General features: G+C 44.0%; 5 protein-coding genes and 2 pseudogenes across 14 annotated transcripts; 3 read left to right on the top strand and 4 right to left on the bottom strand.

Annotated features, from left to right (window-relative positions):
* The first annotated feature begins 8,297 nt into the window (after positions 1 to 8,297).
* On the top strand, positions 8,298 to 47,077 carry LOC122563932 (multidrug and toxin extrusion protein 1-like). Its single transcript, XM_087977252.1, has 18 exons — positions 8,298 to 8,542; positions 14,874 to 15,030; positions 15,904 to 16,005; positions 19,003 to 19,071; positions 21,725 to 21,873; positions 23,643 to 23,685; positions 27,603 to 27,647; positions 29,828 to 29,925; positions 30,045 to 30,142; positions 30,764 to 30,877; positions 31,164 to 31,231; positions 32,544 to 32,652; positions 39,107 to 39,182; positions 39,278 to 39,347; positions 39,765 to 39,897; positions 40,439 to 40,533; positions 44,184 to 44,265; positions 46,366 to 47,077. Exons 2-18 carry the CDS (start codon positions 14,884 to 14,886, stop codon positions 46,602 to 46,604), a joined length of 1,737 nt encoding a protein of 578 aa, XP_087833378.1. The 5' UTR covers positions 8,298 to 8,542; positions 14,874 to 14,883; the 3' UTR covers positions 46,605 to 47,077.
* Positions 47,078 to 61,704: 14,627 nt separating this feature from the next.
* LOC122563928 (multidrug and toxin extrusion protein 1-like) lies at positions 61,705 to 108,969 on the bottom strand. 3 transcript variants are annotated; one of them, XM_043718193.2, is made up of 17 exons: positions 108,775 to 108,969; positions 101,003 to 101,104; positions 98,193 to 98,261; positions 97,238 to 97,386; positions 95,464 to 95,506; positions 94,476 to 94,520; positions 90,589 to 90,686; positions 89,749 to 89,846; positions 89,442 to 89,555; positions 84,509 to 84,576; positions 77,398 to 77,506; positions 75,288 to 75,363; positions 75,122 to 75,191; positions 71,943 to 72,075; positions 68,628 to 68,722; positions 66,946 to 67,039; positions 61,705 to 62,089 (listed from the first exon to the last, which is right to left on the bottom strand). In XM_043718193.2, the coding sequence occupies exons 1-17, from the start codon at positions 108,919 to 108,921 to the stop codon at positions 61,866 to 61,868; spliced, it is 1,734 nt and encodes a 577-aa protein (XP_043574128.2). In that variant the 5' UTR covers positions 108,922 to 108,969; the 3' UTR covers positions 61,705 to 61,865. The 3 variants fall into 3 exon arrangements, with proteins under 3 accessions (XP_043574128.2, XP_087833376.1, XP_087833377.1); XM_087977250.1 differs by lacking the exon at positions 98,193 to 98,261; XM_087977251.1 differs by lacking the exon at positions 101,003 to 101,104.
* Positions 108,970 to 127,374: 18,405 nt separating this feature from the next.
* LOC122563930 (multidrug and toxin extrusion protein 2-like) lies at positions 127,375 to 173,141 on the top strand. The gene is made up of 17 exons (XM_043718199.2): positions 127,375 to 127,774; positions 135,148 to 135,249; positions 140,931 to 140,999; positions 143,930 to 144,078; positions 147,065 to 147,107; positions 148,257 to 148,301; positions 150,570 to 150,667; positions 152,718 to 152,815; positions 154,634 to 154,747; positions 155,977 to 156,044; positions 157,102 to 157,210; positions 165,804 to 165,879; positions 165,982 to 166,051; positions 168,016 to 168,148; positions 169,543 to 169,637; positions 170,690 to 170,771; positions 172,606 to 173,141. Exons 1-17 carry the CDS (start codon positions 127,628 to 127,630, stop codon positions 172,800 to 172,802), a joined length of 1,695 nt encoding a protein of 564 aa, XP_043574134.1. The 5' UTR covers positions 127,375 to 127,627; the 3' UTR covers positions 172,803 to 173,141.
* Positions 173,142 to 182,305: 9,164 nt separating this feature from the next.
* Positions 182,306 to 258,026, top strand: LOC122564210 (multidrug and toxin extrusion protein 1-like). Of its 2 annotated transcripts, XM_087977249.1 has the most exons (18): positions 182,306 to 182,485; positions 182,598 to 182,742; positions 196,495 to 196,596; positions 198,530 to 198,598; positions 203,426 to 203,574; positions 208,963 to 209,005; positions 210,976 to 211,020; positions 217,729 to 217,826; positions 220,683 to 220,780; positions 225,635 to 225,748; positions 241,409 to 241,476; positions 242,499 to 242,607; positions 245,918 to 245,993; positions 246,109 to 246,178; positions 249,312 to 249,444; positions 251,236 to 251,330; positions 252,575 to 252,656; positions 256,004 to 258,026. In XM_087977249.1, exons 2-18 carry the CDS (start codon positions 182,614 to 182,616, stop codon positions 256,240 to 256,242), a joined length of 1,719 nt encoding a protein of 572 aa, XP_087833375.1. In that variant the 5' UTR covers positions 182,306 to 182,485; positions 182,598 to 182,613; the 3' UTR covers positions 256,243 to 258,026. The 2 variants fall into 2 exon arrangements, with proteins under 2 accessions (XP_087833375.1, XP_087833374.1); XM_087977248.1 differs by having other exon boundaries at positions 182,306 to 182,742.
* Positions 258,027 to 266,958: 8,932 nt separating this feature from the next.
* Positions 266,959 to 354,910, bottom strand: LOC122564211 (multidrug and toxin extrusion protein 1-like; annotated as a pseudogene). Its single transcript, XR_015752322.1, has 17 exons — positions 354,721 to 354,910; positions 313,722 to 313,823; positions 302,467 to 302,535; positions 299,930 to 300,078; positions 298,712 to 298,754; positions 294,946 to 294,990; positions 293,719 to 293,816; positions 293,504 to 293,601; positions 292,777 to 292,890; positions 292,250 to 292,315; positions 287,558 to 287,666; positions 280,523 to 280,598; positions 280,349 to 280,418; positions 278,210 to 278,342; positions 276,956 to 277,050; positions 274,874 to 274,955; positions 266,959 to 271,912 (listed from the first exon to the last, which is right to left on the bottom strand). The product of XR_015752322.1 is annotated as a multidrug and toxin extrusion protein 1-like (transcript).
* Positions 354,911 to 360,677: 5,767 nt separating this feature from the next.
* LOC122563933 (multidrug and toxin extrusion protein 1-like) lies at positions 360,678 to 445,717 on the bottom strand. 6 transcript variants are annotated; one of them, XM_087977246.1, is made up of 17 exons: positions 444,503 to 444,523; positions 437,741 to 437,809; positions 430,268 to 430,416; positions 428,898 to 428,944; positions 426,190 to 426,230; positions 424,398 to 424,495; positions 424,182 to 424,279; positions 423,880 to 423,993; positions 420,826 to 420,893; positions 418,813 to 418,921; positions 417,174 to 417,279; positions 416,996 to 417,065; positions 415,302 to 415,434; positions 414,535 to 414,629; positions 404,700 to 404,801; positions 403,234 to 403,251; positions 401,574 to 402,242 (listed from the first exon to the last, which is right to left on the bottom strand). In XM_087977246.1, the coding sequence occupies exons 1-17, from the start codon at positions 444,506 to 444,508 to the stop codon at positions 402,066 to 402,068; spliced, it is 1,500 nt and encodes a 499-aa protein (XP_087833372.1). In that variant the 5' UTR covers positions 444,509 to 444,523; the 3' UTR covers positions 401,574 to 402,065. The 6 variants fall into 6 exon arrangements, with proteins under 6 accessions (XP_087833371.1, XP_087833370.1, XP_087833372.1 ...); XM_087977242.1 differs by lacking the exon at positions 403,234 to 403,251 and adding an exon at positions 445,568 to 445,717 and having other exon boundaries at positions 401,578 to 402,304; positions 404,720 to 404,801; positions 417,174 to 417,249; ... (1 more) ...; positions 428,902 to 428,944; positions 444,503 to 444,604; XM_087977245.1 differs by lacking the exons at positions 401,574 to 402,242; positions 403,234 to 403,251 and adding an exon at positions 360,678 to 360,904 and having other exon boundaries at positions 404,708 to 404,801; positions 417,174 to 417,249.
* Positions 365,959 to 373,101, bottom strand: LOC148141857 (uncharacterized; annotated as a pseudogene).
* Positions 445,718 to 469,335: the final 23,618 nt, after the last annotated feature.

The following is a 469,335-nucleotide window of genomic DNA, read 5'->3' as shown; positions in this document are numbered from 1 at the left end:
CGCATTCTCCCCGTAGCCCTTAATTCCTTGTGACATCAAGAATTTATCAATCTCTGCCTTGAAGACATTTAGCGTCCCAGCCTCCACTGCACTCCACGGCAATGAATTCCACAGGCCCACCACTCTCTGACTGAAGAAATGTCTCCGCGTTTCTGTTCTGAATTTACCCCCTCTAATTCTAAGGCTGTGTCCACGGGTCCTAGTCTCCTCGCCTAACGGAAACAATTTCCTAGCATCCACCCTTTCCAAGCCATGAATTATCTTGTAAATTTCTATTAGATCTCCCCTTAATCTTCTAAACTCCAATGAATACAATCCCAGGATCCTCAGCCGTTCCTCGTATGTTAGATCTACCATTCTAGGGATCATCCGTGTGAATCTCCGCTGGACACGCTCCAGTGCCAGTATGTCCTTCCTGAGGTGTGGGACCAAAACTGGACACAGTACTCCAAATGGGGCCTAACCAGAGCTTTATAAAGTCTCAGTAGCACAACAGTGCTTTTATATTCCAACCCCCTTGAGATAATTGACAACATTGCATTCGCTTTCTTAATCACGGACTGTATTATTGCGGCTGTACAGGACATTGGTTAGGCCACTGTTGGAATATTGCGTGCAATTCTGGTTTCCTTCCTATTGGAAAGATGTTGTGAAACTTGAAAGGGTTCAGAAAAGATTTACAAGGATGTTGCCAGGGTAGGAGGATTTGAGGTACAGGGAGAGGCTGAACAGGCTGGGGCTGTTTTCCCTGGAGCGTCGGAGGCCGATGGGTGACCTTAGAGAGGTTTATAAATCATGAGGGGCATGGATAGGATAAATAGGCAGAGTCTTTCTCCTGGGGTGGGGGAGTCCAGAACTAGAGGGCGTAGGTTTAGGGTGAGAGGGAAAAGATATAAAAGAGACCTAAGGAGCAACTTTTTCATGCAGAGGGTGGTGCGTGTGTGGAATGTGCTACCAGAGGATGTGGTGGAGGCTGGTAAAATTACAGCATTTAAGAGGCATTTGGATGGTTATCTGAATAGGAAGGGTTTGGGGGGATATGGGCCGGGTGCTGGCAGGTGGGACTAGATTGGGTTGGGATATCTGGTCGGCATGGACGGGTTAGACCGAAGAGTCTGTTTTTTCATGCTCTACATCTCTATGACTCTATAACTTGAGGCTGTTTTCACTGGAGAGAAGGTTTAGAGGTGACTTATTTGAGACACATGAGTTACTCAGAGGGTTCAATAGGGTGAACAGTGAGAGCCTTTTTTCCTTGGATGGTGATGGCTAACACAAGAGGACACTGCTTTTAACTGAGGGGTGATAGATATAGGACAGATGTCAGAGGCAGTTTCTTTACTCAGTGAGTAGTAGGAGTGTGGAACATACTGCCTGCAAAGTAGTAGACTCGCCAACTTTAAGGGCATTTAAGTGGTAACTGGATAAACGTCCGGATGAAAATGGAAAAGTGTAGGATAGATGGGCTTCACATTGGTTCCACAGGTCAGCGCAAGATCAAAGACCAAAGGGCCTGCACTGCGCTGTAATGTTTAATGTTCAACTGGGTTAGATAGAAGCAGCCTGATTTATTCATACTAATGAGTTAATATCCCTGACTTATTGATCACTCTCATTGGAAATGTTTTGTTCTACCAGAGGAGAGATCCTACAGAGGCGAGGATATGATCAGTGGGTGTGCTGTCCCTGGGAGTATTTAGCAATATCTCTAACCCCATGATATGTCCTAGCTTCTGGTGAAGTCTAATCAAGGAAATACCCCACTGATTCCCATTGACCACAAAGTGTGGCTTAGTGGTTAGCACTGCTGCCTCACAGGGCCAGGGACCCAGCTTCGATTCCCACCTCAGGTGATTGTCTGTGTGGAGTTTGCACATTCTCCCTGTGTCTGTGTGGGCTTCCTCCAGGTGCCCTGGTTTCCTCCACAGTCCAAAGATGTGCAGTCAGGTGGATTGGCCACGCTAAATTACCCATAGTGTCCAGGGATGTGTAGGTTAGGTGCATTAGTTAGGGGAATGGGTCTGGGTGGGTTACTATTCGGAGGGTCAGTATGGACTTGTTGGGTCAAAGGGCCTGTTTCCACAATGTAGAGATTCTGTATGATTTTGTGGAAGGTTTCAATGCCAAGAGCTTATTGGTACTGCCATTGATTAAACCAAATGTGTCCTGAAGGATGTAGCTGGAATGCAGTCTGGAATGGAATGATTTGGAGATGCCAGTGTTGGATTGGGGTGTACAAAGTTAAAAATCACACAACACCAGGTTATAGTCCAACAGGTTTAATTGGAAGCACTAGCTTTTGGAGCGACGCTCCTTCATCAGGTGATAGTGGAGGGCTCAATCCTAACACAGAATTTATAGCAAAAATTTACAGTGATGTAACTGAAATTATACATTGAAAAATTGATTGTCTGTTAAGCCTTTCATCTGTTAGAATACAGTGATAGTTTCACTTCTTTCATGTGTAAATCACAAAACCTTTTTTTAAAAAAAGTTGCATTCTCGGGTTAGCTGTTAACAATGGTGATAGCTAGACAATATGTTGAAGGTGTTAGGCCCCTGTGTTCGCTGTCTATGCCATGATGTTTAGATTGATTCTAATCTAAAAAGTGAGACTCTGCCAATCTCCAAACACCATTCTCCAACTCATCCGCTTTATCCTTGATCATAATGTCTTCACCTTTGACAACCAGTTCTTCATCCAGACACACGGAACAGCCATGGGGACCAACTTTGCACCTCAATATGCCAACATTTTTATGCACAGGTTCGAACAAGACTTCTTCTCTATGCAGGATCTCCAACCAACATTATACACCAGGTACATTGACGACATTTTCTTCCTCTGGACCCATAACGAGGAGTCACTGATAAAACTACACTGTGACATCAACAAGTTTCATCCCACCATCAAACTCACCATGATCTACTCTCGACTGTCTGTCTCATTCTTGGACACGTGCGTCTCCATCAAGGATGGACACCTCAGCATCACACTCTACCACAAACCCGCAGACAACCTCACAATACTACACTTCTCCAGCTTCCACCCAAAACATATTAAAACAGCCATTCCCTATGGACAAGCCCTACACGTACACCAGATCTGCTCAGATGAGGAGGAACGTGACGGACACCTGGAAGTACTCAAGGATGCCCTCACAAGAACAGGGTACGATACTCAATTCATCGACCGCCAGTTCCGACGTGTCACAGCAAGGAACCGTAATGACCCCCTCAGGAGACAGACACGTGCGGCAACCGACACGGTACCCTTTGTCGTTCAGTACTTCCCAGGAGTTGAAAAATTACGCCATGTTCTTCATGACCTGCAACACATTATCAATGGAGATGAGCACCTCACCAAGACCTTCCCCACACCGCCACTACTTGCCTTTAAACAACCGCCAAACTTCAAACAGAACGTTGTTCGTAGCAAACTGCCCGGCTCTCAGGACAACTCCATACAACCCTGTCACGGTGGACACTGCAAGGCGTGTCAGAGTGTGGACATAGATACCACCATTACATGTGGGGACACCTCCCACCTTGTACGTGGCAGGTACTCATGTGACTCAGCCAACGTTGTCTATCTTATACGTTGCAGGCAAGGATGCCCCGAGGTATGGTACATTGGGGAAACCGAGCAAAGGCTACGACAACGGATGAATGGGCACCGCACAGCAATCAACAGACAGGAGGGTTCCCTCTCAGTTGGGGAACACTTCAGTGGTCCAGGACATTCAGCCTCGGACCTTCGGGTGACCATCCTCCAAGGTGGGCTGCGGGACAGGCAGCTGAGAAAAGTGGCCGAGCAGAGGCTGATAGCTAAGTTCGGTACCCATAGGGAGGGCCTCATCCGGGACTTTGGGTTCATGTCACATTACCGGTGACCACCATTGCACTATACACACACAGACACACACCCAGGCACTCCTATACACACATACACATGGACACTCACACACAGACGTGCACACAGACACCCACACACACCCTTACAGACACACACACTCCCACACTCACACATGCACCCCCTCACAGACTTAAGACACTCTGCACTCACTACACACACACATACACTTTCTCATACTCACAACCCCCAACCCAGACAGACACACACACACACACAGACAAAGACCCACATGCACACTATATTTTGTGGGGTGAATTTGTACTTACAGGGTTACATTGTACTTTGCTCAAAAACCGCATGCATTCATGTAGAACTCTGAGCTCAAAAACTGTATGAATCAATCTAAACATCATGGCATAGACAGAGAACACAGGGGGCCAACACCTTCAACATATTGTCTAGCTATCACCATTGTTAACAGTTAACCCGAGAATGCAACTTTTTAAAAAAGGGTTTTGTGATTTACAGATGAAAGAAGTAAAACTATCACTGTAATCTAACAAATGAAAGGCTTAACAGACAATCAATTTTTCAATGTATAATTTCAGTTACATCACACTGCAAATTTGTGCCCTCCACTATCACCTGATGAAGGAGCATTGCTCCGAAAGCTAGTGTGCTTCCAATTAAACCTGTTGGACTATAACCTGGTGTTGTGTGATTTTTAACTTTGGAATGGAATGAGTTGAGAACAGTTCCATCCAGTAGGTAACAGTGAAGAGAATTATCTGACCAAACTTGTCAAATGAAAGATGAGGAGCTACTGTTTCCTTCTATCATAATAATCTAGGACATTACTTGTGTCTCTGCTAAGGGCTATTTCAGTACTGTGGCTGGACAGAAACCTGATTGGAGGGGTACAAATTCAAGGTTCAGAGGGAAGTCACGGAGGCTATCTTACAAGGAAACAGAGTTTACTGATTATTGTTTGGGGGGGGGGGGGTTCAAGAATGACAGATTTGAAGAAAGGCAAGTTGGTATCTGACGAGGGAGAACAATTAACAATATACAGAGGAACCTTGTTTATCTGGCATTCGGTTATCTGGACAAGATCACAAGGTCCCAATGTTTGCCTATCTACGTTATCTGACACTTGATTATCCAGCATTTGATAAACTGAATGAAATACTCCCCGCCCATGTCCTTTGGATAATTGAGGTTCCTCTGCAGACTAAACTGGAAGTCAAGGCAGTTGGTTATTGACAGATTTAGTGAAAGTTGATTACTAAATTAAATCTAGTGATGTACCACTACACACATGGATACACTATCTGCAAACATAAATATAGCATAGAAACAGGCCCTTTGGCCCATCACCTCTATGTCACCAGCAAAAACTAACCGACACTACATTTACCTGCACTTAGTCCTGAGCTTAGTATGCCCTGACATTTCAAATGCTTATCCAGATGCTACTTAAATGTTGTGAGAGTATCTGCCTCCATCACTCTTTTAGGCAGCTGGTTCCATATTTCTACCACCCTCTTGAGGAAAACATTTTTGCACCTTGCAGCTTTTTTGAATTGCACAGCGTCTTGGGGACCCTTTAGTTTCCTATTGTTTTCTGAATAGCAATGCTTCAACCAACCAAAGTCAACTTTTGAATCAATTGGCCCTTTTCTATAAATTGTTGGGATTGTTTGGAATTAGGCATTCTTCTATGTGTCCTGATGAGTGCAAGATGAAAAGCATCCCTCTTTTCATCAATGTTCAAACCTATAAATCCAGTATTTGTTTTTGCTAATCTGTGGTGAAGATGGTGAACCAGCCCACAGCCCTTACAGCTGCCAACATCATAGAAATGACTAAAGCTCAGGACTTCATCTGAGTGGACAGATAAAAAATTATTTTTGGAAGTTCGATATACAACTAATTCTGCCCAATTTCTCTATTATAAATTAAGTGAGCCATCATGACTCAACAACCACCTGATGTAGGAACAGCACTCCGAAAGCTAGTGCTTCCAAATAAACCTGTTGGACTACAACCTGGTGTTGTGTGATTTTTAACATTGTCCACCCCAGTCCAACACAACAGGCACCTCCAAATCATGACTACCATCATTACCTTGTGCCATTCTCCTGTCTTTCTTTCCTCATTTCCTTATGTGTTATTTTTATCCAAACAATCATTCAGTGCCTCTTGAATTCCTCAGTTGAACCTGCCTCCACCACATTTCCATACAAAGAACAAAGAAAATTTACAGCCCAGGAACAGGCCCTTCGGCCCTCCAAGCCTGAGCCAATCCAAATGTACTCTCTACTGTCGGTCAATTCCTAAGCATTTGTATCCCTCTGCTCCCCACCTACTCCTTCATCTGTCCAGATGCACCTTAAATGAATCTACCATGCCTGCCTCTACTACCTCTGCTGGCAACGCGTTCCAAACACCCACCACTCTCTGTGTGAAGTACTTGCCGCGTGTATCCCCTTTAAACTTTCCACCTCTCACCTTGAAAGCATGACCTCTGGTTATTGAATCCTTCACGCTGGGAAAAAGCTTGTCTCTATCCACCCTGTCTATACTCTTCATGATTTTGTAAACCTCAATCAGGTCCCCCCTCAATCTCCTTTTTTCTAGTGAAAATAAACCTAACCTACTCAGCCCCTCTTCATAGCTAGCACCTTCCATACCAGGCAACATCCTCATAAACCTTCTCTGCACCCTCTCCAAACCATCCACATCCTTTTGATAATGTGGCGACCAGAATTGTACACAGTATTCTAAATGCGGCCGAACCAATGTCTTGTACAATTTTAACATGACTTGCCAGCTCTTATACTCAATACTCCGTCCAATGAAGGCAAGCATACTATATGCCTTCTTTACCACTCTATCCACCTGAGCAGCAACCTTCAGGGTACAATGGGCCTGCACTCCCAGATCTCTCTGCCCATCAACTTTTCCCAAGGCTCTTCCATTCATTGTATAATTCGCTCTAGAATTAGACTTGCCTAAATGCATCACCTCACATTTGTCTGGATAGAAATCCATCTGCCACTTTTCCGCCCAACTCTCCAGTCTATCTATATTCTCCTGTATTCTCTGACAGTCCCTTATGCTTTCTGCTACTCCACCAATCTTTGTGTCATCTGCAAACTTGCTGATCATACCAACAGTGCCCTCTTCCAAGTCATTTATGTATATTACAAACAACAGTGGATTCCACACCCTAATTACCTGCTGAGAGAAAATGTTTCTTTTTCTCCCATCACCCTTGCTTATTTTGCAAATCTATGCAAAACCTATGGCTTCACTTTCTCATTCATTTACAAGTTTGAACAGTTTCTCTCGACCTACTCCATTTGTGCTTTTGCATTTGTGGAATGAACTGCCAGAGGAAGGGGTAGATACAGGTGAATGGCAACATTTAGAAGACTTATGGATAGGTACATGAATAGGAAAGATTTAGAGGGATATGGGCCAAATTCAGACAAATGGGACTAGTTTATTTTAGGAATCTTGGTTGTCATGGATGGGTTGGACCAAAGGATCTGTTTCCGTTCTGTATGACTCGATGATTCTATGGCACTGAAAAATAATTAGCATTTCATTGTCTTATTTTCTTTCCCCATTTTTCCATCATCCAAAAAGGCTTGAACTTATCATTCAGGCTCACAATCCTGTGTGACACAGATGGTAAGTTGCATTGTCAGAGACGCTGTCTGTCAGGTTAGACAATGGACTGACATCCCATTTGCTCTCTGAAGTGGAATTCAAGATCCATCACTTGTTTCCTGATCAATATTTATCCCTTGATCCAAGTGACCAAAAGCAGTTCCCGTCATCTTCACGTTGTTGAATGTGAGATCTTGCTGTGCTGAAATCACATGTGATACTTCTGCCATTAAATCAAAGGCAAATTCACCATAGCAGACCACATTGGAGAGAGTGGATAGAGTGGTCAAGAAGGCATATAGTATGCTTGTCTTCATTGGACAGAGTATTGAGTATAAGCGCTGGCAAGTCATGTTAAAATTGTACAAGACATTGGTTCGGCTGCATTTAGAATACTGGTGGGGGTTTAACCTGAGGGTCACCATGTCTCAGGCAAGGGGAGAGGTTCAGGAGGAAGGGTCCCTTCATAGTAACCTCAACTGGTGCAGGAACTAAACCCATACGGTCAGCACAAACCAGCTATCCAGCCAACTGAGCTACACTAGCCCTCTTACAGCTAGTCTTACCACTGTGACTGCACTTTGAAAACAGTTTGTTGGGCATCTTTTGCTGACTGAATCAACTTCTGAATATAAATTTAAACATCACCTATTAGATTGTGTACTAGCGAAGTCCAACGTTTAATTAATAACAGGCAAACCTCAGAGTGTAAAGCGATATTCGTTTATGCAATTAAACAGTTTAAGTTTCACAAATATTAAAATCATAAGCAGACATTAGGTTATCCTTTTACCTGGAATTCTTACGCTGAGGGCAACCAGGGTTTGTGGATGGAAAAGCTAAGGGCCCTTACTTTTCCGAACAGCTATTCCAGCTTTAATCTCCACAAAGATTGTTAAATATTCTCTTGTGGCTGTGAGTTTGGAAGGCCCTAACCACCTACAGTTACTGATCGAGACGGAGGGACACAGGAAGCTGCTGACCTTCATTTCCAGGATCAAAGAAAAGGTAAATTGAAACTTTTGGTGGGGGTGGGGAGGGGGGGGGGGGGGGGGGGGGGGTGGGGGCGCAGGAAAAGAGGGTGGGAAAACCCATGACTGTAAATCCTCTGTTTCAAAGCTTTTGGAACAACTGGGGAGATTAGAGTTTTGGGGGAATGGGGAATTAAATCGGGAGCATGGATATAAAATAAAATAAAACTCATATTAACAAAACATAACTTTCCATATCATTCAACAATGTAATTATTGGACTTTGCTGATTGCTGACTTCTGCCAGTATTCCTTGCTGTTTCTCATTCACCCAGAGTCTTCACCGTGCCTGAATAATGGACAATGTGCATTAAATGATTAATGGCCGCTGTTTGTTGTGTGGAATGCATTATTGCTTTTATGCGATGCTAAAAGAAAGGACTCCTATACGGAGGAGCCTCAATTATCTGAACAAGATGGGCAAGCACTGTTTCATTTGGATAATTGATTATTTGGATAATCGACTTGACCTGAAACAAGGGAAGCCACACTGATATAACGCTGTGCTCTACTGCAGAATTTGTTTAAATCTATAGTTTTAATGATTGTGCTACTTAAACAAACTAATCTTTGCATTCTGTAAATTACAGGTTAAACTGAGAAGGACTAAACCCTTAACAAAACATAAATACTGTGTATGAAATCCCAGCGTTAAACAGGGCAGGCAGGGACAAAGCAGAGAACAAGGTCGGACTGATAAATTAAACTGCATTTATTTCAACGCAAGAGGCCGAACAGGGAAGGCAGATGAACTCAGGGCATGTTTGGGAACATGGGACTGGGATATCATTAGTAATTACAGAAACGTAGCTCAGGGATGGGCAGAACTGGCAGCTTAATGCTCCAGGATACAAATGCTACACGAAGGATAGAAAGGGAGGCAAGATGGAGGGGGAGTGGCTTTTTTGATAAGGGATAGCATTACAGCTGTGCTGAGGGAGGATATTCCTGGAAATACATCCAGGGACGTTATTTGGGTAGAACTGAGAATTACGAAATGGATGATCACCTTATTGGGATTGTATTATTGTTGGAGAAATTAGCTCAATAAAGGAGAGACCACACAAACGAGATCGGGTGAAATTGACAAGCTGTTTATTACAAGCGATATGGCTGGAAGAGAAATTGACTGGGCTGACACAGAATTGACAGTCTGTGCAGCTAGATCAAAGGTTCTCTTCCTCGAGCTGAGGAAGAAGCCATCTTTTATAATAATCCTGTACAAGCGGCTAATTAGAAATGGGGAAAATGCAATGTATCTGGAAAAGGAGTAATCCAGTTACAATGATGCTAATCAGAAAACAGTTACCGGATGAATGTCCTGATTCTCGATACAATGCAACATCCCGACAGTATCAATGGTTTCGGAGCCTCCATTCCTCTCCGCAGGTAGGTGCTAATATCTCCTCTGAAACAGTGAGGTGCTTCCATCGTCTTGTCCTGGGAGCAATGCTATTGGTGGTGCTTCTCTGTCTGACCTGCTCTTTGTGTGGCTTTGGTGTTGCTGGGTTGTGAAACTGCCCTCGGGGCTTTGGGACAGCTGTGTTGCTCTGCCATTGTTAGTGGGTGCTGGGAAGTGTATTCCCTTGTCTGCGAGTGCTGTCTAGTTTCACTTGTCAGCCTGCTAGGTCCCTGCTGAGGCATTTTGGGTGTTTTTGGTACAGTTTGGTCAAGTTTGCTTCCTATGTTCTGTGTGAGCCTATTATGGGTTGGCAGGGTGGCAGATCTTATCCCACAATTCCCCCTGAGGGTGCTGATGGTGATGGCTGTGGCGAGCAGCTGGATCCATCCTTGGTGGTCGGAGTGGTGACTTCCTCTGTCCGGTCCTTGTTCATTGGTTGTGAAGCCCTCTTGCAGTGGGTGGCATGTGTCTATTTGGGCCGTCCTTCCAGTTTCACAGCTGTCGGTGTCCTCATCAGGATCAGCCTTTCTCTAGTGATTTTAACATGACATAGTCCCCGAGTCGGAATGGACTGGGGACTGATTCCGACTCGGGGACTGATTGGGGTGTGGGCAATGCAGCCCTGACCTGGTCATGTGTAACATTCATGCTGCTGCTAAGGGCCTGGACATAAGGGCCTCTTGTGTCAAAAGAAGGGCTGTATCTGTGGAGAGTTTTGGAGGTCTGCTCACAGTGGGCATGGGCCATAAGTACTTCAAAAGATGTGCAGTGTGTCCCCCCAGGACATAGTTTGCCATGTATAATCGTGTAGTTTGTATACGTGGGCATATGTAGGGAGCATGCAGTTTATGAGAGTCTGTGCAGCCAGCTTCTCATTCACTGTTAAGGGGATGCCTTCTGAGGAGTCCCAAATCTCCCTAAAGTGGGCAATGAAGTCTGGCAGGGGCTCGTCTGCTTTCTGCAGACACCGGGTGTCAATGTCGAAGTCAGCATGCTGTCTTGTACTAGCTTTTCCCATCTCCTTCACAGTGCTGTCCAGCCAGCTGTCCCGGTCTGCAGCAGTGTCCCAGGCTTGGGTGGGGAAATTAATGGTAGGGCGAATGGTCACCCAGTGGGTGCCATACGCAAGTTGTAACAGGGTCTGCACATCTTGCGGGAGACAGTTGTAAATGGTGGAAGTTTGTAGCAGCCAATTACAAAATGCGAGTGGTCGTTTCAATGGGTCTGGGGCAGGAAAATCGACGTTTCGGGCAAAAGCCCTACATCAGGAATACAGGCAGAGAGCCTGAAGGGTGGAGTGATAAATGAGAGGGAGGTTGGGGGTGGGGAGAAAGTAGCATAGAGCACAATAGGTGAATGGGGGTGGGGATGGAGGTGATAGCTCAGAGAGGAGGGTGATTTTCAAGAGCTCTACTGTTCTTGTTTCAAATGACTCCATGTTATCTTAATGTACAAGATGCCTCTGTGAATGCAGTGATACTAGTTTGGATGTCAGTCTCTTGAGTGTGTGCATAGACCAACTTACCCACCCAATGGGTCTATGGTGGATCTGCTGGTGAGGATCACAGCTTGCATGCCATCATGTACCAAGCAGAGGATGGTGATGAACAGGCAGCTACATTTCAGAAGGACAGTCCTATGTCCCTCCTAGTTAATCGAGTCGAAGACCTGTACGAGATCAAAAAATCTCATGCGTGGAAATTTCTGTTCTCTATTCTTGTTGAGGACTGAGGCACAGTTGAGGAGATCCTCAAAGTGCTCCTTCCAATGAGCACTAAATGACTTTCCGTCCTTGACGAGTGCCCCTTCATTTTTAGCTCAGTCAGGTAGGTCCTTGGGGGAATTGGGTGACACTTGTATTAAAGAATTTGCGTATATTGTTGTCAAGTTCCTGGTTTTCCTGTACTCTTTCTACCCAGGACCTGCTCTTTAGGTCATGTGTTCTTTTACTAGATCTCGGCCTGTCGACCTCTTTTCTTTCCCTTGAGATCTGGTGGTGTTTCCAGATCAGGAAGGCCTCACCCTTGTGGCTTAGAGTCATAGAGATGTACAGCACGGAAACAGACCATTCGGTCCAACTTGTCTATGCTGACCAAATATCCCAACCCAATCTAGTCCACCTGCCAGCACCCGGCCCATATCCCTCCAAACCCTTCCTATTCATAGATCCATCTAGATGCCTTTTAAATGTTGCAATTGTACCAGCCTCCACCGCTTCCTCTGGCAGCTCATTCCATACACACACCACCCTCTACGTGAAAAAGTTGCCCCTTAGGTCTCTTTTATATCTTTCCCCTCTCACCCTAAACCTATGCCCTCTAGTTCTGGATTCCCCTACCCCAAGGAAAAGACTTTGTCTGTCTACCCTATCCATGCTCCTCATGATTTTATAAACCTCTATAAGGTCATCCCTCAGCCTCTGATGCTCCAGGGAAAACAGCCCCAGCCTATAGAACCTCTCCCTATACCTCAAATCCTCCAACCCTGGCAACATCTTTGTAAATCTTTTCTGAACCCTTTGGGGGTGGGGGGGGGGGCGGTGTTAGTTGGGTTTGGGGGTGGGGGGGCGGTGTTAGTTGGGTTTGGGGGTGGGTGGGCGGTGTTAAATGGTTTGGGGGTGGGGGGGTGGTGTTAGACGGTTTGGGGGTGGGGGGTGGTGTTAGTTGGGTTTGGGGGTGGGGGGGCGGTGTTAGTTGGGTTTGGGGGTGGGTGGGCAGTGTTAGACGGTTTGGGGGTGGGGGGCGGTGTTAGTTGGGTTTGGGGGTGGGGGGTGGTGTTAGTTGGGTTTGGGGGTGGGTGGACGGTGTTAGACGGGGTTGGGGGTGGGTGGGCGGTGTTAGACGGGGTTGGGGGACGGGGGCGGTGTTAGAGGGGTTTGGGGATGGGGGGCAGTGTTAGTTGGGTTTGGGGGACGGCGGCGGTGTTAGACTTGGTTGGGGGTGGGTGTGCGGTGTTAGATGGCGGGCGTGCAGAGAGGTGTGTTGCACAGCGTTGGGGGCAGGGGCACATTTGGGGGCGGGGCCTCACTCTCTGTGTGCTGCTGATGTCTCCTGAACGGGGAGCAGACTTTAAAAACTCAGAGCCCCAGCGGAAAGGCATTTAATCGATTAACCGAATACTTGATTATCCAAACGAAATAGGACCCGCCCATCATGTTCGGATAATCGAGGTTCCCCTATATATGCTTCCTTCTTTTTCTTAACCAAACCCTCAATTTCTTTAGTCATCCAGCATTCTCTGCACCTACCAGCCTTCCCTTTCATCCTGACAGGAATATACTTTCTCTGGATTCTCGTTATCTCATTTCTGAAGGCTTCTCATTTTCCATTCGTCCCTTTACCTGCAAATACCTGCCCCCAATCAGCTTTCAAATGTTCTTGCCTAATACTGTCAAAATTGGCTTTTCTCCAAATTAGAACTTTAACTTTTAGATCTGGTCTATCCTTTTCCAGCACTATTTTAGATCTAATCGAATTATGGTCGCTGGCCCCAAAGTGCTCCCCCACTGACACCTCAGTCACCTGCCCTGCCTTATTTCCCAAGAGTAGGTGAAGTTTTGCACCTTCTCTAGTAGGTACATCCACATACTGGATCAGAAAATTGTCTTGTACACACTTAAATTCCTCTCCATCTAAACCCTTAACACTATGGCAGTCCCAGTCTATGTTTGGAAAGTTAAAATCATCTACCACAACCACCCTTTTATTCTTACAGATAACAGATAACTGAAATCTCCTTACAAATTTGTTTTTCAATTTTCCTCTGACTATTAGTGGGTGTATAATCCAACGCAATAAGGTGGACATCCCTTTCTTATTTGTGAGTTCCACCTAAATAACTTCCCTGAATGTATTTCCAGGAATATTCTCCTTCAGTACAGCTATGATTGCTATCCCTTATCAAAAACACCCTCCACACCACCAAACCTCCCTCTCTATCCTTCTTGTAGCATTTGTATCCTGGAACATTAAGCTGCCAGTCCTGCCCATCCCTGAGCCATGTTTCTGTAATTGCTATGTTATCCCAGTCCCACGTTCCTAACCATGAGGTCATCTGCCTTCCCTGTTAGGCTCTTGCATTAGAATAAATGCAGTTTAATTTATTAGTCCTGCGTGCCTTGACTGTTTGACTCGCTTCTGTTTTTGACTGTACCAGTCTCAGATTGATCTCTTTCCTCACTATCTCCAACTTTTCTCCCTTCCTATAACTACAATCCATCACATCGCCTTGTTCTTGTAAATTTCTCATTGCCTCTAACTGTCTGTCCAACCGATCCACTTGATCTGATAGTAGCTCCTGGACCTCCTAGTCATTAGCACCAAACTCCAACCTTTGGGTTTCTCTACCTTGAATATCAGGACTGATGAGTCAGCAATTTTCCCACAGAATTGGCTGTGCCAAGATTTACAAAAAAAATGATGACTGAACCTCAAACCACTGCATTATGGGAGTGCAAGTGCCCAGCAGGTCACTTGTTAAAGAGAACACAGAGTCCATCCTTCACCCGGTGTCCAGGTCTAGGTGAACACCAGTCAGCAGCAATATTAAAGAGTCACTCATTCAAAAAGCTTTGATAGAAGTTCTGAGAAACAAAATAATTAACTGCCGATGATTTATATGCAGAAATCTTGCCAAAGCTTTCAATCCTAACTATGGATGATCCAACTCTTACAGCTCTGAAAAAGCGATAGTTAAAAATTAATCATGATCAGAAGATTTAGTTGAAAAATAGCTTCAAAGTAATGACCATATTCTACATCAGAAGGGGAGGTAGAGATGGATGGTGAGGGGAATGGGAATGGGTCTGTGTGGCACCCAATGGATGTTAATGTGGTCGGAGCATGGAGACAGAACAATATAGACAAGAGAAATAAAACAGCTGTTTTTTTTTCCCTTTGTAATGGAGGATTGGACAAATGGACCTCTCAATGCAAATAAGCTCTGGAAATGTTGCCCAGTCAAGTGAGAGAAATGATGATGCGTTCCTGAGGAAAATAAGGGGATTGATACCCATCAACTTCTGGCAAGAAGTGAAACCTCTATCAAGACTGGCTGGGCCAGTGGTGAGTTTACACCCAATAACATTCTATTATATCATTCATCATTATTTTCAATTAACCCACTCAGGCAGGTTATAGCACCCCTCTGGGACAGGTGGGGCTTGAACTCAGACCTTCTGGCTCAGAGGTAGGGACATTAACACTGTGTTACAAAGACCCCATTTCATATTATTCATACTCTGGTCTCTCCTGAAATATTTCAAATGGTGGATAAAACCAATTTCTTTTCTAATCAATTTATTCAGGATTGCTGTCCCACGCCTCTGGGACAGGTGGGCCCTGAACCCAGGCCTCCTGGACCAGAGGTATGGACACAATGATTGTATTACAAGACCCCAGTTTGACATTGTTCATAGACTGCTCTTAGCTGAAATGTATTGATTTGTAGATAAATCTAATTTTTATCACCTCCTTCAATGAATTGATGAATACAGCTCAAATCACTGCACCCACATGTATAAGCTGTTTCCATTAGCTCTGATTGATTCAATCACCCTCATTAATTATAAAGTTTCTGTCACTGATTTCATTTCTAGAGAATCATTTTTTAAATAAAATCCACAGCAATACCCATGGTTGCTCCAGAAGCCCCTACCTTACAGGCGAAAAACGTCAACTTGATTGAAAGACTATTATTTATTATTTGGGTATCCTGATGTTGAAATCTGTCATCACTGAATGATTTGCCTGAGTTGACTTTTCCATTTCCCTTCATGACCTTGAAGACCTCACTGATATCAATTTAAATCCTATCAGCTCTTTGAAGAGGAAAGGACAATTGTTTCAAATTCAGTTTAATTATAGCAAAAGTATGAAATAAATTGTTCAAAGTGAATGGCCAGTATATGCTATTTATAATTTATTTTTCTTTGACAGTGTCTGACAGAGCTAATGACACTCCTAATAAGTATTGTCAGCTCTGCGTTCTGTGGGCATTTAGGAAAAATTGAATTGGATGCAGTCAGTCTTGCTACAGCGGTGAGTTTATGTTAAAAATGTGCTCATTTATTGATCCTAATGTTTAGATTAGATTCCCTACAGTGTGGAAACAGGCCGTTCGGTCCAACAAGTCCACACCGACCCTCCAAAGAGTAGCCCATTTCCCTCTGACGAATGTACCTAACACTTATGGGTGATTTAGCAAGGCCAATCCACCTGACCTGCACATCTTTGGACTGTAGGAGGAAACTGGAGCACTCGGAGGAAACTCACGCAGACACGGGGCGAATGTTCAAACTCCACACAGTCACCCGAGGCGGGAATCGAACTCAGGTCCCTGGCGCTGTGAGGCTGCAGTGCTAACCACTGACCCACCATACCACCCCCTCCTGTATGTCTCCTGTATAAAATAGTGATGAAGTTGCACTGCTTCCTATCAGTGCCAAGCTCAGTGCCGTTACCAGCTGATGAACTGCTTCTTGTGAAAAAGCCTGGTCTCTACCTGCTGCTCTCAATGGAAGGGCAACTGGAGCCCAGCAGCTGCTTCAGTGGCCCCCCAGGCTAAAGACCAGGAACATCAGCTCGGCATTCCAGCTCATCACCATTCTCGATGAGCCATCCTGGAAGTCCCATGGGTGTGGGGGACATTAGGTGAGGGCGAGATTGGGCTCTGTCTTAATGCCCTACATGGGGAGATCACCCTCTGGCAGTCACTTGGCTGACACGGGAGTCACTGGTCACTTGTATCAGGCTCTCAGCGGCTGGGGAGGCTCTTGAAATGTTACCAACAATAACACCAGCTTTCATTATAGAGCAGCTTTAACACACCAACACCTCCCAAGGAACCTTACCGGATCATTAACAGACACAAACAAGATGGCACCAAGTTATGGGTGGGATGTTCTGAGGAGGGTTGGTGCACAATTTGATGGGCCGAATAGCCTCTGTCTGCAATGTAGGGACTCCATCATCCCCTGTCTGACATGTGAGGACTGGTCATTTTTGAAGGCATCCACAGGCTGTCGATGGAAGCATCACATGGAGCTGTAATAAAATCAACAACAGCCTGCATTGATGTAGTACCTCTTAGATAGAAACAATCCCAAGGCATGTGACTCGATCAGACAAAGAAAAAATTGACACTGAGACAAAGTGACACTAGGATAGAGGACTAAAATTCAGATCAAAAAGATGAGCTTTACCTTGTGTCTGTAAAGGAGAGGGGGGGCGTGGGCAGAGAGGACAATCACAAAGACAGGGTGTTTTAAGATGGAAATTTCACAACCTGTGTCCTGTCAGCTAAAAAGACAAGCACCAAGGGAAGGAAGTGGGTGATTCATTAAAAATCAGAATAGGAGAAAAGCAGGGCACCTGGAGAGCTGTGGGGGATCAAACAGGTTACAGAAAGAGGTAAGAGTGAGATTAAAAAACCATTATACACTACGGTAAAAATTCTAACTATGAGGCATTGCCATTAAATTGGTAGCCAATGCATTTTAATAAATGATTGCAACATTTAAAAGGCATTTGGATGGGTATATGAATAGGAAGGATTTGGAGGGATATGGGCCGGATGCTGGCAGGTGGGACTAGATTGGATTGGGATATCTGGTCAACATGGACGGGTTGGACCGAAGGGTCTGTTTCCATGCTGTACATCTCTATGACTCTATATAAATAGTTGTATATAAACTCTGTTTTCTGCTGTAGCATATCAGCTTCCAGTTGTAAGTTTGCTCGCTGAGCTGGAAGGTTTGTTTTCAGACATTTTGTCACTATGCTAGGTAACATCATCAGTGAGCCTCTGGCGAAGCACTGGTGTTATGTCCCACTTTCTATTAGTGTGTCTTGGTCTCTTAAAATGGGTGATCTCATTTCCAGTTCGCTTTCTCAGAGGTTGGTAAATGGAGTCCAAATCAATGTGTTTATTGATGGAGTTCTGGTTTGAATGCCAGGCCTCCAGGAATTGCCGTGTGTGTCTCTGTTTAGCCTGTCTCAGGATGGATGCGTCAAAGTGGTATTCTTCTTAGTCTGTCTGCTGATTCTTAAACAACAAACCCAAACAAGCAGACTCAACACACCCAGAGGCTCGAGCCACACTAACGTACATCAAAGATATCTCAGAGATGACTACCACACTACTCCAATCCCTTGGCATCATGGTAGCCCTCAAACCTACCAACAGACAGCTACTGATGAAGTCTAGATTAGAGTGGTGCTGGAAAAGCACAGCAGGTCAGGCAGCATCCGAGGAGCAGTAAAATTGACGTTTCGGGCAAAAGCTCTTCATCAGGAATACAGCTGTATTCCTGATGAAGGACTTTTGCCCGAAACGTCGATTTTACTGCTCCTCGGATGCTGCCTGACCTGCTGTGCTTTTCCAGCACCACTCTAATCTAGACTCTGGTTCCCAGCATCTGCAGTCATTGTTTTTACCTAGCTACTGATGAACCTAAGGGACCCTATACTAACAACTAGCAAAACAAATGTCATTTACAAAATACCCTGCAAGGACTATAACAAACACTACATTGGACAGACGGATAGGAAACTAGCCACCAGGATACACGAATACCAATTAGCCACCAAAAGACATGACCAACTCTCACTAATATCCTTATACACAGACAAAGAAGGACACTAATTTGACTGGGATGACACATCCATCCTAGGACAGGCTAAACAGAAACACACACAGGAATTCCTAGAGGCCTAGCATTCAAACCAGAACTCCATCAATAAACACATTGATTTGGACCCTGTTTACCAACCGCTGAGAAAAAGAACCAGAAATGATATCACCCACGACAACAGACCAAGACACACAAATAGAAAGTGGGTCACTAACACCAGTGCTTCAGTGGAGGCTCACTGATGATGTTATCTAGTATGGTGACGAAACCTTCCAGCTCAGCGCACAAACTTACAACTTGAACCTCAACCTGAGATACATATCTTCTCAAAAATCACAAACATGTTGGTTTCCTCCAGGGTGATCCTCCTAAATACTTTCTTTCTATTTTTGTTTTTGAACAGTCAGTAACTGTATTAGGTATCTCCATAGGTGTTGGATTGTCTACAGCGTGTGATACATTCATATCTCAGGTAGGTGCAGCTAACTGCACATTGTACAAGGGAAAGTGATGCCCTCTCAACAGTTATCATCGAAGAATAACCTTTAAATTCTGTGCTTTAGGAAAATCCACACCCGTGCAAATGTGAGCTGCTTGCTCCAAGGAAGTAAGAAAAAAAGCAAATTACTGCAGATGCTGGAATCTGGAACCAAAAGAGAAAATGCTGGAAAATCTCAGCAGGTCTGGTAGCATCTGTAAGGAGAGAAAAGAGCTGACGTTTCAAGTCTAACTGACCCTTTGTCAAAGTTAGACTTGAAACATCAACTCTTTTCTCTCCTTACAGATGCTGCCAGACCTGCTGAGACAATCCCTGGTCTGCCCTGAGTGTGTTGACCTTAGTCATTGCAAGTCTGCCCCAATTGGCTTCAACAATTCTGAGCTATAGATAGTAAAGAACAAAGAACAATACAGCATAGGAACAGGCCCTTCAGCCCATCAAAACTGAGCCAACACACAATGCCTTTTGAAACTACGACCTTTTGGCTCTACACTACCTTTGTCTGTCTATACCCTGTGTATTCATATGTTTGTCAAACTAATCCAGGAGTCCTGAACTAACAGGCTAGGATGATGAGTATAAATTTCAGCTTTGGAGGTGATGTAAAACAGAAACATCCAAAACAGGAGCAGGAGTTGGTCAGTCAGCCCATCGCTCCATCATACAATATGATTACAACTGATAGTCTAACTCAGCCCCCCGTTCCTGCTTTCTCCCCATACCCTTTGATCCTTTTAGCCATAAGATCTACATCTAACTCCTTGAAAATATTCAATGTTTTGCCCTCAAATGCTTCCTGTGGCAGTGAATTCCACAGACTCACTGCTCTCCCCATCTCAATCCTAAATGGCCCACCCCATATCCTTAGACTGTGACCCCTGGTTCTGGACTCCCTGGTCATTGGGAAAGTCCTTCCTGTGTTTATCCTGTCTAGTCCTGTTAGAATTGTATAGGATTCCATGAGATTCACCTTCATTCTTCTAAACTCCAGTGAATACATACCTAGCTGATCCAGTATTTCCTCATACAACAGTCCTGCCAACCCGGGAATCAGTCTGGGAAAGCTTTACTGCATTCCTCTGTAGCCAGAACATTCTTCCTCAGATAAGGAGGCCAAAACTACACACAATGACCAGACAAAAAAGCCGATACAGTTAGTTTCTGGGTTGTGAAAGGGTTCCACTCTGGAGTCCATCTTTGAGTTGATTTATATGCAAATTGGAACACAATACAGAGCAATATAAAGCCAAAGTTTGTAAGTATAGAAATGTTCATACATCTAGTCTTTAAAATTATGTGTATGGGATCACATTTATAAGTTCAGGAGCCAATGGCCTGGTGGTTTAATCAGTAGACTATTAATCCAGAAAGACCGCTAAAGTTCTGAGGACTGTCATGGCTGATAGCATAATTTTAATTGAATAAAAAAGGTCTGGAATTAAGAATCTACTGATGACCGTGGAGCCATTACCGATTATCAGGAGAACCTATTCGGCTCACTAATGTCCTTTAGGAAAGGTAGTCTACCACCCTCACCTAGGAGAAAGTGAGGACTGCAAATGATGGAGATCAGAGTCAAAAAGTGTGGTGCTGGAAAAGCACAGCCGGTCAGGCAGCATCCGAGGATCAGGAGAGTCGATGTTTCAAGTTTAAGCGCTTCATCAAGAATGTTCATCCTCACCCAGCTTGGCCTACATGTGACTCCAGACCCACACCAATGAGTGGCTTTGAGGAGAACTTGCAGGTAGTGATGTTCCCATGTATCTGCTGCCCTTGTCCTTCTAGTGGTCATCAATTTGGAAGGTGGTGTCTGAGGATCTTTCATGAATTTGTACAGTGCATCCTGTAGATAATACACACTGCTGCGACTGAGCGTCAGTGGTGGAGGGAGTGGATGCTTGTGCAAGTGAGAAAAAAGTATGAGCGCTCGTAAGTCGGATGTTTGCAAATCAGGAACACCCGTAATAAATTCTTTGGAAGAAATTTAAAAGAACATAATAACCAGTGTTCTGAAAACCTGAAAGGAATAGATATGGCTAGCACACAATCTAACTGGCTGTGGACACAGAATTAAGAGATGCTGAAATGACAAGTTAAAATGATCAAGACTTGGCTTTCAAATACTTATCCCCAACCAAGAGAGACTATCTGGACTGGTCTCACCTCAGCTGTTAATATTTTGTTGATTAACAGTTAAGAAAGAATCTGATAGCTGTTTAGACTGACGGTTATACGCTGAAGTCTAGATAGAGGTATTTGAAATGTATTGACAAAGAAGCAGTTGCTTGAAGTGTACATAATATGTTTCAGATTCATTGTGGTTTCAACAAACAACATTCCTGATGAAGAGCTCAAAACGTCGACTCACCTGCTCCTCGGATGCTACCTGACTGGCTGTGCTTTTCTAGCACCACACTTTCTGACTCTGAGCGCATGTTAAGTGATGAACAGGAATGGTTTACATTAGTTCTAATCTGGCTTTGGTTGAGGGATAGAAGTATTTTAATTATCTTTTGATTTGCAATGTTGCTGCAGTCGTTATAGAGAAGTACTGTCTATTTGATAGTGATGTAACAGTTAATATTGATCCAATTTACTTTTACAAATCCTTTATGTTTACTTCCAGACGTATGGCAGTAAGAACCTGAAGCGAATTGGAGTGATTCTTCAAAGAGGGATTCTCATTCTCTTGATCGTCTGCTTCCCCTGCTGGGCTCTCTTCATCAACATTGAGCACATTTTATTGGCTTTCAAACAGTCTCCTGCAGTAGCCAAGTGAGAACCTTGTCCATTTCTCATTTGCAATTTTATTCCATCTTGCAGGTATCCTGACCAGCCACATAATGAAGGAACTTGCTCCCTTACATATATCAACAATGTGGTGGTGCTGGTGTTGGACTGGGGTGGACAAAGTCAAAGTCACAGGACACCAGGTTATAGTCCAACAGATTTATTTCAAATCAAAATCTTTCGGAGTGCTGTCCTTTGTCAGATAAAGGGACACTTCATCTGATGAAAGAGCAGCGCTCAGAAAGCTTGTGATTTCAAATAAACCTGCTGGACTATATTAATGGGATGTTGTAAATCATTTACAGTTCACATTAATAGCTTCAATCAGGAGAGCGAAACCATGGTAACTAAATTAGCAGGCAACACCAAGCTAGATAAGAAAGTGCGTGGTGAAGAAGACATGAGGAGATTGTGCTTGGATATGGATAGGTTGAGCAAGGGGGCAAACATCTGGCAGATTGTGATAAAATGTGAAGTTGTACACTTTGGCAGGAAGAATTAAAATAAAGTGTATCATTTAAAGGGAGAATTACTGCAGAATTCCGAGTTGTAGAGGGATTAAGATGTCCTGATACATGAAACAGAAAAAGTTAGTATGCCGATACAGCACATTATCAGGAAGTCTAAGAGAATGCTTTCCTGCACTACAAGAGGAATTGAACCTAAAAGTGCCGTTGTTATGTTTCAGTTATACTTGGCATTGGTGAGACCACATCTCGTGCACCATGTATGTTTTAAGTCTCCTTATTTAAGGAGGGATGCAAATGTATTGGAGGTGGTTCAGAGGAGGTTTATTAAATTGTTACATGGAAATTGGTTTGTCTTATGAGGAAATGTTGGACAGGTAGGGATTATTCCCACTAGAGTTTAGAAGAGTGAGGGGTTACTTGATGGAACCTGAAAGAACTTGACAAAGGGGCTATGGAATGTATGTTTCCTCTTGTGGGTAAGTCCAGAACTAGAGGGCTCTGATTTAAAATTTGGAACACTCTGCCAGGACAGAGATGAGGAGAATTTGCTTCTCCCAAAGCATTGTGTGCCTTTGGACCTCAGCCTCTGAGGCTGGGCCATTGAATATGTTTGAGATAAAAGTTGAAAGATTTTTGTTAAGTAGGGAGTCAATGGTTACTGGAAGTAGATGGGATTATGGCATTCAAAACGCAGAGAGATCAGCCATGATCTTAATGAATGGCAGAGCAGGCTCTAGGGGCTTAATGGTCTGCTGCTCCTATTTTGTATGTTCCCATTAGACTACAAAACAAATGTTAATTGCTTGCCTGGACCAATGTTATGCCAGACCAAATAACAGCAGAAACATCAGTGTTGCCTCAGGTCAATCTCCAAAGCACCATTCTGTGTTTTGCCTAGCAGTCTGACTGTGACTCGACAATGTAGTAGATCTTACCTACAGCCTCATTGACTCATATGTGCTTCATGTGTTGCTGGAAAAGCGCAGCAGGTCAGGCAGCATCCAGGGAACAGGAGAATCGACGTTTCGGGCATAAGCCCTTCTTCAGGAATGGCTTTCCTGAAGAAGGGCTTATGCCCGAAACGTCGATTCTCCTGTTCCCTGGATGCTGCCTGACCTGCTGCGCTTTTCCAGCAACACATTTTCAGCTCTGATCTCCAGCATCTGCAGACCTCACTTTCTCCTCATATGTGCTTCATGACAGAGTTTGAATTTACCATTGGTGAGAGGTGGCGAAGCTCTATGTTTTGATTATGATGAACAGTATCACTTATTTTTCTTGCAGGTTAACACAAAGCTATGTGATGATATTCATCCCTGGTCTTCCTGTAAGTAAATCATTATCGATAGCGAACACGCATGCTGACAGATCAATAGACAGCAAAAGTCATTCATTACCCAAAATGTAGACAGTGGGTCCACCTGTGACTAACTGGATAGATCCATTAAACCAACCTGATCAGGTCAGTTTGACCAACCGGGGAGGCCACAAATGGGAGGCATAATGACCGCTGCCCTATTTGGGAGATGATGGCTGTGTGATATTGCGACTGGATTAGTCATCTACAGAGTCAGGTAATGTTCCAAAGATCTGTATTCCAAATCCACCAGGGCAGATGCTGAAATTGGAGTTCAGTAAAAGAAAACTGCTGGATCCATAAGATCTCTTGTGGCACAGTGGTAGTATCCCTATCTCTGGAGTAGGAGGCCTAGGTTCATGTCTCATCTGCTCCACATGTGTTGTAATATTGATTAAACTATCTTTGACTGATAACCCATGGCTTGGTGCTAGAAGAAGTCTTAAGCCAACCAAAGACTTGCTATAGAGCTCCAGCACTTCACCGAGATGCTGTACAGTGCCTTAAACCAATGCCGTTACATTCACATTGAGAGGGTGATCTGGAGTGTCTCAAGGTGGTGTGAGTTAGTGCATATGCTGAGGCTGCTTGCTTATAACTCTAAGTAAGGCTGTTCGATTTCTTAGATACCATAACACTCCTTTGTATAGAAGGTTCTCGAATACAGCTCACTAATGTCGTGCCTAACCCCTCTTGCTTCACATTCTCATCCTCAGCTGGTAACTTCTCTCTTACTTATTGCATCATTGTGATTTGCATAAATCCCATTCCACCACTGCCTTCTCCACCATGAACTGCTACACCCCCTGTAGGGAGAGCTCTTGGGGTGCAGAACAAAGAACAAAGAAAATTACAACACAGGGACAGGTCCTTTGGCCCTCCAAGCCTGCACCAATCCAAATCCTCTATCTAAGCCTGTCGCCTATTTTCTAAAGAGCTGTATTCCTCTGCTCTCTGCCCATCCATATCTGTCTAGATACATCTTAAATGATGCAATCATGCCAGCCTCTATCACCTATGCTGGCAACGCGTTCCAGGCACCCACCACCCTCTGCATAAAGAACTTTCCACACATATCTCCCCTAAATTTTCCCCCCTCACCTTGAACTCGTGACCCCTAGTAATTGAGTCCCCCACTCTGGGGAGAAAGCTTCTTGCTCTACACCTTGTCTATATCTCTCATTTGTAAACCTCAATCAAGTCACCCCTCAAACTCCTTCTTTCTAATGAAAATAATCCTAATCTACTCAATTTTTCTTCATAGCTAGCATCCTCCATACCAGGCAATATCCTGGTGAACCGCTGCACCCTCTCCAAAGCATCCACATCCTTTTGATAACGTGGCAACCAGAACTATATGCAGTATTCCAAATGTGGCCAAACCAAAGTCTTACACAACTGTAACATGACCTCCAACTCTTGTACTGAATACCACATCCGATGAAGGAAAGCATGCCGTATGCCTTCTTGACCACTCTACTGACCTGCATTGCCACCTTCAGGGAACACTCAGATCTCACTGTACATCAATTTTCTCCAGGGCATTTCCATTTACCATATGGTGCAGTCTAGCATTTGATCTTCCAAAGTGTATCACCTTGCACTTGCCCAGATTGAACTCCATCTGCCAATTCTCTGCCCAACTCTCCAATCTATCTGTATTCTGCTGTATTCTCTGACAGTCCCCTTCACATTACTTTGGTTTTCAGTTTTGGTGAATGAGCAAGGGCCATCAGATAGCAGATGACACTAAGTAATCTTAGTGTCATCTGCAAACTTGTTAATCAGACGACCTATACCTTCCTCCAGATTATTTATGTAGATCACAAACAACAGTAGTCCCAGCACGGATCTCTGCGGGACACCACTGATCACAGGTCTCCATTTTGAGAAACTCCCTTCCACTACTACTTTCAGTCTCCTGTTGCCCAACCAGTTCTCTATCCCTCTAGCTGGTACACACTGGACACCATGCAACTTCACTTTCTCAATCAGCCTACTATGGGGAATCTTATCAAATGCCTTACTAAAGTCCATGTATATGACATCTACAGCCCTTCCCTTATCAATCAATTTGTCACTTCCTCAAAGAATTCTATTAAGTTGGTAAGACTTTACCTTCCCTGCACAAAGCCATGTTGCCTATCACTGGGAATAGATCCTATCCCTCCATATATTCTTCAGCAGCTTCCCTACCATTGACATCAAGCTCACCAGTCTATCCTTGCTACCTTTCTTAAACAAGGAGACAACATTAGCAAATTTCCAGTCCTCCTGGACCTCACCCATGCTCAAGCATGCTGCAAAGACATCTGTTAAGGCGCCAGCTATTTCCTTTCTTGCCTCCCTCAGTTATCTGGGATAGATCCCATCCGGACCTGGGGACTTGTCCACTTTAATGCCTTTTAGAATACCCAACACTCCTCCCTCCTTATGCCAAATTGACCGAGAGTAATCAAACATCTACCCCGAACCTCAACATCAGTCAGGTCTTCTCCTCGGTGAATACTGACGCAAAGTATTCATTAAGAATCTCACCCATTTTCTCTGACTCCACATATAACTTTACTCTTTTGTCCTTGAGTGGGCCAACCCTTTCTCTGGTTACCCTTTTACTCCTCATATATGAATAAAAGGCTTTGGGACTTTCCTTAACCCTGTTTGCTAAAGATATTTCATGGCCCCTTTTAGTTCTTTTAATTCCTCATTTCAGATTGGTCCTATTTTCCCGATATTCTTCCAAAGCTTCATCTGTTTTCAGTCACGTAGACCTTATGTATGCTTCCTTTTTCCTCTTAGCTAGTCTCACAATTTCACCTGTCATCCATGGTACCCTAATTTTGCCATTTCTATCCCTCATACTCCCAGGAACATGCAGTGGTAGTGTCCCTACCTGTCAGCCAGGAGGCTCAGGTTCATGTCCCACATCTCCAAAGGTGTGTCCGAACATCTCTGAACAGATTGATTAGGAAAATATCAGAAAGAAATGAGTCACCACCTGATGGACATAGTCTGACAACGTGAAGCCATAACAATCCAATCCCAATTCAACAGTAATGAATTATGCAAATGATATTGCAGCCAAAACAATGAATTTCATTTGAAATAGTCAATACAGCAAAGATAACTTACACAAATGTCTCTACACTACTCCCAGTAAATATGCGGTCCCACTGCAGTTTGAAATTCTCTAACCACTGCCTTTTGTGTGTATATTTTTATTTTCCCACTCACTTGAAGCCCCTTCCTTTAAAAAAAATCTACTTTTAACTTGTTTTCTATGTTTGCAACACTTTGCCTATGAGGGTTTCATGTTTTGGTGTGATCTTTCTGAATTCTGAGCTAATTCTTTAAATGTTTGTCATTGGTGACCCTACCCATGAGGTATTTCAAATTAATTCCTAAATCTAACTTAGCTGACTTTCACCTCATATGGTTTACTTTGTCTCAGTTTAAGCTTCATTTGAAGTTCAAGTTTCACAACATTGCATTCAAACTTGACATAAAGTTTCATCATAATCATGATCACTCTTCCCTGAGGCTAATTATAGTAGAGTTGTTAATTTATCCTTGGTCTGCTGATTTATCTGAAAGTCTGATAGTGTAGCACTCTCCCAGCTGCATGTCAGCCTAGATTCTTGTGTTTGAGTTTCTAAAATGGGACTTGAAGCCACAACCTGCTGACCAACAAGTAAAAGTGCTAACTAGCTCAGTAATGTGTATTTGGATTTTTCAAGTTCTGGGCTGCTATAGCTTGGACCATTGGGCATAATTCCAATGCAGTTCTGATTCAAAACTTCAAAGGAATATGAGTGTAGATTTCTTTACCATTTCAACAGTGATGGACACATTGTCCACTCCTAACTATTTTCAATATTCTTTCTTAGGCAGCGTTTCTTTATACCTTAGAGGTCAAATACCTTCAGAACCAGGTAAAGTCAATAAATGTGGAAGTGTGGATGAAATTACTTTAATAAATAAGGGGTTGGCTAACGTGGATGGCTGGTTTGTAATATAGAGAGACACCAACTGTATGGGTTCAATTCTCACACTGGCTGAGGTTACCATGAAGGACTCTCCTTCTCAACCTCTCCCCCCGCCCGAGGTGTGATGGCCTTTAGGTTAAACCAGCGCCAGGCACCTCTGTCCAATGAGACAGCAGCCCCACGGTCCAGGAGGTCTATGGTGACTTCTCTAATAGATCACAATACAATATCATTAGGGAACCATTGGTTTTGATTTCCTGTTGACCAATTGCAATTCAGTAGTTGATTCAAATCATTTCATGAGCAAATTGGATAAAAGGTGACTAAACCTAAAAAGATTTCTGGGCCAGTATGTAGTCTTTGTTTCAAACAGGAAGCTTCATTTAACGTGATCAACGTATCCTTCAGTACTTTTCAATTGAATTGGCTTATCTGCTTTTACTTAAACGTGTCAGTACTAATCCCCTCAAAATTGTGGCTAAGTGAATATTAGTGGTTTCCCAGCCCAAAGGGATTGAATGGGAATGTTACCACTTCCTTTGCCTGCACAGTAATCATGGTGGAGTTCAATGTGAATCTAGAAACTGCTTAATTTTCATTCCACGGAAATAAAGGGTTAAAAATCAGTTGGTTTCCATCTTGCTCTGCTTTGACAGATTGTCACTGAGACTATGAATGTAAAATTACTACAGTGTATCTTTGTATTTTTTAAGTTAGCATATCAGTTTCCAGCTGATTCTCGGAAGAAACACCTCAGCATTAACATTTTGATGCTCAATTCTCCCATTGGCTGATGTCTGACCTTCTTTCAGTTTGTTCTCAGGACATGAGCAATAGTTAAAAAAAAAAACACGTTCAATGCCCACACCGAGATGACGGTAAGCCTTTTCTTGCAGTCTGTGTAGTCCTTGTGCTTCCTTGAGGACGGAAATTCGAAGCTATTGACCACCAGGACAATGAAGGACCAAGTCTCCAGGATGGTGTGGGGCGAGAGGAAGGGTGCACAGGATGGTCTTCTCATTATGTTGTTATCCTAGTGTTTGTTTTTATGGCAGAGGCATTGCTATGGCTGTTCTATCAAACAGAAGCTGGATGTGTATCTGCAATGCATCCTACAGATGCTACGGATCCTATAGATGCATACATACAGCTGCTACCTTTACATGTTGACAGTGCTAACGCAGGTAGAAGCTGAGTCAAGAGAAACATATAAAGCACTTATTCAATATTCCACTAGATTCAAGACATTCAGACTCTGGAGAGGATTTGAGAGAATTGCTGACCTATTGTCCAATTTGCCTTGTCCTCATGGTGCTGACATGACCGGTGTGGTTAATTGGTGGTGAGCTCTAAGACTTATAGAGCATGCACACATGCACCCATTAAGGTACAAACCCTCAAAGGAAGAATTCAGACATTCCCATGTTGTTGGTTTGTTGGCGGATGTTGAAGGTCTTGCATATCAGCGACATAGCAGCCTATTGTCTGAAAGCAGTGAATTAAAATCTCCTGCATTCTGGAAACCACAATGATAGGTAGAGTAGCTCCCTGAAGCACTTACATTTGGTGATTCAACTGCAAATGTGGGCAATTTCACAGATTCCCTACATTGTAGAAGGAGACCATTCAGCCCATCGAGTCCACACTCCGAAGAGCATCCCACCCAGACCTACACCCCTACTCTATCCCTTCAACCCTGCATTTCTCATGGCTAATCCACCTAGCCTGCACACTATGTGCAATTTAGCGTAGCCAGTCCACCTGACCTGCACAAGTTTGGACCATGGGCAAGACCAGAGCTTGCAGAGGAAACCCACACAGACACAGGGAGATTGTACAAACTCCACAGTTGCCCGAAGGTGGAATTGAACTCGGGTTCCGGTGCTGTAAGGCAGCAATGCTAACACTGTGCTGCCAATTTGTCCACACCTACAATCACAGATGTTCCAGCAATGGGTCTGATCTAAATGAGGCTGAAGTTATTCACTTGATTTTGGAGGAAGGAAAGATATCACAAACATTGGCATTGGGAGAACAATTGCAGTCTGTCTTCCCTCCATCTTGGCACCATGTTATTGGTGTACTGGTGAGCAATTCCATGAATAACTGTATCGTTTTGTTCCCAGGGGATCATCCTGCCTCAGATTATCATTGGTTTCTTAACTAACATCTTCAATGCTGTCATCAATTACCTCTTGCTATTTGTGCTGATGCTAGGAGTGCCGTAAGTAGCATAAAAATTTCATTTCAAAGAGAATCTGTTCAATGAAAGTGTTGTGGAGTGATGTTGTAGACATTATTTGAAACTGCCTTTATTTTTGCAAACGTCTTGCTGTTTTCCAGGGGCTCAGCAGCTGCAAATGTGGCTTCTCAGTACTGTCAAGTGATTTTCCTATTTGTATACATTCGATGGAAAAAGTTGCATGAGAAGACTTGGGAAGGTAGGACTTGGGGGAATATCACACTTTGCGCAATGGTATGAAATGGCCAATATCCAATTGTCCACCAGATATACACTTTGTCCGATTCCCCTTCCCAATGAAACCTATGAAGAGAAACATTGGACAGGGTATCTGATTCTCCCTCCTTGTAAAACTCTCACTTGCTTGAAGCTCCTTATTTATTGATCAGTTTCCTGTTTTCTGTCTCTGGTTCTACCCTCCCTTTCTGCTTCATGCTGTGTTACATTCCTATGGATGCTGCCAACGTCTTGCCAACCATGGACCATGTTTCCTGTTCGAGTCTCGACAGGGAAGGTCAACAGGCTACAGACCACGGAGGAGATCACAGGCAAATGTATCCCTACAGAACTGCGCTGCTATAATTTCCATAAAGCACTCCCTGTGAGTGCTGTTCCTCACACATTATATAATCACCCCTAACAGTGACACATTTCATGGCTAAAGGACCCAGAGGAAAATCCTCGGGGTCAGTTTGAAAACTGAGTTGAGTTGGATGATAATAATGTGCTTTATTTTTGGTCTGCCCTATCTTCCTTTCTGTTTATGTGCTTCTCAGGTGCTTTCTGCGCTGGGTTAGTAACTCCATTGTTGTCTCTGTAGGATGGTCCACTGACTGCCTGCAGGAATGGGGTCCCTTTCTACGGCTGGCGGTTCCCAGCATGGTCATGATGTGTATCGAATGGTGGTCTTTTCATATTGGAACGTTCCTTGTAGGTAAATAAACGACCTCATTGCTAAAGAAAAAAATCATACCTTCCACTATATTAGAGGCCCAGTAATAAACTGGTAATATTTCAGGATTAATAGCTCGGAGGATGGAGGTAGAGACAACGATTGGAGGGTAACTCGATGTGGGCGTCCACTCCCAAGACAAAACAAAAACACAAGAAATTGGTTTGCCTTCTGTTGAAATGTTTATTCCACATTTTTTCTTTGTCTCTGCAAATGTTAGTTTGCTTTAATAAAGTTGAAATTTCTATTTGTTCTTTCTTGCTTGCAGGGTTAATTAATGAAGTTCAACTTGGAGCCCAGTCTATTATTTTTCAGATTACCACAATAGCGTACAGGGTGAGGATGAAATTCTGTCAAAGTATATTACTTACATGCTTAACAGCGTTTTTAACTAAAGCAATAATTCAAAAAGGGAAGAAAAGTACTCTTTACAACATGGCTAAGGCACCAAATTAAGGGTGAACTTTTTCCTTTTTTACCTGCACCTGAATTAATTTGTTATTGATAACTGTATACTTGAAAAGTCACCAAAAGGTATGCAAAGGAAGCCATTCAGCACATTTTGTCTGCAGTGGGCCTAGCTCTTCAGCTCCTGCAGTCTTCACTAATCAGATTGCTTTCCCCTCCATCATATTGTTTTATGTTCTTCTTTTTCTAATACTTATACAATTCCATTTTAAATCAGGTTAGGGCTTCTTCCTCTCTGTCAATAGCTCTTTACGTTATAGAACTCCATGTTCCAATAGCCCTCTGCGTGTTTCTTGTAACCTAACTGCTTTGTCCTTCATGTCTGGATAAAGAGGTAGTACCGAAATAACCCTAGGGCTTTAACAGCATCAAACTGGCACCCATCTGGATCATTCACATCATTTTCAACCAGTCATCGAGATGCTAAAGTGAAAGAGCTTCCTAGTACCTCACTTCACTCTTCAACAATAATAATATTTTTATAAAGTGCATTTCCCAATAGACCCCAAAGGAGCAATATCCATCATTATTTGTTAAAGAGATATCAGGACAAATGACCAGGAGCTTTGTCAAAATGTGGGAGTTTTAAACAGTGTCTTGGAACATAGTTAAAAATCATACAACACCAGGTTATAGTCCAACAGGTTTAATTGGAAGCACTAGCTTTCGGAGCGACACTCCATCAGGTAATAGTGGAGGGCTCAATCCTAACACAGAATTTATAGCAAAAATTTACTAATTTTTATTTTTGCTATAAATTCTGTGTTAGGATTGAGCCCTTCACTATCACCTGATGAAGGAGCATCGCTCCGAAAGCTAGTGCTTCCAATTAAACCTGTTGGACTATAACCTGGTGTTGTGTGATCTTTAACTTTGTACACCCCAGTCCAACACCGGCATCTCCAAATCTTGGAACATAGAACAGCACAGGACAGTACGGGCCCCTTGGCCCAAGATGTTGCACCAAGCATTTATCTGAATCTAAGATCAACTTAAAATGGTGATTCCCAAATTTTAGTCCATGGACAATTGGTAATGTATGACTGTCCTCCATGTGATCCCTGCGCTAGTCCACAATATACGTCACTGAAGCCAGTACATTGACAGAGCAGTTCCTTTCCGATTATGTTAGAGGGAAGAGAATAGTACACAATTAACTATTGCTGTTCTTGCTTTACAGATCTCTGTAGGGTACGGTGTATCTGCGACTATTCATGTGGGGAATGCACTGGGCGCCGGTAATCCACAACAGGCTGTAAACTATGCAAAAATCGCTTTATTATGCATTGGTGAGTCTCTGCAGTTTAAACTGATAAGGGATTCCATATGTTGGCTCACGTAACATATACACAGGTGTTTAGGCTTTTATTAATTAACTGACTAACTGATTTTTTTGATTGTGACTGGACTGACAGTGACTGGACTGACAGTGACTGGACTGACAGTGACTGGACTGACAGTGACTGACGGTGACTGTGACGGACAGTGACTGACGGGGACTGACGGGGACTGACGGGGACTGACAGTGACTGACGGTGACTGGACTGACAGTGACTGGACTGACAGTGACTGATGGTGACTGTGACGGACAGTGACTGATGGTGACTGTGACGGACAGTGACTGACGGGGACTGACGGGGACTGACGGGGACTGGACTGACGGGGACTGACGGGGACTGGACTGACGGGGACTGACGGGGACAGACGGTGACTGGACTGACGGTGACAGTGACTGACGGTGACTGGACTGACGGTGACAGTGACTGACAGTGACTGACAGTGACTGGACTGACAGTGACTGACAGTGACTGACAGTGACTGGACTGACAGTGACTGACAGTGACTGACAGTGACTGGACTGACGGGGACTGACGGGGACTGACGGGGACTGACGGGGACTGACGGGGACTGGACTGACAGTGACTGACAGTGACTGACAGTGACTGACAGTGACTGGACTGACAGTGACTGACGGGGACTGACGGGGACTGGACTGACAGTGACTGACGGTGACTGACGGTGACTGGACTGACGGTGACTGGACTGACAGTGACTGACGGTGACTGGACTTACTGTGACTGGACTTACTGTGACTGGACTTACTGTGACTGGACTTACTGTGACTGACAGTGACTGACTGACAGTGACTGACTGACAGTGACTGACTGACAGTGACTGTGACTGACAGTGACTGTGACTGACAGCGACTGGACTGACAGCGACTGGACTGACAGCGACTGGACTGACAGCGACTGACAGTGACAGCGACTGACGGTGACAGCGACTGACGGTGACTGACAGTGACTGTGACTGACAGTGACTGGACTGACAGTGACTGGACTGACAGTGACAGTGACTGGACTGACGGTGACTGTGACTGGACTGACGGTGACTGTGACCGATGGTGACTGACAGTGACTGGACTGACGGTGACAGTGACTGGACTGACGGTGACTGTGACTGGACTGACGGTGACAGTGACCGATGGTGACTGACAGTGACTGGACTGACAGTGACAGTGACTGGACTGACGGTGACTGTGACTGGACTGACGGTGACTGTGACTGGACTGACGGTGACAGTGACCGATGGTGACTGACAGTGACAGCGACTGACGGTGACAGCGACTGACGGTGACAGCGACTGACGGTGACAGCGACTGGACTGACAGGGACTGGACTGACAGGGACTGGACTGACAGGGACTGACTGTGACTGGACTGACAGTGACTGATGGTGACTGTGACTGATGGTGACTGGACTGACAGTGACTGATGGTGACTGTGACTGACGGTGACTGGACTGACTGTGACTGACAGTGACTGGACTGACTGTGACTGACGGTGACTGGACTGACTGTGACTGATGGTGACTGGACTGACAGTGACTGATGGTGACTGACCTGACTGTGACTGACGGTGACTGGACTGACTGTGATTGATGGTGACATAGCTGTGGAATGTTTCAGGGAACAGCTCTAGTACACATGCACCAAACAACCTCACCACCCTGTGGCCAACCACTTCAACTCTCCCTCCCACTCCCCCCAAGGGCATGCCAGTCCTGGGCCTCCTCCACCGCCAAATCAAAGCCACCCGATGTCCGGAGGAATAACGGCTCATCTTCTGCCTTGGGACCCTCCAACCACATGGGATCAACATTGATTTCACCAGTTACCTGATTTCCCCTTCCCCTACCTCATCCCAGATCCAACCTTCCTCTTGACCTGTCCATCATCCTTCCCACCCATCCGCTTCACCCTCCATGCTGACCTATCACCAATACCCCACACCTTCATTTACCTATCGCCTTCCCAGAACCCTTCCCCCAGCCCCACAGCTCCCTTCCTATTTATCTCTCAGTGCCCCCGTCTCCCCACCATTCCTGATGAAGGGCTTAAGCCCGAAACGTCGACTCTCCTGCTCCTCAGATGCTGCCTGATCGGCTGTGCTTTTCCAGCACCACACTCTCGACTCTGATCTCCAGCATCTGCAATCCTCACATTCTCTTGACCATGACTGACTGACTAAGTTGGAGACCTTCATTTACGAGAACATGACAGGTCATCTTGCTGTCTTAAATAGAAAGTACCAAGCTGACATCTGTGCAGTGTAACTACAGAACTCACTAAATTGTGAATAATCAAATAACGTAATCCTCACAATCGATTAAATGCTCTCACCTTTTACGTCCATCCAGAGGGTCTAGCTTCTGTCTGAGATACAGGTTTCTGGGCGTCAGCATCTTCCATTACCTTCCGAATTGGTCCTTCTTTGTTTATGAGCCAAGACAGTAATTGGTGTGAGCTATTTGATTGCAGGATTTATCATAGCTGAGCCCCAATTCTGTCCTAACCTCATGTCTACACACAAGACATTTCCACGAAGCATTTAAAAACAGTCTACTAGTTCTAGGATTGCAATATCACAATCGACATTGCATTTCGTCCTCTTGGTTTCCCTGGGAAAGTGTTGGGGCTGCCACAATGATGTTCAACAGGAAACCTTGGATTCTCACCCAGTGACTATGACAAAGTTTAAGCCAGGATGGTGTGAGAGTTGGATGGCCATTTGCTGGTGATGGTGTCTCTGGCTGTGGCAGCAGCAGCAGGAGGTGGAGACACTGCTGAGTAACACTAGCAGCTTGCTATATTGCCCAGATTCTACACATTGCAGTCACAATGTAGAAACAGCGAAAATGGTGAGAGTTCAGTCTGACACCAGGGGAACAATCAAGTATTAGAAGGTGCTGAGTGTTGTTGTGGCTATACCTGGGGACTGGTAAGTGTTCGATCACACCCTTGATTTGAGCAGATAATGGAGAGGCTTTAATAACCAGGTAGCCCACTCACTGCTGTGTTCTCCGAACCAAGGTTTTAACATAATTACAGAAACTATGTGTGTGGGTAATGGCAAACTTCCAGGAACCATTCAACAATGGTCTTGCCACCAAAGGTCACAGGGACCTGGCTGGAAGTCCTATCCTTGAGATAGTGATTAACCTGGCACTTCTGTGGTGTAAACATTACCTGTCATTTACCAGGTCAAGGCTGGCTGTTATCCAGATCCTTGTGTAGGCTGCTTCATTATTGGAGAATTGTTAATGGAATTGCAAACTGAATAAAACCATCATCAGAGACCTCTCCTACTGACTGTGTAATGGAGCAGTAGGAAATGACTGGACTAAGATCTCGATGGAAAGCTGAGGATAAATGAAATCCTGGATATATTCCACTCCCTCTCACTCTGCCTCACATCGGGACACTGAGACCAATTGGATAATTTCTACTACCCCACACAATCCCCACTCCCAGCCAATTCCTAGCCCAGATCAGCTAATTCATACCAAACTATGACTGAAGCTGTGTCATGCCCTGTAGATGCTGTGATGGATCCTTAAAATTATATTATAATCTCAACTCTCTCTATGTTTGAATTTTGAGTTTGTGATTAGATTAGATTACATTACAGTGTGGAAACAGGCCCTTCGGCCCAACAAGTCCACACCGACCCGCCGAAGCGCAACCCACCCATGCCCCTACATTTACCCCTTACCTAACACTACGGGCAATTTAGCGTGGCCAATTCACCTTACCTGCACATCTTTGGACTGTGGGAGGAAACCGGAGCACCCGGAGGAAACCCACGCAGACACGGGGAGAACGTGCAAACTCCACACAGTCAGTTGCCTGAGGCGGAAATTGAACCCGGGTCTCTGGCGCTGTGAGGCAGCAGTGCTAACCACTGTGCCACCATGCCGCCCATTAGTTTCCCTGTGCAAATGAAGGGTGTAATGATTAACTTATCAGTATTTCTGTGATCATGGTGATTTCTTTTAAAGCAACTGGATAGAGATATATTTTTCAGAGCTAATGAACTTTACTGTACATTAAGATGTGAAAGTGTTGCTGGAAAAGCGCAGCAGGTCAGGCAGCATCCAAGGAGCAGGAGAATCGACGTTTCGGGCATGAGCCCTTCTTCAGGAATGAGGAAAGTGTGTCAAGTAGGCTAAGATAAAAGGTAGGGAGGAGGGAGTTGGGAGAGGGGCGTTGGAAATGCGATAGGTGGAAGTAGGTTAAGGTGAGGGTGATAAGGTGAGGGAGATAGGCCAGAGTGGGGGTGGGGGCGGAGAGGTCAAGAAGAAGATTGCAGGTTAGGAAGGTGGTGCTGAGTTTGAGGGTTGGGACTAAGACAAGGTGGGGGGAGGGGAAATGAAGAAACTGGAGAAATCTGAGTTCATCCCTTGTGGTTGGAGGGTTTGTAGGCGGAAGATGAGGCACTCTTCCTCCAGCCGTTGTGTTATATGCGAGTTGCAGGGAAGGATTATCTGGTTTTCTAGACTGGGAATTGAAGTCACAGCTCAGGGACATTTTCTTTCTCCAGAGCAGCTGCTCTTAAAGCTGTGCTGGACATTCCTTTGAAAACACTGTTATGATTCCAACTCATGTTGCTGGAAAAGTCAGATCCCAGATTGAGATCCAGCTTGATAAATCATATTTTATTTTGCTTTGATTTTAACCAGGGGTATGTCACTGAAATACAATAACTCAAAGTGGCAGATTTTGTTTCAAAAGTAAAGCTAACGTTTATTAAACAAAAGAAATGAAAATGAAACACAATAAACTCATTTATATGCATATAACACTAATTCAAAGAGTTTTAAACAAAGTTAAAGTATAATTCATTCCTTTACAAGTTCTAAAACAACCCGAAAATTAAAGTTAATCCCTTATACAGGACACAACAACAATCCTTGTACAGTATTCATGTCAAAACCTCTTTCTCTAACACCTCAATTAGTTTCAGGTAGCTATTCCTTTAGCTCCTAGACTGGAACATATATTGTGTGCGTATGTGTGTGTATCTGTGTATCTGCATATCTGTGTGCGTATGTGTGTGCGTATGTGTCTGTCCATGGAAGGACTTTGCAGAACTGCCTTAAACAAATTGAAAAAAAGAATTCTCTCTAAGCTATGGCTATATTCCTTAAGCTTAAAATAAACCTCCAGAAATTTCTAACACAAACCTTGAGTACAATTGTGCACTTTACTGGGTCACAAAAGCCTAAAATAAACATAAACCCATTTAGCTGCCAAGATAGACCTCACAAAAAAACTACAAATTTTAAGACAAGTTGGAGGAACAGTTTCAGTTAGAACCCTCACTGATTTTTGAAATATTTATTTTTATTCTTTTATCAATTTGGGTTTGAAACTGTCAATTGGGAAGGATGACCTTTGAACGTTGTGTAACAACTTGTGGGAAAAGGACAGACCAAACAAGTCTGTTTGTTTGTGAGGCCAGGCCTGGAGGTTAATTGCAGACTGATGGCTGATCTAAAGGATTCTCCTGTCTCCAACTCTGACACAGAAATTCCCTTTCCTTCCATCCTCACAGTTCCCTTTTCCTGCCTGTATTCCTTCAGCTTTCAAACCTATCCACCCTTATTCTTTGTCAGTCCCAATGAATTGTCACCAATCTGAAACATTGATTTCCTTTCTCGCTCCACAGTTGCTGCCTGGTTTGCTTAGCTTTCCTGACGTTTTGGTTTTTAATTAATATTTTATGTAGTGATTGGAGCCAGGTGGAACTCATTGACTAGGAGATCCTTGATTGGGGTTATTAACCTGAGCCAATCAGGGAGCCCCGTATAAACAGGAGATTCCTGATCTCCTCAGTTCGGGGACTGTCTCAGAGCTGGCTGGCCACAGCCAGTGTACTGTGCATGTGTAAATAAAGGGTGACTTGGTGACAGGATACCTGTACACAGAATGCTCAATGCCTGATCCTTGCCAAGTTAGTTGGTCTCAGATTAGATTTTGTTGAAACCCAACAACCTGGATTACCGAGGGCTGGGGAGGGGAGATCAGTCACTGTTACTGTTCCAGGGTGTGAGGTTGACAAGGGGAATGAGAGCAAATCAAACGACATTACCTCCTACCGCAGTCAAATGGTTGAAGGAAGAAGTTTGAACATAAAGCTGGAGGTACAATAGCCCGCCTTACTAGGTCGCAAAACTTTAGAACAAATAAAAACCCATTAGAGCAAGTTCAGGACAGGAATGGGCAGTGTCAGGTATCCACCAAACCGAATGCAGATAGAGAGGTTCCACCAGGAAAAGTAGAGGGGAGATGGAGAGGTTCGAAATGAGAAAAAGGAAGAAATGGTGACTGGCAAATTTCTTCTAAAACATTATCTGGAGTTTTGAATAGATTTTGCTAACGAGACTTCTTTTTCCCCCACAGTGTGTATCTCCTTGATAAATTCGATGATACTTGGAGCAATAAGGACTGTGGTGGGTCATGTCTTCACCAGTGACAAGTCAGTAAAAACAAACCTTCAAACCTAAACATTCATCAACACATATTCACCAACTCGTGTGAATGCTCTTTGCCAACCCTCTTTTCATTTTCCAGAGAAATTGTTCAGCTGGTTGCAGAAGTGATTCCACTATCTGCTACTTTTCATCTGTTTGATTCTATATCGGTGAGTATTTCAGGGTCTCAATGGTATAACCAAAGAGGGGAGTGGTGTGAATTGATTGGGGTTTTTCAGATTACCAACATATTGAATCGGGTATGTTTATGGAAGACTTTCCTCTGGGCGGGGCCAAAACTCAGAGCCATAAATAGAAGATGGTCACCAATAACTCCAATAGGGGATTCAGGAGAAATCACTTCAGCTGGAGGGCTGGTAACAATGTGGAACCTACCACCACATGGTGCTGTTGAGTTGAACAATTTCTCCTTAATTTAGATGGAAAATAAGGAGAACTAGGGAGAAAACTCTCCGCTGGCTGGAGTCATACCTAGCACAAAGGAAACACAGATGCTTCCCTCCTATAGAAACCACAGCACAGTCTACGTAATCACTGTGATTATGTTCTGTGTGTCTATTTTGCAGGGTGTATGTGGTGGAGTGTTAAGAGGAGCTGGAAGACAAAAACTAGGAGCTATCGGCAATCTGATTGGCTACTATCTAATTGGGTTTCCCATTGGAGTCTCTCTGATGTTTGCTGGAAAACTTGGTGTGTTTGGTACGAATTTTATTTGATTTTCCCCTTTGTTCTTTACCAGAAATGATTATATTCTGCCCACTCTCAGTAAAGTACTGAGGATATCATTCCATTTTGGGATCAGTGGAAGGACAATGACATTGTGATTGTTCCCCCATTGGGGTGCCATGTGAGTCTAACCAGCCCCTGTGTAGTTTCTGAGATCAATGTCACTCTGTGCCACTAGCTAGGGTACCATCCCCCCATGGCTAGTTCCATCTGTGACCATTGACATTGGAATATTGGCCAGAGGTGAGCATCAAGCTGGGCTGAGACAAGAGCCTGGCCCAAACTCCACACATGGAAAATTCCAACATGGTGGATTGCGATTAGGAGTGGAATCCATAGGCTGGACCCCTCATGGCACAGATCCCACAGTGCTGAGGCTAAAGGTGGTCAAGTATAGCCATGAAGGCTGACACCAGTCATCCGATAAAGGTGAAGGGTTTCATAAATATGAGTGGAAGGAATACTTACCAGTCAGTGCTGTCCCCATACTCACTGCACCTTTGATATCTTGCAGGTCTCTGGTGTGGAATGCTCATTTGTGTGCTTTTACAGTTAGTTTTCTTTCTGACACTGATTTACAGAATCAACTGGAATAAAGCATCTGATGAGGTAAGAAAATAGAGTTGATTAACTGCAGCAATTGTTTTGCTTCTCTCTCTACCCCTTTGTCTCTTCGTGTTGTGTTCTGTAGCCAGTTGGCAAAACAGTCAGTGCATCTTCCACATATCTCCAATTGTCATTCTTCATCTGACCAGCAGGGGTTACTATCCCTCCAAATGGAAAAGTGTAAACTTTTTTTTTACTGATTACTCCTTTTAAACCTCAAGAATCCATACCACGTGCAGAATAGCATAACAGTCCAAACTGGAGTAACTGCACAGAGACTGGTATTCCGTCACCAAGTCCCCCTTTACTTACATGTGGAGGGTCCTTGACACTGATCCAGCTCTCAGGGTGAACCCCCTGACACTCCTGTTTATCTTTTTTTTCTTGACATTCCTGTTTATATCTGTCAGCCAGGAATCCCTGATTAACTGACCCAATTGGGGAAATCGTATTCTATGAGGTCCACCTGGTTGACCTTGTTACAATCACTACATAACTGTTCTTGCCAGTCAGAGATACCTACATACTATAAATTGCATTCATGAATTTGATTTAATTTGTTCACTAATTGGATATGGATGGTGCTGGCTGGCCAACATTTATTGCTTGTCATGAGCTGCCTTTGAACTGAGTGGCTTGCAAGGCTATCTCTGAGGGAAGCTTGCTGTGTTCTTCCAGCCTCCTGATTGGCCATCTCTGGGGGCCTTTGCTGTGTGTCTGGAGTCACATGTTGGTAAGACCAGGTTCAAAGAACAAAGAAAGTTTGCAGCTTAGGAACAGGCCCTTCGGCTCTCCAAGCCTGAGCCGATCCAAATATACTGTCTAAACCTGTTGGTCAATTCCTAAGCATCTGTATCCCTCTGCCCCCCACCTACTCATGCATCTGTCCAGACGCATCTTAAATGAATCTGTCGTGCCTGCCTCTACCACCTCTGCTGGCAACGCGTTCCAAACGCCCACCACCCTCTGTGTGAAGTACTTGCCACATGTATCCCCCTTAAACTTTCCACCTCTCACCTTGAAAGCATGACCTCTGGTTATTGAATCCTTCACCCTGGGGAAAAAGCTTGTCTCTATCCACCCTGTCTATACCCTTCATGATTTTGTAAACCTCAATCAGGTCCCCCCTCAATCTCCTTTTTTCTAGTGAAAATAAACCTAACCTACTCAACCTCTCTTCATAGCTAGCACCTTCCATACCAGGCAACATCCTCATAAACCTTCTCTGCACCCTCTCCAAAGCGTCTACATCCTTTTGGTAATGTGGCGACCAGAACTATACACAGTATTCTAAATGCGGCCGAACCAATGTCTTGTACAATATTAACATGACTTGCCAGCTCTTATACTCAATACCCCGTCCAATGAAGGTGAGCATACTATATGCCTTCTTGACCAATCTTAGCAGGACTTATACATTTAATGGAAAGGTCCTAGGGAGTGTTGCTGAACAAAGAGACCTTGGAGTGCAGGTTCAGAGCTCCTTGAAAGTGGAGTCGCAGATAGATAGGATAGTGAAGAAGGCTATCATTGTATAATTCGTTCCAGAATTAGACTTGCCTAAATACATCACCTCACATTTGTCTGGATTTAAATCCATCTGCCACTTTTCCGCCCAACTCTCCAGTCTATCTATATCCTCCTGTATTCTCTGACAGTCCCTTATGCTTTCTGCACCTCCACCAATCTTTGTGTCATCTGCAAACTTGCTGATCATACCAACAGGGCACTCTTCCAGATCATTTATGTATATTACAAACAACAGTGGCCCCAACACTGACCCCTGTGGAACACCCTGGTCACCTTTCTCCATTTCGAGAAACTCCCTTCAACTACTACTCTCTGTCTCCTGTTGCTCAACCAGTTCTTTATCCACCTTGCTAGAACACCCTGCAACCATGTGACTTCACTTTCTCCATTAGTCTACAGTGGGGAACCTTATGAAATGCCTTACTAAAGTCCATGTATATGACATCAACAACCCTTCCTTCATCTAACAACTTGGTCACTTCCTCAAAGAACTCTATTACGTTGGTAAGGCATGATCTCCCCTTCACAAAACCATGTTGCCTATCACTGATAAGCCCATTCTTTTCTAAATATAAATAGATCCTATCCCTCAGTACCCTCTCCAGCAACTTTCCCACCACCAACGTCAGGCTCACTGGTCTATAGTTACCCGGAATATCCCTATTACCCTTCCTGTACAGGGGGACAACATGAGCAACCTTCCAGTCCTCTGGCACCTCACCTGTATTTAAGGATGTCACAAAAATATCTGTCAGGGTCCTAACTATTTCCTCTCTCGCCTCCCTCAGCAACCTGGGATAGATCCCATCTGGTCCTGGGGATTTGTCCACCTTAATAACCTCTAGCCTACCCAACACATCTTCCCTAGTTATGCCAACGTGATCCAGACTAATCAAACTTCTATCTCTAATCTCAACATTCATCATGTCCCTCTCCTCAGTGAACACTGATGCTAATCATTCAGAATCTCACCCATTCTCTCAGGTTCAACACACAGCCTTCTTTCATTATCTTCAAGTGGACCAATCCTTTCTCTAGTTACCCGCTTGCTTCTTATATAAGAATAAAATGCTTTGGGATTTTCCTTAATTCTGCTCGCTAAAGCTACATGACCCCTTTTAGCTCGCTTGATTCCTTGGTTTAAGACTTGTCCTACTCTTCCGATATTCTTCCAGGGCCCATTCTGTCCTTAGCTGCCTGAACCTTACGTACGCTTCCGTTTTCCTCTTGGCTAGTCATACAATTTCTCCTGTCATCCACGGTTCACGAATCTTGCCCTTCCCAGGTAAGGATGGCAAATTTCCTTCCCTGAAGGGCATTAATGAACCACATCAGTCTTTCCTAAATTGTCAATAATTTTACAGTCATCAGCAAATTCTTAATTCTAATTTCTTTTTTAACATTGAGTTTAAATTCCACCATTTGCCATGTGGGATTTGAACCCAGGTTCCCAGAATATTAGCAGGGCTTCCTGGATGAACAGACGTGCAATAATATCATTGGACCTTTATCTCCTCTTGAGCTCTTTTACAAGCATCATTAGTCACTAGTTTTAAAATCCTGAAAACTATAATAAGGTGTAACTGGGTTTACATCAATGTACAAGAATCAGAATTAATGAAAAGCTAACTTTATCTTTGTGGAATGTCAAAAGTTTCCAAAATGATAAAGCAACTTTCACACAGTTTTATAATTATTTTCTTTCTCTAAACGTCAGTTTATCTTTAGTTTATCATAATACATTTATACATGTATTTCCCAGTGACCAGTTTGATGTGTTTTCCTGATTCACTGAGCGTCAATTCATCAGTTTAATGTGTTCCCTACTGGCTCGATGACATCAATTCTGTTGCACTCCAAGCCATTTTCTTGACTCCAGTCCAGAGTTAGAGAATTTCCTGCCACAGTTATGGCCAGATTCCTAGTTTGATAGATCTCCTTCGGCAGAGCTCTTTGAGGTTAGTGATAAGTATCTTTGCTTTGCTGCTGAGCACGAAACTCCAGGTCACTGGGCTCTCTCCTTGAAACGCTAGGTCTCTGGAGTGGATTAAGTGTACTATTAGTGATCAGTTAATTTCCAACCTATCCATCTGTTGTCATGTTGTTGTGTGCTTTGTTGAAAGGCTCTGGTTAATGCAGGTGTGGTACAAGATGTGGATGCCTCAAACAGTGCCTCTGGTGGTCAAATGCGGGATATCTCAACAGGTAAACAGGAACGTTGTGCTGTCTTTAAATCACTGCTTAATAGCAAATATGACTACACGCTAAGCATTCGTAGTGTATGTTCATCAAATTATGCAAAGTGACAATTTATTACAGATCTTTACCTGCAGGAAGCCATTCAGCCCATTGTGTCTATGCTAGCTCTTCAACCAGCATTATTACTGAGAGCCATTATCCTGCCTTTATCCTGTTCCCTTATGCATTGATTTAATTCAAATACTCAGCCCATGTTGTCTTCTATGCTCCATTTGAAATTGTTGCTACCACACTTCCAGGCAGTGCATTGCAAACCTGAACAACTTCTGTACAACAGCTTTTTTCCATTTACTGCATTTACAAATCACTTTAAACCGGTGCTCTCTCATTCTCAATCCTTTCACAAGCAGGAACAATTACTCCCTACCTGCTCGACCCAAATCTCTCGTTTCTTTCCGATCTCCTTTCAGTCTTCTTCTTTCTGAGAATAGTACCAAACTCTCTAATCTATCTTTGTAACTGGAGGGGAGTATCCCTGGAACAATTCTAGCCCATCTATTAAACTGAATGGTGTTGACGAAATTCCCACTGCCACAGATGCTGTAATTCAGCACCCGAATCTGATTCACTCCCTGAAGCCCTCATGGAGGTCAAACAGGAGACAGTAACTTTAAAACCACATGGCTAAAGTTATATAGTCCCCAGGAAGCTGAAAGTAGACACAGTGTACAAGGGAGTGAAAGGCTATTGAAAGGACTGCTGTGTGCTAATTTATTTAATTAGATTTTAACTTGATTCAATTCATTCATTTGATTCAAAGGAGTGAATACATTTCCACCTTTTTAAAAACTGTTTGATTTCCTTCTTACTCTTGACAGGAGGAGATGTCCTCAAGCTAGCATCATCCAACTATTAATCCCGAGAGCCAGCTAATGTTCTGGGACCTGGGTTTGAATCCAACCGTGGTGGATGGTGGAACTTGAATTCAGTAAATGTCTGGAATTAAGAATCTAATGATGACCATTAAGCCATTGTTGAAAATCCCATCCTTCAGGGAAGGGGCCTGCAGTCCTTACCTGGTCTGGCTTACACGTGACTCCAGACCCACCACAATGTGGTTCACTCTTACACACATCTGTAAGGAATTAGGGGCAGACAATAAATACTGGTCTGGTCAGTGATGTCTGTATCCTGTGAATGAATAAAAATCATTCAGTCAATGTATTGATTACAGTGCTCAACGATCTAACTTATGATCAATCAGTTGCTCAAACTGATCTGTGATGTTTGATGGTTAATGATTTGGTTGCTGAACTTTTGCCAGTTTTGGTCAGCTTGCTGACTGAGTGACCGCATGGTTTCATGTTAACAGTTCTGACAATACCCAGTACTTGTCTAACTCAATGGTGACACAGTGGCTCAGTGGTTAGCACAGAGCTAGAGACCTGGGTTCGATTCCAGCCTTGGGTGACTGTCTATGTGGAGCTCCCACATTCTGTGTGTGAGTTTCCTCTCATAGTCCAAAGACACGTAGTTTAGTTGGACTGACTATAATAAATTGCCTTTGCAGTATGCATGGATAGGATGGAATGCTATTTGGAGGGTTGGTGCAGACTCAATGGGCTGAATGGCCTTTCCCTGTACTGTTGGGATTCTGTGAACTCTTATGGAGAGTTATCAACTGCAAGTAGAAATTGAAACAGATCATAAAGATGTGGAAACATATTTGCTCCTTAGAAACAAAATGAAGCTAACTACCATGTAACAATCCCTTAAACGGATAGGGGCAATGCATAAATACATCAGGGCATATTAGTCTACTCTTTGGTGGTGAGGTGTGACACCTCCTTAAGCCCAGGAGGATGGTACAACAAACCTTTAATAGACAATGAATACAGAGCATCTGTGTTGAATTAATCCAAACCTGAGTCCAGGGTTACATTGGCCACTGTATTTCTGACAGCATTGGTCTTCCGTACAAAGACCCAGTGGGTGACTGGGAGTCATGGAGGAGATCATTGGCTGATCACCATCCCACCTAAAAACAATCAGATCCACTGGTGTCACCATGTACTCACAACGTTTCAATGTCACTTTCCTTTACAGATGTGGACACAGGAAACAGAGCAGTGAATCTGATTCCTGATGTTTGTCAATCGGAACCACAGATAAAGGAGCACCGAGTGACGGATGAGGCTTCCATTGTGGACACTGGAGTTACTGTAGCCGGAGAAATCCTGTCCACAAAACAACTGATCATTCGCCGTGGGCTAGTCTTCCTCTCAGGACCCCTGGTCCTGGCCATTGGACTGGTCATACACTTCACTCTCTCAAAGGACATGTAGGCCCCAGGGAACAACCCCAGGCAGATCACGGTTACTCATGCAGCAGGAATAGTGAAGGTGTGACCAGAGGACAACGTGAGGCCAAAGTTCACTCAGAAATGTGTTCTTACTGATGAACTCCAATCAACTACTAGATAAATAATAAAAATGAATTATTACCAACAAACAGCTATGTACCAATTTCCAAGTATTTCATCAATAGTTGAAATCTCAGATGGACAGTATTCGGGTTTAAGGTCGAAACAACAGCTTTTCCAATCCTGTCAAGAATAGCTGCCACCATTGGTCAGCGTGGATGTCTGAGACTAGACAGGAACAGTCTCAGTTACACACACCACTTAATCCGGACTCCTTCATCACTAACCTTTGATATATTTACTGTTCAGACAGGGCTCCACTTTGGGGATAGTTATATAGAATCATTTGGAAGATAGGTATAGTGATTATAACAAGGTCAGCCAGTTGGACCTCAGAGAATAGGAGTTCCCTGATTGGGGCTGTTAACCTGGTGCAATCAGGGAGCCCTGGCTGACAGATAGAAACAGGATTGTACCCTGGAGTTGTTCAGGGAGAGGTGGGCGTCACAGGGAGTGGAGTGCATTATTTTCCCCTCCAACTCTATTTTGATTTAATCCCTCCCCTGCCCTTCACTGTTTGATCACGCGGCATTGCCCTTTGATGTGAAGGGCACTGCTTGTCACTGGCCACTCGGATGTTTCCTTTCTTCCTGGTGGTGGAAAGTGAATAAAGATTCGTGCACCTTTCACTGTGTCCCATACCTGCACACACACACCATGGGTGTGGGGGAGAAAAAAAGAACAAAAATGAAACCAAAAAAAACAGGAGTTTCGGAGGTTCTGTTCACTCTGAGAGCTGGCTCTGAGGGAGCAGGATCAGTGTCAAGGACTCTCCGTGTGTAAATAAAGGTGACAGGATACCAGCCTCTGTGGAATTATTTCAGAGGTAGCCATAGATGTCCTCAGCCTTGAACCCAGACTCCATCAAGCTTATTGCTTCTGGTAAAGGCAAGCAAGGAAATGATCTGCTGATGATCACCTATCATCTAACCTCAGACAATGAACAAAACTACTATATAGTGAACACCAACAGCATCAAACAAGGAAGGTAGAAAGGGTGCATAATCTATTTTGGTTAGAAGCCTCTATGTCCATTGGTAAGAGGGGCTTGGTAGTACTGCTACTGATCAGATTAGCTGTGTCCTGAATGACACAGTTGACAGAACAGGCCTATGTCTGTGATGACAGAAATAACACAAGGGAATAACACAGTTGACTTCATCCTCATCAGTTTATCTTTTGCAGATATATCAATCATGTTGTTGGTTGGAGTAACCTTGTAAGATTGTGTCACCTGCCAAATCAACTAGCCCTGAAAATGGATGGCACTGGAACGTTGGGCCCACACCCGACCGTCGCTGGCAATGCAGAGCCCGCGGGGGCTATGTCGCGATGACTTGCAGGGCCACTGTGTTGAGCATGAAAGCCTAGGGCGTGGGCGCAGGTGGAGACGCGGCCAGTGCAGATCGTGGGGGTAATATTCAAACAAGAACTTTGAAGGCTGAAATGGAGACCTTTCAGCCCATCGATTATGCTCTGCCTTTCAGTGAGATCATGGCTGATCTGATCATCCCCAACCCCACTTTCCCAGCTTTCGCCCAAAACCCTTGATTCCCCTCACTGATTTTAAACTCAGTCTGGAGTATCCTTAATAACCCAGCCTCAACAGCCCTCAGCAGTAAAGAATTATAAATATTCATACCCTCTAAGAATAGAAAAACCTCTTCATCTTTGTCTTAAATATGTGCCCCCCCCCTTACTCTGAGGTTACAGTCTCTGGTCTCTACTGTCCCACAGTGGGAGAGAACCTTCACACATCTACCCTGTCAAACCCCCTTAGAACATCTATGTTTCAGTACAGTCTCCTTTCTTAAACTCCAATGAGTTCAGACCTAACCTACTCAACCTCTCATAAGAAAATCCCTTCATACCTGATATTAGCTGAGTGAACCTTTTCTGCACTATCTTCTATGATTTATGGATGAGGACTCTCAAATCCCCCTGTTCTGTGGCTTCTGCCATTTAAATAGTATTGAGCTTCTCTATTCTTCCGGCCAAAGTGCATAACCTTGGGAGATCAAGTTGTGTCTCCATACTCTCCACCATGACTGTGTGGCGTTGCACTGCTATGTAAATGCAAGTCTTCCTTCTCATTGCTAAAATGTAAAGGTTGGAGAGCAGAAATACTGCTTCTGAATATATTCAGTGGCTGAAGAGCAGCAGTCAATAAAGTGGGTAAAATGTTGAACTGGAGAGTGAAACGTATGTGAGACGTTGTCCTTCTAAAGCCACCCAGGGTTCTGACCTGGCACCATCAGACAGGCATCGGGTTCATCAAATAACAAAGAAAGCTTTAAGGGTTGGAGGTGGGGCAGAGGTAAAAGTGAGATTTTTCTATTCAACACGGTGCCTCAGGAAACCCTGAAAATCTCTAAAGACTACCTTGGAGGGTAGTCATCATTATACCGTAGGAAACAGTTTTCACATTGCTCCCACAGACAATGTCTGAGGGATAAATATCAGCCTGGATGCCAAGGAGATCTCACCAGATCCTCATTGAAATAGTATCAAGGAAACTTTACATTCAGTTGAGAGCATTTGTTTAATGTCTCAGTCTAAGCAATTCTCACACTGGAGCATTCCTTCAGTGCTGTGCAGGTTAAGTGGATTGCCTGTGGTATAGTGCCCAAGGATACATAGGTTACCTGGATTAGTCATGGGAGATACAGGATTACAGAGAATAGGGTTGGGGGAAATGGGTCTGGGGTGGGTTGCTCTTCCGAGGGTCAGTGTGATCTCGATGGGCTGAATGGCTGCTTCTGCACTGTAGGGATTCTATGATCTCTGTGTTTTAGAGAAGGCAGCTAAATGGTGCCAACCTCTGGGGAGAAAAGTAGAACAAATGATACTGAGATAAACAAAATTAACAGTAAAATTTGTGAATGATGCACACTGTCTTATACACCTCAAAATGGAGCTCCTGCACTCCTGTCCATTTCTTCCCAAGTATGACTTTTGTTTACTGGATTAATCAGGAACAGAATTGGACTTTAAATATCACAATTAAGGCAAGGCACATACCATTTAACCAGACAGTCATATTAAAACAGTTGGGTGGTTATTTATGGCACAGATTCAATGGGCCAAAGGGCCTTTTTCTATGCTGTAAGCCTCCATGACTCTACTTCAGACTGAAGTCAGAGAGATATTTTACACTCTGAATAGATAAATATAAGATAAGGTAAGGTGTATTCACTGATTTACTGCATGTTTTATTTCCCAGATTTAACTCAGAGGACACTCCAATTGTAAATCCACAGCATTTTCATTTAATTAACTTTAATCTTACACGCATCATCCCTGACCGAGCCCAGGTCAGCTCCCTGTGATGTGAATTCCGTGTGCCTGTCTACAGACTATAGCCATCTTAATCAGTTAACAGCCATCATAATCAAACACAGATTAAATAAAACCATTGAAACCATCAGGAAAAAACATAGGTATGTACTCGATCAATAGCTCGGGTGACTGTCGGCTTTTTCTGATGGACAAATTAAGATCATTCAAATGCCCATCCTGATGTACTACTCATATTACGCTACTTAACTAAATAAGAGCTCATGGTGTTGACGATGGTAAGTTAGCATCGACAGAGGATTGGCTAACTAATAGAAGACAGAGTGTTTGGATAAGGAGCATTTTCAGGATGGCAATCTGTAACTAGTGAGTGCCACTAGGTTTGCAAGTATTTACAATATATATTAACGACGTGGAGAAGGAAAGTGAATGTTCTATCGCTGAGTTTGTGGATGACACAAAAATAAATGGGAGGGCAGGTGGTGAGGGTGACACAAAGAGACTTCGGATGGACATAGACAAGTTAAATGAATGGGCAAAGACTTGGCAGATGGAACGTAATGTGGAAAAATGTGAGGCAATGTACTTTGACAAAAAGAATACAGGAGTTGCATTTTTTTAAAATGGAAGAAGACGACAGAACAGAGTGATTTGGGAGTGCCCATGCATAAACCACAAAAACCCAGCATACATTCAGTAGGTCACAGGAAAGTAAATTGAATGTTGGCTTTTATTTCAAAAGGAATAGAGTATAAAAGTGGGGAGGTTTTGAAAAAAACCATACAAGGAAATGGTCAGACCACAATTAGAATAACTATGAATAGTTTTGGTGCCCTTGTCCGTGGATACTCCCCACCTCTTCCTCCACTACACTGATGACTGCATTGGCGCCACCTCATGCTCTCGCGAGGAGGTTGAGCAATTCATCAACTTCACCAACACATTCCACCCTGACCTTAAATTCGGTCGCCTGAGATAGAAATGGAGAGGTCTAGGAAGGGGAGGGAGGAGTCTGAGACGGTCCAGGTAAATTTGAGGTCGGGGTGGAAGGTGTTGGTAAAGTGGATGAACTGTTCAACCTCCTCATGGGAGCACGAGGTAGCGCCGATACAGTCATCGATGTAGCAGAGGAAAAGGTGGGGGGTGGTGCCAGTGTAGCTGCAGAAGATGGACTGTTCCACATATCCTACGAAGAGGCAGGCTTGGCTGGGGCCCATGCGGGTGCCCATGGATACTCCTTTGGTTTGTTAATTCCTCTTGTGGGAGAGTCTATCACCAAATAACATAATCTCAGTGTTAAGGGGTCACCCATTTAGGACAGAGATAAGGAACAATTTCTTCTGTCAGAGAGGAGTGAATCGATGGAATTCTTTATTGCAGAGGGCTATTGAGCCTGGGTCATTAAGTCTATTCAGGGCTGAGTTAGACAGATTTTTAATTGGCAAAGGAAGCAAAGGTTCTGGGGAAAAGGCAGGAAAGTGGGGGTAAGGATAATCAGACCAGCCATGATCTCAGTGAATGGTGACTCAATGACTCAATGTGCTGAGTGGCCTATTTCTGTTCCCACGTCTTGTGGTCTGTGATCCCCTGACATAGCAACAATGTGCAGAAATCCAAACATTATTACATAAGATGTGGCTATGAGGTATTTCCTGTCACACAGTTTCACAATGAATGATAAAATTAATGATTAGCTTGACTGTAATGTAAATCCTGGGAAAGTCTTGGCTTGCAGCCTGGTACCTCAAGTTCTCAATCTAAGCAGAATGTCTCTTGGCAAAGTAGTGATAAATTTATCAAATACTTTGGAATTACTACTGCAAGATCAACTCTGAAAAACTCTGGTGGCCAACAAAAAGTGATCACAAAGATCAAAGAGGCAAGACTAGTTTAGCTGATATTCCAAAACGCTTACTTATTCAACATGAGCTAAAGAATTTCAAAATCATTTAACTAAGCATTCTGAAACACAAGAGCACAAAAGCAAATGAAATCATTCAGCTCATTACACCTGCGTTGGTTCTTCGAAAGTGACCCTTCGTTTGAACCTTATGCCTGCTCTTTTCCCATAGCCCTTCAAAATGTCCTTTACAAGTATTTATCTTATTATATTCTAAAAGTTGCTGGTGAATCTGTTTCCACCATGCTTTTAGACCATATACACTTGCTGAGTAAAAGACTTCTTGTCTCTACTCGCGTGTTTTTGCGAATGATTTTGAATGCGACTCCTCTGCAAACTGACCTTGCCCCCATTGCCTGCCCCAACATCGGGGAAACAGTTTCTCCTGCTCTACGCAATCATCATCTTGTTTTAATTTGGAGCATCTCTTATAACTCCTCTCTGAGAGCTCTGGAATAAGTCCAACAAAGTTACCCCACGGTCATTCAGGAGAATTCGTCAGAGGAATGGAAATCGCAAGTAATGGGGTCCTCTATTGTACAACAGCATGGGGACCACTCTCCTGAACACAATGAACAACACATGTGAGTGATTACAGATTAAATACCGGAGTTCCACATAACGCAGCAGGCTGTCACTAAAAAAGGAAACACATGCCTATGACTGACTTTTCACCAGGTAGTCCATCACCTCCATTGAAAACTACTCTCTGTGTGTAGTATTTCAGGCTCTCTCTCCTGAAGTGGAGAAACTGGTGTTGGACTGGGGTAGACAAAGTCAGAAGTCACATGACTCCAGGTTATAGACCAACAGGCTCTTCAGGGCTTCACCTGATGAAGAGGCAGCGTTCCAAAAGCTTGTGATTTCAAGTAAATCTGTTCGACTATAACCCAGGGTCATGTGACTTCTAATATTGTTCACTCCTGAAGAATCTGGCGCTAATTTTCCAGTTAAATCTCAGTCATGGACGTCCCAATCAGTGAGAAACAGTCTTGGTCTATCAACGTCCCTGTTCTCTTCAATACCTTCAACATTTTAATCAAGTCATGCCTCACCATTTTAAATTCCCGGGAACATAAAAGTTTGTGTGATTTCTCCTCATAGTGTCATCCTTGGAATTCAGATTTTTTTCAGGTAAACCGAGACGACATCGCCATTTTGGTTAGATTGTCCTTGCCAGGATGTGATGCCCAGAAATGCACACAGTACTCCAGGTCTGGTCTCACAAGGGCTTTGGAAAAGTGTAATGTTTCTTCAACCTGACCTTGTATTCTAGTCTTCTAGGTGGCCATGGAGTATATCAATGAAGAACCCAATGCTGCTGCACATATGTAGCTCAAAGGGAGGTCTTTGGATAGACAGTAAGATCATAAGAAATAACAACAACAGTAGGCTATTCAGCCCCTTGAGCCTGTTCCGCCATTCAATAGGACCATGCCTGATATGATTTTCTTCACATACACTTTCCAACATTTTCTCTGTAATCATAATTCCCAACTGGTTAAGAATCTATCTCAGTCTTTAATACACACGAGGACTCTGCCCCCACAGCTCTCTGAGGAAAGGGGTTCTAAAGACTCACAACCTTCTGAGAAAAGGAAATCTTCGCCGTTCAGTCTTATATTGGTGCCCCTTAACTGTAGGATTACTCCCTTTGGTCCGAGATTATCCCATGAGGGAAAACATCCTTTCAGCACTGACCCCCCGCCCCCCCACCCCCAAGCCCTTTAAGAATCCTGGGTGTTTCAATGAGATCACCTCTCACTCTTCTAAACTCCAAAGATAGTGATGAAGGAAACAAATCCACTCTGATTTTACGTTATTTAGTTACGAGCTAGTGAGACTAATTGCACTATCACTATCACTGTCTGAGAATCATCAATTAACTCACTGCTGGCTCTGGATTGAGACCGTGATCTGTGTAGTCTCCACTGTAATGACTATGTTTTTCTTTCATTTAGAGCTTTTTAAAATTGTGGACTGGAATTGTACGTGTTCTGCGAGGATTGTGGCATGTTTTCAAAAGAAGGTAACCTGGCCCTCATTGGGTATAATGCTGCTCAAACAAGCAATGGGTGAAATTAAGGTTGGAGATGAACTAGAGCTGAGGCACACTGTATTCACACTGAAGCTGAGGGTCACTGTATTCGCACTGGAGCTGAGGGTCACTGTATTCACACTGGAGCTGGGGCACACTGTATTCAGATGGACTGGAGCTGAGGGTCACTGTATTCACACTGGAGCTGGGGCACACTGTATTCACACTGGAGCTGAGGGTCACTGTATTCACACTGGAGCTGGGGCACACTGTATTCACACTGGAGCTGAGGGTCACTGTATTCGCACTGGAGCTGGGGCACACCGTATTCACACTGGAGCTGGGGCACACTGTATTCAGATGGACTGGAGCTGAGTGTCACTGTATTCACACTGGAGCTGGGGCACACTGTATTCACACTGGAGCTGAGGGTCACTGTATTCACACTGGAGCTGAGGGTCACTGTATTCACACTGGAGCTGAGGCACACTGTATTCAGATGGACTGGAGCTGAGGGTCACTGTATTCACACTGGGGCTGAGGGTCACTGTATTCACACTGGAGCTGAGGGTCACTGTATTCAGATGGACTGGAGCTGAGGGTCACTGTATTCACACTGCAGCTGAGGCACACTGTATTCAGATGGACTGGAGCTGAGGGTCACTGTATTCACACTGGAACTGAGGGTCACTTATTCACACTGGAGTTGAGGCACACTGTATTCAGATGGACTGGAGCTGGGGGTCACTGTATTCACACTGAGGCTGAGGGTCACTGTATTCACACTGGGGCTGAGGGTCACTGTATTCAGATGGACTGGAGCTGAGGGTCACTGTATTCACACTGGGGCTGAGGGTCACTGTATTCACACTGGAGCTGATGCACACTGTATTCAGATGGACTGGAGCTGAGGGTCACGGTGTTCACACTGGGGCTGAGGGTCACTGTATTCACACTGGAGCTGAGGCACACTGTATTCAGATGGACTGGAGCTGAGGCACACTGTATTCACACTGGAGCTGAGGCACACTGTAGTCACACTGGAGCTGAGGCACACTGTATTCTCACTGGGGCTGAGACACACTGTATTCAGATGGACCGGAGCTGAGGCACACTGTATTCACACTGGAGCTGAGGCTCATTGTTTTCATACTGGAGCTGAGGCACACTGTATTCACACTGGGTCTGAGGGTCACTGTATTCACACTGGGGCTGAGGGTCACTGTGTTCACACTGGGTCTGAGGGTCACTGTATTCACACTGGGGCTGAGGGTCACTGTATTCACACTGGAGCTGAGGCACACTGTATTCACACTGGAGCTAAGGGTTACTGTATTCACACTGGAGCTGAGGTACACTGTATTCAGATGGACTGAAGCTGAGGGCCACTGAATTCACACTGGAGCTGAGGCACACTGTATTCACACTGGAGCTGAGGGTTACTGTATTCACACTGGAGCTGAGGGTTACTGTATTCACACTGGAGCTGAGACACACTGTATTCAGATGGACTGGAGCTGAGGCACACTGTATTCACACTGGAGCTGTGGCTCACTGTATTCACACTGGAGCTGAGGCACAATGTATTCACACCGGAACTGACACACACCGTATTCACACTGGAGCTGAGGGTCACTGTATTCACACTGGATCGGAGGCACATTGTACTCAGTTGGACTGAGGCTGAGGGACACTGTATTCACACTGGAGCTGAGGCACACTGTATTCACACTGGAGCTGAGGGTCACTGTATTCACACTGGAGCTGAGGCACACTATATTCACACTGGAGTTGGGGCACACTGTATTCAGATGGACTGGTGCAGAGACACACTGTATTCACACTGGAGCTGTGGCTCACTGTATTCACACTGGAGCGGAGCACACTGTATTCACACTGGAGCTGAGGTACACAGTATTCAGATGGACTGGAGCTAAGGCACACTGTATTCACACTGGAGCTGAGGCACACTGTATTCAGATGGACTGAAGCTGAGGCACACTGTATTCACACTGGAGCTGAGGCACACTGTATTCAGTTGGACTGGAGCTGAGGCACACTGTATTCACACTGGAGCTGAGGCACACTGTATTCACACTGGAGCTGACGGTCACTGTATTCAGATGGACTGGAGCTGAGGCACACTGTATTCACACTGGAGCTGAGGCACACTGTATTCAGATGGACTGGAGCTGAGGCACACTGTATTCACACTGGAGCTGGGGCACACTGGAGCTGAGGGTCACTGTATCCAGATGGAGTGGAGCTAAGTAACATTGTATTCAGATGGACTGAAGCTGAGGTACACTGTATTCACACTGGGGCTGAGGCACACTGTATTCACATTGTGGCTGAGGCACACTGTATTCAGATGGACTGGAGCTGGGGCACACTGTATTCACACTGGAGCTGAGGCACACTGTATTCACACTGGAGCTGAGGTACACAGTATTCAGATGGACTGGAGCTAAGGCACTCTGTATTCACACTGGAGCTGAGGCACACTGTATTCAGATGGACTGAAGCTGAGGCACACTGTATTCACACTGGAGCTGAGGCACACTGTATTCACACTGGAGCTGAGGCACACTATATTCACACTGGAGTTGGGCGCACTGTATTCAGATGGACTGAAGCTGAGTCACACTGTATTCACACTGGAGCTGAGGCACACTGTATTCACACTGGAGCGGAGAACACTGTATTCACACTGGAGCTGAGGCACACTGTATTCAGATGGACTGAAGCTGAGTCACACTGTATTCACACTGGAGCTGAGGCACACTGTATTCACACTGGAGCTGACGGTCACTGTATTCAGATGGACTGGAGCTGAGGCACACTGTATTCACACTGGAGCTGAGGCACACTGTATTCAGATGGACTGGAGCTGAGGCACACTGCATTCACACTGGAGCTGGGGCACACTGTATTCACACTGGAGCTGAGGCACACTGTATTCAGATGGACTGGAGCTGAGGCACACTGTATTCACACTGGAGCTGAGGCACACTGTATTCAGATGGACTGGTGCGGAGACACACTGTATTCACACTGGAGCTGTGGCTCACTGTATTCACACTGGAGCGGAGAACACTGTATTCACACTGGAGCTGAGGCACACTGTATTCAGATGGACTGAAGCTGAGTCACACTGTATTCACACTGGAGCTGAGGCACACTGTATTCACACTGGAGCTGACGGTCACTGTATTCAGATGGACTGGAGCTGAGGCACACTGTATTTACACTGGAGCTGAGGCACACTGTATTCAGATGGACTGGAGCTGAGGCACACTGTATTCACACTGGAGCTGGGGCACACTGGAGCTGAGGGTCACTGTATCCAGATGGAGTGGAGCTAAGTAACATTGTATTCAGATGGACTTAAGCTCAGGTACATTGCATTCACACTGGGGCTGAGGCACACTGTATTCACACTGTGGCTGAGGCACACTGTATTCACACTGTGGCTGAGGCACACTGTATTCAGATGGACTGGAGCTGGGGCACACTGTATTCACACTGGAGCTGAGGCACACTGTATTCAGATGGACTGGAACTGAGGGTCACTGTATTCACACTGGAGCTGGGGCATACTGTATTCACACTGGAGCTGAGGCACACTGTATTCACACTGGAGCTGAGGCACACTGTATTCAAATGGACTGGAACTGAGGGTCACTGTATTCACACTGGAGCAGAGGGTCACTGTATTCACACTGGAGCTGAGGATCACTGTATTCATACTGGAGCTGAGGGTCACTGTATTCACACTGGAGCTGACGCACACTATTCAGATGGACTGGAGCTGAGGCACACTGTATTCAGATGGACTGGAGCAGAGGGTCACTGTATTCACACTGGAGCTGAGGTACACTGTATTCAGATGGACTGGAGCTGAGGGTCACTGTATTCGCACTGGAGCTGAGGGTCACTGTATTCACGCTGGAGCTGAGGCACACTGTATTCACACTGCAGTTGAGGGTCACTCTATTCACACTGGAGCTGAGGGTCACTGTATTCACACTGGAGCTGTGGTACACTGTATTCAGATGGACTGGAGCTGAAGGTCACTGTATTCGCACTGGAGCTGTGGCACACTGTATTCACACTGGAGCTGAGGGTCACTGTATTCACACTGGAACTGAGGCACACTGTATTCACGCTGGGGCTGAGGGTCACTGTATTCACACTGGAGCTGAGGCACACTGTATTCACACTGGAGCTGAGGCACACTGTATTCACACTGGAGCTGAGGGTCACTGTATTCACACTGGAACTGAGGCACACTGTATTCACACTGGAGCTGAGGGTCACTGTATTCACACTGGAGCTGAGGCACACTGTATTCACGCTGGGGCTGAGGGTCACTGTATTCACACTGGAGCTGAGGCACACTGTATTCACACTGGGGCTGAGGGTCACTGTATTCACACTGGAGCTGAGGTACACTGTATTCAGATGGACTGGAGCTGAGGGTCACTGTATTCGCACTGGAGCTGAGGCACACTGTATTCACACTGGGGCTGAGGGTCACTGTATTCGCACTGGAGCTGAGGTACACTCTATTCACACTGGGGCTGAGGGTCACTGTGTGCACACTGGAGCTGAGGGTCACTGTATTCACACTGGAGCTGAGGCACACTGTATTCACACTGGAGCTGAGGGTCACTGTATTCAGATGGACTGGAGCTGAGGCACACTGTATTCGCATTTGGGCTGAGGGTCACTGTATTCAGATGGACTGGAGCTGAGGCACACTGTATTCGCATTTGGGCTGAGGGTCACTGTATTCAGATGGACTGGGGCTGAGGGTCACTGTATTCAGATGCGCTGGAGCTGAGGCACACTGTATTCAGATGGACTGGAGCTGGGGGTCTTTGTATTCACACTGGGGCTGAGACACACTGTATTCAGGTGGACTGGAGCTGAGGCACACTGTATTCACACTGGAGCTGAGGGTCACTGTATTCACACTGGAGCTGAGGGTCACTGTATTCACACTGGAGCTGAGGGTCACTGTATTCAGTTGGAGCTTTGGTCAGTAACAAGATGAGTGATCTATGACTAGTGACCAGTTTAGATAACAAAGGCTTTTTGCCTGTTAATAACCAGGTGATTAATTCCCTGATAACTGAATCAGCTGGGTCTGGGACCATGATACAGAGAGAAACTGTCTGATGTTCACCAGCAAGGAGCTCTTTCCTCATTCTCTTCAGTAAAGGCACTCTAAACCTGAAGGTAGCTGAAAATGTGTTGCTGGAAAAGCGCAGCATGTCAGACAGCATTCAAGGAACAGGAGAATCGACGTTTCGGACATAAGCCCTTCTTCAGGAATGATTCCGAAGAAGGGTTTATGCCCGAAACGTCGATTCTCCTGTTCCTTGAATGCTGCCTGACCTGCTGCGCTTTTCCAGCAATACATTTTCAGCTCTGATCTCCAGCATCTGCAGTCCTCACTTTCTCCTCGAAGATTTTAACCTACTGCAAATCCTCTTGCAAGGATGCCTTCCTTGAAGAAGCTCTCTTCCTCCCTCTACAAGGATTTCAGTGAGTCCCTCTCTCACTGCACACCCCAGGTCATCTTCTCTGCACAGAAGCTCTTCAGCCACGTTCTCAAACAGTCTCGCTACCACAGCCACATCTCCTTCCTCAGCACCTGCCTACGGAACTGACTGATCCCGCACGGACTCCGGACCACGTTCTGACCAACAAAATTTGGACCCAACCAGGACAATCAGTACCTACAACAAATCCGAAGCCTCCTGCAACAGACCTCCCTCCGGATCCATTCCTGAAGAAGGGCTTATGCCCGAAACATCGATTCTCCTGTTCCTTGGATGCTGCCTGACCTGCTGCGCTTTTCCAGCAACAGATTTTCAGCTCTGATCTCCAGCATCTGCAGTCCTCACTTTCTCCTCAAAGATTTAAACCTGAAGGTAACTAGACTACGCTTCCTTCACCAGTTGCTGTAAATTATGACTCATATTTAAGAGGTTGAGTGAACTAGCCCCACCCTGTGCCTTTGCAAACCAGTGGAAATATTTGAAACAGGAAGGCTACGAGAGAGGAAGTTTAAAAGAGATGTGCGAGGCAAGGTTTTCTCACAGAAGGTGGTGAGTACCTGGAACACGCTTCTAGAGGAGGTGGTGGAAGCAGACCCAATAGCAGCATTCAAGATTCATCTGGATGACCACATGAATAGGAAGGGAATAGAGGGACACGGATGCTGTAAGTGAAGACAGTTTTAGTATGGAAGGGAAAAATGTGGCGGCACAGGCTTGCAGGGCTGAAGGGTCTGTTTCTGTGCTGTATTGTTCTTGGAAGGCTGAGAATGAAGGACTAACTCAGCAGATCCTGTGAACAAAGAGAGCGGAATGCTTTCCTGGTTTTCCCTCAATCCATGTGTTTCTTTTCCTCTTGTCCATCCCTGAGTGTCTGTGTGGGAAGGGGTGAGGTTACAAGGGAATTAAAGCTTTAGTTTGTAGTGTTTATACTGATGGCTGCCTTAAGTGTCCAGTAACTTATAATAATAATAATTCTTGTTAAATGTAGAAACTTGGTCTGTGCTTTTTATCAACATCGGCCTCAAAATCAGATAATTGAGGAACCTTTGTGTATTTTTAAAAATACACTTGAACTTTAGTGGGAGGTCTGGGAATAACAAGACTTGATTTCAGCGTGGTAACCCCAGGGAGATGTGACACTATGGCTTCGCTACCAGCTATTAGCCAAATATATCTATAGGTTAATCTGCTAGGGTCAATTGTTTGATGTTTTTTGCTTTATTATCAGATGGGTGAGTTTTTTGCAGAATTGTATAGTCCAGGAATTTGTGTACCTTGGCAACATATGGTGGGTGGCACAGTGGCTCAGTGGTTAGATGCTGCCTCACAGTGCCAGGGTCCCGAGTTCGATTCCAGCCTTGGGGGACTGTTTGTGTGGAGTTTGCACATTCTCCCAGTGTCTGCGTGGGTTTCCTCCATGCGCTCTGGTTTCCTCCCACAGTCCAAAGATGTGCAGATCAAGTGAATTGGCTGTGGTAAATTGCCTATCATGTTATGTGCATTAGTCAGAGGAAAATGGGCCTGGGTGGGTTACTCTTCAGAGGGTCGGTGTGGGCTTGTTGGGCCACACGACCTGTTTCCACACTGTAGGGAATCTAATCTAAAATCCCAGGCTATCATCATAGCTTACGGGATGGGAAGTCTTCTGCAGACACATCGTCATCAAACCCAACTTCTAAGCGACAGGAGTGAATTTCTCTGCCACCTACTCCTGAACAACCATCACTTTGTTCGTCTCTGGTTCTAATATCTCATCAAATACCTCTGTGTCGAGTATTGTGTGGTAACACGCGATTGAAGAGCCTGGGGAGATTTAATTGCATTAATGTTTTAATATGGATGCAATTTTTTGTTGTGCACTGACAGGGCTAGAAATAATTGTGACTCGGATTGTTCCGCCAAACCCCACGAAGAAGATTAGGATCACCGCAACACTGATTTATTTTCCCATTTCCATGTTCATAAAAATCGTCTCCAGCTTCAGTCAATGATTTAAAGAGTGCCAAATGGGAGGTCTTTGAGCTGATTGAAACCAGATTAAAAAAAGCCACTGAGTTGTCTCTGGTCCTGTTTTGAGTGAGCAGGTGCCTACACCAGTGAAGGCCCAGTTACTAAAATGGACACATGCTCTTTAAAAGATGACAAGAGTCTGTTTGAACCGTCTTCCTTCTGAACTGTACTATAATTGACATTCCTTACACATTCATTGTTGCGAAGAACATGAGAAATGAGATAACATACAGAGCAGTGGTTACATCTTTTACTGCTGTTCTACTGACCATAGAAGGTGACCTGGATTTTCACTTGTCTCTGTAAAGTTCACTGGAGCCTATAATACTTCAGCAATAGTCCAATCCCCAGTATAAGTAACCCTGAAAGGATGGCTAATCCCCGACGGACAATCAGTTGTTTCACAGATAACTGTTCTTGCACGTTCATTTTAGGGGCTGAGGTCTCTTCTCTCATTTGTCCAGTGTTAACATTATTCTCCACTGGAGTGGCATCTCCTACTGTAATGGCCGCAATGTTTCCTGAATGGACTTCTGTAAAATAAACAGTGTTCTTTTTTATTTATTTGTGGGACATCGATATCACTGGCTGGCCAGCATTTATTGCCTGTACCTAGTAGCAATTGAAACAATTGAGTGGCTTACTAGGCCATTTCCGAGTCCACACATTTCTGTGGGTCTGGAGTCGAATGTCAGCCAGACCAGGTAAGGATGGATGGCAGTTTCCTTCCCTATAGGGCAGGAGTGAACGTGATTGCATTTTCCTGACAATGGTTTCATGGAAATCAGTAGATTCTTAATTCCAGATACTTTTTATTGAATTCAAATTCCACCATCTACCATGGCAGGATTTGAACCTGGGTCCCCAGAACATTAGCTGAGCTTCCGGATTAATAGTCTAGCAATAATATCACGAGGCCATCACCTCCCCTATGCTGAAATATTGTGAATCCAGTCTGAGACCAGGAAATCAAGAGGTAAGTTTAACAAAAACATATTCCTAATGGAGGAACAGTGCTGAAGAGTGGGTGTCGATCAGAGATAATTACTGAATTATAGCTCCCCATGAGGGAGCTAAATATAAACTGAAAAATGAGAGAGTAATCTTCTTCAAGATTACGTAAGGGTTGAGAGTTGCTATCACAATAATTAAAAATTCTAAGCTGTTCACGACTCCTCCAATGTATTCCTACATACACAACTCCAATCGACCTACTGTAATTACACTCCTCTGTCAGGGCATGGGCTGTAGTGCTCCCGCAGGCTGGAGGGTGCATTACAGGGTGACAATTTTCCAAAGGCTGTTTCTTTTTTTTCTTTTTTTTCCTTTTTTTTAACCCCCACACTACCGCCTAACTGTGGTAGTGCTTATTTTTTCCCCAGCACTCATGGTGTGTGTGTGCAGGTGTGAGACACAGTGAGAGACACAAAGTGCATGAATCTTTATTCAATTTCCACCACCAGGAAGATAGGAAAACACCCGAGTGACCAGTGACAAGCACTGCCCTTCACATCAAAGGGCAGTGCTGTGTGATCAAACAGTGAAGGGGAGGGTGGGGACTAAATCAAAATAGAATTGGAGGGGGAAATAATGCACTCCACTCCCTGCGGCGCCCACCTCTCCCTGAACAACTCCAGGACACCCGGGCCCTAACGTAACCGCGGAAGAGGGACAGGCAGTCGGCCTTAACGACCCCCTCCACGGCCCGCTGCCTCGACCTGTTCATGGCCAGTTTGGCCAGGTCCAGGAGCAGATCCATGAGGAGGTCTTCAGACCTGCCCTCCCTCCTCCGTACCAGGTGCCCAAAGATCAGGAGCGTGGGACTGAAGTGCAACCAAAAGCAGAGGAGGAGGTTTTTGAGAAAATCAAAAAGGGAGTGCAAACGCCCACACCCAATATACACGTTGTCTACGGACTCCACAGCGCCACAGAACAGGCAGTTGGGCTGGGAGTCCGTGAACCACCACAATCTGCGGTTGCAGGGGACTGCTGCGTGCAGCACCCTCCATCCCAGATCCCCGAGAGACAGGGGGAGGACTCCCGCGTAGAGAGCCCTCCACTGGGGATCCCCACCACCCGGTTGCAAATGGGCACGCCAAGGCGTGTCCGGACGGTGGATGAGGGAGAAGAGGTGGACGGTGTGCAGCAGCAGTCTATACAGGGCCCTCCTTTTTACCCCCTGGAAGGGAACAAAACTAAAATTCCGGAGGCGGCTCAGGTTGTGGGGCACAGGCTCCCGCGGGAAGTACGGGACCTTGGGGCCAATGTGAAATTCCGGCCGGGCTGGGGTGAGTGCGGACGGGATCCCACCGCACACCTGAGCGTCCTCCAACTGGTGCACTACGTCGGGTCCGAGCACCGCCGTTTTGAGGCGTCGGATGGCTATGTCCAGCGGCAGCGTCCAGCCCAGGCCCCCGGCACCCAGCACGTCCCCGACCCTGGTCACCCTCGCCGCCGCGGCCCTCCCCTCCGACAGCCACTCGAACCCGCGAGTACGGAGGTGCGGATTCCTGAGCAACGGCTCCCTGACGACAGCCGCTACTCCAGCCGGAGGGTAGGCGTGGCGCGATTCGACCATGTTCCAGACAGTGATCAGGTCCTGGTAAAAGACAGGCAGCGTCTTGAGGGCGACCTCCAAACCGTCACGGTCGATGAACAGGAGCTGCGTGTCGTAGTTGAGGTTACGCACCTGGCGGAAAAAAAACGTCGCCAGGGCACACCACCTAGGAGGAGGCTCGACGTAAAGATATCGTCGCAAGGTCTGAAGGCGGAACGTTGCGACCTGGATGCAGACGCACACCAGCGACTGACCGCCCTCCTCAATAGGGAGACTCAACCTGCACAGCGACTCAGTGCATCTTTTTGTCCCAGAAGAAGTCGACCAACGTTCTCTGGATGTCAGCGACAAAGCCAGGAGGAGGGACCAAAGTGACCAGCCGGTACCACAGCATGGCGGCCACCAGCTGGTTTATGACCAGCACTCAACTCCTGTAAGATAGCACTCGGAGCAGTCCTGTCCAGCGGCCTGGGCAAGCCGAGACTTTGGCCTCCAGCTCCTGCCAGTTGGCCGGCCAGGATTCCTCAGCCGGGCTGAGGTAGACCCCCAGGTAGAGGAAATGGGTGGTACTCCAGCTGAACCCCCGTAACTCCTCCGGCAGAGAGTCCACCCGCCATGGACCGACCAGTCGTCTGGAACATTTGGCCCAGTTGATCCTGGCGGAAGACGCTGCCGAGTACACGGCCTGACACTAGCGCATCCTCCCCAGGTCAGCCGGGTCGAAAGGGTGTTTCTATCGTGTGTTCTGAAGAAGGGTTACTGGACTCAAAACGTTAACTCTGCTTTCTTCCCACAGATGCTGCCTGACCTGCTGAGTTTCTTCAGCAATTTCTGTTATTGTTTCCTTCATAAATATTGACATAGATATTTAGAATGACAAATACAAGGACAAAACATGGCCAAATGGAAATAGATAAATCGTGGAAAGGGACAATTTGGCAGAACTATGGGGGAGGAGCAACTGAGTCGAAGTCTGATTGGATATCCTTTTTCAAAGTGATAGCAGGGTCTGAGGGGCTGATTGGCCATGTTAGGAGGTGATTTAATGATACTACAAGTGTCTTTAATATCAGAAAGCAATTGCACTACATCCTTGGGATCAGAGAATGACAGATTGGGTGAACTAATGAGGGGATATAAATGGAGTGATTATCCAGAATGTCATCATAGCTCCTGTACATGATGTCACCTGATCACAATATCCAGCAGGAAATGCCTGTGTGAACTTGCACCACTGTGTCACCAGCGGGGCAGGAGGAGGCTGGGGAGGAGATTGGGGGGAGGGGGGATGGTGCTACAGTGGGCAAAGCTAGGGGTGGTCGTGGGGGATGTGGGGGAGACAAATGGAGGCTGATATTATCAGCCGCTGGAGGGTGAGTCTGAAGAGGAGACTGAGGTCACCAGACTGGGGAGTGGGAGGGAGGATGAGGCAGGGGAGGGCGAGGAGAAAATTAGGGGTGAAGCAGACCTTGCCATGCTCGATATTGTCTGTGGGAAAGGTCTCCTTGAACCTCCCACTGTTGCCTTTCAAGTCCTCCGCCCAGTCCCTCCAGCTGCCATATAGCCCATGGAGCCAGGAGGCCATGGTCAGTGGGGGAGTGGGGGAGGGCCGCTTCCTCTGCCCTGCTGTTCCACCTCCCCCCTTCACTGTCACTGTGCATTGTCTGCAAATTCAAACCTAATTCTTGGTTCATATCTTCATTAAATTAGCAAACGCAGGAATTTGATACAATATTAGCCATCTCACTAACAGGGACACCCATTAGAAGGGGTGGTACGGTGGCTCAGTGGTTAGCACTGTTGCCTCATAGCAGCAGCGACCTGGGTTCAATTCCCACATTGGGTGACTGTCTGTGTGGAGTTTGTACATTCTCCCTGTGTCTGCATGGGTTTGCTCCGGTTTCCTCCCACAATCCATTGATGTGCAGGTTAGGGTGAATTGATCAGGCTAAATTGCCCATTGTGTTAGTCAGGGGTAAATGTAGGGGAATGGGTCTGGGTGGGTTACTCTTCGGAGGGTCGGTGTGGACTTGTTGGGCCGAAGGGCCTGTTTCCGTACTGTCAGGAATCTAATCTAATTTAAATCACATAGTTCCTAACTGATTTTTAAAAGAAAAGTCATGGAATATGAGCATCGCCAATAAAGCCAACATCACACCCCATACCTAATTGCCCTTGTACTGAGGCTGTTTGGGGCAATTAAACGTCAATCACATCACCGTGGAGCTGGAGTCATATGTAGGTTTGCCCAGTTAATGTGGACAGATTGCCTTCCCTCTAATTTCTTCAATTAGTAAACCAAATGTTATATATTTATATTGAACAGAATCAATGAGAGTTTCATACTCACCATTACAGAGACCAGATTTTAATTTAACTTCCTTTTCAATTAGCATAATTTACATTCCACCAGCTGCCACAGAGGGATTTGAGCCCAGGTGCCAGGACCTCAGACTGGACCCATGGGGTTATTAATTTGCTGATATTACCACGGCACCACTCGTTTAAGAATATCGTTTGGTACTTCTATGTTCCAATGGCTAAAATCATTGAAAGATCAGTTTTATTTCAATTTCTGCTGAACTGGAATGAATATTTGTGAAGAGAATGAACCAGAGAAATGTGGATGCTGGGAATCTGAATCAAAACCAGAATGTGCTGGAGAAACTCAGCAGGTCTGTGGAGATAAATCAGAGATAACATTTCGGGGCTAGTTTTCCTCAGTTTTCTGTATTTGACAAGAATGACTATTTACTGAAAGTAATTAGCTACATTATGCTGTAAAAAAAACTCTTTTGTTTAAATCAGTAGTGTGATTCTCGGGTGGCATACCATTGTTCATAGCTGGTGAAATGTCCTCAGTTTGGCCACTGGAGAGATTGGGATAGGCGTCCACATTTTTCTTCACACCTGCAACAACTCTCGCCTTGAAACAAAACACACAAACCTTTCATTGAAAGGGAGACAGTAGGCTTTCTATTTAGAGGTAATCATAGGGAGGGGAGTCCCAGACTGGAAGCCATCAGGGGGAGTCACGACAATTTCCCCATAATCCTTGATTCCCATACTGATCAAGAATCTATCTCAATCTTTAATATATGCAAGGGTGCTGACCCCCAGCTCTCTGTTAGAGACAAAAAAAACCTGCAGATGCTAGAATCCAAGGTAGACAGGCAGGAGGCTGGAAGAACACAGCAAGCCAGGCAGCATCAGAAGGTGGAGAAGTCAACTTTCAGGTCTCAGTCCAGAAGAAGGGTTACACCCGAAATGTTACCATCACCAGATAATGCCTGGCCAGCTGTGTTCTTCCAGCCTCCAGCTTGTCTACCCCCAGCCCTCTTTGGCAAACACTCACAAAGACTCACAACCCTCTGAGAGAGGAAATTCCTCCTTATCTCAGCCTTAAATTGGTGCCCCTTTATTCTGAGACTATGCCCTCTGGTTCTAGGCTCTCTCATGAGGGGGAGACATCCCTCTCAGCATTTACCCTGCCAAGCCCACCCCCACCATATCCTGTTTCCTCAACTCTCCATCGGTCAGTGTTTTATGGGAGAACAACAGAAACAAGGCAAAGATGCTCTGAAGCTCCACTTGAAGTGTGGTGAGAGATGTTAATGATTGCGAGAAGTTTGCAATGTATCCATTGAGCTACATCACACTTTCAGCCCACGGTGGCTCAGTGGTTACTATTGCTGCCTCACTACGCTAGGGACCCAGGTTTAATTCCATCCTTGGGCAACCATCTGTGCGGAGTTTGCATGTTCTCCCTGTGTCTGTGTGGGTTTCCTCCCACAGTCCAAAAAATGTACAGGTTAGATGGATTGGCCATGGGCAATGCAAGGTTACAGGGATTGAGTGGGATGCTGTTTGGCGGGTTAGTGTGGACTCGATGGGCTGAATAGCCTGCTTCCACACTGTACGGATTCTATGAATGCTGCAGAAACTCAGTGGGTCTGCTAGTATCTGTGGAGAGAAAGCAGAGTTAATGATTCAAGTCTATTATGAACTGCAGTTCTGATGTTACAGTTCTGAAGAAGTCTCAAAAGCATACTGGATTTTAAAAGGTTAACTGTTTCTATTCCCACAGATGCTACCAGACCTGCTGAGTTTCTCCAGCATTCTCTACGTGTGAAAGCTACCATTAAAAGGAGCAAAGGCATGACATGTCTTGGGATTTGATTGCAGTATATCACAGAGTGAGTTGCATTTGTAATTCACCAGGGGGTAAATTCAGAGTCTACTTCACTGCTGATGGAGGTGGACCCTAAGAGAAGGTCAGACCCATTCCTGTTGGGAGGTTGGCATCATGGATGGATGGTGACCCAGAGACTCTCTGAGGAAGCCCCCCGGTGGCCTTGTGAAGAATGACCAAGAGAGGACAATGAGAGCCATGACGGCTGCTCGCTATCCCAGGCACTTCCCAAGGTGCTGTGTAAGGAGTCAAGGCATGGGAGGGAAGTGAAAAATGTAGGAAATCACTGATACAACAGTCAACTTCTATTATCTGTTCTCACCAGATTGGATGCTTCATTCCAGTTGATTTTGCAAATTACTATCTGATAGAAAACATACTGGAAAAAGACACAAATGATCATTCCGTACCAATAACCTGCAAAAGACAAATGGTGTGTGAATATCCAGGCAATTGTGTCAGATTTCCCCTCTTGTTTTCTGTTTTACTATATCTCTATGAGAGTGTGTTATTGTCCCGAACTGCTTCTGGAAACCTGTGTCTTTAATTTCTGAGAAGGCTCAGAAACCCTGTACTGTGAAATCCTGGCTGGGGAAAGGTTGTTCTGTCTGACAGAACCTTCACTGTGAGGGCAGGATTGTAGCCCTGTAACAGGAGGTATATTCTGGGTATTGTCAAACAGTGGAATCATGAATTTGAAACCAGGTAACAGATAGGTTATGACTTGAAACTGGCCCTTTACCATGTGGAGAACTTGTCAATCTTTAGCGATGGAGGAGCAGGGAAAGCAGAGCAAAGAGTTGGGGGGGTGGAGCAGCAGGAAGTTAGTCCCATTGTGGCATCAACAGAGCAGAAACCTGGGATCCCTGTCCTCTGTCACATCCTCTCACCAGAGTAAATGGACACCTGATGAAGTATACTACCTCGATTCATTTCCTCAAGTTATTGGCTCATGTTGCTAGCTGAATTCCACCTGTTTTGAATCCCTACTTGCCCTGGAGAAGGTGGTGAGCTCCCTTTCTGAATCACTGCAATCCTTAAGGAGGGAGTGCCAGAATTTGAAACCAGTAATGGTAAAGGAACTGCGATATGTTTCCAAATTAGGATGGTGAGAGGCCTTGAGGGTAACTTGCAAGTGTTGATGTACCGATGCATCTGTTGCCCTTCTCATTCCAGGTGGTTGACGTTGTGGGTTAAGGAGATACTGTCAGAGGGATCTTGGTGAATTACTGCAGTGTATCATGGAGAAGGTAACACTGCTGCCAATCTGCCTTGGGGACAGGAGGAACATGGAAAGGGGCCAATAGGATGCCAGTCAAGCAGCTTGTCTTGCCCTGGACGGTGCCCTTGATGATACTGAGCATCTTAAGTGTTACTAGTGCGGCAATTATCCAGGAAAACGGGGAGTATTCCACCACACTCCTGACGTGTACCTTGTAGTTGGTGAACAAGCTTTGGAGAGTCAGGAGACCAAGTTACCTACAACAGAATTCTCAGCCCCTGACCTGGCTGTTGCAGTCTGGAATGGAATAAAGGCAAAAGGAATCGTGATTAGGTGGTGCCAGGCTTTGACATGAAAAACCTAAAGATTGTGAGATGCTTTTGTGACATCTGCTGACCACAAACCTGTAGGAACCTGGTTTCTCTAGGTCCTTGTGATTCTGCTGTCTCACTGGCAAGTGATTATAGGTACCAAATGTCACCCCATTACTTAAAAAAGGAGTGAGAGAGAAAACAGGGGACTCCAGACTTATTAGCTTTCCATCAGTATAGGGAAAATACTGTCGTAAAGGACGAGATAAATAGACACTTTGGTGACAATGATCTAATTGGGCAGAGTCAGCCTGGAGTTCCAGATGGAAAGAGATCGTTGACAATAGTTTTTGAGGATGTTACTGACAAAACTGTTAAAGGGGAGCTGATGGACAGAGATACCATAAAGGTCAGTGTTGCATTAGCCTTCCTAATATCTTGCTGCACCTATATGTCAGCCTAAAGTGACTTATTGACAAGGATATCAAGGTCAGATTGTACATCTACACTGTCCAAACTCGGAGCAGTTGAGAAATACTCAGCACATCTGAGAATACTTCAATTTTCAGGAGGCCTTTGATCCAGTCCTCAACAGGAGGCTGGTTAGAATAATTAAAATTAGGAAGTAATGTACCAGCAAAAAGTGAGGACTGCAGATGCTGGAGATCAAAGTCGAAAGTGTGGTGCTTGAAAAGCACAGCAGGTCAGGCAGCATCTGAGGAGCAGTAGAACCGACGTTTCGGCCAAAAGCCCTTCATCAGTAATGTACTAGCGTCAATTAATCATGGGCTAAATAACAGAAGACAGAGCATAAGAATAAATGGATCACTCCTGAGTTGGCAGGATGTGATAAGTGGGGTATTGCAAGGATCAAGATTCGGAATCCAACTGTTCACAATATATATCAATGATTTGGGGATGGGGATTAAATGTAATATTTCCAAATGTGTGGATGAGACAAAGCCAAGTGAGAATGTACGTCATGAGGAAGATGTAAAGTAGCTTCAGGAGGATTTGTCTCAGTGAGTGAGTAAGACCATGACAGAACGAACATAATTGTGAAAATGTGAGGTTATCCACTTTGGTAGGAAAAACAGATGTGCTGAGTATTTCTGAACTGGTCTGAGTTTGGACAGTGTAGATGTACGATCTGACCTTGATATCCTTGTCAATAAGTCACCTTCAGCTGACAGGTAGGTGCAGCAAGATATTAGGAAGGCTAATGCAACACTGACCTTTATTGTGTGAACATTTGAACACAGTAGTAGTGAAGTCTTGTGTATGAGCATGGTTCGAACACACTTGGAGTACTGTGGATTGTTTTGGTCTCCTGATCTCTGGAATGATATCATTCCCATAGAGAGAGTGCAATGAAGGTTCACCAGACTTAGTTCCTGGGAAGGTGAGACTGTCCTATGGAGAGAGACTGGGGAAACTGGGCCAGCAGTCTCTCAACCATCGAAGAATAGTGATCTAATTGAAACTTACAAAATACTTGAAGGGATAGACAGGGTAGGAGCAGGTCAAATGTTTCTTCTGGTTGGGAGGTCCAGAACCAGGGGGCACAATTTCAAGATAAAGGGGTGCCACTTTGGACCAAGATGTGAGTTTTTCTAACTCAGAGGTTGGTGATTCTTTTGAATTCTCTACCCCAGAGGATTGCAGGGAGCTCAGTCTTTAAGACAGCGATTGATAGATTTCTGATCACTGAAAGCTACTCAGGGTTAGGGAGATGGGTGGGCAAAGGTAATTGAGGTATTCAATCAGCTATCATCATGGTGAATGAGCTGCAGGCTCACTGGGCTGAATGGTGTACTGCTGTCCAACTAAATTCCTATGACAGCCTCCTTCCCCTTATGGGTCTTTCATCCTGAACATTCCTTTTGAATGTTCCTTTTGTTCCTTTACTACAGAGCAGTAAAACAAATCCATATCTCCCTCTGATTCTTTTGAAAATAATCTGATTGTCTACATTCGCGCACAGAGAGAATCGACATTGGGGGGAGAAATCAGAGACCAGCCAGCGCTAATGAGAGAGAATCCCAGAAAGTAGCCAAGCCTTTGGGAGAGGAGAAACAAAATACATTAATAAACAACTTCCTACCAATAATGCCAAACTTTGCAGCAAACATCAGTGAGATTCCAATGGGAAAACCAATGAGATAAAATCCCACTAGATTACCGATAGCTCCCAGTTTTTGCTTCCCAGTTCCTCTCAATACTCCACCATTCACACACTGCATAGGGGACAAATAGCACATATTAATGTTAGCACTTCTTCAAGTTTAATTCCTTTGCAGTAAAGGTTTCAAGAAATAAGAAGATTAAAGTTGGAGCACCACACAAACTAAGAGTTGTGTTGGAGGACTTACATGGACAGAGGATTGGTTAAATAACAATAAGCAGAGAATGGGCATGACTGGGTCATTGTTGGGTTGACAGGATGCCATGGGTGGTGTCCAACAGTGATCAGTGCTGGGACTGAACTACTAACAATTTACTTCAGATAAAATTTGCTGATGACACAAAGCTAGGAAGGAAAGTGAGTTGTGAAGAGGACATTGTTCCATGTGCAGCCACATTGAGTCAGTCCCTTGCCATGTAGGACAATCATTTTCATGTGTAGATCTGCACGGTCTGACATTGGAGAAGGAAACCACTTCCTAAGCTAACTAGAATAAGTTCTTGTATTGAACAAAGAATAGTTTGTTTCATGTCAGCAATGAGTTACTGGCTACATTGATATGATAGATATTGCAACAGAGGTTATGAAGTCAGTCTTGGTGTTACTCCTCTGAGATTCTAAGCCCTTCTGCCAATAAGTAGGTGTTGCTTAATGCACTTCACAATATTAACCCTTTCAGACCTTTATCACCTTTTACAACAGCCATACAGTGTATGTAGGTCGGTTAAGTGAATTGGCAAAATTTTGGCAGATGGAGGATAATGAGGGAAAATGAGGACAGGTCCGTGTTGTTATAGAGATGTACAGCATGAAAACAGACACCTCAGTCCAACTTGCACATGCCGACAAGATATCCTAAACCGATGCATTCCCATTTGGCCCATATCCCTTGAAATCCTTCCTATTCTTACACCCATCCAGGTGCCTTTTAAATGTTGTAATTTTACCAGCCTCCACCACTTCCTCTGGCAGCTCATTCCATACACACACCACCCCCTGCATGAAGCAGTTGTCCATAAGGTCCCTTTTAAATCTTTCCCCTCTAACCTTAAACTTATGCCACCTAGTTTTGGACACCCTACCCTGGGGAAAAAAATCTTCACTATTCACCCTATCCATGCCTCCATTGATTTTATAAATGTCTACAAGGTCACTCCTCAGTCTCCGACATTCCAGGGAAAACAGCCTCAGCCAATCCAGCCTCTCCCTTTAGCTCAAATCCTTCCACCCTGGCAACATCTTTATGAATCTTTTCTGAACCCTTTCAAGTTTCATAATATTTTTCCTATAGCAGGGAGACTGGAATTGAATGCAATATTGCAGAGGTGTCCTGTATGGCCACAATTGACCTCCCAAGTCCTTTATTCAATGCACTGACCATCAAAGGCAAGCATATCAACTGCTTTCTTCACTACCCTGTCTACCCTGACTCCACTTTTATGGAATCTGCACCTTAAAGTCTCTTTGTTCGGCAACATTCCCCAGGGCGCTACCATTAAGTGTATAAGTCCTGTCCTGGTTTGTTCTACTAAAATTCATCTAAATTAAACTCCGTTGGCCACTCCTCGGCCCATGGGCCCATCTGATCAAGGTCCCATTGTTCTCTGAGGTAACCTTTTTGGCTGTCCACTGCACCATCAATTCTGCACACTTACTAACTATACCTCATTTATTCACATCCAAATCATTCATTGAAATGTCCAGAAGCAGTGGACCCATTACTGATCCTTGCGGCACATCACTGGTCACAGGCCTCCAGTCTGACACTTAGATAGCAAGCACTGGTTAAATGGAGAGAGATTGTAGAACTGTGAGGTACAGAGAGACCTGGGTTTCTTGCTACATGAATCACAAACAGTTAGTTTGCAGCTACAGCAAGGGATTAGGAAGAGAAATGGAAAGTCAGTGTTCATTGCGAGGGGAATGGAATGTAAAATTAGGAATATCGTGCGATATTGTACAGGGAGTTGGTGAGACCACATATAAAGTATTGTGTATAGTTGTGGTTGCCTTATTAAAAAGAGGACCTAATTGTATCACATACAGTTCAGAGGAGGTTTATTTGACAGATTTTTGTGATGAAGAGGAATAAGGAAAGTTGGATAGACCAGGCCTGTATTCATGGGAGTTTAAAAGAATGAGAGGTGATCTCAATGAAACATACACGATTACAAAGGGATTTGACAGAATGGACCATGTGGGACAGATTAGAACTAGAAGACACATCAGTTCAAAATAGATTTCACATTGGAGACAGAGATGAGAAGATTCGTTTTTATCAGAGGATCACAAATCTATCTTTTCCAGAGAGCAGTGGAGGCCAGGTCACTGAATATTTTTAATACAGAGGCAAATAAATTCTTGACTAACAAGAAAGTGGAAGGGTATTGGAGATAGGCTTGAAGGTGGGGTTGAGACCATATTCAGATCAGCCATGGCACATTGAGTGGTGAAGTAAACTCAAGAGATCAAATGCTGGATCAGTGGTGCTGGAAGAGCACAGCAATTCAGGCAGCATCCAACGAGCAGCGAAATCGACGTTTTGGGCAAAAGCCCTTCATCAGGAATAAAGGCAGTGAGTTCAAGAGATCAAATGGTCTAGTCCTTTCCTATTTGAATTGTTTGTATGTATGTGCATCGACCGGCCATGATCTGTTTTCTCAATCTTTCACAAGATATAGCCATCGCTGGCTGTCCAACCCTAATTGCCCTTGAGAAGGTGATGCTGAAACTCCCTTTTGGACCATCCATGTGATGCAGATACATCCACAGTGCTATTGGGAAGGGAATTCAACATTTCTAATGCAGCAACAGCTACAGAATAAGGTAGCTGGCTTGAAGCAGCCTCCCCTCCATTTCTGTGTTTACTGCAACATGAACCTTTCCTGTTGCCAGCTCACGACCTCAATCATTTTATTAACTTTGAGTGAAGTTATTTTGAGAATAACAAATAGGAATGCTTTTATCTAAATCTGCAAAGACATTGTTCAGACAAGTTCAGACACAGACTGCACTGGAAGGAATTGTCTGCTTACAATCTTAATTTTAAGCAAATTTATTCACATAAAGTTTTGTAAGGCTTCGCTTGAAATACTCACAGCCAAGGAATCAAACAATTGATTAGCAGCGATTATTGGCAACAATTTCCCAACTAAATGAATTATTTCTCTGTAAGAGGGAGAGAGCAGTGTCAACAGAGAGCTTTCAGACATTGCTGAGTTCAACTTGTGATCTAAATATAGTCAAGGTTTCTTTTCAACTCACTCGTCATTGGTGAATACATAACCGATCACATCATGTATTGCCTCCAGTATCACAGAAATCACCAAAGCCAAAGCTCCTGGTCAAAATGAAGCACAAATAATTACTAATTTGGTATACAAACAATTCTGATGATTTATCAATTACAAGCAAGAGCAGAAATTGCTGGGGAAACTCAGCAAGTCAAGCAGCATCTGTGCAGAGGATGCAGAGTTGATGTTTCAAGTCTGAATGACTCTTTTTCTCTCCACAGATGTCGCCAGACCTGCTGAGTTTCTCTAGTAATTTCAGTTTTTACATCATATCTTCAGTATCTGCAGTTCTTTGTTTTAATCAATTATAAATTTCAGACAACTCACTTCAAAGGAACCAGCAACTCAGAGAATCAGCCAGCTTGCTACACCTGTATGGGGTGCTGCACTGTTGGAGATGTCAGCATTTGGATCAGTCATGAAACAAAGACCTTGTCAGCTCTGTCAGGTAGAAGGGAAATCTACCATGGCATAATTACAGCAGTGAGTGAAATACTGACCAGCCTATCCCTTGGAAAACTGATTGTCTAGTTTCTCCAAACAGCTTCCCACCCAGACCTAATCTATTCTTGTAACCCTGCATTTCCAATGGCTAATCCACCTAACCTGGACATCCCTGGACACTGTGAGACAGTTCACAATGGCCAACCCACCTAACCCGCAAACCTTTGGATTGTGGGAGAAAAGTGGAGCACATGGAGAGAACATACATATTCCACACAGACAGTCACCCAAGGGTGGAATCAAACCCAGGTCCCTGGCACTGTGAGACAGCAGTGCTAACCACTGAGCCACCATTCCAGCCTTAACAGCATATAGAGTAGGACTATACTCACTGGAGCTTAGAAGAAGGAGGGGGGGAGTCTTATAAAAATCTATAAAATTCTAACAGGCCTAGATAGGGTAAACACAGGAAGGATATTTCTAGTGACTGGGGAGTCCAGTCTAAGGATATGGGATGCGCCATTTAAGACTGAGATGAAGAGAAATTTCTCACCAAGAGTGGCAAGCCTGTGGAATTCTCTGCCACAGAAAATGGTTAAGGCCAAAATGTTTATTTTATCCCATGAAGGAGTTTGATGTAGTTCTTAAGGCTAAAGGGATCAAAGGGTTTGGGGAGAAAGTGGGAACAAGCTCCTGAGTCAGTTGATCCGCCATGATCACTTTGAATGATGGAGCAGGCTCAATGGGCTGAATGGCCTACACTTGTCCCCATTTTCTATGTTTCAGCATCTGTATCCATGGAGATATTTTCTTTCCATGGTATTAATAGGTCAATTTTACACTTTGAACACTGTCGGGTAAGGGCAGCATGGTGGCACAGTGGTTAGCACTGCTGCCTCACAGCGCCAGAGACTTGGGTTCAATTCCAACCTCAGGCAACTGTCTGTGTGGAGTTTGCACATTCTCCCCGTGTCTGCGTGGGTTTCGTCCGGGTGCTCCGGTTTCCTCCCACAGTCCAAAAATGTGCAGGTTAGGTGAATTGTCCATGCTTAATTGCCTGTAGTGTTAGGTGAAGGGGTAAATGTAGAAGAATGGGTCTGGGTAGGTTGCTCTTCGGAGGGTCGGTGTGGACTTGTTGGGCCGAAGGGCCAGTTTCCACACTGTAGGTAATCTAACCTAAAAGAGGTGGCAGGCTTGCAGGTCAGAAGGTCACATAATGAGGCAGAGTGTCCAAATCCCACTGCCCTCTAGATTCTGCCAGGAATGAGGTTCTGAATGGGAAGGGACAGAAATGGAGACGATCATCCACAATCAAATTGAATTTCGGAGAAGGCTCAAAGAACTGGGAAATGCACCGAGTGCAGGGAGATGGGGTTAGTGCAGATGGACATTTTGGTTGACATAGATCACATTGGGCCAAAAAGCCTGCCTCTGTGCTGTAGGGCTCTATGACACACTGACTGACTGGAGCACCCCTGCTCCTACTTTTCAATAGACAATTACTAAAACGTAAGGCCCTGAAGTGGCTAACTAAAGATACTGAGCAATCCGAAAATAAAGACTGAGGTGAGCACTCTGCTACTGAAATGAGTGCCCTGTCACTAAACTGTGCAAAGCTCTGCAAATAGAGTACTCACCAGTGCACCACAAAGTGGCTTTTGCGATGTTCTTAGCTTTCTCTGGGTTTCCGGCACCCAGTGCATTCCCCACACAAACAGCCGCAGCCACTCCGTATCCCAGAGGTATCTGTGGGAGAAAGAAGGGGGGGGCCAGGAAATTACACCCAGAGATTCTGCATGGAATAAATGGTACTGGAACAGACCATCCCAATAATGGACCACTCAAATCTGGAATTTTCTGGGGGTGGCTAGTTTGTGATGCCAACACTGTGGGTTCCATTCTTGCATTGCCTGAGGTTACCGGAAGGGAACAAGGACAGAAATTGCTGGAAAAAGCTCAGCAGGTCTGGAAACATCTGTGGAGAGAAATCAGAGGGAACGTTTCGGGTTTAGAGACCCTTCCTCAGGACGTTATGGACAGAGGGAAAGAACAAGAAGACAGCTCATTGGCCCCTGCCCATTGGGTTTGCTGAGGTGCTTCTTCTTTGCTTGTTAGGGTTTACTCCTCGATTTTCCTTCCCCATTGTCTTCACACAGCAATTGGTTCATATTGATCACTCTCCCTTAAAAGCCACAGGCTGCACTGACGTCAGTGGTTGGCTGGTTGCTGGAGAAGATACTGAGGGACAGGATTAACCAATATTTGGATTGTCAAGCCTGATTAGGGAAGACAGCAGGGATTTGTGCATGGTAAGTCATGTCTGATAAATCTTTTAGAGTTTTTTGAAGAGGTAACCAAGAAGATAAAAGAGGGTAGGGCAGTGGATGTTGTCTATATGTAATTTAGGAAGGCCTTTGACAAGGTCCAGCATGGCAGACTAGTCATGAAGGTTAGGTCCCGCAGGATCCAGGGAGAGCTAGCTAATTGGATTCAAACCTGGCTCAATAATAGGAAGCAGAGGGTAATGGTTGAAGGCCGTTCCTCAGACTAGAGGCCTGTGACTAGTGGTGTGCCACAGGGGCTGAGACCTTTGTTATTTGCTATTTACGTAAATTATCTGAATGTGAATGCACAAGGCATGACTAGTAAGCTTGCGGATGATACAAAATTTGGAGGTATAGATAGCAAGAAAGGTTTTCAAAACTTACAGAGAGATCTTGATCAGATGGGAAAGTGGGCTGAAAATTGGCAAATATAATTCAATAAGTGTGAGGTATTGCACTTTGGAAAGTCAAACCAAGGTAGGACTTGTACAGTAAATAGTCAGGTCCTGGGAGTGTTGTGGAACAGAGGGACCTAGGAGTACAAGTACATAGTTCATTGAAAGTGGGGTCACAGGTAGAGAAGATGGTGAAGAAGGTATTTAGCATGCTGGCCTTCATCTGTTGAGGCACTGAGTATAGGAGTTGGGACATTATGTTACAACTGTATAAGTTGTTCATGAGGCCACACTTGGAATATTGTGTACAATTTCATGCACCCTGTTATAGGGAAGACATAATTAATACTGGAACTAAGTGCAAAGAAGATTTATGAAGATATTGTCAGGATTAATAGGCCTGAGCCATAGGAAGATTTTGGTCAGGATAGGACTGTATTCCTTGGAACGTAGGAGAATATGGGGTGACCTCATTGAGATGTGTAAAATCATGAAGGGTATAGATTGGATGAATGCATATAGTCTTTTTCCTGGGGTGGGGATTTGAAAGCTAGAGGGCATAGGTCTAAGGTGAGAGGGAAACTACTTAAGAAGGACCTGAGGGGCAACGTTTTCAGGCAGAGTGTGGTACGTATATGGAATAGGCTGCTGGAGAAAGTGGTTGAGGCAGATACAATAGCAACATTTAAAATACATTTGGGTAGGTGCATGGATGGAAAGAATTTAGACCGATATGGACCAAATGTGGGCAATTGGAACTAGCTGAGTAAGCACATGGTCAGCATGGACCAGTTTGGGCCGAAAGGCCTGTTTCCATGTTGTATTACTCAATGAATGATGAGGGGAAATAAGCTGGCTTTCTTCAGGCTTGAGATGCCTTTTAGAGTCATAGAGTCATCAAGATGTACAGCACGAAAACAGACCCTTCGGTCCAACTTGTCCATGCTGACCAGATATTCTAAATTAATCTAGTCCCATTTGCCAGCACTTGCTCATATCCATCTAAACCCTTCCTATTCATATAACCATCCAGATGTCTTTTGAATGTTGTAATCGTACCAGCCTCCACCACTTCCTCTGGCAGCTCATCCCATAGATACTCCGCCCTCTGCGTGAAAAAGTTGCTCCTTAGGTTCCTTTTAGATCTTTCCCCTCTCAGCTTAAACCTATGCCCTCAAGTTCTGGACTCCTCCAACTGAGGGAAAAGACCTTGTCTATTCATCCTATCTTTGCCGCCCATGATTTTATAAACCTCTTATTATCACAGGGAAAAGGACAGCTCTTACCTTTCTGAGTGTCTAATGGCTTCTGAACAAACATTCACAACCACAAGGTATTCAGTTACCTGGGAGCCAATCACATTGCTGTTTTCAGGCAGAAGGCCTTTGACACTGATAACCATTCCACAAACTAATTAGCTACGTGTTGCCAACCGAATCTCCTTTTGTACATATCCCTGATCAATCAAGCAGAAGTGTAAATAGCACTTACAGTGAATGTCAGGTAATTTGCTTTTAAGAAGGGCTGTAATCCTTTTCAAAATCCTTCGTTTTTAAAACAGTCCTGTTCCTACTTCAACCAATACATCCAAAATTTTAGCCTCTTAGAGTCATAGTCATAGAGATGTACAGCATGGAAACAGACCCTTCAGTCCAACCCGTCCATGCCGAACAGATATCCCAACCCAATCTAGTCCCACCTGCCAGCACCCGGCCCATATCCCTCCAAACCCTTTCTATTCATATACCCATCCAAATGCCTCTTAAATGTTGCAATTGTACCAGCCTCCACCACATCCTCTGGCAGCTCATTCCATACACGTATCACCATCTCCGTGAAAAAGTTGCCTTTTAGGTCTCTTTTATATTTTTCCCCTCTCACCCTAAACCTATGCCCTCTAGTTCTGGACTCCCTGACCCCAGGGGAAAGACTTTGCCTATTTACTCTATCCATGCCTCTCATAATTTTGTAAACCTCTATAAGGTCACCCCTCAGCCTCCGACGCTCCAGGGAAAACAGCCCCAGCCTGTTCAGCCTCTCCCTATAGCACAAATCCTCCAACCCTGGAAACATCCTTGTAAATCTTTTCTGAACCCTTTCAAGTTTCACAACATTTTTCCGCATCACCTCAGTTTTTTAAAAAAAAATCAACAGAAAAGTAACAAGGTAAGTTTTTTTTAACAATGTCTGTTCTATGGAAACCTCTTAGAGTTTCAAAATCTTTGATTAGATCAGCCCCCAGCTTTCTTATCCTGAAAATAAAGAGAACTGGCCTGTCATTCTTTTCCTAACCCACATGTGTCTGGCAACATCCTGTTTATTATCTCTGCATCATCTGCAGTGTCTCTGTATCCTTTTCATGAAACTCTGACCAGAACTGTACACAGTATTTTGAAGTTAAAACTGACCAAGGCTAGAGATGAGTTCAACATGATTTCCCAAGGTTTAAATTGTAAGCCCCTGCCTTGGAGCATATACTGGGATTTTTTTTTAAAAATGGCCTTGCCAACCTGGTGGTGGAACTTTCCATATTTGGTGTATTTGCAACCAGAGACCCTGTTCCTGGTGGGGAAAATCCTCCAAAAATCTCAGCACAACTTGGTCTTAGCCAGAAAAAACCCTACAATTTTATCCTCATCAATCATTTACTTTATTCAATGCATTTCTTTTTATACTTTAAATACACTTCTATCATTCCTCAGAGCGCCAGGGACCCATTCCACCCTCGGGCGACTGTCTTTGTGGGTTTCCTTTGGGTTCTCTGGTTTCCTCCCATGGTCCAGCGATGTGTGGGTTAGTTGAATTGGCCATGTTAAATTATCCGATAATGTCCAGGGATGTGCAGGCTCGGTGGGATAGCCATGGGAAATGTAGGGTGATAGGGTAAAGGGATGGGTCTGGGTGAGATGCTTGTCAGAGGGTCAGTGTGGACTCATTAGGCCAAATGGCCTGCTTCCAAGTTGAAGGGCTTTTATGATCCATGTCTACCTCCTTGGTAACAATGAAATGAAATAACTATTTAATTTTTTTGCCATGTCTTTATTGCTATCTGTGATATTATTCTGTATAACCCCAATGATTCTATTTCCAACCTTCGAATTTTTATTGACAAACTTATAAACTATATTACTATTTTGTTTTCTGATTCTTTATAATTTAATTTCAAGTTTCCTTTGCCTTTCTGCAGTTTTTGACTTTGATCCCCTCAGCTCTAAGTATTGTCTGATTCTCACTTATCTCTGGTGTCAATGTATTTCCCATAGCCTCTTTTCGGACACTCAATTGTCACTAAGGTATTTATTCACTCATGCAGTCTCACTTCTGTTTTGCTTATTCCTTCATTTATGCTTTACAAATGTTTCCTCCAATACATCCAATATTTTAGCCTCTTGAGGCCAGGAGATCAGCATCATCTTTGTATTTTTAAAATCAAACTGTTGGAGAGAGTGGGACTTCATCCCAGGATACCTGGCTCAGAGGGAGGGACACTGCCACTGTGCCACAACAACACTCTGCCCCGAGCAGTTTCACCGGTGAAAAAATAAAACCTGGTAACTTAACACAGAATGGTTCCTGTTAAGAGTCATAGAGTCATAGAGATGTACAGCACGGAAACAGACCCTTTGGTCCAACTTGTCCATGCCGACCAGATATCCCAACCCAATCTAGTCCCACCTGCCAGCACCCGGCCCATATCCCTCCAAATCCTTCTCATATACCTATCCAGATGCCTTTTAAATGTTCTAATTGTACCAGCCTCCACCACTTCCTCTGGCAGCTCATTCCATACACACATCACCCTCTGCGTGAAAAGGTTGCCCCTTAGGTCTCTTTTATATCTTTCCCCTCTCACCCTAAACCTATGCCCTCTAGTTCTGGACTCCCCCACCCCAGGGAAAAGACCTTGTCTATTTATTCTATCTAAGCCCCTCATGGGGTTGCCCCTCTATAAGGTCACCCCTCAGCCTCTGACACTCCAGGGAAAACAGCTCCAGCCTATTCAGCCTCTGCCCACAGCTCAAACTCTCCAACCCTGGCAACACCCTTGTAAATCTTTTTCTGAACTCTTTCAAGTTTCACAACATGCTCCCTGTAGGAGGGAGACCAGAATTGCACACAATATCCCAAAAGTGGCCTAACCAATGTCCTGTACAGCCGCAACATGACCTCCCAATGCCTGTACTCAATACTCTGACCAATAAAAGAAAGCATACCAAACGCTTTCTTCACTATCCTATCTACCTGGGACTTCACTTTCAAGGTGATATGAACCTGCATGACAAGGTCTCTTTATTCAGCAGCACTCCCCAGGACCATACACTTAAACGTATAAGTCCTGCCCTGATTTGCCTTTCCAACATGCAGCACCTCACATTTATCTAAATTAAACTCCATCTGCCACTCCTTGGTCCATTGGCCCAGCTGTTCAAGATCCTGTTGTACTCTGAAATAACCTTCTTCACTGTCCACCACACCTCCAATTTTTGTGTCATCTGCAAACTTACTAACTATACCCCTATGTTCACATCCAAATCATTTATATAAATGATGAAAAACAACCCTCTATCACTACCCTCTGCCTTCTACCTTTGAGCCAGTTCTGTATCCAGATGGCTAGTTCTCCCTGTATTCCATGATATCTAACCTTGCTAACCAGTCTGCCATGGGGAACCTTGTCGAATGTCTTACTGAAGTCCATATAGATCACGTCTATTGCTCTGTCCTCATCAATCCTCTTGGCTACTTCTTCAAAAAACTCAGTCAAGTTTGTGAGACATGATTTCCCACGCACAAAGCCATGTTGACTATCCATAATCAGTCCTTGCCTTTCCAAATACATGTAAATCCTGTCCCTTAGGATTGTCCCCAACTAGGAAGGTTGGGTTTGGGATTCAGATTCTTCACATTTTAATTTGCATCCGATCCAAATCTGTCAGATTTTCGTGTTGAAAACTGTACCCATTATGTACGATTCACCAACAATCTACTGCACATATGGAACATAATAAAACCCACCTACACTGATAACCTGGCAGACGTCACAATAAATCACTGCTTTGCCGTGACATTACCTCAACAGAATTTGATCACATAACAATAAAAAATCCCATTACAAACTTGTTGATCTGGCTGTTGATAACAATTGACCGAGGGGTTCTGCTCCCTTACTGACTACGTTAAATGTTACAAACTACAAAGTTAAATCAAAATTGACATCGCAAGTTTAAAACAAAATCCCCAGAAAAAAATAAAACTTAGACTGGGGAATAAAAATTTTAAATAATTTTAAAGGGAGTGGCCAGTATAGTTTAATAAACAGAGAACTGCTATGACAATGCAAAAAGGTTTTAAAAGATGCAAGTTTGTTAAAGTTTGAATCGATCTTCAATGATGATTTTTCTTACAACTTTCAGGAAGAGGACCTTCAAACATTTGACAAGTCCATCTCCTACTCTTTCTCCCCCACTTAAACTATTATTAAAACTTCATTTTATATTGATTGATAAAATGTATTAATTGCATTGTCTCCACCTACTTATGAATAGTAATTATTTCTCACATGTGAACTATTCCGTTTCTCAACTGAGTAAATCTCACCACAGTAAGCTAAATATTCTATTGCACCTTTTCTATCATAGGAAAGTATTACTCTCTACAAGTAGATCAAACCAAGCAATTTGTTCCAAACATTTCTGGCGAATTCACTTTAGATACTTCCAAATCCATATTTTCTACTCTATCTCTCTAGAGATGTTATGACACACCTTTGGAGCAGGTGGGATTTGAACCTTGGCCTCTTCTCTCAAATTGCAGGGACATTGCCAGTGCACCACAATAGCCTCGAAATGGTGTGTTACCTGCTGCCATCACTGTGCCTCAAAAGGCCTTCTGTGAGTCTGCTTTAAGATGAGTGACTGAGTCAATGAAATGTTAGTTGTCCAATGTTCACATTTCAAAGTTGAGTGAAAGTTTATAGTCTTGTTGGGAAAGCTTTACATATTTATATTCGGTGAAACTTTTAGTCTTACCATGTATACCGCCAGTAATATCTGATAAACAACGCATTGTGCTCCAAGTTCAACTTCATTAATTATTCCTGTGAATGAGAAATAATACCTGAGAGACTGCTGTACTTATTAACCTTAAAAGAGACAAAAACTACATTGAGAGGAAGCTGAACAAACTTCATGTCCTTTGCCTTCAGTGCGTCACTCTCTATCAGCCCTTTTCTCACTCCCTCCCTTCTCTCAGATCCTCTCCCTGGTCTCAACATTCTTGTCTCTGCTCTGGATATTAATGGCACCCAGCAACTTGAATTAATGTATGTCACACATTTATTAAGCCATTAAGCAGTAGTACATACAATCAAGATGAGAGGAATGCACTGTCTCATCTAATCACTCCAAGATCACAACAATCTATTTATCTGACTGTAATGTTTATCCTTTTAACTTTATTTCTCGTTTTCTAACTTATATGATGAATCACTATAATGTAGTGTATTTTTTTCTCTTTGTTTCTCTACTGTATCTAAGATAGGGCCATGAGGCTCAACACTGTACTCCTGTACCTGAGTACATGTGACAATATACTTAATTATACATTGTTTTTCCTCATTCCTGAAATAGTCAATTGTCTGCTTTCTCTACATTCGACTTAGAGGAAAAAAGAAATCATCAATGAAGACTCTTTAATGTACACAAAGGCCAGAATCTTTCCAGCCCATGATGAATAATAGCAAGTCAGATGGGAAAACATGACGAAACTCGAAAAATGAGATTCTTGATGTCAAGAAAATAAAGTTCCATGCTACAACCAAGTTATGAAATGACAATTTGAGAATCTCAATAGGGACTGGTGAGGGATCTATTGAAACTAATTTGGATGATATTAGTACCAAATCTCGCCTCATTGAGATGCAGTTCCCATTCTCCCACTCACTGGATGGCAACAATTCCCAACACGGAAGTCAGAGTGAGCACCAACATTTCTAGTGCACAAATGATATCTCCAAGCTTCCATTGTGGACAGCAGTCACCAATATCTCAGGGTGAACACCATGTGGGACCCATCACAGAGCAATAATCCCAAAGAAAGACGCACACAGCATAAATGAAAGACTCCTGTAATTACAAATCCTTGCGTATTGACCTGATGTGTTGACAAGTGGTAAGCTCAGTTGGCTGGATGGCTAGTTTCCAATACGGGGTAAAATCAGTACTGCGGGTTCACTCCCACACTGGCTGAGGTCACCATGAAGGTCTTTCCTTCTTAACCTCACCCCTTACCTGAGGCATGGATGACTCTCAGGTTAAACTATTACTCTCTAATGAGACAGCAGCCCCCTGGTCTGGTATCATTTTGGTGACTTTGCCATGATGTAAAATCCTGGCCCAAACACTCTTGGGGACATCATTAGAAATCTGAAGAAGGGTCACTGCAGCTGAAATGTTAACTTTGATTTCTCTCCTCAGGTGCTGCTAGACCTGCTGAGTTTTTTCATCAAATTCTGTATTTTGGTTCTGATTTCCAGCATCTACCATTTGTTTCAGTTTTTCTTTTTAGTCTTTACAGACTACTAACAGCCATGTGACTCAAGCAATGTCTTGAGACCAGGGAAGATTCACTCTAGTTGACAAAGTGATAATTGCCTTCTAAGGTCCCATAGCCTGCATGAGGTTCAGGAGTTGCTCACTTTACACTTTGTATCATAGAACACCTACACCACCATCCCATAATGCAATGCTGCCTTTCTTGGATAACATGGAGGTGGGGAGAGGTTCTCTCAATCTGTTACTGCATGAGCAACGAAAGGCCAGAGCAATAGATGTCAAAACCAGGGCATAGTCAGTGTAGAAGCATCACACTGGGCACCTTGTCTGGGCCCTCTCTGCCCCAGCATTGGACAACACAATTCAAATACCATTTGTGTGTGGCTACATTTGCTGAACATCCATTCTGCCAGACCTGCTGACGGTTTCCAGCAATTTCAGTTTTCGTTTCTGATCATGTGAGGTGCTTGGGGAGGGTGAGGGCTAAGTGAGGGAATGTATTGGAGGCAATGGTGAACATCAGGCTTGGTGGGAGGTGGGTGCAGTAGCAGGTACAGAGTGAGCATGAGGTAGCAGAGAGAAGGTGATGACACTTACTTCACAAACATTCATGCAGACTATGTACTGCATCTTCCTCTGGGCTGTGCACATTGCTCTGACCAAGTTGGCAACTTTGGACCAGACTGGCAGTCCTAAGGGAAGAGGAGGACTACTTTGCACGACTGCATTACTTTATCCACCAGGCGCAGTGAAAGTTAACATGCCTCTGATGACCATCTGTGGGCAATTCCTCCAACGTTGAAACCTAGAGGAGCAGCTCTTGGCTGGGAGTCCCCAGATGGGAGCTGCTGACCCAGTAAGTGTCTAAATATTGATGTCCAAAACAATGTCCAAACTGGACCCAGTAAAATCACAGGTAGGACATTTCTGAGAAGCGAGTCCAAGCAAGCAGGTGGCACCCTCCATGGTGTCATTTTAAGAAAATGCTCTCACACCAGTAGATTGGTGCTGGGTCCACTGCTTTTCATCATTTATATAAATGATTTGGATGTGAACATAGCAGGTATGACATAGTGGGCGGCACGGTGGCACAGTGGTTAGCACTGCTGCCTCACAGCGCCAGAGACCCGGGTTCAATTCCCGACTCAGGCGACTGACTGTGTGGAGTTTGCACGTTCTCCCCGTGTCTGCGTGGGTTTCCTCCGGGTGCTCCGGTTTCCTCCCACAGTCCAAAGATGTGCAGGGTCAGGTGAATTGGCCACGCTAAATTGCCCATAGTGTTAGGTTAAAGGGGTAAATGTAGGGGTATGGGTGGGTTGCGCTTCGGCGGGTCAGTGTGGACTTGTTGGGCCGAAGGGCCTGTTTCCACACTGTAAGTAATCTAATCTAATCTAAGTATAGTTAATAAGTTTGCAGATGACACCAAAATTGGAGGTGTAGTGGACAGTGAAGAAGATTACCTCAGAGTACAACAGGATCTTGATCAGATGGGTCATGGGCTGAAGAGTGGCAGATAGAGTTTAATTTAGATAAATGTGAGGTGCTGCATGTTGGAAAGGCAAATCAGGGCGGGACTTATACGTTTAAGTGTATGGTCCTGGGGAGTGTTACTGAATAAAGAGACCTTAGAGTGCAGGTTCATAGCTCCTTGAAAGTGGAGTCATAGGTAGATAGGATAGTGAAGAAAGCTTTTAGTATGCTTTTCTTTATTGGTCAGAGTATTGAGTACAGGAGTTGGGAGGTTATATTGCAGCTGTACAGGACATTGGTTAGGTCCCATTTGGAATTCACTTCTGGTCTCCCTCCTACAGGAATGATGTTGTGAAACTTGAAAGAGTTCAGAAAAGATTTACAAGGATGTTGCCAGGGTTGGAGAGTTTGAGCTATAGGGAGAGGCTGAATAAGCTGGGGCTGTTTTCCCTGGAGCATCAGAGGGTGAGAGGTGACCTTATAGAGGTTTATAAAATCATGAGGGTCATGGACAGGATAACTAGACAAGGTCTTTTCCCTGGGGCGGGGGAGTCCAGAACTAGAGGTCATAGGTTTAAGGTGAGAGGGGAAAAATTTAAAAGGGAACTAAGGGGCAACCTTTTCACACAGAGGGTGGCGCGTGTATGAAATGAACTGCCGGAGAAAGTGGTAGAGGCTGGTACAATTACAGCATTTAAAAGGCATTTGGATAGGTATATGAATAGGAAGGGTTTAGAGGGATATGGGCCGGGTGCTGGCAAATGGGATTGGATTAGGTTGACATCTCTGATCGGCATGGACAAGTTGGAATGAATGGTCTGTTTCTGTGCTGTACATCTCTATGACTCTATATCCAAACTGACCTTTCAATGATCCTTATTATAGAAAAACAATCCAGATATTCACAATCATTTTTCACATGATTCTTTCAAAACATGAGCACCAAAAAAAAAAGAAAGTCTTCATTGCAATGCTCACAATGACATTGGTCACTCAGGAACCCTTCACTTCCGGGTCCAGCTCAGCCAGTCAGTCTGTCAACAGAGCTCTGAGCACATCTTTGAGATGGCTGACCACACCACACACCAGCCCAGCAGTGAATTCCATTTTGGAGTCTTTCTGTGTACTTTATCTTGTAGAGTCTGTGTGCTGTGGTGCCCCGGTTTTGGCATATTTAGCTAGTGTTTAATTCCTTACATTCTTGTCCTAGGCTATACTTGAATGAATGCAATAGTAAATAAAACCTGAAAGAACTAGGGATTCTGGAAATCAGAAACAAAAATCAAAAATTGCTGGAAAAGCTCAGCAGGTCTGGCAGCATCTGTGGAGAGAAATCAGAGCTAATGTTTCGGGTCCAGTGACCCTTCGTCGGAACTCATGTCTGGAGGAAGAGTCATGATGTGGAGTTACTAGTGTTGGACTGGGGTAGACAAAGTTAAAAATAACACAACACCAGGCTATAGTCCAACAAATCTCGCATCAGTGCATGACCCTCTGATCTTTTGCTATAAATTCTGTGTCCTATGATCCTACCCCACTAGTTACCTAACGAAGGAACAGCTGTCCGAAAACTTGTATTTCCAAATGAACTTGTTGGACTATAACCTGGTGTCATATGACTTTTCACTCTGTGGACAAAGGAAGCTGCCTCACTGACTGGCCTGAATCCAGATCCACACCAAGCTGTTGTACCTATACAGATGGGCACAACTGAGTCAACACTAGAAATAAGGAGCCTTTTAGCCTGAAGTACAGTTGGCTGGTGCAAGATACACACGAATATAACAGATTGACAGGAGGAGTTTTTTTGAATTCACTCATGGGATGTGGGTCTCATTGGCTGGTCCAGCATTTATTACAATCCCTAGTTCCCCTTGAAGGTGGTGCTGAGTTGCCTTTGTGAATGTCCACATGGTGTAAAATGTTTCACTATATTCACCTGCTAGGAAAGCTCCAACTTCATAACTCCACCATTCAATGCATAACATCAGCATGCTTGGAATTGCCAACCACACAAAGAGGCCCCATTCCTGCATGCAGTCAGTGGACCATGCTGTATAGAACAATAAATCAATGGAGTTAATGGTGTGAGTATAGGAAACATGAGAATAACAACAACATTTCGGAGCAAAAGGACACCGTGTGGAGAGGTGTGTGGGAGAGGGTAGAAACTAGAAAAGTGCAAAGCAAATGATTAGGAGTCATTTACAGAAACAAGCATTAATCACAGATAAACTGTAAATTACCTGCCCAAGTGTTGACGTGCAACTTTCTCCATCGAATGTATATGAACAGAAAAATAACTTGGCAGTACTGAGAGACAACGTTGGCAGCTGCAGAACCCCTAGAAAATAGCAATTCAAAACTTAAAGTTAACTTCAAACGACCTCCATTTTTCCTACAATCCCTCTCCTAGCCTTACCTACTTTCTATCTTGTTGAGTTTGGTGTCAGCAGAATAGATCCACTTTCTCCTTTTCACACCTAATATTTATACCCATTTGATATATTAATCTTCCCTTTACTGCCATTAGCACTCCCTCGGTCTTTCATTCTGAGCATCTTCACCATCTGCTCCACTGGCTCCTCAACCCAACCCCCCCCCCCCCCCCCCCCAATGTCAACAACATTAAAAAAATCATTTTCCAGTCCCTTTTCGGTCCAGGAAAAGAGTCAGATTGAACTCCAAACATTAACAATGTTTCTCTTTACACAGAAGCTGCTAGACCTGCTAATTTTTCTCCAGCACGTTCTGATTTTATTTCGGATTTCTAGCATACGCAATACTTTGCTTTTGTGTAACTGGGTCCATGTGCTGCATTGGATCAAACCTTCAACCAGCTTTCACAAAATGGATCTATAATCCAAAACAGACACACGTTCTGTCGCTCGGTATTGAGGCTGCATTTACTTGGAAACTCAGTGACAAGACTGTAGAAACCTCAGCCACTCATCAGCTCACCACCACTCCCAACCTTACCTTTATGCAAGCAAGCAAGGATAAGCTGCATTGCAGAGAGATCACAGATCAGATGGTCATGGTCATACACTTTAATTCAAATAAAAAGAAAAATATTTGCTACTTACCCTACTCCCAAAGAAAATATATTCAACAACAGATAATTTATTACAACATTGAGAACATTGACAAATGCACCAGCGAAAACCTGTGGCATTGTGATCCCCTAGAACAAGAACAAAACAAATCAGATTTTTCAGGAGCTGAAGGATTCATTCAGATGATTGACAAAATCGGAGACACCACATAGAGGGAAATCATTCTTACACAACAAGAGATTAACATCTGGAAAGCACTGCCTGGTAGAGTGGTAGTGATCTTCAAACAAAAGCTGAATGAATACTTGAAGGAGATTAGTAACTGCATGGATACCTGGAAAGAGCCAGTGAGTGGATTACTCTTCGAAAGGCTCGACATGGACTACTCTATTCAATGCTTCTTTGATTCTAAAGGCGGGAAACAATAGCTCTTTAACGTACGAATGAGGTGAAGGAAGTTCAATGTTTATGGAGATGGAAAGCTGGGTGGGTCAGTTTCGAGAGCAGCTCAATCCAACATATTGACACCAGTCCAGCACAGTTCCAATTCGATTTCTTAATACAGTATTCATGCCATCAATAGGAAGTTAAATTTCCAATTGGTCATTCCAACTTATGATTTGATTTAATGTTGTCACATGTATATGAGTACAGTGAAAAATTTTGTTTTACAGGCAATGCAGGCAGATCATAACATACGAGGATATATGGATTATAAGGTGTTTGGATAGAGCGAGACATACAAGGCTATGGCTGCACAAAAGATGCTCAAACGCAAGGTCAACATTAGATTTGAAATTAGAAAGGTAAAAACAATGACTGCAGATACTGGAAATCAAATTCTGGATTAGTGGTGCTGGAAGAGCACAGCAGTTCAGGCAGCATCCGAGGAGCAGTAAAATCGCCGTTTGGGGCCCCCGACCTATCACCTTCATCCCCTCCCCCACTCACCTATTGTACTCTACGCTACTTTCTTCCCACCCCCACCCTCCTCTAGCTTATCTCTCCACGCTTCAGGCTCTCTGCCTTTATTCCTGATGAAGGGCTTTTGCCCGAAATGTCGATTTTACTGCTCCTCAGACGCTGCCTGAACTGCTGTGCCCTTCCAGCACCACTAATCCAGAATTGAAATTAGAAAGGTCCATTCAGCAGTCTAATAATAGTTGGGAAGAAGCTGTTCTTGAACCTGTTGGGACATGTATGTTATGATTGTGACGTCTAAATAATTTACCAAAAAAGAAATCTTCTAAACAATGTTAATGATTGCTTTGAATCTGATAGCTTATACATTTCAACACCCCTCTACTCTTAGAGGTACTATGTATTTAATTGAGTATCAGGATTCTCCGAATTGCATGGAGCGATTAAACAACTAATCCCTTCTTTGGGGACATTAGTTGAAGGATAAGTATGGACCAATGCCCCAGGAGATCTCTTGCTCTTTCTGGTGAACGTTTTATGAGATCCTTTGCAGCCATCTGTTGTGGTAGATGCATCCAAAAGATAAGATCATAAGAACATAAGAAACAGGAGAAGAAATAGATATGGTACCAGTCAAGCGGGCTGCTTTGTCCTCGATGATGTCCTTGAGTGTTATTGAAGCTGCACTCATCCAGGCAATTGGGGAGTATTCCATCACATTCCTGACTTGTGCCTTGTAGATAGTGGACAGATTTTATGGGAATCCGGAATTGAGTTACGTTTTGCAGGATTCGTAGTCGCTGACCTGCTTTTGTAGCCACAGTTTATATATAGCTAGCCCTTATGGCAAACCCCAGGATGTTGATAATGAGAGATTCAATAACAATGATACCATTGAATGATAAGAGGTGAAGGTTAGATTCTTCCTTGATGGAAATGCCTGTCACTTGTCCAGTGTGAATACTGTATGCCAATTGTCATCTCAAGCCTGGATGTTGTTGCGTTTGAACATGGACTGCTTAAGTATCTGAGGAGCTGTAAACAGTACTGAACATTGTACAATCATCAGCGAACATCCCCATTTCTGACCTTATAAAGGAGGGAAGGTCATTGATAAGAAGCTGAAGATGATTGGGCCTAGAATACTGCCCTGAGGAATCCCTACAGAGATGTCCTGGAGCTGAGATGACTGACCTCCAATAACAACAACCATCTTCCTGTGTGCTATGAATGATTCCAACTAGCAGAGAGTTTGCACCCAATTTCTATTGACTCCAATTTTGCTCGGGCTCCTTGATGCCACCCATGGTTGAATGCAGCTTTGATGTTAAGGGCAGTCACTCTCACCCTCCCCTCTGGAATTCAGCTCTTTTGTCCATGTTTGAACCCAGGCTGTACTGAGGCCAGGAGCTGAGTGGCCCTGGCAGAACCCAAACTGGGGGGTGTCACTGAGCAGGTTATTGCTGAGCGGGTAGCACTGATCGCACTGTTGATGACACCTTCCATCACTTTACTCATGATGTAGAGTAGACTGATTGGGCGGTATTTGGCCGGGTTTGATTTGTCCTGCTTTTTGTGTACAGGACTTAGATGGGAAATCTTCCACATTGTCAAGGACATGCCAGTGTTGTAACTGCACTGGAACAGCTTGGCTAGGGGAGCCGCAAGTTCTGGAGCACAGCTCTTCAGTAGTATTGACAGAATGGTGTCAGGGCCTGTAGCCTTTGCAGTATCCAATACCACTTGCCATTTCTTGATTTCATAAAGAAAGAATCAAACTGGCTCCAGACGAGGTAATGCTGGCTACCTTCTACTTGGCACTTCTGGCTGAAGATTGCTGTGAAAGCCTCAGCCTTATCATTAGATGATTACCTACAGTGCGAAAACAAGCCCTTCAGTCCAACAAGTCCACACTGACCCTCCGAAAAGTAACCCACCCAAATCCATTCACCTACTCCCTACTAATGCACCTGTTGCTGTGGGCAATTTAGCCTGGCCAATTCACTTAACCTGCACATTTTTGGAGGAAACCGGAGCACCCGGAGGAAACCCACGCAGACGCAGGGAGAATGTGCAAACTCCACACAGACAGTCACCCAAGGCTGGAATCGAACCCGGGTCCCTGCCATTGCAAGGCAGCAGTACTGACCACTGAGCCACTGTGCCACCCAGATGTGCTGGGCTCTTCCAATATTAAGATTGGGGATATTTGTGAATCCTCCCTCCCCAGTGAGTTGTTTAGTCATTCATACCATAATTCACGAGTGGCAGGACTGCAGAGCTTACATCTGAAGAATGGTCACTGGACCTGAAATGTTATCTCTGCTTTTCCTTTGCAGATGCTACCAGACCTGCTGAGATTGTCCAGCAGTTTCTGTTTTTGTTTCAGGTTTCCAGCATTTCCAGTTTGTTTGGTTTAGATCTGATCAGTAGGTTGTGGCATTGTCTGTCTATCACTTGCTGTTTATGCTGTTTGACACGTAAATAGTCCCGTGTTGTAGCTTCATCAGGTTGACACCTCATTTTTAGGTGTGTCTGGTGCTGCTTCGGGCATGCCCTGCTGCACTCTACATTGAACCAGGGTTGATCCCTTGGTCTGATGGTAAATCTAGAGTGGGGGATATTCCAGGCTATGCAGTTGCAGATTGTCTTTGAATACATGTCTGCTGTTGCTGATGGCCCACAGTGTCTCATGGATGCCCAGTCTTGAGTTGGTAGATCTTTACAAAATCTATCCCATTTATCAGAGTCGTAGTGTCAAACAACTCAATGAAAGGTATACTGAATGTGAAAACAGGACTTTGTCTCCATAAGGATTGCGCAGTGGTCACTCATGGACAGATGGGTGAGGGTGAGGTCAAGTATGATTTTCCTTGTTGTGAATCCCTGCTGCAGACCCTGTCTAATAGCTATGTCCTTAAAAATCGAGCATGCATGTTAAACATTGATTTGAAAACAAAATATTTAACATGTAAAATGTAGCACTCATTGTTTACCTGATTTTGAAGGTATCGGATCTGTAATTGATAAAGGAACACTGCCTGAGAAAACAAAATGGGGGAAAAAAGGTGGACTTAGATTCCACATAGAAACTGTCACAATTTCAGAATGTCTCAAAGGGCCTTACAGATAATTAAGATCTTTGGAATTGTACAGGAAATACTGCAATCAATTTTCACACAGCAAGATCCCACAGACATCAAAGCAAGATAATCTGTTATAGTGACTAGAATTGGCTGACCCAAAACATTTTGGTCCAGATTTTCACTCTTCAGATTGTTGGCTGGAATCAGGTACTTCCTCAGCTCAGTGCACCTCATTTTCAATTTGTTTTGGGCGAGATGAGAGTATGGGAAGTTAGAGGTTCAGGTTGGACTAGGGTCCACATACCCCAGATTCATCTTGGAGATTGCCACAGGGGCTGATGATCTGTTTAAAAGGCCCAGCTGGGTTGTTTTCTTTAAACAGTGTAGCCCAAACCTCAATATCCCGCAACATTCTACCTACTTTCCTCCTGACCACGTTCCAACTCATGCCATCACCCAGCACAATAGAATATTTGCAATTATCCACAATCGAAAAAAATACAATTTAATTTCCCATTTGCTTAATCAAGTCAAGATTATGAAGTATTGAAAAATAACTCAGTCCTACATCTAAACTGCGCTAAGTCTCTTGCTCCTGTGAGAATGGGGTTTATTTGAACTCAGCACTGAGTTTGGATTCAGCAGGTTGGAGTCATGTCTTACACACTTTCCTCCCCCACCCACCCCTCCCCTCCCACCCCCAACGGGGCAAAACATGTGATTGGTCAGAAATGGGGGTTGAGATTCCTATCCAGGTCCCATTAACTCTTTTTAAAGGTCACCCTGTGGAATTCTGCTCCATTGATTCTGTTTCAGCAAACAGCATCCTGCATTCATGGATTACCAGCATCAATGGGATTTTGTTGTAATAATGAGTGTGTGATAATACTTTACTCACAGGGAGGGCAGGAATAAATATCAGCACATACAAATTTGTTAACCTGTTGGAGAAATAGGAAAGGTTGTTAAAAGCAGAAAAACTGTTCAAGACAAGAATTAATGAACAAATACAAACACAAAAGGGGACATGCAATATGTTGAAACCACAATGATTGCCGATCTGGGAGTGGAAGGTTGTGGGTCAGTCCTGCTTTGAAACTGTACATGTTTTTGGTTATAATTGTGTTCGGTGGGACTGGTCAGGTCAAAGCCATGAGAAAAGTAAAAATAATTTGGAGAAAATGGAGCTTCAGTGTTCAGTTTGAGTCAGGAGAGTTCAAGACCCATCTGCTCCAGAGGTGTACCACAATATTCCTGAACAGGTTGGCTGGAAAATAGCACACCTGAGAGAAAGGGTCATCCTAGAGATAAACGAAACATACCTCTAGCCCAACTGTTATGCTTCTCTCACAACAAATGATAATATTCCATTAGCCTTATTTAATTACTTGTTCTAGCTGCACACTAACCTTTTTATGAATCATGCAGTGGTACATCTAAATTCTTCTCATTTTGGAATTCTGCAATCATTCTTGATTTAAGCTCAAATTGATGAATTTTACAGTTTTCGTGTATTATGTTTCCAACCCATCTGGCTCACTAATGTCCTTTAGGGAAGAAAACTGCCATCCTTACCAGGGTCTGGCCTACATGTGACTCCAGACCCACGGCAATGTGATTGACTCCTCTGGATAATCAGGGATGGGCAATAAATGCTGGCCTAACCAGTGATGTCCTCATTTTGTGAATGCATATTTAAAAAGTTCCACATGCCTACTTGCTCACTCACTCACTCAACCTATCTGTATTCATCTGCAATTGGTTTGTCCCTCATGCTTTCCTATTTTTTACACAATTTCAGAATGTCTCCAGTTGTATCTGACACACCCTTGTCTAAGAAAATTAACATATTTTGTAAGAAGTTGAGATCCCATAATATAGCCATGTGAGACTCCATCTGTTACATTCTGCCAATCAGATAAAGAACAATTTAGAAATGAGAAAAGGTGCTGAAATTGCAACCAGTCAGTCATTAGAACATAAGGACTAGGAGCAGGAGTAGGCCATCTGGCCCCTTGAGCCTACTCTGCCATTCAATAACATTATAGCTGATCTTTTTGTGGCCTCAGCTCCACTTACCCGCCCTCTCACCTTAATTCCTTTATTGTTCAAAAAAAATCTACCTTAGCTTCAAAAACATTTACTGAAGTGATGTCAACTGCTTCACTGGGCAGGGAATTCCATAGATTTACAATCCTCTGGGTGAAGAATTTTCTTCTCAATTCAGTCCTAAATTTTGAGGCTATGCCCTTAGTCCTAGTTTCACCGGCCAGTAGAAACATCCTATCCACTTTATTTTATCTATTCCCTTCATTATTGTATATGTTTCAATAAGATCCCCTCTCATTCTTCTGAATTCAATGAATATAATCCCAGTCTACGCAGTCTCTTTTTATAAGCCAACCTCCTCAACTCTGGATCAACCCAGTGAATCTCCTCTGTAACCCTCCAGTTAATGATGTTTCACAAGTCAATGATGCACGGCGAGGAATAGTGGGTTCAGGGGAAGGTCCTTGTTTATAACTTGAGTACATGAAAAATGTGTGAGATTAGACCTTAAACTCAACCTTTCCACATTCTGCAATTGTGCAGCTCCATCAGGAGAGTTCATCACTTCAACATGTTTAGTGCTAAATGCCACCTGTTTCACAAAAAAGTATGAGGACTCTTACTTGGCCACCTCAGGAGACTGCTTGAAGACTAACAGGATGTCCTCAGTGTTGATGAAGAGAGCCCAGCAGGGAAAGCAGGCGATCAGGAGAATGAGAATCCCTCTTTGGAGAATCACTCCAATTCGTTTCAGATTCTTACTGCCATACGTCTGGAAAAAGGAAGATAATTTAACATTTGTGATACATGACAAACAGAAACTTTTTCATAGAATCTTTGCAATGTGGAAGCAGGCCATACTGACCCTCCAAACAGCATCCCACCCAATCCTTATAACTCTGCACTTCCCCTGGCTAATCCAACTAGTCTATACATCCCTGGACACGATGGACGATTTAGCATGGCCAGTCCACCTAACCTACACATCTTTGGACTGTGGGAGGAAACGGGAGCACCCAGAGGAAACCTGCACAGACAGAGGGAGAACGTGCAAACTCCATACAGATAGTCACCCGAGGCTGGAATCGAACCTGGGTCCCTGATGCTGTGAGGCAATAGTGCTAACTACTAAGCCGCTATGCTGCCCATTTCCTACTACAACAAGTAAAATTATTACATTTACCAATTGTAACTCTGCACCCTCTTACTGCGTAGTATTATTCTTGGTCAGTGTATACATTTCTAAGTTTCAAGCCCTGAATGCAGAAACATAAAGGACATCTGCAGATCTTTTAACACCTTAGTGTTAAAACTAAACTTAACCTGCACCTTAGTGTAGACAGCTTACAATATTTTGATCATGTTCAGTAAAGATGAGAGCTGGTAGAGTTATTCAAACAAATGAAATATTCTTAAGGAGTGAAAGAGAGTACCAGAGGGTAACACAAGTTCAAAATGGTTGTGTAAAGAATGAACAGAGAGATTTGATCCCAATCTGTTACAACAAAGTAATCTTGTCTGTTTGTTATTGGAAGCCTTCACCAGAAATTATACTGGCTGAATTATACTTGCACTTACCTGGGACATGAGTGTGTCACAAGCTAACGACAAACCAGTACCTACAGAGATTCCTGATACATTGATGAACTGTATAATGGGAAAGAAGAAAGTAGGAAATTGAGTAATGTAGGAGAAGATGCCACAATAAAATAAGCAAAATATCATTATGGTCAATCATAATCTGTTCCCTCTAAGCTGTGCAGTTGTACATGTGTGCGGCCATTCCGATGTTGTGTGCGTGGTGATTGGCATTCCATTTGTCAATCATACCATTGACCTTAGGAAACCACTTCCACACTTGGGCCTCAGAGCCTGCGCCCTCTAAAAAGTAGAGGTAATCTTAACTATGATATTTTTTCCTTACAACCTAACCTCCAAATCTGTCCATGTTGCTCCCCTACTTTCCTGTAGGTGCTAAACATTATGAGGGTACAATCACACGGGACTCAGCAGCTCTTCGGGACCCATGGGACAATGCTATGGCTTTAAGAGATTGTTTTATTCTGTGTTTTTTTAAACAGAGGCTTACAGACTGAGGTGTGCACTTGCAAAGCCATTGAAGTAAATAGCTTGTGAGGCCTTGGGATTTTTTTAAAAGTTAAAACAATAGAAGCATACTGAATGGATGTGGTCAGCTGTCACTGACCAGGAGTTCTGGGGTTTCTTTTACGCTCAGCAGAAGCAGCTGGAGTTTTGAAGAAATAGGAGCTAACTTTCCCCTCTCTTGACTCTCAGTTAGAAACTGAGGTTTCGCTCTGCTGCTGGGCTACCTGTGAAACAAATCTATTTTCTGAACTTGCCTTTTTACCAAGGGATGTATTTATGAGATGTTACTATATTGGAACAGTTAATTAGTAATAGTTACTGTATCTATTATTCTGATGAGTTTTCCAATACAGTTAAGTTATTCTAAGTTCTTCATTCTTTTATTGTATTTTACTGTAATGTTTGAATAAATTGTGTTTTGCTATAGGTCGAATTGTTTGACCAGTTAAATTGCATCTGAAATAAAGCACTTCACATCTGTCTTTAAATAAGAAAACGTTAGTGCCTAGGTTACCTTCTTAAAGTGTTTTGAGGGGGGTTGGTCTGGTCCAATACACCCTCTGTAAATGACCAGCCTTCATTTGTGCTTCCAGATAATGCTAACAAGAACAAAATCTTGCATTTATATGGCACCTTTCACTTAGAACAGAAAACCCAATGGACTTCTCACAGGTGGGTGCAAAATGAAGGCTGAGCCAAAGGAGAAGTTTTCCAATAGGATTACTTGAGGCTTGTTCAAAGGGATGCATTTTAGGGAGGATTTTAAAGGGGAAGAAAGTGGAGAGGCACAATGGAAAATTCAAAAGGTGGGACAGGGATTGCAAATGTTGGAGGACCATTTGATAATTAAGAAGGAGGAGTTGGCCTCATGGTATTATTACTGGAGTGTTAATTCCCTCAATTTTTTTATTCCCTGCAGTATGGAAACAGGCCCTTTGGCCCAATAAGTCCACACCAACCCTCTGAAGAGTAACCCACCCAGACCCATTCCCCTACCCTGTTACTTCACATTTCGCCTGACTAATGCAAATATCCTACACATCCCTGAACACTACGGGCAATTTAGCATGGCAATTCACCTGACCTACACATCTTTGGATTGTGGGAGGAAACCGGAACACCCAGAGGAAACCTATGCAGACACGGGGAGAATATGCAAACTCTACATAGACAGTCACTCGAGGCTAGAATCAAACCCAGCAGTTAGCACTGCTGCCTCACAGTGCCAGGGGCCAGGGTTCAATTCTAGCCATGTGTCAATTAAAAGCAATCAATAGCTTTAAATTGAGGGGTGACAGATACAGAATAGATGTCAGGGGAGATTCTTTACTCAGAGTGGTGAGGGCGTGGAATGCTCTGCCTGCAACAATAGTAGACTCGTCAACTTTAGGCATCTAAATGGTCATTGGATAAACATATGGGCAATAGTGGAATAGTGTAGGTTAGATGGGCTTCAGATTGGTTCACAGGTTGTGCAACATTGAGGGCCTGTACTGCACTGTAATGTTCTCTGTTTGATGTTCTACGTTCTATGTAATCCAGAGACCTAGATAATAACCTGGGGAGCTGGGTTGGAATTCTGACATGGCAGATGGTGGAATTGGAATGTAATGGGGAAAAGAGAATCTGAAATTAAGAGTTTAATGATGACCATGAATCCATTGTCGATTGTCAGGAAAAGTCCACCTGGTTCAATGATGATTTGAGATGCCGGTGTTGGACTGGGGTGGACAAAGTTAAAAATCACACAATGCCAGGTTATAGTCCAACAGGTTTAATTGGGAGCACTAGCTTTCGGAGCGACGCTCCTTCATCAGGTGGTTGTGAAGGAGCAGCACTTCGAAAGCTAGTGCTCCCAATTAAACCTGTTGGACTATAACCTGGCGTTGTGTGATTTTTAACTTGGTTCAACGATATGCTTCAGGGAAAGAGTCTATCATCCTGACCTGGTCTGGCCTACGTGTGACTCCAGACCACAGCTCTTAATTCTTGCTTGCAGTTAGGGATAGGCAATAAAAACTGCCTGGTCAGCGATGCCTTCATTCCATGAATGAAAAAAGAAAAAGAAAATCAATCTTTGCCTCTCTCATCATCCACACTATAAGCAGCTGACAGGTCAGAGTACCTACTCATTCTCTGCTCGCAAATAAGTAACTCATTCCTTTGAACTGTGGTGATTCATGGCCCTGTGACCAAGGTGGTGTCATTTCAGAAGAATTGATGTGGTCATCAATAATTAATTAATTGCAAAACAACCCAGTTCATTTTATGAATAAACTTACCGCTGTAGCAAGTGAAACTGCATCCAATTCAATTTTTCCTAAGTGCCCGCAGAATATAGCACTGACAATACTTGTGAGAAACATCATCAGCTGACCCAAAAACTGTTAACAAAGGAAATTTGAATTAAGCTAATCAATGCTTTCACTGAAAACAATTATTATCATGGTGAAGTCGAGTAGGTATATTACCTCACTTGAGGTTAATAGAATACTTAACCCCTGTTCAATCAAGAGTGACTAAGCTTTTAGCAGAATTACAAGTCATCATAATAGTTAAACAGCCCCTCTGGCCCTGAAAATAAAATTGTTTTACAAATGTGGGACCTCATTCATTTGGAAGAAAGTTGTGGTTGTAAAAACGAGAAATGTTTAAATAATTTTCTGTACTTGCTAATGTATTTCTCAATCCCATGTATATAACCCAACCTTTATGTGAAATGATTTAAATGTAACTTTTATTTCCCATTTACTACAGTGTGCTATTCTGTCTGTAAGGATTCATCCCTCTGACTGATTGAAGAGCACTCTTGCTCCTTATCCTGCCTCAGATTCTTCACCGAGAGAGCTGAATTTGAGCTCACAGTGGAAGACTAGAAAACTGCACGGACAGGCCTAGGAATTGCCTTTGGAAGTGTAATATAGAGTGATGTGTCACTTATTCTTCCACCACTGACGTCAAATGCTAGGCCAAATAAACCATTTTTGAATGATATTAGAATGAATTCGTAAAACGCATACTGTTAAATTGATAAAGTATGTGAAAGAAGTTTAGAGCACAGAAGGAGGAAGCCATTTGGTTCATTGTGTCCATGTTGGTCAACAATGATCTGACTACATTAGTCCCATTTTCCAGCACTGGGCTACTTCAACACAAGTGAATAGCTAAATACTGCTCAAGTTTCTGGCTTAATTACCCTTTCAAATATTGAATTCCAGACACTCAACATCCTCTGACTGAAAGAAAATTTCCTCAAAACTCCTCTTAGCCTTTTACCTCTTACTTAAAATCCATGCCCCTTGGTTATTGTTACCGCTACAAAGGAAAAAAGTGCCTTCCTGTCCACCTTATCTCTGCCCCTCATAATCTTATACACCTCTAAACCTCGCTGCTCCAAGCAAAACAATCATAGCCCATCCAATCTTGCCTCATAGCTCAGTCCTTCCAACCCAGGCAACATCGTATTAACTTTTCTCTGTGCTTTCTCTAGTGCAACCATATCTTCTCGCAGTGTGGTGATAGAATTGCACATGGTACCCCAGTTGTGGCCTAACCTGCATATTATATTGTTTTAATGTAACCTCCTTGCTGTTGCATTTATGCCTTGACTAATGCAGGTAAGTATTCCATATGCCTTTGAAACCACCTTATCTATTACACAGCACCAAGTTATAGTCCAACAGGTTTATTTGGAAACACTAGCTTATGGATATAACCTGGTGTTGGGTGATTTTTAACTTTGCACACCCCAGTCCAACACTGGTATCGCCAAATCATGACCTTATCTACCCAATCTGCTATCTCCAAGGCTCCGTGGATGTGTATACCAAAGCCCCTCAGATCTTCAGTACTTTCCAAGGTCCTACCATTCCTAGTGAAATCCCTTGCCTTGTTAACCCTCCCCAACTGCATGAACTTAAACCCTTTTTGGATTGAATTCCATTTGCTGACCAGTCCATCAATGTGCAGTTTATGGCTATCCTCTAAACTCTTAGCAACCGTATCAATTTTTGTGTGATCCTCAAACTTTTTCATCATATTCCCTACATTTAATTCCAACTCATTAATGGACACCATAAACTTCAAGGGTTCCAGCCTTGAAACTTGCAGAACCCCAGTAGAAACAAATTTCCAGTCATGGTGACTTCCCTCTCCCATCATCCTCTACTCCCCGCCTCTCAGCCGATTTTGGATCCAATGTGCCACTTCACCTTTGAGCCCATGGCTTTTCCATTCTTGACCGTTTGGACATGAGGGGCCTTATCAAACGTTTTGCTAAAGTAAATGTAGACCACGTAATGCACGATCCTCATCAATACCCTGGTTACCTCCTCAAACCAGGAATATTGAGAATGGAAGTGCATTTGACGATCCTTCGGAAACGTGATCTCATTATCTGACTTTGTCTATCGGTTAAACATATTGTCCCAGATTGTTAAGTGTTCTCAAGCTACTCAGTTCTTGTACACTGAGCTTCAATGTATAGCAGAGTTTTGTTAAAAGTCTTGATATTTGACATGCACTAGTGAGGGATTTAACATTGTTTGAATCTCACACCTGCCAAAATAATCAATGTTTGAACATGTACTGGAAAAATTCCAATTACTTGCTTAAATCAATTAATTACTTGTTTATAATAGACAACTTTATTCTAAGGCTGATTATTACCAGAAATCAGCTAAGTGTCATTTAGGGTGAGTTTCATGGATAATTTCTTTCCACAAGCCCTATCGAGTATTCTCAATCTAGACCTGCCTCAATACTTATTAATTGCATTCCAATGGCATCCCACTTGCTGGATTTTCCCTTTCAGCACCTGTAGAAGTGCTTACCACAGCCAATACCTCCAAGGATTTCCAGCACCACCTTTGAAGCCCAGCCAGGCATTCAGTCAGTAATGGCAGTTTTCAGCAGCCGTGCATGGTTCCTATAAATTGCTCCACTGGGACAGACAAAATTGGTACTGCCCCTTCCCCACAGAGCCACCGAGGTCCTGATGGACAGTGTGTATGTATATAGGCATTACCTGTGGGTGGGTGGTTCCTGAGATGTAGGTAACTGGCATCCAAGAAAAAGGATCAGAGGAGCAAGTCATGAGCGTTTGCTTGATGAAGGGCTTATGCCCGAAACATTGACTCTCCTGCTTCTTGGATGCTGCTTGACCTGCTGTGCATTTCCAGCAGCCCACTCTCGACTCTGATCTACAGCATCTGCTGTCCTCACTTTCTTCTGTGAGCTGGAGTTACCAGGTTACCACTCTGATGTTTCTGTTGGGCATTGTTGCTGTTGGGGTTTTAAAGGGCACATCAATAAAGTGAGATGTTGTAACAATGGTGATCAAAGGCTACAGGGAGAAAGCAGGAGAATGGGGTTGAGAAACTTAATAGCCGTGATTGAATGGCGGAGCAGACATGAAGGGCTGAATAGCCTAATGTCTGCTCTTATGTCTTATGGTCTTATTGGATGCTAATAGGTCTCTCACCATTCACTGAGGATTCCTATCTCACTATTCCACTGTTGGTTGGTGTTAGAAACGAAAATCGCTTCTCAATAATCGCTCTAGACAAATTCAGGAAAACAAAGTTTTATTAGCAAGTCTGCAGAATTGGGCACCCTTCTGAGAAAAAGGCGCCCCGAGGCTAACAATGTTTCTGATTAAATACAGGACAAGTCCCTCCCCTCTATAGCTCTAAAGAGTCACGAGGTTCACATTCTAAACAGTCAGTATTTTTCCATCCCTTATCACAAAGTCTGCAGCAGACGTTTCCCGAGTTGTTTTTCTACCCTGTAGTCTTATCAGTCAAGGACTTGTTTTTCTACTCTGTCTATGTGAGTGGTCTTATCAATCCGTAGCAGCAGATGCCTCGTCCTTTATTATAGAGAAGCATGTTTTACCCTACCCCTATGGCTCTATTCCCCTTAGACTTTGGGATCATGCACATCTCAATTGTTTGTACCGAAATCGTCTCTCACAGTTGGGAAACGGGACAATTTGTTCTCGATGTCAGAGATCCCTTAACTGCCAAACTCATGCGATTCTCTCAATTTTCACACCATCGTCTAGGGGAATCAATGGCCAGGAAGACCCCACCCAATGCTTTACTCTGAAGTGTAAGAAATATGGTTTCTAGCATTACAACTCTTTCTTGATAAAATACACTAATCCCTCATATAAATATATGCAACAAAGAGATACTTGCTAATTTTACACAAGATGATTTTTAAAAATTGCTGTGTAAATATATGTTGCCTTTGAAGATATATAAGTTTGCAAACTGAATTTGACACACAGAGAGGGCACACAGAAGAAACTATTCAAAATGTCATCGCCATCTTTAAATGGGTTGATTAGAAAATGTTGAAATTACAGTTTACATAGAGAATTAGTTGCCGACAGAAAATTTCTTTCAGGTTTGGGTCAGAATTTGAAGGCAGCTTGCTGATGAAATATTGCTTTATTTTAGCTTTGCAAAGTTTGTAGAACTTCACCAATGTCACTTTTACCTTTAACACCAATGAAGAACAGTCCACTTTGCTCAAAAACGTTCCAGAATCTGGAGGCCGGTGCAAGCATGTTGAGTGTGTCTGCCTGACCAGGGATCAATGCAAGGATAATCAAAAAAAAAACAAAGAACTGCAGATGCTGCAGATCTGAAACAAAAACAGCAGAAACTCAACAATCTGTGGAGAGAAATTTCGACTCCAGTGACCCTTCTTCGGAACTGTCCTTTGTTTCACAGGTGCTGCCAGACCTGCTGAGTTCCTTCAGCAATTTCTAGGTTTTCCTTTCCATCAATGCAAGGGTGCTGGCATGACCCAGCAATATCAGTTCAATATGGAGTACAAGGCACACACGTGTGAAGCTATCTAATTGCAAGAAAATGCAGCCATTCAGAGACTTCCGCTCAACGTGAGCTGCCCTCTCCTGGATTCACATGAGGGGGGGGGGAACTGAGTGAGATTGAAAGTGGACAGTATGGCTATTAGCGCTGGTGCAGGTGGGGGAAAGGTGCTGAGGTGTTTCGAGGGAGTGAAAAGGCAACGCAAAGGGCATGCAGGGTTTGTGGTGTGGGAGGTTGTTGGGGGGAATGAGAGCGAGATAGGAAAGATGTTAGTGAATTTTCAGATGAGGAAGGATACCACTTTGACTGAGACAACACATCCATCCTAGGACAAGCCAAACAGAAGCATGCATGCAAATCCCTAGAAGCATGGCATTCCAACTGGAACTCTATCAACAAACACATTAATTTGAACCCCATCTACCACCTTCTGAGAAAAATAACAGCAAATGACTTCACCAACACAGGAAATGACATCACTAACCCAAGTAAACCTAGACACATAAATAGAAAGTGGGACATAATACCAAAGCTTCACCAGAGGCTCACTGATGATGTTACCTAGTATGGTGACAAAACTTCTGAAAATGAACCTTCCAGCTCAGTGAGCAAACCTTTATCCAGAGGGAAGATGTTGCAGGCAGTAGTGAGGGTGGCAATACCTAGGCCTTGGTGGGAGGCGGGTGCAGCAGCAGAGACAGAGTGAGTGTGAGGTGGCAACGAGAAGTATCTGGCACTTAACTTGCTAGAACAGGAAAGGTCATCGACCTTTTCATGCTACTGCTGGCTGTTTCTCCACAGGCAGCACTGGACCATGTGGCAACCAGGTTGCCATGGTCTTTTGGTGTAGCGTCCTCTGCCAGTCCTCTGGGAAGAGGATGTCCCTCTTCACCCCCACTCCCTCCACCAGACTACCTTTCTGTGGTGTAAGAAATCAGCAGAAATTTGATTTTAAGAATCGACCCTTCCACTGAGGATATCATTAGAGAGACCTGTATTCCAGGTTTTAATCCACACGACAATGGACTGGGGAGAATATAGATAAACTGGCTTGTCAAAACAAAGACATTTGCAATACTGCAGTTATTTGGAAAAGAGCACATTAATTCCTAATTTATTTTGTTCACTGTATAATAACTATACGGCATCCAGAAAATCTACTTTTCCATACTTTGACTTCTTTATCCCATAATCGCTACATAAACAATTATTAAACCTTTCCAACATTGACATACTTGTCCACTCCAATTCTTCAGTGGTTTTAATTTGTAATAGACATTATGGTTAGTAAATGCTTGTTTTTTATACTCCACCACACCAGGGTAATAATTTCCACTGCATTGCAATTGAAGCAAATGCTTAGGATTTTAACCTTTAGACAAAACAAGATTTTATTTTATATTAATGGTTTCTGAACCATTAGTGACAAAGACCACTTTCGTAATTACTATAAATTTGAAGAGAAAAGGAGACTTCGATAAAAGCAGAATGTTGACACTGATGGTCAATGAGTTAACCAGGAATGTATGATATTAATTCTTGGGAAATAGCTGTACTATCAAGTTTGTGTTCATTGCCAATTCCTAATTCCCTGAAAAGTTGGTGACAGTTTAACAGAAATTGCTGTGGACATTATGTTGATTGTACTAAATGGAGTGTCAGGCAGGGAATTTCAGAATATTGATCTTATGTTTCAAATGTGGGAAGACTTAAAGGAGCAAAGGTATGTCAGAGGGAACACAGCCACTACACTGCACTTGTAAACCACAGTGTTCCTAATGTTGATGCAATTAAAATACTGGTCAATGGAAACTTCACCTGCTGATGGCACAAGATTTGGAAATGTGCTTTTCCTCAAACTTGATTTGAGTTGTTAGTCAGTCATGCTCAATAAAACAGATGGAAGACAACGCATAAAAGTCACTTTATAAACTTCTTTTATGGGATGTGTGCATTGCTGGCTTGGCATTTATTGTCCACCCTCAACTTCCCACAATGGAGGTAATACCAAGCTGCCTCCTCGAACCAGTGCAGTCTGTGAGGCGTAGGTAGACCCACAGTGTTCTTAGGAAGAGACTTCCAATATTTTTCCAATAGAAAATGTTGGAATACTCAAAAGGTCAAGCAGCAAACATAGAAAGAGAAACAGAGCTAGCATTTCAAGTCTGATGACTCTTCTTTAGAGTTGTTCAGTACATTCTGGACTCGAAACGTTAACTCTATTTCTCTCCCCACAGATGCTGCTAGACCTGCTGAGTTTCTCCAGCATTCTCCGTGTTTGTTTCAGATTTCCAGCAACATTTTGGTTTTATTAAAAGAGTTAAAGAGACCTGTATATCAGAAGAAAAGCTAGAAAAACATATCAAACAGATTTTTAAGCAAGTACAGAGTCTGGGAAAATGGAGCTTATCTGGATTTCGTGGAGGATTGAACAAAACAAGGGTTTCAAGTATGTGGCAGTTACATGACTAAAAGGAGGATGAGGTATGGCAGGAGGTAATGAGATAAGTTAGGAAATACAAGATGGGTCTGCAGATTAGATTACATTACATTACAGTGTGGAAACAGGCCCTTCGGCCCAACAAGTCCACACTGACCCGCCGAAGCGCAACCCACCCATACCCCTACATTTACCCCTTACCTAACACTACGGGCAATTTAGCGTGGCCAATTCACCTGACCTGCACATCTTTGGACTGTGGGAGGAAACCTGAGCACCCGGAGGAAACCCACGCAGACACGGGGAGAATGTGCAAACTCCACACAGACAGTCGCCTGAGGCGGGAATTGAACCCGGGTCTCTGGCGCTGTGAGGCAGCAGTGCTAACCACTGTGCCACCGTGCTGCCCACAATCTGATGACCCCATTTGCAGAGCTGCAAATGACAACGGTACAATCATTCCTCACTGTTACTGTCGACAAAAATAGGAGAAATGGCTTTAGTAGGAAAACAGTGAACTCAATATTAAGCCTGAAAGTTTGAAAAATATGTAATTAACACTAATGCTCATGTTTGCAAGCCATTCAATAATGTACTTATCTCCCAATCCCAAAACCATTAACACAGTTTATCATGAACGTGTGCAGAAAGGAAATCTTGCTCATCATGATTTTATTACAGTTAGCAACAGTGCATTCATAATTGCAGTGAATATATTTTCCTGCAGTTTTTAATCGAGATGCAAACTTATAACTAAATCGGAAAAACTCACCACTGGCACAGCAATTTGTGTAAGAGCTTTTGCCTCCTGCCAGAAGTTCACTGGTATAGTTCCCCTCATCTTCCTCAGGAATAAATTCCTACAGATTCCAGATACTTGGGGAATGGTGTTTGAGGTAGCTGGCATCAATTCTGCCATTTTTTGCCAGTTTTCCGTGAGCCTTAGAGAGCTATCGGCCAACTGTAGCACCTCTCTCCCTCAGATCTCTATGCCAGTTTAATATAAAGTTTCAATTTTAAATCAGTTACCACAACTGGACTTTGCACAGGGCCGTACTCCTCACAAGCAGAACGTTTTTCTTATTCCTTGTGTGATTGCAATTTGTAGGCAGAAGGATGTTAATTTTAAACTGGTGATTTCCTAGCGCAGGTGATTACTTCTTGATATCTAACAGGTGAGGGATATTTCACACTCTGGTCAACACTGCCTGTGAGCCAGTGTGACATGTAATGAAGAGTCCATCAACCATGGGTGATTTTAATCTTCATAAAGATTGGGGTCATCAGATTGGCAGAGTTCATAAAGCATATTCTGAGATGGTTTCCTATAATGATATGTTGCGGAGCCAACCATGGATCAGGCTAATTTGGATCTTATAATGTGCAGTGAGGTAATTTTCATAAATATTGTCAGAGTGAAAGTTCCACCGTGAAACAGTGATCATAACATGGTAGAATTTGGTATTCAGCTTTAGAGGGAGGAACTTGGGTCATAAAGAACAGTGTTCAGCTTAAATAAAGTTAAAAATCACACAACACCAGGTTATAGTCCAACAGGTTCATTTGGAAGCACTAGCTCTGTCCAACCCAGTCCTACACCAGCACTTCCACATCACAGCTTAACTAATTACAAAGGAATGAAGGAAAGAGCTGGCTGGAGTGGATTGGGAAAGTGATTTAACAGCAAAGACAGTTGAGGAAAATGGCAGTTCTTTTTAAGAAAATAGGTGGTAAAGTGGAGCTGAGGATTATCAGTTCAGTCATGATCTCTTTGAATTGCGAAACAGACTTAATGGACCGAATGGTCACTTCTGTTCCTACATCTAATGGCATGGGATACACATCTTCCAGGGGTTCATTCTGATTTTTGATAGGCAGGAGGCAGGTTAGACCGTGGCAACAGGCCAGCAGAAGACTTTTATCTTCTCAAATTTAAACTAAGGGCTATTATCTCACAAGTTTCTATGGATGTGTAATGAATCACAGAATCCCCGCAGTAAAGAAGCAGACCATTCAGCCCTTCAAACCTACAACAATTCCCCCAAAAAGCATCCCACCAAGACTTATTCCTGCATTTTCCAATGGCTAATCCACCTAGCCTACACATCCCTGAACACTATGGATAATTTCCGATGGCCAATCCACCTGACATGCGCACCTTTGGACTGTGGGAGGAAACCGGAGCACTCAGAGGAAACCCACACAGACACGGGGAGAATGTGCAAACTCCACACAGAAAGTGGCCTGCATTGAACCTGGGTCCCCGGCACTGTGAGGCAGCGGTGTCAACCATTGAGCCACCGTGCCATTATTTGAAGCTTGGCTCTGAGTGCATACACATGCAATTATAATTTGGAAACTGCAACTCAATGATGGAGGTTGGAGTGGACTTGGTTCTACAGTTGGTTCTGGATTGAAATGTTTCCCACTTGTCACACTGAGAAATTCCACTCCAGCAGGATGCGTCTTGAATATAGTTTGAAGTATAGCACCAAGTAGACGCAGAAAGGGGTTGTTGTAATAACAGAGCCTTCTTTGACCCAATTAGGGATGGGCAATAAAATGCCGGCCCAGCCAGTGATGCCCACATCCCTTGAGTGAATTAGCTCCATGGTGAAACATTGGTGAGGAACATAGTTTACATGCTGTCATGCAGCAAGCCGAGAATGATGGTGAATGTTAGCGAACAGCTAATGTTAAGAAGGAAGTTCCATCGTTCCACTTAGTAACTAAGTGGAAAGTCTATGTGAGATTGCAGAAGGCTATGTGTCAAGGTTATTGCTGTTCTCCGTATTTTTTCTGAACTTGTCTTGCTGTGAAGACCATGTCCACTGGGTCTCATGATGGACAGTGTCAGCATTATGAGTCTGGGAGGACCTCTTCGGATAATGACAGGAGTTCATTGAGGAGGGGTTTTGCAATGAGTATCCCTGTGGTGGATACTTACTGCAATCTCCTTTTTTGAAGACGGTCATAATTAAGGTGTCTTGGAGATCTGGTGGCATGCTCTCCCTCTTCGGGTTGAGGGAGTTTGTTCAGGCCAAGTGTCTTTCTCTGCCATTTTCCAGCGAGCGATTCATCTGCATTGGCAGTCTTGTTGGTTCTCAGTTGTCAGGGTGCCTTTCCAACCTCCTGCTGAGCTGCAGTTGTGCTGAGGTGTATCATGGTGTGGGAGTAGATCAAGGGCATCCATGTTGAGGACTGAGTAATGGTTGAGTAGTTCTTTGAAGTGTTATTTCTATCAAGTTGCAAGGGTTGGATGATTTGAGCTATAGGGAGAGGCCGAATAGGCTGGGGCTGTTTTCTCTGGAGTATTGGAGGCTGAGGGGTGACCTTACAGAGGTTTATAAAATCATGAGGGGCATGGATAGGGTAAGTAGACAAGGTGTTTTCCCTGGGATGGTGGAGTCCAAAACTACAGAGCATAGTGTAGGGTAAGAGGGGAAAGACAGTTTTTCACACAGAGGGTGGTGTGTGTATGGAATGAGCTGTCAGAGGAAGTGGTGGAGGCTGGTACAATTACAACATTTAAAAGGCATCTGGATGGATATATGAATAGGAAGAGGGGTTAGAGAGATATGGGCCAAGTGCTGGCAAATGGGATGAGATTAGATTAGTATATCTGGTCGGCACGGACAAGTTGGAACGAAGGGTCCGTTTCTGTGCTGTACATCTCTATGACTCTACGTACTAACTGGCTTTCTGTCTTTCTCAAGTATTTGTACAGAAGTGATACATGGTACATGTGTTATGATCTGTAACCCCTTGTTTTGGGCCTGTCTCTGTATTATAAGAATTCTGTGATTTAAAGATCTGATTGTAATCTCAAATCTTCATTTTTACCTACCCCGATAACGTTTCACTGTACTTGTTGCTTTTGCTCCAATAAGTTCAAAGACTCTGCTTCCATTGTTTTTTTGGGAGTTCCAAAGATCTCCAAGAGAATGGTGAAAGATAAGAATGTTGGCACGGTGGTTCAGTGGTTAGCACTGCTGCCTCACAGCACCTGGGACCCGGGTTTGATTCCAGCCTTGGGCGATTGTCTGTGTGGAGTCTGCGCATTCTCCCTGTGTCTGCGTGGGTTTCCTCCGGGTGCTCTAGTTTCCTCCCACAATCCAAAGATGTGCAAGTTAAGTGGATTGGTCATGGGAAATTGTCCCGTAGTGTCTAGGGATGTGCAGATTAATTTAGATTAGCTTTGGGGAAAAGTTAGGGGGCATTGGTTTGGTTGGGACGCTCTTTGAAGGGTTGATGGGCTTAATGGCTTCTTTCCACACTGTAGGGATTCTATAGGAGTCAATGAATTCCTGCAGAGCAGTTAGATCTCTGTTTCACATGGGAGAGAGTGCAGGGGGGAGGGGGAAGCAAGCCCATTGTGGAGGAGAGTTAGCCCAGTGTGGTGGAGAGTGGTCACTGAAGTAACGTCAGCGAGGTAGGCCCAGCAGTGAAAGATAGCGCCTGAGGATCAGCAAGGTTTTCATTGGCTGGGACCAGAGCTGGCGGCAAAGAAGCATTGGTGGGAGGGCACCATGGCAACATCAGCCGTGGTGATAATCTCCAATGTCAGTTTGCCCGTCACGGGCATTGGTGAAGGTAAACTGGTCCAGCGGCAAAAAATGGTGCCTGAGGATTAGTGACTTTGACATTAGTTGGGTCTGGTGAGGCAGTGGTGCTTCTGAGCCAACACGGAGAGTGTACATAAGTGGACTTCTCTTTCAGCTATATCGTTTCATTTTCTCTTCTTCTTAAACTATCAAAATGGTGCCCGTTTATTGTGACAAGTGAAAGTTTTTCACTGTATTTTATTGTATTTCACTGTCGAGTACTTGTGACAATAAATCATTCATTCATGGGCCATCCCCTTATTTTGAAACAGTAATCACATTGTTCTAGATTCCCTTATAAGAAGAAACATCCTTTCCACACCTCCCCCACCAAGACCCCTTAGAAACCCATTTACTTTGAAAACAGAGTTAACATCTCACATCCAATATGATGCTTTGGAACTGAAGAAAGGATGGAAATGTGCTGGATTTTATGCTGTTAAATTGATTAATAATTAAGCCAATCAAAGATAGTCATGGGAAGCTGTCTGTGGAGTCAAAGGAGATGGGGAAATGCTAAATGAATATTTTTCGTCAGTATTCACACTAGAAAAAGACAATGTTGTCAAGGAGAATACTGAGATTCAGGCTACGAGACTAGATGGGGTTAAGGTTCACAAGGAGGAAGTGTTAGCAATTCTGGAAAGTGTAAAAATAGATAAATTCCCTGGGCCGGATGGGATTAATCCTAGGATTCTCTGGGAAGCCAGGGAGGAGATTGCTGAGCCTTTGGCTTTGACCTTTATGTCGGCTTTCTCAACATGAATAGTGCCAGAAGACTAGAGGATAACAAATGTTGTTCCCTTGTTCAAGAAGGGGAGTAGAGATAACCCTGGTAATGATAGAACAGCGAGTCTTACTTTAATTGTGGTAAAGTATTGGATAAGGTTATAAGAGATAGGATTTATAACCATCTGGAAAGGAATAAGTTGATTAGGGATAGTCAACATGGTTTTGTGAAGAGTAGGTCATGCCTCACAAACTTTATTGAGTTCTTTGAGAAGGTGACCAAACAGGTGGATAAGGGTAAAGCAGTTGATGTGGTGTATATGGATTTCAGTAAGGTGTTTGATAAGGTTCCCCATGGTAGGCTATTGCACAAAATACAGAGGCATGGGACTGAGGGTGATTTAGCAGTTGGCTAGCTGAAAGAAGACAAAGAGTGGTGGTTGATGGGAAATATTCATCCTGAAGGTCAGCTACTAGTGGGATTTCACAAGGATCTGTTTTGGGTCCACAACCTTGATGAGGGTGTAGCAGTAAGTTTGCAGATGACACTAAGGTCGGTAGAGTTGTGGGTAACACAGAAGGATGCTGTAGCTTACAGCGGGATATAAATAAGCTGCAGAGCTGGGCTGAGAGGTGGCAAATGGTGATTAATGTGGAAAAGTGTGAGGTGATTCACTTCGGAAGGAGCAAGGAATGCAGAGTACTGGGCTCATGGTAAGATTCTTTGTCATGTAGATGAGCAGAGGGATCTTGGTGTCCAGGTACATAGCTCCCTGAAAGTTGCCACCCAGGTTGATAGGGTTGTTAAGAAGGCATATGGTGTGTTAGCTTTTATTGGTAGAGGGATTGAGCTTCAGAACCATGAGGTCATGCTGCAGCTGTACAAAATATTGGTGTGGCCGCACTTCGAGTATTGCATACAGTTCTGGTCATCGCATTATAGGAAGGATGTGGAAGCTTTGGAAAGAGTTCAGAGGAGAGTTACTAGGATGTTACCTGGTATGGAGGGAAGGTCTTACAAGGAAAGGCTGAGGGACTTGAAGCTATTTTCGTTAGAGAGAAGAAAGTTGAGAGGTGATTGAGTTGAGACACATAAGATAATCAGAGGATTAGATCGGGTGGAGAGTGAGAGCCTTTTTCCTCGGATGGTGATGGCTAGCAGGAGGTGGCATCGCTTTAAATTGAGGGGTGATAGATACAGGACAGATGTCAGAGGTAGGTTCTTTACTCAGAGAGTAGTAGGAGCATGGAACGCATTGCCTGCAACAGTAGTAGACTCGCCAACTTTAAAGGCATTTAAATGGTCATTGGATAAACATATGGATGATAATGGAATAGTGGAGGTTAGATGGACTTCAGATTGGTTTCACGGGTCTGCGTAACATTGAGGGCTGAAGGGCCTGTACTGTGCTGTAATGTTCTATGTTCGATGTTTAATAGTTGTGATGCTCTTAAACTGTTAGGTTCTATTAAGTAATTTGGTCAAATACCAGACACTAGGCAAGTGGAAAAGGCTAAATAAAAGGTAAAATTCAAACAGAACTTAAATTTAATCAAATTTAAGGAATGAATTTCACTTACCAAAACGTTGCTGCTTATTACATAATTCTGCAATATATCTTTCATCAAAGGAAGCTTTGGTCTAATGCCAGGACAAGCTAGCTTTGATAGTTCATTCTTTGGATAACATCAGTAGTGTTAAATAAAATTTATTTGATCTGAAGTGTAATTTGGAGTTTTTGACCGAGAGACAAAATGCCAACCTCAGAATGTATTCCAATTTTTAAAAATATGGAAGAACTGTGGATGCTGTAAATCAGAACCAAAGACAGAAATTGGTGGAAAAGCTCAGCAAGTCTGGCATCTGTGGAGAGAAATCAGAGTTAACGTTTCAGGTTGAGTGACCCTTCCCCAGAACTGATGGTAGCTAGACAAATGTTGGAACTGATGGTAGCAAGGAAAATATTTCCCTAGCTGCCATCAGTTCTGAGGAAGGGTCGCTCAGCCTGAAACGGTAACTCTGATTTCTCTCCCCGGATGTTGCCAGACTTGCTGAGTTTTTCCACCAATTTCTGTTTTAGTTTGAGGTTGTATCTTTCTGCTTGAGGTTATTCCCAACGGCTCAGTGAAATAGCACAGAATGGCATCTTTCTGATGTGGATCAAGTGATGATCCAAAAGACTTGGTGAAGATTTGTTGATTGTTCAGTCACTTGGTTACAAATACAAAAACAAAACAATCAGGGTCTCAAATAATGTTTTCATTTTCATGTGTCAGCACTAATAGCCTATGAAAAAAGGATTGGTTGGAGTTTTTGTTAAAAAACACATTCTTGGCAAAAAGCGTGTAATTAGGCCAGATTATAATTTATAGGAATAAATGAATGAAACGTTGCACTGGTGGGTTCATTCACCCACAATATCTCAAACCAGTTGCAGCTATTAATATAAAATGACACAACTTCTGTTCATTACTATTATGCAATCACGCCCAATAGCATTGTTTTTATCTTGCATGGTCCTTCTTGGCCCTGAATACCAGCCAGCATGGTGACAGCATCACACAATAATTATGACTTAACATTCACAGCACAGAATTAGGATTAGGTTATATTGTACTCAAGTGGAGGGATACAGAAGTACAGTGAAAAGTTTTCAATGTAGCCATTTCTTGCGCCTAGGAAGTGCCTAGGAACAAAATCTTAGGTATAAATGAGAAAAGTAAAGAAATAAAGTTAAATGTTCAGCATCGCTGTTTTTCTAAATCAGAGAAATAGAAACAAAAGATAAAAGCAGACAGAGCAGGCCTCAGTTTCAATTGTTAAAGCTGGTATTTATGCTGCACAATCTATTTTAGTGTTTCCTAACTTTTGCCACTGTGACCCCATTTAGATGATTGAAAATGGCCTCCGTCCCTTGATGAACAGTTGGGAGGGTGGGAGGGAGAGTTTGGTGGGAGGGTGGGGGAGTTTGGTGGGGTGGTGGGGGAGGGAAGATCTTTGAGAGCAGGGAAGGAGTATTGACTGTTGCTGTTTTAGAGCTCGTAAATGTAGAACAATGAATGCAGATCTCATAGAAACCTATAATATTTTAACAGGAATAGACAGGGTAGATGCTGGAAAGATGTTTCCAATGCTGGGGTAGTCCAGAACCAGGTGAATCAGTTGAAGGATAAGGGTTAATCCATTTAGTACTGATATGGGGTACAACAAGAATAGTAAAGGATGCCAATGCTATAGGATTTGGGCAACGTTGGAGGAGTGGGATAGCATTCGGAGGGGGGATATCATTGATAAAGAATGTTCACTAGTCAGAGCAGAAGAGTGTTGGGGTAATTGTTGAAATTGTGTAGGGGCAATTGAAACAGGTCAGGGCAATAAAGATGGTAGGATGATGAAGGGGGAAGGGGTGACATATTTTCTCAACAACCGATTCGGAGACGTTCTTGCAGGGAGTCCTCAATTTGTGAACATCCAACCTACAAACACTTGTACCTTTAAACACAATCCCAGAACTGTGGATGCTGTAAATCAGAAACAAAGACAGAAATTGCAGGAAAAGCTCAGCAGGTCTAGCAGCATCTATGGAGAGAAATCAGAGTTAACATTTCAGAACCAACATACAAACCATTATTTTATATTGGCCTGAATTAACTAACAGGAAGCAAAGAATGGAGATAAATGAATGCTTTTCTGGTTGGTGATCAGTGACTAGTGGTGTGCATCAGGGATCGATATTGGGACCACAAATATTTACAATTTACATAGATGATTTGGAGTTGGGGACCACGTGTAGTGTGTCAAAGTTTGCAGATGACACTAAGATGAGTGGCAGAGCAAAGTGTGCAGAGGACTCTCAAAGTTCACAGAGGGATATAGATAGTTGAAGTGAGTGGGCAAAGGTCTGGCAGATGGAATACAATGGAGTACCATTCCTGATGAAAGGCTTTTGTCCGAAATGTCGATTTTCCTGCTCCTAGGATGCTGCCTGACCTGCTGTGCTTTTCCAGCACCACTCTAATCTTGACTGAGATGGAGTACAATGTTGGTAAATGTGAAGTCATCCATTTTGGTAGGAGTAACAGTAAAAAGGATTATTACTTGAATGGTAAAAGGTTGCAGCATGCTGCCATGCAGAGGTACCTGGGTGTCCTTGTGCATGAATCGCAGACGGTTGGTGTGCAGGTACAACAAGTAATTAATAAGACAAATGGGATATTGTCCTTCATTGCAAAAGAGATTGAGTTTAAAAACAGGGAGGTTATGTTGCAGCTGTACAGGGTGCTGGTGAGGCAACACCAAGGGTGCTCCTTAGGTCTCTTTTATATCTTCCCCTCTCACCCTAAACCTATGCCCTCTAGTTCTGGACTCCCCCACCCCAAGAAAAAGACTTTATCTATTTATCCTATCCATGTCCCTCATGATTTTATAAACCTCTATAAGGTCATCCCTCAGCCCCTGATGCTCCAGGGAAAAAAGCCTCAGCCTGTTCAGCTTCTCCCTGTAGCTCAAATCCTCCAACCCTGGCAACATCCTTGTACATCTTTTCTGAACCCTTTCATGTTTCGCAACATTTTTCCGATAGGAAGGAGACCAGAATTGCACACAATATTCCAAAAGTGGCCTAACCAACGTCCTGTACAGCCACAACATGACCTCCAAACTCCTGTACTCAATGCTCTGACCAATAAAGGAAAGCATACCAAATGCCTTCTTCATGATCCTATCTACCTGTGACTCTACTTTCTAGGAGGTATGAACGTGCAATCCAAGGTCTCTTTGTTCAGCAACACTCCACTTACCATTCAGTGTATAAATCCTGCTCTGATTTGCTTTTCCAAAATGCAGCACCTCGCATTTATCTAAATTAAACTCCATCTGCCACTCCTCAGCCCATTGGCCCATCTGATCAAGATCCCATTGTAATCCAAGGTAACCTTCTTTGCTGTCCACTACGACTCCAATTTTGGTGTCATCTACAAACTTACTAACCATATCTCCTACATTCACATCCAAATCATTTATATAAATGATGAAAAATAGTGGACCCAGCACCGATCTTGTGGCACTCCACTGTTTACAGGCCTCCAGTCTGGAATACAACCCTCCACCACCACCCTCTGTCTTCTACCTACAAGCCAGTTCTGTATCCAAAATGGCTAGTTTTCCCTGTATTCCATGAAATCTAACCTTGATAACCAGTCTACCACGGGGAACCTTGTCGAACGCCTTACTGAAGTCCATATAGATCACGTCCACCGCTCTGCCCTCTTTGTTACTTTTTTCAAAAAACTCAATCAAGTTTGTGGGACATGACTTCCCACACACAAAGCTATGTTGACTATTCCATGCTGACTTGCCTTTCCAAATACATGTACATCCTGTCCCTCAGGATTCCCTCCAGCAACTTGCCCACCTCCATCATCAGGCACACCGGTCTATAGTTCCCTGGCTTGTCCTTACCACCCTTCTTATTAAGTGGCACCACGTTAGCCAACCTCCAGTCTTCCGGCACCTCACCTGTGACTATCGATGATACAAATATCTCAGCAAGGGGCCCAGCAATCACTTCTCTAGCTTCCCACAGAGTTCTAGGGTACACCTGATCAGGTCCTGGGGATTTATCCACTTTTATGTGTTTCAAGGCATCCAGCACCTCCTCTGCTGTAATATGGACATTTTTCAAGATGTCACCAACTATTTCCCCACATTCTACATCTTCCATATCCTTCTCCACAGTAAACACTTACGTAAAATACTCGTCTAGTATCTCCCCCGTCTCCTGCGGCTCCATACAAAGGCCGCCTTGCTGATCTTTGAAGGACCCTATTCTCTCCCTAGTTACCCTTTTGTCCTTAATGTATTTGTAAAAACCATTTGGATTCTCCTTAACTCTATTTGCCAAAGCTATCTCATGTCCCCTTTTTGCCCTCCTGATTTCCCTCTTAAGTATACTTCTACTGGCCTTTATACTCTTTGAAAGATTCACTCAATCTCTCCTGTCTATACCTGACATATGCTTCCTTCTTTTTATTAATCAAAACTTTAATTTCTTTAGTCATCCAGCATTCCCTACACCTACCAGCCTTTCCTTTCACTATAACAGGAATATATTATCTCTGGACTCTCGTTATCTCATTTCTGATAAGGGATAGCATTACTGCTGTACTTAGGGCGGATATTCCTGGGAATACATCCGGAGGGATTATTTGGGTGGAACTGAGAAATAAGAGGGGGATGCTCACCTTATTGGGATTGTATAGTCAGTGGGAAATTGGAAAACAATTTTGTAAGGAGATTTACAATTTTCCAGCCATTTTCCATTTCCCAGCCGTCCCTTTACCTGTGAACCTCTGCCCCAATCAGCTTTTGAAATATCTTGTACAATAGCATCAAAATTAGCCTTTCTCCAATTTAGAACTTCAACTTTTAGATCTGGTCTATTGTTTCCTATCACTATTTTAAAATTAATAGAATTATGGTCGCTGGCCCCAAAGTGCTCCCCCATTGACACCTCAGTCACCTGCCCTGCTTTATTTCCTAAGAGTAAGTCACGTTTTGCACCTTCTCTAGTAGGTACATCCACATAGTGAATCAGAACATATTCTTGTACATACTTACATTCCTCTCCATCTAAACCCTTAACACTATGGCAGTCCCAGTCTATGTTTGGAAAGTGAAAATCCCCTACCATAACCACCCTATCATTCTTATAGATAACTGAAATGTCCTCACAAATTTGTTTCTCAATTTCCCACTGACCATTAGGAGCTCTATAATACAATCCCAATAAGGTAATCATCCCTTTCTTATTTATCAGTTGCACCCAAGTAACTTCCCTGGAAGTATTTCTGAAAATAGCCTTCTTCAGCACAGCTGTAATGCTATCCCTTATCAAAAATGCCACTCCCCCTCCTCTCTTGCCTCCCCTTTCTATCTTTCCTGTAGCATTTTTATCCTGGAACATTAAGCTGCCAGTCCTGTCCATCCCTGAGTAATGTTTCTGTAATTGCTATGATATCCAAGTCCCATGTTCCTAACTATGCCCTGAGTTCATCTGCATTCCCTGTTAGGCCTCTTGCATTGAAATAAATGCAGTTTAATTTATCAGTCCTACCTTGTTCTCTGCTTTGTCCCTGCCTGCCCTGACTGTTTGACTCGCCTTTGTTCTCAACTGTACCAGTCTCAGATTGAAATCTTTCCTCACTATCTCCCTGGGTCCCAAACCCCCCCAAAACTACTAGTTTAAATCCTCCTGAGTAGCTCTAGCAAATCTCCCTGCCAGTATACTAGTCCCCTTCCAATTTATGTGCAATCTGTCCTTCTTGCACAGGTCACTTTTACTCCCAGAAGAGATTCCAATGACCAAAAATGTGAATCCTTCTCCCATACACCAGCTCCTCAGGCACACACCTGTGTACTCTATCCTTCTATTACTACCCTCACTAGCACCGGGAGTAATCCAGATGTTACTACCCTCGAGGACCTCCTTTTTAAATTCCTGCCTAATGTTCTGTATTCTCCCTTCAGAATCTCATCCTTTTCCCTTCCAATGTCGTTGGTTCCAATGCATACAATGACCTCCTGCTGGCCCCTCTCCCCCTTGAGAACATTCTGCACCCTCTCTGAGACATCCTTGATCTTGGCACCAGGGAAGCAACAGACCAATCTGATTATTCACTGCTGGCCACAGAAACGTCTGTCTGTGCCTCTGACTAGAGGGCCCACCATCACAATTGATTGCTTTGAACCTGACATACCCTTCATTACATTAGAGCCTGTCTTGATGCCAGAAATTTGGCTGTGTATGTTACTGTGATGGATGAGGCCAAATCACTCAAAATACTCTTAAGGAGGCAGCCCAGACCCTAACTTTGCAACTTGTTTCGGTAAGTGTACAGTGAAAATTACCCGGAGTAAGATAGCTAGGTTCACTGCCAGGTTTTAAAACAGACAAAAAAATTACAGAATGAAACACAAAGAACTGAATAAAGAATACCTACCGAACTCAGTCTATCCAAACTAGACTTAATTATGTTGTTCTGAATATGCACAACAGTCCCAATAAACAAACCCCTTAAACACTGTAACAGTGAAACAAAGGCTTACAGGTTGAAGTGAGAAGGGCAGAAGGAGAGAGAGTTTAGCAGTCTGTTTCCACATACCCCACAGCTGAACTCCCTAACTCGTTCTGGATTGAACTGCTCAGCTAGAGAGCTAGCCACTCCCCCTGGATGTATACAGGTTATTTCTAAAAACATAAAAGCTTTGGCCTAAAGACTCATCTGTTTACATATAAACAAAAAGGCCTTTCATCTCTGTACTACACCCAGCCATTTCGAAGCCCGGACTGTTGATCACCCTTCTGAGATAAAAAACCAAGGACACAGTACTCTTGAGAAAAGGATCAGCTTTTAGAAACAAGGACCAGCTTTATGAGACTACATTTCCCTGAGAGTCCATCAGCCCCTACATTTTCCAAAGCAGCATATTTGTTTTAAATAGGGATAGCCACAGAAGACTCCTACACTACCTGCCTCCCTCTTTTACCTTTCCTGGAGTTAACCTGTCTATGTGACTGTATCCGCAAATTTACTCCCTTCCTATAACTGCATCCATCACATCCCCTTGCTTTTGTAAATTCTTCATTGCCTCTAACTGTCACTCCAATAGATCCATTCGATCTGATAGGATTTGCAGTCAAAAACACTTCTAGCAGATATAATTTTCAGTAACATGTAAACTCTGCCTAAACTCCCACATCTGACAAGAAGAGCATGTCACTGTATTAAAGGCCAACTTTGCTCCTTCACAATCTACAGACCCAGAAAATAGCACTGTCCTTTTGCTTTGAATTAAAACAGTGCTCTGGGCTAACTTAGTACTTATAGTTTATAAGTTTAAAATGTAATCAAGAGACAGATTTCAATAAAACATATAATCAAGAAAGAACCCACTCTACTGTCGACTTACAACAAGGTTACATGTTAAAAACTATGCACTTATCTGTTCTTGTGCTGTGAGCTCTCCCACACAGGTTCTTCCAAGATCAGTTGTGAATTTCGCTGTTTGTTCAGTTTTCCTAGGCACACACATCCAGAGATACATGAATTCAAACAGCAAAGGCAGTAACTGCGCAGACTCACTGCTGTTAGCAGTATAGGTTTCTTTCTCTCTCTCTCCTTCACTGACCATGTGCGTCCTTTTGTCTGTCCTTCTCCCTTTTAAAAGAGCCGTTGTTTTGACTTTTTTTTCTCCAAAGTCCCAAAACAATGCAACAGCATATAAAACAGTAATTGCTGCTCCTGGGATTCAAGGAAATCACCTCCAACACCTAAAATACCTCAAGAAAGGAGCAGCTCTTACAGCCACAATTTTGTCCCGTCCTCCATCTTGGATAAACCATCTTGTTCTGTGGAAGGCTTACTTGACCCGAAACATTAACACTGATTTCTCTCCACAAATGCTGCTAGACCTGCTCAACCTTTCCAGCAGTTACTGTTTATGTTACTGAGCCACTGGGGAGACAGCCTGTGTTTTATAAATATTTATATATCACTCTCGCTGTCAGAACACACTTGAGACACTTGTTGCATTACTAGATGATAGAGGTTGAAATGAGGCAAGAGAAGTTGAGTTCTTGGAAAGAGTTACAATGCAAAGATCATCGTTAGATGAAGGCACGGCCACCAGTGTTGGCGAGTGATTAAAACTGGGGAGTCCAAAGAGAGGACCAGAGACCAGACAGAGAGTGGGGCTTGGAAGGATTGAATAGGTAAGGCAACGAAAAGAAAAGTTTCAGAATCGAGGTATTGACTGCCTGCATTGGCAGCCTGCAGATTGTGCATTTTTTTGAGCAAAATTGAATGTATCTGCAAATATAATTCTGCAAATACAAATTCACCCCTTAGACTTATATGTGTGTGTGTGTGTGTATCTGTGAGAGAGAGAGAGCGTGTGAGTGTATGCATATGATTTTTGAGTGCACGTGAGAGAGTGTGTGTTTGCGTGTGTGAAAGCTTGGTAAAGTGTGGTTGTGGGTATGAACGAGTATAAGAGAGGGTGTGAGTGTAGGGGTGTGTATATGTGTGTATGAGAGACAGCGTGTGTATGAGAGAGGCTCTGCGTGAGTGTGGGTATGTAAGCATGTGTGAGTATGTGTGTGTGACAGAGAGAGAGAGAGAGTATCGTGCAGTGAGATCACCTTTAGTGTGACATGAATCTGAGATCCCAGTTTAGGCTATCAGCCTCTGCTCGACTACTTTGCATTGTTGTCTGTCCCAAAGTCTGCGTTGGATGATGGTCACCTGAAGATCTGAGGCCGGATGTTTCTGATCGCTGAAGTGTCCCCCAACTGGGATGGAATACTCCTGCCTGGTGATCGTTGTGCAGTGTCTATTCATCTGTTGTCGTAGCGTCTGCTCAGTCTCACCAATATACCATATCTCAGGGCATCCTTGCCTGCAACGTATGAGATAGACAACATTGCCTGAGTCACATGAGTACCTGCTGCATACACCGTGTACATGGCAGGCCTCAGTTGGGACCTTGGGTTCATGTCACACTACAGGTGACCCCACTACACTATAGACACATACACATACACACACACAGACCCCACATACACCCTCTCACAGGCTTATACTTCACCACACCCACACACACACTTTACTAGACCTTCACACACACTCTCACATGTGCACTCACACTCACACGTACTCTCTCATGTACGCACACACACATATAAGTCTATGGGGTGAATTTGTATTTGCAGAATTATATTTGCAGATACATTCTATTTTGCTCAAAAATGCACAATCTATAGGCAGTCAATGCAGGCAGTGTAATATTTTCTAAATTCCACTTTGGAAGTAGAACCAGTCTGACTCAAGATTGGGATACAGACAAACTCTAACCTCATAGCTTTAATGCATTGACTAAGCTGAGATGTCATCTTTTGTGTAAAACCTTAAATTATCTCAAGGAGGTGGCTTAAAAGGAGTTCTGTGACTTACATACTAATGAACCGAAACCTGTAACCCATTTTAAAAGATGAAAGACTTATCAACAATCTAGGTTTGTTCAATGTATAATTTCAGTTGCATGACACTGTAAGCTGAATTGAATTGAACTGAATTTATTGAATTGAATTTATTGTCACGTGTACTGAGGCACAGTGTGAAGCTTTGTCTTGCGAGCAATATTGCAGATCACAAAGTTAAGTAGCATAGATAAGTAAATAATAGGTAAACAGCGGCAAAACAAAAACGCAGGTACAGGCGAATGCTCAGAGTTTGTGAGTCCATTCAATATTCTAACAACAACAGTAGGGTAGAAACTGTTGCGAAACCAACTGGTGCATGTGTTCAGGCTTCTGTACCTTCCCCCCGATGGTAGAGGTTGTAGAAAATCATTGGCGGGGTGGGATGAATTTTTGAGAATGCTGGAGGCCTTTCCTTGACAAGGGGCCTGATAGGTGGATTCTATAAATGGGAGGTTGGCCTTTGTGATTGACCGGGCTGAGTTCACCACTCTCTGTAACCATCTCCAATCTTGAATGGTACAGTTGCCATACCAGGTGGTGATACATCCAGATAGAATGCTCTCGATGCCGCACCTATAAAAGTTGGCAAGGATATTCGCCATCATGCCAAATTTCCTTAGCTGCCTGAGGAAGAAGAGAATTTGTTCGGCCTTTGTAACCAGTATGTCCACATGAAGAGTCCAAGAGAGTTTGTTGTGGATGACCACGCCCAGGAGCTTGACACTCTCCACTTGTTCCACCTCCGTGCTGTTAATGTGTAGGGGGCATGACTAACATCCCGCCAAAAGTCAATAATGAGTTCCTTGGTTTTGCTGGCATTGAGAGCTGGGTTGCTCTCAGTGCACCATCATTTTCCAGGTATTCCACCTCCTGTCTGTAGTCTGTTTTGTTGCCTTGTAAATGGCATTCGTCTGGTAATTGGTGACACATTCATGGGTATACAGTGAGTACAATAGGAGGCTGGGTACGCACCCCTGGGGGGCTCCAATGTTGAGTGTTAGTGACGATGAAATATTGTCCAAATTCTTCACTGATTGTGGCCTGTGGGTCAGGAAACTGAGGATACAGTTGCAGAGAGTGGGGCTAAGTCCGAGATCACTAAGTTTAGTAATCAATCTCGAGGGGATAATAGTGTTGAAGGCTGAGCTGTAGTCAATGAGTAGGATTCTTACGTAGCTGTTCTTGGTGTCAAGGTGTTCTAGGGAGGAGTGAAGGGCAAGTGATATGGCATCTGACATGGATCTGTTGGTCCAATAGGCAAATTGGAGTGGATCAAGAGTAGTGGGGAGGCTGGAGTTGACTAATGCCAAGACCAGCCTTTCAAAGCACTTCATGACCATAGTATTTAGGACCACTAGGCAGTAATCATTGACACATGCTGCATGAGCTTTCTTAGGCACAGGGATGATGTTGGCCCTCTTGAAACAGTCAGTGACAGTGGCCTGCTGCAGGGAGAGGTTGAAGATGTCCAAGGAGACCTCTGTCAGTTGATCTGTGCATGCTCTGAGTGCACGGCCTGGCACCCCGTCTGATCCCATCACTTTCCTTGGATTCACACGAAGGAAAACTGATCTGACCTCGGACGCAGTGACTGTTGAGATAGGCTCGTCAGGATTTGTTGGAATAGGTGTTACCTCTCCGCTGAAATTCTGCTCAAAGTGAGCATAGACAGCGTTGAGACGATCTGGGAGGGATATATCTGCTATCTTGCACTGTCTCTTTTTAGAACCCGTGACGTCATTCAGTCCTTGCCATAGTCACTGGGTGTCTGTCTGGATCTCTAGTTTGAATCGGTATTGGTCCGTGGCTGTCTTAATGGCTCTGCGGAGGTCATACTTGCATTCCATATATTTCTATCAACTTTTATTTCTATAAATTCTGTATCTTATGGTCTTATGCTCAACAACCACCTGATGAAGGAGTGACGCTCCGAAAGCTAGGGCTTCCAAATAAACCTATTGGATTACAACCTGGTGTTACATAGAACATAAAACATATAACAATACAGCGCAGAACAGGCCCTTCGGCCCTCGATGTTGCGCCGACCTGTGAACTATTCTCAGCTCGTCCCCCTACACTAGGTGTTGTGGAATGATTTTAAGGCAAAGCTATTTAATTTTTTTGAACACTAAAGGAATTAAGGGTTATGGTAGGAGGGCAGGTAAGTAGAGCTGAGGCCATGAATAGACCAGTAATGGTCTTATTGAATGGCTAGCAGGCTGGATGGGCCGGACGGCCTTTGCCTGACTCAGAGGTGAGGGGGCGTGGCCATGACTGAGGGAGGCGGGGTGAGCACGGAGGGGCGGGATTATATTGGAAGGGGCTCGGCTGTAATCTTTGATTGGACGCCGCAGCAGAGGCCGGGCGGATCTCACATGTGATTGGCGGAGCTATCACTGGGAGGTGGGGTCTGCTCCGGAAGGGGAATTGTGATTGGGTTGGGCTTTGGCCAATCACCAGTGGTGTTGAGCCGTGTTGGAGCGGCTCGTGCCGAAGTGAGCTGTTACCTGGAGACACCTGGAGCCTCCCCGCCCAGAGACACCTGGAACCCTCGGGACTCCCCGACTAGAGACATTCCCACTGCCACCTGGGCTGCCTGCCAGGACACACCTGGACTCCCTGACTAACACGCCTAGAGCCCTCGGGACTCCCTGCCTGGAGGCATCTACACTACCACCTGGACTCCCCGGGGCTCCCTGCCTGGAGGAAGGTTCACTACCACCTGGGACTCCCTGCTTGGAGGGAGGTTCGCTACCACCTGGGACTCCCTGTCTGGAGGGAGGTTCGCTACCACCTGGGACTCCCTGTCTGGAGGGAGGTTCGCTACCACCTGGGACTCCCTGTCTGGAGGGAGGTTCACTACCACCTGGGACTCCCTGTCTGTAGGAAGGTTCGCTACCACCTGGGACTCCCTGGGTGGAGGAAGGTTCGCTACCACCTGGGACTCCCTGGCTGGAGGGAGGTTCACTACCACCTGGGACTCCCTGAGTGGAGGAGGGTTCACTACCACCTGGGACCCCCTGCCTGGAGGAAGGTTCGCTACCACCTGGGCTCCCTGTGTGGAGGAAGGTTCGCTACCACCTGGGCTCCCTGTGTGGAGGGAGGTTCACTACCACCTGGGCTCCCTGTGTGGAGGGAGGTTCACTACCACCTGGGCTCCCTGGGTGGAGGAAGGTTCACTACCACCTGGGCTTCCCGAGCTGCGCCTCCCAGCCTCCCGCAGTGAAGGCCGTGGCTCCGATCCCAGGACATGGCCCAGTCCCCGGCCGTGAGCTTCAGCGAAGCCATCCCGACAACAGGCAGCCCCGTGGAGCTAACACCGAGGAGCGTGATCGGTATCAGCGCCGGCAGTTTCTGGAAGGAGGTGCGGGAGCTGTCCCGGCTGGCTGGCCCAGTGGTGAGTTTCCATCTGAAAATGACTCTTAATCCTCTTGGCATTCAGAGGATGCTGACAGCTCATTATAAAGTGGATCCTTAGATTGATAGATTTCTATTATTTTACATTACAATAGGGTTGAACGATATGATCAGCCATGGGCTAGCAGGCTTGAAAGGCTGAGTGGCTGCCTTTGGCCCTAAAAGCATTGCATAGAAGGAGCCAAAACCAAAACTAATCCTCAGATAAAACTGGTTTAGATAGTGGCATAATTATGTTTTGACTCTCCCAAGTCCCAGATTCATCTGGATTACTCCCAGTGCTACCAGCTAGTGAGAGTAGGAATAGGAGGATAGATGCATGGCTGTAGAGCTGGTGAATGGGAGAGGGATTCACATTTTTGGCTCATTAGAATCTGTTCTGGGGTAGGAGTCACTTGTACAAAAAGGATAGATTGCACCTGAATTGGAATATACCGGCAGGGAGATTTGTTAGAGCTGCTTGGGAGGATTTTATAAAGTAAGGGGGGTGGTGGGGTGGGACCCTGGGAGATACTGAGGAAAGAGATCAATCGGAGACTGATTTGGAAATGCCGGTGTTGGACTGGGGTGTACAAAGTTTAAAATATTTATATTTATAATATTTCTATAAATTCTGTATTTTTGGTCTTATGCTCCACAACCACCTGGTGAGGGAGCAACGCTCGGAAAGCTAGTACTTCCAAAAAAACTATTGGACTATAACCTGGTGTTGTGTGATTTTAAAATCTGAGACTGGTTCAGTTGAGAAAAGAGCAAGTCAAACAGTCAGGGCAGGCAGGGACAAGGTAGGACTGATAAATTAAGCTGCATTTATTTCAATGCAAGGGGCCTAACAGGAAAGCAGATGGACTCAGGGCATGGTTAGGAACATGGGACTGAGATATCATAGCAATTACAGAAACATAGCTCACGGATAGACAGGACTGGCAGCTGAATGTTCCAGGATAAAAATGCTACAGGAAAGATAGAAAGGGAGGCAAGAGAGGAGGGGGAGTGGCATTTTTCCTAAGGGATAGCATTATAGCTGTATTTAGGGAGGATATTCCTGGAAATACATCCAGGGAAGTTATTTCAGTGGAACTGAGAAATAAGAAAGGGATGATCACCTTATTGGGATTGTATTATAGACCCCTTAATATACAGCGGGAAATTGAAAGCAAATTTGTAATGAGATTTTAGTTATCTTTAAGAATAATAGAGCGATTGTGCTCGGAGATTTTAACTTTCCAAACATAGACTGGGACTGCCATAGTGTTGAGGGTTTAGATGGAGAGGAATTTGTTTAGTGTATACAAGAAAATATTTTGATTCAGTATGTGGATGTACCTACTAGAGAAGGTGCAAAACATGACTTACTCTTGGGAAATAAGACAGGGCAGGTAACTGAAGTGTCAGTGGGGGGCCACTTTAAGGCCAGCGACCATAATTCTATTAATTTTAAAATAGTGATGAAAAGGATAGACCAGCTCTAACAGTTGAAGTTTTAAATTGGAGGAAGGCCAGTTTTGACAGTATTAGGCAAGAACTTTCAAAAGCTGACGGGCAGGTGTTCGCAGCTAAAGGGACAGCTGGAAAATGGGAAGCCTTCAGAAATCAGATACTGAGAGTCCACAGACAATATATTCCTGTTGGGGGGGGGGAAGGAAAGGCTGGTAGTTATAGGGAGATTGAGGGTTTGTTAAGAAAAAGAAGGAAGCATATGTCAGGTATAGACAGGAAAGATCGAGTGAATCCTTAGAGATCTAAAGGCCACTAGGAGTATACTTAAGAAAGAAATCAGGAGGGCAAAAAGGGGACATGAGAGAGCTTTGAAAAATCCAAAAGGTTTTTATAAATACATTAAGGACAAAAGGGTAACCAGGAGGAGAATAGGGCCCCTCAAAGATCAGCAAGGAGGCCTTTGTGTGGAGCCGCAGGAGATGGGGAGATACTAAGCAAGTATTTTGCAGGAGTGGAAAAGGATATGGAAGATGTAGAATGTGGGGAAATAGATGGTGACATCTTGAAAAAATGTCCATATTACAGAGGAGGTGGTGCTGGATGTCTTGAAACATAAAAGTGGATAAATCTCCAAGACCTGATCAGGTGTACCCTAGAACTCTGTGGGAAGCTAAGGAAGTGATTGCTGGGTCCCTTGCTGAGATATTTGTATCATTGATAGTCACAGGTGAGGTGCCGGAAGACTGGAGGTTGGCTAACTTGGTGCCACTATTTAAGAAGGTAGGTAAAGTCAAGTCAGGGAACTATAGACCAGTGAGCCTGACCTCGGTGGTGGGCAAGTTGTTGGAGAGAATCCTGAAGGACAGGATGTACATGTATTTGGAAAGGCAAGGACTGATTAGGGATAGTCAACATGGCTTTGTGCGTGGGAAATCATGTCTCACAAACTTGATTGAGTTTTTTGAAAAAGTAACAGAGGATTGATGAGGGCACAGCAGTAGTTGTGATCTATATGGACTTCAGTAAGGCGTTCGACAAACAAGGTTAGATCTCATGAAATACAGGGAAAACTATTCATTTGGATACAGAACTGGCACGAAGGTAGAAGACAGAGGGTGGTGGTGGAGGGTTGCTTTTCAGACTGGAGGCCTGTGACCAGTCGAGTGCCACAAGGGTCGGTGCTGGGTCCACTAAATTTCGTCATTTACATAAATGATTTGGATGTGAGCATAAGAGGTACAGTTAGTAATTTTGCAGATGACACCAAAAGTGTAGTGAACAGTGAAGTAGGTTACCTCAGATTGCAGTGAGCTCTTGATGAGAAGATGGGCTGAGATGTGGCAGGTGGAGTTTAATTTAGATAAATGCGAGGTGCTGCATTTTGGGAAAGCAAATCTTAGCAGACCTTATGCATTTAATGGTAAGTCCGAGGGAGTGTTCCTTAGCAAAGAGACCTTGGAGTGCAGGTTCATAGCTCCTTGAAAGTAGAGTTGTAGATAGATAGAATAGTGAAGGGAGTGTTTGGTATGCTTTCCTTTATTGATCAGAGTATTGAGTATTGTTGGGAGGTCATGATACGGCTGCACAGTACTTTGGTTAGGCCACTGTTGGAATATTGTGTGGAATTCTGGTCTCCTTCCTATCAGAAGGATGTTGTGAAACTTGAAAGGGTTCAGAAAAGATTTACATGAATGTTGCCAGGGTTGGATGGTTTGAGCTATATGGAGAGGCTGAATAGGCTGGGGCTGTTTTCCCTGGAGCATAGAAGGCTGAGGGGTGACTTCATAGAGGTTTATAAAATTATGAGGGGCACGGATAGGATAAATAGACAAGGTCTTTTCCCTGGGATGGGGGAGTCAGGAACTAGAGGGCCTAGGTTTAGGGTGAGAGGGGAAAGATATAAAAGAGACCTAAGAAGCAAGGTTTTCACACAGAGGGTGGTGTGTGTATGGAATGAGCTGCCAGAGGAAGTGGTGGAGGCTGGTACAATTACAACATTTAAAAGGCATCTGGATGGATATATGAATAGAAAGGATTTGGAGGGATAGGGGCCAAGTATTGTGAAATGGGACGAGATTGGGTTGAGATATCTGATCTGCATGGGTGCGTTGGACCAAAGGGTCTGTTTCTGTGCTGTATATCTCTATGACTCTATCTGTTATTTCTGCGCACTGTAAGGTCACAAGTAGTAGATGAAATGAATAACCAGTTAATCTGAATTTAAAAGCAGAAATTGTCAGTAGGTCTGGCAACATCTTGGAGAAAAATTAGAGTTAACATTTTGAATTTAGTGATCCTTCTTCCGAACCAGTTAATTTGATTTCGGTGCTGTTATAGTCATGCTGTCATACAATATACAACTCCACGCCACCTTGTCATGGAGCCAGTGCTGAAAGCAAATGTGGTTATCGTCATTCCTTTGATCAGGGATAGTTGAAAATCTATCATCATCTAGAAAGAGCACTTCCTATCCACAGTTCCTGCATTTATTTTATGTTTGCATCTCGTGTGGTTAGCACTGCTGCCTCACAGTACTAGGGACCTGGGTTTGTTTCCAGACTCGGGTAGCTGCGTGGAGTTTGCATATTCTCCCTGTATCTGTGTGGGTTTCCTCTGGGTGCTCCAGTTTCCTCCCACAGTCCAAAGATGTGCAGGTTAGGTTGATTGACTACACTAAATTGCTCACCATATCCAGGGATGTGCAGGCTAGGTGGATTAGCATGGGAAGTGCAGGATCATAGGGATAGGGTGGGTCGCTTTTCATAAATTGTACAACAGCATTTCTCATTCAGTCTTGATATGTCTACTGTCATAGTGTAGTTGAATGTTCTTCTCTCTACATGGTTATATGGAATAAATCTCCTCTAATGTTGCCATCCTGTAATTGATACAACATACTAACCATCATCCCTTGTCCCTTCTGTTTGGAGTAGTTATCCACTTTGTCCTTCTTCACTGCCTTTTCCCCATTGCCCTGAAAATGCTCACCTCTTCAATTCCCTTTTAGAATGTTACTATTAACCTGGAGCCACCACCAGACTGCAAACAAAAAGTATAGTTTATTTGTCTTTTGATCTGCATCATCTGGTCTGCAACTGATTGTCATTGGAATCAATTTCCCCTTTTTGACCCGAAAGTAAATCCTTTTATGATTTTGAGCACCCCTTGTGAAATCTCTTGAACAATCCCAGTTTCCTGTCTCTGCAGATCACTGCGTCAACATCCTGGAATTCCCTCCCTAATGGCATATGGGTCTACGTCCAGCATGTGGACTGCAGCATCTCTAGAAGGCAGCTCATCCTCACCTTCTCAAGGGCAGCTATGAATGGGAGATAGAGAGGACTGCAGATGCTGGAGATCAGAGTCAAAAAGTGTGGTGCTGGAAAAGCACAGCAGGTCAGGCAGCATCCGAGGAGCAGGAGAGTCGACATTTCGAGCATAAGCTCTTCAGTCCTGATGAAGAGCGTATACTCAAAATGTTGACTCTCTGCTCCTCGGATGCTGTCTGACCGGCTGGGCTTTTCCAGTCCCACACTTCTTGGCAGCTATGGATGGGCAGTGAATGCAGGTTCAGCCAATGATGCTCACATCCCATGAGAGAGCAATTTAAAAAATAAACTGTTACTATTCCTGGGGAGGTGATGGCCTATTAGTGTTACAGATGGACGTAAATCTGGAGACACCGGTCATGTTCTGGGGACCGGGGTTTGAATCCTGCCATGGCAGATGGAATTTGAACTTCAGAATAAAGAGTCTAATGATAACCATGAGTCATAGAGATGTACAACATAGAAACAGACCTTGGATGTAGGTTTGCTCGCTGAGCTCGAAGGTTCATTTCCAGATATTTTGTCATCCTACTAGGTAACATCTTCAGTGGGCCTCAGGTGAAGCACTGCTGAAAATTCCTGCTTTCTAATTATATGTTTGGGTTTCTTTGGGTTGGTGATGTCATTTCCTGTGGTGATGTTATTTCCTGTGGTGAAGTCACTTCCTATTCTTTTTCTCAGGGGGTGGTACATGAGGTCTAACTCGATGTGTTTGTTGATAGAGTTCCGGTTGCAATGCCATGCTTCTAGGAATTCTCGTGCGTGTCTTTGTTTGGCTTGTCCTAGCATGGATGTGTTGTCCCAGTCAAAGTGATGTCCTTCCTCATCTGTATGTAAGGATTCCAGTGAGACATGATTAATCCAAAATTAATCTAGTCCCATTTGCCAGCACTTCGCCCATATCCCTCTAAACTCTTCCTATTCACATACCCATCCAGTTGCCTTTTAAATGTTGTAATTGTACCAGCCTCCACTACTTCCTCTGACAGCTCATTCTATATACGTACCACCCTCTGCATGAAAAAGCTGCCCTTTAGGTCCCTTATATATATTTCCCTTCACACCCTAAACCTATGCTCTCTATTTCTCGACTCCCCCATTCCAGGGAAAAGACCCGATCTGTTTAGGATAAACATGTCCCTCATGATTTTATAAACCTCTATTAAGTCACTTCTCAGCCTCCGACGCCCCAGGGAAAACAGCCCCAGCCTGTTCAACCTCTCCCTATAGTTCAAATCCTCCAACCCTGGTAACATCCTTGTAAGTCTTTTATAATCCCTTTCCATTGTCAATTGTTGGAAAAACCCATCTAGGTCACTAATGTACTTTAGGGAAGGAAACTGCCACCCTTCCTGCTTTGGCCTACACATGAGTCCGTTCCTACAGAAATGTCGTTGACTCTTAGCTGCCCTCTGGGCAATAAATGCTGGCCTAGCCAGCAGCAAATATATCCTGTGAATAAATAAACATAAACCTCTCCTGGGCCTCGACTATTAAAACTGACTTTGTCTTTATTAACAAAACTGCTTGCAAGAGTTAATCTGTACTATTTCACTTTAGTGATATTGAACAGTAGGGAGAAATTGCAGTTTATTGCTGTTGGGATTAAGTTAGTTAGAACAGCGTGCACATTCATATGTGTTACAAACATGTAATTCTTTACTGATGGCAACATTACGGGCAATTTGTTGAACTGAAACAATGCTATTATTATCTCCAATTTCGTGGAATTTTGTGTATTTAGAATAATAAATCAGTTATGCTATTTTAAAATCCATGGAGTTTTTCTTTGCATTTATTGACTGCATGTGTCACTGGTAAGACCAACATTTATTGCACATCCCTAATTACATGGGAGAAGATGGTGGCAAGTGGTTGCAGCCTGTGTGCTCAAGGTCATATCAAACTGATGTTTTCTTTGCTTACATCCAGAAGTGCTCTTATACACAACTGAACAACTTGATATTGGGTAGAAAATTCCAGGATTTTGCGAAGGAACAGGGCGGCACTGCTGCTTCACAGCACCGGGAACCTGGGTTCAATTCCAGCCTCGAGCGACTGTCTTTGTGGAGTTTGCACATTCTCCCCGTGTCTCACCGAGTTTCCTCTCACAGTCCAAAGATGTGCGGGTTAGATGGACTGGTCATGCTAAATTGTCCTGTAGTATCCTGGAATGTGCAGGCTAGGTGGATTAGCCATGGGAAACACAGGGCTACAGGAATGGGATGAGTCTGGGTGAGATGCTCTTTGGACGGTCAGTGTAGACCTGGGCTGAATGCACTGCTTCCACACTGTGTGGATTCTATGACTTATAATTTTTGAGTCAGGGTGGTGTATCACTTGCGGGTGCTGATCAGTTGTCCTTGACCTTCTAGCTGGTCAAGATCATGAGTTGCAGACGTGCTCTTGAAGAAGCCTTGATGGATTTCACCAGTGCATCGTGTAGATGGTACAGAGTGTAGCACTCTCTGTCCATAATGGAGGGAAGAGTGTTTAATATGGTGGATATAGTGCCAATCAAGTGGACTTAGTTTAAGTAGGTATTTGAATAAAGCCTGATGACCAATTTCATCTTTTTCAACAGTTTTTTTCACATCTGATGATCTTTAATATAAGTGTTGTCAGCTCCATATTCTGTGGACACTTAGGGAAGGTGGAGTTGGATGCTGTTTCACTTGCCACGGCTGTAAGTATGTCTACAATGATGTATTGGATAGAAGTATCTGTTTTATAATGTACATGGCTGTGCAATAGATCGTATACATTTGTACAATGTGTTAATTAATAGGTCAAATGCTTTTTCAAACTTAAAAAATTCAGATGATCGCACTGAGACAAACAGTTTGAGAAATCGTGGGTTCACTCCTGGGTCTCTCCTGATCAAGCTGCTATCAGAAGAGAAAAGTGTCCTCATTCAGTCAGGTGGGAAAATATCTGCCAAAGGTTCTGTAATAAACATGATTCTGAGTAAACTGAGTCAGAGCTCCAAGCCCCACTCCAGAAATGTGAGCACAATATACAGGCTGCCTCTCCCACTGCAGAATTGAGGGAGTACCATGCTGTCACAGCTGTGTGGTCCTTCAGATTTTGTGTAAAACCAAGACGCTATCAGCCGCCTCAGATGGATGTACAAGGTCCGATGGGACTATTTCAAAGAGAAGCAGGGCATTATTCCTCAGTGAATTAGCCAAATTTTATTTTCTCAATTAACATCATTAAAACCAAGAGTAGTAGAATTGTGGTTGTTACTGGAACACTGATCATTAAGCCATATCCAGTGATTGGAAGCCACAAGTTCAAATCACAGTACAGGATGTGAGAAATTTAGGTTCAATTAATTAAGTTTGAAGCTAATGGTCATTGGCAGATTGTCGTAAATATTCATCTGGTCATCTAATTTATTCACTTCGTTACGGAAGCAAATCTGCTCTCCTAGCTGGTTGAGTGCACACATGATTCCAGACTCTCAGCAATGTCGTTGACTCATAACTGCCTTCTGAAATAGTCTAGTAAACCACTCAATTGCCAAAGTGGCTTACCCAGTGTCTAAGCAGTTGTAGATTGACAATATGGTAGGGTTCAGTGTCGGGTCCCTTGCTGTTTGCAATATCCGTTAATAATTTAGACACAAATTTAGGTGGTTTTATCAGTAGATGACACATAAAATTGGTGCTCTGACAGCAAGGAGGCAAGTTTTAGACAACAGGAAGATATAGATGGGCCAGTTAGGTGGGTAGAACAGAGACAGATGCAGTTTAATCCTCAAACGTGTGAAATGATGCATTTTTGGAGGGTTACCATGGCAAGGAGGTACATGGTGAATGGCAAGAAACTCTGGTGAAGAGTCATTTAGTCTTGAAACGTAGGCTTGCTCTCTCTGTGGATGCTGTCTGACCCCCTGTGATTTCCAGCATTTGTTGTTTTCAGTAAAGACTTCATCAGCTGTAGTAATTTGCTCCTATATGATGAATGGCAGGACCCTGGTTATTCGTATCAGCTGGACATTTGTGTGCATGTCTATCGATCCTTGAAGGCAACAGAACAGGTAGATAGGGAGGTTTAGAAGGCAATTGGGATATTTGCCTTTATTAATCAAGGTATTTGATACAAGAGCTGGGAGATTATAATAGAGCTGTAGAACATGTTAGTTAGGCCACAGTCGGAATACAGAGTGCAGCTCTGTTTGCCACCCGATAGGAAGGAATTAACCTCTCTGGAGAGGATGGGAGGAGACTCACTGGAATGTTTGCCTGGCCTGGAGCAATGCTATAAATTCTATGTCTTGTGCTCCTGCTCCCACAGGAGCACAAGACGAAGGGGCAGCGCTCCGAAAGGTAGTACTTCCAAATAAACCTGTTGGATGGAAGCATATGTCAGGTATAGACAGGATAGATTGAGTGAATCCTTAGAAGAGTATAAAGGAAGTAGGTGTATACTTAAGAGGGAAATCAGGAGGGCAAAAAGGGGACGTGAGATAGCTTTGGCAAATAGAATTAAGGAGAATCCAAAGAGATTTTACAAATATATTAAGGACAAATGGGGCCCTTCAAAGATCAGCAAGGCGGCCTTTGTGTGGAGCCGCAGAAAATGGGGGAGATACTAAATGAATATTTTGCTTCGGTATTTACTGTGGAAAAGGAAATGGAAGATATAGACTGTAGGGAAATAGATGGTGAAATCTTGAAAAATGTCCAGATTACAGAGGGGGAAGTGCTGGATGTCTTGAAACGGTTAAAGGTAGATAAATCCCCAGGACCTGATCAGGTGTACCCGAGAACTCTGTGGGAAGCTAGAGAAGTGATTGCTGGGCCTCTTGCTGAGATATTTGTGTCATCGATAGTCACAGGTGAGGTGCCAGAAGACTGGAGGTTAGCTAACGTGGTGCCACTGTTTAAGAAGGGTGGTAAAACAAGCCAGGGAACAATAGACCAGTGAGCCTGATATCGGTGGTGGGCAAGTTGTTGGAGGGAATCCTGAGGGACAGGATGTACATGTATTTGGAAAGGCAAGGACTGATTAGAGATAGTCAACATGGCTTTGTGCGTGGGAAATCATGTCTCTCAAACTTGATTGAGTTTTTTGAAGAAGTAACAAAGAGGATTGATGAGGGCAGAGCAGTATATGTGATCTGTATGAACTTCAGTAAGACGTTCGGCAAGGTTCCCCATGGGAGACTGATTAGGAAGGTTAGATCTCATGGAATACAGGGAGAACTAGCCATTTGGATACAGAACTGGCTCAAAGATAGAAGTCAGAGGGTGGTGGTGGAGAGTTATTTTTCAGACTGGAGGCCTGTGACCAGTGGAGTGCCACAAGGATCGGTGCTGGGTCCATGACTTTTTCATTTACATAAATGATTTGGATGTGAGCATAAGAGGTATAGTTAGTAAGTTTGCAGATGACACCAAAATTGGAGGTGTGGTAGACAGCGAAGAAGGTTACCTCAGATTACAACAGGAACTTGACCAGATGGGCTAATGGGCTGAAAAGTGGCAGATGGAGTTTAATTCAGATGGAGTTTAATGCGAGGTGCTGCATTTTGGGAAAGCAAATCTTAGCAGGACTTATGCACTAGGAGAAAGTGAGGACTGCAGATGCTGGGGATCAGAGCTTAAAAATGTGTTGCTGGAAAAGCGCAGCCTGACCTGCTGCGCTTTTCCAGCAACACATTTTTAAGGACTTATACACTTAATGGTAAGGTCCGAAGGGAGTGTTGCTGAACAAAGAGACCTTGGAGTGCAGGTTCATAGTTCCTTGAAAGTGAAGTCGCAGGTAGATAGGATAGTGAAGAAGGTGTTTAGTATGCTTTCTTTTATTGGTCAGAGTATGAGTACAGGAGTTCGAAGGTCATTTTGCGGCTGTACAGGACATTGGTTAGGCCACTGTTGGAATATTGTGTGCAATTCTGGTCTCCTTCTTCCTATCGGAAAGATGTTGTGAAACTTGAAAGGATTTGCAAGGATGTTGCCAGGGTTGGAGGATTTGTGCTATAGGGAGAGGCTGAACAGGCTGGGCCTGTTTTCCCTGGAGCATCGGAGGCTGAGGGATGACCTTATAGAGGTTTACAAAATTGAGGGGCATGGATAGGATAAATAGACAAGTTCTTTTTCCTGGGTTTGGGGAGTCCAGAGCTAGAGGGCATAGGTTTAGGGTGAGGGGGGAAGATATAAATGATGCCTACGGGGCAACATTTTCACACACAGGGTGGTACGGGTATGGAATGAACTGCCAGAGGGCATGGTGGAGGCTGGTACAATTACAACATTTAAGAGGCATTTGGATGGGTATATGAATGGGAAGGGTTTGGAGGGATATGGGCTGGGTTCTGGCGGTTGGGATATCTGGTTGGCATGGACGGGTTGGACTGAAGGGTCTGTTTCCATGCTGTACATCTCTATGACTATAACCTGGTGTTGTGTGATTTTTAACATGTCCACCTCAGTCCAACACCGGCTCTTCCACATCATGTTTTCTTTAGAACAGAGAAGGCTGAGGTAGGTGGGTGGGGTGGGGGTGTGGTGGTGTGTATCAGACTTGAAGTATACAAAATTCAGGGTATATGTAGGATCAATAGGAATAAACCTTTCCCCTTAGAGGTGTCAATTCCTGGGGAATAGATTTAAGGTATGGACAAGGAGTTTTAAAAGGGGGTTGAGAAATATATTTATCCAGAGGGTGGTGGGTATCTGGTACTTGCTGGCTGAATAGATGGTAGTCGTAGAAAGTATTTTGATAAGTATTGAAATGAACACTTGCAACACCACGGCAAATAAGGATAAGGGCTAAGTACTAGGAAATAGGGTGAGAGAAGATTGATGCTTGTCAAAAAGTGTGGTGCTGGAAAAGCACTGCTAGTCAGGCAGCATCTGAGGAGCAGGAGACTCGAAGTCTCGAGCATAAGTTCTTCATTAGGAATGCATCTGCAGTCCTCACTTTCTCCTAGACTGCTGCTTGTACACCAGCATGGACATGATGGGCCAAAGGGCCTCTTTGCATGTAGGGATATTCAATGATCGGGTATAGAAAACCTGCCCAGAGATGCCATATCCGATGGATGAGTAATAGAACCGAAAAAATTATTTTGTGGGGAGGAGTTTTGCTGTGCAGAATTTGAATGCTGTAGTTTCCTACATTGCAACACTGGTTTCACCTCAAACGTACTGCATTAGTAAAGCACTTTAGGACATCCTGAAGCTACAAAGCATGCTATATAAATGAAAGTATTTCTAGTAATTGCTATCCAATGATGAGTCTTGAAAAGTTTGGTTTTGGGGATTTTGGATGAGACCTTTCACTGTGGAAGAGTCAGCCACTGTGCTTACTAACCTGGTTGGTTAGTTAAAATTCCAGAATTAGGAACATAGGAGTAGAAATAGACCTGTTAGTCCCTTGCACTGGCCCTACTATTCTAGGTCATGATCGATCATCTACCTCAATGCCAAATTCACCTGCTTGCCCCATATCCCTTTATCATTAGATAGTCACTAGACAGCCATCAATCACTGTCTCATACCTTCAAAGGCTGAACTTCCACAGCTCTTTGGGGGGAGAGAATTCCAAGGGTTCATCATTCTTGAAATGAAGATGTTCCTCCTTGTCTAAATCCTAAATGCTTATCAAGGTCAGTAGATGTGAAGCTGGAAGAGCACAGCAGTTCAGGCAGCATCCGAGGAGCAGGGGAGTCAACCTTTCGGACTAAAATACTTCACTCCTCAGATGCTGTCTAATCTGTTGTGTTTTCCCAGCTTCGCATCCATTGACTCTTAAGTTCCAGTATCTGCAGTCGTTACTGTCCTTAAATGCTTATCCTTTTATTTGGAGACAGTGTTCCCTGATCTAGACTCCACTGAAGTATCCCATCTTCATCCACTCTGTATATCCCTTTTAAGAGTTTGATAAGTTTCTGTGAGATTTCCCTTCACTCTTCTAAACTTGATTGAACAGAGATTCAATCTCCTTGATCTCTCCTCCCATAGCACCATCCCACCATTCCATGAATCAGTCTGGAGAACCTCCAATGCTATCCCCTTATGGCCAATATTTCCTTCCGTAGGCAAGGGAACCTGAACTATGTGTACAGCTCCAGGTGTGGTATCACTAGTGTTCTATGCAATTGAAGCAAAACATCTTTGCTCCTGTACTTGTCATCTTGCAACAAAGACTCATGTACCATTTGGCTTCCAAATTGTTTGCTGCAGAGTGACTACAGTATCCTAAATACTGTAATCTATCAGTCCCTGTGGGGTAGGAAATGTAAGCATATGAAAAATATTATGTTCAGTAAACTGGGTTAACATTTAAATTACTGTGGTAGCATAGCAATAGTGCCTACAACAATATGATTTATGGTTTGTTTCATTGCCACAGGTTATAAACATATCAGGCATTTCGATAGGTGTTGGGTTGTCTTCAGCATGTGACACACTGATATCTCAGGTAGGTGCATAATCGGACTTGACTGCTCGTGAACCTTTAAAATACAGAAAGTTATTGACCATCTTAAACTTCACTACTGTGTGTCAGACAGCATCTATGGAGGGAGAGCAAGCCAATGTTTCGACTCTAAATGACTCGATCTAAAAGCTGATGTGAAGTATGAAGGTGAATCCACTGAGGAGCATGATACTGATTTTCATGTTGATTTCTACGCTAATTCTAATCTGTTTCACAATCAATGCAAATTTTAACATGCGCTGATTGGAATGTAGATACAATGCTTCACTGGTACTACTGTTCATTTGCTCCTTTAGTTTTCCTTGCAGCTCATGACACAGCATTCTAGATTCAATGACCTTTGGCTCCAGTTCCAATATAGAATGAGATTCCCAAGGAATTAAGATGAGAAAACCAAGATTTTGATTAAGAAATCCAATGATATAGAGTGTTGTAAAATTGTTTAATCTCTCTTTAATTTGCATATATATTTAGTAGTAAAAGGTTCAGTATAATATTGAAATACAAGTTGATTGCTGTTGTGGCTGTTGTGCAAGTATAGTATGTCATTAAAAGTGTATTTACTGCATTCCACAAGTTTATAAAATCCTGCAATCCTTTTACTCGCAAGATCATTACAGAGAAAGAAAGCTGCCGCTTAAATAATTCCAAGTGTTTTCACACCTTGATGTGAGGCCCTCATGTGGTGCAGTGATGGTGTCCCGACCCCTGGACTGAGAGACTTATGTTTTCACTCTCCTCCTCCCAACTCCCATCTTCTTTCCAGTTTAGCAGTTGCACACACCACTGTTCTGCTATTCTCACATTCTGATCACTTAACCTGAACAATCAACACCCTTTCTCTCCCAGGCGAAAGTGAGGATTGCAGATGCTGGAGATCAGAGTCGAAGAGTGTGGTGCTGGAAAAGCACAGCTGGTCAGGCAGCATCCTCCCAGCACTCCAGCGTCCTCCCCGCCCCCATCACGCAATTGCATAAATGTCCAAACTTCACACCAGCGCTAAGAAAAAGTCATTTAGACTCGATATGTTAGCTTGCTCTCTCTCTCCATGGATGCTGCCTGACCCACTGTGACCTCCAGCATTTTTTTTTCAGTCATGACCTGGGTACAAGTGCCACATGTTCCAGAGTTGTGCAGTAGATTTCTAAACAGGTTGACTAGAATAAAAAGATTATATAATAATAATAATAAAATAATCAATTTGCAAGTGTTTAAATCAATACTTCTCCACTTCTGGAGCAGATGGAGCTTGAACCCAGGCCCCCAGTCTAGGGGTAGGGATACCACCACTGTACCACAAGAGCCCGATCTGAACAGATTGTTTAGAAAAAATGGGAAATACATTTCGACTGTTTGTGATCACTGTATGTAATTAAAAACTCTGACATCTGTTCGAAATTTGCTTTTTCACAAGTTTTGAAAACTACCTCTTTGACCATGTTTTTGGTCACCTTTTATATAATAGTATACAATTAACACCTTGCAGCACTTAATGTTGAATTTTGTTTGGTAATTGCTCCTATGAAGCTCTCTTGAAACATTTTACTATACTAAAGGTGGTGCATAAATGCAGGGAGTGCATATTCCAAGTATCTGCTTTTATATCGATGTTCCATTTTTCTTATTCCATTCCCATTAGTATTTATGCACTTCTTTAAAGATGCTTTTTGGCTCCTCACTTTCCAGACTGAAAAAAACACTTGTTTAAAAGTCATTTCTCATTATCTTAGAGGAGTGTTGCTGAACAAATAGACCTTGGAGTGCAAGTTCATAGTTTCTTGAAAGTGAAGCTGCAGGTAGCTAGGATAGTGAAGAAGGTGTTTGGTATGCTTTCTTTTATTGGTCAGTGCAGCATGTATAGGAGTTGGGAAGTCATATTGCAGTTGTATAGGACATTGATTAGGCCACTTTTGGAATACTGTGTGCAATTCTGGTCTCCCTGCTATAGGAAGAATGTTGGGAAATTTGAAAGGGTTCAGAAAAGATTTACAAGGATGTTGCCAGGGTTGGAGGATTTGAGCTACAGGGAGAGGCTGAATAGGCTGGGGCTGTTTTCCCTGGGGCATCGGAGGCTGAGGGGTGACCTTATTGAGGTTTATAATATCATAAATGGCATGGATAGGGTGAATAGACAAAAGCCTCTTCCCTGGGGTGGGGCAGTCCAGAACTAGAGGGCATGGGTTTGGGTGAGAGGGGAAAGATATAGAAGGGACCTGACAGGCAACATTTTCACACAGAGGGTGGTGTGTGTATGGAATGAGCTGCCACAGGAAGTGGTGGAGGCTGGTACAATTGCAACATTTAAAAGGCATCTGGATGGGTATATGGATAGGAAGGGTTTAGAGGGACATGGGCCAAGTTCTGGAAAATGGAACTAGATTAATTTAGGATATCTTATTGGCATGGATGAGTTGGACTGAAGGGTCTGTTTCTGTGCGGTACATCTCTAAGACTCTAAGATGAGGCTGTTGTTGAAACTGTTCTGTTTATCAAACCCTTTTGGGGGAGAAGCTTTATTCTCATCACCTCAGGCTAAAGAACCTTTTGGAATTTATTCAAGAAATACTACATAGAAGCAACAAGGCATAAATCATATTTGTATAAATTGGGATTAATCCACAGTGAGTTAATGTATCCAGTTTTCAAAAATAAATCTCAATTTTGTGAATTGAAACATTCTCTTTGGATTTATCATTTGAGCCTTTTCTTTTCACTAGGAATGAGCTGTTATTTTTTAAGATAATATTACATAACGATTGCAGGATTTGCACTTTTTGTTGCTGTTGGGAGAGTACTTTGTTGCAGTTAGTCTTTTGAGTAAAATAATTGTATCAAAACCACATTATGTAATAATCCCAAAAGGCAATCTGGAGGTGCAAAAAATAGAGTTTGACTTTTGTCCTGATTTCCAGACGTATGGCAGTAAGAATCTGAAACGAATTGGAGTGATTCTCCAAAGAGGGATTCTCATTCTCCTGCTCACCTGCTTCCCCTGCTGGGCTCTCTTCATTAACATTGAGCACATCCTATTGGCTTTCAAGCAGCCTCCTGAGGTAGCCAAGTGAGTGTCCTTTTATCTATTGGTGGTTTGTGTAGAAACATTTTTTTTTTGAGAGGGGAACCCACCCCATGTCACATACCACTGAGCAAGAAGCTTGGCACACATGAGGAATTGGGTTGTGTCTCACTAGATCACAGAAATCGTGTCAGGTAGAATAAGCATACGCAAGCTAATGTAGAGAGAAGTTCCAATCTCAGGTCAGGTCAGAATTGACCAGTGGTCACATGGGGTAAATGAGAAGTTAAACAATGCACCTTGCGGTGGGGAAAATGCATAATTAGCCACATACTCTCTGGTTGTTTTTGAAATGGTGAAAACTTGGGAGTGTCCAAACTTGTGAAGACATTTCTTCCTTTTATTTTATGACAAAAAAAAAGTTTGTTTTTGTTTCATATTTGTTCCTGAGATGTTGGTATCAGTGGCTTCACTAACGTTCGTTGTTCAGAAGCTACATCTTGAACTACTCCAGTCCTTGTTGCGTAGGAACAGCCACAATGCTGTTCAGGGGAGCGTTCCAGGATTTTGACAGAGCGACAGTGAAGGAATAGCGATGTGATTCCAAGTCGGGGTTGTGTGTGGTTGATGCCCTTGTCCTTTTTAGATGGTATTGGAGTTGGAAGGTGAAAGAATCTGGATGGATTATTTCAGTGCATCGTGAAGATGTTACATCTTTCTGCCACTGTGTCGGTGGTGGAGTGAGCGAAGGTTAAAGGTGATGAATGGGGAGTCAGTCAAAAGGCAGCTCAATACTTTCCAACACTTCAAATAAGTCACATACAGACGTACGGCAGTCGAATTGTATATAGCTGTAAATCATAATCAGTAATGAGATAAATAATAATGGATGCTAGTTAAAGGTTGCATGATGACACTGGGAGAATTGCCCAGCAGTTCTCTGAATGGGGCACATTTTGTCCAATTGTGAAGACAGAATCCACTTGATGCCTTATCTGAATAGCAACACCTGCAACAGTGTAATATTCAGTCAGTAATAAATGGCAATGACATTAAAGTTATTTCTTTCGAGTGGGACTTGTGCCCACAACCTTCAGACTCAGGTGGAAGAGCTACCGGTGACCCTCTGCTCATATACAGATTCAGCTCTGATTGAGATAGCTACTCTGTCTGTTCTGGTCAATTATAGAGTCATCATCATAGAGTTGTATAACATGGAAGTAAACCCTTCAGTCCGATCCAGCTACCTTACCCTGTTTGTGCTTGGTCCATATCCCTCCAAACCATTCTTATTCATGTACTTATTTAAATGTCTTTTAAACGTTGTAACTGTACCCACATCCACCACTTCCTCTGGAAGTTCATTCCACACACGAACCACTGTGTATATAAAAGAAAAGTTGTCCCTCATGTCGATTTTAAATCTTTCTCCTCTCACCTTAAAAATGTGCCCCCTAGTCTTGAAAACCCCCACTTTAGGGAAAAGACACCTACCATTCACCTTATCTATACCCCTCATGATTTCAGAAACCTCTATAAGACCACCCCTCAACCTCCTAAGCTCCAGTGAAAAAAGTCCCAACCTATCCAGCCTCTCCTTAACCTCAAGTCCTCTATTCCAGGCAACATCCTGATAAATCTCTTCTGGATCCTTTCCAAATTAATAATATATTTTCTATAACGGGGAGACCAGAACTGGGCACAACTCTCCAGAAGAGGCCTCACCAATGCCCTGTACTTCCCCAAGCTCTTTACTGAGTGGACAGGCTGAAAATTGCAGTCATTTGTCCTCCCTGGGGCTGTAGCATCTCTGTCATAGACAGTTTAGAACCATCTTCTCAGTTAACGATGTATCTGCTTGCTTTCCTCTGGACAGCACGGTGGCACAGTGGTTAGCACTGCTGCCTCACAGCGCCAGAGACCCGGGTTCAATTCCCGCCTCAGGCGACTGTGTGTGGAGTTTGCACGTTCTCCCCGTGTCTGCGTGGGTTTCCACCCTGTGCTCCGGTTTCCTCCCACAGTCCAAAGATGTGCAGGTTAGGTGAATTGGCCACGCTAAATTGCCTGTAGTGTTAGGTAAGGGGTAAATGTAGGGGTATGGGTGGGTTACGCTTCGGCGGGTCGGTGAGGACTTGTTGGGCCGAAGGGCCTGTTTCCACACTGTAATGTAATATAATCTAATGTAATGTAAAAAAATGAAAGAGTTTGTTGTCCTATGTTACAATATGACAGAGTTTGTAATGTAAGGGAAATACATTTTCTTCAAAGTAGGCGAAAGTGAGGATTCCTGATGAAGGGCTCCTGCCCGAAATGTCTATTTTCCTGCTCCTCGGATGGTGCCTGACTTGCTGTGCTTTTCCAGCACCACTCCGATCTTTTCTTAAAAGTAGTCTACCATTGTTGAGAAAATGACAATTTTGCAAAAGATTTCATTCGATGCTGTTGTCACCATGAAGAACTGAGATTAGAGTTGTTGCACTTGGGTGAAGAGTCCTCTCTATTTGAAAGTAGAGCTTGTATCATTGACTTCAAAACCACTTGGGAAGTTTGCAGTTTAAGAGAGCCTCGCCAACGAATTTCCCTTTCTGTACCAGGATTTCCTAGAATTAAGCAGCTTCAGAACACCTACGTAAAATGGGTTTGCCTGTTTCACTAATGTGTCAAAAATGGACTACAGTATTTCCTATAACTGATGTCGAAGAATGTAGGAGTGAAGGGAAAGGCTATAACACTAAAATGGCACTTGTGTTTTTAAAACCACAGATAAGTGTCTGTCCCAAACCTTTTTTTTTTGGAAGAGGTATGTTTATTCTAAATTGCGCAACCCTCGGTTTCCTATGAAGTGAGTTTGATTTCGGCTGTTCTTGTTGTTTAGATGAATCATCTTGCTTGGGGTATGTACGATGTTTGTTGAGCACCAAACCAAGCTGGCTCTTTTCCCTGACTACTGGATTACCACATTAATGCGCTTGATACATTATGTGATTTTCCTGTTACGTTTTGAATTTATTTTGATGTTCTGTTCTTACAGTTTAACACAGCTGTATGTGAAGATATTTATTCCTGGCCTTCCGGTAAGTAAATGCCAAAAGGTGTTGCAACGCTCGTCATTGAACTGAAGTCTGTTGTTCAGCTGGAATGTGAGCCAAATGAGAGCAATAAAGAGAAGAATACTCTGTGGGTTAATGTATTACCAGGTGTGATTCTGAGGCATATGACTGAGGGACACTTGCCAGTTTGATTGCAAACTAGGAGGAGTAACTCAGAACAACCATTGTGGTATTAATGTTGCTGTGTTTGAAATCACTAATAAAACCATGACAAAGGGCAGACTCTCACTAGAAGTCCGCAGTGGTCTTGAAGGCTTCTTTTGGTTCTTCCATGGGATATGGATCTCCCTGGCATTGAGTGTCCATCCTTAATGGTCCATGACAGTAGTTAGGAGTTGACCATATTGCTGTGGATCTGAAGTACCATACAGAGCTGACCAGCGAAGGTTGGCGATTTCCATCCCCAATGATATTGGTGAATCAGATGGGATTTTATGATAATCATTGGTCATCTTCTGGTCAGCATCACTGAGACTAATTTTAATTCCTGATTTATTCATTCCTTGATTTTAAATTCCACTGGCTTTCCACAGTGGGATTCGGATCAATGTCCCCAGAACATTAGCCTGGGCCTCTGGATTATCAGTCTAGTTACATCACTGCTATGTCACTGTAAACAGTAGGGAAATGAGCTGCGACATGAGAGAAAGTGGGTTTCATTGCTAGAAAGTATTCTGCATGAATGAAACTGAGAAACCAGTTGGAATCTCAGCAGGTCCGGCAGCTTGGTGATTATTGATTAATTATGTTGCTTCGTGTGCAGGAAGATGGCATTAACTAAAGTTTCACATGAGCACAAAATGTATTTGTTGAAACTCTGATAGTTAGCTGTGTGATTTGTAATGTTTAATTCAGTAACCCAAAGCAATGCTGTGGAAAATTGACTCCACTACTACTCTTCCCCATTTTCGGTGCTATTTCCTTGATAGTCAGTTGGTGATGTGTGAGCTTTTAAGGGCAACATCCCATTTATTTTCAAAAAATCATATTGTCTTAAAATTTCCGATCAAATTCAGATTCTTGAAGAAAATGTTTGTAGGTTTCTTATCCGTCTCACCTATGTTGGCTGCAAACTTCTTTTTATAATTTTATTTTTTAATCTTTCTCTCTTAGGCAACATTTTTATATGAGTTAGAGACAAGATACCTTCAGAATCAGGTGTGTTTAATGAATAATTGTTTAGTTTTACTTTGAAAGTGCAAAAAACCTTTAGTTATTACAAAGTCCAGGCTTGATTCACTTTTATTTGTTTGGGAACTGCAACCAATAAATTAGCTGACTCAGAAAATACAAGGTACGTCATTGACACAGTGACAGGAGATTGCATCAGCTAATTTTCTGAGTTCAAGAATAGTTTCCTGGGAGATGTGGAGACCATCCCAACTTAATCTTGGAGTGACTATGCAGTACCACAGCCTAGAGGGAACTGTGCTTTCGAAACTCAAGGGCACAATTTTAAGTTGAGAGGAAAAAGATTTAAAAGGGAAATGGGGGGAAACTTTTTCAATGCAGGGTGAATTTGTACTGTGGAAAGAACTGTCAGAGGAACTGGTAGATGCGAGTACGGTCAGAACATCTAAAAGATATTTAGACAGGTTTGTGAACAGGGAAGGTTTAGAGGGATATGGGCCAAATGCAAGCAAATGAGCCTAGTTTAGGAAACTTGGTTGGCATGGACGAATTGGACCAAAGGGTCTGTTTCCTTGCTGTATGACTGCAATTTCAACAACATGCCAGAAGCTTGACACCATCCAGGTCAAGGCAGTCTGCTTGATTGGCACTACATCCAGGAATGTTCAGTCCTTTCACCATTGCAGAGCAGTATCAGTGAATACCACCTGCAAGGTACTCTGCAGAAATACACCAAGGTTCCTTTGGCAGCACCTTCTAAACTCATGACCCATTACCACCCCGATGGACAAGGGCAGTAGATAAATGGGAATACCACCACCTTCAAGTTCCTCTCCAAGCTACTTACCATCATGACTTGAAAATATATTGCAGTTCCTTCGCTGTTATTTGATCACAATCCTGGAGCTCCCTCCCACACAGCACTGTGGGGGGTACCTACACCAGTTAGACTGCAATGGGTTAAGGAGGCAACTCACCACCATCTTTCTAAGGGTGACTAGAGATGGACAATTAATGCTGGCCCAGCCAGCAATTGCATCAAAACCCAAGTAAGTTGGACTCCGTAAATGACCAAAGAGAACACTAGTTTTTTGTAGCTAAGCCACTGTAAGCTAACATGCAGGGGCAGCAGTTGGTCTGTTTAGAAGACTAATCAAATGTTAGCCAGGTTTGGTCAAGTCTTGCTTCAATTGTAAAGGAGCTTGATTAGACTGCACCTGGAATAGTGTGTGTAGGTTTGGTCTCCTTTCCTCAGAAAGGAGAGAGAGTGCAACAAAGGTTCACCAAACTTGTTCCTGGGATGAAAAGATTGTCCTGTGAAGAGAGACTGGATAAACTGGGTGTTCTCCAGAGTTTCGAATAATGAGAGAAGATCTACAAAATACTCCAGGATAGTCAGGGTGGATGTAGATAAAGTGTTTCTCCTGTTTGGGGAGTCTAGAATCCAGGGGCCTGGGTTCAAAATGAAGGGAATGCTATTGAGGTCGAGAAGAGGAAAAGTCTTTTTGCTCAGGATGTGAATCTTTGAAATTCTCTACCTCGGACAGCTGAGTTTATTTAAAGTAAAGTCATAGCGATGTACAGCATGGAAACCGGCCCTTCGGTCCAACTCATCTATGCCAGCCAGATATCCTAAATTCACCCAGTCCCATTTGACAGCACTTGGCCCATATCCCTCTAAAACTTTCCTATTCATCGACCCATCCAGATGCATTTTAAATGCTGTAATTGTACCAGCCTCCACCACTTCCTCTGGCAGCTCATTCCATACACACACCACCCTCTGTGTGAAAATGTTGTCCCTTAGGTCCCTATTAAATCCTTCCCCCTCACCATAAACCTATGCCCTCTAGTTCTGGACTCCCCCACCCTGGGGAAAAGACCTTGACTATTCACCCTATCCATGCCCCTCATGATTTTATAAACCTCTATGAGGTCACCCCTCAGCCTTTGACGCTTCAGGGAGAACAGCCCCAGCTTAGTCAGCCTCTCCCTGTAGCTCAAACCCTCCAACCCTGGCAACATCCTTGTAAATCTTTTCTGAATCCTTTCAAGTTTCACAACATTCGCCCGATAGCCGGTTTATAGATTTCTGATTACCAGTGGTGTGAAGGGGTATGAGGATGATGTGGGTAAAAGGCGTAGAAGTGTTCAATCAGCTATGATAGTATAAAATGTTGGAACAGGCTCGATGAGCTGAAAGGACTATTCTTGTTCTGTTATTTGCCCATTTTACTATTCGTTTGATAAGCTCGAGAGAAATATGAAGTGCTAACTTGTGTACTCTCTCTCCAGGGAATAATTCTGCCACAGATTGTCACTGGTTTAGTGGCTAATATTTTCAATGCTGGGATAAATTACATCCTCCTGTATGTGCTGACACTGGGCGTGCCGTAAGTAGCGCAAAGTTTTCTTTTGAAAAGGAAATAAAATGAAACCGCAACCATGTGTCTGTGATAGATCTTCCCAGTATTTCTGTTTTCATTTCTCATGTATTTCCTCCCCACTGTTACCCAGGTTGTTCATGTGAAAGGCTGTATAAATTCGTCATGATTTGGAGATGCCGGTGTTGGACTGGGGTATGCAAAGTTAAAAGTCACACAACACCAGGTTATAGTCCAACAGGTTTAATTGGAAGCACTAGCTTTTGGAGCGCCGCTCCTTCATCAGGTGATTGTTGAGAAAGGAGCAGCGCTCCGAAAGCTAGTGCTTCCAAATAAATCTGTTGGACTATAACATGGTGTTATGTGATTTTTAACTGTATAAATTAGTGCCACTATTCTCTAGTGCTGTCCCTCCCCTTCATTTGATGATTTCACCAGCTGAGATTGTTAGATAAATCTCTAGGTTACACGAAGGGCAATGGAATAGACACCATCTGCCATGGTCTGAATGAATGGTGCGGCATACTTGAGAAGCTGAACAGCCTCTTCCCTTTCTATGTGCTGGCGAGAGCTCTCATGTGAGAGAGTGCATTGAGGGACACGGACAAATGCCAGTGACAACTGCCCAAAGTCTACTGGTCGTCTTGTGCAGAGTTGTCCTCGACCGATTGCTACAAACTGGTTCATTCCACCATCCAGGGCTACGTGCTGAGGTTTGTACTAAAGCTAAGGTAGCCATTACAGAGGCACCATGAGGGAAAGATTACTGCTTTTCTGTCATTGTACTCTGAGGGTCTGGAAAACTTTGAATTGCTTGAGTTCTGTCTGAAAAATGTACACTGGTGAATATCAAGAGCATTGCAAGTTGTATTGAGGTGCCGAACAGTGGAATCTCGTGTATGAAGAAAAGTTTATTGCACTTCTCGGTTTGCAGTCATAGCGTGTGGGATAAATTAAGGAGTCATAGAGATGTATGGCATGGAAACAGACCCTTTGGTCCAACTTGTCCATGCTGGCCAGATATCCTAAATTAATCTCGCCCTATTTGCCAGCACTTGGACCATATCCCTCTAAACCCTTCCTATTCATGTACCCTGTAGGGAGATACAGTAGCGCCTCGACTTACGAACTTAATCCATTCCGGGACCCGGTTCGCGAACTGAAAAGTTTGTGAACTGAATCAATTTTTCCCATTTGAATTGATGTAATTCCAATTGATCCGTTTCGCCATGTCATACTGCTTAGCGAGATCAGATACGCGAGCACCATTCTCATGTTTAGCTGTTATTTCCTTCTTCATTTCCACAATAATACGTTTAGGCTTCTTAACACCACTATCACTACCACTTTTCACTTTTTTGGGAGCCATAATGAGGGCTAATTTAATGCAAAAAACAAAAAAAAGTGTAAGAATGCTTGGACGTAGTAACGAACGTTGTTCACAGCGTGTGCGCCAAAGATGAACTGAATGAGATTCAGCGGGGCCCGAGAGCTTTTGCGTTCAAAGTGTGCGTAGTAAAGCAGAACAATGAAACCACGTGGTTGCACACGGGCTTTTTGCGTTCGTACCTTCATTCATACCTTGAATTTCGTACATACGTTGAAGCAAAATTTTACGTACAATCCTGTTTGTAAACCGATTTGTTCGTGAACAGGGTCATTCGTATGTCGAGGCGCTATTGTAGTTGAATTTTTATTGCAAGTTCTGTAATATTCAGTTTGAAATAGTATGTATTTTTTGTTTTGCCAATTTTCTGCATAACTTGATATATATCCCTCAGCCAGCACCTAGAAATCTTTACCCCTTTGCTGTCAATGGAACTCTACTGGGTGCTCAATGGCTGCCCGTGTCCTACATTACAACAGTTCAGCCACACTTCATTGGATGTGAAATGCTTTGGGATGTGCCACGGTTATAGAATGTACCACATTAAATACATCGGTGCCAGTTAATATATAAAAGCAAGTTTCTTTTAAAATCTGCTTTTGATATGGTATGCTATCCTTGATTTGGCAGGTTTGAAGTGGCATTTAATGAGTGAACTTCATTTATTTCCAGGGGCTCAGCTGTTGCCAATGTTGCCTCTCAGTACTGTCAAATGATTCTCCTGTTCATATACATTAGATGGAAAAAGTTGTATGTTGAGACCTGGAAAGGTAATAATTATTTGTTTCTGAGCAACTTGAGTGGAGTATAAATACCAGCACAGATTGGGAGGGTTGAATGGTCTGCTTCTGTTCTGCACATTTCAACTAATTGCGTGTGTGGTTTTCTGCCTTTTTCCTTTTCTTTTTGTGACTTTTGCTGGGGTCACGGGGTCTAGCATTTGTTCTGTACTGAATGAGTGAATACAAACATTGATACAAAACAGAAAATGCTGGAGAAACTCAGCAGGTCTGGCAATGTCTGCAGTAAGAAAGCAGAGTCAATGTTGAGTTGTCAACTCTGCTTTCATCCCATGCGTGATGCCAGACCTGAGTTTCTCCGGCAATTTCTGGTTTTGTTTCAGATCTCCAACGTTCGCAGTTCTTTTGTCTATCTTGTGTTGAGATGTTGAATGGCAGCAAGTGACTATTTGAGTGGATTTTGGACAAGTCTCATTGGTCTGATCTTCTCCAACGATTTTGTATAAACACTATCTATCAAGAAGCCTCTCCTTTCACCTTCATTTTGATTTGCTCCCCTCCCTCCCTATCTCTCCATCACCTTTTCACTGCCCTTAACTGGTTTAGCACGTATTCGATTGGAGATCATGGGTGATTTACTGGTGGTTAATCAATGAAAAAATATCACTGATTTCAAGTTGGAGGAAACAAAAACATTCAGTTGTGTGTAGGAGCATTGCCTGACATATAAAATCGCTGGTAATAGGCGAGATGTGGCAATAGTAGTGAGTGGGTCCCCTCCTACCTTGTTGAGCTGCTGTGGTCAATTGCAATGCCCCTTCCAATACTAGCTGAGACATAAGGTCAGCCCTGAGACCATTCCTCAACCCAGTGGCTCAAGCTCATTTCACAATATTGCATTAACCTTTTGCCACCTAGGGAATTATAACAGAATTTGAAGATTACACATTCTGGAGACTTGCTTCATTGAGCTGGCAAGTGGAAACCCAAAGAGAGAGGGAGGGCACAACAGACAAACAGCAACTTCTCTCGGGCAGCAAGCCTTACGGAAGCTGCCATATTCTGGTGGGGGACAGAGTGAAAGAATAGGCATTTCCCATGGCCATGTGACTAGGAATGTGCAAGCAGATGCCATTACCTGTAGGTACAACGCACCCCTCATCCTCCCGATTTCAAACTGTGTACAAAAATATTAACAACGTTAACATACTGTAACCCAAACCAAGAAATGCAAGGGACCCTTCACTTTCTGATCATAACTAAGCTAGTAACACACCATTCATTTTCTTTTTTTTTGAAGGAGAATAGTCAGGTGTTCTATTTCCAGAATGCCTCATCTCTGGAGCATTGGTGGCATGGTGGCAGTATCACTGGACTAGTAATCCAGAGGAGAAAGTGAGGTCTGCAGACGCTGGAGATCAAAGCTGAAACTTTATTGCTGGAACAGCACAGCAGGTCAGGCAGCATCTAGGGAACAGAAGATTCGACGTTTCGGGCACATGCCCTTCTTCAGGAATGAAGAAGAAGGGCATGTGCACGAAACGTCGAATCTTCTGTTCCCTAGATGCTGCCTGACCTGCTGTGCTGTTCCAGCAATAAAGTTTCAGCTAGTAATCCAGAGGCCCAGGCTAATGCCATGGGTTCAAATCCCCCCACAGCAGCTGGTGGGAATATAAAATTCAAATATAGTTATTTGGTTGAATTCAACTTTTATTCTGGTCTGCAATTCATAATCTGAATTTTTTTTCTTTCTGCTCCTCCCTTCTTACCTCTGTTTTTAGAAAAGGAATTTACTGATTTTTGTATTTCTTTGGATGTTGTCAACTCTATCATTTTGTTCTTGCCTAGGATGGTCCGTTGACTGCTTGCAAGAGTGGGGCCGTTTTATAAAGCTGGCAATTCCCAGCATGCTGATGCTGTGTATTGAATGGTGGACATATGAAATTGCAATTTTCCTTACGGGTAAATAACGTCTCGCTGAAACCCCCGAGCTTTCTATCAATCAGGACACAAAAGTCTTTTATGTTAGGCATACATCTCTTGAAACTTCCAGTGAAATAATTGACTGCCAAAATGTAATTTAATTATGACAACTTGCATTTATGAAGCATCTTCAAAAGAACATATGATGATTCACTTGAACATTATTGAACACGGAGGAGACACTAGGACAGGTAACCAGAACTTCATTTCAAAGAAGTATCTCAGACGAGGAAAGAGTGAGAGAGGTAGAGAAGTGGAGCATTTTAAGGAGGGAAATTTCAGATCTTTACGGCCAAAGCAGCTGAGAAAGAATGACATTGAAAGAGTCTGAAGACTGAGCGTAGGAGTGGACTTTATCACCATCCATCTTTAATCAATGGGGTAGTGAACCAACTTAGAAAACAGACAAAATGCTAGATAATAGCACCAGTTCTGTGTACACTTCTGATCATTGGGCTGCAAAAGAGGTTTGCAACATTTGGAGGTGGTGCAGAATTTGGCCTGACTCTGGTTATAAGCGGGTTGTGTTTTGAAGAAATGTTTTTACAATCTTGACCTTCGCTCCACAGAGCAGAGAAATAAAGCAATAGCTTGTATCTCCATAGCTCCCTTCAAATGTAATAAAACTACCCAAGGTGCTTCACAGGAACGTTATCAAACCTGAATTTGATGCTGAGTCACCCAAAACAATATTGGAGCAGATGCTCAAATGCTTGGTCAAAGAAGTAGGTTTTAAGGAGGCAAAGGGTATAGAGGTTTAAGGAGGAAATTCCAGTGCTCATAGCTTGGCAGCTGAAGGTGCAGCTCACCATTTTTGCTTTTAAACCATTTGCTCTATTTTCCATATTGTAACATCTCCCTATCAGTCGCCAAAGTCTTACCAGACCATAGAGCTACTGTCTCACCTGAGAGTCATCACACCTTCGGCAAGGGGAATAGTTGATAAAGAGAATCCTGCATGGTAACCTCAGCCAGTCTGGGAATTGAACCTACTCTGTTGGTATCACACTGTATTGTCAACCATCCATTCAACTAACTGACCCCCTCACCCTTCACTACACTTCAAACAAAATGTGCTTATAACAGTCAAACACTTTAGGATGCCTTGAAGTCATGCAAGTCGATATATCTATACAAATCTTTATATTTTCCTTCCTTTGGCATTTCTTACAATATTAAAGTCTGCTGTATTATTCCATTTATTACAGGATTAGTTAATGAAGTAGAACTTGGAGCACAGGCCATAATTTACCAAGTTTTATCAGCAGCATACATGGTAAGATTGGTATTTGTTGAGGTTGCAAATTATTAGCTTAATTGTTTCAAACTAGAAATTGTTGCTTCAATGCAACATATAGAACTGTGTAGCTATTAAAATATATTTATGGTGTCATATTTCATAAAAAATGTCATTATTTACTGAATTCATTTTTGTTTTTCCATTTATCGGGACCATCACTTTTATAATTGGCAGTGGTAGTTTGGACATGCACCATGCACAATTGCTTCTCTGATTGTTTATGGTTATTCAGTGTAACTGTTAACATCTTCATAGAATCCATACAGTGTGGAAACAGGCCATTTGGCCCAACATGTCCATACCGACTTTCTGAAGAGTAACCCACCCAGACCCATTCCCCCATGCCTATATTTACCCCTGACTAATGCACCTATCCTACACATTCCTGAACACTATGGGTAATTTCCCATGGAAATGGCACATCTTTAGACTGTGGGAGGAAACTGGAGCACCCGGAAGAAACGCACGCAGAAATGTGGAGAACGTGCAAACTCCACACAGACAGTCACCCGAGGCTGGAATTGAACCTAAAACCCTGGTGCTGTGAGGTAGCAGTGCTAACCACTGAGCCACCATGCCGCCAGGTCTTGAACCTGGTACCACTACTGTTTCTACCCATTTAGATATTAGTAATTAACAGCCTGTTCAGATGTGATATTATACACCTCTGGAGCAGTTGGGACTCCAACCCAAGTCTCCTAGCTCAAGAGATAGAAATGCTACCACTGCAAAGTGAATAAATCTTATTTCTAACTTCTATTCATTGCACTCCAGCAAAAAAAACACATCACTGCCAACTGAAGCTTGTTGAAAACAATCACTTGGTGCCCAGTTTTATTTTGCCTTCTTCCCTCACTACTGAGACCAAATAGTCAGCACTCATAACATTCCACTAGTTTTTATTTACGATTCTGTAACCCGCATTAGGTATTCAGTTTTGATGGAACAAAAGTAAAATATCGCACAGAGGAATAACATGAGGAAAATAGAGTCAGCTGTAGTTGTGGTTATGATGCTGTTGTTTCCCCTACAGATCCCTCTGGGGTACAGTGTGGCTGTCAGTGTTTGCGTGGGGAATGCGTTGGGTGCTGGAGACTCTGCACAGGCTAAGACCTGTGCCAAAGTCGCTCTGCTGTGTGCTGGTGAGTGCTTGGTTTAGAATTTGTTACAACGGTGATGCGTTACCTGCCTACAGTCTCCAAAGAGAATTATTTGTCTACAAAAAGAAATTCCCAGGGCTTATGGAAATGGGGCGAGCCAGAACAGGTGTGGTGGACTGAATGGCCTCTATTCAAATGCAGTGTAATCCATTGCCTCAATTCCTTGTGCAGTTTTCAGTAAGCATTATATTTCCTGCTCCCTCTTGTTTTCAGGAGTCAACATCTTGCTCTACCATGCTTCCCCACCACCACCACCACCACCAAAAACATGAATTTGGAGGAGCCAGTGTTGGACTGGGATGGACAAAGTTAAAATTCACACTACATCAGCTTATAGTCGGACAGGTTTATTTGGAAGTACACAAATGTCTCTGACATGGGAAGGTGCTTTTTGTTTTGCATACTATTTTCCTACAACCCAAGATGGCTTTGTGCGTGGGAAATCATGTCTCACAAATTTGATTGAGATTTTTGAAAAAGTAACAAAGAGCATTGATGAGGGCAGAGCAGTAGATGTGATCTATATGGACTTCAGTAAGGCGTTCGACAAGGTTCCCCATGGGAGACTGATTAGCAAGGTTAGATCTCATGGAATACAGGGAGAACTAGCCATTTGGATACAGAACTGGCTCAAAGATAGAAGACAGAGGGTGGTGGTGGACAGTTATTTTTCAGACTGGAGGCCTGTGACCGGTGGAGTGCCACAAGGATCGGTGCTGGGCCCTCTACTTCTTGTCATTTGCATAAATGATTTGGATGCGAGCATATGAGGTACAGTTAGCAAGTTTGCAGATGACACCAAAATTGGAGGTGTGGTAGACAGCGAAGAGGGTTACTTCAGATTACAACAGGATCTGGACCAGATGGGCTAATGGGCTGAGAAGTGGCAGATGGAGTTTAATTCAGATAAATGCGAGGTGCTGCATTTTAGGAAAGCAAATCTTAGCAGGATTTATACACTTAATGGTAAGGTCCTAGGGAGTGTTGCTGAACAAAGAGACCTTGGAGTGCATGTTCATAGCTCCTTGAAAGTGGAGTCGCAGGTAGATAGGATCGTGAAGAAGGCGTTTGGTATGCTTTCCTTTATTGGTCAGAGTATTGAGTACAGGAGTTGGGAGGCCATGTTGCGGCTGTACAGGACATTGGTTAGGCCACTGTTGGAATATTGCGTAATTCTGGTCTCCTTCCTATTGGAAAGATATTGTGAAACTTGAAAGGGTTCAGAAAAGATTTACAAGGATGTTGCCAGGGTTGGAGGATCTGAGCTACATGGAGAGGCTGAGCAGGCTGGGGCTGTTTTCCCTGGAGTGTCGGAGACTGAGGGGTGACCTTATAGAGGTTTACAAAATTATGAGGGGTAGGGATGGGATAAATAGACAAAGTCTTTTCCCTGGGGTCGGGGAGTCCAGAACTAGAGGGCATAGGTTTAGGGTGAGAGGAGAAAGATATAAAAGAGACCTAAGGGGTAACTTTTTCACGCAGAGGGTGGTACGTGTATGGAATGAGCTGCCAGAGGATGTGGTGGAGGTTGGTACAATTTCAACATTTAAGAGGCATTTGGATGGGTATATGAATAGGAAGGGTTTGGAGGGATATGGGCCGGGTGCTGGCAGGTGGGACTAGATTGGGTTGGGATATCTGGTCAGCATGGACGGGTTGGACCGAAGGGTCTGTTTCCATGCTGTGCATTTCTATGACTCTAAGAAGAGAGCTAGCTGTAGTCACCTTCCTAACCATGGACTGCAGTGATCTGCCCACTCTGTCCTCTCATTCCACCAGATATATGCACATTCAGCACACGTAGCTCCCTCCTGTAATTATGTGTTAAAAGTGTCCGTCACTTTTGAGATTAAAGTTTGCCTCCCCTTTGTCTTTTTTTGAGATAATAGTCTAGTATTAAAGCTAGACTGTTAATCCGGTAACTCAACCCAGGGACCTGCATCTGAATCCCACCATGGCAGCTGGTGGAATTTAAGTTAGATAAAAACCTGGAATTAATAGTCTAATGAAACAGTTGTTGATTGTCAGTAAAATCCGGCTGGTTCATTGCCCTTTGAGAAGGAAATGTGTCTTTTCCCGGTCTGGCCTATGTTTGACTCCAGACCCACAGCAATGTGGATGATTCTTAACTGCTCTCTGGACTTTTAGAGATGGGTAATAAAAGCCACATCCTGTGTATGAATAAATTAAAACTATTGTATTAGGTAATTTGAATCATTATTTGTCAGGACATCATAGAGTCATAGAGGTGTACAGCACAGAAACGGACCCTTCAGTCCAACTCATCCATGCTGAGCAGATATCCTAAATCAATATAGTCCCATTTGCCAACATTTGGCCGATATTTCCTTTCAAACCCTTCCTAGTTATATGCCCTTTCGGGTATCCTTTAAATTGTACCAGCCTCCACCAATTCCTCTGGCAGCTCATTCCATACACACACCACCCTCTGTGTGCCCTTTAGCTCCCTTTTATATCTTATCCCTCTCACCTTAAACCTATGCCCTCTAGTTTTGGACTCCCTCACCCCTGGGCAAAGACCTTGGCTATTCACCCTATCCATGCCCTCATGATTTTATAAACCTGTATAAGGTCATCCCGCAGCCTCCGATGTTCCAGGGAAAACAGCCCCAGCCTGTTCAGCCTCTCCCTATAGCACAAATCCTCCAACCCTGGCAACATCCTTGTAAATCTTTTCTGAATCCTTTCAAGTTTGACAACATCCTTTCTCTAGCAGGGAGACTAGAATTGAATGCAGGATTCCAAAAGTGGCTTAACCACAAGTCCTGTACAGCCACAACAAGTCCTGCCAACCCCTGTACTCAATGCACTGACCAATAAAGGCAAGCATACCAAATGCTGCCTTTGCTGCCTGAGAGGAGATTTGATAGATGTGTTTAAAACCCTGAAGGGTTGAGACAAATTGGCCTCTTTCTGTTCAACTTGACAACCAGGCAACTCAAGTACGGATTATTTGTTTAATGGAGCCAATGGAAGGAAAATTAGCTGTGTCAATCTAAGGCTACACACTGCGAGGTGCCATAAGTTTCCAGCTTTTATAGATAGAGTAATAGTGATGTACAGCACGGAAACAGACCCTTCAGTCCAACCCGTCCATGCCGTCCAGATATCCCAACCCAATCTAGTCCCACCCGCCAGCACCCGGGCCATATTCCTCCAAACCCTTCCTATTCATATATTCATCCAGGTGCCTTTTAAATATTGCAATTGTTCCAACCTCCACCACTTCCTCTGGCAGCTCATTCCATACCTGCTCCACCCTCTGTGTGAAAAAGCTGCCCCTTAGGTCCATTTTATATCTTTCCCCTCTCACCCTAAACCTATACCCTCTAGTTCTGGACTCCCCCACCCCAAGGAAAAGACTTGGTCTATTTATCCTATCCATGCCCCTCATGATTTTATAAACCTCTATAAGGTCACTCCTCAACTTCCGACCTCCAGGAAAGCAGCCCCAGCCTATTCAGCCTCTCCCTGTAGCTCAAACCCTCCAACCCGGCAACATCCTTGTAAATCTTATCTGAACCGTTTCAAGTTTCACAACATTCTTCCAATAGGAAGGAGACCAGAACTGCACACGATATTCCAAATAACAAGTGACGGTGTAAATTGACTAAAGAATTAAAATGTGTGTTGACCTGATGTCGTGGTGATAGTTTACTCATTTCCCACAGTACATACAACAAGCATTGTTTGTGTTTACCCAAGGCTTTCATTATCTTTGCTGATTATATGGCCTAGTTATCGCCCTATTCTGTCTTAGTCGCTCCCTGCATTTTTCACCTTCCCCTTCTTTTAGTATTCACATCCCTTTATCCTGTTTCTGTACCCTGATTCTTCAGCTTTATCCCAGTTTACTTTTTAAACACTTGTGGCTGAAATTTTAACTAAGAGCTAACTTAAACTGATTCAACCACCATTGACTAACCTGCCCTTTGATAAATGTTCTCCCAAAAGAGGGGTGGAGCCATGTTATCATTGCCTGGTAGACAATAGGTGCAGGAGTAGGCCATTCTGTCCTTCGAGCCAGCACCACCATTCATTATGATCATGGCTGATCATCCTCAATCAGTATCCTGTTCCTGCCTTATCCCCATAACCCTTGATTCCACTTTTGTCCCAGTTATCATTTGCACAATGCTCAGGTCTGATCTGAGCACCACACAGATAAGCCAATATTGGAAATGGTGTAAATGATCACATCTCTCTCAAAATCACCAACACCATTCCATCTTCTGCTGCTGGTCTCAGAGGCAGACAAGATTTTTGAAGTCTCAGCTCCTTTTCATGACTCATTGATGCAGTGGTGATGGCGGATGGGGGTATGGTTTGATACTCTCATGAGCAACGATGTCAAAGTCTTGACCTAGTGTTTTGCGCAATGTCCCTGACAGTAGTTGGGGACTGGAATGTCAGGCCATTCTTTCCCAGGAGCCATTTTGCCATTTTTCCTGCCTTCAGTGTGTCGAGTAACGTGCTGTAGGTTGTGAGCAAATCACCACCTAATAAAAGCAAAATACTGCAGATGGTGGAAATCTGAAACAAACACAGAATGCTGAAGAAACTAAATAGGTCTGGCAGCAAAAAGAAAAACCCATACTGTCAGACCTGCTGAGTTTCTCCAGCATTCTATCTTTTTGTCCCAGTTACTACAGGTTGGTTATGGTTAACTCTATAAAACAAAATCTGTTTTCAACTGTGACTAATGCTCCTCATGACTTTTTTCCTTTCACATCAATATAGGTGCATGTGTCACTAATTAAGGTTATTTTATAAGGTCCGATCCATTTTAGCACAAATCCTAATCCAGTGCAACCTTTACAAAGACTTTTACAACCTTTACATAGCTGTCTTTTCGGTTTCTCAGCCTGTTCTCTTGCTGCCTCTACTTCCACATTGTGTATAATCTGCTGATCCCAAACATTTTGTCTCAGTCTGTGCAGTTCCTTGTAGAGGTCTCTCTCAAATTGTTTCACTCTATCATGGGTCCTTGTTATAAGTCACAACATCCTCTGGCAATGCATCACTCTTCTTGTCTTTAGCTCTTATGGAGTGAATCTAGTTGCTCCACATTGCCCAGAGATCCATTCGGATACTGGGCAGTAAATCTAGCCATCCCTGCTCTGCCTTCTGGATGACTTTATTTACCACACTCTCTAATGTTCTATTCATTCGCTCTGCCATCTCCAAACTCTGCAGAAGGAGACATAAAACTTTTGTTTATTCAGAGTAACATAGCTTCCTTCATTGCTCATTGTCAAATATGCTCCTGGATCTGAATCTATCTGTAATAGTGTTGTAGGGATCTACCATGCTTGGTAAAAACAATGACTGCAGATGCTGGAAACTAGATTCTGGAGTAGAGTGGTGCTGGAAAAGCCCAGCAATTCAGGCAGCATCTGAGGAGCTGGAAAATCGATGTTTCGGGCAAAAGCCCTTCATCAGGAATACATGCTTGAGTTACAGTAATGGTTCAGCAGTCTTGGCCAGACAGTAGGCATTCCCTGAGTAGGTGGGAGAGGTCCCATGAAAACGATTTGTAACTTCTTTGATGGCCCTTTGGTCTGGGTTGACAAGACCTAGTGGCCCTGACTGGTCTTCCTGGGTTGTATTAGGCACATACCTAGTATTGCTGACAGTGTTTTGCCATGTCTTTTCCCATTCTTTGCCCCACCTCATGTGCCCATCCTCCCCAGCATGACGTCACTCCCATGGTGTGCATTTCCATGCTACAGAAATGTAGAAATTCAGAGCAGGCGTAGGTCATCTGACCCTGCTCTGCCATTCAGTATGATCATGGCAGATTATCCAACTCGGTCCCCTGTTCCTGCCTTCCCCCCCATTCCCGCTGATCCCTTAACCTGAAGAACTATATTTAGCTGCTTCTTGAAAACATTAAATATTTAGGTCTGGTGAATTCCACAGGCTTACCACTCTCTTGATGAAGACATTTCTCCTGATCTCAGTCCTCAATGGCCTACCCCTCTCCTTAGACAGTGATCTCTAGTTCTAGACTCCCGAGGAACATCCTTTTCGTATTTAGCTGTCTGGTTCTGTTAGAGTTTTATATGTTACTGTCAGAGAGCACCCCCCCACCCCCACACTCCCCACTTTATTCTTCTGCATTCCAGTGTTTTTAGTCCTAACCAATACTGTCTGTTTTCACACATCACTCCTGCCATCCCAGGAATCAGCCTGGCAAACCTTTGTTGCACTTCCCGCATAGACACAAGATCCTCCTTGTAAAGATTAAAGTGTATGCATTACTCCAGGTGTGTTCTCACCAAGGGCCTGTACATTCTCATAAGGTTATGCTGAATGCGGGCTGGTGCTACCACCTTTTACTCTTCACCAGATACTATTGGCAGCGCCTATTCTTGGAATAGGTCCCTATTCTTCCCATCACTATGGTTGCTTTCTGTATCCCTATGTAAATTGACCATGTTCATCTCCTCTGGTCCAATTGTTGCTGCTGCCACCTGGTGCACGGAGTCTGTTCCAGCTGCTGCCTATTGATTACTTACTTGAATAAGGACCATTCCCTCTGGTGTGCCTTAACCTTTATCACTGCTTTCTCTCTATTGGTAGTCTAGTATCTTCACTGATTCCTGAATTACCATTTCATGCTGTATGTGACGTAGTCCTGTTTAACCCCATGCTACTGTATAATCAAGAAGTACCCCAAAAATGTAGCTCTTGTCAGTGTCAATGGTAGCCCATTGAGTCACCAAGCTAAGGACCCTGGGATATGTCATCCTGGCCAATCATAACCTGCTAGCTCTAGGAGTCTGCAGCACCAGTGCCTCTGGTACAGCACCTGCCTTCCCAGTCACCTAACTCCCAGGGGAGGAGCAACAGTGAAAGGGGTTAGGGGTTGGTAGTGGAATGGGGTGGGGGTCAGTTCCCGCAAGACAGTGAGAGTCCAGGATCGTATGTGAGAGCACAGTGGCAGCTGCCCGCAGCCAATCCCCTACCCTGTGTCTGTGCTCTCCATTGTGCATAAGTTATTGAAGACTGCTGTCCCCATCTCGGGTGAACTGACGTGCAGCCCCCACAGGTTTACCATAAGAAACTACAGAAGGTGATGTGCACAGCCCAGACCATCACAGAAGCCAACCTTCTGTCCATGAACTCCACTTACACGGCTCGCTGCCATGGAAAGGTTGTTGACATCATCAAAGTCCCCTCCCACCCCAGTAATACTCTCCTACAACCTCTTCCATCAGGTAGAAGATACAGAAGGTTGAACATACACACCAATAGTTTCAAGAACAGCTGCTTCCCTGCCGTTATTAGACTGATGAATGGGCCTCTCTAACTTCAAATAATGCTGATCTTGCTCATGTTAATCTTGCCTAGTGTACCCTGTGTGATGTAACCTGTTTGCCTCTGTCCAAGGTTTTTTTTCCACCCTGTGATCTGTATGTCCTCTCTCTGATCTGCTTGTACTGCTTGTAAACAAAGCTTTTCATGATACTTAGGTACATGTGACAATAAATCAAATCAACTCAATCAATAGACAGGTCTGCATCCTGGAGTGAGAATTGCAGCTCCAGTTGGAATAGGCCCTTGTGTGGTCTTTGATTGACTACTTGAGGGTCTTGGCTGCATAGGTTCCCCATGGAACTTGCATGAAAGAGCAGTGAACCCTTCTGTTAATTAAACCAAACACCCAGAAAAGCTCACCTTGTCTCATAATCTGTTAAAGTATGAGTGACCGAGAACTCCCAAATTCCACTATTTAAAAGAAATAATATCAATTTATTTTTTAACTCTTAGCATTAACGTTATAAACATGTATTCACAACTCTCAGCTCCCCTTTTTCTTAACTGCTTATTATCTGCCTCCAACTTTCTAACAATATGCTGTTCCAATAAAACACTTTAAAATTACATCAACTGAATTTCAAAACCACACAGCCACTATCATCTTCTGTGACTTTACTCTTCCAGCTGCTGAATTTTCTGGGTCGTCGTCTTTTTTTTTTTACTGCGAGCATGTTTCATATGAAAAGGTACCTTTGATAGAGAGGGTTTCCTAATTTCTTGCATCTACCTCGATGGCAGTTTCTCTCTCTCTCATTTCCAAAATGTCTACATTTTTATATCACATTGGTTCAATGTTGACAAAACGATAAATTGAAACACGATTGGGTTTTAGTATCCTGGGGCATAATTTAAACTGATTGGTTAAATTTGAATTGTTGTCAAAACAGTAATCCAAACTCAGGTATCCATTTCACAGCCAAATGTTACATATTTTCAATTTCCAGTACACTCTGGGACTGCCATCTAGTCATATCACACAGGTGCTTGTGATCTTTCAGTTCTCTCTCTCTCTCAAAAGTACAGTACACATCTTCAACCTCATAACAAAGAGTTGGGAATTTTCCATACCAGCCAACTACTTCCTTCACTGCTTTGATCCTGGAAGATTTCACCCTTGTCAAACTGTAGCTCAAGTGTTATAGATTGTAGGAGATTTAAACAGATTAACTTTTTTGAATATTTTGCGCCATGTTTTAATTAGCTATTTCATGTGGCTCTGTTCCAACAGGGTGCTGTGCTTTGCTGATCTCTCTGATACTGGCAGCAATAAAGGACGTGGTGGGTTATATCTTTACCACTGACAAGTCAGTAAAAGGAAAATTTTACAACCTGTAAAAACATGTTTGTGAGATTTTACAGAATTTACAAATGCCTCAGCCCTGACGTGCACCTCTTTCTTTCTCTAGAGAAATTATTCGATTGGTCGCACAACTAGATCCTTTAATTGCTACTTACCATTTTTTTGATGCCATGACTGTAAGTACATTTTAATGTTTCAAGCTGCAAGTTGGTTATTTATCAAAGATTTAGGACATGGGTTTCTTTGTATCCCATTTCCTGGTCAAAACATTTACAAGATAAAGGCAGGTTGCATTTGTTGAAAATGGCTCTGAAGGAGTTGATATCCATGCCCAATCTGATGATGTTGTCCATTCTTTGGGTAGAGATAGTCAAATCCTGAATGAGTGCCTGAAGGAAGCAGATGCAGATATTTTTTACTCCATTCAAACATGTGATGACACATGGCTAGGGAAGATGGTACTTGAATCTGTGACTTGAGACCCCTGAGGAAGGAATGCCCCTTACTGTGGTACAAGAACCATCTAACGTTAGCCTGGGGTTCTAGGTGACTAGTCCATTGACATCACTACTATACCCACACATCCAAAGAGTCCTATAAATAAATCTGCCAATGAAGTTGATGTAAATTGTGCTTGTTGCTATCCTACAATAAACTAACTTGTTAATGAGGCCAATTTGCCTTTTCCATGTCGACGTGTTGGCAGTTTCTCCTCTGTGGTAATTTGACAGGTCCGAGACTTAGGTTAGAAAACGCAGGACTGATGGCAGCAAACTCCAAAACCAGAATACCACATGCTTGTGTGGTATCAGAAGACACAGTCACATTAACACGGACTGTTGTCCAGCTTATACCATGCCAACTAGACATGATATCTTGGATCTTCCTAACATGTAACCCTTCTATCGTGGGTTAAGCCTTCAGCTTTTTCAAGGTTTCTTATTTTGAAAGTGTTGAAATGTGGCAACTTTCTTTGTTTATTAAGCCATAAATGAAGTTTAAAAAATTGTTCAAAATGCTGGAAGTGTTGTGAACAGAGCACTTGCATTTGACCTGATGAACGAAATGCAGATGAAAGTGTAGTGTTTTGACTTTCTTGTTGTTTCATTCAGTACAAACTGAAGAAATGGTAGAATGAGCCTTGAGGTTTTGCCAGTGTCTGTGAGTATAGCCATCTCCTTGTAGCCATTTTGATTCTGAGTTTGTACTTGTGGCTCCTTAGAACTGAGATCCATGGGGTCGTATTGTGTCCGTGCTTTATTTCTCCTCGCTGTCATGTTGGTGCTAGAGACAGGCACAGTGTATGAGGTGTCTGCATCAGAGGAATTAAAACAATCAACTGACCAGGGTGGGAGTGATTGATAATTGGATAGATGTTTTTTGTTTGCGATTCTAGGCTTTTGTCATGTGCAAAGCAATGTAGAATCTGATCTGTTACTTCACGGCCCTGGAGCTGAGAAAACTCTCCAGGAACACTTGTTTGTTGCTTTAATTTTTTTTCCCAGTTCTGAATCATATTACAGTGTGATCATCACTAATGCATTGGTGAACCGTATGATGAGGTTGAGATTCACGCTAGATCCCTACAGAGGAGGGGAATTACTTGCAGAGTTTACAGTTTGTGTGTCAGCAAAACCATTCCCATTTGAGAAGTCTGTACTCCCCTCATAGATGGATTGTTTCTGATTCCACTCTCTCTTTTAGCTTGATCATCATCTTTGGTGAAAATAACAGGAAATGTATCACATTCCAATGTTTGCATCATTGTCCTGCTCCAGCTGACCTTGTGACTGAAGCAGATTTTGGTGCAGGGTTGAGGGATTCCATGTGTGGCCCCAAAGTCCCAATCTTGTAAACAAAGTCCAGATCTGTCCCCAGTGAGGCACTGCCGAGGCCGGGGTTGTATCAACGTTTTTCTGATGATATAGTCCGCATTTGATGAGATTAAATTTGGGACAAGAATTCAGCAAATTAATATCAAAAGGGTTATCTAACTTTTAGTTAACATGAATTTAACAGCGTGTACGGGTGTAAGCCACACCTAACTAGCTATGTACTTCAGGTAGGGATACCTGAAGTTTGTAACATCAGCACTCTTGAAAGCTATACTGTTAATATATTGCATTTGTCTGCCTTACAGTGTGTGAGTGCTGGAATAGTAATAGGATCTGGGAAACAGAAACTCGGAGCCATTGTCAATCTAATTGTGTTCTACGCAGTCGGTTATCCTATTGGAATATCACTGATGTTTGCAGCTAAACTTGGCATCATTGGTAGGATTTTATTTTGAATATGCTATAATGTTGTTATCTGAAAGTCCTGTTGCCTGACTTTAAATTGGCAGGACTCCATGAGGGGGTAAAGGCATAGGCAGAGTGGATATTGAAAGCATGTTTCCCCTAGCTGTGGGATCAGAATAAACTAAAAGGCCATTTTGGACTGAGGAGAGAGGCAATATTTTACAATTTTGTGATGAGTCATTAGAATTTCCCAAATGCCTATTGAAGTCAATCATTCATTTGAAGACACTGGTTTTCTAGTTAACAACATCAAGGGATAATATGGGAATATGCCATTGTTGTAGAAGCTGTGATCTAGAATGGCAATAGGTAGGAGGGGCTGAATGGCCTCCTCCTCTTCAAATATTCCCATGATTGAAATACAGAGCAATTGGATCCTTTGGTCAGGATTGATTAGTTCATTTCCGCTCGATCAACAGTGTCGGTGCTACAATTGATGAATGCGCCATTGGGTGGAGTGAGTGAAAAGGTTTGCCCACTCCAGGTCATGATCCTGTGTACGCTCTGGACTTGATGTTCAGGTGGATGACCAGAACTCTGAATTCTGAAATTTTTGAGAGATTATCAACCTGAAACCCTAAACTTGTTTCTTTCTCCAATCCACTGAGTGCTTTCAGCGCCTTCGATTTTATTTTCAGATTTCAGTATCTGCAGTATTTTGTTTCTGTATGCTTCACTGATTGAAGACCCTGCCAACACTCTGTTCCTAGACTTACACCAGACCATGATTACTGCAGTGTCTATGAATCCGAAATAGCAACCTGGAGCTTCAGTTCACATCTCAATCTATCAAATTGTGATAACATATCTAGGAAAGACCTAATCTCATTGAATTTAGAATCATAGAATAGAATCCCTACAGTGTGGAAGCAGACCACTCAGCTCATTGAGTGGACTCTGAGCCTCCAAAGAGCATCCCGCCCAGACTGACCCCCATCCCCATAACCCTGCATTTCCCAAATGCCTGGGCAATTTCCCATGGCCAATCCACCTGACTTGCACATCTTTGGAAAGTGGGAGGAAACCAGAGTGCCCAGAAGAAACCCAGGTGGACACTGGGAGAATGGGCAACCCACACAAACAGTCGCCCGAGGCTGGAATCAAACCCGAGTCCCTGGGACTGTGAGACAGCAGTGCTAACCACTGAGCCACACACTCTGGTTAACGCTTGATGGCTCCGGAATGGGTCAGACTATTGCGATGGAAGAATGTGAGTCATTTTGTGGTGGAAATTGAATATGTCAGAGGATGCCAGACCACTGCAGCTTTGTGAGAACAAATGTCTGTGATAATTCAAGAAGGCAAGGGGTGAAAGTCCCAGAAAGGATTATGTTTTTGTTTATTGAAGTCAAACTGTGTGCTTGCAGGTCTGTGGTCTGGGATGTTCATCGCTGTCATTGTGCAAGTGATCTTCTTTCAGATAGTGATCTTTAAAATGAACTGGAAGAAAGCATCTGATCAGGTATGAGCACCTAAAGAGAATTAGATACTCCATAACCTTTGAATAACAAATCTGTTTTTCTTTGTTATCCTGCTTACTCCCTTGTTTCTCCCTTCTCATGTACAACAACCCAGTCAAATGTCCGATGTGCCCCCCACATGGTCAGTGAAGTCCTCCCCATTTGAGCTTAGTCAAGCATTTGGTGATGTGTCTCAGAATTCCAGGGAAAAAACTCCCAATCTGCCTCTGTTTGCTCTACCTGTTCCTCGCGCACTCCAGGAACCTAAGCAGAAAAGCCATGTTGACTGCTATTGCAATACTGAGGGGTGTGCTACATGGTCAGAGGTGCTGACGTTTGGATGAGTAATTAACAAGACCCTGCCTGGTCCCTCGGGTGTTGAAGGTCCAGTAGACACTAATTTGAAGAGGAGCACGGGAGTTCTGATACATCCTTGAATCCTGCCATTCAGAATAAAACTCAGTAATAAATAGATTAAATAATATGTTCATTTCCAAGCCAGTTGTCAAGAAATCCCAACCATGTCACTTCTTTAGTCGCTGTGGCATTTGCAATTAAATTCACCCAGGCTGGCAGACACCTCGTTACCAGTAACTGGAAACTCTAACTGCAGAGTACGTTGAGATGGAAATGTCAGCTGATGTGCAATATCAGCTACTCATCAAGTTAACGGAACTGATGACAGGTCACATAGAGAGCCTTGGGGTGTTTGATGGCATAGCACCACGACATACTGTTTTTGTCACTTGTTTATACCAATTGCAGTCGTAGTTCTACCTTTTGCCTGAAAGGGTAAAGGAACCAGATTCAAAGGCTTTCAAAAGAATATTAGATGAATGTTTCAAAGGGAACAATTTGCAGGGTTTTGTGGGAATGCATAAGGGCAAATTGGCCAACCCTGGCAAACACACTGAATCATTCTGTGATTCTAACAACTTTTGATAGTTTCCAAAATAATGTACACAAGGAAGAGGTTTTCTTTTTGTGCGAGTAGTACTCCCTATTGTAGGTACTGCCCACGTTTTTAATGAAAGTCTTGTGCTTTATTTTAAAGGCTCAGGTTAATGCGGGTGTGAAAAATGACATGGACTCCACAAACAGCCCCTCTGATGGTCAAACTGAAAATATTTTGCCAGGTACCACATTTTACCTTCGCTTTAAATTGTGTTCCACCTAACAAGTGTGTGCGTCTCTGAACCATTTAAACCCGAGGTCCATTTCTCTATAGCAGGCTTTAATTTTGCTATATGGAACACAAAAAGTAATTTAAAGATATATTTTGAAGTTGAAAAACATTTTCTGGAGTAATTGTGTTGCAATAAAATAGCTTATTAACATTATTTAAATTATTATATGAAACTGGGTCTTCAATTAATCCAAGGTTTGATTCAAGAGAATTTCAGAATGATGTCTGCCTGGAGGGGGACGGTGCTAGTAGCTACATCTATGCTTTACAAATAGATGTAGCTACTAGAAACGCACTTCTGGCAGAAAAACCAGGATGACTGACCTTTGGTCTTTCAGCCTTTGAATTGAACCAAAGGCAACGATTGCAAGGAATCATCCCGGTATCCATTGGTAACACATGATGCTGCATGGCTCCCACCAACGGTAGTTTTCATTCTTGGTTTGCCTGGAGTGTCGGAGGCTGAGGGGTGACCTTATAGAGGTTTACAAAATTATGAGGGGCATGGATAGGATAAATAGACAAAGTCTTTTCCCTGGGATAGGGGAGTCCAGAACTAGAGGACATAGGTTTAGGGTGAGAGGGGAAAGATATAAAAGGGACCTACGGGGCAACTTTTTCACGCAGAGGGTGGTACGTGTATGGAATAAGTTGCCAGAGGAAGTGGTGGAGGCTGGTACAATTGCAACATTTAAGAGGTATTTGGATGGGTATATGAATAGGAAGGGTTTGCAGGGATATGGGCCGGGTGCTGGCAGGTGGGACTAGATTGGGTTGGGATATCTGGTCGGCATGGACGGGTTGGACCGAAGGGTCTGTTTCTATGCTGTACATCCCTATGACTCCAAGTGCTTAAGTGATCATGGCCAGTAACGTGGCAAGTTCTGGTGACTAGTCCAGTCATTTTGAAATTGTAATTCCCCTTCAACACAGCAGCGATGCTGATGGGGACTGGTGTACCTCCATTGGCCAGGCTCAGAGAAGGGGAACAGGAAACCCATCTGAATTCCAGCAATACTCTGTTAGTATCAATCAACCCCCCGCCCAACCTGCCATTTCAATATAACTATCCTTGTTTTTTTTTATTTAAACCATAGTGATGTTTATAAATATACAATAATAGTTTCGTGGATAAAGAACCTTCTACTGGTCCAAAAACAAAAGGCCAAGTGATTTTCCATTGGTCTCAAATTTGAGATAAATGATTTTAGATCATAACCTCTGCCACGATTTGATCCATTTCTTCTTTCTCATTTTTATTCTTTGCCATTCACACCTCCTCCTAGAAATAACTTTTATTTATTTCTCCCATTACCTCTCCCTCTGGTTTTCGAACAAGAACCCTTTTGAAATTTAATTTCTTGTCCTCATTACCCCATCACAGACTTTCCATTTTGTTTTCTTTCTCTTTCATGGGATATCAGCTCCGCTGAGGTGGTAAGCATTTGTTCCCCCTTCCCTAATTGCCCTTGACTAAGTAAGCCATTGCAAACAGCAGTAAGAGTCAAGCATATTGCTGTAAGTAGGCCAGACCAGGCAAGGAAAACAGACTTGAAGGACGTTAGTGATGGGTTTTTGCAACAGTTGAAAGTGGGTTCATGGTCCACATTACTGAGGTGAGATTTCTCTTCTAGATTTATTAATGGAACTTAAATTCCACCACCTACCATGTTGGGTTTGAACTCATTGCCCCCAGGACAATGTTTCATAATGCTTTCTTCCAATGAAGTGCTATAGATCACTAAACTTTCTATATAAAGCTCTGTTGCTGTTTTGTTTTGTAGAAACAGATGAAATGGAGACCAGCACTGATGTTGAACAATTGATCCATGAGTGCAGTGCAACACAAGCTGGTGTTATCGTTGGTGATGTTTTGCCCATGAAACAACTGGTTATACGCCGTGGCCTAGCCTTGCTTTCAGGATCAATTGTTCTGGCAATTGGGTTCGTGATACACTTCACTGTCACAACAGATACATGAGCCCCAGTAAACACAGCGGAGGTGAAGTTAGGAGCAGCGGGTATGATAGTTTTGACAAAAAGGAAAGCAGAAGTCAGACGTGCGTGTAGAATGTTACTGTACAGACTGGACGAAGGATTGTCTCCTGCTTTAAATGTTTCTGTCAAATCCAGAAGCGGTTCCTTTAACATTCGTCAAAGTGACTGGGTCCTCCCCATTTCAAGTGCTCCCATTAAACACTGTGCACTTTGTCATTTCAAATAGTTATTGGAGGAGACTGAACAATATCTGCAGAAAGTCAACAATGTATCTTTTATGAAACTCATTGTTGAATGTGAAATAAATATATTTTCACCAATCTTTAAAGGTTGTTTTCCTGTGTCTACTAATCTTCAAAGTCTTTGAGCATTGTGCACAGTTCCTTTTATCTTGTGGTATAAAATAATGATTGAAAAGTTAAGGCTAGCATACACAATATTAACTCGGCAAGAGCCATGTGAAATACAAAGTCTATTGTTCCATTAATTATTGTCTTTATTCTGTATCATTAAGGGCAATGATCTAGCTAGCTTTGGAGTTTGTACTCTTCCTGACAAGGTGGGTTTCATAGCACCCATTCCATTGGTTGAACCATAGCTTTCTGCAAATGTTTTGTCTGTGGTGGCCTCAGAAATCTCAGCAACAAGGAAGAAATTTACTGGGAGCTTCCAGTTATTTTCAAATCTCTATTTTGTTTTTAGAATACAGAAGGATGTTCTTGGGCAGTCATTGGGACCGATTTTGATACACTTTCCCTCTGGTTTGTTGGGTTGTGAGAACACTGATCAATCCAATGCCTGATCTAGAGATTCTGCTGCTTGTGGGCAAGGTGATATATGAAGGACTGGCCATTTGCTGTCTGGAGGGCCTGTGCATTCCTGCCAATGCTTTCATTTCACTCCTGCACGTTGCCAACAAAATCTCTCCGTGCTTTCTCGAATGAACCTTCCCCATTCAGTTTGGTCCATAGGCCAGGATCTCCCATGAGTTGGGGCAATGTTTGAACTCTGGAGAGATGAAGGGCTTATGCCCAAAACGTTGATTCTCCTGTTGCTGACAAAGGGCTTATGCTCAAAACGTTGATTCTCCTGCTTCTTAGATGCTGCCTGACCTGATGCACTTTTCCAGTACCACACATTTGACACTCTTCAGAGGAATCCTCAAAGTATCCTGAAGTACCCATCATTGTTGTCCTTAGGCATCCCCTGCCATTACCTAATTCTGAGTAGAGCTGCTCTTGTGGGAGTCGGTTACTGGGCGTGATCATAACAGCAGAGTTGATTCTGAGTGATTAATGCTGGGTAGATTACCTTGGGAGAGGATGTTGGTGTTGAATTATCATTCCTGCCACTAGATCTGGAGGATCTCCAAAACACTGATGGTTATGTATATGATCAATATGAAGTGTTACTGGGCCACTGCAGCATCAGAGTATGGGGTTCCAGCCCAAATTTAACCTTCCCTTTCAACATTGTCACACTGCTCTTCTGTTCTGAACTACCATCATGATGACTCTACCAAGATATGTTTGCAGGTCTACGTTGAGTGTAGTCTAACCACACTGCGCAGGGAGTGCAAGACGGTTAATTCTCTGTGGAGATGAAGGAAGAAGCAGTGTTAGAGAGTGACTGCATGGGGCTGTTGTACATTCTGCTGTGCCAGGATGGATACACTAAGCGTTAAAAGTGATCAGTAATGCTGTAAGTACTTTTGTGTGAAATATTCCCACTGGCCTGGATGAAGGCAACTCCAACAACACAGAAAGCTGAACATTGCTCAGGGTGAAACACCTGCTTGATTGGCATTTATGTTTTCACAACTGATTTAACAGTGAGAGCTGTGTGCACCCATGCTCCTTTATATAGAACTCTCCAAGCTTAAAACCGCTACCACCAAGGCTCAGGGCAGCAGTTATGTGACAGCATCATCCCCTGCAAATTTCCCTTTGAGCCATGCACTAGCCTGACTTGGCGTTATATCAAAGTTCCTTCAGTGGCACTGGGTGAGGGCCTTGAAGCCCCCTTCCTATCCCCCAAAGACTCAAGCAGTTCAAAAGCACAACTACCTAGCATCTTGCCATGGGTGATAAATGCTGGTCTAGCGAGCAATGCCTAATATCCAATGATTTAATTCATTGTAGAAATCTGACTCTGCGCTGCTAACTGAGCCACAGCTCCGACAATACCAGTGCCAGAACGCCAGAATTTCTCTGGGCAATTCTATTTGAGTTAGTCACTGAAAGAAAAACAAAGTACTGTAGATGTGGGGCTGGAAGGAATGATGAAAGAACAGGTCTGGCATGTGGCACCAGCACAAACTCAGAAGGGATAGTCATAGAGTCATCCAGCACAGAAACAGACCCTTCGGTCCAACCAGTCCATGCTGACCATGTTCCCAAACTAAAGTAGTCCCACCTGCCTGCGTTTGGCCCATATCCCTCCAAACATTTGTTATTCATGAACTTATCCAAATGTCTTTTTAGCTGTATCTGCATCCACCACTCCTCTGGAAATTAATTCCACACGTGAACCACTCTTTGAGTAGAAAAAGGTTATCCTTCATGTTTTATTTTTAAATCTTTCTCCTCTCACCTTAAAATTATGCCCTAGTCTTGAAATCCCCCACCCTAGGAAAAACACACTTGCCACTCACCTTATCTATACCCCTCATGATTTTATAAACCTCTATAAAATCACCCCTCAACCTCCTCCGTTCCAGTAAGAAGAGTTCCAGCCTATCCCAGCCTCTCCTTGCAGCTCAAACCCTCCATTCCTCGCAACATTCTGATAAACCTTTCCCAAACCCTTTCCAGCTTAATAATATCCTTCCCAGAGAGACCAGAACTGGACACAGTCTTCCAGAAGAAGCCTTATCAACATCATGTACAACCTCAGTATAACATCCCAGTTCTTATAGTCAAAGGCCTGAGCAATGAAGGCAAATGTGCGAAATGCCTTCTTAACCACCCTGTCTACATGCAATGCAAACTTCAAAGAATTATGTACGTGATGTTCAAAGAAAAGAAAAATTGAGGGAGAGAAGCAAACAACTCAGATATGTACTTTGGTGTTCTTTTCCTCTACTAAAAGCCATGTTTCTGACCTCAGACTTACAGTAGCAATGGGCTGGATATTTTGGATGGCAGGTCCGTAAAGCTGCCTCACAGCACCAGAGACCCAGGTTCAATTCCCGCCTCAGGCGACTGTGTGGAGTTTGCACATTCTCCCCGTGTCTGCATGGATTTCTTCCAGGTGCTCCAGTTTCCTCCCACAGTCCAAAAATGTGCAGGTTAGGTGAATTGGCCATGCTAAATTGACCATAGTGTTAGGTGAAGGGGTAAATGTAGGGGAATGGGTCTGAGTGGGTTGCCCTTTGGCGGGTCGGTGTGGACTTGTTGGACCAAAGGGCCTGTTTCCACACTGTAAGTAATCTAATCTACTTCATTAAAGCAAATGGACCAATAAAAGCAGCTCACCTCTTGCATTCAGTTGAATAAACATGATGTCAATGGTACAGAGCCAACTCTGTGTAACAGTGAACCTCAGGATGCGATGACTAGAGCTGATATCTTTCAGGTAATAGCCACATAAATCAATTGATCCGTTCATCAGTGGGTGCTGTGATAAAGGGAAGGGCTTTGATTTCAGACACTGAGCTGTTTGAGTGGATCTTGGGGCTGGTTTTTAGCTGCAATACCCATTTTCTTTTCCGAAACGACCACTTGGAGAGAAAATACGGTCATATTACGACACAGGGATAACAAGCCAAACCAAATCAGCCTATCACTGAATTCACAACACAGTTAAAATTAAACATTCAATGACTGCGAATGTTCTGAACAAAACAATATGATTAACAGGTCTTGGACACCAAATTTATAACAAACATCAAGTAACATTTTATTTTTAATGTTTAAACTTTAGCAGAGCACAGATACACAACAAAGTAGTCAAATTATCTATGATCTAAATACCAATGTCCTTTGATCAAAACTCCCACTCTCACACAGACACAGTTAAGAAATAAATTAAGTAATAGATGTCTAATTTCTCAGTTCAATAGCTAATTTCAAATAATGGATGCAAGGCTTCATGAAATCCTTGGACAATAGGTTGTTCACAGGCATATAGAACTGCTTGAATTCTGAAGTCATGGGTTAATGCAAACAGTCTCAGTATATTTCCAGAAATAGTTGCTTGTTTCTTACAGACTGGGATTCTTTTCTCAGAATATTCAACAAAACAATAGCTGGAGACAAATAAGAGAGCAAGTTTCAAGAATAACACCACCTCCTGCCAAAACTCAGTCAGAACTCAGTCTGGATGGCACAACGGCTCAGTGGTTGTGTGGCATGTTGGCTCAATGGTTAACACAGCTGCCTCACAGTGCTAGGTGCCCAGATTTGATTCCAGCCTCAGCCTCAGGCGAGTGTCTGCGTGGAGTTTGCAAATTCTCCCCGTGTCTGTGTGGGTTTTCTCCAGGTGCTCTGGCTTTTTTTCCCCATGGTCCAAAAGATGTGCAGGTTAGGTGAAATTGTCCATAGTGTTCAGAGATGTGTGGGTTAAGTGCATTAGTCAGGGGAAAATGTAGAGTAATAAGGTAGGGGAATGGGTCTGGGTGAGTTACTCTTCGGAAGGTTGGTGTGGACTTGTTGGGCTGAAGGGAATCTATGACTCTTCAATGACTCTGAGAACCAGTTCTCTTTTTCTCTCTGTGGTTGGCTGATTAGCATCCTTTCTCCCTTGATTGACCAATTCAACATCCAACCAGTTGCCAGTCCTAAGAATAGCAGCTACCCAGAATCTACAGTGTCCATGAATCAGTAGTTAGGTTGCATCACTTTCCAAGCCAGTTCCCGACAGAAAACATCTGCCTTTGTTCTCCTTCAAAACAAGCTGCTGTTCAAAGTTCAATTCTTAACTTCAACTCACTGTTCCAAACCAAACAAATGAGAAAAATCAAAAGGAAAACAGTGATGGTCTCTACCTTGACATCAACACACTGCTACAAATTGGAGAAAGTTTGGAGACCAATGCAGCTGACAGCAACAATCAGCAAGTGTTAGATGCAGCAGCCAGCATCAGCGCAATCACCAAGTCACAGAAAAAAAAGTAAGCTGTGTGGGAAGAGTAGTTCTGTTTCAGCAAATCAGGCCGTGTGAAAGGATTCTGGACTTTGCTCGAAATGCAACAGTCACAGAAACACTTCCGAAGTGTGTGTCCTCTTCCTCAGAAAACTCAGGAAATTCAGCACGTCTGTAAAGATACTTAGCAATTTTTATAGATGGACTGCAGAAAGCATTCTATCCAGATGAAACATGACTTGGTATGGCAACTGCTCTGCCCAGGGCAGTAAAAAAACTACAGAGAGTCATGAACACAGTCCACTCCATCACATGGACTTTTTCACAGAGAGGGTGGTACATGTATGGAATGAGCTGCCAGAGGAAGTGGTGGAGGATAGTACAACTACAACATTTAAAAGGCATTTGGATGGGTATATGAATAGGAAGGGTTTACAGGGTTATGGATCAAGTGCTGGCAAATGGGACTAGATTGGGTTAGGATATCTGGCCGGCATGGATGAGTTGGACCAAAGGATCTGTTTCTGTACTGTACATCCCTATGTCTCTATCAGCCAGCCTTCCATCCATTGACTCCATCTATACTTCCTGCTGCCTCAGGAAAGCAACCAACATCAAAGCCCCCTACCACCCCGGTTATAATCTCTTACAACATATTTCATCGGGCAGATTATACAAAATGCACAACCGACAGATTCAAGAACAGCTTCTTCCTCACTGTTATTAGACTTCTGAATAATGCCTTCTTAATGCTGATCTCGCACTTTGTGTTCCGCTTCTGCAGTCATTGCATTGTATTCCTTGCTCTGTTCTATTACCCTGATGGTATGACCTGCTTGTACAGTATGCAAAACAAAAGTTCTCACTGTACCCAGAGTACATGTGACAATAATAGATCAAATCAAATGCAGTTCAAATGATGCAACCAGACACTATAAAAGGACACAGTCAGACAAAAAAACCACGTGTAACATGTGGACAGCAACAACAGTGAGTGTGACAACACACACACACAGGCCAGATGTTCACAGCGTGACTGACCAGGGTGAGGAATCCGAGTGGAAGAACCTTCGATCAGAATGAGAACATGGTACATTGTGTGGACCATTTTAAACTGTTAGGCGCTTTCGTCACAATGAACATCCTATAGCGAAGAAAATTGATAAGCCCATGCCAAAGGTCAAAGTCGACTCAGGAGCAAGGGCAAACATCCTACAAGTCAGACTGCTCAACGCTTTGAATCATTGGAATCAATGATGCAACCAACAACTGCACATGATGGAAACTTTGTTTTGGTACAAAGTTAAAAATCACGCAAAAACAGGTTATAGGCCAACAGGTTTATTTGGAAGCACTAGCTTTCAGAGCGACTCTCCTTCCTCAGGTGGTTGTGGAGTATAATTATGATTGTAGGACACAGAATTTACAGCAAAAGTTTACAGTGTGATGTAACTGAAATTATATATTGAAAAATATCTGGATTGTTTGCTAAGTCTGTCATCTTTTAGAATGACCATGTTGGTTTCAGTTCTTTCATACATAAATTCCAGAACTTTCTTAAAGTTACATTCTCAAGTGTGCTTTAACAATAGGTGCCATATTGGCCCAGGTGATACATTGAAGTTGTGAGGTGCGCTGTGTGAGGCTGATTCTAATCTAAAAAAGGCATTTACAGAATCTTAAATGGATTCATGCAGTTTTTGAGCAAAATAAAATGTAATTCTGCAAGTACAAATTCACCCCACAAACTTATATGTGTATGTGTGCATATGGGTTCATTGACAATGAAATGCAGACATGTTGAATCTGTATGGAGAACCAAGGATTTTTACCTGGTGGTCACAATTGAACCAGCAAAAACAGGATTATCACTGCGTAGAGAACTCAATATTGTAGCTCCACATGAAGTCACCAAGTTAACATTCACAGCAGAACTCGCTGAAAATACTCTCAGAGTCTTGCATCTAATCTGTCAAACCATATTCAACAGCGTTAGAAATTTCAACGGTGATTCTGTCCCGTACTTAGAAAAGATGCAATTCCATCAGTCACCCTTCAGAAAGCGCAGTGTTCACATAAAAAAAACGTAAAAGTAGTTAGGGTGATGTGGAACTGAAAATGTTTTGTACATTAGCGCACAGACAGGTGCAGTATGATTAGATTAGATTAACTACAGTGTGGAAACAGGCCCTTCAGCCCAACAAATCCACACCGACCCTCCGAAGAGAAACCCACCCCCCTATATTTATATCTGACTTATCCACCTAACACTGCGGGCAATTTACCATGGCCAATTCACCTGACCTGCACATCTTTGGACTGTGGGAGGAAACCGGAGCACCCGGAGGAAACCCACGCAGACACGGTGAGAATGTGCAAACTCCACACAGACAGTTGCCTGAGGCGGGAATCGAACCCAGGTCCCTGGCACTGTGAGGCAGCAGTGGTAACCACTGAGCGCAGTTCTTACGTGTATAATGAAGTAAGATGATACAACCTGAGTATGTTTGAACCTAAGACGTCTCAACCTTTGTCAAAAGAGATGTTCAAAATTCAAGGTTTGAAAAATTAAATCCCAAATTCTCAGAAGCTAAATTAAGTTTTCAAGCTGGATGCCAAGTTTGGATATTAGGCGGTTCACTTGGCAATGGAATCTCAAGACGTGGCTACTTTCAAACACCATTTGGAAGATATTGCTCCCTGAGGCGACCGTTCAGTCCCTCTGTCAGTCAGAATCAGTGCAATATTCAGTCTATTCAATTTCTCTTGAAGGTATCTTATTTGACAATGAGCCACAATAAACAGGCAGAGCACTGAAGGACATAGAAACACAAAAACATGAGGAATTTATGCTAGAGCAATATCAACGTTCAGATTTGTAAAGGTGACAGGCTTCCCAGCAGCTGGCTGGGGATTGTGAGATCCTCGTGTCACCGCCTGTTCGGAAGACATGGTGCAGTTTGTGCCACTCAGGCACATGCCAGGTCAATGGTGAACCTCTCCCTGGGATCGGCAGCTCTTCTCCACTCAACTGTGCCACCAGGGAGGCAATGGTTGTTGTTGGCAGAACACTGACCTGAGGCAATAGGATGTGGGAGTGACCCAGGCAGAGGAGACTGACGCTGAGGGCTAGGTCACATGGGAAGGTTAGGAAATCAGCATAAGGGCAGGGGGTTGGCTCTCTGCAAGTCACTCCCCTCCTGCCAACCCCAAACTTCTGAATCTAACATCGAGTTCTAAATGCCCTTAAATGATGATCACCCACTATCCAGGAACCCACAAGCAAACAATGGGATAAGGGGGGTAGTTGACATCATGGTAATGTCACCGGAGTATTAATACAGAGACCTAAGCTCTAATAAAAGCAAAACTGAAATAAAAACAACATGCTTAGCTGTGTAAACAACACTTACAAAGAGTGTCAGGCTACTTGATTTCCAAAATGTGCAGCAATCTCTCATCAATACCTGGATTTTAAAATAACCATTTTCCCATTGCATTCCACAATCAAAAGTACATAAATAAAAAGCTTCCATCTTTAAACAAGCAGAAACTATTAGCCCATTCTCCTGTTATTGCTTTCTTGCTCTTTCAACTGTTTATTTAACTCTCTTTTGAAGCACACTATTGAATCTATCTTGTCTGCTCCTAATGAGTGAAAAGAAAGCATCTGGAGAAGGAAGATTGAGAGCTGCGTTCTCATCAGCACCGGAATCATCTCAGCCAATCAGGGACCACTGTCTTCCCAGTCTTTTCCACCAACCATAACATCCATGTTTTTTTGTTTCCTGTCTGTATTTATATCTGTGAATAGAGAGGGGAATTATAAGAGGGTTAGAGTTATAATTGGTAGCGTTATATGCCAATGATTCATAATTGTTTACCTGTAACTAGAGTCTATTTATTTGTAAGGAATAGACTTCACTGTGCTTGTATCTGACAGTCAGGAATATTAGGAAGTTTGGAATTCTTTTTAAAAATCTTTACTAGTCCAGAATTTGAGGGATTTGATTTTCAGCACACTCTCCCAGTGATGTGCAATACTTAAAACAGTTGGGATGAGAATCGATGGGCCAAATGGCCTCCTGCTGTGACTACTATGCTTCCATAATCATGCAGATTACTGCGGTGTACAACCAATTCAGCAGAGAAGTAATCTACACTGCAAATTCTTTTGAAATTAAAGCTGGGGTTTAATATTACTACAGTAGGGCAGGAATTTAAAAAGACTTGGTATACTTCAGGTGGAGAACTGCATTAGCAAAACACAGCAATGTGTAAGGAACATGAAAATGCTAAAACCGTGTTGTTCATCAGTCTGGAACACACATTTCAGTGACACTGATAAAAGGCCTAAAACCCCTCCACTCCCTCTGGACTGAGTAACTGGCTGCAAGCCAACAAGGCTAGAACAGCAAGCAAACGCTATTAGTTAAATTTTATCAATTGTTGTGGAAGTTATAACTATTGTAATTGCTATTTGATGATTGCAATATGGATTAACCCTCATATCAAGCAGCAAGCCGTGAAAGAAGGAGCTAACAAGTTTTTATGTAGGCCCTGTCAGTATAAGGAGCTGTTGGTGAGTCATCAGAACCGTGTCGGACGTTCAGACATACATAGAACTGTATTTAAAGACCGTAACCAAATCTCGTATCAGAAGCAACTGATGTAAGTGTTATTTCTTCGTCAAGGATAGAGATTGAAAGAATGAACGACTCAATGCAAGGGGCCTTCACTGATGTTGCTCAGACACCCTTACTGAGGAAGATTAGAAGTTTGATCCCTGTCAACTTCCGGAAGGAAGCAAAAGACCTTTTCCAATTAGCTGTGCCAGTGGTAAGTCTGCCTTTTGGAAGCACGTTATTTAAAAAAGAATTAATGCTACCCGCTTCCCATGAGAAAGAAAATATTCCAATTGCGACGGCAATGCTGCCAATGAAAAGACTTGTTGGTAGTATTCATCTTCCCAACACATCCCCCTCTTAAAAGAATGCAATAGTATTTCAATTGTGCAAACTACAAATTCAGACCTTTCCTAAATGTAATTTCCGTTTGATATATGCTTTTTTCATTGATGGTCTACTCAGTGAGAAGACCAATTCTCAGTGGACCCAAAACTCTCCTCACCTTTAGTTATGGCAAGTAGCAGAAAGGTACAAGGAGCAGGCCCTTCAGCCCCTTGACTCTGTTCTATAATTCAATTAAATCAGAATTTAACTCATATGTACCAGGTTTGGATTTTATAAACTTTGATCTGTTAGCACCCAGCCTCCAAATGAATTATTTCATTATCCAATGATTTGATGGGATAGACAACGAAAATAAACCGAAATAATTTTCTAGCTGAGCAGAACTTAAAATCCAGTTTCCTTTTTCCAGTTACTCAGGCGTTCAGAATGATGGAAACTATTTTGAACCATGTATAATTGAATCATAATTAGTTGGACCTATTCTTGGATTTTTAAAAAAAATCAAATATCCTGCCTCCCTATTTCCCCAGCCACCAATATGTTTCCAGCTGATCGATAAAAATGTTCAAAGAAAGGAAGGATTTTATTAAACTGGAGAGGGTTCAGAAAAGGTTTCCCAGGATGTTGCTGGGAATGGAGAGTTTGAGTTACAAGGAGAGATTGGAGAGCCTGGGAGTTTTTTTCCCTGGAGCGTAGGAGGTTGAGAAGTGACCTTCTAGAAGTTTATAAAATCAAAAGAGGCATAGATAAGGTGAATAGACAAGGTCATTTTCCCTAAATTGTGGCAGTTCAAAACTCAGGAGCATATTTTTAAGATAAGAGGAGAAAAATTTAAAAAGAAGAAGCAGAGAATGATTTGTGTGTGGAACGAACTGCCAAAGGAAGTGGCGGTTGCAGGTACAGTTACAACATTTAAAAGATATTTGGATAAGTTCATGAATAAGAAATGTTTGGATGGATATGGGCCAAGTGCAGAACAAGTGGACTAGTTTAGTTTGGGATTGTGGTTAGCATGGACTGTTTGGACAACAGGGTCTGTTTCTGTGCTGTATTCTATAAAAATTAAAATAAATGTTTTTTTTCAACTGTTCCAAAGATTTTCTCCTGAGGTTTTTTTACATCAGCAGCGTGACAGAGATAAATCATTTCCTCCCAGAGATTGCCGGGTTATCCTGGGGAGTTGGCAACTTTGTTAACAATGCTAGTGTATTTTTGAAGGCTGTTCATAGTACAGTCCAGGGAGTCACTTGCGCATGTGCCAGGGACTGAGATTGATTTAAAAATAAATATCTGCACTTGAAATGTTGTCACTGGATTAGCTGCATAAATGAAAGAGGCTGAGAGAAAGGAAGGGTAGAGGTGGGTTGGGGGAGGTGAGGGAATGGACATGATGGGGGGTGGGGAGAGAACGGATGGGGGGTGGGGAGAGAATGGATGGGGGGTGGGGAGGAATGGATGGGGGTGGGGCGAGGAATGGATGGGGTGGGGAGAGAATGGATGAGGTGGGGAGAGGATGGATGGGGTGGGGGAGGAATGGAGAGGTGTGGGGCAAGAATGGATGGGGGTGGGGAGGAATGGATGAGCTGGGGGAGAGAATGGATAGGGGTGGGGGAGGAATGGATGGGGGTGGGGGAGGAATGGATGAGGGTGCGGGAGGAATGGATGGGGGTGGGGAGAGAATGGATGGGGGTGGGGAGAGAATGGATGGGGGTGGGGGAGGAATGGATGAGGGTGCGGGAGGAATGGATGGGGGTGGGGAGAGAATGGATGGGGGTGGGGAGAGAATGGATGGGGCTGGGGGAGAAATGAATGGGGGTGGGGAGAGGAATGAATGGGGGTGGAGAGAGAATGGATGGGGGTGGGGCGAGGAATGGATGGGGGTGGGGAGGAATGGATGAGCTGGGGGAGAGAATGGATAGGGGTGGGGGAGGAATGGATGGGGGTGGGGGAGGAATGGATGAGGGTGCGGGAGGAATGGATGGGGGTGGGGAGAGAATGGATGGGGGTGGGGAGAGAATGGATGGGGCTGGGGCGAGGAATGGATGGGGGTGGGGAGAGAATGGAGGGGGGTGGGGGAGGAATGGATGGAGAGACACATCCTCCCCCCTTTGCAGATCCAATCATTGACCTCCCCCACCACCCCACCCCCAAGCCATTCTTCCACCCTAAACCCCCTCCATTTGAAGTGTGACCATTCTCTCCACTCCAGCCCCATGCCAGTGCCTCTTCGTGCAGACAGTTGAGCATTAGGGGGGAGAAATATGTACAGGATCTGGAACATTGCTCTGTGAGCGAGTCTGCGCAATCCCGCCAGAGTTCTGGTATCCTCTAACGCTGCCATTTTGGAATATTTTGAAGGTGTTGCTTTATCTGCACTTGCCATAACCTGCTATCGAGTAACCTGCTTCTGTATCAGTCACAGACAGTTCATGAAGTGCTAGCGATCAGTTGTGATCTCCACTCACCAATGTGATTTTGTTTTTATTGTTATGCTCGCACTTAGCATGAAAAAATTAGTCTTGTAAATGTTTTTACTAGCTTTGTGAGTGACTGAGGCCGACTGAGGCAGCGCCAGAGACCCGGGTTCAATTCCCGCCTCAGGCGACTGTCTGTGTGGAGTTTGCATGTTCTCCCCGTGTCTGCGTGGGTTTCCTCCGGGGGCTCCGGTTTCCTCCCACAGTCCAAAGATGTGCAGGTCAGGTGAATTGGCCATGCTAAATTGCCCATAGTGTTAGGTAAGGGGTAAATGTAGGGGTATGGGTGGGTTACGCTTCGGCGGGTCGGTGTGGACTTGTTGGGCCGAAGGGCCTGTTTCCACACTGTAAATTATCTAATCTAATCTATAAAGGCATGTACTGTCACACCATGGCCAATATTTGTCCCCTCACTGATTTGACTGCCTAGATTTGCGGCAGATTTGCCGCGATATTAACTGCCACCTGAACTCCCCCACCCCTCTCACCCACTCCAACCTCTCACCCTCGGAACGCGCAGCCCTCCACTCCCTCCGTTGCAACCCCAACCTCACTATCAAACCAGCAGACAAGGGAGGCGCAGTAGTAGTTTGGCGCACCGACCTCTACACCGCTGAGGCCAAACGCCAGCTCGCAGATACCTCCTCCTACCGTCCCCTTGACCATGACCCCACCCCCCACCACCAAACCATCATCTCCCAGACCATTCATAACCTCATCACCTCAGGGGACCTCCCATCCACCGCCTCCAACCTCATAGTCCCACAACCCCGCACCGCCCGTTTCTACCTCCTGCCCAAAATCCACAAACCTGACTGCCTCAGCCGACCCATTGTCTCCGCCTGCTCCTGCCCCACCTTGACACCGTCCTGTCCCCCTTAGTCCAAGAACTCCCCACCTACGTTCGGGACAGCACCCATGCCCTCCACCTGCTCCATGATTTTCGCTTCCCCGGTCCCCAACGCCTTATTTTCACCATGGACATCCAGTCCCTGTACACCTCCATCCCCCATCACGAAGGACTCAAAGCCCTCCGCTTCTTCCTTTCCCGCCGTACCGACCAGAACCCTTCCACTGATACCCTCCTTCGACTGACTGAACTGGTCCTCACCCTGAACAACTTCTCTTTCCAATCCTCCCACTTCCTCCAAACGAAAGGAGTAGCCATGGGCACCCGCATGGGCCCCAGCTATGCCTGCCTCTTCGTAGGATATGTGGAACAGTCCATCTTCTGCAGCTACACTGGCCCCACCCCCACCTTTTCCTCCGCTACATCGATGACTGTATCGGCGCCGCCTCGTGCTCCCACGAGGAGGTTGAACAGTTCATCCACTTCACCAACACCTTCCACCCCGACCTCAAATTCACCTGGACAGTCTCAGATTCCTCCCTCCCCTTCCTCGACCTTTCTATTTCTACCTCAGGCGACCAAATCAACACGGACATCTACTACAAACCGACCGACTCCCACAGCTACCTGGACTACACCTCCTCCCACCCTGCCCCCTGTAAAAACGCCATCCCATTCTCCCAATTCCTTCGACTCCACCGCATCTGCTCCCAGGAACACCAGTTCCAAAAACGTACAACCCAGATGGGCTCCTTCTTCAAGGACTGCAATTTCCCCCCCGACGTGGTCGACGATGCACTCCACCGTATCTCTTCCACTTCCCGCTCCTCCGCCCTTGAGCCCCGCCCCTCCAACCGCCACCAGGACAGAACCCCACTGGGGGTCCTCACCTACCACCCCACCAATCTCCATGTACAGCACATCATCCGCCGTCATTTCCGCCACCTCCAAACAGACCCCACCACCAAGGATATATTTCCCTCCCCTCCCCTATCAGCATTCCGTAAAGACCACTCCCTCCGTGACTCCCTCGTCAGATCCACACCCCCCACCAACCCAACCTCCACTCCTGGCACCTTCCCCTGCAACCGCAGGAGGTGCAAGACTTGCGCCCACACCTCCCCCCTCACCTCCCTCCAAGGCCCCAAAGGAAACTTCCATATCCGCCACAGATTCACCTGCACCTCCACACACATCATCTATTGTATCCTCTGCACCCGATGTGGCCTCCTCTACATTGGGGAGACAGGCCGGCTACTTGCGGAGCATTTCAGAGAACACCTCTGGGACACCCGGACCAACCAACCCAACCACCCTGTGGCTCAACACTTCAACTCCCCCTCCCACTCCACCAAGGACATGCAGGTCCTTGGACTCCTCCATCGCCAGACCACAACAACACGACGGTTGGAGGAAGAGCGCCTCATCTTCCGTCTAGGAACCCTCCAACCACAAGAGATGAATTCGGATTTCACCAGTTTCCTCATTTCCCCTCCCCCCACCTTGTCTCAGTCAAATCCATCGAATTCAGCACTGCCTTCCTAACCTGCAATCTTCTTCCTGACCTCTCCGCCCCCACCCCTGTCTGACCTATCACCCTCACCTTGACTTCTTTCCACCTATCACATTTCCGACGCCCCTCCCCCAAGTCCCTCCTCCCTACCATTTATCTTAGCCTGCTGGACAAACATTCCTCATTCCTGAAGAAGGGCTTATGCCCGAAACGTCGATTCTCCCGTTCCTTGGATGCTGCCTGACCTGCTGCACTTTTCCAGCAACACATTTTCAGCTCTGATCTCCAGCATCTGCAGACCTCACTTTCTCCCGGCAGATTTTTGTTCCCTAGCGCACATTCTGTTTTGCAGAATGATCGTACCGTATGACTGAGTGATTCCTGAAAGTTATGGGGCGTGAGCAGGATTTAGACACAAAAACAGGAATTGTTGGAGCGACTCTGTGGGTCTGACAGCATCTATGGAGAGACAAACGGAATTAATGTTTCAGGTTCAGTGACCCTTCTTCAGAAGCCAGTAGTAGGTCAGTGGGATTAGACTAAACGGGGCTCACAAGGAGAAAGGTACAGAGACGTTTGGATGATTGGCCTTAAAACCTATTCTTTTGACCAGTTTTTTTGTCATGAAATCTGCTTATGTGACTCAGCGTTAAATATTTGTGCAGTGATTGTAACGAGGTCAGCCAGGTGGATCTCATTGAGCGTGAGTTGCATGACTGGGGCTGTTAACCTGGCTGACAGATAGAAACAGGAGTGTCTGAGGTGCTGTTCACTCTGAGAGCTGGCTCTAAGGGAGCTGGATCAGTGTCAAGGACTCTCCGTGTGTAAATCACTGGCGGTCCCATGCAAGAATGATCCTCTCCCACTCTCAGGGTTAGTCTGTAGGTCGCTTCATAGCCCGATGGGGCTCCCACAGGCTTGGTTACACTGGGGTGGTTACAGAAAAGGAGTGGGTGGGGCGTCAATGTGGATTGTCTAAATAAAGGGTGACTTGGTAACGAGACACTGGCCTTTCTGGAGTTACTTCAGTTTGTTTCCTCCTAAAGGTTTACCGTGGGGCTGGCAGCTTTCTACCTTTGAAAGGAGTGATTTCCAGCATGGTGGTTCTCTCTGTGTTAAACACTGGCTGGGTTTGGTCAGGAGCCCCACTCCGACAGTGGGGTGGGAAGGTGCACCAGGCAGCGGTTTCTGCTTTCTCTGATCTCTTTTCGGCCATCTGAGCGTTTTTGTCTCTGATCACCTCTTCCATCACCCTTCCAAGCTGTCAGCCAGCAGAGGCCGTGAGGGTCAGTGACAGTCTCCCAGTTGCTGTCCAACATCTTTACGACTCCCTTGCAGCTGTTGTAGTAGCACAGGTGTGGGGTTCCGGAAAGTTCCAGCAAAGTTGCAGGTTGCCCATCCACCGGGTCTTTGGGTACATGGCTGCCATCCATCCAGTGATTGTGCTGGACCCTGTGCAGATGCTGTCAACTTAGCACTGAGTGAAAGGCTGATGGGAGTCTATGGAACTTCAGAGTAAGTGACCTTGACCTAAGAGTAAGTGATGTGCCTGAGACAGCAGAGGACATCAAGTATTTGTTGTACAAGTGGATGCACAGGGAATGAGTGCATAGGGTGGTTAAGAAGGCATATGGAACATTTGCCTTTATCTGTCATGAGATAGAGTAGAAGAGCAGGATATTATGTTGGAGATAAACAAAACTTTAGATAGGCCACAGCTGGAGTACTCTGTGCAGTTCTGAGCACCACACTATGGGAAAGGTGTCATTGTATCGAAGGGAGAGTACATAGAAGGCTCGCCAGGATGTTGCCTGGGACAGAGCTTTTTAACAATGAATAGACTTTGGATAAGCTCAGATGACTTTCTTTAGAGCTGGGAAGGTTGAGGGGGGACCTGATTGAGGGGTATAACATTATGAGGGGCATGGATGGGGGTATGAATAGAGAGCAGACGTTCCCCTTTGTCAAAGGATCAATAACAAAGGGGTACACTGCTAAGGTGAAAGGTAGGAAGTTTAGAGGGGATTTGAGGGAAGTATGTTTCACCCAGTGGATGGTGAGGGTCTAGAAGCTTCAAAATCTTTTAAAAGTACTTAGATCAGCACACAAAATGTCATAACATTCAAGTCAATGTGCCAAGTGTTGGAAAGTAGGACCAGTGTAGATTTAGTGTAGCTTTGTCAGTACAGACTGTCTGGGCTGAAGGGCTTGTTCTATTTTTTTATTATTCTATGCTCTGAGGATTCAGGTTTGATAGACACAGTTTGGTGTTCCCATTGCTCCATACTCTCTTCCTCAGCTTGGATATTACAACTGCAGATTTTACAATGTGTGCACTGATTTCAGCAGCAAGGGACAGATTGCTGGTGACAATGGGAGTGAAGGTGAATGGAGTACTATCACTGACCCCCAGGATGTCACAGTGCTGTGCTATCATCCTGCACCATGACTTCCTGATCAGCACACGGGTAACACTTCCAGCTGAAAATGGACAGGCTCTCTCATAAATGTTTGATCTGACCATCGTTATCAGGGAGGTTAATGAAATGTTCCAGGATGTTGCCATCTCTCAACTAGATGCCATGTTCAAGACACTACCTTGGTACAAGATGTTATTGTTGACTGTTATACAGGAGGTCAGGTTCAAGAGGGTAGGTCTGCTTGTGTCCAGGAATATTCTCTGTCTCTTGAACAAATCTAAAAATAAACGATTCCAAGAGAAAACATTAAAATCCTTGAAAAGAGTAGCAGACTAGGCTGGCACGGTGGCTCAGTGGTTAGCACCACAGCGTCAGGGAACCCGGGTTCAATTCCACTCTCAAGTGACTGTGTGGACTTTGCACATTTTCCCGCTCTGGAGCCACTACTGCCCCCCCCCCACCCCCAGTCCAAAGATGTGCAGCTGAGGTGGATTGGCCATGGGAAATTACCCATATTGTGCAGGCTAGGTGGATTAGCTGCAGAGAAATGCAGGATTACAGGGTTGGGATGGGTCCGGGTTGGACACTCTTCAGAGGGTCAGCATGGACTCGCTCGGCAAAATAGCCTGTTTCCACATTTTAGGGGAGGGAAACAGTACCAATGGTTGGTTGATGCCGACCCAGGTTTTAAAAGCTGCTCTTGACAAGTGGAAGGTTTACACATGATCCATTTTAGGTTTCCTGGAAAACGGTACAGGAACGTACCTAGCTGAGTGCAATTATGAAATCTCCTCCTGTCTCAGAAAAGAACTCTTCTGCGAAAGCAGTTTCTGTTTCAGTGGCACAACCGCTGACATATTTTAGCTGCAAGATTTGGAACTGAGTATCTTAAAAAAAGATAAGCTTAATGCAGCAGTTTCTAGAAGGTTTTGGACAGGTTCCAATGGAGGGATATAACAGCTGTGCTCCTCCGTATCACTGTCCCCTCGATGCTGCCTGTTTAAGGACGATGCCTAATCAAACCTGGACCACATTTGTAACTTTGCTATCTCGCAATCCTCCTTGCACTGAAATCAAGTTCAAAAGAAAACAAGTGCTGTTTATTCCACGTCAAGTGAATGACAAATAAAAACACATTTAAACTGTGAACAAAAGTGTTTGCTTGGTAACTGTTTCAATTCTGCAAGTCTTCCTTCGTCCTGTTGATCTGGTGGTGTAAGGAACTGCTGCCTCTTTATGTTAGCCACTTCTGGACTGAATACCACCCCAAACTGTGCATTCATCTGTCCAGCCATTGGCGGAGTTGAGGGGTCAAGGCAGCATTGTGTCCAGTTCTGGTTTCCCATTTACAGGAAGCATATATTAAGCTGGAAAGAATTTGTAAAAGATTTGCTAGGATGTTGCCAGGAATGGAGGGATTGAGTTACAAGGATAGGCTGGGACTCCTTTAACTGGAGTGTAGGAGGTTAAGGGTGACCTTATAGAGGTTTATAAAATCATGATGGGTATGGATAAGGTGAATGGTAGGTGTCTTTTCCCTAGGGTGGGGGATTTCAAGAAACGGGGCATATTTCTAAGATGAGAGGAGAAAGATCTAAAAAAGACATGAGGGGCAAATGTTTTACACAGACAGAGGTTCATTTGTAGAATGAACTTCCAGAGGAAGTGGTAGCTGTAGATACAGCTACAATGTTTAAAGAACATTCAGATAAGTCCATGAATAGAGTTGATAGAGTGTGGCGCTGGGAAAAGCACAGCAGGTCAGGCAGCATCGGGGGAGAAAGGGTGTCAATGCTTTGGGCGTAACCCTTCATGAATAAGAAAAGCTTGGAGGGAATATGAGGGAATATGACAGGACTAGTTTAGTTTGGAAACCTGGTTGGACTGAAGAGTCTGTTTCCATGCTGTATGAATCTGACACTATAAGCATCTGGCTAACAATTATTTCTGTTTTTTACTGGTTGAAGCTTTTGATGGACACCTGACTGTAAGGAAGCAAGTGCTCCTGAATGAAAGCAAAGGGCTTTCAGCATTAAGTTACCCACACCTGTCTGTTTTTCTTCGGAAGCTCACATTATTACTGCCACATCAAGTACATCTGCTCTGCTGAGGGTGAAAAGCTGATCACTCCTTGTACAGTAGGTCATGAAGGCAGATCAGACCATATACCCCATGGCTGCCACTACTATTCATGAGAAGCTTATTACAGCTCCTTGTTATCTCCACATAGTGCAATCACAGAAGCTGCCATGTCTGAGCTAATGCGGAGCAATTCAATAACAACAGGACCATGTTTCCCACGGCATGTCATGCTTCAAATAGCCCTCCGTAAGATGGAGGCTGAGGTCTTTAAGCTATCGGGGTTACATGTTGTTATACAATGATGATATCTTAAGAATATCCCTCAAAGATAATTTGCAAACTGGCTGTGAGACATAACATGGTTTTCGTTTTGAAAATAAACAGGTTTAAATACCCATGTCAAAGTACACACTTGTGGAGGCATCAGCTTGTCTGGGTTGGTTGTACTCTTGAGTTTGAAGCATGTGAATTCTAGGACATGGCCACATAACACAGATTACACTAAATGTATAGCATAGAAACAGGCCATTCGGCCCAACTGGTCTGCATCAGCACCTACACTCCAGGTGCATTTTCTCTGGCCCTACTGCATCTTATCGTATCAACATTTCTTTCTGTCCTTTCTCCATCATGTACTCAAACTAATTTCTCAGTAAATACATCAATGAATTAAATTGTATTTAAAGTCATGTTGCAAATTTAACCTGTACAATTTACGTCTTCCTATACACCTATCGAATGCCTTTCCTTCAGGCTCAAAATGCTGAGTCTGTCTAGATTTTTTTCACATCTTACAGAGGCCCAGGAGGGATCTTATGGTTCTTCTCCAAACAACTTCCTGCTCACAATAAAAACCAAACGAGGCTCCAGGCCCTGAGAGACTCTATAATGCTGCATGAAATAACTCTACAGAGACTGGTATCCCATCACCAAGTCCCCCTTTATTTACATGTGGAGAGTCCTTGACACTGATCCAACTCCCTCAGAGCCAGCTCTCAGAGTGAGCAGAACCTCAGACACTCCTGTTTCTGTCAGCCAGGGCTCCCTGATTGGACCCAGTTAACAGTCTATTCTATGAGGTCCATCTGGCTGACCTTGTTACAATCACTACAATGCAGATCTTAGGGACCTGGCTTTCAAGAACATTTCCAAACTTTAGCAACTCTGAATGTATTAGACCTGCCACTATTTGACATGCCAGCACAGTGGGTTGAGTCACTAGATGCAGATTCAGTGATTCATGTGACTGTGGAAGATCCCATTGCTTTGTTGGAAAAAGGAGTAGGAGTTTTCTTCAATTAATAGACCATTGCCCAGCGTTAGGTCAGTTGGAGATCTCGTGCATGTCTGTATGTTCCCAGAATATGTAACAGCTGCGAGTCACATAAACACTGCACCTAAACCTTTTAAAGAAGCTCAGCGTCTTGAGTAAAAATAAAACATGCCAGAAACAGTCCGCAGCTTTGGCAGCATCGGAGGGGAGAGAAAACCAAGAGGTGACATTCAAATAAAAGCAAAATATTGCATATAGAGTTCCGAAGCAGTGTCATAACAAAGAAACTCTGTTTCTCTCTTCTCTATAGATGTTGCCGGGAACTGTTGAGTGTGTGCAGCACTTTCTGTTTATGCCCAGGTTGATAACATGGGCCTGAAGGGCCTGTTTCTGTCCTGTATGACTCTCTGACGTGGCTAGAACTGATAGAATTTGGAGAATTGACAGTTTTTAAAGCAAGCGCAGAGATTGGGAAGTGAGTGGAAATGAAAGAAAAGGAGGAAACAGCTAGGGGAGAGGTGGCTGATGAGATGGAAGGCAGGAACAATTAAATGACAATGGCATAAGGCATGATGTTGCAAGGAAAAAAGACAGTTCAAAGTTTGTGCGAAGATTTGTAGCTCGGGTGCTCGTTGTTGTGGTTGTGTTCGCCGAGCTGGAAGTTTTTGTTGCAAACGTTTTGTCCCCTGGCTGGGCGACATCATCAGTGCTTGGGAGCCTCCTGCGAAGCACTTCTTTGATGTTTCCTCCGGTGTTTATAGTGGTCTGTCCCTGCCGCTTCCGGTTGTCAGTTTCAGCTGTCCGCTGTAGTGGTTGGTATATTGGGTCCAGGTCGATGTGTCGCCTAGCCAGGGGACGAAACGTTTGCAACAAAAACTTCCAGCTCGGCGAACAGAACCACAACAAAAAAGACAATGTTAATTAGACAAAGGAAAAAAAAATGACATCCACTGACCAATACATGTTGAGACATAACAGCAAGGTTTTCTGCTCTCCTAGTGTGTTTTGCTTACATTTCGATGTACAAAGTCATCTATATAGCAGTGTTCATGATGTCAGAACATCCAAAGTTTACAGCAAATGGAGTAGTAATGGTTTGGAGACATGGATTAGTGATGACTGCACTGAAGCATCCCCAAGAACTATGGATGCTCAGTATTTGTGTGTATTCAAGAGTGAGGTCAGTAGACATTAGGATACTGAGTGGTCATTAATTATAGCGATTGAATGGGATATTGAATCTGAGGTCAATGACCAGCCAAATCTTAACGAATTGCAAGTCAGGCTTGAGAGAACACATAGTCTACTCATACTTCGGTTTCTTAGTTCTTATAGAGAATGCAAAACATATAGAGGAAGTAGCCAGTGGGTTACTTTCAAACACTAACTAAATTGACCTACATATAAACATTGAATATTAGCTTATCAATGTTAAATCTGATCTGACTTAGAATTTCAGATGCAGATTGGGCCAGATCAAGCTGATATGACCATGTAGGAAAGTTTAATTTTTACACAATGTCGCGGCATGGTTATAACGGTGCTTTGGTAAACCATTCAACTGTACGTGGTGGTGCGTTAACACAGAACCGCAAGGTATATTCATGTGTCCATCAGGTAAAAAAGCCATTAGCAACAATAACCTACAACTGCCCAGCAACTTTAATATGATAACTATAACATTGCAAAGTGCTTCACTGGAAGTTACCAAACAAAATGTGATATTGAGCTACAGTGTCTATCTGTACGGTCAAAGAGTTAGGTTTTCAGGAGCACCTTCACTGGAAGAAATAGAGATGTGGAGGGGTCTAGGAAGAGAGTTCAAGAGTGGCACTGCTGGGATACTCGGAAATAAAATCAAACAAGAGACCAGATCTGGAAGAGTGCACAGATCTTGTCGCATTATAAGGCTGGAGGAGGTTGCAGAGATTGGGAGGACGTGGAAAGATTTAAAAAAACACTGGCCCAGGAGGCCATGTAGTGCAATAAAGTAAGGGGTGATTCTTGGAACTCATTGCAAGTTAGCGTTAGGGCAGCTGAGTTTTGACACAAAAATAGAAAGTATTGAAGAAACTCAACAGGTCCGGCAGTATCTATGGAGAGGGAGAAACAGAGGTAATGTTCAGAGCCCCATAGATCTTCTTTGGAACTGAACACGGCTGGAAATTATGGTATTTAAGCTTCTGTCAAAGAGTGAGAAGGAGCGTGTGGAAAACATGGTGAGGGTGCCCAGAATAATAGACAAGCTAATGGGAGTAAAATGTCTTTACTGATCCCAAGTTTATGGATGGGAGTGTTGGAGTAGTTGAGTACAGAGATAGCAAAGACATGAAGGACAAGGCAGCAGATATGTGGGAACACCACCATCTGCAAGTTCCCCTCCAAGCCACTCACTATCACCTTTCCTCCACTATCGCTAGGTCGAAATCCTGGAATTTCCCTCCCTAAGGGCATTGTGGGTCAAATGGATTGAATTGGCTTAGGAAGGGAGCTCACCACCACCTTTGCAAGGGCAATTAGGGACGGTTAATAAATGCTGGCCCAGCCAGAAATGGCCACATCCCCTGAGTGAATGCAAGAAATGCAGTCTGTGAGTTGTCAAAGATTGATCGAAATAGGAAAGATCTTGGAGGTCTAACTAACTCATTTTGATTATTTTAACCCCCAATTCCTTCAATCCTTTATTGGTGATGTCTTCTCAAAGTCATTTCTCCTCAAACTTGGTTTCAGCAGCTGCTTGAGTGGCTTTCGGGGTAGTTTATTCCTCAACTTTTGGTGCCTGTTGATATGCACCAAAACTTCTGCATTTTTGTTTGTAGCATTTTTTATTTTACTGTACGTTCGTGAATAATTTAACCGGCTTGGTCCATTTTGTCCGTTGCTTCTTTAAGCTTGAAAGCCTGACGTCATATTTTTTCCAAATTCCATCATAACATGTTGGGTTTTTATCAGGTCACTTAGCATAATTGATTTTAAATTACATCTCATTTTTTCTGGTTTATGCAGATTTTGTCACAGCTGATGGTCTTCCTCATCGGCATTGTTAGCTCCATATTCTGTGGACACTTAGGCAAGGTTGAGTTGGATGCGGTTTGCCTGGCTACAGCAGTAAGTATGTTTGAAATTGGCTTTGAATTATTGCATGGTACCCTTGGTAAAACAGAGACTGGTTTGTACTTCGTCTTACCAACTTATTGTATTAGTAAGTCACATCACCACCTTTCCAAGGTCAACAAAGATTTTACAAAAAATGCCAGCCTTGCCAACTGTGTGTTTATGAATCACTAGAACCAGAAATAGTACACGACGTAGGAAGAGGATAAACTTGAACAGGCAAGTACTCTATTTATCTCAACTCCACAGCCTGTCATAGACTGCCCCTCTGGATTTGCCTCCAGGTCACCTGACCTGCTCTCTTAAAAGCCAACACACACCCAACCACATACATAATACTAACATTCCACATCTTGCAGGAACAGAGAGATAGGAACAGAGTTAGCTATTTATCCAGCTTTTGAACCTGTTATGGATAATTTGCAACCCAACTCCATATACCTGCCTGTTCCCCAAAATCCTTTGGATTGAAATCCTTTAGTAATCTCAGATTAACAACTGATCTAGAGTCAATGGCATCTGCAGAAGAACTTTGCATGCAGCCTGATCCTAGACTCCCCAAACAACAGTTTGGGAGAAATACATGTTCCCTTTAATAGCTTATAACCAAACTACCCATTAACCTTCTAAATCCATCTTTTTTTAAAGAATGTTGGTTATACATATTTCTTGTAAAGACAGAAACAGGAAAATCCCCCATTAATGCCTTTTCGTGTTGAGTTCGATGGGTTTAGTAGTTGCTACGAGGGGACTTATAATCATTGTGTCTGGATCTGAAAGGGTTAATGCTGTGAAATGCTATAAACACCACTGCACTATGACGGTGTTGTGTGGACATGTGGGGTAGAACATGGAGTGGGATTGAACACCCAGTCCTCCTCAAAGTCTCTGTAATCATGTCCATCACGTCATTGTTACTAAACACTGACAGGGTAAAAGCTGTGATTTGATCATCACACCCTATTGGTGACACAACCAGTGCAAAAAACAAGCCAACAATTTTGGTAAGGAATGGAATGGAACAGCCAATGGCACTACAGAAAGTCTGCGTTTTAGAAAAAGCTCTTCAGATTTTTAATTTTTAAAAAATTAAACAATAATGTAATTTAATTCCAAGTCATTGTCGTGAAACAGTTTGGAGGTTGGGGTCATTAACTCATACAGCAGGGAAACAGACCCTTCGGCCCAAGTTGTCCATGCTGGCCCCTGGAGCAGGCCCATCCCTCCCCCACACTCCACCCCCCGAACTCCACCGGCCCTGTTGCAGCCTCCCCATTACTCTGAGTGCAGTCATCTAGGGTGTTGTATAATGTCTGCATTTCTACATCCTCCCTGAACGCTTTTAAAGCAAAGCTAGATAGATTTTTGAAAAGTAAAGGAATTAAAGGCTGTGGTGAGCGGGCGGGTAAATGGAGCCGCGACAACAAAAAGATCAGCCATGATCTTATTGAATGGCAGAGCAGGCTCGAGGGGTCAGATGGCCTACCCCTGCTCCTAGTTCTTATGTTCTTATCCCTATACTCCAGCTCTTTAGATATAAAGGTCAGCTTTCCATTATAGAAACTCATACACAGTCACTAAAGCGGTTCAGTTTGATAAGTAGCATGGGAAGGAAGAAGTTTGACTCTATCCAATAAACCAAAGGCATATCTTCCTTGTACAAGACTATATTTGCTTAGCCAGCCATTCAATTACATTGAACTGCTTCGAGGAACTGGCTGAGTCAGCACAGTCCCAGGATAATTAGGGACGGGCAGTAGGTACATGTTAACCACAAGTCCCCACATCCTGAAAACAAATGAGAAAACGAAAGAAATGCTGTCCACATGTAAGGACCGTCATACCTTACTTTATTTTTGGTAGCACAGTTGGGCCTTCGACAATGACGTCACTAAAAGTTCTTTTTCTCTTCATTCTGCCTACACAGGTGATAAACGTATCAGGTATCTCTGTCGGAGCTGGACTCGCTTCCGCATGTGACACCCTCATATCCCAGGTATGTGCTGTGAGCCCCTGAAACTGACATCCTTGTGCAACTAAGCAGGGAGGCTACATTCTTACAGAAACAGAAGTTGCTGGAAAAGCTCAGCAGGTCTGGCAGCCTCGGGGGAGAGAGATCAGAGTTAACGTTTCAGGTCCAGACACCTTTCCATGATTACCATCCACACATTCTCCCGGCAAGTTCCCATGCACCCGACCACCTTCACATCCCTACCTTCCACCTTAACTGCTCCCTCACCTGCCTGTGACCTCCTTCTCAACTCCCACACTAACCCCTCACTCACCTCATACACCAACCCCTCACTCACCTCCCAATCTACCCCCTTCCCTCACCTCCCACCACATCCCCTCAATCACCTCCCATCCCATTCCCTCACTCACCTCTCACCCCATTCCCTCACTCACCTCCCACTCCAACCCCCTTCAATCACCTTCCACCCCATCCCCTCACACACCTCCCACCCCATTCCCTCACTCACCTCCCACCCTACTCCCTCTCTCACCTCCTTCCCCATCCCCTCACTCACCTCCCACTCCATCCCTAATTCACCATCCACACTACACCCCCAACTCACCTCCCACCCTAACTCTTCACTCACCTCCCATCCTACCTCTCACTCACCTCCCACCCCAACCCCTCACTCACCTCCCTCCACATCCTTTCACTCACCTCCTACCCTAATCCCCTCACACCACAACCCCTCACTCATCCCCATTCTATCCCCTCACTCATCTCCTACCCCATCCCTTCACTCACCTACCACCTTATCCCCTCACTCACCTACCTGCCACTGAATGTGATTGGCACTCTTTGTAAGATTCAATCTCGTCTGGTTTCACTGTTAAATTAGGGATAAATTATTAGCTTGGAGAATGGGGAGGACTCCCCTGACTTTCCTCAGTATAGGGCGGTTTAGATCTAGTTGACAGGACAGAAGTGACCTCAGTTTAGTATCTCACTGGAAAGATAGCACTCCCTCAGTATTGTCCTGGAGAGTCAACAACAGTCAGTCAGCACTGGTTGGAAAAATGGAACAGTTATTTGAAGAGAAACAAGTTTATGATGACATTTGTGCCTTAGATCTGACCAAGGTTCCATGTTGAGCACAGGTACCTCACCTTGGCCTGTAGAAAGGCAGGAGGAAGAGATCAAAGCGGCAGAATGGTGATAGAAGCTAGGGATCTCAAAACAGATACAACAGCAATCAGCGTAATCCAGAGCCTCAGGTTAAATCCCACTGTGGTAGATAGTGAAATTTGAATTAAATAAAATCTGGAGTAACGAGCTGGTCTCATGAGGATCATATAGTTACTGTTGAGTGCTGTAAAAACCAGCTGGTTCACTAACTTCCTTTAAAGACTGATTTCCAAGCACACAGCAATATGAGGTCACAGATTCATTCGCCAAACCTGTGTGGTTTTCTGCAGACGTTTCATCGCCTCGCTAGGTGACATCATCAATGTGTCCTCGATACGGTGTTTGTGGTCTGTCCCACCAGGCAAGTGGGAGTATTCCATCACATTCCTGATTAGTCATTTAGAGTCAGGCAGTGAGTTACTTGCTGCAGAATCCCTGCTCTTGTAGCCTCTGTGACTATGTGGTGAGTCCAGTTGAGTTTCTGGTCAATGGTAACCCCAACGATGTTGATAATGGAGGATTCACTGATGGTAAAGCCATTGAATGTCAAGGGGCAGTGATTAGATTGTCTCTTATTGGTGATGGTCATAGCCTTTATTTGTGTGGCATGAATATTACTTGCCACTTGTCAGCCCAAGCCTGGATATTGTCCAAACCTTGTTATATTTGAACATGGGCTGCTTCAGTATCTGAGAAGTCATGAATGCTGCTGAACATTGTGCAATCATCGCGAACATCCCCACTCCTGACCTTGTGATGGAGGGAAGGTCATAGATAATGCAGCTGAAGATGGTTGAGCTTAGAACACTATCCTGAGGTACTCCTGGAGCTGAGATGACTGACCTCCAACAGCCATAACCATCTTAAAAATCCACCACGTATGACTCCAATCAGTGGAGAGCTTGCCCCCGGATACCCACTGATTCCAGTTTTGCTAGGAGCACCTTGATGCCACACTCAGTCTAATGTGCCCTTCACATCAATGTCATTCTCACCTCAGCTCTGGAATTCAGCTCTGTTGTCCAGTGTAATGAGGTCAGGAGCTGGCGGAACCCAAACTGGACATCACTGAGCAGGTTATTGCTGAGCAGCTGTTGCTTGATAGCACTGTTGATGACACCTTCATTCATTTTATTGATGATCAAAAGTAGGCCGATGGGCAATGATTGGCTGGGTTGGATTTGTTCTGCTTTTGTGCACAGGATATACCTAGGCAACTTTCCACATTGTTGGGTAGATACCAGCGTTGTAATTGTATTGCAAGAGCTTGGCCAGGGGAGCAGCAACTTCTGGAGTGCTAATCTTCAGTACTGTAGCTACAATGTTGTCAGAGACAATAGCCTTTACAGTATCCAGTGCCTGGAGTACAATCCTGTTGCTGTTGATGGCCCATGGGACCTCGTGGATGCCCAGTCGTGAGTTACTGGGTCTGTTCAAAGTCTGTCCCAGTGATAGTGCCACACAACATGATGGAGCGTATTCTCAATGTGAAGGTGGCACTTCGCCTCCACAAGGAGACAAAGGATAGTGCCATGGACAGATGCATCTGCAGCTGACAGATTGGTAAGAATGAGGTTGAGTATATTTTTCCCTCTTGTTAGTTCCCTCACCACGTGCCGCAGACCCAGTCTTGCAGCTAGGTCCTTTAGGACCTGACCAGCTTGATCAGTAGTGTTACTGCCAAGCCACACGTGATGGTGGACACTGAAATCCCCCATCCAGAGTAGATACTGAGCCCTTGTCACCCTCAGTGCTTCCTCCAAATGTTGTTCAACATGGAGGAGAGCAAATTCATCAGCTGAGGGAGGGTGGTATGTGATAATCAGCAGGACATTTTCTTGCTCATGATTAGCCTGAAGTCATGAGACATCATGGAGGTCTGGAGTCAATGAGTCAATGTTAAGGGCTCCCAGAGCAACTCCTTCTAACTGTACACTACTGTGCTGCCACCTCTGTTGAGTCTGTCCTGGTGGTGGGACAGGACATACCCAAAGATGGTGATGGTAGTGTCCCAAACACCTTTATATATCTGTCACGTATGATTCCATGCCTATGTTAGGCTGTTCCTTGATAAGTGCATGGGACAGCTCTCCCAATGTTGGCACTAGCCCCCAGATGTTAGTAAGGAGAACTGGTGCTGGGCTATTTCTGCCATTGTCTCTTCTGGTGCCTCTGTCAATGCCAGGTGGTCTGTCCAGTCTCATTTTTTTGTTGAGATTTCATAGTGATTGCAGTTAAGAAATCAATCCCATTGCTGTCCGTCTGGAGCCACATGTAGGCCGGACCAGGTGAGTATGACAGATTTCCCTCCCTGAAGGACATTACTGAAAAGGATTGGTTTTTCCAACAAACAAACAATCAGGAATGGTTTCACGGACTTCAGAAGATTCTTAATTCCAGATTTTTTTTCATTGAACTCAAATTTCACCATCTGCTATGGTGGGATTTGAACCCAGGTCCCCAGAACATTCATTGACTTTCTGGATTAATAATTTAATGATAATATCGACAGATCACTCTCATTCAATGAGATCATGACTGATCTGTGTCCTAATTCCATTTCCCTGCATTTGGCCAATATTCCTTAACGTCTTTGCCTAACAAAATGTATCTATCTCAAAATTAAACCTAACAACTGATCTAACATCCACTGCTGTTTGTAGAAGAGAATTCCAAACCTCTACCATCCTTTGTGCATAGATTAGCTTCTCTCCTGTATAGATTGTACCTCATTCTCAGACTGTATACTCTAGCTCCGGAATCTCCAACCAGTGGAAATAGCTTATCTTTATCTACCTTGTCTCTTACTGTTAATACCTTGAATACTTTGATCAGATCACCCCCTTAACCTTCTAAATTCTGGAGAAAACAGGCCAAATGTGTATCACTTCTCTTCATAACTTAACCCTGAAGTCCAGATTATCATTCTTGTAAATCAACATTGTGAAAAGCTTTTCCACACAAAGAGTGATTGGGGTCGAGAGTGTGGCGCTGGAAAAGCACAGCCAGTCAGGCAGCATCCAAGGAGCAGGATAATCAATGTTTCGAGCATAAGCCTGATTTCTCCTAATGAAGGGCTTATGCCCGAAACGTTGATTCTCCTGCTCCTTGGATGCTGCCTGACCAGCTGTGCTTTTCCAACACCACACTCTCAGCTCTGATCCCCAGCATCTGCAGTCCTCACTTTCTCCAAAGAGTGACTGGAGTCTGGAATGCATGGCCTGAGAGTGTGATATAGGCAGGATCAATCAAAGCCTTCGAACAGGAAAACCAAAGGAACTGCAGATGCTGTAAATCAGAAACAAAATCAGAAATTGTTGAAAACGTTGAACAGGTCTGACAGCATCTGTGAAAAGAAATCAGAGATAGTGTTTTGGGTCCAGTAACCCTTCCTCAGTTCTGAATCCGGGACTCGAAACTTTAACCCTCGAGCTTTCTGCCGTTGAAATAATTTTCAATTCAATAAAACCGATTGGTCACTAATTCGGTGAAGCTGCTAGATTGTGTTTGTTTCAGATTTCCAGCACTGGCAGTATTTTATGCATAGACAGCAGGAGGTGCTGGATAAAATGTCATTGGCAGGCAGTGAATTGTGAGGGTCAGTAATTTCTCAGGCTTTACAGTTCTTAGAATGTCTGGAGGCATGGGCTGTGCTTGTTAAAAAATACTCCTTTTGATTTCCAGACGTATGGCAGTAAGAACCTGAAACGAATTGGAGTGATTCTCCAAAGAGGGATTCTCATTCTCCTGATCGCCTGCTTCCCCTGCTGGGCTCTCTTCATCAACACCGAGCACATCCTGTTGGCTTTGAAACAGACTCCAGAAGTGGCCAGGTAAGTATTAATTCCAAAAGATCCAAATGTATCGCTTGGACATTAGCATTACAGAAATATGTACAGCGATGGTGTGAAAAGGAGCAGAAAGGTGCTGGGTCCTGGAGTGGTTGGACACAAGTTCTCTGTACACCTTTACTCTCCAGTTAAAGGGCACCAGCACAGGCAGAGTCAAGAGCAAGGTTAGGGGGCCAGCCTGTTTGCGAGTGGGGAGATCAAATAGCAGGCACCATTGAGAACACTCAAGAGACCCCATCAGCAGAGGTCAGATACACAAATCATTAAACGCACTGAGACAAACTAATAGGGCTGCTGAACAGAAAATGATTCCAGTGCTGAATATCTAGAGACCAGGGTAGCATCCTAATCAGATGCATCATAGGTTGGCATGGCAACTGGGCTGACTAAGGCCACAAGAAATTACAGAGAGTTGTGAACACAGTCCAGTCCCTCATGAAAACCAGCCTCCCATCCATTGACTATGTCTACAATTCCCACTGCCTCGGGGAAGCAGCCAACATTATCAAAGAACCCTCCCAGCCTGGTTATAAAATCTTTCACTCTCTTTCAACAGGCAGATGATATAAAAGTTTGAAAACACTTACCAACAGATTCAAGAACAGCTTCTTCCCTGCTGTTATCAGACTTATGAACGCACCTCTCATATGTTAGAGTTGATCTTTCTCTGCACCTTCTCTGTAGCTGTGATACTATAACCTGAATTTTGTTCTATTACCCTGACTTAATAATGTAAGGTATACTTTCTCTGGATAGTATGCAATACAATATTTTTCACTGTATCTTGGTACATGTCACAATAGTAAATCAAATCACTGAAAAGCAGGGATGTTGTATTAAGAAATATGAACCTTAGTTAGACCATACTTACTGCAATGCGAACACTGCTGGTCTCCTCTAATAAACTAGGAGGTGGAGGTGCTGATGTTGGACTGGGGTAGACAAAGTCAAAAATCACACGACACTAGGTTATAGTCCAAATGGTTTATTTGAAATTACAAGCTTTCAGAGCCCCCGCTCCTTCCTACCTGTTGGACTATAACCCAGTGTTGTCTGATTTTTGACTAATAACTTAGGATATTGAAACATTGGGAATGATTTAAAAACTTCTAAAAGATGATAGCAGAACTGAGAGGTGAACTGGGGAGACAATGGAGTAATGTAACTGGACTAATCATGAGCTAATGTTTTAGGAACATGAGGTGGTTTCCCACCTTGGTGGAATTTGAATTCAATAGAAAATGGAGTAGAGAGCTGGTCTATTACATTCACAGTCAATTGTAGACATTCACCAGTTCATACAAGTTCAAATCCCACCATAGCAGATGGTGAATTTTGAATTCAATAAAAATTTGGAATTAAAATCTAATCTAATTAGATTTAATCGAATGATCAAATTAAACTCTAATCCAATAGTGGCCCTTTGTCAATCTTTTTAAAAAACCCATCTGGTTCATTTATACATAGTGTTTTCACACTCTCCCTGTGTCTGTGTGGGTTTCCTCTGAGTGCTCCGGTTTCCACCAACAATCCAAAGATGTGCAGGTTAGGTCAATTGGCCATGCTAAATTGCCCATAGTGTTCAGGGATGTGTAGGTTAGGTGCGTTAGTCAGGGGTAAATATAGGATAATAGGGTAGGGGAATGGGACAGGGTGGGTTACTGTTCGAAGGTTTGATATGGACTTGTTGGGTCGAAGGGCCTGTTTCTACACTGTAGGGATTCCTCTGTTCTTTCGGGGAGTACATCTTCCCTCAAATGATCCTAGCAAGGTATTCAGTTCAAAGCGCAGTTAGGGATGGGGCAGTGAATGCCAGACCAGCCAGCAATGTCCACATCCCAGGACTGACCGAATGAAAGATCATACCCATTGAGAAAAGTGGAACAGGCATGGAATTCTTGAATCCATAAGACTGATTCCTGAACTGAAAACACAACGTTGCTGGAAATATCTGGCAGCACCTGCCGAAAGAGAAGCTGACCTGAGAGATCTTTAAGACATCTAAAGGGTTTTGCTCTGATTCCATGGTGAGAGTGGCTGGAATTTTACATACCCGCCTCAGGCAGCAGACTGGGAGAAAGTGAGGACTGCAAACACTGAAGATCAGAGTCAAAGAGTGTGGCGCTGGAAAAGCATCCGAGGAGCAGGAGCGTCGACGTTTCAGGCATAAGGTTCCTGATGAAAAGCTTATGCCCGGAACGTCGATTCTCCTGCTCTTCGGATGCTGCCTGACCTGCTGTGCTTTTCCAGCACCACACTCTTGGCTCAGGCAGCAGACTGCAAGGTTAAAGGGATATGAAATTGGGCCAAATGGGAGGGGCGGCTATGCGTCCTGCAGTTATTTTACCCCTGGTGGCGTAAATATTAGGCAGCCTGCTTAACCTTAGTGCATTTAAAAGATCATTTAAAGGCTTCACCCCACCATTGTAGTTTTTTTAACTGCAGACACAGAGGGACTCATAGAGCAGTCATACAGCACTGAAGCAGACCCTTTGGTCCAACCAGTCCATACCAAGTGTAATCCCAAAATAAACCAGTCCCACCTGCCGGCTCCTGGCCCATATCCCCCCAAACCTTTCCTATTCATGTACTTATCCAAATGTCTTTTAAACATTGTTATTGTACCCACATCCACCACTTCCTCAGGAAGTTCACTCCATACACAAACTGCCCTCTCTATTAAAAATTTACCTCTTAAGCCTTTTTTAAATCTCTCTTCTCTCACCTTAAAAGTGTGCCTCTTAGTCTTGAAAATCCTAGGGAAAAGACAACTACCATCAACTCCATCCATACTTCTCATTATTTGTATACCATTATCAGGTCACCTCTCAACCTCCAACACTGGGGTGAAAGAAGTCCTAGCCTATCCAGCCTTTCTTTATAACTCAAACCTTCAGTACCCAGTAACATCTTGGTAAGTCACTTTTGAACTCTCTACAGCTTAATAGTGTCCTTCCTATAACTGGTGACCAGAACTGGACACAGTATTCCAGAAGAGGCCTTACCAATGTCATATACAACCTCAACATGACGTTGCATCTCTTAAACTCAAAGGACTGAGCAACGAAGACAAGTGTGCCAAATGCCTTTGTAACCACCCTGTCCATAGGTGAGGCAAACTTCAAAGAATTTTATACTTGCACCCCTAGGTCCCTCTGTTCTACAACACTACCCAAGGGCCTACCATTAATTGTATAAGCCCTACCCTTGTTTGTTGTATCAAATGCAATACCTCACATTTATCCAGATTGAACTCTGTCTGCCATTTATCAGCCCATGGACCCATTAGATCAATATCCCTTTGTAATCTTAGGAAACCTTCTTCACTGTCCACTATGCCACCAACATTCGTGTCATCTGCAAACTTACTAACCATGCCTTCTATATTCACATCTAAATCTTTTCTATAAATGACAAACAAAAGTGGACCCAGCACCGATCCCTGTGGAACAACGCTGGTCACAGGCCTCCAGTCCAAAAAGCAATCCTCCACCATCACCCACTGTTCTCCTGCTGTTAACCCAATTATGTATCCAAATGGCAAGCTCACCCTGAATCCCATGTGACCTAACTTTACTAATCAGTCTACCATACGGAACCTTGTCAAAGGCTTTGCTAAAATCAAAATAAACAATGTCTACTGCTCGGCCATCATCAATCTTTTTGGTAACTTCCTCAAAAACTCAATCAAGTTTGTGAGAGATGATTTTCTTCATAGAAAACCATGCTGACTATCTCGAATCAATTTTTGCCTCTTTATATGTCTATAAATCCTACCTTTCATAATCATCTCCCACAATTTACCCACAATTGAAGTCAGACCCATAGGTCTATAGTTCCCTAGTTTCTCCTTATAATCTTTTGTAAACAAAGGCAGAACATTAGCTACCGTCCAATTATCAGGCACCTCGCCCATCGCTATGGGTGATACAAATATTTCTGTAAGGGATCGTGTAATTTCCTCTCTTAATTCTCACAATGTTCTGGGATACATTAGATCAGGTCCCAGAGATTTGTCCAACTTTATATTCTTTAAGACCTCCTGAACGTCCTCTTCTGCAGTGTGAACTGCTTTTAAAGCATCAACGTTTATTTCTTTGCATTCACTAGACTCCATTTCTTTCTCCACCCGTAAAACCTGAAGCAAAATATTCATTTAGTATCTCCTGGGGTTCAACACAAAGATGACCTCCTTGATCTTTAAGAGGCCTACCCTCTCTCTAGTTATTCTCTTTCGCTCCCTCCTTATTGAGCGCCCTGTGCCACATGACTGTGACCAGGGTTGCCCCCACTGGAAGATCACCACCTACTCTTGATGTCAACCCTACCCCCCTCACCATCCTTGGCAAGCCCAGCCCCTTGGGCCCGCACTCCAGATCTCCTCAGTATTCTCTGCTCCTGGAATTGCTGCAGTTCCAGCACTGGCCACTGCTCCTAGTGGCAGTGTGTAGGTGCTGAAGAGCTGCCTAATTGGCTATCAGCTCTTGGTAGTGGGACATCTTGTCACCGAGCGGGCAGATATTTCAGACCAATCAACTGCCAGAGGAGAATTCAATCATGGCTTCAACAGTAGGCTGCTCTCCTTACTTGGTCTGGTTTACATGTGACTCCAGACCAAAGCAAAGTGGTCAACTCTTAACTGCCCTCAGGGATGGTTGGGTAATAAATGCTGGCCTAGCCAGTGACGCCCACACCCCATGAATGAATTAAGAAAAAAAGAGTTTGTAGTAGGTCCAAATAAATTGGATCTAGGGGGAGGAGAGCCTTCTTCGCTACAGGGGAACTTGGTGGGGGACTGTCATTATTTCCACATACGCTGTCAGTAATAGATACACTTAAACAGGCTTAATGCAAACCTCTTCAGGGTGAAGTGCAGGTCAGTCCTTTCCTTTTGATGGGGAATGTTCTCCTACTAGACAACACCCCCGCCATGCCACCAGGGTTATGAACTGAAAGTACTCCATTACACAACTGAGTCTGACTGACAGGAGCTCCTGTGATTTGAACCCGTTGATCCTGTCGGACGTTGCATACCAATTCCTAAAGTGTGCTGAGCCAGATGCCTGCTTTGGCCTTTCTTTATCCCTGACTTAGAACAAAATGTGAAGAATTAGCCATATCTGTTTACTTGCAAATAAGAATTTTAAACCATACTGTGAAGAAATTGTACCTTGTACCATGTATTTCGAATTGTCTCATAAACATATTAGTAAGGTTATGTATTCCGCAGGAATTTCTATTGGGACTGGTTGTTCATGATTAAGGTTAAATCTCTCAGAATTCAGTTCTATCAGCACATACTCTGTGCCTGTTGTGAATTTAGAGACACCTTCCCAGTCATTTAACAACTTTGATTTCTTTTATTTGCAGGTTAACCCAGCTGTATGTATGGATATTCATCCCTGGCCTCCCTGTAAGTACAATTAACGTAGGAATGTGAGTGTTGCAGATGAAAAGTTTAAAAATTAAATAATAGTTGCTGTGACCAACGGGCAAGTCAATATGCGGTGTGGCCCCGTGTCATACAGTCTGCATTGTTCCCAGCTCTGATGCTCAGTCTGAACTGGTTCACAGTGACAAGATTACGGTTGGACATGTCACTCCAAAGACAGTATTTTGCTCCAATTGCCAATGTCCTGCTGTGACTCAGTGACACCAGTTGTTGGCTCCAGCTCCAAAGCAGAGGCCAAATTCAGCTTGACAACTCCTGGTGCAGTGCAGACAGAGTGTTGCACTGCCTTCTCACAGGTGTGGAATGAAGACTGTGCTCTGACCTCTCATACATGATGTGAAGAACTGAGGAGTTCCCTCAGGTGCTCTCCTAATATTTATAACCTAGAAACACAGATCTCATTTCTGCTTGTGGGAGCTTTCTGTGTGCAAACTGTATGCCACAAACACAATAGTGATTGCAACTACAAACTCCTTAACTGAGCACTTAGGGACTGCCCGAGAGCATGACAGGCACTGTACAAGTCCCTCTTTACTAGATTTGATTTGAGTTATTGTTGTCACATGTAACAAGATACAGTGACAAGTATTGTTTTGTTTGCTAACCAGACAAATCGTCCCTTACATAAGTACATCAGGGTAATAGAACAGAATGCAGACTATAGTGGTACAGCCACAGAGAAGATGCAAAGAAAGATCAGCTCTAATAAACATAAGTTTGTTCATAAGTCTGATAACAGCAGGGAAGAAACTATTCTTGAATCTGTTGGTACGTGTTTTCAAACTTTTGTATCTTCTGCACGATGGAAAAGAGGGAAAGTGAGCATAACTAAAATGGGAGGGGTCTTTGATTAGTTTAGTATGCTATTTAACTGTGGAGGCTATCACACAGTTGACTTCTCTCAATGTCCATGGAGGCTCAGTGGATGATAAATTGTCTGGGACCCTCAGCTCACATTTTCTCAGTTTTTGTAGGTAAACAGCGGTGCATCCAAATGGTAAATTCCACAACTTCTGTGTTATATTGGGGACTGCAGGCAGGATTCTTTCGGCCTATATTTCTGTCCCCGAGGAGAGGGGGGGGATTGGCTGGAGTGAGGAAGGGCGTGCACTCACACACTAATACATTAGAGGGAGCCTATGACCTTAAAAAATAACCTCACTTTGTAGTCTTAAAGTAAAACACCATGATTGAGCAACGGAAAGGACAAATAGCACAGTGGGTCTGATGAATGGGAGTGAAACAGATCTATCTTCGAAGAAGGGAGTGAATAAAATATTAGTTCCATCTAGATAGTGTGACGAAGCTGCCTCTTTAGCAAGGTTATTTTGTTCTTGGGTCTTTCTTAAGAGAGACCATAAAGGCAGAGGTGCCGAAATGTCTGGACAGAGACTAGTTAACAATGGCAAGGGAATGGCCAGTTCTCCCAGTTCAGGATTTTTCTAGTTTCTTTTAGTTGTAACAGTGAGAACCTGCTGCAGTCCAGAGAAAGGTTCCAAGCTTCAGCAGATGATTCTTGATTGGCTTCTCTCTCTGAAATCTCTCCTGCCTGTAAGAGCCTGTATTTGAATTTACCTTTTGCCAAAGGGATGTGTTTATGGGATGTTACGGGATTTGGAACAGCTCTTTGGTTGAGTTGCAGTATCGAGTCGTTGAATTTTTGGAAAGTTCAGTTATTCTAAATTCTGTTTTCTTTTGGTTGTGTTCCAACCATAATGTGTAAATAAATTCTGTTTTGCTTAAAGGCAAGTGGTTTGACCGGCTGCATCACACCTGGAATCACCCACTTCACATCTGCCTTTAAAATAAGGAAAGGTTAGGGTTTGGGCTACCTTCTTAAGATATTTTGAGGAGGGATCTGGCCTGGTCCATAACAATGGCAACGATTGCAGCATGTGTCATCTTAATGGTTTCTCCTTGTGTTTCCATAGGCAACTTTTCTTTATCAATTAGAGATCAGATACCTTCAGAATCAGGTATGGTTGCTACATTTTGATTTGGCATGCATAACAATTTAATAACTGTTCCTGAAAACTGTTATTGGGAATTCTTCAGTTTCATTTCCCTTAATTTAAAGTTCAACCGCGATCAGGGTAGAAGATTCTTTTTTTATTAAAAAGTGAAGGATACCGTATCACATGGATGTTGTAAATGGAAACTAGTCCAGGTGGCACGGTGGCTGGAGTAGGTTTGCCTTCCCTGCGGTACCCTTTCCGGTAAGTCCCTGATCTCAGCGATCCCCTTGTGAGGATGGAGGTGGTGAACGGAGACCATGTGTCTCCCCACGGGAAGAGAGAGAGAGAGAGAGAATGTTCAGAGGCGAGACATCCAGGAGGTAGGGAGGAATGTGGGTGCGGGCTCATTCACACCTCAAGCAGTAACACCAAAAACGTCACAAGGAAACGCCGTGGGGCTCGGTTATTTGCCAGCCAAGGTCAATGGGATGAAGCGTCTTTTATTCTCCCTTGCTGGTGATGGAGTGCAGGAGGAAGGGATGTAGTGTTAAAATCAGGGCCAGGCCATACAGAAGCAACTCTCCACAAACACTGCTTCACCCAACGGCTAGGGAAAGTGAGGAACTGTCCCCATAGTAAAGCAATAGATGGTGGTACGATTAATTGTCCCAACTCTGAGATTAATAGATTATTGCTAGGTAATAATATCATGAAGGGCTATAGAGCCAGGCAGGCAGAGGAGGTTAGGACACTGCGTCTAGTTTAATTGTGAAAACTGCACAGCATGGGCAAGTTGGGCTGAAGGGCCTGTTTCCATGCAGTAGACCTCTATGATTCTAGGATAGAGACCATGCACCATCTTGTTGGGGGGTGGGTCTTGTGGCACAGCGGCTGCGTCCCTACCTCTGGGCTAGGGGGTTTAGGTTCAAGTCCCACCTGCTGCAAAAGTGTGTCGTAACACAGTCCACAATCCCATTGGATGGCCAAGAAGGTTCAAGGGGCTGAATGGCCTCTCGGTCAGTCCAGGTGTGCGTGGTGAAGTCCGATCTCCAGAGGGGGAAAGCAGTGTAGGAAATACAAGCCGCCATTTTCAACTCCAGGAATGTTTGTTAATGATCTGATCACTTAGCCTGGCAGTGGTGATGCCTGTGATTAGCGGTGCTGTGATGCTGCAATACTCCTCAGCTGTCATTCATTGCCAGGTTCTCAGTGTAAGCCATGAATAGTTCAGAGATCTGACCATTCTCAAAGTGGGATATGCCCTACACAATACAATCGCATAAGGTGCATGATGTTTGACAGAAATCAGTTTCTGATCTCCTGTACGTGTTTGTGTCTCATAATTCTCTTCTTTAAAACCAGGGCAGGTAAGGACCTGGGGAGTGTTGCCAAATGAAGAGACCATAGACTGCAGATTCCTAGTTCCTTGAAAGTGGAGTTGCAGGTAGATAGGATAGTGAAGAAAGAGTTTGGTATACTTTCCTTTATTGGCCAGAGCATTGAGTATAGGAGTTGGAAGGACTGTGTGGATATCTGGTTGGCAGGGAAGTGTTGGACTGAAGAATCTGTTTCCATCCATAGATGTGACTCTACAACTACAAGCCTTGAGTTAACACTTCCATCTCTTTATAACCTCCCCTGCCCACATTATCTGCACTCCTCCAGGTCTGACTGCTTCACCATTGGGGATTGTATTTTCAGTTGCTTAGACCCTTACCTCTGGAATTCCTTCCATAAAACTTTCAGCCTCTCTATCTCCCTTGAAGACGCTCCTTAAAACTTATACTTTTACCTACACCTATCCCACTATTGCTTTCTCAACTTTTGTTTGGTAACGCTCCTGTAAAGAGGACCTTTAACTAGCTCCATGCTGTTTTATAGATGCTGTTGATTGAAAGTTATGCATCTGCACTTTAACTATTGAAAGGCAAAGGGTGAAATCTTCACCTGAGAAGTGATGGGGAAGGTGGTGGGACGAGTTGGCATACCAAGATACCCGTACCTTTATCACCAGCACAGTGATTTGGTTCCAACCTAGTTACCCTGCCACTCAGTAAGGCCCTCAGGAGGTTAATTAATGACTTTTAAAGATTAATTGATAGGATCTGGGAGCTGGCAGCTCTGTCTTACTGATGTCATGGCCAGAAACTGCCAGCCTCTGATTGCCTGGGACACAAAAGACCATGGAGAAAGTGAGGACTGCAGATACTGGAAGTCAGAGTCGAGAGTGTGGTGCTGGAAAAGCACAGCCGCTCAGGCAGCATCCGAGGAGCAGGACTTAATTCCTGATGAAGGACCTATGCTGAAACATCAATTCTCCTGCTCCTCGGATGCTGTCTGACCTGCTGTGCTTTTCCAGCACCACACTCTCGACCCAAAAGACCCTGGGCAGGCAATTGGCTGTTCAACGGGACTTCTTACCTCGATAGCCTCAGATTTCCCTGCTGTAAACTCTTCAGCTTTTGAAAAATCCAGACCTCTGGGCACCAACTCCAAAATCCTTGAATATATTGCTGCTGTCCAAATCCATGCCAATCCTTCACCCATCTCCATAACATTGCTGGATTGATCCTGATCGAGGTTTATGATCCTCCTTCGACTTCCTCTGCAAACTTCAACATAGTTTGCTACATTTTCCCTCAGAGGCTGAAGTGTGATCTTCTAGAGGTTTATATCATGAGGGGAAAGGCTAGGATAAATAGTCATGATCTTTTCCCTAGGGTGGATGAGTCCAGAACAAGAGGGCATCGGTTTAGGGTGAAAGGGGAAAAATTGAAAAGAGACCTGAGGTCCTAGGATGGGCTAAACAAAGACATGCATGAGGATTCCTAGAGGCCTGGCATTCAAACCAGAACGCCATCGACAAAAATATCGATTTGGACCCCATTTACCAACTTCTGAGAATAAGAACTAGAAATTATATCACCCACCTTAAGAGACCAAGATACATAAATAGAAAGTGGGGCATAACACCAGCACTTAACCAGAGGCTCACTGATGATGTTACCTTGTATGGTGATGAAACGTCTGAAAACAAACCTTCCAGCTCAGCGAGCAAACTTACAATCTGATCCACAACCTGAGATACAAATCTTCTCAAAAATCACAATCCAGACCTGGGTTCATATCGCAGCATGGAAAATGGAGAAATTTAAATTCAACAAAAATATAGAAGTAGAAGCTAGCCCAGTGTGATCAGTTGATTGTTGTAAATTCGTTCACCCATGCCCCTTAGAGGAGGAAACCTGCCATCCTTAAATGGTCTGGCCTGCACGTGACTCCACACCCACAGCAATGTGGTTGCCTCTTAAAGCACCCTCTGAAATCGCCAAATAAAACTACTCAGTTCCAGAACAATTTTTGTTTGTTTCATTCATGAGATGAGGGTGTCACTGGCTAGGCAACATTTATTGTCATTCTGGATCGGTGGTGCTGGAAGAGCACAGCAGTTCAGGCAGCATCCAAGGAGCTTCGAAATCAACGTTTCGGGCAAAAAGCCCTTCATCAGGAATACAGGCAGTGAGCCTGAAGCGTGGAGAGATAAGCTAGAGGAGGGTGGGAGTGGGGAGAAAGTAGCATAGAGTACAATGGGTGAGTGGGGGAGGGGATGAAGGTGATAGGTCAGGGAGGAGAGGGTGGAGTGGATAGGTGGAAAAGGAGATAGGCAGGTTGGACAAGTCCGGACAAGTCAAGGGGACAGTGCTGAGCTGGTAGTTTGGAACTAGGGTGAGGTGGGGGAAGAGGAAATGAGGAAACTATTTACCTAACGTTTATTGTCATATGTAGGCCAGATCAGGAAAGGATGGCAGATTCCATCCCTAAAGGGCAATAGTGAACCAGATGGGTTTCTCTGACAACGGATTCATGGTCATCATTAGACTCTTCATTTCAGATGTTTTGTTTGAATTCAAATATCAACATCTGCCATGATGGGATCTGAACCCAAGTACCCAACACATTACTTAGGTGTCCAGATTTACAGGCCAGCAATAATATCACTAGGACATTGTCTTCCTCACTAGGGACAGGTAATAAATGCTGACCTAGCCAGCAATGCCCAGATCCTATGAACAAATTTTTTAAAATGCACAGGGAAGCCTTGACTAATTTCCATGGTCATTTACTGTACAGGACATTGGTTAGGCCACTGTTGGAATATTACATGCAATTCTGGTCTCCCTGCTATTGGAAGGATATTCTGAAACTTGAAAGGGTTCAGAAAAGATATACAAGGATGTTGCCAGGTTTGGAGGCTTTGAGCTACAGGGAGAGGCTGAACAGGCTGGGGCTGTTTTCCCTGGAGTGTCGGAGGCTGAGAGGTGACCTTATAGAAGTTTATAAAATCATGAGGGGCATGGATAGGGTAAATAGACAAGTCTTTTCCCTGGAGTGGGGGAGTCCGGAACCAGAGTACATAGATTTAAGGTGAGAGGGGAAAGATTTAAAAGTGACCTAAGGGGCAACGTTTTCGCACGGAGGGTGGTGTTTGTATGGAATGAGCTGCCAGAGGAAGTGGTGGAGGCTGGAACAATTGTAACATTTAAAAGGCATCTGAATGGGTATATGAATAGGAAGGGTTAAGAGGGATATGGGCCAAGTGCTGGCAAATGGGACTAGATTTATTTGGGATATCTGGTCGGCACGGACGAGTTGGACTGAAGGGTCTGTTTCCGTGCTGTACATCTCTAGGACTCTATGAGTAGGATCCAGACCCAATGGTTCAACCTTCACACCCCAACACGGAAGTTTTCAGCCTTGAGTAGAATTAGTCAAATGCTCACAGAGATGTTCATTATTTGAGAAAGGGAAAGGGGGGTTCAAAGTGAAAGGAGTAGGAGTAAGAAAGGCTGGAATAGGTTGTGCAGGGGATAGGAGATGAGAGGACAGACAGCGAATTGGAGTTCAAGGCCCAATTGGCTAGATCTCTGGAAGAAGAACAGATTGAAGATTGTGGTGAGAAATATATTTGGAGGCAATCTTCCAGAAAAAAAAGAGAGAATTTGTTTGTCTCAAAGGACTTTCCACATTCTTAAAACCTCTTAACCTGTGCTTTACATATGACCTGGGACAGGGAGCATCAGTAAAGTGATCAATCACAAGGGTCTTGCAACTGAGAAAGATTACTGCTTCATTGAAATTCTTTCTTCTTTTCATCCACCCTCACGCTGTTCCAGACTAGCTCCCTGCACGCTTCTGATCAATCCACTCTTTCTCTGACTGACGGAAGTTTGCTAATGCTCATCTTGGATATCTTGTCCACGTGAGTTTTCTCTTGCTCTCCAAGGGGAAGTTCCAATCTTTGCTTGTCACCACTTTTATAAATTGTTTTATCATGACTTTTACTTTTGGTGCATTCTGTTTTAAGCTGGATGATTTTAGCAGATCAGAATAGGCGAACATTGAGAGCATTTTCATTTCTCACCTCTCGCTCTCCCCCATCCCACCTCCACCCCACTACTCACAAAATTGGTGGCGAAAACATTCCCAGACCACGGGCAAATATTTTTCCCCTGCCTCTGTCTTTGAGAAATCATTCCCTCCAGTCCAGTGCTGAACAAGGACTGCGAGTTGGGTACGGTTTCTTGGGGTTCTGTAAGGATTACTCAGCCAGGGGACCTGCCTGCATATATCACTCCAGAGGAATGCCAACTGGCTGGACATGAGACTGTAAGCAGGCAGAGTCTCTAGAGTAGACACACACACAGACACAGACACACACAGACAGACAGACAGAAACACACAGACAGACAGACACACACAGACAGACACAGACACACGCACACACAGACACATGCACAGACACACGCACAAACACACGCACAGACACTCACAGACAGGCGCACACACAATCTCTCACACACGTACACACTCTCACAGGCACACACTCTCACAGATACAAACACACTCTTACACACACACAACGCACTCACCGACGCTCGCACACATACAGATGTATGGACACACATAGATACATACAAACACAAAATCATGCACACACATATGTACACGTACATATACATATATGACTACACACATACATACACCCTTGTACATGTGCACACATATACATTACAACACACATGCATACACATGTATGCATAGACACAAATGTGCACACACAGACATACATAAACACACATGCACAAACATGCATGCATCATTACACACACACACACACACATAGACACACTGGTGCACACATGTCCATGCACACATGCGCACACATATGGGTTATGTACTTGTATACACACACAGCTACAAGTTAGCAACCAAACATTGAAAAGCTAGCTAAGATTCTTTTCACTTTCCCCAAACCAGATACACAAGGATTGACTAAACGCTTTTCCATTCCATTCCAGCCCACAGCGTCCCCAGTTTATTGTTATGTACCATGTGCATGCACAGCCAACTCCTTCAGCCTTCACCATTGCGGCTTCTGTGCTAAGAATCATGAAGTAAGGCAGCTCAGTGATAAAGCTAGAGTTTTCAGTCTGACCTGGGGAGGGAGATGACCAGCTTGTGCTTAGCTAGCTGTCTGCTCCTTCCTCCCTCACCCCCTCCATCTCTGGCCTAGTGCTGGTGCAGCTGAGATCAGACATAGTGTGGAGGGAATGCAACCTGCAATAGGAGCTTCAACACACTGTGCCACCACCTCACATCCAGATCGTAATCAACCGAGATCAAAGGGTAATAACGAGAAAAAGTAACTTTGTTGTGTTCCCACTCCAGGGGATCATTCTGCCACAGATTTTTACTGGTCTCGTAGCCAACATCTTCAATGCTGTAGTAAATTACCTCCTGCTGTACGTGCTAACACTGGGAGTGCTGTGAGTACCATTATTTTTATTTCCTTGTATACAGTGATACCTCAATGACCTGCTTTGTGATTCTTCTTTCCTCCAGCTCACTCCTTGCTCCCTCTTACCCTGTGGGCACTGAGCCAATGAGCTGCAGAGTTCCCTACATAGGAATGACGTGAGACCATTCAGCCCCTCAAGCTTGGACCACTCAGATGATGGCTGATCTTTGCTTCTACTCCACTGAGCCATGCTCACTCCCTTGGTTGCCTTACCCAGCAAAGACTGGTCATTCCCGGTCACAAAGGCCGCAGTTATCCACCAACATCTGCAGCCATTTGCGGGAGAGAATTCCAACTTCCTATTTTCCATGACACTCCCTGATTTCACCGGAATGTCGGTGATCCCATGAACTCGTTTCCAGGAAATAGCCTCTGCTGCTTGGCTGACGAGTGAGGGCCTGTAGGGAGAGGCAGAGGACGGGGTCCTGGTTTTCCCCTAGAGTGGGATGTAAGAATGAATAAATCTGATCCCTCACAAACTGTACATTGAGATATCGGCCACTGTGCATGCAGATTTCAAATATTGTACTCTATGCATCTTCCTCACACAACTGCACATTAGTGTTTTGATGCGTTATAGAATAGAATAGAATCTCTACAATGTGGAAACAGGCCCTTTGGCCCAACACATCCACACCGACCCTCCAAAGAGAACCCACCCAGACCCATTCCCCCCTACCCTATATTTACCCCTGACTAATGCACCTAACCTACACATCCCTGAACACTATGGGCAATTTACCGTGCTCAAATCACCTGCACACCTTTGGATCGTGGGAGGAAACCAGTGCACCCGGAGGAGAATGTGCAAACTCCACAGACAGTCGTCTGAGGCTGGAATTGAACCCGGGTCCGCCCCACTGAAGATGGTAGAAAAAGTTGCTGAGGAAAGCAACTTGGGACCTGGCTTTTTCTATAGGTTACAACAGTAAGGAAGGTGTACTAAAACTCTTATAAAATCTGGTTATACTGGAATACTGTACCCAATTCTAGGCATGGCAATGTCAAGAAGACAAGTGGATAATGCTCACCAGAATGGTATCAGGGATAAGGAACCTCAGTTTGGTCCATCAGTGATTGGGAAGTTGGGTTTTTTCTCCTTAGAGATAGAACAGGCAAAGAGAGATGTAGGTGTCCAGATGGATGTTTGATAGAACAGAATGTTACAATGCACTGCCTGAGAGAGAGAGAGATGGAAGCTTTCAGAAAGGCAGTTGGATAGATATTTAAACAGGGTTTGGGATGAGGGTGGAGGAGTTGGAGTGGGGTTAGGGTTGAGGGTGGGGGTTGGTTGGAGTTTGGCTGGGGATGAGGGTGAAACTGGGTTGGGATTGGTATTGAGGTGGGGATCAGGGTGCAGGTGGGGTTGGGGTTGGGATTGGTGTTGGGGTGGGGATGAGGGTTGGGGTTGGGGTGGAGTTGGATTTGGGGCTGGTGTGGGGTTGGGGCTGGTGTTGGGGTGGGAATGAGGGTGGGGATGGGTTGGGATTGGTGTGGGGATGAAGGTGGGGTAGGGGTGGGGTGATGGTTGGTGTTGAGAGGCGGATGGGGGTGGGGTTAGGGTTGGTGTTGGGATGAGGATGTCGGTGGGAGTAGGGGTGTGGGTGGGGTGAGGGCTGGTGTTGGATTGGGGTTGACTTTGGGGTTGGATTGGTGTTGGGATGGGGATGGAATGGGATTGAGTTGGTGTTGGGATGGAGTGGAAATGGGGGTGGATTAGTGTTGGGATGGGGATGGGGTGGGGGTGTTGGTGGGGTTGGGATGGTGTTGGGGATCGGGTGGGCTTGGGGGTCTTGGTGGGGTTGGATTGGTGTTGGGATGGGGATGGGGATGGGGGTCTTGGTGGGGTTGGATTGTTTTTGGATGGGGATGGGGTGGAGGTCTTGATGGGGTTTGATTGTTTTGGGATGGGGTGGGGTTGGGTTGGTGTTGGGATGGGGCAGGAGTGGGGTTGGGTTGATGTTGGGATGGGGATGGGGGTAGGGGTGTGGGTTGGGTTAGGATGGGGTGGAGTTGGGTTGGTGTTGGTGGGGGATGAGGGTGGGGATTGTTGTTGGTGTTGGGATTAGTGTTAGGGTGGGGATGAAAGTTGGTGTGTGGGTGGGATTAGGGCTGGTGTTGGGATGGAGATGGGGTGGAGTTGGGTGGTTGTTAGGATGGGGTAGGGGTGTGGGTGGGGGTGGTGTTGGGATGGGGATGGGAGTGTGGTTGGGTTGGTGTTGGGACAGGGATGGGTTGAGGGTGTGGTTGGGGTTGGGTTGGTGTTGGGACAGGGATGGGGTTGGGGTGTATTGGTGTTCGGACGGGGATGAGAGTGGGATGTTAGTGGTGTTGGTGCTGATATGGGGATTTGGATGGGGGTGTGTGTGGAGTTGGTGTTGGGATGGGGGTAGGGGTGGGGGTATGTGTGGGATTGGGTTGGTGTTGGGACAGGGATGGAGGTGGGGTGTGTGTGGAGTTGGTGTTGGGATGAGGATGGGGTGGGGGTGGGGTTGGGGTGTGGATGGGATTGGGGTTGGTTTTGGGATAGGGATGAGGGTGGGGTGTGGGTGGGATTAAGTTTGGTATTGGGACAGGGATGGCGGTCAGGTTGGGGTTGATGTTGGGATGGGGATGGGGGTGGTGATGGAGTTGGGGTTGTTCACCGTCGCTGGAGGTACTGGGACAGTGTGTCTGGCCTTCCTGAGTTGGAAAGGAAGTGGGACACTTTCTGGGTTATACTGGTCTATTTAAAATACGGTCCTGACAAATTAAACTTTCACTGGGGGTGTGAACTGGGCTTTTGTTGACACTGCTTTTAACACATGGACTTGTTGTTATCCAGGGGCTCAGCTGCTGCCAATGTTGTCTCTCAGTACTGTCAAGTCATCCTCCTATTTGTATACATTCGATGGAAAAAGTTATACATTGGAACATGGGCAGGTAAGTTACAGTCCAAGTATATTCCTAGAAATACTATTTTAAACTTATTTCTCTCTTCGTCTTTTCTTCGGAGTTTCAGAAGGTGTTTGATAAGGTACCACATATTTGGCTACTTAGTAAGATAAAGTGTAAAGTTTTCACAGCTCTGCTCTCTTGTTAGAGAGTGACAGCTTTAACCTGAGGGTCACCATGCCTCAGGCGAGGAGGAAGATTGAGGACAGTCCTTCATGGTCACCTCAGCCTGTGCAGGAATTGAACCCTCGCTGCTGGTGTCACTCTGTACTGCAAACCAGCCACCCAAGCTAAACTGACCCCCACTTAGTCAGATAAGAGGCTGTAGCAAAAGGAAATAAAGCATTGCAGATTAGGGCGAACTAAAACAAGGAAAAACAGAAGAAACTCAGCAGGGAAGTCAAGGCTTAGTCGTAAAGTATATTCAACATTGAGATTTTTAATCAGTAAGGAGAATAAGGGTTACAGGACAAAGGGAAGGTAGTGAAGTTGACGATTACCAGTTCAGTCCCTGAGCATATTGAATGGTGGAACAGAACCAATGGGTAAAATGGTCTAATCTGCAGTCTAATCCCCACCCCTCCAACCACAACAAGGACAGAGCCTCCCTGGTCCTCATCTTCCACCCCACCAACCTCCACATATATCGCATCATCCTCCGTCATTTTCACCACCTACAAACCACCAGAGATATCTTTCCCTCCCCACCCCATCCGCTTTCCGTAATGACCATTCCCTCCGTGACCAACTGGTCAGGTCCACGCTCCCTAACAGCCCACCCTCCCCTCCCGGCACCTTCCCCTGCCACCACAGGAATTGCAAAACCTGCGCCCACACCTCTCCCCTCACCTCTGTCCAAGGTCCCAAAGGAGCCTTCCACATCCATCAAAGTTTCACCTGCACTTTATACTTGTCGTTTACTATATCCATTGCTCCCGATGCGGTCTCCTCTACATTGAGAAGAGAGGATGCTAACTCACAGAGCACTTCAGGGAGCATCTCCAGGACACCTGCACCAATCAACCCCCACCCCCCTGTGGCCGACCATTTCACCTCCCCCTCCCACTCTGCCGAGGACATGCATGTCCTGGGCCTCCTCCACTGCTACTGTTCTTTGACCAGGCAGGTAACTAGAGGCTGCCCCCCTGGTCTAAAGATTGACAGTTAACTGATCCTCCAAGCCAACAATGTCCACCTAATCAGTATCTCTTCTCATGCTGTATAAACTGATCTTCCTTCAGCAAGTCAGTTTCCTTTGTCTACATCCATGAGGGCAAGACAAAAAGGTTCAATTCTGTCTCTACTTTACATGGCCCTTTCTCCAGTTGAGAAACACGCAGCTGATATGTTTATAGGTCTTCAGTTTTGTCAATACTAAGGCACCCATTCCAAAATGCAGAAGGGAAGTGCCAATAATTTGATTGGCATTCACTTAGTGACACTTCATGGTGACATGGCTCTGACCCAAATATTAAGCTGAACTGAGAGGGCTGAATGAGGTTTCCCTACATCAGCTAATTATTCTGAGATATTTCTGGCTTGATTTTCCTATTGGAGGTGGGAATCGGGAATAAAGCTTGATTCTGAATGGTTGACCTGCCTGTGATGCCAGATTTTCTATAAAACCTCAATCTCCCCAGTATGAGGTTTTTAAGACCTTAGAGATAGCTCTGCATCCATCTTATGTGCTCACTGTGGGATTAAAGAGAATGAGCCACTCTTCACGTTCAAAGTTACCAGGGCAAATGGAGAGTTGAGTCCCAAGAGAGGGTATGGAAAGGCTGGTTATTGGATTACTGCTTGATGCTTTCCTTGTGCAAAACTTCCCTAATTTTTGTCTAAAATCACACTGTGCATTGAATCTCTAAATTCAGCCCAACCCAACCTTCCAAAGAACCACCCACCTGAACCCATCACATAGCCCTGCATTTCTCATGGCTAAGGAGGAGAAAGTGAGGTCTGCAGATGCTGGAGATCAGAGCTGAAAATGTGTTGCTGGAACAGCACAGCATGTCAGGCAGCATCCAGGGAACAGGAGAATCGACGTTTCGGGCATAAGCCCTTCCTCAGGAATGAGGAAAGTGTGTCCTCCTCCTACTGCCCCCTTGACCATGACCCCACCCCCCACCACCAAACCATCATCTCCCAGACCATCCATAACCTCATCATCTCAGGGGATCTCCCATCCACCGCCTCCAACCTCATAGTCCCACAACCCCGCACCGCCCGCTTCTACCTCCTGCCCAAAATCCAAAACCTGACTGCCCTGGCCGACCCATTGTCTCAGCCTGCTCCTGCCCCACCGAACCCATCTCTGCATACCTTGACACGGTTCTGTCCCCCTTAGTCCAAGAACTCCCCACCTACGTTCGGGACACCACCCATGCCCTCCACCTTCTCCATGATTTTTGGTTCCCTGGTCCCCAACACCTTATCTTCACCATGGACATCCAGTCCCTGTACACCTCCATCCCCCATCACGAAGGACTCAAAGCCCTCCGCTTCTTCCTTTCCCGCCATACCAACCAGTACCCTTCCACTGACACCCTCCTTCGACTGACTGAACTGGTCCTCACCTTGAACAACTTCTCTTTCCAATCCTCCCACTTCCTCCAAATGAAAGGAGTATCCATGGGCACCCGCATGGGCCCCAGCTATGCCTGCCTCTTCGTAGGATATGTGGAACAGTCCATCTTCCGCAGCTACACTGGCCCCACCCCCACCTTTTCCTCCGCTACATCGATGACTGTATCGGCGCCGCCTCGTGCTCCCATGAGGCGGTTGAACAGTTCATCCACTTCACCAACACCTTCCACCCCGACCTCAAATTCACCTGGACAGTCTCAGATTCCTCCCTCCCCTTCCTCGACCTTTCCATTTCTATCTCAGGCGACCGAATCAACACGGACATCTACTACAAACCGATCGACTCCCACAGCTACCTGGACTACACCTCCTCCCACCCTGCCCCCTGTAAAAGCGCCATCCCATTCTCCCAATTCCTTCGTCTCCGCCGCATCTGCTCCCAGGAGGACCAGTTCCAAAACGTACAACCCAGATGGCCTCCTTCTTCAAGGACCGCAATTTCCCCCCCGACGTGGTCGACGATGCCCTCCACTGCCTCTCTTCCACTTCCCGCTCCTCCGCCCTTGAGCCCCGCTCCTCCAACCGCCACCAGGAAAGAACCCCACTGGTCCTCACCTACCACCCCACCAATCTCCATGTACACTGTATCATCCGCCGTCATTTCCGCCACCTCCAAACGGACCCCACCACCAAGGATATATTTCCCTCCCCTCCCCTATCAGCGTTCCGTAAAGACCACTCCCTCCGTGAATCCCTCGTCAGATCCACACCCCCCACCAACCCAACCTCCACTCCCGGCACCTTCCCCTGCAACCGCAGGAGGTGCAAGACTTGCGCCCACACCTCCCCCCTCACCTCCCTCCAAGGCCCCAAAGGAAACTTCCATATCCACCACAAATGCACCTGCACCTCCACACACATCATCTATTGCATCCGCTGCACCCGATGTGGCCTCCTCTACATTTGGGAGACAGGCCGTCTACTTGCGGAGCGTTTCAGAGAACACCTCTGGGACACCCGGACCAACCAACCCAACCACCCTGTGGCTCAACAGTTCAACTCCCCCTCCCACTCCATCAAGGATATGCAGGTCTTTGGACTCCTCCATCGCCAGACCACAACAATACGACGGTTGGAGGAAGAGCGCCTCATCTTCCGCCTAGGAACCCTCCAACCACAAGGGATGAACTCGGATTTCACCAGTTTCCTCATTTCCCCTCCCCCCACCTTGTCTCAGTCAAATCCATCAAACTCAGCACTGCCTTCCTAACCTGCAATCTTCTTCCTGACCTCTCCGTCCCCACCCCAGTCTGACCTATCACCCTCACCTTGACCTCTTTCCACCTATCGCATTTCCAACGCCCCTCCCCCAAGTCCCTCCTCCCTACCTCTTATCTTAGCCTGCTGGACACACTTTCCTCATTCCTGAAGAAGGGCTCATGCCCGAAACATCGATTCTCCTGTTCCCTGGATGCTGCCTGACCTGCTGCGCTGTTCCAGCAACACATTTTCTTTCTCATGGCTAACCCACACATCCCTGAATACATTTAGCACAGCCAGTCCACCTAACCTGCACATCATTGGCCTGTGGGAAGAAACCAGAGCACCTGGAGGAAACCCACACAGAGACGGGGAGAACGTGGAAACCCCGGTCAGACAGCTGCCTGAGGCTGGAATTGAACCCAGGTCCCTGGTGCTGTGAGGCAGCAGTGCTAACCACTGAGCCACCATGCCGCCCTGTTCTGGGACTGCCACTCTTGTTCCCATCATGTTGCAGTAAGTGAGCTTTAGAAACCAGTTAATGGCTTCCTGCTTCATGTAAATCTCAGGAAGTCAGAAAGCAAGGGTTTAGCAAGCTCATTAATGACATAAAGATGGTCAATTAACAAGGCTGATGGCTTCTTTCCCACCGGCCTTCTTTTGGGAAATCATCAGATTTGGAACAAAGTCTTCAGAACATAGAACATAGAACATTACAGCGCAGTACAGGCCCTTCGGCCCTCGGTGTTGCACTGACCTGTCACACCAATCTGAAGCCCATCTAACCTACACTATTCCATGTATGTCCACATGCTTGTCCAATGACGACTTAAATGTACTTAAAGTTGGCGAATCTACTACTGTAGATTCTACTACTATCTTCAGACTGGCTGTTGGTGTTGATTTGTTTCCATTTAGCTCTCTTCAATCCCAATTTGGAAGGCGAAAATTCCATCTTTCCCATATCATTTCAGTAACTCTGTTCTGTTAATCTAGGATGGTCTGCTGACTCTCTGCAGGAGTGGGGCAACTTTGTACGGCTGGCAGTTCCCAGTATGCTCATGCTGTGCATCGAATGGTGGACATACGAGATTGGAACGTTCCTGGCAGGTAAATCAATGAGGGTCACTTTGTCGATCAGGTCTCCTGAATCCTTGCACGTCAGCATTTTATGGGTCAGCTCTCAGTGGTGAAATCTGTGTTGTAAATGTAAGCTCTTTCTTTGAATGGGAAGGGGAAATCTGCGGTCACAATCCAATGTGAATTCATGGGTTTATTATTGATGATGTAAGTGGGCTTTCTGTCTTAGGACCAGTTCTAAACCTTCTAGCAGATAGTCCACAAATAATAAGCAGTGAGGAGAAGGAATTATCCATTCCAGGCCATGTGATACCTGTGAACAACATCCTCCACTATTCCTGAGAAGCTGAGAGTTCTTGGACAATATGGCGGGGTAAACTATGAAGAAGTCCAAAAGTAGACAACACAAATCTAAGATGGATACTAGTAAATCCAATGAGGAGTTCAGAAGGATCACTCTTACCCAGAGAGTGTTGAGAATGTGGAACATTCTATTAAGACCATCAGAAAAAGGAAAGGGGTATGCCATTTGGCACCTCAAGCCTACTCCAGCATCAGTAAAATTATTGCTTATCCAACATTTCTCACATCCACTTCCCTGCAATTTCTCCATAACCCTTGATTCCCTGACGGATCAAGAATCTCTCTATCTCAACCTTAAGTAGACACACACTCTGCCCCCACAGCTCTCTGCGATTTGGAGTTCCAAAGACTCACAGCCCTCTGAGAGAAGAAGTTCCTCCACATCTCCGTCTTAAAATGGCTCCCCTTTATTAAGAGACTATTCTCTCTGGTCTCAGTATGGAGTGGTTGAGATGAATGCCACAGAGGTATTTAAGTGATCAGTTGGATAAGCACAAGGGATGAAGGATTGGAAGGATTAGCTGATAGGATGAGATAAACAAGGGCAGAAGGAGGCTGGTATGGATAATTAACACCTATATAAAGCAATAGATTCAAATAGCTTATTTTGTAAATCCATGTAAGATGTACAAAGAAGACAAACATCTGGCCTATTCTCTCCCAACGCATAATGGTGACGAATCGGACTTAATACAAATGTCTTTCACTCAGTGACATTATAAGCTACTGCAGAGCTCCCTCTGTTACAAAGCAACTGCAGAATGATATATCAAAGTACAATAACATCAAGATTAAAATCTCCATACAATAACATTAATGAAAGGTAACTGAAAGAACTCTAATAAAAATCACATGATATGTTATTCAACTAACATGTTTGCTGTTTCGGAATGTTGCACGTGGTCCCATTAAATTTTTATTGCATTTCTATCTCACAAAACATATTAGATCAACATAAAAACTGCAGATTATATCTGCCATCAATGCTGTTGGATGCGAATCTTATCAGATCGGTTGGAGAGACAGATAGAAGCGATGTGGAATTTGCAACAGCAACAGTATGTGATGGATGGCAGTTATAGGAAGGGGGGAAAGTCTCAGATACAGTCACATAGATGGGCTAACTCCAGGAAGGGTAAGAGAGGTAGGCAGCTAGTGGAGGAGTCTTTTGTGGATATACCCATTTCAAACAGGTATGCTGTTTTGGAAAATGTAGGGGGTGATGTATTCTCAGGGGAACATAGCATGAACAGCCAAGTTTCTGGTATTGAGATTGGCTCTAATGCAACGAGGGGTACGTTGGCTTCCAAGAGATTAATAGTGTTAGGAGATTCTCCAGTCCGAGGTACAGACAGACGTTTCTGTGGCCAGCAGAGAAAAAGTAGAATGGTGTGTTGTTTCCGTGGTGCCAGGATCAAGGATGTCTCAGAGAGGGTGCAGAATGTTCTCAAGGGGGAGAGGGGCCAGCAGGAGGTCATTGTCCACATGGAACCAATGACAGAGGAAGGGAAAAGGTTGAGATTCTGAAGGGAGATTACAGAGAGTTAGGCAGAAGTTTGAAAAGGAGGTCCTCAAGGGTAGTAATATCTGGATTACTCCCAGTGCTACGAGCTAGTGAGGGCAGGAATAGGAGGATAGAGCAGATGAATGCGTGGCTGAGGAGCTGGTGTATGGGAGAAGGATTCACATTTTCGGATCATTGGAATCTCTTTTGGGGTAGAAGTGACCTGTACAAGAAGGACGGATTGCACCTAAATTGAAAGGGGACTAATATACTGGCAGGGAGATTTGCTAGAACTGCTTGGGAGGATTTAAACTAGTAAGATGGGGGGGGGGACCCAGGGAGATAGCGAGGAAAGAGATCGGTCTGAGACGGGTACAGCTGAGAACAGAAGTGAGTCAAACAGTCAGGGCAGGCAGGGACAAGGTAGGACTAATAAATTAAACTGCATTTATTTCAATGCAAGGAACCTAACAGGGAAGGCAGATAAACTCAGGGAATGGTTAGGAACATGGGACTGGGATATCATAGCAATTACAGAAACATGGCTCAGGGATAGGCAGGACTGGCAGCTTAATGTTCCAGGATACAAATGCTACAGGAAGGATAGAAAGGGAGGCAAGAGAGGAGGGGGAGTGGCATTTTTGACAAGGAATAGCATTACAGCTGCACTGAGGGAGGATATTCCCGGAAATACATCCAGGGAAGTTATTTGGGTGAAACTGAAAAATAAGAAAGGGATGATCACCTTATTGGGATTGTATTATAGGCCCCCCAATAGTCAGAGGAAAATTGAGAAACAAACTTGTAAGGAGATCTCAGCTATCTGTAAGAATAATAGGGTGGTTATGGTAGGAGATTTTAACTTTCCAAACATCGACTGGGACTGCCATAGTGTTAAGGATTTAAATGGAGAGGAATTTGTTAAGTGTGTACAAGACAATTTTCTGATTCAGTATGTGGATGTACCAACTAGAGAAGGTACAAAACGTGACATACGCTTGGGAAATAAGGCAGGGCAGGTGACTGAGGTGTCAGTGGGGGAGCACTTTGGGGCCAGCGACAATAATTCTATTTGTTTTAAAATAGTGATGGAAAAGGATAGACCAGATCTAAAAATTGAAGTTCTAAATTGGAGAAAGGTCAATTTTGATGGTATTAGGCAGGAACTTTCAAAAACTGATTGGAGGCAGATGTTCGCAGGTAAAGGGACGGCTGGAAAATGGAAAGCCTTCAGAAATGAGATAACAAGAATCCAGAGAAAGTATATTCCTGTCAGGGTGAAAGGGAAGGCTGGTAGGTATAGGGAATGCTGGATGACTAAAGAAATTGAGGGTTTGGTTAAGAAAAAGAAGGAAGCATATGTCAGGTATAGACAGGATAGATCGAGTGAATCCTTAGAAGAGTATAAAGGAAGTAGGAGTATACTTAGGACAGAAATCAGGAGGGCAAAAAGGGGACATGAGATAGTTTTGGCAAATAGGATTAAGGAGAATCCAAAGGGTTTTTACAAATATATTAAGGACAAAAGGGTAACTAGGGAGAGAATAGGGCCCCTCAAAGATCAACAAGGCGGTCATTGTGCGGAACCACAAAAAATGGGGGAGATACTAAATGAATATTTTGCATCAGTATTTACTGTGGAAAAGGTTATGGAAAATATAGACTGTAGGGAAATAGTTGGTGACATCTTGCAAAATGTCCAGATTACAGAGGAGGCAGTGCTGGATGTTTTGAAACAGTTAAAGGTGGATAAATCCCCAGGACCTGATCAGGTGTACCCGAGAGCTCTGTGGGAAGCTAGAGAAGTGATTGCTGGGCCTCTTGCTGAGATATTTGTATCATCGATAGTCACAGGTGAGGTGCCGGATGACTGGAGATTAGCTAACGTGGTGCCACTGTTTAAGAAGGGTAGTAAAGACAAGCCAGGGAACTATAGACCGATGAGCCTGACCTCAGTGGTGGGCAAGTTGTTGGAGGGAATCCTGAGGGATAGGACGTACATGCATTTGGAAAGGCAAGGACTGATTAGGGATAGTCAACATGGCTTTGTGTGTGGGAAATCATGTCTCACAAACTTGATTCAGTTTTTTGAAGAAGTAACAAAAAGGATTGATGAGGACAGAGTGGTAGACATGATCCATATGGACTTCAGTAAGGCATTCGACAAGGTTCCCCATGGGAGACTGATTAGCAAGGTTAGATCTCATGGAATACAGGGAGAACTAGCCATTTGGATACAGAACTGGCTCAAAGGTAGAAGACAGAGGGTGGTGGTGGAGGGTTGTTTTTCAGACTGGAGGCCTGTGACCAGTGGAGTGCCACAAGGATCGGTGCTGGCCCTCTACGTTTTGTCATTTACATAAATGATTTGGATGCGAGCATATGAGGTACAGTTAGTAAGCTTGCAGATGACACCAAAATTGGAGGTGTAGTGGACAGCGAAGAGGGTTACCTCAGATTACAACAGGATCTGGACCAGATGGGCTAATGGGCTGAGAAGTGGCGGATGGAGTTTAATTCAGATAAATGCAAGGTGCTGCATTTTGGGAAAGCAAATCTTAGCAGGACATATGCACTTAATGGTAAGGTCCTAGGGAGTATTGCTGAACAAAGAGTCCTTGGAGTGCAGGTTCATAGCTCCTTGAAAGTGGAGTTGCAGGTAGATAGGATAGTGAAGAAGGCATTTGGTATGCTTTCCTTTATTGGTCAGAGTATTGAGTACAGGATTTGGGAGGTCATGTTGCGGCTTTACAGGACACTGTTGGAATATTGCGTGCAATTCTGGTCTCCTTCCTATCGGAAAGATGTTGTGAGACTTGAAAGGGTTCAGAAAATATTTACAAGGATGTTGCCAGGGTTGGAGGATTTGAACTATAGGGAGAGGCTGGACAGGCTGGGGCTGTTTTCCCTGGAACGTCGGAGGCTGAGGGGTGACCTTATAGAGGTTTACAAAATTATAAGCATGGATAGGGTAAATAGGCAAAGTCTTTTCCCTGGGTTGGGGGAGTCCAGAACTAGAGGGCATACGTTTAAGGTGAGAGGGGAAAGATATAAAAGAGACCTAAGGGGCAACTTTTTCACACAGAGGGTGGTACGTGTATGGAATGAGCTGCCAGAGGAAGTGGTGGAGGCTGGTACAATTGCAACATGTAAGAGGCATTTGGATGGGTATATGAATAGGAAGGGTTTGGAGGGATATGGGCCGGGTGCTGGCAAGTGGGACTAGATTGTGTTGGGATATCTGGTTGGCATGGACATGTTGAACCAAAGGGTCTGTTTCCATGCTGTACATCTCAATAACTCTAAAACCATAAGGATCCCATGCAGTTATTGTAGGTTCATAGTGTGATACAGCACAGGAGGCCACTGTGACTCTGCCAGGTATTTGAAAGAATGGTCTAATTAGATCCACTTGATTTACTTTATCTTCAGAACCACTGCATTTTCTTTTGTTTTTTTAAAGAATATCTTTGATTTTCATGCAGAGATTAATATCAAATTTGCCTCCATCACCTTTGGAAGTTGTGCGTTCCATATCGTAACAACTCACTACATAAAATTATTTCTTCCCTTCTGATTCTTGAACCAGTTATCTGTGTTTTCCTAATCCCTGATGACCTTCTCTCCCATCAATAGGAACAGTTTTACCCTCTACTCTTAGATAGCCCCTGTTGCATGTCTTGTGTCCACACCAGAAATTAACAGTTATATGTTTATGTTTAGAAATCTATCCCATGGAAGACACAGCAGGGATACAATCCAATGGTCTATATATCTCTGGTATGGTGGCCATCTTGTTTATATTGTCAGCATTGAGTACTTTTCCTTTACTATTTCTTCACTACTCTTTCCCCTGCTTCCCCCATTTCTTCCCTGCTTTCATCTCATCCCAACCCCAACAAGTTTTGAAACAATATATTGCCAACCTTTAAAGGAGAAATTAGAGTAGAAATTTAGCAAAGATTGTTAGCCCCACCTTCCAAACCCACAACCACTTCCAACAAGAAGGCCAAGAGCAGCAGGCACATCGGAACATCTCTGCCCTGCAACTTCACCCCCAAAACACTCATCATCCTGACTTGGAAATATATTGCCATTCCTTCACTGTCACTGGGTCAATATCCTAGAATTCCTTTACCAGGACATAATGGGTCAACCCACAGTACATGGACTGTAGCGATTCAAAGGTGCAGCTCACCAAAATTATTGGGACCACTTGCAATTTCCTGAATCAGTAAACATTCAATTAAATACTGTCTGTTGTTATAATTGTTCTTTCAATTATCTTCCATTAATTTTATTCTTTGGAGAGACCTAAAGGGGCAACTTTTTCACGCAGAGAGTGGTGCGCATATGGAATGAGCTGCCAGAGGAAGTGGTGGAGGCTGGTACAATTACAACATTTAAAAGACATCTGGATGGGTATATGAACAGAAAGGGTTTAGAGGGATATGGGCCAAGTACTGGCAAATGGGACTAGATTAGGTAAGGATATCTCGTCACGGACGAGTTGGACTGAAGGGTGTGTTTCTGTGCTGTACGTGTCTATGACTCTATGACTCTGACCTAATCTGGATGTTGGTATACTGTGATATATCGCTCTGCGATTGTTTTATAACGGACGGAGCCGTACAGTAATCTGTAATGTCACTGAATGGAAGATGGTGCCTTTCAGAGGAGTCTGATTCTTCACCAAATGCTTGTTTGAGTGTGTCTTCTCTAGGAGCCATAATAAATTATGGCCTAGCCAGCAACATTCACATCCCACAAGTGAATAAAAAAAATTACAATTATCTTATGAGGCACACTGGGTAGCATCACTGCCTATGAGCCTGAAGCTCCAAGTTCAAGTCCCACTCCAAACCTGATGACCATAGAAGATGAGTCCATAATGCAGCTAAACAAATTGAGTTTCCACGTTCTGACACATGCCAGGAGCTGGTGGTAAAGACAGGAGAGATTCTTGCTCAACTGCATGATGGTAAGACAGTGGGTCCCTCCACCATCTTTAGCTCCAGGCTATATTACACAGGTAGACGTGGAATCCTGAAGGATCCGCCTGATTGGTCCCAACAGCATGGAATTGAATCTTTGTCCTTGTATACTAGAATAAAAATTGTACTCAAACAGAAGTCAAGTCCACACTTTCATGTGAAAGTTTTGTTTTAATTAGCCATACTCTACAGAACCTATAGCTTACGAATAACTAACTCCTCAAAGTTATAGAACCAATTCAAACCCATTCAACTCTTCATTAATATATCCATAACCAATCTCCTTAGATCACCAGCAATCCTTCAGACCATATCAGATTATAATAGGTTCCCCTTTGCTTTTTAGATAAACCAATCAGAAACAAAAAAAAACAAACAAAATTAGAACAGATTTTGTTCCAACAATTTTCTTTAGGCATTAAAGTTCCAAGCATCCTTTCCCTTGTATGTCCAAGAGTTTCTGAGAACTTGCTGCTTTCCTTGTAAAACAATCAGATAGCTGACTGCTGCGATCCACCCATTTTCATTTGCAGATCTCTCTATTTCTCTGCCATCTCTTTTAAAACTGCAGTATCAATCCTCAATCTTTTCTCGTTCACACATTTCATTCGTGAACACTATTCCATGGTGACTTATTATCAATGTACCAAATCATTTAGGCCGTAGCAACATTTATTTAACTTTCAGAGTGTCCCCAGTGCATACGGATGCTCCTTTGGAAGGTGACAAGCATTACTATCTTGAGCTTATCTCCCTGAAGAGAAGCAGCTTTAATATCAATTGATCTACAAACCTCCAAGAATATTTGCAATCAGAGGCAAGGACGTTTTCAAAATTATTTCTCCTGCCATTGGTGAATCTACCCTATCTTGATCCACCAGTTTTTCTTCAAAGCTTTGTGCCATTAGTCTTTATTTAGTCCCACAAACCCCAATAGAGGACGCTATTTCTGTACATCTCCACCTCTGTGACAGGGCTGGTTCTCCCATCTGATACCTCTGTGTACACCCCAACTATTTTTTTTCCAGTTTTGTGATTTTGTTGTTTAGCATCTTTTATTATCTTGTCTTCTAGTTTGTTCATGGCCAGTAAGAATTCCCGATTACATGGGCTTCTGTTCCTGGTGGTATTCCTGGTTTGTATTATATTTCTTGTCCTTGTTAAACTACACTCTCTATTTTGTGTTCTATCACTTTCTAGACTGCTCCTGTTTAACCTATTCTTCTTAATTGTAGGATTTCTTTAATTGCTTCACGATCTATTTCTTGGGGCATGTTCTCTCCTGGACACACTGTTTGAGCTTACCCTGCGGTTTCTTGCTTTCCATTGTTGTACTTGCTGTTCCCAATCCATGGGCTGAATCCCCTGTCCCCATCCTGTCCATCCATCCAGTTTTTATACTTCCCAATGGCCTTCCCTGCTCTACCTGTAATAGTCCCATTTTTCCAATGATCAGCCCCTTCAGGTAAATATTTGACATTCATCCCCAGTTCTGACAGTTGTCATTTGTGATCAATGACCTCATATTGACCACCAGAACAGATCTGTCCATCATCAGATAAACTGTCAATTGCAGCAGTTTGATCCTCAAAGCTGTGCAGTGTTTGAGTATGAGAAGGAGCTGGGCTACTTTCTATAATCCCTTTATAATCTGCAAATTTGTAATCCATGTCCAGCAACCATAGGGTGGCACGGTTGCTCAGTGGTTAGCACTGCTGCCTCATGGCACCAGGGACCTGGGTTTGATTCCATCCTTGGGTGACTGTCTGTGTGGAGTTTGCACGTTCTCCCTGTAGCTGTGTGGGTTTCCTCTGGATGCTCCGGTTTTCTCCCACAGTCCAAAGATGTGCAAGTTAAATAGATTGGCCATGCTGAGTTGCTCATTGTGTTAAGGGATATGTAGGTTGTCTGCATTTGCCATGGGGAATGCAGGGTTACAGTATTGGGTCAGGGGATCAATCTGGGTGGGATGCTCTTCAGAGGGTTGGTGTGGACCTGTTGGGCTGAATGGCCTGTTTCCATGCTTTGGGGATTCTCTGAAGTGTGTTTCTGTACAATTACTATTTTTCTGTCTTTACCAATAACCATCCCTGAGCTTCTCCATCCTCTAAGCCTTCTTTCATAAACAGTATCTCCCAGATTGAAACTAGATTCTATTGGTCTTACCAATAGAAGGCATTTGCTAGGGTTCCCCATGGTAGGCTCATTCATAAAGTCAGGAAATATGGGATACAGGGAGATTTGGCTGTCTGGATCATATAGTTAGTATAACGTTAGGACTCCCACTGAAAGCTAACTGATATGAACCATACCTTGCCACCATCTGCAATGAATTCTAATATAGATTAGATTACATTACAGTGTGGAAACAGGCCCTTTGGCCCAACAAGTCCACACCGACTCGCCGAAGCGCAAACCACACATACCCCTACATTTACCCCTTACCTAACACTACGGACAATTTAGCATGGCCAATCCACCTGACCTGCACATCTTTGGACTGTGGGAGGAAACCGGAGCACCCGGAGGAAACCCACGCAGACACGGGGAGAATGTGCAAACTCCACACAGTCAGTCACCTGAGGCGGGAATTGAACCCGGGTCTCTGGCGCTGTGAGGCAGCAGTGCTAACCACTGTGCCACTGTGTACAATATGTACAGTTCACACTTGTTTCAGTTTGCCAAAACTTTATGAACCATTTTATCCACTACTGCATGATCCTTTTCATAAAGCCCATTGTGAATAGGGGTTTCTGCAACCATACTCATAACCAATACTCTGTCTGGTATGTTTGTTTGGTGCATGGAACTTTCAGGTTTGAAATTATACCGCAGTTGTGCAAAACATGGATAGCAGTGAGTTGAGGGGTGCATAGGTTAAGTTATTATATTTTACATTAGGATTAAACCTCGGCACAACATCGTGGGCCAAAGGGCTTGTTCTGTGCTGTACTTTTCTATGTTCTAAAACCTCCCTTAGGCCCCACTTGAAGTACTGTGAGCAGATCTGGGCACCATAACTTGGCCTTGGAGGGACTACAACATAGGTTCACAAAATGATCCCTGGACTTCAGGGGTTAAGTTATAAGGTGAGATTATACAAAGTAGGCCTGTTTTCTCTACAATTTAGAAGGTTGAGGGCTTATCTGATCAAAGTCTTCAAGGTATTAACAGGAAAAGGCAAAGTAGATAAAGATAAACTACTTCCTTTGTTTGGGGATTCTACAGCCAGGGACATCGTCTGAGAGTTAGGCCCAGACCATTCAGGAGAGATGTTAGAAAACAATTCTACACACAAAGGGTGGTGGAAGTTTGGAACTCTCTTCCACAAATTGCAGGTGATGCTGGATCAGTTGTTTGTTTTAAATCTGAGATAGATAATACTTTGTTAAGCAAAGGTATCAAAAGATATGGGCTAAAGGCTGGTATATGGAGTTAGACCACAGATTAGCCATGATCTCATTGTAGGTGGAACAGGCTCGAGGGGCTGAATGGCCTACACCTGTTCCTATGTCCCTATGTCTGTGCATGACATTGACTTCAAAACTGAAAGTTAGAGTTAGTTCCTTACTATTTTGTTCATATTCACATACATATCTCTGAATTAATCATTAGCAAACTTCTCCCATTATCAGTGTGAAAGTTTGCCAGTGGCCCAAGTCTAGTCCCTGTCCACTTTTCCATTACCATTTCCACAATTATTTCTTCACCATGGCTATTTATTACTGTTGACTGACAACATTTGGTTAACATATTTATAATTTGTAAATTTTTTTTTTCTTTATCCCATATGTTTAAATCCACGGCAACTACCTTTCTGAAATCTCTTGCTCGCAGCAAACTTACTACAAGACCGTGATGATGTCCTGCGATATTTTGTACAAATCTCACATATCTTATGTTTCAGGGGTTGGTTAGCTCAGTTAGCTGGATGGTTGGTTACGATGCAGAGTGACACTGACAGTAATTCCTGCACCAGCTGGGGTGACCATGAAGGATTCTCCTTCTCAACCTCTCCCCTTGTTGAGTCATGATGACTCTCAGGTTAAACCAACTACCAGTCAGCTCTGTCTAATGAGAGGACACTAGTCCTCTGGGACTTATATCACTTTTGCCTTATATCACTTTTCTCTTCAACAGGTTTATCATAATCTCAAACATCATACCTCATCCTTTACCTAAACGTTTTACTCATTTGGAAGGTCGTTGAGTGATTTTAATTCAACTGATTTTTTGTCTTCTAAATTTCAACACTCGGATGTCAATAACACTTTTTTTCAGTGGAGAGATTATGTCAATTAAAGGAAAGCAACAGCATTCCAGTTGTGCAAACTACAAATTTAGGCATTTTCCAAATGCAATGTCAGTTTGTTATATGCTTTCTTCATTGATGGTCTACTCAATTCTACAACCACTCCCTTTCCGACATGACCATCCTTGGCCTCCTCCATTACCAAAACAAACCGCAGTTCCTGTTGGAGGAACAACACCTTATCTTCCACCTGGTCACCTTACAGACCGGAGGACTCAACATTGAGATCTCCAATTTCAGATAAACCCCCTCCCCTTCCCTCGACTCCCTTCTCAGCTCGTCCCTTCACTGCCACTGCTCCCTACCACCAACCAGATTCGCTCCTCCCATTAACCAACCAGGTAATTCCCTCTACCTGGTTTCACCTATCCCCACTTCATCACCCTGCCTCTGCCACCCCTTTTACCTACAGCTCCCCCCACACCCACCCCCAGTCCTAAAAGAAGAGTTACATCCAAAAAGTCGACATCTCCACCTCCTGAAGCTGCCTTACATGCTGTGTTCTTCCAGCTTCCTGCCTGACTACTCAGTAATAAGGCTATTTCACTGGACCCAACATCTGTGCTATTTTACAAGAATTAACCACTCTTCTCAGAACTTCTAGTGTGTTATCATCTCCAAATCTGAAACTGATAGAACTTACAAATTCCTTAACTTTATTCTGATCCTTATTCCTCAGTCCATACTATGCACATCACATGTGCAACCATTGTTTAATATGGTACAAGTGAAAGACTCTATCACCTTCACATTCATCGCTGGCAGAAATTTCTTGTAACCAATACCCTGCCCTCTCTTTGAACCATATCTCCACTTCCTTCCTCCAAATCCTCCATTTCATATTTGGTTTTGAATACTTTATGAGCATGTTTGGGACAGTTCATGGCATCTTGGTATTTTGAATCACAACTGAAACATTGATTGAAAACACCCTGAGCATTTCTGGCGTTCATTCTCTTATTGTGGATCCCAAATTCTCTTCACTTCTTAAACTTATCAATAGCTTCTCTATCTTGTTACAGTTCTCCTTTGTCTGTAACCTGTATCTAGATGGTCTCACTAACTCGTCAATGTTGTATGCTCCATTTCTTCTCATATCGCCAATTGCCCTCTTTATGCTACAAATGTTGCTGGGAAGGAAAGCTTTCCTAAGATTTCTTTTTGTCCTCTGACATTTGTTCTTGCAGTAGGTACTTACCTACAAATTTGAACTCTTCTCAAAGCTGGAGATCTCTCCATATCTGATACATTGACAACCTTAAATGCCAGCACAGATCAGGGAATTTCCACATGAAATTTCTGCTGGCTTGCATATGATCTCCCGAGTTCAATTCTGCTATTGTTCTGACACAGTACTGTTTTCTATATTTGTCAAAATCTGACCATGCCTCATAAGCAGTCAATAGATCATTTTCTGATTAACTTTGTCCGCAAAAGTTAACAATCTATCCAAACCTTCATCCATGTCCAAATAATCAGTCTCCAATTTCAAAAGTGCTTTGCTTTTTATCTTGTCTTGGTATGGTAATGAAATTGCTAAGGCCATACCTTGAAAAAGTAGCTCAGTCCATATTGTAACATCATTTCTCTGCTGGACAAAAAGACTCAATTTCAGAAAACAGGGGTTTGGAATCATACCCCAAAACTTTACTTTTTGATTCAACCATCGTTTACAACTAATGTTATATTCCAAAAAAAAACTATTTAAACAGAATTCAAGGCACAACTTTTATGTTTTTTACTTTCAGTTAACCACAATTCATAAATCTCACACCCAACTGATTACTAGATCCTCACATGTATATCACAAATTCAAATACAATTTTTAAAAAAGACTAACCAACCTGTTCAGAGGTGTTATTCTACACCTTTGGAGCAGTTAGGACTCGAACATAGGCCTCTGGCTCAGAGAGAGGGACATTATCACTACATAGCAAGAACTCCCTTCAAACACAATTAACTGTTAGCTAATATATCCATCATCTGTTCCCTCATTTCATTAGGGCCTCTTTCAAATCATACCAGATCATTTCAGAGATTACACAACAGATTTAAACCTGTCCAACAGGTTTATTTGAAATCACAATCTTTTGGAGCGCTGCTCCTTCATCATGTGAAGGACAGTACCTCCAGCACCTTATCATATCAGATGATAATAACATTCTGGCTGGGGTGGAATTGACTTGTGTCTCATCTCCCAGGTGGAGATTATGGTGGCATAGGTCTGACCTGGCTTCTGTTCAGGGAACTGAAAGAAAGTGCCAACCTGAGGCTATCCAATTTCAATTTCATGTATTGTGCCCAAGCAAATTCTCCAGGATTGTTCTGATGAATTGGCTGTCCATAGCCTCTGAAGTTGTCCAGATGTTAGAATTTTGGAGACATGTAAACGTGAGAGCATGTGAAGAGTTACCCAAGGGTGGTGCCAAAGCACTGTAAACAATGTGCTCTTTAAGAAGCATGTGTGCAGCAATTTGGAAAACAGTGCAGGGTTGTAACATGGCCGTAGACAAACAATGTACCCTTTAAGGTGTGCGTACTAAGGTGGAGTATTCTTAAAGGCACCACGCAATCAAACAAACAAACTGGGCACAGCAAGGAAAAATTAAAGGGAACATTGATAGTGAGACCTATGCATTTGGAAACTTTAAAACTGAATGTGGCAAGTGATGTAACAATTATGGAGACATTCTGATAACTCGTTAATAGGATAATACTTTGCTTCAATGTATCTTTCCATTAGATTCACAAAGAGGAGGGTTTGAACTGAGGCTGTTGTGTTTTTCTGCTGTATCGTCATTAATGTTTCCAAGAGTCCAAATTTGCCAGATAAAATAGGTACAATTTGATTTCCTGCAGTTTACAGCAGCTTTCTGTTTGACAGCTCACAGTTAATTTACAAATTAGAGCTGCTGCACCTCTAACCCTCCTGCCTTTGTTATGATTGCTAATTCATTTACTGAGCCCAAAACCCTAACTGTGGATTGGCTAAATTGGATGGCCTAAGAGATCCTGGGCACAAAATAACATCATAGAAACTTACAGCACAAAAGGAGGCCCTTCGGCCCCTCAACACCCAACAAGTGGCCATCCAGCCCAATCACATTTTCCATTCTGGGTCCAGAGCCCTGTTGCACATTAAGAGCATATCCAACTATTTAGGACAGTATATGTCTCGACCAGTGATATCAAGTTCATGACCATCCAAAGCATCCCTTTGGATTCACTCAAAACCTTTTAGCCGATGTCAATGCTCCTCAGTTATGGATCCCTTCATTCACGGAATAGCATCTTCCCATCCACTACATCTAGACTGCTCGTAAATTATACACTTGAATTAAAACCCGGTTTGAGATGGAGAACCAATTTTCTGTGCCTGAGCAATGATAGAAGGTACCCAGTGTCATAGCAGGTTCAAAGGGCTGAATGGCCAACTCCTCCTCCTAGTTTCTCATTTCTATGACATATTGCTTCATGTTCTTTAGAATTGTCCCTGGTTTCTGCTAAAAGAGACTTGAGGCCTGACACTACTGAGATTAGTAATCCCACACATGCGGCTGTGGGGAGCTGCTGTTAGCAAGGAGGGTGTCTCTGATTTAAGGAGAGGGCATTCAGCCTATTGCACAACCTTATTAAATCATGGGTGATTTGGAGGTGCCAATGTTGGGCTGGGGTGGACAAAGTTAAAAATCACACAACGCCAGGTTCGAATCGAACAGGTTTATTTGGAAGCACTAGCTTTTAAGGTGTTGCCTCTTCATCAGGTGGTTGTGATGAAGGAGTGGCGCTCCGAAAGCTAGTCCTTCCAAATAAACCTAAAAATCACACAACACCAGGTTATAGTCCAACAGGTTTAATTGGAAGCACACTAGCTTTCGCAGCGACGCTCCTTCATCAGCGTCGCTCCGAAAGCTAGTGTGCTTCCAATTAAACCTGTTGGACTATAACCTGGTGTTGTGTGATTTTTAACTTTGTACACCCCAGTCCAACACCGGCATCTCCAAATCATGTCAAATAAACCTGTTGCACTCTAACCTGGTGTTGTGTGATTTTTAACTAAATCACAGATGATTGACATTCCATCTATCCATCCCTCTCGATCCAGACACTTGCTACTCTTACCCCACCAAAAATCTACAGATCTCAGTTTTAAGTTGGATGTTGGAGGCAGGAGGGCTGTGGGAGATGGACTGAGGAGAGGAAACAAAAAGACAGGATGATAAATTACCAACACTCCATCCCTGAAGAGATTCAAAGGAGTGGAGACTGGCTCCCTCCTGTGTTTGCAAGAGCCACTTGGCCCTGAGGAGAAATGAGCAGTTCTTAACATACAGGAGCAGGACAGTAGGTCATTTAGCCCCTCAAGCCTGTTTAGTCAATCACTAGATCATTGTCAATCTTCAAGTATAGCTTGTCCCTCACTCAGATCAAGTGAACCATTGATTATCTACTTGTTTTTCCTCTAAATTTTCATCTCTGTGGCAGAGTTTGACTGCAGTCTTTCCTGTTCTTCATAGGGCTAATTAATCAAGTTGAACTCGGAGCACAGTCTGTTATTTATCAAGTGCTGACAGCAGCTTACATGGTAAGGCTGAAGATTCTGTTCAGCATGATCTTTACTCAGATAAAACAAGCTGCAGTTTAAACAGCAATACATATCTGTAACTTGACAAAAATGTGAGGCTTTAAAACACAAATAATCATTGATTTCTCTTCTTTTCATTGTTAATTTATTATTTAATGTCAAAGTGCTCAATCTGATTAATCGAAGTATGGCATCTGTGTTTTATTTGGCTTGATCTACTGTCTGTCGAACTTCACATCTTTCCACAGTCTTAACCTGTGATCGCCACATCTGAGCCCAGCATTCGGTAGTTCTCTTCTTGTGGACTACTCGTCTGGTATTGGTTCCAAACTATTTTCAATTCCTACTTAGAAAACTAGAATTTGATTCAAAGGAACAACTGAGAAATAAACTGCAGAATGGGAGTAAAATGTCCTCGAAAGTGGAAAATTTTAATTGGGATAAATCCTATCCTTTCGGGCATCAATTTGCTTGTAAAACGAGAAAACAACAAGAGGGCAGGGATTTAAAGTGATATGCAAGTGGCACAGGGCTGCAGTGGTATAAACCTCTTCCCCCAATGAGCAGTTAGGCTGAGAAATGCAAGGGAGGCAGGCTCAATGGAGGCATTCAACAGAGGCAGTGGATGATTATTTGGATGGAAGTGGTGTGCAGGGATATGGGGAAAAAGGTTGGAGATTGTCACCAGGGGATAGAATCAGCAATGACACAATGGGCCAAATGGCCTCTTTTTCTGCCATAACAAATCTGTGCAGACCACTGATGACTATGTGCAAGCAAGGACAATGCTGGATTGCCTTCTCTTTAATGGATCCAGTCATAGCACCTTCTCACTGAGGTCGGCTTAGGTAACACTGGATTATTCTAGGGAGACTGTTCGTGATGTGTCCACACAACTCAGAATAACTCATTCTCCAATTGAGCACACTAGCAACCAGAAAGCATGCTCACAGCATTGACACTCAGATAGCACGCACGAACAATCGTACTTGGAAGAGTTGATGTTGCATCTTGCTTTATAGATCCCTCTGGGAGGCGGTGTGGCTGCAAGTGTCCGTGTGGGTAATGCACTGGGTGCAAGGAATCCAGAGAAAGCGAAAACGTCTGCTACAGTTGCCCTGTCTTTGGTTGGTGAGTTCATCAATTCTAATATTAGCAATGGGCTTGTTAACAGAAACAGTAAGCATTCAGATGATGACTCACAGTTTAAGCCTTTGTTCCAATCAATTCTCTGCCTGACGAATCCATCCTCAGTTCAGTTATGATGGTGCCCTTAATTTCCCTGACATTTATCTTATAACAGTTGTGTGTACTGTGTGTACTTGAGGTAAATCCATACTTATGCTGTCATGTCAATCCAAGGACTGGACTGACTCCAGTATATGGTTTGGTAACAGCAGCACCTCAGTGTTCATGTTGGAGCATTGCATCAGCTCCCACACTAGCCTCAGGTTTTCCAACCACATTTACCTTTTGGATATGTCTCCCAATATCATTGGAACCACAGACATCAGGGAGATTGTGACACAGTCAATATCAATGGATTAGTAATCCAGGCTAACACACTGGAAGCATGGCTTCAAATCCCATCACAGCCAACAGTGGAATGTAAATTCAAAGAACGATTCTGGAATTGAGAAGGTAGTCTCAGTAATAGTGAAACAGTCATCCAATAAAAACTGAAAGAACTGCGGGTGCTGTAAACCAGAAACAAAAACAGGAATCGCTGGAAAAAACTCAGCAAGTCTGGCAGCATCTGTGAAGAGAAATCAGAGAACAGTTCTGAGCAAGTGTCACTTGACCCAAAACTTTAACTCTGATTCCACTCCACAGATGCTGCCAGACCTGCTGAGCTTTTCCAGCCATTTCTGTTTTCGCTTGTGAAATAGACATCGATTGTTATAAAAACCTATCGGTTCACTAAGGTGCTCTAGGGGAAGGAAATGCTTCACTCATGGCTTTCAACTGTCCTTAAAAATGTGCTGAGTTTCTAGCCAGCAGGTGGTGATGTTGAGGGAGGGTGCTGAGAAGGGGCGCTCAAGCAGTTGTGCTGGGATCTCCAGCAGCAGGTGATGGTGAGGGAGGGCACCGAACAGGGGGGGAGCTCAATTGGTTGTGCTGGGACCTCCAGCAGCAGATGGTGATGGTGTAGGGAGAACAGATGGAGCAGACCTCCTCTGGGAAAAAATGGTCATGCTGATAAGGCCTCATGGGAAGAGGAGCAGACAATTAATTCCTTAACGTAATATAAATCACAGTCTTCATTCCAAGTAAATATTTCCTTTTTAAATTTCCCTTCATGATTGCAACGTTCTGATTCCAAGGAAAGATCCATTCTTGCATCATGATCTTTGCACCTTCCAAGTGTTCAAATCTCGTGTTACAAAATGGCTCCCCAAGCCCTCAGTACAAAGCTGGGAATTTGTGTTGCAGACGTTTCGTCCCCTCTCGGTGACATCCTCAGTGCTTGGGAGCCTCCTGTGAAGCGCTTCTGTGATCTTTCCTCCGGCATTTGTAGTGGTTTGAATCTGCCGCTTCCGGTTGTCAGTTCCAGCTGTCCGCTGCGGTGGTCGGTATATTGGGTCCAGGTTGATGTGCTAATTGATTGAATCTGTGGATGAGTGTCATGCCTCTAGGAATTCCCTGGCTGTTCTCTGTTTGGCTTGTCCTATAATAGTAGTGTTGTCGCAGTCGAATTCATGTTGCTTGTCATCTGCATGTGTGGCTGTCAGTTCGGAAATGCTCTTGATGTATGGTAGTGTGGCTAGTCCTTTGGGTTGTGGCATGTCCTCGTTCCGTTGTCTTTCCCTTAGGCATCTGTTGATGAAATTGCGCAGGTATCCGTTTTTGGCGAATACATTGTATAGTCTGACAGCCAGACTACTGCGACCACTAGGACTCATAACAGCACACAAACCAACAGCCAATCTCAGACAACAACCCACCAGAACGAAGGACCCAATACCCAGCATGAGCAAAACCAATGTTGTGTACAAAATCCCATGCAAAGACTACACAACACACTACATAGGACAAACAGGAAGACAGCTAACCATCCGCATTCATGAACACCGACTAGCCACGAAACGACACGACCAGCTATCCTTAGTAGCCACACATGCAGATGACAAGCAACATGAATGTGACTGGGACAACACCACTATTATAGGACAAGCCAAACAGAGAACAGCCAGGGAATTCCTAGCCGCATGGCACTCATCCACAGATTCAATCAATAAGCACATCGACCTGGACCCAATATACCGGCCACTGCAACGGACAGCTGGAACTGACAACCGGAAGCGGCAGATACAAACCACTATAAATGCCGGAGGAAAGATCACAGAAGCGCTTCACAGGAGGCTCCCAAGCACTGAGGATGTCACCTAGACAGGGGACGAAACGTCTGCAACACAAATTCCCAGCTCGGCGAACAGAACCACAACAACGAGCACCCGAGCTACAAATCTTCACACAAACTTTGAACCTCAGTACAAAGTTGATGAGGAATGAGAAATATATTCCAGCCTTGTGAGAGATGTTTGTGTTCTAGGAAAGAATAATTTAAAAAAACAATCGAGTTTTCAATTTAAGAACTGGACGTATTTTCAAACAGTTTCATAATGAGGGAAATGCCACAAGTACACAAAATCTGAAACAATTGGTTAAACAACATGCCAGTTAGCATCTGAATAGACAGGTAACATCATAACCTGATTGGCCCTGACAGATGCCATGCTTCCAGCTTTTTCCATTTCAGCTTCTTTTCAGAGAACTCCATGTGATGTGTCAAATAGATCCTTCTGTCCAGCTTCCATCCCAGAAAGAACATCACTAAGTCGGATTATCTTGCTACATTGCACTATGTGGCATCTAGTTGTTTACAAAGCGATTGCAATGTTTTAGAATTGGATTTTACTGTCCCGTGTACTCAAGTACAGGAGTACAGTGAAAAGTTTACAATGTTGCCTTTCATGGTGTCATCTTAGGTACAAATATTCAGTACAAAAAGAGGAATAAAGAAGTTGCATTACCTTACAGTGATTTAGCATTGCACTTAACTGACTGGATGTCTTGTGGCTCAGTAGGTGGCTCTAGATTTGTGTGGTACACACCAGGACTTGTTGCCCATGGGAGGGATACCCACAACATGGCCAACAAGGTTAATGGTCAGCCTGTAGATCCCTCTGATACCTTACGGCAAGCAGTAAGAGTGGGGGAGTCTCCTGGTCAGTTGTCCTATAGAGGTTGTCCATGATCATGGTCCAACCCAATGGGAGTCCATGACCCAACTCTTGCAAAATGAGCACAGGAGCAAAGATAGACAGATTTAATTGGGAGTAAGTTGCTTTGTGAAGTTGTTAGCTTGTGAAAGGTGCTATACAAGTGCAAGCTCATCCTTTCTTTATCAACTAACAATTTATTGACCACATTCCAACAGGGTGTTGTTCCTTGCTGATTGCAATGATCCTGGGAGCTTCAAGAAGCGTGCTAGGTTACATCTTCACCACTGACAAGTCAGTAAACCAACTTAAATGTTTGAGCATAAAAACCCTTCAGCCTTCAATTTGCAAATAGTTAATTTAGCCGTGTATCAAATACTGTCTGATCCCTCTCTTCCCTCCTTTGCAGAGATATTATCCAGTTAGTTTCACGTGTTGACCCAGTCATTGCTACATTCCACTGGTTCGAAGCCATGGCTGTGAGTATTTTCAACAAAGTCTTGACCGATTGATTTTTATACATGGCCTCCATCTTTTAAAAGGTCCTTTTAAGACAAGGCTGTTAACCATTTGCCATTTTCATTAACCTCAATCTAATAGAATGGACATGAAAATGTCAATGAAAATAAACAGTCATAAATTAAGAAGTCTCTGAGAAAAGGAATGAAAGAACAGTATGGGAGAGCTGTAATATCCTTACTGGAAGACAAAATAAAAATGTGTTATTGGAATCACTCAGAGTGAGATGATAGCCGCTCTTGGTGGAGATTTGGACAAGGGGTAGTCTAAGTAGAGCTGCTGCAGGGTGTTATTCAGATACCCAACACCCAGACACAATGGTAGGCCTGAACAACCGACCGACTCCCACAGCTACCTAGACTACACCTCCTCCCACCCTGCCCCCTGTAAAAACGCCATCCCATATTCCCAATTCCTTCGTCTCCGCCGCATCTGCTCCCAGGAGGACCAGTTCCAATACCGTACAACCCAGGTGGCCTCCTTCTTCAAAGACTGCAATTTCCCCACAGACGTGATTGATGATGCTCTCCACCGCATCTCCTCCACTTCCAGCTCCTCCGCCCTTGAGCCCCGACCCTCCAATCGCCACCAGGACAGAACCCCACTAGTCCTCACCTACCACCCCCGCCAACCTCCATATACATCGTATCATCCGTCGTCATTTCCGCCACCTCCAAACGGACCCCACCACCAGGGATATATTTCCCTCCCCTCCCCTATCAGCGTTCCGAAAAGACCACTCCCTCCGTGACTCCCTCGTCAGGTCCACATCCCCCACCAACCCAACCTCCACTCCTGGCACCTTCCCCTACAACCGCAAGAATTGCAAAACTTGGGCCCACACCTCCCACCCTTACGTCCCTCCAAGGCCGCAAGGGATCCTTCCATATCCACCACAAATTCACCTGCACCTCCACACACATCATTTACTGCATCCGCTGCACCCAATGTGGCCTCCTCTATATTGGGGAGACAGGCCACCTACTTGCGGAACGTTTCAGAGAACACCTCTGGGACACCCGGACCAACCAACCAACCACCCCGTGGCTCAACACTTCAACTCCCCCTCCCACTCCACCAAGGACATGCAGGTCCTTGGACTCCTCCATCGCCAGACCATAGCAACACGACGGTTGGAGGAAGAGCACCTCATCTTCTGCCTGGGAACCCTCCAACCACAAGGGATGAACTCAGATTTCTCCAGTTTCCTCATTTCCCCTCCCCCCACCTTGTCTCAGTCAAATCCCTCGAACCCAGCACCGCCTTCCTAACCTGCAATCTTCTTCCTGACCTCTCCGCCCCCACCCCAGTCTGACCTATCACCCTCACCTTGACCTCCTTCCACCTATCGCATTTCCAACGCCCCACCCCAAGTCCCTCCTCCCTACCTTTTATCTTAGCCTGCTGGACACACTTTCCTCATTCCTGAAGAAGGGCTCATGTCCGAAACGTCAATTCTCCTGCTCCTTGGATACTGCCTGACCTACTGCGCTTTTCCAGCAATACATTTTCAGCTCTGAACAACACAGGCCTGATCTGAGGGAAGAGCATTGTCGTCAGAGATAGGTGTCAGAACACACAGCATTCTATTGCAAAGTTGTTGACAACGCAGTGAGCTATTTTCAGACAGGGTGACCAAAGCAAAGCGGAAATGCTTTTACAATTCCTATAAATCGATGCCAACTGTCCAAACACTGACTCTGATATCAAGTTTTGGAAGCCATAAAATCGGATCTCTGCTGACACAAGGCTTTTTTATTGTCAATTTCTGGTTGCATTGGCATTTACATCAGCGAATGTTCAAAATAGATTGCAATTGAAACTAAGCTGTTTCTAAATCCTGAAGCAGCCTGCACGCAGGAAGCCAGCACAACCCCATGGAATGAATAGATCTTTCCCCCTTTAATCCCCTAAATGAAACAAATTTTCTCTCCGCTTACTGTTGCCCCAGCTCAACTGTTGTTGAATCCGTCATCCAGGTAGCCTTGGCTTTCCAGGTCAGTGTCCAACCTTTCACCCTCTAGTTTCTATAAAACTCCCCCATCCATTATTCTAACTCATAGCGAGTCCCATTTACTCATCGCCCTGATCTACTCTAGCACCCTCAAATGTAAGTCCGATCTCTTCATGGTCTTGCTCCCAACCAATACCTCTTCCCAGCTACATTGCCCCCCCAGCCCCACCCCCACCCCCACTCCATCAGCCCCCATCCCTCCACATTCCTGATGAAGGACTTATGCCCGAAATGTCAACTCTCCTGTTCCTCGGATGCTGCCTGACCTGTTGTGCTTTTCCAGTGCCACACTTTTCGGCAATACCTCTGTTAGCCTTGGAGCTCCACTCCTTCCAGACATCACTGATTTCCTTTACCATGCCACGGCTGGCTGTGCCTTCAGCTCTCTAGGTGTTAATGGTACATTGATTATATTGAAGTAATTACTTTGAACACTGAAATGGCCACCAATGCAAACAATACCAGGCTCTAGTGGCATCACTTACTGGTGACAGACATCCCAAAGCTAGAATAAGCCCGGACATGTCTTATTGATGACCTATGCTTTTGCACAAAGTTAAATGGGAACTTTTCTGGTGCAAAATGGAATGTGCATAATTCTGATTAATCAGAGCTAATTAGGCTCTAGCTTTGAGGTGAATTAAAGTTTTTTTGGGGGGGGAAGGAGAGCTTTGCTGCCTATGAACAAATCCACTTAGCTACAACACAGTGTTGACCACCTGATGATAAGAAATGAGCAAAGCGAGGGTAGGTGATGGCTTGGTGGTATTTATACTGGACTGTTAATCCTGAGACCCAGCTAATGTTCTGCGAACCCAGGTTCAAACATTGTTGTGGTAGGTGATGGAATTTGAATTCAATAAATATCTGGAATTAAGAGTCTAACGATGACCATGGAAAACACCTCTGCTTCACTCATGCCCTGTAGTGAAAGAAATCTGCCATTCTTACTGGTCTGGCCTACATGTGTCTTCAGACTCACAGCAAAGTGATTGACTCTTGTGTTTCCCTCAATGTGCCTTCATCAAAGTCAGATTGCAGAATAATGAATTGTTAACATGAATGTTGTCTTTCCACAGACCGTAAGCGGTGGAGTGTTAAGAGGAGCTGGGAAACAAAAACTGGGAGCGATCGGAAACCTAGTGGGTTTCTACTCAATTGGGTTCCCCCTTGGTGTCACACTGATGTTTGCTGCACATCTTGGTGTCCTAGGTAGGAACTTATCCCAAGAATGTTGAGATATTTTCCCACTCTCATTTTTTATTCTGTTGAATCTTTCTGTAATATACTGTAGCCCTGGTGTAAAAGTGAGCAAGCAATCTTACTCTCTTTGAGCTTATCTTTGGGTTAGACAGTGATATGAGTTTGGTTTGTGATTTATATTTCCTTCACTTAGCCCTGTCAGCTTTGCTAACACCAAGTGCCTTTCTCAATGGAAAGACCATGGATATCTTACAAGTACTCCAATGGCTTCAGTCTTCACTGCTGAAACCATCAGAGAGCCAAAGACTGTTTGTGATGTATTTGCCAGTTTTAAACAATACAAATTCTCTTGAGATGATCAAGTATGACATTACCTGTAAGAAGATGTTGGTGGATCTCCTTCTTTAGTGGCAGCACAGTGGCTCACTGGTTAGCACTGCTGCCTCACAGTATCAGGGGCCTGGGTTCAATGCCGACCTCTGGGAAACTGTATGTGTGGAATTTGCACATTCGCAGTGAATCTCCATGGGTTTCCTGCGGGTGCTCCGGTTTCCTCCCACAGTCCAAAGATGTGCAGCTTAGCTGGATTGGCCATGCTAAATTGTCCATAGTGTCCAGGGATATAGGTTAGGTGGATTAGCCAAGGAGAATGCAGGATTACAGAGATAGTATATCGGGGTGAGTCTGTGTGGGATGCTCCGCATCGAGTCAGTGGGGGCTCGATAGGCCGAATGGCCAGCGTCCACACTGTGGGGATTCTATGATTGAACCATTGTCATCCGGAGGTGCTCTAACAATGTTAATAGGAAGGAAGTTGTGAGATATTGATACAACAATGATGATAGAACCGCTGTCAGGATGATGTTGTGTGGCTTAGAGGCATTGTGCCCCCATGTACCTACAATCCTTGTCCTTTTAGGTGCCAGAGCTGTTTGGAAGATGCTGTTGAAGAAGCCTTGTTCAGTTGCTGTATCATGAAGATGATATACACCTGCTGTCACCGTGTCTTGGTTGGGGAGAGGGTGAATGCTGAAAGTAATGCCAAACAAGTGGACGGTGTTGAGCTTCTTCAGTGTTGCAATCCCCATCACATGTTTAACATGTGCCTTGTATGTGATAGTGAGGTATTAATATCATTGACCTCAACTAATCTTCACCATTGTTAATGGAGACATGTGGCATTAATGTCTTGTGGACTCCCGGCAGCACTGCCAACCGGTAATGGAGCTGTCATTTACAAAAGGAACATAGGAACAGGAATAGGCCACTCAACCCCTCGAGCCAGTTCTACCACTTAATTTGATCATGGCTGATCTATGGCCTACCTCCATGTACCTGCCTTTGGCCCATACCCCTCAACACTTCTGCTTCACAAAAACCTTTCTATTTCATATTTAAATCAGCAAATGATCCAGTATCCACTGCCATTTGTGGAAGTGAGTTTGAAACACCCACCATCCTTTGTGTGCTCCCAACATCCATCCTGAATGCTCTGGTCACAATTCTCAGATTATATCCCTAGTTCTAGAATCCCCAACCAGTGGAAATCGTTTACCGTTACCTCCTCTGTCTTTTCCTGAAAACATTGATCAGATCACCCCTTAACCATCTGAGAGAAAACAGGCCTCATTTGTATAATCTCTTCTCATAAATTAACCCCTGAAGTCAAGGTGTCATTGTTGAACTATGTTGTATCCCTCCAAGGTCAAAATATCCCTCCTAAGGTGTGGTGCCCAGTAATAGATAGAAAATAAAGAACAGAATGGGCTAGCTTTTCATTGCTGCATTATGGTTTTGCAGGTCTTTGGTCTGGACTGTTCATCTGTGTGGTTGTACAAACAGTCTTCTTTTTAATTGTGATTTCAAGAATGAACTGGAACAAAGCATCTGATGAGGTGAGTGAAGCTCACAGACATCAATCACCACACCAAATTTTATGCTGCTTGTAACCTCTTCCTTCACCACTTTCTGTTGTCTCCATATATGGTTAACTGTTTTCCCTAACACCCATCAAACTGGGAGATTGAACAGCCAGGAAATCCCCCAGGCATCTGCCAAATTTCACTTGTTTCTTTTAATATTCATTCATGAGATGAGGGTGTTGCTGGCTGGGCCAGCATTTATTGCCCGTCCCTAATTGCCCAGAGGTCAGTTAAGAGTCAACCACATTGCTGTGGGTCTGGAGTCACATGTAGGCCAGACCAGGTAAGGATGGCAGTTTCCTTCCATTAAGGCAGATCAGTGACACATTGCTGTGGGTCTGGAGTCACATGTAGGCCAGACCAGGTAAGGATGGCAGTTTCCTCCCATTAAGGCAGATCAGTGACTCAGGTGGGATTTTCCCTGAGAGTCAGCAATGGCTTCTTGGTCATCATTAGACTCGTAATTCCGCATTTTTCTGTTATTGCATTCGAATTCCACCATCTGCTGCGATGGGATTCGAATCCGGGTTCCTAGGTTATTCCTGGGTCTCTAGGCTAAAGTCCAGTGATAAAGCCACTAGGCCATCACCTCTCCAGTTAAACCACTACAATGTGTCGAGCCCTTTCGGAAAAGAAATGGTGTTGGATGAAACCGTTAAACAGTGATGGTGTTGGTCAGAACGGTCAGCACCCATTGAAACCTCGCAATAACTTCAAGCGCTGGAGTACAATCTACAGAAGCTATAAACCTCTAAGCTGTACCCAATGTATGAGGAGAACTGATCTGGCTCATAACAGCCAGCAATATGTTGTCAGTTTTACTCACAGATATTGACATTAACAAATTACTCTGTGGTCAATTGCCACAATGACATTGCGGGCTCTGGCCTCAAGGGGGCTCTCTGCAGCCAATTAATGAGCATAGGAACAAGAAGAGGCACTTCAGCCCTTCAAACCTGTTCTGTCATTCAAAGGGGGTGTGACTCTCTTGTATGCACACACTTTGGCTCCACAGACCCTTTTACCTTGCCTAGAAAACAACCTCAATTGTCTAGTTTTGAAACTTCTGTCACCATCTCTCGTACAGGCAAAACGAAATACCTGTCAGCGGACTGAGTAGGTAATGCTTGGGACAATTTTAAAGTTGTGCAGATGTAGCTGTACATTGTACAGAAACCGTTTCTCCTGCTAACAGAGGTTTTGTGTTCTCTTTGAAGGCGATAGTTAATGCAGGTGTGAAGATAAACGTGGACACCTCTTGCACTCCATCTAATCCCCAGACTGAGGATCTTTCAACAGGTGTCAAGAATTTAATTGATTTCCCATTAATTCACAAAAAAAAGCTTCCACACTGTACAACCTTTTGCTGTTTTCACAACTTGCTTTCAAATTGTGTTGACCGGTTTATAAACGTTGATTTTGCTAGAAGCGGGTTTTGAGGGATTGGGGGTGGGATGTGTGGAATAGAGGAAAGAGGAGCATCCTCCCTGAATCCTAGAAATGTTTGGATTGAGTTTCCACTTTGGGCACAATTGTTGCTTCCAGAATGTTTTGAGACGTGCTTTGTTTCCTCAATCTCTATTCATAGTCATTTTCTTACTAGCAAATGCGAAATTTCTAGTAAATCTGCGCAGCCAGGCACACTTTAAAACACAACATTAAAAAAAAAGCTTTAAAAGTATTCTGTGATATATTTGAGACTGATTGTGGACTCTTTAATTCAGCCAAAAATGGGATTATCACAAAATCTCCACCCATGAGTATCCTGAAATTGAAGTTTAATTCAGTTTGAAGTTGGAGTTTGGAGTTTAATTCAGATAAATGCAAGGGAAAGCAAATCTTAGCAGGACTTATACACTTAATGGTAAGGTCCTAGGAAGTGTTGCTGAACAAAGAGACCTTGGAGTGCAGGTTCATAGCTCCTTTAAAGTGGAGTTGCAGGTAGTGAAGAAGGTGTTTGGTATGCCTTCCTTGATTGGTCAGAGTATTGAGTACAGGAGTTGGGAGGTCATGTTGCGGCTGTACAGGACATTGGTTAGGCCACTGTTGAAATATTGCATGCAATTCTGATCTCCTTCCTATCGGAAAGATTTTGTGAAATTTGAAAGCGTTCAGAAAAGATTTACAAGGATGTTGCCAGGGTTGGAGGATTTGAGCTATAGGGAGAAGCTGAACAGGCTGGAGCTGTTTTCCCTGGAGCGTCGGCAGCTGAGGGGTAACCTTATAGAGGTTTACAAAATTATGAGGGGCATGGATAGGATAAATAGACAGTTTTTTCCCTGGGGTGGGGGAGTCCAGAACTAGAGGGCATAGGTTTAGGGTGAGAGGGGAAAGATATAAAAGAGACCTAAGAGGCAACTTTTTCACACAGAGGGTGGTACGTGTATGGAATGAGCTGCCAAAGGAAATGGTGGAGGCTGGTACAATTGCAACATTTAAGAGGCATTTGGATGGGTATATGAATAAGAAGGGTTTGGAGGGATATGGGCCGGGTGCTGGCAGGTGGGACTAGATTGGGTTGGGATATCTGGTCGGCATGGACGGGTTGGACCGAAGGGTCTGTTTCCGTGCTGTACGTATCTATGACTGAAAATGGTTTAAAAATGGTATGATGAGCAGATCTATTCACTGTTTACAATGTGAGACAGTAATCAGCCAGTCCCTTAGTAAATTAGAAAAGAGATACGGGTCATTCTGTTGTAATGTTTGCTTCTTCAACGCGAACTTGCTGTAATGTGATTGTTGCTGTTTGTAAAGTAAGAACTTTTAGAATGTGTGTTGGCTGGACCACGATTACAGGGCTGTTTCTATAATGCAAGGTTACACAAAAATGCAACCATCATGTTCTAGAATGATTGACTGGGCTTTCAAATATCTGATTGAAATGTACAAAATTATGAAGGGCGCAGATAGGAAGAAACTTTTTATTTTGGTGGAGAAATTAATGACCAGCAGATACAGATTTAAGGAAAGAGGAAGGAGGTTTAAAGAAGATGTGAGGAAAAATCTTTTCACCCAGAGCATGGTGGGAATCTAACATTCACTATGTGTAAAGGTGGGAGAGGCAGAAACCCTCAGGGCATTGGCTCAGAATGGTGGCTCAGTGGTTAACACTGCAGCCTCACAGCACCAGGGACCTGAGTTCAACTCCAGTCTTGGGCGACTATCCGTGTGGAGCTTGCACATTCTCCCTGTGTCTGTGTTGGTTTCCTCCGGGTGCTCCGGTTTCCTCCCACAATCCAATGATGTGCAGCTTAGGTGAATTTGTCATGCTAAATTAATTATACTGTCCAGGGATGCGCAGGCTAGGTGGGCTAGTCATAGGAAATGTAGGGAGATGGGTCTAGGTAGGATGCTGTTTGGAGGATCACTGTGGACATGATGGGCTGAATGGCCTGCTTCTGTGTTGTAGGGATTCTGGGAAGTCTGTTAGACAAGTATTGGAAAATGGAATTAGGAAAAGATAGATGGTTGTTTTTGACCAGCACAGACTTGGTGGGCTAAAGGGCCTTTTCCTGTGCTGCAGACCTCGCTGAGTGAAGCGCTTTCTCCAGGATCTGCAAACAGGTGAAAACTGCCATAACTATGTCCTGGGGATGCGGCCACGTTTACAGATGCCTCTACCTTCCAGATTTTTAATCTTTTCAACATGGAAACTTGATTTGCACTGAATATAATTACAGATCCATGATCCTTTAGCAGGGTATGTAGGTCTTGGGAAAATTGTACCATCAGAACCAGTCCAACCAAACAGAGTCCTCATCTAAATACTGCAGATCAGTGGAATCATCATTCACAGAAATCAGGGAATGTCTGACTTGCATGAATGTATATTGACAGATGGTTAAATCCGTCAGTCATGTGACTGCTGGTCCATTGTGGTGTCATTGATGGCTCAGCAGGGTGGGATAACAAGTAGTTTGGTTGTGATGATGGTCTGTCTGTATTCCACAATTCGCTTAGGGATGGTGCAATTCAGAGTTAGAGCACAGACATAGAGAGCCAATGCATCAGAATGTATGGGTGTATTTAAGAAGTAATTCTAGCCAAAACTGCTCAATGGGATCTGATCTGGTCCGATCTGATGGGCTGCTTGTTCTACCCCGGCCTGAATCTAACATTGCCACTAAGTGGCCTGCTAGGTTAGATCCAAATGATGTTTACTGTCTTTGAGAGCAAGTTCATCTTTTGCTGCACACATCTATCACTTTGTCCCTTACTTTTAAAAATGTTTACCTTTCAGGACCCCATGTGCTGTGTGCATACAATGCTGTGACTCTGCCTGACGGTTAATCTGCTGTGGGTCTGCAAACTGCACGCATAATGTCTTATACTTCATAACTTATACTGTTTTTCATTGTTTTAAATAAACTAACCAATGGTGTTAATCAATCTCCAATCCGTGATTGATCATTAGATCGTTATCATTAACATGACAATAACTGCATCAGAATGAATAACAATATTGAGTTAATGCATCTTTGGAGAGAGGTAGTTCTGACTGAAGAAGCCAGTCTCCATTTGCGATGGTCATGATATAATATGAATGAAATTTGCTTATAATTTATAATGCATTTATAAGTTATCCCAATAACTTAGACAATAACTTTTTCAATAGTGTCTCTCAATGTGATTTTCCTTTGCAGGTCAATGTACAGAGGATCCCACAGTCCTTGTGTTAACCAATCTTAGCCAAGTGGAGATTAGCACAGACACAGAACAACTGAGAGAAGATGCCTCTCCACTAGAAATTGGAGTTACCATAGTTGGAAAAGTCTTGTCCACAAAACAACTGATCGTTCGTCGTGGGCTGGCCTTCCTTTCTGGACCAGTTATGCTGGCCATTGGACTTGTGATACAATTAACTGTTTCAAAACAAACGTAGAGCCTTGATGAATTTGGTAGAGAAAAGCAGGGCTGAAGGTGCCATTCTGCAGCTTGAGGAAGAGCCAGTGGACGACAAGATATGACTGTTGACATGGGACACCAGTTGCTGCAGGAAAATTTCAGTCGCCTGCCAACTATTTAGGAAAACATCCTTGGCTGTGTGCAAGCATCCGATAGATCGTTGACAATTCAGTTACAACCTAAGAACCCCAGACCCTGAATAAAGAGGGAGTCAGTGGTTGATCATGTCTACACCTCCTAAACCATGATGGTTTCCAAGCATCCATTAAATTGAACATCATTGGCAGTAACTATTGACAGATAACAGTCTAAAGAAAGCAGAGAAATAAAAAATTTGGTTGTTAGTGATTTATCTTAAATATAATTCAAAGATTTGAATCCAGCAATTGTTTCAGGGTGTCATGTCCAATTTGTGGATATCTGATCCAAAGAGTGCAATCTGACACCATTGATGCACCCAATTGAACTTTTATAGGGGCGCCAAAGATCCATCCACTCTCAAAGATCCAACCCACCCTGGCAATGTTTTTCTACAACGTCTACCATTGGGGAGAAGCTACAGAAGCCTGAACACACACATTAGCTGGTTTTGAAACAGTTTCTACCCTACTGTTGTTAGAATACTGAATGAACTCATTCACCTGTACCTGTGTTTTGTTTTTGCCGCTGTTTACCTATTATTTACTTATCTACGCTACTTAACTCTGCGATCTGCCTGTATTGCTCGCAAGACAAACCTTTTCACTCTGCTTCGGTACACGTGACAATAAATTCAATTCAATTCAATGCTCGCTGATAGGTCAACTGATGCACAACATCACGTAACACGCTTTGTATTATTTTGCTGTTAACATGGTGTAGGCCTCTTTAGGCCACACAACCCAAGTCCTGTAGATGCTGAGATCAACTAATTTGCAGTTGATTAGCGATTTTGGCAAATTGCCAGATAATGTGACTTTTCCGGTCAGAAGAGAATGGCACATAGTAACTCTCAAGGATGATCTGGAACCTCAAACTCTCTGAGTTAGAAGCAATGCCATTCCCAAATACAGATGATCATGCACCAAGAGATTACTTGGCAGTGCTTAGGAAGCATTTGCAGTATGAATGTAGCAGTCTGAAGAAAAAAATAGATTGTTCTTCTAAATGTTGGACCATTGGGTCAGAATATTACTGAGGAAATGTACTTACATTTGCATTAGTTTAGCCTTTTTGCTGAGAATGATGTGTTTGTGTATTTCAGAGCATTCCCAGGCCAGTAATCATTCAGTAAAGCCTGGAGTAAATTAATTAGAGAATTACTTTAAGGAACTCCCTATGCAAATGTGATTCGCATTCATGCTTCTCAGGGATTTAAATCATAGGCTATGATTGCTGAGTCAAGATTAGAGTGGTGCTGGAAAAGCACAGCAAGCCAGGCAGCATCCGTGGAGCAGAAAAATTGATGTTTCGGGCAAAAGCCCTTCATCAGGACTGAGGATGCTGCCTGACCAGCTTTGCTTTTCCAGCACCACTCTAATCTTGACTCAGCAGTCCCCATTTTCACCTCCGATTGCCGAGTGCAGATTGGAAATTTCTGTTGTAATAATTCTAGTTTCAAACTATTGGATTATAGGTGCTGCCAAAAATACCAATGTATTGCAGTGTTTTATGGTTCATTTCTACAAAGATTATGTTTTATTAATAAAATAGTTTCTGAGTGAACGTTAATCACCCTATTGCAAAAAGAGAACAAATAAAGCCAAATCCTTGCTGACCAAATGCTGGGACTTGATTCTTCTCTGCAATTCTAGTAATGATTTTAATGAAATTTGTGCTTGACTGCAGTACCCAGTGTGATAGGACAGGTGTGACTTCCCGATCAGGGTAAAATCAGAAGTTAATATGTCACTGGTTGGTGAGAAGGTTTAAGTAATGCATTCTGATAATTCCACCATTGTAATCTTGCCTTTGGTTCCATCAACTCTAAGCTCTGAAATTCCTTCCCAGAACATCTCCTCCCATCTACCTGTACCAGGAGGGGAGAAAGACATTCAGCCCCTCACAGTTGCTTTGCCATTCATCATAGAAGCCCTCCAGTGTGGAAGCAGGCTAGTTGGCCCAACACGTCCACACTAATTCTCCAAAGAGTAACCCACTCAGAGACATTCCATTACCCTATTACCCCTGACTAATGCATCTAACCTACACATTCCTGAACACTATAGGCAATTTAGCAAGGCTAATTCACCTAACCTGCACACCTTTGGATTGTGGGAGAAAACACACACAGACACGGGGAGAATGTGCAAACTCTACACAGACAGTTGCCTGGTGCTGGAATTAAACCCAGGACCCAGGCGCTGTGAGGCAGCAGTGCTAAACCCTGAGCCACCAATCACAGCTTAGCCTCAACTCTCTTTCCTGCCTGCTCTCAACCTTTCAACCTATAACTAATTAAAAATGTGTCCATCTCCTCCTCGAACTTACTCAGTATCCCAGCATCTGCTGCAATGTGGGGTACTGCGTGCTGCAAATTCATTATTATTTACGCAAGGTAATTTCTCCTTATCTCTGTTTTACATCTGCCACCCCTTACCAAAAACTATCACCTCTCATTTTGTCTTACCCCACATGAGGAAACATCCTCTCATCTACTTTGCCAATCCCCTTAATATCTTATATCCCTCAATTAGATCTCATCATTCTTCGAACCTCCAGAGAAACTGCTCAAATGCTCTTCATGAGATAAACCCCTCATCTCTGGGATCAATCCAGTGAACCTTCTCTGAACTGTCTTCAATGCAACCACATTCCCCCCCTTCCTTTAAGGCTCCATTTCAAATCAATTCCTTTAGTCAAGCTTTCGGTCACCTGTCCTAACATCTCCATAAGTGACTCAGTATTAAATATTATTTGCCAAGGGGTTGTTATCCCTGGTTGGAGAATCGAGAACCATGGCACAAAATCTCAGGATAAAGGGTTGGCCATTTAGAACTGAGTTGGCATGCAATTTGTTTACTCTTGGAGGATCCTGAATCCATGGAATTCTTTATCCCAAAAGATTGCTTATAGAGTACATCCAAGACTGAGATCAATGCATTCTTGAAATCTGAGAGACTAAATGGAATTGGGGATCAGGCAGGAAGTTGAAGCCCAGGTTTAAGGACAGACTGATCTTACTGAATGGCAGAGCAGGCCCAAGTCTTTATATGGCCTACTCATTTCTTCTAAACCATAATTTTGTTATGATCCTTGATGAGATTCCCAAATGCCTATAACAGTCTGGCTAAGGACTAGCAACATTTTGATTTAAAGTAGACAAAGGAACTGACGAAGAGTACAAAATACCAATACTCTACAATTTCAAACAAACAAAATAAACTTTACCAAATAAAATTGGAACAGTATACAGTAAAACCTTGATTAACTGAATGAGACGAGTGGGAAGTATTTTGTTCAGATAATTGATTGTTCGGATAACCGATTTGATCGTAAACAAGCGGTAAGTTATCTGAACATCTCTGGTTATCTGGCAACTCACACCATAATGTCGTTTAATTGATAACTGAATGCTGAGTTGCCTAATGCTGTTTTTACGGGACTTTGAGATCTTCTCTGGATAATCTGAAATTCGGATAATTGATGTTCGGATAATTGAGGTTGCACTGTAATGGTCTACAATATGCATGTAGCCTATAGCCTCACATCTAGCATTAATTATAGTTAATTAACTATTAATTAATTAAACCCCATAGAACACATCAAAAAGGAGATGTTGTAGAGCCAGCTTCTACTGACTTCTTAGCAGCCCGACCAAATAGAAGTGACAGTCTTGGTAAGCAAATCTATCCAAATTTGGTCTCCCATTCAAGGAATTCCAATTTTTCACTTTCAAAGATCTAGCTTTGCAACTTCCTGTTTAAGTATGCCTCAATGATTACTCACTTCCTGCCAGCTCCCAGGACAGTGCTCCCTGGATTCCTACTCAGGGCACAATTCCAGCACTTACACATTCAGTGTGTTTTACTAGACTGATACCGTCCCTGAATTTCTCTGAGTTCCAATATTTCTTAACAAATACTGCTTATGGGCTTCCTCCCCCAGACTCAATTGCACTGAACCACCAATGGTTTCCCCAACTTCTTCCAACTGTATGAAGGGTCTGAAAGGTTAATGGTGAGGGGTACTTAGAAAGATGTCTTACAGAATTAGGCAAGGGGAACAGATTTGCACATTGTAGGAATAGGGCATAAATATCAAGGTTTCCTTCATTATTTTCATAGCAATGTCTGTCATACTAATATCACTTGTACCTACTTGTTGTCATGCAACAAACTACATCTTGTATAAGACAAGGCCTTGTCTCATTAGATTGTTTTGTCCTCTACCACACCAGCTCAGACAGGGCCTGCAGATCCCCAGCAGAAAAGGCGGGTAGGCTGTACACAATGATGAGCTGCAGTGAGGATCCGTCATGTAATATGTTTGAAACTTCCCACTGCTTGAGACAATTTCCAGGGATTTTTCTGAACCCTAATTCTTAGTAATAGAGTCATAGAGATGTACAGAATGGAAACAGACCCTTTGGTCCAACTCGTCCATGCTGACCTAATCTAGTCCCATTTGTCAGCACTTGGCACTTAGCACTAAACCCTTCCTATTCAAATACCCTAGCTACATCTCAAATAAAAGCAAAATACTGCAGGTGCGAAGAATCTGCTTTAAATGCAGAAAGTACTGGAGAAACTCAATAAATCTGACATCATCCATGGAGAGAGAAACAGAGTTAGTTTTTCGAGTCCAGTCAGAACAGAAAGGAGCTGGGAAGTTTTCTTATGCTTTTGACAAAAGGGAGAAAGGAGAAAGTGACACAGATACTGAGGGTCTACAGTTTGTTGAAGTTTGGTTTGTTCCAAAGCTGTGTTATGAAGGTGTAGAGGTGTACAGTACCTATAAAAGACTTGAAAAGCTAACAAGGACTGACAAAACACAAGGACTGACAAAGCCCTGAACAAGGTGACAATGTACCACTTGGTCAAAACAAATAGCAGCAGCTGGATTGCTATGAAACAAAAACAAATTCAAATTCGGCCAATCAGTTTAAATTATGCCCCAAGATACCAAAATCCAATCAAATTTGAATTTTGTATTTTGGTAATATTAAAACCAATGAAACAATCCAACGTTTTGGGGTATAAAACCGGACATTTGAACAGTTATGGGAAGACCTGCCAAAGACCAACAAATGTAGGCTGCTAGCTGAAGAGCTCTCTGAAAGGTACCTGTCTGAGAGGGTGTGCGCAGCAGAACATTGAGGCTAACCTGGAGAGAATCTACTGAGGAACATCGACAAAGGAGATTCAGTAAAGCTGACTGGTTTTGAAACATGAGTGGGGAGGTAAAAGATAGGTTTAAGAGAAAGGAGTTGTAAATAGTTGTTGGTTTTAATATTCTCTATTGGATTTAAAGAACAAAGTTGTTAATTTTTACATTAAACAGTGACCTTTGGGATGGTTCTTTGCCTCTTGGATTTTAACAGATTACAGCACGAGGTGAATCTTCTCAGTGTGTCGGGTTTAAATTGGCAGAGGGATTTACCTCGTGTCGTAACAGCTTGGGGGCTCGTCCACAATTTTAACAGGTTTAGACAGACCCAGGCTGAGATTTGGACAGATTTGAATAGATTTATGGGTACAAAAAAATCTCAGGAGATTTAATCACTTGCAGGTTAGTACCCTAGATCTTCAAATAAAACGTAGGTGAAACAATTTGTTTAATTTTGGTGACTTGTGGTTGTGGAGAATCGGCTCTTAAAATTGCTGAAGAGGTCTGGGACTTGAAGATGATTCTCAAATTTGCCAGAAAGGTTTAGAAGTAAAGAAAAAGTCCAGACTTTTAAAATTAGCAAAGAAGTTAGATTTGGGTTTAACCAAGGGCAAAAGTCACGCTGAAATTGTAAGGGAGTTACTCAAACACTTAGGTACATCAGAGAAACAAACAAGTGCAGTAGAGGTAGAAAAACTTAAATTACAATTGAAGAAAATGGAGTTTGAAGATAAACAAAGGGAGAGAGAAAGAGAAAGAGAGAGAAGATAGAGAGGAAAATGAGAGAGAAAAGGTTCTTAGCTGAACAAAGATAGAGAAAAGAAAGGGAGGGAGTAAGAGACAGAGGAAAAAGAAAGAAAGTCAGTTCTTAGCTGAGCGAAAAGAGAGAGAATTTGAACTTGAGAAGTTGCAACTTAGCCAGAGAAGTCAAGTTAACAGGATGGAGATTAAAAGGGAAGGTAGTAATATATATAAATATGTTAAAACTCTGCCACATTTTGATGAGAAAGACGTTGAAGCCTTCTTTATCTCATTTGAAAAAATAGCAAAGCAGATGGAGTGGTCCGAGGATTTATTGGTAATACTAGTTTAGACTGAACTGGTAGGCTGAGCTAGTGAGGTATTTGCCGTGCTGTGAGATGAGGGGTCAAGCGATTGTGAAGAGGTCAAACAGGCTATTTTAAGTGCTTTTGAATTGACACCAGAAGCGTTTAGACAGTGGTTCAGAAGCATGAAGAAGGATCTAGGTCAGACTTATGTTGAATTCGAAAGAATCAAACAAAGTCATTTTGATAGATGGGTGCAGGCTTTAAAGATGGATAGGACCCGTGAGGCTCTAAGCGAGATTATTTTGCTGGAAGAGTTTAAAAATTCACTTCCAGAGATGGTTAGAATACACGTGGAGGAACAGAAAGTTCAGAAAGTGTGAAGGGCAGCAAACTTAGAAAATGAGTACATGTTGATACATAAGACAAGCTTCCGCCAGAATTCCGTCCTGTGAGGGATAGATGTTGGGAGAAGGAGAGATCCTACACTACGAAAGAAAGAGTAGAGAACACTGATGAGGATTTCCCACAGGATAAAAAAGAAGCCCATTAGGGTGGACAGGTGGTGAAAGCCCTCAGGTGTTTTCACTGTAATGGAGTTGGACCCAGAAAGTTACAGTGTTGGTGGTTTCAGAGGGGCACTGGGAAAAGGTGTTTTCCCTGCCAGAGAGTGGGACACATAAAGTCACAGTGCTGGTCGTTACAGAAAGGCATTGTGGGAAAGGATGAGGTAAAAGAAGCTAAGCCAGTGTCATTAGTGAAGGTAGGAAAGGAAATCCCAAGAAGAGTCGAGGAGCTGCAGGAGAGCGCACAGCCTGGGCAGGGGCTGGGTATGGAGTTACTACCTGATCTCCAGAAAGAATTGGCCTCTGTGGGTAACGTTCACTCAGAGAGAACAGGGAGAACAGGACAAGAAATTCTAATTCTGAGAGCTGCATGATCTAACCAGTCACTGATAGTAAAAGATGAGCAAATTTGCACTCTTTGTGACCTGTTACCTGAGGGTGTGATTATTTGTGGTGCAGATGGACAGAAATTTAGCATTCCCCTATGTAACATCAGGTTGGAGTGCCAACTCAAGACCGGGGAAGTTACAGCAGGAGTGATTGACAGAGTGTTGGTTCCAGGAATTTAGTTTGTTCTTGGGAATGATTTGGCAGGATCCAAGGTGAGAGTTGACACCCTTTTGTTGTGGAGAAGCCCAAGAAAGACAAGAAACTGAGGAGTTAAAACAGAAATATCTTAGTATTTTCCCAGACTGTATAGCAACCAGATCCCACTATCATAAGTTACACTACAAAGCAAAAGCTAAAGAGGAAGATAAAGTGGTTGAGGTTCTGTTAGCAGATACCTTGTTTGATGTAAAGATGCAGGAAAAACCTGAACAGGCAGAAGATCAGCCAGAAGTATTTAGTCCTGAAAGGCTACGGGACTTGCAACAGAAAGACAAGATGATAAAAAAAAATGTGGATGCATACTCTGAAAAGGAGGTGGAGAATATTCTTGAGGGTTATTATCTGAAAGATGGTATCCTCAGACGGAAATGGAGACCACAGCAGGTTAGTGCAGAGGAGAAATGGGTCAAAGTGCACCAGATTGTGTTGCTGGTAGCATTCAGACAGGAAGTGTTACAGGTAGCACATGAGCTATCTGTAGGAAGTCACCTAGGGATACAAAAGACTCAGGCTAAGGTCCAAAAACATTTTTATTCGCCTGGATTGCACAAAGGTGAGGTTAACTTTTGCTGTATGTGTCATACATGCCAAATGGTAGATAAGCCACAGGTGGTAATAAAATCAGTACCTTTGCTGCAATTCCTGCATTTGAAGAACCTTTCACGCGGGTTATAATTGACTGTGTAGGTTCCCCCCACCCACCCCACACAGAACTACAAGTGGGAACTGGTACTTGTTAACCAGAATGGATGTGCCTAACAGATTTCCGGAGGCAATTCCATTACAGAGTATCAAGGCAATAAAAGGTGGTAGACGATGTTAGTAGCTTTCTTCACTTGGTATTGGCTATCCAGAGAGAGTCAGTCAGACCAAGGGTCAAATTTTACTGCTAGGCTGTTTAAGGAGGTTAGGGATAGCTTAGGTATATAGCACTTTAAATCCAGTGTGTATAATCCTGAATTCGTGGGCGGCACGGTGGCACAGTGGTTAGCACTGCTGCCTCACAGCACCAGAGACCAGGGTTCAACTCCCACCTCAGGTGACTGACTGTGTGGAGTTTGCACATTCTCCCTGTGTCTGCGTAGGTTTCCTCTGGGTGCTCCAGTTTCCTCCCACAGTCCAAAGATGTGCAGGTCAGGTGAATTGGTCATGCTAAATTGCCCGTAGTGTTAGGTAAGTGGTAAATGTAGAGGTATGGGTGGGTTGCGCTTCGGCGGGTCAGTGTGGACTTGTTGGGCCGAAGGGCCTGTTTCCACACTGTAATGTAATATAATCTAATCCCAGAGAGTTTAAGAAAGGGGCATTAGACCTTGAAGACCATGTTGAAAGCATACTGTCAGGTCTACCCAAATGATTGGGATAAAGGTATCCCATTCCTATTGTTTGCCATTACACTTGCCCCAAACGAATCTACTCAGTTCACTCCTTTCGAGTTAATATTCAGCATGAAGTGAAAGGCCCTTTGAAATTAATTAAAGAAAAATTGACAGGACCAAAGTTGGAGATCTCACACTTAGATTATGCATCAGAGGTAAGGGAGAGATTAAATAGAATAGGCGAGTTAGCTAAACAGCATCTAAAGAGGGCACAGTATAGAATGAAACAGGTAGCAGATAAAAGCTCTGAGACTCGGGCATTTTCCCGATGGGATGATGTGCTAGTACTTTTACCAGTGATAGGAAATCCTTCAAAGCCAGGTTTAGTGGCCCCTATCAAAGTAAGAAAAAATTGAGTCAGGTGAACTCTCCAGTAAAGATGCCAGATAGAAAAAATGGTATTGGGTATGTCATGTGAACATGTTGAAACTGTATTATACTAGAGAGAAAGAACGGAAGACACAGGTGTTATGTACTGCCCGCAGAGTGAGGAATCAAATCCAGATGATGTGGAATTTGATGTGCCTCAAAACAGATTTAAAAATGAAATCCTTGAGGAGTGGGATAGGTTAGTAAGCGATCTGTCTCAGGAGCATAGAATGCAATTGAAAGATTTGTTACTGCAGTATACGGACATGTGTAAGAATCAGATGGGAGGTGTAATGCTATTGTACATGAAGTAGACATGGGGAATACTGTTCCAATAAAACAACACCCCTAGCAGCTTAATCCTTTCAAAGCTAGACAGGTCCAGAAGGAGGTGGAGACCATACTCAACAAGGACATCATCGAACTGAGCCACAGTGAGTGGAGTTCACCGATCGTCTTAGTTCCCAAACCGGACAGGACTCAACAATTCTGTACGGATTATCAGAAGGTCAACGCCCATTACAGAGTTGGACTTATATCCAATTCCTAGATTGGAGGGCTGTATCGAGAAAGTCGGACAAGCCAGTTACATCACTATGTTGGAATTACTGTGTGGTTAGTGACAGGTACCTTTATCAGAGACGGCAAAATAAATTTCTGCATTTGTAACTCCAAATGGGCTATATCAATTCAAAATGATGCCCTTTGGAATGAAGAACGCACCCGCCACATTCCAAAGACTCATGAACAGAGCTGTGACTGGGTTAACAAACCTTGCAGTCTATCTGGGTGATGTAGTAATCTTTAGTAAATCCTGGAAAGATCAAATGTTTCAGTTGGCAGAGCTCTTTGAATGACTAGGAGAAGCAAAACTGATAATAAACTTAAACAAAACTGAATTCACAAAAGCAGAGGTGACGTCCTTGGCACATAACATCGGTCACGGAAGGTAGACTCCATGGAATGCAAAGACAAAGGTCATCAAGGAATTTCCATGACCAACCTCAAAGAAAGAGGTGCTTCGATTCTTGGGGATTCTATCGGAAGTTTGTTTCAAACTTCAGCAGTGTGGTGGCACCGTTAACCAATTTTCTGAAGAAGAACACAAAGTTTTGGTGGACAGAACAATGCCAGGAGACTTTTGACCATTTGAAATCAATATTAACCACTGCAGCAGTTTTCGCTACACCAAACCTTTCAAAACCTTTTAAAGTCACCATCGATGCTAGTGACGTAGGAGTTGGAGCTGTACTTATGCAGGAAGATGAGGATGGGATTGAAATGTCAGTTGGTTACTTTTCAAAGAAACTCAACATCCACGATCAAAAAAAGAACTATTGAGTTTGCTACTGGTCTTAAGACATTTTAATATGTAAGTCACGACCAATGTCTCAGAGACAGTGTATACACAGATCACAATTCTCTTGCATTCTTGTAACGCTTTAAAGACAAGAATATGCGACTATTTCGTTGGAGTCTTATGTTACAGACTTTTACTTTACATATCGTATATATTGCAGGTCGTAAGAATGTAATCGCAGATGCATTATCATGCATTTAACCGATAAACTATAGATACGATTGGTATCTATTCAATGTTATATTAATGTGGGAAGATCATGATATGATCAAGATATGATTAAAGTCATATGTCTGACATAATATTGTGGTTAAGGAATAAAGAAAAAATTAAGCCATCTTTTCATTATGATGGTTCATTTTTTCTTAAGGGGGAGGTGTTATGAAAGTGTAGAGGTGTATTGTACCTTTAAGAGAGTTGAAAAGCTAGCAAAAACTGACAAAGCACAGAGAGTCCTGAACAAGATAACAATGTAACACTTGGTCGAAACAAATAGCAGCAGATGGGCTGCCATGAAACAAAAACAAATTCAAATTCAGCCAATCAGTTTAAATTATGCCCCAAGATACCAAAATCTAATCAAATTTGAATTTAGTATTTCAATAATATTAAGACCAATGAAACGATCCAATGTTTTGGGATATTTTGAACAGTTAGGAGGAGACCTGCCAAAGACCAACAAATGTAGGCTGCTAGCTGAAGAGCTCTCTGAAAGGTACCTGTCTGAGGGGGTGTGCGCAGCAGAACATCGAGGCTAACCTGGAGAGAATCTGCAGAGGAACATCGACAAAGGAGATTCAGCAAAGCTGACTGGTTTTGAAACGTGATTTTGTTTTTGGAAATCTTAATCAAGATTTTTCATTGAACTAGTATTGCAAAGCGGGAGGTAAAAGATAGGTTTGAGAGAACGGAATTGTAACCAGTTGTTGGTTTTAATATTCTCTGCTGGACTTCAAGAGCAAAGTTGTTAATTTTTACATAAAACAGTGACCCCTGGGATAGTTCTTTGCCCCCATGAATTTTAACAGATTACAGCACAAGGTGAATATTTTCTGTGTTAAATTAGCAGAGGGGTTTACCCCGTGTCATAACAGCTGTAAGAGAAAAAAACTGCAAAAAGCGATCTGTGCCCTGCAAATTGAAAGCATCCATCTGTCCCACTGTGTGGGGGAAAAGGACAGGCACAACAAGAAAACCAAAAGAGTTGTAACAAGAAACAGCGGATCAACTATCAAAGAGAAGAATGATCAGCAATTTGCAGCCTGCAGCATGTCAGCATGGCTAATAATCAGGAGGATCTGTGTCAGCCCATTGAATCTAGCCTTGAAAAGTGGACTTTCAGTCTTCAGAATTTTGCCTACACTATCTGTATTCTTTTTCCTCCCTTATTATCTGCATTAACCCATCTGTCTTAAATATGAATGAGTGTGTGGAGTTACTTTAATCAAAACTGTTTGGACACTTGTGGGGCAACTGGGACTTGAATCAGGAGAGTTTTGGCCCAGAGCTAGGGATCTATTACTGTGCTCCAAGTGTATGCTTGGAGTGTATGCTTTAAAGGGTATAATTTAAGATACACAGCAGTAGACCTTACATTCTTTATTCTGCCATTTGTTAAATTTGTCTGTTCCAGTAACTAGATATTTTCTTGTTAGTCACAAAACCTGCCATGAATAGCAGTCAGGCAATTTGAGCAAATATTAAACAAAGAACTGCAGACGCTGGAAATCTGAAGTGGAAATAGATGTTGCTGGAGAAGCTCAGCAGGTCTGGCAGCATCTCTGGATAGAAAGTAGAGTTTAGCTTTGAGTCCAGTGACTCATTGATCATCTCGGTGGTTTAACTGGGATTTTACACATCTTGAGATGGCTTGTCCAACTGTGGAGAAATGATTGTCAGTACATTCCTCCTAGTTTCATCTTACCAGGGTTAATTAGACAACTGAGAACAGAAGAAAATAGAATAGAAGTCATTTATTGTCACTTGTATATTTGATGGAAAATATACAGTGAAAAGCGTTTAAGTTACCATATCATTGCACCTATATTAATAATAGAAGGCAGAGATCAGAAAAAAAAAACTTTAAAAACTAAGTCCATCTTAATTCAAGTCCCAGTTCCTGGGTTTGGGAATAGACAGAGCCATTGCAAGACCATCATGGTGCTCCGGAAGCTGCTCCACGGACCAATCTCATCGCCAATCCCACAAAGGGATGTCACAAAAACCACCAAAAGGAATCCTGGGCCACAGGATGCCAGGCCAAGGCCCTACCTCAATGTCAAGATTGCTGGCCGGCTCTGCCGACGTCGCAGCCAGTACCATCCCTATGTTCACCCCTCCATCAGCCGTCCCCTCGACACTAGTTCCAGGGTCACCAGTGGCCTTACTATCATCCTCCAGGTACTGCTCTAGTCTTCCAGCTGCTTCAGGAGTATAGAGGGAGGTAAAGACTATAATATGTAATGGCAAGACGGATGGAGGAGGCTGGAAGAGGGACTGAAAATGGGAAAAGAAAGCTGCAAGAGGGATTGAGGGAGACAGTTAAGGGGGGAAAGTGTCAGGAATGGAATACTCAGTTAAATGGGATCCATGGAATCTTTAAATCACCGAGGCAAAGAATTCCTTGCAAATCACTGTGCAGTCTCTCGCTTAAGGTGCATAGATTCAGGAGCTACTAGCATTTATGGACAGTTAGAGAGGCAACATTCACTAAGGATAGTCAGCATGGTTTTGTGTGAGGAAGTTACAAAAAGGATTGATGATGGCAGAGCAGTAGACATTGTTTATTTGGACTTTAATAAAGCCTTTGACAAGATTCTGCATGATAGACTAATTAGTAAAGTTAGGTCACATGGGATTCAGGGTGAGCTTGCCATTTGGATACATAATTGGGTTAATGGCAGGAGACAGAGAGTGGTGGTGGAGAGTTGCTTTTCGGACTGGAGGCCTGTGACCAGCGTTGTTCCACAGGGATCGGTGCTGGGTCCATTTTTGTTTGTCATTTATATAAATGATTTGGATGAGAATATAGAAGGCATGGTTAGTAAATTTGCAGATGGCACCATAGTCAATGAAGACGGTTTTCTAAGATTACAAAGGGATTGTGATCAAATGAGTCAATGGGCTGAAAAATGGCAGATGGAGTTCAATCTGGATAAATGCAAGGTATTGCATTTTAGTAAAACACACAAGGATAGGGCTTATACAATGAATGGTAGTCCTTTGGGTAGTGTTGTAGAACAGAGGGACCTAGGGGTGCAAGTATATAATTCTTTGAAGTTTGCCTCACCTATGGACAGGGTGGTTAAAAAGGCATTTGGCACACTTGTCTTCGTTGCTCAGTCCTTTGAGTTTAAGAGATGCAACGTCATGTTGAGGTTGTATATGACATTGGTAAGGCCTCTTCTGGAATACTGTGTCCAGTTCTGGTCACCAGTTATAGGAAGGACATTAATTAGCTGAACAGGGTCAGAAGAGATTTACCAGGATGTTGCCGGGTACGGAAGGTTTGAGTTTGAAAGAAAAGCTAGGTCTTTTTCACTGGATCATGGAAGGTTGAGAGGCGACCCGATAGGAGTTTATAAAATAATGAGAGGTATAAATAGAGTTAATGGTAGTTTTATTTTCCCTATAGTGGGGAATTTTAAGACAGGGGGAATATTTTTAAGGTCAGAGAAGTAAGATTTTAAAAAGACATGAGGGACAAATTTTACACACGAGGGTGGTTCATGTCGGGAATTAACTTTCCAGGGAAGTGGTGGATGTGGGCACAGTTACAATGTTTAAAAGATGTTTGGATAAGTACATAAATAGGAAAGTTTGGAGGGATATGGATCTGGAGCAGGCAGGTGGGACTGGTTTAGTTTGGGATTATGCTCGGCATGGACTGTTTGGACCGAAGGGTCTGTTTCCATGCTGTATGACTTTATGAATCTATGACTTGAAAAAAAATAGCAGATCCTACTGTAAGAAAGACTGTCCAGGATTGAATTTAAATCTGAAAAGCAGTAAATTGGATATAAATGTCTCGTAAAATTTTCAGCTTTGTGCAGGGTGACATAATGGCACTGCTGCCTCACAGTGCCAGGGGCCTGGGTTTGATTCCAACCTCGCATGACTGTCTGGGTGGAGTTTGTATGCTATCTCTGTATCTGCATGAGTTTCTTCTCACCATCCAAAGATGTGCAGGTTAGATGAATTGGCCACACTAAATTGGCCATAGTGTTCAGGGATGTGTAGGTTAGGTGCATTAGTCAGGGGTAAATGTAAGGGAATGGGTCTGGGTGGGTTATTCTTCGAAGGGTTGGTGTGGGCTGAAGGGCCTGCTTTTACACTGAAGAGATGCTATGTACAATGGAAACACATCAGGTGTGACCTCACCAATCAGTGGAGTTTGATGAGATTTCCTGCGTAGAAGTGTGCGCTCATTATTTTAAAGAACAAAATCTTTTGTTCCTAAGCCTGTTGTTTTGTACTAATTTAAATCCTGTTGTGTCTGGGAAACTGAAGTTTTTCTTCTATATTTTGGCTTTAAGTTCGATGTAGAGCTTTTAGTTATCAAGTATATTGACATAATATTCCAATGTTACTTCGTGCATATCCAAATACGCTGTATGTCAACAGAAATGCACAAGGTCTTGTTACTATTTGACAGCATTACATCATAGATGAGTGAGTGAAAATGAAAGCATAGTCCCCAAAAATGAAATATTTACCCTCAAGAAAATGTCAGCAGGAGACCCGGAAAAAGAAAAAGTATTTACCCCTGCTGGGGTCTACAGTTCCTTTGCAAGACTGAGGTGTATCACTAGTCCCGTTGCTAATATAAGCAGTCCTGAGAGGAAGGCTAGCCCACGGCGAATGATCAGTTGTTTAGTGGACAGGATTTCTCCAACTGTGGTAACTCCAGTGTCCACAATCGAAGCCTCATCTGTCACCTGGCCCTTATCCGTCTTTTGTTCCGACTGGAGAACAGTGGGCATCAGAAGCAGTGCATCACTTTCTCTGGCAGCCTCTGTGAAGGACAGTCAGATATAAGGTGTAGGCTCATGGTGCTAAGGGTTGATCCAGTTGCTAACAGGAGGCCTGGTGATTATGATCACTATTGATCCCAATGATCTTCTCCATTAACAGCCATTGGCAAGATCACACAATCTGTTTCTAGGAGATCTGCCCTGCTACAAATACAGAGACCAAATTACCCCTGACCCTCCTCATTATCGAGTACATCAACATAAAGATTCTGTACAGGCTGACAGATAGTTTACTGTGCAGTTGTCCTGAATCCAGTTAAGAGGCTACCTCAACGCAACAGTTGAATACACACACACATGCACTCACACACACACTCATACACATTCACACACACACGCACACACATGCACTCATATGCACACACTCACATACATGCACACACCCAATTACACTCATACACACTCACACTCACATGCACTCACACACACGTTCATGCACACACCCAATTACACTCATACACATTCATGCACACTCATACACACACTCACTCACACACACTCAGACACACATACACACACACTCATACACACACTCACACTCATACACACACATACTCTCTCACACATGCACACAAATACACACACGCACATACATTACACGAAAGACTTTCCTCATTCTCTCCCCTCGCCTGAGACGTAGTGACCCTCAGGTTAATCCACCACCAGTCGTTTCTCCCTAGTGAGAGAGCAGCCCTATGATCTGGTAAGACTATGGCAACATTTTATCTTCCTTTCAGATTGTTTGACACCTGTGTAATCCAACTGAAAGGCTGCAAGCCAAGGAGGGTGATAGTGGAGGGTTTTATTTTTGGACTGGAGGCCTGTGACCAGTGGAGTGCCACAAGGTTTGGCGCTGGGTCCATTGCTTTTCATCATTTATATAAATGATTTGGATATGAATATAAGAGGAATGGTTAGTAAGTTTGCAGATGACACCAAAATAGGTGGTGTAGTGGACAGTGAAGAAGGTTACCTCAGAGTACAGCAGGACTTTGACCACATGGGCCCAATGGCCTAAGAACTTGTTCAGCATAGAAGAAGCAGTTCCCAAAGAAAAATGTGAAAGGCAATTGGACATGCACTTGAAGGAAACAAAATCAGAAAATATTGGATAAAACTCAGCAGGTCAGTCAGCATCTGTGGAGAGAAAGCAGAATTAACGTTTTGGATAAATGGCCCTTCTTCACTGCTTTCTCTCCATAGATGCTGTCAGACCTGTTGAATTTTTCCAGCATTTTCTCTGTTTCTTTCAGACTCCCAGCATTTTTTGCGTTTTTTTAATGTACTTGAACGGAATTAATTTGCAGAGTCAGACCAGAGAAACTGAGGTGTGAGATTACATTTAAAGTTTCTTTCAAAGAGCTAGCATGAGCCTAATGGACTCCATCTGTGTGTAAGATTCTCGTCTTATAAATTCATTGCTCATCGCCTCCTGTAATTGGGCTCACCTTAAGTTTATGATTTCGAGAAACAGATGAATCTAAGATGGGGATCCATCCAACATTTATACCATCAAAACATTTCAGCGCATCTGATTGAGAAGTATGTAAACTAAACTGGATGCAGGTTTGCTCACTGAGCTGGAAGGTTAATTTCCAGACGTTTTGTCACCCTACTAGGTAACATCTTCGCCTCTGGGCGAAGCACTGCTGATAATATTTATATGTTTGGGTTTCTTTGGGTTGGTGATGTCATTTCCTGTTCTTTTTATCAGGTGGTGGTAGATGGGGTCTAACTCGATGTGTTTGGCGATAGAGTTCCGGTTGGAATGCCATACTTCTAGGAATTCTCGTTCGTGTCAAATCTTCTCAAAACTTACTAACCCAAACTAAATCTCTGTGGGATTCAATCTACTGTGTTTTATCTACAATGGGCGTTCCTTACACTGACTGCTCCATTTACATTAAGAAATGGGAATAAAAAAAAAACAAAGTCACTGCTTTGATTCTGACTCTTGTTAGCTATTAGAGACATAGAGATGTACAGCACGGAAACAGACCCTTCAGACCCACCCGTCCATGCCGACCAGATATCCCAACCCAACCTAGTCCCACCTGCCAGCACCCGGACCATATCCCTCCAAACCCTTCCTATTCCTATATCCATCCAGATGCATCGGAATAGACTATAGAAGTAGCCAAATCTCTGTAGTTCCACTCAGTCATTAGAGAGAAAACTGGTGGCAGTTTAACATCAGGTGAGGGATGAAGCTGAGGAGCCAGGGCCTTCATGCTGACCTCAGTTGGTACAGGAATAGAGCACGCCAGTCTCATGCTGCATCACAAACCAGCCTTCCAGCCAATTGAGCTAACTGACTCCCAGAAAGGATAGTGGGAAACCAAACATTGATTAATTCTGGCACAACAGCAGCAAAGCAGAAGCAAGTTCTCACCTGCCTTACAAGTCTGTACTTCCTGTTTCCTGTGTGCTACGTGGCAGTATTCATTGGTAGTCGAGAGTGTGGCGCTGGAAAAGCACAGCAGGCCAGGCAGCATCCGAGGAGCAGGAGTGTTGACGTTTTGGGCATAAGCCCTTCATCAGGGATCATCAGGAACCCCATTCCTGATAAAGGGGTTATGCCGGAAACGTCAATTCTCCTGCTCCTCGGATGCTGCCTGACCTGCTCTGCTTTTCCAGCAACACACTCTCGACTCTGATCTCCAGCATCTGCAGTCCTCACTTTTGCCTACTTTATTCATTGGTAGCCCTTTGTGAATAACATACCTTTGATTTTAAAGATGTTATGTCCTTCACTGATCTGCAGCAGGAGTTGGAATTTAAATTTGGGGAGAGGGGAAGAATTGAGTGAGGACGAGGGGCTCAGAGAACCTTTGAATCACTTACAGAAAAACTTACTTTGATAGAAAATCTAAATGATAAAGTTTGAATAATTTAATGAAAATGTATTCAACCTTATTCTGATAACATTCCTTTGTTTTTACCTGTTGAGGTATTCTTGGTTTGACCAGCAGAGGCGCTGTTTGAGGTGCTCACATCTCTCATCATGCCTGCATTTAGCTGCGCCTTTGAAAAAGGACAAAACTATCATGAAAGTTGAGGAAAGGTAACAGCAGGGGTAGCACCATCTATATAAGTCATCCTCTAATTTATTACTACAAAGCTGCTTTAGTTATATTATACCTGCTCATTATTAAGATTTAATTTCATGTTAATTACGCTTTAGCTCTCTCTGGAGATTGGACATTTTCCAGTCTCCCTTCATGAGGTAGTCCAGTGACATGTCCAGTGCAATCTGCAGAGTTCTGTATACAGTGGAAGACATTTCTCGTGATATAGTTAATGTTTTGAGTCCATTGACCCATCCCTCAGAACAATTCCTTGTTCCAGATCTCCAGCATTCGGTGTTCTTTGTCTTAGTTCATGTGATATTATTGGGAAGTGACAAGATCAGTGTTACAGTGTGGAAAATCAAACGTAAAAACGGAAAGCACTAGAAAAACTCAGAGGGTCTGGCAGCATTTGTGGACAGAAAGATACGCAGTTAACATTTCAAGTTCATTATGATTCTTTCTGAGAATGCAAATGACCAAACCTTTTTTGGCCTCAATGTAATTAAAAAAATTAATGCTTCCTTTAATAGGAGCCCTCGACCTCATCCAAAAAACAGTCATAATTGAAAATCAGAACAGGAGTTCTAATTTCAAGTATTCAGGATGAGTTTGCCCAGTACATCTCATTGGCCAGTTTTACTGGTTTTCCCTTCGGGAGACGGCACAGTGTCTTACAGAGTTCCTGTACAACAGCAAGCCAAGACGCAGTGCTCCACACTGCGAATTGTGGATCCTGACAGTGTCGTTTGAGGGGAAGACAGCACTGAAGGGAGGCCCCTCACATTGACCTTTGACCCTTTACAGACTTGGCCAGGCTGACCATTCCCAGGGCGAAGTAAATGAGGGTCACTTCTCCTCTGCAGTGATGTTACTGCCCGCGTCTCCCAGCAGAGAGGGATGGCACCTGTCAGTGTGCATGAGGTCTTCACAAAGAATGAAAAAACAGTAAATGAAAGCATGCATTGGTTGTACTGAAAACAATCAAAGCTAGAGATCACAATGAGTCAGACAGCATCCATGGGGGGAAAACAAGCTAACATTTTGACTCTAGATTACTTTTCATCAGAAAGTTCTCTGATGAAGTATCCTTTAGACATGTTAGCTTGCTCTCGCTCCATGGAGAAATTGAGGACTGCAGATGCTGGAGATCAGAGTCAAGAGTGTGGTGCTGGAAAAGCACAGTGGGTCAGACAGCATCCGAGGAGCAGGAGAATCGATGTTTCGGGCATATGCCCTTCATTAGGAATCATCCGGAACCCCATTCCTGATGAAGGACTTATGCCCGAAGTGTTGATTCTCCTGCTCCTCGGATGCTGCCTGACCCGCTCTGCTTTTCCAGCACCACACTCTTGACACTGCTCTCTCTCCATGGATGTTGTCTGACCTGCTGTGATCTCCAGCGTTGGTTGTTTTCAGTACAGATTCCAGCAGCTGCAGTAATTTGCTCCTTCCTAGTGGTTGTACTGCATCGCCCTTTTGAGGTAGCTAAGATGAGCTGGGCCAGTATGTCTTGTGCACTAGTTTTACTGGTTTTCTTTCTGGGTATGCAAACACATCGGAAGGACCGAAGTGCAGCTTTAGTTCCAGAAAAACTTTCACTTCATTTGTAGCTTTTATTTTTCATTTAAAATTTATATCTATTGGCAATTTCCCTTTAAAAAAGGTTAATTGAGATCTCTTAAAAAAAGGTGACGACACCGTTCATCCTCCTTGGACATTAAGGTCACAGAGTTTACACTTTGCTGCTGGTTGTGAAATTAGCCAGGAGCCTCTCTGATGAGCTTCCTGTGCCAAGATGAAGAGTGATGTTGTGAGGTTTGTAGGAGTTTCATTGTTTACTCTTCCAGTTGGGTATAATGCTTAGTGTAACAAGTCGAGATGGAAAGACAAACTTACAGAAGATGTTGGTATAACCGAAAAAGAAGAACTCTATTACCTATTATCTGTTCTTACCTGATTGGATGTTTTTTTCCAGTTTATTCGACAAATCACGGTTTGAAAGAAAGTTAATTGTACAATCACAGAAATGGTCGCTCCAGACCAGAAGCCTACAAAATGACATCGATGCAGTGAGTATTGAAACAATGGTGTCAGATGTTCCTCCTACTTCTGTTCCTTTGTCAAATTATTACACCTTTACCTGATGACTGGCACCAGTCTGCATGGCACTATTGGTCACATTTGGCCTGAGGACCCCTGAATTCATACCTGATTGTTATCTAACCAGCTACATTGGAAATATCCATGTGCGGAAGTAGGACAGCACCATTGTCTCAGCCCAGTTTGATGCTCACTTCCTGTCAACATCCCAGTGTCTATGGTTAAGGACCATTTACTTCAGTTTTTACAGGAGCCAAACATACGGTGTACTACAATGTTACTGTGGCTAGATGAAGGAACCACTGAGAAATCCATACCTTCAGGATTCTCATGCGCCAAATTAAGGAATAGGTGAAGGGCTTTTGCCCGAAAAGTCGATTTTCCTGCTCCTCGGATGCTGCCTGACCTGGGTGCTCTTCCAGCACTATTCTAATCAAGACTCTGGTTTCTAGCATCTGCAGTCCTTGTTTTTACCTATTTATTGTCTATCTAGTGTCTATGGTTACAGATTGAGATAGCCATGAATTGCTGTGCTCTTCCAGCACCACTGATCCAGAATCTGGTTTCCAGCATCTGCAGTCATTGTTTTTAACATGGGAACATGATACCCTACCTAATGGTACAAGATGAGTATTGACAGATATCGGTCCCAAAATCACACAGGGTTAGTTCAAACACCAAAGGGCATAGGTCATAAGCAAGAGGAGAAAGGTTTAAAAGGGACCTAGGGGCAACTTCTTCACACAGAGCGTGTTATGGAATGAGCTGCCAGAGGAAGTGGTGGAGGCTGATACAGGTGAAACATTTAAAAGGCATTTGGATGGAAACATGAACAGGAAGGGTTTACCAAGTGCTGGCAAATGGGACTAGATTAATTTGGGATATCTGGTTGGCATGGACGAGTTGGACTGAAGGGTCTGTTTCCGTGCTGTACATCTCCATGACTCTATGACTTACATTGCGCCTCAGGATCATAACTTTCAAACAAATACAATCTCCTCGAGGGGATCTCTAGAGGGTTTGGAATCCTCTGAAGTTTAGAGAAAATGGGGTGGTGGGTGACAATTGCCACTGAAAAGCAAATGGGAGAATGATTTAATTTCCTACCAAATGCACCGAGTTTTCCAGCAAACATCAGAGCAATTCCAATGGGCAACCCAATTAAGTAGTAACCAATCAGGTTTCCGATAGCTCCTAGCTTTTGTTTCCCAGCTCCTCTTAACACTCCACCACTCACACCCTGCAAAATAGACACACAGAAAGTAATCAGTGATTACACAACAATGTGGTTTTGATAAAAAGGAAGCAAAATCTGGTGATTATACATCATCAAATAATTTGGAACCAATGGATTATACTTTGAACACAGTCACTGATATAGGGTAGAGGCTATGTTTCTCACCTTGCTATCTATTGTAGTTAACAGGTCATTTGGCTGAGGTGTAATAGAAGGGCAGGAGGGTCATGTGAATCATGGACATTACTACTGACCAGTTGGGCAAAATCTTTCAGCGCTGTGGAGAGTATAATATTCTACATAAAGTTGGATTGCACCTGTATCAAAATGGGAAATGACACTATATAGTGTGATCTACAGAATCTGACATACTTGATTGACATAACAGAAAGCAATTAAAATAAAAGAGCTAGCAATTGGCAATAGTGAGGAATGGAAAGGCCACTTGTGGTCCTGTTATTATCACTTCCACAATTTTTCAGGCCCAGAGGGGAATGTGCGCAAGCTGCTTTGTGAACCGACTTTGGGTCACAATGTTTGTATCACTCCATTTCCGAAAGGAAAATCAAAATATCAGGTTTCTGGGAAAAGGGAGGTACAAGTTTGGAACTCTTGGCTGCGACACCTGGCGGCTGAGAGATTAGGCTGTGACCTCAGGAAATGAAAGCTGATGGGGTCAAAGAAGGTACAAAGGTCACAGAGAGCATATTTCAGCAGGAAGTTCAATCAGTCAGGTTGTTAGTGCTGCATGACAGCTAAGGAGAAGGAAGTTGAAGATTGGACAGCAGTTATAATGATATAAAGTTATAGCCATTTACTTCAGTTTTTACAGGAGCCAAACATACTGTGCACTAGAATGTTATTGTGGCTAGATGAAGGAACCACTGGGAAATCCATACCTTCAGGATTCTCATGCGCCAAGCTAAGGAGGTTCTACAGAAATATACCCTTTTTTAAGTTCACTCATGGGATGTGGGCATTACTGGCTGGGCCCAGTATTTATTGCCTATGTCTAGATTAGAGTGGTGCTTGAAAAGCACAGCAAGTCAGGCAGCATCCGAGGAGCAGGAAAATCAATGTTTCGGGCAAAAGCCCTTCATCAGGAATAGGTGAAGGGCTTTTGCCCGAAACGTCGATTTTCCTGCTCCTCGGATGCTGCCTGAACTGCTGTGCTTTTCCAGCACCACTCTGATCTAGACACTGGTTTCCAGCATCTGCAGTCCTTGTTTTTACCTATTTATTGTCTATCCCTAGTTGCCCCTTGAGAGGGTGGTAGTGAGCTGCCTTCTTAAACCGCTGCAGTCCATGGGCTGTAGGTAGACTCACAACTCCCTGAGGAAGGGAATTCCAGGATTTTGACTCAGTGACAGTGAATGGATGGCGAGGTATTTCCAAGTCAGGATGGTGGGGTGGCTTGGAGGGGAACTTGAAGGTGATGGTGTTCCCATGTATCTGCTGCACATTTCCTTCCAGATGGAAGGTGCTGTCTAAGGAGCATTGGCGAACGTCTGCAGTACATCTTGTGGATAACTCACACTGTGGCCATTGAATGTTGATGCTGGAGGGAGTGGGTGTTTGTGGATAGTTTGGTGATGAACAGATCTATGGAGCTTAAATGAAGTCAACTGCTTCTCAAAGACAAGTTGAGGATTAAATCCAACGTGAAAAAAAGGGGTTGAATCCCAGCTGAGGAAGTTAGGGTTATGGAGGTCATTATGACTGCGGGTGATGACATAGGTGCTAAGGAGACTGCCAGTAAATCCATGAGTTCTACCATTGTTGAAACAACAAATTAAAGTTTAATTTATAGTTTCTATGAAGACAATTTACCTGATTATTTATATACAATTTACTGTATGTTAATCTTGATTTGTTTCTTACAGCAAAAATTATGAAGTGTGAAATTGTGTCCTTTGGATTCCTCTGTATGAATTGGCTGGAAAGTTCAATCTTTTAACTGTGGTCTCCATAGGAATAACGAGGTTAATAAAAAATACAAAAGTACTCACAGCCATGGCATCAAACAGATGGAAAACAGCACCTAATGGAATTATTTGTGCTGCTATGTCAACAATTTCTCTGGAAAATGAAAATAAACACAAAGCTTTCACATCATTTCGAATCCATTTTGTAAAGGCATGTTATTATGTTTATTTTTGCTCATAATAGTTTTTATTACTAACTTGTCACTGATGAAGACGTAGCCCACCACATCCTTTATCGATCCAAGTATCACAGCGTTGATGAAGCAAAAAAACCCTGTGGAAATATGTATTGAAATAAATTCTCATTGAACAATTGATTTGAAGTTCCAGATAATTTCTTTTAAAGGAATTGCACATCATCATTTCTGTTTCCCTTCCCTCTTTCCATTGCGTAACACACTGTCCCTAACTCCACTCTGCTGTACCTTGTGTCAACTCCCTGTCTGGGTACACCTTAACGGATCCCAATTCCTCCTCAACCAATTCCTAGGACCTGCTCTGAGGAATTTCTTCCTGCCTATACTGAGCTAGTCAATGTCAAATTCAACAACAAAAAACAAAACATAGAATCAGGCCCTTCGGCCCTCCAAGAGTGCACTGACACAGTTTGCCCTTCCATACTAAAACTGTCTTCACATACAGGATCCTTATCCCTCTATTCCTGTCCTATTCATGTGTTTGTCCAGGTGCTTCTTGAATGTTGCTATTGTGTCTGCTTCCACCACCTCCTCTGACAGCACGTTCCAGATACTCACCACCCTTTGTGTGAAAAACTTGCTTTGCACATCTCTTTCACACCTTGCACCTTGATCCTGTGTCCCCTAGTACTTGCCTAGAAAAAGCCTCATACTTTCCACTCTATCTGTGCCATTCACAATCTTATAAACTTCTATCAGGTCATCCCTCAATTTCCTGCGTTCCAGTGAAAATAAACCCATTCCTGATGAAGAGCTTATGCCCAAAATGTTGACTCTCCTGCTCCTTGGATGCTGCCTGACCAGCTGTGCTTTACCAGCACCACACTCTTTGACTCTGATCTTCAGCATGTGCAGTGCTCACTTTCTCCCAGTCCTTTATAGCTAAAGTCTCCCATACAAGGCAACATCCTGGTAAACCATTTGTTTACCCTCTCCAAACCATCCATATCTTTCTGCTAGTGTGGTGACCAGAACTGTACACAATATCTCCAATGTGGCTTAACTGAAGTTCTTCAACTGAGTGGGAGGAGGTATCACTTTTGGTCTGATCGTCTGTTCTATCTATCTTTGGATAACCGTCAGGAGCAGAGTCCATAGCTTATTTTTCTTTTCCTAATCCAGAATGTTGAAGTCCACCTGAGAATATCAACACAGCATAAACCAAGCACCAAATTCTAGATTATTCTATTAATGTAAAACATCAAATGAAACAGAACAGAAATGGTCAACCATCAGGTAACCTCTGTGGATATCTGATCAGAAACTATTGGGCAACATTTTCCCTATTGAATGTAAGTCCTGGCACTGGGGCTGAATTTGGATCATGAAGCCATATGGGCAGCAGTGGGAAATCCTCTGAGATTTTCCCACTTCAGCCAGTGAGCATCCAAGGATATCAATGCTAGGCAGGGAAGTGAAGTTTAGGGCAACAATCAGATTAGTCATGATCTTACAAATTGGTAGAACAGGATCAAAGGGCCAAATGGTCGACTCCTGCTTCTAATTCAAATGTTTGTATGTTCACATGTATCGATTAGGTGGGAGTGTTGGTGAATTGCAAGTTAGCATGACCTTCAGAATTCCTAGTTGCAGCTGCACAGAACGCTATCTCCTCCTTTGGCCCTTGGCTGTATTGTTCTGTACAGTATGAAGGCTACTGACTACCATTTCAATTGCTGTTGTTTGACACCCTGGAACCAAGTTATGGATGAGAAGAGGTTCCAGAGTGTCAAACAATGGCAATTGAAATGGCAGTCAGTAGCCTTCATACTGTACAGAATAATACAGCCAAGAGTCAAGGGGCTAGATATTGTTCGGTGCAGTTGCCAATAGAAATTCTGAACGTCATGCTAACTGCCTGGTGTCAGGCATCTCCTCGTGGCTGAAGAGGAATGTGGAGAGGGAGATGGGGGAGTCAGGTCATCATGGTGAAGGTGAGAACCAACCCAGGAATGAAATTCTTGTTAAGAAAATTTGAAGGTTTAGGGTGAAAACATCAAAGGTAACCATCCCAAAATAGTAACTTGTGCCTTCTGCCAGTTGGCAAATGGTCAGATGGCATATGGCAAATGGACAGTTGAACACAAAGAGGGGTAAGGAGAAATTTTCAGGGTTTTCATGTCTAGGCCAGCATCTTTTGGCCAATTTCCTTGAACAGAGTAAGTTGCAAGGCCATTTTGGAGTTAGCCACACTGCTATGAGTCTGGAGTCACAGGTAACTGTAAGGCAGAGCAGGTGTGGCTGGCACATTGATTTTCCAGGAGGTAAGCCAGATGAGTTTTATAACAATTGTTGTTAGCTTCATGGTCCCTGGTACTTTACTCACTTTCCGTTCTACATCGTAATGAGTAAGAAAAATTCTAAGGGATAAGACCAACCATCAGTGATCAACTAGGAAGGTTAAAGATAACGTCAAATTAAACAAAAAACATATAATTATGCAAAGACAGGAGTAAATCAGAAGATCATGTAGAATATTAGAAAAGCAATGAATGGTTACAAATTAATGAGCAAGTAAAAATCTGAGAACGAGAGAAAGCTAACCAGAAATACAAAATAGTAAAGGTTTCTATAAAGAGTTAAAAAAGAAAAAAACTTAATAAAGTTAGCACTAAAGTTGGTACTATAGAAAGTGAATCTGGAGAATTAATAATGCAAAATAAGGAGATGGCAAATGAACGTTTTAGTTCACCCGTGGTTTATGAGCATCATAGGCTGGAGCAGCATTTTATTTCCGGTCCCTATATGCCCTTGAGAAGGTACTGGTGAACAATTTGAACATTGAACAATTTGCATGTAAATTCACTGTAGAGGATGCATGCTACATCCCAGTGCAGATGGGAATCAGGAATCAGAGGGGAAGAAGGCATTTGGGAAAATCACAGGCGGCAGAGAAATGATGCTGGGTAAATTGTGTGCACTATGGGTTGATTAGTGCCTGGCTCCTGATGGATGGCGTGCTGTAGTCTTAAAAGAAATGGCTAGTGAGATAGTTAATTAATTTAGTGCGCTAGTTTTTATTAGCCAATACTTTCTAGAATTGAGGAAGCTCCCATCAGTTTGGAAGGTCGTGAATATGACGCCTTTTCAAAACTGGAAGGAGACAGAAAGCAAGAAACAACAGGTTCTCCTCAAAATTTATTGCACCACCCATTGTTCTTCAGAGACAAGGAAAGCACAGATAGCAATGGCACAACTGGCAATAGCTTTTCCAGTGAGACAAACAATCAGTTTCTCTGCCCACCCTGTTTGGTGACTTCAGTCAGATCAGTAGGAAGGATATCACTGTTGGGTCCAGTGGAAGGGTCTTTCAAGTGACTGGCAAGAGTTGTCATTTCCAGGGGAGTGAGGAGGCATTGGGCCAGAGTCTGAAGGCGGTGTAGGGTCAGCGAGAGGTATTTTTGGGGGATGCCTATGAGGTAACCTGGGAGGGGGGTACTCACAACTTAACATATGCAAGAGTTAGACTAGGTACTTTTTCATCTAACCTTTCAGGAGTCACTATTTACTTAACTGCTGTCCAACCTTCCAAGTTTTTCCAATTGAAATGGAAATGTTTGAAGGCTCCAGGCACAAGGGAATCTCCAATTTCCTTGGCAATTCCTTCACAGTCTACTTCAATGGGGATTCCATAGGATCCTCATGTACATCCCCCTTCAACCTTTCATAAACTCTACCTGGCTATAGGAAAATCCAGGCCAAAGAGTTTAACAAGAATTAAACATCAGTGAATAAGGGAATAGAAGTTAAACAACATAAAGTTAATTTTTTTTCATTTGAAGTATTTACACTAAGACAGATGAGCTAGTGGCACAAATATTGGTAAATTATTTCAATCTAACCACCATAACCAAGTCATGATTACAAGTTGATTAAGGGTGGAAAGTAACTATTCCAGGTTGCACAATATTTAGGAGAGACAGGATGAAGTGGCAAAGGAAGGGGGGATTGTCCTAATAATAAAGGATGACTTAGTGGCAATAATAAGGAAGGACCTGGCTTCTGATGCCACGCAGTAGAGTCTGAATGGATGGTAATTACAAAGAGCAAGCTCACAGTATGGCGAGGAATCACTAAATTGATCTCTGATGAGGAGATTATTCTGTGATGAGAAGCTGAACAAATTTGACTCAAAAATGACTCTGGAGATGAGAGGAATTGAATTGAATTTTTTGTCACATGTACCAAGGCACAGCGAAAAGCTTTGTCTTGCGAGCAATACAGGCAGGTCACATAGTTAAGTAGCAGAGATAAGTAAATAATAGGTAAACAGCGGCAAAAACAAAAAACACAGGTACAGCCAAATGTTAAGAGTTTGTGAGTCCATTCAGTATTCTAACAACAAACAGGTAGAAACTGTTATGAAATTGGCTGGTGCGTGTTCAGCCTTCTGTACCTTCTCCCCGATGGTAGAGGTTGTAGAAAAACATTGCCAGGGTGGGATGGATCTTTGAGAATGCTGGCGCCCTGGTAGATGGATTCTATAGATGGGAGGTTGGCCTTTGTGATTGTCCGGACCAAGTTCACCACTCTCTGTAACCGTCTCTGATCTTGAATGGTACAGTTGCCATTCGAGGTAGTGATACAGCCAGACAGAATGCTCTAAGTGGCAATCTCTTTTTAAGGTCCAAGATTCAATAGGGGTTCAATACTGAGGGGTTCAATAGGTTAGGCGATTGTGATAGTTTCCACTGATCAAGAAATCAAAAACTCAGGGGCACAGTCTCTGAATAAGGGGCCAATTATTTAGGACTGGGATGAGGAGAAATTTCTTCACCCATCGAGTTGTGAATCTTTGGAATTCTTGGCCCCAAGAGGTTTTGGAGTCTCTGTCATTGAACATATTTAAGGCTGAGTTAGACAAATTTCTTGGAGTCGTGGGGAATATAGGGAGAGGGTGGGAAAGCAAATTGAAAGCCGAAGATCAACCATGATGGTATTGAAGGATAGGGCATTGTCAATGGATCAAGTTGTCTACTCTTGTTATTGTGCAGAGGCTGCACATGGAGAGGACATTGGATGGGGACTGTGAAGGAGACTGTGCAGAAATGATCAGAGTGAGGGGAATGGCCGCTCTCCTTGGAAGTCCTACAGCAAGACATGGAGGGAACGGAGAAGTGGCTGGAGGTTAGGAAGACGATGGAGAAAATGGGGCTGGAGGTGACTGAGGAAGTCAGCAAGACAGTTTAACAAAGAGGTATACAGTGCCAGAGGAGTTTCAATGAGCTGGCACAATCTGGCAAGGCTAGTGGCATTTGTGTTCAACAGCTTGCCATCTCATATTACCATAGCACTGCTGCCTCACAGCACCAGGGATCCAGATTCGATTCCAGCCTCGGCGACTGTCTGTGTGGAGTTTGCACATTCTCCCCGCGTCTGCATGGGTTTCCTCCAGGTGCTCTGGTTTCCTCCCACAATCCAAAGATGTGCAGGTTAGGTGGATTGGCCATGCTAAATTGCCCGTAGTGTTAGGTGCATTAGTCAGAGGGAAATGAGTCTGGGTGGGTTACTCTTCAGAGGGTTGGTGTGGACTTGTTGGGCTGAAGGGCCTGTTTCCACTGCAGGGAATCTAATCTAATCTAAAGAAGGCCCGTGGGGTGTGAGGGAAGATGGCACCTGGTGTAACCTGTGCCCACAGAGTGATACAGTGTTGTTTCACAGCAGAGGCCAGTGGTCAATCGAGGGTGATCACTCCAGCACCAAGACTGAACAGCAATTTGCAACTAGCCTGACCATAGCACTAGGGACACTAGCAAAGTCTGGTGAGCACAGTTGAATGGCCCTGTAATATATGCACGTGGTTGCAGGGGAAATGTGTTCACAATGCAAGTGAGAGGTCAAGATTTGCAAGTTCCTCAGAGGAGTGTGCTAGGCTCAAACATCTTCAGCTGCTTCATCAATGGCCTTCCCTCCATCATTAGGTCAGAAATGCGGATGTTCACCATCGATTGCACAATGTTCAGCACAATTTTACAACACCTCAGGCACTGAAGCAGCCTATGTTCAACAAGATCTGGACAATATCCAGACTGGGGCTGACCAGTGGCAAGTACACATAAATGTCAGGCTATGACTATCACTCATAAGAGACAATCTAACCACTGCTCCTTGACATTCAATGGTGTTACCATCACTGAATTTCCCCACTATCAACATCCTTGAGGTTACCATTGACTAGAAACTCAACTGGACTTGTCACATAAACACAATGGCTACAAAGGCATGTCAGAATATACTGCAGAAGGTAACTCACCTCCTGACTCCCCAAAGCCTGTCCATCATCTACAAGACACAAGTCGGGAGTGGGATAGAATACTCCCCACTTGCCTGGATGGGTGCAGTTCCAACAACTCTCAAAAAACTTGACACCATCCAGGACAAAGCAGCCCACTTGATTGGCACCACATCCACAAGCATCCATTCCCTCCACCACTGACACTCAGTAGCAGCAGTCTGTACTATTTAAAAGATGCACTGCAGAAATTCAACAAAGATCCTCAGGCAGCACCTTCCAAATCCACAACCACTACCATCTAGAAGGACAAGGGCAGCAGATACATGGGAATACCAGTCCCTCAATGTTCCCCTCCAATCCCCTCTCAATCCTTGTTTGGGAGTATATTACTGTTCCTTCAGTATTGCAGAGTCAAAATCCCATGATTCCCTCCCTAACTGCATTGTGGGTCTACCTATAGCACATGGACTGCAGCCGTTCAAGAAGGCAGCTCACCATCACCTTCTCCAGGGCAACTAGGGGCGAGCAATAAATACTGGCCCAGGCAGTAATGCCCACATCCCACAAGTGAATAAAAACAAAGTGATGAGGTTGAGGAAATATATAGAGAGTGAGTAATACTATGGATGAAGGCATCAAGTTTCCTGATGAGTACAAACTGTAGCATCCCAGAGAATCTTGATGAACAACCACTTGGATCAGATAAAGCAGCAGCAGTCAGTTCAAAGCACAGGAGATAGTGAGAGCTATATTGTTTAAATGACCACAGTCTTAGTCAAAGTTTTAAATGTTTAGACGCACCAATGCAGCACATTGCAACTTTCACATAGTTTACAGCTCGCTGTGGATTTCTGGCACCCAATGCATTACCCACAACAACTGCTGCAGCCACACTGAATCCCAGGGGAACCTGCAGGGAAAACAACATGGACAGGTACATGGTCATTACTTTCATCCTTGCCATTTAATCTGATGCTGAAGGTAATTGCTCCATCAGTACACCTGTGCTAAACGTATCTCCAAACAAGATAGGAAACGGCAAGATAGGGATCAGAACTTCCTTCATGTTGGGTTACCTCATCTCAGTTGGGAAGCTGTTTACAATTGACTTCATTAACTCCAAGCCCACATCCCCATTGTCCTCCAGTCGTCTGGAATCAATCAGAGTTCTTGGTACTAATTATTCGCTGTTCTAATGCAGATTGTCCAACATGTAATGGTCAAGTAGGCATAGGGTCAGTGTTGGCTCTCATGATATCCTTTTCATCTTTTTATCTCAACTTCAAATTGCCAGGATAATCCTTCTGTGGACACAAGTCAACCTAACTCCTTGATGTCCAAGCCTGGTCTCATGAATAAATAAAAGCTTACTTAATTTGATTTCCTTTCAACACAAGCTGTTATCCATAGTCCAAAAGTTATCTTTCACTCACAGCCCCCAGTTCGCAGCTCCAAACCAAAACTGTTAATAAAAGTAATTTTAAAAAGTGAAGGCTCTAACAGTGCTCCCCTTTGATCCTCTAATGTTAGTCCTAAGTCATATATCATTGTTACTCATGAAAGTGATTTTCATTATTTAATATCTGACAGTATTTCATCCCTTTATGGGCGGCACAGTGGTTAGCACTGCTGCCTCACAGTGCCTGAGACCCGGGTTCAATTCCCGCCTCAGGAGACTGACTGTGTGGAGTTTGCACGTTCTCCCCGTGTCTGCGAGGGTTTCCTCTGGGTGCTCCGGTTTCCTCCCACAGTCCAAAGATGTGCAGGTTAGGTGAATTGGCTATGCTAAATTGCCCGTAGTGTTAGGTAAGGGGTAAATGTAGGAGTAATGGGAGGTTTGCGCTTCGGCGGGTCGGTGTGGACTTGTTGGGCCGAAAGGCCTGTTTCCACACTGTAATGTAATGTAATCTAATCTAATCTAATCTAAAAATCTAATCCCTCGATTTGATTCTGCTTGAACCCTTTCATTCCAATGTTAAATACAACAATCTTCCAGATGTTGTTTGTCACTAGAGCTTCCTAATCTATTATATCCACCTTGGGGATCTTCCATACTGAATGCAATATTTCATCTGTAGCCCTAATGAATATCATGTAGAAATTCAACATCAATGATATTCATGACATCTCTGCGTAAAACATTCAATCTCACTTGCTTTTAAGGCTTTTCCTTTCCCCTCAATTTAAATTCTCATCAGCCACCTCTATGTACTTCAGTTTCTCCATTTTATTGATAACACAACCATACAGTACATAGAAAAGCAAAACACTGCTGATGCTGTCAATATAATCTGTCAGAAAGTGCTGGAGAAACTCAGCAGGTCCAGAAGTATCTGTGGAGAGAGAAACAGCATTGCATTTTTGAGTCTGGTATGATGCCTCTTCAATACATTCATCACAGGAGCAGTTACTTTCAGCATCAGAGTGAAGCAAAGTCATGCCTTAAAGCAGAATCAAATTTTAGAGTTCTAAAATACTGTGAGATGTTAAATAATGAAAATCACTTTCATGGGTAACAATGAGTGATGACTTAGGATGAACATTAGAAGATCAAACGAGAGCAGTGTTAGGGGCTTCATTTTCCATGATTTTCATTTTACTCTTTAATCAATTTTGGTTTGGAGCTGTGAACTGGGGGCTGTGAGTGAAAGATAACTTTTGGACTGTGGATAATCACTTGTGTTGAAAGGAAAACAAACCAAATAAGCCTATATTTAATTGTGAGATCAGACCTGGAAGTTAATTGTAGGTTGGTTCCGGATCAAAAGGTTCTACAGAAGTTCCATCACTGGGGAAGAGTGTTATGTTTAAACAGACGTTGAGTGTTAAAAAGGTCAGTTGCTGCGAATTGATTCCTGCAAGTCTGAAAAAGACTCTACATCCAAGATGGTAGCAGATGTTGGAATGGTAACTGTGGCCTCATGGAAGAGATTATCAGTGTATCATGGAGCATACAAAGTTTCAAATGGAATTTGGTTTGTTTTTTCTGTGAGAAGGAATCTAATTGGTACTATGGGATGAAGATTTGAGTGCTCCATGTCTAAGCTCCCGTGTCAGCTTTTGTAATCTCAGAGAATAGAACATGATGTTATAAGTATTACTGCCTCTACCTGAGTGAACTGTTAACGTGACCCTGATCAACATCTCCAGGAAATTAACCAAGATACCATTAGCTATTGAACAACATGTTGGGAAATCCACTTAAGCAATCTGGCCAGTTTTGTTACTTTATTTTCTTTATCCAATGACTGCATTTGTTTATCTGATTTTTGTGTGAATCTGGCTGAAAATAAAGGTTTTTGGGTTTATAGCAATAGGCTACTTCCATGTTTAATTTGTTCTACTGAATTTACTTTATTGTTAATAAATTGCTAAGTCTTTGCTTAAGTTACAAACCAGTGTCTGGAATTGATTATTTGCAGAGTCTGGGATTGTTTATTCAAAAATCTGGTTAAGAAACATTGGGTCAATTCTGAGTGTTTTCGATATTTAATCTTGCTGTATTGTGAATACAGAGGTGGAAAGGCTAATTTGGTTTAGCAGTTTGTATCTGCTTCATAACAGAACTTATGAGAAATGTTTCAACAGCATTTGATAAGGTTCCCCATGGTACGCTCATTCAGAAGGTCAGGAGGAATGGGATACAGGGGAACCTAGCTGTCTGGATCCAGAATTGGCTGGCCAACAGAAGACAGCGAGTGGTAGTAGAAGGAAAATATTCTGCCTGGAAGTCTGTGGTGAGTGGTGTTCCACAGGGCTCTGTCCTTGGGCCTCTATTGTTTGTAATTTTTATTAATGACTTGGATGAGGGGATTGAAGGACGGGTCAGCAAGTTTGCAGACGACACAAAGGTTGGAGGTGTCGTTGACAGTATAGACGGCTGTTGTAGGCTGCAACGGGACATTGACAGGATGCAGAGATGGGCTGAGAGGTGGCAGATGGAGTTCAACCTGGATAAATGCGAGGTGATGCATTTTGGAAGGTCGAATTTGAAAGCTGAGTACAGGATTAAGGATAGGATTCTTGGTAGTGTGGAGGAACAAAGGGATCTTGGGGTGCAGGTACATAGATCCCTCAAAATGGCCACCCAAGTGGACAGGGTTGTTAAGAAAGCATATGGTGTTTTGGCTTTCATTAACAGGGGGATTGAGTTTAAGAGTTGTGAGATCTTGTTACAGCTCTATAAAACTTTGGTTAGACTGCACTTGGAATACTGCGTCCAGTTCTTGTCGCCCTATTATAGGAAAGATGTGGATGCTTTGGAGAGGGTTCAGAGGAGGTTTACCAGGATGCTGCCTGGACTGGAGGGCTTATCTTATGAGGAGAGGTTGACTGAGCTCGGACTTTTTTTATTGGAGAAAAGGAGGAGGAGAGAGGACCTAATTGAGGTATACAAGATAATGAGAGGCATAGATAGAGTCGATAGCCAGAGACTTTTTCCCAGGGCAGAAATGACTAACACGAGGGTTCATAGTTTTAAGCTGGTTGGAGGAAAGTATAGAGGGGATGTCAGAGGCGGGTTCTTTACACAGAGAGTTGTGAGAGCATGGAATGCGTTGCCAGCAGCAGTTGTGGAGGCAGGGTTATTGGGGACATTTAAGAGACTCCTGGACATGCATATGGTCACAGAAATTTGAGGGTGCATACATGAGGATCAATGGTCAGCACAACATCGTGGGCTGAAGGGCCTGTTCTGTGCTGTACTGTTCTATGTTCTATGTTCTATCAATGATTGTCAGGACATGGAATACTTCAGGACTTGTTGTGGGAGAGACCATAACAAGCTTGAATTGAATAGTTCAAAATTTTGAAAAAAAGCAGTTTGGCAGAAAAAAAAACTGGCATTACTGAAGATAGGAAGATTTAACACCATAGCTGACAAGATGGGCTGATTTAATTTTAGGGTCTTTTTAAATGTATGATTGACAACTGAGCACATAGATTAGTGACAAAAGTATTAATTGCTGGAAAAGCTCAGCAGGTCTGGCAGCAGCTGTAGAGAGAAATCAGAGTGAATGTTTCGGGTTGAGTGATCCTTCCTGAGTACATAGATTGGTGATGTTGTTAACGGCGCTTTGTGATATGCAGTTGAGTTTGAGCTGAGCTGTAAAGGATCTATGGAATCAGCTGCCAGAGGATGTGGTGGAGGCTGGTACAATTACAACATTTAAGAGGCATTTGAATGGGTATATGAATAGGAAGGATTTGGAGGGATATGGGCCGGGTGTTGGCAGGTGGGATTAGATTGGGTTCGGATATCTGGTCGGCATGGACGGGTTGGACCGAAGGGTCTGTTTCCATGCTGTACATCTCTATGGCTCTATGACTCTATAAAGGACAAACCCTTCTTTGCAAGGACATTAAAAAAGGATGTTTCCTGCTATCTCAGGTTTTTTTTCCTCCATGTGACTAAACTAAATCTGTCCCTTGTTGGATTCAGTGTGCTATTTCAAACATGCATTGGAACCACAACTTCTGTATTTCTAGCCTTACCATGAATGCGAGTATTAAAGTCTGATTAATAATGGCATGGGCTCCAAGTTGCCTCATTAATTAACCCTGTGAACAGGAAAGGAACAGACAATAAATGAAGTCTTGCAGAAGCAAACTAATGTGATATGATAAATAACTATACAGGATATAATTAACCTAATAGCAGAACCCAAATACATATTGTGTTCTTTTATATTGTGGTCAGGACCAACCTCTCATCACTGTGTGTGTGTGTGTGTGTGTGTGTGTGTGTGTGTGTGTGTGTGTGTGTGTGTGTGTGTGTGTGTGTGTGTGTGTGTGTGTGTGTGTGTGTGTGTGTGTGTGTGTGTGTGTGTGTGTGTGTGTGTGTGTGTGTGTGTGTGTGTGTGTGTGTGTGTGTATACCATTGTAAATCCCTACTACCATAAGTCAATCTGTACTCATCTCCTTTCAGTCTATCTACTTGCTACATACTGTTGACTCACATCTGGCACCGTTTATTAACACTGGAAGATGTGTCTTGATTAGAGCTCAGGTACTTTAATTACCTACAAGGAATGTTCCAATTTGATATGTCCACCATTCGATACACATCATGACCATGCTGGGAACCGCCAGCCGTAGAAAGGGACCCCATTCCTGCAGGCAGTCAGTGGACCATCCTACAGAGACAACAATGGAGTTACTAACCCAGCGCAGAAAGCACCTGAGAAGCACATAAACAGAAAGAAAGATAGGGCAGACCAAAAATAAAGCACATTATTATCATCCAACTCGACTCAGTTTTCAAACTGACCCCGAGGATTTTCCTCTGGGTCCTTTAGCCATGAAATGTGTCACTGTTAGGGGTGATTATATAATGTGTGAGGAACAGCACTCACAGGGAGTGCTTTATGGAAATTATAGCAGCGCAGTTCTGTAGGGATACATTTGCCTGTGATCTCCTCCGTGGTCTGTAGCCTCTTGACCTTCCCTGTCGAGACTCGAACAGGAAACATGGTCCATGGTTGGCAAGACGTTGGCAGCATCCATAGGAATGTAACACAGCATGAAGCAGAAAGGGAGGGTAGAACCAGAGACAGAAAACAGGAAACTGATCAATAAATAAGGAGCTTCAAGCAAGCAAGTGAGTTCCATGGAGGAAATTTGATAAAATTCAAATATAACCCTTCCAATGTTTCTTTCCATTAATTTTATTGGGAAAAGGAATTGAATAAGCTGTTCATCTGGTGAATATTGCAATCTTGACCATTGTAATATATCGCCGAAACCTACCTCCCCAGCTCTGAACATGCAACTTCTTCCATCGAATGTACCCGAACAGGAGGAGAAGCTGACAGTACTGAGAAGCAACATTGGCAGCAGCCGAGCCCCTGGAAAACACCAAGTTCTCGGACTGAAGGTGGTTTCAAATGAAGCTTTGGATCACCATTCAGTGAAAATTTCATTAGTCAGATATTTCAGAATGTTAAAACTTATTTGTTACTTACAGCACTCCCAGCATCAGCACGTGGAGGAAGAGGTAATTGATGACAGCATTGAAGATGTTGGTGATGAAACCAACAAACACCTGAGGCATGATGATCCCCTGGGGTGGGAACAAAGCAATAGAGTCATTCCTGGCATTGTCCGTCAATAAACCAACAGGGTGTGTGGCATGGTGCCGAAGTTGAGGGAAAATAGGGTGCAACTGCTCTACCAATGCCCATCTTTGGGGTACAAACTGTCTCCCACATAAGAGGATCCCCTTTCCCTCACTTGGAGCAGGTTCATTGCTGGAACGTTGCTGATAGTAGGTGCGGATGACTTGCCCACATTTCAGTGAAATCATCAAGTGAAAATTCTTTATGGCCCAGGGAGTTACTCCATCTCTCATTGTGCTTCCCCAGACTGCTAGAGATTTGAATTCATTGGCTTTAGTCACTAGCCCTGACCAATGTCCTAATCAGCCATTCCCCTGAATGTACCGTTTCTCACTCTGTGTTGGCCTCAACAATAGAATATTCAAAGAGAAGGCAAGAGTTGCTCCTTTGACATCTTGGAGTCTCAGACACTATCAGTACATCAGCATAGAGCGCCTGCTGATATCCAGTGTGAATACAGCTGGAGAGAGACAGACAGTGATTGAAAGCAAGAAGACTCTGCAATAATTTCCACATTCACATTCTGGGTGATTGCCTGGTGAAGCTGCCCAATGTAGAAACCATCTCCTTTTATCTCTTTGATTTCACTGGCATGACAATGGATCCTACATTTGAGACCAACTCCACCAGATTACTGACCAGGCAGTGAGGGTGGGAATGACATCTAGTTGATCAATTTGGGCTCAGAATGCAATTTCAAACATCCAGATACAAGCAGTAGTCCAGTGAATAGGGCAGATGGATTTAAGGGGAAGGTAGAAAGGCAGATGAGGGAGAAGGGAATGGAAAGATCATTCTGATCAGGTGAGAAGAAGGGAGGGGCAGGGGGAAAGAGGGCCATTTGTGAACCAAACATCAGCATGGACCCACCAATGGAAAGAAGCTACCCTGTTAATACTTAGGAATACAGTGTAGAGGCATGATCATTTCTAAATTAGCTTCTGAAATATTTTGATTCATTTGTCTAAATACAGTTGGCCATTGAAAATGGAAGTGGAATTGACAATTTGCAATGCTATCTTAATGCAGCAATTATTGAATCTCATTCACACTCCAACATTCAGTGACATTTACCTGGCTTTGAAGGTATCTGAGCTCTAGGTCATAAAGAATCGCTGCCTACGGGAGAAGATTGAAAACCATTAGGAGCAGACAGATAATCGATCACTGTTCAAGGAGTAAAGGAATTTCCACTTATATATCTGCAAAAGTGTTGGGGTTGGTCACAACATTATTGCAGACTGTTGACACAGGCCCTCCACCCCACACTTTAGCTGACTAGGGTTTATACTGGTGAAGTTCTGTGTGACCATATTAGCTGTGGGTCAGCTGATAGCTCACTTCCTCCTGAGTTTGGTTGTGCACTCACCTCCACAGTGAAAGACTGCAAACATGACGCTCTGAATCAGGCAAAAGTGAGGACTGCAGGTGCTGGAAATCAGAGTCTAGATCTGTGCTGGAAAAGCACAGCCAGTCAGGTAGCATCCGAGGAGCAGGAAAATTGACATGTCAGGCAAAAGCTCTTCATCCTCTGAATGCAGGGCTGAGGGAGTGCTCCACTGTTGGATGTGCCATCTTTTAGATGCAGAGCCAAAACAAGGTCTCACCTGCTCCATTAGTTCAATGTAAATGATTGCAAAGCAGCTATTTGAAAAGCAACAGGACTTCTTCCGGGCATCCTGGCCCTCAGTTGATTAAAAATACATCTTTATTCAGCCATTTACTGTATTGCTGTTTGTGACAGCTTTTTGCGCACAAATTTGCTGTTGTGATTTTTGAGAAGGTGGGGGTGAGCTACCTGCTGTGGGTTGATCCACTATGCCCTTAGGGAGGGAATTCCAGGATTTTAACCTAGCAACAGTGAAGGAACGGTGATATATTTTCAAGTCAGAACGGTGAATAGCTTTGCAGGGAACTTCCAGGAGGTGGTGTTCTCATGTTTCAGTATTAGACTCGCCAGCTTTAAGGGCATTTAAATAGTCATTGGATAGGCATTTGGACAAGAATGGAATAGTGTATGTTAGATGGGTTTCAGATTGGTTCCATGGGTCTGTGCAACATCGAGGGCTGAAAGGCTTGTATTACACTGTAATGTTCTATGTTCTATGTTCTGCTGCTCTTATCCTTCTAGACAGAAGTGGTCATTGGCTTGGAATGGGCTGTCCAAGGATCTTTGGTGAATTTCTGCGGTGCATCTTGTAGATGGTCCACACTGTTGCTACTGAGCGTTGGTAGTGGAGGGAGTGAATGCTTGTGGATGTAATGCCAATAAAGCTAGCTTCTAAAGTGTTGTTGGAGCTGCACCCATCCAGGCAAGTGGGGAGTATTCCTGACGTGCCTTGTAGATGACGACAGGCTTTGGGGAGTCAGGAGGTGAGCTTCTCACCGTGGTATTCCTAGTTTCTGACCTGCTTTTGTAGGTATTGTATTTATATGGCAACAGGAGAATCGACGTTTCGGGCATAAGCCCTTCTTCAGGAATGAGGAGGGTGTGCCAAGTAGGCTAAGATAAAAGGTAGGGAGGAGGGACTTGGGGGAGGGGCGTTGGGAATACGATAGGTGGAAAGAGGTTAAGGTGAGAGTGATAGGCCGGAGAGAGGGTGGGGGCGGAGAGGTCAGGAAGAAGATTGCAGGTCAAGAAGGCAGTGCTGAGTCTGAGGGTTGGGACTGAGAAAAGATGGGGGAAGGGGAAATGAGAAAGCTGGAGAAATCTGCATTCATCCCTTGTGGCTGGAGGGTTCCTAGGCAGAAGATGAGGCGCTCTTCCTCCAGGTGTCGTGTTGCCATGGTCTGGCGATGGAGGAGTCCAAGGACCTGCATGTCCTTGGCGGAGTGGGAGGGGGAGTTAAAGTATTCAGCCACGGGGTGGTTGGGTTGGTTGGTGCGGGTGTCCCAGAGGTGTTCTCTGAAACGTTCTGCAAGTAGGCGGCCTGTCTCTCCAATGTAGAGGAGGCCACACCGGGTGCAGCGGATGCAGTAAATGATGTGTGTGGAGGTGCAGGTGAATTTGTGGCGGATATGGAAGGATCCCTTGGGGCCTTGGAGGGAAGTGAGGGGGGAGGTGTGGGCGCAAGTTTTGCATTTCTTGCGGTTGCAGGGGAAGGTGCCGGGAGTGGAGGTTGGAATGGTGGGGGGTGTGGATCTGACGAGGGAGTCGCAGAGGGAGTGGTCTTTCCGGAACGCTGATAGGGGTGGGGAAGGAAATATATCCTTGGTGGTGGGGTCTGTTTGGAGGTCCCGACCTCTCCGCCCCCACCCCCTCTCCGGCCTATCACCCTCACTTTAACCTCCTTCCACCTATCGTATTCCCAACGCCCCTCCCCCAAGTCCCTCCTCCCTACCTTTTATCTTAGCCTGCTTGGCACACCGTCCTCATTCCTGAAGAAGGGCTTATGCCCAAAACGTCGATTCTCCTGTTTCTTTGATGCTGCCTGACCTGCTGCGCTTTTCGAGCAACACATTTTTAAGCTCTGATCTCCAGCATCTGCAGTCCTCACTTTCTCCTATTTATATGGCAAGTCCAGTTAAGTTTCAGGTCAATGATAACCTCCAAGATATTGATAGTGGGGGAGTACCGTTGAATGTCAAGGGGCAGTGGTTAGATTGTCTCTTTTTGGAGATGATCATTACCTGGCATAATGTGGTGCAAATGTTAAAACAATGACAGTGCTTCAAAACTGCCTCACTGCTTGTAAAATAATTTGTAATGTCCTGAGGTCATGAAAGGTGTTACAGAAAGTCAACTCTTTCTTTTTCCTTTGTGTCAAGATATGAGAACTTCTCTTAATGGCTCAGTTGATAACTGAGTTATTTAGGAAAGGTAAGGATTAGGCAGGTTCATAGGAAGCTCATAGAATACTGTTATTGGTCTCAGTAATCCTGGGCAATGAAAGGTAAGAACTTTTGTTAACCAGTTGGCCTCAATGGAAATTCTCAGATGTGTGCAGTGAGGCAGGGATATGTTCTCCTGTGATGCTCTTTGTGATCAAAGAGCCTGCCAACAGTTGCTCTCACTTGATTTAGAAGCAATGGTTATCCAATCATGGTCAACTTTATCTTCATAGTGACAGGACAAGAGTGTAAGGACTAAGTCCATAGAACACATTCAAGATAACTTTATAAATCAGTATATAAACAAAGGAAGAGGTTCTCAAACTCTCTTGTCCATGATTCACTGAGATGAAGACCTCGTGGATCACTAGCCAACTCTAACCTGTCTGACTTTGTTTCCTATACTAACAGCGATAAATATTTTGCTGCTTTTTTACCACCAACTGTGCTGAATTACAGGAGATTGATTTTTAATTCAATATGATCAGTAAATTATGAACAAAGGTATCAACATTTTCATATTATATTCATGTTAACATGTCATGAGAAGATTAAAATAAAACGAACTACTGCAGATGCTGAAGACCTGAAAAACTCAACAGGTTTGGCGGCATTTGTGGGGAGAGAAACTGAGTTAACGTTTCAGGTCCGGTGACCCTTCTTCAGAACTGACCATTCTGAAGAACTGACCATTCTTCAGAACTGACCCTTCTTCAGAACTGACCCTTCTTCGGAACTGACCATTCTGAAGAACTGACCATTCTGAAGAAGTTCTAAAGTTTCTCCAATTACTTCTGTTTTTGCTGCAAGAGAATGTGTTCATTTGAAACATTGTATGTTACAAAATCATTGCAATAATATTTCTCAGAGAAGCCAACGGTTATTTTACAGACATCATTAACAGTGAGGTCAATCTTGCTTATGAGATTAGATTGTCGATTATGTCATTTGAACAGGAGTCTCAGTCTGCTTGTGCAATGCCACAATCTACTTGAAATAGTTTACTTACAGGCAGGGCAGGAATGTATGTCTTCACATAGAGTTGTGTTAACCTGCAAAGGAAATACAAACTGCTAGTAACAATAGGGAAAAGATAAAACATCACTATCTGTGAGCAAAGGTCAACTTAAACTGAGGTTGGTGTATAATATATTTGCCAGTTGCAATGGAATAACTGACCAAGTCTTCAACAGTTATTTTAAAACCCATGGTTTCTAGCATTTAAGATTACAAGCACGCACGCTACCTTAACTTCACCAAATTTCTCTCCAAGTGTAACACCATCCTGACTTGGAAGTATCATAGAATTCCTACAGTGAGGAAAGAGTCCATTTGGCCCATCAAGTCCACACCAATTCTCTGAAGACCATTCCAACCAGGTCCAGCCCCATACCTTATCTCTGTAACCCTTCATTTCCCATGGCTAATCTACCTAATCCGCAAAACCTTGGACTGTAGGACGAAGCCAGAGCACCCGGAGGAAACCCACGTAGACATGGGGAGAATGTGCAAACTCTGCCTGAGGCTGGAAGCAAACCCAGGTCTCTGGTGCTGTGAGGCAACAGTGTTAACCACTGAGCCACTGGAATCATTGCTGAGGGACCTTAACCTTGGGCCCTCAGTTTAAAAGTTTGATGCTCTAACGAGTGAGCTCTCTAGGCTCGCTAAATATATCACCACTCCTTCCCTCTTGATGAGGCACAGTCCTGGAGCTCACTATCAGACAGCATTGTTGATGTCCCAGCACCAATCAGAGTACAGCAGTTCAGCACCACCTTCTGGAGGGAACTTAAGGACTGGTGACAAATGGCTGGTCTTGGCAGGAACACCTATATTCTGTGATTTAACTTTTAAACATGGTCAAGGATACACAAACAGGCTGTTTGAGGAAGGCAGGAGAACATTTCGGTGTACAGACAGGAGAAACCTGATTGCCAATCATAAGATGAACACCTGGTCATTTCACCATAAGACGCTTGATTCACCATTTCGTTCGTGCACTCATTATTGAAGAGTCAGTCTGGTCTCTGCGTGGTCCCTGATCCAGCTGAGATTGAACCCTCATGAAACATAGCTCAGCAGTTTGGAACCTCTACCCAAATATCCTTTGGCCCAACCCGCTTATGTTCACAAATCCACTCTGCCAATGGATGGTCTTCTTTCTTTCACACAAACATTATCATCAAACACACTCTTTTGAACTAAAAACTGAAAGCAAGACTCTCACTTGGCTACTGCAGGAGACTGTTTGAAAGTCAATAAAATGTGCTCGATGTTTATCAAGAGAGCCCAGCAGGGGAAGCAGGCGATCAGGAGAATGAGAATCCCTCTTTGGAGAATCACTCCAATTCGCTTCAGATTCTTACTGCCATACGTCTGGAAATCAGGACAAAGTATCAAAGAGAATTGGATCAATGTTAACTCTTATGTCTGATTGTGCTAGACACTATTTACCCCACAAAACCAACAGCAGCTTATGCAACAGAAGAAAACGACTATTTTAATAGTTACATCGTTGAACTAAGTTAACCTTTAATCCTTAGTTGCGAACATCGCTGACTAGGCTAACATTTATTACCCATCCCTACTTACCCTTGAACTGAGTGGCATGTTGGGAGATTTCAGAGGATGGGTAAGAGTCAATCACATTGCTGTGGGTCTCAAGTCACATGCAGACCAGACCAGACCAGGTAAGTATGGCAGATTTCCTTCCCCAAATGACATTAGTGACCCCCAATGGGTTTTACAGCAATCAACGATGATCAATTTTTAATTCCAGACTTTCACTGAACTTAAATTTTACTAAACAGGAAAACTAAAGAATTGCAGATTCTGGAAATCTGAAACAAAAAGGGAAAATGCTGTAAAAACTCAGCAGGTCTGCTAGCATCTGAGGAGAGACGGCAGAGATAATATTTTGAGTCACCCGATTAGTCATCACTTAAGTACATAAGAACTCGGAGGAGGAGTAGGCCGTTCAGCCCCATAAGCCTGTTCTACCATTTACTAATACAATCATGACTGATCTCATCTCATCTCCACTTTCCTGCCTGCTCTCAACACTTCAACCCACTATTAATTGAAAATCTATCTCCTCCTTAAATGTAATGAGAGCCCAGCACCCACCTGTAATTTCTCCTCATCTCTGTTTTAAATCTGCTAAACCTTATTCTAAAACATTTCTAGATTGTCCCATAAGGGTCAACAACCACTCTACATTTACTTTGCCAATCCCTGTTAGCATCTTATTTATCTCATTCTTCTAAACTTGAGTGGGTATAGGCCTAAACTGCTCAATCTCTTCTCGTAGGCTATGTCTCTCACATCTGGAATTAATCTAGTGAACACTCTCCGAACTCTGAACTCAGCTAATGTAACTTCAAGATGACAGCCTGATGTAGTGATTGTAACGCGGTCAGCAAAATGGACCTGTAAGGGTCGACATATAAAAAGGATGAGAGTCAGGGATACTGGTGTCTGAATCTGAATGAGGCAGTACTTTAGTCAAGGACTGTTCATGTGTAAATAAAGGGTGACCTTGTGACGGGATACTGGCCTCTGTGTTATGTCTGGTATGTCTCTGATTACCATGTGTTGCAGCACTTAAAATGAATGAACCGTCAATAGTGTTACTTTGAAGTTTAAACCTGAAGACAGTTCTTTATTTTGTCTTCTCCTTGACCAGTCTGATTTAAACACAGCTGAAAATGTGTTGCTGGAAAAGCGCAGCAGGTGAGGCAGCATCCAGGGAACAGGAGAATCGACGTTTCGGGCATAAGCCCTTCTTCAGGAATGATTTAAACACAAACTCATCATCTGACATCGAACCATATAATAAAAGGCATCATATCGATTGAATTGTCCTAATCAACAAATTTAATTAAATCATTGTAGAATTTCAGTATACTGATCAGGAATGGGCTATTGCTTCTCAACCTATTTAAATTTTGAGTTTTTGAGATAAACATAACATTCTTCTGCACTTCTCCCTCAAACATAGATTTATAAATATCTTCCATATCACCCTCTTCAAGTATGTTATGACACACCCCTGGAGCAGGCCAGACTTGAGCCAAGGCTGCCTGGCCCAGAGGTAGGGGCACTACCGCGGCACCACAGGAGTCTATAGAATCAAAGAGATGTACAACACGGAATCAGATCCTTCAGTCCAACCCGTCAATGCCAACCAGATATCCTAAACTGATCTAGTCCCATTTGCCAGCACTTGGTCCATGTCTCTCTAAACCCTTCCTGGTCACGTACCCATCCAGATGCTTTTTTGAATGTTCTTAATCTGGTGCCTCCACCACTTCACAGGAATAGAGTTAGATACTGTGAGTAAGATACCCAATAGGGTCTCGCTCACTTTGCACAAAAATATAAAATGGGAACCAGCTAATCACCTGCCTAGTTCAGATCCTGCAGTGTAATTGGGCAGAATATGCTTCACTAATTTGTGGCTGCCACTTTGTGCCAATTACCCAAGTTGAATTTTACATCCAATCTCCTTGCTTTTTTATAGGTTAGAATGCATGCCTTCCTGTCCATAGCTCAAATATCGCTCTAGCTCAGATAAACAGATTCAGGACCGAATGGGAATTGTATCTTCGATGGTCTGTCTGGATCAAATTCATACAGAGGACTGTGTTCCCCGAGGCCTGACGTTGAATGGATGATTACTCTGATCTGATACAGCAAATTATTTTCCGCTCTATTCAGAGGAAATCACTACCACTTATACAACCTGGAGTTAGCTGCACTGACCTGAGATATGAGTGTGTCACAAGTTGTGGACAGCCCAATACCGATGGAGGTACCTGATAGGGTTATTGACTGTCCAAACAACATAAAAAGAAAAGGAAACATTCAGCAATAAAATCAGAAACATCAGAAAATCAGAAATGTGTTGGAAACATGATACAAAACAATACACATTACGTGTTTAATATAATTGAATAAAATGCCATTGTGAATATTTTTATACATTCCCCCTTCTTTTTGCCTTCTCTCCTGCTTCCGATTAGGTATCAACTGTTGGCATCTTATTTCCTTCAGACCAACCTCATCCGACATTCTCCCTTCACGTTCAAAACTGATCCCTGCCATGGTAGGACTGACAGATGAAAGGAGATTGGATCGGTTAGGACTATATTCACTGGAGTTTAGAAGGAAGTTGGGGGGTGGGAGGTGAGGGGATCTCATAGAAACCTATAAAACCTATAAAACAGGACCAGACAAGATAAATGCAGGAAGGATGTTCCCGATGATTGGGGAGTCCAGAATAAGAGGTCACAGTCTCAGGATGTGGGTAATGTAGTGACTGTAACAAGATCAGACAGGTGGACCTCATAGAATAGGAGTTCCCAGACTGGGGCTGTTAACCTGGTCCAATCAGAGAGCCCTGGCTGACAGAGATAACCAGGAGTGTCGGAGGTTCTGTTTACTCTGAGAGCCAGCTCTAAGGGAGCTGGATCAGCGTTAAGCACTATGCATGTGTAAATAAAGGCTGACTTGTTGATGGGATACTGGCCTCTGTGGATTTCTTCCAGGTAGGTAATTTAAGACTGAAATGACGAGAAACGTCTTCACCCAGAGAGTAGTGAGCCTGTGGAACTCCCTGCCAAGGAACATTGTCGAGGTTGCACCGTTTAATGATTTCAAAAAGGATTTATATGCAGTTCTTAAAACTAAAAGGATCAAAGGGTAAGGGAAGAAAGTGGGACCAAGCTACTGAGTTGGGTAATCGGCCATGATCATATTGAATGGTGGAGCAGGCACAATGGGCTGAATGGTCTACACATTTTCCAATTTTCTATGTTTCTGACCTCCATACTCTGGAGGTCGTCTGGCACATGTTGACCAGAATAATTCCAGGGCTGTCAAAAATATCGAGCAATAAGCGAGTGTCGAGACTAGGCTTGTATTCTCCTGACTTTCGAAGAATCAGACATGATCCCATTGAACTTTATCATACACTTAAAGGTAGAGGTGCAAGTAGGTGCAGGAAGGATGACTCCCCTGGCTAAGGAGGTATCTGGAACCAGGGGCACAGTCTCAGAATAAAGGGAAGAGATTCTGGGTTAAAATAAGGGGGAGTTTCTTCACTCAGAGAATATAAACCATTGGAACCTTTTACCTCAAAATTTAATCATTGAGTATATTCAGGACGGAGATTGGTAGATTCCCAAACACTCATGACTTTGAGAGATGTGGGGATAGCACAGAATAATGGTGTTGTGGTGGATGTTCAGCCAATGGTGAAGAAGCTTAAGTAGTAGAATGGTGAACTCCTTCTGCCCTTTTTCTATTCCTTCTCCTACCTCACATCAACTCCACCTCACAATTGACTGTGCTGCTCATTTTCCTACATTAGCTTTCTCTCCAACTGCACTTCAACTTTAGGATGCTTATCCCTGTGTCCGGCCTCCACTGCACTCCGTGGCAATGAATTCCACAGGCCCACCACTCTCTGGCTGAAGAAATGTCTTCTCATTTCTGTTCTAAAGTAACCCCCTCTAATTCTAAGGCTGTGCTCACGGGTCCTAGTATCCCCGCCTGACGGAAACAATTTCCCAGCGTCCACCCTTTCTAAGCCATGAATTATCTTGTAAGTTTATATTAGATCTCCATTCAATCTTCAAAACTCTAATGAATACAATCCCAGGATCCTCAGCCATTCATCGCATATTAGGCCTAACATTCCAGGGACTATTCATGTGAATCTCCGCTGGACACGCCTTAGTGCCAGTATGTCCTTCCTGAGGTGTCGGGCCCAAAGCTGGACACAGTACTCCAAATGGGGCCTAACCAGAGCTTTATAAAGTCTCAGTAGTACATCCCTGCTTTTACATTCCAACCCTCTTGAGATAAATGACAACATTACATTTGCTTTCTTAACCACAGACTCAACCTGCAAGTCAACCTTTAGAGAATCCTGGACTAGCACTCCCAGATCCCTTCGTACTTTGACTTTATAAATTTTCTCACCATTTAGAAAATAGTCCATGCCAGTGTTCTATTTTCCAAAGTGCAAGACCTCGCATTTGCTCACATTGAATTTCATCAGTCATTTCTTAGACCATGTGATGCTGGAAAAACACAGCAGGCCAGGCAGCATCCGAGGAGCAGGTGAATCGACATTTCGGGCATAAGCCCTTCTTCAGGAATGAGGCTGGTGTGCCAGGCGGGCTGAGATAAAAGGTAGGGGGAAGGGGATTTGGGGGAGGGGCGCTCGGAATGCGATAGATGGAAGGAGGTGAGGGTGATAGGCTGGAGAGGGGGTGGGGGCGGAGAGGTCGGGAAGAAGATTGCAGGTCAAGAGGGCAGTGCTGAATCCGGGGGTTGGGACTGAGAAAAGGTGGGGGGAGGGGAAATGAGGAAGCTGGAGAAATCTACATTCATCCCATGTGGTTGGAGGGTTCCTAGGCAGAAGATGAGGCCCTCTTCCTCCAGGTGTCGTGTGGTCAGGGTCTGGTGATGGAGGAGGCCAAGGGCCTGCATGTCCTTGGCGGAGTGGGAGGGGGAGTTAAAGTGTTCAGCCACGGGACGGTTGGGTTGGTTGGTGCGGGTGTGCCTCCTCCATCGCCAGACCCTGACCACATGACGCTTGGAGGAAGGGCACCTCATCTTCCGCTTAGGAATCCTCCAACCACACAGGATGAATGTGGATTTCTCCAGCTTCCTCATTTCCCCTCCCCCCACCTTATCTCAGTCCCAACCCCGGGATTCAGCACTGCCCTCTTGACCTGCAATCTTCTTCCCGACCTCTCCGCCCCCACCCCCTCTCCGGCCTATCACCCTCACCCTCACCTCTTTCCACCTATCGTATTCCCAGCGCCCCTCCCCCAAATCCCCTCCCCCCTACCTTTTATCTCAGCCCGCCTGGCACACCAGCCTCATTCCTGAAGAAGGGCTTATGCCCGAAATGTCGATTCTCCTGCTCCTCGGATGCTGCCTGGCCTGCTGTGTTTTTCCAGCATCACATTTTTCAACTCTGGTCTCCAGCATCTGCAGTCCTCACTTTCCCCATTTCTTAGACCACTCTCCTAAACTGTCTAAATGTTTCTGTAGCCTCCCCACCTCCTCAGCACTACCTGCCTGTCCACCTAACTCCATATTATTAGTGAATTTTGCCAGAATGCCTCCAGTCCCTTGGTCCAGATCATTAATATATAAAGTGAATAACTATGGCCCCAACACTGAACCCTGCGGGACACTATTTGTCACCAGCTGCCATTCCGATAAAGAATCTTTTATCCCAACTCTCTGCCTTCTGTCAGTCAATCCGCAATCCATGCCAGTAGCTCACATTGAACACCATGGGTCCTCACCTTACTCAGAAGCATATCATGAGGCACCTTATCAAAGGCCTTTTGAAAGTCTAGTTAGATAACATCCAAGGGTTTCCCTCATCTAACCTACCTGTTACGTCTTTAAAGAATTCTAACAGGTTTGTCAGGGATGACCTCCCCTTAATAAATCCATGCTGACTTGTTCTAATCTGACCTTGCACTTCCAAGAATTTAGAAATCTCATCCTTAATGATAGATTCTAGAATTTTACCAACAACCGAGGTTAGGCTAACCGGCCTATAATTTTCCGTCTTTTGTGTTGATCCTTTCATGAACAAGGGGGTTACAGTAGCAATTTTCCAATCATCCGGGACTTTCTGGGACTCCAGTGATTTTTGAAGCTCACAACCAACGCATCCATTATTTCCTCAGCCACCTCTCTCAGAACTCTAGGATGTAGCCCATCAGGGCCAGGAGATTTATCAATTTTTGGATCTTTTAGTTATCAAGTACTTTCTCCTTTGTAATGGGCACCATACTCAACTCTGCCTTTTGACTCTCCTTAATTGTTGGGATATTACTCATGTCTTCCACTGTGAAGATTAACACTAAGTACTTATTCAGTTCTTCAGCTATTTCCTTATCTCCCATCACTAGCTTTCCAGCATCAATTTGGAGCAGCCCAATCTCTACTTTTGCCTCTTGTTTGTTTCTTATGCATTGAAAGAAATTTTTATGGAGAAAGTGAGGTCTGCAGATGCTGGAGATCAAAGTTGAAACTTTATTGCTGGAACAGCACAGCAGGTCAGGCAGCATCCAGGGAACAGGAGATTCGACGTTTCGGGCACAGGCCCTTCTTCAGGAATGAGCAGAGAGTGTTCAGCAGGAGAAGATAAAAGGTAGGGAGGAGGGACTTGGAGGAGGGGAGTTGGAAATGTGATAGGTGGAAAGAGGTCAAGGTGAGGGTGATAGGTCGGAGTAGGGTGGAGGCGGAGAGGTCAAGAAGAAGACTGCAGGTCAGGAAGGCGGTGCCGGGCTGGAAGGATCCGGCTGAGACAAGGTGGGGGGAGGGGGGATGAAGAAGCTGGTGAAGTCCAAGTTCATCCCCTGCGGTTGGAGGGTTCCCAGTCGGAAGATAAGACGCTCCTCCTCCGACCGTCGGGTTGTTGTGGTTTGGCGGTGGATGAGTCCAATGACCTGCATATCCTCGGTGGAGTGGGAGGGGGAGTTGAAATGCTGTGCCACAGGTTGGTTGGGTTGGTTCGTCCGGGTGGCCCAGAGGTGCTCCCTGAATCGCTCCGCAAGTAGGCGGCCTGTCTCTCCAATATAGAGGAGGCCACACCGGCTGCAGCGGATGCAGTAGATGATGTGGGTGGAGGTGCAGGTGAATCTGTGGCGGATATGGAAGTTTCCCTTGGGGCCTTGGAGAGAAGTGAGGGGGGAGGTGTGGGCGCAAGTGTTGCACCTCCTGCGGTTGCAAGGGAAGGTGCCGGGAGTGGTGGTTGGGTCGGTGGGGGGTGTGGATCTGACAAGGGAGTCGCGGAGGGAGTGGTCTCTACGGAAAGCTGATAGGGGAGGGGAGGGAAATATATCCTTGGTGCTGGGGTCTGTTTGGAGGTGGCGGAAGTGACGGCGGATGATGCGCTGTACATGGAGATTGGTGGGGTGGTAGGTGAGGACCAGTGGGGTTCTGTCCTGGTGGCGGTTGGAGGGGCGGGGCTCAAGGGCGGAGGAGCGGGAAGTGGAGGAGATGCGGTGGAGGGCACCGTCGACCACGTCGGGGGGGAAATTGCGGTCCTTGAAGAAGGAGGCCATCTGTGTTGTACGTAATTTGAACTGGTCCTCCTGGGAGCAGATGCGGCGGAGACGAAGGAATTGGGAGAATGGGATAGCGTTTTTACAGGGGGCAGGATGGGAGGAGGTGTAGTCCAGGTAGTTGTGGGAGTCGGTAGGTTTGTAGTAGATGTCCGTGTTGATTCGGTCGCCTGAGATAGAAACAGAAAGGTCTAGGAAGGGGAGGGAGGAGTCCGAGACTGTCCAGGTGAATTTGAGGTCGGGGTGGAAGGTGTTGGTGTAGTGGATGAACTGTTCAACCTCCTCGTGGGAGCACGAGGTAGCGCCGATACAGTCATCAATGTAGCGAAGAAAAAGATGGGGGGTGGGGCCAGTGTAGTTGCGGAAGATGGATTGTTCCACATACCCTACGAAGAGGCAGGCATAGCTGGGGCCCATGCGGGTGCCCATGGCTACTCCTTTTGTTTGGAGAAAGTGGGAGGATTGGAAAGAAAAGTTGTTCAGGGTGAGGACCAGTTCGGTTAGTCGAAGGAGGGTGTCGGTGGAAGGGTACTGGGTGGTACGGCGGGAAAGGAAGAAGCGGAGTGCTTTGAGTCCTTCGTGATGGGGGATGGAGGTGTACAGGGACTGGATGTCCATGGTGAAGATGAGGCGTTGGGGACCGGGGAAGCGGAAATCCTGGAGGAGGTGGAGGGCGTGGGTGGTGTCACGAACGTAGGTGGGGAGTTCTTGGACTAATGGGGACAGGACCGTGTCGAGGTATGCCGAGATGAGTTCGGTTGGGCAGGAGCAGGCTGAGACGATGGGTCGTCCGGGGCAGTCAGGTTTGTGGATTTTGGGCAGGAGGTAGAAACGGGCGGTTCGGGGTTGTGGGACTATGAGGTTGGAGGCGGTGGATGGGAGGTCCCCTGAGGTGATGAGGTTATGGACGGTCTGGGAGATGATGGTTTGGTGGTGGGGGGTGGGGTCATGGTCAAGGGGACGGTAGGAGGAGGTATCTGCGAGCTGGCGTTTGGCCTCAGCGGTGTAAAGGTCAGTGCGCCAAACTACTACTGCGCCTCCCTTGTCAGCTGGTTTGATGGTGAGGTTGGGGTTGGAACGGAGGGAGTGGAGGGCTGCGCGTTCCGAGGTGTATGATCAATTTTAATATTACTGGCTAGCCTACCTTCATATTTGATCCTCTCCTTCCTTATTTCTCTCTTTGTTATCCTCTGTCTGTTATTGTAGTCTTCTCAATCTTCTGATTTCCCATTGCTCTTGGCTACTTTATAGGCTCTCACATTTCCTGACTTCCTTTGCCAGCCATGGTTGTCTAACCCACGTCCCTCCCTGCCCCCCCACTCCCCCACCACTAGGTAATCTTTCTTTTCTTTGGGATGAACCTCTGTACTGTGTCCTCAATTACACCCAGAAACTCCTGCCATTGTTGCTCTACTGTCTTCCCCACTAGGCTAGATTTTCATCAGTTTCTGTAATTACCTTTATTTAACTGTAACACCATTTTATCTGATTTTGCCTTCTCTCTTTCAAACTGCAGACTGAACTCTACCACATTATGATCGCTGCCTCCTAAGTGTTTCCTGACTTTAAGATCTTTTATAAAGTCTGGCTTGTTGCATCGCACTAAGTCCAGAAGAGCCTGCTCCCTTGTGGGCTCCATCACAAGCTGTTCCAAAAAGCCATCCTGTAAGCATTCCATGAAATCCCTTTCTTTGGATCTACCAGCAACATTATTCACCCAGTCCATTTGCATATTGAAATCCCCCACGATTGCTGTGACCGTACCTTTCTGACATTCCCTATCTATTTTAAAGAAGAACAAACAAAGAATAAAAAAAAGTTACAGTCCAGGAACAGGCCCTTCGGCCCTCCAAGCCTGAGCTGATCCAAATCTACTGTCTAAACCTGTCACCCAATTCCTACGCATCTGTATCCCTCTGCCCCCCACCTAGTCATGCATCTGTCCAGATGCATCTTAAATGAATCTATCGTGCCTGCCTCTACCACCTCTGCTGACAACGTGTTCCAAATGCCCACCACCCTCTGTGTGAAGTACTTGCCGCATATATCCCCCTGAAGTTTTCCACCTCTCACCTTGAAAGCATGACCTCTCATTATTGAATCCTTCACCCTAGGAAAAAGCTTGTCTCTATCCACCCTGTCAATACCCTTCATGATTTTGTAAACTTTAATCAGGTCCCCCCTCAATCTTCTTTTTTCTAATGACCTACTCAATCTAGCACCTTCCATACCAGGCAGCATCCTCGTAAACCTTCTCTGCACCCTCTCCAAAGTGTTCACATCCTTTTGGTAATGTGGCGACCGGAACTATACACAGTATTCTAAATGCGGCCGAACCAATGTCTTGTACAATTTTAACATGACTTGCCAGCTCTTATACTCAATACTCCGTCCAATGAAGGTTAGCATACCATATGCGTCCTTGACCACTCTATCCATCTGTGCAGCAACCTTCAGGGTACAATGGACCTGCACTCCCAGATCTCTCTGCTCATTAACTTTTCCCAAGGCTCTTCCATTCATTGTATAATTCCCTCTCGAATTAGTCTTGCCTAAATGCATCACCTCACGTTTGTCTGGATTTAAATCCATCTGCCACTTTCCCACCCAACTCTCCAGTCTATCTATATCATCCTATATTCTTTGCGTGTCTCTTATGCTTTCTGCTACTCCACCAATCTTCGTGTTATCTGCAAACTTGCTGATCATACCAACAATGCCCTCGTCCAGATCATTTATGTATATTACAAACAACAGTGGCCCCAGCACTGATCCCTGTGGAACACCCTGGTCACCTTTCTCCATTTCGAAAAACTCCCTTCAACGACTACTCTCTGTCTCTTGTTGCTCAACCAGTTCTTTATCCACCTAGCTAGAACACCCTGCACACCATGTGACTTCACCTTCTCCAATCAGTCTACCATGGGGAACCTTATCAAACGCCTTACTAAAGTCCATGTATATGACATCAACAGCCCTTCCTTCATCTAACAACTTGGTCACTTCCTCGAAGAACTCTATTAAGTTGGTAAGACACAGTCTCCCCCACACAAAATCATGTTGCCTATCACTGATAAGCCCATTCTTTTTGAAATATAAATAGATCCTATCCCTCAATACCCTCTCCAGCAACTTTTCCACCACCAACTTCAGGCTCTCTGGTCTGTAGTTACCTGGAATATCCCTACTACCCTTCTTGTACAGGGGGACAACATGAGCAACCTTCCAGTCCTCCGGCACCTCACCTGTATTTAAGGATGCAGGGCCCTAGCTATTTCCTCTCTTGCCTCCCTCAGCAACCTGGAATAGATCCCATCCGGTCCTGGGGATTTGTCCACCTTAATAACCTTTAGCCTACCCAACACATCTTCCCTAGTTATGCCAACGTGATCCAGACTAATCACACTTCTATCTCTAATCTCAACATTCATCATGTTCCTCTCCTCAGTGAACACTGATGCAAAGTAATCGTTCAGAATCTCACCCATTCTCTCAAGTTCCACACACAGCCTTCCTTTATTATCCTTTAGTGGACCAATCTTTTCTCTAGTTATCCGCTTGGTTCTTATATAAAAATAAAATGCTTTCGGATTCTCCTTAATCCTGCTCACTAAAGCTATTTCATGACCCCTTTTAGCCCGTTTGATTCCTCATTTAAGACTTGTCCTACTCTTCCGATATTGCTCCATGGCCCGTTCTGTTCTTAGCTGCCTGGACCTTACGTACACTTCCCTTTTCCTCTTGGCTAATCATACAATTTCTCCTGTTATCCACGGTTCATGAATCTTGCCCTTCCTATCCTTTACCTTCAACGGGGCATGCCTATCCTGCACTACCGTTAACCTATCTTTGAAAGACTCCCACATCTCAAATGTGGACTTCCCTTTAAATAGCTATGTCCCATCCATATTTCTGAGCTCCTGCCTAATTTTGATATAATTGGCCTTGGCCCAGTTTAGTACTCTTCCCTTAGGATCACTCTCATCTTTATCTATGAGTATTCTAAAACTTACAGAATTGTGGTCACTGTTCCCAAAGAAATCCCCCACCGTAACCTCTGCCACCTGGCCTGGCTTGTTCCCCAGTACCAGATCCAATATGGCCCTTCCTTCATCGGACTATTGACATACTGCTCTAAAAACTCTCCTGGACACTTTTTACAGATTCTGCCCCATCCAGACCTCTGACGTTAAGTGTATTCCAGTCAATGTTGGGAAAATTAAAATTTCCCATCACCACTACCCTATAGCCTCTACATCTTTCCATAATTTGTTTATCTATTTGTTCTTCTATCTCACGCTCACTGTTGGGAGGCCTGTAATACAGCCCCAACAATGTAACTGCACCCTTCTTATTTCTCAGCTTTACCCATAAAGCCTCACTATCCAAGACCTCCATTGTGTCCTCCTTCAGCACAGCCGTGGTATCATCCCTGACCAACAATGCAACTCCAGCCCCCCTTTTACTTCCCTCCCTGTCCTGTCTGAAGCGTCTGTATCCTGGAACATTTAGTTACCAATTATCATGCCCTTCCTTCAATCAAGTCTCTGTGATTGCAATAACATCATACTCCCAGGCACCAGTCCGAACCCGAAGTTCATCTGCCTTACCCACTATGCTCCTTGCATTAAAGTAGATGCATTTCAGGCCCTCAGTTCTTTTGCGCACATCTGCTCTCTGCCTATTCTTTCCCTTATTAATGCTATCTTAATGATTCTTACAGTCTCCACCTCGCTGCCTACTTGTTTTCTCTTCTGGTTCCCAGCCCCCTGCCACATTAGTTTAAAACCTCCCCAGCAGCAGTAGCAAAACCTGCCTCAAGGCATTGGTTCCGGTGTGGTTCAGATGTAGACCATCCATTTTGTAATAGTCCCACCTTCCCCAGAACCGGTTCCAATGTCCAACAAATCTGAACCCCTCCCTCCTTCACCATCTCTCAAGCCACGTACATCTTGGTACATTTTGCGTCCCTGGTCCTGACCACTGCTGGGAGGTCTGTACATAACTCCCACTATGTTTTTTTTTGCCTTTGTGGTTCCTCAACTCTACCCATACAGATTCCACATCATCTGACCCTATGTCATTCAGTGCCATAGATCTAATCACATCCTTAACTAACAAGGCAACTCCGGCCCCTCTGCCTGTCTCCCCCTCTTTTCGGTAAGTTGTAAATCCTTGGACGTTTAACTGCTAGTCCTGAACCCCCTGCAACCACTTCTTTGTGATGCCTACTATATCATTATCATTCACGATGATTTGTGCTGTTAATTCATCGACTTTGTTATGAATACTGCGAGCAATCAGGTAAAGCACCTTAATGCTAATTTTCTTATCCTCATGATTTCCATCACCTTTCGTCATATGTCCTAAGTTATTCTTCATTGACCATCCTTTATATCTGGTTAATGCTCCTATGGAATGCCATGAGACCTAATTACATGAAAGGTGCATTGTAAATATGTTGTAAGTTGTTGTTGGTGTTGATCTAGTTCCACATGCCTCCCCAGCTGCTGAGTGCCTGACACGAGTGACCAATCCTCCCGTGTCAGCCAAGTGACTGCCAGAGGGTGAACTCCCCATGTAGGGCATTAAGACGGAGCCCAATCTCGCCCTCACCCAATGTCCCCCACACCCATGGGACTTCCAGGATGGCTCATTGAGAACAGTGATGAGCTGGAATGTCGAGCTGATGTTCCTGGTCTTTAGCCTGGGGGGCCACTGAAGCAACTGCCGGGCTCCAGTTGCCCTTCCATTGAGAGCAGCAGGTAGAGACCAGGCTTTTTCACAAGGAGCAGTTCATCAGCTGGTAACGGCACTGAGCTTGGCACTGATAGGAAGCAATGCAATTTCATTGCTATTTTATACAGGAGATGTTAGCATCAATAAATATACATATTTTTAACATGAACTCACCGCTATAGCAAGACTGACTGCGTCCAATTCAATTTTTCCTAAATGCCCACAGAACGCAGAACTGACAATATGTATAAGATTTGTCAGTAGCTGAGTCAAAAACTGTGAAAGGAAAATGAATGAAAATTATCTACAATGTGAAATTACCTACCATGAGAAATGACCTACAATGAGAAATGATTTACAATGGGAAATGATCTACATTGGGAAATGATCTACAATGGGAAACGATCTACAATGGGAAACAATCTACAATGAGAAACGATCTACACTGGGAAATGATCTACAATGGGAAACGATCTACACTGGGAAATGATCTACAATGGGAAACAATTTACAATGGGAAATGATCTACAATGGGAAACGATCTACAATGGGAAACGATCTACAATGGGAAATGATCTACAATGGGAAACGATCTACACTGGGAAATGATTTACATTGGGAAATGATCTACACTGGGAAATGATCTACACTGGGAAACGATCTACACTGGGAAATGATTTACAATGGGAAATGATCTACAATGGGAAAGTATCTACACTGGGAAATGATCTACACTGGGAAACAATCTACAATGGGAATGTATCTACATTGGGAAATTATCTACAATGGGAAACGATCTACAATGGGAAACGATCTACACTGGGAAATGATCTACAATGGGAAACGATCTACAATGGGAAATGATCTACAATGGGAAATGATCTACACTGGGAAATGATCTACAATGGGAAAGTATCTACATTGGGAAATGATCTACAATGGGAAACGATCTACACTGGGAGATGATCTACAATGGGAAACGATCTACACTGGGAGATGATCTACAATGGGAAAGTATCTACATTGGGAAATGATCTACAACGGGAAACGATCTACAATGGGAAATGATCTACAATGGGAAACGATCTACACTGGGAAACGATCTACAATGGGAAATGATCTACACTGGGAAATGATCTACAATGGGAAATGATCTACAATGGGAAATGATCTACATTTGGAAATGATCTACAATGGGAAACGATCTACAATGGGAAATGATCTACACTGGGAAATGATCTACAATGGGAAATGATCTACACTGGGAAATGATCTACAATGGGAAATGATCTACAATGGGAAATGATCTACACTGGGAAACGATCTACAATGGGAAATGATCTACACTGGGAAACGATCTACACTGGGAGACGATCTACAATGGGAAATGATCTACAATGGGAAACGATCTACACTGGGAGATGATCTACAATGGGAAATGATCTACACTGGGAAATGATCTACAATGGGAAATGATCTACAATGGGAAATGATCTACATTGGGAAATGATCTACAATGGGAAACGATCTACAATGGGAAATGATCTACACTGGGAAATGATCTACAATGGGAAATGATCTACAATGGGAAACGATCTACATTGGGAAATGATCTACAATGGGAAACGATCTACAATGGGAAATGATCTACAATGGGAAATGATCTACACTGGGAAACGATCTACAATGGGAAATGATCTACAATGGGAAATGATCTACACTGGGAAATGATCTACAATGGGAAATGATCTACAATGGGAAACGATCTACATTGGGAAATGATCTACAATGGGAAACGATCTACAATGGGAAATGATCAACAATGGGAAATGATCTACACTGGGAAACGATCTACAATGGGAAATGATCTACAATGGGAAACGATCTACACTGGGAAATGATCTACAATGGGAAATGATCTACACTGGGAAATGATCTACAATGGGAAATGATCTACAATGGGAAACGATCTACACTGGGAAATGATCTACAATGGGAAATGATCTACACTGGGAAATGATCTACAATGGGAAATGATCTACATTGGGAAATGATCTACAATGGGAAACGATCTACAATGGGAAATGATCTACAATGGGAAATGATCTACACTGGGAAATGATCTACAATGGGAAATGATCTACACTGGGAAATGATCTACAATGGGAGATGATCTACAATGGGAAATGATCTACACTGGGAAATGATCTACAATGGGAAATGATCTACAATGGGAAATGATCTACATTGGGAAATGATCTACAATGGGAAATGATCTACAATGGGAAATGATCTACATTTGGAAATGATCTACAATGGGAAACGATCTACAATGGGAAATGATCTACACTGGGAAATGATCTACAATGGGAAATGATCTACACTGGGAAATGATCTACAATGGGAAATGATCTACAATGGGAAATGATCTACACTGGGAAACGATCTACAATGGGAAATGATCTACAATGGGAAATGATCTACAATGGGAAATGATCTACACTGGGAAACGATCTACACTGGGAGACGATCTACAATGGGAAATGATCTACAATGGGAAACGATCTACACTGGGAGATGATCTACAATGGGAAATGATCTACAATGGGAAACGATCTACACTGGGAAACGATCTACAATGGGAAATGATCTACACTGGGAAATGATCTACAATGGGAAATGATCTACAATGGGAAATGATCTACATTTGGAAATGATCTACAATGGGAAACGATCTACAATGGGAAATGATCTACACTGGGAAATGATCTACAATGGGAAATGATCTACAATGGGAAATGATCTACACTGGGAAACGATCTACAATGGGAAATGATCTACAATGGGAAACGATCTACACTGGGAGATGATCTACAATGGGAAATGATCTACAATGGGAAACGATCTACACTGGGAAACGATCTACAATGGGAAATGATCTACACTGGGAAATGATCTACAATGGGAAATGATCTACAATGGGAAATGATCTACATTTGGAAATGATCTACAATGGGAAACGATCTACAATGGGAAATGATCTACACTGGGAAATGATCTACAATGGGAAATGATCTACACTGGGAAATGATCTACAATGGGAAATGATCTACAATGGGAAATGATCTACACTGGGAAACGATCTACAATGGGAAATGATCTACAATGGGAAATGATCTACAATGGGAAATGATCTACACTGGGAAACGATCTACACTGGGAGACGATCTACAATGGGAAATGATCTACAATGGGAAACGATCTACACTGGGAGATGATCTACAATGGGAAATGATCTACACTGGGAAATGATCTACAATGGGAAATGATCTGCAATGGGAAATGATCTACATTGGGAAATGATCTACAATGGGAAACGATCTACAATGGGAAATGATCTACAATGGGAAACGATCTACAATGGGAAACGATCTACAATGGGAAATGATCTACAATGGGAAATGATCTACACTGGGAAACGATCTACAATGGGAAATGATCTACAATGGGAAACGATCTACACTGGGAAATGATCTACAATGGGAAATGATCTACAATGGGAAATGATCTACACTGGGAAATGATCTACAATGGGAAATGATCTACAATGGGAAACGATCTACACTGGGAAATGATCTACAATGGGAAATGATCTACACTGGGAAATGATCTACAATGGGAAATGATCTACATTGGGAAATGATCTACAATGGGAAATGATCTACACTGGGAAACGATCTACAATGGGAAATGATCTACAATGGGAAACGATCTACACTGGGAGATGATCTACAATGGGAAATGATCTACAATGGGAAACGATCTACACTGGGAAACGATCTACAATGGGAAATGATCTACACTGGGAAATGATCTACAATGGGAAATGATCTACAATGGGAAATGATCTACATTTGGAAATGATCTACAATGGGAAACGATCTACAATGGGAAATGATCTACACTGGGAAATGATCTACAATGGGAAATGATCTACACTGGGAAATGATCTACAATGGGAAATGATCTACAATGGGAAACGATCTACACTGGGAAATGATCTACAATGGGAAATGATCTACACTGGGAAATGATCTACAATGGGAAATGATCTACATTGGGAAATGATCTACAATGGGAAACGATCTACAATGGGAAATGATCTACAATGGGAAATGATCTACACTGGGAAATGATCTACAATGGGAAATGATCTACACTGGGAAATGATCTACAATGGGAGATGATCTACAATGGGAAATGATCTACACTGGGAAATGATCTACAATGGGAAATGATCTACAATGGGAAATGATCTACATTGGGAAATGATCTACAATGGGAAATGATCTACAATGGGAAATGATCTACATTTGGAAATGATCTACAATGGGAAACGATCTACAATGGGAAATGATCTACACTGGGAAATGATCTACAATGGGAAATGATCTACACTGGGAAATGATCTACAATGGGAAATGATCTACAATGGGAAATGATCTACACTGGGAAACGATCTACAATGGGAAATGATCTACAATGGGAAATGATCTACAATGGGAAATGATCTACACTGGGAAACGATCTACACTGGGAGACGATCTACAATGGGAAATGATCTACAATGGGAAACGATCTACACTGGGAGATGATCTACAATGGGAAATGATCTACAATGGGAAACGATCTACACTGGGAAACGATCTACAATGGGAAATGATCTACACTGGGAAATGATCTACAATGGGAAATGATCTACAATGGGAAATGATCTACATTTGGAAATGATCTACAATGGGAAACGATCTACAATGGGAAATGATCTACACTGGGAAATGATCTACAATGGGAAATGATCTACACTGGGAAATGATCTACAATGGGAAATGATCTACAATGGGAAATGATCTACACTGGGAAACGATCTACAATGGGAAATGATCTACAATGGGAAACGATCTACACTGGGAGATGATCTACAATGGGAAATGATCTACAATGGGAAACGATCTACACTGGGAAACGATCTACAATGGGAAATGATCTACACTGGGAAATGATCTACAATGGGAAATGATCTACAATGGGAAATGATCTACATTTGGAAATGATCTACAATGGGAAACGATCTACAATGGGAAATGATCTACACTGGGAAATGATCTACAATGGGAAATGATCTACAATGGGAAATGATCTACACTGGGAAACGATCTACAATGGGAAATGATCTACAATGGGAAATGATCTACAATGGGAAATGATCTACACTGGGAAACGATCTACACTGGGAGACGATCTACAATGGGAAATGATCTACAATGGGAAACGATCTACACTGGGAGATGATCTACAATGGGAAATGATCTACACTGGGAAATGATCTACAATGGGAAATGATCTACAATGGGAAATGATCTACATTGGGAAATGATCTACAATGGGAAACGATCTACAATGGGAAATGATCTACAATGGGAAACGATCTACAATGGGAAACGATCTACAATGGGAAATGATCTACAATGGGAAATGATCTACACTGGGAAACGATCTACAATGGGAAATGATCTACAATGGGAAACGATCTACACTGGGAAATGATCTACAATGGGAAATGATCTACAATGGGAAATGATCTACACTGGGAAATGATCTACAATGGGAAATGATCTACAATGGGAAACGATCTACACTGGGAAATGATCTACAATGGGAAATGATCTACACTGGGAAATGATCTACAATGGGAAATGATCTACATTGGGAAATGATCTACAATGGGAAACGATCTACAATGGGAAATGATCTACAATGGGAAATGATCTACACTGGGAAATGATCTACAATGGGAAATTATCTACACTGGGAAATGATCTACAATGGGAGATGATCTACAATGGGAAATGATCTACACTGGGAAATGATCTACAATGGGAAATGATCTACAATGGGAAATGATCTACATTGGGAAATGGAGAAAGTGAGGTCTGCAGATGCTGGAGATCAAAGTTGAAACTTTATTGCTGGAACAGCACAGCAGGTCAGGCAGCATCCAGGGAACAGGAGATTCGACGTTTCGGGCACAGGCCCTTCTTCAGGAATGAGCAGAGAGTGTTCAGCAGGAGAAGATAAAAGGTAGGGAGGAGGGACTTGGAGGAGGGGAGTTGGAAATGTGATAGGTGGAAAGAGGTCAAGGTGAGGGTGATAGGTCGGAGTAGGGTGGAGGCGGAGAGGTCAAGAAGAAGACTGCAGGTCAGGAAGGCGGTGCCGGGCTGGAAGGATCCGGCTGAGACAGGGTGGGGGGAGGGGGGATGAAGAAACTGGTGAAGTCCAAGTTCATCCCCTGCGGTTGGAGGGTTCCCAGTCGGAAGATAAGACGCTCCTCCTCCGACCGTCGGGTTGTTGTGGTTTGGCGGTGGATGAGTCCAATGACCTGCATATCCTCGGTGGAGTGGGAGGGGGAGTTGAAATGCTGTGCCACAGGTTGGTTGGGTTGGTTCGTCCGGGTGGCCCAGAGGTGCTCTCTGAATCGCTCCGCAAGTAGGCGGCCTGTCTCCCCAATATAGAGGAGGCCACACCGGCTGCAGCGGATGCAGTAGATGATGTGGGTGGAGGTGCAGGTGAATCTGTGGCGGATATGGAAGTTTCCCTTGGGGCCTTGGAGAGAAGTGAGGGGGGAGGTGTGGGCGCAAGTGTTGCACCTCCTGCGGTTGCAAGGGAAGGTGCCGGGAGTGGTGGTTGGGTCGGTGGGGGGTGTGGATCTGACAAGGGAGTCGCGGAGGGAGTGGTCTCTACGGAAAGCTCGCGGAGGGAGTGGTCTCTACGGAAAGACCAGTTCAAAATACGTACAACACAGATGGCCTCCTTCTTCAAGGACCGCAATTTCCCCCCCGACGTGGTCGACGGTGCCCTCCACCGCATCTCCTCCACTTCCCGCTCCTCCGCCCTTGAGCCCCGCCCCTCCAACCGCCACCAGGACAGAACCCCACTGGTCCTCACCTACCACCCCACCAATCTCCATGTACAGCGCATCATCCGCCGTCACTTCCGCCACCTCCAAACAGACCCCAGCACCAAGGATATATTTCCCTCCCCTCCCCTATCAGCTTTCCGTAGAGACCACTCCCTCCGCGACTCCCTTGTCAGATCCACACCCCCCACCGACCCAACCACCACTCCCGGCACCTTCCCTTGCAACCGCAGGAGGTGCAACACTTGCGCCCACACCTCCCCCCTCACTTCTCTCCAAGGCCCCAAGGGAAACTTCCATATCCGCCACAGATTCACCTGCACCTCCACCCACATCATCTACTGCATCCGCTGCAGCCGGTGTGGCCTCCTCTATATTGGGGAGACAGGCCGCCTACTTGCGGAGCGATTCAGAGAGCACCTCTGGGCCACCCGGACGAACCAACCCAACCAACCTGTGGCACAGCATTTCAACTCCCCCTCCCACTCCACCGAGGATATGCAGGTCATTGGACTCATCCACCGCCAAACCACAACAACCCGACGGTCGGAGGAGGAGCGTCTTATCTTCCGACTGGGAACCCTCCAACCGCAGGGGATGAACTTGGACTTCACCAGTTTCTTCATCCCCCCTCCCCCCACCCTGTCTCAGCCGGATCCTTCCAGCCCGGCACCGCCTTCCTGACCTGCAGTCTTCTTCTTGACCTCTCCGCCTCCACCCTACTCCGACCTATCACCCTCACCTTGACCTCTTTCCACCTATCACATTTCCAACTCCCCTCCTCCAAGTCCCTCCTCCCTACCTTTTATCTTCTCCTGCTGAACACTCTCTGCTCATTCCTGAAGAAGGGCCTGTGCCCGAAACGTCGAATCTCCTGTTCCCTGGATGCTGCCTGACCTGCTGTGCTGTTCCAGCAATAAAGTTTCTACATTGGGAAATGATCTACAATGGGAAACGATCTACAATGGGAAACGATCTACAATGGGAAATGATCTACAATGGGAAACGATCTACAATGGGAAATGATCTACACTGGGAAATGATCTACACTGGGAAATGATCTACAATGGGAAATGATCTACAATGGGAAATGATCTACATTGGGAAATGATCTACAATGGGAAACGATCTACAATGGGAAATGGTCTACAATGGGAAACGATCTACAATGGGAAATGATCTACAATGGGAAATGATCTACAATGGGAAACGATCTACAATGGGAAATGATCTACAATGGGAAACGATCTACAATTGGAAATGATCTACAATGGGAAACGATCTACAATGGGAAACGATCTACAATGGGAAATGATCTACAATGGGAAATGATCTACAATGGGAAACGATCTACAATGGGAAATGATCTACACTGGGAAACGATCTACAATGGGAAATGATCTACAATGGGAAATGATCTACAATGGGAAATGATCTACATTGGGAAATGATCTACAATGGGAAACGATCTACAATGGGAAACGATCTACAATGGGAAATGGTCTACAATGGGAAACGATCTATAATGGGAAATGATCTACAATGGGAAATGATCTACAATGGGAAACGATCTACAATGGGAAACGATCTACAATGGGAAATGATCTACAATGGGAAACGATCTACAATGGGAAATGATCTACACTGGGAAATGATCTACAATGGGAAATGATCTACAATGGGAAATGATCTACAATGGGAGACGATCTACAATAGGAAATGATCTACCATGAGAAATGACTTACAATGGGAAATGATCTACGAAAGAAATGATCTACACTGGGAAATGATCTACAATGAGAAATAATCTACAATGAGAAATGACTTACAATGGGAAATGACTTACAAAAGAAATTATTTACACTGGGAAGTGATTTACAATGGAAAGTGATCTACAATGAGAAATGACTTATGATGGGAAATGATCTATAAAAGAAATGATCAACAATGGGAAGTGATCAACAATGAGAAATAATCTACAATACGAAATGACTACAATGGGAAATGATCTAAAATGAGAAATGATCTACAACAGGAAACGATCTACAATGAGAAGTGATCCACAATGAGAAGTGATCTACAAAAGAAATAATCTACAATGGGAAATTATCTACAAGGAGAAATATCTTTAATGGGAAATGACAAACACTGGGAAATGATCTACAATAGCCACTTAATTTTGATTGTGCTCTTTGTATCTAAAACATTAGCAAATTTAAAAAATTAACTTTGTTACTGAAAGTAATTTTCTTTCTTTCTTCTTCAAAGTAATGAATGGAGTCTAGAGAATGCAGAGAAATAAATGTTTTGAAATTCGCATTACAGCAGAGCAAGTTCGGGAGGTCTTAAAAAATATAAAGGTGGATAAATCTCGGGACCTGATCTAATGTATCCCAGAACATTGCAAGAAGCAATGGAGGAAATTGTGGGACTCCATGCAGAAATATTTACATCATCTATAGGTACAGGTGAGGCGCCTGATGACTGGAGGGTGGCTAATGTCCTACCTTTGTTTAAAAAACATTGTAAGGAGAAACCGGGGAACTATAGACATGTGAGTCTGACTTCAGTTATGGGTAAATTGTTGGAGGTGATCATAAAAGATAGGATTTATGGGCATTTAGAGAGTCAAAAATTGATTAGAGATCATCAGCATGGTTTTGTGCAAGGAAAGTCATCTCTCACAAACTTTACTGAGTTTTTTTGAGGAAGTTACCAAAAAGATTGATGATGGCCGAGCAGTAGACATTGTTTATTTTGATTTTAGCAAAGACTTTGACAAGGTTCCACATGGTAGACTAATTAGTAAAGTCAGGTCACGTGGGATTCAGGGTGAGCTTGCCACTTGGATACATAATCAGGTTAAAGGCAGGAGACAGAGGCTGGTGGTGGAGGGTTGTTTTTTTTGGGAATGGAGGCCTGTGACCAGCGTTGTTCCACAAGGATTGGTGCTGGGTCTACTTTTGTTTGTCATTTATATAAATGATTCAGATGTGAATATAGAAGACATGGTTAGTAAGTTTACGGATGACACCAACATTGGTGAAATAGTAGACAGTAAATAAGGTTTTCTAATAATACAAAGAAATATTGATCAAATGAGTCAATAGATTGAAAAATGTAAATGTGAGGTATGGTATTTTGGTACAACAAACAAGGATAGGGCTTATACAATTAATGGTAGGGTCTTGGGTAGTGTTGTAGAACAGAGGGACCTAGGGGTGCAAATATATAATCCTTTGAAGTTTGCAGCACAGAGAGACAGGTTAAAAAGTTACAAAGGCATTTGGCACAATTGCCTTCATTGCTCAGTCTTCTGAGCAACGGAGTTGGGATGTCATGTTGAAGTTGTAGAGGACATTGATGAGGTCCCTTCTGGAATACTGAGTCCAGTTCTGGTCACCCATTTAGGGGAAGGTTTTCATAAAACTGGAGCAGGTTCAGTGGAGATTTACCAGGAAGTTGCTGGGTATGGAAGGTTGCAGATGCTGGGACATTTTTCAAAGGAGCATAGGAGGTTGAGAGGCGAGCAGATAGAAGTTTGTAAAGTAATGAGAGATATAGGTGGAGTTAATGGTAGTTGTCTTTTTCCTCGGATGAGGGATTATCAAGACTAGGGAAAACCATTTTCAAGTTGAGAGGAGAGAGATTTAAAAAAGGCATAAGAGGCAAATTTTTTATAGAGAGGTTAGCGTGTGGAATGAACTTCCTGAGAAAATGGTGGATACGGGGACAATTAGAACATTTAAAAGACATTTGGTTAAGTACACAATTAGGAAAGATTTGGAGGGATATGGGCAAGGAGCAGGCAGGGAGGGATAGTTAGTTTGGGATTATGTTCAGCATGGACTGGTTGGACCAAAGAGTCTGTTTCTGTGCTGCATGACTCTATAAGAGGCTAGGAGCATGTAAAGTTGCCATAGTCCTGCCAGACCATAGGGCTGCTCTCTCATTAGAGAGAGAGAGATGACCAGTGGTGGTTTAACCCAAGGTCACCACTCCTCAGGCGAGAGGAGGTGTTGAGAAGGAGATGTTTTCACGTAAACTTCAGTCGGTGTGGGAATCGAACCTGTTGATAGCATTAAGTTTTGGAGACCAGCCATCCAAGCTCAACCAACTCCCTAACAGCAACATGCATTGGCCAGTCAGCTTCGTAAGCCTGGGGCTGCAGCACGTCAAGAAGCAGCTCATCATCACCTTCTTAGGGGCAATTAAGGGTGGGTAATAAATGTTGGGCCGACCAGCGGCACCCACATCTGGGAACTAATAAATAATAAAAAATGGATTTGGTCAAAGCCTCTGCATTTCCCCGGTTATCATTCTTAATTCCCCAGTCTCACAGTGTCTTTCAAGATTGTCAAGGATATCACAAACAGGCCATGAGCAAAGTTCCCAAAATTGTCCTGATTTTCAATGGGATACCTTGAACTGGGAAATTCCCAGATGACAAGGGATGAACTGGCACCCCTGTTTTTTTGTAATTTCATCCACCCTTTCAGTTGGTTGTCACCAAGGTAACCTAACCATGATCTCTTCCCTTTCTCACAGATCCTAGTGCTTTCCAAGGGGCCAAGGGAACCAAGCTTTCTCATGTTAATGAAGAGTGAGGTCACTACTTATTAAACGCCAACGCTGACATCTCACACTCGCCAATCCAATCGAAGGAAAAACTCATTGTCAACAAGAGGGGCTGCCAATAAAGAGAGCGCGAGAGATATGCTGGCGGACAGATAGAGTTCCTGCGGAGAATGGACTGTGAGGGATACAGTGAGGTGTGAGCTGAGTGTGAACTCACCACTGGCCCGGCCAACTTGCAAATAAGTTTCGCTTCCTGCCAGAAATTGATGGGCTTCAATCCTCTTATTCTCCTCAGGAGCAGATTACTGCAGGTTCCATGAGGCGGAGCAACATTGCCAGAGGTTAGTTGCACTGAATTCTCCATTTTTCTGATTATTCAGGAAGCATAAATGAGTTATTTACGTAGAAACACAGAATCTAGGTGCTGGAGTAGGCCACTTCCCTCCTCTGCAGCCCCCGCCCCATCGAGACCACATCACCATTCATTATGATCATCGCTTTCTCCCCGTATCCTTGGTGCCTTTAAAATCTGAAGAAATAACTATTTCTTGAATATATTCAGTGATTTAAACTCTACAATATTCTGTGGCAGAGAATTCCACAGGAATGAAGTGAAGAAATGTTTCCTCATGTCAGTCCTCAATGGTCTAACCCATATCTTGTGACTGTGACCCCTGGTCTTAGACTCCCCATCCACGGGAAATATCCTGCCTGCATACAATCTGTCCAGCCCTGTTAGAATTTTCTATGTTTCAATCATGTCTCCTCTCACCCTTCTGAACTTTAATGAATCCAGGCTCCATCAAACCAATCTCTCCTCTTGGACAGTCCCTGGTGTCAGCCTAGTGGACCTTCACTACATTCGCTCTATGGGAAGCAATACTACAACTGTGGTCTCAGCAAGGGCCTCTATAACTGCTTCTGAATTAAAAGCCTCTTGCAATGAAGGCCAATGTAACATTTGCCTTTCTAATCGCTTGCTGTCCTTATTTTCACTGACTGGTGCATAGAGTCATCCCTTTGTAAGTCACACATGTCACCATTTCAATAATACTCTTTCTTTCTGGTTTCGACAGTGAAGTGTGCGTATGTGGTGTGTGTGTTGTGGTATGTGTATGTGGTGTGTGTGTGTGTGGTATGTGTGTGGTGTGTATGTGGTGTGTGTGGTGTGTGTATGCGGTGTGTGTATGTGTGTGGTGCGTGTGGGTCTGTGGTGTGTGTGGGTCTGTGGTGTGTATGTGGTGTGTGTATGTAGTGTGTGTATGTGGTGTGTGTATGTAGTGTGTGTATGTGTGTGGTGTGTGTATGTGGTGTGTGTATGTGGTGTGTGTATGTGGTGTGTGTGTGTGTGTTGTGTGTATGTGGTGTGTGTGTATGTGGTGTGTGTATGTGGTGTGTATGGTGTGTGCATGTGGTGTGTGCATGTGTGTGTGGTGTGTGTATGTAGTGTGTGCATGTGTGTGTGGTTTGTGTATGTGGTGTGTGTGTATGTGGTATGTGAGTGTATGTGGTGTGTGTATGTGGTGTGTGTATGTGGTGTGTGTATGTGGTGTGTGTATGTGGTGTGTGCATGTGTGTGTGGTGTGTATGTGGTGTGTGTGTGCTATGTGTGTGGTGTGTGTATGCGGTGTTTGTGTGGTGTGTGTATGTGTGTGGTGTGTGTATGTGGTGTGTATGTGGTGTGTGTGTGGTGTATATGTGGTGTGTATGTTGGTGTGTGTGTGTTGTGGTGTGTGTATGTGGTGTGTGGTGTGTGTGTGTGTTGTGGTGTGTGTATGTGGTGTGTGTGGTGTGTGTGTGTTGTGGTATGTGTGTTGTGGTGTGGGTATGTGTTGTGTGCGTTATGTTGTGTGTATGTGGTGTATTTGTGGTGTGTGTATGGAGTGTATGTGGTGTATGTGGTGTGTGTATGTGGTGTGTGTGTATGTGGTGTGTGTGTATGTGGTGTGTGTGTATGTGGTGTGTGTGTATGTGGTGTGTGTGTATGTGGTGTGTGTATGTGGTGTGTGTATGTGGTGTGTGTATGTGTATGTGGTGTGTGTATGTGGTGTGTGTGTGGTGTGTATGTGGTGTATATGTGTGGTGTGTGTGTGTGTGGTGTGTGCATGTGGTGTGTGCATGTGGTGTGTGCATGTGTGTGTGGTTTGTGTATGTGGTGTGTGTGTATGTGGTATGTGTGTGTATGTGGTTTGTGTATATGGTGTGTGTATGTGTGTGTGTGGTGTGTGTATGTGGTGTGTATGTGGTGTGTGTGTGGTGTGTGTGTGGTGTGTGTATGCGGTGTGTGTGTGGTGTGTGTATGCGGTGTGTGTGTGGTGTGTGTATGTGTGTGGTGTGTGTATGTGGTGTGTGTGTGGTGTATATGTGGTGTGTGTGTTGGTGTGTGTGTGTTGTGGTGTGTGTATGTGGTGTGTGTGGTGTGTGTGTGTTGTGGTATGTATGTTGTGGTGTGGGTATGTGGTGTGTGCGTTATGTTGTGTGTATGTGGTGTATTTGTGGTGTGTGTGTGGTGTGTGTATGGAGTGTATGTGGTGTGTGTGATGTGTATGTGGTGTGTGTATGTGGTGTGTGTATGTGGTGTGTGTATGTGGTGTGTGTATGTGGTGTGTGTATGTGGTGTGTGTATGTGGTGTGTGTATGTGGTATGTGTGTATGTAGTGTGTATGTGGTATGTGTGTATGTAGTGTGTGTATGTAGTGTGTGTATGTGGTGTGTGCTGTGTGTGTGGTGGGTGTATGTTGTGTGTGGTGTGTGTGTGGTGTGTGTGTGTGTGTGGTGTGTATGTGGTGTGTGTGTATGTGGTGTGTGTGGTGTGGGTATGTAGTGTGTGCATGTGGTGTGTGCATGCGTGTGTGGACTGTGTGTGGTGTGTGTATATGGTGTGTGTGTGTATGTGGTATGTGTGGTGTGTGTATGTAGTTTGTACATGTGGTGTGTGCGTGTATGTGGTGTGTGTATGTGGTGCGTGTGTGGTGTATATGTGGTGTGTATGTGGTGTGTGTGTGTGGTGTGTATGTGGTGTGTGTGTATGTGGTGTGTGTGTATGTGGTGTGTGTGTGGTATGTTTGTTGTGAATGTGGTGCATGTGGTGAGAGTATGCAGTGTGTGTATGTGGTGTGTGTATGTGTGTGGTGTGTGCGTGGGTCTGTGGTGTGTGTGTGTGGTGTGTGTATGTGGCGTGTGTGTATGTGGTGTGTGTATGTGGAATGTGTGTGGTGTGTATGTGGTGTGTGTGGTGTGTGTATGTAGTGTGTGTATGTGTGTGGTGTGTGTGGTGTGTGTGTGTGTGGTGTGTGTGTGTGGTGTGTGTGTGTGGTGTGTGTGTGTGTGGTGTGTGTGTGTGGTGTGTGTGTGTGTGGTGTGTGTGTGTGTGGTGTGTGTGTATGTGGTGTGTGTGTATGTGGTGTGTGTGTATGTGGTGTGTGTGGTGTGTGTATGTAGTGTGTGCATGTGGTGTGTGTATGTGGTGTGTGTGTGTTGTGGTGTGTGTGTATGTAGTGTGTGTGGTGTGTGTGTTGTGGTGTGGGTATGTGGTGTGTGCGTTATGTTGTGTGTATTGTGGTGTATTTGTGGAGTGTATGTGGGGTGTGTGTGATGTATGTGTGTGATGTGTATGTGGTGTGTGTGTTGGAGTGTGCGTTGTGGTGTGTGAGTTGTGTGTGTATGTGGTGTGTGTGTGTGTGGTGTGTGTGTGTGTGGTGTGTGTGTGTGTATGTGGTGTGTGTGTATGTGGTATGTGTGTGTATGTGGTATGTGTGTGTATGTGGTGTGTGTATGTGGTGTGTGTATGTGGTGTGTGTATGTGGTGTGTGTATGTGGTGTGTGTATGTGGTGTGTGTGGTGTCTGTATGTAGTGTGTGCGTGTGGTGTGGTGCATGTGTGTGGTATGTGTGTGTGGTGTATATGTGGTGTGTGTGTATGTGGTGTGTAGTGTGTGTGTGTTGTGGTGTGTGTATGTGGTGTGTGGTGTGTGTGTGTTGTGGTGTGTGTATGTGGTGTGTGGTGTGTGTGTGTTGTGGTGTGTGTATTGTGGTGTGTGGTGTGTGTGTGTTGTGTGTGTATGTGGTGTGTATGGTGTGTGTGTTGTGGTGTGTGTGTTGTGGTGTTGGTATGTGGTGTGTGTGTTATGTTGTGTGTATTGTGGTGTGTGTATGTGGTGTATTTGTTGTGTGTGTGTGGTGTGTGTAAGGAGTGTATGTGGTGTGTGTGTGATGTGTGTGTGTGATGTGTATGTGGTGTGTGTGTTGTGGTGTGTGTATGTAGTGTGTGCATGTGGTGTGTGCGTGTGTGTGTGTGGTGTGTGTATGTGGTGTGTGTATGTGGTGTGTGTGTGTGGTGTGTGTGTGGTGTGTGTGTGGTGTGTGTGTGGTGTGTGTGTGTGGTGTGTGTGTGTGGTGTGTGTGTGTGGTGTGTGTGTGTGTGGTGTGTGTGGTGTGTGTATGTAGTGTGTGCGTGTTGTGGTGTGTGTGTATGTAGTGTGTGTGGTGTGTGTGTTGTGGTGTGGGTATGTGGTGTGTGCGTTATGTTGTGTGTATTGTGGTGTGTGTATGTGGTGTATTTGTGGAGTGTATGTGGGGTGTGTGTGATGTATGTGTGTGATGTGTATGTGGTGTGTGTGTTGGAGTGTGCGTTGTGGTGTGTGAGTTGTGTGTGTATGTGGTGTGTGTATGGTGTGTGTATGTGGTGTGTGTGTGTGTGGTGTGTGTGTATGTGGTGTGTGTGTATGTGGTATGTGTGTGTATGTGGTGTGTGTATGTGGTGTGTGTATGTGGTGTGTGTGGTGTCTGTATGTAGTGTGTGCGTGTGGTGTGGTGCATGTGTGTGGTGTGTGTGTGTGGTGTATATGTGGTGTGTGTGTATGTGGTGTGTGGTGTGTGTGTGTTGTGGTGTGTGTATTGTGGTGTGTGGTGTGTGTGTGTTGTGGTGTGTGTATGTGGTGTGTATGGTGTGTGTGTGTGGTGTGTGTAAGGAGTGTATGTGGTGTGTGTGTGATGTGTGTGTGTGATGTGTATGTGGTGTGTGTGTTGTGGTGTGTGTATGTAGTGTGTGCATGTGGTGTGTGCGTGTGTGTGTGTGGTGTGTGTATGTGGTGTGTGTATGTGGTGTGTGTGTGTGGTGTGTGTGTGGTGTGTGTGTGGTGTGTGTGTGGTGTGTGTGTGGTGTGTGTGTGGTGTGTGTGTGTGTGGTGTGTGTGTGTGTGGTGTGTGTGGTGTGTGTATGTAGTGTGTGCGTGTTGTGGTGTGTGTGTATGTAGTGTGTGTGGTGTGTGTGTTGTGGTGTGGGTATGTGGTGTGTGCGTTATGTTGTGTGTATTGTGGTGTGTGTATGTGGTGTATTTGTGGAGTGTATGTGGGGTGTGTGTGATGTATGTGTGTGATGTGTATGTGGTGTGTGTGTTGGAGTGTGCGTTGTGGTGTGTGAGTTGTGTGTGTATGTGGTGTGTGTATGGTGTGTGTATGTGGTGTGTGTGTGTGTGGTGTGTGTGTATGTGGTATGTGTGTGTATGTGGTGTGTGTATGTGGTGTGTGTATGTGGTGTGTGTGGTGTCTGTATGTAGTGTGTGCGTGTGGTGTGGTGCATGTGTGTGGTGTGTGTGTGTGGTGTATATGTGGTGTGTGTGTATGTGGTGTGTGGTGTGTGTGTGTTGTGGTGTGTGTATTGTGGTGTATGGTGTGTGTGTGTTGTGGTGTGTGTATGTGGTGTGTATGGTGTGTGTGTTGTGGTGTGTGTGTTGTGGTGTTGGTATGTGGTGTGTGTGTTATGTTGTGTGTATTGTGGTGTGTGTATGTGGTGTATTTGTTGTGTGTGTGTGTGGTGTGTGTAAGGAGTGTATGTGGTGTGTGTGTGATGTGTGTGTGTGATGTGTATGTGGTGTGTGTGTTGGAGTGTGTGTTGTGGTGTGTGTTGTGTGTGTATGTGGTGTGTGTGTTGTGGTGTGTGTTGGGTGTGTATGTGGTGTGTGTGTATGTGGTGTGTGTGTATGTGGTGTGTGTATGAGGTGTGTGTGGTGTGTGCATGTGGTGTGTGCATGTGGTGTGTGTGGTGTGTGTGTGTTGTGGTGTGTGTATGTAGTGGTTGTGGTGTGTGTGTTGTGGTGTGGGTATGTGGTGTGTGCGTTATGTTGTGTGTATTGTGGTGTGTGTATGTGGTGTATTTGTGGAGTGTATGTGGGGTGTGGTGTGATGTATGTGTGTGATGTGTATGTGGTGTGTGTGTTGGAGTGTGCGTTGTGGTGTGTGAGTTGTGTGTGTGTGTGGTGTGTGTGTGGTGTGTGTGTGGTGTGTGTGTGTGTGGTGTGTGTGTGTGGTGTGTGTATGTGGTGTGTGTGTGTGGTGTGTGTATGTGGTATGTGTGTGTATGTGGTGTGTGTATGTGGTGTGTGTGGTGTCTGTATGTAGTGTGTGCATGTGGTGTGGTGCATGTGTGGTGTGTGTGTATGTGGTGTGTGTGTGGTGTATATGTGGTGTGTGTGTATGTGGTGTGTGTGTGTGTGGTGTGTGTGTGTTGTGGTGTGTGTGTGTGTGTGGTGTGTGTGTGTTGTGGTGTGTGTATGTGGTGTGTATGGTGTGTGTGTTGTGGTGTGTGTGTTGTGGTGTGGGTATGTGGTGTGTGTGTTATGTTGTGTGTATTGTGGTGTGTGTATGTGGTGTATTTGTTGTGTGTGTGTGGTGTGTGTAAGGAGTGTATGTGGTGTGTGTGTGATGTGTGTGTGTGATGTGTATGTGGTGTGTGTGTATGTGGTGTGTGTATGTGGTGTGTGTGGTGTGTGTGTTGTGGTGTGTGTTGTGTGTGTTGTGTGTGTATGTGGTGTGTGTATGTGGTGTGTGTATGTGGTGTGTGTGTGGTGTGTGTGTATGTGGTATGTGTGTATGTAGTGTGTGTATGTGGTATGTGTGTGGTGTGTATGTGGTGTGTGTGGTGTGTGTATGTAGTGTGTGTATGTGTGTGGTGCGTGTGTGGTGTCTGTGTGTGGTGCGTGTTGTGGTGTGTGTATGTGGTGTGTGTGCGGTGTGTGTAAGTGGGGTGTGCGGTGTGTGTAATTGGGGTGTGTGGTGTGTGTATGTAGTGTGTGCATGTGGAGTGTGCATGTGTGTGTGGTGTGTGTATGTGGTGTGTGTATGTGGTGTGTGTATGTGGTGTGTGTGTGTGGTGTGTGTGTGATGTGTGTGTGTGATGTGTATGTGGTGTGTGTGTTGGAGTGTGTGTTGTGTGTGTATGTGGTGTGTGTGTTGTGGTGTGTGTTGTGGTGTGTGTTGTGTGTGTATGTGGTGTGTGTGTGGTGTGTGTGTGATGTGTGTGTGGTGTGTGTGTATGTGGTATGTGTGTATGTAGTGTGTGTATGTGGTATGTGGTGTGTGTGGTGTGTGTATGTAGTGTGTGTATGTGTGTGGTGTGTGTGTGTGTGGTGTGTGTGTGTGTGTGGTGTGTGTGCGTGTGTGTGTGTGGTGTGTGTATGTGGTGTGTGTATGTGGTGTGTGTGGTGTGTGTGTGTTGTGGTGTGTGTATGTAGTGGTTGTGGGTATGTGGTGTGTGCGTTATGTTGTGTGTATTGTGGTGTGTGTATGTGGTGTATTTGTGGAGTGTATGTGGGGTGTGGTGTGATGTATGTGTGTGATGTGTATGTGGTGTGTGTGTTGGAGTGTGCGTTGTGGTGTGTGAGTTGTGTGTGTATGTGGTGTGTGTGTGGTGTGTGTGTGGTGTGTGTGTGTGTGGTGTGTGTATGTGGTGTGTGTGTGGTGTGTGTATGTGGTGTGTGTGTGTGGTGTGTGTGTGTATGTGGTGTGTGTATGTGGTGTGTGTGGTGTCTGTATGTAGTGTGTGCATGTGGTGTGGTGCATGTGTGGTGTGTGTGTATGTGGTGTGTGTGTGGTGTATATGTGGTGTGTGTGTGTGTGTGGTGTGTGTGTGTTGTGGTGTGTGTGTGTGTGTGGTGTGTGTGTGTTGTGGTGTGTGTGTGTGTGTGGTGTGTGTGTGTTGTGGTGTGTGTATGTGGTGTGTATGGTGTGTGTGTTGTGGTGTGTGTGTTGTGGTGTGGGTATGTGGTGTGTGTGTTATGTTGTGTGTATTGTGGTGTGTGTATGTGGTGTATTTGTTGTGTGTGTGTGGTGTGTGTAAGGAGTGTATGTGGTGTGTGTGTGATGTGTGTGTGTGATGTGTATGTGGTGTGTGTGTATGTGGTGTGTGTATGTGGTGTGTGTGGTGTGTGTGTTGTGGTGTGTGTTGTATGTGTATGTGGTGTGTGTATGTGGTGTGTGTGTGGTGTGTGTGTATGTGGTATGTGTGTATGTAGTGTGTGTATGTGGTATGTGTGTGGTGTGTATGTGGTGTGTGTGGTGTGTGTATGTAGTGTGTGTATGTGTGTGGTGTGTGTGTGGTGTCTGTGTGTGGTGCGTGTTGTGGTGTGTGTATGTGGTGTGTGTGCGGTGTGTGTAAGTGGGGTGTGCGGTGTGTGTAATTGGGGTGTGTGGTGTGTGTATGTAGTGTGTGCATGTGGAGTGTGCATGTGTGTGTGGTGTGTGTATGTGGTGTGTGTATGTGGTGTGTGTATGTGGTGTGTGTATGTGGTGTGTGTGTGTGGTGTGTGTGTGGTTTGTGTGTGTGGTGTGTATGTGGTGTGTGTGTGGTGTGTGTGTGATGTGTATGTGGTGTGTGTGTTGGAGTGTGTGTTGTGTGTGTATGTGGTGTGTGTGTTGGAGTGTGTGTTGTGGTGTGTGTTGTGTGTGTATGTGGTGTGTGTGTGGTGTGTGTGTGATGTGTGTGTGGTGTGTGTGTATGTGGTATGTGTGTATGTAGTGTGTGTATGTGGTATGTGGTGTGTGTGGTGTGTGTATGTAGTGTGTGTATGTGTGTGGTGTGTGTGTGTGTGTGGTGTGTGTGTGGTGCGTGTTGTGGTGTGTGTATGTGGTGTGTGTGCACTGTGTGTAAGTGGGGTGTGCGGTGTGTGTAATTGGGGTGTGTGGTGTGTGTATGTAGTGTGTGCATGTGGAGTGTGCATGTGTGTGTGGTGTATGTGGTGTGTGTATGTGGTATGTGTGTATGTGGTGTGTGTATGTGGTGTGTGTATGTGGTGTGTGTATGTGGTGTGTGCATGTGTGTGTGGTGTGTGTATGTGGTGTGTATGTGGTGTGTGTGTGTGGTGTGTATGTGGTGTGTGTGTGCGCTATGTGTGTGGTGTGTGTATGCGGTGTGTGTGTGGTGTGTGTATGTGTGTGGTGTGTGTGGTGTGTGTGGTGTGTGTGTGGTGTGTGTGTGGTGTGTGTGTGGTGTGTGTGTGGTGTGTGTGTGTGGTGTGTGTGTGTGGTGTGTGTGTGTGGTGTGTGTGTGTGGTGTGTGTGTGTGGTGTGTGTGTATGTGGTGTGTGTGGTGTGTGTATGTAGTGTGTGTATGTGGTGTGTGTATGTGGTGGTGTGTGTGTATGTAGTGTGTGTGGTGTCTGTGTGTTGTGGTGTGTGTGTTGTGGTGTGGGTATGTGGTGTGTGCGTTATGTTGTGTGTATTGTGGTGTGTGTATGTGGTGTATTTGTGGAGTGTATGTGGGGTGTGTGTGATGTATGTGTGTGATGTGTATGTGGTGTGTGTGTTGGAGTGTGCGTTGTGGTGTGTGAGTTGTGTGTGTATGTGGTGTGTGTGTGGTGTGTGTATGGTGTGTGTATGTGGTGTGTGTGTGGTGTGTGTATGGTGTGTGTATGTGGTGTGTGTGTGTGTGGTGTGTGTGTATGTGGTGTGTGTGTATGTGGTATGTGTGTGTATGTGGTGTGTGTATGTGGTGTGTGTATGTGGTGTGTGTGGTGTCTGTATGTAGTGTGTGCGTGTGGTGTGGTGCATGTGTGTGGTGTGTGTGTGTGGTGTATATGTGGTGTGTGTGTATGTGGTGTGTAGTGTGCGTGTGTTGTGGTGTGTGTATGTGGTGTGTGGTGTGTGTGTGTTGTGGTGTGTGTATTGTGGTGTGTGGTGTGTGTGTGTTGTGGTGTGTGTATGTGGTGTGTATGGTGTGTGTGTTGTGGTGTGTGTGTTGTGGTGTTGGTATGTGGTGTGTGTGTTATGTTGTGTGTATTGTGGTGTGTGTATGTGGTGTATTTGTTGTGTGTGTGTGGTGTGTGTAAGGAGTGTATGTGGTGTGTGTGTGATGTGTGTGTGTGATGTGTATGTGGTGTGTGTGTTGTGGTGTGTGTTGTGGTGTGTGTTGTGTGTGTATGTGGTGTGTGTGTTGTGGTGTGTGATGTGTGTGTGTGTGGTGTGTATGTGGTGTGTGTGTATGTGGTGTGTGTGTATGTGGTGTGTGTATGAGGTGTGTGTGGTGTGTGTATGTAGTGTGTGCATGTGGTGTGTGCGTGTGTGTGTGTGGTGTGTGTATGTGGTGTGTGTATGTGGTGTGTGTGGTGTGTGTGTGTTGTGGTGTGTGTATGTAGTGTGTGTGGTGTGTGTGTGTTGTGGTGTGTGTGTTGTGGTGTGGGTATGTGGTGTGTGCGTTATGATGTGTGTATTGTGGTGTGTGTATGTGGTGTATTTGTGGAGTGTATGTGGGGTGTGGTGTGATGTATGTGTGTGATGTGTATGTGGTGTGTGTGTTGGAGTGTGCGTTGTGATGTGTGAGTTGTGTGTGTATGTGGTGTGTGTGTGGTGTGTGTATGGTGTGTGTATGTGGTGTGTGTGTGTGTGGTGTGTGTATGTGGTGTGTGTGTGTGGTGTGTGTGTGTATGTGGTGTGTGTATGTGATGTGTGTATGTGGTGTGTGTGGTGTCTGTATGTAGTGTGTGCATGTGGTGTGGTGCATGTGTGTGGTGTGTGTGTGTGGTGTGTATGTGGTGTGTGTGTGGTGTGTGTGTGGTGTATATGTGGTGTGTGTGTATGTGGTGTGTGTGTGTGGTGTGTGGTGTGTGTGTGTTGTGGTGTGTGTATGTGGTGTGTATGGTGTGTGTGTTGTGGTGTGTGTGTTGTGGTGTGGGTATGTGGTGTGTGTGTGTTGTGGTGTGTGTATTGTAGTGTGTGTGGTGTGTGTGTGTTGTGGTGTGTGTGTTGTGGTGTGGGTATGTGGTGTGTGCGTTATGTTGTGTGTATTGTGGTGTGTGTATGTGGTGTATTTGTGGAGTGTATGTGGGGTGTGGTGTGATGTATGTGTGTGATGTGTATGTGGTGTGTGTGTTGGAGTGTGCGTTGTGGTGTGTGAGTTGTGTGTGTATGTGGTGTGTGTGTGGTGTGTGTATGGTGTGTGTGTGTGGTGTGTGTGTGGTGTGTGTGTGTGTGGTGTGTGTGTGTGGTGTGTGTATGTGGTATGTGTGTGTATGTGGTGTGTGTATGTGATGTGTGTATGTGGTGTGTGTGGTGTCTATGTAGTGTGTGCATGTGGTGTGGTGCATGTGTGTGGTGTGTGTGTGGTGTGTGTATGTGGTGTGTGTGTGGTGTGTGTGTGGTGTATATGTGGTGTGTGTGTATGTGGTGTGTGTGTGTGGTGTGTGGTGTGTGTGTGTTGTGGTGTGTGTATGTGGTGTGTATGGTGTGTGTGTTGTGGTGTGTGTATTGTGGTGTGTGTATGTGGTGTATTTGTTGTGTGTGTGTGGTGTGTGTAAGGAGTGTATGTGGTGTGTGTGTGATGTGTGTGTGTGATGTGTATGTGGTGTGTGTGTATGTGGTGTGTGTATGTGGTGTGTGTGTTGTGTGTGTATGTGGTGTGTGTGTTGTGGTGTGTGTTGTGGTATGTGGTGTGTGTATGTGGTGTGTGTGTGGTGTGTGTGTGATGTGTGTGTGGTGTGTGTGTATGTGGTATGTGTGTATGTAGTGTGTGTATGTGGTATGTGGTGTGTGTGGTGTGTGTATGTAGTGTGTGTATGTGTGTGGTGTGTGTGTGTGTGTGGTGTGTGTGTGGTGCGTGTTGTGGTGTGTGTATGTGGTGTGTGTGCACTGTGTGTAAGTGGGGTGTGCGGTGTGTGTAATTGGGGTGTGTGGTGTGTGTATGTAGTGTGTGCATGTGGAGTGTGCATGTGTGTGTGGTGTGTGTGGTGTATGTGGTGTGTGTATGTGGTGTGTGTATGTGGTGTGTGTGTGTATGTGGTGTGTGTATGTGGTATGTGTGTGTATGTGGTGTGTGTATGTGGTGTGTGTATGTGGTGTGTGTATGTGGTGTGTGTATGTGGTGTGTGGTGTGTGTATGTGGTGTGTATGTGGTGTGTGTGTGCGGTGTGTATGTGGTGTGTGTGTGCGCTATGTGTGTGGTGTGTGTATGCGGTGTGTGTGTGGTGTGTGTATGTGTGTGGTGTGTGTGTGGTGTGTGTGGTGTGTGTGTGGTGTGTGTGGTGTGTGTGTGGTGTGTGTGTGTGGTGTGTGTGTGTGGTGTGTGTGTGTGGTGTGTGTGTATGTGGTGTGTGTGGTGTGTGTATGTAGTGTGTGTATGTGGTGTGTGTATGTAGTGTGTGTGGTGTCTGTGTGTTGTGGTGTGTGTGTTGTGGTGTGGGTATGTGGTGTGTGCGTTATGTTGTGTGTATTGTGGTGTGTGTATGTGGTGTATTTGTGGAGTGTATGTGGGGTGTGTGTGATGTATGTGTGTGATGTGTATGTGGTGTGTGTGTTGGAGTGTGCGTTGTGGTGTGTGAGTTGTGTGTGTATGTGGTGTGTGTGTGGTGTGTGTATGGTGTGTGTATGTGGTGTGTGTGTGTGTGGTGTGTGTGTATGTGGTGTGTGTGTATGTGGTGTGTGTATGTGGTGTGTGTATGTGGTGTGTGTGGTGTCTGTATGTAGTGTGTGCGTGTGGTGTGGTGCATGTGTGTGGTGTGTGTGTGTGGTGTATATGTGGTGTGTGTGTATGTGGTGTGTAGTGTGTGTGTGTTGTGGTGTGTGTATGTGGTGTGTGGTGTGTGTGTGTTGTGGTGTGTGTATTGTGGTGTGTGGTGTGTGTGTGTTGTGGTGTGTGTATGTGGTGTGTATGGTGTGTGTGTTGTGGTGTGTGTGTTGTGGTGTTGGTATGTGGTGTGTGTGTTATGTTGTGTGTATTGTGGTGTGTGTATGTGGTGTATTTGTTGTGTGTGTGTGGTGTGTGTAAGGAGTGTATGTGGTGTGTGTGTGATGTGTGTGTGTGATGTGTATGTGGTGTGTGTGTTGTGGTGTGTGTTGTGTGTGTATGTGGTGTGTGTGTTGTGGTGTGTGTTGTGTGTGTGTGTGGTGTGTATGTGGTGTGTGTGTATGTGGTGTGTGTGTATGTGGTGTGTGTATGAGGTGTGTGTGGTGTGTGTATGTAGTGTGTGCATGTGGTGTGTGCGTGTGTGTGTGTGGTGTGTGTATGTGGTGTGTGTATGTGGTGTGTGTGGTGTGTGTGTGTTGTGGTGTGTGTATGTAGTGTGTGTGGTGTGTGTGTGTTGTGGTGTGTGTGTTGTGGTGTGGGTATGTGGTGTGTGCGTTATGTTGTGTGTATTGTGGTGTGTGTATGTGGTGTATTTGTGGAGTGTATGTGGGGTGTGGTGTGATGTATGTGTGTGATGTGTATGTGGTGTGTGTGTTGGAGTGTGCGTTGTGGTGTGTGAGTTGTGTGTGTATGTGGTGTGTGTGTGGTGTGTGTATGGTGTGTGTATGTGGTGTGTGTGTGTGTGGTGTGTGTATGTGGTGTGTGTGTGTGGTGTGTGTATGTGGTATGTGTGTGTATGTGGTGTGTGTATGTGATGTGTGTATGTGGTGTGTGTGGTGTCTGTATGTAGTGTGTGCATGTGGTGTGGTGCATGTGTGTGGTGTGTGTGTGGTGTGTGTATGTGGTGTGTGTGTGGTGTGTGTGTGGTGTATATGTGGTGTGTGTGTATGTGGTGTGTGTGTGTGTTGTGTGGTGTGTGTGTGTTGTGGTGTGTGTATGTGGTGTGTATGGTGTGTGTGTTGTGGTGTGTTGTGGTGTGGGTATGTGGTGTGTGTGTATTGTGGTGTGTGTGGTGTGTGTGTGTTGTGGTGTGTGTGTTGTGGTGTGGGTATGTGGTGTGTGCGTTATGTTGTGTGTATTGTGGTGTGTGTATGTGGTGTATTTGTGGAGTGTATGTGGGGTGTGGTGTGATGTATGTGTGTGATGTGTATGTGGTGTGTGTGTTGGAGTGTGCGTTGTGGTGTGTGAGTTGTGTGTGTATGTGGTGTGTGTGTGGTGTGTGTATGGTGTGTGTGTGTGGTGTGTGTGTGTGTGGTGTGTGTGTGTGGTGTGTGTATGTGGTATGTGTGTGTATGTGGTGTGTGTATGTGATGTGTGTATGTGGTGTGTGTGGTGTCTGTATGTAGTGTGTGCATGTGGTGTGGTGCATGTGTGTGGTGTGTGTGTGGTGTGTGTATGTGGTGTGTGTGTGGTGTGTATGTGGTGTGTGTGTGTGGTGTGTGGTGTGTGTGTGTTGTGGTGTGTGTATGTGGTGTGTATGGTGTGTGTGTTGTGGTGTGTGTGTTGTGGTGTGGGTATGTGGTGTGTGTGTTATGTTGTGTGTATTGTGGTGTGTGTATGTGGTGTATTTGTTGTGTGTGTGTGGTGTGTGTAAGGAGTGTATGTGGTGTGTGTGTGATGTGTGTGTGTGATGTGTATGTGGTGTGTGTGTATGTGGTGTGTGCATGTGGTGTGTGTGTTGTGTGTGTATGTGGTGTGTGTGTTGTGGTGTGTGTTGTGGTGTGTGTTGTGTGTGTATGTGGTGTGTGTATGTGGTGTGTGTGTGGTGTGTGTGTATGTGGTATGTGTGTATGTAGTGTGTGTATGTGGTATGTGTGTGGTGTGTATGTGGTGTGTGTGGTGTGTGTATGTAGTGTGTGTATGTGTGTGGTGTGTGTGTGGTGTGTGTGTGTGGTGCGTGTTGTGGTGGATGTATGTGGTGTGTGTGCGGTGTGTGTAAGTGGGGTGTGCGGTGTGTGTAATTGGGGTGTGTGGTGTGTGTATGTAGTGTGTGCATGTGGAGTGTGCATGTGTGTGTGGTGTGTGTGTGTGTGGTGTGTGTATGTGGTGTGTGTATGTGGTGTGTGTGTGTGTGGTGTGTGTGTGGTTTGTGTGTGTGGTGTGTATGTGGTGTGTGTGTGATGTGTGTGTGTGATGTGTATGTGGTGTGTGTGTTGGAGTGTGTGTTGTGTGTGTTGTGTGTGTATTGGAGTGTGTGTTGTGGTGTGTGTTGTGTGTGTATGTGGTGTATGTATGTGGTGTGTGTGTGGTGTGTGTGTGATGTGTGTGTGGTGTGTGTGTATGTGGTATGTGTGTATGTAGTGTGTGTATGTGGTATGTGGTGTGTGTGGTGTGTGTATGTAGTGTGTGTATGTGTGTGGTGTGTGTGTGTGTGTGGTGTGTGTGTGGTGCGTGTTGTGGTGTGTGTATGTGGTGTGTGTGCACTGTGTGTAAGTGGGGTGTGCGGTGTGTGTAATTGGGGTGTGTGGTGTGTGTATGTAGTGTGTGCATGTGGAGTGTGTATGTGGTGTGTGTATGTGGTGTGTGTATGTGGTGTGTGTGTGGTTTGTGTGTGTGGTGTGTATGTGGTGTGTGTGTATGTGGTATGTGTGTGTATGTGGTGTGTGTATGTGGTGTGTGTATGTGGTGTGTGTATGTGGTGTGTGCATGTGTGGTGTGTGTGTGGTGTGTGTATGTGGTGTGTGTGTGTGGTGTGTATGTGGTGTGTGTGTGCGCTATGTGTGTGGTGTGTGTATGTGTGTGGTGTGTGTATGTGGTGTGTATGTGGTGTGTGTGTGGTGTGTGTGTTGGTGTGTGTGTGTTGTGGTGTGTGTATGTGGTGTGTGGTGTGTGTGTATGTGGTGTGTGTGTGGTGTATATGTGGTGTGTGTGTATGTGGTGTGTGTGTGTGTGGTGTGTGTGTGTTGTGGTGTGTGTGTGTGTGGTGTGTGTGTGTTGTGGTGTGTGTATGTGGTGTGTATGGTGTGTGTGTTGTGGTGTGTGTGTTGTGGTGTGGGTATGTGGTGTGTGTGTTATGTTGTGTGTATTGTGGTGTGTGTATGTGGTGTATTTGTTGTGTGTGTGTGGTGTGTGTAAGGAGTGTATGTGGTGTGTGTGTGATGTGTGTGTGTGATGTGTATGTGGTGTGTGTGTTGTGGTGTGTGTTGTGTGTGTATGTGGTGTGTGTGTTGTGGTGTGTGTTGTGTGTGTGTGTGGTGTGTATGTGGTGTGTGTGTATGTGGTGTGTGTGTATGTGGTGTGTGTATGAGGTGTGTGTGGTGTGTGTATGTAGTGTGTGCATGTGGTGTGTGCGTGTGTGTGTGTGGTGTGTGTATGTGGTGTGTGTATGTGGTGTGTGTGGTGTGTGTGTGTTGTGGTGTGTGTATGTAGTGTGTGTGGTGTGTGTGTGTTGTGGTATGTGTGTTGTGGTGTGGGTATGTGGTGTGTGCGTTATGTTGTGTGTATTGTGGTGTGTGTATGTGGTGTATTTGTGGAGTGTATGTGGGGTGTGGTGTGATGTATGTGTGTGATGTGTATGTGGTGTGTGTGTTGGAGTGTGCGTTGTGGTGTGTGAGTTGTGTGTGTATGTGGTGTGTGTGTGGTGTGTGTATGGTGTGTGTATGTGGTGTGTGTGTGTGTGGTGTGTGTATGTGGTGTGTGTGTGTGGTGTGTGTATGTGGTATGTGTGTGTATGTGGTGTGTGTATGTGATGTGTGTATGTGGTGTGTGTGGTGTCTGTATGTAGTGTGTGCATGTGGTGTGGTGCATGTGTGTGGTGTGTGTGTGGTGTGTGTATGTGGTGTGTGTGTGGTGTGTGTGTGGTGTATATGTGGTGTGTGTGTATGTGGTGTGTGTGTGTGGTGTGTGGTGTGTTTGTGTTGTGGTGTGTGTATGTGGTGTGTATGGTGTGTGTGTTGTGGTGTGTTGTGGTGTGGGTATGTGGTGTGTGTGTATTGTGGTGTGTGTGGTGTGTGTGTGTTGTGGTGTGTGTGTTGTGGTGTGGGTATGTGGTGTGTGCGTTATGTTGTGTGTATTGTGGTGTGTGTATGTGGTGTATTTGTGGAGTGTATGTGGGGTGTGGTGTGATGTATGTGTGTGATGTGTATGTGGTGTGTGTGTTGGAGTGTGCGTTGTGGTGTGTGAGTTGTGTGTGTATGTGGTGTGTGTGTGGTGTGTGTATGGTGTGTGTGTGTGGTGTGTGTGTGTGTGGTGTGTGTGTGTGGTGTGTGTATGTGGTATGTGTGTGTATGTGGTGTGTGTATGTGATGTGTGTATGTGGTGTGTGTGGTGTCTGTATGTAGTGTGTGCATGTGGTGTGGTGCATGTGTGTGGTGTGTGTGTGGTGTGTGTATGTGGTGTGTGTGTGGTGTGTATGTGGTGTGTGTGTGTGGTGTGTGGTGTGTGTGTGTTGTGGTGTGTGTATGTGGTGTGTATGGTGTGTGTGTTGTGGTGTGTGTGTTGTGGTGTGGGTATGTGGTGTGTGTGTTATGTTGTGTGTATTGTGGTGTGTGTATGTGGTGTATTTGTTGTGTGTGTGTGGTGTGTGTAAGGAGTGTACGTGGTGTGTGTGTGATGTGTGTGTGTGATGTGTATGTGGTGTGTGTGTATGTGGTGTGTGTATGTGGTGTGTGTGTTGTGTGTGTATTATGTGGTGTGTGTGTTGTGGTGTGTGTTGTGGTGTGTGTTGTGTGTGTATGTGGTGTGTGTATGTGGTGTGTGTGTGGTGTGTGTGTATGTGGTATGTGTGTATGTAGTGTGTGTATGTGGTATGTGTGTGGTGTGTATGTGGTGTGTGTGGTGTGTGTATGTAGTGTGTGTATGTGTGTGGTGTGTGTGTGGTGTGTGTGTGTGGTGCGTGTTGTGGTGGGTGTATGTGGTGTGTGTGCGGTGTGTGTAAGTGGGGTGTGCGGTGTGTGTAATTGGGGTGTGTGGTGTGTGTATGTAGTGTGTGCATGTGGAGTGTGCATGTGTGTGTGGTGTGTGTGTGTGTGGTGTGTGTATGTGGTGTGTGTATGTGGTGTGTGTGTGTGTGGTGTGTGTGTGGTTTGTGTGTGTGGTGTGTATGTGGTGTGTGTGTGATGTGTGTGTGTGATGTGTATGTGGTGTGTGTGTTGGAGTGTGTGTTGTGTGTGTTGTGTGTGTATTGGAGTGTGTGTTGTGGTGTGTGTTGTGTGTGTATGTGGTGTATGTATGTGGTGTGTGTGTGGTGTGTGTGTGATGTGTGTGTGGTGTGTGTGTATGTGGTATGTGTGTATGTAGTGTGTGTATGTGGTTTGTGGTGTGTGTGGTGTGTGTATGTAGTGTGTGTATGTGTGTGGTGTGTGTGTGTGTGTGGTGTGTGTGTGGTGCGTGTTGTGGTGTGTGTATGTGGTGTGTGTGCACTGTGTGTAAGTGGGGTGTGCGGTGTGTGTAATTGGGGTGTGTGGTGTGTGTATGTAGTGTGTGCATGTGGAGTGTGTATGTGGTGTGTGTATGTGGTGTGTGTATGTGGTGTGTGTGTGGTTTGTGTGTGTGGTGTGTATGTGGTGTGTGTGTATGTGGTATGTGTGTGTATGTGGTGTGTGTATGTGGTGTGTGTATGTGGTGTGTGTATGTGGTGTGTGCATGTGTGGTGTGTGTGTGGTGTGTGTATGTGGTGTGTGTGTGTGGTGTGTATGTGGTGTGTGTGTGCGCTATGTGTGTGGTGTGTGTATGTGTGTGGTGTGTGTATGTGGTGTGTATGTGGTGTGTGTGTGGTGTGTGTGTTGGTGTGTGTGTGTTGTGGTGTGTGTATGTGGTGTGTGGTGTGTGTGTGTGTTGTGGTGTGTGTGTGTGGTGTGTGTGTGTTGTGGTATGTGTGTTGTGGTGTGGGTATGTGGTGTGTGCGTTATGTTGTGTGTATGTGGTGTATTTGTGGTGTGTGTGTGGTGTGTGTATGGAGTGTATGTGGTGTGTGTGATGTGTATGTGGTGTGTGTATGTGGTGTGTGTATGTGGTGTGTGTATGTGGTGTGTGTGTGTGGTGTGTATGTGGTATGTGTGTATGTAGTGTGTGTATGTAGTGTGTGTATGTGGTGTGTGCTGTGTGTGTGGTGGGTGTATGTTGTGTGTGGTGTGTGTGTGGTGTGTGTGTGTGTGTGGTGTGTATGTGGTGTGTGTGTATGTGGTGTGTGTGGTGTGGGTATGTAGTGTGTGCATGTGGTGTGTGCATGCGTGTGTGGACTGTGTGTGGTGTGTGTATATGGTGTGTGTGTGTATGTGGTATGTGTGGTGTGTGTATGTAGTTTGTACATGTGGTGTGTGCGTGTGTGTGTGGTGCGTGTATGTGGTGTGTGTATGTGGTGCGTGTGTGGTGTATATGTGGTGTGTATGTGGTGTGTGTGTGTGTGGTGTGTATGTGGTGTGTGTGTATGTGGTGTGTGTGTATGTGGTGTGTGTGTATGTGGTGTGTGTGTGGTATGTTTGTTGTGAATGTGGTGCATGTGGTGAGAGTATGCAGTGTGTGTATGTGGTGTGTGTATGTGTGTGGTGTGTGCGTGGGTCTGTGGTGTGTGTGTGTGGTGTGTGTATGTGGCGTGTGTGTATGTGGTGTGTGTATGTGGTATGTGTGTGGTGTGTATGTGGTGTGTGTGGTGTGTGTATGTAGTGTGTGTATGTGTGTGGTGTGTGTGGTGTGTGTGTGTGGTGTGTGTGTGGTGTGTGTGTGTGGTGTGTGTGTGTGGTGTGTGTGTGTGGTGTGTGTGTGTGTGTGTGGTGTGTGTGTATGTGGTGTGTGTGGTGTGTGCATGTAGTGTGTGCATGTGGTGTGTGTATGTGGTGTGTGTGTGTTGTGGTGTGTGTGTATGTAGTGTGTGTGGTGTGTGTGTGTTGTGGTGTGTGTGTTGTGGTGTGGGTATGTGGTGTGTGCGTTATGTTGTGTGTATTGTGGTGTGTGTATGTGGTGTATTTGTGGAGTGTATGTGGGGTGTGTGTGATGTATGTGTGTGATGTGTATGTGGTGTGTGTGTTGGAGTGTGCGTTGTGGTGTGTGAGTTGTGTGTGTATGTGGTGTGTGTGTGGTGTGTGTATGGTGTGTGTATGTGGTGTGTGTGTGTGTGGTGTGTGTGTATGTGGTGTGTGTGTATGTGGTATGTGTGTGTATGTGGTGTGTGTATGTGGTGTGTGTATGTGGTGTGTGTGGTGTCTGTATGTAGTGTGTGCGTGTGGTGTGGTGCATGTGTGTGGTGTGTGTGTGTGGTGTATATGTGGTGTGTGTGTATGTGGTGTGTAGTGTGTGTGTGTTGTGGTGTGTGTATGTGGTGTGTGGTGTGTGTGTGTTGTGGTGTGTGTATGTGGTGTGTGGTGTGTGTGTGTTGTGGTGTGTGTATGTGGTGTGTATGGTGTGTGTGTTGTGGTGTGTGTGTTGTGGTGTTGGTATGTGGTGTATGTGTTATGTTGTGTGTATTGTGGTGTGTGTATGTGGTGTATTTGTTGTGTGTGTGTGGTTGTTTTAAAAAATTCTCAAGGTCAGGTTCGTAGGAGAGTAGTCTGACACAGAACAAACGACCAAGAGGCGAGTCTGCTAGAATATGAGCATTTTATTCCCCGCAGCGTCGCCACAACCAGGTCTCGTACTTACAACGGGTCTGGCTTATACTCACTCTACATGTTACCGGAACTGGGAGCCGTCAGTTCTCGTAGAGCGGTTGCCAACAACCCACGCTCGGCGGTTAAACGTAACCCCGGAGCAGACTCCCGGGTCTGGCTTATACTCACTCTACATGTTACCGGAACTGGGAGCCGTCAGTTCTCGTAGAGCGGTTGCCAACAACCCACGCTCGGCGGTTAAACGTAACCCCGGAGCAGACTCACCGAACTGGAGACTTTTCCAGCTGATATACTCTTTTCCAGATATAAACATTCATGTGAACAGCAGAGCAAGGCTAAAAAACACATTCCATTCTGGTTACATACAGATAAGAAGATTCACACGGGGAGGTGTGTAATAAGATTCACACGGGACTAAGCAACACCTCTATTCCGGTTAGATTCACACATGTATTGGGACATAATTTTTAACCGTTTCACCACATTCCACTGCTTGGCCCAATACATGTGTTACATTATGATTCACACATGTATTGGGACATAATTTTACACCACATTCCACTGCTTGGCCCAATACATGTGTTACATTATGCTTAATTCAGTTCAATTCGTTTCAGTTAATTTCAGTTCAGTCAATTCAGTGTAGTTCAATTCAGCTCAGTTCAGGTCTGTTCAGTTCAATTCAATTGTGTTCAATTCAGTTCCGTCCATTTCAATTCAATTTAGCTCAGTTCCATTTTGTTCCGTTCAATTTGATTCACTTCAGTTCCACTCAGTTCAGTTCAGTTCAATCCCATTCAATTCTGTTAACTCCGCTTCAGCTTTTTGGACATGCCCACATCCTCCGCTGTACCCCAGGCAAGGGGTTCTTCGGCAGGACTGGGATCCTCTCAAGGGTGGACAGCAGCGACCCTGGGGTTCCTCCGGTCACCCCCCACCATTTCTCAAACAAACTGCCACGTCATGCCACGGTCCATGCCATCCCGGGACGGTCGGGACCTCCACAGTTTGTTCTTCTGGTTTCTTAGTCTTTTTCCAAAACATTGTTCTGTATCAAAATCTCTCCTCAATTGCGATTGACCCTGCTCGCTGCGCCAAAATGTTTTAAAAAATTCTCAAGGTCAGGTTCGTAGGAGAGTAGTCTGACACAGAACAAACGACCAAGAGGCGAGTCTGCTAGAATATGAGCATTTTATTCCCCGCAGCGTCGCCACAACCAGGTCTCATACTTACAACGGGTCTGGCTTATACTCACTCTACATGTTACCGGAACTGGGAGCCGTCAGTTCTCGTAGAGCGGTTGCCAACAACCCACGCTCGGCGGTTAAACGTAACCCCGGAGCAGACTCCCGGGTCTGGCTTATACTCACTCTACATGTTACTGGAACTGGGAGCCGTCAGTTCTCGTAGAGCGGTTGCCAACAACCCACGCTCGGCGGTTAAAGGTAACCCCGGAGCAGACTCACCGAACTGGAGACTGATATACTCTTTTCCAGATATAAACATTCATGTGAACAGCAGAGCAAGGCTAAAAAACACATTCCATTCTGGTTACATACAGATAAGAAGATTCACACGGGGAGGTGTGTAATAAGATTCACACGGGACTAAGCAACACCTCCATTCCGGTTAGATTCACACATGTATTGGGACATAATTTTTAACCGTTTCACCACATTCCACTGCTTGGCCCAATACATGTGTTACATTATGATTCACACATGTATTGGGACATAATTTTACACCACAGTGGTGTGTGTAAGGAGTGTATGTGGTGTGTGTGTGATGTGTGTGTGTGATGTGTATGTGGTGTGTGTGTTGGAGTGTGTGTTGTGGTGTGTGTTGTGTGTGTGTGTGGTGTGTATGTGGTGTGTGTGTATGTGGTGTGTGTGTATGTGGTGTGTGTATGAGGTGTGTGTGGTGTGTGTATGTAGTGTGTGCATGTGTGTGCGTGTGTGTGTGTGGTGTGTGTATGTGATGTGTGTATGTGGTGTGTGTGGTGCATGTGTGTGGTGTGTGTGTGGTGTGTGTATGTGGTGTGTGTGTGGTGTATATGTGGTGTGTGTGTATGTGGTGTGTGTGTGGTGTGTGGTGTGTGTGTGTTGTGGTGTGTGTATGTGGTGTGTATGGTGTGTGTGTTGTGGTGTGTGTGTTGTGGTGTGGGTATGTGGTGTGTGTGTTATGTTGTGTGTATTGTGGTGTGTGTATGTGGTGTATTTGTTGTGTGTGGTGTGTGTAAGGAGTGTATGTGGTGTGTGTGTGATGTGTGTGATGTGTATGTGGTGTGTGTGTATGTGGTGTGTGTATGTGGTGTGTGTGTTGTGTGTGTATGTGGTGTGTGTGTTGTGGTGTGTGTGTTGTGTGTGTATGTGGTGTGTGTGTTGTGGTGTGTGTTGTGGTGTGTGTTGTGTGTGTGTGTGGTGTGTGTGTGGTGTGTGTGTATGTGGTATGTGTGTATGTAGTGTGTGTATGTGGTATGTGTGTGGTGTGTGTGTATGTAGTGTGTGTATGTGTGTGGTGTGTGTGTGTGGTGTGTGTGTGTGGTGCGTGTTGTGGTGTGTGTATGTGGTGTGTGCGCGGTGTGTGTAAGTGGGGTGTGCGGTGTGTGTAATTGGGGTGTGTGGTGTGTGTATGTAGTGTGTGCATGTGGAGTGTGCATGTGTGTGTGGTGTGTGTGTATGTGGTGTGTGTATGTGGTGTGTGTGTTGTGGTGTGTGTTGTGGTGTGTGTTGTGTGTGTGTGTGGTGTGTGTGTGGTGTGTGTGTATGTGGTATGTGTGTATGTAGTGTGTGTATGTGGTATGTGTGTGGTGTGTATGTGGTGTGTGTGGTGTGTGTATGTAGTGTGTGTATGTGTGTGGTGTGTGTGTGTGGTTTGTGTGTGTGGTGTGTATGTGGTGTGTGTGTGATGTGTGTGTGTGATGTGTATGTGGTGTGTGTGTTGGAGTGTGTGTTGTGGTGTGTGTTGTGTGTGTATGTGGTGTGTGTGTTGGAGTGTGTGTTGTGGTGTGTGTTGTGTGTGTATGTGGTGTGTGTATGTGGTGTGTGTGTGGTGTGTGTGTGATGTGTGTGTGGTGTGTGTGTATGTGGTATGTGTGTATGTAGTGTGTGTATGTGGTATGTGGTGTGTGTGGTGTGTGTATGTAGTGTGTGTATGTGTGTGGTGTGTGTGTGTGGTGTGTGTGTGGTGCGTGTTGTGGTGTGTGTATGTGGTGTGTGTGCACTGTGTGTAAGTGGGGTGTGCGGTGTGTGTAATTGGGGTGTGTGGTGTGTGCATGTGGAGTGTGCATGTGTGTGTGGTGTGTGTATGTGGTGTGTGTATGTGGTGTGTGTGTGTGGTGTGTGTGTGGTTTGTGTGTGTGGTGTGTATGTGGTGTGTGTGTATGTGGTGTGTGTATGTAGTGTGTGCATGCGTGTGTGGTGTGTGTATATGGTGTGTGTGGTGTGTGTATGTCGTGTGTGCATGTGGTGTGTGTGTGTGGTGTATATGTGGTATGTGTGGTGTGTGTGTGGTGCGTGTATGTGGTGTGTGTATGTGGTGTGTGTGTGGTGTATATGTGGTGTGTGTGTGGTGTGTGTGTGTGGTGTGTATGTGGTGTGTGCGTATGTGGTGTGTGTATGTGGTGTGTGTGTGTGGTGTGTATGTGGTGCATGTGGTGTGAGTATGCAGTGTGTGTATGTGGTGTGTGTATGTGTGTGGGTCTGTGGTGTGTGTGTGTGGTGTGTGTATGTGGCGTGTGTGTATGTGGTGTGTGTATGTGGTATGTGTGTGGTGTGTATGTGGTGTGTGTTATGTAGTGTGTGTGGTGTGTGTGGTGTGTGTGTGGTGTGTGTATGTGGTGTGTGCGTGGTGTGTATGTGGTGTGTGTGTGGTGTGTATGTGGTGTGTGTGTATGTGGTGTGTGTGGTGTGTGTATGTGTGTGTGTGGTGTGTGTGTGTTGTGGTGTGTGTATGTGGTGTGTGCGGTGTGTGTGTGTTGTGGTGTGTGTGTGGTGTGCGTATGGAGTGTATGTGGTGTGTGTGATGTATGTGTGTGATGTGTATGTGGTGTGTGTGTTGTAGTGTGCGTTGTGGTGTGAGTGTTGTGTGTGCATGTGGTGTGTGTGTTTGGTGTGTGGTGTATGTAGTGTGTGTATGTAATGTGTGTATCTGGAGTGTGGTGTGTGGTGTGTGTGTGGTGTGTGTATATTGTGTGTGTATGTGGTGTGTATGCGGTGTCTGTAAGTGGGGTGTGTGGTGTGTGTAGGTAGCGTGTGCATGTGGACTGTGCATGTGTGTGTGGTGTGTGTGTGGTGTGTGTATATGGTGTGTGTATGTGGTGTGTGTGGTGTGTGTATGTAGTGTGTGTGTGGTGTATATGTGGTGTTTGTGTGGTGTGTGTATGTGGTGTGTGTGTGTGGTATGTGTGTGGTGTGTATGTGGTGTGTGTGGTGTGTGTATGCAGTCTGTGTATGTGGTGTGTGTATGTGTGTGGTGTGTGTGTGGGTCTGTGGTGTGTGTTTGGGTCTGTGGTGTGTGCGTGTGATGCGTGTATGTGGTGTGTGTATGTGGTATGTGTGTAGTGTGTATGTAGTGTGTGTGGTGTGTGGTGTGTGTATGTGGTGTGTGTATGTGGTGTGTGTATGTGGTGTGTGTGGTGTGTGCATGTGGTGTGTGCATGTGGTGTGTGGTGTGTGTATGTGCTGTGTGTGTGTGGTGTGTATGTGGTGTGTGTGTGGTGTGTGTGTGTGTGGTGTGTATGTGGTGTGTGTGTATGTGGTATGTGTGTGTGTGTGGTGTGTATGTGGTGTGTGTGTATGTGGTATGTGTGTGTATGTGGTGTGTGTATGTGGTGTGTGTGGTGTGTGTATGTAGTGTGTGCATGTGGTGTGTGCATGTGTATGTGGTGTGTGTATGTGGTGTGTGTGTGTGTGTGGTGTGTGTGGTGTGTGTGGTGTGTATGTGGTGTATGTGTATGTGGTGTGTGTGTATGTGGTGTGTGTGTATGTGGTGTGTGTGTATGTGGTGTGTGTGTGGTGTATATGTGGTGTTTGTGTGGTGTGTGTATGTGGTGTGTGTGTGTGGTATGTGTGTAGTGTGTATGTAGTGTGTGTGGTGTGTGGTGTGTGTATGTGGTGTGTGTATGTGGTGTGTGTATGTGGTGTGTGTGGTGTGTGCATGTGGTGTGTGCATGTGGTGTGTGGTGTGTGTATGTGCTGTGTGTGTGTGGTGTGTATGTGGTGTATGTGTGGTGTGTGTGTGTGGTGTGTATGTGGTGTGTGTGTATGTGGTATGTGTGTGTGTGTGGTGTGTATGTGGTGTGTGTGTATGTGGTGTGTGTATGTGGTGTGTGTGGTGTGTGCATGTGGTGTGTGTGTTTGGTGTGTGGTGTATGTAGTGTGTGTATGTAATGTGTGTATCTGGAGTGTGGTGTGTGGTGTGTGTGTGGTGTGTGTATATTGTGTGTGTATGTGGTGTGTATGCGGTGTCTGTAAGTGGGGTGTGTGGTGTGTGTAGGTAGCGTGTGCATGTGGACTGTGCATGTGTGTGTGGTGTGTGTGTGGTGTGTGTATATGGTGTGTGTATGTGGTGTGTGTATGTAGTGTGTGTGTGGTGTATATGTGGTGTTTGTGTGGTGTGTGTATGTGGTGTGTGTGTGTGGTATGTGTGTGGTGTGTATGTGGTGTGTGTGGTGTGTGTATGCAGTCTGTGTATGTGGTGTGTGTATGTGTGTGGTGTGTGTGTGGGTCTGTGGTGTGTGTTTGGGTCTGTGGTGTGTGCGTGTGATGCGTGTATGTGGTGTGTGTATGTGTGTAGTGTGTATGTAGTGTGTGTGGTGTGTGGTGTGTGTATGTGGTGTGTGTATGTGGTGTGTGTATGTGGTGTGTGTGGTGTGTGCATGTGGTGTGTGCATGTGGTGTGTGGTGTGTGTATGTGCTGTGTGTGTGTGGTGTGTATGTGGTGTATGTGTGGTGTGTGTGTGTGTGGTGTGTATGTGGTGTGTGTGTATGTGGTATGTGTGTGTGTGTGGTGTGTATGTGGTGTGTGTGTATGTGGTATGTGTGTGTATGTGGTGTGTGTATGTGGTGTGTGTGGTGTGTGTATGTAGTGTGTGCATGTGGTGTGTGCATGTGTATGTGGTGTGTGTATGTGGTGTGTGTGTGTGTGTGTGGTGTGTGTGGTGTGTATGTGGTGTATGTGTATGTGGTGTGTGTGTATGTGGTGTGTGTGTATGTGGTGTGTGTGTATGTGGTGTGTGTGTGGTGTATATGTGGTGTTTGTGTGGTGTGTGTATGTGGTGTGTGTGTGTGGTATGTGTGTGGTGTGTGTATGCAGTCTGTGTATGTGGTGTGTGTATGTGTGTGGTGTGTGTGTGGGTCTGTGGTGTGTGTGTGGGTCTGTGGTGTGTGCGTGTGATGCGTGTATGTGGTGTGTGTATGTGGTATGTGTGTAGTGTGTATGTAGTGTGTGTGGTGTGTGTGGTGTGTGTGTGGTGTGTGCATGTGGTGTGTGCATGTGTGTGTGGTGTGTGTATGTGCTGTGTGTGTGTGGTGTGTATGTAGTGTATATGTGTGGTGTGCGTGTGTGGTGTGTATGTGGTGTGTGTGTATGTGGTGTGTGTATGTAGTGTGTGCATGTGGTGTGTGCATGTGTGTGTGGTGTGTGTATGTGGTGTGTGTATGTGGTGTGTGTGTGTGGTGTGTGTATGTGGTGTGTGTATGTGGTGTGTGTGTGTGGTGTGTATGTGGTGTATGTGTGGTGTGTGTGCGTGGTGTGTATGTGGTGTGTGTGTATGTGGTATGTGTGTGTATGTGGTGTGTGTATGTGGTGTGTGCATGTGTGGTGTGTGTGGGTGTGTATGTGTGTGCGCAAGTCTTCTTCCTGTCATGATATGAGTCTAATGACTAGTGGTGCTCAATATGCTCAATGTAGTTATGTCTGAACGCAGAGCAGGCCAGCACAGGAACAGGCCCTCATGCTAACCATGTCTGTGCCAACCATGATGCCATTCTAAACAAGTCCCATCTGCCCTGCCCTGTATCCCTCTATTTTATGCCTAGTCATGGGTCTATCTAAATGCCTCTTAAATATTGCTATTGTATCTGCTCTACCATCTCCTTTGATAACACGTTCCAGGTCCCTACCACTCTCTGTGGCAAAAACTTGCCTTGCACATCTCTAAATTTTTATCCCCTAGTATTTAACAATTCCACCCTGAGAAACAGACTCCAACTATCCACCCAATAAATGCCTCTCATTATTTTATGTACAGGTAGTTCTCTTATAACGCCATAATTCAATTCCCGTGCCATCTCACTTTATAAGAAAGTTGTGCAATACCAGCACCATTTAAACTAATAGGGCTGGAATTGTGTTATCGCCAATACAGGTAAGGAAAGTTTGTGTTCCATAAATATCAGTCTAAGTTCAACAATCGTGTTATAGCCAATTTGTGTTGTAGAAACGTGCTATAGGAGAACCGCCTATACTTTTATCAGGCTTCCCCCAACGCTGTAGCAAAATCAATCAAAGTTTGTCCAACCTCACCTTATTGTTAATACATTTCAATCCAGGCAATATCCTAGCACATCTTGTCCGTATACTCTCAAAAACTTTCACATCCTTCTGATATGTGGGGACTAGAACTTCACTCAATATTCCAAATGTGGCCCAACTACAGCTGCAACATGACTTGCTAGCTTTTTTACTCAGTGGCCCAAGCCAGGAAACCAAACATGCTGAATGTCTTAGTTACCACCTATGACAATGCTATGGTTATAAGAGGTGTGGTTTGTCCTGGTTTCTTTTACAGAAAGACTGGGGGACAGGTGGAGAGCAGTCTAAAAGAAGATAAACAATTTGTGAGGCTTTGGGGTTTTTATTAAAGTTGGAACAATAAAAGCAGACTGAGTGGGTGTGATCAATCTCTCACAGATCCAGTTCGCTTTAGCAGTTGTTGCTGGGGTCTCAGCAGGGCTGGAAGGCAGTGAATCCCTCCCTTCTATTAGACTCTCTTTCTCTGAGTTTTCCATCTGAATTGTTCTTTCTTCATGGATTGGAGAACTGGATGTGAGACAATCTATTTCTGAATTTGCCCTTTTGCCAAGGAGTGTATCTGTGGGTTGTTATTATCTTGGAGCAGTTAATTAGTAATTGGTAGTGTCTATTATTCTGCTAAGTTTTCCAATAGAGTTAAGTTATTTCATGTTCTTTTTTCTTTTGTTATATTTTAACCACAGTATTTGAATAAATTGTATTTGATTTAATGTTGAGTAGTTTGACCAATCGAATTGTATCGGAAACACAGCACCTGACGTATATCTTTAAAATAATAAAACACTTGGGTCCCGGCTACCTTCTTAATAATGTTGAGAGGATTCTGGTCTTTTCCATACTGTTTGTGTAGCCGCTTTCAGGGAGCTATGGATTTGAACGACAGGATCCCTCTATGTCTGGGTGTGGGCTTGACCATGGGGTGTGGAGGTGAAAATGTTGCAGAAAGAGCTGGAATTCAGAGCTCCTAGCATGTAGCACTAGCTAAAGCCTGTTATCATGTAGAAATTAGTGTCACCTTTGCACAGACGCAAGCTTTACAATGTACAACACGCAGAAATGAATTTTGTGGAAACCTCTGGTAAATAAGCGACAGTTACAGTTCTCACCAGTATTCAATGATAACCATTATAAATCTGGATGGAATATGAATGGAAGCATAAAGTATACAATGCCATGATATGCTTGCATTTCCCAGAACATTAATGCTAAATTAATTTATTCCAAATTACAAAAGCCAGTGATTGTCCAATACTCACTGAGATTGACAGAGTCAAGTTCTTGTAATTTTGACCATAAGCTCTGACAAGAGGCATATTCACATTGTTCGTTTTATCACATGAACCGGGAGGGTCCGGGCGATGGATGAGTAGTGTCGAGATAACACAGGCATTAGCGATGAGGACACATAGCAGCATTCTCCACCAGCTCTCCCCCCCTCCCACCACAGCATTCCCAATCGCAACCGAGGAACATTATCCTTTTGCTCATCCTCCTTACATCCACATCCCTAGCTTTGTTTCCTCCTGAAATTCCATGTGTGTACAACCAGAGGTCACGAGTTTACCATGCGGATTTTCCCACCCTCCTCCCCACCACCATCCCACCCTGCCCTCCCTCCCCACCTCCCTCACCCCCGTTTGCAATTTACCTTTTCCTTGATTCTGAGTGTGAAGTTCAGCAGATTCCTGTATCCCTCCAGCTCGATATATTTCGGAGCAGTAATTGGAGATGCCTGGGACTCTCCAAAGTTACAACTGCAGCAGCAGATGTATTGCTGTCTGTGAGTCGAAGAGTAGCTGGATTGGAAAATGATCACTTATGATCATGAGTTACTCAGTTCCTATCAACTGGTCGTTTTAAGATATGACAGACTCTCCAGGTTAAATGTGAGGGCAGGGGTTACCTTAACCTAACTATCAGCCACACACTTGCCTTCACAATATCTCTGAAACATTGAAGTATTTCAATGCAAAGGGCCAAATAATTACAATTGGGAGTTGCCTTGGACTTTGATACTTCCCTGTCATTTATTGAATCTTCACTTCACAAATACATAAGCTGTTGAGTGCCATTAAAAGCCTGTGATTTGTACTAAGCTGTTGAAGGATGGAAGAAAGGTGATTGATTACTTTTGCGAGGAAGTCACTGAAGTAGAAAACCAGGCACCTTGTGCATAGCAAGCTCCCACGAAGAGCAATGTGACAAAGATGGATGGTCTTTGTCTGGGGTCACAGAATCATTATGGTGCAGATCGAGGCCATTCAGCCCATCATGCCTATTCTGATTCTATCCCTCAGCGCCAATCTCCTGCCTTTCTCTCATATCCCTGCATGCCATTTCTATCCAAATGATCACCCAATGTCGTCTTCAAAGCCTCAATTGAACCTGCTTCCACCACATTTCCAATCTATTTGTTGAGAGGTCAGATGTTGGGCAGAAAACGTGGACATCTCCTCTGATATCACTGATGCTTTGCATCCACTGGAGGAGAGCAAACAAGGGCCTCAATGTAAGGTTCTGTATCTGAAAGATGGCGTTTCTGACAATGTAGCACTCCTGCACCTCTGCACTGCAGTCTCAGCCTGGATGAAGTGCTCAAGTCACACAGATAGTACAAAAGAATGGGGCAGAAAAGAGACCCTGACTTGCTATTATCATTAAAATGGGTTGCCTGGTACTCGATCAGGATTATCTGCTCAGGGTTTAGGTGATTCATGGGAAACTAGAAGCTGTAAATGACATGATTACTTATATGTTCGCCACTGACAAGTGTGTACAAAAATACAAACATTAAACACTTCACTGCACTGAGTTTCCAAAAATGACCTCAGTGGATTCAGCAATGTCTGAAAACTATGCCCCTCCTAAAGAGAAATGCATTAGCTAGTTTTGGATTGATTACCGTTGACCATTACAAAACATTTGACTAATGCCTTAGCTGTGAGTATTTCAACAGAAATGATCAGACGAAATAAATACTGTTTTGACTCAAGATTAAAGTTGTTGGGGAAATTTCTCCTTGCAGTGCAGCCCTGAGTCCATGTGTTTTATGGGAACAACTTCTGTCTGTGATTTTTCGAATTGTGAAACAGAGTTGTTGCTTTGAAAATCATTACACTTTGAAAATAATCAAATGATGAAAACTGAGGGCAATTAACAGGGAAGTTCATATTGCAGCAAACATAAGGACAGAGGGAGGCCATTCAGCCTTCTGGAGCTGACTATGCCATTCAATTCGACTATGGCGGAACTGTACCCCAACTCCTTTAGTTCCTTATTACTCTTAAAATAACACTGATAACGTGGTGGCTGTTACATATCCGATTTGTCAATTCCATTGTGTGAATGGTGGTGTAATGAGAGAAAGCTGGGAGCTATTAGTAATTTAGTGGCATTTTAACTGATTGACTTTTCTAATGGAATCTCACTGATATTTCCTGCAAACAATAGCATCCTGAGTAAGAAGTTGTTTCAAAATATGTGACTTCCTTCTCCTGAAGCCTTAGTTTACCCAGGTAAATAGTGCGGTGAGGAAGGCATATGGCGTACTGGCTTTTATTGGTAGAGGAATTGAGTTCCGGAGTCCTGAGGTCATGATGCAGTTGTATAAGACTCTGGTACGGCCGCATCTGGAATATTGTGTGCAGTTTTGGTCGCCATACTATAGGAAGGATGTGGAGGCACTGGAACGGGTGCAGAGGAGGTTTACCAGGATGTTGCCTGGTATGGAAGGAAGATCGTATGAGGAAAGACTGAGACACTTGGGGCTGTTTTCATTAGAGAAAAGAAGGTTTGGGGTGACTTGATTGAGGTGTACAAGATGATTAGGGGGTTAGATAGGGTTGACAGTGTGAACCTTTTCCCGCGTATGGAGTCGGGTATTACAAGGGGGCATAGCTTTAAATTAAGGGGGGGTAGATATAGGACTGAAGTTAGGGGTAGGTTCTTCACTCAGCGAGTCGTAAGTTCATGGAATGCCCTGCCAGTAGCAGTGGTGGACTCTCCTTCTTTATGGGCATTTAAGCGGGCATTGGATAGGTATATGGAGGATAGTGGGTTAGTATAGGTTTTGTGGGCTTGGATCGGCGCAACATCGAGGGCCAAAGGGCCTGTACTGCACTGTATTCTTCTATGTTCTAAGGATTCTCTGCTGAAAATGTGTTGCTGGAAAAGCGCAGCAGGTCAGGCAGCATCCAAGGAACAGGAGAATCGACGTTTCGGGCATAAGCCCTTCTTCAGGAAGGGCTGAAGAAGGGCTTATGCCCGAAACGTCGATTCTCCTGTTCCTTGGATGCTGCCTGACCTGCTGCGCTTTTCCAGCAACACATTTTCCGTTCTGATCTCCAGCATCTGCAGACCTCACTTTCTCCAGAAGGATTCTCTCCCAGCAAACCTGGCTAACCTCTGTTACTTCTCCACTTGCTGATGCTGCCTGGTTTGCTGTGATCTTCCAGCCTCCTGCATTGTTTTCAGCATCTGCAGCATTTGTTTTGTCTCTAACTCCATTCAAATAGCTCTCCTGCGTGGAAACTTGGGAAGTTAAAATTGCTCTGGAGTTTGTACGAGCGATGGAATCTGAGCATTTAATGAGAAATGTCCTGGCCTGATCATGATCAACAATCAATCAACAAATGCTCGAGATAATTGGTGCCTGAACCAGGCCAGGATAAAGGTCTTTTCTGAAGCAGCAAGTTGTCGTATCTGGAAAGTGCTGATGGAAATGTGCTAAGGAAATGAAGATTGCAGATGCTGGAGATCAGAGAGGAAGACAGAGGTGCTGGAATAACACAGCTGGTCAGACAGCATCCCGGAATAGCACAGCCTGGTCATTGTGAGATCCTCCAGCTGTACAATGCTTTGAAATATCTCCATTCCCTCAATCATAGCCTCTGGAGCACCTCTGATTATACTGGGGCTGGAAGGCAACTCACGCCAGGACTTATACACTTAATGGTAAGGTCCTGGGGAGTGTTGCTGAGCAAAGAGATATTGGGGTGCACCTTCATAGTTCCTTGAAGGTGGACTCGCAGGTAGACAGGATAGTGAAGAACGCATTTGGTATGCTTGCCTTTATTGGCCAGTACATTGAATATAGGAGTTGGGAGATTATGTTGTGACTGTACAAGATCTTGGTTAGGCCACTTTTGGAATATAGCATTCAATTCTGGTCTCCCTGCGTTTGGAAGGATATTGTTAAACTTGAAGGGGTGCAGAAACGATTTACAAGGATGTTGCTGGGGTTGGAGGATTTGAGCTACAGCGAGAGGCTGAACAGGCTGGGGCTGTTTTACTTGGAACGTCGAAGGCTGAGGGGTGACCTTATAGAGGTTTATAAAATCATGAGGGATGTGGATTGGATAAATAACCAAGGTCTTTTACCCAGGGTAGGGGAGTCCAGAACGAGAGGGCATAGGTTTAAGGTGAGAGGGCAAAGATATAAAAGGGACCTAAGTGGCAACTTTTTCACGCAGAGGGTGGTGCATGAGTGGAATGAGCTGTCAGAGGAAATGGTGGAGGCTGGTACAATTGCAATTTTTAAAAGGAAACTGGATGGGTTTATGAATAGGAAGGGTTTAGAGGGATATGGGCCAGGTGCTAGCAAATGGGACTAGATTAGTTTCGGATATCTATGGACGAGTTGAACTGAAAGGTCTGTTTCCGTGCTGTACACCTCAATGACTCTCTGACCTAAGATACTTGCAAACAAACTTCATTCAGCCTACACCATGGAGCTGACCCAATACTTTATGCTAATAAGGGAATCGGCAATTCTAACATGTGACCTGAAGCAATAGAGCTGTGTGTTCCCTGAGTTTCTCCCGCTGTCCCCTCTCCTGATTACAAACTCCTGAATCTCCCACACTTTGAGGCTCAGTCCCAGTAATTTCAACTATGTATCTGCAGAAAGGGATGGAGAAGGTTGGGAGAATGGTTGCCTATTTAAGAGAGACTGTTGCCATTCCACAGAGTGACAGATTACTCATTCAGGCTCAAAACTGGTAAAAGGACTTTTCATGTCCAAACTTTAAGATTATTCAAATATGATGACAACTGCTCAAGTCATAACTGAAAATGTGCTCATAGTTAATATTTATTTCTGTTGTGGTTCTGTTCACCGAGCTGGGAATGTGTGTTGCAGACATTTCGTCCCCTGTCTAGGTGACATCCTCAGTGCTTGGGAGCCTCCTGTGAAGCGCTTCTGTGATCTTTCCTCCGGCATTTGTGCTGATTTGAATCTGCCGCTTCCGGTTGTCAGTTCCAGCTGTCCGCTGCAGTGGTCGGTATATTGGGTCCAGGTCGATGTGCTTATTGATTGAATCTGTGGATGAATGCCATGCCTCTAGGAATTCCCTGGCTGTTCTCTGTTTGGCTTGTCCTATAATAGTAGTGTTGTCCCAGTTGAACTCATGCTGCTTGCCATCTGAGTATGTGGCTACTAAGAATAGCTGGTCATGTCATTTTGTGGCTAGTTGGTGTTCATGGATGTGGACCATTAGCTGTCTTCCTATTTGTCCTATGTAGTGTTTGTGCAGTCCTTGCATGGGATTTTGTACACAACATTGGTTTTGCTCATGCTGGGTATCGGGTTCTTTATCCTGGTGAGTTGTTGCCTAAGATTGGCTGTTGGTTTGTGTGCTGTTATGAGTCCTAGTGGTCGCAGTAGTCTGGCTGTCAGTTCGGAAATGCTCTTGATGTATGGTAGTGTGGCTAGTCCTTTGGGTTGTGGCATGTCCTCATTCCGTTGTCTTTCCCTTAGGCATCTGTTGATGAAATTGCAGGGGTATCCGTTTTTGGCGAATACATTGTATAGGTATTCTTCTTCCTCTTTTTGCAGTTCTGGTGTACTGCAGTGTGTTGTGGCCCTTTTGAACAGTGTCTTGATGCAACTTCTTTTGCAGTGGACAGCTGAAACTGACAACCAGAAGCGGCAGATACATATCACTACAAATGCCGGAGGAAACATCACAGAAGCGCTTCACAGGAGGCTCCCAAGCACTGAGGATGTCACCTAGACAGGGGACGAAACGTCTGCAACACAAATTCCCAGCTCGGCGAACAGAACCATAACAACGAACACCCGAGCTACAAATCTTCTCACAAACTTTGAATATTTATTTCTTTACGATATATTTGAAAGTTGATTGGAGTTAGTCAGTAGTAAAGTTTTTTGGGTGAATTTTGGCCTCACATTGTCCTTTGGTCACACCCCTCACTCTTCCTGCTGCAGTGAGTAACTGTGCGTGCTCTGTCTCTCCATGGTTCATGATTAGATTACTTAGATTAGATTACTTACAGTGTGGAAACAGGTCCTTTGACCCAACAAGTCTACAATGACCCTCCGAAGAGCAACCCACCCAGACCCATTCCCTTACATTTACCCCTTCATCTAACACTACGGGCAATTTAGCATGGCCAATTCACCTCACCTGCACATCTTTTGGACTGTGGGAGGAAACCGGAGCGCCGGGAGGAAACCCACGCAGACACGGGGAGAATCTGCAAACTCCACACAGACAGTTACCCGAGGCAGGAATCAAACCCGGGTCCCTGGTACTGTGAGGCAGCAGTGCTAACCACTGAGCCACCGTGCTGCCCCACTGGGCTCTATGAGCCCTTTGAGAGAGTGAAGTGTATGACCAGTCCAATGGCCAAGATCAGGGGTCCTGAGAGGAAGGCTAGCCCACGGCGAATGATCAGTTGTTTTGGCAACAGCATTTCTCCGACTGTGGTAACTCCAGTTTCCAAAAATGAGGATTCATCCGTCACCCGGTCCTTGTCCACATTTGGTTCCAGTTGTGAAACATTGGACATCAGAGCCATTGCGTTGTTTGCTCTGTCCTCCCCTGTGAAGGAAACTCACAGTGAGACATTGTAAGCACACATGGCACTGTTTGGTCCATTTTCTGAGGAGCACCCCATTGATCTTCTGTTGCTAATGCCACGTGATCTACATAAAAGAACCATCCTGCCAAAAGCATAGGGACTCACCTTAACGCCCAACCTTTTGACTCCTTCAACAAAGAGTCCACCTTCTCACTGCCTAGAGACAGCCCTTCTGAGACAGTCAAAGGGACCAGAACACCCCAATAGATTAACCAACATGCACAAAGACACAACCTTCACCTTCTTCGGGATTTCTACTGACTGTTGATAATCTGACTTGGATTTTTGCCTCAAGGAGGATGTTAACTGAGGACTATCACCACAAAACCATACAGCCACATGCAGAGCAAGGTCAATCTAATGTTCAGACACCATGTCGCTGGTGAATTTGATGACAGCTGAACAAAATTTTCTGCTTTTTTGTCTCATTTGTCCTCAGGGATTGAGCAAACTGGCAAATTAGTCATTACTGCCCACCAATGCTTGCCCTGAGAATGTAAAGGTGGATCTTCTTCTTGAATTACAGTCAGCACGGTGGCTCAGTGGTTAGTGCTGCTGCCTCACAGCACCAGGGACCTAGGTTCGATTCTAGTCTTGAGCAACTGTCCGTGTAGAGTTTGCACATTCCCCTCCATGTCTGTGTGGGTTTCCTCTGGGCACTCTGATTTCCTTCCACTGGCCAAAAATGCGTGGCTTAGGTGTATTAGCCAGGCTAAATTAGAACATAGAACATTAGAACATAGAGCATTACAGCGCAGTACAGGCCCTTCGGCCCTCGATGTTGCGCCGACCTGTCATACTAATCTGAAGCCCATCCCACCTACACTATTCCATGTACGTCCATTTGCCTGTCCAATGATGACTTAAACTTGGCGAATCTACTACCGATGCAGGCAAAGCATTCCATACCCTTACTACTCTCTGAGTAAAGAAACTACCTCTGACATCTGTCCGATATTTATCACCTCTCAATTTAAAGCTATGCCCCCTTGTGCTCACTGTCACCATACTTGGATAAAGGCTCTCCCTATCCACCCTATCTAACCCTCTGATTATCTTTTATGTCTCTATTAAGTCACCTCTCAACCTGCTTCTCTCTAACGAAAACAACCTCAAGTCCCTCAGCCTTTCCTCTTAAGACCTTCCCTCCATACCAGGCAACATCCTAGTAAATCTCCTCTGCACCCTTTCCAAAGCTTCCACATCCTCCTTATAATGCAGTGACCAGAACTGTACACAATACTCCAAGTGCGGCTGCACTAGAGTTTTGTACAACTGTAGCATAATCTCATGGTTCCAGAACTCGATCCCTCTGTTAGTAAAAGCTAAAACACTGTATGCCTTCTTAACAACCCTGTCAACATGGGTGGCAACTTTGAAGGATCTGTGTACCTGGACACCGAGATCTCTCTGCTCATCTACACTACCAAGAATCTTACCATTAGCCAGTACTTTGCATTCCGGTTACTCCAACCAAAGTGAATCACCTCACACTTGTCCACATTAAACTCCATTTACCACCTCTCAGCCCAGCTCTGCAGCTTATCTATGTCTCTCTATAACCTACTACATCCTTCATCACTATCCACAACTCCACCGACCTTAGTGTCGTCTGCAAATTTACTAACCCACCCTTCTATGCTCTCATCCAGGTCGTTTATAAAAATGACAAACAGCAGTGGACCCAACACCGACCCTTGCAGTACACCACTGGTAACTGGACTCCAGGATGCACATTTCCCATCAACCACCACCCTCTGTCTTCTTTCAGCAAGTCAATTACTGATCCAAACTGCTATATCTCCCACAATCCCATTCCTCCGCATTTTGTACAATAGCCTACTGTGGGGAACCCTATCGAACGCCTTGCTGAATCCATATACACCACATCAACCGGTTTACTCTCATCTACCTGTTTGGTCACCTTCTCAAAGAACTCAATAAGGTTTGTGAGGCACAACCTACCCGTCACAAAACCGTGCTGACTATCCCTAATCAAATTATTATTTTCTAGGTGATTATAAATCCTATCTCTTATAACCTTTTCCAACACTTTACCAACAACTGAAGTAAGGCTCACTGGTCTATAATTACCAGGGTTGTCTCTACTCCCCTTCTTGAACAGGGGAACCACATTTGCTATCCTCCAGTCTTCTGGCACTATTCCTGTACACAATGACGAATTAAAGATCTATGCCAAAGGCTCGGCAATCTCCTCCCTGGCTTCCCAGAGGATCCTAGGATAAATCCCATCTGGCCCAGGGGACTTATCTATTTTCTGCAGGATTTCTAATACCTCTTCCTTGTGAACCTCAATCCCACCTAGTCTAGTAGCCTGTATCTCAGTAATCTCCTCGACAACATTGTCGTTTTCTAGAGTGAATACAGTTGAAAAGTATTCATTTAGTGCTTCCCCTATCTCTTCTGACTCCACACACAACTTCCCACTACTATCCTTGATTGGCCCTAATCTTAATCTCGTCATTCTTTTATTCCTTAAATACCTATAGAAAGCCTTAGGGTTTACCCTGATTCTATCCACCAGCAACTTCTCATGTCTCCTCCTGGCTCTTCTGAGCTCTCTCTTTAGGTCTTTCCTGGCTACCTTGTAACCCTCAAGTGCCCTAACTGAGCCTTCACATCTCATCCTAACATAAGCCTTCTTCTTCCTCTTGACCAGAGATTCCACTTCCTTCGTAAACCATGGCTCCCACGCTCTACACCTTCCTCCCTGCCTGACAGGTACATACTTATCTAGGACACACAGTAGCTTTTCCTTGAATAAGCTCCACATTTCTAATGTGTCTGTCCCCTGCAGTTTCCTTCTCCATCCTATGCTTCCTAAACCTTGCCTAATTGCATCATAATTGCCTTTCTCCCAGCTGTGACTCTTGCCCAGTGGTATACACCTATCCCTTTCTATCACTAAAGTAAACATAACAGAATTGTGATTGCTATCATCAAAGTGCTCACCTACTTCCAAGTCTAACCAAGTTGGGTTTGTTACCCAATACCAAATCTAATGTGGCTTCACCCCTCATTGGCCTGTCTACATACTGTGTCAGGAAGCCCTCCTGCACACACTGGACAAAAACTGACCCATCTATAGTACTCGTACTGTAGTGTTCCCAGTCAATATTTGGAAAATTGAAGTCGCCCATGACAACTACCCTGTCTCTCTCACTCTTATCGAGAATCATCTTTGCTATCCTTTCCTCTACAGCTCGAACTATTTGGAGGCCTATAGAAAACTCCTAACAGGGTGACCTCTCCTTTCCTGTTTCTAACTTCAGCCCATACTACCTCAGTTGACGAGTCCCCAAACATCCTTTCTACAACTGTAAATCTTGCCCTTGACTAACAATGCCACACCTCCCCCTCTTTTACCATCTTCTCTGTTCTTACTGAAACATCTAAATCCTGGAACCTGCAACAACCATTCCTGTCCCTGCTCTAACCATGTCTCCGAAATGGCCACAACATCGAAGTCCCATGTACCAACCCATGCTGCAAGTTCACCCACCTTTTTCCGGATGCTCCTGGCGTTGAAGTAGACACACTTCAAACCAACCTCTTACTTGCCGGTGCCATCTTGCATCCCTGAAACTTGATTTCGGACCTCCCTACTCTCAACCTTTTCTATACTCGAACTACAATTTTGGTTCCCATCCCCCTGCTGGATTAGTTTAAACCCACCCCAATAGCCTTCGTGAATTTCCCCCCCAGGATATTGGTACCCCTCTGGTTCAGACGAAGATCATCCTGCTTGTAGAGGTCCCACCTACCCCAGAAAGAGCCCCAATTATCCAAGAATCCAAAGCTCTCCCTCCTGAACCATCCATGAAGCCACGTGTTCAACTCCTCTCTCTCCCTATTCCTCGCCTCACTAGCACGTGGCATGGGCAACAAACCAGAGACAACAACTCTGTTCGTCCTAGCTCTAAGCTTCCATCCCAGCTCCCTGAATTTCTACCCTAAATCCCCATCTCTCTTCCTACCTATGTCGTTGGTGCCTATGTGGACCACAACTTGGGGCTGCTCCCCCTCCCCCTTAAGGATCACAAAAACACGATCAGAGCCATCACGAACCCTGGCACCTGGGAGGCAACACACCAACCGTGAGTCTCTCTCGTCCCCACAGAACCTCCTATCTGTCCCCCTAACTATGGAGTCCCCAATGACTACTGCTCTTCTCCTCTTCCCCCTTCCCTTCTGAGCATCAGGGACAGACTCTGTGCCAGAGCCCTGTACCCCACTGCTTTCCCCTGGTAAGTCCCCCCCCCCCCCCAAAATGGTATACTTATTGTTGAGGGGAATGGCCACAGGGGATCCCTGCACTGCCTGCCGGTTCTCTTTCTGTGACCTAACTGTAACCCATTTGCCTATTTCTTGTACCTGAGGAGTGACTACCTCCCTGTAACTCCTCTCAATAACCCCCTCCACCTCCCAAATGATCTGAAGTTCATCCAGCTCCAGCTCCAGTTCCCTAACACGGTTTTCGAGGAGCTGGAGTTGGGTGCACTTCCCGCAGATGTAGTAAGCAGGGACACTAGTGGTGACTCTTACCTCCCACATTCTGCAGGAAGAACATTCAACTGCCCTAACCTCCAGTCCCACTATTCTAAATTCCCAAAGAGACTGATGAAAAAATAAGGAATAAAAATAAACTCATTACCTTACCAATCTGGCGCACAGGTCCTTTTTTTTATGGTTAGAGGAGGAGGATGGGTGGGAGATACTACCCAAGTCGTGTTTCGGGTAATGCAACCATACAAATATATTTCTTCCCAGAAGTCCTTCGCTTCTCCCTCGCCCCTCTGGCAAAAGGGTAAGTCCCTTTTAATGTGGGAAAACTCACCCTTCCCAGCAGCCCTCGCCTCGCCTCTCCATCTCTCCTCTGGCAAAATTGTCTATAGTGTCCAGGGATGTGCAGGCTAGGTGGATTAGTCATGGGAAATGCAGGATTACAGGGATAGGAAGGGGGCGTAATGACCTGTACTTCCTACGCACAGAGCAATATTCCACACCAGAGACCTGCAAAATAATAGTGGTGCAGTCAGTACGGAGAGAATGCGGCTGGGATTTCCTTTCAATTCTACTCTTTTAACAAACCCTTCTGCCTGTATCAGATGGCTGGTGTCAATCTGTGTGACATTATTTTGCTACCATTTGGCGTCAGCACTGCTCAATTCGAGATGTGAGGAATTCAGCCAGAGATCTCACTCCTCACGAATATCTAATAGTTCTGTGATGGAAATGTACATGTTTGCAGATTGGGCGAGCTGTGACACTCACCTCCTGTCGATATTCCAGTGTCTACAGTTTCAGGTGAACAATGGCCATGGGATCAAGGTGTTGCGTAGGGTAATGGCTCTGAAAGAGTCAATGCCGAAGACTGTATTTAAATTCTAACCAAACTAATAAAATCATAAAGACTTGGGTGTGGAAAGGCAGAATATCTTAAGATTCTAAGAGGATTAGACCTGTTACCATATGTTTCCCAATAGTTTTAGTAACAATGTTCAACTTACTAATGCAACTTGTACCCAGTTGCTATCATGCAATAAACCATATAGAGTCATAGAGATGTACAGCATGGAAACAGACCCTTGCATTTCTTTGATAGAGGCTTTCCTCTGATTTGATTTATTACTGTTACACCTACCGACAATTGTTGCCTTACATGCCTTACAGGCACATATTATACAGGCACAGCCGAGAAACAGGATAGATTGCAGCATACAGTGTTACAGCTGTCAAGAAGGTGCAGAGAGAGATCAACATTAACATTAAAGAGGTCTATTCAAAGGTCTGATAGCAGCTTTAATACAAGTAGACCCATTAGGTCTAGTCAGAGAAAGGATGATGGTAGCAATCTTTATAGGAACATAGAGACAGGAGGAGGCCATCAGCCCCCCGAGCCTGTTCCACCAATGAGTGAGATAGTGGCTGATCTGTAGCCCAACTCCATATACCTGCCTTTGGCCCATATTCCTTAATACCTTTGTTGACCAATAATCTATTTATCTCAGATTTAAAACTAATAACAGATCCAGCAACCATTGGCATTTTTGGAAGAGTGTTCCACAGGTTTGTCACCTGTACGTGTAGAAGTGCTTCCTAAAATTGACTTTCCCAAACACATGTTGTTGCTGGTTGGTATTGTACGTGAATATGACTCAAAGTACCATGTATATTGGGATAGTGTGATTGGAACTGGCCTCAACCTTGCACATATTACAACGGGATACAATTGAGGCCCCCCACAATTCTGAAGATCTGGGCAGCAAAACTAACCAGTCCCAACTCAACTGTTTTAGTACAGCTTCAACTGATAATTTGCAACCACTAGGATGATAAACCCGAAGTCAGTCATTCCAGCCAAACATTAATAAAGTGCTGAAGGCAATCCAAAACTTATGTGTGTCGCATTTACTTGTGCTCCATGTCAAAGATAGACCTTCCATTCACAGGTACTGTCCAGTATTGAGCTTGTGATAGAACAACATTCCTCATGACTTATCAGAGTGGGCGGATAAATGACAGAGAACAACAAAGGAGAAAACAAATGAAATTCATACCAAATACACCAAGTTTTCCAGCAAACATCAGAGAGACTCCAACAGGAAACCCAATTAGATAGTAGCCAATCAGGTTACCGATGGCTCCGAGCTTTTGCTTCCCAGCTCCTCTTAACACTCCACCACATACACCCTGCAAAACAGACACACAGAACATAATCACAGTGACCACACCACACTTGGCTTCTACAGATGGGAAACAAAACCTAGAAAACTGCATGTTCGCAAATAGTTCACAATCAATGGAGGACATTTTGGAAATGGTCATCAATGTCATTTAGGGAACAGGTCGTGTGATGAAGCAGCTTTCTTGCAGAGTTGGCGTTAAGTTACCAAATGGAAATGAACTAATGATATCAAGCCAAGTCTGGAGTCCAAATGTCAGCCCCATGATCTAATTGGTTGGCAGAGTAGTTCTGAAGGGGCTGAATGGTCTCCTCTTGCTCCTATGATCCAAACCAATGAGGCTGTTGACTCTCTGGCTGCAGACTCCATGAGAATGTGATAAGATGGTGGCACCTTTTCCCCATGAGAGCCGTGTTTCTCTGTTGCAGGCTGCATGGTTCACTCTGTTCTCAACATCTTTAGTAAAATTTCAGCTTAAAGAAATTAATTACTATTGAAGTCACAGGGATCCCAAAACAGAAACATATAAATCATTCAGAGACACCATGGAAATGTAGGAATTAGGAGTAGCAGTAGGCCATTCAGCCCCTCGAGCCAGCTCCGCCATTCAATACAATGATGGCTGATCCTCTAATTGCAGTACCTGCTTCCACTTTCTCTTCATAAGTTTTGATTTCTTTAGCCCTTAGAAGTATGTCCATCTCCTTCTCGAGAATGTTTTAGCTTCAACCATTTCCTGTAGCAGAGAATTCAACAGGCTCCCCACTCTCCGGGTGATGGCATAAGAACATAAGAACCAGGGGCAGGGACAGAACTATGCTCCCCCTAGTTCTACTTTCACCCGCCAGTGGAAACAACCTCCCTGTTTCAATCTTATCCATTCCCTTCCTAATTTTATCTGTTTCTATAAGATCCTCCCCTCAATCTTCTAAATTCGAATGAATATAGTGCCATCTGCTCAAGCTCTCCTCATATATGTTTCTTCATCTCAGTCCTAAATGACCTGTTTGTATTTGATTTGATTTGATTTTAGATTTTATTGTCACAGAAGTACAGAATATAATATCACCACACACGGCGCCATCTTAGGTACCGAGGAAACTAGTTACAAAAAATACTTTGGAACAAGGGAGTAAGAGAAGCGAGAGATTAAGCATTACTTCATAGAATAGTAGAAAAATAAAGAATAGCTAATCGTTTACATCAAAGTCTTCCTTCGTTTAAACTAGGAAAATAAAGGAATAAGTTAAAAGTTCAATGGTCACAGTTCAACAATTCAACATTAGATTGTAGGTATTAGAATTTTAGATGAGCTCAAATCTACAGAGAGCCCACCTTAGAAAAACAGCCAGCAGACCATTGGAATAACGGGGCGAAAGTGGGTATTGCAGATGCTGGAGATTAGAGTCAAGATTAGAGTAGTGCTGGAAAAGCACAGCAGGTCAGGCAGCATCTGAGGAGCAGGAAAATTGGCGTTTTGAGCAAAAGCTCTCCATTAGGAGCATCCTTCATTCCTGATGAAGGGCTTTTGCCCGAAAGGTCAATTTCCAGCACTACTCTAATCTTGACTCTGATTGGAATAATGGGGTCTAGAAGTAACAAAGTGAAGGGAAAGTCACCAGACTCCGACTGTACCCTAAGGCTCCTCTCTCATTAGACAGAAATGATTGGTGATGGTTTAACCTGAGGGTCACCGTGCCTCAGGTGAGGGGAGAGGTTGAGAAGATGGAACCTTCCTGGTAACCTCAGCAGTTGAGGGAATTGAACCTGCAATGTTGGCATCACGCTGCATCATGAAGGAAGCAACAATGGGTCCATCGGAAAATGTTGAGAGACGTCCAAACCAGCCATCCAGCCAACTGAGCTAACTGACTCCTGTCCCCCACTGTCATCAATGTTACCCATCTTTCCAATTGCTGCCGTAACTCTTGGTGATAAGAAGTGACTGAGCACAGCAAAGACTAAGGGGGCTCAGGTTTTGCTGCAGATATTGACAGCAAAATGAACCATTCCTCAACCCAACAGTTTCAGTACAGCAATGAAACTGGTTTCTGTACAATAGTTAGGGATCTTAGTTATTTTGGGTAATTTGAAAACTGGACAAATACAACCCAAATGGTTTCCTCACAATTGCAGTTGGGCAAAGGACCAAGTCAACCAGTCAGGGCAAATAGGAATGAAGCAGACAACAAGGTAGGACTGATTCATTAAACTGCGTTTATTTGATTGCAAGAGGCCTAACAGGGAAGGCAGATGAACTCAGGGCATGGTTGGGAACACAGGACTCGGGTACATAGCGATTACAGACACATAGCTCAGGGATGGACAGGACTGGCAGCTTAATGTTCCAGGATATAGATGTTATAGGAAGGATAAAGAGAGGAGGGCAAGACAAGAAAGGAAAAGGTGTTTTTGATAAGGGATAACATTATAGCTGTACTTAGGGAGGATATTCCTGGGAATACATCCAGGAAAGTTGTTTGGATGGAACTGAGAAATAAAAAAAGGGATGATCACCTTTCTGGGAATTTACTATAGACCTCCCAGTAGTCAGCAGGAAATTGAAAAACAAATTTGTAAGGAGATCTCAGTTGTCTGTAAGAATAATAAGATTGTAATAGCAAGGGATTTTAACTTTCCAAACATAAACTGGAACTGCCATTGTGTTAAGGATTTAAATGGCGAGGAATTTGTTAAGTATGCACAAGAAAAGTTTCTGATTCAGTATGTGGACGTACCTACTAGAGAAGGTGCAAAACTTGACCTACACTTGGGAAATAAGGCAGGACAGGTGACTGAGAGGGAGCTTTGGGGCCAGCGACCATAATTTTATTAGTTTTAATGCAGTGATGGAAAAGGATAGACCAGATCTAAAAGTTAAAGTTCTAAATTAGAGGAAGGCCAATTTTGACAGTATCGGACAAGAACGCTCAAAAGCTGGCTGGGGGCAGATGTTCGCAGGGAAAGGGTCAGCTGGAAAATAAGAAGCCTTCAGAAATGAGATAACGAGAGTCCAGAGACAAATGCTGGCAAATGGGACGAGATTTATTTAGGATATTTGGCCAGCATGGATGAGTTGGACCGAAGGGTCTGATTCCACACTACACATCTCTAAGGCTCTATGACTGTGGATCTGATGATCTGAAATAAAAGCAAAGAACACCGGAGAAACTCAGGAGGCTGGGCAGCATCTGGTATGAGAGAAACAGAGCCGTCTAACTCCTTGTTGAATACATGGATTGAACCTCGCTCTACGTCACCCCCAGGGAAGTGCATTCTGTAACCTGGTTGCTTATTGTATAAGAAAGCTTTTGCCCCACATCTCTCTTGACAAAATATCTATACAACTCACTTCAGGTCCATCTGCAGTGCAGCGTTTCACATGATCTAAAGGACCATAAAAGAAAGGAACAGAGTAGGCCATTCAGCCCCTCAAGCCTGCTCTGCTATCTAATAGGATCACGGATGATCTGACACTCCAGACATGCATGTTCTTGCCCTTTCCCATAAACCTTGATCCCCTGACTGATCGAGAATCTGTCTCAGCTTTAAATAAACACAAAACATATCTTCTGTGTTCCTACATGGATTGATCAGTGACTATCATAGATTTATTACCGAGGCTTCCAGTCTCACCTGCAAGTGGGAATATTTTCTAATCCACCAGATCCTTTCACAATCTTAAAGCCTTCTATTGGATCACTGCATAGCCTCCCCACCTCTAACTGTTTCGGAATTTCTGGTTCCAGGTCAGAGAGTTCAGCATGAATTGAGTGGCTTTCATTTTTAGAAAGGGATGTTATTCTAAAATATCCCCCTTTTTTAAGGAATTTTAGGACGAGCTGAAGTAGAGTGGAAGCAAGAAGGCTAGCACAGAACAGTTGGGCTGAATGGCTGTAACACCCCTTGGAAAATGCAACTGCATGTGAACAAAAGTGGGAAATGGAATGTGAGAGTAGGATTTTTAAAAGTTTTTATCACAGGGTGTAGCTCTTGCAGCCAAACCAGTGCTTATTGCCAATGTCTAACGACCTTGGAGAAGGCGGTGGTGAGCTGTCTTCTTGAACTGCTGCAGTTCTCAGGGTATAGGGTCACTCATCGTGTCGTAAGGGAAGGCACTTCCAGAATTTTCACCCAGCGATGGTAAAGGAATGGCGATGTATTGCCAAGTGAGTGACTTGAAAGGGAACTTGCAGATGGTGGTGTTCCCATGTATCCACTGCCCTTGACCTTCCAGATGGAAGTGATTGTGGGGTTGGAAGGAATTGTCAAAGAACCATGGCCAGTTGCTGTGGTGCATTTTACAGGCAGTACACATTGCTGCTCCTGTGGTTTGGTTCCTGATGGAGTGAATGGTGAAGGTGGTGGATGGGTCTTCAATCAGGCAGGCTGCTTTGACCGAGATGGTATTGAGCTTTGGATGTTATTTGAGCTGCACTCATCCAGGCAAGTGGGGAGTACACCATTACAGTGCTGGCTTGGGCCTTATAGTTGGTGGACAAGCTGTGAGGTGTCAGCAGCTGAATTACTTGTTACACAATCTCCAGCTTCTGTCCTGCTCTTGCAGCCACAGTGTTTATATAATCAGTCCAGTTCACCTTTTGTTCAATGGTGACTCCGAAAGAAGTTAAAAGTGGGACACTCAGTGACAATAATGTTATCTGACAGCTTTATGTTGGATGAGACACTTGAATTGAAATGAGAGAGTAAGTCTTAAGTAAACGAGTGAACATTTAAAAGCAGAAATAATCACATAACCCTGCACTGATATCACAGATACCAAAATACTCACCGCTGTGGCATCAAAGATATGAAAAGCAGAACATAATGGAACTACTTCGATAACCAAATGGAGAATTTCTCTGCAAAATGAAAGAGGGACATGAGAGAGGTTTCACATGATTCGGAATCCATTTTGTAAATGGGTTTTATGATGTTTTCATGCTTGTCGAACTTATATTTTACTGTCCTGTCACTGGTGAAGATATAACCCACCACGTTCCTTATTGCTCCAATTATCACAGCATTTATTAAGGAGATGCAACCTGCAGAAGCAAATTTAAAATGTGAAGAATTCCCATCAAATAATCTCATCAAAGTTTCAAACAACCTTTTGAAGGAAGTTGCCATTCATTGTTACTGTGTTAGGTGCTCTTTTCAAATCCATTCCCATCATCGCCCCCTGGTGTACAGGCTGTCAATTCCCTGCCTGAATACAATCTGATGGACTCAACCATACTTCAGACCATTCCCTCCAGGAACCTTCCTCCTGATTAAGCCCAGGCAGTGAATATCGCCTCACTGAGTATGGTGGAGAAGGTATTAAAGTAAATGGAGTCCACAGATGGAAGGTTGGCGTCTGTGATGGTCAGGGCTATGTACATCACATTCTGTCGTTTCTCACTATCCTCGGCAGAGCAACTGTTATACCACGCCATTCTGCACCCTGATAGTATGCTTTCAATTGTGCAGCTATAGAAGTTGGTGAGGGTCCTGATTGACGTGCTGATTTCCTGAGCTGCCTGAAGAGGAAGAAGCGTTGTTGTGCCTTCTTGATTGTTGCATTGATGTGGGAACTCCAGGACAGGATGTCCGTAATCATCACTCCCGGGGACTTGACGCTCTCAACCTCAGTTCTGTTGTAGATGGGGCAGGCATGTTCTACATCTTTCTTTCTGAAATCAATGTTCAGTTCTTTAGTTTTGAGAGAGAGAGGTTGTTCTCATTGCACCACGTCACCATGCCCTCTAGCTCCCATCTATATTTTGGCTCGTTATTGTTTGATGTCCGTCCTATCACAGTGATGTCATCAGTGAACTTGTAGATCGTGCTCATTTAGAACTTGGCAACACAGTCATGGGTGTACAGAGAGTACAGTAGAGAGCTGAGGACACATTCTTGGAGGGGGGGGGGGGGGGGGGGGGGGTTCCAGTGTTGAGTGTTATTGTGGAAGAGGTGCAGTTACCCATCTTCATAGATTTCAGTCTGTGGGTCAGAAAGCTGAGGATCCAATCACAGAGGGTGGAGTGGAGACCAAGGTCACAGGGTTTTGAGATCAGTCTGGAGGGGATAATGGTGTTGAAGGTGGAGCTGTAGTCAATGAGCAGGAGTCTGACATAGGTGACCTTGTTGTCCAAATGTTCTAGGGATGAGTGCAGGGCTAGGGAAATGGCATCCGCTATGGACCTGCTATATCCGTCGACCATTTGTATGGGCCACTTCATATATTTGGTGTCAGAACACTCACCGTGCTGTTAGGGAGGGAGTTGCAGGATTTTGATCTAGTGACACTGAAGGAATGGTGATGGAGTTCCATATCAGGGCAGTGTGGAATTTGGAGGGGAACATGCTTTTGATGATGTTATGGAGTCATAGAGTCTGACAGCAAGAAAGCAGACTCTATGGTCTAACTGGTCCATGCTAACGAGAATCCCAAACTAAACTAGTCAAACCTGCGCTTGGCCCATATCCCACTAAACAATTCTTACTCTGTGTAAAAAAAAATTGCACCCCCACGTCCCTGTTAAATCTTTCTCTTTTCACCTTAAAAATATACCCGCTCATCTTGAAATTCCCCACCTCGAGAAAAGCCATCTGCCATTCACCTTATCTATAACTCTTGATTTTATAAACCTCTATGAGGTCACCCCTCAACCTCCTACGCTCCAGAGAAACATGTCCCAGCCTATTCAGCCTCTCCTTATAACTCAAGTCCTCGATTTCTGGCAATATCCTGGTAAGTCTCTTCTGGACCCTTTCCAGTTTAATAACATTACGAATACCAGCTCCCTTGTCCTTCTATTGGTGGAAGCTGCAAGTTTGGTTCATGCTGTTGAAACAGTCAGAGTGAGTTGCTTCAGTGTATCTCACCAGTGGTACACACTCCTCCTACTGTGTGTCAGAGCTGGAGGGAGTGGATGTTGAAAGTTGTGGATGGTGCCAAACAAGGCGACTGCTTTGTCCTGGATGGTGCCAAGTCTCTGGAGTGTTGTTATGGCTGCACTCATCCTGGTAAATGGGGAATATTCCATCACATTCCTGACTCGTGCCTTATAGATGACGGACAGGCTTTGAGGAGTCAGGAGATGAGCTACTCACTAAAGTTTTCCTCATCTCTGACCTGCTTGTGTAGGCATTGTATTTATATGGCAAGTCCAGTTAAGTTTCAGCTCGATGTTGACCTCCAGGATGTTGATGGTGGGGCAGTTAGTGATGGTAACACCGTTAGCTTTGGGGAGTCAGGAGGTGAGTTCCTTGCTGCCTATAACATTCCAGCATTCCCTACAGACTGGGCTGGAGTGTCGGCCTGGATTATATTCTAAACTGACATGGATAGTAGAGAAAAGTTTGGGGATGGTGAATTATTCTCAAAGTGTAGATTGTGAACCTGTGCAGGTCTTCTTTATCAAAGACCCCTCCCACCCCAGTTATAATCTCACCCACTGTCTTCCATCAGGTAGAAGGTATAATAGCTTAAACACACAGGTTCAAGAGCAGCTTCTTCCCCGCTGTTATTAGACTTCTGGATGCACCTCACAAATCTCAAATCGAACGTTGTTCTTGCTTTTTGTGCACCTTCTTTGCAACCATAACATTGTATTCCTCACTCTGTTCACTTTATGATCTTTGTCTGGTATAATCTGCCTGCACAGCTTGCAAAACAAAACTTCTCACTGTACTTAGGTACATGTGAACAATAATAGATCAAATCAAATCAAACATTGAGAGCACTTGGGATTCTGTACCATACATACTCTGTATATCAATGAACTGCTGGCTCTCTTTTTAGATGGATTTTGTGGAATTTATAACAGATTATTTGGTCAGAATGTTTTGTACATTTGCCCAATTATTTGTTCCGTGCTTTGGTGCTTTATGCAAAACTTGAAGCTGAGTTTAAAACAATTTCTACAAGCCTTTAATCCTCAGCTGCATGTGGTTTACAAAGTAATGTAAGGAACTACATCTTCTTGCTTAATGGGTTGGAGTTTATAGGAGATCAGTCACTGTAAATATCACTAAAATATCAAAGGAGCTTGGTAACTTGAAAAATAAAGTGGCGCACATTTTTCGCTGCACAAGACAATGTTGCTCTTGGAGCAATGAGATTGTTGTGTTACAGAGACAGAGCAGCTCAGGTGTTAGAGTCGAGGAAAAACTGCCTGATGATAACTCTCGGATCGGTCCAGGTACAGGTTGCTAGAAATGTTAGTGTAGTGCAGCCAGACTCAGCAGACAGGAAACAGCTCTCTCTCCCCCGTCTCTCTGTGCACGTGAAAACAAAGGGACTCAAAAGAAAGAATACTAATTAAAAAGGAGCCCTATTTCCCACTGAGCTGCTATCGAGTAAAAGGGCAACAGCATGTCATCATTGCTGAGATCAAAAAAACGACCAGAAACACCTCCCTACTCTGGTGCCTGGATGAATGATCCACAGAAATCACTTTCCCTGTCTTCCTTTTTTAACTCAGAATATTTTTGTCAAACTATCTGCATTCCATCTGCTTTATTCATAAGATCATAAGATGTATGAGTAGAAATACAACATCCAGCACATCAAGTCCAAACCAACATTCAATGAGATTGTAGCTGATCGGATAATCCACATCTCCACTTTCCTGCCTTTTTCCCCCATAATCCTCGATTCCCTCATTGATTAAAAGCCCTCCATCTTAGCCTTGATAACACTTAACTCCCCACCCCGACTGCGGTAAAGAATTGCATGGATTCACTCCTCTCTGAGAGAAGAACTTCATCCTCATCTCTGTTTTAACTAGATAATTACTTACTGACTGAAACTTTCCTGGACTGCCTCCAATACCAGTACAATGTTCCTTCGGGAAGGGAAACCAGAACTGTTCTCAGTGTTCCAGCTGTGGTCTGGGCAGTGCCTTGTAGAGTTTTAACATTCTTATTTTTACACTCCATTCCCTTTGAATTCCAGCCAACATTCCACTTACCTTCACTATTACCTGCCGAAGTGATGCTCTAGAATCCCGAAATCTCACTCAGCTGCAGCTTTCTCCGGTCTTTCCACATTTAAAATAAAAATATTTCGCTCTTCTATTCTTCCTGCTGAAGTGCATAACCTCCCAGTTTCCCACAATACATTCCATCTGCCGAGCTGTAGTTCACTCATAGACTCACAGAGTTGTACAGCCCGGAAACAGAGCCCTCGGTCTAACTTGTCCATGCCGACCTACATTATCCATCCTCCCATTTGCCAGCATTTGACCCATATCCCTTTAAACCCTTCCTATTCATATAACCAACCTTTTAAATGTTGTAATTGTCCCCACCTACCTGACCATATCCTCTGTAGGTTTCTTGTGTTATATGATCTATCTGGTAATTAATTGTGGCCCAGCGTTGATCCCTGTAGCATTCCACTAGTCACAGGTCATTATCTGAAAACACCCCCTTATCCCAACTCTTCTTAATGGAATTAGGAGTGAAAACAATGACTAGTTTCCCCTTTGCCAGTTTTAAACCACCCTGAGTGATCAGTGTCTGCTCCCATTGCCCCTCTGAATGTGACAGTGACACGTGCAGCTACACACAAACCTCCAGAACATGTTCACAGTGATTCACTGCTTCTCCTGACAGTGCATTGTCGCAGTTCCTGTTACCTTCCTCAGACACCTACAGGGACAATGCCCTCCTGGTTCTATGTGAGCACGAGAAGTTTTACTTAATGCTTTCAAATGTCTGCTCAGCCATAGTTTTCTTCCTGTCACCATCCCAGGCCCAACAAATCACTCATAGAGAGAACACACAACAGACAAACATAATCAAACACTAACAAGTTAACATGACACTCCCAGTGACAGTTGGAAGTCATTGAGCTGAAACTACCTCCATTCCCAGGGTGGAATTTAATGTCCTCTTGAGGGGCACTTTTGGAGGTAGAGAGCATTCAATCAGGATGGAGATGCAGTGGAATGGGTTTACATGAATATGGAAGTAATCATATTTATATCAGTATTCGCAAATGATGTATGATCACCTGATCAGTAGGAGCTGGTTCTTTAGCAGCCTCATCATAGATGCGGGGTCTTAACCCGTATGTAGTTAGTGTTTACCACGGTTAAATAAAACAACAGTGCCAGTTCGTATGTCAAAGCCTCCTGTAATCTTTACCAACCTGGTCATGTGGACCCAATAGACAATAAACAATAGGTGCAGGAGTAGGCCATTCTGCCCTTCAAGCCTGCACCACCATTCAATATGATCATGGCTGATCATCCTTAATCAGTATCCTGTCCCTGCCTTATCTCCATAACCCTTGATTCCACTATCCTTGAGAGCTCTATCCAACTCTTTCTTAAATGAATCCAAAGACTGGGCATCCACTGCCCTCTGGGGCAGAGCATTCCACACAGCCACCACTCTCTGGGTGAAGAAGTTTCTCCTCATCTCTATCCTAAATGGTCTACCCCATATTTTTAAGCTGTGACCTCTGGTTCGGGACTCACCCATCAGCGGAAACATGTTTCCTGCCTCCAGAGTGTCCAATCCTTTAATAATCTTATATGTCTCAATAAGATCCCCTCTCAGTCTTCTAAACTCAAGGGTATACAAGCCCAGTCCTTCCAATCTTTCATCATAAGATAGTCCCGCCATTCCAGGAATTGACCTCGTGAACCTACGCTACACTCCCTCAATAGCCAGAATGTGTTTCCTCAAATGTGGAGACCAGAACTGCACACAATATTCCAGGTGTGGTCTCACCAGGGCCCTGTACAGCTGCAGAAGAACCTCTTTGCTTCTATACTCAATCCCTCTTGTTATGAAGGCCAGCATGCTATTAGCCTTCTTCACTACCTGCTGTACCTGCATGCTTACCTTCATTGACTGGTGTACAAGAACACCCAGATCTCTCTGTTCTGCCCCTTTACCTAACTTGACTCCATTTAGGTAGTAATCTGCCTTCCTGTTCTTGCCACCAAAGTGGATAACCATACATTTATCCACATTAAACTGCATCTGCCATGCATCTGCTCACTCACCTAACTTGTCCAGGTCACCCTGTGATCTCCTAACATCCTCCTCACATTTCACCCTGTCACCCAGCTTAGTATCATCAGCAAATTTGCTAATGTTACTATTAATACCATCTTCTATATCATTAATATATATTGTAAAAAGCTGCGGTCTCAGCACTGATCCCTGTGGTACCCCACTGATCACCGCCTGCCATTCCGAAGGGGAGCTGTTTATCACTACTCTTTGTTTCCTGTCAGCCAACCAACTTTCAATCCAAGTCAGTGACCCAACCTCAGTCAGTGCCATTCATATGGATCTCGTCAGAGCAAGACACCCATCCTCAATGGCTTCTCTTCCAGTTACAGGATGGTTACCTCTGGGGTCCTTCACAAGTCCATTCTTGGCACCTTCCTGTTACTTCCATCCAAAGTGAGGTGGTGAAGTATTAAATTAGACGCTCCAATAAACACTCATCTTTTTCTTGCTAATAGATTTATTTACAGAATGCAGGCTGCTGACTCCTCCTGTGTCCCAGGTCTTTTAGGTGTTTAATCAAACAGTGCCCTTCACTTGTATATCTTCATAATATCACAAACGTATCAACCAATCAATAGCTATGATCAAATCTGAGTATTACTGAAAAAGGAGTCATTTTGTCAAAGCTTTTCACCTTGTGCTCATCAGGACGGTTTGCAAGAATCCCCGTGTGAAGGGGGACAATGGTTTCTGTTGTATGAGAAGAGTAATCAGAAGTCTCATCTCAAACGGAATAAAATATTCCTCCAGTTTACGTTGGTATTCCTGCAAGGCTGTGTTTGCTGACAATAGCACATGCACATTGAACCAGCTCAGAGGGAAGGGGGCCCTGAGAATGGGGAGGGGCTCAGGAGAGGGGGTTGTAAACTCCCCTCCCTGTCCCCATTCCCCTCTCGTCCTTTATTGTCCTTCCCTGTCCCTCCCCTCCCCGTCCCCCTCTACCCCATCCTGGGCCGTCACTCCCTGTCACTGAACCCCATTTCAGAAACGTGCTTCTCCTCTGTGCATGCTCAGTGCGGCTTGTGCATATGGCGTCACACATAAAGTTTACGTGTTGATGTAGCGGGTCTGGTCATGTGCTTTTGATAGGTGCCATTACCCCCAGTTGAGGGTGTCCACAGCATTCCTGGACAAAAACAGAAATTGCTGGAGAAACTCAGCAGGTCTGGCAGCATCAGTGGACAGAGAAAAACAAGAGTTAATGTTTGAGTCAGGTGACCCTTCTTCAGAACTGATTGTATCTAAGAGAAGGTGGTACACATCCTGATCGATAGGTGGAGATGGAACTCAGAGAGACAGGAAGATGTTCAGGCAGATGGTATTATGCCAGAGAAGAAAAGCTGATAATGAGGACCGTGTCATGACAGGGCCTGGGAATGTGGGGGTGGCCAATGGACATAGAAGGAGACGTTAAGGTTCCAAAATGATTGAACTCAATATTGAGTCCTGAAAGCTGCAGGGTCCCCAAGTGGACAATGAGATGCTGACCTTCACTGGAGCACTGTAGCAAGCCTGAGACAGAGATGTTGGCCAGGGAACAGGGTGGGGTGTTGAAGTGACAGGCAACAGGAAGCTTGAGCAGGACCTGGGTGTTCCACAAAGCAGTCACCCAGTCTGAGGATCATCTCTCCAAAGCAGAGGACACCTCATTGTGAGCAGTGAATGCAGTAGACTAGATGTAGCGAAGGGCAGGTAAATCACTGCTTCACTTGGAAGGTGCATCTGGGACCTTGGATAGTGAGGAGGGAGGAAGTAAATGGGTAGGTGTTACACCTTCTGCAGTTGTAGGGGAAGGTGCCGTGGGGCTGTGGGAGGGTGAGGGTATTGGGTATGGAGCAGGAGTGGACCGGAGTAACAGGATGGAATGGTCCCTGTGGGACACTGACAAGGGAGGGGAGGGGAAAGTGTGTCTGGTTGTGGCAGAAATGGTGGTTAGATCTAAAACTGCCTTTTGGGAAATATCTCAATGAGTGCAAGGTAAAATACTTTGATAAAGGTGTATTTTTTCAGCAATAACAAAAATACCATTAATTTGATTATTGCGTCCTATTTCTCATCCACAAGCTACAGGTAATAGCATTACTCAAAATGTCAGCATCACTTTCTGCAGGCCAGCTGCCAACATTGGACTACCCCATCTCTATTCTCTGGACCCTTAAATGTCTCTAAAATTGTTAGTCTGCTTCTCTGAGAACCCTGTGCATAAATTTCCCCAAATTCAAAACGGGAAAGTTTCATCAGCATTCCTCTTCCTTTCAGCAATGTTCAAACTCTTTTCTACCAAGTGTTTACATATTTGGGTGATGACTGGAGCCCACCAGCAGAAGCAGATTTTTGTGTTCATGAGGAAAGGAGAAAGTGAGGACTGCAGATGATGGAGATCAGAGTCAAGAGAGTGGTGCTGGAAAAGCACAGCCAGTCAGGCAGCATCTGAGTAGCAGGAGAATCGACATTTCGGGATTAAGCCCTTCATCGGGAATCCTGATTCATCAAGATTCCTGGTGAAGGGCTTATGCCCGAAACGTTGATTGTCCTGCTCCTCGGAAGCGCCTGACCAGCTATGCTTTTCCAGCACCTCTTGAGGAAAGGCTGTTTTATGAATGAAGGGGTTAACATTTGGATATAATTGCCTGGCTGGTGGAACCAGATTCAGGAACAGCCTTGAAAGGTCAATTGAATTAATCCTCAAAAGAGACCAAATTACAGGGATGTCTTGGAGGATGGGAGGTGGGACTAACTCATTGAAAGAGCTAGTACTCATTAAATGAGCCTAATGGCCTGCTTCTGAGCTCTACTACCATGGACCACTGAATCAATTTATTTTCTAAAGAATCAAACAAGCAGCAATTCTGATATTGAGACCAAATTTGTATCAAAGCTGTGAGCTTCAATCTCGGGATAGTTCAGTCTCAGTTCCTCAGTCTTGTGTTCAGTCACTCACACACACTCAGCCATTAACTCATTGGTTGGTCTTCTGTCTTTTATTCAAATTCCATTCTTTTCATTCGCTTTTGTAATAGAAGAAAACATATAATTCTCACTTGGCTGCCGCAGGAGACTGTTTCAAAGCCAACAGGATGTGCTCGGTGTTGATGAAGAGAGCCCAGCAGGGGAAGCAGGCGATCAGGAGAATGAGAATCCCTCTTTGGAGAATCACTCCAATTCGCTTCAGGTTCTTACTCCCATACGTCTGGAAATCAGGACAAAGACTTGGTATTGTGAAGATCCCATCTGACCAACACTGTAACAATCAGGTCCCAGAGTGAAATTAGGCTCGATGGATTTAAGTTTTATTCGTGCAAATTGGTAACCATGATGATCAGCCATTGCACATGTTCACATGAGGCTGTGAGTGTACTCTTAACAAAATAACACAAGTTTATTATATAAAAGAAAGGGTATATCTATGCATTTGGAAAGATTGGATAAACCAGAAAAAAAATGAAGATTCAACACATTTTCTTCACAGACACTCAATCCCTAGGGAAGTATCACTTCTGTATTCGTTCCTTAATTTCTTAACTCATCCAGTCAGAAATATTTCCTTTCAGCATCTATCTATACATTCACCAGATGGGATGCTCCCCATTACGCTCTCTGCCCGGGTTACAACACCTGGGTTAATTCACTGGCTTTTCATCACTGATTTCTAAGAAACGATAGGAGTTTTTCCAGCCCTATTCTCTTCAATTGCTAAAACATTGTAAGATGGGGGTAATTCCAGCCCTACTCTCTTGAACTGCTAAAAGGTTGTAAGTCTTCTTTCCCAGCTCTACAAAATGTCAAACTGTGTTTCTGCTGGTCCAGGTTTTTTCCTCCTGAGCTGAACCTGCTTGTGTCTTCTGGCCCCTCTTTCTGCAAATCCGAAGAGCTCACTTTAGTAATGAGTTCAGCAATGAATTCAGCAGGTGACTTGTCTCATTGTTTAGCTCAAGTCACATGATTTTGTGGAATGGCTGCTTCACCCAATGCTAAACCAACCTTCCTGACTCGTAAAATAAAGTCACCTTTTACACAGAATGAAAAACCAAAAATCCCATTGACCTTACTTTATTACCAACATTCACAAATAATAATGTATTATAGACCTTAATCACATTATTGATGGCTGTATCACATTCAAGAGCAGCATGAGCACCACAGGGAGTGGAGTGCATTATTTCCCCCTCCAACTCTATTTTGATTTAACCCCTGCCCTCCCCTTCACTGTTTGATCACACAGCATTGCCCTTTGATGTCAAGGGCAGTGCTTGCCACTGGCCACTCGGGTGTTTCTTTTCTTCCTGGTAGTGGAAACTGAATAAAGATTCATGCACCTTGTGTCTTTCACTGGGTTACCTCAGATTACAACAGGATCTGGACCAGATAGGCCAATGGGCTGAGAAGTGGCAGATGGAGTTTAATTCAGATAAATGCGAGATGCTGCATTTTGGGAAAGCAAATCTTAGCAGGACTTCTACACTTAATGGTAAGGTCCTAGGGAGTGTTGCTGAACAAAGAGACCTTGGAGTGCAGGTTCATAGCTCCTTGAAAGTCGAGTCACAGGTAGATAGGATAGTGAAGAAAGTGTTTGGTATGCTTTCCTTTATTGGTCAGAGTATTGAGTACAGAAGTTGGGAGGTCATGTTACGGCTGTACAGGACATTGGTTAGGCCATTGTTGGAATATTGCGTGCAATTCTGGTCTCCTTCCTATCAGAAAGATGTTGTGAAACTTGAAAGAGTTCAGAAAAGATTTAGCAGGATGTTACCAGGGTTGGAGGATCTGAGCTATAGGGAGAGGCTGAACAGGCTGGGGCTGTTTTCCCTGGAGCGTCGGGGGCTGAGGGGTGACCTTATAGAGGTTTATAAAATTATGAGGGACATGGATAGGATACATAGACAAGCTCTTTTCCCTGGGGTCGGGGAGTCCAGAACTAGAGGGCATAGGTTTAGGGTGAGAGGGGAAAGATATAAAAGAGACCTAAGGGGCAACTTTTTCGCGCAGAGGGTGGTACGTGTATGGAATAAGCTGCCAGAGGAAGTGGTGGAGGCTGGTATAATTTCAACATTTAAGAGGCATTTGGATGGGTATATGAATAGGAAGGGTTTGGAGGGATATGGGCCGGGTGCTGGCAGGTGGGACTAGATTGGGTTGGGATATCTGGTCGGCATGGACAGGTTGGACCGAAGGGTCTGTTTCCGTGCTGTACATTTCTATGACTCACACCTGCACACACACAACATGGGTGCTGGGGAATAAATAAGAAAAAAAAAGGACTGTTGTCACTGGCCAATTGGGTGTTAAAAAAGGAAAAAAAATCAAGAGCAGCATGGCCTCATGGGAGTCTTTGAATCTGAGAGCCATGACGTTCTACAGTGTACCCCTTCAAACTGGCTGCTATCACAAGCTTTCACCAGGTGGCTCAGTGGTTGGCACTGCTGCCTCTTAGCCCCAGACAGCCTGGTTCAATTCTACTCTCTGGTGGCTGTCGCTACAGAGTTAGTAAATTCTCCCTGTGTCTGTGTACATTCCCTCGCACAAATCCAAAGATACGCAGGTTAGTTAGGTAGGTTGGCTGTGCTAAATTCCCCGTTGTGTGCAGCCTGGATGGATTAGCCATGGGGTATGCAGGGTTATAGGGATGGGGGATGCTCTTTGGAGGGTTGTTGTTGGCTGAATGGACTGCTTCCACACAGTAGGTGATCCATCTTTGTTTTAAGAGAGTCCAAGGGATATACTGTGGACAAGTTGAGTTACTGGTGAAGATCATACCTGAGCTGCTCGGGTTTGCTGTTCATTACTGTTTGCTCGGGATCAGACTCAATGCCAGAAGAAGGGATTCTTCATGAGGAAGACAGGGTTTTGAAAATGCCTGAGCTTGATGGACATATATACTGAGTACATTACAGAGACAATTTGTGAGATGAGCTTCAACTGTATCTGCCATTTCATCGATAATTTATCAACTTACCTGTAAATATATGCTTAACCATTGCTGATTCAAGGTTTGAAAGTATATAAAGATTTTCTAATTAACCTGTTCCACCCCCTGGAGCAGGCAGGATGTGAACCTGATCCATAGCCAAAATAGCATTTCGTGTTTACTTTGTTCGACTCTGGTAAAAGTACTTTTGTTTGTTTAAATCGTTGACCCTCATGGCTTCATTCTTTCAGTAAATAACTCAGAGTCTGTTATTCTTTCATTAAAAGAAACAGTTCCTGGACTTGACCGAGATCAGAACACGCTCAGTAAAGGTGCAGCTCATGTTTAAGTGTCATATCGCAAACTGAGCTTCATTGGGCCAGTCTGAATATTCTGCAGGGCCATTAGAGGGTAGAATGGTTCACTGGTATGTAATTGGCTGTTTCACACAACCTCCCAACATGAACTTTGCTTCCAACCTCTTGTTTTGCAGAATCAGTTTCAGGATGAGTTTCTCCTTCGGCAAATCACTGCAGCCTCAGACCTGGCTGAGATCACATCATCAAGACTGACTAGGATTTTTTTTTTAGATTAGATTCTCTACAGTGTGGAAACAGGTCCTTTGGCCCAACAAATTCACATTGACCCTCCCAAGAGTAACCACCCAAACCCATTCCCCTCTGACTAATGCACCAAATACTATAGGCAATTTAGCATGGTCAATTCACCTGGCCAGCACATTTTTGGACTGTGGGAGGAAACCCACGCACATACTGGGAGAATGTGCACACTCCACACAGGCAGTCACCCAAAGCTGGAATCGAACCTGGGACCCTTGTGCTGTGAGGCAGCAAGGCTAACCCTGAGCCACTGTTAATACTTCCCCAGTTCATGGGCTGAAATCTGCACCCTTCCCAAGGCCAGTCATGGGGAGATGTATTCTTCTCTGTTAATGACAAAGTATTATTGACTCCATGATGAGGACAGTTAGCTGACCCTCCCTGAGATATGAGTGTCACACGCTGTAGACAACCCGACAGCTATAGAGAAACCCGATATAGTTGTGATCTGTACAAAACAAATAGAAAGGGACCTTTAGCAATGTGTCACCAGTAGGCTAAAACTAACTGAAAGATAGATTCTTTTATAAATAAATAAAACAATTGTGAATTCCCTTTTATGTTTTCACTCTTCATTCTTTTCCCTATCTTTTAATCAGTGACCATCAGACATTTTGGATTTTACTGGGTCCAACCGTCTCCTGGCCGCTCTACAATCTTTCCAGCTCCATAAACTGGGTGACATCGGAAAATCAGTTCTGAAGGAAAGCCGTTTCGCGCACCAAGTGTTAGCTCTGTCACTGTCTCCATGAATACCCCCAAAGCTGCTGAGTTTCTCCAGCACTCTCTGCTTTTATCTCTGAACCCTGGCACCTGCAGTATTTGGCTTTTCCTTCAGGGTTTGCAGCCACGTCTCTTCCAAATGTGCACCTTTTTGAAGTTTTGTTCTTTGATGGGATTTTTTCATTTTAATTATTTCATTTGTTCACCTTCATTGCTCTCTATCATCTTCCTAATCTTGGATAAAATGTTTGCTCAAACATTCACAGCCTTGTCTGATTCCTCATTGACTGTCCCTGGCTCAGCCTTATCCTGCACAATTCCCAAATGAAGTCCCATCCTTTATCTATCGAACTCACCCAGGATTACAGGTATCTTCTATTCTTCCAACAATCCTCAGACAACTGCTCCCACCACATTCTGTGATCCACACTCAGTGCCATGCACCACCATTTGCACACTCCCAATTTCCCTCACCATCGGAACTGCCACACAGTATCTCAAAGCTGTCCCAGTCCCCAGTCACATTTTATTCCTCATTCCATTTAACACTCTAACAAGAAACGGTTTTCTCTTCCATTCAGATTTTAAGGAATCAATTCAGACAGAACTTGAAACATTAGCTCTATCTCTCTCCAGATGCTGCCAAACCTACTGAGTTTCTCCAGCACTTTCTGTTTAAATACAAAACTCTCTGTTCTCTGTATCCTGACTCACACCAAGTCCTCTTCGTCCGTGTATGCTCATTCAACTTTTTTAGACCCTCACCAATCCAAGCCTTAACTTTAGACTTGTTATCTTTATTTACAAAAGCCACCAGCAACCTGAAGTTTCCTTCCTCTGCAATGGGTCCCACCTCCCCCCACAGCCTGAGTTCTTCCAATGCTGGTCTGTGCTTCAAATTCCACTTCAATTAGATGACCATTGACAGCCCTGACTTCACCCTAAGTCTAACCCTAACCCTTGCCCTAACCCTAACCCTAACTCTAATCTTAACACTAACCCTAACCCTAACTGTATTCTAAACCTAACTCTAACCCTAACCCTAACCCTAACTCTAACTCTAACCCTAACCCTAACCCTAAACCTAACCCTAACCCTAACCCTAACCCTAACCCTAACCCTAACTCTAACTCTAACCCTCAGGAATTTGAACACTAAATCTCTCTGCCTCATTACTTCCTACTCTTCCTTTAGGATCGCTTCTTCAAAACTACTTCAATGACCAAATGTTTGGGAACCTATCCAACAGCTTCCTTCTTTGCCTTGGTGCCATCTTGTTTGTGTCTGTTAATGACCCGGTAAGGTTCCTTGGGAGGTGTCGGTGTGTTAAAGCTGCTCCATAATGAAAGCTGGTGTTATTATTGGTAACATTCCAAGACCCTCCCCAGCCGCTGAGTGCCTGATACAAGTGACCAGTGACTCCCGTGTCGGCCAAGTGACTGCCAGAGGGTGATCTCCCCATGTAGGGCATTAAGACGGAGCCCAATCTCGCCCTCACCCAATGTCCCCCACACCCATGGGACTTCCAGAATGGCTCATGGAGAACAGTGATGAGCTGGATGTTCCTGGTCTTTAGCCTGGGGGGCCACTGAAGCAGCTGCTGGGCTCCAGTTGCCCTTCCATTGAGAGCAGCAGGTAGAGACCAGACGTCTGCACAAGGAGCAGCTCATCAGCTGGTAACGGCACTGAGCTTGGCACTGATAGGAAGCAATGCAATTTAATTGCTATTTTATACAGGAGATATTAGGATCAATAAATGTGCACATTCTCAACACAAAACTTACCGCTATGGCAAGACTGACAGCGCCCAATGCAATTTTTCCCAAATGTCCACAGAACACAGAGTTGACGATATTTATGAGAACTGTCACCATCTGTGACAAAACCTGCAAAAGGAAAACGAATGAGAAATAACATGCACCGGTCAGTTAATTTTGATCAAACCCTTAATTATTAAAATAATCAATCAAATTACACTGATACTACCTCTTACTGAAAGCAATTGCCTTTTTTTCTCAACCCTAAAGGATAATGTGGTTTTCAAACGATTTCATTGAAGTTTTCAAGATTGTGCAGAAAAAGTTAAAAAGGTGATCCAGATAAACAATTCACTGTGTTTGAAGATTCAAATATTGGGAGACACAAAGTGAACATAAACTGGGCTGAATCTAACTTTCTTTGGCTCAGTTCTTACTGAGTTTCCTGGAGGGTTTCTTTCCTGACAAAGGCTCCTGATGAAGGTCTTATGACCGAAATGTTGATTCTCCTGCTCCTCGGATGCTGCCTGACCTGCTGTGCTTTTCCAGCGCCACACCCTTGACTCATGAATGACCTGCCCTTGTCAGGCCTACGTCTAGTTCCACTGTTGTTCTTGAAAGGCCTCACAGCTCCCAGGATGCAGCGTGAGATTGACATGTTGTACAGTAAGATGTGTGTCCCCTTGACTGAGGGCTGTTGACCAGCAAGAACCAGCCACAGGGAGAGACTGAACAGGCTGGGGCTGTTTTCCCCGTGCATCGAAGGCTGAGGGGTGACCTTATAGAAGTTTATAAAATCATGAGGGACCTGGGTAGAGTGAATAGGCAAGATCTTTTCCCTGGGGTGGGCGAGTCCAAAACAAGACAGCAAACGTTTAAGGTGAGACAGGAAAAATTTAAAAGTAACCTAAAGAATGTTTTCAATCACAGGGTGGTGTGTGTATGGAATGAGCTGTCAGAGCAAGTAGTGAAGGCTGGTCCAATGACAACATTTAAAAGGCATCTGGATGAGTATATGAATAGGAAGGGTTTAGAGGAATAGGGGCCACGTGCTGGCAAATGGGACTAGGTCAGATTAGATTTCTCATTGGCATGGATGAGTTGGACCAAAGGATCTGTTTCTGTGCTGCACATCTCTATGACTCAATGACAGCTGCCTGATTATAGGGTACGGCTGGGGAAGGTAGAGGAGGGTGTCTGTCTGTGTGTGCCATGTCCTTGCTGCAGCTTTGCAATTCTTAACTGGTGTGCCCTGCAATGTGTAATACCTCAAGGTATAGGAGTATCGTTCGGCCCATCAACCCTACTCTGCTATTCCATAATGGCTAATATGTTTCTCAACCGTATTCTCCTGTCTCCTCCCTGTAACCTTTGAACCCCTTACCAATCAAGAATCTATCCATCTCTGTCTTAAATACACTCAATGACACATATTTTCTTTTCCTGAATTCAAATTTCACCATCTACTGCAGTGGAATGCACACTCACATTGCCGAACGTTAGCCTAGGTCACAAGGCCAGTATGCCATTGCCAGCCCAGAATGACACACTGCCCATCAGGGAATTGAACTCCAGTCACCCAAGTGACACTAACCACTACACTAACGAGGAAGTTGCAGACCTGTAATCCCTAAGCTTCCTACAAGTGGACAGGTGTGGTGCTGTGAGGATCCAGAGGAGTTGGCAATTATCAGGATGCCAATGTCTGTGGGCAAGGCTGGGTGGAGCTGGTGCCTGTGGATGGTTAGACACTGTCATGTGGTGACCACATTGAGAGCTCTTTGAGGCCAGAGGCAAGCTGATAGTCACCCAGTTTCTTCACCACTTTCACATCAAGAATTCTCAGTGACTAATTTGCTCGTAGTGGGTGGTTGGACAGGAGGCTGCATATTAATGGGGCAAGATGCCAAGTTAATAGTTTTATTTATTCATTCACAGCATAGGAGCTGGCAGTTGTAAGGTGTCACAGGAACATATTTCTTTTTGAATCAGTCATGGGATAAGGACGTCATTGGCTAGGCCAGCGTTTATTACTCAGAGTCAACCACATCGCTCTGGGGATGGGCTCACATGTAGAACCAGGCCAGATAAGAATAGCAGCTTCTTCCCCTCAACAACATTGGGCTTTTCCAGCCATTGGAAAACTCGGTGAAAGAAGCTCTTTGGTCTGCCCGAAACTTGTTGGTCTTCCAGAGCAAGGAGTTGACGCTGACCGAGTGCTGCAGACTATCCCATTCCAAGGTCCAGGAGCACGTGCTGAGGGACATACTAAAGCCTGGGGCAGCTGTAGACAAGGTGCAGTGGGGAAAGACCACTGTCTGAGGTCTTCCTACTGAAGGTAACAGGGGTCTGTTCAGTTATCAGACCCTCCTGGTACCTCAGATATATGCAGATATAGTCCTGCACAAGTAAGAGATGCCTTTGGTTGTTTGTTGGATAGAGTCAAACTCCAATGTTTGTTTGTTTTCTTCATATTGCACAGAACCAAACTGCCTTAGTGACTACATATATATATGTGTGTATACATAAAGATATTTTTATGAATGAAGTTAGAAAAGGTTTCATGATCATCGTCAGACTCTTAAGCACAGACGTTTTTGTAAAAATAAAATTCACATGCCACCATCTATAGGATTGAAACCTGATCCAGCAGATCACTACCTGGGTCTCTGGATTTATTGGTCCAGGGATAGTACCGTTACACCATCACCTGCCCATGTAAGCAGGGATATGGATCTGGGCAGGATACTCTGTGGAGAGTCAGTGTGGATTAGATGGCCTGATCCCATGCTGTAAGGATCCTATAATTCTATGAGACTGCAGTGTATAACAATGATGGCAAAGGTCTGCTGATGCAGTGGCAGTGTCCCTACCTCTGAGTGAGGAAGGTTTGGGTTCAATATCCGCTGCTACAGAAATGTGGAATAGTACATCTTGTTATGAACCAGGCCAGGCCCCTCAAAACATTTCAAGACAGTAGCCCAGGCCCTAACTTTGCTAGTTGTTTTAAGCAGGTGTAGAGTGGATATTCCAGGAGTGATGCAGTTGGTCAAACCACTTACTTTTAAATAAGACAATATTTACTTACAAGATTACCGAATGAATCATAAACAACAGAAAACAGAATACCGAACAACTTACCCCTGTCTGAAAACCCAACAGACTATCCCAAATTAATGATGCTGTTCCAAATACTTGCAACAATCCCCAAAAACATCCCTTGGCACAAAAGGTAAAATCAAACACCAGAGGAGAGATGTCAGAGAGAGAGGGAGTACTAGCCTAGACCTGATTCTGTGGGTTCAGTAATCTTTGTTCAAACTACCTGCTAAAGCCAAACCAAACCAGAGAGTAACTGAGCTGGGAGAACTGGCCACACCCCTTTCATTGTACAAGTGCTTTTTTTTAACTTGAAAGCCTTCTGTCTGAGGCAGTATCTGTTAGCTATTATCAACTTGGCCATAAAACCCTTCACCTCAGACTTCTCAGAGTCTGTGTCACTCTCTTTAAAAAAAACAAAGCACAATATAACGTTTGTCAAAATCAGAACAAGTTGATTTTTAAAAATGTGTAAATAATATGGTGCCAGCAAGAGTAAACTCACCACTGGCCCAGCAAGTGTGGAAATACATTTTTCATCCTGCTTGAAGTTGGCTGGTTACAATTCCCTTATTTTCTTCATGTGCGAATCAGTAAATCCATCTGAATACAGTGTGTGTCAGCTCCAGTGTGAATACAGTGTGCCTCAGCTCCAGTGTGAATACAGTAACCCTTAGCTCCAGTGTGAATACAGTAACCCTCAGCTCCAGTGTGAATACAGTGCGTCTCAGCTCCAGTGTGAATACAGTAACCCTTAGCTCCAGTGTGAATACAGTGCGTCTCAGCTCCAGTCCATTTGAATACAGTGACCCTCAGCTCCAGTGCGAATACAGTGTGCCTCAGCTCCAGTGTGAATACAGTGCGTCTCAGCTCCAGTCCATCTGAATACAGTGACCCTCAGCTCCAGTGCGAATACAGTGTGCCTCAGATCCAGTGTGAATACATGATTCGGAGATGCCGGTGTTGGACTGGGGTGTACAAAGTTAAAACTCACACAACACCAGGTTATAGTCCAACAGGTGTATTTGAAAGCACACTAGCTTTCGAAGCGACGCTCAATCACCCGATGAAGGAGCGTCACTCTGAAAGCTAGTGTGCTTCCAATTAAACCTGTTGGACTATAACCTGGTGTTGTGTGAGTTTTAACTAAGTGTGAATACATTATGCCTCAGCTGCAGTCTATCTGAATTCAGTGTGTCTCAGCTCCAGTGTGAATACAATGTGTCTCAGCTCCAGTATGAATACAGTGCGCCCCAGCTCCAGTCCATCTGAATACGGTGTGACTTAGCTCCAGTGTGAATACAGTGTGCCTCAGCTCCAGTGTGAATACAATGTGTCTCAGCTCCAGTATGAATACAGTGCACCTCAGCTCCACTGTGAATACAATGTGTCTCAGCTCCAGTGTGAATACAGTGTGCCTCAGCTCCAGTCCATCTGAATACAGTGTGTGTCAGCTCCAGTGTGAATACAGTGTGCCTCAGCTCCAGTTCATCTGAATACAGTGTGTGTCAGCTCCAGTGTGAATACAGTGTGCCCCAGCTCCAGTGCGAATACAGTGTGCCTCAGCTCCAGTGTGAATACAGTGTGCCTCAGCTCCAGTGTGAATACAGTGTGCCCCAGCTCCAGTGCGAATACAGTGTGCCTCAGCTCCAGTCCATCTGAATACAGTGTGCCTCAGCTCCAGTGTGAATACAGTGACCCTCAGCTCCAGTGTGAATACAGTGACCGTCAGCTCCAGTGTGAATACAGTGTGCCTCAGCTCCAGTTCATCTGAATACAGTGTGTGTCAGCTCCAGTGTGAATACAGTGTGCCCCAGCTCCAGTGCGAATACAGTGACCCTCAGCTCCAGTGTGAATACAGTGTGCCTCAGCTCCAGTTCATCTCCAACCTTAATTTCACCCATTGCTTGTCTGAGCAGCATTGTACCCAATGAGGGCCAGGTTACCTTCTTTTGAAAACATGCCACAATCCTCGCAGAACACGTCCAATTCCAGTCCACAATTTTGAAAAGCTCTAAATGAAAGAAAAACACAGTCGTTACAGTGGAGACTACACAGATCACGGTCTCAATCCAGAGCCAGCAGTGAGTTAATTGATGATTCTCAGACAGTGATAGTGATAGTGCAATTAGTCTCACTAGCTCGTAACTAAATAATGTAAAATCAGAGTGGATTTGTTTCCTTCATCACTATCTTTGGAGTTTAGAAGAGTGAGAGGTGATCTCATTGAAACACCCAGGATTCTTAAAGGGCTTGGGGGGGGTTAATTCTGAAAGGATGTTTTCCCTCATGGGATAATCTCGGACCAAAGGGAGTAATCCTACAGTTAAGAGGCACCAATATAAGACTGAACGAGGAAGATTTCCTTTCCTCAGAAGGTTGTGAGTCTTTAGAACCCCTTTCCTCAGGGAGCTGTGGGGGCAGAGTCCTCGTGTGTATTAAAGACTGAGATAGATTCTTAACCAGTTGGGAATTATGATTACAGAGAAAATATTGGAATTTGTATGTGAGGAAAATCATATCAGGCACGGTCCTATTGAATGGCGGAACAGGCTCAAGGGGCTGAATAGCCTACTGTTGTTGTTATTTCTTATGATCTTACTGTCTATCCAAAGACCTCCCTTTGAGCTACATATGTGCAGCAGCATTAGGTTCTTCATTGATATACTCCATGGCCACCTAGAAGACTAGAATACAAGGTCAGGTTGAAGAAACATTACACTTTTCCAAAGCCCTTGTGAGACCAGACCTGGAGTACTGTGTGCATTTCTGGGCATCACATCCTGGCAAGGACAATCTAACCAAAATGGCGATGTCGTCTCGGTTTACCTGAAAAAAATCTGAATTCCAAGGATGACACTATGAGGAGAAATCACACAAACTTTTATATTCCCGGGAATTTAAAATGGTGAGGCATGACTTGATTAAAATGTTGAAGGTATTGAAAAGAACAGGGACGTTGATAGACCAAGACTGTTTCTCACTGATTGGGACGTCCATGACTGAGATTTAACTGGAAAATTAGCGCCAGATTCTTCAGAAGTGAACAATATTAGAAGTCACATGTCCCTGGGTTATAGTCAAACAGATTTACTTGAAATCACAAGCTTTTGGAACGCTGCCTCTTCATCAGGTGAAGCCCTGAAGAGCCTGTTGGTCTATAACCTGGAGTCATGTGACTTCTGACTTTGTCTACCCCAGTCCAACACCAGTATCTCCACTTCAGGAGAGAGAGCCTGAAATACTACACACAGAGAGTAGTTTTCAATGGAGGTGATGGACTACCTGGTGAAAAGTCAGTCATAGGCATGTGTTTCCTTTTTTAGTGACAGCCTGCTGCGTTATGTGGAACTCCGGTATTTAATCTGTAATCACTCACATGTGTTGTTCATTGTGTTCAGGAGAATGGTCCCCATGCTGTTGTACAATAGAGGACCCCATTACTTGCGATTTCCATCCTCCTGACGAATTCTCCTGAATGACCGTGGGGTAACTTTGTTGGACTTATTCCAGAGCTCTCAGAGAGGAGTTATAAGAGATGCTCCAAATTAAAACAAGATGATGATTGCGTAGAGCAGGAGAAACTGTTTCCCCGATGTTGGGGCAGGCAATGGGGGCAAGGTCAGTTTGCAGAGGAGTCGCATTCAAAATCATTCGCAAAAACACGCGAGTAGAGACAAGAAGTCTTTTACTCAGCAAGTGTATATGGTCTAAAAGCATGGTGGAAACAGATTCACCAGCAACTTTTAGAATATAATAAGATAAATACTTGTAAAGGACATTTTGAAGGGCTATGGGAAAAGAGCAGGCATAAGGTTCAAACGAAGGGTCACTTTCGAAGAACCAACGCAGGTGTAATGAGCTGAATGATTTCATTTGCTTTTGTGCTCTTGTGTTTCAGAATGATTAGTTAAATGATTTTGAAATTCTTTAGCTCATGTTGAATAAGTAAGCGTTTTGGAATATCAGCTAAACTAGTCTTGCCTCTTTGATCTTTGTGATCACTTTTTGTTGGCCACCAGAGTTTTTCAGAGTTGATCTTGCAGTAGTAATTCCAAAGTATTTGATAAATTTATCACTACTTTGCCAAGAGACATTCTGCTTAGATTGAGAACTTGAGGTACCAGGCTGCAAGCCAAGACTTTCCCAGGATTTACATTACAGTCAAGCTAATCATTAATTTTATCATTCATTGTGAAACTGTGTGACAGGAAATACCTCATAGCCACATCTTATGTAATAATGTTTGGATTTCTGCACATTGTTGCTATGTCAGGGGATCACAGACCACAAGACGTGGGAACAGAAATAGGCCACTCAGCACATTGAGTCATTGAGTCACCATTCACTGAGATCATGGCTGGTCTGATTATCCTTACCCCCACTTTCCTGCCTTTTCCCCAGAACCCTTGCTTCCTTTGCCAATTAAAAATCTGTCTAACTCAGCCTTGAGTAGACTTAATGACCCAGGCTCAATAGCCCTCTGCAATAAAGAATTCCATCGATTCACTCCTCTCTGACAGAAGAAATTGTTCCTTATCTCTGTCCTAACTTAACACTGAAATTATGTTATTTGGTGATAGACTCTCCCACAATGGGAACTAACCTTTCCACATGTACCCTGGCAAGTCCCCTAACAATCTTGTGTGTTTCAATAAAGTCTCCTTTCATTCGTCTAACCCCCCAATGAATACTCAACATCTCCTCATGAGGCAGTCCCTCCATTCCCCTATGAAAGTAAGGCTGGTAGGTTTCGGGAATGCTGGATGATGAGAGAAAATGAGGTTTCGGTCAAGAAAAAGAAGGAGACAAGCAGGAGGCTGGAAGAACCCAGAAAGCCAGGCAGCATCAGAAGGTGGAGAAGTTAACGCATCGGGTGTAACCCTTCTTCAGGACCCTTCCAAATACGTATAAATCCCTCCAACAACTTACCCACCACCCTTCTCTGTCTCTAAGAGAAAGAAGGAAGCATACGTCAGGTGTAGACAGTAGAGATCGAGTGAATCCTGAGAACAGTATAAAGGCAGGAGGAGTATACTTAAGAGGGAAATCAGGAGGGCAAAAAGGGGAACATGGGATAGCTTTGGCAAATAGGGTTAAAGAGAATCCAAAGGGATTTTATAAATACATTAAGGACCAAAGGGTAACTATGGAGAGAATAGGAACCCTCAAAGATCAGCAAGGCAGCCTTTGTATGGAGATACAGGAATGGGGGGAGATACTAAATGAGTATTTTGCATCTGTGTTTACTGTGGAGAAGAATATGGAAGATACAGAATGTGAGGAAATAGATGGTGACATCTTGAACAATGACAGAGGAGGAGGAGCTGGAGGTCTTAAAATGCATAAAACCAGATAAATTCCCAGGACCTGATCAGGTGTACTCTGGAACTCTGTGGGAAGCTCAGGAAGTGATTACTGGTCCTCTTGCTGAGATATTTATATCATCGATAGTCACAGGTGAGGTGCCAGAAGACTGGAGGTAGGCAAACATGGTTACACTGTTTAGGAAGGGTGGTAATGACAAGCCAGGGAACTATAGACCAGTGAGCCTGATGTTGGTGGTGGGCAAGTTGTTGGAGGGAATCCTGGGGGACTGGAAGTACATGTATTTGGAAAGGCAAGGACAGATTAGGGATTGTCAACATGGCTTTGTGTATTGGAAACCACGTCTCACTAACTTGATTGAGTTTTTTGAAGAAGTAATGAAAGGAATTGATGAGGGCAGAGTGGTGGACGTGATCTATATGGATTTCATTAAGGCGTTCGACAAGGTTCCCATGGTAGACTGGTTGGCAAGGTTAGATTATAATGGAATACAGGAAGAAATAGCCATTTGGATACAGGCAGAGGGTAATGATGGAGGGTTGCTTTTCAGACTGGAGGCCTGTGACCAGTGGAATGCTCATATTACGCTACTTAACTAAATAAGAGCTCATGGTGTTGACGATGGTAAGTTAGCATTGACAGAGGATTGGCTAACTAATAGAAGACAGAGTGTTTGGATAAGGAGCATTTTCAGGATGGCAATCTGTAACTAGTGAGTGCCACTAGGTTTGCAAGTATTTACAATATATATTAACGATGTGGAGAAGGAAAGTGAATGTTCTATCGCTGAGTTTGTGGATGACACAAAAATAGATGGGAGGGCAGGTGGTGAGGGTGACACAAAGAGACTTCGGATGGACATAGACAAGTTAAATGAATGGGCAAAGACTTGGCAGATGGAACGTAATGTGGAAAAATGTGAGGCAATGTACTTTGACAAAAAGAATACAGGAGTTGCATTTTTTTAAAATGGAAGAAGACGACAGAACAGAGTGATTTGGGAGTCCCCATGCATAAACCACAAAAACCCAGCATACGTTCAGTAGGTCACAGGAAAGTAAATTGAATGTTGGCTTTTATTTCAAAAGGAATAGAGTATAAAAGTGGGGAGGTTTTGAAAAAAACCATACAAGGAAATGGCCAGCCCACAATTAGAATAACTATGAATAGTTTTGGTGCCCTTATCCCCTTATCTGTGAAAAGATACATTGGTATTGAAGGCAGTCTAGAAAGGGTTCACTGGCTTAAATATGGAGTCATAGTGGTAGAGGTGTACAGCACAGAAACTGACCCTTCAGCCTAACCCATCCATGCAGACCAGGTATCTGAAACTAATCTAGTTCCATTTGCGAACACTTGGCCCACATCCCTCTAATTCCTTCCTTTTCATACACCCATCCAGATGCCTTTTAAATGCTGTAATTGTACCTGCTTCCACCACTTCCTCTGGCAGCTCATTCCATATATGCATCACCCTCTGCGTGGAAAAGTTGCCCCTTAGGTCCCTTTTATATTTTTCCCCTCTCACCCTAAACCTATGCCCTCTAGTTCTGGACTCCCCCACTCCAGGGAAAAAAACCTTGTCCATTTATCCTATCCATGCCCGTAATGATTTTGTAAACCTCTATAAGGTCACCCCTCAGCCTCCGATGCTCCTGGGAAAACAGCCTCGGCCTGTTCAGCCTCTCCCTGTAGCTCAAATCCTCCAACCCTGGCAACATCCTTGTAAATCTTTTCTGTATCCTTTCAAGTTTCACAACATCCTTCCTATAAGAGGGGAGACCAGAATTCCAAAAGTGACCTAACCCATGTCCTGTACAGCCACCACATCACCTCCCAACTCCTATACTCGATGCTCTGACCAATAAGGGAAAGTATACCAAATGTCTTCTTCACTATCCTACCTACTTACCCTATCCTATCTACTTGCATTTTTACTTTCAAGGAGTTATGAATCTACAGTCCAAGGTGTCTTTATTCAGCAACACTCCCCAAGAACTTACCATTAAGTGGATAAATCCTGCCCTGAAACTGCCTTTCCAAAATACAGCACCTCACATTTATCTAAATAAAACTCCACCTGCCACACCTCAGCCCACTGGTTCATCTGATCAAGGTCCCATTGTACTCTGAGGTAACCTTCTTTACTGTTCACGATACCTCCAATTTTGGTGTCATCTGCAAAATTACTAACTATAACTCTTATGTTCACATTCCGAGGAGCAGGAAAATCGACGTTTTGGGCAAAAGCCCTTCAGCAGGAATGAAGGCAGGGAGCCTCGGGGGTGGAGCGATAAATGGGGTGGGGGAGGTGGGGAGGAGGGTGGAGAAGGTAGCAAGGAGTACAATAGGTGGATGGGAGTGGGGATGGAGGTGATAGGTCAGAGAGGAGGGTGGAGCAGAGAGGTGGGAAGGGAGATTCACAGGTAGGACAGGTCATGAAGATGGTGCTGAGCTGGAAGGTTGGGACTGGGGTAAGGCGGGGGGGGGGGGAGGGGAAATGAGGAAACTGGTGAAGTCCACATTGATGCCCTGGGGTTGAAGTGTTCCGGAAGATGAGGCTTTCTTCCTCCAGGTGGTGAGGGAGCGGCGGTGGAGGAGGCCCAGGATCTGCATGTCCTCGGCAGAGTGGGAGGGGGAGTTGAAATGTTGGGCCACAGGGCAGTGTGGTTGATTGGTGCAGGTGTTCCCTAAAGCACTCTATTCCTGATTAATCCAGTCAACAAAACAGTTGTACTTGGAAAGAAATTGACAGGAGTACAGGAGCTCCATTTTGAGGTGTACAAGACAGTGTGCATCATTCACAAGTTTTACTGTTAATTCTGTTTATCTCAGTATCTCATGTAATCTATGCTACTTTCTCCCCATCCCCACCCTCCTCTCATTTATCTCTCCACCCTGCAGGCACTCTGCCTCTATTCCTGATGAAGGGCTTTTGCCCGAAACATCGATTTTCCTGCTCCTCGAATGCTGCCTGAACTGCTGTGCTTTTCCAGCACCACTTGCAGACAATGGTACTTGTATGGAATGAGTTGCCAGAAAAAATGGTGGAGGTAGTACAATTGCAGCATTTAAAAGGCATCTGGATAGAAGTATGAATAGGAAGGGTTTGGAAGGGTATGGGCCGGGTGCTGGTAGGTGGGACTAGATTGGGTTGGGATATCTGGTCGACATGGACAAGTTGGACCAAAGGGTCTGTTTCCATGCTGTAATCCAGAATCTCAGTATCATTTGTTCTACTTTTCTCCCCAGAGGTTGGCACCATTTAGCTACCTTCTCTAAAACACAGAGATCATAGAATCCCTACAGTGCAGAAGCAGCCATTCAGCCCATCGAAATCACACTGACCCTCGGAAGAGCATCCCACCCCAGACCCATTTCCCCCTAACCCTATTCTCTGTAATCCTGTATCTCCCATGACTAATCCAGGTAACCTATGTATCCTTGGGCACTATACCACAGGCAATCCACTTAACCTGCACAGCACTGAAGGAATGCTCCAGTGTGAGAATTGCTTAGACTGAGACATTAAACAAATGCTCTCAACTGAATGTAAAGTTTCCTTGATGATTTCAATGAGGATCTGGTGAGATCTCCTTGGCATCCAGGCTGATATTTATCCCTCAGACATTGTCTGTGGGAGCAATGTGAAAACTGTTTCCTACGGTATAATGATGACTACCCTCCAAGGTAGTCTTTAGAGATTTTCAGGGTTTCCTGAGGCACCGTGTTGAATAGAAAAATCTCACTTTTACCTCTGCCCCACCTCCAACCCTTAAAGCTTTCTTTGTTATTTGATGAACCCGATGCCTGTCTGATGGTGCCAGGTCAGAACCCTGGGTGGTTTTAGAACGACAACGTCTCACATACGTTTCACTCTCCAGTTCAACATTTTACCCACTTTATTGACTGCTGCTCTTCAGCCACTGAATATATTCAGAAGCAGTATTTCTGCTCTCCAACCTTTACATTTTAGCAATGAGAAGGAGGACTTGCATTTACATAGCAGTGCAACGCCACACAGTCATGGTGGAGAGTATGGAGACACAACTTGATCTCCCAAGGTTATGCACTTTGGCCGGAAGAATAGAGAAGCTCAATATTATTTAAATGGTAGAAGCCACAGAACAGGGGGATTTGAGAGTCCTCATCCATAAATCATAGAAGATAGTGCAGAGAAGGTGCACTCAGCTAATATCAGGTATGAAGGGATTTTCTTATGAGAGGTTGAGTAGGTTAGGTCTGTACTCATTGGAGTTTAAGAAAGGAGACTGTACTGAAACATAGATGTTCTAAGGGGGTTTGACAGGGTAGATGTGTGAAGGTTCTCTCCCACTGTGGGACAGTAGAGACCAGAGACTGTAACCTCAGAGTAAAGGGGGGCACATACTTAAGTCAGAGATGAAGAGGTTTTTCTATTCTCAGAGGATATGAATATTTATAATTCTTTACTGCTGAGGGCTGTTGAGGCTGGGTTATTAAGGATACTCCAGACTGAGTTTAAAATCAGTGAGGGGAAAGCTGGGAAAGTGGGGTTGGGGATGATCAGATCAGCCATGACCTCACTGACTGACACAGCATAATCGATGGGCTGAATGGTCTACATCTGCTTCCCCCTCTTATGGTTTTATGAGGACAATGCCGTGGTTATGTCATTAATATGTCTGCAAAAGATAAACTGATGAGGATGAAGTCAACTGTGTTATTCCCTTGTGTTATTTCTGTCATCACAGACATAGGCCTGTTCTGCCAACTGTGTCATTCAGGACACAGCTAATCTGATCAGTAGCAGTACTACCAAGCCCCTCTTACCAATGGACATAGAGGCTTCTAACCAAAATAGATTATGCACCCTTTCTACCTTCCTTGTTTGATGCTGTTGGTGTTCACTATATAGTAGTTTTGTTCCATTGTCTGAGGTTAGATGATAGTTGATGATCAGCAGATCATTTCCTTGCTTGCCTTTGACCAGAAGCAATAAGCTTGATGGAGTCTGGGTTCAAGGCTGAGGACATCTATGGCTACCTCTGAAATAATTCCACAGAGGCTGGTATCCTGTCACCAAGTCACCCTTTATTTACACACGGACAGTCCTTGATGCTGATCCAGCTCCCTCAGAGCCAGCTCTAGGGTTAACAGAACCTCCCACGCTCCTGGTTTTTTAAACTTTTTTTTATGATCCTAGAAATACTTACCTCAATTCAAAGATGACAGTTATGTTTGAATTTCTTTAGGGGCATGCTTTTCTCTCATTGCCACTGAAATATCTTCACAGAGGCAAGTATCCTGCCACTAAGCCACCCTTTATTTATATGCAGAGAGTCCTTAACACTGATCCAGCTCCCTCATAGTCAGCTCTCAAAGTGAACATAATCTCAGACACTCCTGTTTATACCTGTCAGCCAGGGCTCCCCAATTGCACCAGATTAACAGCCCCAATCAGGGAACTCCTATTCTATGAGGTCCACCTGGCTGACCTCATTACAATCACTATACCTACCTTTCAAATGACTGTATGTAACTATCACCAAAGTGGAGCCTCTGACTGAACGGTAAATATATCAAAGGTTAGTGATGAAGGAGTCCGGAATAAGTGGTGTGAGTAAGTGAGACTGCTCCTGTCTAGTCTCAGACATCCACACTGACCAATGGTGGCAACTATTTTTGAAGCCTGGTTCACTTGAACCATTGCATTTGGTATGCTGTTTAGACCTTAAACTTGAACACTGTCCAACTGAGATTTCAACTGTTGATCAAATATTTGGAAATTGGTACATAGCTGTTTGTTGGTAAAAATTCATTTTTATTGTTTATCTAGTAGTTGATTGGAGTTCATCAGTAAGAACACATTTTTGAGTGAACTTTGGCCTCATGTTGTCCTCTGGTCACACCTTCACTATTCCTGCTGCATGAGTAACCGTGATCTGCCTGGGGTTGTTCCCTGGGGCCTACATGTCCTTTGAGAGAGTGAAGTGTATGACCAGTCCAATGGCCAGGACCAGGGGTCCTGAGAGGAAGACTAGCCCACGGCGAATGATCAGTTGTTTTGTGGACAGGATTTCTCCGGCTACAGTAACTCCAGTGTCCACAATGGAAGCCTCATCCGTCACTCGGTGCTCCTTTATCTGTGGTTCCGATTGACAAACATCAGGAATCGGATTCACTGCTCTGTTTCCTGTGTCCACATCTGTAAAGGAAAGTCACATTGAAACGTTGTGAGTACATGGTGACACCAGTGGATCTGATTGTTTTTACGTGGGATGGTGATCAGCCAATGATCTCCTCCATGACTCCCAGTCACCCACTGGGTCTTTGTACGGAAGACCAATGCTGTCAGAAATACAGTGGCCAATGTAACCCTGGACTCAGGTTTGGATTAATTCAACACAGATGCTCTGTATTCATTGTCTATTAAAGGTTGTTGTACCATCCTCCTGGGCTTAAGGAGGTGTCACACCTCACCACCAAAGAGTAGACTAATATGCCCTGATGTATTTATGCATTGCCCCTATCCGTTTAAAGGATTGTTACATGGTAATTAGGTTCATTTTGTTTCTGAGGAGCAAATATGTTTCCACATCTTTATGATCTGTTTCAATTTCTACTTGCAGTTGATAACTCTCCATAAGAGTTCACAGAATCCCAACAGTACAGGGAAAGGCCATTCAGCCCATTGAGTCTGCACCAACCCTCCAAATAGCATTCCATCCTATCCATGCATATTGCAAAGGCAATTTATTATAGTCAGTCCAACTAAACTACGTGTCTTTGGACTGTGGGAGGAAACTCACACACAGAATGTGGGAGCTCCACACAGACAGTCACCCAAGGCTGGAATCGAACCCAGGTCTCTAGCGCTGTGCTAACCACTGAGTCACTGTGTCACCATTGAGTTAGACAAGTACTGGGTGTTCATTAACATGAAACCATGCGGTCACTCAGTCAGCAAGCTGACCAAAACTGGCAAAAGTTCAGCAACCAAATCATTAACCATCAAACATCACAGATCAGTTTGAGCAACTGATTGATCATAAGTTAGATCGTTGAGCACTGTAATCAATACCTTGACTGAATGATTTTTATTCATTCACAGGATACAGACATCACTGGACAGACCGTATTTATTGTCTGCCCCTAATTCCTTACAGATGTGTGTAAGAGTGAACCACATTGTGGTGGGTCTGGAGTCACGTGTAAGCCAGACCAGGTAAGGACTGCAGGCCCCTTCCCTGAAGGACATTTGTAAATCCGATGGGATTTTCAACAATGGCTTAATGGTCATCATTAGATTCTTAATTCCAGACATTTACTGAATTCAAGTTCCACCATCCACCACGGTTGGATTCAAACCCAGGTCCCAGAACATTAGCTGGCTCTCGGGATTAATAGTTGGATGATGCTAGCTTGAGGACATCTCCTCCTGTCAAGAGTAAGAAGGAAATCAAACAGTTTTTAAAAAGGTGGAAATGTATTCGCTCCTTTGAATCAAATGAATCAATTGAATCAAGTTAAAATCTAATTAAATAAATTAGCACACAGCAGTCCTTTCAATAGCCTTTCACTCCCTTGTACACTGCGTCTACTTTCAGCTTCCTGGGGACTATATAACTTTAGCCATGTGGTTTTCAAGTTACTGTCTCCTGGCTGACCTCCATGAGGGCTTCAGGGAGTGAATCAGAATCGGGTGCTGAATTACAGCATCTGTGGCAGTGGGAATTTCGTCAACACCATTCAGTTTAATAGATGGGCGAGAATTGTTCCAGGGATACTCCCCTCCAGTTACGAAGATAGATTAGAGAGTTTGGTACTATTCTCAGAAAGAAGAAGACTGAAAGGAGATCGGAAAGAAACGAGAGATTTGGGTCGAGCAGGTAGGGAGTAATTGTTCCTGCTTGTGAAAGGATTGAGAATGAGAGAGCACCGGTTTAAAGTGATTTGTAAATGCAGTAAATGGAAAAAAGCTGTTGTACAGAAGTTGTTCAGGTTTGCAATGCACTGCCTGGAAGTGTGGTAGCAACAATTTCAAATGGAGCACAGAAGACAGCATGGGCTGACTATTTGAATTAAATCAATGCATAAGGGAACAGGGAAAAGGCAGGATAATGGCTCTCAGTAATAATGCTGGTTGAAGAGCTAGCATAGACACAATGGGCTGAATGGCTTCCTGCAGGTAAAGTTTTTTGTTTAGATTAGATTACATTACAGTGTGGAAACAGGCCCTTCGGCCCAACAAGTCCACACCGACCCGCCGAAGCGCAACCCACCCATACCCCTACATTTACCCTTTACCTAGCACTACGGGCAATTTAGCATGGCCAATTCACCTGACCTGCACATCTTTGGACTGTGGGAGGAAACCGGAGCACCCGGAGGAAACCCACACAGACACGGGGAGAACGTGCAAACTCCACACAGTCAGTCACCTGAGGCGGGAATTGAACCCGGGTCTCCAGCACTGTGAGGCAGCAGTGCTAACCGCTGTGCCACCGTGCCACCCATAAATTTGATGCATAATTTGATGAACATACACTATGAAAGCTTAGCGTGTGGTCATATTTGCTATTAAGCAGTGATTTAAGGACAGCACAACGTTCCTGTTTACCTGTTGAGATATCCCGCATTTGACCACCAGAGGCACTGTTTGAGGCATCCACATCTTGCACCACACCTGCATTAACCAGAGCCTTTCAACAAAGCACACAACAACATGACAACAGATGGATAGGTTGGAAATTAACTGATCACTAATAGTACACTTAATCCACTCCAGAGACCTGGCGTTTCAAGGAGAGAGCCCAGTGACCTGGTGAGCTGGAGTTTCGTGCTCAGCAGCAAAGCAAAGATACTTACCACTAACCTCAAAGAGCTCTGCCTAAGGAGATCTATCAAACTAGGAATCTGGCCATAACTGTGGCAGGAAAGTCTCTAAGTCTGGACTGGAGTCAAGAAAATGTTTTGAAGTGCAACAGAATTGATGTCATTGAGCCAGTAGAGAACACATTAAACTGATGAATTGACGCTCAGTGAATCAGGAAAACACATCAAATTGGTCACTGGGAAATACATGTATAAATGTATTATGATAAACTAAAGATAAACTGACGTTTAGAAAAAGAAAACAATTCTATAAATGTGTGAGACCTTTGACATTCCACGAAGATAAAGTTAGCTTTTCAGTAATTTTGATTCTTGTACTTTGTTACAAAATCAGTTACACTTTATTATATTTTTCAGGATTTTAAAACTAGTGACTAATGATGCTTGTAACATAACTCAAGAAGAGATAATGGCCCAAAGTTAATGTTGCTTGTCTGTTCATCCAGGAAGCCCTGCTATGATGTTGGGGACCTGGGTTCAAATCCTGTCAGAGCAAATGGTGGAGCTTGAACTCAATGTTAAAAAATAAATTAGAATTAAAAATTTGCTGATGACTGTGAATTATTGACAATTTTGGAAAAAAACTGATGTGGTTTTAGACTCACATGGCACCCCAGTGGGGGAAAATCTACCCAATGTCATTGTCCTTCCAGTGATCCCAAAATGGAATGATATCCTCAGTACTTTACTGAGAGTGGGCAGAATATAATCATTTGTGGCAAAGAACAAAGGGGAAAATCCAATGAAATTTGTATCAAACACACCAAGTTTTCCAGCAAACATCACAGAGACTCCAACGGGAAACCCAATTAGATAGTAGCCAATCAGATTGCCGATAGCTCCTAGTATTTGTCTTCCAGCTCCTCTTAACACTCCACCACATACACCCTGCAAAATAGACACACAGAACATAATCACAGTGATTACGTAGACTGTGCTGTGGTTTCTATAGGAGGGAAGCATCTGTGTTTCCTTTGTGCTAGGTATGACTCCAGCCAGCGGAGAGTTTTCTGCCTAGTTCTCCTTATTTTCCCTCTAAATTAAAGAGAAATTGTTCAACTCAACAGCACCATGTAGGTTCCACATTGTTACCAGCCCTCCAGCTGAAGTGATTTCTCCTGAATCCCCTATTGGAGTTATTGGTGACCATCTTCTATTTATGGCTCTGAGTTTTGGCCCCGCCCAGAGGAAAGTCTTCCATAAACATACCCGATTCAATATGTTGGTAATCTGAAAACCCCCAATCAATTCACACCACTCCCCTCTTTGGCTATACCATTGAGACCCTGAAATACTCACCGATATAGAATCAAACAGATGAAAAGTAGCAGATAGTGGAATCACTTATGCAACCAGTTGAACAATTTCTCTGGAAAATGAAAAGAGGGTTGGCAAAGAGCATTCACACGAGTTGGTGAATATGTGTTGATGAATGTTTAGGTTTGAAGGTTTGTTTTTACTGACTTGTCACTGGTGAAGACATGACCCACCACAGTCCTTATTGCTCCAAGTATCATCGAATTTATCAAGGAGATACACACTATGGGGAAAATCTATTCGAAACTCCAGATAATGTTTTAGAAGAAATTTGCCAGTCACCATTTCTTCCTTTTTCTCATTTCGAACCTCTCCATCTCACCCCTACTTTTCCTGGTGGAACCTCTCTATCTGCATTCGGTTTGGTGGATACCTGACACTGCCCATTCCTGTCCTGAACTTGCTCTAATGGGTTTTTATTTGTTCTAAAGTTTTGCGACCTAGTAAGGCGGGCTATTGTACCTCCAGCTTTATGTTCAAACTTCTTCCTTCAACCATTTGACTGCGGTAGGAGGTAATGTCGTTTGATTTGCTCTCATTCCCCTTGTCAACCTCACACCCTGGAACAGTAACAGTGACTGATCTCCCCTCCCCAGCCCTCGGTAATCCAGGTTGTTGGGTTTCAACAAAATCTAATCTGAGACCAACTAACTTGGTAAGGATCAGGCATTGAGCATTCTGTGTACAGGTATCCTGTCACCAAGTCACCCTTTATTTACACATGCACAGTACACTGGCTGTGGCCAGCCAGCTCAGAGACAGTCCCCGAACTGAGGAGATCAGGAATCTCCTGTTTATACGGGGCGCCCTGATTGGCTCAGGTTAACAACCCCAATCAAGGATCTCCTAGTCAATGAGTTCCACCTGGCTCCAATCACTACATAAAATATTAATTAAAAACCAAAACGTCAGGAAAGCTAAGCAAACCAGGCAGCAACTGTGGAGGGAGAAAGGAAATCAATGTTTCAGATTGGTGACAATTCATTGGGACTGACAAAGAATAAGGATGGATAGGTTTGAAAGCTGAAGGAATACAGGCAGGAAAAGGGAACTGTGAGGATGGAAGGAAAGGGAATTTCTGTGTCAGGGTTGGAGACAGGAGTGATTAAATAACAAAGAGGAGAATCTTGAAAGGCAAAGGTAATAGGACATGAAAGCATTCAGATTGCTCACTGCAGCTCCAATCAGCAACACCAGTGCTACAACCAAAATCAGAACTCCAACAAATAAAACATTATATCAGTTACAGTCTAACATTATTGTGGACAATGTCAAGTCCAGGTTTCTACGGGTCACAAGATGTTGCGACACAGAGATAGGAGCTGAACCAAATCAGCCTTTCTACATCCGTATTTACAACACAATTAGGTTAAACCATCAATGACCCCCAATAGTTACTTTAATGGTTCCACAAGACTTCTTAATAACCAGTCCCAGACTCCATAAATAATTAATTCCAAACACTGGTATTATATCTCAGACAAAAGACTTAGCAACATATTAAATATGCAATAACTTTAACAGAGAAAAATTAAACAACAAGGTAATCTGATTAATGTGTATGCTTTGAACCCAAACATTTGTTTTCAGATTCTAATCATATAAAAGGCAGATAGCTAAGCACACACTGTTTAGGGACAAATAAAAGAAAACCACAAAACTGATCAGGTTGCTTAAATGGCGTTCAAGTTACATTGTTTCACAGTCACAACCACTCCTTGGTTGCCTTCCTTGAACTGTGAATCAGTGTCACCTTCTCAGGTTACTCAGGTAAAGGTAGTAACACTTCTAACTCAGCTTTCAAATCTTCAGGCTTTCAAAAGTTGATGTGGGAGGTTAGGCATGGAGCTTTGAAATCTTCCTGTTGTGTTGTCAGCATCTCCTCCAGAAAACACAACCCATACACAATGCCAACTCTGCTTTCACCCAGATACACTAAACATCGTTTTTATGAGCCCCCAATTACCATTCAATATCTGCTATCTGCTTGAACATAGAATCTCTTCCAGACTTGCCAGAACCAGTTCCCAGGTACTAGCCTCATTAACAGCCAACTTCTCTGTCTGTTTAAACACAATGCTATTTCCAGGTTGCTTCATCTGTAAGAATCCTTTTGATCAATCATCAGTCTGCAATTAACCTCCAGGCCTGGCCTCACAAACAAACAGAAACTTGTTTGGTCTGTCCTTTTCCTTTTCCCACAAGTTGTTACACCACGTTCAAAGGTCATCCTTCGCTCACAATTCCCAATTGACAGTTTCAAACCAAAATTGATAAAAAGAATAAAAATAAATATTTCAAAAATCAGCGAGGGTTCTAACTGAAACTGTTCCTCCAACTTGTCTTAAAATTTGTAGTTTTTTTGTGAGGTCTATCTTGGCAACTAAATGGGTTTATGTTTATTTTAGACTTTTGTGACCCAGTAAGGTGCACAATTGTACTCAAGGTTTGTGTTAGAAATTTCTGGAGGTTTATTTTAAGATTAAGGAATATACCCATAGCTTAGAGAGAATTCTTTTTTTCAATTTGTTTTAGGCAGTTCTGCAAAGTCCTTCCATGGACACACACACAGACACAGACACACAGAGACACAGACACACAGACACAGACACACAGACACACACACACAGACACAGAGACACACAGACACAGACACACAGACACAGACACACAGACACACACACACAGACACAAACACACACAGACACAGACACACACACAGACACAGACACACACAGACACAGACATATACAGACACACACACAGACACACACACAGACACACACAGACACAGACACACACACACAGACACATACAGACACACCCATACACACACACACAGATGCGCACACACACACACACACAAACAGACACAGACACACAGACACACACACAGACACATATAGACAAACAGAGACACACACACGCACACATACACACACACAGACACAGACACACATACACACACAGAGACACACACACACATACACACACAGACACAGACACACACATACAGACACAAACACACACACACATACGTATGTTCCAGTCTAGGGGTTAAAGTTATAGCTACCTTAAACTAATTTAGGTGTTAGAGAAAGGGATTTTGACATGAGTACTGTACAAGGATTGTTGTCATGGTTACCGGGGTCAGAATCCTGCGTTTCCTGTTGAACACCATTGTGGAAGGGTGCCACTGCTGTGGTAGCCCCAACACTTTCCTAGGAGGATGAAATGCAACATCGACTGTGATATTACAATCCTGGAACTAGTAGACTGGTTTAAATCCTTCGTGGAAATGTCTAGTGTGTAAGCATGAGGTAAGGGTAGAATTGGGCTCAGCTATGATAAATCCTGTAATCAAATAGCTCACACCAATTACTGTCTTGGCTCATAAACAAAGAAGGACCTATTCGGAAGGTAATGGAGGATGCTGACACCCGGAAACCTGTATCTCAGACAGGAGCTAGACCCTCCAGGTAGACGTAAAAGGTGTGAGCATTGAATTGATGCTTTGGCAAGATTTCTGTATATAAATCATCAGCAGTTAATTATTTTGATTTTCAGAACTTCGATCAAAGGTTTGGCTGGTGTTCGCTTACACTGGACACCGGGTGAAGGATGGACTCTGTGCCCGCTGTAACAAGTGACCTACTGGGCACTTGCACTCCCATAATGGAGTGGTTTGAGGTTCAATCATCTTTTTCTTTTGTAAATCTTGACACAGCCGTGTCAAATTGCTGACTCATCAGTCCTGTTATTCCTAGTAGAGAAACCCAAAGAATCCAGTTTGGTGAGAATTACTAGGAGGTCCAGGAGCACTAAACCACAAAGGTGAGGCCTTCCTGATCTGGAAACAGCACCAGATCTAGAGGGAAAGAGAAGAGGTCGACAGGCCGAGGTCTAGTAAAAGAACACATGACCTAAAGAGCAGGTCCTGGGTAGAAAGAGTACAAGAAAACTAGGAACTTGACAACAATATATGCAAATTCTTTAATACAAGTGTCACCCAATTCCCCCAAGGATCTACCTGACTGAGCTAAAAATGAAGGGGCACTCATCAAGGACGGAAAGTCAGTTAGCGCTCATTGGAAGGAGCACTTTGAGGATCTCCTTAACTGTGCCTCAGTCCTCAACAAGAATAGAGAGCAGAAATTTCCACGCATGAGATTTTTTGATCTCGTACAGGTCTTCGACTCGATCGACTAGGAGGGACATAGGACTGTCCTTCTGAAATGTAGCTGCCTGTTCATCACCATCCTCCACTTGGTACATGATGGCATGCAAGCTGTGGTCCTCACCAGCAGATCCACCATAGACCCATTGGGTGGGTGAGTTGGTCTATGCACACACTCAAGAGACTGACATCCAAACTAGTATCAATGCATTCACAGAGGCATCTTGTACATTAAGATAACATGGAGTCATTTGAAACAAGAACAGTAGAGCTCTTGAAAATCAGAAACAGAATTAAAACCTTCTTGTTCCAAAAAGACATGGAAGTTCTGTGTGGAGGAGAGATAATTATAGCATCCAACCTGCATAGAAAGAGAGAGGGCAGGGGATACATAGGTCAAACATTTGAAAGCAAAAGGCTGTCTGCAGACATTTCCCATCACACAACACTGTCCTTTCAACTATTAAGATTCACAGAAGCTGCTGGACAATGTTGAACTATTTCCATTGCATTTGGAGCTTTCTCTTGATTAAAGCAGCTATGGGCAATGAAATTCACCTTTGTCCCCATTGGCCAATACAGTCTTCAGCTGACTGAGGAACACAGTGTTTAATGACAAAGACCTCAAAACCCATCACCAAACCCATGGTCTACAGGATAGCAGTGCATGTACTGGAGGCAAACACACAGAATGCTGGAGAAACTCAGCAAGTGAGGAATGAGAAACAGAGTTAGCATTTAGAGTCTGGCATGGCTCGTCTTCAAACCTAGCATCAGAGATGTGGACGGCAGAGACATGAAGCAGAGAGTTGAGAAATATCACCAGTGATGCCTCCGCAAACGTCCTGCCAATCCAACAGCAGGATAGACGCTGCAACGCGTGGCAGTCTCTCGGCAGTCTGGCGTGGCCTCAGCATGGCCTTCAGACTCGAGATGATTCCAGAGCAGTCTCCTGGTGTCACAGTCTGGAGTCAAGACCCAGAGGAGACTGGAGGCTAGGTGTAGGCGTGGCCTGGGTTGGAAGGGCTGTTATTCTGAAATTTTCATTTCTTTATTTTTATAATTTATTCCTATGATCTGATAAATACTGCAGGTTCATGAGGTGATCTCCACATGCACTTCAAAACTCCACCTTAAAAATAATAATCCTCCAGATCTCCCCTGCCTCAGTTTCAGTGTGGACTGACTCTCTTCCTGGGTACTTACCTAGTTCTACGGGTTTTTGCATATTGTTGTGAATTTCCTGGAGATTTGTTTCATTCCATATCTGCTGGAGGGCTTCAATTCAAAAAGGCTTACTAAACATTTCTGTTGCACTATTCACAGCTTCCAAGAAAATTTGTGATGCCCCTAACGCCTGCTTGGGGTATTACTTTCACTCATTACTTTCCTTAACCAATGCACTGGTCACTATGCACAAAGGAAAAATACCGGGAATGTTTTCCTGTAACTGTTCCACCTCTTTCACCTGACTCTGGCTTCCGATGAGTATGGATGAAGCTATAGTTTTTTTTGGTCTCCTGCCAAATCATTCCCTGGGAATGCCATCTCTGGATAACTCCCACTGTCATCTTTCCTGACAATAAGTCACATTGTTCATGCATTTTGTACAAAAAATAGGAATATACTTGCTGCTACTTCTATTTGGTAAATCTTGTGCTTTCAGTGCAATTTCTGGAAGAAAAGTCATGTCTTTCTCCAGCAAGAGAGTTTGATTAGATCCTGTATTCTTTAATATAACCACACCATTGGAGAAATAGCATTCCTTCTGACAAAAATGTCTCTTCCTTGTCTCTTATTTATTCTATTCACCTCTCCTACACTCATTGAAGTCTCTACTCTCTCACTGTTGGAGTGAAAGCTGCTCTTTTGGCTTCATTCTGGGCACAGCAACCCATTGCAGTAAGTCCTACACATCAATCCTGACCCTATCCATTAGCCCTACCATTTTCACTTTGACTGATATTTTATCACCATTCTCTTTCTGGGTACTCACCTAGTACTACAGGCTTTTGCACATTCTTGTGAATTTCCCGGAGATTAGATTACATTACAGTGTGGAATCAGGCCCTTCGGCCCAACAAGTCTATACCGACCCGCCAAAGCACAACCCACCCATACCTCTACATTTACCCCTTACCTAACACTACGGGCAATTTAGCATGGCCAATTCACCTAACCTGCACACCTTTGTGACTGTGGGAGGAAACCGGAGCACCCGGAGGAAACCCACGCAGACACGGGGAGAACGTGCAAACTCCATACAGTCAGTCGCCTGAGGCGGGAATTGAACCCGGGTCTCTGGCGCTGTGAGGTAGCAGTGCTAACCACTGTGCCACCGTGCCGCCCACATTTGTTACTCTATCTCTCCCAACTTGTACTGCTACTGTCTAGGTGACAATGGTTGTCCCACAACACTGACTTATTATGGCTAATACTCAGCACTTAGAGTCATAGAGTCAAAGAGATGTACAGCACAGGAACAGACCTTTCAGTCCAACTTGTCCATGCCCACCAGATATCTAAGCTAATGTAGTCCCGTTTGCCAGCACTTGGTCCATATCCCTCTAAACCCTTCAACAAGTTGCAAATACTAAGTACCTCAAACAGGTGCATGCATGATATTTAGTTTTCCACAGCTGCAGCACTGACTTTGTGAATTGGTGGTGAATAGAAATGATATCTGGGCACTTCTTGGAATTGGGAGTTGGTCTATAAAACCAGTTTTAAACTTGGCTGGCAAATTGAAAATCTATCTCAGTGCCTTCAAATCTAATATCATTAATTGGGTGTAAAGAGCTTTGAAACGTGCTGATATTTTGAAGAATGCTATATAGGAGTCCTTTCTTTTAACATCGCATAAAAGCAATAATGCATTCCACACAACAAACACCGGCCATTAATCATTTAATGCACATTGTCCATTATTCAGGCACGGTGAAGACTCTGGGTGAATGAGAAACAGCAAGGAAGACTGGCAGAAGTCAGCAATCAGCAATGTCCAACAATTACATTGTTTTTTTTTGTTGAATGATATGGAAAGTTATGCTTTTGTTAACATTAGTTCTTGTTTTGACATCCATGCTCCCGATTTAATTCCCCATTCCCCCGAAAGTCCACAATCTCTCCAGTTGTTCCAAAAGCTTTGAAACAGAGGTTTTACTGCTGTGGGTTTTCCTATCCTCTTCTCCACCCCCCCAAAAAAGTTACAATTTACCTTTTCTTTGATCCTGGATATGAAGGTCAGCAGCTTCCTGTGTCCCTCCGTCTCGATCAGTAACTGTAGGTGGTTAGGGCCTTCCAAACTCACAGCCACAAGAGAATATTTAACAATCTTTGTGGAGATTAAAGCTGGAATAGCTGTTTGGAAATGTAAGGGCCTTTAGCTTTTCCATCCCACAAACCCTGGTTTGTAGGACAATGGGGACCATGTCATGACAGGGCTGGGAATGTGGGGGGTGGCCAACAGTCAAAGAAAAAGGCGTTAAGGTTCCAAAATGATTGAACTCAATATTGAGTCCTGAAAGCTGCAGGGTCCCCAAGTGGATAATGAAATGCTGACCTTCACTGGAGCAAGCCTGAGACAGAGATGTTGGCCAGGGAACAGGGTGGGGTGTTGAAGTGACAGGCAACAGGAAGCTTGAGCAGGACCTGGGTGTTCCACAAAGCAGTCACCCAGTCTGAGGATCATCTCTCCAAAGCAGAGGACACCTCATTGTGAGCAGTGAATGCAGTAGACTAGATGGAGCGAAGGGCAGGTAAATCACTGCTTCACTTGGAAGGTGCATCTGGGACCTTGGATAGTGAGGAGGGAGGAAGTAAATGGGTGGGTGTAACACCTTCAGGAATTCCTGAAGAAGGGCTTATGCCCGAAACGTCGATATTCCTGGAGAAGGGCTTATGCCCGAAACGTCGATTCTCCTGCTCTTCGGATGCTGCCTGGCCTGCTGTGTTTTTCCAGCATCACAGGGAGAAAAGAGGGTGGGCTAAAAGAAGAAGTTAGAGAAGGAATTGCTTTAATAAATGATCTCTGTTACTGCTCTTACCTTATCGGATGCTTCATTCCAGTTCATTCTGTAAATCACTGTCAGAAAGAAAATTGCTTGTACAACCACACAGACAAGCATTCCAGACCAGATACCTGCAGGAATAGCAATGTGGAGACAATGCTGTCAAATGTTCCTTCCACTTCTGTTCCTTTCTGAAACTTTTTCCACATTATAAAATGGTTGGTGTCATGGCCGCTACTTGTCCACATTTGGCCTCAGCACCCCTGGATTAGAAGCGTGAGGAATTCAGGGTTAAGAGTGTGGTGCTAGAAAAGCACAGCAGGTCAGGCAGCATCCAAGGAGCAGGAGCATCGACCGTTTCGGGCATAAGCCCTTCATGAGAAATCAGTAGCTTTTCCAGCACCACAACCTCGACTCTGATCTCCAGCATCTGCCGTCCTCACTTTCTCCTACATGAAGTATTCAGCCAGGGATCCCACTCCTGAATACAATCTAACACAAGGAGGTGTGCGGATGTTGAGCGAGACCTTGTCTCAGATCTGCTTGAAGCTCACTCTCCAGCCAATATTCCAGCATCAGTGGTCACAGATAGAAAATGGCCACATCTACTGGTACAGAGTGAGTATTGATGGACTTTGGCACCAAAATCACACAGGGCCGAATGGACTCACGTTGCGCCACAGAGGGCTCACTTCCAACCAATTCCAAACACTCATCTTAAATTGGAGCAACATCCTCAATATTTTGTGGGGTGTGAGTGCTGAGTACCAATTGCTACTAAAGACAATTTAAAAAATTCTTACCAAACACAGAAAGTTTTGCAGCAAACATGAGAGAGATTCCAACAGGAAGCCCAACAAAGTAGTATCCAATTAGGTTACCGACTGCACCAATTTTTTGCTTTCCAGCTCCTGCTAATATGCCACTACTTACACACTGCCAAATGGACAAACAGAACACATTAATGCAACATCTTGCAGAAAAGAATAATAATCTGATGACTTAACATGTCCTCAAATAATTCAGAACAATTCAACGATGTTATCTTAGGAATTTCTCATGTGATAAACTCATTTTCTTGTCATTGTTGTGGCAGAATCAAAGGATGTGCATTGACCAAATCTCCTGCAAAGGGCTGTCGTCACTGGGAGAGAATGGGAACTTTCAAGATGTTAACCAATACATTTTGATTGTATAAAAGGCTGTCAAGGTTAATGGAAGAATAGTAGCAAATTGGGATTTCAGATAGAGATGAGCCAGGAGCTGGTTGACTGAAGGGGCAAGTTTGAGGGGCTGAATAGCCTCTTCCTGTTCTGATTAATCAAACCTACATGGCTGTTGACTCTCTCATTGCATTGGAATAACAGCCAATGCAATGAAGGAAGTCTTTGAAGGTGGCATGGTGGCTCGCACTGCTACATCACAACACCAGAAACATGGGTTCAATTCCAGCCTCGGGCAATTGTCTGTGTGGAGTTTGCACATTTTCCCCGTGTCTGTGTGGGTTTCCTCCGGTTTCCTCCCACAATCCAAATATGTGTAGGTTAGGTGGATTGGCCATGTTAAATGTGGGGATCTGGGTGGGATGGGTTGCTCTTCGGAAGGTCAGTGCAGACATGATGGGAAATGGCCCCTTTCCACACTGTAGGATTAAATTCTCCTGACACAATTTTGAACTGTTGCAGGCTCCATTGTTTTGAACAGTTCTCATCAACTTTAATAAAATCTGAAGGGAAAGAGAAAGCCAATTAAAAATAAAAGCAGGTTGAATCTGAAACATAAAATTAATATACACTCGTAGAGATGTACACCACAGAAATAGACCCTTTGGTCCAACTTGTCCATGCCGACCAGACATTCTAACCTAATCTAGTCCCATTTGCCAGCACTTGGCCCATATCCCTCTAAACCCTTCCTATTCATGTACCCATCCAGATGTCTTTTAACTGTTGTAATTGTGCCAGTCTCCATCACTTCCTCAGGCAGCTCGTTCCATATACATACCATTCACTTTGTGAAAACAATTGTCCCTTAGGTCCCTTTTATTTCTTTCCCCTCTCACCCTAAACCTACACCCTCTAGTTCTGGACTCCCCCAGCCCAGGGAAAAGATCTGTCCATTCCTGAAGAAGGGCCCGAAATATCGATTCTCCTGCTCCTTGGATGCTGCCTGACCTGCTGCGCTTTTCCAGCAACACATTTTCAGCAAAAGATCTGTCCATGCCCCCCATACTTCCAAGGTAAGAGATGATGGTGGTTAAGTTGACCAATTCCATCCCAACAACTTGTTCACAATTTTGTATTTTCTGTAAAGTTCCATAAAAGAATTTCACCTGTCGCTATGGAAACTGGAAGAGTGGCCTTTGACGCAGATAACCCATTAGATGTGAGTAAGATTTATTGATGATTAATTTTAAATAATAGTGATAGCATTTAAAACTAACAAGTAGTAACAAAGATATCAGATTTAAACTGTCTAAGACCACAGAAATACTTACCACCACAGCATCAACCAGCTGATGGGCAGCAATTAAGGGAATTACATCTGCAACTAAATGAACCATTTCTCTGGAAAATGAAAAGAGGGATAACAGAGAGCTCACGTGATTCCAAATCTATTTTGCAAAGGAGCATTTATTCATTTTTAACTTGGAAAAGTCATTATGTTTTACTAACATGTCATTGATGAAGACATAGCCAATCATATCCTTGGTTGCTGTAAGGATCAGACCCAGTGCTAAGGTGATGCACCCTGTGACAACAAGAGCAAATGTGAGAAATCCTCAGCGAGTAGTCGAGTTGAAGCACCTGATTTTTTAAAACATTGGAAATTGCAGTTCACTATTTCCACTTATCCTCATTTTTTTTCCAACACGCGACCTCCTATCTCTACTCTGCTTGCTGGGTGTAGACTCCCTGACTGGATCCTATCCCTTCCCACATCTTACCTCTAAATTAATACAGGGATTTCGCCCCTGTCCATCTTAGCCAGTGAGCATCAACCTATCTGACTCTCGTGAAGGTCTATTTGTTCTCTCTGGGCTAAAGGATATGGTGAGAAAGAGAGAAATGGGAACTGAGTTGGATGGTCAGCCATGATCATATGGAACGACAGAGCAAGCTTGAAGGGCTGAATGGCCTCCTCCTGCTCCTGGTTTGTATGTTTCTATGTCCTAATTGTCTATTCTGTCCAATTGAGCTGGTCCCTTGACCAATTTTCCCTTCTGTAATTGCAGCTGCTTGAGGCCAATCCTAGAACATTGCCGGGCATCTCAGCTAACTCAGCACAGATCAGGTACCAAATGTGGGATCATCCTACCCGTCGACGATAAAATAAAGACAGGAGGTCAGGCAGCCTCGGTGCAGAGAGGAACAGGGTCTGATCTTGCAGTTGATTCAGAACCCCGGTGATGATACCTGGAGCCTGTACTGGCCAGACACTGCTCCACACTGATCACTGCCAAGCTCACTGTCTTATCCCAAACGGATAAGGCAGTTTAAAAGCTGCAGACACAGTCCGAGGGCTGGCAGGGCAGAACCTTCAGCAGCTCCAACATGAGGTCGGCACTTTGGAACAGGTAAGCAACTCTGAGGGTGCCTCAAAATGAAGGTAACTTTGAACTTTTTGAAGAAGCCTCAATTAGGAGACTATGGAACGGTGATAGTATGCCTACCTCTGGACCAAAAGGTCTGGGTTTAAGTCCCAGGACATGGAGATTTGTCATAACATATCTGAACAGGTTGATCAGAACAGAGAAAAGCATTATGATTACTGACTAGCCATTCAGTTCATACATGCTCCTGCTGTGAACAGATATCATCATTTCATTATTGTCACCGAGTCAGAATCTGGAATTCCTGCCAAACATCACTGGGGATGTGGATTCCACAGGGAACTGCGGAAAGGAAATCAAACACCAACATCTGCTCTGGGCAAATAGCAAGAGGAAAGTCAAGGCATTTCTGGGATCCACACACCTCAAGCACTTCGCTTTTGAAAAGCCAAATGAAAATGTCTTGGATTAAATACCAGGTATGGACAGAATCAAAACACGGACAGAATCAAGCTCAGTTGTGATGACTCCTGCAGTCAAACAGCCTGTCAAAAATAATATTTCCTAAATAAAGCATGGTCAAATGGAGAAGGTTGTGGAGGATGCTAATATCCAAGCAGCTGTATGTCAGTGAGGAGCCGAACCCCCCCCCCCCCCCCCCCGCCCCACCCCCACCCCCTCCAAGGAGGAAACATTAATTGTAAGGATTACATTGTTTGAATAACTAACTTTAGTCAATCTGTTTAAACAATTGGACTCACCAATGCAACATACAGCAACTTTAGCAGAGTTGACAGCCTGCTGTGGATTACCAGCACCAAGCGCATTCCCCACAGAAACAATTGTAGCCATACTGTATCCCAGAGGAATCTGTAGGAGGAACAGCAGAAACAATTACCTTTATCTTATTAGAGTCATGGAGCCATGCAGCACAGAAACGGTCCAACCAGTCCATGCCAACCCTAATCCCAAACTAAACAAGTCCCACCTGCCTGCACTTGGTCCATATCCTTTCAAATCTTTCTTATTCATGTACCTGTCCAAATGTCTTTTAAACGTTGAAACGTACATCCGCCACTTCCTCTGGAAGTTCATTCCACACATGAACCACTCTCTGTTTAAACAAACTGCGTCTCATGTCTTTTTAAAATCTTTCTCCTCTCACGTTATAAATATGCCCTCTAGTCTTGAAAACCCCCACCCTGGGGAAAAGACACCTGTCATTCACTGTATCTACGCCTCTCATGATCTTATAAACCTCTATAAGGTCACCCCTCAACCTTCTACACTGCAGTTAAAAAAGTCCCAGTCTATCCAGCCTCTCCTTATAACCCAAACCATCCAGCTCTGGCAGCATCCTGGTAAATCTCTTCTGAATCCTCTCCAGCTCAATAATAATATTCTCTAAATTTAACCCTGATTTGTTTTTTTACTGAAAGCAATGGATCCATCAGTGTACCTATGGTGGATGTATGTCCAAAATGATCAGGAAGTTGAGAATCCCTCCTTCCAACTAACCCAGTCAAGTGTGCGGTGCTGGGAAAGCACAGCAGGTCAGGCAGCATCCAAGGAGCAGGAGAATTGATGTTTCGGACAAAAGCCCTTCATCAGGAATCATTGTGCTTTTCCAGCACCACACACTCGACTCTGATCTCCGGCGTCTGCAGTCCTCACATTCTCCCAACTAACCCAGCCCCATCCCCAACCTGTTCATCACCCCTTGGGATTCTTGAAGAAATAAAGTCAATCAGAGTTTCTGTTCTGAATTATTGTGATTCCCTTCTTTGCCTCTTCCATATGTACCAACAAGCTTCTGATACTGAATACAATCCCTTTGCAGCATTGTTCAGCCGCATCTCTGTAGCCTCTTCATTTCTAACACCCTCTAAGATATCTATCCACCTCTAATTCTGGCTTGTTTCTCTTGCCCAGTTTCCACCACTCAATACTGGTTGTGTAGCTGTTAAACCTGAGAGTTCACTGACCTAAACATCTCCTTTTCTCATCTCCTTTCTCCTTCACCATGCTCCCATACACCTATAATTTTTTTGACCAAACATTTTGTCGCGTGCTCTTACACCAACTTAGCAAATTTTCATTTCAGAACAGAAGATGAAACAAGAAAATAAAAGACTGGATGGAAAGCAAAATGCAGCAGCCGTGGAAATCAGAAATGAAAACAGAGAATGCTGGAGAAACTTAGCATGTCTGGAAACATCTGTGAAGAGAGAAACAGAGTTAATGTTTCCACTTCAAAAACTCTTTTCAGAATTCAACTCAAAGTTTTTTTTAAGGTAATAGCTAATGAAATTCCACTCTCTTTCACTGATGAAAACCTTGGAATTGTCCTCATTTTTGATTTGATTCAATCAGTTTAATTGAAATGTGGTAACTACATGCAAAAGCATACAAACATTTATAGCATATATGTAGAGACTGATCAAAAGTGGTTAAAGAAAAGGGACCCAAGACCTGTTGTAACAGGCCTGCTTCTATGATTCCCTTTTTGTAATTCTTCTTTATGTGCACAGTTATCAACTTAACAAATAATATGGTGGTGATTAGAGGTACTATTGAAGGTGCAGTGTGATTATCAGCTTAGCTGAGTGTGAGTTTAACTGTAATGGATCAGATTGTACAGAATTCAATATTCCCTTTCTGTGTGTGCAGTGAAAAGAGGACAAGGTTTCCTTGCAGTGTTAAGATAGCTATCGTTCAGTCAATAATGCCTTAGGTATATAAATACTGTACTTGTGCAGAATTCTAATGCTTACCGTATATATCACCATCATTATCTGTAAAGTAATGGTCTGGGCTCCAAGCTGAACTTCGCTAATTATACCTGTGGAAAGCAACAAATATGAGATTAACCTTGACTGAAGCAACTTCGTATGAATAGATGAAAATATAGTTTTTGTATGCTATGGCACTTAATCGTTGCTGAGAACCAGAAATGCTATCAAGCTTTGCATCTTAGATTCGTCAGGACACTATTGCAAGAATGCCAAATCTCAAGAGGAACAACCATTTATACTGCATGAAAGAGGGTATTAATTGGTTTTAAGTGGAGTCTGATTGGTAGACATCTTGTCACGGAGACTGGTGCATTCTCCATAGCTACACCTCTACGAATCAGAGTCCATATAATGTTTCCAGGTGCATTCTCTATTTCCTCTGCTGTGTTTGATCACCAAATTGTTATTTTTTGTGACAATCCACATTAGATCAACAGCTCAAAGCATAGAATCAATGTTCACTCTTTGCTACTGGCTCTAGAATAAAAACATAGTTTATTCAGGATTAGCATCATTTAATATATGATGATCATCTGGGCTGTGCTACAGAGCAGGACTATTGTCAGGGATCAAGAGAGCAGAGAGTCAGAGAATGTTATTGACGGAGTGCAGCGTAGGTTCACAAGGTCAATTCCTGGAATGGCGGGACTATCTTTTGTTGAAAGATTGGAGCGACTGAGCTTGTATACCCTTGAGTTTAGAAGACTGAGAGGGGATCTGATTGAGACGTATAAGATTATTAAAGGATTGGACACTCTGGAGGCAGGAAACATGTTTCCGCTGATGGGTGAGTCCCGAACCAGAGGACACAGCTTAAAAATACGGGGTAGGCCATTTAGGACAGAGATGAGGAGAAACTTCTTCACCCAGAGAGTGGCTGTATGGAATGGTCTGCCCCAGAGGGCAGTGGAGGCCCAGTCTCTGGATTCATTTAAGAAAGAGTTGAATAGAGCTCTCAAAGATAGTGGAATCAAGGGTTATGGAGAAAAGGCAGGGACAGGATACTGATTGAGGATGATCAGCCATGATCATAATGAATGGTGGTGCAGGCTCGAAGGGCAGAATGGCCTACTCCTGCACCTATTGTCTATCGTCCATTGTCTAATGTTACACCACAGACTGAAGGCCATTTGTCCCACCTTGCTTGTGATTGCTTTTTCCACTATAATCCAATCATAACCTGCAAAATTGACAATAGGGTGATGAGTTGGCTTAAAATTAAAACAATTAAAAATCTCATACTGGTAGTTCTTCACCCTATGATTGGATTTCCAAACTTTCCCTGCCAATTCTTTCCATCCCTCAATACAGTAGTGAAGAACCCAGAACTCCAAAGCTCTTCTCTGTTCATGTTTATTCAATACGACAATTGGCAAAATGGTGCACAACAAAATAGAATTGAAAATGCCAAACTACACAAACACAACTCTTCACAACATATGCCATGTCTCAATTCCTTCTTTGTACTGATGATAATTGGAACTGAAAAAAAACTCTCAAACATCCACCCCATCAATATGATGTGTCTTTTTGACTCAAAGGTCGTTGTGCACTCAAATAAAGTTTTGAATAGCAATCAAGTGTGCAAGGAATTGGTTTGATGTTTCCTAACCTACTGCAGCTGCTAAGTTTAAACAAAAATGATGTAAATTTTAAAAAAGCTCATTTTTCATTGTGAATTATCTCAAGGTCTTAACAAGAGCAATGCCATTAAAATTGATGCTGTAAACAATTTCAGCACAGAATACTGAAAACATAGTGAAAGAAGACATTTTTAAAGGCAACTTGAAGGGAGAAGAGTGAGGGAGAGGTTTAAAGAGGGAATTACAAATCTTGGTGCAAGTAAACTGAAGGCATTTCATATGTGGAACACAGATCAGATAAGAAGGAGTGTAGAGATAACAAAGGCTCATAGGGCTGTAGGAGGTTTAAGTAACAGGAAATGGGGGAGTGGGGAAGGGAGGAAGCTAAAAAGTAAGTTACAATGAGAATTAAGCATTTTAAGACACTCAGAAGTCATGAAAGATGCTGCACTGATGTACTCTGGCAGGTCATATGGGGATCAAGTGGATCCTACTGTCTTCTGTCATTTGCTGCTCAAAATAAACAGGGAAGGTATCAACCTAACTAGTGTCTGGTTAAATTATTGTATTAATTTGATTGTTAACAACTCAGGGATGGCCTGAGTTTTGAGTGGCAGATCATTCAAAGTCTGTCTCATTTAGCACGGTGATATCCCAACCAACAGTCATTGTGAAACTGTTGCGTTATTTTGTGATTTGGAGGTGCCTGTGTTGGACTGGGGTGGACACAGTTAAAAATCACACAACACGGCGACATTTGTTCAATATTACATTCCATGTCACTGCAATCCTGTTGCTATAAAGTCTGTGTTGTTTGATTCTGTTCCACAACCACCTGATGACGAAGCAGCACTCTGAAAGCTAGTGATTCCAAATAAACCTGTTGGACTATAACCTGGTGTTGTGTGATTTTTAACTGTGTTCCTTTGTAGTGAATTCTTTTCCAGCCTTAGACAAGCAACTCTAGATGTCACTGCTTTTAAAAAGGCCCATAATCCTGACCTCTGGGGATGGGGGGGGGCGGGGGGGGGGGGGGGGAGTAGGGGGGAGGTATCAGACTGAGCTGTTTAGCTCTTACAGGAAGATGATTCTACAACAGTCCCTCGACTGTTTTACGGTCCCATCCCAGATGAAATTCTCTCTCAATCATTACATATTGATCTGTGAACTACTGTAAACCTTATGGTCACAAGAGATAAGAGTGGCCTTCCTTGTTTCCTTTGAGTGTTTTTTTTTTACTTTACCCATTTTTGACTGACAAGTGTACTGTCTGGGAGAAAGAGGGACCGCAGATCGGAGCAGAAAATGTGTTGCTGGAAAAGCGCAGCAGGTCAGGCAGCATCCAAGGAACAGGAGAATCGACGTTTCGGGCATGAGCCCTTCTTCAGGATACTGTCTCCCCTGTCTATAACAACGGAGGATTTTTGTTAAAGCGTGTTTGTTTATTTACCTACAAGGAATATTGCAATATCATACGCCCACCAATCACTACAAATCATCAGCAGGCTGGGAATGGCCAGGCGTGTAAAGTTGCCCCACTCCTGCAGACAGTCAGTGGACCAACCTGCAGAGAAAACAATGGTGTTATTAACTTAGAAAATCATTTTAAAGATGTTGAATGTTTGAGCTTCTTGGTTTACCATGGGTTGTTGACATATTAAATGTTCCGTTAGGGGTGTGATGAGGTTCCAATTAGACAACATCCGTTTCGCACCACGACCCAAAGTGTAAGTGACCCTCCCTGAAACCTACCTCCCCAGGTCTGAACATGCAACTTCTTCCATCGAATGTACCCGAACAGGAGGAGAAGCTGACAGTACTGAGAAGCAACATTGGCAGCAGCCGAGCCCCTGGAAAACACGCCGGTATGTTAGAGATGGTTTCAAATAAACTCTGGGTCACTGAGCAGTAAATGTTTAATTTGACTGTGTGGAAATTCGAATATATGATTGACGTATTGCTACTTACGGCACTCCCAACGTCAGCACGTAGAGCAAGAGGTAATTGATGACAGCATTGAAGATGTTGGCGATAAAACCAGTAAAAACCTGAGGCATGATGATCCCCTGGGGTGGGAACAAAGCAATAGAGTCATTCCTGGCATTGTCCGTCAATCAACCAATAGGGTGCATGACATGGTGCCAAGGTAGAAGGCAGACAGGATGCAACTGCTCTCCCACTGCCCTTGTTTATGGTCAAAGTGTCTCTGATCTAAGAGGATCCCATTTCCCTCACTTGAATCAAGTTCATTGCTGGAATATTTTTGCTTGCTGGCATAGATGCCTTGCCTACCCTGGCAGTGAAATGATCAAATGTAAATTCTCTGTGCTCGAGGGAACTCCATCTAGCATTGTGCTTCCCCAGAGTGCAAGAGATTTGAATTCAATATCCTAAACCTCTCTGATCAATGTCCCATCCAAGCCTTGCCATTCCTAGTCATAAAAAAATTAAAGATCATATAAAAATACAGTTAAACTTCACATTCTTGTACAAGCACCAGTGTAAATAATGCTTACAATGAGTGTTAGTAAACTTTACAATACAGAGTCTTTGATTTTAAAAAGAGCCCTTTTCCTAGTTTGGTCCAGATTCAAAATTACAGAAAAATAAAAGGACATGGTCTTTATGCAGGTGATTTCAACATTTGCCTAATTTGGCTGATAATCTGGCAAAGCAGATTTGTATAAAACACTTGATTTCAAGCCCTTGATATAAGTGGCATGGAAATTGAACAATTTCTCCATCAGCGAACAACTCGTCCAGATTACTCTCCAGGCAGTGGATGTAAAAATCATCCCACTCGATCCCTTTGGACTGAGAAATTAGTTTAATTTACTTCGCCACAAGGAGTAGTTCACATTAGGTAATGATGGTCATTTGAAGAGCCAGTGCAGGCACGATGGACGAATGGCCTTCGTCTGCACCATCACAATTTTGTGATTCCTCTCTGGTTTGGAGAAGGCTGAAAAGCCAAGTCCATGGTCTACAGACTGTGGCATACACTGAACAAGTGGTGCATGCAGGAGAAAGTAAATGAGGTTTATGGAGTCACACCCACTCTCTCCCTCTTTATGTGGACACACTGGTTACAAAGGCCCAACAATGTCTCTTCTTCCTCAGGCAGCTGAGGAGATTTGGCATGATGGCAAATACCCTTGCCAATTTTTATAGGTGCGCCATCGAGAGCATTCTGTCTGGATGTGTCACCACCTGGTATGGTAACTGTACCATTCAAGATTGGAGACAGTTACAGAAAGTGGCGAACTCGGCCCGGACAATCACAAAGGCCAACCTCCCATCTATAGAATCCACCTACCAGGCCCACTGTCAAGGAAAGGCCCCCAGCATTCTCAAAGATCCATCCCACCCCGGCAATGTTTTTCTACAATTTCTACCATCAGGGAGAAGGTACAGAAGCCTGAACGCCCGCACCAGCCGGTTTCACAACAGTTTCTAACCTACTGTTGTTAGAATACTGAATGGACTCACAAACTCTTAACATTTGCCTGGACCTGTGTTTTTGTTTTTGTTTTTGTTTTTGCCGCTGTTTACCTACTATTTACTTATCTGTGCTACTTAACTCTGTGATCTGGCTGTATTGCTCGCAAGACAAAGCTTTTCACTGTGCCTCGGTACACGTGACAGTAAATTCAATTCAATTCAATTCAATTCATATGAAACTGACAGCTCCCAAGTGTATCATACTGAAATAATTTCTTTTCAATTATTTCTTTCAGACTCCAACATTCAGTGACATTACCTGATTCTGCAGGTATCTGATCTCCAACTGGTAGAGAAACGCTGCCTAAGAAACAATATTGGAAACAATGGCAGATAGTATGTCAATCATTAATGAGCTGGAAAAGAAAGTGATATTCAGTCATTCTTTCAGGATTTCAGCCAACCCTTTGTGCTTCAACCTAACCTCAGATTATTTTTAGCAGGTTCGATATGGTTCAAGCTTAACGGGCTAGCCAAAGCTTAGTTCGCAGGAGGGACAAGATTGTGAATTTTGTTCCCATACCAGACAAATTTAGACTAAACCTCATGTGCATGGTGCAGAACAGTTGTGAGGAAAGGTCACAAACAAGTTGACTTTTATCGTGAGAGGAAAATAATGGACACTTTAGCTCAGGAGTGGGAGCAATGCGGGAAATTCATTGATTGGGGGTGGACTTTGAGATTGTAAACTGGGATTGGTTGGCGGTTGGGGCGGGCGCAGGTTAGGGCCAAGAGTTTGGATGGAAGAGGAGGTCTCAAGGGATACCAGAGTGTCACAGAGTAGGGGTTTTCAAGGGACCGGAACACACAGCACTGACATAGCTGAGGAGACACAATCAGAAATATGTCCAAGCAACATTCCACAAATGAAATATTTTACTGAAAGTCTGTTCCCTCCACCCTGTCCATGCTGCGTATGCAGCTCCCAGTGCTACTCCGCAATGCATAAGCACATCTACAACTCCATCCAGCTTGTCTCCCTGACAGAAATACTCAGTTTTCGCTGTAATTGGAAAAATGCTCACACTCCTGAAAGCTCATTAGGCTCATCAAATTATTAATCCATCATAAGAGAAATGAAGTACTTGTCATTATAATCTTAACATTTAAGACAGACAATGCCTTAATAACCTCTTTGAGCTGTCAATCAGTCTGTAAACTTACTACATGATTACTATGACTGGGGTTGAACATCTTTAAAAGGAAAGAGTTAGACATCATGCTAAACATTTTTCAGATTCAGATTATACGTAATCTGACTTCACTGATGATGCATCCTAACAGTTATCATAAAAGTTATTAATTTGTTGCACTACTCTAAAAACAAAACCCTGCAGGGATAATTGTAGATTGTGGAAAGCAAATGACTATTACTAATGATATAATGGTAGCCTCTTGAAGGTATTGTAATTTTTTTCATTTCTCACTGACTGAGGCAGGTTATTTTTTTTAACTCAATATGCAGATGGAACTATCTTCACAGCCTGAGATTTTCAATTGTCAGTAGCACAGGCTGTTTGTCAATATTATCGAATGTTACAGTCCAGAAGGGGGTAGTTCAGCCCATTGCATCTGTGCCAGCTCCCAAAACAGGGAGCCAAGTAGCCCCACTCTCAAGCCCTATCTCTGCAGACCTCTAAACTGACCATCACCAAGTATACGTCCCATTCTCTTTTGAATCCTTCTCTGGTAACCGCCTCAATCACTCCCCAAGGCATCAAGCACAACAACTCTGGGTGAAAAGGTTTCTCCTTACATCACTCCTAACCCTCTTGCTGATGACCCTTAAATTATGATCCCTAGTTACTGGTGGAAACAGAATATCCTCCTTTACCCTGTCAAAATTGGACATAAATTTGAACATGTCAATAAGGTCACCTCTTCATCTTCTTTGCTCCCAGGAGTTTCTCCAATCTTTCTTTGAGTATAAAATCCCTCATTCCTGTTATTATTCAAGTTAAGAATTTACATAAGTTCACAGCTTGACATTAATGCAGACCTTATCGATCCTTTGTGAGCAGTTATGTCTCCTCTGTAATGGTGAGACACTTACAATGCAGATTAATATATTGCCACAGTGACAATGGAACTTGTTTGAACTCAGGGATCAAATGATCCTGTTGATCTTGGGTTTCTCTCACATGTGAATCATACCTGGAGCCTCCCTCACGCTGGCCAAACATGGTGCCTGGTGGAAACAGAGGCTTCACGAGATGTTTGTGCCATCAGTTTTGTTTCTCTCTGCCTGACCTGCACAGTGAATGCAATAAAGGCAAAATGCTGCCGATGCTGGAAATCTGAAATGAACACAGACAGCACTGGAGAAACTCAGCAGGTCAACAATATCTGTGGAGAGAGAAACAGAGATGGCGTTTCAGGTCCAGTATGACTCTTCCTCAGGTCTAACTGGACTTGATATGTTAACTCTGCTTTTTTCTCCACAGATATCGCTAACCTGCTGGTGTTCTCCAGCATTCTGTGGTGCTACAGATCATTTCCATCATTTTGTTGTTCTGATTGCAGATTCCAGGATCTGTTGGCATGGCACGGTGGCTCAGTGGGGTTAGTGCTGCTGCCTCACAATACTAGGAACCTGAGTTCAATTCCAGCCTCAGACGACTGTCTGTGTGGAGTTTGCACATTCTCCCTTTGTCTGCGTGAGTGCAGGTTTGGTGAATTGGCCATGATAAATTGCCCATAGTGTTTGGGGATGTGTAGGCCAGGTGCATTAGTCAGGGGAATGGGTCTGGGTGGGATACTCTTCAGAGGGTTGGTGTGGACTTGTTGGGCCAAAGGGCCTATTTCCACACTGTAGAGATTCTATGATTCCTAATGTATTTTGATTTTAGGCTAATCAATCTGGTAAATAGGGCTGAATGAATGGATCATCTAGCCTGTTCATCAGAGAGGCACCCACTTTGATCTCTGCTAATCTATCACCCCGTCATCTTCTGTCTGATGAATTACTTACAGGGAGGCCAGGGATAAATATCTTCACATAGAGTTGTGATAACCTGTTAAAGAAGAGGTGAAGGTGGTGTTAACAAAATGAAAACCCATTGAACATTGTCACTGTAACCAAAGACTAACAAACTCAGTGAAGTCCCAGCATATATAGCCTTGCCAATAGAGATAGGTGCTTAGGCCTTATAATCTCAAACAGATATTGATGGGAAACGCAATTTAAAAAAAGAAAGGAACACAACACATAGATGGTCACTCCAGGCATCTCTGTTTTCCTTCATGCCTGATCTGGTACAACACTCAGAAAGAAAAATAGATGTCAACACTTGGAAATTAATGCACTGGCTCTCCATTTCAAAATATGCAAGGCAAGTTGTAAAGTCATAGAGATATACAGCACGGAAACAGACCCTTGAGTCCAATTCATCCATGCCGACCAGGTTTCACAAACTGTACTAGTCCCATTTGCCTGAGTTTGGACCATATCCCCCTAAACCTTTCCTATTCATGTACCTGTCTTTTAATGTCTTTTACATGTCTGTTTATGGCATTCTTGCAGAGTTCCTGCCCTTTGTCTATTGCAAGAACACTGGCACGCCTCTCATCTGTCATTACAGGGTAGTTTATAGATGTGCCTGAGTGAGTACATCCAGAACCCACCATTAACAGGTCACAGGTGGAGCACAGGGTGCAGGTCAAGACCTTGTATACTAAGGCTTTACAGAAGGAAAGCCAAACTGGAGATTCAATGGCACCTCCCAGAGGTTTCATTCTCCACATCATACAGATCGGGGAGGAAAGCTTTCTTAACATTTTTTCCTGTCTGGTCAATTGCTATTTCTGTTTCCTCTAGACCAGATAGAAACTCTTACTGTTGTCTGGAAAAGTGAGAGCCAATTGGTTTCCAGCTCTTCAGTGTCCCAGCTCCTTATGAATTAATGTGCTTTGTTTTCCTTTCACAGACCAGTTGGACCAGTATATCTCATTTGTCAAGTTTTCTATTTCTTTTCTCCTTCACTTTGCTCCATTAACTATGTCCCTTCTGAATTTTAAGTTGATCCACTCCATCATGCTAACAATGCAGACACGATGTGACCCATTGCTATTGCATATTAATACGGACCTTAAGATGGATGCCAGGGTGGTGTTCCCTGCAAGATGGCTGACTTATCAGTTCATTAGTTCTCTCTCTATTGACAGTCATCCAGTTGAGATTAACTCCTCAGTATATATAAAGATGCAATGTGGAAACTTTATCCAAACATTGTGTTTATAACATACTCCAACACTGAATGAAAGGAGAGTCTTCTCTCTTTCACTCAACCACCAACATTTTATTTACTTCTGTCATTAAAAACAAAGAAGGTTCTCACTTGGCTACTGCAGGAGACTGTTTGAAAGCCAATAAAATGTGCTCGATGTTGATGAAGAGAGCCCAGCAGGGGAAGCAGGCGATCAGGAGAATGAGAATCCCTCTTTGGAGAATCACTCCAATTCGCTTCAGGTTCTTACTGCCATACGTCTGGAAAACAGGACAAAAATTAAAGATAGTTTTATAGATATTGACCATATCACTCCACAGTGGACACCATTTTTCTCCTTAAGAATGAACTGCAACAACAGATGAAACATTTCCAATATTAAAGCATCTATGTCACTTAGCTGAAGTCATTATGATTAGGTGCCATTTTCATTCAACTATTAACATGCCAGGTTAATTCAGATCACTAAACAACACAAAGTGGATGCGAACCATTTTACTAACAGCTCAGTGGAAAGAAAACGCAAAGAAAGTGAAGAAAAATGATAAATAAGTTTGGAAGGATAAAACTATTTCATCAGTCTAGCTTGACCAGCATGCTGTCCCAACTCCTATATTGAAAGGTCTGAGCAATATGTTCAGCATCACTGCATCATTTTCCTACTCACAGCTCCTGAGTGTTAAGGCAATTGTGCCAACCATGCACTCACTGAAATCAGCTATATGGGACAACCTGAGAATGTATCTGGTCTGTGTGACTTAAATTCATACAGAGGATAATATTTCCCAATGCCCGCATTGCAAACATTTATTCTTCTCAAATTAATATTTTTTGCTCTATTAAGGACAACTAGCAATGGGTAATAAGTGCTGGCCCACCCCAGTGATGCTCATACCCATCCAATAAGACTCATAGAGATGTACAGCATGAGGGAGATTCAAGATGGCAGTGACCCAGCAAGTCTGAGTCTGTACTGCTCTGCCTAAGACTCAAGCAAAGTGGGGCACCCGCCTTCACCTCACCCTTTAAATCATTTAAGATAGCTTTTGCCCAGTGTAGTCAGTCAACTTACATCAAACTTGGATAATTTGGTGTTGCTTTTAAAACGACCAAGGGCAAAGACACCCGCAACTCACACAGACAGGGACCCCTCCCCCACCCCCTCCACCAGCAGCAGAGACGTCCGCAGCCGCCTCGGGGAACTTACCTGCAGAGTTGAGCCTGATCTTCAGGATCACCAAACTTCAAGAGAAGATCGATGCTTTTATTGAGGAGGCCTAGTCCCAGGCAGGAGTCGATCTTGGTCATGCTGCAGAAGCATGACCGAGAGATTGAAAAACTCCAGCAGTGTGTCGGAGGGTCGGAGCAACATGCCGCGGCCACGGAGACGGCTGCCGAGTTGTCCGTGGGTCAGGCCCAGGCTCTCGAGCAGCGAATCTGGACCCTGGAGGTGTGCATCAACAACCTCGACAATCGGGGCCATCGGAAAAAATGTTCAGTTGCTGGGCCTTCCCGAACGGGAAGAGGAAGGCCAGCTTGTAGACTTTTTGGAGCGATGGCTCACACAATTATTGAAGTTGGAGTCGGGGCCGGTTGCGGGTGGAGTGGGCCTGCCGGGTTGCTGTACGCAGGCCTGGGTCGGACCAGCGTCCCCACCCGGTTCTAATCCGACTCCCATGATAAAAGAGAAACAAATGCTCCTGGAAGCCTCCAGAGTCTTGGGGAAGGATCGCCCAGGCCATGATGCAGGAGGGTTCCAGAATAATGTTATTCCAGGACTTCTCTCCAGCCGTGGTCCGCAAGAGGAGGGCATTCAATGAGGCGAAGAAGCATCTGATAGACCTAAATATTCAATACTCCATGCGTTACCCGGCAACGCTGCGCTTCAGCCATGGAGGATCCATATATAACTTTGGGTCGCCAGAAAAAGCAAAAGATTTCTTGGACTCTCTTCATTAGAGACTGCGGGACTCGAACCGTATAGATAACGACCCCCTTTATTTACCCCCCTTTTTATTCATTTCTTTTTCATCCTTCTTCCACTCATCTTCCCTTCGGGGTGGGGGGGTGGGCTTGTTCCTTACTCACCCTTTGGTTTCCTTTTTATAGTTTGCATGGCTTACTCAATTTGTGGGCGAGAGGGCGTTGTTTTGTCATGCCCTTTTCTTAAGAGCGGGGTTTTCCTCTTTTCTCATTTTACTTAGTTGCCTAATACTCGCCGGGAACGTAATTTTGTAATTTTATATATTCCTATTTTGTACTATGTTTGCTAAACACACCCAGATGTGTGTGTGTGTGTGTGTGTGTGTCTATGTGTGTGTGTGTCTCACTTCTAACTCTGGTTTTATAAAATACTTGAATTTGTATACTCCACTTTATAATGCCTGGGCCAAGGGCAGGGCCCTAGCTAGGAGAGGTTATGGTGGGGTTATCGATAGGTCTTTGTGGCCCTGGGAGCAAGGGGGAAAGTCTCCTTTCAAATATGTTTTGCGTTTTTTTTTACTGAGGAATAGTTTTTAATTGTGTTGGTTTAAATGTTTTAAAGAATTGTTGTATTTGTGAATTTTCCATGGTCTTTATTCAAGGTTTTCTGAGTGGGGTTCTTTCTCCTGGGGGATCTCGGGTTTGCCTGGACGATCATGGCTAGCCATTCACTTAGGTGGTGCACCTGGAATGTCAAGGGGAGCAATTCACCAATCACAAGGAAGAAGATATTATCAAACTTCAAAAAAGAAAGGGTTGATGTAGCTCTCTTACAGGAGACACATCAACTTGTCAAAGAACATTTAAAGCTACAACAGGGTGGATTTGATCAGGCTTTTTTCTCATCTTTCAGTTCAAAAAGTAGGGGAGTAGCCATTCTTCCTTTCCAAATGTTAAGGCAGATAAAAGATGAGTCTGGACGGTATATATTGATCAAAGCCCTAATGTAAGGTCGGTGGAGTTGTGGATAGTGACGAAGGATGTTGTAGGTTACAGAGAGACATAGATAAGCTGCAGAGTTGGGCTGAGAGGTGGCAAATGGAGTTTAATGCGGACAAGTGTGAGGTGATTCACTTTGGTTGGAGTAACCAGAATGCGAAGTACTGAGCTGATGGTAAGATTCTTGGTAGTGTAGATGAGCAGAGAGATCTCGGTGTCCAGGTACACAGATCCTTCAAAGTTGCCACCCATGTTGACAGGGTTGTTAAGAAGGCATACAGTGTTTTAGCTTTTATTAATAGAGGGATCGAGTTCTGGAACCATGAGGTTATGCTACAGCTGTACAAAACTCTAGTGCAGCTGAACTTGGAGTATTGTGTACAGTTCTGGTCACCGCATTATAAGGAGGATGTGGAAGCTTTGGAAAGGGTGCAGAGGAGATTTACTAGGATGTTGCCTGGGATGGAGGGAAGGTCTTACGAGGAAAGGTTGAGAGCAGAAGGTTGAGAGGTGACTTAATAGAGACATAAAAGATAATCAGAGGGTTAGATAGGGTGGACAGGGAGAGCCTTTTTCCAAGAATGGTGACGGCGTGCACAAGGGGGCATAGCTTTAAAGTGAGGGGAGATAGGTATAAGACAGATGTCAGAGGTAGTTTCTTTACTCAGAGAGTAGTAAGGGTATGGAATGCTTTGCCTGCAACGGTCGTAGATTCGCCAAGTTTAAGTGCATTTAAGTCGTCATTGGACAGGCATATGGACGTACATGGAATAGTGTAGGTTAGATGGGCTTCAGATTGGTATGACAGGTCGGCGCAACATCGAGGGCCGAAGGGCCTGTACTGCACTGTAATGTTCTATGTTCTATGTTCTATACGGGGAGGAATATGGAATTTTGAATCTTTATTGCCCCCCACCTGGCGCATCCCTTTAAATTTGTAACGGAAGCGCTTTCTAAGTTGATGGCTTTTGAGTCCGCCATACAATTATAGGAGGAGATTTTAACTGTATTGTGGACCCTGAGACAGATAGAGCACTACAGGTGTATCTCAGAGATCTAGACAATTGGCAGATCTGAATAAGGAGCTAGCGCTAGTAGATGTGTGGAGGTGCCTTCATCCCCAGGGCAGAGACTTTACTTTCTACTCTAACCCACACAAGTGCCATACTAGAATTGATATGTCTTTTGCCCCCTCGACCCTTCTGAATTTGATACTGTGATGTAAAATAGGTAATATAGCTATTTCTGATCATGCCGCAGTATATATGGAAGTCAAGATTAGGGATGATGGGATAGGCCCCCGACATTGGCGCATGGATCCCTTCTTATTGAAGGATAGCAAATTCATAAAGCATTTTTTGTAGGAATTCAAAACCTTCTGGGAAATTAATTCAGGTATGGCTAGTAACCCTTCGATGATGTGGGAGACCACAAAGGCATATGCGTGAGGCTTGGTCATCTCATATTCTGTGACCCGGAAAAGACAAAAGGGAGAGCAACAGCGCCTGCTCGAGGCTCACCTGAAGGCGGCTGAGACAGTGTACGTTGACAGGCCCTCCATTACTAAACTACAGCGGGTCACAGTCTTGAATACCGCACTTACCCAAACAGCAATGAAGGAAATATTATTCGCAAAGCAGAGATTATTTGAATATGGTGACAAACCTGGCAGATATCTAGCGTACCTTGCCAGAAAGAAAAAGGCTCCCCAAGCCATTATATCCATTAGAGAAAGTGCTGCTACCTTGACTTGTGATCGTAAAAGGATCAATACAGCCTTTAAAAAGTTCTATTGTGAGGATAGATCTGGGAAGATGGAATCCTTCTTTAAAAATTTGGCCCTTCCGGGTTTAACCTCGGAGCAGGTGTCGATCTTGAATCTCCCATTGACAACCCAGGAAGTACAGGACGCGGTTAGGCAGCTTCAGAGTGGCAAAGCGCCTGTGCCAGACGGTTGAGTTCTATAAAGAATTTATAGCAGAACTGGCCGGGACACTCATAAATATGTATAATTATTCACACAATCAGGGCTGCCTCCTGCCTTCATTGAGCGAAGCAAACATCTCTCTTATTCTTAAAACGGGAAAGGCCGCAGAAGATTGCTCATCATATAGATCCATATCCTTGTTAAATGTGGATTTCAAAATTCTTTCTGAAATGTTAGCATTAAGACTGGAGAGGATCTTACTATACATCATAAAAGAGGACCAGACAGGGTTTATAAAGGGCCACAGGTCAACTAATAATATTAGAAGGGTCTTAAATATGATACAGGCCTGTCAACAGGGAACAATACTGGGCCTAGCTGTCTCCTTGGACGCAGAGAAGGCATTTGATCAGGTGGAACAGCCTTATCTCTTTTTTACACTGGAAAGGTTCGTGTCGGAGAGATATTTACTAAACGGGTTTCAGTATTATATAATGATCCCAAAGCAGTGGTGATCACCAATGGTTTAAGCTCGGATAGCTTTAGTGTTGGCAGGGGTTATCATCAGGGATGTCCTCTTTCACCACTATTATTCACGCTAGTGATTGAACCACTAGCAGAAGCTAACATAAAGGCTCTGAGGGTTGGATCGGGCAAACATAAAATCACTCTCTATGCGGATGATGTCCTCCTTTTCTTAAGTGATCCTTTGATATCCATGCCCCGTCTAATCCAAGTGATCAATTTATTTGGGATGTTCTCAGGCTATAAAATCAATTTTGTGAAATCTGAGGCTATGCCGATGGGAGGTGTTGCCAGTATATCCAATTTAAAGGACGGAGCTTGCTTTCCCTTTTGGTGGTCACTAAAAGGTTTTCTGTACTTAGGTATTTTTATCACCCCAGTATTTGGTCAGCTGTATAAAGCTAATTTTGTGCACTTAATAGAGAAAATAAGACAGGACCTTCAACACTGGGGAGATCTCCCAATATCCTGGTTAGGCAGAGTAGCCTTAGTCAAGATGAATATCCTACCTCGTCTTCTATATCCGATAAGAATGCTCCCCTTGATGATGCCGAGACAGGCGTTGCATAAGCTCTACAGCTGGCTCTGCTCCTTTATTTGGAATCATAAACGGCCCTTTATCAAATTAGAAAAGCTGCAGCTCCCACAAGCAAGTGGAGGACTGGACTTTCCCGATTTCAGGAGGTACCAATTGAGGTCCTTATTATCTTACGTAGCTGACTGGGTCTCTTGTGACCCACAATCAGTCTGGTTAGATATGGAGACCTCCCAAGCAAAATGTCCCCTCATCAATCTTTTATTTATGGACAAGATGAGAGCTATTATGGACTATTGTAAAAACCCTATTGTATTAAATACAATTAAAGCTTGGAGGATAATACGACAAGATGAGGGTAACCTGCAAAGAAACCTCCCTTTATACACCTATAGTGGGAGCACCAGGATTTCAGCCAGGGCTTACAGATGCTACATTTAAAACTTGGAAGTCCAGAGGTATCTCCTGCTTGGGAAATCTGTTTGATGGGGAGGTTATGATGTCCTTTGAGCAGTTGCACCAGAAGTGGACTGCCTAACAGGAACCTTTTTCGGTATTTCCAAATATGAGATTATATACAAAAGACCACACTGATAATTAATCCTACAAATCGGATAGGGAAACGAGAGTGCTATGGCCGATGGTGCCCCCTTCGGTTAGTACTCTTTATCACTCAGTATATAATAAAATATCCAAGGACGTGGAACGATTATTTAAAACCTGGAATCAAGAATTAGGATTGGAAGTCTCATTGGGGAAATGCCAGAAAGATCTCTGTTTGTAGCAGAACTCAGGCTATTAAATTAAAGATACTCCACAGGGCTCATATGGCACCTGAATGACTTGCAAAATTCAAGGCAGGAGCATCCCCAATGTGTCCTAATGTAAAATAGAAGTTGGCACTCTCACGCATTGTGAAAGCCATAAGATCCGTAGGTATTGGGATAGAGTAGTGAATGCCTTGACAGAGATCTTGGGTACAGAGGTTCGATTGGATCCAGTGTCCCTGCTTTTGGGCTCTTCAGGTTTTCCCTCCCTGGATGTGCACGGGAGTAAATTATTTACCATCCTCTCCTTTTTTGCAAGGAAAAATATTTTAGTGAATTGGGTAGCTGAAAGCCCTCTAGGACCTTCGAACTGGCTGGCTCAGGGACCCCTGGGAGGAGGAATCCCGTATAAATACGGGTTCTTTATGACTTGAGGTAAATCTATTTTGAGCATGTCTCTAGTTATTTAATTATTTCGTTGTTTATTGCTAGTAATGTATGATATTCTATTTTATGTTTTGGTTGTTTGTAGGATATATTAGTAGTTAGTTGGTTTTTTTTGGTCATTATTTATTTCTTCCTATTATTATTTAATTTAATATTGACGTTTTTACTTGTTTGTATTACTTCTTTAATTTTATAAAACATATTAAAAATTTTCTTTTTTCAATAGAAATACCTATTAAAAAAAGAGATGCACAGCATGGAAACAGACCCTTTCGGTCCATCTCGTCCATGCCGACCAGATATCCCAACCCAATCTAGTCCCACCTGCCAGCACCCGGCCCATATCCCTCCAAACCCTTCCTATTCGTATACCCATCCAAATGTCTTTTAAATACCTGTGAATGAACGAGAAAAAAAAGCACATTGCTTCCCACTATCCGGCCTGGGGTTAGTGCACCTACCTGAGCTATGAATGTATCACACGCTGTACACAACCCAATACCTATGCAGATACTTGATGAATTTATTACCTGTCCAAAAGAAAAGAGAAGGAAGCATTCATCAATGATATAACAGATGTCGCAAAATAAATGCACAAAATATGTCTTTGTTAGCCTGAATCCTCTGATCCGGATAGGAATCCCTACTTCTGACTAGTGGGTGGGGTTGGGGTGAGGGGTTATGCTGCCAAGGGGTTACGGAATAGGGTGCCATGTGGGTGGTGGATAAGGTGCCAGGTGGGTATGCGACAGGGTGCCAGGTGGGTATGGGATAGAGTGCCAGGTGGGTGGGGGATAAAGGGACCAATGTCTTTTAAATGGTGTAACTGTACCTGCATCCACCACTTCCTCCGGTAGGTCATTCCACACAGTAAACACTCTCTGTATGAAAAGGTTGCCCTTCATGTCCTTTTTAAATCTTTCTCCTCTCACCTTACACCTATGCCCCATGGGTTTGAACCCCGCTTCCTTCGGGAAAAGACCATTGTTATTCACCTTATCCATGCCTCTCATGATTTTGTAAACCTCTATAAGGTCATTCCCTCAACCTCCTATGCTCTAGTGAAAAAAGCCTCAGCTTATCCAGCCTCTCCTTCTAACACAATCCCTCCATTTCCAGCAAGATCCTGGTAAATCTTTTCTGAACCCACTTCAGTTTAATAATATCCTTCCTATAACAGGGTGACTAGAATTGGATACAGTACTCCAGTGCGTTATGGGATAGCATGTAATGTGAGTGAGAGAATGGAGTGTTACTCGGTGGTGAGGTAAGGGAGCGGGTGAAGGATTAGTGTAGGTCTGGAGGGTTACTTGAATGGGGTGTAAGGCAGGTTGGGGAGTCAATATAATTATCAGGGTTTTGGTTGGCTCCGTATGGATTTGAGGAAGTCAGTGTTAGGAAGTTTTGGTGATGGTGGGAGGGATATGGGGGAAGGAGAGCATGGGGAATTAAATCAGTGTAGGCACTTGGGACATTTGACTGGTGGGGCAATTTGGTGTTCGGTAAATTGTTCCAGTGTGGGATGGGCAGTCAGTTCCACAGTAGTTTTAGAGAGGTTGGGAGAATTGGGGAATCAGACGACCAGGGGACTTTGAATCATGGGGCTAGGGTTGGCTCAGGAGAGAGAGTGGGGGGAGTGGTGATGCCGCTGTTATTGGTGGGAGGTAGGGCTCAGTGGTGCTTAGAACAGGTTTTAACTCCTCAAATGTTTCCTAAGTAACTATTCAGGCAAGTGAGACAGCTCCTGAAAACTCTCCACCGCTAATTCAGAGTGGCTGGTAATGTCATCTTCCCAGGCAATTCCCACACAGCCAGCTCAGCTGCGACATTTGGTCACAACGTGCAACCCCAGTCCATACTTCAGCAACAACTATCTCCATATTGGAAGAGTCAGATGATGGTTTGTTTTTATTACAAATTAAATATCATTGCTCTTTTTGCCCTCTTTCTTCTTCCTCCCCCCCTTTCCTCTTCTCTTTCCCAACAGATGCCAGTGTTTGATACCCTTTGATTTGCTCCAAACCCAACTGCTGCAATGTTCTTTAAGCCATCTTCCTCCTACTCAAAGTTCATAAGATATAGGAGCAGAATGAGGCCATTCGGACCATCGAGTCTGCTCCACCATTCGATCGTGGCTGATATGCTCCTTACACCCATTTTCCTGCCTTCTCTCCATGACCTTCAACCCATCACCAATTGAGAAACTTTCTAACTCCTCATTTACTCACTGTGCCAGCATTCACTGCACTTTGGGGTAGCGAATTCCACAGATTCACACCTCTTTGAGAGAATTAGTTGCTTCTCAGCTCTGTTTTAAATTTGCTCCCCCTTATCCTAGGACTATGACCTCTCTTCCTTGAGTGCCCCACAAGAGGGAGAATCTGCTCCAAGTCGATTTTATTCACGCCTTTTATCATCTTGAATACCTCAATTTGATCTCCCCTCTTTCTTCTAAATTCCAGAGAGTATAGGCCGAAACTGTTCAATCTCTCTTCGTAAGACAAACCCCTCATCTTTGGGATCAATCTCCTCTGAACTGCTTTCAATGCCATTACACAATAAGGGGGCCAAAACTGTACACAATACTCCAGGTGCGGTCTCACCAATGCCTTGTATAGTTGCAACAAATCTTCCTTAACTTTATATTCTATTTCTTTAGCTACAAAAGGCAACATTCCTTTTGCTTTCTTTGTTATCTGCTGTACCTGCTTACTAGTTTTCCGTGGCCCAGGAACGCGTATACCTAGATCCCTCTGCACCGGAGCGCCCCGAAGTCTCGCCCATTTAGAAAATAAGTTGCCTTCCTATTTCTTCAACCAAAAAAGCATGACCTCACACTTATCCTCATTAAACTCCATCTGCCCCATTATGACTCACTCTCCTAACTTATCCAGATCCATTTGTAAGGTTCTTATTTCCTCATTGCACTCTACCATCCTGCCTGTTTTTGTTTCTGCAAATTTGGCTCTCGAGCTTTCTATCCTTTTATCCAAGTCGTTAATGTAGATTGCAAATAGCTGGGGACCAAGGACCCAACCCCCTGGCACCCCACTGGTTACATCTTGTCATCCAGATGAAAAACCATTTATCCCGACTCTGTCCTTTGTCGATCAGCCAGTCACCTATCCAAGCTATTTAATTACCCCTAATCCCATATGATCCAACCTTATGAATTAACCCTTTGTGCGGCAGCTTATAAAAAGCCTTCTGGAAGTCCAAACATATTACATCTACAGGACCCCCACTTTGCTTATTGCATCTTTCAAGAACTCTAGCGAATTAGTCAAACGTGATTTGTCCTTCATAGAACCATGTTGACTCTGATAGGTAGTGTTTTGACTTTCCAAATGTCTTGATATTGCTTCCTTGATAATTGATTCTAACACTTGCCCAATAACAGATGTTAAACTAACTGGTCTGTAATTTTGCTTGCCTCCTTTTTTCAATAGGGGTGTTGCATTAGCATTTTTCCAATCCACTGGAACTTTTCCCATGTCCAGGGAAATGTAGAATATTGTAACCAATGGATCCACTATCTCTGCTGCCACTTCCTTTAATACCCTAGGGTGTAGTTCATCAGGCCTGGGGGAACCTGTCTGCCCTCAATCCTAGGGCGTTGATTGTTCTAAGTCCTACCCTTTCTATTGCCTCTGCCATGCCTATTCCAATGGTACTATTGTCCTCCACCTTATCTGCCAGTGGGAGGCATCTCAATGCATCTACATTAACCACTTAGCTTCCTGAATGGTATTCTGACTTTTACCTACTGAGAATAAGGACCCAGCACTGATTCTACTGGAAGTTTTCCTTCAGTTGCCCAAGCAGGGGTTTGTGATCCATTACCATGAAAGGTTCCCGTCCGTAAACATACTGGTGCAACCTCCTCACACCAAAGATGACCGCCAAACCTTCCTTCTCTATCTGGGCGCAAATGCATTCAGCATCAGCCAATGTCTGGGAAGCATACGTCATGGGGTGTTCCTCTCTGGTGGGCCACCAGTGAGCCAACACTACCCTGATACCGTACAGGGAGGCATTGCACGATAGCACCACCTCTCGCTTCGGATCGTAGTGGACCAACACCTTAGATAACAAGAGCTGCTTTTTCATTTCTTGGCTTTGCGACCATTTCTAAGGCTGACCCTTTCTCAACAGCAGGTGTAAGGGTGCCAAGATGGAGGAGAAAGTGAGGTCTGCAGATGCTGGAGATCAAAGTTGAAACTTTATTGCTGGAACAGCACAGCAGGTCAGGCAGCATCCAGGGAACAGGAGATTCGACGTTTCGGGCACAGGCCGAAGAAGGGCCTGTGCCCGAAACGTCGAATCTCCTGTTCCCTGGATGCTGCCTGACCTGCCAAGATGGAGGCCAGGTGACATATGAATTTCCCGCAATAACTCACTAACCCAAGGGGAAACCTAAGTTCTGTTCTAGGCATGGGAGCCGGGACTACTTTGATCTTTGCTCACTTTCTGTTCCAACAGGTGTAACTGGGTTTTGTTGACACGGTGATCCAAATAGGTCAGTTGGGGTGCCTGGAACACAATTTTTTTCCCTTCTAAGACATAAGCTCACCTGGGAGAATTGTTTATGTCCAAGTGCTCTGTATTGGTCTTCCCAGTTATTAGTACATCATCCAGAGAAATGGCAACCTGGGATAGCCTTTGTAAAATGTTCTCCATGATCCGTTGGAAAAGGGAACAGGCTGATGATACCCCAAACGGCAGATTTGTTTATTGGTACAAACCCTTATGGGTATTAATTGTAGTGTATGGCTGGGACGCATCATCCAGTCACAATTGCAGGTAGGCACGGCTCATGTCCAGTTTCATAAGGGACAGCATCCCCCTCCCCCACCCCCACCAACTTTGTGTACAAGTCCTCTATGCGAGGCATCAGGTATTCATCCAGCTGTGCAAAGCAGTAACTGCTTGCTTAAAATCCCCACAAAGGCAAACTGAGCCATCAGGTTTCACAGTCAGTATGACCAGTGCTGCCCATTCTGACGAAGCCGTTGCTTTCCAGCTTCCTGATTTCCACCTCTACTTTTGCCCACAAGGCAACTGGCGATGAACGGGTCTTGCAAAATCTTGAAATTTCTTCCTGGTCAACATGGAAAGTGGTTTTGGCCCCTTTGATAGTCCCAAACACTTCCTGAAAAGCTCCCAGGTATTTCACTAGGACTTCACTCAGGCAGCCATTTTTAAATTGAAAACAGTTGAGCCAATCCAGGTGAATCTTTCTCAACCAATTCCACCCCAATAAGTGTGGGCATGAGCCTTTTACTGCCATCAGTGGTAACTGTATCAACTGCTTCTCATAGGAGACCGGAACTGAAGTCTTAGCCTTAATCTTCAATGGTTCCCCAGCGTATGTTCTCAGTCTGGCTGAGGTCTTAGTCATAGAGTCACAGAGATGTACAGCACGGAAACAGACCTTTTGATTCAACCCGTCCATGCCGACCAGATATTCCAACCCAATCTAGGGCCACTTGCCAGCACTCACCCCATATCCCTGCAAACCTTCCTATTCATATACCCATCCAGATGCCTCTTAAATGTTGCAATTGTAACCAGTCTCCACCACTTCCTCTGGCAGCTCATTCCATACACGTACCATCCTCTGGGTGAAAAAGTTGCTGCTTAGGTCTCTTTTATATCTTTCCCCTCTCATCCTAAACCTATACCCTCCAGTTCTGGACTCCCCCACCCCAAAGAAGAGACTTTGTCTATTTATCCTATCCATGCCCCTCATGATTTCATAAACCTCTATAAGGTCACTCCTCAGCCACCAACGTCCCAGGGAAAACAGCCCCAGCCTGTTCAGCCTCTCCCTACAGCTCAAATCTTGTGCAAACTTCAAGGTTACAGTCACAAGCAAATCTTTTTAAAGACAGATTCGGCAATCACAGATACGTCCCTAGTTGCCCTTGAAGTGATGGCGGTGAGCTGTCTTCTTGAGGTGCTGCAGTCCACATGTTGTAGGCGGACCAACAATGCCCTTGGGGGAGGGGGGGGGCATGGCTTCCTGGAATTTGACCCAATGACAGTGAAGGAAAGGCCACATATTTCCAAGTTGAGATGGTGAGTCACTTTGAGGGGAATTTGCAGGTGGAAGTAACCCCATGTATCTGCTGCTCTTGTCCTTCTTGATGGAAGCGGTCTTGGGTTTGGAAGGTCTAAGAATCTTTGGCGAATTTCCACCATGTCTCTTGTAGATAGTACACACTCTAGCTACAGAGCATCAGTGGTGGAGGGAGTGGATGCTTGTGGATGTGGTGCCAATTCAGATGGGCTAAATTGTCCTGGATGGTGTCATGCTTCTTGAGTATTATTTGAGCTGCCCCCATCCAGGCAAGTGGGGAATATTCCATCACAATCCTGATTTATGCCTTATAGATAGTGGACAGGTTTTGGGAAGTCAGGAGGTGAGTTACTCACCGGGTTATTCCTAGCCTCTGACCTGCTCTTGTAGACACTGTGTAAATGTGGTGGGTCCAGTTCAGTTTCTGATCAATGGAACCACCAGGATGTTGATAATGGGGAATTCAATAATGGTAACACCATTGAATGTCAAGGGGTGGTAGTTAAATAGTCCCCTATTGGAGATGGTCATGGCCTGGCATTGTGTAGTGTGAATGTAACTTGCCACTCGTCAGCCTGGTCTTTTTCTGTTGCTCTCTGGAAGAGCTTGGATCTAGATATTGAAGAGATGTTGCATTTGAATGTGGACTGCTTCGGTATCTGAGGAGTCGTGAATGTTGCTGAACATTGAGCAAACATCCCGACTTCTGACCTTATGGTGGAGGGATCCAGTTCCACATGCCTCCCCAGCCGCAGAGTGCCTGACACAAGTGACCCATCCTCCCGTGTCAGCCAAGTGACTGCCAGAGGGTGAACTCCCCATGGAAGGCATTAAGACGGAGCCCAATCTCACCCTCACTCAATGTCCCCCACACCCATGGGACTCCCTGGATGGCTCATGGAGAATGGTGATGAGCCGGAATGCTGGTCTTTAGCCTGGGGGGCCACTGCAGCATCTGCTGGGCTCCAGTTGCCCTTCCATTGAGAGCAGCAGGTAAAGACCAGGCTTTTTCACAAGGAGGAGCTCATCAGCTGGTAACGGCACTGAGCTTGGCACTGATAGGAAGCAGTGCAACTTCATCACTATTTTATACAGGAGACACTAGGATCAATAAATGTGCATATTCTTAACATAAACTCACCGCCATAGCAAGACTGACTGCGTCCAATTGAACTTTCCCTAAATGTCCACAGAACACAGAGCTGACAATATCCAGGAGAGATATCATCAGCTGTGACAAAAACTGTCAAAGGAAAAAGAGAAATAAGATACACTGACCACTTAATTTTCATCAAAATCCTTACGTCTAAACAAAAATTGAATTTACTGATAGTACTTCTTCCAGGAAGCAATTGTCTTTCAACTTCTTTCTCAACATCATACCATTCGCTAATGATTTCACTGAAGTTTTCATCACTGTAAATTATGAAGGGACATAGCAGAGCTGATCCAGACAAACCATTTGCTTATGAAGGATTCTGATATCAAGATACACAGGGAAGAAATGATGGTCTTTGACACAATAATTCAAAGTCAAGCGAAAACCTTCAGTTGAAAGGCAGGGAGTTGAGGAATAAGGGATGATGTTGGAGGAGCTTCTAAACAGGTTGAACAAAATAAATTGCAGATACTGAAACAGAACAAGGAATTGGCTGCATGAAGAGAGGTCATAAATGAATTCATTGCCAGAGATGATTTAAACGGGTTTGGTAGACACTTTTCCAGAAGGTGCAATGAACATAGGAACAGAAGGAGGCCATTCAGCCCCTCGAGCCTGGTCCATCACTCAGTGAGATCATAGCTGATCTGTGGCTTAACTCTATATATTTGCCTTTGGCCCATATCCCTTGATACGTTTGTTTAACAAAACATTATCTATATCTGAATTAAAATTAACAACTGATCCAATGTTCCCTGCCATTCAGGGAAGGGTGACAAACCTTTGTCACTCTTTGTGTGTTGAAGTGCTTCCCACCATCTCCCTAATGCTTAGACTATGCTCCATAGCTCTAGAATTCCCCAGCCAGTGGAAATAGTTCATTTTTAATTTATTCTTCATTTCCCTGTCAATTTCATGAAGAATTCAATTAGATCCCCCTTAAACTTCTAAATCCTAGAGAAAACCGGCTAAATTTGTCTAGTCCCTCCTCATAATTGAAGTGTGCACAAAGAATACAGTTAAACAATTGAATGGGTGTGAACTCACCACTGGCACAGCCAGCCTGGAAATAACTCTCACTTCCTGCCAGAAGTTGATGGGTTTCAATCTCCTTAATTTCCTCAGAAACAGGTCACCATAGGTTTCACGTATCTGAGCAATATTGCCAGAGGCGAGTTCCAATGAATTCTTCATTTTGCCAATCCTTCAAAGGGAAAAATAAACTGTTTTTTTTTATTTGAATAAAAGCAAAATATTGCAGCTGCAGAGAATCTGAAACTGACATGGAGAAGGCCGGAGAAGCTCAGCAAGTCTTGCAGTATGTGTGGAGAGAGACAGAGGCTCATATCAGTTCCAAAATGGTAACCCTGTTTGTCTCTCTACCTGCTAAGTTTTTCCATTTTTTTTTCACTTCAGTTATATTAATTTTCTCATTTGTATATTCCTTCACCCCACAACCCGTCAGCCCAACCATTCCAATCGTGTTAGGCCTACTCCTTTGCCCCTTTTCAATATAATACATGTTCATATTCTTCATTGTTTTTACATACCTAGAATTATGATTGCGATTAATTTTTAATAATTGCTTTCTCAGGGCTGCAGGAGTTTGACCTTAGATAAATGTAAGGTGCAGCATTTTGGAAAGGCAACTCAGAGCAGGACTTCCACACTTAATGGTAAGGTCCTGGGGAGTGTTGGTGAACAAAGAGACCTTGGAGTGCAGGTTCATAGCTCCTTGAAAGTAGAGTCACAGGTAGATAGGATAATGAAGAAGGCATTTGGTATGCTTTCCTTTATTGGTCAGAGCATTGAGTATAAGAGTTGGGAGGTCATGTTGCGGCTGTATAGGACATTAGTTGGGCCACTTGTGGAATACACCGTGCAATTCTGGTCTCCCTCTTATAGGAAGGATGTTGTGAAACTTGAAAGGGTTCAGAGAAGATTTACAAGGATGTTGCCAGGGTTGGAGGATTTGAGTAATGGGGAGAAGCTCAATAGGCTGGGGCTGTTTTCCCTGGAGTGCCAGAGGCTGAGAGGTGATCTTATAGAGGTTAATGAAATCATGAGGGGCATGGATAGGATAAATAGACAAAATCTTTTCCCTGGGGTCCAAAACTAGAGGGCATAGGTTTAGGGAGATGGGGGGAAGATTTAAAAGGGACATAAGGGGCAACATTTTCACACAGAGGGTGGTGTGTGTACGGAATGAGCTGCCAGAAGAGGTGGTGGAGGCTGGTACAATTACAGCATTTAAAAAGCATCTGGATGGGTATATGAATAGGAAGGGTTTAGAGGGATATGGGCCAAATGCTGGCAAATGGGACTAGATTAATTTAGGGTATCCAGTCGGCATGGACAAGCTGGACTGAAGGCTCTGTTTCCGTGCTGTACATCTCTATGACTCTATTTAGGCGTTAATGATTTTGGCAGGATTGCTACATATAAGTAATCACATATTAATTTGCAAGTAGTTAAACAGTATAACATGGATGTTAATATTATTTAAATTTCATAGAGTGCCTCAAAAGGAAGGAAAAGGATGATTTGCATTTATATAACATCTACAGTTGCAGGTTATCTCACAGTCTTTTACAATTAATTAAATACTTTTGAAGAGTGGTCACTGTTGTAATGGAGAAAACACCATAACAAATTTCTAGATGGCAAGCTCATTATAACAGTAATGTGATAATGCAGCAAATCATCTCTTTTATGTATTGTTTGAAGGATAACTATTTTCAGGGGCACTACTCTGCATTAAAAAAATGTTAATCCAGCATATACTTTCAACCACGAGTACAAAATGCTTGTTTTCCCACTGACATTGCTATCCCTTGAATGGAGAGGTAGGAAGTCCTTGCAAGGCAGGTAGCTTAACAACTTACCATCTCATACTGAAAGACAGAGTGTTTAACATTTCAACCCTCCTCTCCCAGTCCAGTACCACACAGGAGAGTCAGTCTGTTTGTGTCTCCTGTTATTAATTAAACACTCATGGGTGTCACAGGCTGGACCAGCATTTAGTGCCCATTCCCAGTTTCCCTTGAGAAGGTGGTGGTGAGTTGCCTTCTTGTGCCACTGCAGTCCATTTGCTCCAGGTGCCCCCCACAGTCTTGTTCGGGAGGGAGCTGTCCCAGAAGTCGGTAAGGATTGATACGGCTGAGTTTGCCATTGATTAAATAACACAACGCCAGGTTATAGTCCAACAGGTTTATTTGAAAGTACAAGCATTTGGAACACTGCTCCTTCATTAGGTAGTTCGTGAGGCAGTGCTCCGAAAACTTGTACTTTCAAATAAACCTGTTGGACTATAACCGGGTGTTGCGTGATTTTTAACCTTGTCCATCCCAGTTCAACATCAGTCGCCTCCACATCATTGTTGGTATCAGTGCCCAGGTCAATGCTGGGTGATCCGCCCAGTTTCATTGCTTTTTTGAGAGTTGTTAGCAGTTTGATCCAGCTGGATAGTTTACTAGGCCATTTCAGAACTTCTGAAGCCACATTTTGATCACATTTGGACCTTCTCTCCATCCAAACGTGGAGGTGGGAATTTTCACTGAAAGTTGTAGAGTTTTCAACACCATTCAGAATTAAATCAATGCAGTCCGTGCCAACATGCACAAAGATCTAGGTAGCATTCTGGCTTGGGCTGGTAAGTATCATTTGCACCAAACAAGTGCCAGGCAATAATAATTTCCATCAAGCGAGAATGTAGCTATCTCCCTTTCATGTTCAATGGCTTTTCCATCACTATCAATATCCAGAGAATCTCCATTGACCAGAAACTGTGCTGGACCAGCTATATACATACTGTGGCTGCCAGTGAGGGTCAGATGTTGGGAATTCTGACCAATTAACTCACCTCCTGACTCCCCAAAGCCTGTGCACCATCTTAAAAGCACAAGTGAGGAGTGTGATGGAATACTCCCCATATACATGGATGGGTGCAGCTCCAATAACACTCAAGAAGCTTGACACTATCCAGAAAAATGCTAACTCATTGGCACACCATCCATCACCCTGATTATTCATTCACGACCAATGTTCAGTAGTTGCAGCATGTCCCAAATACAAGACACACTGCAGAACTCACCAGGGCTCCTTCAACAGCACCTTCCAAGCCCATGGCCATCACCATCCAGAAAGACAATGGCAGAAGATATAGGGAACATCAACACCTACAATGTTCCTGCCCAAGCCACTGACCATCCTGACTTGGAAATATATCGCCGTTCTTTCACTGCTGCTAGGTCAAAATCCTGGAATTCCCACCAAAGGGCATTGTGGATCCACCTTGAGTACGTGCATTATAACAGTTCAAGAAGGCAGCTCACCCCCATCGTCTGAAGTTTAATTAAAGATGAACAAAACTGTTGGCCCAGCTGTAATGTCCAAATCCCCTCAATGAATGAAGGAAGTATAATGAACATTTTCCTCCTCCTGTTACTCAAAATGTTGATTCACACTGGGTTGGCCTTTGTGTCCCATGGGTAGATGTGAAAGTGGGTATATGCTCACTTGCCCATCCCCAGTCCCCCAACATATCACTGCTCTTCTGCCTTCCTCCCACTTCCAGCTCCTCCAGTCTCAACATTTTCCGAGGGACCGAATACTGCCTCCTAAAGGGCAGTGTCTCCAACTGCTCCATCCCTACATCTTCATGCTCACTGTGGACTAATCTCACCACGCTTCTTTCCGTGTTACTCACCTCAACAACCAACTAGAGACCACCGACAAACACAGTCACTGCGCATCTCTGCATTTCTCACTAGAAAGGCCATTCACTCGCAGTCTCCACAAACATGTACTCATTCCAACCTCTACATCTTACATTGTAACTTGTCCCAATCCCCTGTCACTCCATTGCTCACTAACCCACAGTGTGGGCCAATATTAGTCTGATTAAGCTCCTGTGAATTTCCTTATGATGCATACTGATATTAAAGGTGCTATGAATATTAAAGTTTCTGTTGTACAATTCAACCCAGCACTAATAGTCTGGTAGTGTTTCTATATAAACTCTGTGAAATTTCTATTTTTCTTAACTCCAGTTATAGGAGTTTCATTCATGAAGGTAAATTACATTATAACATTAACTTTTCCAAATGCTACTGTCAATCATCCACTTTTTATAAACTAAAAAGTCATAATGTATTCAAAGCCTACCTGAAGCTGATATTTCTACGACTGTCATTAGAAAGTTCTCAATGATCCTTTGTGGTTTGGCAAATAAAACGCACTGATGTTATAAACGTAGGAATGACCAAATGAGCCTGACTAAATTTGCAATGAGCCCTGTTCACTGGCCCTTTTCCAAACTGAATTTGTAAAATGCTTTACATAATGTTTTGAGCAAGGCTGGAGCAGTGCATAATCACACAAGCGTCACCACGTCATTGGTCTCAATACCAAAAAAATACCCTTTGCATTCCACAAAATAAAATTAAAAACTTATCAGTGTCTGGTTATAACCAACACGATCTGTCAATCAAGTAACCCAAAGAATGCAGTTGCTGGGAATCATAAACAAAAGCAAAAATTGCTGGAAAAGCTCTGAGGTTTTGTCAGCATCTGTGGAGAGAAAACAGAGTTAGCGTTTGAGGTCCTGTAACCCTCAGTCAGAACATTCTTCAGAACGATGTTGCCAGACCTGCTGTGCTTTCTCAGCCATGTTTCTATGATGCACGTTACTTCATAAACATAATTATGGGTTCATGATTGAAACAAAACTTATTTAAAAGAAATGCAATGATTGGTTAGCACACGCACTCAATAAGATAAAAGTGCAAATGTTTATCCTTCTATATATTCCCGAAGTTTACACTCAAACACATACTTTTCAGGAAAATAAGTGGAATACATTTCTCTGCAGAGACTGGCTTTCTGAAAACTTTGCCCGATAGGCTATTTTTGAAGATAAAAGAATAAAGAATAGAATATTCCAGAGTCTGTCACCCTGATCTTCAAGCATATGTGGTCAAGCCACTAAACTTGCACAGATACCTCCGAAGTTTTGCTAACTCAGCGTGTTCAGAAAATACAGTTTTCAGGTGATCTTTCAAAAGAACAAAGAGCTTTCACACTTGAACTGAAACAGATCGGATACTGTTCAGGAATAGGATATACCTGCTGGGCAACTTGTTCTTAGCAAGCTTTCCTCCAATTCAGCTTGTTCTCAGTAGGTTTTCCACCAACTGAACCAAATAAAACAAGAATCTCTCCAACCCAGTCACTGTTCAAAACAGCCTCAAAGGGATTAACAGTAAAGTATGCAGTTATTAATCTGTCATGCGATTTCTAGGAATCAAAGAACAGACAAGAAAGAACAGTACAGAAAGGCCCTTCAGCCCATCAAGACTGAGCCAACACATGACACCTTTCTAAACTAATATCTCTTTGTCTCTACACGGTCCATATCATTCTATTCCCTTCCTATTCATATGTCTGTCAAGATGCCTCTTAAATATTGTTATTGCATCTGCCTCCATCATCTTCTCTGGCATGGCATTCCAGGAATTTACCACCTTCTCACATCTCCTTTAAACCTATCCCCTTTTATCTTAAACCTATGTCTGACTTACCCAATCTATCTACACTTCTCACAACTTCATAAACTTCTATCAGGTTGCTCCTTATCTATTGATGTTTAAGTGAAAACAAATTAAGTTTGTCCAATCTCTCCTCATAGCTAATACCCTCCAAACCAGGTAACATCCTGGTAAAATGTTTCTGTACTGTCTCCAAAGCCTCCACATCGTTCTAGTCATATGGTTACCAGAACTGTACACAAAATTCTAAATGTGGCCTAACTAAAGTTCTGTACAGTTGTAACATGACCTGCCAATTTTTAAACTCAGTGCCCAAACCAATAAAGGCAAGCATGCCATATGCCATCTTGACCACCTTATGCACTTGTGTTGCCACTTTCCAGATACTGTGGACCCTGTATACCTAGATGATTTTAAGGATTCGGCCATTTGTTCTATCTGCCATTCACTGGGCAGCACTAGGTGGCCTCACTGCTGCCTCACAGCACCAGGAACCTGGATTCGATCCCACTCTCGGGCAACTTCTGTGTGGAGTTTGAACATTCTCTCTGTGTCTGCGTGGGTTTCCTCTAGGTGCTCCGGTTTCCTCCCACAATCCAAAGATGTGCAAGCTCGGTGAATTGACCATGCTAAATTGTCCAATAGTGTTCAGGGATGTGTAGGCTAGGTGCATTAGTTGGGGAAATGTAGAGTAACACGTGTCGGGAAAGGGTCTGGATGGAATACTCTTCGGAGGGTCGGTAAGGACTTGTTGGGCCAAATGGCCTGTTTCCACACTGTAGGGATTCTAATTCTATCTGTCCCTCTTGGATTAGAGCTTCCAAATTGCATCACCTCACATCCGTCTGGATTAAACTCCACCTGGCACTTGTCTACCCAAAAGGCATGTTTAAAAAATCCATCTCTCAAGTCCACAGTGACATTTCAATCACCTTTATTAAATTAAAAACAGTCCAGGTATAACCACAGCTTGAAATACAAAACATTTTGTACAATCCCTTAAAACTGGGGTCCACCAAGCAATAAGACCGTTAGACACAGGAGTAGAAGGAGATCATTCAGTCCATTGCTTCTGCTCCACTGCTCACTGAAATCATGTGCTGATCTGATAATCCTCAACTTTGCCTTCTTGCTTTTACCCCGTAACTATTGATTCTCTTAATGATTAACAATCTACATCAGCCTTGATTGTACTTAATACCTCAACAACTCTTTGTGTAAAGACTTCCACAGACTCACATTCTTCTGAGAGAAGAAACCTTTCCTCACCTGTGTTTTAAATCTGCCATTCCTGATTCTAACATTGCGCCCTCTGGTCCTAGACTGTCCCACAAGGGGAAACAACCATTCCACATCTACCATGTCAAGCTCCCCTGAGAATCTTGCTTGTCTCAATAAAGTCATGTCTCACTTTTCAAAATTCCAACAAGTACAGACCCAATCTATCCAACCTAATCTCATAAAGCCAACCCTCCATCCCATGACCAACCTAACGAACCTTCTCTGGACTGCCTCCAATGCTAACATATTTTTGCTTAGGTAAAGAAATCAAAACTAATCACAGTACTTCAACTGTGGTCCAACTAGTGCATTGTACAGTTTCTGGAATTTTCTGCTCCATTCCCTTTGAAATCAAGTCCAGGGTTAAATTTGCCTCCCCTATTACCTCCTACTTTTTCCCAACAGTAAACTTAATGATGCATATCACTTTCCTTATCCAAGTCATTCATATTTATAATAGTGACTCAGCACTGATCCCTGTGGCACATCATTAGCTGCGGGTTGCTGGACTCCCAGCACCATGGGCTAGTGAGAGTAGGAGCAGGAGGATTGAGCAGATGAATGAGTGGCAGAGAAGCTAGTGTACAAGGCTTCACATTTTTGGAGCATTGGGATCTCCTCATGGGTAGAAATGACCTGTATAAGAGGGGCAGGTCCAACCTGAATTGGAAGGGGACCAATATCCTTGTGGAGAAATTTGCTTGTGGAAGCTTTAAACTAGTAAGGGGCGGGAGCCAAAGCAATTGTGAGAGAAGAGAAAAGGCTGCGGCTGTTACAGTAGATAAGGAGGGAAGGTTTAATAGTCAAGGCAGGCAAGAGCTTGGTAGAGAACAAGGTAAGACTGATAAATTAAATTGCACTGACCTCAATGCAAGAGACCTGACAGATAAGGCAGAGAACTCACGGCATGTTTGGGAACATGGAACTGGGATATCATAACAATTACAGAAACATGGCTCAGGGTTGGGCATGACTGGTAGCGTAATGTTCCAGGGTATAGATGCTATAGGAAAGATGGAAAGAAGGGCAGGAGAGGAGGGGAGTGGCACTTTTGGTTAGGGAGAACATTATGGCTGTACTTAGGGAGAATATTCCTGGGAGATTGTCCATTGAAGCTAAATGGATGCAGCTTAAAAATAAGAAAAGGGAAGATCACCTTGTTAGGGTTATATTATAGGTCCCCAGTAGTAAGTGGGAAATTGAAAAGCAAGTATGTAAGGAGATCACAGATATATGTAAGAGAAATAGGGTTGCAAACATTAGGGATTTTAACTTTCCAAGCATATACTGGGACTGTCAGTGTTTTTAAGTGTGTACAAGAAAACTTTCTTATTCAGTATGTGAATGTACCTACTTGAGAAGGAGCAATACTTGACCTACTCTTGGGAAATAAGGCAGGGCAAGTGACTGAGGTGTCAGAGGGAGGGCATTTTGGGGCCAGCGACTGTAATTCTATTAGTTTGAAAATAGTTATGAAAAAGGATATAACTAATTTAAAAGTTAAAATTCTAAATTGGAGATGATATTAGACAGGAAATTTGAGTTATTTGGGGGAAGCTATTCATACGTAAAGGAATGATTGGAAAGTGGGAGGCCTTTAAGAATGAGATGACGAGAGTTCAGAGACAGTATGTGTTTGTGTGGAGGGCAAGGCTGGTAGGTTTTGGGAATGCTGGATGACTAGAGAAATTGAGGTTCCAGTCAAGAAAGAGAAGGAGGCATATATTAGGTAGAGACAGCTGGGATCGTGTGTATCTCTAGAAGAGTAAAAGGGCAGTAGGAGTATACTTAAGAGGGAAATCAGGAGGGCAACAAGGGGACATGAGCTTTCTTTGGCAAGTAAGGTTGAGGAAAGTTCAAATAGATTCTATAAGTACATTAAGGGCAAAAGATTGACTAGCGAGAGAATGCAGGCCCTTAAAGATCAACATAGCTGCCTATTTGTGGAACCACAGGAGATGGGTGAGATAGTAAACAAATATTTCACATCACTATTTTCTGTGGGAAAGAACTTGGAAGCCAGGGAACTTGGGGAAATAGATATTGATGTCCTGAAAAGAGTTCATATTCCCAAAGAGGAAGTGCTGGATGTCTTAAAACGCATAAAGGCAGATAAGTGACCAATACCTGACCAGGTGTTTCCCAGAATTTTGTAGGAAACTAGGAAAGAGGTTGTTGGGTACCTTGCTGAAATATTTGCACCATCATGGCGGCTCAGTGGTTAGTACTGCAGCCTCACAATGCTAGGGACTCAGGTTCGATTCCACCTTCGGGCGACTGTCTGTGTGGAATTTGCACATTCTCCTTGTGTCTGCGTGTGTTTCCTCCGGGTGCTCCGGTTTCCTCCCACAGTCCTAAGGTGTGCAGATCAGGTGAATTGGCCATTCTAAACTGCCCATTGTGTTAGGTACATTAGTCAGAGGGAAATGGGTCTGGGTATGTTACTCTTCGGAGGGTCAGTGTGGACTGGTTGGGCCAACTGGCCTGTTTCCACACTGTAGGGAATCTAATCCAATCTAATCAAGAGCAATGGGTGAGGGGCCAGAAGACTGGAGGGTGGTTAATGTGGTGCCGTTACTTAGGAAAGGCTTTAAGGAAAGATCTGTGAAGTATAGACCTATGAGCCTTACCTCAGTGGTGGGTAGGTTGTTGGAAGGGATTCTGAGCAACAGAATTTATATGCATATAGAAAGGCAAGCATGACTTTGTGGGTGGGAAATTGTATCTCATTAATTTGATTAATTTTGTTGAAGAGGTGACAAAGAAGGCTGATGAAAGCAGAGTGGTGGATGTTGGTTATATGGACTTCAGCAAAGTGTATGACAGGGTTCTACATGGTAGACTGGTTAGTAAGGTTAGATCACATGGAATTCGGAGAGAGCTAGCCAACTGGATACCAAAGTGGCTCAAACATAGGAGACAGGACGTAGTGCTGGATTAGGTTAGATTAGATTCTCTGCAGTGTGGAAACAGGCCCTTCAGCCCAACAAGTCCACACCGCCCCTCCGAAGAGTAACCCACCCAAACCCATTCCCCTACCTTATATTTGCCCCTGACTAACGCACCTAACACTATGGGCAATTTAGCATGGCCAATTCACCTGACCTGCACATCTTTGGATTGTGGGAGGAAATCGGAGCACCCGGAGGAAATCCATGCAGACACAGGGAGAATGTGCAAACTCCACTCAGACGTGCGGGAATCGAACCCAGGTTCCTGATGCTGTGAGGCACAGTGCTAATCAGTGGGCCATCTTGTTTTTGGGACTGGAAGTCTATTACCAGTGATATGTCACTAGGATCACTGCTATTCATCATTTATATCAATGATTTGGATATGAATATCGGAGGTATGGTTAGTAAGCTTGTAGATGACATCAAAATGGGTGGTGTAGTGGACAGCAAAGAAGACCTTGATTAGATGATCCAATGGGCCAAGGAGTGGCAGATTGAATTTAATGTAGACAAATGCGAGGTATTGCATCTTGGTAAGGCAGATCAGCGCAGGACTTATACACATATTGGTAAGGTCCTGGGGAGTATTGCTAAACAAGGAAACATAGGAGTGCAAGAGCATAGTTCCTTGAAGTGGAGTTGCAAATGGACAGGATAGTGAAGAAGGCGTTTGGTACATTTGCCTCTATTGATCATAACATTGAGTATAGGAGTTGGGAGGTCATGTTGTGGCTGTACAGTTCATTGGTTAGTCCACTTTTAGAATAGTGCTTACAATTCTAGTCACCCTGCTTTTGGAAAGATGTTGTAAAACTTGAAAGGGTGCAGAAATGATTTACAGGGATGTTGCTAGGGTTGGAGGGTTTGAGCTATAGGGAGATGTTGAGTAGGCTGGGGCTATTTTCCCTGGAGAGTCAAAGGCTGAGAGGTGACCTTATAGAGGCTTATAAAATCATAAGGGGCATGGATAGCAACAGTCTTTTGGAGAAGTCCAAAACTAAAGGGCATTGGTTTAAGATGAGCAGGGAAAGATTTGAAAGGGATCTAAGGGGCAACTTTTTCACTCAGAGGGTAGTGTGTAAATAGAATGAGCTGCCAGAGGAAGTGGTGGAGGCTGATACAATTACAACATTTAAAAGGCATCTAGATGGGTATATGAATAGGAAGGGATTAGAGCAATATGGGCCAAGTACTGGAAAACAGGACTTGATTAATTTAGGATTGAACGAGTTGGACTGAAAGGTTGTTTCTGTGCTGTACAGAATTACGATGCTATGACTCTAAGTGACTAATGAAGGTGCTCGGGCGTGGATCCTGTTCATAAGCTGGGGACTGCCGGTACATGAATGAGAAATTACGGTCTTTAATAGAATAAATTAAAATCAAGCAGGACCCTTCACCTTTAACGGAGGAAATTGTGGGACACATTAGTAGGCCCATGTTATTGATGTGGTGCTTTCTGAGTGTGTTCAAGAAAACATATTGTACAAATAAAGTGAGGGACAGAAATTCAATGCTTGTGACCAAAATGATTGAAGTGGAAGGGGTTCGTAAATGCGGATGTTGTAAATGGACTTGTACTATAATGTTAATTGAAGCATAAATGAATTTGTTAGAGAGCGGAGTACTTTCCTGGATGGTGTACAAAGGCTATGGTGGGATGTTGGGTGGGTGTGAACTTACAACTGGCCCAGCAAGTCTGGAAATACTGCTCACTTCCTGCCAGAGGTTGATGGGTATCAATCTCTTTAATTTGCTCAGGACAAGTTTGTCACAGGTTCCACACGTTTGAACAACATTTTCAGAGCCTATTTGCATTGACTCCTCTGTTTTCCAGATCCCTCACTGCAAGCAAGATGTAAACTGGTCATTTGACTTCCCTCATTTGGATATTCCTCCACCATACCCACCTTTCACCTACAGTGTGGAAGCAGGCCATTTGACTCCTCAAGTCCACACTGCCCCTCAAAGAACATCCCAACCCCTCCCCCTGCCCTTATCCCTGTAACCCTGCATTCTCCATGGCTAGCCTGCATATCCCTGGACAATTTAGAATGCCCCATCCACCCTAAGCTGCACATCTTTGGAGATTCTCCACGCAGACAAGAGGAGAATGTGCAAACTCCACACAGTCACCCGAAGCTGAAATCGAACCCGGGTCTCTGGCGCGATATGCCGCCCTATTGTCCTGTAATCTGAGATTATCCTCTTCACCTTTTATCAAACCCACTAATTCTGGTATCATTTGCAAACTTACTGATCAATGTTCCTACATTCAAGTCTACATCGCTTATACATACACACCACAAACAGAAAGGGCCCTAACATTGATCTCTGCAGAACCTCACGGGACATGGGTTTCCAGTCACAAATTGGGCAAGGATGGACTAATCTGCACTTTCATGTCATTGTGTAGCATCTAAGGCCAACCCATTTTAAAACAAAGGTGAGCTAAGTTATCAGTTTCTTTCAAAGCACTTACAGAGAGACGTAACCTAAAGAAAAGCTATCAAGCCTGCAATCTGACTTGTGTTCTACTACCATCAGCTGGGACCGTAGCACAATTACACCTTCCATATCGCAGCTTTATAAGACTTTGGTTAGGCCACACATAGAGTATCGTGTTCAGTTCTGATAACCACATTACTGGAAGGATGTGGAAGCTTTGGAGAGGGTACAGAAGAGGTTTACCAGAATGAGCTATAAGGAGAGGTTGGAAAAATTCAGGTTGTTTTCTCTAGAGCAGTGGGGACTGAGAGGAGACTTGATAGCAGTCTAAAAGTTATGAAATGCAGAGATAGGTTTGAGGCCCAGAATTTCCTCCCGGAGTTGAAATGTCTAATTCCAGAGGACATGTACTTAAGGTGAGAGGGGGAAAGTTCAGAGGAGATGTGAGGGGCAGGTGTTTTTGCAGAGACAGTAGTAGGAGTGTGGAACACACTGTTAGAGATAGTGGTGGCGGCAGATGCGATAGGGACGTTTCAGAGATTTTTACATGAATATGTAAGAAATGGAGGGATATGGACCGAGGGCAGGCAGAAGGGATTAGTTTAATTTGGCGTCATGTTCAGCACAGCATGATGGGCTGAAGAGCCCGTTCCTGGGTTGTACTTTATGTTCTATCTTTTATGTTCTCACAGGTTACCAGTCAGTAACTTGGTACAAACTGTGATGATGAATATGTTACATTTTGTAAGTCATTGGTACAAGCTCCTGACAATCCTTACACATCCTACTATAAAATTAAACAGTTCCTCCTAGTCTCCAACTCTCCGCGTGCTAAGCCTCAATCCATGCAAATATATTCAGTCAGATTTTGCATTGGTTCCAATGGTGAAACTGTCAGCCCTTGCTGTTGTTATTTGGTTATGGAGCCTGCATCCATGCAGGCAAACAGAGAAAACTGAAAATCGCTCAATTGTGATCCAGCATTTCTCCGGAGGGCACACTGTAGGACATCTTCCTATTCCCAACTTCCATTCGGGTTAATTGAACAGAGGAGAATTTCATTTGGAGTCTCACTGTAAAATCCTTGAGTGTGATATAACGACCTTCTTAAAACATCACTGAAGTCAGATTACAAGCAAACAACCTTTTCAGCTTTGAAAAAGAAGCATTATAATTGTTGAATGTTAAATCTTTCCATTAAAATAAGGAATTCCACATTTTATAAATCGTAAAATTACACTTGGAAACATGTCTATAACTGGTCATTGTTAATAATTCTTATTTTTCTACCAGTTCATTGGAGTTTATCAGTAAGAATAGGTTTTGTATGAACTTTGGCCTCACGTTGTCCTTTGGTCACACCTTCACTATTCCTGCTACAGTTAGTAACTGCGCTCTGTCTCTCCACGGTTCCCTGGGGCCTTTGTGAGAGTCCTTTGAGAGAGTGAAGTGTATGACCAGTCCAATGGCCAGGACCAGGGGTCCTGAGAGGAAGGCTAGCCCACGGCGAATGATCAGTTGTTTTGTGGACAGGATTTCTCCGGCTACAGTAACTCCAGTGTCCACAATGGAAGCCTCATCCGTCACTCGGTGCTCCTTTATCTGTGGTTCCGATTGACAAACATCAGGAATCGGATTCACTGCTCTGTTTCCAGTGTCCACATCTGTAAAGGAAAGTCACATTGAAACGTTGTGAGTACATGGTGACACCAGTGGATCTGATTGTTTTCGGAGGATTTGTTTACACTTCACTGGGATCACACTCTGTAATCATGACTCACAATTTCCAAAATTGTCACAAGAGTTTAACATTTTATCAAACTATGCAAAATCCCAGTTTACCCATCTGTTGGAGACTCAGATTAACAGAAAACATAGACCAGGTTTCTCTACTATGAATGCTTATTACAAATAAATGCTAAGTACAAATAAATAAAGTTCGAACTCAGGTAAACAGCTATGAGTTGTCGATGTGTAACCCTAACAGCTAAAACTAAAAAGTCTCCTTCTGAAACTCGCAAGCACACACCAACACAGACAGACAGAAAAACACTGGTGTTCCGGGTGAAGGGAATAATGGGAAAACAGTTCAATAATACCAGTCCTCAGGTACAATGGAGGGGGTTCCGTTGGGATCCTAAATCCTCAGTTCTTCCACTTCTTCACGCAAGGCATAGGGCGATTCATTCATAAATTATAAAATCTCCCACTTATTCTTTAAAAGCAACAGTTTACAGCAACTGATGCGAGAAAATGAATTTGCTTTTCATCAAGCTTTCAGTGTTTTACTGAAGAGAGTGGAGCACACACCACCCACCCTATCTTCAAGATAAAGGCTTCTGCCATTATCTTTCATACCCAATGGCTGTTCAGCTATCCAACAGCCAATCAGATATTTGTTATCAAACTGCCACTGGTTAGAGGAGCTGGGCCACAAACATATAGTCATCCCCACTGCTTGAACAAAGCAGCAGTATAAACACCACACACACCGAGTTTCAGTAATTTGGTTTTTAAAAGTTGCAGCAATTCCATCCTCAGTCTTATGTTGGCAAACAGCCCTTTTTCCCAGTTTATTGAAAAGTCAAAACTAAACTAAAATAAAAAGATCACGCCTTTCCAAGGATCAGATTAATCATCTGCTTGTAATGACGAGCCATTGCCAATATCACATGATCTATGTACAGGAGATCAGTCCTGTCTGAACAAAACTGACAAACTTAATCTTTATGCTGGGAGAAAGTGAGGACGGTAGATGTTGGAGTTCAGAGTTGACAGAGTGGTGCTGTAAATGCACAACAGGTCAGGCAGCATCAGAGAAGCAGGAGCATTGACGTTTCAGACCTAAGCCCTTCATCAGGAGATCTCCTGCTCCTTGGATGCTGCCTGACCTGCTCTGCTTTTCCAGCACCACACTCTCAACCCTTAACCTTTACACTCTCAACTTTGGTTTACTTTAAAGGTTAGTGGTTTACTGACATTTATTGGGTCACCTCATCAAAACATTTTGCAGTAGATTCTTTGGCAGATACAAATACAGTGCTCTTTTCCCTCCTTTTTGACTTCTTTTTATTATGAGAGATATTAGATAAAAGAAATCATTTATCAGAGGAATTGGATGAATATTTACCATGTAATTCCATACTCTACCTTTATCTGTTAACAGGAGAGTGATTGAAAGTCAGCACATTTTACCTGTTGACCTGTACTGAGTTTGACTAGCGGAAGTTCTGTGTGAGGTTTCCACACCTTTCATCACTCCCCCCACATTAAGCAGAGCCTTGTACCAAAACAGAAAAAACAATGAAAAGAGTGGAAGAGCACAGCAACGATCACGCTCCCCTGCACAAAGCATTCTCCAATCTGTATTTTTATTCTGATTTTAAAAGCTGCCACTTGTTAACTGTAATTGTTGATGCCATTAATTATTTCATACAGAAATTTACAGCAGAGTTTACACTTTCCTATTGGGTAGGAGAATAGACAAGATCCACTCGGAGCCCTCTTTCACACAGCTTTGTACAGAGCATGACACAGGGAGAAAAGAGGGTGGTGGGGGGGAAGAAAAAGTTACAGAAGGAATTGCTTTAATAAATGGTCTCTTGTTACTGCTCTTACCTCATCGGATGCTTCATTCCAGTTCATTCTGTAAATCACAGTCAGAAAGAAAATTGCTTGAAAGCTGAGGGAGACACATATTCCAGATCAGAAACCTGCAAAATAACAATATTGCAGTGAGCAGTGAGACAATGATATCCAATGTTCCTTCCACTTCTGTTTCTGTTCGAATCTCTTTCACTGTTGTCTGAAGATTGGTGTTAGCCTGCATGGTGCTAGCTGTTCACTTTTGACCTCAGTATCCTGGATTGAGAGGTGAAGGGATCCTGTTGCGGAAAAATATCTAGCAATCCATTTTGGGCATGTGTGGAATATTGACTCAGCTCAGCTGTGATGCTTGTCTCCTGACAGTGTCTATGGTCACAGATGAAAAATGAGCATGGGAGCACATACAGAGTGAGCATCGACAGACATTGGCCCCATTATCACCCAGGGCCATGTTGCACCCTGGAAAGGCAGCTTCCACTCAACAACATGCTCCATCTCAAAATGGAATGGAATTGCAGAGAGTGGATGGAGCTTTAATTACCAATAAGAAAGAAAAGAGAGGAAAATCCTTCATGCACCGAGGGTGGCAGCAAACAGCAGAGCAATTCCAATGGGAAACCCAATAAGGTCGTATCCAACAAGACTACCGATCACTCCTAGCTTTTGCTTCCCAGCTTCTCTTAATATTCCATCACATACAGTCTGGAGAATAGACCAAGAGAATCTATTGCAGTGATTGCATAACAAAACCTAACGAGTCATCAAATAATTCAGAATGGATTATAGGATTGAGCAGAATCAATAGTGTTATGTAGGGAATGAATCAGTTGGTCACCTCACCTTTCCACATAGTTGCATTAAAGTTCACAAGGATAAGATTATTTTTCGAGATTAAAATCAACTCATAATCCTGACTATATGTCTGCTGAAAGGTCATGGATACTGAGGGACAATTGAAGTTTCCACTCCAGAGACTGAATGATTTTTGTTGTGTAAGGGAAGCAAAGGGTATGGTATCATGGAAGGAAATGGAGTTTGGGTACAGGTCATTCATGAAGAAAGTTAGAAGGGCTGATTGGCCTCAACCTGATCCTATGATCCAAAGTTGTGTATCTGTTGGCATTGTGAATGCGGTCTTCATTGCAGTTTGATAATGTCATTGCCAACTTAGCATAATGACACTAAGGAGACAATCCACCATTGTGGAATTTAGGTATGGTCAAGGGATAAACACTGGACAGTGCAGAGAACTAAGAGGTCATTATCAGTCATAGAATCATAAAGTCATACAGCACGGAGACAGACCCTTCGGTCCAACCAGTCCATGCTGTACATAACCTCAAACTAAGCTAGTCCCACCTGCCTGCACTTGGCCCATATCCTTCCAAACCTTTCCTATTCATGTCATAGAGTCATAGAGATGTACAGCATGGAAACAGACCCATTGGTCCAACCCGTCCATGCCGACCAGATATCCCAACCCAATCTAGTCCCACCAGCCAGCACCCGGCCCATATCCCTCCAAACCCTTCTTATTCATATACCCATCCAAATGCCTCTTAAATGTCGCAATTGTACCAGTCTCCATCACTTCCTCTGGCAGCTCATTCCATACATGTACCACCCTCTGTGTGAAAAAGTTGCCCCTTAGGTCTCTTTTATATCTTTCCCCTCTCACCCTAAACCTGTGCCCTCTAGTTCTGGACTCCTCGACCCCAGGGAAAAGACTTTATTTACTTATCCCTTCCATGCCCCTCATAATTTTGTACACCTTATCTAAATATCCTTTAAACATTATAACTGTACCCACATCCATCACTTCCTCTGGGTTCAGAAAAGATTTACAAGGATGTTGCCAGGATTGGAGGATTTGAGCTATAGGGAGAAGCTGAACAGGCTGGAGCTGTTTTCCCTGGAGCGTCGGAAGCTGAGGGGTGACCTTATAGAGGTGGAGGTTGATGGGAAATATTCATTCTGGAGTTCAGTTACTAGTGGTGAATAACTAGGGTCTAAGGTGGGTCAACTGTTGTTTGTCATTTTTATAAATAACCTGGATGAGGGTGTAGAAGGATAGGTTAGTAAATTTGCAGATGACACTAAGGTCGGTCGAATTGTGGATAGTGATGAAGGATGTTGTAGGTTACAGAGGGACATAGATAAGGTGCAGAGCTGGGCTGAGAGGTGGCAAATGGAGCTTAAGGTGGAAAAGTGTGAGGAGATTCACTTTGGAAGGAGTAACAGGAATGTAGAGTACTGGGCTAATGGTAAGATTCTTAGTGGTGTAGATGAGCAGAGCGATCTTGGTGTCCAGATACATAGATCCTTAGAAGTTGCCACCCGGGTTGATAGGGTTGTTAAGAAGGCATATGGTGTGTTAGCTTTTATTGGTAGAGGGATTAAGTTTCTGAAACATGAGATCATGCTGCAGCTGTACAAAACTCTGGTGTAGCCACATTTGGAGTATTGCATACAGTTCTGGTCAATAAGTTAGATAAGTTGGACAGTGAGAGCCTTTTTGCTCAGATGGTGATAGCTAGCACGAGGGGTGATAGATATAGGACACGTGTCAGAGGTAGTTTCTTTACTCAGAGAGTAGTAGGGGTGTGGAACACACTGCCTGCAACAGTAATAGGCTCACCAACTTTAAGGGCATTTAAATGGTCATTGGATAAACATATGGATGATAATGGAACAGTGTAGGTTAGATGGGCTTCAGATTGGTTTCACAGGTTGGTGCAACATTGATGGCCGAAGGGGCCTGTACAGTACTGTAATGTTCTACGTTCTATGCTCTATGTTCTACAGTTCCCACTGCCTCAGGAAAGCAGCCAATGTAACCAAAGGCCCCTAAAACCCCAGTTATACTCTTTCCCACCAGGCAGAAGACATAAAAGTTTGAAAACATATACCAACAGATTCAAGAATAGCTTCTTCCCCACTGTTATCAGACCAATGAATGGACCTCTCATATATTAGAGTTTATCTTTCTCTGCCCGTTCTCTGTAGCTATAACACTATTTTCTGCATTCTGTTCTATTACCCTGATTTGTCAGATAGCATGCAAAACTATACTTTTCACATCTCGGTATTTGTGATAATAATAAATCAAATCAAACCAAATTAGACTCTTGGCATTAACAGAGTTCTATCTCCCCAGCCGCTGAGAGCCTGATACAAGTGATCCATCCTCCCGTGTCAGCCAAGTGACTGCCAGAGGGTGATCTCCCCATGTAGGGCATTAAGACGGAGCCCAATCTCATCCTCACCCAATGTCCCCCACACCCATGGGACTTCCAGGATGGCTCATGGAGAATGGTGATGAGCTGGATGTTCCTGGTCTTTAGCCTGGGGGGGCCACTGAAGCAGCTGCTGGGCTCCAGTTGCCCTTCCATTGAGAGCAGCAGGTAAAGACCAGACTTTCTCACAAGGAGCAGTTCATCAGCTGGTAACGGCACTGAGCTTGGCACTGATAGGAAGCAGTGCAACTTCATCACTATTTTATACAGGAGATGTTAGCATCAATAAATATGTACATCCTTAACATAAACTCACCACTGTAGCAAGACTGACTACATCCAATTCAATTTCTCCTAAATGTCCACAGAGCTGAAGGTATTTATGAGAATGATCATCAGCTGTGACAAAAACTGTTAACAGAAAATGAATGAAAAATAATATTTACTGCTAATTAATTTTTGATCAAACTCTTTTCAATGTAAAAAGAAAGAAATAAAGCCTTTATTTTTGACTTGAAACAAGTGCCTTTCTGAAAAGGTGATGCTATTTGCTACTGATTCTTTGAGGTGTGAAAGATAATGAAGGGAAGTGGCAAAGTTGACTCAAGCAATTCACTTGCTGATGAAGAGTGTAAATATCAAGGGGAAGCAAATTGGGAATAATGGCCACTGAAGATTGAAAACAAAGTCAAGCAGAAAATTCCCACCTTCACTTAATGAAACTGGGGAGTAAGATAGCATGTGAGGTTAATGAAGTATTTTCTTTTCTAAACAGAATTAATTAAATGAATTGCAATGAATGGAATTTGATTGAAGGAAAGTGAATGAATAAATTGATATTTGAAGGGGGATTATATAAATTGGTGCAGAATTGCATAAATGAGTTCATTGAAGGAAATGATAGAATTGAGTTTGTTAGGCCATTAGGCACATTGCTGAAGCAGATGGAGTGTGAAGGACACAGTGATATTTCGGAGGGGTGTAAACTCATCACTTGCATAGCCAGTCTGGAAACCTGTTTCACTTCCTGCCAGAGGTCGATGGGTTTTAATTCCCTTATTTTCCTCAGGACCAAGTTCCTGCAGGCTCCATTTCTCTGGGCAACATTGCCAGAGGTTAGTTGCACTGAATTCTCCACTTTTACAATTATTCTCTGGATTCGGAAAAATAAATTAGTTCTTACTTCTCTCATTTTAATATCCCCTCCCACACGACCTGATCCCACCATCCCAAGCAAGAAATCCCATAGCATTGGGTTCCTCTGTTCCCAACCACTCAGCATTTTCTAATCTGATATATGGTTATATGATAATACTATGACTTTAAGAGGTGGATGTTGTTCCGGGTTTTATTTTGGAAGAGAGGTTTTAAGCCAAAGGTGAGGAGCTGTCCAGTGAAAGCCCATAAAGTAAACAGCTTGTGAGGCCTTGGGATTTTTTTCTAAGATTAGAACAATAGAAGCAGCCTGAATGGGTGGGGTCAAGCTCCCACAGAGCTAGGATTTTTTAGTTATAGTTTTAGAGTAGGCGTTGTTGGGGTCTTGAAGCTGGATGTGGAAGCTTCAGGACTGAGATATATAAAACTATGAGATGTGAAGACAAGCAAAACTGGAAGAAATCTTTCCCTTTGATGGAAGGATCAATGGCCAAGGGACACGGATTTAAGGGAGAGGCAGGAGGTTTAGAGGGAATGTGAGGAAACACTTTTTCGTTCAGAGGCTAGTGGGAATCTGGAACTCACTGCCTATAAGGGTGAGAGAGGCAGAAACCCTCATCACACCGATGAAATATTCAGATATGCACAAGTATTGCCAAGGCTATGGGCCAAGGGCTAGAAATTGGGATTAGAATAGTTAAAGAATTGCTTTTCACTGGTGCAGACTTGATGAGCTGATGGGCCTTTTTCTGTGCCATATCTCACAATGACACTATATAAATGAAAGTCATTGTTAATAATTCCCACTCATTACTGACAGTCTGGGTCAATGTTTCTACAAAAACTGTGTGAAGCTCCTATTATCCATACTTCCTATTTCAGGACAGGTTGGATTTGTATAACTCAGCTACAGAGTAACAGAAACTTACAAATGCTTCTAAATGGCTATTTTCTAGAAGCTTACCTGACGCTCTTTGCTCTACGACAGTTAACCGAATCTTTTTGGAAGATATTTCGAGGTTGATGCATAAACAACAACGAGTGTGTCAAAATAACAATGAACAAATGAGCCTGACTAAATTTGCAATAACCCCTGATGACTAGCCCTTTCACAAATTAAGTTTGCAAAGTTCTGCTGTTTACTACGTTTTTCTAGTTTATAATGGTAATTCATGCAAATAATGTATTTGGCTTTCCATCTGTCTGTGTTTCATTTGAGCGTATTCCTAAAGGGGATGTTTTGCACCTGCTGTGGGTGATTGCTATTTTGGTGTTTTGATCATTTTATTCATGAAGTTCTGAGGCCCTGCATTATCTGTGTTGAAAAGGCAGCCGTAGTATCATTAAAAATGATTGCTCCCATGGTCTAGCCAAGAAGCCATCCTGACTCCTAACCCCAGTAGAATGGATCAGACTGGTCACCCCATGAAAGACTATAAGATATAGGAGCAGAATTAGGCCATTTAGCCCATCAAGTCTGCTCCATCATTCAATCATGGCTGATATGTTTCTCAACCCATTCTTCTGCCTTCTACTGTAACCCTTGATCCCTTTACCAATCAAGAACCTATCTACCTATGTCTCAAATACATTCAAAGACTTGGCCTCTGCAGCCTTTTAAAGAAATGCATTCCACAGATTAACCAACCTCTAGCTGAAGAAATTCCTCCCCATCTTAGTTCTAAAGATTTAGCCCTACACCCTGAAGCTGTACCAGAGTTTCTAGTCTCTCCTACTGGTGGAAACAGCTTCTCCATGTCCACTCTCTCTAGGCCTCTCAGTATTCTGTAATTTTCAATCAGATCCCCCCCTCATCCTTCTAAACTCCATCAAGTACAGATATAGAGTCTTCAACCACTTCTCATCTGAGCTTGTGGATTTTGGGGGTGAACAGGACTGGATTTCACTTATGATATCTACTGTGGTTGCATGGCCTGTTGGTCAGACTCACCCATGAAGAATAAATATATTGTTAAGGTACAGGGAGGTTTGGAACTATAACACAGTCAATGTATTGACAGGAGATGGTGAAGATATTTCTTTAATGTGTAATTTTTTTCACTTATCCATTTCTGGTGTGTGGGTGCTGCAGACTCGGACATTACTCCTTGTTCATCTCCAATTATTGTTCAGAAATAGGAGCAGGAGTAGGTTTAACAGTCCCTTCAACCTCCTCTGCCGTTTAATAAGCTCATGGTTGGTCTGAGATCTCAACTCCACTTTCACAGCCTGTCTCCAATTCCATTAATTGTCTTTCAGCCCAAACACCTATTGTACTCAATAACTGAGCATCTGCTGCTCTCTACTCTAGAGAATTCCAAAGAATTGCAACCCTCTGAGTGAAGTTAGTTCCATCTCGCTCCAACATGGCCAATTCCTTTATACTGATACTCTAGTAGAAAGTGAGGACTGCAGATGCTGGAGTAGGTTTAAGCCCTTCCTGAAGAAGGGCTTATGCCCGGAACGTCGATTCTCCTGTTCCTTGGATGCAGCCTGACCTGCTGCGCTTTTCCAGCAACACATTTTCAGCACTGATACTCTAGTCCCTAGATCTTGAGATTCCAGCTAGAGGTGAAACATAGAGTCATAGAGATGTACAGCACAGAAACACCTGATAAAGGAGTGGCGCTCTGAAAGCTAGTGTGCTTACAATTAAACCTGTTGGACTATAACCTGGTGTTGTGTGATTTTTAACTCTGACCAATAAAGGAAAGTATACCAAATGCCTTCTTCACTATCCTATCTACCTGCGGCTCCACTTTCAAGGAGCTATGAACCTGCACTCCAAAGTCTCTTTGTTCAGCAACACTCCCTCGAACCTTACCATTAAGTGTATAAGGCCTGCTGCGATTTGCTTTCCCAAAATGCAGCACCTCGCATTTATCTGAATTAAACTCTATCTGCCACTTCTCAGCCCAATGGACCATCTGCTAAAGATCCTGTTGTACCCTGAAACAACCTTCTTCGTTGTCCACTATACCTCCAATTTTGGTGACATGTGCAAACTTACTAACTATACCTCTTATGTTCACATCCAAATCATTTATATAAATCATGAAAAGTAGGGGACACAGCACTGATCCTTGTGGCACTACACTGGTCACAGGCCTCCAGTCTGAAAAACAACCCTCCACCACCGCCCCCTGTCTTCTGTCTTTGAGCCAGTTCTGTATCCAAGTGGCTAGTTCTCCCTTAATTCCATGTGATCTAACCTTGCTAACCAGTCTCCCACGGGGAACCTTGTCGAACACTTTACTGACTTACTAATTTGGACACAACAATGCTGAGGGAGCAGTGATACATTTACAACTCTACATGGTTTGAGGGTTGGTAGACCTGCAGGTGGGAGGCAATTCCAAGATTTTAACCAAGGAGTGGTAATGCATTTCCAAGTCAGATTCACTTCAATTCACTTGAGGTAATTACTGTCACATGACTGAAAATGAGCACAAACCATTGAAGAGAATTGGATCAAAATTGATCAGTACATCACACTCTAATGGACAGACTGGTTGCTGAATTTTCTATATTATAGTGTTTGAAAACCAATAAAAGTAATGCCTTCAGGCTGTGAACAGGTCTATTCA

Source organism: Chiloscyllium plagiosum, unplaced genomic scaffold, assembly GCF_037043375.1.
Source record: "Chiloscyllium plagiosum isolate Xiang-an unplaced genomic scaffold, Cpla_swu_hap1 HiC_scaffold_31, whole genome shotgun sequence".
In the NCBI taxonomy this organism is placed as follows: domain Eukaryota; kingdom Metazoa; phylum Chordata; class Chondrichthyes; order Orectolobiformes; family Hemiscylliidae; genus Chiloscyllium; species Chiloscyllium plagiosum.
The sequence above is the reverse complement of the archived record's forward strand: the minus strand, read 5'-3'. Positions and strand labels throughout refer to the sequence as shown.

Coding starts and splice junctions, on each gene's coding strand:
- LOC122563932 (XM_087977252.1), top strand. CDS start 14,884: ATGGACCTCTCAATGCAAATAAGCTCTGGAAATGTTGCCCAGTCAAGT. Junction 23,686..27,602: donor TATTCATCCCTGGTCTTCCT/GTAAGTAAATCA, acceptor ATTCTTTCTTAG/GCAGCGTTTCTTTATACCTT. Junction 32,653..39,106: donor AATCGCTTTATTATGCATTG/GTGAGTCTCTGC, acceptor TTTCCCCCACAG/TGTGTATCTCCTTGATAAAT.
- LOC122564210 (XM_087977249.1), top strand. CDS start 182,614: ATGAACGACTCAATGCAAGGGGCCTTCACTGATGTTGCTCAGACACCC. Junction 217,827..220,682: donor GTGCTAACACTGGGAGTGCT/GTGAGTACCATT, acceptor GTTGTTATCCAG/GGGCTCAGCTGCTGCCAATG. Junction 242,608..245,917: donor AGTTGCCCTGTCTTTGGTTG/GTGAGTTCATCA, acceptor ACATTCCAACAG/GGTGTTGTTCCTTGCTGATT.
- LOC122563933 (XM_087977242.1), bottom strand. CDS start 445,714: ATGAAGAATTCATTGGAACTCGCCTCTGGCAATATTGCTCAGATACGT. Junction 430,417..437,740: donor GTGATACATTCATAGCTCAG/GTAGGTGCACTA, acceptor CCTGTTTTCCAG/ACGTATGGCAGTAAGAACCT. Junction 417,066..417,173: donor TATGTCTTCATCAATGACAT/GTTAGTAAAACA, acceptor TTCATTTTCCAG/AGAAATGGTTCATTTAGTTG.
- LOC122563928 (XM_043718193.2), bottom strand. CDS start 108,921: ATGGCAGAATTGATGCCAGCTACCTCAAACACCATTCCCCAAGTATCT. Junction 84,577..89,441: donor AGTTGGAGCTTTCCTAGCAG/GTGAATATAGTG, acceptor TCTCATTCACAG/GAATAATTAATGAAGTTGAA. Junction 75,364..77,397: donor AGCCACTTTGTGGTGCACTG/GTGAGTACTCTA, acceptor CATTTTGACCAG/GAGCTTTGGCTTTGGTGATT.
- LOC122563930 (XM_043718199.2), top strand. CDS start 127,628: ATGGCCCAGTCCCCGGCCGTGAGCTTCAGCGAAGCCATCCCGACAACA. Junction 154,748..155,976: donor AATTGCAATTTTCCTTACGG/GTAAATAACGTC, acceptor CATTTATTACAG/GATTAGTTAATGAAGTAGAA. Junction 168,149..169,542: donor AGCTAAACTTGGCATCATTG/GTAGGATTTTAT, acceptor GTGTGCTTGCAG/GTCTGTGGTCTGGGATGTTC.